Genomic DNA, 576716 nt, shown 5'->3' on the forward strand with positions numbered 1-576716 from the left:
TTAGTAATATATATAAATGATTTGGATGAAAATGTAGGTGGTCTGATTATTAAACTCACAGACATGAAAATTGGAGGAGTTGTGGATAGGAGCAAGGTTGTGAAAGGGTACAACATGACATAGATCATTTAGAAAGTTGGCTGGTGAAGTGAACAGATGGTGTTTGACCTGAACAAATGTGAGGTGATGCATTTTGGGAGGTCAGATGCAAGAGGACAGTATACTGTAAATAGTTGGACCCCTAGCTAGGAGCATTGATATACAGTGAGATCTTGGGTGCAAGTCCATATTTCCCTGGAAGTGGCAACACGTGGATAAGGTGGTAAAGAAGGCATGTCTTCATTTGTCAGGCCACAGATTATGAAAGTTGGCAAGCCATAAAAAACTTTAGTTAGGCCACATTTGGAGTATTGCTAGTTCTGGTAGTCACATTATACAAAGAATGTGGAGGCTTTATAAAAAGGGTGTAAAAAAGGTTTACCAGGATGTTGCCTGGTTTAGAGCATATTAACTATAAGAAGAGGTTGGACAAATTTAGATCATTTTCACTGACTGACATGAGGGAGGCTCTCAAATATCTGATAATGAGTTCAGAGGCATTATGTTCCTGTTAGAGTGAAGGGTGAGGCTGGTAAGAGTAGGGAATAATTGATGTATAATGATATTGAGGTTCTAAATCTTCGGGTCTGGAAACACTGCAATACCAAGCTGATACATGGAGAGGACAGAGCAAGCCCTTAAGCCATCTCCCTGCTCCAAAAATGCATTTAATACAAACATTCCCACCTTCGGGAGATATCAGCGATTAAACTGATAAGAACAGAAACTACACATATTCCAAGCCAAAAGAATGTGCAGCCCTCCACTCCCTCCGCTCCAATCCCAACCTCACCATCAAACCGGCAGACAAGGGAGGCGCGGTAGTAGTTTGGTGCACCGACCTTTATACCGCTGAGGCCAAACGCCAGCTTGCGGACGCCTCCTCTTATCGCCCCCTTGACCACGACCCCACCTCCCACCACCAAACCATCATCTCCCAGACCATCCATAACCTCATCACCTCAGGGGATCTCCCATCCACCGCCTCCAACCTCATAGTCCCACAACCCCGCACTGCCCGTTTCTACCTCCTGCCCAAAATCCACAAACCTGACTTCCCCGGCCAACCCATTGTCTCAGCCTGCTCCTGCCCCACCGAACTCATCTCCGCGTACCTCGACACGGTTCTGTCCCCTTTAGTCCAAGAACTCCCCACCTACGTTCGGGACACCACCCACGCCCTCCACCTCCTCCAGGATTTTCGCTTCCCCGGTCCCCAACGCCTTATTTTCACGATGGACATCCAGTCCCTGTAAACCTCCATCCCCCATCACGAAGGACTCAAAGCCCTCCGCTTCTTCCTTTCCCGCCCCACCAACCAGTACCCTTCCACTGACACTCTCCTTCGACTGACTGAACAGGTCCTCACCCTGAATAACTTCTCTTTTCAATCCTCCCACTTCCTCCAAAATAAAGGAGTTGCCATGGGCACCTGCATGGGCCCCAGCTATGCCTGTCTCTTCGTAGGATATGTGGAACAGTCCATCTTCCGCAACTACACTGGCACCACCCCCCACCTTTTCCTCCACTACATCGATGACTGTATCGGCGCTGCCTCGTGCTCCCACGAGGAGGTTGAACAGTTCATCAACTTTACTAACACATCAAATCCCGACCTCAAATGCACCTGGACTGTCTCAGACTCCTCCCTCCCCTTCCTAGACCTTTCCATTTCTATCTCGGGCGACCGACTCAACACAGACATCTACTATAAACCGACTGACTCCCACAGCTACCTGGACTACACCTCCTCTCACCCTGCCCCCTGTAAAAACTCCATCCCATATTCCCAATTCCTTCGTCTCCGCCGCATCTGCTCGCAGGAGGACCAGTTCCAATACCGCACAGCCCAGATGGCCTCCTTCTTCAAGGACCGCAGATTCCCCCCAGACGTGATCGACGATGCCCTCCACCGCATTTCCTCCACTTCCCACTCCTCCACCCTTGAGCCCCGCTCCTCCAACCGCCACCAAGACAGAACCCCACTGGTTCTCACCTACCACCCCACCAACCTCCATATACAACGTATCATCTGCCGTCATTTCCGCCACCTCCAAATGGACCCCACTACCAGGGATATATTTCCCTCCCCTCCCCTATCAGTGTTCCGCAAAGACCACTCCCTTCGTGACTCCCTCGTCAGGTCCACACCCCCCACCAACCCAACCTCCACTCCCGGCACCTTTCCCTGCAACCGCAGGAAATGTAAAACTTGCGCCCACACCTCCTCCCTCACTTCCCTCCAAGGCCCCAAGGGATCCTTCCATATCCACCACAAGTTCACCTGTACCTCCACACACATCATCTATTGCATCCGCTGCACCCGATGTGGCCTCCTCTATATTGGGGAGACGGGTCGCTTAATTACAGAACGCTTCAGAGAACACCTCTGGGACGCCCGGACCAACCAACCCAACCACCCCGTGGCTCAACACTTTAACTCTCCCTCCCACTCCTCCCACATGCAGGTCCTTGGACTCCTCCACCGGCAGAACATAACAACACGACGGCTGGAGGAGGAGCGCCTCATCTTCCGCCTGGGAACCCTCCAACCACAAGGAATGAACTCAGATTTCTCCAGTTTCCTCATTTCCCCTCCCCCCACCTTGTCTCAGTCGGTTCCCTCAACTCAGCACCGCCCTCCTAACCTGCAATCCTCTTCCTGACCTCTCCGCCCCCACCCCACTCCGGCCTATCACCCTCACCTTGACCTCCTTCCACCTATCCCACCTCCATCGCCCCTCCCCCAAGTCCCTCCTCTCTACCTTTTATCTTAGCCTGCCTGGCACACTCTCCTCATTCCTGATGAAGGGCTTATGCCCGAAACGTCGAATTTCCTGTTCCTTGGATGCTGCCTAACCTGCTGTGCTTTAACCAGCAACACATTTTCAGCTATTGAGGTTCTAGTCAAGAACAAGAAAGAATCATATCTTAGATATAGACAACTGGGATCAAGTGAATCTAAAGAGTATGGGGGCATTATTTAGAAGGAAAATAGGGGATATGAGATAGCTTTGGCAGAAAAGGATAATCCAAAGAGATTCTACAAGTATGTTCATTGCAAAAGAGCAATTGGAGAATAGGGCCCCTTAAAAATCAACAAGGTCATCTGTGCGTTGAAGATCAGGTGGCGGGAGAGATATTAAATGAATATTTCCATCAGTTTTTTTTACTGTGGAAAAAAATGGAGTTAGAGAACTCAGGGAAATAAATATTGATTTTTTGAAAACAGTTCACATTATAGAAGAGGGAGTGCTGGAGGTTTTAGCAAACATTACGGTGGATAAATCTCTGGCACCTGATCAGGTGTATCCCAGGATGTTGTGGGGCGTTAGGGAGGAAATTACAAAGACCTAGCAGAAATATTTGTATCATCTATAACCATGGGTGAGGTGACAGAGAACTGCAGGGTGGCTAATGTTGTGCCTTTATTTACAAAACACTGTAAGGGGTAGCCTGGGAACTGTGGATCTGTGAGCATGATATCGGTCGTGGATAAGTTGTTGGAAGTGATTCTGAAAGATAGGATTTATATGCATTTGGAGAGGCAAGAATAGATTAGGGATAGTCAGCATGGTTTTGTACAAGGGAAGATGTGTCTCACAAACTTGACTAAGTTTATTGAGGAAGCAGCCAAAAGATTGATGAGAGCAGAGCGGTAGACATTGTTTACATTGACTTTAAGAAACCCTTTGAAGGTTCCGCATGGTAATTAGTAAAGTTAGATTACATGGGATTCAGGAGAAGCTTGTCAATTGGATACAAACTTGGCTTGACAGTAGGAGACGGTGGTGCTGGAGGCCTGTGACTCAGCCGTGTTCCACAGGAATCGGTGCTGGATCCACCTTTGTTCATCATTTATACAAACAATTTGGATGAGAATTTAGGAGGCATAGTTAGTAAATTTATTGAAGACACCAAAATTGGTGGTGTATTGGACAGTGAAGAGGGCTATCTAAGATTACAAACTGATCTTGATCAATTGAGTGAACAGACTGAGGATGGCAGATGGAGTTTGGATAATACAAAGTGTTGCATTTAATAAAACAAACAAGGACAGGATATTTACAATTAACTGTAGTCCCTGGGTAGCACTGTAGATAGATCGATGGCTTCAGGTACATAATTCTTTGAAATTTGCTTCACAGGTCCATGTAGGTACCAACGACATAGGTAGAAAGAGGGATAGGGATGTAAGGCAGGATTTCAGGGAGCTAGGGTGGAAGATGAGAGATAGAACAGAGTTGTTATCCCTGGTTTGTTACCCATGCCACATGATAGCAAGGCCAGGAATAGGGAGAGATATCAGCTGAACACATGGCTGCGAGGATGGTGCGGGGGGAGGGCTTCAGGTTCTTGGATAATTGGGACTCACTCTGGGAAGGTGGGACTTGTACAAAACAGGATGGTCTTCACCAGAACCAGAGGGGTACTAATATCCTGGGTGGGAAATTTGCTGGTGCTATTTGGGTGTGTTTAAACTAGCTCAGCAGGGGGATGGGAACTTGAGCTGTAGCTGCAGTGCACAGGAGGATGAGAGTAGGAAGGACAGGGACAGGGACAGGATTTCAGGGTCACAGGAATGTGCTGGCAGACAGCGAAGTGGTTTGAAGTGTGTTTACTTCAATGCCAGAAGTATCTGAAATAAGGTAGGTGAGCTTGCAGCATGGATAGGTACCTGGGAGTTCGATGTTGTGGCTATTTTGGAGACATGGATAGAGCAGGGTCAGGAATGGATGTTGCAGGTTCAAGGGTTTAGATATTTCATTGAAAACAGGCAAGGCGATAAAAGAGGGGGAGGCATGGCCTTATTAGTCAAGGATAGTGTAACGGTGGCTGAGAGAACTTTTGACGAGGACTCGTCTACTGAGGTAGTGTGGGCTGAGGTTAGAAACAGGAGAGGAGAGGTCACACTGCTTGGAGTTTTTTATAGGCCTCCGCAGAGTTCCAGGGAGGTGGAGGAGAGGATTGGAAAAATTATTCTGGGTAGGAGTGAGAGGAACAGGGTGGTCATTATAAGGGCTTTGACTTCCCCAACATTGACTGGAAATGCTCTAACTCCAGTACGTCGGACGGATCAGTTTTTGTCCAATGTGTACAGGAGGGTTTCCTGACACAGTATGCCGAAGGACCGACAAGAGGGGAGGCAACCATGGATCTGGCGCTTGGTAACGAACCAGGCCAGGTGTTTGATTTAGTTGTAGGTGAGCACTTTGGACAGAGTGACCGTAATTCAGTTATGTTTAGTTTAGCGATAGAAAGGGATAAGCGCATGCCATAGGTCAAGTGTTATCGATGGGGCAAGGGCAATTATAATGCGATTAGGCAAGAATGGTGTAGCAGAATGCAGGTGATGCAGGCAATGGAAATGTGGAGCTGGTTTAAGGAACAGATATTGCGTGTCCTTGATAAGTATGTCCCTGTCAGGCAGGGAGGAAGTGATAAGGTAAGGGAACCGTGGTTTTCAACAGAAATTGCATCTCTTGTTAAGAAGAAGAAGGAGGCTTGTGTTGATGAGGCAAGATGGTACAGATAAAGCGATAGAGAGTTACAGATCAGCTAGGAAGGATTTAAAAAGAGAGTTAAGAAGAGCAAAGAGAGGACAAGAGCATTCGTTAGCAAATAGAATAAAGGAGAACCCTAAAGCTTTCTATAGGTATGTGAGGAATAAAAGGATGATTAGGGTAGGAATAGGGCCAATCAAAGACAGAAGTGGGAAGTTGAGTGTGGACCTTGTGGAGGTAGGAGAGGTGCTAAACGAACATTTCTCATTGGTTTTCACTCAGGAAAAGGAGACTTTTGTAGAGGAGAAGAATGAGGTACGAGATTTTAGACTAGAAAGGATTGAGGTTAGTTACGAACAGGTGTTATCAATTCTAGAAGGAGTGAAAGTAGACAAGTCCCGTAGGCCGGATAGGATTTATCTGAGGATTCTCTGGGAAGCGAGGGAGGAGATAGCAGAGCCTTTGGCTTTGATCTTTGAGTCGTCATTGTCTACAGGTTTGGTAACAGAGGACTGGAGGATTGTAAATGTGCCCTTGTTCAAGAAGGACAGTAGAGATGACCCAGGTAATTATAGACCAATGAGCCTTACTTCTGTTGTAGGAAAGGTTTTGGAAAGGATTATAAGAGATAAGATTTATAATCATCTAGCAGTCAACAATTTGATTTCAGATAGTCAACATGGTTTCGTCAAGGGCAGGTCGTGTCTCACAAACCTCATTGAGTTTTTTGAGAAGGTGACCAAGCATGTAGATGAGGGTAGGGCAGTTGACATGGTATACGTGAACTTCAATGAAGCCTTTGATAAGGTTCCACATGGTAGGCTGTTTGAGAAAATGTAGAGGCATGGAATTGAGAGTGATTTAGCAGTTTGTATTAGAAACTGGCTTTCTGAAAGAAGGCAGCAATTAGTGGTTGATGGAAAATATTCAGCCTGAAGTCTGGTTACTAGTGGTGTGCCACAAGGGTCTGTTTTGGGACCACTGTTATTTGTCATTTTCATATCTGACTTATACACAGGTATAGGTGGATGGATTAGCAAATTTGCAGATGACACTAAGGTCGGTGGAGTAGTGGACAGTATGGAAGAATGTTACAGGTTGCAGAGGGACTTGGATAAACTGCAGAATTGGGCTGAGAGGTGGCAAATGGAGTTCAATGCAACTAAATGTGAGGTGATGCATTTTGAGAAGAATAACAGGAAGGCAGAGTACTGATTCAATGGAAAGATTATTGGATGTGCAGAGGGATCTTGGAGTTCATGTACATAGATCCCTGAAATTTGCCACCCAGGTTGATAGTGCTGTTAAGAAGGCATACGATGTGTTAGGTTTCATTCGTAGTGGGATTGAGTTCTGGACCCGTAATATCATTCTGCAACCATACAAAACACTAGTGTGGCCACACTTGGAATATTGTGTACAGTTCTGGCTGCCATATTTCAAGAAAGATGTGGAAGCATTGGAAAAAGTGCAGAGACAATTTACCAGGATGTTGCCTGGTATGGAGGGAAGATCTTATGAGGAAAGGCTGAGAGACTTGAATCTGTTCTCATTGGCAAGAAGAAGGCTAAGAGGGCATTTGATAGAGACATACAAGATGATCAGAGGATTAGATAGGGTAAACAGTGAAAGTCTTTTTTCTAGGATAATGACATCAGTGTGTGCAAGGGGGCACAACTACAAATTGAGGGGTGATAAGGTTTAAGACAGATGTCAGAGGCAAGTTCTTTACACCGCGATTGGCAAGGGCATGTAATGCCCTACCTACTAATGTGGTCAACTCAGCCACATTAGGGAGATTTAAACAATCCTTAGATAAGCACATGGATGATGGGATAGTGTAGGGGGACAAGCTGAGAATAGTTCACAGGTCAACACTGTATTGTTCTATGTTCTAGGTAGACAGGGTAATTAAGAAGATATTTAGCATGCTTGCTTTCTTTGTTTGAACTTTTGAGTATAGGAGTTGGGGCGTCATGTTGAGGTTGTACAGGATGTTGGTGAGGCCTTTCCTGGAGGACTGTGTGCAGTTTAATTACCCTGCTATAGGAAGGATACTGTTAAATTGGAGACAGTTCAGTAAAGATTTACCAGGATATTGCAGGACTAGAGGGTTTGAGTTATTAAAAATAAGGCTGGCTAGACTAGGACGTTTTTCATTGAAACATATGAGGTTGGGGTGATTGCCAGAGGAAGTGATGAATTGTTAGAAAGTTTAAAAAACATTTGGATAAGTACATGAATAAGGAAGATTTGGAGGGATATGGGCCAAATGCAGGCAAGTGGGACTTGTTTTGCCTGGGAACATGATCGGTGTGCACTGGTTGGACCGAAAGGTCTCTTTCCTTGTTGTGCAGCCCTATGATTCTAGAGTGTCAGAAGCTAAGGGACTACCTGATAGAAGTGTCTGAAATTATGAGACATGGTTAGGGTGGATAGTCAGTATTTTATCCCCCAGGGTAGAAAGGTCAAATCCTAAGGGGTTTGGTGTTAGGTGAGAGGTGAAGTTAGAGAAGATATGCAAGAAACATTTTTCACACAGAGAATGGTAGGTGCCTGAAACACATTGACAGGCGAGGCGGGAGAAGCAGATACAGGAGCAAAGTTTAAGAAACATTTAGACACACACATAAACAGGCAGAATATAGGGGAATAAAGATATTGTGTGGGCTGATGGGATTAGTTTAGAATGGCATTATAGTCAGTGCAGATGTGGTCAATTCATCGTACATCCCACATGACCTTAAGTATGTTTCCTTTTTCCTCTAAGCCAGTCTCACAATTTCACCTGTCATCCATGGTTTCCTACTCTTGTCATTTCTATCCCTCATTTTCACAGGGACATGTCTGTCTTGCACTCTAGTTAACCTCTCTTTAAAAGCCTCCCACATATCAAGTGTGGATTCACCTTCAAACAGCTGCTCCCAATCCACATTCTCCAGCTCCTGCCAAATTTTGCTCTAGTTGGCCTTGGCCCAGTTTAGCACTCTTCCTTTAGGATCCACTCTCATCTTTGTTGATGAGTATTCTAAAACTTGCAGAAATGTGATCACTATTCCCAAAATAATCCCCTACTGAAACTTCAACCACCTGGCCGGGCTCCCTCCCCTGCACCAGGTCCAGTCTGGCCCCTTCCCGAGTTGGACTATTTACATACTGCTCTAGAAAACCCTCCTGGATGCTCCTTACAAGCTCTGCTCCATCTAGAGCTCTAATACTAAGTGAATTCCAGTCAATTTTGGGAGAATTAAAATCTCCTATCACCATCATCATCCTGTTGTTCCTACATTTTTCCATCATCTGTTTATATATTTTTGCCTCTATCTCCTGCTCGCTGTTGGGAGGGCTGTAGTGCAGCCCCAACATTGTTTTACTGCACCCTTCCTATTTCTGAGCTCTGCCGTATTGCCTCACTGCATAGTGCCCTCCTTCAAGCACAGCTGTGATACCCTCTCTGACCAGTAATGCAACTTCTCCACCCCTTTTACCTCCCTCTCTATCCTGTCTGAAGCAGCTACATCTGGGATATTTAGTTGCCAACCTTGCCCTTCCCTCAACCAAGTCTCAGTAATGGCAATCACACTATTCTCTCAGATACTAATCCAAGCCCAAAGTTCATCTGCCTTACCCACTACATTTCTCGCATTAAAACAAATACACCTCAGACCATCTGTCCCTTTGCATTCATCTGCTCCCTGCCTACTCTTCCCCTTAGTCACGCTGAGTTAATTATCTAGTTCCTTACAGGCTTTAGTTACTGCTTCCTTACTGTCCACTAACCTCCTCATTTGTTTCCATCCCTCTGTTACATTAGTTTAAACCCTTCCCAACAGCATTAGCAAAAGCACCCCCCAAAGACATTGGTTCCAGTTTGGCCCAGGTGTAGACTGTCCAATTTATAATAGTCCCACCTCCCCCAAAACTGGTCCCAATGTCCCAAAAATCTGAACCCCCTCCCCTGCACCATCTCTCAAGCCATTCATTCATCCTGCCCCTTCTTTCATTTCTATTCTGACCAGCACTTTGCTTGGTAGCAATCCTGAGATTACGATCTCTGAGGTCCTTCGTTTTAACTTGGCTCCTTAACTCCCTAAATTCAGCTTGTAGGACCCCATCCCATTTTTTACCCATATCATTGGTTCTATATGCATCCGCTGTTCAACTGACTGTTCATCCTCTCCCTTCAGAATGTTCTGCAGCCGATCTGAGACATCTCTGACCCGTGCACATAGGAGGCAAAATACCATTTGGGAGTCTCGTTTTCGACCACAGAAATGCCTATTTACTCCCCCTACAATTGAATCCCCTATGACTATAGCCCTTCCTCTCTTTTTCCCACCCTTCTGTACAGCAGAACCAGCCACAGTGCCATGAACTTGGCTACTGCTGCCTTTCCCTGCTGAGCCAACTCCCTTGGAGAGAGAGGACCGCGAGACATCTACACTGCCTTCCTGCTGTTTTTCTGCCTTTTGATCACCCATTCCTTTTCTCCCTTAGCAATCCTAATCTGCAGTTTGACCAATTCACTAAACATGCTATCCACGACCTCCTCAGCAACACAGCTGCTTCAAGGTGAGTCCATCTACAACTCCAGAGCTGTCATGTGGTCTAACAAGAGCTGCACCTGGACACACTTCCTGCACGTGAAGGAGACAGGGACATCAGCCACGTCCCTGACTTCCCACATTGAGGAAGAGCAGCATAACACAGGTCTGGGATCTCCTGCCATTTTTATTCTTAAGCTTAACTTGGTCCAACTATAAAATCAAATAGTAGATAGATGAAATTTTAAAAATTGGCTTGCCTCATTTCCTAGGATGAGATTATTGAATTTTTGGAGGATATAACCAAAAAGATTGATGAGGGTAGAGCAGTAGATGTTATCTACATGGACTTTAATAAAGCCTCTGACAAGATTCTACATGGTAGATGCATCAATAAAGTTATATCCCATGGGATTCAGGGAGAGCTTGCCAATTGGATATAAAATTAGCTTTATGTTGGATACAGAGGGTGGTGGCGGTGGAGGGTTGTTTTTCGGACTAGAGGCCTGTGACTAACAGTGTTCCACAGGGATCAGTGCTGGGCCCACTTTTGTTTGTCATTTATATAAATGATTTGAAATGAGAATTAAGAGGCATGGTTAGTAAGTTTGCAGATGACACCAGAATTTGCGATATAGTTGACAGTGAAGGAAGTTATCTAAGATTATAATGGGATCTTGATCCATTAGATCAATGGGCTGAGGAGTGGCAGATGGAGTTAATTTGGATAAATGTGAGGTGTTGCGTTTTGGCAAAATAAACAAGGGCAGGCTGTATACAGATCATGGTAGGGCCTTGGGTAGTTATATTGAAAAGAAAGACGTAGAGATTTGGGTACTTAGTTCTTTGAAAGTTGAGTCACAGATGGTTAAAACAACATGGTTAAGAAGGCATTTAGCACACTTGTCTTCATTACTCAGCTAGATGTCATGTGCAGATTGTACAGGAAGAATGTTGTTGAGGCCTTGTTTTGTACAGCTCTGGTCATCCCGCTATATAAAGAATATTTTTAAATTGAAGAGGGTTTTCAGAAAAGATTTATCAGAATGTTGCCGGGATTAGAGGGCTTGCGTAGTCGAGAGAGGCTGGATAGGCTGGGACTTTTGTCACTGGAGTGTAGGAGTTTGAAGTGTGACCTTATAGAGGTTTATAAGATCTTGAGGGGTATAGATAAAGTGAATAACAAAGGTCTTTTCCATGGGGTGGGTGAGTTCAAAACTAGAGGGCATAGGTTTAAGATAAGAGGTGAAAGATTTAAAAGAGAGGGGCAACTTTTTCATACAGATGGTGGTTCACACATGGAATGAACTGCCAGAAGAAGTGGAAGATGCAAGTACAGTTCATACATTTAAAAGACATTTGGTCAGGTACATAAATGGGAAAGGTTTAGAGGGATATGGGCCAAACGCAAGCAAGTGGGACTACTTTAGTTTGGGAAACTTGCTTGGCATGGACTAGCTGGACAGAAGAGTCTGTTTCCATACTGTATGACTCTATGAACTTAGCTCCCTTCCTGATAGGATTGAAATGTACTGTTCCAGAATGTTCTCATGCATGTGTTGCAGAAAAATCTCCCCTTCCCGTGCCCCACACTCTACTTTCTTCCTAGTCTGATTGAAATTGCAAACTATAACAACCCTACTTGTTCTGCAAGTTTCCATAACCTGCCTACAAATGCTCTCTTCTACCTCCTCCCCACTATTTGGAGGTTTATAATAAATACCCAAAAAGGTCACTGCTCCCTTCCTGGTTCTCACCTCCAAACATAAAGATTCTAACTCGGGAACTACATCTATTTCAAGAGCTATGATACTATCTTTAACCAAGATTGCTATATCTCCTCCTCTTTTATCCTCCATTTTTGTCTGAAGCATTGTAACCTGGAATGTTAGGTCCTGTCTGGCTTGAGCCACATTTCTGACAATGCTCCTATATCTTATCCCCCAGAGCAATTTCTGCTTCCAGTTCCCCAATGTTGTTCATTAATTCTGTGCATTTACATCGGTAAAACTTAATCCTGCCCTTACCTCTTCCTTGCCCATTGGAAGGCAGTAATGTCTTTGTTTGCTGCCACTACTCGAGCCTTCCCTCACTTCCTTTTCCCTGCTCCCCATCTTTTCTCCTTTGCACTTGATGTAACTTCCAAAACCAGACCCGATAGCCTTACAAATTGCAATCATACTTGCCTTACAGATTTAAATCCATCCCTGCTACACTCTATCAGCCATGAAATCTGTTCCATTACTGGTCAGGTAAAGCCAATCTCTTCTGAATTTGCTCCTTTCCCAAAACTAATCCCAATGTCCCAAAAATCTAAACTCCTCCCTTCTACACCATCCTTCAAGACACACAATTATCTTCCTGATCTGTCTTTGCCTCAATGGTGAGACTCATGGTACAGGTAGTATTTCTGAGATCACTGCCCTGGAGGTCCTGCGTTTCAACCTATTCCCTAACTCCCGAAACTGATTCTGCAAGACCCCCAAGCTGTTCTTCCTTGTATTGTTTGTCCCCACATAAACCACCAGTTGCTCACCCTCCCAAATCCTTGAACCTAGGAGGCAACAGACCCAATCTAGCTGCAGACTAGATTGTTTTTCCTTTGAACTATTGAGCCACCTATTATGACCACTTAGACGAGGAAGAATATTCTGGCAACGGAGGGAGTACAACAAAGGTTTACCAGACTGATTCCTGGGATGGCAGTACAAATTGAATCAATTGGGATTATATACATTGGAGTTTAGAATGGGTGTGGAGGGGGTGACCTTGTAGAAGCCTGTGAAATTCTACAGGACCATACAGCTTCAACATAGAATGTTCCGAATGATGAGGAGTCTGGAACTAGAAAGTGGGGTGGCGGAGGGGGAGGTACAAGATATGGTAGGCCATTTTATTGAGCTTGTGGAATATTCTGCCTGAGAAATCTGTTGAGGCCAAAACATCGAATGTTTTTGAGAAGGTGTTAGATCTATTTCTTAGGGCTAAAGGGATCAAAGGGTATGGGGAGAAAGTGACAACAGGGACTGGTTTGGACGATCAGACATGATCATATTGAATGGTGGATCAGGCTTGAAGGGTCAAAAGAGCTACTCCTGCTCTATGTTTCTACCACTGTCAATGATCCATGCACATATATATTCAAATCCCTCTGCTCCTGCTGATATATTGTACCTCCTATTTTGTGTTTTCTGTCCATGTCATTCCTACCAATTCCTGATGAAGGGCTTTTGCCCTAAACATTGATTTTCCTGCTCATCGGATGCTGCCTGACCTGCAGTGCATTTCCAGCACCACACTCTCGACTCTAATCTCCAGCATCTGCAGTACCCACCTTCACCTATTCCTATCAAAATGCAGAACCTCATACTTCTTTGCACTGAACTTCATCTGGCACCTATCTACCCACTGCATCAACTTGTCTATGTTCGTTTGGAGTTCCACAACATCCTCATACTTTACATTTCTAAACTTTGTTTCTTTCAAACATTGAGTTTGTCCCCTGCCCATCAAAATTATGATCATTAATGTGTCAGGAAAAGTAAGCACTACTACTGTAGAACTCCATAAGTTTACCTCTATTCTGAAAAATATCCATTTCTTGGTGTTCAGCCAGCCAGTTGTGAGATATTGTGTTGAATTCCTTTTGAACGTCTATGTACTCTATATCAATAACATCACCCTCACTGACCCTTTCTGTTAACTCTTCTAAAAATCTCCAGCAAGTTAATTAAACATGATTGACCTTTAGAAAGTCATGCTAATCTTCCTGATTATTTAGCTTACATTAACTTTATCTTTGAATTACTTTATTAAATTGACCCTGATTTTACCTTTATCCTGGTGTTCCTCAATTAAATATTTCTTTACTTCTAAAATGCTTGCTAATTAATGGTAATTTATAGTTAGTTCCTAACAGATCTTTTTTACCCACCAATTGCTTATTTTTTTGAATTATCACTTTTTGCCACTCTCCTTTTGAAGTTTCTGAGGCTGAATTATGTGCTTCTTGGACTCTGTTGAGGCCTTGACCTCAATTTATAGTCTCTCTGCTCTGAGTTGCTCCACTTTCCCTTCACTGCATCATAGAACCCCTACAGTGTGGAAATAGACCATTCACACCATCAAATCCACACCAGCCCTCCAAAGAGCATCCCACCCAGACCCACCCCTTGCCCTATGCCTGTAACCCTGCATTTCCCACAGCTAAGCCACCTACTGCACATCCCTGAAATTTATGGGCAATTTAGCACGGCCAGTCCACCTAACCTGCACATCTTCGGACTGTAGGAGGAAACCCACAGACAGCAGGAGAATGTGCAAACTCCACTGCTTCCAGATCAAACGTTGTCACGATGCAATGAGAGGTTTACAATATCAATATTTTGCATACAGTATAATTACTTTTAGGCGCAATGACGATTCTGCAGGAGAATGAGGTAGCCCCTTATTGCACAGCAAGATTCCATGGAACAAGGCGTTAAGTTTGGAATTTTAGCTAAAGCATCGATTACTCCTTAAATGATGGCATCAAATCTTTAATATTGCCCTAAATCACTTTAACTGTAACTTTAAAGGTAACATCTGTTTCTTGCCTCATTAGAAATCTATAATTCTGCAATAGCCAGAAGTTGTTGCTTTATTTAAGCAAAACACTGATTGAATACATGTACCAGATTGTCATAGAGTACAGTATACACCATAGAACTAAAATAAAACTAGAGGTTAATGTGCATCCATAATATAAGGTGAAATAGATCAGATATATGCTGTTACCTAAATAGTTTTATTTATGAAACAAAACAACCATAAAGAGCCCCACTGCATATCCTTTAGGCAGGGAGAAACAAAAAATATGTCTAATGGTTGGCGTCAGATCTGAATGTATGATATGGGACAGCTGCCAAAAACTGCTTCACATGGATTACTCTGACTTTCTGAAATTATTGAAGAACATTCTGATGCACAAGGCCTTTTTTTAAAGATCAGAGATTCCCTACAGTGTGGAAACAGGTCCTTCGGCCCAACAAGTCCAAATCGATCCTCTGAAGAGCAACCCACCCAGACCCATTCCCCTACCCAACCCCTGACTAATGCACCTAACACTATGGGCAATTTAGCATGGCCAATTCACCTGACCTGCACATTTTTGGACTGTGGGAGGAAACCGGAGCATCCGAAGGAAACCCACGCAGACACAGGGAGAAAGTGCAAACCCCACACAGATGACAGTGACCCAAGGTGGGAATCAAACCCAGGTCCCTGGTGGTGTGAGGCAGCAGTGCTAACCGCTGAGCCACCATGCTGCCTCCTGGGTAGTTTTGAAGCATTAAATGTTAGGAATGATAAATAAGAAGAAACTTCCACTATAAAGCACAGGAGTATGTGTCAACGAGATTATGAAATAGCAGTGGCTATTCAGCCCATCTGTTCTTTCTCTGCTATTCAAAAAGAACATGGCTGATTTGATTCCACCCTTAATTCCACTTTCCTGCTGGTCCATCCATATTCATTTTGATCAAAAATCTAATTCAGTCTTGAAAAAGACAGATTTTTTGATCTACAATATAACTTAGTAACTTATTTGCTGAAACAACAATCTTATCAATTAGAAAATAACTCAAATCTGAATAAATCACCAAACTAGGCGGGTACTTTTTTTCCTTCCACAGACACTGCCAGACCTCCTGAGTTCTTCCAGCATGTGTTTACTTTTTCAGATCTCTGCAGTATTTTGCTTTAACTTTTTTTTATAAAGAACTGGAAGACCACTTAGATTGATTAAAGAATTATTCCCTTGGATTGAAAAAAATGCCAGTGTTTGTCCAGTAGTTAAGAGGAAGCAAGAGTATTTAGTGGGGAAGTTACTGTAAACTGTTGTTAGGGACAGCCATTTGGGTAAATATGAACTGATCAGAGAGAGCTGGATCTGTAATGATTGTTGTCCAATTAATTTATTTTAATTTTTGAAAATATTAAGGGTGCATGTTATTTTCAGACGGCATTCCATATATCTCCGCATTAGACCTAATAAAGGTCTAAAGCATATGAAATTAGGGCAACTTTTTACCATGCATTGGACATTGATTAGGTGTTAGGATACGAGATTACGGATATAGGTATTGTAGCCCATTTGTCAGTATATGGCTCATGGTGTTCATTAATATATTTACAAATGACCTGAATAAAGAAGTAGCTAGTCCCATATCCAAGTTCAATGAGATCACAAAGATGGTCACACTCAAAAGCATAGATGGGAATAGAAAGTTGCAAAGGGACATTGATAAATATGAACAGGTAAAACTGCAGGAGCTACAGTGAAATCATCTACTTTGAACCTTTAAAGATGGATCAGAGTATTTTTCTATTGTTCTGAAAGTTATCGAGAACCTGTGTGAGTGAGACAAAACCATTTCTCCTCTGTCTGTAGCCATTGAAATGGTGAATCATGCAATCTTCCTCCAACATCCCAGCCTCGTTTTCCAGCTTGGTAGAACTGCACTTGCCTAGTTTATTGTGCATTATCCATCCAGCCAAAGAATCACTCACCATGACTGCTTCTTCATGCCTGCATCATTGCCTTCAGTGTCTCCCAAGGAGTGGAGTTTGTTTTCACGTGTATACTGATGACAGCTAACACTAACTGAATCACCCCTACTCTCATATCTGTCACTCTTCAGCGGTTTATCTGACATCCAGTACCGGATGGACAGGGATTTTCTCCAATTAAATATTCAGAAGCCTAAAGCCAATGCCTTCTATCCCTGCCATAAACCCCAGCTAATAATTAATTCCAATCTTCTCTCTGGAAGCTGAATGAGTTAGTGTCATTTTTCACTCAAACATTAGCTTCCGACCACTCTATCATCATAACACCCAAATCCATGTTTGTTTCTTCTAGACTTGACTATCTCATGGTCTAGCTAGCTACCTGTCACAAACTTAGTTTCCTCCACCTACTTCACTCCACAGTCGTCACCCTGCTTTCACATCCCTTGTCCTAATTCCTCCCTAACTCTCGAATCTACTCTAACCTCACAACCCTAACTTATAAGGTGTTACTCCAACTTTAGGCTTTGAAATCTCTTATTTCATTAAGACTCCTTTCACAACCAACGTCTTTGGTCAAACTGTTTGCTACCTACTCAAGCATCTCTTTATTTGTCCAATATTTTATTTAGCTCTGCAATACTTTAGCAGAACTCGGGCAGCACGGTGATTAGCACTGCTGCCTCACAGCGCCTGAGACCCAGATTCAATTCCCGACTCAGGTGACTGTCTGTGGAGCTTGCACGTTCTCCCCGTGTCTGTGTGGGTTTCCTCCGGGTGCTCTGGTTTCCTCCCACAGTCCAAAGATGTGTGGGTCAGGTGAATTGGCTATGCTAAATTGCCCGTAGTGTTAGGTAAGGGGTAAATGTAGGGGTATGGGTGGGTTGCGGGTCGGTGTGGACTTGTTGGGCCGAAGGGCCTGTTTCCACACTAAGTCTAATCTAATCTAGAACTCCTTGGATCAGTATTTATTGTGGAAAAGGATACGGAAGATATAGAATGTAGGGAAATAGGTGGTGACATCTTGCAAAATGTCCATATTACAGAGGTGGTGGTGCTGGATGTCTTGAAACACACAAAGGTGGATAAATCCCCAGGACCTGATCAGGTGTACCCGAGAACTCTGTGGGAAACTAAAGAAATGATTGCTGGGCCTCTTGCTGAGATATTTGTGCCATCGATAGGCACAAGTGAGGTGCCGGAAGACTAACGTGTTGCCACTGTTTAAGAAAGGTAGTAAGGACAAACCAGGGAACTATAGACCAGTGAGCCTGATGTCAGTAGTGGGCAATTTGCTAGAGGGAATCCGGAGGTATAGGGTGTACATGTATTTGGAAAGGCAAGGACTGATTAGGGATAATCAACATGGCTTTGTGCATGGGAAATCAATGTCTCACAAATTTGATTTAAGTTTTTTTGAAGTAACAAAGAGGATTGATGAAGGCAGAGCGGTAGAGGTGATCTATATGGACTTCAGTAAGGCGTTCGACAAGGTTTACCATTGGAGACTGGTTAGCAAGGTTAGACCTCACGGAATACAGGGAGAACTCGCCATTTGATACAGAACTAGCTCAAAGGTAGAAGCCAGAGGGTGGTGGTGGAGGGTTGTTTTTCAGACTGGAGGCCTCTGACCAGTGGAGTGCCACAAGGATCAGTGCTGGGTCCTCTACTTTTTGTCATTAACATAAATGATTTAGATGTGAGCATAAGAGGTACCGTTAGTAAATTTGCTGATGACACCAAAATTGGAGGTGTAGTGGACAGCAAAGAAAATTATCTCAGATTACAACAGGATCTTGACCAGATGGGCCAATGGGCTGTGAAGTGGCAGATGGAGTTTAATTCAGATAAATGCGAGGTGCTGCATTTTGGGAAAGCATATCTTTAAAGTCTGGTTGAAGATTTGTAGCTCGGGTGTCCGTTGTTGTGGTTCTGTTCGCCGAGCTGGAAGTTTTTGCTGCAAACGTTTCGTTCCCTGGCTAGGGAACATCATCAGTGCTATTGGAGCCTCCTGTGAAGCGCTGCTTTGATGTTTCTTCCAGTATTTATAGTGGTTTGAAGCGGCAAGAACAAACCACTATAAATACCGGAAGAAACATCAAAGCAGTGCTTCACAGGAGGCTCCAATAGCACTGATGATGTTCCCTAGCCAGGGAACGAAATGTTTGCAGCAAAAACTTCCAGCTCGGCGAACAGAACCACAACAAAGCATATCTTATCAGGAATTATACACTTAATGGTAAGGGCCTAGGGAGTGTTGCTGAACAAAGAGACATTGGAGTGCAGGTTCATAGCTCCTTGAAAGTGGAGTCGCAGGTAGATAGGATAGTAAAGAAGCGCTTTGGTATGCTTTCTTTTATTGGTCAGTGTATTGAATACAGGAGTTGGGAAGTCATGTTGCGGCTGTACAGGATATTGGTTAGGCCATTTTTGGAATATTGCGTGCAATTCTGGTCTCCTTACTATCGGAAAAATATTGTGAAACATGGAAGGGTTCAAATAAGATTTACAAGGATGTTGCCAGGGTTGGAGGATTTGAGCTGAACTGGCTGGGGCTGATTTCCCTGGAGCGTCTGAGGTTGAGGGGTGACCTTATTGAGGTTTACAAAATTATGAGGGGCATGGATAGGATAAATAGACAAAGTCTTTTCCCTAGGGTCAGGGAGTTCAGAACTAGAGGGCATAGGTTTAGTGCGAGAGGGGAAAGATATAAAAGAGACCTAAGGGGCAATTTTTTTTTTTACACAGAGGGTGGTATGTGTATGGATTGAGTTGCCAGAGGAAGTGGTGGAGGCTGGTACAATTATAACATTTAAAAGACAACTGGATGGGTATATGAATAGGAAGGGTTTGGAGGGATATGGGCCGGCTGCTGGCAGGTGGGATTAGATTGGGTTGGGATATCTGATCGGCCTGGACGAGTTGGACTGAAGGGTCTGTTTCCATGCTGTACATCTCTGACTCCATAACTACCACATTCATTGAATTATTAAAAAAAATACAACTTGGAGTGGTGGAATTCTGTAAGATCCCCAAGGATCCCCAAATTCTTCCTCGCCCTCAAAATTAAATTAGGGTCAAAAATAGAGTTCTGCTGTAACGTGCATTTCAGTAACACGACTGACAAATTGGGGGACTCTTTCTAAAGCACAAACACTTAAAACATGGCTGTTATGCCACTACATCACCAGGACCTCTGAATGCTGTTTCTAAAGTGTGATTGGTGTGTAACACAGGGTAGCATAGGAACTACAGAATATCGACAGACTGAAGGACTGAGTGACCTACTCTGGAGTGATATGGCTAATAAATTCATATGCATGCACCTAATACAGTTGCTTTATTCATGAAGGAAATTTCACAAGAATTATTTCCAAAACTTGTTCATTTTTATTTATGGAAAGAAATGTACAGAAATGACATGAGACACCACTTGAATTTAAAAATAAAATACAACAAGCACATAAAACTCTTGCAGCCTAATTTAAAGGAAGTTTATTTTATATATGTATATAAAAAAAGTCTCAGTTCAGCTTGAAGAAAATGTAGCCGGTATAAAGAAAAACAAATAAAGCAGTAAACTGCAGCCCACAAGCCAAGCACTTTTCACCAAACTCCTAGAGAACAAGAGGTTGCACACTTGTGTTAAACATCTGCCCAATTTGCAGTGAATGCTGGTAAACAAGGGGAGCAACCTTCATTACGAGGTTCTTGCTGCTAATTACTGCCTCAGCCTTTTGTGAGTTGATGTAAGATGTGGAGCTACCTTTGCCCTTTCTGGCCATTTGCAGCTATAGCCAGTTTCATTACATTAAAGGATGCGGACTAGTACAACAGCTCTATTCATAGCTTCAGCACAGTTCATCTTCATTTGTGATTTTATCCATCTCAATCAGGTGCGATTGTGGGAACTCAACAGTATCTGGCTGGGTGTAAGCCTTCATAAAACAGCTCTATCCAAGAACCTTGCAAAGAGGCCAGCCCAAATGATAAGCACAGTTGAGCAACTGCAGCATTGGTAGTGTAGGAGTAATGTGAAGTAACCATTTTTATACCAATGGGCACTGCAAGTCTAAGTTTTAAAACTAGGAATGAGAGAAGAAAGGTAAAGAAAGAACATAGACACAGTTTCAGATTCAGCCTCAGTTTGGGGCAAATGAACACTTTCTGCACCAGTTTCTAGTCAAGAGCAAAATGGAGGAAAAGGTCAATCTGTTGCCATTGTATTTTGGGTTGACAACATGGCGCACGCTGAAGGACAGCTCTGTCCAAATCACTAGCTAGTTACAACCCTACCACGGTCATGCTGGTTAAAGAGAAAAAGACAACATTCAACATTGAAACTGGCATCCAGCCTTGAGAGAGAGAGTTACCATAAAACACATTTATTTTTGCATCAAGCACAGATTTGGTCATTTTTGACAGTAGGCTACCAGAAAATATCAGCTGCTAGCTAATACTTGTCAAAAGTGACACAAACTAAGGATACATTGATGTGTATTTTAAAGAAAAATGTCATAGGTCTTTTGTGGTTGTAAGGCTATCCCAGTCATTCCAGCTGACATTAAGAAATATGGTCTGTTACTTGCATAGCTAACATTTAGCCAGAATACAGTAAAAGAGACGGCAATGCTACATTTCTGGTTAGGCCTGCTCCAATTAAATACTCTGGTTCAATCCTTGACTTGTTCAGGTTATTGTGGCGTAAAAGAGACTCTACTCTCTGGGTATCTATTATTCTGTAACTAGCCCCAAAAATGAGAATTAGGAATGAAACAGGACAGCCTGTGGCTGAATAACATCGACTGAGTGAGAAGATGAACCATAGAGATCCCAATCAATGTTGTGTTATTTGGACAGGGGATGGCAATCAGCTTTCCTTGGTCTAGGGAAAAGGAACATTTGCCCAGATTCCAAGTCCTGGTCACTGTCTAGACACTCCTAGTTGGCAAGCATGGATTGAAATGAGAAAAGAATCAAACTCAGATGGGGTATAGACAGGTCCCTGCAATATATCTTCCACTGTAGCTCATTCAAAGAGCAAATCTATTGCACGGTAATAATAATTACAATAATGAAATAATTACATTAAAATAATTATAATTATGTAAAAGTAGAGCCCAGAAAGTGTGACACCATTTGTCACCCAACTTCAGAGACCACAGAACAGGGAAAAGGGTAGAACATCAATTTAAAAAAAACTTAAGCAAACAAAACAAAAATGAACAAACTCCTTTTTAATTTTTGCCCTTCACATTTACAAACTCTTTAGAAACAATTAAATCACATCAGCTAGCTTCTAAAGTTTGACCATCTTAAGACTTCTAACAAAGCTAAAGGCAGTAAGATAACCATAATGATCTTTCAGTAAACCAACTAAACTTGCAAACCACAGTCCTTTACAATGATCCAATGTCACAGTAATCTAATATGCTGAAAGTGCATTTGCTCAAAAAAATGGCTGATTCCTTGTATAGGCAGACATCTGAATGGTTATACAGCTCCAGTGAACTTCTAAGTCTTTGCAGAGAAGCTGTTAAGTGTTAGATATGTTTTTGTTTCCATCTTGGATTTTTCAATCCACATCTTGGATAGTGAACTTCTGTTTGTCCAACTGTCCAAAACGTCATATCAAGCTTTGTAACATTTCACCGTTTTGCCCTCCCAACAAAATGTTCAAAGGCCACAAAACTTGCTCAACTTAGCATGTGACTGGCAAGAAACAATGGCCCAAACTCTGAGTTAAACCCTTCAGCAAAGCTGTAATCACTGGATTACCAGAATGATGCTTCTTTTTCTCTCCATCTCAAATTGCATCTCCCTCATTTTCCTGAAGTACTCAATGTTGGCCATCGGTTTCACAGGAACTATTTACCCAGTACATGTAATGTAAATGAATGTCAACAAGCTAATTGACAACTGAACATATGCATCCCCAACTGGACAGTGGTTAAGTGTGAGAACCATGACCAATTTCTTTCCCTGCTTTAGCATCACGCCATTGAATTCTGAATCAGATGGGATTAGCTCAGTCAGCACCTAATGCAAGTCCAGCCGGAGACTTTTCTCGAGATGTTTGGCTCATGTTGCAGACACAGTGAAGAGAAGTATATTTGAGGTAAACCTAAATCTCTGCAGCAAACAAAAATAATCCAAAAGGTTCAGCAATAAGTGCCCTTTTCCTCAGTCAGGTTCTCATATTTTTGCGGATTGTGACTTGAGCAACCAACAAAGCAGAAAGTTTTCCAAACTTCACATCTGTTCTGCTTTCCGAGAGGCTATCAGCAGTGCTTCGTTATGCAGACAATTCAAATATTGAATAATTGAACAGAATTTGCCAAGTTTTAGGGAAGGGAGCTGAAGTTTGATAAAACTTCATCCAACATTTAAATATTGAGGACAAACTAATTTTTTTCAAAATTAGAAAAAAATCAGATGAACCAAAGTACAAAAATGTAAACACTCTGCAGGATCATCAATATTTAGCAAGGTTTGGGAACAGTGTTTTAAAGCTGTATTTGAGACTGGCCTGGCTGCCTAGTTTAATCTGCACACTGGGATCTCCAGACAGAGGAGCTGGGATCCGACTGGTTTCACACATCTTAATTAAGGATTTTTGAGAAGGCAACTGTAATAACTCTTGCAAGAGAGCTCAATCTAATTGAGCTTTATTTGTGCTGTATAAGTCATTGTGTAAGGAGAGTACATGTAATTTAAGGGATTTAAGAAGTTCTAAGTATGGTTAATTTTAAAAATAAATAGATTTATATATCTCTCTATATATATATATATGATAAAAGTGGTATCTGCACTGTAGAGCTCCCTTAGCTGGGTTATACACTTATTTAAAAGACACAAAATAACTACACAATTCTCCTAACCAAGGTATTAAATAGACCAAAATCTACATCACACTCCTCCTTCAGGGCACAACTAAACTAGGGGCTTAAGGCCAAGTGAGCAGAACTCAATGTTTGTTGCCCTTACTCAAGCCACACAGTAATGGTTATAACTTGTAATTCTTTAATTATATTTAGATTGTTAGAGCCATCTTTAACCAGAGCAGGCTCACCAACTCACACACATTTGCAGTGGATAAAGTGGCCATTCAAATCAGCCATAAAAACGTGGTCAGAAGTCAACTTTTTGTTTTAAAATACATGAAACAATGCAGTTTAAAAGAACCATGGCTTCTCAAATGATTATCGAAGCCAATGTATTAAAAGAAGCTGGAATTGAAAAATCAGAACAGTATAACAGATCTCACTCTTGAGAAGAGGCCAAAAAAATCAAGGCTGTCAATTATAGAGTTTTTTTTCAAAAAGTCCTGTCATACAAGTAACCTTTTGGGGAATAGTTACAGGAGCAAAGGGGCAAATTTTGCATTAGACTATTTTGGGGCAAATCACAAATTACAATCAATTAACAAAAAAAAACCATTTCACAGGGTCACCTGTAACAATGGAAAAAATGATCACATTAAGCAAATCATTCTGACCTCTTTCATTCTGTGAGTAAAACAGTATGTTCTTTGTTTCCAATGAGCATTTCCAAATGATTTTAATGTGAAGTCGTAGTTTTGATCTGATGTACCCACACTGCACCCACTATATTCATTTGACATGGACAACTAACTGAAGACTGACCATCAGCAGGAGAATGATACTACTGTACTGCACTCAAGGCTAACTAAATAACAGGCCATGGCTGTCAAGGGCACAAAGAAACTCAGGTGCTGATGCTTTGAGTTCAGTGCTGACTATTACAGCATCACTATGCATGCTTGAAAATTACAGTGCACTACAATGTGTGGAGATCAAATGACTAGAAACAGGACCTTTGGTGATTTTAACCCTGACATTTCACACAGAAGCACCATTACGATAGTGATGGTATTGTACTGCATATTTAGATCACTTCCTGGTCTTGTGGCAGCTGTGAATGCACAACCCAATCAATGCTATGTTCATGACGTTTGTCTATAACATATATACACAAACTATTGCTGATCACTCTGAAAAATTAGTGCTGTAACATTTACAGACAATACAGAGAAACACACCCTCCCCATCACCACCACAGAACAGCTTTGTTAATATTAGGGGAAAATAATCTTCTTAATAATGACAGAACGCCTTGGACATATGTGAACATAAACTGATTCTACTTAACCAACAAGCAAATAAAGAGCATGGGAGACCACAGTGCTTTCTTTCTTTATCTTCAGTTTGCTGCATTGTAAAGGCTGACTCTCTCTTTCTTTCTTTCTCTCTCTCTCTCTCTCTCTCCAAACATCAAGTCCATCTCCAGGGAACCTGTGAAGAGGAGAAACTCAAATGAATATTAATACTGTTCATAATATTACAAGAGAAAACTGACCAGTGAAGCCAGTTTGTTTTAACTGCATGCCTATATTTTCAACAATGACATAAAAGCAGACACTGGTGGTTCAATGTATAAACAGCAAGTACTGGAGAAGCTCAACAGGTCTGGCAACATCATGTCAGTGAAACTGTTACTATTACGAGTCCAATAGGGTTCTTTTTCCCGAACACAAAGATTAAACTAACTGTTTATCTTTCGGCAGTTTTCCCAATATTTTTGATTGTATTTACAGCCACGACGATAAGATATGAGCTTCTCAACTCTATTCTCCTGCCTCTTCCCATAACCTTCGATCTCCTTACCTATCTCTGGCTTAAAAACATCCAATTACTTGGCCTTCACAGCAAACTACAGCAATGAATTCCACAGATACACCATTCTCTGACTGAAAAAATTCCTCATCTCAGTTCTAAAGGACTATTTCTTCAACCTGAGGCTGTGCCTTGGGGTCCTAGTCTCTCCTACAGTTGGAAACATTTGCTCACTTTCACTCTATCCAGGCCCCTCAGTTTTCTCTAAATTTCAAAAAAAATCCCTCCTTGCTCTACCAAGTACAGACTCAGCTCTCAACTATTTCTCATATGACAAGCACTTCAATGCCAGGATCATTCCTGTGAATTTCTTCTGTGCCCCCTGTAACACCAGCACATCCATCCTTAGACATGGGATCCAAAACTACTTAAAATTTTCCTAATACAATCTGACCAGAGCCTTATATAGCCTCAATAGCACATATTCTTGCATTCTAGCCCTCTTGAAATGAATGCTAACATTGCACGTACATTCCTAATTGCTAAATGAACTTATATGCTGCAAGGTTTGTTGCTCAGGTTGAGGTTTAGGGTGTAGGTTTGCTCGCTGAGCTGTAGGTTTGATATCCAGACATTTCATTACCTGACTAGGTAACATCAGTGGCGACCTCCTAGTGAAGCTATGAATGTTTGAGAAAACAGGTACACCTGCCAAAATGTCTCCAATACAAACCGCAGGCTTCATTTGGAGGTTGCCACTGATGTTACCTAGCCAGTGAATGAAACGTCTGGATATCAAACCTACAGCTCAGCGAGCAAACCTACACCCTGAACCTATATGCTGATTTTAAAAGAATCCTAAACTAGGATCTCTAAGTCCCTTTTAACTTTCTGACTAACATCATTGGCTGCAAAACACTTTGGGACTTCCTCAGTACATAAAAAAAACACCATGTAAAATGTACAATTTTCTTCTCTTGCCTCTACTGCACTCAAAGAAAAATGAACATTACAGCACAGGAACAGACCCTCTGACCCACCAAGACTGCACCAACACACCCTTTCTAAACTAAAAAGGGTTTGACTCTACACAGTCCATAACCCTCTATTTCCTGCCTATGCATGTAAATGCAAAGCCTCTTAAACGTGACTATTATATTTGCTTCTACGACCTCCTCCTCCAGCACAATCCAGGCACTTAGCACCTTCTGTGTAAAACAACAGGTCTCTCCCATCACCTTTAAACTTACCCTTTTTACCTTCAATTTACATCCCCTAGTTATTGACATTGCTACCCTGGGTAAAAGACTCTGATTATCCATTCTCTTATTGAAAACTTCTATCAGATCATCCCTCAACCTGCAATGTTCAAATGAAAACAAATCAAGTTTGCCCAATCTCTCCTTATAGCTAATACCTTCCAAACCAGGCAACATCCTTGTAAACTATTCTGTACCCTCTCCACATCTTTCTGATAGTGTGTTGGTCAAATGTAACCTAAGTAAAGGTCTATACAGCTGCAAAATGACGTGCCAAGTTTTATACTCTATGCCCCAACTGATGAAGGCAAGAATGCCATATGCCTTCTTGACTACCTTATTTACTTGTGCTGCCACTTTCAGCGAACTGTGGACCTTCATGCCTTGATCTCTTTGTATGTTAATGCTACTAAGGGTTCTGCCATTTAATGTATACTTTCATACGGCATTAGATATTCCAAAATGCACCACTTCATATTTGTCCGGATTAAATTCAATTTGCCATTTCTCTGCCCAAGCCTCTAGCCTAGCTTTATCCTGTTGTATCCTCTGGCAATCTTCCTTCACTATCTGCAGTTCCTCTAATCTTTTTGGTATCACAAACTGATTAGACCCCTTATACTTGCCTCCAAATCAGTTATATATATTACGAACAACTAGAGTTCCAGTCGTGATCCCTGCGGAACAGAACTGGCCACAGATCTCCAGTCAGAAAAGCACCATTTCACCACTACTCACCGTTTTCTATGATCAAACCTATTCTGTATCCGTCTTACCAATGGATCCTACGCGACTTCACCTTTTGTATCAGCCTGCCATAAGGGACCTTATCGAAGGGCTTGCTAAGGTCCATGTAGATAACATCCATTATCCTGCACTCAATGAGTTCTGGCTAATCCTCTGGCCTCTCTGTGACTAAACAGGATGCAAAGATTTCAGACAAGGCCTCTCAATTTCCTCACCTGCTTCCATCAGTATTCTGGGATAGATCCCATCAAATCCTGGGACTTTCTACCTTAATGCTTTTCAAAATACCCAACACCTTTTTATATTGACATTCTCTACAGTTATCAACGTAACACTCTCTAAGACTCACCATCCACAATGTCCTTCCTCTTAGTGACCACCAATGCAAAGCATCTGTTAAGATGCTCACCCATTTCCTCCAGCTCCAACATACTATGCTTTCCCTAGCTACCCTCTTGCTCCTTAAAATGTCTCGAGGTTCCTTTAATCCTCTTTACTAAGGACATTTCATGCCACCTTTTAGCCCTTCTAAACCCTTGTTTGAGTCCTCTCTTAATTTCTTTACATTCTTCAAGGGCTTGGTTTGTCTTCAGTTTCCTAAATCTTATGTATGCCTCCTTTTTTCTTTTTAGCTAAGCTCTTAATTTCTCGTTATCCAAGGTTTCCAAAGCTTATGTTCACCATTATAGCTGTAATATTCTTTCTAAACAGTAAGACTCCTTTCGCCCCAATCTCATAAATTGAGATGTTTTTCCATTTGGTCTATGGCTAAATGGAGTATTACAGTGGAATACTGCACAAGATCTATCAAACTCTCTTCATTCACAAACATATTCTCTTCATTTTCATGGGAACATGGTCGTCCTGAATTCTGATCAACTGGTCTTCAGATGATTCCCACATGCCAGATGTGGATTTAAACAGCTGCCCCCAATCTACATGTCTATGTTGTGGTAACATCGCGCCCCCCCACCACTGTTTAGCACTTTCGCCCAAGGACTAATACTCAAACATTAATCATTTAAAACCTAAAGAATTACGGTCACTGTGCACAAAATAGTACCTCACCGAAACTTCAATCATACCAGGTCTAGTATGGTCTCTTCCCTAGTTGGATTATTTACATATTGCTTCAAAAGGCCTCTTGGACACACCTAACAAATTCCCCTCTATCTGAGCCCTTAGAACCAAGGGAGTCCCAGTCAATTTAGGGGAAATTTGTTTTTACATTTTTCTGTAATCTATCCACATACCGGTTTCTCTATTTCCTGCTGGCTGCTGGGAAGCCTGCAGTACAGTCCCATCAAAGTGACTGCACCCTTCCTATTCCTGGCTTCTACCCATATGGCCTTGCTGAATGAACCCTCCAGTGTGTCCTCCCTCACTATAGCTGTAATATTCTTTCTAAACAGTAAGACTCCTTTCGCCCCAATCTCATAAATTGAGATGTTTTTCCATTTGGCCTATGGAATACTGCACAAGATCTATCAAACTCTCTTCATTCACGAACATATTTAAGGTGGTAGTGTCTATACATGCACATTACCATTTTAAATGAGAAAAGGCACAGAACTTGATTTGAAACAGATTGTAATACTGAAACCTACAATACAATTGTCAATTCATTGACACTAGGACTGTATAAGTTTCCCCGTTCCACAGCAGTATTTTGAATCATGCCCACTGCTACAAACAATTATATTTTAAAATAGCCTCCGTTTCAGGGCTTGGCATCACAGGGCACAAATCATTCTTTCACAGGATGTGGTTGTCACCGACAAGGTCAGAACTTTCTATTCATGCTTAACTATCCTCATGAAGGTAGTGGTGATTTGCTGATTTGAACATCTATACAATAAGATGTTACAGGTCTTCAGCTACACAATATATATATATATATATGAAAATGATTATTTCCATAAAACTAGCAAAGATTTCTACAATTTTCAGTGTGAACTAATAAACTAACATTCATTAGTGATCCAAGTCTCTACTGTCAGCATAACGTCACGGTGGATTTATTATGATCCCCCTCACTCATTTTCTCCTCTCAGATTGTGCACAATCCTGACCTAGATTAGGGAGATAATCGACTCCCAATTCAGCATCGAAGTCAGCTTTTAAAATATCATAATTTGAGTTGGGATTTCTAGTGACCAATTTCTTTAAGTGCCTCCTAATGTTTATGCCCCTAAATTTGGCATTTTTAGCCCAGTAACTGACAAATCCTCACCTTTTGGAATTGGAATTGCAATGGCACCAATGAGCTTTCCTTCAGCTGTAAACCCATATAAAGAGGGGGGACAAAATGACTTGAGATTACTTTTACTTCACTCACTAACCTTGATTAATTCCCAGTTCTGCAATGATAATCTTTTAATCAAAGACATTGTTATTGTTCAAAACACAACCATTCATGTGAACCTAAATCCTTGCCCCATTGTTCAACACCTAGAGCTTTTATGTGGATCTAATTCCTCCTGACTGAAGGAGCTCAATACAGTGAGCATCTGACAGACTGCCTGGACTCTGACTATAACTGGGATGCCTGAGCATCAAAATACAAAGAATTTCATTTGTCATATTTCACTGTTAACAAAAATCAATAACGGCCAAACTCTATTCATTAAACACTGTCAAATTTTATTTTTCTTGAACTAAAAACAAATTTGATATAAATCAGGTGAAGTCAGAAGTGACTCTAATCAGGCAAAAAAAATCAAGTAAAAATAACATCAACTATCTCCCAAAAGACAGTGTTAAAACACATGGAGTACACTATATCATCTCCTTACCTATCAATCGTCACTCTGCCTCCCACAGACAGCAACGCACTAGCCTTTTCTTTCGATATACCTGCGTAGGAAGGATGCTCCCTGTGCTAAAAAGAATTGCGGCATACTAACGTTTCCAAGCTTTTACCTAATTTTGGGATTCACTTTTGGGGGCTTTTATTGGTGTAAATCCAGAGATTCATTGACAAGAGTCGAAGAATAGGATGCAGGAAAAGCACAGCCGGTCAGGCAGCATCCGAGGAGCTGCACTGTCGACGTTTCATAAGCTCTTCATCAGCCTGACCAGCACCACACCCTTCGACTCTGATCTCCAGCATCCGCAATCCTCACTTTCTCCTAGTTTATTGACAAAAGTCTGGGAAAACTAACTTCACTAACTGCCATGACTGCTACACAAACAAATCTGTTGCATAAAGTGTAACACTCAAGCATGATTCAGTAGTTACAAATGTTGTACTTTCAAGACAGCACTACTGCCACATTATGAGTAACAGGATTTTGTGTGAAATTAATGACTTAGTTACAGACTGATTTGACTTACAGTTCAGTAGACTTGAACCTTAGTATCACTGTCACCTGCTTTCTCCCTTCGCTGATACTTTCAGAGCTTTGTCCTTATAAGTGAACAAAGAAAACAGTTATACAAAACATGATAGAAAGCAAATAAACACAGCTCACAGCCTGTTCCCAAAAAAAATACTTCCTTCATATTCGGATTAATTTTGGTTTAATTATAAAAGCTACTGTTTCCCAATGGGTTGAATCAGGATATTCCATAAAATATTTGCACAGCAATAACTTAGGAGGGCATAGTCTTCACAACAAATTGCTCTTTTTGGTGCTGGTTTGCTGCTATGAGCAGAGAATGGAATACTTTTGGCACATGCCACACCATCGATATGAGAAGAAACAGTGTCCTCTGCCTACAGTTTGTTCATCTACTCCTCAGGATAGCATAACTTAGTAATTTGTCACATATTCATCACAGCAAAGGAGGCCTCTCGGCCCATCAATCCTTGCTAAGTCTCTGTAGAGGAATGTGATCTGTCTCATTTTCCTGCACAGTCCTCTGAATTTATTCTCATCAAGTGTCCCTCCAATTTCATTTTTAACTCATTAACTGTTTCTGCTTTCATCACCCTTACAGGCAGCAAAATATTCACATTCATCCTGCATCTCTTAGTGCAAGGATCAGGTATTGAAGGTTTGGCTATCAGCTACTTTGAAGCGGTTTCCTCTTTCTTTGGCTCATTTATTAAATCTTTCATAATGTAGTGCAAGGGTACAACATTTTCCCTCAGTCTTTGCTCAAAGTAGAACAATGCCTGTTTCTCTAACATCATCCACATTAATATATCCTGGAAATAGATTTATGCCAATGGGTGGCCACTATGGAGTAATGGTTTTCTTTGAGATTAATACAATTTATTATTGTTCATTCTTGAGATAGGGGCATCAATTCCAATACTATCACTTTTGTACATACAGAGAAGAAACTGCCTTCCAATGTACTTTCAACTGCACTTCCAGAATCCTAAAAGTCAGACCATCAGCACTCCATTCATCACTATATTTCTGTAGCTATTAATCTGGAATTGTTATTCTCACCTGCCCTCAAATCCAAAGGATACATCCTTGAATGGATATGGTGCCCAACGTATTAAGCTATACTTGACTGGATTGCAATATTCCACAGCTGCATGGTGCTGTATCTTTCAAAACTGTGCATTCCTTCAAGTTGTTCATGGAATGCAAAGATAACCCCCCAACCTCTCCTGAACAAATACCTTTGTTTACTCAACACCACCTTCTGTCTTCTGAGCCATCACCTCCAAAAACAAGCTCATTAATTTCTTTTAAATCACTCAGGTAAAATTTTCCTTTTCACTGCCTGTGTGACTTCCCTCCTTTCCCCTACCTTCTGGGATCAAACTTCCTCTAAAAGGATCCAATCCCATACCTCCCCATCCTAATTTTAAATTTTCATCATTCTCTAAATTACCTCCCGTTATGCCCTCTCATGCTCCCTCACTCTTATTTCCATTTAACTGCTAATACTTTCTAGCCCCCACTTTAGCTAATCAGGTTAAATGCTCTCTTGCCCCTCAGGTACGTTTACTCTTCTGTTCAGTTATCACCCATTCCTCAAGAGTAAACCCCCAATCTTTTACCATGGCAAAGAATCATACTGTTTCCAGTCGCCACACTTCACAAATCCTTCTCCCATCTTTGCCTAGAACTCCACTTCTGATTTTCTCCAAAAAGCTTCTGTCCTTGTCCAAGAATTAAAACAGCTCCTAGCAAAGACACAAATGACACCTGACATGTCTGTGGTAATCCATCTTTCCTTGACCTTCTCTGCCTGTGACTTGGACATGGTTGAGCACAACATTCTCCAATGCTTCTCCACTCTCATTCAGCTGGATAGCACTACACTCATCACTGGATGTTCACCTGCAATGGTTTCTTCTTCCACTCCTGCACAATTACCTCTGGTTTGTCAAAGGGATTATTGTTGGCTTCCTCCCATTTCTCATCTATAAGCTTCTCCATGTAACATTAATCAAAAACATTCAAGGTTCCACATCTACACTCTCAAATCATTCATCACCATACTACATTCGACTGTTTGTTCAATTTCAAGAACTGGATGAACTGGTAACACCAAAGCCATTGCCTGAGGCTGTTTCCACAACTCGTTTCTTTGCCAACTCCATCCTTCTCCTTGGCAACTGTCTGAGGTTGAAACAGTCTGTTCACAACTTTGATGTCATACTGACCCCAAGCTGAGCATCTGACAATACAACCATGCCACCACAAAGACCGTCACCTTCGTAAAACACTGTCCTACTCATGCCCTATCTCACATATACCTTTTGTTATCTTAAGGTAGTGCTAATTCCACCACACTCTTGATCAGGCTTCCACCATTTAACTTACAATAAATTTGAAGTCATCCAAAATTCTGTGGGTCATTTACTAACACACACTAACTCCCAACCACACATCACACCTGCCCTTGCTGACCTACAATATGTCCAGATAAAACTGTGCTTAGAATTAATACCCTATTATTGTTTTCAAACACTTCTATGGCCTCTCCACTCCGTATTATATTAAAGTCCAGGTCACAACTTTCAGAAATCTCTGTACTCCTCTCATTCTGGCCTTTTGTGCATCTTGATTTTAATCACGCCTCCCACTGTTGGCTGTGCCAACACCAACAATGAAGGGCTTATGCCCGAAACGTCGATTCTCCTGCTCCTCGGATGCTGCCTGACCTGCTGGGCATTTCCAGCACCACTCTCAATAATGACAACATATTGTCAATGTACCTTTCCTTGGACTTTATTACTCTTGGCACTTGATCCCAGGATTTCACTGCAGTATTGTGTCAATAGTAGTGTCCTAGCCCAAACATCTTAAGCTGTGCCATCAATGACCACTCCATCATAAAGTCAGAAGGAGCAATGTTTGTTGATGATTACATAATGTTCAGCACCATTTGTGCAATGCAAGTGCCTATGATTAATCATGGCCAACAAGAGAGAACCTAACCGTCTTTCCTTGATGGCATTATCAAACTGAATTCTTCACTGAAAATATCCTGGAAGATTACCACTATCCATAACTGGAACAGCCTTATGAATGTTATAAGTGCTATAAGAACAAGTCAGAGACTAAGAATACTGAGGTGGATAACTTGCTTCCTGTTGGTCCACAAGGCACAAGTTGTGTGTGTGATAGAGGGTATTCTATTTGGTTGAATGGGTGCAACTCCAACACGATCAACATCATGTAGGGCAAGGTAGAACACTTTACTGGCATCCCATCCACCACCTTCAAAATTTATTCCCTTAACCCAAGTGACAGCAGCATACACCGCCAAAGATACACTGCAGAAACTCACCAATATTCCACGAACAGCACCATTAAAACCCTCGACCTCTGCCACCTAGAACACATGGGAGCACAACCAATTGCATGTTCCTCTCCAAGCCACCCATCATCCAGGCTTGAAAATAAACTATCATTCCTTCACCTCACTGGATCAAAATCCTGCAATACCTCCTGCTTTTTTGAATGAATTTATGCACAAATATTTATATCATGTTTACTAGATTGATATCAGAATGACTGGGTTGCCTTATGAGGATATCTTAGACAGGATTAGAAAGGGAATAGGGATAACCCTGGGAATTACTGACTAGTCAGTATTATGTTGGTGGTGGGCAAATTATTGGAGATGATATCGAGATACACAGAGATATCTTAGATCAGTTTTTAAAAATTGCAAATTATTTTTTTTAAAAAACAGATTTTCAATTTTGTTATGCAAAATCTAACTCCGGTTGGAGCTTAAAAACCCACCATGTTTTTGTGGAACATTAATCCGTAGGGAGCCATACTGTTGAATAAAAATTAGCACAAAGGCAGTGATTAATCACTGGAATAATTGTACATCACAGATGTCTTACAGTGACAAAGAGAGTTTACTGATAAATAATACCTTTCACATTCTCAGGACATCCCAATGAAGTGTAGTGCAGCACTGTCATTAATTATGCAACTTCTGCATAGCAATAAGTCATAAACAGCAAATAAACAAAATCATTAGATAATCTGTTTTTGATGTTGTTACTTGGAGAAATGTTGGTTACAATAACAGGAATCCTCCATGCTCCCCTTTAATCTCATTTATGGCTATGGCAGACACGGCACTGAGTTAACTTCACATTTGGAACAGCATCTTCAACAATGTCGCACTCCTGCACTAAAGTGTCAGGTCATCATAACTCATATGTTTACGGTACGTTTGCAGGAAGAAAGTGTTAAAAACATTACAGGATTCGTGGAGACAAGTCAGTTGCTATGCCAGGAATTGGGAGAATTGTTACATTAGTTTTAAAACAGTTGCAACTTGATTTCACCACAGAAGCATTCATAATGGTTTGGTCCTGTTTGTGAACGTAGAACAGTACAGTACAGGCCCTTTGGCCCTTGATGTTATGCTGACCTTTTATCCCACTCGAAGATCAAATTAACCTATATACCTTACATTTTACTATCATCCATGAGCCTATCCAAGAGTTGCTTAAATGTCCCTCATATATCTGACTCTTATCAATTCTGGCAGTGCATTCCATCATCCTGTGTAAAGAACTTATTTCCGACATCTCCCCTAAACCTTCCTCCAATCACCTTCAAATTATGCCCCCTTATGTTAGCCATTTTCACCCTGGGAAAATGGCTCTGGCTATCTATTCTATCTATGCTTCTCATTATCTTGTACACCTCTATCAAGTCACCTCTCATCCTTCTTCACTCCAGTGAGAAAAGCCCTAGCTTTCTAAATCTTTCTTCATAAGACGTGCCCTCCAGTCCAGGCAGCATCTTGGCAAATCTCCTCTGCACCCTCTCTAAAGCTTCCACATCCTTCCTACAACGAGGCGACCAGAACTGAACATAATATTCCAAGTGTAGTCTAACCAAAGCTTTATAGAGCTGCAGCACAACCTCACAGCTCTTAAACTCAATCCTCCTGCTAATGAAAGCAAACACACCATACACCTTCTTAACAACCATATCAACTTGGGTGGCAACTTTGAAGGATCTATGGACAGGGAAACCAAGATCCCTCTGTTCCTCCACACTCCCAAGAATCCTGCCTTTCACCCAGTAATTCAAAATGTATCACTTCATACTTTTCCAGGTTGAACTCCATCTACCACTTCTCAGCCCAGCTCTGCATCCTGTCAATTTCCAGTTGCAACCTAGAACAGCCTCCACACGATCCACAATTCCACCAACCTTCACATCATTGGCCAACTCACTATCCCACCCTTCCACTTCCTCATTCAAGTTATTTATATAAGAGCAGAGGTCCCAGAACAGATCCCTGCAGAACACCACTGGGCTGAATATTTCCCATCTACTACCACCCTCTGTCTTCTATGGGCCAGCCAATGCTGTATCCAGAAAGCAAAATTTCCCTATCTCCCATGCCTCCTTACTTTCTGAATGAGCCTACAATGGGGAACCTTATCAAATGTCTTGCTAAAATCCATATACACCACATCTACTGCTCTACCTTCAATGTATGTCGTCATATCCTCAAATAATTCAATAAGGCTTGTGAGACATGACCTGCCCCTCACAAAGCCATGCTGATCATCTCTAATCAAGCTATGCTTTTCCAAATAATATAAATTCTGTCTCTCAGAATTTGCCCACCAACAACATAATACTGACGGGTCTGTAATTCCCAGGGTTATCCCTACTCCCTTTCACGAACAAGGGAATAACACTAGCCACCCTCCAATCATCACGTACTACTTCAGTGGACAGTGCGAATGCAAAGATCAACACAAAAGGCACAACAATCCCTTCCTTTGCTTCTTGTAGTAACCTTGGGTATATCCTAGCTGGCCCAGGTGACTTATCGATCCTCAGTTTTCAAAATTTCCAGCATATCCTCATTCTTAATACCAGCCTGTTTCAAGCTGTCTTCACAAAAAAACAAGGTCCCTCTCACTACTGAATACTGAAGCAAAGTATTAAGGACCTCCCCTACCTCCTCAGACTCCAGGCACTAACCCTAATTGGCCCTACTCTCACTCTAGGCCATTCTCTTGCTCCTCACACAAGTGTAGAATACCTTGGGGTTTTCCTTAATCCTACCCACCAAGGCTTTTTCATACTCTCTTCTAGCTCTCCTAATTCCATTCTTCAGTTCTTTCCTGGCTACCTCGTAACTCTCTAGAGCCTTATTTGATCCTTGCTTCCTCAACCTGAAGCAAGGTCCCTTCTTCCTCTTGACTGGATGTTCCACAGATGTTCTTGTCATCCAAGGTTCCTTCACCCTTCCATCCCTTCCTTGCCTCAGTGGGACAAACCTATCCAGCACTCGCAGCAAGTGCTCCCTAAACAACCTCTACATTTCCTGCCTAAGAGCGTTGTCATTTCCTCTCCTCCAATTAAATACTTTCCCATACTGTCTGCTCTTATCCCTCTCCATGATTACAGTAAAGGTCAGATAGTTGTGATCATTATCACCAAAATGCCCTTCCACAGAGATCTGACACCTGAGCTGGTTCATTGTCAACAACCAAATCCAATATGGCCTCCCCTCTAAATGGCCTATCTACATACAGAGTTGAAAAGTGTGGTGCTGGAAAAGTGCAGCAGGCCAGGCATCATGCAAGAAGCAGGAGAATCAACATTTCGGGCATTAGCCCTTCTTCAGGAATGAGGCTGGTGTGCCAAGTGGGCTGAGATAAAAGGTTTGGGGGGGGGGGGGGGGGGGTGGAATTGAGGGAGGGGCACTGGGAATACAATAGGTAGAGGGTGGTGAGGGTGAGGGTGATAGGCCGGAGAGGGGGTGGGGCAGAGGTCAGGAAGATGATTGGAGGTCAAGAGGGGAGTGCTGAATCTGGGGGTTGGGACTGAGATAAGGTGGGAGATGGGGAAATGAGGAAGCTAGAGAAATTTACATTCATCCCGTGTGGTTGGAGGGTTCCTAGGCGGAAGATGAGGCGCACTTCCTCCAGGCGTCATGTGGCCAGTGTCTGGCGATGGAGGCGGCCAAGGACCTGCAGGTCCTTGGCGGAGTGGGAGGGGGAATTAAAGTGGTCAGTCACAGGGTGGTTGGTGCGGGTGTCCCAGAGGTGTTCCCTGAAACGTTCCGCACGTAGGCGGCCTGTCTCCCCAATGTAGAGGAGACCACATCGGGTGTAGCGGATACAGTAAATGATGTGGGTGTGGAGGTGCAGGTGAATTTGCGATGGATATGGAAGGATCCATTGGGGCCCAATGGATCCTTCTGCCTCCCAATCTGCACCTCCGTGTCCCTGTTGCTATTGGGAAGTCTATAGAAACTGCCCAATAATGTGACTGCTCCTTTCCGGTTTCTGACTTCCACCCATAATGACTCAGTAGAGAGTCAGAAGTGGTTTTTCCAGTTTTTGTTTTAGCATCCTAACCAACAAATTGTATGCCAAATTCCTCCTTTAACACAGATTAAATGCCATTTGTTAGGGACAAATTAAATTAAAACTAGGTTAAAGTTTTTAAAAAGTTAAAAAAAAAGAGAGTGACAGAAAACTATTTTAAACAAACTCAAGCACAGGTAGTCATCATTCCCTACAAACAAAAAGCAACATCAATGAGGCCCATAGACAGGACTGCAGCTAGGCTATATATTAACAACTATGTATAGCTTTGAAAGAACATTTCAAAGCAATGATTCAACACTTTGGTGACGAGATACAAATATCTGCAAACATAGAATTCTAGTTAAAACTGAGATCATACTGATGTTGATTTTAAAAGTTCTTACCTACCTTAATAATAATAAGGGCTGATCACTGAATTTACCATATTCAATCACAGTGCTAGCTAGATCCAACCCATGAGAAATAAATATGGGGCTAGATTTCCCTAGATCATAGCTGGATGACTACAAATATTGATGAGAAAATAAAGAAGAACAAAATAGACATATAGTATTAGTGTAGTTTGGTGTTTGATGGTTGGCATAGACATGGTGTTACATTGGTTAGGCCACTTTTGGAATACTGCTAGCAATTTTGGCCTTCTTCCTATCGGGATGTTGTGAAACCTGAAAGGATTCAGAAAAGATTTACAAGAATGTTGCTAGGGTTGGAGGATTTGAGCTATATTCAGAAGCTGAATGGGCTGGGGCTGTTTTCCCTGGAGCGTCAGAAGCTTATGGGGTGACCTTTATAGAGATTTACAAAATCGTGCAGGGCATGGATAGGACAAATAGACAAGGTCTTTTTTTCTGGGGTGGGGGGAGACAAGAATTAGAGGGCACAGGTTTAGGGTGGTGGGGGGAAAGATTTAAAAAGGTACCAAAGGGGCAACTTCTTTCTCCAGAGGGTGGTGAGTGTATGGAATGAGCTGCCAGAGGAAGTGGTGAAAGCTGGTACAATTACAACATTTAAAAAAGCATCTGGCATATGAATAGTAAATGTTGAGAGGAATATGGGCCAAGCACTGGCAAATGGGACTAGATTAGGTTAGGATATCTAGTCGGCATGGCCGAGTTGGATCGAAGGGTCTGCTTCTGTGCTGTACAACTCTATGACTCTATGGTGGGCCAAAAGACTTATTTCTATGCTGTATGACTATGATCCATAACAGCTTAAGGGCAAAATTCTTCTTGATGCCAAGAACCAGATGTTCTTCTCTTCTCACCGTAGTTTCTCACCTTCTTACCATTGCTCAAGCCACACCATTGAGGGGACAATTTCACCCAAAGAGAAGAAACAAACATCCAAAGATGATTCTGTCTCTGAAAATATGTAAAGTGAATTCACAATTTGTACCTGGTAAAAGATGAATGCAATATTAATGTCATACCTTGTGTTTTGCACATTTCATCGAGAAATTATCTTCATTTAGGAAACATTCTGGAAGAACAAATAAATGTGGGTCATCAACCATTCTGTGCTTTCAGTTATATTTTCACTAGCTAAAATTAATTTAAGCACAATTAATAAACAAACACTCCCTGAAACACCACTTGACGTTGATTCTGAACTCTGTTTTTTTTGTTGCAAACTTTTTTTTTTAAAAAGATCAACTTTATTCTCTTAGTTTTGTTTTTTTAAAACTGCTGCCCCAAAAATTGGGAGTAACTGTATAGCTTTTTCAAAGAGCTAACATATGAAATGGGTCAAATGGCCTCCTTTTATGATGCAAGATCCTATAATCTGGAACCGACAGCAAATGACAATGGTATTGCTTTCTATAACAATTAACACGTCAAACTCAATCTAAAAGCCAAAGACCAAGCCAAGTTATATGAATGCAAGGTTTTATGGAGTAATTACATTTTACACTCTCTTTAATTCAAGTTAATTGGTAAGGTCATGGAGGGAGAGTGTATGTGGTCTCACAGAAAAGGGAAAAAAACCTGAAACTGGCATGGTCAGCAAAGAGAAGACTGGGGGCCTCTACAAGTATTGAGTGGAACCTGATCGTTAGAATAGCCACAGATCAAAGAGACCTGTCACTATTAAGCAGAACGTCCAACTTTCTCTCATTCAGGAGGCTGGTCTGCCACACCAGCAAGTGTGCATTTCTTAAAAAATCCTTTCCAAATCAATGTATCGATTGTTTAAATGTTCATTTTTATCAATTATACTTTTAAATTTCCAAATAGCGGAACTAACCACTAAAACTTTATTTTTCCACAGTCGCAGGATCAGGGAAAGAAAGAAAAATTAGGCCCCAAGTCTGATCTGTAGAAAGGAGTACTGTCTGAGGCTGATCCAAGGAGTTGGGCTTAACTAACACAGACTTCAGTTCACTCTCTGGTGGCACACACTCCGAACTAAAGTCAGGTTTGGAAGTGGGTTGCCTTTCAGCCTGGATCTTCCTCCTCTCCCAGCTTGCTATATGGTTGTTTGCAGTGGCAGGCGGTAGGAGAACAACAACAGCCACCACTATCATGTTGATGTTCATTCAGGGAAACTGAGTAAGCTTCCCATACTGGCGATCATCTGTCTCTGCTGCTTTTAAAGCAAGGGGGAAAAGTAATAATACCACAGATTTTTGTAACAGGAGATGTCTTCAGAAGCTAAAGGTCAATACAGGATAATGGATCCATCAGCCAATGCATCACACACTCTATTGGCTGACAGATCCCATTAACCATTCACCAGCCCAGTGGGACAATGCAAAGTGTTTCGATACAGAATCAAGCACTCTGGCTGCGCTTTAATTGCTTTTTTTCCCCACTGAATCACCTTAGAGAATTTCACCCCCCACCTCCTTTCCCCTTTCTATTCTACTCCTAATCCATCCCCCTATCAAAAATAACGATTAATACAGACAATGAATTAAAAAATGTTTTATCAGCTTGACACTGAAATTTTAGTGCACTGCGATGGGGCTATGAAATGATTATGCTATGAATATTATAGTCAGCCACATGACTGCAAGGCTTATTGGGGCTGAGTCAATATTTTGACCATTCGGAAAGTACCAGTTTGTCACTGCTGATGGGACAATGGTGAGAATAATGCAGTGGGATGAATTAACAGCACTGCATAACATCATAAGCAAATGTCTTCCATATTGTGAGTTCAGTACAATTCTGCCTGAAGTATATTAGTACCAATACATAAAACTTGGCATCAATGACCCAGTAGTTCAGACTAGTCATCAACAGCTTATTGAACTTTACCAAATACTGCCTCAACTCCAAGTCAGTTCCACCAAATCTAATTTGAGTATTATTTAGAACAATAGAATAAATTATGGACAGCCCATTCCTGTTATTTTAAATGATCCCAGTGACACTAAAGGCCACTTTTATCCAGAAATTCAAACTGAGAAATTGTATTATTTAAATTTATAGAAATGCCAAAACAGTGACTGTAACACCAAAATTACCTAATTCATTTTATTGGCACACATGGCACTCATTCATCAAATGAAATCAGCAGCTTCCTTTCTAACACAAAGTATTACCATGGTGAGACTTTTACTTGCAGAGGACAAAATTGTTGAATTCAAGTACTTCGTCTCTAGTTATAGAACAATCACTAATCAAAAATAACTGAAGAGATACTCACTACTATCTACAGCACAGGCATAGTGGTACTTAAGGGGGCAGCCTTTAATGTAGCAGCCTAAAGTGGCACCGGTTTTCTCACACATGGAGCAGAGCTGCAGAAACAAGGTCAATGTCAGAAAGGCTGTTGCAAAATAGAAAACATTTCACAAAAATCAAAACAAATTTAAGCCAGGTAAAATCTTACAGGACAGCACAACTCGACTTCTTCAGTCAAAGCACCCATATTACTGATTCTTTGGAATTCATGGAATGCAAGGCAAGGCTTGATTCCATATATAGTCAAGGAGGGAAAAAAGGGATCTTATAAACTCTTAGTGCATGATTTCAGCTTGAGATGGAGGACAGGAAAAATTTCTGGCTGTAACAAGCTGCTCCTTTTTTGAAGTATTTTAGGTGTTGGAGATGATTTCCTTGAATTCCAGGAGCAGCAATTACTGTTTTACATGTTGTTGTATTGTTTTTTTTCTCTCCAAAAGTTCCAAAAATGTCAAACCAACAGCAGTTTTAAAAGGGAGAGGAACAGACAAAAGGAAGTACATGGTGAGATCAGTGGAGGAGGGAGGGAGGGAGGGAGAGTGAGTTGAGTGAGTGAGTGTGAGTGAAAGAAAGAAAGAAACAGACAGACACGGGGAGGGGGAGGGGGAGGGGGAGGGGGAGGACGGGGCAAGAGTGTGTAGGGCGAGGGGGGGCAAGAGAGAGAGGGATGGAAATTCACACTGCTAACTGACACAGTGAACCAGCACAGTTATGCCTCTGCAGTTGAATTCATGTATCATCGTTGGACATCAGAGTGCGTCTAGGAAAATTAACAAACAGTGAAATTAACAACTGATCTTGGAGGAACCTATTAGGGAGAGGTCACAGCACAGAAACAGATGGTGAATACTTTTAAGTTGGCCTTGCTGTAGGTCTGCAGTAGTGAGTAGAGTGGGTTCTTTCTTGATAGTATGTTTTATTGAGATAGATCTTTTAATTAAACTTAAAAATATAAGCTATAAATATTAATTTAGCCTGGAGCAGTGTTTTGTTGAGGAATAAGACGGTGCTGTTTTCTAGGTCTGCAGATTGGAAGACGCAAAAATGTCCCTTAGTAGAGTGATACCCTCTGCTTGTTGGATGTTGGAGTTTAGGGAGAGTATATGGGTTACTGAGGAGTATATCTGCAATGAATGCCATTAGTTCCAAATCCTATCAGATCGAATGGATTGGTTGGGCGACAGTTAGAGGCAGTGAGGAATTTACAAGACCAAGGGCATGTGATAGATGGCAGTTGTAGGAAGGGAGAAAAGCCACAGATACAGTCACATAGATGGTTTAATTCCAGGAAAGGTAAGAGATGTAGGCAGGAAGTGCAGGGGTCTCCTGTGGCTCTCCCCATTTCAAACAAGTATGCGGTTTTGGAAAATTTAGGGAATGATGGATTCTCAGGGGAATGCAGCACAAACAGCCAAGTTTCTGATATCGAAACTGGCTCTAATGCAGTTAGATTTGTTGGGTTCCAGGAGATTAATTGCATAAGGGGAATCTCTAGTCCGAGGCACGGACAGATGTTTCTGTAGCCAGCAGCGAAATATCAGAATGGTGTATTGCCTCCCTGGTGCAAGGATGTCTCAGAGAGGGTGCAGTACGTTCTCAAGGGGGACAGGGAGCAGCAGGAGGTCATTGTGCACACTGGAACCAGTGACATAGGAAGAGAAAAGGAGGAGATTCTGAAGGGAGAATATAGAGAGAGGCAGGAATTTAAAAAGGAGGTCCTTGAGAGTAGTAATATCTGGATTACTCCCAGTGCTACGGGCTAGTGAGGGTAGGAATAGGAGGATAGAGCAGATGAATGCATGGCTGAGGAGCTGGTGTATGGGAGAAGGATTCACATTTTTGGATCATTGGAATCTCTTCTGGGGTAGATAAGACCTGTACAAGGAGGGCAGACTGCACCTGAATTTGAAGTGGACTAATGTCTGACAGAGAGATTTGCTACAGCTGCTCAGAATGATTTAAACTATTAAGATGGGGGGTGGGACCTAGACAGATCGTGAGGAAAGAGATCAATCTGAGACTGATACAGTTGAGAAAAGCAGCAAGTCAAACAGGGCAGGCAGAAACAAAGCAGAGAACAAGGTAGGACTGATAAATTAAACTGCATTCATTTCAATGCAAGAGGCCTAACAGGGAAGGCAAATGAACTCAGGGCATGGTTAGGAACATGGGACTAGGATATCATAGCAATTACAGAAACGTGGCTCAGGGATGGACAGGACTGGCAGATTTATGTTCCAGGGCGCACACGCTACAGGAATGATAGACAGGGAGTCGAGAGGGGAGAGGGAGCAGCGTTTTTGATAAAGGATAGCATTACAGTTGCACTGAGGAAGGATATTCCTGGAAATACATCCAAGTTATTTGGGTGGAACTGAGAAATACGAAAGCGATGATCACCTTATTGAGATAGTATTATAGACCCTCTAACAGTCAGCGGGAAATTAAGAAACAAATCTGTAAGGAGATCTCAGTTATCCGTAAGAATATTGGAGTGGTTAGGGTAGGGGATTTTAACTTTCGAAACATATACTGGTTTAGATGGAGAGGAATTTGTTAAGTGTGTACAAGTAAATTTTATGATTTAATATGTGGATGCACCTGCTAGAGAAGTTGCAAAACTTGACCACTCTTGGGAAATAAGACATGGCAGGTGACTGAGCTGTCAGTGGGGGAGCACTTTGGGGCCAGCGACCATAATTCTATTCCTTTTAAAATAGTGATGGAAAAGGACTGACCAGATCGAATAGTTGAAGTTCTAAATTGGAGAAAGGCAAATTATGACTGTATTAGGCAAGAGCTTTCATTAGTTGACTGGGGGCAGATATTCACAGGTAAAGAGAGAGCTGGAAGATGGGAAGCCTTCAGAAATAAGATAACAAGAGTCCAGAGACAGTATATTCCTGTTAGGGTGTAAGCAAAGGCTGGTAGGTGTAGGGAATGCTGGATGACAAAAGGAATTGAGGGTTTGGTTAAGAAAGAGAAGGAAGCATATGTAAAGTATAGACAGGATAGATCGAGTGAATCCTTAGAAGAGTATAAAGGCAGTAGGAGTATACTTAAGAGGGAAATCAGGAGGGCAAAAAGGGGACATGAGATAGCTTTGGCAAATAGGGTTAAGGAGAATCCAGTGGATTTTTATAAATACATTTAAGGACAAAAGGGTAACTAGGGAGAGAATAGGTTCCCTCAACCATCAGCAAGGCGGCCTTTGTGTGGAGCTGCAGGAGATGGGAGAGATACTAAATGAGCATTTTGCATCAGTAACTACTGTGGAAAAGGATTTGGAAGATATGGAATATAGAACACAGGACAATACAGAGCAGAACAGGTCCTTCGGCCTTGATGTAGCGCCGACCTGTGAACTATTCTCAGCTCGTCCCCTTACACTATCCCATCATCATCCATGTGCTTATCCTGAAAGGGGGGGGTGGGGGGGAAAAGAGAGAAAGAGAGAGAAACGAGACTCCAGAACTAGAGGACATAGGTTTAGGGTGAGAGGACAAGGATATAAAAAGGGTCCTAAGGGGCAACCTTTTCGCTCAGAGGATGGTATGTGTATGGAATGTGCTGCCAGAGGAAGTGGTGGAATCTAGTATAATTGCAACATCTAAAAGGCATCTGAAAGGGTATATGAATAGGAAGGGTTTGGAGAGGTATGAGCTGGGTATTGGCAGGTGGGACTAGACTGGATTGGTATATCTGGTCAGCATGGACGAGTTGGACCGAAGGGTCCGCTTCTGTGCTGTATATCTCTATTTGATCTGACTGAGGATCCTGCAGAAAATCATACAAGTTATGTGACATCTGTTGAGCAGCTGTAACTGCCTTCATGCCCCCATTCATGTCAAAAAAGATGCCAACTAAAGGAAAAGCCTATAAATCAAAAACACTTTGCAGGAAGTTAACACCCTCTCCTCTGCAGTTAAATGCTTTTCACCGGCATTAAGATTTGGGTGTGTGATATTTCAACAACACATTTCATTGCAGCATTCCTAAAACATGACAAATCTACTATAAGTTGAAACATTAGACCTCCGCTTTAATTGTAACAGCATCACAGCAGCAAACCAATTACATTTGGTGCCTAGAGAAAAACACACAAACCATTTTGTCTGAAATTTAACAAGGTGCTTTACTAAAAGACTTGGATGGGTGTGAAAAATAAAAGGACTCATATCCATTACAACAGAAACATCCTAACCAAGGTTTCAAACATTTTTTAAAAATGCCCAAATATATTTTCCAAAGTTCCAAATGCTCCTTCCAACAGATTGCGAACTAGTTTCTTTCCTCATCAAGGATCACTTGACTGGAGGATTAATTTCAGCCTCGGTCCAAATAGGAATAAAAAAATTGAATGCAGAAGGGCAGTGAAAGCAATTGTCCTTGCCATCAAGGCAGAATCTGACTGCATGTGACACCTAAAAGCCCAATCAAAATTGAAGTCAATGGGAATCAGGGAAAAATTCCACAGTGTAGTCATACCTGGCACAAAAGAAAATTGTTGTGGCTGCTGAAGGTCCAAATCTCAGCCTTAGCTCAGGGCTACAGGAGGTCCTCAGGGTCCTGAACCATCTTCAAGTGCTTCATCAATGATCTTTCCTTCATCATAAGGTCATGAAAGCACAATGTTCTGTACCAGCTGCACCTCCTCATATGCTGATACAGTCTGTGCCTGCATGCAGCAATAGCTGGATAACATTCAGGCCACTTCCAACAAGAAACAAACAATCTAATACTTGCTCCTCACCACTCAACAGCATTGTAGGTAACCTCCGCCTTTCGAAAATTCACTTTTATGAAAGACCTATGTTAGTACCTGTTTTTGCTAACCGAAGAGGATTTTTGTTTTTGCCTTTCCCATAATGCTTCTTCACTTTAAGTCTTTTCAGCTTACGAAAGATTTCATAGGAATGTTCTGCTTCCGGATAGTGGGGGATACCTGTACCATCCCAACCCACAACATCCTGCAGGTTACTATTGACCAGGAGTTGAACCAGACCATCCATGTAGATACTGTGGCTACAGAAACAGGTTAGAGACTGGAAGTTATATGATGAGTAACTCTCCTCTTGACCTCCCAAAGCCCATCCATCACATACAAGGAACAAGTCAGGTGTGTAATAGAATACTTTCCACTTGCCTAGATGAATGCAGCTCCAACAACATTCAAAAAGCTCATCACCAAAACAGCCTGCTTGATCAGCACTTCATTTCATCCTGGTCACCGCCGGCACACACCGGTACCATCTATACAATGCAATGTAATAACTCGTTAAGAGTTCTCTAGCAGCATTTTCCAAACTGATGTTCTGCTTTCTAGAAGGCGGCCGAGAGATGCATAGGAAAGCAACTACACGCTTTCCTCTAAATCACATGCCATCCTGACTTGGAATCACATCACAGTTCTTTTATCTGTGCTGGATCAAAATGCTAGAACTTACTAACAGCACATGTTGTATCTGTACCACATGGACTGCAGTGGTTTCTATAAGGTGGCTCACTTACACTTTTTCCAAGTACAATTAGGGATGAGCAATAAACATCAGCCATGCTCATATCCTATAAATGAATAAATAAACAGTTGCTTCAAATGTCACCAGTTTACATTTTTTTCTACAACCTATAACAAACAAAACAACAACAAATATGACAACTATCCTCTCGGAATTTACTGAAGGAAACACACATCAAAATAGGCCACTATTTTTCAATTTCGAGTCTGCTTTAGTCATAAATGAATAATGCCTTAGAACCATAACGCAGAATGTAAAAATTGCCCCATTTGATATGAATCAGATTTTTGGTACATTGATCCAAACCAATGACTTCATAATGCTCCCCCTCCCTCAATAATCCCACGTTTCAACGTTTTGTCCTTATTTCCCTTTAAAGATGCAATAGTCTCTGGTCTCAACTAGTCATTGATCCATAAAAGTGACAAGGAAAGAAGTGAGACTAGCTTCCAATAAATCAAGCTTGTATTTCAGGCTGACGGAGCTGCTGAAGAAAGGGATCCGGTGACATTGTGTTCACTGGCTGTAGAGAAGGCACACGATAAACAGAACACAAGCACCAATTGTACCTTGCCCTGTTTTGAGTGGACAGACTATTTAGACCACTCACAGGAGCAGCACATCTTTCTCTTACCTCTTTTAAGATTACTAAGGGTGTGAGGCATGCAGAGGTTTGGAAACAATATTATCTTGGCTATCAAGAACAGACCTCGAATTCAACATCCTTGATCAAGGGATGCAACCTAAAGGCCAACTCTTTTCACAGATGACTTGACATAATCATGGAAAGGAGAAGATCTTTTCTTTGTGTACCAGAGATTTTTAGCAGTAAGGAAATTAACATGAAATAGGGTTAAGGAGGTTAATGTCTCTGTGGTTCAACTACAGGCATTACGAAAAGATACAAATCTTCACAGTTTCATTTAAATGGAAAAGAAGGAGCAGATTTATGGACATAGTAATGTCAGCCTCATCGCGTTTTACATCAGAACTGTTCGATTTCTAGAATTAGTACAAACATGAAAATGCTTCCTCTCTTTCAATGTTGCAACATTAAATTATTCAATATATACTCAGTTTCTTTTTCACTGGAATCATGCTGATCATATGGAATAGGTTTATCATAAAATCCAGAGGAAACATGCTTCAAAAGGAGGGAAATATAAAAGATAGCTTGAAGGCTGAAGAATCAGCTAAAGTATTGATGAAAGGGTCTAATGGATGAGACGTGACTGCTAAATTCCAGAACTCATCCATTTTACAATATCTTACTCAGGAAATACTTCCCTTTAGATTAGAAAAACAGCATCGTTAAAGTTCGAAAGAGAATGAAATTACTATTAGTCTTTTTGCATAATCTAATTTCATTAATTCTCTTCCATTTATCTTCCTTATATTTAGAAAATGCAATACTTATGATAGATTATCTATGAATGATTCAACAAGGTTACATTTATTGATGGAAAACAAGCAATTAGGTTGTACCAGGATACCTTGAAAACAGCGGAGATTAGTACCCAATTTCAGTTATTTTGTACTGATACCCTCACCACATGAGTACACAGGGATTATAAGAAATCAGTTCAGAAAACGATATTTTCCGTTCCTTTCAAAGCTTCACTGATTAATCATTTAAGCATCTCCATTTTACTTTTACTCTACCCAATTTTTCTGCACCAACCTCCTTAATTATGACATTAACTGAATTCTTGATTATCGTGACCAACTCTCTGCCTCCTTCTTGGTGTCTACTCGGGCTCACACTTCCATACCTCTTATCAGATATTGGCAAATGGACAGAATAAATGACATAGCAAGGATTGCTGATTTCCCATAGTACTATTCAGTGCACTCTGGTCACTTGAGGATACTGCTTTCAACTCTGAGGATACCTTAAGATGGAATTTCATTCCTTAAACATCCACGCTCAGGTTAATTTCTGGTTTTAGTCATGTGACGATGCTGCTCCTTTAACAAGGTTATGTGGTCCTCTTTTTTTTTCCCAAAAGTGTCATAAAAGGCAGAGTTGCTGATAGGTCTGGCTTGGATGAGTTTTAGGGCCAATTTGATTACATCCAACAGATACTACCTCAGGAAAAAGGCTTTCAAGTTTTAAAAAAAACACGTACACTGAAAGGGGAGTGGCCAGTTCTTCCAGTTCAGCTTCTCTTTGGTTTGGTCTAGTCTGGCTGTTCAGAGAAAGCAGTCAGTTTTGAGGCTGGTCAAAGAAACAACTACATAGAAGGTATTCCTTGCTGAACCTCTCCTGTAAGACCTGCATTTGATTTTACCTTTTGTGCCAAGGGATGCTTATGGGGAATGTTGCAGGAATTTGGAATAGCATCATTAAGTTCAGATAATCTGTCTGAAAATCCAACAGATTAGGTTATTCTACATTTGATTTGCTTTTATTTGTTTCATTCGGTAATCTTGCAACTAAATTCTGTTTTGTTTAAACCTAAGTGGTTGTGCCAGCTGCATAATTCTTGGAATATCCATTTTACACCTGCTTAAAACAATGAGCAATGTTAGGGCCCAGGCTACTTCCTTGAAATGTTCTGAGGGGGTCTAGCCTGGTCCATAATAGTCATTATACCTTAATGTCATGGCAGTCCAGTCAACCCATCTGCATTTGAACCATCGCAACAAACCAGAGTGGCTACTGGATGTCAAGGACTATCTATTCGTTCATGAATCCCCTACATAACCCACCAACACAAAATAAAAGTAATGTTGACACAGAAAATGTGACTGAGCAGACTTTAAACAATTTCACTACCATTTTGCATTGGAGGACAGTCAGACTGCAATTCAAGTGAAAGTAACCCTTATTCCCCATTCAACACACCTTACCTTCCTTGATACAAGTGCCACGGTAACACAAAATAACCCCAGTTTCTCTTTTTAAATTCTTCTTAAACACCTCTCCCTTCCATTACTACCTCCAAAAAAAATGCAAAGGGCTCATGAAATTCTTTGCAATTTCATTACAATCCCAAACCGCTGCTTTTGTGTCTTGCCTCCCATGAAGTTAAACAAATTTTTTATAATAGACTCACTGCCCTAGCCCAGAACTCTTATCTCTGTTGCTTCGTTCGTATCTCCCTTCATGCCCTTTGTAATTTAATTTGTCCATGAGATACACCACTGATACTCTGATTCTAAACTGGTGCTCACCCAACATTCTCTTGGGTTAATAACATAAAACAAAGAACTACAGGTGCTGGAGATCTGAAACAGAAACAAAGTGCTGGTGAAACTCAACAGGTCTGGTAGAATTGGTGGGAAGACTGCAGAATTAATTGTTTCAAAACCAAGTGACTCTTCATCAGAACAGATTCTCTCTTAGGACTCATGTTAGCCAATATTACAAAGCTTATTTGTATTCAGGTATGGTCTCTTTCTCCTTTCAACTTGGCATTATCACCACTCTGCTCAAAAATTCAATACTTGACCCAACTATCCTTGCAAACCACTCTCCAAATCTTCCCCTACAAAGTCCTTTAACCTGTTGCTATCTCCCAAAGCTGTTCAATCTCTCAATTTTGAATATATATATCCAGTTTCCTCTCAAACATCTTTTTTAGAAGGACACTAGTCCCAGCATATCTATCCACATAACTGAAGGCTTTCATTCCCAGAACAATTCTCATGAATCTTTTCTGCAATCTCTCCAATGCCTTCAGATCCTTCCTAAAGTGCGGTACACAGAATTGGATACAATAATCCAGTCGAGTCCCCACCGGTGTTTGATTGAATTTCACCATAACTTCCTTAAATTTAGTACTGTCCACTTGTATATGTAAAATACAAAACTCCATATTAGCAGCTTTTTCATCCTACCACCTAACCTTTAACAATTTATGCAATTATATCCCTAGGCCCTCTATTCCTGGACAGCCGTAAAATTATACCCTTCCCTTTGAGCTGCTCTCCTTACACTTTCTACAGAAATTTATCACTTTGTACATTCCTCCATGCCTGCCAATTCTAGTCTGTCTACATTCTCTTGAAACCTATCACTGTCCACCTTACTTATCATCAGAATCCTTCTAAACCTTACATCATCTTCAAATGAGTGTGCGCACAAGTTTAGGTAATTAGTAATGAGTAAAACATCTAGCCTTGGAAACACCCCACTAAATACCTCCTCCAGCCCTCAAAAATAAACTATTCTATCCACGATGAAAGCAAAATACTGCATATATTGAAAATCTGGAATAAAAATAACTTCTGGAAATACTAAAAAGTCTAATAGCATCTGCATATTGTGAGAAGAGAGAGTGAGGAAAGAGGGACAGTACGTGTTAACAATTCAGGTTGAAACCCCTCATGAAAACTGTAAAATATTTATTTTATTTCTCTCCACAAATGCTGCTTTATCCACTGACTATTGCCAGCATTTGATTTTATAACTGTTCACAAATGTTCTGTTTTGCTGTCAATTAGCCACCTTTTTATCCACGCTGCCACTGACGCTTTCATTTAACAGGATTCAATTTTGCTGACAAACAGATGTTGTGCAGCATTTTATCACAAATCTTTTGGAAGTCAATGTATTCCACATTAATTGTATTTATCTTCATCAATCATCCCTAGTAGCTCATCAAAAAAACTAGTTAGTCAAATTAGTTAAACATAATTTGCAATCAATTCATTTGTCCAGTCATTGTTGATTTTTTCATTCCCACCATAAACATTAATGTAGTTACTGGAGATTTCCATATCCTTTTTTTGAATAAGGATGTAACATTTGCAATTTTCCAGTCTTCCAGCACTAGCCCCAAGATGATTTGAAGGTCCGTACTACTGCATCTGCAATTTTCCTCAGTAATCTCAGATACATCTCATCTGCCTCTGAGAAGTTGGGTAGAGTAATTGTAGACTGGAAGGCAGGACGTTAGAATTTGGTTTCTGTAAAATGGGGAAAGTATTGCATGGTTCCTTTAAAAATTGGTGCTTTCTCTGTGCTTAGATAGTAAAATGGATTTGTGAGCAGACGCTCGAGTTTGCAAGGATACAGAGAGTCTGAACTGAAACATTTGTATTGAAATGCCATACAGTTACAGGCTAAGCATCAGTTTTTAAACCAAGTCAACAGACCAATCTTATTGTAAGAAATATTGACATGTCATCAAGGAAGGGGCAGTTGGACAAAGACCCCAGAGCAAGCCGCCATCCACCACAGCTAACAGCCCTTAGTTCTCAAGACTGGTTCTCACAGTCATCTATTTATTAGGGAAAGCATCACCTAAATAACAACAGTCCCAATGACAGAGGAGTTCCTGACAGAAGAAACAACAGAGAAGGCATTCTGACCAAAGAAACAACGGAAAAAGGGACAGAACATTCTAGAAGACATGTAACCTGCTATAATTTCTATTTTTGTTATATTAATGGGACTTATATTTATTGGAACAGCACGCCATTAGAATCTTGTTTTATTCAGGAATAGTTGTTAGAAAGGATTTATTCGATTTGTTAATAGTTTAGATAATTTGTTCACTGTTAGATAAATAAAAATTAGTACTTGTTGATTCTGGAGTGAGTGTCAGGGATTTATTTTATTTAACCACTAGAAGTTGCTAAAAAGCTGGTTATTCCACTTTTCACACTTTCGATAGATAACAGGGTGAGATGCTCTTTGGGGGTTTTGGTTTTAGTTCTTAGCATAACTAAGTAAAATCTGTATTTCTAATATCTCTTAATCATAAAATTTTCATCCATACCATTTCACAGCTATCTCACCTTCCACTTGGTAGTGGTTAGCTTTTTGTAAAGTTTTAAGGTTTCCACAATTTTTGTATGGGGAGTTATGTTTTGTAGGATGATGGAAAAATTGACACTTTTAAAAATAAATAACAGATCATGAAATGTCAGTTTTCTTTTTAAGCAAAGCATTTCTTGGATATTTAAACTTAATTCTCATTTGTATCACCAATTTGACATCTGTTATAATGCACAGTCTCCTCAGTAAATGATTAGCATGCCCGTTATCCAATTGCTGCATGCATCATTCCACCCTGTAAAGGGAACTGTACCAATAATGCAACATTTTTAAATGTTGTGGCAGTCATGAAAACAGTTGAGAGTGTGGTGCTAGAAAAGCACAGCAGGTCAGACAGCAGAGGAGCAGGTGAAAAAAAAAATACAACGACGTTTTAGGCATAAGCCCTTCATGATGAAGAGCTTATGCCCGAAATGTCGATTCTCCTGGTCCTCGGATGTTGCCTGACCTGATGTGCTTTATCAGCACTGAACACTCGACTCTGATCTTCAGCATCTGCAGTCCTCACTTTTCCCAGTAATAAATACTACTTGTTTTTATATAGTTTGTATTTATAAAATGAGATAATTGATGCATTAGTTTTGAGCTTTATAAAAATCCCAACAGATTGAAAATAGCAAAAATTTAATTATGCAAATAGGGAAGACAGAAAGTAGGAAGTTACAGTCCAGTTAACATGACATTGTCATAGAGAAAATATTACAAGCTGCTTTTAAAGGCGTTAGAGCAAGACACTTGGATTAGTTCAAGTGAATTAGGCAGAGTCAGAGTCAACATGTCTTTGTGGACGGGAAGTCATTTTTGACCAATTCTTTAGACTTAAGATCGTAAGGCGTAGGAACAAAAGTGGGCATTCAATGTGATCACAGTTGATCTGTGAATCTTCAACTCCACTTTCCTGCCTTTTCCCTTACTGATTAAAAATCTGTCTACCTCAGCCTTACTTAACCCAGTCTCGACAACTCTCCACAATAGAGAATTCCACAGATTTATTACTCCAAGAGAAGAAACTCTTCATCTGTCTTAAATGTATGATGGGTATTCGGAGATTATGCCCTTTGGTTTTCAACTCTCCCACAAGAGGAATCAACCTTACCGCATGTACCTTGTCAAACCCCCTAAGAATCCGATATGTATTATTACAAGTGTCACTCATTTTTCTACATTCCAATGAGTACAGGACTTCTCTTCATAAGACAATCCCTCCATATCTGGTATCAGACAATGAAGCTTCTCTGGACTACCTCCAACGCCTGTACATCTTTCCTTAAATGGGGGCCCCCGAAGCCATTCACAGTATTCCAGCTGCAGTCTAAGTAATGCCTGATACAGTTTTAGTAAACTTTTCTATGTTCATGACCCATTCCCTTTGAAATCAAGGCTAACAATCCTTTGCTTTCCCCTGTATCTGCTGAACTTGGATACTAATTATTTGAGATTCATGGATTAGAAGCCCCAATTCTCTCTTTTTCATAGTTTTCTGCAGCCTTCCTCTATTTAATTAATATTCAGATCTTCTATTCTTCCTGCATAACTTCAAAATTTCACACATTATATTCAAGCAGCCAGATTTTTGCCCACTTGCTTAATCTGCTACAGTCATCTGCAAATTCTGTCAGCTCAACATTTGTCCTCCCTATTTTTGTGTCATCCCCAAAATTGGCAACAATACTTCTTTGAGACAGTAACACATGCTGTGGATGAAGGGGAAACTGATAGATGTTCTGTACTTAGATTGAGATGGCATTTGATAAAGTGCCACAAAGATCACTGCAGAAAAGAAAAGCTCATGGTGTAGGGGGAATAACAGATTAGAGGACAGAAGATGGCTGGCCTACAGGAAGCAGACAGTAGGTGTGAGTGAGTTGTGTTTGGTTGGCAATATGTAACAAGTAATGCATCAATGCGATTGATGCTGGGACTTCAACTGTTTACACTTTGTATAAATTACTCGGATGAAACGGCAGAAAGCGAGAACGGCAAATTTGTTAATGAAACAAATCGGAAAGTAAAGTAAACCGAGGACCTAAGAAGGCTACCAAATGATATAGCTATGTTAAGTGTCTGCACAAATGTTGTGGCCAATGGAAAAGAAAAGTCAAATTATGAAATTTTCTTTTTTAGTAACGCAGAAAAAAAAATTAACAATAAAAGAGATTGCACAGCTGAGATATAGAGGAATGTATGTCCTTGTCCACAACACTAGGTTCAGTTAATATGCAGGTACAGCAAGTATTTATTGCAAGTGGAAGTGATCATAAAAGTAGAGAGGCTATACTTCGATTATACAGTGTACTGGTGAGACCACATCTGGAGTGCTGTTTACTCCAGTAGGTCTTATTGAAGAAAATGTGCAAATACTTCGAAAGCAATTCAGAGAAGGTTTAGCAGACTATTACATGGAACAAATAGCAACTTAACTGAAACAGAAGATTTTGAGGGTACCTCACAGATTGAATGTTGAGAGGATCTTTTCTGAATGAAACCTGTGCAAGAGGCTACAGTTGAAAAATCAAAGGTCACCCATTTAAAACAGAGGTGAGGTGAAATGTCTCACATACAGTCATGAGTCTTTAGAAATCTCATCCTGAACCTGTGTTGGAAGTAGAATCTTTGAATATTTTTATGGGGTAGGTAGACTTTTGTTAAACAAGGCGGTGAAAGGTTATCAGGGTTAGACAGGAATGCAGATTTGAGCTTACAATGAGATGAGCCATGAGCTTATGAATGGCGAAGCAGGCTCGAGACACTGAATGGCCTACTCCTGCTCTGTGCTTGTATGTTTGACATAATTAAGAAACACCCCAAGAAGCTTTATTGGAGTGTTATGAAGTACTCTTCAACACCAAGATATACAAGGAATGATCAAATTACTTTGATCAAAAGCTTTAACAATAAGGCATGTTTAATAACTGGCAGTGTACAAAGTGCAAGATGCAAACGTGAGATTTACAGCATAGGTGGTGATGAGAGAGAATGATTCTCTTGTGGTGCAGTCACAGTTTCCCTATCTGAGCCAGGAGACTCAGGTTCAAGTCCCACCTGCTCCAGAGATGTGTCATAACATCGCTGGCGAATATTTGAAAGCATGAGGTGAAGCTCTGAACTTATGAAGGAATTGTGATTAACAGAGATTAATAGTTAGTGAGTTATAGAGGTATTGAACAGTTTGCAAGACAAGACATCCATTTGGTGGGAACTAGTATTTGAAGGTGCATTGTGAACTTCTTGCAATGCCACATCCAAGTTATTAATATTAGACTCATAATATTATTGCCCACTAATCTATCTGGTCTCAATGCATGAGTGTTTCCCTATAGGGGCTCCAGGTCCTCTGCAGACAGAAATCTCTTACAGTCAGAATCCTACAGCACGGAGACAGGCCCTTTGGCCTATACTGACCAAAATGTCTGTCCACATTAACCCTATTTCCCTGCATTTGCCCCATATCCTTCTAATCCTTTCTTATCCATGTATTTGTCAAATGCCTTTTAAATGTTGTTAATGTACCCACCTCAACCACTTCTGCTATGCGTACCACCTTCTGTATTAAAAAAAGTTGCCCCTCAGGTTCCCTTTTATTCTTTGCCTTCCAACCTTAAACTAATACCCTCTCTTCCTCGAGTCCCCAACCTTGGGAAAAAGACTGAGTGCATTCACCCTATCCATGCCGCTTCAAGGTCTTATAAGCTTCTCTTAAGATCTCCCCCTTAGTCTCCTCTGATCCAAAGAAAAAAAGTCCTAGCTTGTCCAACCTCTCCCTATAACTCAGGCCATTGAGTCTTGGCAACATCCTTGTAAGTTTCTTCTGCACTCTATCCAGTTTAATAACATTTGTCCTTTATCAAGGTGACCAAAACTGAACAAAATACTGCAAGTGTGGCCTCACCAATACCCTGTACAACTCCAACATAACTTCCCAACTTCTATACTCAGTGTTTAAAAAGCCTTCTTCACTGTCCTGTCTACCTGTGATTTCACTTTCAGAGAACTATGAACCTGAACTCTAAGATCCCTCTGTTCCACTACACTCTTAAGGCTGCACCATTCATCATGAAACTACTGCCTTGGTGCGACTTTCCAAAATGCAGGACCTCACACTTATCTATATTAAACTCCATTTGCCATTTCTTGGTCACTTCCCGAGCTGATCAAGGTCCTGCTGCAATTTTTGATAACCTTCTCCACTATCCATGATACTGTCTATTTTAGTTTCTGGATTAGTGGTGCTGGAAGAGCACAGCAGTTCAGGCAGCATCCAAGGAGCAGCGAAATCGATGTTTCGGGCAAAAGCCCTTCATCAGGAATAAAGACAGAGAGCCTGAAGCATGAAGAGATAAGCTAGAGGAGGGTGGGGTGGGGAGAGTACAATAGGTGAGTGGGGGAGAGGATGAAGGTGATAGGTCGGGGTGGGTGGGTGGAGTGGATAGGTGGAAAAGGAGATAGGCAGGTAGGACAAGTCATGGGGACAGTGCTGAGCTGGAAGTTTGGAACTAGTGTGAGGTGGGGGAAGGGAAAAATGAGGAAACGGATGAAGCCCTGGGGTTGAAGTGTTTCGAGGTGGAAGATGAGCGTTCTTCCTCCAGGCATCTGGTGATGAGGGAGCGGCGGTGAAGGAGGCCCAGGACCTCCATGTCTCGGCAGAGTGGGAAGAGGAGTTGAAATGTTGGGCCACGGGGCGGTGTGGTTGATTGGTGCAGGTGTCCTGGAGATGTTCCCTAAAGCACTCTGCTAGTAGGCGCCCAGTCTCCCTAATGTAGAGGAGAGCGCATCTGGAGCAACGGATACAATAAATGATATTAGTGGATGTGCAGGTAGAACTTTGGATGTGGAAGACTCTTTTAGGGCCTTGGATACAGGTGAGGGAGGAGGTGTGGGCGCAGGTTTCACAGTTCCTGTGGTGGCAGGGGAAGGTGCCAGGGTGGGAGGGTCCAGTTGTAGGGGGGCGTGGAACTGACCAGGTAGTCACGGAGGGAACGGTCTTTGCGGAAGGCGGAAAGGGGTGGGGAGGGAAATATATCCCTGGTGGTGGGGTCTTTTTGGAGGTGGCGGAAATGTCGGCGGATGATTTGGTTTATGCGAAGGTTGATAGGGTGGAAGGTGAGCACCGGGGCGTTCTGTCCTTGTTACGGTTGGAGGGGTGGGGTTGGAGGGTGGAGGTGCGGGATGTGGACGAGATGCGTTGGAGAGCATCTTTAACCACGTGGGAAGGGAAATTCCGCAAAAACCATTCTCTCCGTGACTACCTGGACAGGTCCATGTACCCCTACAACCCACCTTCCCATCCTGGCACCTTCCCCTACCACCGCAGGAACTGTAAAACCTGTGCCCACACCTCTATCCAAGGCCCAAAAGGAGCCTTCCACATCCAAAGTTTTACCTGCACATCCACTAATATCATTTATTGTATCCATTGCTCCCGATGCAGTCTCCTCTACATTGGTTTAGGGAACATTGCCGGGACACCCGCACCAATCAACCACACCACCCCATGGCCCAACATTTCAACTCCCCCTCCCACTCTGCCGAGGACATGGAGGTCCTGGGCCTCCTTCACCGCCGCTCCCTCACCACCAGACGCCTGGAGGAAGAACGCCTCATTTTCCACCTCGGAACACTTCAACCCCAGGGCATCAATGTGTACTTCAACAGTTTCCTCATTTCCCCTTCCTCCACCTCACCCTATTCCAAACTTCCAGCTCAGCACTGTCCCCATAACATGTCCGGACTTGTCCTACCTGCCTATCTCCTTTTCCACCTATCCACTTCACCCTTTCCTCCCTGACCTATCACCTTCATCCCCTCCCCCACTCACCTATTGTACTCTATGCTACTTTCTCCCCATCCCCCTCTAGCATCTCTCTCCACACTTCAGGCTGTCTGCATTTATTCCTGATGAAGGGCTTTTGCCCGAAACGTCGATTTCGCTGCTCCTTGAATGGTGCCTGAACTGCTGTGCTCTTCCAGCACCACTAATCCAGAATCTGGTTTCCAGCATCTGCAGTCATTGTTTTTACCTCTGTCTATTTTAGTGTCATTTGCAAACTTAATCATGCCTTGTACATTCTCATCCAAATCATTGATATAGATAACAAACAATAATGGGCCAGGATCAACCCCTGGGGCACTCCACTAGTCAGAGGCCTCCAGTCTGGCAAGCATCATTCCAACATTACCCTCTGCTTCCTACCATCAAGCCAATTGTGTATCCAATTTGCTACTTCACCCCAGATTCCACGCGATCAAACCTTCCAGAGCAGCCTACCACATGGAACCTTATCAAAGCCTTTACTGAAATCCATATAGACTATGAGTGAGGTGCAGGAAAAGCACAGCCAGTCAGGCAGTATCTGGGAGGAGCAGGGCAGTCAATGTTTCAAGCATAAGCTTTTCATTGGGAATGAGGCTTGTGGCCGAAGGGGGCTAAGAGCTCCAGCATCTGCAGTCCTCATTTTCTCCACATTGACTATGTCTACCACTCTGTCCTTGTCAACGCTCCTGGTCGCTTCAAACAAATTTGTGAGGCATGATCTCCCACTCAAAGCCATGCTGACTACTTAAATCAAACCCTGTCTTTCTAAATGCATATATATCTTATCTCTCAATCTTCTCAAGCAACTTACCCACCACAGGTGTTAAGCTTTCTGGTCTACGGTTCCTAGGGGGCACTAGATAGCCTTGGCTGAGAAGATTAGAGTGAATCAAAGAGGTTCTTCAAGTATATTAAAAAAAGGAGAAAAAATAACCAGAGAGAGAACAGGGCCTCTCAAGGACCAAAATGGATGTGTCTGCGTTGAACCACAGGAGATGGATAAGGTTCTCCTTAGTGTTTACTGTGGAGAAAGACACGGAGACTTGGGAAAGTTAGTGGTGATAGCTTGGGGACAGTCCACATCACAGTAGAGGTAGTGTTGGATGTATTAGAATGTATGAAGGTGGATAAGTCTGGTCCTGACCAAATTTCTCCAAGAACGCTGCAAGAGACTTCTCTTTGCTGCACTTCTTGAATAATGATACATTTGCTATCCTCCTGTTTGCCGGGACCTCATTTGTGGCTAACGAAGATGCAAAAGTATCAGCCATGGCCCCTGCAATTGTTTTGTCTAGTTTCTTGCACTTGGGCTTATAAGTGAGAAGTGAATAGTGTGCGTATGCCCTGGTCCAATTATCCTCCACGTCAATAATACAATTGAAGTGAACTGCTCGGAGCTATTTGAAATGAAGTCAGGCATGAAGGAACTTGCTATTCAACCTGATAACTGAAAAGAATTTACATATTTGGGTGGGGACTACAGAACTGGTAAACAGTGGAATACCAACCACGTAGTGTTAGGTAAGGGGTAATGTAGGGGTATGGGTGGGTTTCGCTTCGGCGGGTCGGTGTGGACTTGTTGGGCCGAAGGGCCTGTTTCCACACTGTAAATCTAATCTAATCTAATCTAAAAATAAAAACTCAAGTTAACAAGGCTGAAAAAGACAAAATCAAATCACATAGCACTAACTGGGTGATCCATATTGGGTTTTAAAAAGATTGTAAGTTAAGCAGATGGGAAAACTGTGCACTAATACCTTTCCACCATGAAAAACATCAAGTGGAGGAAGTTTTCCATTACAAGACCTCGTCAGCATAAGGCAGTTGGAAGCTTTGGTACAACGTGAGATAGATGCAGAGTAAAGTCTGTTGTATTCCCTACAAGCGCATCTTAAACAAAAGTATTAAAACCAAATACTAAAACAATTGAGCAATTCCTCATGTTCCATTTTAGTTTTTAAGCAGGGAGAAATCAAAGCATTATGCTTAGGCAGACTCTTGTCAAATTACTCTGAACCCGTGCTTGTCAAGAACAAAGCTCACAGGAAACCCAAATAGGTTGATTACTTTGCTTAACTGGAGTGAGAAATGGGAAGAATCCCTTGTCAGTCTAGCTCTATGCATTTAAATGAAAATGTAATTTTGTTTAATGAAGTCTGAGTTGTTAAAATCTGAGGAACCAGGAAAAATACAGAGTACACAGTGTGCCTGTTATACAACAACAGAAGCTGGAGTTCAGATAAACACACCAGAGGAGAACAAAGAAGCGATTTCACAAGAGACTAATGAATGAATGCTAAAACAGCAGGAGACAGCAGTCAGCAGGGTGATACTAAGTCTGATACCAAGACTCTTATGTTCATTAACAATATTTAGTCTCAAAATCTAAAGCAAACTTGCTCAGCAAATGTTTTTGTTTCCCAACCACATGATGTACTTGAAGTACTGTACAAGTTCAAAATTCATTACAGTAGTTTGATGTTCCAACACACCATGCCAAGAACTGATCTTTTAAAATGCAGCTTTGAACCCACAATTCCTAATGCAGAGTCCTGTGAATTGTCCACGATAGACACTCAACAAAATCCAGGATTCTCCCAAGGAAGGCAAGCCTAACACAGAGCAAAAATGGAAAGACGAAAATCAGAAAACAATTATTTATTACCAAAAATATCTTTGACAGAGGTCTATGGCAGATTAAATCCCCAGTCAAAAAGGAGAATTGCATATGCTAAATGAAGTGAGAAAAAAATTACTTTAAATCTTCCCAAAGATACATGTAACCATTCTCTAAGCTAGGGCAAGGTTAAAGCAGTTTCAGGTAGCTTAAATTTTCTTTTAAATCAATTACTCTCTCAATGATGCAGCTCGCGTCAGGCTCTGAACGTCAATGCTAGGGCTGACCAAATGGAAATAAGGTCATCCCCTTGGAGTGCAGCCACATGGGTGTCAAAGTATTTGATCTTCAGATACATTTTGCAATGTGAAACAAAAGCATACTTTTGCCTAAAAAGTACGTCCAGAAACACCAAGCTATTTCAGTCAGTGATCTTCCAAAATATTTATTTAAACTACAAAACTATTTAATATAACTGTACAGTGCATGTGTTTAAAAAAATGTTGCAGCAATTCCAGGAAATAGCTCAGACAAGACACAAGACATCTGAAGACCTGCCACAGCAAGCTGTCAGAAGTCAATAGTTAATGCTGCTGATGGCTGATAGCACTGCATACAACATGTTTTGCTGAGCTGTCTTGACTGCATGAGACAAATTGGATAAAAATTACATGTGATTAAAGATGTAACAACTCAATGCACTCAGGTTGGGCTCTTTTGTCTCCACTGATTTCATGTTATAGCTCCTTTCTACATATTTATCTTTAAATTCTGCATTTGGTACAAAAAGCTTTCAGAGACCGAACTGATTATACAATTTTTGCAACAGAGATGGTTAATAATCCAAATCTTTAATTGTTGGGAAGAATTACTGTAGATGAAGATATGCATGCCCAAGTTAAATAGCCTATCAGAATAGCAAACCTCATGCAGGATTTGAAGATGAATTACTTTTCCTATCTCAGTGTAGCAGACATGTGGACTGAACCAGAAGCTAAAGCAGATGATTCTTGATTAGTATGTTAGGAAAATAAAAATGGTGAACTTATCTATTTAGGAATGGGATTGAGCATTAGGAGAGTGCTATCAAATCCTGGGTTGTTGGAATAAGGGAGTCATTACGACATGGGAGGGAACTGGCCAATGACTAAACACTGGATGAAATTTGAGGCAGATGCTTTAAAGTACTAATCAACTTATTAGAGAGAAACACGACACCAATGACATTTTAACATTGAGCAGATTGAAAAGACTATGAACAAGTATCAATAGTCTAAGTATGAATAAGTCTACATAGTGTCACACAGCTGACTTGCAAGAAAAAGTTATAGCTCAGGGAATAAAAGGAACAGTAATGTCATCGGTATATAATTGGCTGAGTTACAGGAAGCAAAGCAGTGGTCAATGGATATTTTTTTCATGCTAGAGGAATGTTTGTAGCCGAGGCCCACATAGGTCAGTATTGGTTTCCTTGATATATTGTAATTAACTTGATCTTGGCATGAAGAGGACAATTTCAAAGTTTGTACATTAAAAAAAAATACAAAAGCATTGGAAACTGATAATGGTGCAGAACTCCGAAAGGACAGACAAGTTGATGGAGTTATCAGGTAGGTATAAGGTGATATTCAATGCAGAGAAGTGAAAAGTGTGGCATTTTGGTCAGAGGATGGACAAACGAAATGGGGCCACAATATGTAAGTAGGTGCGAGTGAAGGAACTGGGTGTTTTTGTGCATAAATCACAGAAGGTGGTGGGACAGGTGGAGAAAGCAGTCAATAAAGCATAAAGTATTCTGGGCTTTGTTGATAGGGGCACAGAGTATAAAAACTAGGACATAATGCTGAACTTATAGAAGCCACTGTTAACTTCAGCTAAAATAGCTTGTACAATTCTGGGCAGCAGACAGTAGGATGGATGTGAATGCATTGGAGAGAGTGTAGAAGAGACTTACAAATATGGTTCCAAAAGTGAAATTGGAGTGATTGAGACTGTTCTCCTTGGAGAGAAGACAACTAGGGAGAGATCTGATGGAGGTTTTCAAAAATCATGAGGGGTCTAGATAGGGAAGAACTGTTGCAAATGAAGCAAATGTGATGTGACAAAGTTGCCAGCGCTTAGGAAGTCCCACCTCAAAAAGGAATTACTCTCTTCACGTCAAAGGCGCCTCAGGGAAACAACCAGTAGGAATGAAGGGCTAAAATGCTTCTGTTCCAACTCCAGTAACCAGATCTAGCTACGTTCACTGTGATGTCATTCAAGTGATTTTACTCTTCATTTTAAGTTCTAGCCACTGGTTAGATGAGAATTATTAGCTGCATATCTGGAAAAGTAGTAAATTAAAACCTGCAATTGCAAAGGAAACAGTACCTCAAGGCACTTAACATAAAATTTATAAAGCTGCTAATTTATACATTTCATTGAAATAGAAAGTGAAACCAACTTGGCAAAACAAGTCAGTTTGTGGAGTGACCATTTTCCTAAAATAAAAGTCTCTACATATGACATAACCCATTTGCTGCAGTCAGTATATTCATGTTAAATTTTGCAATGCATAAAATTTGTTAATGTCAATGCATTTATATGTAGGAGAGCACACATGCATCATTTCTCAGCAAGTTTATTTGGGACAGTGTAAATATCGCATTAATACAAGGCACAAGGAACCCAGAGTAAAAATTATATGGCAGAAGGAGACTGTAATTGACAAAGTGAAAATGCTTCATTATCAGAGCAGCTGAAAAGCAAACACTTCTAAAACCATACAGGCAGAAACTGCAGGCAGCAAAATAAAAGGGAGTGGCAAAGAATGAGAGAAATCTACTGAGGCCAAATCAAGCAGCAGGGATGATAAATTATGAAGGGCGTGGCTCACCACACACCAGAACAAACATTCAGCTCAGTGGGTGTATTTCCACCTCCAAGTCAGAAGCTATTAAGCTTCCTAGTTCCTGGCTCTGAATTCTGATTTAACAGTATTCTCTCTTCCAGAGGGATATTTGCAATGGGTAAGTACTCTCTGTTGCTTTGTCACCGTTTCAGACATAGGAGCCCCCTAATAGACCTCTTGCTGTTTAGCACCAATCATTCAACGAACTGATCATGACCATAACAGAAGCATTCAGATAGTATACTATTAAACAGTCAGTTGATCAGCCTGAAGGACCACCCTTTACATCACATCACATTATGCACCAAGCGAAGAAAATAAAGATATAAAAACACCACACATGGAAAAAAAATCAGTATGAACCGATATAAAAGAGGATATCCAAAGGAAGGCAAGAGAAACAGCATTTGGAAGGTATGTTATAGCTACAGGAACAAAACACACAGGATGGAATTTTAAAGAGATTTCAACAATACAGGCTAAAGCAAGATTTGTTTTAAAATTGGATAAGTGCAGCGAGGTCCTTCTTGATATCAGATGCATCTTTCTTCATCTTTTATACTTTTGCTGAGTGGCAAGGTGAATTTAATCAAAGGGTAGCAGCGAAGTATCAATTAATGGACATTGAGCTTGTTACACACTTTATTCATGGCACAATTCACCTCATTAACATTCAGCTTCTCATTTTACCAACTGTATCAATCATGCGAGATGTCAAGAAATCTTGTCATGGAAATGAGAGCAGTTAGCTAACAGCTTAGGCAATAACATATTTTGGCCAAAGAACTTCCATATTGGGTACCAGGCACTAATATCAGAGCACACTCCAGGGTACCAAACACATGCATCCAATGTCTATGCACATTGGCATCTGACATACTAACCTCTTAAAAACCCTCATGGCATATATTCAAGCTACTTACAAGATGCTCTTGTACTTCAACATTGCACCAGCAGATATAATTGTAATGCTGCAAGGCAATTTGCATTCGGGAGCATGCATCCAGTTCATGGACTGGACCAAGCTGTCTATCAAGAATGCAGTCATAGCATTCGCTCTCTGGGAATACATTGATGCTCTCATTCTTGCACTGCCGTCGGCTTTCAGTCACCTTGGCCAGAGTTACTGGACTCATGACATCTGTCTTGAGTTTGTCCTTTAACGCAAAGTAGGAAGCTTGTCATTGTTGCCCACAGACTTCAGTCAACAGTCATTGATTTCGCTCAGGAGGTGCCTGCATTGATTCGAGGGCAACAGGGGGGCTCAGTGGCAGTGGTTAGCACTTCTGCCTCACAGTGCCAGAGACCCGGGTTTAATTCCCACCTCTGTGTGGAGTTTGTACATTCTCCACGTCTGCGTGGGTTTCCTCCAGGTGCTCCGGTTTCCTCCCACAGTCCAAAAATGTGCAGGTTAGATGAATTGGTCATGCTAAATTGCCCATAGTGTTAGGTGAAGGGGTAAGTGTAGGGGGATGGGTGTGGGTGGGTTGCTCTTTGGAGGGTCGGTGTGGACTTGTTGGGCTGATGGGCCTGATTCCACACTGTAAACAATCTAATCTAATCTAATCTGATCTGATCTGATCTGATACCAGACTAGAGGCCTGGACAACTGTCAACCAGCCACTTGGGAGTCAAAAACTGGATTGTCTCCACATTAGAGCGGTAAGGAGATTAATTGAGCAACCCAGTGACTCTTTCTGTCCCCTTATAGGCTGTTGTCCTTCTGGAATGAGAGAATAGGCAGCACAGAAGAAATCCAAGGCTAGTGAACCAGGGATTTGGCTGGGGAGGATCATGTGCAGGAAGATATTGCAACCAATAGTGAGCATGGTACAGTATGAACCTTGGTGGGAGATGGACATAGTACCAGAGAATGAGCAAGTTAGGAATACTGTAGAAACGTTTATGCAACTTATGTCGGTGGGGTGGAGAAGGATTAACCTTCTTGTTACAATGCTGGGCAATCGTCCAGAAAGCAGAGACTACACTAACCCAGTTGGTAAATTCTGACCAGGGGGGCTTAATCTGGTCTCAAGCCCCCCTGTGGAATAAGAGGAAGGTCTCCATCTGCACTAATCCACCCAGCAGGACCTCCAGGACCCAATCCACAAAGCAAGTGACAAATTTTCCCCACCTGCCATGCACAGGGCAAGTGCCAGGAACTTTGCAGGGCTGCTCTACTGACAATGCAGGTGCGAGTGCCTAACAAACTTTAAAAGCAGACACAGAAGCAAGAAACACCAGTCTTTCAGTAGATATCCAGAGATTTTACAAAAATGCGAAGCAAGATTGGGATAAAACAGGATGCGAGGGATACCACAGTATGGGGTACATAACTAAAGAGGTGAATTTGTAATATGTGGCAAGATTCCCTCAAAGTTCGTTGCAACACACACTTAGCGATTATCCTAATGAGTAATAACTAAGAGCCTGGATTAACTATCCTTTTCACGTACGAGTCACAGAACTTAAGTAATAGAGAGTGAGATTTCTATGAAATTCAAGTCCTCAGACGAAAAATAGGCAATTCAATAATCCAAATTAAAGTTGGGGATAAGGCACAGGTCTTTAAAGAGATAAAAACTAAACATTTCAGTGCTTCTAAAAATTATATAACCCAACCCCTAGACAGCTGAAAATTCATTCCAGTAATTCCATACTGGAAACAATCATGATGTAGTGGCTGTGTTTAATGACAATGACATAGAAGTAAATACATCAAGCTTCATCACAACAACCTGATGGAACTGTTAAAGTCAGTGTCCCTTTTTTTTAAAAATCAAAAAGGAACAAAGGTAATAACTCTAACCAAATTTCAACTCTAATTAAAAGCAAATATTCTAACAAAATCTTGAAATAAGATTTTTAACATAATGTCACTTTTAAACTAAAAACAATATTGTACAAATATACACATGATGCATGTTAAGCTCTGTCCTAAAGTGAGAATTCTACATGCACCTCCTGGACAATAATCTGGTCTTTAAATAAGCATTAACCTTTGCATATTTCAGTAGTTCCCAGACACTATCCATTTCATACTTCAAAGAAGCTCATTTTAAGTTAATATGTCAGAAGTTTTAAACAGTCAGCAACAGTAGATTGAAACAGGAAGGGACAAATTAGTCAAGGAGTATTGGGCAGGATGCAGAAGTAAGAATCAGTCAGCCTGCTCTGTGTATTTCCTTGCTGCAATCAGCTGGACACAGGGCACAATGTGGAAGAAAGCATTGAAGGTTAATTGCTAATGTAGTGGGTCAAAAGTATTTGGACTTTCAGAGTTGGGAAATGTGAGAAATAGAATATTAAACAAACTTACGAAGTCTTTCCTATATACCATATAGCTAGAGATCAGGCGGTAAGGAACTGGAAACATGCTGCTACAACCTCTTTGCATCAGAACAGGAAAAGAGATCTCAAGTAGGAAGTTCCCTGCCCCAAACAAAAACCACGATTTCTCTAAAAAAACTCCATACCAACAGTACAGTGCAAGGCAACATATATTGGTCAATCTTAGTTGCACAAGTGAAACTTAGGTTCATCTTCATTTTCTTGTCAAATTGTAGAAAACACCATGTGTATAGTTGGTGCCTTGCAGAACATCACGTTCAAACTTTTTAAACAATTAAGAAAAATTGGACAAAAACATTCTACAATCCAGAATCACTCAATGCTTCAACCAGAACTAATTTCATGAATTGTCTTAATTTCAGTTGCTCTGCTTTAATTACTCATTGTCAAGTGGATGCAAAAGGAAGTTACATCAAATGTTCCACTTCATTCTTGTCATTGAGTATTTGGAAATTGTAGCAAGTGTTTTCTATTCATTGGAATATTGGGGCAATGGTGGTGTCTGCCATTAATTCACTCTCATTAAAGATCAAAAGCACTCAGTGTTTAAAGCTGGTTAACATCTGTATATATCACAATATCTCATCTTACTTACTGTCTCCTGTGCAACATTGATGGCTTCCAGCAAACCATAGAGCTTCCCTCTCACAAGAAATACACCAGCACACCATGTCACACAGTCTTCATGCATCCAATACTCGTTACTGTCCATTGGGACCAATGGAGGCTGGTACCACTCTTCCAAAGACAATTCATTCTTGGGCTTCTTACTATCAGAACATTTTGTGATTTCCTCACTGTCCAAACCTCTGCGTTTCTGGCCACGGGTTGTTGCCCCTTCCCTTGTCCTAGATTCCTGATTTTGTCCTGAAGTTTTATTTACTGTACTCCTAATAGAATTACAACTAGGGCTAGAAACAACTGTGCTGGCCTGCTCAGTCTTAGTATCTTTTGAGCGGGCAGTTTGGCTGTTTGAAGGTGCATATCCTCTGGGATAAAAAGGTCCAAAAAGATCACCTTGTTCCATTGCATTTGCAGATTGGCCACAAAGACAACAGACTAGAAAGCTTTTGTGACAGGCCTCATTAATTGTAGGACCCAATGTCAAGCAAGATGATTTTGGAACTGCACCATGTGACTGCTGTTGGGAATGTTTCTTTTGTTTAAGACTGTTACTATCCTCCTCAGCATAGTTTACTACGGTACACGTTGAATAACCTTTTGTTTCTACCCGAATGTAAGGTGAAAAACTATCGTATCTGTCTCGTCGGTCCTCCACTTTAAGAGACAATGCTCTTAGCTTTATTTCGGGCTCTTCAGGTGCAAAGAACGATGAGGGTTGGCCCCGTCGTGTTTGCCGCTTTTTTCCCACTGGTTTGCGTATTCTCTTTCTTGCTGTACCCCTTGTCCTCTGCCGCGTGGATCGCTGTCGGGAAGACACACAGTTCTTTGGCTGCAAGGCATTCTTAGTGCTTTCTAGCTGCTTTCTTCTCCTCCTATTTAAACATTTGAGGTCATCTTTACCAAACTCTTGCTTATTGCCTGATGGATGGCCCTTCCGGGAGATCTCTGTCAACTGCTGTGAAGCTGAAGAGGCACTGCATAAAGATGTAGTAGGGGAGATAGGAGCACTCAGTTTTGTTGCATGTCCCTGGCAAGAGCCTGGAATTGAGGTAGATTTATTTTTGTTCTGTTTCTCCATGGGTATTGTACTTGTTTCGCCTTGGTTAGCCTCATTCTGTTCTTGTATTTTATATTCCAAAGTCGTTTTTTGCACAGATTCCCTGATGCAGGGACTGTACCCAGCACTACCTTTGGACTTTTGTTCTGTTGTAGAGCTGCAGGATTTGTATCTTGGTGGTTGAAACCTGGTAGGAGTCCGTGCATCCCTGCTTCTTCGCAGCCTTTCACTGAGGCTTGATGTTCTTGACTTAGGCTGAGTGACGATATTTTGCACAATCTGCTCCAGCCTCATTCCTCTTTGTCTTGGTGGAAGAATCTTCCTTTCAAAATGCTTGGGCTCAGCACTATCACCACTTTGTAGAGGTTGATCTGCAAGTTTCTTCTGATTCGCATGTTGTTGACTTGCCGTCCTCCATTTCTTATTCTCATGAGCTTGTACCTGATCCTGGTGCATGTCAGTTTTTGTAACTGAACCACTTTCATCCTCCTCCTCCTCAGAAATGCAGACGACATCACTGTCATCAGGCTTGGCGACCAAGGTTTGCTTTCGCCTGTTAAAAATTTGTGGCTCTTCCTGAACAGATAAGAATTCACAAACATTGTCAGTGCTGGAGCTCTGGCCACTTTTTTCAGAGTTCTCAGCAAAATCTCCCTGCTCACTATCTTCAACAATTTTTCCAGACTTAGCCAAAGAGAGACTCATAGAAATGCTGCACGCCATCGATGCAACATTATTTTTTTTCAGGTCTAACACATATCCTCGAACGTCACATTTCCCTTCTGTTTCAAGAACGTTTAGTTTATGCAATTCAAGAGAGCAAGGCTTTATCCTAGGATGGTTACCTTCTGAAACTGATGGCCTCTGCAAAGAAGGAAACATCTGCTCAGTGAATGAAGTTGAACTTCTGCTGTCCTCACACACATTGTTAACAACCTGTTCTGATTCAGGGCTCTCCTTTAAATTCAATTTGGTTGCAGACAGTGTGCCATTTGAATCACTGATAGAAATCTGGTTTTCTACTTCCATGCAGCTATCATCACTACTCAGGGACTGTTCAGGTACTTTAAGATTTGGTGTCAGATCCCCACTACTTGGAGAAATCATACTGTCCGGTGAGTTGCAATTGCTTTCCATGAGATTGTTAGTTTGACTGCTTTCAGCATTGTTCTCTGAACGATGCATTTTTCCATTCTTTAGGTCAGATGCAAACACTACTTCTTGGTCAGGAGACCACTCTCCAGTTGTCACATGCTGTTCTGAAAGAATATTGGTTTGCTGAAAATGATGAAGGTCTGTAGAATCACTTGTACTAAGGACTATTTCTTCAGAATTTTGCAGCACATCATATACATTGGGTGCTTCCTCATAATATGACATATTGGTCCTGACACTTTGCACATATGCTCTCTGGCAATCATCTAATCTTACTATACTTGGTGACATTTTCATGGAGTTTGAAGCTAGTGCACTTGTGTCACAAACTGTGGAAACATTACGCTCCCCTTCTGTTAAGTCTATTGGGCATGTTTTATCCGATGTTTCCTCAGATTCATCTGGTACTGCAACCTCTGAACATTCATTGACATTTTCTACCTTTGTCTGGTCTTTGCAAGCCCTGCTCAAATCACAAACGGGCTGAGGCTCAACCTCTGTATACTGGTTGTTCAAGTTTTCAACATCAGTGAAGACATTAGTACCATTTTGTGTTTCACAATGTTCCACTCTGTCCAGCAGGTTTCGGTTTTCACAATGTTCCTTTTTGTTTGGTCTGTCCTCTGACATTGAAGGCTGAGTCAGTTCTATTACAATCATTTCAGAGTCTTGAACATCAGTTTCAGCAGGACTTACAACACTGTGCCATTCATTTTCCTGATGTATTTCTCCAGAAAACTGGCATACAGGATCTTGTGACTCCAACTCAGATGAAACACTTGACTGTTCATACAAGGTTTCCTCAGCAGTATCTAATGTCTGTTCGAGTGGACTATCACATGATCCAGGCTCATGAACTGCAGAAGTGGCCAATGGCAAATCTAAGTCCAGCACCTTCAGTTTATGCTGGTTAATAATATTGCAGTCAATTCCATTTTCGAGGCCTCTTCCAACAGGCTCCAGATCATCAGACTGTGTCAACACAGAGCTTTCAAATGACGAGTCAACAAAATTGGTCGGAATGGATGAATCTAACGAGACTGGCACCATCTGCTGAGACTGTACACAAACAGATGGAATAAAGAGCGATGCCAATGGCTGCTCATGCAAGGAATGCTGTAATATCCTTTGGGAAGAGAACAGGTGAGGTCGATTGACATAAGAGACTGTGACTGTAGTACTGGAAATAGCATCATCCAAGTGTACCTTATCAGTATGAGGTACAGTCGATCCGGTGTTGGTTTCCAGGTCTTCAGCTATATTTTTAGTACACAAACTGTATTGTGTATCCATGGTCCCACTGTGCAATAGTTCTAGAGAATCGTTTGCCTGCAGCCCCTCTCTCTGATTTCTTGAGCAATCAATCTGATAATCCACAGGGATGCTGAAATTAATTAAGTCATCCTTTCTAGTTTGCAAGCCATCAGCCTGATCCTGTCCTGACTCCATTACAGGACTTTCTTTGTTTCACTCTGCTTCTTGGAGAAAGAAAACAAACATATTTAGTTGTATCAATAAATAATAAATCAACATTATTCTTACATAGAAAGTTAGTTTCATAGAAGTTGCACACTATAGTTTATGAATAGCTATATCTACAGAATACGTTCCAATGAAAAACTGTCTTTATTAGAATACCTCAGGACATGTCAAATTCAAGAACTTCACCCAGGATTATTTTATAATTAAGTTTTGAATAGGCAATAAAAAGCAATTATTTAGGTGAGGAGCAAGACCACATCTGCAGAAAAAGGTACAAAATTCAAGTTTGTCTGTTTATCGTGATATTGCTCAAAAGCAATATTGGGTAGGACTCAATGCTCTGTTCATTTTAAACGTCTCATAGTACCATTCAGCATACACCCGAATATTGAAAAAGCAACAGACAGGCGTAGCTTTGCTGGTAAAGCACTAATTACTGGCTATTTTTCAAGTACTGAAGAGAGGTCTTCAATTGAATAATTTGTTTGGAAGAAACTGATTAAAAACTTTTCTCTTTCTTAAAAGTAAATTACCTGAGGCTTTGAAATGGAATGGAATGCAATGTGAAGCCGGTTATCTTTCGATTGGGAAATAATTTTTAAGGTGCGCTTTATCCAAATAGGCCAACTTCTCTCAAATGTATCTTCACACTACTAAGTAGTCATACATTCCATTTCTCAAGATAACAGCTTATATCAGAGGTATGATTGCATAGGTATTTATTTATACTATTAATATCATTCCATGTTTTTAGTTTTTAAAACATGAAACTTTAAATGATTTCTTTATCAATTTGCTGTTTTTCCCTTATTTCAAGTCTCATCATAAAATTCTCCTTTCAGAAATAATCATTTGTATGCAATCAATGTCCACAGCATACAACAAAATGGACCATATAAAGTCTGGAGTTAAGCTCAACCTTTGTGGCTATCAAAACAAAAATATTTTATAGCCATCATATTGACACTCATTTTCAAGCAATATATCTATAAATATAGTGAGAAAGATTTTTGCAAGAGAAATGTATCCACAGTTTTTTAGCTGGTTTCCAAACGTTTTTTAAAAATTATACAAAGAAACTACCTGTGTAGATTAATTTTGAAAAAAATCCAGTTATAGGCATGCACTTATTTCAAATGTGAAGCGAACAAAAAACTCCCAACCCCAACTGTAGTTACCAAATTAATAACCTTTACACTAACATTTGATGGAAGCTAACATCAAGCAGTGTTACACATAAGATTGTTCCCTACCAACAGTGAAAACATAAAGTCAGAACATCAAAAGACAGAGATCCGCAGTTAAGAGTCAAAAGTTTAGCAGTTAAATTTTGTAATATATTTAAAGATTACTAATATTTAAACAGTAGGACTATGAAACAAGAACACACCGCTAAGTCGTTATCCTTTGTCCTTAACAGGGAGCTTCATCAAGACACAAAGACCGTCGCTTCAGTTAGTGCTGAATGCAGAGTCTCATTCATTTCTACTAATTACCATAGCACACTGAAGAGTCGCATCCTAAGTGGATGGAACAAGGCAGCTCACGTGATCTCAGACAGACATGAAAGTACATGTGCTGCACCGAGAGCAGGAAATGAAGCTGCATATATCTCGATAAGGAGGCTGAGATACCTTGTAAAGTAGTGGGGGACTTCACACCTTTTGACCTACTTTATGCTTTACCCTCGCAAAAAAAAGTATTGATTTTTTCAAAAAAATTACAGAGTGGGTCAAAAATAAAAATTTAAAGAACTTCTAATGAAGTTGGCAAATGCTATTCCATGAAGGATCAAAATAAACTATTCAATTCCATAGACTTTAACTTATCATGCCCTATTTAGCAGTTCAGCTAAAATTGCTATTCTGTACCAAAGTGCATTATGACAACAGTGGATCAACAATTTAGTTGTAATTTGGGAGGGCCTCAATCCTCTGGCCTGATGTGTTCCTTTGTTAAAAGGAACTTTTCGTGAAAAACTGGACATCTGCGGCATTCTAAAGCCGAGAGGACCTGATTCTTTAAAAATTCATGTAGCAGTCAAAACGAACTTAAGATGTTTTAAAAACAAATTAGGGAAATGGTACCGCAGCTTTGAAAACCCAGCAAGAAAACAAGTCACATCGCACACAGAATAGTCTGGGGTAATGAGACATGAAAATGCAGGGATTGTAATAAAACTGTACAGATCATGTCAGGAACTCCTGTCCGCAACCGGTCTGCGGACAAGCACCACGATCCAGAAACAAAAGAGACTGGGTGACTAAGCACAAACATAATGTAGTTAGGACGTGGATAAAGACGCCTTTTAAACTTTCGTGGCGAACACTGCGAAACATCTTGAGTCAACACATTACCTTCCACAAGGCTCATCAATGAAGGCTGAAGGGTGAGACTTTATTGAACAAGGAGCCAGCGGCCTGTTACTGAATAAAGAGCAGTGAGTGGGTCAGGACTGCAGCTGCCTGCCCCCTCTTTGTGGCGGAGCGGCTTTTCCGACAAACACCGCCTTCAATGGCGAGTCCACATGGAGCCTGGATCCAAACAAAGGGGTGAAGCGCCGCCCGCTACAGAATTAAACAGCCTTGCCCCCTGCCTCCCCACCCTCTTCTCCACCATCAAAAAGATGAAACAAAGAACGCCTCGCTGCCGCTGCCGCTGCCGCCGCCGCCCCCCCCACAAGAGACCAGGCCGGTCACCAGCGCAGGCTTCGCTAACTCACTCCAGCCCCAGGCTGTATAGGCCGCCGCTAGGCCTCGCGGTGTTTGGAAACAAAGGACGGGAAGTGGGGGGAAGGGAGGCGAGGAAGGGCCGGGCTTCCACTTCCTCCCTCCCCCTCCGCCACTCCCCGTCACTGCGGCCCACCGCCTCCCTCTCGATTTTACCTGAAGCCGCCCTCCTCCGGCGCTGCGTAACCCCGGCCGTACGGCCTGTCAATCTGGAGGCGGTCGCCATGGCAGCGCCGCGAGGCCTGTCACTCTGGAGGCCGTCGCCATGGCAGCGCCGCGAGGCCTGTCACTCTGGAGGCCGTCGCCATGGCAGCGCCGCGAGGCCTGTCACTCTGGAGGCCGTCGCCATGGCAGCGCCGCGAGGCCTGTCACTCTGGAGGCCGTCGCCATGGCAGCGCCGCGAGGCCTGTCACTCTGGAGGCCGTCGCCATGGCAGCGCCGCGAGGCCTGTCACTCTGGAGGCCGTCGCCATGGTAGCGACCGGCTCCGCTTGTTGTGATTGGTGGAACTCCCACGGCCGCGTGCCCAGTCTCTCGTGGGTGCACCTTCAGTGATCGCCTTGCTCTTGGTGGGTTCATTGTTTATAGTTTTTCCTGCGTTGTTTCGGGAAGAATAACCCAAGGGCGAGAGTGAGGTCTGCAGAAGCTGGAGATCAGAGTCAAGAGTGTGGTGCTGGATAAGCACAGCAGGTCAGGCAGCATCCGAGGAGCAGGAGAGTCGACGTGTCAGGCATAAGTCTTTCATCAGGAATGAGGCTGGGAGCCTTATGGGGTTTGGGGAGTGGAGAGATTAATGAGGGGTGGGACTGGGGGAATGTAGCTAAGAGTGCAGTAGGTGGATGGAGGTGGGGGTAATGGTGATAGATCAAGGGGAGGGTGGGGTGGATAGTTGGGAAGGAAGGTGGGACAGGTCATGAGGGCGGTACAGGGCTGGAAGGTTGGAACTGGGATAAGGTGTGGTGGGGGAGGGGAAATGAGGACTCTGATGAAATCCACATTGATGCCATGGGATTGGAGGGTCCTGAGGCAGGAGATAGGTGTTCTTCCTCCAGGTAAGAGAGTGACAGTGGAGGAGGCCCAAGACCTGCATGTCCTTGGTGGAGTGGGAGGGGGAATTAAAGTGTTCAGCCACGGGGCAGTGGAGTTGGTTGGTGCGGGTGTCCCAGAGATGTTCTTTGAAGCGCTCTGCGAGTGGGCATCTTGTCTCCCCAATGTAGAGGGGACCGCATCAGGAACAACGGATACTGTAAATGACATGTATGGAAATGCAGGTGAAACTTTGATGGATGTGAAAGGCTCCTTTGTGGCCTTGGACGGAGATGAGAGGGAGGTGGGGGAAACAGGTTTTGCAATTCTTACGGTAACAGGCCAAGGTGCCGGGAGGAGTGAGTGGGTTATCGGGAGGTGAGGTAGTCACAGAGGGAACAATCTTTATGGAAAGCAGATAGGGGTGGGGGCGAATATATACCTGGTGGTCGGGTCCTATTGTAGGTGGCGGAAAAGGCAGAGAATAATGCGATGTATTTGAAGGTTGGTGGGGTAGAAGGTGAGGACCAGAGGGCTTTTGACCTTGTTGCAGTTGGAGGAGTGGGGTTCAAGGGCGGAGGTGCGGGAAGTGGATGAGATGTGCTGGAGGGCATCATCAACCACGTGGGAGGGGAAATTTCATCACCTCAGGGGATCTCTCACCCACAGCTTTCAATCTCATAGTTCAGAAACCCCGCACTGCCCAATTTCCAAGATCCACAAGCCTGACTACCCAGGCCGACCCATCGTCTCAGCCTGCTCCTGCCCAACCAAATTCATCTCCACATACCTTGATACTGTCCTATCCTCCTTGGTCCAGGAACTCCCCACACACGTTCGAGACACAACCCATGCTCTCTACCTCCTCCAAGACTTCTGTTTCCTTGGCCCACAATGCCTCAACTTCACCATGGATATCCAGTCCCTATACACCTCCATCTGCCATGACCAGGACCTCCAAGCCCTCCATTTCTTCATCTCCCGACATCCCCACCAGTACCCTTCCACTGATACTCTTAATTCATTTGGCTGAACTGGTCCTCACTCTAAATAATTCCTCCTTTGAATCTTCCTACTTCCTCCAGACGAAAGGGGTAGCCATGGGCACCCACATGGGCCGCAGCTATGCCTGTTTCTTTGTCAGTTACGTGGAACAGTCCATCTTCGGCAGTTACACCGACATTACTCTTCACCTTTTCTTCCGCTACTTTGATGACTGCATCGGCGCCACCTCGTGCTCCCACGAGGAGTTTGAACAGTACAACAACTTCACCAACACATTTCACCCCGATCTTAAATTCACCTGGACCATCTCTGACATCTCCCTGCCCTTCCTGGACCTCTCCATCACCATCAACAGTGACTGGCTCAACACTGACATTTTCTACAAACCCACCGACATCCACAGCTACCTGGATTGCACCTCCTCCAACTCTGCCTCCTGTAAAAATGCTATCCCTTATTCCCAATTCCTCCGCCTCCATCACATCAGCTCCCAGGAGTACCAATTCCACCACAGAACAGATGACCGCCTTCTTTAAAGACCACAATTTTCCCTCCCACATGGTTGATGATCCCTCCAACGCATCTCATCCACTTCCTGCACCTCCGCCCTCGAACCCCACTCCTCCAATTGCAACAAGGACAGAGCCCCCTGGTCCTCATCTTCCACCCCACTCACCTCCGTATACATTGCATCATCCTCCGCCAGTTCCACCATCTACACATGTACCCCACCATCAGAGATATATTCCCACCCACCCCTATCAGCTTTCTGTAAAGACTGTTCCCTCTGTGACTACCTCGTCAGGCCCACGCCCCCCCAACAACCCACCCTCCTCTCCTGGCACCTTCCCCTGCCACTGCAGGAATTGCAAAATTTGCACCCACACCTCCCCCCTCACCTCTGTCCAATGCCCCAAAGGAGCCTTCCATAGCCATCACCTGCCCTTCTACACATGTCATTTACTGTATCCATTACTCCCGATGCGGTCTCCTCTACATTGTGGAGGCAGGACGCCTACTCAAAGAGCGCTTCAGAGAATATCTCCTGGACACCTGCACCAATCAACCCTACTGCCCCATAGCTGAATACTTCAACTCCCTTTCCCACTCCACCGAGGGCATGCTGGTCCTGGGCCTCCTCCATCGCCACTCCCTTACCACCTGATGCTGGAGGAAGAACGCCTCATCTTTCCCCTCAGGGCCCTCCAACCCCATGGTATCAATGTGGATTTCACCAGTTTCCTCATTTCCCTCCCCCCATCTTATCCCAGTTCCAATCTTTCAGCTCAGCACCACCCTCATTACCTGTCCACCTTCCTTCCCATCTATCCGCTCCACCCTCCCCTCCGACCTACCTTCCCCCCCAGCTCCACCCCCCTCCCATTTAACTCTCTACCCCCGAGGCTCCCAGCCTAATTCCTGATGAAGGGCTTTTGCCCGAAACGTCGATTTTCCTGCTCCTCGGATGCTGCCTGATCTGCTTTGCTTTTCCAGCACCACACTCTCAACTAGAATAACACAAAGGCATATGGTAAACCAGACTTCAGATCCTCTTAATTGCAGACAGACGCTCAAATTTCTCTTATCTGTTGTTCAGATGCAAGGAATATTGCTGTCCCATAAAATACACTTCATCCATAAGATTTATAAAAGTACATGTTAACGCATGGGAGACAATGGTCAGAATAAACTGACTTGGAGGAAGCTTATGTATGACGGGACACAAGTGCCGACGATTTCAAAACCAAGGACCAATTCCACTTCCCCGAAACACCTACCAAATATGTGGTCAGATTTGTGGCTCTCGGATCAGGCTCATCAGTCACACAGGACCTAGAAAACACATGACCAGTGACAGAAATTTTCTCGGTGGGCAATCATTCTCATTAGTGAGTGATTGGAGCCACTGCCAAAAAAGCATACTGAATGACTGTTCAAAGTTGACTTTACATAAAGTTGCAAGGGGAACAGTTTCTCTCAATTGCAGTCTGTCATTGTGCTTCACCACACATAATTACATGCCAACAAGGAGCAGGAGTATGCCTTTCACAGCTTGAACCCACTCTGACATTCAATAAGATCATGGTTGTTTCAGATTGTAATGCCAAATCCACATTCCTGACTACCATGATAATCTATCCACTTGCTTAACAAAATCTATTCATATCTGAAAAAATTCAAATACTCAGCTTCCGTCATATTTTCAAGAAGACAGTTCCAAAGACTCCATGAATAAGAAAAATTGAATTAATCTTCATTTCAAATGGGTGACCCCCCCAATTTTTAAACATAGCATTTCATTGTAAATCCTCCAATCCTCTCCATATCTAACCTTTCAATATGTGTGTATCAATCAAGTCCCCTCTTATTCTTCTAAACTCCAGTGAATACAAGCCTTAGCCTATCCAACTTTTCATTTTAAGACAACTTGTCCAGTCCTCGTATCAGTCTCGTAAACCTACTTTGGAACAGTTCAAAACATTTACATTTTTCCTTAAACAAGGTGACCAATACTGTACACAATACTCCAGATGTGGTCTCACCAGTGCTCTGTATAACTGAAGCATATTTTTGTACTAACTTCCCCTCGCAATAGTTTTCCCAGTTACTTGCCTTGCCTGCAAATTAACCTCTTGTGATTCATGCACCATGATGCCCAGCTCTGTGTGCATCTCAGAGCTCTGCAATCTATTATCTTTGTGGGTGGCATGGTGCACAGTGGTTAGCACTGCTGCCTCACCGTGCCAGAGACCCGGGTTCAATTCCCGCCTCAGGTAACTGACTGTGTGGAGTTTGCACATTCTCCCTGTGGGTTTCCTCTGGGTGCTCCAGTTTCCTCCCACAGTCCAAAAATGTGCAGGTTAGATGAATTGGCCATGCTAAATTGCCCGTAGTGTTAGGTGAAGGGGGGAATCGGTCTGGATGGGTTGCACTTCGGCGGGTTGGTGTGGACTTATTGAGCCAAAGGGCTTGTTTCCACATTATGTAATCTAATCTATTTCAATAACACACTTCTTTCCATGGAGATTGTGAAGAGCACAAAATTTCTTGGAGTCCACCTGGCAAAGAGTCTCACCTGGTCCCTCAACACCAGCCCCATAACCAAGAAAGCCCAGTATCATCTCTACTTTCTGCACAGGCTGAGGAAAGCCCATCCCCATCCTCACCATATTCTACCGAGCACTTTGAGCATTACTGCCTGGTTTGGGAATTGCACCAGCTCGGATCGGAAAACTCTACAAAGGATAGTGAGGACAGCTGAGAAGTTCATCGGGACATTTACACCACATGCTGCATCCACAAGGCCAACAGCATTGTGGATGACCGCGCACATCCTTCATTCAAATTCTTCTCCCTCCTGCCATCTGCCAGAAGATGCTGGAGCATTTGGCCTCTCACGGCCAGACTGCGCAATAGTTTCCTCCCCTGAGCCATCAGGCTCCTTAACACTGTATGATCACACTCAATTCCATTTATAATTCTTGGACGACTTTTTGAATTGCTGCTAAAACAATGTTTTATTAATGACTATTCATTGTTACATTGTAATTTGTCCATCACTGTGCCGATTGTCTTGACTTGGCAGGAATCACAGTGCTACCATGCATGGTTTACACTTTATTTTCTTCCATCCTGGCCTGGTATCTATAAACTCATTGCTAACCTAACACTTCCATATCTCTTGCGCTCTGGGCTCCATCTCCACCAATCCATTTACCCCTCTCCTCCATCCTAACCCCTATCCAGCTAACTGTGGCTTCAGCATAAATACATTTTCCTAGCTGCTAACAGTTCTGATAAAAGGTGACCGGACTTGAAACGTTAACTCTGTTTTCCTCCCACAAATGCTGCAAGAGTCAAGCAGTCAGGGCAGCAGGAACAAAGGTAGGATTGATAAATTAAACTGCATTTATTTCAATGCAAGAGGCCAAACAGGGAAGGCAGATGAACTCAGGGCATGGTTGAGAACATGGGACTGGGACCAAATTAGATTAGATTCCCTACAGTATAGAAACAGGCCCTTCGGCACAACAAGACTACACCAACCCTCCGAAGAGTAACAGATACATGGCTCAGGGATGGGCAGGACTGGCAGCTTAATGTTCCAGGATACAAATGCGACAGGAGTGACAGAAAGGGAGGCAAGAGAGGAGGGGGAGTGGCATTTTTGAAAAGGGGTGGCATTACAGCTTTACTGAGGGAGGATATTCCTGGAAATACGTCCAGGGAAGTTATTTGGGTGGAACTGAGAAATAAGAAAGGGATGATCACCTTATTCAGATTGTATTATAGACCCCCTAATAGTCAGAGAGAAATTGAGAAACAGATTTCTGAGGAGATCTCGGTTATCTGTAAGAATAATAGGGTGGTTATGGTAGGGGATTTTAACTTTCCAAACATAGACTGGGACTGCCATAGTGTTAAGGGTTTAGATGGAGAGGAGTTTGTTAAAGTGTGTACAAGAAAAATTTCTGAGTCAATATGTGGATGTACTTACTAGAGAAGGTGTAAAGCTTGACCTACTCAGGAAATAAGGCAGGGCAAGTGAGTGAGGTGTCAGTGAGGAAGCACTTTGGGGCCGGCGACCATAATTCTATTAGTTTTAGAATAGTGATGGAAAAGGATAGACCAGATCTAAAAGTTGAAGTTCTAAATTGAAGGAAGACTAATTTTGATGGTATTAGGCAAGAACTTTTGAAAGCTGATAGGGACAGATGTTTGCAGGTAAAGGGAGAGCTGGAAAATGGGAAGCCTTCAGAAATGGGATAACGAGAGTCCAAAGACAGTATATTCCTGTCAGGGTGAAAGGAAAGGCTGGTAGGTGAGGGAATGCTGGCTGACAAAAGAAATTGAGGGTTTGGTTAGGAAAAAGAAGGAAGCATATGTCAGGTATAGACAGTATAGATCGAGTGAATCCTTAGAAGAGTATAAAGGAAGTAGGAGTATACTTAAGAGAGAAATCAGGAGGGCAAAAAGAGGACATGCGATAGCTTTGGCAAATAGAATTAAGAAGAATCCAAGGGTTTTAAAAATACATTGAGGACAAAAGGGTAACTCAGGAGAGAATAGAGCCCCTCAAACATCAGGAAGGCAGCCTTTGTGTGGAGCTGTAGTAGGTGGGGCAGATACTAAATGAGTATTTTGCATCAGTATTTACTGTGGAAAAGAATGTGGAAAATATAGAATGTAGGGAAGTAGATGGTGTCATCTTGAAAAATGTCCATATTACAGAGGAGGAAGTGCTAGATGTCTTGAAAAGCATAAAAGTGGATAATCCCCAGGACCTGATCAGGTGTACCCTAGAACTCTGCGGGAAGCTAGAGAAGTGATTGCTGGGCCTCTTACTGAGATATTTGTATCATCGATACTCACGGGTGAGGTGCCAGAAGACTGGAGGTTGGCTAATGTGGTGCCACTGTTTAAGAAAGGTGGTAAGGACAAGCCAGGGAATTATAGACCAGTGAGCCTGATGTCGGTGGTGGGCAAGTTGTTGGAGGGAATCCTGAGGGACAAGATGTACATGTATTTGGAAAGGCAAGGACTGATTAGGGATAGTCAACATGGCTTTGTGCATGGGAAATCTTGTCTCACAAACTTGATTGAGTTTTTTGAAGAAGTAACAAAGAGGATCGATGAGGACAGAGTGGTAGATGTGATCTGTACGGACTTCAGTAACGCATTCAACAAGGTTCCCCATTGGAGACTGGTGAGCAAGGTTAGATCTCATGGAATACAGGGAGAACTAACCATTTGAATACAGAATGGCCTCAAAGATAGAATACAGAGGGTGGTGATGGAGGGTTGTTTTTCAGACTAGAGATCATTTTCATCATTTTTGTAAATGATTTGGATGTAAGCATAATAGGTATATTTAGTAAGTTTGCTGTTGACACCATAATTGGAGGTGTAGTGGACAGCAAAGAAGGTTACCTTAGATTACAAAGGGATCTGGATCAGATGGGCCAATGGGCTGAGAAGTGGCAGACAGAGTTTAATTTAACTCAATGTGAGGTGCTGCATTTGGGAAAGTAAATCTTAGCAGGACTTATATACTTAATGATAAGATCCTAGGGAGTGTTGCTGAACAAAGAGACCTTGGAGTGCAGGTGCATAGCTCCTTGAAAGTGGAGTTGCAGGATAGTGAAGAAGGCATTTTATATGCTTTCCTTTATTGGTCAGAGTATAGAATACAGGCGTTGGGAGTCATGTTGCAGCTGTACAGGTCATTGGTGAGGCCACTGTTGGAATATTGCCTGCAATTCTGGTCTCCTTCCTATTGGAAGGAGGTTGTGAAACTTGAAAGGGTCCAGAAAAGATTTACAAGGATGTTGCCAGGGTTGGAGGATTTGAGCTATAGGGAGAGGTTGAATAGGATGGGACTGTTTTCCCTGGAGCGTCGGAGGCTGAGGGGTGAAGTTATAGATGTTTATAAAATCATGAGGGGAATGGATAGGATAAATAACAATGTTTTTTCCCTGGGGTGGGAGAGTCCAGAACTAGAGGACATAGGTTTAGGGTGAGAAGGGAAAGGTATAAAAGAGACCTAAGAGGCAACTTTCTCACTCAGAGGGTGGTACATGTATGGAGTGAGCTGCCAGAGAAAGTGGTGGAGGCTAGGACAATTGCAGCATTTAAAAGGCATCTGGATGGGTATGTGAACAGGAAGGGTTTGGAGGGATATGGGCTGGGTGATGGCAGGTGGGACGAGAATGGGTTGGGATATCTGGTTGGCATGGACAAGTTGGACGAAGGGTCTGTTTCCATGCTGTACATCTCTATGACTATGATCTGCTAAGTTTCTCCAACAATTTCCATTTCTGTAATGTCAAAACCTGTTGTGAAAAACAAAAGTTCATGGTACATGGGGTAGCATATTGGTATGGGTATGACTGGAATGGGTATGTGTATGACTGTACTCTTGTATAGTTTGTGTATTCATATAGCACCTTGGTCCTGTCTCGTTTTTATTGTACCAGCTATATATGGTAGAAATGACAAATATAATTCTGCCTGCTAAATGGGACAATTTCACATTTTCCTGCATGCGAATCAATCTTCTAGATCTTTGTCCACTCATCTAATCAAGCAATATCTTCTTGTAGGTCCCTAATTACCTCTAGATAACTAATTTTCTGATCTACCTTTGTTTTGTCAGATAATTTGGCAACTGTACCTTTCTGTCACTCGATCCAATTCATTGATGTAAATTGTAAACAGTTGAGGTCCCTGGACCAATTCCTGTGGCATTATAATCATTTAGTCTTGCCGACCTGAAAAACATTGTCTCCACCCTGCTTCTTGTGAGCCAACCAATCATCTACCCATACCAATATGTTAGCCCATATACAATGAGCTTTTGTTTTCCACAACAGATTTTTACATTACAGAAATGAAAATTGTTGGAGAAACTTAACAGATCTTGCAGCATTTGTGGGAAGAAAGCAGAGTTAAAGTTTCAAGTCCAGTGACCCTTTATCAGATCTGTTAGCAGCTAGGAAAATGTATTTATGCTGAATAGGGGTTAGGATGGAGGGGATTGCTGGAGATGGAGCCCAGAGAGCAAGAGATATGAAAGTGTTAGTTTAGCAAAAAGTTTACAGATGCCAGGCTAGAACGGAAGAAAAGCTGAATAAGTGATAATAAGAGCTAAGAGTAGGATAAAATGGATGAGCTATACTGAATGCAATCTATTCAGTGTGATAATAGGTCTTGGACTACTTGAGAGTGGGTAATTGTTCCAACGTAACCCATGTCATCACCAGATTTGGAAAGCTGGAATCAGGCTCTAAAGTTATTGAACTCAATGTTGAGTCCTAGAGGCCTGCAGGGTCCTCAAGTGGAAAATGAAATAATGTTCTTACTGCTTGCACTGAGACTCATTGGAACAATGCAGCAGGCCTGTGATAGAAATATTGGCCAGGGAACACAATGGTGTGTTGAAGTAGCAGGCAACTGGAAGCTTAGAGCTGAAAATGTGTTGCTGGTTAAAGCGCAGCAGGTCAGGCAGCATCCAAGGAACAGGAAATTCGACGTTTCGGGCACAAGCCCTTCATCAGGAATGAGGAAAGTGTGTCCAGCAGGCTAAGATAAAAGGTAGGGAGGAGGGACTTGGGGGAGGGGCGATGGAGATGTGATAGGTGGAAGGAGGTCAAGGTGAGGGTGATAGGCCGGAGTGGGGTGGGGGCGGAGAGGTCAGGAAGAAAATTGCAGGTTAGGAGGGCGGTGCTGAGTTCGAGGGAATCGACTGAGACAAGGTGGGGGGAGGGGAAATGAGGAAACTGAAAAATCTGAGTTCATCCCTTGTGGTTGGAGGGTTCCCAGGCGGAAGATGAGGCGCTCTTCCTCCAACCGTCGTGTTGTTATGTTCTGGCGATGGAGGAGTCCAAGGACCTGCATGTCCTTAGTGGAGTGGGAGGGAGAGTTAAAGTGTTGAGCCACGGGGTGGTTGGGTTGGTTGGTCCGGGCGTCCCAGAGGTGTTCCCTGAAGCGTTCCGCAAGTAGGCGGCCCGTCTCCCCAATGTAGAGGAGGCCACATCGGGTGCAGCGGATGCAATAGATGATGTGTGTGGAGGTGCAGGTAAATTTGTGGCAGATATGGAAGGATCCCTTGGGGCCTTGGAGACAGGTAAGGGAGGAGGTGTGGGCGCAAGTTTTGCATTTCCTGCGGTTGCAGGGGAAGGTGCCGGGAGTGGAGATTGGGTTGGTGGGGGGTGTGGACCTGACGAGGGAGTCACGAAGGGAGTGGGCTTTGCGGAACGCTGATAGGGGAGGGGAGGGAAATATATCGCTGGTGGTGGGGTCCGTTTGGAGGTGGTGGAAATGACGGCGGATGATACGCTGTATACGGAGGTTGGTGGGGTGTTAGGTGAGAACCAGTGGGGTTCTGTCCTGGTGGCGGTTGGAGGGGCGGGGCTTAAGGGCGGAGGAGCAGGAAGTGGAGGAGATGTGGTGGAGGGCATCGTCGATCACGTCTGGGGGGAATCTGCGGTCTTTGAAGAAGGAGGCCATCTGGGCTGTGCGGTATTGGAACTGGTCCTCCTGGGAGCAGATGCGGCGGAGACGAAGGAATTGGGAATATGGGATGGCGTTTTTACAGGGGGCAGGGTGGGAGGAGGTGTAGTCCAGGTAGCTGTGGGAGTCAGTCGGTTTATAGTAGATGTCTGTGTTCATTCGGTCGCCCGAGATAGAAATGGAAAGGTCTAGGAAGGGGAGGGAGGAGTCTGAGACAGTCCAGGTGAATTTTAAGTCGGGATGGAAGGTGTTGGTAAAGTTGATGAACTGTTCAACCTCCTCGTGGGAGCACGAGGTAGCGCCGATACAGTCATCAATGTAGTGGTGGAAAAGGTGGGGGGTGGTGCCAGTGTAGTTGCGGAAGATGGACTGTTCCACATATCCTACAAAGAGACAGGCATAGCTGGGGCCCATGTGGGTGCCCATGGCAACTCCTTTAGTTTGGAGGAAGTGGGAGGATGACAGAATATGTGTTCTAGTCACTCAGTCTGCATTTTGTTTCTTGTTTCTTGCTACAGACGTCGCCAGACCTGCTGAGTTTTGCCAGCAATTTCTGTTTTTGTTTCAGATCTCCAGTATCTTTATTTTATTTATATGACATTACAGCAATATTCATTCCATGTAAAACTTGCAACATGATGGCTTTTACACTATTTATCACTCTCAGTGCACCACAGTGGGAGAGTTGTAGACAATTGCCTTTCCCTATTGTGCCTTTGCAACAGATACCCCAAACTTTAGCATATGACTCAACATGTAGTTCTACAGATGCGAGGGAAATGCATTCATCAAATAGAATACGTTGACAGGTTCATTGCTCCTTGAAAGTAGATTTGTAGGTAGGTAGGATAGTGAAGAAGGTGTTTGGTATGCGTTTCTTTATTGTTAAGAGTATTGAGTATAGGGGTTGAGAGGTCATGTTGAACTGTACAGGACATTGGTTAGGTCACTTGTGGAATATTGCATGCAATTCTGATCTTCCTATCAGAAGGATATTGTGAAACTTGAAAGGGTTCAGAAAAGATTGACAAGCATGTTGCCTGGTTTGGAGAATTTAAGCTATAGGGAGAGGGTGAATAGGCTGGGGCTGTGTTCCCTGGAGTGTCGGAGGCTGAGGGGTGACCTTACAGAGGCTTATAAAATCATGAAGGGCATGCATAGGATAAATAGACAATGTCTTTTCCCTGCAGTGGGGGAGTCCCGAACTAGAAGGCATAAGTTTAGGGTGTGAGGGGAAAGAAATGAAAGAGACCTAAGAGGCAACTTTTTAATGCAGAGGGTGGTGTGTGTATGGAATGCACAGCCAGAGGAAGTGGTGGAGGCTGGTACAATTCCAACATTTAAAAGGTATCTGGATGGGTATATGAATAGGAAGGGTTTGGAGGGATATGGGTTGGATGCTGACAGCACGGTGGCACAGTGGTTAGCACTGCTGCCTCACAGCGCCTGAGACCCGGGTTCAATTCCCGACTCAGGCGACAGACTGTGTGGAGTTTGCACGTTCTCCCCGTGTCTGCGTGGGTTTCCTCCGGGTGCTCCGGTTTCCTCCCACAGTCCAAAGATGTGCGGGTCAGGTGAATTGGCCATGCTAAATTGCCCGTAGTGTTAGGTGAAGGGGTAAATGTAGGGGTAGGGGTGGGTTGCGCTTTGGCGGGTCGGTGTGGACTTGTTGGGCCGAAGGGCCTGTTTCCACACTCTAAATCTAATCTAATCTAATCTAATCAGATTAAGTTGGGATATCTGGTTGGCATGAATGAGTTGGATTGAAGGGTCTGTTTCCATACTGTACATCTCTATAACTCAATGACTCTATGACCTCAAAGTGGATCCCAAGTTTGTAAGAAGCAAGACAAACGTAACAGTTTATGCCTGTGCTATTTAGCAGCTTTATCTGTTCTACACTAATTCTTCCAATATGGAAGAATAGTAAACATTGAGATTAAGAATGTGAATTTAATTGCACATGAAGTTCAGGATATTTCTTTTAGGAATGGCCCAATCAAAATACAATGGCAGTTTAAACTGTTATTGTATGTTAGACCTTCTGTCATATGAAAACTAGATTTCAGGACAAGGAAGCCTGCAGAATGCAGATGATGTATAATCTTCATTATTCTTTGTTGGAAAACACAGGTAAAGGACAGTACAGATCAGCACAGAAGTTTCCAACCAGGTTCTACTTTTTTTAAAATTTTATCCAAACAAGTGAAATAAAAACTATATGATTGCGCTGAAATTGTACAACTCTCAGAAAAAAACTTGTGTCTAGTTACAGTAAATTGGTCTTTAGTAACATCATCATTTCAGTGTTGGTGGGACAGGTGGTTTGCAATGCAGAGTGATACCAGCAACATCAATTCAATTCCTGCACTAACTAAGGTTTCCATGAAGTACTCTCCTTCTCTATCTCGCCTGAGGCATGGAGACCCTCAGGTTAAACCACCCTTATTCATCTGCTTCTAATGAGGGAGCACCTCTATGGTTTGGTAGGATAATGGTGATCTCACCTTTAGGAGTATTTCCATTGAAGTTATGAAATGCATGTTTAAAGAAAAGAAGCTTTTTAACTTGTGACTTTTTGGTCTTGAGACAGCTGTTTCATAAACACCCACTGCCAAGATATTTGTCTTAAGTTCTCTGCATTTTTCTTTGCACCCTCTATCTGTCTGTGCTGGCATTGAAATAGATTTATAGAAATAATTCAACACAGAAATTGGCACTTGGACTCTGTGTGGAGTTTGAACATTCTCCCAGTGTCTGCGTGGGTTTCCTCCAGGTGCTCCGGTTTCCTCCCACAATCCAAAAATGTGCAGGTTAGGTGAATTGGCCATGCTAAATTGCCTGTAGTGTTAGGTGAATGTAGGGGAATGGGTCTGGGTGGGTTACGCTTCGGCGGGTCGGTGTGGACTTGTTGGGCCAAAGGGCCTGTTTCCACACTAAGTAAGATGTAAAACCATAACTTGATTCTGAAACAACTTTTCAATCGCACAGAACAGTTACCAGATGCACTGAAATGTTTCAGGGAGTTGCCCATCATCACATTCTTAAGGAGGAATAAGGGAGAGTCAATAAGTGTTGGACTTCTCAGCGATGCTCACTCCTAGATTTTGGTTGTGGTTTTAAATTCACTCCTAGATTTACACATAATTCAGCCTAATAACACAGTGTCATATTGAAGGAAAGCTGAACTGGCAAAGGTGCTATCTTTCTGATCAGATGTTAAACTGAGGTCTGTTTACTAAATTGAATAAATGTAAAAGATCCCATCCCACAATTTATAATAATTTTCTGTGTTGTATTAGTTCTGCTTGTTAAGAATCACGGAACTTCAATCTAATTATTACATATAGAGTCATAGAATCATACAGCACTGAAACAGACCCTTCAGTCCAACCAGTCCATGCCGAACATTATCCCAAACTAAACTAGTCCCACCTATCTGCTCCTGGCCCATACCCCTCCAAACCATTCTTATTCATGTACTCATCTAAGTGTCTTTTAAACTTTATAACTGTGCCCACATCCACCATATATGAAATGCTTTAAGAGATTTCTGAGTATTGCATGCAAGTGCCAGAAACTGCGCTGAATCTTAGATTTCTTAGGCTAATTCAAAGTTGTATCAAGGTTTTTTTGAAGGATTCTCACCATAACTTACCAAACTCACCTCATTAATAAACTATCTCATCTGCTGTGGAACCGTCACCATTGTGCCATGTGTCATTCCTGGAACAACCACTCAGCAGCTACCTGCCAGAAGACCAACATCTCTTGCACCTGTGCCATCATTAAAAGGCCACTGTGTACCTAGCCAAACACTGGCATTCAGAAACAAGTGTGATGATGTTGCTCCTTTAACAAAGTTATATTGTCTTTGTCTTTTTTCAGGAGGTCGTAAAGGCACAGGCTCCAAAATGTCTGGAGTTGAACTACTTGAGGAAGCTTTTAAGTTTTAAAAGAAACACTTGTACAATGAAAGGGGAGTGGCTAGTTCTCTGTGCTCAGCTTTCTCTGGTTTGGGTTCAGAGCTTCTAGTTAATCAGTTTTGAGACTGCTGGTCAAAGAAACAGTAGTAAGGAAGAAGGTGTTCTGTGCTGAATCCCTCTGCCATCTCTCTCTCTCCTGTAAGACCGAGTTTGATTTTACCTTTTTTCGCCAAGGAGTATTTACGGTGATTGTTGAAAGTATTTGGAACAGCATCATTAAGTTGGGATCATCTGTTGGGTTTTCGGATAGGTTAAGTTATTTTGTATTCTGATTTCTTTTGTTTGTGTTTCATTTGGTAACCTTGCAAATAAAGTCTGTTTTGGTTAAACCTAAGTGGTTGGGCCAGCTGCATAATTCCTGGAATATCCACTTTATACCTGCTTAAAACAATGAGCAATGTTAGGGCCCAGGCTACTTTCTTGAAATGTTTTGAGGGGGTCTGGCCTGGTTCATAACACAAGAGAAACGTGTTTGTATGGCATTGGGTCATACTGACAACTTTGATCTTCCTCATACATCCCTATTCTTTCACAGTCTCTGTACATGGAGGAATAGGAGATGGTGCAGGGATACCAATGGGGATCTGGAAGTACTAGTGGACAGGGTCATTTAAGGAAAAGAAATTCTTTTCCCAGAGGACCAGCAGAAGGCACCATGTCATCAGTGCCTGGCAGCTTGCTCTGAGGTCAATGCCATCTCTAGAGTCAGTAGGAATGGCCAACAGACTTGAAAGAAGGTCAATGACCTTTTCTGCTGCCACCAGTGCATTTGCCACATTCTGCTCAGTTATTTTACACTCACTCTATCTCTGCTACTGCACCAACTTCCCATCTGGACTCATGCTCTGTCAGTCTCCCACACTTGCTCTCAATCCTACGTCCTTCAAACATGACACAATACCTACTTGCCCTCTGTGCTGCCTTCACATTCCTTCAGAAACTCTTAGATTCTTTCCCTACTTGCATCAGCACTAACATCTGTGCCACACACTTTGACCTCATTCAATCCCTTGCTTTCTCTCATCATTGGAGAAGACAGCCAATAATAGGGCAGAGTGAGGCTGTACTGATGGGGGTGGGGGGGGAGGTGAGGAAGGAGGGAGGGAACCTGACATTTGGCTCTTTAGCCCTACAAGGAGAGAACCCTGGCCCTCCCAGGAGAAAACCGGGACCATTCCTACAGGAATGCAAAGACATCCATGTCTCACCTAGCGAGTGATTACCACTCCTAATTCCAATGCAGCTCTCATATTAACTCCGTGGTCAGCATCATTCCTTGTACATGACTTCCAATCACTGACTGCAGAACCTCCTCTTGCTTGTGTCTTGTAGGTACAGCCAGCAAGTCCCAGGAAGTTGACACTCAGAGCCTGCCGAAGACTGGGAACCTGCTCAACCCTCAGGTGGGAGAGGAGCCTGTGGGGACTTTGGAATTTTGCTGACATGCACAGGAGCAGTAGACAGCGAAGTGGGAGTCAATGGCCATCATTGTCCAGAAGCTCTAGCAGTGCAGCAAGTCATGTAGCCAGCTGACTGCCTCCATGGACAGGTTGGCGCTGCCATGGAGAGCCAGGTCCAGCATCCTCAGGATCAGCTGGAGAAGGGGTACCCATCCACACCCCACCACTCAGCCATTGGTCCTCAAGATACACTCCAGGTGCCCCACACTTAATTATGAGGGGCATGGATAGGATAAATAGTCTTCGCTGGGGTCGGGGAGTCGGGCATAGGTTTAGGGTGAGAGGGGAAAAATATAAAAGAGACCTAAGGGGCAACTTTTTCACGCAGAGGGTGGTACGAGTATGGAATGAGCTGCCAGAGGAGGTGGTGGAGGCTGGTACAACTGCAACATTTAAGAGGCATTTGGATGGGTATATGAATAGGAAGGGTTTGGAGGGATATGTGCTGGGTGCTGGCAGGTGAGACTAGATTGGGTTGGGATATCTGGTCAACGTGGACAGCTTGGACCGAAGGGTCTGTTTCCATGCTATACATCTCTATGACTCTGCCAGGAGGCACCCAGCTCCAGGAGGAACCACACAAAAGAACCTCAGAAGTCTCCTCTTAGGGTACTTCAGAAGTGTCTGGGCCCTCCATCACACTGCCTGAACCCCTCTGACCCTTGCAAGTTCAAGCCAATGAGGGTTGACTTCCCTCTGGCAATTAGACCTTCCACATGTTGGAGCCATCCAAACAAATGCCCCAGGGGTAGCCTGACCAAACGTCAAGGGCCACTGGGCTCCATTGCTGGGCAGGTTTCTGTCCGCCGATCTACAGAGCCAGGTGGAGTTGGAGGGAGAGGGGAAAGAAATTGTGTTGAGGGCACTTTGGTGACAATGGCTTGCAAAATGTGTTTCAACAATCCATCTGGTTGTTAGTCGTTCTGTGTGGGCTGAATGGCATTGTTACACCATTTAGTGTCACTTCATGACCACAGGTGAGGTTCCATGGATGGAGGTCTGTGTGAGAGCTTAGCGTATCATTCAAAAACAAGAGAAACATGTGTTTGCATGGCATTGAGTCATACTGACAACTTCAATCCTCCTCATGCAACATTCTTTCACAGCTTCCACGTTAAAAAGTGTTGGTGTCAATGCACAAGGGAGGGAAATGTGGTAGGACAATCAGGAAATGGGGATCCTACATGGGTCTGCGTGCCATGTTTTTCTTCATTAAGAGTCCTATCTCATTTACAACATTGGCTGTAAACTGGGTGGCTGCTCCAAAGTTCTGTAAACAGCAAACGGTGTCGAAACGCCATGGCATTGATTTCTGGTTCTGAAAGTTGCCCCCAAGACAGCCAGTGAGATAATTTGAGTGAACACTGGCTGATGCTGCATCTCCCTCCCTCACAGGTCAAGTCATATACCTCTCCCACTCCAAGTATGGTCACAACCATTTTCTTGTCCATCACACATTTTCAATTTCCAGCACAATAGAAGGCAATAGTGGGCACACTTCAAGCAGTGGCTTCCAGCTTCTGACTCTATGTGTTAGTGAGGCCCCAGACATCCACATCCACTTCCTAATACACCATTCTGTAAACCCCACAGTCTTCTCACTTTCCCAAGTTCCCACACAACCTGTCTACTTGCATCTACACCTGCCCACTTCAGCCCCTAGCCCTGGCATATGAGGTAACCGTGCCATTTATGGTCATACACACTCTTCACAACCCCAAAGCCAAGGTGCTTCTGACCCTGGATGACCCTGTTCTCCTTTCCAAACCCCTTTTCCAGCCGTGCTTTATCCTATCACCCCATTGTAGGTACTATTGCCACTCTTTCACAATTGTAATCCTGTCTTCCCCAGAGATTGCATTCCCAGTCCTGTGAAGAATACCTTGTCAGGTCTCTTCTCTCCTTGTTGGCTTGCCCTCTCCATGCCTTTGTTTCTTTGGATAGACCCAACAAACTGACTGTGGTCCACCATGTTGAGTGATTTGACTGGGCAGCCAGGAACGAGAAGGATCCAGAACTCCCCCCCGCTCACTGATTTTATTTTTCCATGACTGTATTAGCTCTGACCTTGGACTGGCTCCTATAGAGTCGCAGGAATGCAAAGGCATGGACCCTCTGACTGAAATCACACTGAGTGGATACGTGAGCAATCCTCTGGATTGGTATCGGAGACTTCCCTGAGATAACTGTGAAAGAGATTGCTTGGCTGTTGAGTGCCTCCATGGACCTCAGTGAGGACTACTCTTCCAAGACTTTGAAATGTGAATGCCTGCTTGTTGTACATGATGTGCATTTGCCTCATAAGCTGCTTACCACTTGGTGTAGATGTGTGAGTAATGTAGAGTAATACAGCATGAACCTGCCCACTAGATTGAGAACTTCTGAGCAGCAAGGCAAGCTGCTTGGCTGTATGAATGTACTCATTGGAACGGCAAGGTAAGACAGGGATGGATGCATGAGCCTGCAGATAAGCACTAAATGAGTAAGCCAAGAAGGTAAGCCCTGAATCCTTTTTTCTTCTCACACTTCCAAAATCTACTAAAGTTAGGAGTTGCTGTATGGTTTCCTACTCAAATTCCTTAGTTTTAGTTCCTTAAAACTATGGGAACTCCTTACTTCCTTAGTCTTTTCTTCTTCCAACAATCAATAACCCATGTTTATCACAACCACCAACTAAACTATCACTCTGAAGCAACTTGTCTGATTGAGTACTCCATCCAGCATTGGTAATGTTCCACAATATGTGTCTTGTCCCATGATTGGAATTCTCAATTCGGATAACTATGCCTGATTATCTGATAGGGACTTTTCCAAAGTTTCAACTTTTAAGTCACTTAAAGACCTGGAGATTATCAAACTAACAAAAAATTTATGATGTGGTGGCACACACGTCAAGAGGTGAACAGAGAGTATACAAACAAATTTTACTTCAAGCCATATAGTCAAAGAGACTTCCAGTGCAGTTGAGGATGGAATTTACTCACAGCCCAGTGGCAAGGGAGTGTAGCCACTAGATCTCTCATCAATTAGGACATAGAACTGCTAATTTTCTGTCTGCCATTTGCAGTGCCCACCTCCATTTTCCTTCTCTTGTACATAGATGGTTCATCCTGTCAGTATTTATTTACTCAATGATATCTACAATAGCATCTATATTTAACACATACAGTAATTACAGTATATACATATTTTATTTAATCATCTCTATAATCACTCAATGTTCACTCGATAGTTGCACAGTATAGTGTATATTCACAGCTACCAAAAACTTTTCTTTTGTTAGTATTTTGTCTGATACTTTGACTCCCAGACCTCCATCTTATACACATGCACAACTCTATTTGGACACTTTTGGCAGCCAAACCCTCAATTTTCGAGGCCACGAGCTCTGGAATTTCCTTCCTAAATCTTTGTGGGAGTAATGAAAAGAGATTAAGTCATGCAGACTCTCAACTCTGTTTCTCCATTCGAGTAGATGATGTTGCTGTAGTTTCTGCCTTTTCACCTTTCTCCTCCCTTAAAGCCCTCCTTTAAGTCCATCCTGTGACCAAGACTTTAATCATGCCATCCTAATATCTCCTTGTTTACCAGGTGTCAATTTTTTTCAGATTGTATTCTGTGAAAAACTTTGGTACACTTTAAAGGCTGTCCTTAAATCCATGCTTTTGATGTCATCGGTCTTAACTAGTTAAATTTTATATGCACCAAAACTGTGTTAACCAGGTCTTTATTATTTATTGATAATATTTCAAGTGTGTGGATTGTTTAATTTAACATTCCATTTATACAGCACCTTTTCTGACCTCAGAAGACTCCAAAGTATTTTAGAACCAATTAAGCCCATTTGAAGTGGAGCAACAACCAATTTATACACAGCAAGGCCTTACACATGGTAATGAGATAACAAGCAGATAATCTGTTTAAGCGGTATAGATTGCATGATAAATGTTGGCGAGGACACCAGGATTAATGTTCCTGTTCCATTTCAAAATAGGATCTTATATTGCTATCTGAGAGACCAGATGGGGATTTGCTGTAGGTGAATGAGCTACTGCTATTTTCCCTGAAGCATCAGAGGCTGAGGGGGTGACCTTATAGAGGTTTATAAAATTATGAGAGGCATGGATCGGGTGAATAGTCAAGGCCTTTTCCCCAGGGGAAAGGAATCCAAAACGAGAGAGCATAGGTTTAAGGAGATTTAAAAAGGACCTCAGGGAAAACTTTTTTACATATAGGGTGGTGTATGTATGAGCTGCCAAAGGAAGTGGGGGTGGCTGGTATAATAACAACACTTAAAAGGCATCTGGATGAGTATATGAATAGGATGGGTTTCAAGGGATGTGGTCCAAATGCTGTAAAATGACTTATTTAGGATGTCTGGTCAGCATAGATGAGTTGGACTGATGGGTCTGTTTTCGTGCTGTACATCTCAATGACTATGACTGTACAGCACTCAGCATTGTGCAGGTATGTCAGCTGAAATTTTAATGTTCAGTTCTCTGGAGTGGGACAATAAAGGAGAAGAAATGACATTATACTGTAGAAAAACATGAACACATCTTTACATGTGATAATATTTTGTCATGATTGAAAACGAGAAAACATAATGAGCAACATGTGAATGTTGCTAGCAGATATGCTTTTTCAACTTACAATAAGGTTAACCACCACAGACATGATTACGTAATGGTAATGTTGTGATTATTTGAACCACCTAAATAAATATATGTGCGTGTTAGAACTTTGAGATTTTTCTTAAATAGTTTTACTCTTGACAGGTTTTATAAAAGTTGCCAGAAATGAATCGATTTTTCCCACCCTACAATTTGATAATTGTCCTATTTGGCAAACTGTCCTTGCATAGTTGTTTAACTTGTTGGATTAAATTACTTCATTTACAGTAATTTATATACTGGATCAAACATAATCATACACTGTAAACAGTCTTTTTAATTGAATGGGAAATTAAATGTTGACCTGAGTGTTTCACAAGCCAAAGTTATAGAGCTTTTCCATCTAAATAAAGGAAACAAGTGAAGCTTGACCACATACAATAGTACTTTTGAAAACAAAGTGATACTTAATAATCTTTGTTTCTTCAGTATATAGAATAGAATAGAATAGAATAGAATCCCTACAGAATAGAAACAGGCCCTTCGGCCCAACAAGTCCACACCGATCCTCTGAAGAGTAACCCACCCAAACCCATTCCCCTACCCAATTGCTGTACATTTACCCCTGACTAATGCACTGAACGTATACATCCCTGAACACTATGGGTAATTTAGCATTGCCAATTCACCTAACGTGCACATCTTTAGATTGTAGGAGGAAATCAGAGCACCCAGAGGAAACCCACACAGACGCAGGTAGAACATGCAAACTCCACACAGACAGTCACCCGAGGCCAGAATCAAACCGAGGTCCCTGGCACAGTGAGGCAGCAGTGCTAACCACTGAGCCACCATGCCACCCTCAATCTTTCAATCCTTCCAATCCTTTATAATTGGAATTTCAATGCTTGCTCCATATGAAAAAATTACTTTATTATTGCTTGAAATCAGATTTCCTCTCTAAAGCACAACTTTAGTCTGACACTCTGTTCTCTTGCCATGCAGTTTATTGGTCGTGTTTAAGTTTGAGCATTTCTGGCTGTTTGCCCAGAAAAGGCATTGTAGTGGTTATAAACTCCAGTTACTTTTAAATATATGGTTCTTTTGCAGTTGGAAATATACACTCCCTTGACTGATTATTTTTTCAGGAACCGTCAAAAATTCTTTTTCTTGGATATTCTGATCAACTAATGCATTTCTTTCCTTTGAGTTAGCTTGGCACCAAGTGAAACTATAAGCATCATGGTGCTGAAAGTTGTTGATGTACGGTGCCAGAGGTCTGTGTTACACAGAAATGACGTGGAAACAGTTTGTTCTACCTCTTCCACCCAAATCTTTGTTGGTCACTTCAAGTTACAGTTCTGTACTTTTATCTGGATGCTTAGTAAGTTCCTCTTTAATTTACAATTCCAAGGTTTTCCCACTTACAACTTAGAGGCAAACTGGCTTCTAAGGAAAGGCGATACATTTTTGATTCTTTTCAATCTTAAATAGAGACTCTATGATCCTTTCTTATGATACAGTTCCTCTCTGTCTGGTGATTAGGATTACCTTATCAGGTTGAGCTGGACGTGTTTGGAGATGTAAAAAATAATTGCGCAATATTACAGTAATGCGAAGTTTCATTTTATGTCACAAACAACTTTTTTTAGGCTGGGATGTCTTTCAGTGGAGCATAAGAGGTTGAGAGATGACTTTATAGAGATTTATAAAATCATGAGGAGCAAAGATAATGTGAATGGCAGGTGTCTTTTCCCTAGGATGGGGGATTTCAAGGCAAGGGAACATATTTTTAAGATAAGAGGAGAAAGATTTTAAAAAGGCATGTGAAGCAATTGTTTTACACAGCTGATGTGTGGAATGAACTTCCAGAGGATCCACCAGAGGAACTGGGGGAGGCAGGTATAGTTACATTAAAAATACATTTCAGACATTTGGATAATTACATGAATAAGAGTATTTGGAGGGATATGGACCAAGGCAGGCAGTTAGGATTAGATGGGGATTATGGTCAGCATGGAGTGGTTGGACTGAAGGGTCTGTTTCTGTGTTACATCATTTAGAAACAGTACAGCATGCACAAAGTAAAATAATTAACTTATACATCAGGTGTGAACTGTGCAGTATGTACCACGTAAAATATATAACTTATACATCAGGTGTGAACTGTGCAGCATGTACCAAGTAAAATATTTAACTTATACGTCAGGTGTGAACTGTGCAGCATGTACCAAGTAAAATATTTAACTTATACATCGGGTGTGAACTGTGCAGCATGTACCAAGTAAAATATTTAACTTATGTATTAGGTGTGAACAGTGCACCATGTCTCAAGTAAAACATTTAACTTATACATCGGGTGTGAACAGTGCAGCATGTACCAAGTAAAATATTTAACTTATTCATCTGGTGTGAACAGTGCAGCATGTACCAAGTAAAATATTTAACTTATACATCAGGTGTGAACAGTGCACCATGTACCAAGTAAAATATTTAACTTATTCATCTGGCGTGAACAGTGCAGCATATACCAAGTAAAATATTTAACTTATACATCAGGTGTGAACAGTGCAGCATGTACCAAGTAAAATATTTAACTTATTCATCTGGCGTGAACAGTGCAGCATATACCAAGTAAAATATTTAACTTATACATCAGGTGTGAACAGTGCACCATGTACCAAGTAAAATATATAACTTATGTATTAGGTGTGAACAGTGCAGCATGTACCAAGTAAAATATTTAACTTATACATCAGGTGTGAACAGTGCAGCATATACCAAGTAAAATATTTAACTTATACATCAGGTGTGAACAGTGCAGCATGTACCAAGTAAAATATTTAACTTATTCATCTGGCGTGAACAGTGCAGCATGTACCAAGTAAAATATTTAACTTATACATCGGGTGTGAACAGTGCAGCATGTACCAAGTAAAATATTTAACTTATACATCAGGTGTGAACAGTGCACCATGTCTCAAGTAAAATATTTAACTTGTGTATTAGGTGTGAACAGTGCAGCATGTACCAAGTAAAATATTTAACTTATACATCAGGTGTGAACAGTGCACCATGTCTCAAGTAAAATATTTAACTTATGTATTAGGTGTGAACAGTGCAGCATGCATGAAGTAAAATATTTAACTTATACATCAGGTGCGAACAGTGCAGCGTATATAAGTTAAATATTTTACTTGGTACATGCTGCACTGTTCACACCCGATGTATAAGTTAAATATTTTACTTGTTACATGCTGCACTGTTCACACCTGATGTATATGTTAAATATTTTACTTGGTACATGCGGCACTGTTCACACCTGATGTATAAGTTAAATATTTTACTTGGTACATGCTGCACTGTTCACACCTGATGTATAAGTTAAATATTTTACTTGGTGCATGCTGCACTGTTCACACCCGATGTATAAGTTAAATATTTTACTTGGTACATGCTGCACTGTTCACACCTGATGTATATGTTAAATATTTTACTTGGTACATGTGGCACTGTTCACACCTGATGTACCAAGTAAAATATTTAACTTATGTATTAGGTGTGAACAGTACAGCATGCACCAAGTAAAATATTTAACTTATACATCGGGTGTGAACAGTGCAGCATGTACCAAGTAAAATATATAACTTATACATCGGGTGTGAATAGTGCAGCATGTACCAAGTAAAATATATAACTTATACATCGGGTGTGAACTGTGCAGCATCTACCAAGTAAAATATTGGATCATAATGTCCATGCAATCTCTAATTAATAAAGAGGAAAACAACGCACGACGCACTGGCCAATCACAAGCCACGTTACATTGTCGCCTACGGCAACATCCAATAGGAACTAGTGTCATATTTAACTCGGCAGAGGCGTGGTTACTATTGGCTGCATTTTGAGTCCCCGCCTCCCCCGCGCACGTGACCAGGTGCTTGTCCTCTCCCCGGACGCGGGCCTGAGGGTGAGAGCGGAGCCATGAGGACCGCGGGCATGTTGGCTGCTGTCGTCGCCCGTCACACCGCAGCACGGCCCTGCCGTGAGTCCATGGCGGGGAGCGGGAGGTGGAGGCGCGGGGCCCAGGGTGGTGTGGAAGCTCCTCCCTGATGGGGTTTGTGCAGGCGGCTGTACCGTGTGTGTCTGTGTCTGTGTCTGTGTCTGTGTCTCTGTGTCTCTGTGTGTGCACTGTCTCCTCAAGTGTGTCTCTGATTGTCATTTATATTGTGGGTCTGATTGATGTAGGAGCATGTCCTCCTTTATTTCTCTTTGCTGCTGTCAAAGATCCTGCCTTGTGTTGTTGAGCCAGTGTTTATTGCCCATCTCTACTTGCCCTTGAGAAGGCAGTGCTGAGCTGCCCCCCTGAATTACTGCAGTCCACATGCTTTAGCTAGACCCACTATAGTGTTAGGGAGGGACCCAGCCACACTGAAGGGGCAGTGATCTATCTCCAAGTCAGGATGGTCAGTGGCTTGGAGGTGAACTTGCAGATTATGGTATTCCCTGGCATCTGCTGCTCTTGTCCTTCTATCTGGAAGTTGTCATGAGTTTGGAAGGTGCTGTCTGAGGATCGCTGATGAAGTGAACTGTGTAAATGATATACATTGCTGCTGTTAGTGGTGGAGGCTATGGAGGTGGTGGCACTGATCAACTGAGCTGCTTTATGTTGAGCTTCTTGAGTGTTGCCACAGCTACATTTATCCAAGCAAGAGGGTAACATTCCATTATGTTCTTGTTTTGTTTTAATCAACCTAATAAGGTGTACTATGACATGTTGGAAGCAGGTGGGATTTAAATCCAAGCCTTTGGTCCAGAGGTAGGAACACCACTACTGCATTAAAGACCCCAAATCATTACACTGTTTTGACATGTGCCTTTGCATATAGTAGACAGGCTTTGGGCAGTTAGGTGAGTTACTTGCTGAAGAATTCTTAGCTACAGCATTCATACGTCTAGTACAGTTCTGTTTGTGGTTAATCTGTCCCCAGAATGTTTTTGGGAATTCAACAATGGTAATGTCTTTGAATTTCAAGGGCAATAGTTAGATTTTCTCTTGTTGAACCTAGATGTTGCTTGTCACTTTTGTGAATGGTAGTTGACACATGTCAAGCAAAACCTGGGTATTGTTCAAGTCTTACTGTTATATCTTCCTCAACTAGATTTAACTCTGAGTATGAAGCACATGTATACGTAACATGGCTGTGCTTTTCTTAAACATGCTAACTTAATCTGTTTCTTGCAATGCAAACTATTTTTGAATTCACTGTGAATTGATGCAGTCAAGTAAATCTTTGTTTTCAATTCAGGAGTCCAAGGCTTGTCTTCCAGAGCAGATACTCAGCTGAAAGTTTGTGTTGTTGGTAGTGGTCCTGCAGGTTTTTACACTGCCCAGCATCTACTTAAGGTAATCTCACAAAAGCAATCCTTATAGCTTCTTTTGGTGAATGTGTTTGTATAACGCATTTATTTTCAAGTTAGTGAAGTACACAGTATTAGCTAACAGCTTGTGTATATGTAGCATCTTTTAACGTAATAACATTTCACAGGGTATTAGTAATGGCTGGTTTGAATTAGGCTCCTCTCCAGACCAGTGGGACACCAAGGGGGTTGTGAATGGTTGGGTTGGGCCTTGGACATTTTACTGGAAGAGCGATGGAACTGGTAAGTGAGAATAGTTGTATTCTTTGCTTTCTCCAAATTCCCAACTGTACACATCCTCACAAAAATATTGATCGATGCTAACTTGGAATAGCATAGCTCTCAAAAAATCTGAGGTTGGGGATCAGTTGAAACTTCTCAAAATTTAAGGTTGATAAATCTCTTGTTAAGTCAATGTTTTTAAAGGATATTGAGCTGCGTAAATGGAGTGATTTATGGAGCCTTGAAGAGCGGAATGCCCCCTTTTGTTCCTAGTTATTGATTTAGGAAATATTGTACATAGGTTTTCACCAGAGACTTAATGGTTCGTGCTTCATCCGATGTTGTACTGATCTCTCGGATTGGAAATGTCCTTGGTTTAATCTATTGCAACTGCTTAGTGATCCTGTCACTTGTGCACCGGTAGTTTTCTATAGTTGGTGTTAGTGGCTCAGATCTACCTGGAATGGGGAGAGAATAAAATTGTCCAAGATTATTGGTCCTGGTCACAGTCTGAGATGGAAATCTCAGTATGTACATATTGAGGGAAGAGAGGATCAGTACTTGATTATTAACAGCATACTGACGTTTTCTATCATGGCTTGCATACAGAATGGAAAATCCAGAAGTGCAGGTTAGAAGATTTTGGGGCACAATTAGAGAATGCGTTCAGCCTTTGGAAAGAGTTACTCAAATAATGGCAGAGAGGTGGGAATTCAGTTATGTGAAGAGACCAAAGAAACAAGGGTCTTCTCTTTAGATTAGAGAATGTAAAGAGGAGATTAGATGAAGATAAAATCACAAATTATTTTGTTATAGCACTTTTTCTTTTCACTTGCAGGAAAGTAGGGAACCAGTAGTCACAGATTGAAGGTAAATGAACTAGACCTGTAATGACAGAACATTTTTGGCAGAGAGTTAGTGATCTGGAATGCACTGCATGAAAGTGATTTACAAGGTATATATTTATGGAACATAAGGAAAGAGTAAGGGGCTGGGATTAATTAGATAACTGACACTAAGCTGGCACAGGCTCAGTGAGTGGAATGACCATCTGAAAGGTGATATTGTGGTTCTGAGGAAGAGATTGGCAACTAAATTATGCTTAGTTCCAGTTTGTAAATGAAGTGACAATATGGAGTCATAGAGATATACAGCACAGAAACAGACCCTTGGATTTGACTCCTCCATATCAACCAAATACCCTAAACTAATCCAGTCCTGCTTGCCAGCACATGGCCCATATCCCCCTAAACCCTTCATATACCCACCCAGATGCCTCTTAACTGCTGTAAATGTACTAGCCTCCATTATTTTCTCTAGCAGTTCATTCCATACATGCACCACCCTCTGTGTGAAAATGTTACCCCTTAGGTCCCATTTAAATCTTTCCCCCCTCACCCTAAACCTATGTTCTCCCCCACCCCAGAGAAAAGACCTTGTCTATTCATCCTCCCCATGCTTCTCATGATTTTATAAACCTCTATAATGTCACCTTCAGTCTCCGACACTCCAGGGAAAACAGCCCCAACCTATTTGGCCTCTCCTTATAGCTCAAACCATCCAACCATAGTAACATCCTTTTTATAAATCTTTTCTGAACCCTTGCAAGTTTCACAACATTGTTCCTATAGCAGGGAACTCAGGATTGCATGCAGTATTCATAGAATCTACAGTGTGGAAAAAGGCCCTTTTAGCCCAACAAGTTCATACCACCTTTTGAAGAGTAAACCATCCAGACCTATTCCCCTACCCTATTCCCTACATTTACCCTTGACTAATGCACTTAACCTATACATCCCTGCACTATTGTCAATTTAGCATGGCCAGTTCACCTAACCTGCACATCTTTGGTTTGTGGGAGGAAAGAGCAGAAAATATGTTGCTGGAAAAGCGTAGCAGGTCAGGCAGCATCCGAGGAGCAGGAGAATTGACGTTTCGGGCATGAGCCCTTCTTCAGGAATCTGAACATTCAGGACGTTCCTGAAGAAGGGATCATGCCCGAAACGTTGACTCTCCTGCTCCTTGGATGCTGCCTGACCTGCTGTGCTTTTCCAGCAACACATTTTCAGCTCTGATCTCCAGCATCTGCAGTCCTCACTTTCTCCTTTTTTTGTGGGAGGAAACCAGAGTACTTGGAGGAAACCCCTTCAGACACTGGGAAAACGTGCAAACTCCACACACAATCACCTGAGGTTGAAATTGAACCCAGGTCCCTAACCACTGAGCCACCATGCCACCCAGTGACCTGTACAGCCGTAACATGATCTCCCAACTCTTTGCTCTGACTAAGAAAAGAAAGTGTACCAAATGCTGCCTTCACTATTGGTTTTAGAATTTGTGCAGGGAGTAATGAGAATTTGATATTAATGCTGTTTGATTGTAAATACAGGCCACTATTGCTTTGTATTTATTAGCTTGAATTTATTAAAATGCCTAGCATAAAATCATAGGGGGCATGGATAGGATAAACAGACAAGGTCTTTTCTCCTGGGGCGGGGGGGGGGGGGAGTCCAGAACTAGAGGGCATAGTTTTAGGGTGAGAGGGGCAATATATAAAAGAGACCTAAGGGGTAACTTTTTCACGCAGAGGGTGGTACGTGTATGTAATGAGCTGCCAGAGGATGTGGTGGAGGCTGGTACAATTGCAACATTTAAAAGGCATCTAGATGGGTATATGAATAGGAAGGGTTTGGAGGGATATGGGCCAAGTGCTGGCCAATGGGACTAGATTGGGTTAGGATATCTGGTCAGCATGGACGAGTTGGACTAAAGGGTCTGTTTCCATGTTGTTCGTCTTTCCGACTCTTATAGCCCCATTATTAATAATGGAGTCATCTACTGTTGACCATTTTTAATGAATTAAGTACAATATAGTTAATGCCTCTTCCTAATTATTTCTAAAGGATTATATGACATAATTGGGTAAAAGAGTTTGGGGAATTCATTCTGACTTGTATTTGTGTGAAGCTGAAGGAATGCGCTTATTAACCCAATGGTTTGACTCCAAATCTACAAGTTAACTCTGTTCCCTTACACTGGCCCACTGGATAAATATGCCTGGGCCTGTCTGCATGACAAAATTGTAAGCACATTGATAAAGAATAAGCTTAAAGTTCTGCGCACAAAGTCTCTTCTTTAATGCCTGTTGGGTTCAAACAGAGATTTCAATAGTTCTTGTTATTTAATTGAAATACAGATCTGAATCTTCCTCTATCAATTTTGCGGGAAAGGCTTGAATGTTTCTGATAATTGCTTCTTTCAGGATTTGGATGCCTTTTAACATTTGTGTTTTGCTTCCTAAAATCAGAAGGGGGAGTTTTACCTAAGTATTGGAGGGTGAAAGTGTGTAATTTAGTACAGTTTACTTTTTACTGTGTTATTTTCTTATCAAATTGCTGCAATATATAATTTGTTTGAATGGAGGGGGACAGTCATTATAAATGATTTGCTATCTTTATTCTTGTGTTCCAGTACTATGAATCATCTGTGGTTGACATCTATGAGAAACTGCCTGTCCCGTTTGGCCTTGTGAGATTTGGTGTTGCCCCTGACCATCCAGAAGTGAAGGTTGGTTCAGTTCAGTTTAGCATTGAACAGGATCCTGCTGCCAACCTTTATTGTACGTGGAGTAATTTGCAGCGTTGATATCTAGATGTATACTCAAAACCATTACTTAATGAAACATGATTTATTAAATGTAGATAAGACAATTGAAAGAAGATTAAAAATGGAGACGCAAAATTGCCCGAAACAACATATCTAACAAATTGAAGTAGTTTTGTGTCCAAGTCAAATAAATGTGACTGACCATTCTGATTCTGTTTCTATTTCTATTTATTGGTGTAATTAAAGAGGGTCTCTACCTCTTTGACTTTTATACTGGCTTAATTATGATTCTGTAATGTTTGCTGTTTCTTGGTGTCAAATTTGGTAAGGTGCAATCCCTACATATGAAATGTTGCCTCAGGTTATTGAATTCATTTATCTGCTCTCCATATATACCTTCCTGGTATTGCTTATATGCTGCAAGATAAACCTTTTTATGACTAGAAGTTAGTTTTATCATTTGAACGTTTTATCGTTTTGAACTTGTTATGATTAGTGGTTCAGACAAGTGTTGTGAAATTATCCAGTGCTGAAACCTTGCACCTCCCTGTCAAAACTGCTCACAAATGTAATCTGCAAGGTTATAAATAGTGATTTGCAGATGTCTACATTGACCTATAACATTTTAGTAATAAAATAAATCTAGAAAAGTTTACCTTTTTTATTTCAAGGACTTTTTTTGGAATTCATTTTAAAATGTGTGGTGCAGTAAGTTGCCTGCAATTGATTGGAGTGAGCACCAAATGCAATACAGAAGGTGGCAAGTTTTTTGAATTATTAATGAAGACCTGTGAATGTTGATCATTAAACATCTGTGCCATTCTTACCTCTACTCTTTCAAAATCTAAGACAACGATGCACAAATATGAAAATATCATAACCTAAGACTCTTTTTTATTTTGTGCTACTTGAAATATTCCTTTTATGGCCCACATTTAGTGATCAGTGTGTTCACAATATTTCCCACCCTGCAGAATGTCATCAATGCATTTACCCAGACAGCACATCATGACCGCTGCTCATTTTATGGCAATGTAACTGTTGGAAAGGATGTAAGCATAGAAGAACTGAAACAAGCATACCATGCACTGGTACTGGTAAGAAGGTATTAAATTAATGAATATTTGCCAATCTCCTGACATACAATATAAAACATCTTGTCTACACTAATTCTGAATACTGATCCTTGATGTACGGCTGTCACTTTTATTTCTTTAGATTTCAACCATTGTAGTTCAGTTATTTGTTTTTTCAATATTAAGCCTTTGTACCTGTTATTTTAGCATAAAGATGCAAACACTTTTTATTATATGCTAGTTTAAAAAAAATTTGTCATCACAGACCTATGGAGCTGAAGCTAATCGAACACTTGACATTCCTGGAAAGAATCTACTAGGTGTCTATTCTGCAAGAACATTTGTTGGCTGGTACAACGGTTTACCTGAAAACAAAGATGTAAGTTTAACTGGCAAGACTACATTATATCTCAATGTGCTGAAGATCACTATCTCTAATTGTTGGAAATTGATTTTTCAGGGGGAAGAGGGGTATTTTTCTGTTTTTTTTAATAACAAAATTTGCAAGGTAGTTGAAGCCAGGTGATGATTAAAATTAGTTGGCAGGAATTCAAGCTTTTTTTTTCACCAAATTTTAAATAATTATATGGGTACCCTCCCTGCTTTATTTGGAAAACCAAAATAAAATTGGCTTGTCAGTTGAAACTACTGAGAGAATCCAACAAGATTGGTGATCTTTAATAATGGGGCAACTTAATGGCCACTTTATATTTCTCAGAATTCTGTGTTTGAGCATTTAGCTGGCTCTGAATGAATGTCAATCAGATATGGCTGCTTGGAAGGTTAGAGCATCCCAGTGACTAATTAGTTTTGAAGGAAATCCGAAAAACTATATAAAGACCGGTGTGCACTCATTATAAAGTTTTTGAAGCATGATTTCCTTTATTGGAGACCAGTGCTGTCTGAGGCAATGGAAATATTTGATTTCTTACATATGCAATTGTAGCAGCTGTTAACATGAAATTGAACAAGGCTATTTGAAAAATGGACATTGATAAGGGCCATGAATAAAATAAATTTATGGGTTGCTTTAAATGAAGATTTGTGTAAAATCCAATTATTTAACTATCCTCCTGATCAGTGGCTGACATCAAATAAAGTCAGAGTCTGGAAAGTCATGTACTTCCGAATAGCGCTCTTGCTCAGGTTTGCCTATTGTTCCAATTTTAATTTTGTAAACTCAAACCTGTTGCTAATATCACTTTCAACCCAGCCATCATCCTTGTGTTGACCTAGAAATGTTTTTTTTCTGTTTGGTGTTGTCTGATCTGCCTGTACAGGAGGGATACTGTTGACTTATAGGTTTGTGTTTGGAAGAAAGGCAATCTAGAATTGGAAAGGCAACTTTTGAGGAATTTAACTTCGACCAAAGTTTTCTTCAGCTGCATTGTTATCCATTTTTCCAGAAGGTGGATCAGAAAACAGAAATTGTTGGAGAAACTCTGAAAATGTGGCAGCCTCTGTAGAGAGAAAGCAGAGTTAATGTTTCAAGTCTTCAGAACTGATAGTAACTAGGAAAAGGTGGTGTCAGTATATGCTGGGGAGAACTCAGTGGATAGGTGGAGATGGAGCAGAGAAAGACAGTGATGGTTAGACAAAAAAAGGATAAATGACTGTAACCCAAGAAGAAAAGTTGATAATGGGGACAATAAATATCTGAAAACAGTCCATGTCACAACAGTGTGGGATATGTACAAAAAGTATAAGTATAAAAGATATAGGTATTCTAAACCTAAAAATCCGAACCAGATTGAGTCTCAAAGGCAACTGGGTCCCAAACTGAAAATGAGCTTGTGCTGAGTCTCATTAAAGACTGCAGCAGGCCCAAGATAGGAATGTTGGCCAGGGACATAGTGGTCTGTTGAAGTGGCAGGCACTGGAAGCTTGGGCTCATGTTTATTTTTTTGCAAAACATTCACATGCTCACTGCAAAGTGGTGCCTAGTTGTGTTCTGTCTCCCCATGTGGGGAATGCAGTGGATTATGTTGAGCACATTGCAGGTAAATCACTGGCTTACCTGGTATGTATGGCCCCTTGGGAGGTATTGAACAGGCAGGTGTCATAATTTCTGTGATGTCGTGGGGGTGGCAGGAAGTGGGTCCGTGTTCTGGAGAGGTAAGTCCTTGAAAAATGCTGACAAAGGAGGGGAGGGGAATGTTCTAGAGGTGATAGAAATGATGGCTTATGCTCCTTTGGATGTGGATCTGGTGGGATGGAAAAGGAAGACCAGGAGAGTCCCTATTGGTGTTTGAGAGGGAAGAGGAGGAGTGAAGGTAATCGGTTGGGCATGGTTAAGGGCCCTGTCAACCGCGATAGTGGGGTATCCTTGGTGGAGGGAAAAGGCAGACATGTTCCATGTTCCCCACAAAGATGGACATAACTGGGGCCTAAGGGAGTAGTCAGGGCCACGTGTTTTGATCTGAAGAAGGCAAGAGGAGTTAAAGGGGAAGTTGTTCAAAATGAGGGTGAGTTTGCCTAAGTAGAGGGTGGTGGTGGTGAATGGGGACATGTAGAATCATGGGTACAGTGGGAAGAGATTGGACAAGGGGAGGAAAAAATTGCATCAAAGTAGGAAAAGGGATGTTCATGTGGGGCGGGGACAGGCAGAACCAATTAGACTGCCCAGGTAGTCCTGTTTGTGGATTTTTACACCACCCATTTCTGTCCCATCCAGTGGGATGTCACCAGAACCATTTCCTCGAGAACATGCTGGTCCACTCCTCTCTGCTCCCTACAACTCCTATGGCACCTTCCCATGAAACTACAGAAGGTGCAACACCTACCTGTTTACCTCCTTCCTCCCTCACAATCGAAGACTTTTAGACACACCTTCCAGGTGAAACAGCGACTTACCTGCATTTCACTCAATCTAGTCTGCTGTATTCACTACTTGCAATGTGATCTCTTGAACATTGGGAGACAAAACACACATTGGTATTCTGCAAAGCAATCACTTAATGTTCTGTCTGCAAAAAAAAGACGAGTTTCCAGATACCTGCCACCTCAACATACACTTTGTTCCCTGGTCAACGTTTCTGTCTTGGACCTGCTGCGATGCTCCAGCAAGATTCTGTACAAACTGAAAAAACAGTGTCTCTATTTCCACTTGGGGACCCTGCACCCTTCAGGACTGTATATCAATTCAATAATTTTACCACCTGAACACTCATATCTGTGTATCTTACCCATTCCCACACCTCTGTCATGACATGAGCTGTTTTCAGCACACCCAAACCATTTTCACTTACTTATGGTTTCTATTATTGGCTTTCCCTTCTCCCTAACATCATGTGAGGAAGGGTCACTGAACCCGATTTACTACACTAACTCTAATTTCTCTCCACAGATGCTTCCAAACCTGCTGAGATTTTCCAGCAGTTTGTTTTTGTTTCTGACTTACAACCTCTGCAATACTTTCAATTTTTATACTGTCATGCAACCTTTTTCTCTGTGTGTATGTCCTTCTCTTTGTGCGACCTTCCCAGTCTATCTACTGCCTCTTTCTAGCTACTATCAGTTGTGAAGAAGTGTCAGTGGACTCACATGTTGACTCTGTTTTTCTCTCTCGATAGATGCTACCAGACCTGCTGAGTTTCTCCAGCAATTTTTGTTTTTGTTTCAGACTTCCAGCATGCATAGTTGTTTTTTTTATTCCACCTGTTGGGTGTTGAGTTAGTATTACTTAAGGAGATTGCTTTTCAAATTCAAGAAGTTAAAAATCTTGTCATACCTTCTTTTGAAGCTGAATCCTGAACTGAGCAGTGAGACAGCAGTCATTCTGGGACATGGAAATGTGGCATTGGATGTGGCCAGGATTCTCCTATCTCCCATTGATGTACTTAAGGTTTGTGAATTCCTGTCTTAAATGTTATCCTGTTTGTGACAATTAAGAAATGATTAATCAAAATGCAGGGTTTTGTAGAGAATATTTAAATTCCTTGACACTGCTTGAGTCCTCCTACACAAAAGGAAACCAGTGGCTAGTTTTGATTTTCTGTCTACCATATTTATTGGTACCTAGCCATCACACTTAGTGTGTTTGCCTAAATAAAACCTTGGATGTGTTGTAAAAATAGATTGGTTTGGGGATGTTTTCAACTGAGCATCTGGTGGGAGGATGAAATTGCAATGCATTGAATTCATGTGTGCAATGTATGCAAATTTTTTTTATGCAGAGTGAATTGGACAAAGTTCTCCTAAAGCTTTAAGTAGTATTCCTCTTCAGAATGCTCTAACTAATCTTTGTGGTGTGTGTGTAAAATAGAATGTATGTAACATTTATATTTTTATTTATGTATTTACAGAAAACTGATATTGCTGGTCATGCGTTGGAGGCTATAGCAACTAGTAAGGTGAAGCGGGTACTACTTGTTGGGCGACGAGGACCCCTCCAGGTTGCCTTTACCATAAAGGTATGGTACTTTATAAAGTTAACATGTTTCATTACAGTATAAATGCCTTGTGCAAGCATGCTTTTACTTGCAGCCTGGTAAGCCTAGTCTGGCCAAATAACTGATGCTGTTGTCCACAAACCTACCAGTGTTTCATAATTAACTTTTTTATTTTAATTTGTGCTGACGACAAGAAGATGAGGAACAGTGTGTTGTGTTTTACAGCATAGCCAGCTCACTTACATTTATATTGATGATCACTACCCAGAGAAAGATAACCACAGTTGCCGTTCAGAGTATTTTTAGAGGCTTTTTGAGTTGCTAGAGTGAAATTTGAGTTGCAATAGCTTAGCTGTTTCCCTTTCTTCAGTAGTGGTGAAACTCGGAGATGCCCTTGACTTTGGGTCAGAAGTTCTTCCAATTTCTTTTGTTACCGGTGCTAATTTGTTGTAATTGAAATTAGAGGAGCTTTCCATATCTTTACTGTATTCCGTCTATAAGAACATAGGGTCATGAGTAGGCCATTCAGTTCCTCAAGCTAACTCTACCATTCAACTAAATGATGGCTTATCTGCCCCAGGCCTCAACTCCCACATTGTGTCATCTCACCATAGGCCCCTCCAGTTGGAAGAAGAATTTTGCTTTAAAATTCTAACCTAGCGATGAAGACCAGAATTTTCATTTGTTATCTTAATTATTTGCTGCACATTGCTTTTGATTCAAAATAACACTTTGATCTCCCTCTACTGCATTTTTTTTTTGTCTGTCTCCAGTTTTATAATAGTTTGCCTTTGATTCTTTCTGCTAAAGTGTATGACCTCACACACCTTCCAAAATGAAGCTATCTGCTAAGTCTTTTTTGCCCACTTACTCTGCTTATCCCCTTGCAGATTCCTTAATCATCTTCACAATATGCCGTCCCACCTAATTTTGTATTACCAAGTTTGATCCATTACACTCTGTTCCCCTCCTGCAAGACATCAATACAGACAGTCCCAGATTGCAAACAGGTTTTCTGCTCGAGTCCATTTGCAAGTTGTTTTACATACAAGCCGGAGGAGAATGCATGACAATAAAATAGCTATCCATAAGTACAAGGACATTTTGTATGTTGGATCTTTTTAAAATTATTAATGCCCCATATTTATAACTGTGCTCTTAAACAAGAGCATTCTTAAATTGGGAACCCCTGTGTAGATAGCAAATCATTTGAGGCCCCATGACGCATCCTTGTGGCACTCCACCATTGCATCTTTCCAACCTGAAAAAGACCCATTAGTCGCGACTCTCTCTCCTGTGTTAACCAATCCTATGCTAGCACATTACCTCCATTTCCAGAAACTCTTATCTTGTGCAATAACTTCCCATGTGGCACCTTATCAAATGTCCTCAGGAAATTCAAAAATGTTCTATCTTTCACTTCCTGCTTAATAATTCTCATTCATCATTAACTATATGCTGTTTTAATCCTCAAAAGGACTCTTGATAGAGTGCTCTATGAGCTGAAAATAAAGTTGTTGCATTCTTTTATTTCTCTTAAGGAATTGCGCGAGATGATTAATTTGCCTGATACTCGTCCATTGCTCAATCCCAGTGACTTCATGGGGCTCAAACAGGCTGTTAAAGGTAAAACTACAGTATTTTATGTTGTAACTCCTTTGACTATCTCCTTCCATCCCTAACTTTTTTTAAGCTTTCAAAGCATTTTGTTAAGTTGAAGTGTGGATAAAATTTTACCTTTCTCAAGTACACTTTTGCCCAGAATTAAAAATAATATTTTCAGGATTTAAGTTTGAGTTTGGGATTCCCAAGGAAACCCAAACACATCAATAGAAAGTGGGCTACACCACCAGTGCTTCATTTGGAGGCTCATTGCCAATGTTACCTAGTATGGTGACAAAACTTGTTAAAACAAACCTTCCAGCTCAGCCAGCAGACCCTCAACCTGAGCAACAAATCTTCTCAAAACTCGAGAATATTTCCAGTAAAAGATGACTTATCTTCGCAGCACTATTTTTGTGTGGTCCATGAGATTTTCTCACGCTGAAATTATTTGGTTTTGGTTATTAAATAATTTTAAACAGGGTTCACTGTATTTGATATGAAGGCTAGATTGCTTAGTTTCTGTTGTGTTGTGATTTTCTGTCGTGTGCTGCTGTATAGTTGCTCCAAGTGAAAATCTCCCTGCCAAGTGTTGAAGTTTGCTGTACTAATTCTTCATGAGGAGAAAGGAGAATTCACCTTTTGTGGGTATTTTAATTTTGAGAAATGTGCAGGCCAAGTGAAAAGGTTCAGCAGAGGTTCTTTAATGCCCAGGAATCCCTAAAACACTTGTATTAAACCACTCAATTTTGCATGACACACTTGCAACATCTGTTCATTTGATTCATTGAGCCTTAAAATCCTTGAATTTTGACCCTTTGTCCTAAACTCCTTAACTTTAAGCAATATTTTCAAGGTCTATAAACTGAATCAGTTTGTTTGTTAACATTGTTACCAGATCAAAAAAAATCAGATGGAAACTAAACAACCTGCACTAAAATTGTAATAAGGAAAAGTTCATTGGTAGGAGTCTGTGTGCACTTGAGTGTGCTAGGTGTGTCTAATTCCTTTGATTATACATTAATTAATGTTAGGTATATGTACATAATATCATCCCATGCAATACTGTCAATGGTTGAATGAAACTTTGCAGTAATAATGCCAGCAAACAATGACCAAAAAATGTGAACACTCCAGCCAAACAATACATTCTTGCTGCACAGGATAACGTGCATACAAAGAACAGTACTGCAGAAGAACAGGATAGATGTTAAATTTGAGAGGGTGCAGAAAGGATTTACAAGGATATTTCCAGGACTGGAAAGTTTTAGCTCTAGGGAGAAGCTGAATAGGCGGGGACTTTTATTTTCTCCCCTGGAGCGTCGGATGTTGAGGAGTGACTTTTTTTTAGAGGTTTATGAAAATCATGAGAGGCATGGACAGGATGAATAGCCAAAGTCTGTTTACTAGATGGATAGCTTATGCCTGAAGTGTTGACTCTCCTTAGAGGCTGCCTGACCTGCTGTGCTTTCCCAACACCACACTTTTCAACTTTGACTCCCCATCATCTGCAGTCCTCACTTTCTGCTAGGATGGGGGTGTCCAAAATGGGGGGGTGGGGGCATAGGTTTAAGGTGAGGGAAAAGGACCTAAAAGGACCTAAGGGGTAACTTTTTCAGACAGAGGGTGATGCATACATGGAACGAGCTGTCAGAGGAAGTGGTGGAGGCTGGTATAAGTACAGCATTTAAAATGCACGTGGATGGGTACATGAATAGGAAGGGTTTGGGGGAAATGGACCAAATGTTGGCAAATGGGACTGGATCAAATTGAGATGTCTGGTTGGCAAGGATGAGTTGGACTGAAGGGTTTGTTTCCATGCTGTATGAATCTGACTGCGCTGACACATGATGCCTTTCAAAACTAAAAACCTTTCCTACCTGTGTGCAGTCCATATCCCTCTATTATTTGCTTATTAATATATCTGGAAGAAAGTGAGGACTGCAGATGCTGGAGATCAGAGTAGAGAGTGTGGTGCTGGAAAAACCCAACTGGTCAGGCAGAATCCAAGGAGTAGGAGAATCGATGCTTCGGGCATAAGATCTGTCAAGCTGCCTCTTAAATGTTGTTATTGTATCTGCTTTGACCAATTATAATCAACCTGCCTGGTTTAAATTTAAGCAAAGATTAGCTATTATTAGAAAGCTGAAAGTAGTGACCAATTAACTGCCAGTCATTATTTCATTGGTTCATTCTCTATGACACTGCCTTTACCAGTCACAGGCCACTTGGTAACCAGTTAGCATGCTCTGTGCATATTGTATAAAATGTTCTCCTTTCATGCTAGTGTTTCTTTTAAGTATCATGATGAGTGCAGCATGCCAAACCACAAAATGGTTTTTAGCAAAATTTCAAGTCCTGGTTATGTAGTTGTCAACAGGTTTAACCTATGCTTAAGAATAAACCGCCCTTTTCGTAAATAGCGCTTGGGAAATCTTGGTGTGAATACCGGTCTTGTGCAATATCAACTCATGGCTCAGCTGAACCACAGAGAATATACATCGTGAACTAACTATTAACCTGTTCTCTGCCTGGGAGGATACAGATGTGTGCATGTTTGAAGTGAATAGTTAACTGCAGTTTGGACATTTCTGGTTCTTTGCATATTATTAAATGTAAGGGCACCCTACTGTTTGAATATTTGTGTCAAGTTTCCAAATTCATTGATTTTCATCCAGGTTTGTCTCTGCTTAATTTCTTAAACATAATAGATGTGTTGTTTCAATCAGAAGTTAGTCAATGCTCCTAAAATTTGTAGTTAATTGAACGGAAAGGAGACTGCCATGTAGCTTGAGTGAGAGATGGCTCTGGATTCAATTTCATTTGGTGTAAATGCTTTCGCAATTGAAACACAGGACCTGCTGGAGGTGTATGTCGGTATGCTTCGGGCAGGTGCCATGAGTGAATCATGAGGAAAGGCATCATCACCCTCATCTACAAGCGGAAGGGGGAGAGGGAGGAACTCAAAAATTGGAGACCAATCTCACTGTTGAATGCGGATTACAAAATTCTGTCAAAGGTAATCGCCAACCGGGTCAGGTCTGCTCTGGGGTTGGTGATTCACCCTGACCAAACCTGTGCTATGCCGGGCAGGAAGATCGCTGACAGTCTCGCACCCCTCAGTGATATGATCGCCTACATGCAGGACAGAGGGTTGGACACCTGCCTGATCACCCTGGACCAGGAGAAAGCCTTTGACAGGATATCACACAGTTATGAGATGTTCTCTCCAAAATGGGCTTTGGGAAGGGAATCTGCAATTGGATCAGACTGCTCTACACTAACATTGTCAGTGCAGTCTCAATCAATGGGTGGGAATCAGATAGTTTCCCAGTCAGATCTGGAGTCAGGCAGGGCTGCCCTCTCTCTCTCCTGCCTTGTTTGTGTGCTGCATAGAGCCATAGGCCGAGTCCATCAGGAAGGATACGAGCCTGAGAGGGGTGACTATTCCTGGCAGCGGGGGTCTGCAGGTTAAGGTCTCCCTGTACATGGATGACGTCGCCGTTTTCTGCTCCGATCTGCTGTCCATGCGCAGACTCATATGCATATGTGACCAGTTCGAACGGGCCTCGGGGGCCAAGGTAAACCGAGGCAAGAGCGAGGCCATGCTCTTCGGGAACTGGGCCGACCAATCCTTGATCCCCTTCACTGTCAGGGCCAACCACCTGAAGGTGCTGGGTATTTGGTTCATGGGGGGCTGGGGCATGCGCCAAGTCTTGGGAGGAGCGTATCAGCAAAGTGATGCAGAAACTGGGCAGATGGAAGCTACGGTCACTCTCCATCGCGGGAAAAAAACCTGGTCATCAGTGAGGCACTGTCATTGCTGTTATATGTGGCACAGGTCTGGCCTATTCCCAGAACCTGTGCTGCTGCAGTCACCCGGGCCATCTTCCAGTTTATATGAAGATCAAAGATGGACCAGGTCTGAAGGGACTCGCTGTACAAAGATCTGGGCAACAGGGGAAAGAATACACCCGATGCCACCCTCACCCTGATGGCCACCTTTATGTGGCTGCATCAAGCTGTGCAGGCATCCCCGGTACGCAAATACCTAGTGTCAATATGTACTGAGGTTCTACCTGTCCCCGGTGTTGCGAAAGATGGACCTGGCCTCGCTGCCGCGGAACGCTCCGAGTAGTTGGACCGTTCCATATCACCTGTCCTTCGTGGAGAAGTTTATGAAGAAAAACACCTTTTTGACCACAAGTCCATCAGGAAGTGGTCAGCACGTAGTGTCCTCGAGACCCTTCGGGAAAAGGAGAGGGCGGATCCTGTCGAGCGGTTCCCTGAGCAGACTGTCAAAGCCATTTGGCAGAATGCCTCATCGCCAGAACTTTCCAACAAGCACCAAGACATGGCTTGGCTGGTGGTGAAAAGGGCTCTGCCTGTGAGATCCTTTTATGCATGCCCAGACTCTCAGCCTCACCGCACGCTGCCCTCGAAGCGGCTGCGGGGGGGACGAGACTGTCACACTCCTCCTTCTGGAATGTGCCTATGCAGAGGAAGTCTGGAGAAGAATGCAGTGGTGTTTGTCGAGGTTCGTCCCGAGCAGTGCCGTGACGTGGGACTCCGTGCTCTATGGTCTGTTCCCCGGGATGCACACCGAGACCAACATCAACTGTGCCTGGAGGATCATCAACTCGGTGAAGGACGCTCTCTGGGTGGTCCAAAACCTGTTGATCTTCCAGCTGAAGGAGTTGACTCCGACTGAGTGTTGCAGACTGGCACATTCCAAGGTCCAGGACTACGTGTTGAGGGACGTGCTGGAGCTTGGGGCAGCTGCCGCCAAGGCGCGGTGGGGAAAGACCACCGTGTAACATCTGCCTGCCTAGAGAAGAACAGGGAGCCCATGCAGTCATTTGGGCTTTGCTGACTCCTCAGCTAAAAAAATGTAATTGTACTGACCTGTAAATAGGAACGATTATTCTGTTTCGGTAGGCAAAGAAATGGAATATTTACATATGTATAGCATGTCCACTTGTATAGATCATCAAAGTATTTTATGAATAAAGTATATTTTTGAAATTTAAAAAAAAACCCAGAAGCAGCTGGACATCTGATGCAATATGGGTTGGGTCATGAAATCAGTAGTGTCAATTCTTCTATGTAGGAACAGGAGTAGGCCATTCAGCCCCTTGAGTCTGTTTCACCATTTATTGAGGTTATAGCAACTCCATATACAGGTGCCTGTTTTTGGTCCATATACCTCAATTTGTTTAACAAATGCATCTATTTTTAGAATTAAAACTAACAACTGGGCATCCACTGCCATTTGTGGAAGATGGTTCCAAGCATCTACCACCCTCTTGTGGGGAGAAGCGCTTCCTAACATCTCTCCTTCAAGTCTGAGAATTGGAGCCAGATCACTGGCCCCAGGTCTAGGATCTCCACCCAGTTTATCTACCTGTCTTTTTCTGTTAAAGTCTTGAAGACTTTAATCAGATCATCCCTTAACCTGTCTTAATTCTGGAGAAAAAGGGCTTAATTTGTATAATCGCTCTTCACCGCTTAATCTTTGAAGTCCAGATAGCATTCTTGTAAACCTACAACGTAATCTCTCCAACGTCATTCTATCCTTCCCAAAGTGTGGTGCCCTGATCTGGAGTCCAATAGGATTTTGAGTAACTGCAGCATAACTTCTGCATCTTTGTACTCTGTCCTTTTAGGTTTAAAGGCCAGCGTTCTATTAGCTTTCTTAGCTTATTTTCTGTACCTGTTTGTGACATTTTAAAGATCTATGCACCTGAGATCCCAAGTCTGTTTGGACATCCACTGTATTTAACTTCAAACTATCTAGAAAATACCCTGATCTATCCTTTTCTGGTCCAAAATGGATACCCTGACACATGTTTAATTTGATTTCTGTTTGCCACGATTTTGCTCATTCTTTTAATCTATCAATATCTCTGAAATTTTTATATTATCACTTACTCTGTCCAGAATGCTGCCTAACTGTGTGTCTTCAGCAAATTTGGACTTGCTATGCTATTATCCAAGTCGCAAAAAAAATGTAAACAATTAAGGCCCTAACACAAATCTATTGGACACCATTGGCCACATCTGCCCATTTGAGTACCTCTATGCCTACTTTCTGTCACCTGCACTTAACCAATTTTCCCAGCCTTGTTAGTAATTTTCACTCCTTCCTGTGAGCATCCACCTTATGTGGGACTTCTATCAAATGCTTCCTGGCATTCCATAAAAACAACATCTGTAGGCATTCCCCTGTCCACTGCTTCAGTGACCGCTTCAAAAAAAAATTCACTTGAGCTTGTCAGGCTTGAATGTATTATGAATCCATGTTGGCTGTCCCTGAAAGTTTAAGATAAGCAGTTTCCCCATTTTTGTTTTGTGAACTCCAAACAGTTTCCCCATTGCGCAGTCTTTGCAAGCACATGTTATGAAGCACATTTGGAGCATCACAGACAAAAGATTAGTGAAGAAGAAGTGGTGAAAAGAAAATGTCACAGAGTAGGAGAAATTTCAGAACTTAAACAGGTTTCAGATGAGATAAATGCATTATGTCAGCAAGCAATCTTAGCAAAAAGGCTGAGCATTCTGACAAATTAACATTTGCCAGTCATTCAAACTGCTTAAGGAAAACCCCCAAGAGGAATCAACAGAAGTTAGACATGTCAGAGCAAGAGCTAAATGACAAACTGCCAAGAACTGCAAAAGTAATCTCTCTTGATAGAGTTGTGCTGAGTTTATTGCAAAGGAGCTGAAGTCTTCTGTTTAACAATTTACTGTCTGGCGTAATATTAGTTGTTGGAATGAAATGTTGTAATAACTCGAGACATTTGTATGGCACTGAAGGTTTAATCTACAGTAAACAAGGGTAATCCAAATGGCATGATAAGAAACACCAGCTGTGTTAAGTGGCGGGTAGATATACATGCAAGACGAAGATAGATGAAGCAATGTACGTCACTGGAATAAGCATTTAAACATTGCTTAAACATTTGTTCACCATAATCCTTTGAAATTGAGGACATTTATATAAACAGGATACTTGTTAAATTGTAACATCGGACTTCATTGGCATTTTGTATTTGATGTTTTTGAAGTATTCAGGTTTGTACTAATTGTAAAAGTGGCCAGGAGTAGTTTCCAAGCATTTCGAAAAGCCTCTGCTTGTAAGGAGAGCGTTGGCCATTTCAAGCACATGGGTATGTTTTCTGATTGTTCAAGGGATCTTTAAGTTGAAAGTGGAACTGTGCGTTTTCTAGAAGATTCTGGGATGGCTGAATACATTCACTTCATGTTGTGTGATTATGCCTTAAGGAATGTCCCTGAAAATGGTTGGGGGAGGAAAAAAAAACAGTCCTTTGAATTTAAACAGTGATGTGTTACAAAACTTGGCTTGGTAGGATGTAGAATAGAACATGTAGAAATTGTACCTTTTTTAATCAATGCCACCAAACCAGACTTTCCTCACTAGCTGTTATGGGACTGTGTGCAAATGGGCTGCTGTTTGCTGATGTATCAGTGACTATACTTCAAATGTAACTTGACATGCTTTGGTATGTTCTAAAGATGCTTCTGTAAATTCAAGTTCTCTCATTCCAATGTTATTTACTTGTAGTAGCCAACTAATGTAGTAAGCCAGCAAACTTAAGAACTAACAGACAGAAACCCAACTTCACAGATTGGTGAGAAGCTCCTCATAGATTCTGAAGACTTCTGATGTTAATTTGAAAATCTGTGCCTTGGGTTGATAATCCTACATGTGCTATGAAATTCTTTCAAGTCTGTGTCAAGTGCTCATTTTAATTTGATGCAAAGAATTCGATTTAAAATGATCTTCTGTTTGGGAGACCCGGTTACAAATCTAGCATCTCTTGTTTTTCACTATTGGTATTTTTGGCACTTGATCTGGGTAATGCTTTCTATAGGATCTTTTGTAACCTGCAAGACTCCTCGTAAGCTCTCCTCTTTTTAGAAACTAAGCGAAGGTGTGGAGGGGAGGTGATGGCCCGGTGGTATTGTTGCAAGACTGGTAATCTCGAAATGCAGATGATATTCTGGGGACCTGAGTTTGAATTCTGCCATGGTAGATGGATTGTGAATTCAATAAAAAAAAATCTGCATTTAAAACCATTACTTTAATAAATTGATTCAATAAAAATCTGGTGACTCCAGATCCAAAGCAATATGGTTAAATCTGAACAGCCTTAACTGCTCGTAAATGGGGAACAAATACTGACTTTGCCAGCAATACCCATATCGATAAAATACTAAGGAAAAAAGTTTCATTTTTAAATTCTCCCTTCTGTTACTTTCTAGACCTGCCAAGACCAAGGAAACGGCTAACTGAGCTCATGATAAAAACTGCACTTGAAAAGCCTTCTGGGAAAGAAGTTGAACGCCAAGCTGCAGCCACCAAGGAATGGGGTCTTCGGTTTCTACGGAGCCCCTTGGAGATAATACCAAGTAATGATGGCAAACGGGTAGCTGGGATTCGACTGTCTGTTAACAAAGTGGAGGTAGGCCTGGCTAGTGTTGTGTGCCACATCTAGGATTACCAATACCCTTACTTTTATTAGGTGTGAGGCAAATGTTTAAAGATTACGTGGTCTATTGCAGTTTGAGGGTAGAATAAGTGAAAATAAATGCCAGATCTTGTGAATTTGTAAATAGGTGATGCTTGCTCTGCACTGTCTCCACTATCTTTCAGTTTTGGTCTCTTTACATCCTTGATGCTCACCATTTCTTTGACTGGTCCACAAGCTTCTGAATTCCCCAAACTGTCTGCACCCCTCTATATTACTTTCCTTTATTTAAAATGCTTATTAGGACTGCTGTCTTTCACCAAACTTTTTGGTGACTTGTCCTCACAAGAATATAAGAAATAGAAACAGGAACAGGCCATCTGGCTCTTGCACTCGCATCTGTGCTTTCAATAAAATAGATCACGAATTAAAAGAGAAACAATAATCCTTGGGATATGAAGGTTACATTTGCTGGGCCAGTGTTTTTTGTTGTCCATTCTTAATACCTCTTGAGATGAATGATAGTGAACTGCTTTCTCTGCTTTGCCTTCAAAGTATTATCTCTAGATGTCTTAGTAGCCAAAATGTTTTCCTAATGTATCTTAGTGTCAAGTATAAATTGATAGCACTTCTGAAAATTACCATGACTACTTTGCTTTTTAAATATGCAATATCAATTTTAAGTTGAAATATCAATTGTTCACTTAAATACTTGTTTGATAACCAGACCATTAATGTTACAATTTAAGAGTTCTTTATTCTGCACCATCAATGCTGGAGGACAAAACCTCTCTGAGCTTCCACATGTTCAATTTGACGACTGGAGAATCTTCCTTTTTTTTCCTGAGGGTTTAGGAGAGTCTGCAAAGTTCGTTCAAACGGAAGACGTTGAAGATCTGGAGTGTGGATTAGTGCTGAGCAGCATCGGCTATAAAAGCTATCCCATTGACCCTTCCGTTCCATTTGATCATCGACTAGGAATTATCCCAAATAATTTGGGACGGGTTCTTCATGCATCAGGTTAGTTGCAAAGAGGATCGATGAGGGCAGAGCAGTAGATGTGATCTATATGGACTTCAGTAAGGCATTTGACAAGGTTCCCCATAGAGACTGGTTAGATCTGATGGAACGCTAGCCATTTGGATACCGAACTGGCTCAAAGGTAAGAGACAGAGGGTGGTGGTGGAGAGTTGTTTTTCAGACTGGAGGCTGTGACCAGTGGAGTGCCACGAGGATCAGTGCTGGGTCCACTGCTTTTTGTCATTTATATAAATTATTTGGATGTGAGCGTAAGAAGTACAATTAGTAAGTTTGCAGATGACACCAAAATTGGAGGCGTAGAGGACAGCGAAGAAGGTTACTTCAGATTACAACGGGATCTTGATCAGCTGGGCCAATGGGCTGAGGAGTGGCAGATTGAGTTTAATTCAGATAAATACGAGGTGCTACATTTTGGGAAAGCAAATCTTAGCAGGACTTGTACACTTGATGGTAAGGCCCTAGGGAGTGTTGCTGAACAAAGAGACCTTGGAGTGCAGGTTCATAGCTCCTTGAAAGTGGAGTCACAGGTAGATAGGATAGTGAAGAAGCACTTTGGTATGCTTTCTTTTATTGGTCAGTGTATGGAGTATAGGTGTTGGGAGGTCATGTTGTGGCTGTACAGGACATTGGTTAGGCCACTTTTGGAATATTGCGTGCAATTCTGGTCTCATTACTATCAGAAAGTTATTGTGAAAACAGGGAAGGGTTCAGAAAAGATTTACAAGGATGTTGCCAGGGTTGGAGGATTTGAGCTATAGGGAGAGGCTGAACAGGATGGGGCTGTTTTCCCTGGAGCGTCGGAGGCTGAGAGGTGACCTTATAGAAGTTTATAATATCATGAGGGGCATGGATAGGGTAGGGTAAATAAATGGGGTGGGGGTGTCCAGAACTAGAGGGCATAGGTTTAGGGTGAAAGGCGAAAGATATAGAAGAGACCTTTGGGGAAATTTTTTACGCAGAAGGTGGTGTGTGTATGGAACGGGCAGCCCGAGGAAGTGGTGGAGGCTGGTACAATTGCAACATTTAAAAGGCATTTGGATGGGTATATGAATAAGCAGGGTTTGGAGGGATATGGGCCGGGTGCTGGCAGGTGGGACTAGATTAGGTTGGGATATCTGGTCGGCATGGATGAGTTGGAGCTAAGGGTCTGTTTCCATGCTGTACATGTCTATGAAGAAAGAAATACTCGACTGACGTTTCGGGAATGGACATGTTGTCAGGATTAGAGTTCTAACAGGAGATCTTCTCATGAAACATCAGCTTACTGCTCAAAGATGCAGACATTTCAACATTTATTGTTCCATCATCTCAAGCATGGACCAATTTCATGGCATTGTATTGAGCTGCTTTAGAAGTTGTAAGCAAGTTTTTGTGTTGAGTAAGTACTTTCACAGTATCTTTATAACAAAGAAAGTACTTTGAATGATGACATTATTTATTGCACAAAATGGATAATGCTGCACATTATAATTAATACTGTGGTTCCCCCATTCTGCCCCAATTCTGAACAGCTTGAAATTAGTTAAAGCTCTGTGCTCCCCTCTTGTGTTTGTGCTCACTTATGGTTTACACTGAAGAAGTTCCACTTCAGAATCTTGTAGGTTTGTTCTGTAAGGGAAAATCATATCCTGAAGGATTTGCTAGAATTTCTCTAGGTTAAAGATCCAATTGTAACATACAAATCCAAGGTCTCTTTTGTAATCTGAGACCTGTAAGGTCAGAATTTTTTAAATATTCATGTCCCTTGTTGCCAATTTGCAACTGTGGGATGCAGGAATTGGTTTTTTTTAGTAACTCTGATTGAAGACCACTGCACTAGCAGCAAAATGAAAAATTCATCTTTACTATTTGTAATGAATAGGTTTGAACTGTTGACTTTGAACTGTTGTGGAAGTTACACAAGTATTTTCTGCTGTGATTGGTTTGCAATATTAGACACTGTAAAAATTTTAAGACCTTAATATTGGAAGGTGGTGTACTGATCCTTTTCACATACTCCCTGACTAAAATGTAGGAAAAAAAGTAGGCCATTGAGTCTGCACTGCCATTGAATGAGATCATGGCTGACCTGATGATCCTCAACTCTGCTTTCCTGCTTTGTTTCCTCCCATAACCCTGATTCCCATACAAATTCAAGGCTGTGATCGACAGATTGTTGATAAACTTAATGACCCAGCTTCAATAACCCTTTGCAGTAAGGACTTTTCTCCAGATTCACCACCCTGTCAGAATAAATTCCTCTTCTATATTTTAAATGGACAACTCCATATTCTAAGGTTATACCCTTGGGCTCTCCTGCAGGGAGGAATGACCTCTCTGCATGCACCCTGTCACATCCCTTAGGAATATTGTATGTTTCAATAAGGTTGCTCTTTGCTGTTCAATGAGTAGAAGCTCCAGTCTCTCCCTATCTGAGATCCGTCTAGTAAACCTTTTTCAGGACTGCCTCTAATGGTGTTGAATAAACCGGGTTCAACATCTGTTGAAAGTTGAAAATCAAGGACATTTGTGTTGAAAATCTAAGTAGCAGAAAGCATTTCAGGAAGAATGCAGCTCCAATGTTTCTTTTTCGTTCTGATGTTACTTAAGCTTTGTAATGCTGTGTATATTAGCATAGTAATTAGTCATAGAGATGTACAGCTGTCCATGCCGACCAGATATCCCAACCCAATCTAGTCCCACCTGCCAGCCCATATCCCTGCAAACACTTCCTATTCATATACCCATCCAAATGTCTCTTAAATGTTGCAATTGTACCAGCCTCCACCACATCCTGTAGCAGGTCATTCCATACACGTACCACCCTCTGCGTGGAAAAAGTTGCCCATTGGGTCTTTTTTATATCTTTCCCCTCTCACCCTAAACCTATGCCCTCTAGTTCTAGACTCCCCCACCACAGTGAAAAGACTTTGTCTATTTATCCTATCCATGCCCCTCTAATTTTGTAAACCTCTATAAGGTCACCCCTCAGCCTCCGACACTCCAGGGAAAACAGCCCCAGCCTGTTCAGCCTCCCCCTGTAGCTCAGATCCTCCAACCCTGACAACGTCCTTGTAAATCTTTTCTGAACCCTTTCAAGTTTCACAACATCTTTCCGATAGTAAGGAGACCCGAATTGCAATATTCCAACAGTGGCCTCACAAATGTCCTGTACAGCCGCAACATGACCTCCCAACTCCTGTACTCGATACTCTGGCCAATAAAGGAAAGCATACCAAATGCCTTCACTATCCTATCTACCCGCGACTCCACTTTTAAGGAGCTATGAACCTGCACCTCAAGGTCTCTTTGTTCAGCAACACTCGCTAGGACCTTACCATTAAGTGTATAAGTCTTGCTAAGATTTGCTTTCCCAAAATGCAGCGCCTCACATTTATCTGAATTAAGCTCCATTTGCCACTTCTCAGCCCATTGGCCCATCTGGTCTAGATCCTGTTGTAATCTGAAGTAACCCTGTTGTGTTACTGAACTGAACAATGCAGAGGTTTTTCACAATTCGCATCCTGCCTATATTAAAGTTTGAACTTAAAGCAGGGGTTGAAAAGCTGAATTAGTACAGGTAGCCATGAAGATGTTGCATTTTTATTTCAAGCCTGTCAGTCTCACTCTTTTTCAAGTAATTCAGCTGCCATCATCTAGCTTGTATGTGACTTCAGCCCAGAGAGCTGTTGGTGATTGACTCTTAACTGCTTCCTGAAGTAACCTAGTGGACCATTTGATTGTATTAAGGAGGCAGTCCAACACCTTGGCACACTGGCATCATCAGCAATTCCCATTTCCTGAGTAACTTACTGCAAAGTTTGTACTGGGTCCCCTGGGAGGTGTTATGGCTTTTGTCAGCAGGTTGCTAATTATGTTCAACATTACTAATTCACTGCTAGTTTAAGAGTGCCAGTTGGGTAGTTTTAAAGAAGGAAATAGACCAGGAATTTGGGGGAAATCCTCTAATTCAAGTGTTTTGTTGTTTTGTTTTCAGGCAGTGAAAGAAGCCTGGAAATTAAATAATATGTTTGAAAATAGTATGAAGCAATTCTAATCATTGGGCATTAGATAAATTAGTGTTAACTAACTATCTTTACCCTTCCCAGGTCTTTACTGCAGTGGCTGGGTAAAAAGGGGACCGACTGGAGTCATTGTAACGACAATGCATGATGGCTTTGAAACAGCTGAGACTGTGCTGGGGGATGTACGATCAGGATTACTGGATGTGTCTGCTTCAAAAGGAGGATCTAAAGTAATCGAGGCTTTACTTAAACAACGAGGTTTGTAGTTTAAAACTCTTTCGCAGTGAATTGAGAAACTACAAAGGAAATTCTTCAAATTCAATTGTCCCTAATCTGTGGAAAATCTTCTCTGCAATTTTATTTTCTTGGGTTGGGGGTTATGTCTCAATTTTACCTCTGCACTTCAGGGCAGGAAAAGATCAATTTGGTTTAGGTTATTTGTGGTTCTTTGGAAACAAAGTGTGGGTGCGTCACCTAGAGATGGGAACAGAAAAGCTGTAATGTTTGCAGAACACTGTGCTTCTGAAGGCACAGTTGGCCAGAGTTGATGCATAATATTAAAGTAGTATTCTGCTTTTAATCATAAGGTTGTGGTAGACGGGATATATGATCTACACGTTACGAATAGACCATATTTCACCTCTGAACTGTTTGACCAGTTGTTCAGATTATGGCTGGTCTGATTACTCCACATTCCCTTAATCTTCCACCCACTTACTTACCAAGAATCTAATGTACATCTGCCTTGAATATATTCAGAGCCTGCATTTCGAGAAAGAGAGTTCCAAAGACTCATGACCTTCTAAGGATAAGGAATGCACTTCTATCTTAAATTGACAGCCCCAGACATTTTGTTTTTTAAAAAAAAATCCTTGTATGCTCCCATCCAAGGGAATGTCTTTCCATGTCCCCAAAGTTCAGACCCCTCAGGATGTTGTATGGGAGATCAAGTCACCTCTTGCTTTTTTGTAATTCCAGCATTACAAGCCTAATCTGTGCAACACTTCCTCAAATGGCAACCCACCCTATTCCAGTTTTAATCGAGTAAACATTTTCTGAATTGCTGTCAACAGGTCCATCCTTAAATGAGGAGACTGATACTGCACACAGCCTTTCAGCTATGATCTCCTCAGTGTCCCATTTAACTGAATCATAATACCCTTGCTTTTGTTTTCAATTCTCCTCACAATAAGGTGATAACAACATTCAATCAGTCTTTTCTATTTTCTTTTGATAGCTGACACCTAGATTCCTCTGAATCTCAGAACTCTAATTGCTTGCCATTTAGGTAATATATTTCCTTTTATTACTCTTCCTGCAAAAATGCACTACTTCACATTCTCCCACATTATAATGCCATTACTGCCCAATCATTGCCTACTCTTTTAACCTGCCTGTATCCCTCTGCAAGTGTACTCTTCGAGCTCATGTTCCTGACTCTCTTTGCATTATCAGCAAATTTAGCAACCATACCTTCGGTCTCTTCATCCATGTCATGGAGGTAACTTGCAAACTGTTGAGGCTCCAGCAGCTATCCCTGTGGCTCATGACTCATTATACCACTCTTTGGTTTCCAAGCCAGGTATGTAGGCCACACTCAGCACAGACATTCTTTCAACTGTTTACGTACACTGAGCAGTCTGCCTGTTACAATTAGATGACTTAATGTGGAAACAAGCTCTTCAGCCCAACAAGTCCACACCGACCTGCCGAAGCGCAACCCACCCATACCCCTACATTTACCCCTTACCTAACACTATGGGCAATTTAGCATGGCCAATTCACCTAACCCGCACATCTTTGGACTGTGGGAGGAAACCCACGTAGACACGGGGAGAACGTGCAAACTCCACACGGTCGCCTGAGGCGGGAATTGAACCCAGGTCTCTGGTGCTGTGAGGCAAGAGTGCTAGCCACTGTGCCACCCAAATCTGCCATGCTCCAGGCTTAACATGATGTCCAACATTAAATGAGCTTCTGCAAATGGACAACATTTGCTAAACCAACTTAATATTATGCTGACTACCAGTTTTTAAGGTTATCATTTTAGGCTTGCAGTGTTGCTCGCTTCTCTGGCTAGAAGCCATGTATATTTATTTTCAAGGCTCTGTCCTTTGTAAACTGAAGTTTGGGGTCTGCTTTTCCCTGGTGCACCCGTATGGCAATGCCTTGACCAATAAGAGTTGATTGACTGACTTGATTTTGAAGTTTAAAAAGCCTGCCAGTTAACTGTTTCCTGATGGATTCTCCATTCTCTTAAGTCCACTTTCCATACAGTTGGCACCCACTCTTCATGCAGTCTAACTTGTAGGTACCTTTTGAGATTTTATCTTGCAATTCTGTCTTCATTGAATCCAAGACAAAACAATTCAGCCTATTTTTGTTTCAGCAACATTTATAAAACCTTTACTAGAACGACTTGTGCTATCTGTGAGATGCAATAATGTTGAAAATTGGAATCGTCTTTTGCATAAATGTGAATGCATTTTACTTTAGTATATTATTCTTAGACTTAAGAGCATGAAACTCCATTCTTTTGTTTTCTGTGTGTAGACTACTATAAGAGGCTAAGCCTTTTAGAAAGACTGTTGTGAATATCTGCATATAACCGGTCTTAACGTCTGATTTTTAGGTATTCGCCCAGTTACATTTTCTGAGTGGGAAAAGATTGACAATGTTGAAGTGGCACGTGGTGAGCAAGCTGGAAAGCCCAGAGAGAAACTGCTTGATGTTCAACAGATGATTGAAGTGGCCAGTCAATGAACATGCTGCTCCACGATGATTTCTGTACTTGATCAAATGTTGTAGAAATCGGATATGTTCTCTGTCTGACCCTATTCTCCATCTAATTTAATGCAGATCAGCTCCTCGGTTTGCGATTTTAAAGAGGCAGAATCGTTGAGATTATCATGAGTAAAGATGCCCAATTGGTTTTTCATGGGTCATTCTTGAAATTAAAGCCTGTTGTTCCTTTCACTGTGAATCAATACCCAACTGATCCTTAAACTTAAGTCAAGATTTTTCTTTTGAAACTGATCATTCCCTGTGTGAAGAGTTTAAATTTAGGACTGGCAGTGAGTTTCATCAGTATAGAACTATGCCTACTTCTACTTTAATGTTTAACTTAAAGTATTATCCCTACTTTGCTTTTAGTAATTGATTGTTTTAATCTTCAATCTTTCAAAAGGTCTCTGCTTTGGGTGTGAGGATAAAACAAAGAATTGCCGTTGTATTGTAGAACATGACCTCAAAAAGCAGCAACAAAGCATCCTGGACAGCCAGTTTATTATTAAATCTGGTCATTTTAGTTTCATGTGACTTGTCCATAATATGGCATCTTGCACTAGAATCTGCACTGCTTCAGCAATTCGAATGCTATCCTTGTGTTTTGGTGTGTAAGCATGGGCACATTGTTTAAAGTATAAGCACTATTATTTCAGCTTGACATCCTCTGACCTCCTTTTGATTTAACGGCATTGTTCAGTGTTCAATTTGTTGTTTACTGGTCTGTAGTAAATGGGCATATTGGTTACAAAATTTGCTAACAGCCTTTTAATTTTACTTGTAGCTATTCTGACAGATAGACAATGTATTAACTTGTTCCTTCATTTGTACCTCCCATTTCAATCCATCTGACACGTTTAAATCCCCCAAATTTTTATCCAACTTGTTGCTGGATCTTGGCTTCGTCATCAGACTTGGTGCCATCTCCGTTTTTAATCCAATTTTATTTAAGCTAATGTTGTAAGTAAGGGACCGTACAGATCACAATGCAGGTTCACTCTTCCCCAACTCTGTTCTCCTGCTTCAAATGAACACTACTGCCAGGCAGCTCTGAAAAAGGTGCATTTATGTCTTTAGTTATCTGCCTTGTCATCATCTACCCCTTCTCACACCAATCCAATCCTTACTGCAGCTTTTGTCCGTATAACCACGGATTATGGCAGTCTTTCCACCTCATTAACTAATCTTTTTAATACAAACCTTCAGATTTCCTCTATTACAGCCAATTGTTTAATGATTGCTGAGTTTTCCCTTCCATTCCCTTAATCAGAAGAGTGTTTCAAGTTTGGAAGACTTTATGTGCAGTAGTATTCCCTGATATCCATTCTAGCCTTGGGCATTTTTGTGCCCAACTTGCTCCATCTTTTGTCCTGTTTCGGTATGAACTGATCACTTAAAGTGCAAGTGATCTTGCACTTTAAGGCCTTTTACAGTTTTCCTCCAGTTTTGGTGAGCAAATTTTTATCCATTTGTGACTGTTTCTGTTGTAGCATCCTGTCATTTTTAACTCCCTTTCTCCCCCCCCCCCCCCAACTTAACCAGAGGTGAATCCTGGAAATCGAAGTGCTTCCACCTTCTATTGTACATAGGGAGTGGAATCATGAGAAACTGCAACAGCTCACAGGATTTGATGTGATAGATAAATGGATGAGCTGTGGTGAGCGAATAGTATTTGCACGGATGTTTCTATTAACTCACCAGAACTGAACTAACCTGTCTCGGACTGGCTGAGAATATTTACCAAGCAAGTAATTGAAAGTAATTTTCATATCTTGTATTTACTTTGCATGGCAATTGCAAACGCCTAGTTTAAAGCAGGGAAGACATTGTCTTGAAAATTATTGTTTTAAAAATTCCTGTTTTGATGCAGTTTAGTTTCATTAATCGGATTTGCCGGCTGAATTTAGGAATTAAATATTCCTATATCTTCTGGTAAAGAGATGGCGCAATGAAGTTGCCTTGTTCCTGCCCCTTCAGTATTACACAATTTAGAATAAAGGTTATCCTGCCTGCATTAGGGAGACAAACAGCAATTTGTTTGCATAAAGCTGTAGCAGTTGTAAGCATCTGATTTATGTAAAGTTGGAATGTAGTTTCTCTAAAACTTTGTATTGCAGCAACTGTACTCAAAATTGGCAGTTGTTTGATTAGCAAGTTCCAGGTCAGTGCTCTGACTCATAAGCTTTAACATTGGCCTCTGTAGGTTTCCTGCACCCTTGGGAGCTGATCTTAAAATCCACCAAGTTAGCGTTGAGGTGGTTAGTTGTACCATCAACTTGAACTGGGAACTATTGGAGCAAGTGTCCCTCTTGAGGCCAGTATGGAAACAATTTTAACATGTCTTCACCAGTTAATAATTGTTCCAATTAACCCAAAAGCAACAAACATTAGGTTTTTGAGAATAAAGGCAGCTTTTTTCAGTCAGTAATATAACTAAAGGTTAGACTTTTGAAAGCCAACAGTATGGATATGACTAGTTCAGTGAACACATTGTACAAAATGAATTTTGTTTTTTAAAAGTTGGGTTTTTGTATGTAATTTTCAACTTTTAGGTTTGGTTGGAATAATTGGCAAAACATTTTTGTGGTTTGTTCCTCCATTCTCGAGTGTGTTCATAATATGTAAAACAGCTAAAGTGTAAATAATTTCTCATGTGTTCCTGGTCTGTCCTGCTCAAAACTATAAAACAAAATCAATTCATAATTATGCACTTTGTTTCACAGCTTGTTTCTGCAAAAGTGGCCAAGTCCCCACTTCTGTTTTTTGTTCCCAAACAATAGAACATTGAGATCCCTGCCCCCCCCCAAACAAAAGCTGAGCAGGCCCACACAGCTGGGGATTGCTCTTTCATTGAGCTAGATTTCAGTGTAGCTCTGAGTTCAATCTGTTGGACATGAGTTTGTCTGCTGACTACTGTGTGGAGTAAATAGTTTTTGATACTTCTTACTGGATGTGTGCACTGTTGGCATCTATTCACTTCAGCATCAACTTGTCAGTCTAGTCCAAAATGCCTGATGTGACCTTCGTTTCTCACTGGTGCAGTGATTGAGACGAAAGTCTTCTCAAGATGTGGTTGCAACTCGGTGAAGGGTCTTTTCATCTTTATTGGTTATACTTAGTGTTCAACAGAGACATTGGATGCCTTAAATGGTCCACCGCTGATCATCATTGTTCAGGCTCATTGCCAGTTTCTGTAAGTTTCAGATTAGAGAGATGTTACTAACTTCAATAGATTTTATTTCCCAGCTGTTTTTAAAAAAAAATGCAGTTGGACCATGTGGCTCTGCCAGACCTTCAAGTGCAAGTTTGGAAAAAGTTTAGACACAGTGGGTCAATCTCTCGGTACGGTTTGAGCAGTAACAAAGCTAATTGGAACAATAAAGATTTTGACACACTGGCCAACCTGAACATATGTTTTCAAAGAAAAATAAAATGCTTTATTGGCCTTTAGTGGTGATTAGGATTCTGCTGACTTTTTTTTCAGGGGAAACTAGGTTTCTAATGTCAAAGTATTACTGTCAAAATGTTTAGTTGTGGCAGGCTACTAATCCATCTAATTTTGAGGGTGAAACATTAGAAAAGAGATTTGTTGATTAAAGTGCTGTGAAACGTAGACTGGGAATGTAGGTGACTCTCATTTCTCATTCCACCCCACAGTTGATTCTTGAGCATATCCCAGGTTTGACAGGCACAGACTGTAATCTGTATGAGAGCTCTTCCTGCTGTTGCTTTGTTGTGCATATTAACTTACTATAAACCAGACGCTGGAGTGTGGTGCTGGAAAAGCACAGCAGGTCAGTCCGCATTCGAGGAGCAGGAAAATCAACATTTTGGGCATAAGCCCTTCAGGAATGCTGCCTGACCTGCTGAGCTTTTCCAGCACCACACTCTCTCGACTCTGATGTCCAACATCTGCGGTATTCCTTTTCTCCTACATGAAACCAGGACCTACTGTTTTGATCTTTTTGATCTTGTGTGAATTGGCCTTGGCAGTCGTCAGTCATCTATGTGACATACATAGAAAAATACAGCGCAGTACAGGCCCTTTGGCCCTCGATGTTGTGCCGATCCAAGCCCCCCTAACCTACACTAGCCCACTATCCTCCATATGCCTATCCAATGCCTGTTTAAATGCCCATAAAGAGGGAGAGTTCACCACTGTTACTGGTAGGGCATTCCATGAACTCACGACTCGCTGAGTAAAGAATCTACCCCTAACATCTGTCCTAAAACTAACACCCCTTAATTTAAAACTATGCCCCCTCGTAATAGCTGACTCCATACATGGATGAAGGTTTTCATTGTCAACCCTATCTAAATCCCTAATCATCTTGTAACCTCTATCATGTCACCCCTAAACCTTCTTTTCTCCAATGAAAACAGCCCCAAGTGCCTCAGCCTTTCCTCATATGATCTTCCTACCATACCAGGCAACATTCTGGTAAACCTCCTCTGTACCTGTTCCAGTCCCTCCACATCCTTCCTATAGTATGGCGACCAAAACTGCACGCAAAACTCCAGATGCGGCTGCACCAGAGTCTTATACAACTGCAACATGACCTCAGGACTCCGGAACTCAGTTCCTCTACCAATAAAAGCCAATACGCCATATGCATTCCTCACAGCACTATTTACCTGGGTGGCAACTTTCAGAGATCTGTGTACATGGACACCAAGATCCCTCTGCTCATCCACACTACCAAGTATCTGACCATTAGCCCAGTACTCCATCTTCTTGTTACTCTTACCAAAGTGAATCACTTCACACTTAGCTACATTGAACTCCATTTGCCACCTTTCTGCCCAGCTCTGCAGCTTATCTATATCTCACTGTAACCTGCCACATCCTTCCTCACTGTCAATAACTCCACCGACTTTCGTATCATCCACAAACTTGCTCACCCAACCTTCTAGCCCCTCCTCCAGCTCATTTATAAAAAATAGCAATGGTCCCAAAACAAATCCTTGCGGAACACCGCTAGTAACTGCACTCCAAGATGAACCTTGTGTGACATTGCAAAAATTTTTTTTTTCACTGAAATGTCTGCAGTTTGAGGCCTGAGATTTGCAGCAAAGTGCCCTGTAGCTCCTGGGTAATTTTCTGTATTATAGCTACTTTATTCAAGGCAGAAACAGACCTGGACAGAGTGGATTTTGAAAGACTCAACTACTTACAATCCCAGATGAAGGTGCAACTTTTCAGTCTTATTGGCTGTGCCTTTTTGGTACTTATTCTTTTAATCTGTTAAAACATACTATTTTTGTTTCCTTTCATGAACTGAAAAGTTACTAAATTATGCTATTTAATAAAAGATAAAATGACTACTGTCTATTATTTTACATTTCAAAAAAGATCTTTTTTCAGATTTATATCATTTATAAATTTAACAAGAATTCATTTGACATTGCACAATTATTGCTTGCTGTGAAGAGATCCTTGATTTCTTTCTCCATAAACTTTGCATATTCCTATCCTGATTATTTTGTTCAGAACATGAGGTCATAATTGAGAATAGATTTTTGGTTACAGATGCATTTGAAATTGGAATTGAATGAGCATTTGCTGAGGTTGGCTCACCTTATTTGGAATATTATGTTTTGAGGAAGAGGACTACATTCCTGAGAAGTATTACATGGGTACGATCTCTTCTTGCCTGTTTGTGGTAACTATTTGAAGGAAAGGGAGAGAATTGGTCCACAGTCCTTTCTTTTAGCACCATGCTAAATAAATGAGCTTCATTTATTTTTTTGTAGATGGAATATATTCCAACGAGCAAGAAAAATCACCTTGCTCCATCTGCCTCATGTTTTGCCTCGTGTTTTCACTGTCTAGATAACTTCCAAACGATTGCATGGCTGTAATAGGAGGAATGGAAGAGTTAGTGCGATTTAAGAGGAAAATTAGTTGCATTTAACATGGACTATTGAACCCATCCCTGAGAAAACACTGACTGATAACATGCAATCTGCTTTTTTTTAAAAAAAACTTTCATTTGACACCAACCTGTTCCAGTTAAGGTGTGATCCCCATTTTCTCTGAGTGCAGAGTTAGCCAACCTGATGGGAAAGCCTTCCAGAGACTTGGTATTCTTGGAAAAGTGGTCCAGTCTATTCTTACTCCTGCAGTTTAAATTCATGACCCTTGCTTTTCTATAATCTGTCAAACTCCAGGCATCAAGCTAACTAACCCTTCAATTATTTCACAGACTTCTATTTAGTTTTTAAAGCTAGCAATCATTCTTGTAGCCTCTTCCAGTGCTATACATTTTTCCCAGCATGTGAGGAGCTCAAAACTGGGTGCACCACCGAGTTGTCATCTAATCAGTAATCTGCACAGCAGCATAATAATTTTTAATTTCCAGAGAGGTTCTGATTGTATCCTTTTAGCTTTAGTTATAGGTTCTCTAATGACTTTGTACACCGGTCACAGAGTTCACTAGCATCCAAATCTTTTCCTCTCGATCTTTTCAGAATCGGTATTGTGTTTTGCCTCCTTTTAACACCCAGAACATTGCATTTAGATTGACGGTCATCTGACAATGGGCCCCCAATCCCTTGCACATCTATATTTCTTTACATTTGATTTCACGCCTGTACTAGCTTAGCTCTGTACAAATGTTGGTATCACCTGCAGGCTTGCTGCCCATACACTGTGTGAGTGTACATTGCAGCAGACAGAGGACTGAATCTTTGGGCAATGCTATGGGTGGCTTTATTTCCAGACTAATCCACATTGCAGCCAATTTTTAGCATATTAAATATCAACAGTGATAACAAAACTGTTATGATAAATTTTGGTGTGGTATATCAGAGGCCAGGTAGACTTGTGCTATTGGATTTCCCTCCACTAGTGACTTCCTCAATAGCACTTATCAAATTTGCAAAAGGTAGACTTTTCCCTGTACTGTTTCCCAGCATCCTCTCGGTTTCTGTAGGTGTGTCTGTCTTCCCGATTTGCAGTAGGTCTTGAGTGGGCACTATCACAACTGAATCTGATCTGAATGAGATTGGGGGGGGGGGGGGGGGTGGTTTGGAGAATCTTTGATTTGCCCTCTATTTGTAAATTATACCTACAGTTTGATCCTAATATTCATAACTAAAGGTTGAATTACTCTGAAGCTTGTATTCTGCTGATTCAGCTGACCCCTGAATCTGAGTCCCTGTCCACTCGCTGTTGTAATGTGATGTAAACTTGCATTTTAACACCTGTGAGCATTCAAAGGAAAGAGAAGAATAGAATATTGGCTCAAATAGTTGTGCAGTAACTGGGAGCATTGAAAGCTTAAAATTAAACTGCAGATTAAACAATGAATAGTGTAAATTGAATGACCTGTTAGTTACTTTATGACTTATATTGTTGAAATATGAGAGTCTGGACTGTTCTGATGAAGGAAAAGCAAATTGGACCAAATCTGGCTCGCTAATACAGGATTTGCAACACAGTGAAATTGAAATAGTTATTGGTCTTCAAAGATGGCCATTTGTTCCTAATCAGACTTTATACACTTGATGTGTGATATCTGATAACTTAAATATAAATTGATCCTTTCTTAGTACGGTTACAAGAAATTCAAAGCTAAACAGCAAGGTAATTCAGTTAATGTCTATAATTTAAATGGAATCTCCTTTGATCATAGCTCTCATTCTCTGAGAAGCAGCAACTGTTAAGAGATGAACATTTTTTTAAAAAGTTGTAACTGGTTACTTTTGAATGATAGCAAAACCTTCGTGCAATCCTTGAATAATGTGTTGTTCACAGACACATGGGATGCTATTTTTACATTGGGTAGTGACTTCAGAATTCAAGCAAATAGTTCCTGCAGACTGCTAGAGACTTTTACTTATTTCTTACAGACAGGTTCATTTTCTTAGAACTTTCAACAATTTAATAACTTGAGAGCAAACAAAACTCCATAGAGTGGCTTTCACACCCACACTGTGAGAGAAGGCAAAACTTTGCTCCTTTTAACATCTAACCAGCTGCCATTCCTTGAGCATAATACAACTCCGGTGCTGAAATGTCTGCAGTGTTCTTTGAACAATAAGCAACCTGTAATTAACTTCAGGCCAGTTTCCAGAAACAAATATCAGTTTGTTTGTTCTTTTTTAAAACAGGCTGTTGCTGAAAGTCTAAAGTTCGACACTCAACTTCAGCTCCCAGTTCTAAACCAAAAATGAGAAAAATAAAGAAAACACTGGTTTCAACAATTGTTATACCATGAGATAATTTACATTTTTATAACAACGTATCACACATCTTTATGATGTTCCTGTCCACTTTGCAGCTTCAGAGTTGCTTTTGAAGTATGTTCACTATAGGATCCGAATCTACAATGTGGAAGCAGACAATTTGGCCTGTTGAGTCCACACAGACCCTTTGAAGAGCATCCTTCCCAGATCTGCCCCCGCAAGCTACAGGTCTGCACACAAATGCAGAGCCAGTTTATGCACATGGTCCTGGAAATAACAAATATGTGAATGCCAAGTTAATCTGTTTTTGATAATGTTGGTTGAAGCAAGTTGTGTATTTTTGTCAGGTACTGCTGCCATCTGGAAGCTCCCCATTGAGCCACTAATGGTGCTTTCATAAAAACAATGGGATTGTGCAACTTAATTAGAGCAGCATTCCTGCTGTGTAATATTTGGTGTTGATTTTTTCATGCTGTATATAGAGCAGTGACTCTGTATGTGCCAACAAAGAATAGTCTCCTGCTCGTTTCCATTGCATTGTTGTGGTTTCACACTATTTGTATTTTCTGCCTTTAATTTCTCTTCCAGGATTCATTTTTGCTCACTCAATTTAATTAATCACATCTTATGAAGATATTTGGGATTGAGCTTAACTTCAAGTCTGGCTCAATGATTTCTGAGGTTACTGATCAGTCCAAATGCACAATCTATGAACTCTGCCACAGGTGAGAGCTGGTGCTTGAGGGTCACTTGGATTGGTCATTTGGAGGTTAGATTAGATTACCTACAGTGTGGAAACAGGCCCTTCGGCCCAACAAGTCCACACCGACCCACCGAAGCGCAACCCACCCATATCCCTACATTACCCCTTACCTAACACTACGGGCAATTTAGCATAGCCAATTCACCTGACCCGCACGTCTTTGGACTGTGGGAGGAAACCGGAGCACCCAGAGGAAACCCACGCAGACACGGGGAGAATGTGCAAACTCCACAGTCAGTCGCCTGAGTCGGGAATTGAACCCGGGTCTCAGGCGCTGTGAAGCAGCAGTGCTAACCACCGTGCCGCCCTTTGTACCTCCTCCTAACATCTCATGTTCACCACTGCACATTCCCAAAGAAATCACTTTGAGTTCATTATCTGCCCAAGTGAATCCTTTAACTTTTTTTTGGGATGGCTAAAACATACCCACGGTCTGACTAGGAATTGCTGCCCAATGGAACTTTGAGTAGAGCCAGTGTTTGGGAATTTGGTGTCAAGCAAACGAATGATGACTCTGCTTAGTGGAGCTGGTTTGAGTAATAAACTACTTTCTCTGATTTCTATCCTATGCTTGGACCATTCAGTTCAATATTCTTTAAGTTTGCTGTTCAGCTTTGGAGGAATGTTTCTGAGCTCCTTCCAAATTAGATTGTAGAATCCCTACTGTGCGCAAGTTGAAAGTGAGGACTGCAGTGCTGGAGATCAGAGTCAAGATTAGTGGTGCTTGAAAAGCACAGCAGGTCACGCATCATCCGAGGAGCAGGAAAATCAATGTTTCAGGCAAAAGCCCTTCAGCAGGAAATCCCTACTGTGTTGAAGCAGGTCATTTGGTCCATCAAGTCAACACTAACCCTCCAAAGAGCATCCCATCCAATCTCTGTAAACCTGCATGAGACATGATGAATTCACCTAGCCTGCACATCTTTGGACTGTGGGACAAAACTGGAAAACCCAGCAGAAATGCCACATGGACAACCAAGGCTGGAATTGAACTTGGGTCCCTGGTGGTGTGAGGCAGTAGTCTAACCACTGAGCCACCTCTATGTCATGTGCAGCACTAGATCGTGACACAAGCTTCACTAATGCAATTTAAAAAGCCATCTCCAACTAACAGGAAATGTATGTAATTGCTGTATTGCTCTCCTTCTCTCTTTCATTCTCACATGTGAAAAACTTGTTCTTTCTCACAAGATGGTGCTGTTAACTCACTAATACAACCATTGAAAAGTTACTGCCAGCCTGATCATGTTCGGCAAACCGATAGCGTGTCCGTACAGTTGCGACAGTAACACAAAGTCTTTGTCTGCTGTATTTGTAACAATTCCAATCCCCAGTGAATCTTGTACTTCTCAACGAGGTGAATATTGTAAATAGTGATTACTGCAGCTGGGACACAAACAATATTCTGTGAAATGATACATTGAATTGAATTAAAATTAACTTTATTGTTTTACCAGTTACCACTTACAGTGCCATCTTAGTTACAAGGTACCCAGGTACGGATTCTTCATGCATTGGCATATGCACCAGGACTGATTCATTCATACGCTGCATGTATCAGTTCATCTTCTGAAGCACCATTGGTTAGGTCACTTTTGGAATACTGCATGTAGTTCTGATTTCTGAGATATAGGAAGGATATTGTGAAACTTAGAAGGATTCAGAAAAGATGCACAATGATGTTGCCAGGGTTGGAGAGTTTGCGCTGTAGGGAGAGGCTGAATAGGCTGAGGCTATCTTTCCCTGGAGCATTGGAGGCTGAGGGGTGACCTTATACAGGTTTACAAAATCACGAGGGACATGGATAGGATAAATAGACAAGGTATTTTTCCTGAGGTGGGGGAATCCAGAACTAGAGGGCATAGGTTTATGGTGAGAGGGGAAAGATTTAAAAGGGACCTAAGTGGCAAATATTTCACACATATTTCTGGAATGTACTGCCAGAGGAAATGTTGGAGGCTGGTACAATTACAACATTTAAAAAGCATGTGGATTGGTATATGAATAGGAAGAGTTTAGTGGGATATGGGCCAAATGCTGTAAAATGGGACTAGATTGATTTAGGATATCTGGTTGGCATGAACGAGTTGGACTGAAGGGTCTGCTTCCATGCTGTATACCTCTTTGACTCTATGTATTAATTTATCTCTGAATTGTGTAAGGATAAATTTCAAGATAAAGCTGATAGTTGGAATTAAGGGATTTGCCTATTACTAATCCAATTTTGAAAAATGTAATTCTTTGAGTGAACCTGGCAAGGTTAGTGCCTGTTAGCAATTGTTAGCTAGTGAGAAAGTGGGTCTTCTTACACCACTGCAGGTTATGTAAGTGAAGATGCTCCCATATTGCTGTCAGATAGGGAGGTACAGGACTGTGACCTGGTGCTGATGAGGGAATGGTGATTGTGTGTCCAAGTTTGTGGTTTACTGGGGAATTTGAAGTTGATGGTGTTTTCATGCATCTGTATTTGTATCCGGAATGGAGGTAGACATCGAGGAGGTATTGTTGTAAAAGTCTTGATGAGTTGCTGCAGTGATGTAGCCACGATATACCAGTGGTGTTGGCTGTAGATGTTTGAAATGATGCATGGAATGCTGACAAAAGGGAGCTGTCTTGTTTAGAATGCTGTTGAGCTGCTTGAGTGTTGTCACAGCCACAGCCATGCAGGTAAATAGGGAGTATTCAACCAGACTCTTGACCTGAAGATGGTGCAGGTGCTTTAAGAACTGAGGAAGTGAGCTACTTGCCACAGAATGCCCTGTCCCCCTGCTATTGCGTCTGTGGCAGCCTATCAGGTTGCAGTTCGGTTTCTGGTGAGTAGTGAGCCCAGTATATTGCTGGTGAAGGATTTGACAATGGTAATGTCATCTAATGTTAAGAGTTAGTGATTAGATTCTTGTTGGAGATCATCATTGTCTGGCACTTGTGAGATACAAATATCATTTGACACTAATCAAACTAAATATTGTCCAAGTCTTGTTGCATTTAGGCATGGATTAACTCATAGAGTCATAGAGTTATACAGCACAGAAACTGACCCTTCGGTCCAACTCATCCATGTCGACCAGATATCCTAAACAGATCCAATCTCTTTTGCCAGCATTCGGCCCATATTCCTCGGAACCTTTCCTATTCTTGTACCCATCCAGATGCCTTTTAAATACTTTAATTGTACTCATCTCTATCACCCCCCCCCAGCTTATTCCATACTCGCACCACTCTCTGCATGAAATAAATGCCCCTCGGGTCCCTTTTAAGTCTTCCCCATGTCACCTTAAACCTACGCCCTCTACGTTTGGACTATGGAAAAGAGACCTTCAGTTTCAAAGAATTGCAGATGGAATGATATGATCATTAATGGGAACAACCTCCCCTCTGATATTATGATGGAAAGGTATGAAGGATATTACTGCAGCAGTTGAAATGTGTTGACCTTGGACACTACTTTGAGGAACTACTTCAGCAAAGTCCTGGCGCTAAGATGTTTGGTAGGGAACAGTTTGCCGAGTATCTCAGCTGGGCCTGCAGGGGCTGACCAGACCGCCCAGCCACTGCCCATTTTAATTTCCCTTCCCACTCCCATTCTGACATGACCATCCTTGTTCTCCTCTATCGCCACAACGAACCACACTGCAAGTTTGAGGAACAACACCTCATCTTCGCCTGGGCACCCTACAGCCTGGAGGACTCAACATTGAGTTCTCCAATTTCAAATAGCCTCCCTTCCCATCCCCCAACTCCCTTCCTGGCCCCACCCCCTCCCTTCTATTCCTCCCTGCCACCAACTGGATTCATTCCTCCCATTGACCAAGTCGTACCCTCTACCTGTCTTCACCTATCCCCTCCTCACCACCCTGCCCCTACCACTCCCTTTATCTGCAGCTCCCCCATACCCACCCCCAGTTCTGAAGAAGGGTTACACCCGAAATGTTGATGGCTCCATCTCCTGATGCTGCCTGGCTTGTTGTGTCCTTCCAACCTCCTGCCTGTCTACCTTAATAACCACAATCATCTTCCATTGAGTCAGATGGGACCTCAGACACAGGAGTTTTGTCCTTGATTCCCATTAATTCCAGTTTTACTGGGATACCTTGGTGCTACATTTGGTCAAATGTTGCCTTGATATCAATAGGGGTCACTCTCACCTGGAACTCAGCTGGCAAAAGGACCAAGCTTATACTTGGATCAAGGCTGTGATGAGCTCTAAAGCTAATGGTCAGTGCAGAACAAAAACTTAGTATGGATGACTGAGCAGCTTATTTGTTGGGAAGTAAAATTGTTGAAATCAAAATAACTTGCAATTAGAGAGCACGTTCAATGTGCTGAGAGTGTCCCAATTTAATAATGAATTGCATTTGAGGTGCAGCACTGGTGTGAGAGTAAATGCAACATTTGAACTAAGTGATCATTTTGCTCTTTAGGTATTGGTCAATGGAGGGCTGATAGGAACAGCTTGCCTGTTCTTCAAGCAGTGCCACATCATTGTGTAAATTTGTCAACAAACAGCTTCAATCAACCAGAAAGGGAGTGCAGTAACCCCCTTGTCCCACCCCAAATTAAAAGAGCATGGTGAGATGCTGAAATACCAGTCCAGTTTCTACGCTGGAGTGAGCCTTGGAGCTACAGCCTTGGAAACAGGAAGTGCTACCTCTGAGTCAAGTTGGCACTACTGGAACACTTTGTGTCAATGATATTGGCAAGGATACTCAGGCACATGTACATTTTTATTCCTAACATGGTTGGTACAAACATTACTAATTAATATAAGATTTTATTTGTTGCACATTAAAACATGGCATTATTCTTGCTGAGATTGGTAAAGTTCTTGAGCCTTGAGAGGCCTGGTTTCTGCTCAGAAAGCACAATATACCAGAGAGCTCAGAACGGGCTGAAAATATTAGAAACAATTTTTTTGAAATGAGACCCTGAGGGGTTAGGTACTTATGGAAGGCAAAACTGAGATGAGGCAAAGTGTTTCTGAAACTTTGGAACTGTTTTCCGTAGAGACAGTGGAAGCAGAGTCCTGAAATAATTTGACAGCAGAGGTAGATAGGTCCTTGTTAATTAAAGGGTGAAAGGTTATCAGGGTAGGCAGAAATGCTCAAGTTATGATTAGATCAACCATGAATGATATTGAATGTTGAGGCAGGTTAGAGGGACTGAATGGCCTTCTTGGTATTGTGATTTTAAATGAGTGCTCCAATTCTAACCTCCTCAAAGGCAAATCTGAAGAGAACATATTACTTGGGGATAGAGGCAGGAATTCTAAACAGTTGCAAAGTTAGACCCCACTCCAGATAGTCCCTGTGAGTGGATGTTTTACAGCAACTTACCCGCTGCCTCTGTGTCTGTACTTTGTAAAATGTCCTTCTTGACCCTTCATTATCTCTGTCTATCCTGAGTTCACCCAAAGCCATGCCTCTGGTATCCTAACATTTGCTAATTCTTGTTTACACAACAACCGGTCAGGCTGATCAACTTGCTCATCTAGCTTGGCTCCTGGTCCACCAAGACCTTGATTTTAAAATGTTCATCTTGGTGTTAAAATCCCCCATGACCTTGTTAAAATCCTCCATGGTAAAGCCTCCTCCAGTCTACACTCATCTGCAATCTTTCAACTCTATCCCCTTGTGAACCTCCAATTTTGGGGCCTTAATATTGTCGCAAAGCCCGCAGTCAAGTAGATACTTCAGAGTTCCCTTTAAAATTAATTCCACTAGATCAATAAACCAGGGATTTCATCTTTGTCAGAACTGATTTTATAACATTGTCTCACCATTTCCTGTGGAACATGAAGATATCAAGGGAATGTTGAGAGATCTTTTTCTTACGAATAAAAGCTGTAATAAATACATTCAGATGCAAAATAAACCATAAACAAAACAGAAATTGCTGGAAAATCTCAGCAAGTCTGAAAGCACCTGTGAAGAGAAAGCAGAGCTAATGTTTTGGGTCCAATAACCCTTCTTCAAAACTCAATACTTCAAAACCATTGAGCACTGGCTTATTGATACTATGTTAAAAAGCCACATTTCCTGCACACTTAAACTTTATTGCTGACACACACACAAATTCACCAAAGAAGTCAACACTCTCTTCAAAGCCATTAAACTACTTCACTTTCACTTTCTCTCCATCACCATCCTTCCCCTCCCACCAGCCAGCCTTCTCTCTTTTTCTTGATTTCACTGCTATACTTTCTTGTCACTATATTTCTATCTTAGCCCTTACCCACTTCTGCCCTCTCGCTTTCCCAAAGCATGAAAACTAAACACGTTTGATTCCAGTTCTCAAAGATATCTTATGGTTGATGCAGAAGGGGCGGTTCCCTGCTGGTTCTCACTATGGTGATCCCTCACCAGGCTGCTCTCCTCCTGCTGTACTTTAGGGGCTGCAGATGAGAAGTTCATCCAATGGGCATGTCTTGTCACCTTAACGTGCAACTTTGATTTCTACTGTGCTTCGTTTCAGCTCCTATGAAATGTAAGGCATCTGATACCAGCTTTGGGGGCTGTATATAAGATGAGAACAAGTCAAATGAAAAATGCTTGGTGTGTGTTGTAAGTGTTGCTTTCATGTGAATCTGATTTACCTGCTTACTTAGTGGGACTCATTTTACACTATTAATGAGATGTGGTTTACCATAAGGCGTGGTTTATTAATGTTGAAACACAAGATATATACATGTAATTCTATTAAACCCATCTTCCTGAGTAACTTTAATGTTGTTAAATGCCTATTGCCTCCCAATGCTTTGGAAGCACAAGATGGTTTATACTAGCCCGATTGCAGCTGGCCAAACTGAGGTGGAGATTGTCCTTCCTGCTTCCAAGATTTCCGCTTTTTGCTGGTGATGTTCACTCTGCTGTGTGAGTGAGCGATCCGTCTTATTTGAGCAGCCGTTTTAAAATAGTTCTTGGGGTTATTCCCAAATACAGTGGCTTACTATCATTTAGTAACGGCAGTTCGATGCAATAATGTGATTGCCATAATCCAGTTACTACATGTAAATTGAGTTTCTGTACCAGGAAGGGTGTTACAAAAGACAGTATTGGGTATTACAATTTCTCTCTTCATTGAGCTGACCCTAGGAACTGGGCTGTTTCAAAAACCGTCCCCTGAAACTGTTGTTCCACCTGAAACCTGACCAGCATTGTCTCATCAACAACTATTCAATCATCAATCAAGGTGAATGGCTTTCAAGTTTCCTGCCGTGGTATGTCAGTTCCATTAATACCTAATCAATTCCTTGAATACCTTATTTGGCCTGATCGAATTCCCAGCATGCTGTTCAATTGGCCAATGTTGGTTTTTTAGTGTCCCAAAAGAGTTGTTTTTTTTGTTAAAAGGCGCATTCCATGAGTTGCAGTGTCAAATTTTGCCTGATACTGAGGATCAAAGAACAAAAATTACAGCACAGGCCCTCCAAACCTGCACCGATCCATATCCTCTATCTAAATCTGTCGCCTATTTTCTAAGGATCTGTAACCCTTTGCTTCCTGCCCATTCATGTATCTGTCTAGATACATCTTAAATGATGCTATCATGCCCGCCCCTACCACCACCGCTGGCAGTATGTTCCAGGCACCTACCACCCTCTGCGCAAAGAATTTTCCCCACATATCACCCTTAAACTTTTCTCCTCTCACCTTGAACCTGTGATCCCTGGGAACTGATCCATTCTGGGAAAAAGCTTCTTGCCAAACATCCTGTCTATACCTCTCATGATTTTGTAGACCTCAATCAGGTTCCCCCCCTCAACTTCTCTCTTTTTAATGAAAATAATCCTAATCAACTCAACCTCTCTTCATTGCTAGCACCCTCCATACCAGGCAACATCCTGGTGAACCTCATCTGCACCCTCTCCAAAGCATCCACATCCTTTTGGTAATGTGGTGACCAGAACTGTACGCAGTATTCAAAATGTGGCCAAACCAAAGTCTCATACAGTTGTAATATGACCTGCCAACTCTTGTACTCAATACCCCGTCCACTGAAGGAAAGCATGCCTTATGCCTTCTTGACCAGTCTACTCACCTGCGTTGCAACCTTCAGGGTATAATGAACCTGAACACCCAGATCTCTGTACATCAATTTTCCTTAGGGCTTTTCCATTTACTTTATACTTCGCTCTTGAATTGGATCTTCCAAAATTCATCATCTCACATTTGCTCAGATTGAACTCTGCCATTTCTCCGTCCAACTCTCCAATCTATCTATATTCTGCCGCATTCCCTGTCAGTCCCCTTCTTATCTGCTACCCCGCCAATCTTAGTGTCTTCTGCAAAGTTGCTAATTAGACCACCTACCTGTATATCTTCCTCCAGATCATTTATGTATATCACAAACAACAGTGGTCCCAGCATAGATCCCTGTGGAACACTACTGGTTACAGTTCTCAATTTTGAGAAACTCCCTTCCACTACTACTCTCTGTCTGCTGTTGCCCAGCCAGTTCTGTATGCATCTGGCTAATACATCCTGAACCTCATGCGGCTTCACTTTATCCATCAGCCTACCATGGGGAACCTTATCAAATGCCTTACTAAAGTTTATGTATATGACATCCACAGCCCTTCCCTCATTAATCAACTTTGTCATTTCCTCAAAGAATTCTATTAAGTTGGTTAATTCACAAAGAATGTTGCCTATCACTAAAAAGCCCATTTTCTTCCAAATGTAAATAGACCTGATCCCTCAGTATCTTCTCCATCAGCTTCCCTACCACTGACATCAGGCTCACCGGTCTATAATGACCTGGATTATCCCTGCTACCCTTCTTAAAGAAGGGGACAACATTAGCAATTCTCTAGTCCTCTGGGACCTCACCCATGTTCAAGGATGCTGCAAAGATATCTGTTAAGGCCCCAGCTATTTCCTATCTTGCTTCCTTCAGTAACCTGGGAGAGATCCCATCTGGACCTGGGGACTTGTCCACCTTAATGCCTTTTAGAATAAGCAACATTTCCTCCCTCCTTATGCTGACTTGACCTTGAGTAATCAACTATCTACCCCTAACCTCAACATCCATCAAATCCCTCTCCTTGGTGAATACAGATGCAAAGTATTTGTTAAGAATCTCACCCATTTTCTCTGACTCCATGCATAACTTTCCTCCTTTGTCCTTGAGTGGGCCAATCCTTTCTTTCGTTACCCTCTTACTCCTTATATACGAATAAAAGGCTTTGGAATTCTCCTTAACCCATTTGCTAAAGATATATCATGACCTCTTTTAGCCCTCTTAATTCCTCATTTCAAATTGGTCCTACATTCCTGACAGTCTTCCAAAGCTTCTTCTGTCTTCAATCGCTTGGATCTTATGTATGTTTCCCTTTTCCTCTTAGCTAGTCTCACAATTTCACCTGTCACATGTAATTCCCTAATCATGCCATTTCTATCCTTCATTTTCACAGGAACATGTCTGTCCTGCACTCTAATGTGGATTTACCTACAAACAGCTGCTCCCAATCCACATTCTCCACCTCCTGCTGAATTTTGCTCTAGTTGGCCTTCCCCCAGTTTAGCACTCTTCCTTTAGGACCACTCTCGTCTTTGTCCATGAGTGTTCTAAAACTTACAGAATTGTGATCACTATTCCCAAAGTAATACTCTACTGAAACTTCAGGAACGTGGCCGGGCTCATTCCCTAACACCAGGTCCAGTCTGGCCCCTTCCTAAGTTGGACTATACTGCTCTAGAAAACCCTCCTGGATGCTCCTTGTAAATTCTGCCCCATTTAGAGCTCTAACACTAAGTGATTCCCAGTCAATGTTGGGAAAATTAAAATCTCCCATCACCATCCTGTTGCTCTGACATCTTCCCATAATCTGTTTACATATTTGTACCTCTGCCTCACACTCGCTGTCACGAAGCCTGTAGTGCAACCACAACATTGTTACCGCACCCTTCCTATTTCTGAGCTCTGCCCATATTGCCTCACCGCTTGAGTCCTCCATAGTGCCCTCCTTCAGCACAGCTGTGATACCCTCTCTGACCAGTAATGCAACTCCTCCACCCCTTCTACCTCCCTCTCTACCCTGCCTAAAGCATCGATACCCTGGGATATTTAGTTGCCAATCATTCCCTTCCCTCAAAAGAACAGAATGAAAAGACCCAAACTGTGCAACTGGATGGAGGGAGAAGACATAAGTGCCACACTAACTCTTGTATTTAGTTGGAGGTCTCATGTTGTGTACACTGTATTTAACGTCATGGCCTGAATTGGAGAGGGAAATCTTACCAGCAGAGTATGCAATTCTTTTGTGATTCATAAATGTTCAAATAAAATCTTGGGGTCAGAATATAGAACAGTACGGCAGAGTACAAGCCCTTCAGCCCTCAATGTTGTGCTGGCCTTTTATGCTACTCTAAGATCAGACTAACCTACATACCCTTCATTGTACTATCATCCATGTGCCTATCCAAGAGTCGCTTAAATGTCCCTAATGTATCTGACTCTACGATCACTGCCGGCAGTGCATTCCACACACCCACCACTCTCTGCGTAAAAAAAGCCCATCTCTGACATCTCCCCTAAACCTTCCTCTAATCACCTTAAAATTATGCCCCCTCATGATGGATATTGCCGCCCTGGGAATAAGTCTCTGGCTATCCACTCTATCCTATGCCTTTTATCATCTTGTACACCTCTATCAAGTCACCTCTCATCCTTCTTCGCTCCAATGAGAAAAGCCCGAGCTCCCTCAACCTTTCTTCATAAGACATGCCCTCCAGTCCGGGCAACATCCTGGGAAATCTCCTCCACACCATCTCTAAAGCTCCATATCCTTCCTATAATGAGGTGACCAGAACTGAACAAAATATTCCAAGTGTGGTCTAACCAGGGCTCGAAAGAGCTGCACATAACCTTGCAGCTCTTAAAGTCAATCCCCCTGCTAATGAAAGCCACACACCTATGCCTTCTTAATAACCCTTTTAACATGGGTGGCAACTTTAAGGGATCTCTGGGCATGGACCCCAAGATCCCTCTGTTCCTTCACACTGCCAAGAATCCTGCCTTTAATCCTGTAGTCTACATTCAAATTTGACCTTCCAAAATGAATCACTGTACAGCTTCCCAGGCTGAACTCCATCTGCCACTTATCAGCTCATTCCTGCATCCTGTCAATGTCCTGTTGCAACCTACAACTGCCCTCCACACTATCCACAACTCCACCAACCTTTGTGTCATTGGCAAATTTACTAACCCACCCTTTCACTTTCTCATCCAAGTCATTTATAAAAATCCTGCAGAGTCAGAAGTAGAACAGACCCAACTTATAGCTACTTAAATGTCTGTTGAAACAGCTGTGGATGGATGCGGAGAGCAGAATTGATTGGAAACAGTGAAGCTGGAACCAGGCTTTCGATCATGGAAGCTGTGAAAAGGTGGAGGAGGCTAAATTTGTTCTCATTGGGATAGAAATACGATCCAAGTTTCTGAAATCATGGCGTCAAGAATCGAGGTGTTATTCAGTGTTTCAGTGAGAATGAGAAGCAGTGTGCGCTTGTGAGTATCTTATTTAGTTTAAAGTACAAATCGAGTCTGCAAAGGCAGTGGAAAACCAGGAGGCATCTTCACACTGAAATGTGGTAAATATGTGAAGCAGATTACGGGCCAACGTGATGGAATAAAAACCTGAATCAGTTTTGAGAAGGAAGAAGACAATCTTTCAGTGTCAGTGGCAATCCTGCTCTGTTGGAAGTTGTATCTTTCTAATGAGGCATTAAACATAGACACTATCTGCTCTTTTATGTAAACATAACCGATCCTGAGGCACTTTGTAAAGAAGAGTAAGGAAGATTTTTTCTAGTGGCCAGGCCAATACTTATCACAACCAAAACAATTAAAATAGCTGATTTGATCATGCATATCCTTGCAGTAGTAGGACTTTGCTGCCATGTTTCCCGGCAACAGGCAAACTCCAAATTACTTAATTGGCACTGTGGAATTCCCGGGGGTCAGAAAGGATGTTATACGACTGTTCTTAACTTTTTTCCTATCTACAACTGGGATATGGAGTTATTTCAAAGTACAAAAGATGGGCTAAATGAACCAAAACTCTTCTCTTGTCTAAAACTGCAATGTTATTATGTCTTTATTTAGAATGGCTCAGCAATGCTGTTTAAACCATGTACAAGACATTGGTTCGGCCGCATTTAGAATACTGTGTACAGTTCTGGTCGCCACATTACCAAAAAGATGTGGACTCTTTGAAGAGGGTGCAGAGAAGATTCACGGGGGTGTTGCCTGGGATGGAAGGTGCTAGCTATGACGAGAGGTTGAGTAGGTTAGGTTTATTTTCATTAGGCAATAAAAAGATGGGGGAGGGACCCGATTGAAGTTTATAAAATCATGAAGGGTATAGACAGGGTGGATAGAGACAAGCTTTTTCCCCAGGGTGAAGGATTCAACAACAAGAGGTCACACTTTCAAGGTGAGAGGTGGAAAGTTTAAGGGGGATACATGCAGCAAGTTCTTCACACAGAGGGTGGTGGGCGTTTGGAACGCGTTGCCAGCAGAGGTGAGAGAGGCAGGCACAGTAGATTCATTTAAGATGCGTCTGGATAAATGCATGAGTAGATGGGGAGTAGAGGGATACAGATGCTTAGGAATTGACTGACAGGTTTAGACAGTATATTTGGATCAGCTCAGGCTTGGAGGGCTGAAGGGCCTGTTCCTGGGCTGTAAATTTTCTTTGTTCTTTCCTGATTGCTGGGCAGACTGATTATTGTCTTGTCCTTTAGTCCCCAAAACATGCACTGGGGTAAAACGGAGCTTTCCTTATTGTTCCCCTTAATCCAACCAATTGGGAACCTTGTTGAGTTTCAGAAAACTTGCAGTCTGCCTAAAACTGTGAAGATCAATCTAAGATTCAATCTCAGTTTTCAAAGCAATAGACACAACAAATGAGGGCACCAGTGACACACTGAGAATCTTCTCTATTTATTTTAAAGCATAATTTAAATTCATTTTCAAATCTACATAAAAGTAGGGCTACTGCATAAACATTTGAGAAAATTAGGACACTGTTTATCTAAAAGGAACTATGTTTTGCACAAGAATATGGAGCAAAAATGTGGTAATACAAGACATTTTGCCACTGAACACACATCCTTTCTGCTTTACTTTTGAAGGTCCCCTCATTCTCTTTCAAAACTGCTGTAAAAAACAGTGGAGAAGCTGGTTGGATACTGGTCCATTCAGAGTGAATTTGGACATTTTCAGACATTGCTTTCAGACAGTATTCTTCAGATGCTGCAAGTGCTAGAGATCTCTCTTGCTTACAAGCCAGCAGGAAGAAGAGGAGTAGGGAGTGATATTTTACACCTACCCTGTATTGGCTATCATACAACACATACCTTCTTCTGCATCAGTGTCTTTATTGATTCATCCCAAACATTGCACATTGACTATAAAGGATTCAGTTCATGTCGGTAACAACAAATATCTAAATATATATTATTAATATGTTCAATTTTCCAGAATGTACTTGACTAAAGAGATGTACATCAGACTAGCTACTATTCCATGTACAGAAATAGAATTTACAGGAGATTGGTGACATTGATTCTCACAGGTTTTAATTGATAAAGAAACTTAAACCAATTTTAAAAAATGCTATTGAATCTTGACAATTTTGGGAGGATGGTGGTGGGCAGTGCTGAGCTGAATAATCTATCACTAGTTATATTATCGAACTCACAATGAACTCCAGTTTGGTAATGTTTGACGAATATAACACTGTCATTTCAAAGGTAATACTTCTTTTGTTGTTAATTTTAAATTCTCTTCTTCCCAAAAGTAAAACCTGATTGTGTGACCTGAATATCACATGACTTGAGAGCACAATTACAATATGGAATATTCTAAATCTCATCCCTGCTGGCTGACATCAGAATACAATTCTCTCAATTCACATTCTTCACTTTTTGGTAAAATACTACTTTTCGCACTGATAGCAGTGTGCACTTAACTTGAAACCCCCAATGACAACATTGATTATTCTAATGTCTGACTGGAAAAAGATGCCTGAAAGCAGAATTAACACTTCTGAATGACCTTCCTATGAAATGGAAGCATTTTGTTTTTTGGAAAATACAACAGCTCTGTCATGAAGTAAGTTTTTCATTTTTTTTCTTTATTTTTTGCAAAAATAGTCTCTTTGCAGCTTCAACAATTTTCAAAAGATTTTTTTTTAAACAGATGTACAAATCTGAGAGCAAGAATCTTTCCCGGGTTTGGTTTCTTTGCTTGTCCTTTTCAAACTTTCCCTTGGTACAAATTTTGAAAGGATTTAAAAAAAACACATCCTTTTTCTGCGAGTTTTAGTAATGAAGAAAACATGGTTTTAAAACAAAGATGAACAAGGCTACTAAAAACCTTGTTGCTGTTTCCAGTTGCAGAACTGTAATATTTTCAAGGGCAGGTTTGATGGAAAAAATCTTTGACATTCACTCATTCATTCAATTCATCCATCTATCTGTTAAAACCAAGTGATTTTCGCAGGGGACGTTTTTTCAAATGTAGGTCTATCTTTGGCAAAATCTATTAACATGTATCTATAAAAAGAAAAAAAATCAGGAGATTCTTCACATTACTTTTAATAGGAGCCAACTCAGAGTGTTCAACGTGTGCATCTTTTACAGAACTCTTTGCATTAAAGTAAAACCAATTGTCAGCAACCATCAGCTAGTAACACTTCAGAGTTATGCCAACTATTTTTCCTCAATTTCTCTTAAAACTAAAAGGGTGACTTTACAAAACAGCTATTTTTAACCATGCAAGTGTTGAATGGAGCAAATGAAAAGAGTTTAGATGCATTGAGTATAGAGGCCCTATGCTGCTTCAAGCTTAAAACTTGCCTATTTCTCTAACTGTGAGCTACATCAAAAATGAAGCTCTGGCTTTTAAGATTTCAGGAACCTGTTATATGGTTAACACAATTCTCTGTGAAGTATTTTGGTGAAATAAGGTCATCAGCCAACTGAAGTAATAATAATGGGACTATTCATTGGAGGACTGGGCTGGACTGAGGAAATGATGATTCGGGTAAGGAAAATGCGGATCAATAAGTCACCATTTATCTCTTACATTTGATCTTATTTTTTTGCTTTCCTTCCTAAAGGATTACATTAGGATCTCGGTGGTGGGAGGAAAGGTTGGCATTTGTCCTCTCCAAACTATTCTGCCATTCTTTGAGATCATGGTAGGTTTACATCTTTGGCTATGACGGTCATTACCTTGTAATACTCTTGCCTAACAACAAGCTTCATGAGCTTTTCTTTTGGAGAGTGAGTTCCAGGTTTTGCAGGACTTTGTTCCAGACTCCCCCACCAAAGGAATATTTTCTCTTTATGTCCTCTTGGGAAGCAGAGGCCTTCCTACCCTTGGCAATCCAACCTCCACTCTAAAATGAAACATCTAGGTTGTGTATTGATTTAAATAAATTGACAGAAAATCACTTTTCAAATCGCTATGTGTAGCAGGTGACAGATTCTGATAAATTATGTTGAACTTTAAAAGATTGATTACATTTTTGTAATCTATCCAAGTATTCAGTATTAATAGCAATCCTCAGTGCCTGGTCTCGGGAAAGTACAACCCTCAGTCAAAGCAATAATGAGGTCAACAAAATTGCATACGTAATAATTTTTGGATGTTTAGGTGATCCCTAACTTAACTCAGAAGAACATCTGCCCTATAAGAATCCATTCGTCTTACTTTAGTTTCTTATTGAAGAGCTATTTGTTTTGATGCCCTGATCACACAGACCCACTATATGGTCCAAAAAAAATACCTGAATAAAGCATAGAATTTGACAACTATTAAATACAATTTCTCTATAATATATACTACATAAATATTAACATTGCACTGCACTGTGTCTATTTTGATCAGTATTTTCTCTGCAATGTAATCTATATGGAAGATAGCTGGATAGGAAGAAATAGGTTGCAGCAGTGGCTATTTTTAAACCTTTGACGTTTTACATTGTCAACAATTTTTCCCTTGTGCAGGAGTGAGTTCCACTCAAGCTCAAAGAATGTGTTACAAATACTTACATTTAAATAAACATTATTTCTAGCTGGTAAGATCTTAACAAGAGTGGTCCTATAAAGTATGTGCAATGGCTGTAGATGGATAACCTACAGTATTATGACAAACATTTCCACACTTATTCACATACACACACTCACTCATTCATACGCACACAAACTAGCAATGGTCAAGATCACTGTAATGCTCAGACTGTCTTGCACACAGTAATCTGCAACGTTAAAGTGCTGGTGTGCTTTGAACTAACCGAATCAATGTGATTGAGCTACAAGGGTACAATGTAGAATGCTCTCGAACAAAGATCTTGCACACGTGTAGCACTGGAAAGCCCGTGACTGGGAATGTGCCCGATAAAAATGAGCGCCTTAAAATACTGCTCCTTACATTGGACATCAGTAGAACAATCTGGAATATCAGAATTCGTTAACATTCCTACAAAAAACATTGGTATTGTTTTTGGTGAGATGACCCAAAAAGTGGGCCTTGCCAGCTTGTTCCACAAAGTGCAGTCGAGGTGACTTGTGTTATAAGGGCCTTCAGGTCTCCATTTCTCTGGCCCCACCACATAGAATAAACCTTTACCTGACTGTCTCTGATGGCATTAGCTCTTTAAGCTTTCTGCGGGGAACAGCCAATGTAAATGATATTGCTGTGGGGAATTACTCAGAAAGACATTTCTCTGAGAGACCATACACCTGCTACGATATAGATCTCTAATTAATACAACCGGAATCATTGGATGCTTTCTTCAGGTGAGTGAAAAAAAAACCTTCATCAAAAATGTTGATTTCCTTTTTGGAATTAATCATTGGTCCACATTTTTAATTACATAAAGCTATGAATAGGAATCTGGTTTGGTATTGGTGATGGAAAATTTCATAATCTCTGGACAAATGTAGGAAAGGTTGCCTGAAGGAGACGCCTCTTCCTACAAAATAATTGAACTATCCCATGCCTAATGAAGGTTGAATTCAAGAAATCATCTTTTATTTTCCAAAAGAAATATAATGATGATTATGAAAGAAAAGCCACGGTCATCATCGGCAAAGATTAGGGGCTCCACATTTAGTTTCCATTCCACCTCCCCTCACTCTATTTCTGTTTGATATAGCAATCTTGGATATAGAAGGTAGCAAAATATAAAGACGTATGGCAGGTGGAGATAACTTTCTCAAAGTACAGAATATGCCTGTTGAGGAAATTTACTGATTCATTTGAAACTTATGAGAGTTTTGGGTTGTGGCACCTTGCAGTGATTAACAGAATCTTTCAATCTAACACAAGTTCCAGTTGTTATTAATCTTTGGAAATATCATGGCACCATCCAGGGGCTCCCGTGACAACATATCTCACTGCACAACAAAGTTGACATAAATGGGAGTGAACCACCTTCCCTTAACTGCTTGAGCATCCATTAGTTTTGCAGAATGAATTCTCTGCAACTATCCTACAGAAGTCATGGGTGGCTGGAATTTTGTTTCGGAAAAAAGCTATTGAAAATGGACCAATTCACCAAACTTAACTGATGTGAGTGTTAGTAGTTCCACCAATGTCCTGAGGAGCAAACAAATTGATAAATTAAAAATGTAAAAGACATCAGGTGAGGAAATGCACATCAGAAACAGCAAAACCCTGCGACAGGATGTAACCCATATGACTGCTACAGTATTAAAGTCACAACTTGGTTATGCTAACTTTCAAGATTGAGATGACCCCTCAGTCATGGTTACAGTGGAGTGCCATTTTTTGATGCCAGGCAACCAAAAATTTCAGTTAAACACACAGATTGAGTAAATATTGTAATTCATTTTATTTATAAATATTACTTTTTTTTTCTTCTAAATATATTAATGGCTGGATCTTTGCTTTGTGCCTTTTCGGAGAGTAAGGAAAATGCCCAGGCCAACTCAATTGAAATCTGATAAATGGATGTCAATTAACAATGTTTAGAAAAATAATAATTCTGGGGATGTGGACATCACTGGCAAGGCTGGCATTTACTGACCTTCCCTTGTTGCATCAAACTGAGTTACAACAGCGAATCCTGGAATGTTCCAGTACCACCGCTTGGCAGTCTACCTCCCAATTTCAAAAGGGGAAACACCTTTCACATTATAAAAAAGTGACGCTCCACTGTTCAGAACTACCTGGGAGAATGGTCAGTCAGTCACCTGCTTGAGTGCAAGACAGGGAAACATCGCAAGGACTGCAGTAACCCTTGTTACTGTCTGGATGGTAGAGAGGGCGATTGGCGGGGATTTGACCTCCAGTGCCAGTCAGAATGCAGAATTCTTCATTAATGTCAGGAAAGGATGAAAAAAAGTTGTCTTTTTTTGGCAACAAAAAAAACAATTCAACAATTCAGTTCAGTGGTCCTCCTCGGTCTGATCCAAGGAAAAACTGGAAAGAGTCAGCAAATCCTTCGCGGGAGAAGGAGAGGTGGGAGTGCTTTCAGGAGGCAGTGGGTCTACAAGGTCCACGGACTCCTTGTGAGGGGCTGAGTCACAGGATGGGGCACGCCTTCTCAAACACATGTCACTGGATGATGCCTGCCCACGAGTGCCCTGTATCGACGTGTGGTGGTCCTCTGGTGGCTCTATAGAAATGCAAGGGGGGCTCATTTTCTGCTTCGGCCGTGCTGTATTCTGACTGTCCAGTTCCGTCACTGCCTGGCCAATGGCCCAACAGGACGCCGATGAGAATTGGTGCTGTGGAGCTGTGTCAACGGACGAGCAGATCTCAATTGAATGTCTCCGAGGGTCGTCCAACCACGATGTGGGCTTGGCCAAGAACCCTTGAGTATCTACGCTGTAGAACTTTTTGATATCTTTCATGGAGAGGTTTCCTGTGCTGCTGCACATTTTCGTGGGTAGTGTAGGGCACATAGGAGGTTTGGAAGCTCTCTTGCTGCCACTGATGATTTGAGAGACTTCCTGGTCCGCTGAGTTAGGAAGTTCCCTGAAGGGGTTCCGAACATGACGTGGTGACGTTGTCACAAAGTTAGTGATGTTGCACTGGTTACGGCTGTGCTGTTGAATGTGGACACTATGCTTGGTTGGTGCATTTGGTGAGGCAGACACTAAGACCACAGATGGTTGCACAACAGACACATGCGGCACAGACACATTCAAGAATGAAGGTTCGTTAGTCTGTACCTGCAAATTTTCCTTGGACTCCATACATAGTGGATCCAGAGAGTCATTTGTTACAGCAACCTAAATGGGGTGTTAAAATTGTGGGGAGTGGGAGGAACAGAATAGGCCAAAGATATGTTAGTGTGCTGACAATTCTTAAATCTACTTGGTGCTTTGGTAGATAACTTTAAAATATGCTGCTTTTGTGCAAAATCAAAAAGAAGCAAAAGATTCAGTGCTTAAAACAGCCATACCTAATTTCACATGTGCTTGTCAGTTCTGGTTAATTACTAAATAAGGCAGCAATGATTAAATACAGGCAGGACATCATTCTACAATAAAGGTATCTCTGACAAAAGCGATTCAAGTTGAGGGAGTTTAAAATCTATACTGTTGGAAAAGTATAGTGTTTTTAATTTGGTATAGGTGCTGTGGTAATATATTTCTCCTCATATCCTGATGCCAGCGAGCTTTTATATCCAACTGTTCCTTTATGTAGATAATCCCTTCATGCTGATGTCCTCTTTGTATGTCTCTGTGATTTAGTTACCTGCCATGGGAGGATGATCAGATTCACTATCACTTCTTTCCATGACACTGGGGGTAATTTTCGCCTTTGTATTAATGGCAGGTATTCTGTGTGGCTGGGTTTGTAACTGCATACACCTGTTTAGTGGCTGAGGAGAGCAGAACTTACACCCATCTCCTCTCACCAAGGGCATGAGATTGAACAGCCAACAAATAGTTCCTGTAAGCACTTCCACTTGAGCAGAGGTAATCCATGCAGTTAGAGAGTCTAACCCATGGAACTACCAGTTTCTACAGAATTTTTTCTGGCACTCTGTGCTATTGTATTCGTAGGCTGTGCTGAGTCCATGACATTCCTCAGATTTTCCAATCTCCACAACAATAGACTGTGTGCCTCGAATAAAGAGTGCCAGTTCCTGTTGTTGGATTGAGACAGGGTTGACATGGAGTAGAGGGGCCATCATGGTCCATTCTGTCAGTATTCTAAAGCTCTGTTTGCCTTCCTCTATGGGATTGCTATGGGATTGAACTGGGTTGCTGACCTTATTTGCCACACATTATCAGTAATATGGACATGGATATGGTAAGGTAAAATCATTCCAACTCTTTGTTCACACTATGAGCATTATAATCGTGTAATACAGAGTGCTGCTTCTCTAACAATCTCTATCTCAGACTCTTTATTACAGTGGACTCCATGTTTACATTGTCATGTCAGACTGACTCGCACTAACCTTTCGCTGCACAGTTAGCACCTCCCAAAGACATCCCCAGCCTTTCTGCAGCTCTGTGTATGAATCTCCACAATCCTGTGTGACTGATAATGGGGCACTTTCCCTCCTCATCTCTTGGACTTTGATATGACCTTTGACAGCCAGCCGCACTGTCCTACTCCTATACCTCTCCCCTGTTGCACAGCTTCAATCCTTAGCTTTCAACCACAGCATTGCCAGCAATAGTTCCTCTTCTCACCCTTGCATCATTTCCTGTGTAATCCCTGAAGAAACTGTCTTTGACTTCCTCCACTCCCTCTCCTACAGACTGGCCCTTGGTGGAACAGACTCGAGAGGTTGAATGGCTTACTTCTGCCCTTAATTCTTGTGTTCCTGTGTTGCCCTTGATGATACAGCTTCTTTTAGCCCTTCACTCCCCTTATGCTGTTAGGCTGCTTGTCTAATGACCGGTCTTGGGTGAGCTACAATTTGTCCAGTTAAATGTTGGGGAAGATTAAAGCCATTATCTTCACTTCCACATCATTACCCGGTCTCTGGTCACTACCCCAACTTAAAGAAGACCTTGCTCCTTCTTCAACCCCAGCTGAGCATCTAACCCCTCCTTCCCCAAAGTAAAACCAAATTTTCCCTTTGGAATATCACTCACGTGCTCCTCTTTTTCCACAGATTATTGCTTGGAATTCTCAGCCATGCTTCCGTACAGAATATTCCATTGCTGTCTGGCTGTCTCTGACTCTGCATTGCCTAATGATCTTCAGCTCATTTTAAAAAAAAACTCTGCTGCCAATATTTTATCCCACAAGTCTCATTCATCTAACAGTCCTGTCCTTACTGACTTGGATTGGCGTTTGATCTGTGAATGCCTTCATATTAACATTCTGAAAGGGCTGGATTGTGACGCTAAGGAGCTTCCTCATCTATTCTGTACCATTCAGTCCCAAAATGGACCAAAAGAGATCAGAATCATAGAATCCTGACAGTGTGAAAGCAGGCCATCTGACCCACTGAATCCACACCAACCCACTAAATAGCATCTCAGTCAGATCTACCCACTTTCTCTATCCCTGTAACCCTGCCTTTCCATGGCTAATCCACCTTACCTGCACATCCCTAGATACTATGGATATTTTAGCATGGCCAATCCATCTAAACCAAGCTGAAAATGTGTTGCTGGAAAAGCGCAGCAGGTCAGGCAATATCCAAGGAACAGGAGATTCGATGTTTTGGGCATAAGCCCTTCTTCCTAAGAAGGGCTTATGCCCGAAACATCGAATCTCCTGTTCCTTGGATGCTGCCTGACCTGCTGCGCTTTTCCAGCAACACATTTTCAGTTCTGATCTCCAGCATCTGCAGTCCTCACTTTCTCCCATCTAAACTAAGAGCCTATAACACTCAGTGTCCTCTACTAGACACTGACCAGTGATTTTGCTGGCTGAGACCAACCGGCACAGACACCTCCAGGGTCAGAGAAGACTGTTAAACCTGCACCTAAAATTTGAGGGTCAAGGAGGAGAATAAGATGGAAGCCTGACCATCATCCTAACTGAAACCATCTAAGTAGCTGAGGCTGGGACTTAACTCCAGATATTCTTGTTTTGTTGACCTTTTTCCCAATGGGCACTGCATTCATCCATTTAGTCAGAAGGAGATCTCAATCCCATATTCTTAATGATGTAAGACCAACCTAGTCACTGCCATTTGGATGAAGGTAGCTTCAACATGATGTCAGTGAGGAGTAAGATTTGATCTTGACAATCTCAATAAGCCAGCGATATTCATCTTTCAATGATTCCTGTCCAGCAATTAGGTAGAAAGAGAACTGGAGCTCCCACTGTCAATTACGTGGTCACCATTAAGAACTTTCCAGGTTTTTGATGAATTCAGGTTTCACTATCTGTTGTGGTGGGGGTTGAACTATGTCGCCATCAGCCCGGGGTTCTGGATTACTAGTCTGGTGATATTACCTCTACTCTGCCAAGTAGCACATATGGAGGTTATAGGTCAGACCCGCATTTGGGCAGACAACAGAGAGAGAAGACAGCTCTCAAAGTGAAATCAATGGGAACCTAAAGAAATGGATAACACAGGTGTCTGAATCAATATTCTTCATTCTACACCATCACAGAAAGTAATAATTATCCTCATTCTTTTTAGACTTCTAATGACAAAAGGCTCCATTTCTCTCTAGTGGTTCTCGCTGCACTCCCCCTATTCAATAGTTAGATCATGTGTGTCACAAGATTGTTGAAACCCACACTTCAAATCTAAATATTTTAAAAAATATATTTTCAAAAATAGGCATTTATTCACATGAAAATCTGAGACTATCTCCATAACAATAGAGGTGAAGTGCAGGCCTGTTAAACACTAGTTGTACTGAAGAAAACAGAAGGCCAGTGTTAGTGTTCGTGCAGGAAACCCATCTTCAACACAGAAGGAAAACAGGCTCCACACAGATTCACTGTGAACACTCCTTGGTTAAGAAGGTGGACATGATGGCAGGAGGGTAAGTCATCCTGGGAGTAGGGTAGGGAATAGGTGATGAAGGTATTAACAAGAGTTTCTATGATGAATAGGGCTTCTGCCAAGACACCGAGGGTGAAAAAAGCTCAGCTACATGTTGTCAAAACAAAAAGTGGAAAAAAAAATCAATTAGAATTGAATCAGCAAGGATAATGCAAATAATGTAGCGCAAGTTTCAATAAATGCAGTGCGTTTCTACAATAATATGTCATCTTTTACAGAACACCATTATTAAGATTTTTCAGATTATAAATCAAATGTTATGCAGGAATGGGCTGCACATTATAAGTAAGGCAGAATATGGTGACCAAGTAAACCTGGACTATTCTGCAAATAGAAGAATGTGAGGACTGCGGATGCTGGAGATCAGAGTCAAAAAGTATGGCACTTGAATATCACAGCAGGTCAGGCAGCATCTGAGGAGCAGGCGAGTCGATGTTTCAAGCATAAGCCTGAAATGTTGACTATTCTGCAAATACTCAGGTAGTGACTATGAGAGAGATACTGAGTTAAAGTTTAAGCAATTGCCTTTTATCAACACTGACTCATTTATGTTCATTCATGGATGGGCATGTTACTGCCATGGCCAGTATTTATTGCCCATCAACTAAGTAACTTGCTCAGCCATTTAAGAGTCAACGACATTTCTGTGGGTCTCCAATCACATGCAGATCGGACCAGAGAAGATTTGTAGCGTTTTCACTGATAGTTTCATGGTCACTGACAAGCATTTCAATTCCAGATTTTATTGGGGGGTTTAAATTGGTGGGATTTGAACCTGTATGTTGTCAGTCTGAGCGACTGAATTACTAGTTCAGCGACAGTACCTCGACAACAAAATCTCGACTTGAAAGCACAGCTTTTAGTAATTTCTATTTCAGATTTGCAGCATCCACAGTATTTTATTTCAGAAAACTGTTAGCACCTGTTCTGAACAGCTGGTACTGTGTGATGTTCATAAAACAGCTTCTGTATCAACCTTCACCCTACAGTGTCTTCTTTCTTTCTAATTGCCCTGGAGATGTTGGTAATCTGCCTTTTTAAACCGTTGAAGTCCTTGGAGTAAAGGAACACTTGCAACTAAAAGGGAGTTCCGGGTTTTGACTCTCTAACACTGAAGGAACAGTGATGTTTGTGAGTCAGGATGGTGGGTGAACGTGGTGGTGCTCTCATACATCTGCTAGTCCTTCTAATGTGATAGATCGACGTTGGAAGGTACTATTGAAGGATGCTCGGTGAGTTGCTGCAGTGCACCAAAAAAAAGTGGTAGAGGGAGTGCCCATTTAATTTGGTGGATGATGGGGTGGCGATCAAGTGGGGCTGTTTTGTCCTGGATGCAGTGCAGATTCTTCAGTGTTGTTGGATCTGCACTACAAGGGGAAAATATTCCGCCTTGACTGGTACCTTGTATAAGGTAGGCAGGCTGTGGTTAAAGTTAAACTAGAACTGCTGAAGGAAATGGGTAGTTGATCACCTTCTTAATTAATGGTATAATTAACCCCAGATTCTATTGGATCAATTCAAGTGCTGAACTTGACATCCTTGTCAGTGTCCTTTCTGAGATGATTTGACAGTGTAGTTACTGAAAGGCTGTCTCTCCTGGAAGTACAGTCTAGAATTAGGGATAAAGCGTGAATTTTGTTGAAGAGACAAGCATCTTGCCTGACGGCTGGAGAGCTCAGTTAGGAACTTGCATTGCTTCTTTTGGGAAGGGCTGCCAAATCATGGGCCAATAAAACAATTGAAAGGCCTTTCTCTGGGATCCTGATCATAGGGATAGAGTTCCGACTTACTGATGGCTGCCAGCCAATAAGGAACAGGAAGCTCTTTTGCTCAGTAGTGACACTGGGAAGACGGTGATTGCTGTTGGAATGACAAGCACCAGCGATCTGAGGTCATGGGCCAACTACGATAACCAATGGAAGGAGGGGATCTCAGGGTGGTGATCGTAAGAGGGCAGTAGGGAAGAGGTGTAAGGGTCAGCAAAAAGAATAGGGGCTGCCATTTAGCAAGTAGCTCCCTTCATGAAGCTTCATCCCTCGATCAGTTTCCTCAGCCTCCCCCTTTCACGGGAGATGGAAAGAAACCTGCACGTCACATGGCCACCGACCTGCTCTTTGCTGGGTTAATACCTGTGATGATGGTAATGACCAGTGGCCGTTAAGTGTCTGTTTGGCTCAGTTGGTGGCAAGTTGGGAGTCTGACCATAGACCATCCTGCCTCAGAATTAATCAGGGTGGTCATGGGAGTGTGGGGAGGTTCCCTCTTACTGCCTCCAACTGGATTTAATGCCCTCTCCTCACCTCCAAATGTACCACTAGAGAGCAGAAGGTTTCATGTGCTCAGGATAAGGGGATACCCACTGAGGATTGAGATGAGGAGAAATCTACTCTGGAGAGCTATGGATGCTCAGCATGTTCAAGATGTAGATTGAGATGCCGAGGCATGTGGATATGAGTGGGCAAATAGAGTTGAGTCAAGATCAACGACGATCTTATTAAATGGTGAAACAGGCTTGAGTGGGACAAATAGTCCACTTGTGGTCCTGTTTGTGATGCTGTCACACAGAATCACTGTGTTACCAAGCAACAAGACAGGCTTGTGTGAAGGAGGAGGAGGAGGAGGACACAGAATGGGAGAGGCACATAATATTAGCAAAGAAAACAGAATTTGTGTCTGACAGAACATAGAAAGATTGGGCAGAGATTACAGACTGCAGCATAAACTTGCTAGGAAGTAATGTCGATGGGATTGACTTACAGCACCAGCTACAGGCTGAGAGAACTACAAACCTTGATTCAAATGTCAATTCCCAAGGAGAGCCAAGCTGGATTAGTTTACGTTTCAAAATGAAAACATTTTCAAAACCAATACTGGACACAGATGCGTTGGAATTAAAGGCATAGACAAATGTAAGAACAATGAAAGTGCAAACACTGCCAGTAGGAAAGAGCAAGAAGGCAGTCTTGGTTTGAGACCAAGTCAGAAGTCCCACCCTGCCCCCTGTACACCTCCTCCCATCCTGCCCCCTGTATACACCTCCTCCCACCCTGCCCCCTGTATACACCTCCTCTCACCCTGCCCCCTGTATACACCTCCTCCCACCCTGCCCCCTGTATACACCTCCTCCCACCCTGCCCCCTGTACACCTCCTCCCACCCTGCCCCCTGTATACACCTCCTCCCACCCTGCCCCCTGTATACACCTCCTCCCACCCTGCCCCCTGTACACCTCCTCCCACCCTGCCCCCTGTATACACCTCCTCCCACCCTGCCCCCTGTATACACCTCCTCCCACCCTGCCCCCTGTATACACCTCCTCCCACCCTGCCCCCTGTACACCTCCTCCCACCCTGCCCCCTGTATACACCTCCTCCCACCCTGCCCCCTGTATACACCTCCTCCCACCCTGCCCCCTGTATACACCTCCTCCCACCCTGCCCCCTGTACACCTCCTCCCACCCTGCCCCCTGTATACACCTCCTCCCACCCTGCCCCCTGTATACACCTCCTCCCACCCTGCCCCCTGTACACCTCCTCCCACCCTGCCCCCTGTATACACCTCCTCCCACCCTGCCCCCTGTATACACCTCCTCCCACCCTGCCCCCTGTATACACCTCCTCCCACCCTGCCCCCTGTACACCTCCTCCCAACCTGCCCCCTGTATACACCTCCTCCCACCCTGCCCCCTGTATACACCTCCTCCCACCCTGCCCCCTGTACACCTCCTCCCACCCTGCCCCCTGTATACACCTCCTCCCACCCTGCCCCCTGTATACACCTCCTCCCACCCTGCCCCCTGTACACCTCCTCCCACCCTGCCCCCTGTATACACCTCCTCCCACCCTGCCCCCTGTATACACCTCCTCCCACCCTGCCCCCTGTATACACCTCCTCCCACCCTGCCCCCTGTATACACCTCCTCCCACCCTGCCCCCAGTAAAAACGCCATCCCATATTCCCAATTCTTTCGCCTCCGCTGCATCTGCTCCCAGGAGTCTTCTTTCCAACCTCTCCGCCCCCACCCCTCTCTGGCCTATCACCCTCACCTTAACCTCCTTCCACCTATCACATTCCCAACGCCCCTCCCCCAATACCGACCAACCCAGATGGCCTCCTTCTTCAAAGACCGCAATTTCCCCCCAGACGTGGTAAATTATTCTCTCCACCGCATCTCCTCCACTTCCCGCTCCTTTGCCCTTGAGCCCCGCCCCTCCAATCGCCACCAGGACAGAACCCCACTGGTCCTCACCTACCATCCCACCAACCTCCATATACAGCGTATTGTCATTTCCACCACCTTCAAACAGACCCCACCACCAAGGATATATTTCCCTCCCCTCCCCTGTCAGCATTCCAGAAAGTCCACTCCCTCCGTAACTCCCTCGTCAGGTCCACACCCCCCACCAACCCAACCTCCACTCCCGGCACCTTCCCCTGCAACCGCAAGAAATGCAAAACTTGCGCCCACACCTCCTCCCAAGGCCCCAAGGGATCCTTCCATATCTGCCACAAATTCACCTGCACCTCCACACACATCATTTACTGCATCCGCTGTGGCCTCCTCTACATTGGGGCGACAGGCTGCCTACTTGCAGGACGTTTCAGAGAACACCTCTGGGACACCCGCACCAACCAACCCAACCACTCCCTGGCTCAACACTTCAATTCCCCCTCCCACTCCACCAAGGACATGCAGGTCCTTGGCCTCCTCGATCGCCAGACCATGGCAACACGACGCCTGGAGGAAGAGCGCCTCATCTTCCACCTAGGAACCCTCCAACCACAAGGGATGAATGCAGATTTCTCCAGCTTCCTCATTTCCCCTCCCCCCACCTTATCTCAGTCCCAACCCTCGGACTCAGCACCGCCTTCTTGACCTGCAATCTTCTTTCTGACCTCTCCGCCCCCACCCCTCTCTGGCCTATCACCCTCACCTTAACCTTCTTCCACCAACACATTCCCAATGCCCCTCCCCCAAGCCCCTCCTCCCTATCTCTTATCTTAGCCTGCTTGGCACACCCTCCTCATTCCTGAAGGGCTTATGCCCGAAACATCGATTCTCCTGCTCCTTGGATGCTGCCTGACCTGCTGCGCTTTTCCAGCAACACATTTTTCAAGTCAGAGGTCACACAACACCAGATTTATTCAAAATCACAAGCTTTTGAAGGAGCATTGCTCTGAAAGCTTGTGATTTTGAATAAACCTAGTGGACTATAACCTGGTATTGTGTGACTTCTACTTGGTCCATCCCAGTCCAAAACCAACGCTTCTACATCTTGGTTTCAGATGGGTAGAGGAAGCTTGGACCTATGGGTGCTGACACTTACCTGTCTTCGCAGCATTCTGTGAGCGCTCACAGATCTCCGAGGGGGAGGAATCTTCGGGATAGTTTCAGAATCAAAACTGCTCTGACGGCTGACAGGAAGGAACAACCCAATGGGAACCTGGAGGTGGCCCGTGGCCCCCGTGGGTTGAGATTGAACTGAGGTGGTGGAACCTGGGGAAAGATGAGCAGTGATGGTCATTTGTCAGGGTTTGAACCACTGGACACTTATTTATCAAGTTTGCCTATGCATGATAAAATATTTTCACTAATTAATGATCAAAAGAACATGAATTTACATCAAATGTTTAACATCTGGAGGTGCACCACATTATAATTGAATTGTAATCATTATTATTTTGTAGAAAATGTGGCAGCATTTTGGAAAATGCCATATTCACAACCAGCAACCTGATAAATTACAAATTTATCTGTTTTTGATGGTGTGGTTCAGAGATAAATATTGGTGAATCTGTCAGGAGAGGTTCCACGATCATATTGCCATGTGTTTTTTATATTTACCTGTAAGTTTAACAGTTTAGCAGGTCATTGAAGAAACAGCACCTACAATAGAACTGCTGACCCTTAGTACTGTACTCAAGTGTCTCACCAATTTACCAGCTCAAGTGTGGATTAAACCTACAAGCTGTATACACAGTCATCAGTAGAATTATTGGATGAAAATTAATCAGGGGACTCAGGTAAGTATAAATACTGCTGGGCAAACAAATGGGCTGCTTTGTCCTGGGTGGTGTCAAATTCTTGAGTGTTGACAGAGCTGCATCCATCCAGGCAAGTGAGGAGTATTCCACAACACTCCTGACTTAAGTTTTGTAGGTGGTAGACAGGCTTTGGGGAGTCAGGAGGTGAGTTACTCACTGCAGGATTCTTTGTCTCTCTTGTTCTTGTATTCACTATATTATTGTTCAGTTTCAGGTAAATTGTAACCCCAGGACGTTGATAGTGGGGGATTCAGCGATGGTAATGTTATTGAATGTCAAGGAGTAAATGTTAGATTCTTTTGTTGGAGATGGTGATTGGTTGTCAATTGTGTGAATGTTACTAGCCACTTGTCAGCTCAAACTCCTACAGAGATGACCTTGAGCTGAGATAACTCACGTCAAACACGGACAATCATCTTCCTGTTTATCACGTATGACTCCAACCAATGGAAGGTTGCCTCCAGATTCCCGATGATTCTAGTTTTTCCAGGGCTCCTTGAGTAACTCTCCTGCTCCTTGCCCAACCAGTGCCTCACTTTTCGACTGATCTGCAGTCCTCACTATTCCCAGGGCTCCCTGATGTTACACTCAGTGTAATGATGCCTTGACGTCAAGGGTTGTCACTCTCAACTCACCTCTGGAATCCAGCTCTTTTGTCCATGTTTGAACTAAGACTGTAATGAGGTCAAGAGCCAAGTGGCCCTGGTGAAATTCAAACTGGGCGTCATTGAGTAGGTGTTGCTTGATTGCACTGTTAACCATCCTTCCATCACTTTACAGATGACAGACTAATTGGCTGGGTTGGATGTGTCTTGTTTTCTGTTAACCTGACAAACTGGGGCAATCTTCTACATTGCTGGGTAGATGCCAGCATGGTAACTGCATTGGAGGAGCTTGGCACAGCTGGGTGTGGAGCACAAAACTTCAGAATTTTGTCAGGATTCACAGCATTTATAATATCCTTGGCCTCCAGGGGAGTGAAGACTCAAGAATCATCCACCCAGCACTTAGAATCATAGAATCCCTACAGTGCTGAAGCAAGTCATTTGACCCATTTGATAATGAGTCCATGCTGACCTTCCAAAGAGCTTCCCACCCAGACCCTCACCCCTGCCTTATCCCTGTGACCATTTCCCATAGCTAATCCACATAGCCTGCACATTCCTTAACACCATGAGCAATTCAGCATGCCCAATCTATCCAACCTATAGATCTTTGAACTGTGGGATGAAACAGAAGCACCCAGCAGAAACCCAAGCAGACACAAAGAGGATGTGCAAGCTCCACACAGACTGTCGCCCTGGGCTGGAATTGAACGCAGGTCTCTGTCCTTGTGAGGCAGCAGTGCTAACCACCATGCTGCCCATTTCTGGCTGAAAATTGCGCAGTGATGAGCTGGACTCCCCCACTGGTGAGGGTTTTGAGGGCTGGATTAATGCAGAAAATGTGATCGATTTTCAACTTAAATTCCCTTTGCCAGAACTGTTGAACATAGTCAGTTCTTGCATTGAGTAGATCAGATGAGTGGCTGATAATTAACCACATCACTTCCACTTGGTTCCGATGCATGAGTCATACCTGATTGTAACCTGTGACTGCTCTCTGATCTCTGTAGACCCTGCAAGGGAGCGGGGTCGACGGGCTGAAACATGTAGCTGTCATTGGGCAGTGAGTGTGTTCGACCCACAAAAGGCTTCCTCACAGTCAGCAGGTTCTCCTCTGGGATCTTTTCCTTTGCCTCCTGTTCTTGGATTTGCTCAGCCTGCAGACAGAAAGGGCGCCATAAGGCTCATAGGCACAGAATAGGATGAGAACTGAACAAAGCTGAGCTGCTGATAATATGAAACACACTCATGCAGAAGGTCATTGACACACAGAAACATCCTACAGTAACAGCAACAGAAATGCAACAAAACAAAAAGAGAAAGTTTAAAACATTTGAGCAGGACATGTTACATCACTTTGCTATTAGGCAATGATTTACAATCTCATTATGCTGCAACACAAAACAGACAGTCATGTGTCACAGATCGATAGGTCACAATACTGGGCACTCTGTGAGTAGACGAACCATGACAATGCCAATTCCATCAGTCAGCTGCTTCATGCAAACATATCATCCTCTCTGCATATGTGCAGTATTCTTTGTTACTGAATACAGTGTCTTCAAGTGAATGACTACAGGTGGATTAGCTGTTTTCACTAGCAATTTCTTGAAGTTACTGACAGGAGCTATCACACAAATCAGGAAAGCTATACTTGATAGCGAAGGGTGATGAGTAAAAATATGCTGTAACTGAAAATCTGGGGAAAATTAAAATTTAGAATCAAAACAATGGGCGAGAAACTTGCCTTGCCTGTCATTAAACCATGACTGCCAGATAATGAGTTCTATTGAAGTCACTGGTGGTCTTTTGCCTGAATGGCCAAGACAAATTCCTACCCCAAGTGGTCCTCTTCTCCTTGTTTACGTCACTTCAGAATAAAACTGAAGTTGCATGAATCAGAATCAATGACTGGAGTGCAGGTTAGATTTCAATGAAATACTGTAGAAGAAGAAGTTAATATTTTCAATGCTTTCCACAGAATGGCCTCAATCTACAAAGGGTTGGGCTAAAGACAGAGTTGGGATTGAATGTGCTGGGCTGTTAGAATCCAGCAGAATTGTGGAGAAGCCAAAGAAGCCATCAACCAAACACTTGACTCAATGGTGACTTTGCACAGGAAGGCCAGTCAGAGAAAAACTGGCAAAATGGTTACCTCCACATCTTAAATGGTAACTTCCTTCCATTGGTGTTAGTTGACCCAATGTGGTAGATGATGCTTTCCATTCTTTAGATTAAAAAGTGTTAACCCCAATTTGTTTTGGTCCCTAAACCAATTCCAGGATAAGTCGCATGCTACTTCTTTCCATGAAAATACTCCTTCTGTAATGGCTATCCCATGCATCTTCATCTTAACCATTTGATTATCCAATTCAGTTTAGTTATCAGATCGGGTTTCAGCTTTGTGGCCTTATTTGGGAATATATTCAGCAAAACTTTGTCCAAAATGAACCATTTTGCACATAGTCAATTCTCTCCAGTCCTCAAAGTGTGACTCCATCCAGGAGCTGATTTCATAGGGGCTAGTTGCTCTCAGGTATCTGATTCAACCAGATGTTCATGTATGACCGGGAAGAAAATAGGGCTCTCTGACCACAGTGTAACATCACAACCAAGCCTGTGCTTGACTTTACCCACTGTTGACAGCAGGCGAGACCTTCCATTGCAGCATTATGGTTTAATGATGAACTGATTCTTGAAGCCATATTTTGGACGACTGGTGAAAATGTCTAAGAGAAGGGGCAGTAGAGGTGACAATGCTTCATTAACTTCTCCCACCTCTTCATAAAAAAATTGCCCCATCTTTCAGGCCAGACTGAGAAGCTTTAACCTATAAAATTGTTAAAATATACAGCAAAAATACAGAAGAACCAGAAAATATATTTAATAGTCATTCTCCCCCCCACCCCCATTTTGGATAAAGCATCATGTGAACAATAATACTTGCTAACATCTAATGCTATTTTTGTTCACATCTACCTGCCATTGTACATCTGTGCCATGACATTAATAAGAAGAATTGCATATGTACACATTTCTCTGTTTAACACAACCCATTAATTCCAAATAAATTGGCTACTGGAGCCAATGGCAATCCTTAATCACATGCTCTTGCATGAGGCATGATGGGAATAGTATTCATTGTCATAGGCAATGGCTACGAGATAGCACAATAGCACTTCTGTGCCACTGTACCATGGAGAGACAGTCAATGATGGGATGACATCAACAAGAAGCACAGACAGACCTAACAGAAGACAATTACAAGATCCAGAAATGTTGGCTTGAGATAAAGGAACTGTTGCGCGACAGTTGAAAGCATTAGTCTACACATCAGCCTGGAAATGTCGAATGCTTGGGCAACGGAGAGGAGCAGATGGTTTTATATAAAAATCAGGGCTAGAAATACTCTTCCTTTGTGCATTTCCCACCAAAGTCAATGCAAAATAACCCAATAAAATAATTTGATGTCCATAGATCATTCATAAAGTGTAATATTTTGTGTTTAGTTTTAAATGCCTAGAGTCTTGTTAGATGTCATAGTTTTACAACATCCTTTTTGTGGTTTTGTAAAGTGCAGGACATTCATGAATGACTGACGCAATACTGTCTCTGATTGGAAAGCTTAGCTTGGGACGTATCATTCATGTTTACCAAATTGAAAAGATTCGAATTTGTCATCAATATTCTAAACTCTGTTTCTCTGTAGTGATCATCACCCTATAATCTCAGAATATTTAGCTCATTCTTTATGAAGTGATTTATGTTTCTTGGAATAAATGTTTGAAGTATCCTTTGTTGCTGGTCCCACAATATCAGTCAATTTATCCATCATAGAACCAGGAAGAGAGGATAGATAATCCCAGATAGGAGGCTCAGGATGCATCTAATGCCTGACCTCTGCACCTCAGAGAGGTTTCTTTCCCCTGCTTGCTGTCCAGAGGAGATGCCTTCATCATTGAAGACTGGCTGACACTTGTTATCATAGCTCAAGAATGAATGAAATGGTGGGCGGGTGGATCCAGAATTCAGCAAGGAGATGCCACCTTCAAGAAAGGAGGAGATGGAAAATCTTTTTAACAACATTTACTGATCTCAAGAGTGTTGTGTGCAGAGAATTGTCAAAGGAGCAGAGCATCTCACTGAAAGCCATTCACTTATCTTCTCCCAATAGTGATGCACACTTCCCTGTCAAATCACAGTCTAACTCTCTTCAGTTGAACCTGCCCTCATTATACTCTTGTGCAGTAGAATCCAGACTGTAACCATTCGCTGTTTGAAAACGTTTCTCCTCATGTTGCTTTTTCTTCTTTTTACTTTAAATCTGGGCCCTCACCCAGCTCTGCATCTTTATGATTTTGAAGACTTCAATTAGATCTCCACTCAGCCTTCTTTGCCCCAAGGATGCAGTACTTCAACTCAATTAATGTTTTATTCAAGTTCAACATAACCTTTTTGCTCTTGTTCTCTGTACCTCTACAAATAAAGCTTTGGAAGCTGAATGCATTAGCCACTCTTTCGACCTGTCCTCTGACTTATAATTTGGTCTTTATTCTCCTCTCCTGATTCCCTTCTATTCTTCCCTTACCTGGAGTTTGCTCCCTCCCTCTCCTGAAGGTGGTGACTAATGAAGGGAATTCCATGGGTGTTGGGTCCTTCCCAGACCATCATGTGCAAATCTGCACAAGAAATGATGGTCTGATCTCCAATAATTGGTCCACCATTGGGCAATCCAGTATAGTACTCAGCAAGTCTGAGACTTCCCAGCAGGGACCAGGATTCAGAGTCAAACCAGACTCAAAACATTCATTCTCTTTCTCTCCACAGATGCTGCCACACCTGTTGAGTTTCGCCAGCATTCTCTGAATTGTTCCAGGATTAGGAGCTCATTTCTGTGCTGCCACTTGGCTCTGGGAAACTAAACCTAATTGTTATGCTCACAGTGCTGGGCTGCAAATTAATAAGGAGTAGCTTGGGATGCATCCCTCCAGGATTGCTGTCGAGTTTGTAGGAGTTAAAGATTAAGCTCCCTAACACTGTGGCGAGAAAACTGGTAGAAAAATTGACAGGCCATTAATCAAAAACTTGATCATTTTCTTTGAACAATTTTGTTCATTAGTTAGAAGAAAAAGGCTGCTTGACTGTGCAAATTTGTAGGAGGTTTTGCAATGAAATTGCTAGAATATGTTTAATCTGAACTGGTGACTCTACTGAGGTGCAATTATTCAGTAATGCAGGACTATGAATGTCTGTCTAATTTGAGCCATAAAATATGCAGACATGTATAGTGCAATAACTGAGCCAAACTGTGAGAGCTCAGGCCGGTTTACTTTATACACTGTTTTGTCAGAGTCAGTGTACTCATAAACTGCAGAGATAAATGATGAAGAGCTTATGCCCGAAATGTCGAATTTCCTGTTCCTTGGATGCTGCCTGACCTGCTGCGCTTTTCCAGCAACACATTTTCAGCAATAACACCAACACACAGTCAGTGCTCTAGCCAGCTCCAAACAAGGCTAAACATATTAAATATAACTCTTAACCTAAAGCAACTTATAGCCAATCCATTTTTAAGGTATAACTGGGTGTGATACCTATACAGCAACATTGTGTGTGTTTGGAAAGCATTAGATGTGAGTCTACTATCTCATCAGTAACAGACCTCCACAAAGGTATAGAGGAACGGTCTTGAGATGCAATGGGTAGTAAGCAGAAACTCTGGTCCTAATACCCATTGCAGAACTTGATGGTGGGCAAGGAAAATATATTCATAATGTAGGCAAACAGGGTGAGTATGCACCTCTGAATCCTTCCAACACATGCTGATGACAGGAGGTAACAGTGGGAGACCTTTCTGGTCAGCCGTGTGTTGGGATCTCTGCTCTCACTGTGTAGCTCCAGGATACAATATACACATACAGTTACACATTGCCTCAGCAGCTTAGTTGGTTGGTGGTCAGTATGAGTCCAGTTGGTGTTTCTGGCTGCTTTGTGTTAGGGACGTGCTTCCTTGTCCAATCCATGGTAGAGGTCATAACTCTGTGGGCCATACCTGGTTTTGGGCAGTGAATATGAGGGAAAATAATATGCACAGATCTCCTTGCACTCCAACTGAGTTTACAGGACATAAGAATGAAAGTATAATTTAATGCTTCCCAAATGTTTTCACACTGTGACCCGACTTCAAGGCCTGGAATTAGCATGGCCCCTTTGTTAGAATGGGAGCAAGGATGTTGTAAGTTGATTCAATTTCATTGACAGCTATCTCTATCTGGGGTCTTGTGACCACAAAATTGTAACTCCTCATTCATTCCCACCACCTAAACACACACACATTTAGGAAGCTCTAGTATGAAGTGCATTGAATCCCTTTTCTGCCGCAAGGACCATGCGATATGGAATTTACAGACAGGGCTAGAATTTGAACTGATGATTTTAAGTGCTGTTGCATAAAGCCTTTCAAAGAAGGACCCAGCTTTTAACCATGTGCTTTGTCTCCTCTTGTTTCTGGTGCTGACTTCAAACAGCATGAGAATGATGTGCTAATTGCTTCAAACCCTAGAATGACGAAGTACTGAGGTGGAGGTCAATCAGAGTTTAGTGCAGGTTTGTTCTTTTGAGTGCATTATAAATGGATAAGATACAGTTAACTGGATGAGTATTTCGAGCCCTGTTGTAAGTGGAGTACAGGTGTGAAGTATGTACATTGCTTTCCAGCGTATTTAGTAAAAATACGTTAGCATCATCGGGTAAAGAGTCATCCGTCAGTGCTAACGACCACGATTTCTCAGACTGAATATCAGACGTCAGAGAAACAGCCTCCATCTCAGCTAGAGGGATCTAAAACAGGGGAGAGACGACCAGTTGTGAGAAACTAGGACAACAGTTCATAGATGGACTTTACACCTCACAGTCTGCACACTCACTTACCAGTACTCTCTCAGAGTGGTAGCAGGTTTTTAAGTACAGGTCCACTACAGCATCTGGACACTCATTTTGTTTTCCAACCCCAGTTTATTCTCCCCAAATTCTTTCCCAGCGTGTTATCTCACTGATGGGATATTATTAAAGGGGCTTGCTGGCCAGTGCTTCGATTGGGACTGCCAAACAAAGTTTAGTCAGCTACAAGCCTTGTAAATAATTTCATGGGTTCAATTTAGTTCTGGAAAGGGATCCATTTTCCTTCCCCTTGTTGTTTTAAAAGTGCACTTCGGAGTCCGTCGGCTGCTTTGAAAATAGGAAGTGAGACTCCAAAAGAGCAGACAACACTGCCTTAAAGTGTGAAACTATTTAAAAATACGAACACACACTCACCAAGTCTGCCGGCACACATTCCACACAAAAGGGGGTAGGCTATTCATCTCCATGGGCTTGCCTACACATTCAATTAGATTGCACCTGTTCTGAACTTCACTCACATTCCTCTGAAAACTATCCCTACCCATTTGCTTCAGTCGTGGAGATCTCCAATTGAGAAAATTCAGAGCCTGCTAATGGTATTCTGAGAGAAACGAGCTGACCTGGTGATAAAGGGAAAAATGCACTTACAGTCAGGATGAAAAAAAGGATACAGATCATATCCCACAGGGTTTTGAAAAGGCTTACTTTAAATCCCCATTTGGCAAAAAAAAAGAAGAGAACAGATAAATTGATTCCTTTGTACTCATCTCAGCTGCAGACAATGCTCATGTGCAGTGTTAGTTTATAGTTCCCTCTTTTCACTTTTCTGTTAAGGTGATGGAGAGCAGTAACATCACTGACTTGTAATCCAGGGGCTTCAGATTAATGCTCAAGGGTTGCAGGTGGAATTTAATTTGGCTGAATTTAAATCTGATTTTGGCTAGTTATCAGTGATAATGATCATCAATTAAATACTTCTAAGGAAAATAAAATCTGGTTTATTCATGTCCTTGAGGGGAATCTGGCCTACATGTGACTCCTGACCACACTGGCCCTCTGAAATAGCCTAGTTGGCCACTCAGTTCAATACAGAATGGGTAACAAATGTTTTGCTAAGGTTTAAGGGCTATTGCTGAAGTCAGGTTCCTTGGTATTGGCAGCTCTCACTTTATGATGCACCAAGTGACTATTCTTCCTGTGACAGATCTTGGGCCAATTAAAATTGGACAGAGTTTGGAATGGGTCACTCATCGAGGTTCCCCTGAGCTGTGTTGGCAGTGCGCAGCTGGCTGGTTGTACCGTGCAGTCCCTTTAAGAGTTATACTCAGAGGTTCATGCACACACCTTAAAGGGGGCATTGTTTGCAAACAATTTGTCCCTATGCAATACATTTGTGATGGCTGCGTCAAGAGCACCTTCGAGGGAACAATGCTGCCAGGATTGTCCTGGAGTCTCCCAGACATTACTGCAAGGAAACCAGGAAGTAACTTCACAGACCAACCAAGCAGTACCCTCTTTTCCTGTAATGTGAATTGTTGTTCTCATTTGAAATTTGCCATCCTTGCATTTCCCTGATGAGAGCAAGGCCAGAAGAAAAAGCTTCAAAAACATATCGCCCTTCTCAGTATCATTTACATTCTGTCCAACCAAGCCACTGCATCATTTATTGGAAAAATACTAGAAATGGGAAACAGTGGCGATTAAAGGCTCTTTGCTCGGGCAGGGTGGTTGCAGGAGGGAAATTAGATGTTAAAACTCTGGAGGTGGCAAGACCAAATGTCATGGATCCCAGTTCATTACTCAGGTGAACTGAGGTCAAGAATTATACTTTTGGTCTTTCAAAGAAAATCATTTGAAAAGATGTGTAATTGTCTACATAAATTCTGGAGTAAGATTTAATCGGAATAACACCCTCTGAGAAAATAGATGGCGTCTCTCACATTGACTGGAGCTACTTCACACAGTTGGAACCCTTGTTGGCACGTATTTACAGTCATAGGGTCATGTAGGTGTACAGCATGGAAACAGACCCTTGGGTCCAACTCATCCATACTGACCAGGCACCCTAAATTAATCTAGTCCCATTTGCCAGTACTTGGCCCATATCCCTCCAAACACTTCCTATTCATATACCCATCCATATGCCATTTAAATGCTGTAATTGTACTAGCCTCCACCACTTCCAGTGGCAGCTCATTCCATACATGCACCACCTTTTGCATGAAAAAAATTGGCCATTAGGTCCCTTTTAAATCTTTCCCTCTCACCCTAAACCAATGCTCAATCCAGACTCCCCAATCCAGGGAAATGACCGTATCTATTTATCCTATCCATGCTCCTCATGATTTTATAAACCTCTGTAAGGTCACCCCTCAGCCTCCGATACTTCAATGAAAACAGCCCCAGCCTATTCAGCCTCTCTCTATATCTCAAAGTCTCCATACCTGGCAACATCCTCGTAAATCTTTCTGATGCCTTTCAAGTTTCACAACATCCTTCCTGTGGAATGGAAAACCAGGATTGTACACAATATTCCAAAAGTGGCCTAACCAATGTCCTGTACAGCTGCAACATGACCTCCCAACTCCTTGTACTCGATGCTCTGACCAATAAAGGAAAGCATACCAAATGCCTTATTCATCATCAACCATCTTTCTTTTGGATAGGTGGGTGCTTTTGCAACCAGAAACCCTTCCTGCCGTTAATCTTCCCCATTTGCAGGGCTACACCGATAACTGCTGGCCTACCTACATGAGTGGCATCCCTTAAATTGACTTTAACTTTGACTTTCAACAGATAAAATACAGTAAAAACCATTATGGGATTGCCATAGACACCATAAGAGTCTGCTCAGCCAACCAGCAAGTCAAGGAACTGCTAGATGTAAAACAGACCGGCTTCATCTTGGGTGAACTTCAATGTATTAACTTGAGTGTTTGAAAGTGCATACTGCAACCTTTCTGTACAAACTGGTTGTGCAACTGCTGCGCAATTGATTCTACAATCCACAGAGGATGATGCTAAGTGCATCATCAGTAGAGGAAGAAAGGTAGAAACCAATAACTGCTGGGTATTTCAAGCTTGAGCACATGTTTAGCCAAGTGCAATGGTGTATTAACATTTCTGTTAATCTTCCTTAAATGTATATAAATCGAGTGGGAAAGAGGAGCCTATCATAGTTATGGTTATGGTGAAGAGGAAAAATTGCCTGTCCATCCAAATACATTTCTGAAACAAATACTGCAGTGTTAAATAAATAATAAATGCATTTAGTTGCTGTTTTTATTCACTGCTCAATGTGGACTCTGTTGAGAGATCTTTGTGCCTCTTGAACTCTGCAATTACAAGTACACACTGCTGAAAGCTCCTGTAAATTCCTCATGGGATACAGGCATGCTCTATAATTGCAACAATCACTAACTTTTACCAAAAGACAAACCGTATTTGGTTCAACCCCTGCACTTCTGCACAGAAGGTAAAAAACAGAGAATCACAGCATCGTCTGGATTGGAGGAAACAAGTGGAGAGTAGCACGGGTCATTTATCGTCCATATCTCTGCTTCAGAAAAAACTCCTGCCATGGAAGTGACAATTGGACAAATTCTAGAACAACTGATTCCTCTGCCTAATTGAGGGTGATGAAGATTTACCTTCCTCCTTATACAGTCTTACTACTGCTGCAACAATCGGGATACTTGAAGCTCTTTTCAATGCAAGACAAAACAGCTTGCTCGGCAATTTTGGAATAACGCTGTGATCTCCAACACATTTTAGCAAGAGTAAACATGGAACAAAAATCTGAGATTGTGAGTGAACCTTTCAGTTTCAGTCCTTCCTATCAGCCGTCAACAATAAATTTACCCCCAATCTGCAAATATCAAGTTATTCTGTGGTCACTTAAATTCAAATGTTTAAGAGCAATGACCAATTTAATTTGGAATTATATGCCAGCAGGATCTCCTGCTCCTCAGATGCTGCCTGACCTTCCCTGCTTTCACACTCTTGACGAGGATTAAACACAATGTTGGAGCAAATCACTGCAGGCGCTGGAATCTGTTCCAAAAACAAAAAATGTTGGAGATCACTGTGGGTCAGGCAGCATCCATTGAGAGACAGCAAGCTAATGTTTAGAGTCTAGATGACTCTTCATCAGAGCTGATGTGACTGCAATACTGGGGAGGTTGAAGTACTGGGGGAGCAAGGATGTTGATAGCTCAGATTAAGTGGCATTTGTATCATCGATGGTCACAGGTGAGGTGAGAAGTGGCAGATGGAGTAAATGTGAGGTGCTGCATTTTGGGAAAGAAAATCTTAGCAGGACTTATACACTTAATGGTAAGGTCCGAGGGAGTGTTGCTAAACAAAGAGACCTTGGAGTGCAGGTTCATAGCTCCTTGAAAGTGGAGTCACAGGTAGGTAGGCTAGTGAAGGAGGTGTTTGGTATGCTTTCTTTATTGGTCAGAATATTGAATACAGGAGTTGGGAGGTCATGTTGCTGCTGTACAGGACATTGGTTAGACCACTGTTAGAATATTGTGTGCAATTCTGGTCTCCTTCCTATCGGCAGGATGTTGTGAAACTTGAAAGGGTTCAGAAAAGATTTACAAGGATGTTGCCAGGATTGGAGGATCTGAGCTACAGGGAGAGGCTGAATAGGCTGGGGCTGTTCTCCCTGGGAGGCTGAGGGGTGACCTTATAGAGGTTTACAAAATTATGAGGAGCATGGATAGGATAAATAGACAAAGTCTCTTCCCTGGAGTGAGGGAGTCCAGACTAGAGGGCAAAGGTTTAGGGAGAGAGGGGAAAGATATAAAAGAGATCTAAGGGGCAACTTTTTCATGCAGAGGGTGGTACGTGTATGGAATGAGCTGCCAGAGGAAGTGGTGAAGGCTAGTACAATTGCAACATTTAAGAGGCATTTGGATGGGTATATGAATAGGTAGGGTTTGGAGGGATATGGGCCGGCTGCTGGCAAGTGGGACTAGATTGGGTTGGGATATGTGGTTGGCATGGACGGGTTGGACCGAAGGGTCTGTTTCCATGCTGTACATTTCTACAAGTGGTCGGAATGTGAGAATGACAAGAACATAGTTTCTCTGTCACCATATCCTCTCTCCCCATCCCCCCACCCAAGTGGGGCTGTCTGTTCTTCCTAGTCTGGCAGTTAGACACACCATTGTTTCTGCCATTCCCATATTCTGATCATTTAATCTGAAATATCAACATCATTTCTCCTCCAGCACTCCAACCTCTCCCCTTCCACTTTAGCATAAATGCTGCCTCCTGCACACTTCACTTCACTTCAGCTCTGATGAAGAGTCACCTAGACTTGAAATGTTTTTTAGCTTTTTGTCTCTTCACGGATGCTCCATGACCCATTGTGATCTCCAGCATTTTTGGTTTCATGATGAGGATTCACCAGATCATCTTGTGGCCCCTTTGTGAGGGCTTGTCTATTCAAACACCCTGCTCATACCTTGACAAGATAAAGAATAATTAGATTTAAGGCAGTGATTCTTACCAAACATGCTGCTAGTAAGCTATACAATATCATTACATATTACATATCACTATATTCAAGCTATACCATATCAGATTAGTCAGCATGCAGAGAGAAAAGCAAGTCAGTAAATAAATGAACATTAACATCATTGAATTAAATACCACTTATGCATCACACACATACACAAGCTCATTTCACTGTCAACAATCAGGTGTGATGCAGTCAATGCAATTTCACTGTCTACAAAATTGTTTTCATTTTGTGTTAAAAGGCATAGTTCTTGCATCACAAATAGCATAATTTTACTGATTAACTTACACTCTCGCACTCCAGTTGACGATGAGGTCAGTTCCACTAATGTTAATTGCCCATTTTTCACATGTGACCCCAGGCAGCACTCATCACTGGGCTGTCTGATCAAGGGCTTATACCTGAAACGTTGATTGTCCTGCTCCTCGGATGATGCCTGACATGCTGTGCTTTTCCAGCACCACACTCTCGACAAGGACAGCATCGTCCAGTATATCCTCACTGTCAGTCATGTGTAGGCACTATTCAACAGTCCCAGAAATCAGGAGCTCACGCCCGGGTGAACCTCCCTCCCCACAAAAACTCAAAATATGTGCAGCAAAGGCCAGCTGGAGACTCCCCAGGGGTGCCTTGGCTGAGACTTGGTAGCTCAGCATAAAAATATACGATAGCCTTGAAAACTGCTCTGGGCCTTTTGATACTATTGAATAGTATGGAATGTGCTGTTCTACAGAAACAATCATCAAACCCAGAATTCTGTACTGTTAGGGTGAACAGTACAGTAACAAATTCTTATAATGAAGGTCAAATAAAACAAAATAAAACACATTTGCGACAGCCATAGCCTGTGAGTTCCTTGCTGGGGTCTGAGAATGGGAGGTGGCATAAGTCTGAACTAAATTCATGAATAGAATGCTTCTAAACTGTTAAAATGGGGAGAACACAAAATTGGACATGATGGAACTTCATCTGAATGTTGCTTTTTAATCCCATTCATTGATTTGACACCAATACTGACATACATTAAGTTCACTCTTCCCAGTCTCACTCCCTGTTTTCAAATGCAGTTTCCATTTTCAATGGACAAGAGGCATTGCCATTTTCCCAGGTATATAGCCATGTACATAAGGATTGAAATTCAATCAGATGGGATGAATGAGACTGAATGAAATAGTCATTCCTGAAGAAGGGCTCATGCCTGAAACGTCGATTCTCCTGCTCCTTGGATGCTGCCTGACCTGAATGAAATAGTCCCAGATGTAACCTGCCACCGCCTAACCAGCTGTAGCGATATGTACTCTACCTTGCTACCTTTATGAGTAAGTCATGGCAAGTTCTCCGGATCAAAGGTAAACCTTTAGCAACATAATCACAGTTAGTCACTTGATAGCACAGAACTTGAGTATTACTAGAAAAAGAGATATGCTCTCAAAGTGTTTCATCTTACATTCATCAGGATACACACAAGAAAATCAAATTCAAAAGGAAAATCAATTTACCTACCATGTGGAAAACTGCTGATTGGTTGGCAAGTGAATTCTGATTGATCAAGACGTGGCTGTGCAGAACCAGGTCAGGAAGCAACTACTATTTCCCACCCTTCCGTGAATGCAAGACAAAAACTTCAACAACACCTCTATTTTTTCAGCAATAGACAATAACAGTTCTTACTATTAGCTACCATTGTTACCACCTGATAAAATGCAATCTACAAAGCAAATAATTTGGATTATACTACCTGAAATGAAGAGGGTCACTGAAAGAAAGGAATTTGATACATGATGCTAAAAAATGAAAAGTTTGTAGAGTTATTGGGAAACAGGGGAGGAGTTGGATTGATTAGATAATTCTTTCATAGAGCCGTTGCAGGCATGGCTGGTATTGCATGATTCTGTGGTAATTTATCTGCTGTACCCAGGAACTGTTTCAGTTGTAATGTGACTTATTATACTTTGCTGTTTTCTCAAATGGTAGACAATGGTAGAATGAGCGGGTGAATCACAAGACTAGGGAGATCTCAGGTATTCTAGCTCAATGCAAATAAAGTAGTGGGGAATGAAAGTTGGCTTTAATGGGTTACAGAGAGAAACAGTTCAGTTTCCATCAGGAGAAATGTGAAACAGGCTACCCAAACAATGTCACCCATTTTACATTGCCCCATGGTATTGAAAATAGCCAATATCACATCCTTCCCCATCCTTTCCTCCTTCCTACCCCAATGCCCAAAAAAGCTATGTTACCAATGTGAAAGATATATTGTATCAAGTTTCACCAGGCCTGGACATGCTAGTACTGAACAAAAATTGCTCATTGCATGTCCCATTATTGTTTCTGGCAGAGTTCTCATCAAGGCAACATTAGCCTGTGAAGAATGGACCTTTCTTCCTCATGAGGTAGCCGTGAAGAAGAAATTACAAAAATGAGAATTTCAAATACACTGTTTTGCTTGAAGGCATTCCTTTAAGTGTTTTCACTGAAATAATTTACATTTTCTTGTGCCTTACCAAAACAATCAATGGCATGTGAATTTATTCAGTAGTTAAAGGAGATAGGTTACTGTCAATGACGAGAGAATAGGTTAATCGTGGAGACCTGGTAGCAAGTTATCTGTCTACCTTCAATCACAAATGGTTGATGCCATGCAAAACTGGGAGGGAAAACGATTTTTCCAATGGCTGTCATGACCTTCAGGGTGAGTCTTTTACCTGGTTAGGTCAGTCTGAGAAATTATAATTATTCATGTCCGGTTTTGTGCTGTGTGTAATATCTAATATTCAAAGTGATTTGGATGCAGTATGTTCTGGGGCCTGTGAGGACTGAAAGTATTAAATTAATCACATTAAGATGGCACCAGTCTCTGACAAATCTCAACATGACCACTGAGCCCAGCAGAAGGAAAAAGGAAATGGTATTACAACAACAAACAATGCAAGGCAAATAATTCCATCTCCAGATCAGGAACCTCAGTTAACTTTAAGACAAGACCTGAAAGGCTTGGACTGGGCAAGCTTTAGGCCTAGGATTTGAAAACATGGAATATAAAAGTTTCGTTTTTGTAGAATCAATTGTTTTGGTAAGTTCCTTTTGATTACACTCCCCCAATACTCTAACATCCAAAACAACAAATTGACTATTATATCTTAATAAAAGTAAGGGGGTGACAAAAAGTATTAAAACACACTCACTGTTATAGCTGAAGGTTAATGAGACTGAAATACTAAAGAGAGCCTTTTTAAAATTTCTCCTTTTGTCTTCTCTTCGAAGGGTGCCAACCATTGCCGAGGAAGCCGACTTTCCCTTGTGTGAGTCTACACTGAGAATGTCTGTAGGCTTCTTTTTTAACATAGGGACTGTCCAGTTCACCCACACAACACACATGTCCCAGCAGGAATCAATGAACAGCAATGAGTGCAGGAATCTGAATCCTATTGCATAAGGGTGTGATTACAAACTGAAGCCACTCTAATGCTACCTACCCAGATCCATTCAGTCCTGATTGATCCTAGAAGCTCCTTAACCTGTATGTATTGGTACCATACCCAAAGATTGAATTGTTCTGTCCTTTTATCCTATAATGGCAATTTCAACTCCTGTCTTTTTCCTACATGACAACTCCATTCAGCATTACTTTATTTGCTGTCATGTGAAGTGGGACATCCCAAGATTGTGAAAGGCACTATATAACAAAGTTTTACTTTTTTTGTTCCCTACTAGACAGGATTAGGTGGTCTACAAGTGTACGATTGGAAGTATGCATCTTAGGCTGACTCTATTTTAAGTAAAGTGAACCACTTTTACACCAAATTGAGTTAGGCCGGTGGCAACACCACTTGTCCCTTGTAGGCTCTACAGTTGGATATTCTGTAATAATTTTGCCAGGTCTCTCATGGTAATGGAGTATCCAAACTCAAAAATATTCCTATTTTTATGTATCCAAAATTTCTATTACATACAACTAAATGGCTTTTTCTGTTGACAAATCACCTGTGGCAATTGTCAACGATTGCATCACCTATGTTTCTAGTTGTTCAAGGGACAGAGGCAGCGAGCTAAAGCAAAATGGAGGTGGATGGAGAGATGAAGCATTCTACCCCTGCAGTGCCGATCTCTCTCTCTCTCTAAAGCCATTGAGTGCACTGGTGGACACCACATGCTCCTTCTTCAAGGATACACGGACACAACTGTAGCTGTGGAAGAGGGGCAGACAGTGGACAGATATGATCCGCTCCACAGCATGCTGCCTGGACCTGTTTGTAACCAGCTTGGTCAGGCCCAAAAGCAGATTCTCTGATCTGCCTACACTGGGTACCCAAAGTGCAGTAGCGTGAGGCTAAAGTGCAACCAAAAACACAACAAAAGGTCTCTCAAATAACTAAAAAGGGGATGCAAAACCCACAACCAACATAGACGTGGTCTACAAACTCTCAGAGCCACAGAATAGACAATTAGGCTGTGAGTATGTAAGCGCGGGTGGAGGTGGGGGCTAGGTGGGCAAGGCAGAATGCCCTATCTCCCTAACCAATTTAGCTCTCTCCCTGTCACTCCATCGCCTTCACCTGCATTGTCCTTAACATGCTCTACACATTAATTGGTACGTGTATGGAGTGAGCTGCCAGAGGAAGTGGTGGAGGCTGGTACAACTGCAACATTAAGAGGCATTTGGATGAGTATATGAATAGGAAGGGCTTGGAGGGATATGGGCCGGGTGCTGGCAGGTGGGACTAGATTGGGTTGGGATATCTGGTCAGCATGGACAGGCTGGACCGAAGGGTCTGTTTCCATGCTGTACATCTCTGATTCTATGAATTGGAAATATGGGGGATGTAATGGTGGTAGTTCACAGGTGAAAACTGTCACAAGTGATTTGCTGAAGTCATTCAGCTATGTGTGATCCCACTTCCAGATATAGAAGAAAAGGAACATTTAGGAGTTTTGATACTTGATTATGATGAGGAACCAGGCAAAATTAACACATAGGACTACTGTGTGTAATTAAGGGACTCCCACATAGAGACGTTTCCACGGGGTAAAATATCCCTCTATTCTTCCACCTCCAATACTGAGCAAGTGAAGAGATTCTGGACCAATTTCACACTGCCAGCTGGGATTCTCAGTGGCTGAATAATGCATAACAAAGGACTTGCAGGCACATTAAATGCAGCCAATGGATGATGCGCCTTGTTGGCAGGGTCGGGTCCTATAATCTCCTACAGTGCAAGAACATGACCAAGTAATGTTGCAATTAGCTGTAAGACTGATGAATGTGCAACAGAATTTCAAGGCATCGTCCACATCCCAGTTGAGTCCCTTGTTCAGGATTTATAATTCTCTGTGCAGTCCAAAGCTGTCCAAAAATGGAATACTGCTCACATAGCAGAGAAGTGGAATCTCTCCAAAACCTGAATACTTGCCCATCCAGCTGAATAGGCATAGCTTTGCCCCAGCTCCAACATCTGTCAAACTCATGCTGCTCAAGATGTGAATATTGTTGCCAGGTGCACTGAAGTTCTTATAACAATCGTCTCGCACGATTGGGCAGAACACAGCAAAAAGTAATAAATGGCCTGTCTTCCAACTTCAAATCCTGGCCTTTCTCTCTCTGAGACGTCCATGCATCTTGCCATAGGCATGATAGCAGGCTTGCCTCGGAGTCAGAAAACTCTGGATTTGAGTCCCACAGGCTTGAACACAAATGCCATGTCGTAAAGCCCATACAGAACTGAGCACCCCAGTGCCTGGATGCTGTCATCAGTTGACATTTTAGGAGGCCCTGTCTGCTCTCTCTGGTTTATGTAAGAGATCCCACACCTAGTTTGAAGAGGAACAAGTAGCAATCTCTTTGGTCAATATTTATCCCCCAACCAATACGACGAGGAAACTGATTTTGTGGTTATTGGTTACACTGCTGCTTGGGCAGCTTTACTATGAGAAATTTCCCCAAATACAGCCATGAGTGTGTTTCAAGGTCATTGGCTTTAAAGGGCTTTGGAATGTGGTGAGGTTGTAAAACCACTGTCTAAAGTTATCCACCTTTTTCTTTAAGAATTTTTAAATGTTAAAGTATAAGGCAGCTTGTCCTTGAGGGCACATTCTTTCATTTCCTTCAGTAGGTGATACACTTCCAAAAGAGTTGAGGAGCCTGACCTGATGGAGACAGGATTTGAAATTTGCAAAGTTAGAGCTTGTCTTGGGTTCCTAATGCCACTGGGACAGTTTAACACAAGAGTCATGGAATGGGAAATACTCAGAGCTGAGAAAAAAGCTATTCCTTCAGTTCTTTAATAAGCTTGAAATTTTGAAATCTCTAATTCGGTGAAGCCAAACAATTTAGTGCACAATGGTGTGAATTCATCTTTGAATTCGCTATTGGGTGACCAGAAACAATCCCACCATTTATTCAACACTGACCTTTCTGGACTTTCTTGTGCCAGTTGCAGTTCAGCTCTGTTTTCAAGCCTGCACGACCCTTTCGTTGCCATGGATGCTATTGGCACTGTCTGCAGAAAGGTCACAGCAGGCTCCAATATGGCTGCTGCCACTCACTGATACCACTTAACACCCGGGGGCATTCATACTGTAGACTCTAGATGATGAACTCACCTCATCGTCAATTAGGTCACTTGATGTTCAAAATAGGACTGTGAGAGCAAAGTGGCTCTTGGAATTCATTGGGCTCCCAACTCACATTGAAAAATTGGTCTTTAGGAAGTGGGGAGATAGATAGAAATATTTCCCATATGATGCCTATTAATGTAAGTACACTCTCTAAATGTCCACTCATGCAGAATACGACTAATTGCAGTCAGGAAAAATGCCCTTCATAATGCATTGGCCAGAATGACACTTTTGCAAAGCACCTGTTGTATTCTCGTCAATGGATTACCTTTGCCTCATTTAGCCTTAGTCTTTTGAGCCATTCTTAGGTTCCCGATCTGAACAAGGGACTTTGGTAGAGAAGCTAGAATTATTAACCTGTTTCTCAGCACAGCATTTGTTTTGCTGGGAGATGGCGTAATTGTGGCAGACAGAACCTGAGAGGTTGTCCATGAGGGTTAACTCTCCTTCCAGTGAACCTTGGATCAGCAGAGACACGTTGTCGAAAAATTGCTTGTCCTGTGTACACAAGGCACGTGGGAAAGGAGGGCAAAGAGAATGGAGGGGTTAACCAAGGAAGGGAATGGTGGATTGGGAAGGATTGCATCAATACATTACAAGATGGATAGGAGATGGAAAGGAAAAAAAACACATCATTAAACAAAATTCACACTTAGTAACGGTGAAAGTATTGGTGTACAACATTGGAAAACAACTGGATTAATTGTGCTCTGGAGGTGTACATTATAAAGAATGGATGTTTTCATTAGGGATGCAGGATGTTGATATGATTAAACTTATAGCTATTTATTTTTGATGGCATGCGGTATTAAATAATTATCTGATTCACAGCAACAGGTCTGAGACAGATTGGGATTAAATTCTTTTTGATGGCAGAATAGGGTCCTAAACTGGAGCTTATCCACTCCATCTGTTTCTTTTCTTCTTTTTCCTCTTTTTGTTTCTTTTCTTTTTCTTCTTTTTGTTCCCTCTACTTACCTCCAATTGGTGATGGAGAGTTAAGGCGGTGTGAATTTGAGGGATTTCCAGGTTTGCGGGTAAGCCTGGGGAGGTCTCCCTGCTTTAGAAAGTCTGTACTGCTGAACTTCTACCTTATTTTTCTAATTTATACTTAAGATTTTGTACCTCCATATCTTTGCACTGAGCTTTATAAGGATTATGGTGCTGATCTTTTAACATTATTTGATCATTTTTCTAATTTATACCTAAAATTTTGCACCGAGGTATCTTTGTACCTAAAATGGTGCCATTGACACTGTACATTTTTCACTTTATTCCTGTATCCTTGTACTTGAGTACATGTGACATTAAATCTAATTCTAATTCTAAATTTGTTCATAGTTCTCATTATTTAAACAATGATTTCTCAATCTAATGATTTAAAAATTAATTTCTGTGTGTTCACAAATACCTCATTACCTTACCCATTCTTGTAGCATACAATCATATCAGATTAATGCAAAAGAGGGTTGGAATCCAAGAATTTCAGTCTCCTTCACGCACATGTTTAGGAAGGAGTCAGTGAGGTACAAATTGATTGTACTTCAATCCTGGGATTGTCAACATTTCAGACCTGTCCTGGATTCCCCAAGAATTAAAGGTTAATTTCTGGGATGTTCTTACCAGCAAGATTAGGACACAATTTGCAGATTAAACATATTATAGGCTTTTATTTTCCATTTCCTTCCAGCCCTTTCAATTATTAGCTGGGCATATTGGCTGTTTGACAAATCAATGTGCTTGGTTTATTCTGGTTAAAGGAGGGCATTGTGCTGTGGGAATAGTTGGTGTTTTTGGGACCAGATTAGTTGGGTAACAAGCAGGGGAGAATGGGCAAGGGGCCATTACTGATGGGAGATCATGTGATCAATCCTCCAGGGATACATCTAACTGTGGAGTTGGCAAATCAACCTCTGAATGAATAATATTGGGAGCCAAACCTGGACAGCAGATTGTTATGTTTGTGGCCTCTTTAACTCGTTCAGAAATACTGGGCTGGATATTAGGTGCTTCAGCTGGCCTCTTTGGCAGGAGGACAGCATATAAAATAGGTTGACGTGCCCAATCCATCATCTTCCTATTCATCCTGAGGTCACATTCTAGTTAGGGGTGTCTGGGTGGGCTCAGCCTGCATAACATATCTAAATAAACAAGGGTCAATCAAACCTATTACAGTTCAACTTGCCCTGAAAATATACTGCTTATATCAGAACACATTGGTGTGGGCAGGCGGGCAGGAGTAGGCAGGTGATGTTTCATTTACAGAGATCAGCAGGAGAGTATCTTCCATTTAGAAGATGCCTGCAGTACCAGCAATGCTCTCTACTGAGATAGTGGCGCTGCTGGGACCACTGAATCTATTGGTCACTCAGATCAGTCTAAGGGTGGGGTCTGCATGCAGAGTGTTGTTGTTGTCAGGAGGTCCTTTTTGTCTATTTTTGCTAAATTTTGACCAACATTTAATTGGGAAGGGGAGGGAAACAGAGAGCAGGGACCTGTAGACCAGTTAGCCTAACATCTGTTTTTCAGAAAATTTTAGTGTCCATTGTGAAGAATAAGATTTCTGAATACTTGGAAGTGTATGGTAAAATAGGGCAAAGTCAGCACGGTTTCATTAAGGAGAGGCCATGCCTGACAAATCTGCCAGGTTAGACCAAGGGGAGAGCCAATGGATGTTATCTATCTGAACTTCAAGAAGGCCTTTGACAAGGTGGCACACAGGAGGCTACTGAGTAAGATAAGGTCCCATGGCCTGAGAGGCAATGTACTAGCACGGATAGAAGCTTAGCTGGCTGACAGAAAGCAGAGAGTGGGGATCAAAGAGTCCTTCTCAGGGTGGCAGCCAGTGACAAGTTGTGTTCCACAAGGCTCAGCATTGGGATCACAACTTTTCACTTCATACATTAATGATCTAGATGAAGGAACTGAGGGCATTCTGGCTAAGTTTGCAGACTGTACAAAGATAGGTAGAGGGACAAGTAGCGTTGAGGAGGCGGGTAGGCTGCAGAAAGATTTGGGCAGGTTAGGAGAGTAGGAAAAGAAGTGGCAGATGGAGTATAACGTGGGAAAGTGTGATGTCATACACTTAGGTAGGAAGAATAGAGGCGTGGACCATTTTATAAATGGGCAGAAAATTCAGAAGTCTGAAATGCAAAGAGACTTGGGAGTTCTAGCCCAGGATTTTCTCAAGGTAAACTTACAGATTGAGTCAGTAGTTAGCAGACAAATGCAATAAAGGCATTTATTTTGACAGAACTTGAATATAAAAACAGACATGTATTTCTGAGGCCCTATAAGGCTCTGGTCAGACCACATTTCGAGTATTGTGCTCGGTTTTAGGCCCCATATCTCAGGAGGGATGTAATGGCCCTGGAGCGTGTTTAGAGGAGGTTCACGAGAATGGTCCAAGGAAGGAAAAGGTTTAACATATGAGGAATGTTTGAGGTCTTTGGGTTTATACTAGATGGAGTTTAGAAGGAAGCAGGAGGATCTAATTGAAACATACAGAATACTGAATGGACTGGAGAGAGTGGATATTGGGAAGATGTTTCCATTAGTAGGAGAGACTAGGACCGGAGGGCACAGCCTTAGAGTAAAGGAAAGACCGTTTAGGAGAAACTTCTTCAACCAGAGAGTGGCGAACCTATGGAATTCATTATCGCAGAAAGTTGCGGAGGCTAGGTCACTGAGTACATTTAAGACTGAGAAAGATATCAAGGGGATCAAGGGTTATGGGGTGAAAGTGAGAGATTGGGGTTGAGAAACTTATCAGCCACGATTGAATGGATTGAAAAGGGAAATTGAATTTGACAAATTTGCTGGAGTTCTTTGAGGAAATGACAAACAGGAATGGGTATGTAGTGCATTTGGATTTCCAGAATGCATTTGATAAGGTGACACATTAGAAGGTTATTGCACAAGATAGAAGCTCATAGTATTGGGGATACTACAAGTGTGCAGCACAGATGGATCTGGGTGTTCTTTTGCATGAATCACAAGAAGTTAGCAAACTGGTGCAGCAAATTATTAAGAAGGCAAATAGGACCACTTGGGAATGGGAGTTTAAAACTAGGGAAGTCTCATTCTAACTGTATTTAAGAAAGGATGTACTTGCTTTGGAGGCTATTCATAAGAGACCCACTAGGCTAATTCTTGGGATGAAGAGGTTGACTTATCAAGAACGGCTAAACAACTTTGGCCTTTACTCATTACAGTTTAGAAGAATGAGTGGTGATCTTATTAAAACAAAGAAGATTCTGAGGGGGCCTGACAGGGTGAATGTTGAGAAGATGTTTCCGTCAGTGGGAGAATTTCAAACTAGGGGACATAGTTACAGAATAAGGGGCCACTCATTTACAACTAAGGTGTGAAGGAATTTCCTCTCCCAGAGCTGAGAGAATGTCTGGAATTTTCTAGCCTAGAGTATTGTGGAGGCTAGTATTTAAAGAAGAAGTAAATAGATTTTGAAATATTGAGGAGGGCTATGATGAGCTGGCACAAAAGAGGAAGTTGAGGCCTGGTGCAGATCAGCCATGATTTTATAGACTGGCAGGGCAAGTTTGAGGGGCTGAACAGCCTACTTCTGCTGTATTTTTTTATGTTTTCATGGGCATATTTGCAAGAGGATCTTGTGGTACACTGGTATTATCACTATCAGGAGGATTAATTTTCTTCATTCCGAATGAATCACTTTGGGACATTGTGGATTTTTATGCTCTGAGGCCCATTACCATTGACAATCACTTTCCAAACCCACAACCGCTTTCATCTAGAAGGTCAAGGGCACCTTCACGTTCCCCTCCAAGCCACTCACCACACTGACATGGAAATACCTCACTGTTCCTTCAGTGTTGCTGGGTCAAAATCCTAGAACTCCTTTCCTAATGGCAATCTGGGACTGCAGCAGTTCATGGCATGCTGTCCATGATTCATGAATCATGGCATGCTTGCCTTCATTGCTCAGACCATTGAGTATTGACCACTGACCATTAGACTGATGAACGGACTCTCTAACTTCAAATAATGCTGATCTTGTTAACGTGATCTTGCCTAGTGCATGTCCTGTGTGGTGTGTACCTTACTCTGTCCAAGTCTTTTTTCAACCTATGATCCATATGTCCTTGCTTACTCTTATCTGCCTGTATTGCTTGCAAACAAAGCTTTTCATTAGATACATGTGACAATAAATCAAATCAAACCAAAGCAAATAGCAATAGGGAAGTCATGTTGAGGTTGTACAGGACATTGGTGAGGTCACTTTTGGAGTACTGTATTTTGGTTGCCTTGCTACAGAAAGTTCATTATTAAATTGGAGAGGACTCAGAAAAGATTTACCAGGATGTAGATGGTGCTGGAGGCTTTGATTTATAGGGAGTGATTGGTTAGGCTGGAGCGCAGGACATTGAGGGGTGACCTTATAGAGGTTTAAAAAATCATGAAGGGCATAGATAAGATGAATAGCAAAGGTCTTTTCCCTGGGGCTGGGGAATTCAAAGCTAGAGAGCATGTTTTTAAGGTGAGAGGAGAAAGATTTAAAAGGGACCTGCAGTGCAACATTTTCACACAGAGGATGGTTTGAACTGCCAGAGGAAATAATAAATGCAGCTTCAGTTACAACATTTAAAAGACATTTAGACAGGTACATGAATAGGAAAGGTTTGGCTAGATGGGGACAGAGAGTGGTGGAGGATTGCTTTTCGGTCAGGAGACTTAGGACCAGCGGTGTGCCACAGGGATTGGCACTGGGTCCATTGCTTTTTGTTATTTATATAAATGACTTGGATGTGAATATTGGAGGTATGGTTAATAAATTTGCAAAATTGGAGGTGTAGTGGACAGAGAAGTAAGTTGCCTCAGAGGACAATGGGACCTTGATCAGATGGGCCATTGGGTGGGGGAATGGTAGATGGAGCTCAATTTAAATAAATGAGAAGTGCTGCATTTTGGAAAGGCAAATCAGTCAGGTCTTATGTACTTAATGGTAAGGTCCTGGAGAGTGTTGCTGAATAAAGGGACCTTGGAGTACAGGTCCATAGCTCCTTGAAAGTAGAGTCGCAGGTAAATAGGATAGTGAAGAAAGCATTTAGTATGCTTTCCTTTATTGGTCAGAGCATTGAGTATAGGAGTTGGGAGGTCATGCTGCGAATGTACAGAACATTGGTGAGGCCACTTTTGGAATACTGTGTTCAATTCTATAGGAAAGATGTTGTTAAACTTGAAAGGGTTCAGAAAGATTTACAAGGATGTGGCCAGCATTGGAGGGCTTGAGCTGTAGGGAGAGGCTGAATAGGCTGGGGCTACTTTCTCTGTCGTGTTTGAAGCTGAGGAATGACCTTATAGAGATTTATAAAATCATGTGGGTCATGCATAGTGTGAATAGTTAAGGTCTTTTCCCCAGCGAAGGAGAGTCTAAAACCAGAGGGCATAGATTGAGGGTGAGAGGGGAAAGATAAAAAAGGGACCTGAGGGGCACCTTTTTCACGCAGAGAGTGGTGTGTGTATGGAATGAACTGCCAGAGGAAGTGATGGAGGTTGGTACAATTATAACATTTAAAAGACATCTGGATGGGTATATGAACAGGGAGCGTTTAGAGGAATATGGGCCAAAAGCTGGCAAATGGGACTAGATTAATTTAGGATATCTGGTCGGCATGGACGAGTTAGACTGAAGTGTCTGTTTCTGTGCTGTACAACTTAATGATTCTATGACTCTATGTTTAGAGGGGTATGGGCCAAACGCAGGAAAATAGGACTAGTTTAGTTTGGGAAACCTGGACAGCATGGATGACTGAAGGGTCTATTTCTGTACTGTATGATTCTACAACTCCATTAAAAAAAAATGAGGCCGAATGTAATACAAAATTTGCTTTATTTTGCTTAAGCTGGGAGCTTAAGTTTAGGGTATCCCGCCTGGAATCACAAAAATTAAGGAAGGACACCCTGTTTGTAACAAGGGGCAGTGTTGAATGGTGAAACGGATTGGATGTGAAACAGAATTCAGCAACAGGGCTTTGCTGAGTTGGCATTTATTGGACACTTTATGGAGGATGAGAAGCTGTCTGGGAAATCCCTGGAGTCTGAATGTGACAAAAATATCAAAGAGGAAGTCAGTGGCAGATAAATTAAGAATGGAACAGGAGGCAATGTGACAAGGCGAAATTGGTGATGAGGAGGACATGGGAAAGGAAGCTGACCTCTTGGCCAAGTAAGATTCTGAGGTTTCAAATAATTTGGTTGAAACTGAGACAGTAAGAAAGGGAGGGAATGTGATCACTGGCAAAGAATACGTACTATGTTTGTGACAAGAGCTGAGGTTATCCCAACATTTATATGTATGAGACTGAAGTTCAATAAAAATTGGATTTCTGACAGTCTGACAATATAGAGGTGGTGAAAGGGTTGAGAGAAAGGATGGACAAGTAGAGATGGATGCTATCAGCATACTTTGTGGGCAGCATGGTGGCACAATGGTGAGCACTGCTGCCAGGGGCACAGGTTTAATTCCAGCCTCAGCAGAATGTCTGTGTGGAGTTTTCGCATTCTCCCTATGTTTGTGTGGGTTTCCTCTCACAGTCCAAAGATGTACAGGTTAGGTGGATTGACCATGGTAAATGTAGGGACAGGATGGAAGATTGGGTTTAGGTGGGATGTCGTTTGGAGGGTCTGTGCAGACTCAATGGGCTGAATGGCCTCTTCCCCCACTGTAGGGATTCTATGAAACATGTGGAAGCTAATCTCATACCTAATAGCAATATCACTAAATGACAGCATAGAGGTGAAGGTTAGATCCTTGGGGATAATGTCACATCATTTGTTAGAGAAACCACTGCTTTGGCTTTGAGTGGTTTCGTAAAAATGGAGCTGAAAAGGTGTTGCTGGAAAAGCGCAGCAGGTCAGGCAGCATCCAAGGAGCAGGAGACTCGACGTTTCGGGCATGAGCCCTTCTTCAGGAATCAAATGGAAGCAAAAATGGAAGCAAACAAGACCAACAAACTGAGTTGATCAACAGAGAGGTTTTTCAGGAGAGAAGTGTGCTCCACCATGGAGAGGTTGAGGAGAATGTGGAAAGATCGTGTCATAGTCAAAGAGAGAGAAGGAGGAGGGATGGTGCACTATGGAAACAGTCATATAGGATGCCATTTATGACTGACGAGGGTGGTAGAAATCTGGTTGGAGTGATCCAAAACATGAAACTGTGGAAAGGATACACAGGGACTTGAAAAGAACCAACACCTCCATGAATATTGGAGAGGAGGAGGCTTTAGAGATGGGGCAGTAAGCTACAAGAACAGGGTAGGTGATTTTTGAGTTGGGAGTGACAACATGAATTTTAAAAGGAAGCATACATCATTTGTGGGGAATAGCTACCAGGGAAGCAGTAAAGAAAGTCTGCTAGTCAGACTTTGTTTCTATTGGGGACCACTGGCTGCACCTGAAAAATGGTGCTGATGGAAAAAGGAAACAATCTCCAGAAGATACGGGGCCACAGATCTGACTTTGAATCCACTAATTTTACATTGAAAATCTGGGATAAGAGGACACAACCTTACAGTCAGAGACAAGGCAGTTAAAAATAAATCAGTAAAGCTTCAACAGAGGTTCTCAAATGAACTGCTTCAGAAGCTGATAGATGAAGAATTGATGCACATTGTTAAACTCTCTTCATCGTTTTAAGTCGTCAAATCAGATTGTTCCTTTATTTCTTGGGACAGAATCCAAATCCACACAGTCTCATATCATAGCTCAGAGCCTCCACATCTGATGCATAATTCTTGGGAATCCCAAAGACCTCCAAATCAAACACATCCTTCTTGAAGTGAGATAGCCAAAACAATGCACAAAACACTAGTCTGAATGCTGGGATTGTTTACAATTTACACAGATGGTTTAAGAGTTCGGGGATGACACTAAAATGGGTGGTATGCAGAGGACACTGGAAGTCTGCAGAGGGATAGAGGTAGGTTAAGTGCGTGGGCAAAGGTCTAGCAGATGGAGTACAATGTTGGTAAATATGAGGATATCCATTTTGATAGGAATAATAGCAAAATGGACTATTATTTAAATGGTGAAAAATTGCAGCAGGCCGCCGTGCAAAGGCACCTGGGTGTCCTTGTGCATGAATCACAAAATGTTGGTTCACAGGTGGAGCAGGTAATTAAGGCAAATGGAATATCGTCCTTTATTGCAAGGAAGGTTATGCTGCAGCTGTATAGGGGTGCTGATGAGACCACATTTGGAGTATTGTGTATAGCTTTGATCCCATTACCTGAGAGGGCATTACAGGGGGTGCAAAAGAGGTTCACTAAGTTGACTTTGGAATTGAGAAGGTTTTCTTATGAGGAGACATTGAGTAGACTTGGACTATACTCATTGGAATTTAGAAAAATAAGGGGGGATCTTTTAGAAGCATATAAAATTATGAAGGGAGTAGATAAGATAGAAGCAGGGAGGTTGTTTCCACTGCTGGGTGAAACTAGAACTAGGGGGCATAGTCTCAAAATAAGAGGGAGCAGATTTAGGACTGAATTAAGGAGAAACTTCTTCACCCAAAGGGTTGTGAATCTGTGGAATGTCCTGCCCAGTGAAGCAGTTGAGGCTACTTTGTTGAATGTTTTTAAGGCAAAGATAGATGGATATTTGCACAGTAAAGAAATTAAGGGTTAAGGTGAGCGGGTGGGTAACTGAAGCTGAGTCCACACAAAGGTCAGCCATGATCTTATTGAATGGTGGAGCAGGCCTGATGGGCCAGATGTCAAGAATAGTATGCCGCTAGAAAAGTACAGCAGGTCAGGTAGCATCCGAAAAGCAGGAAAATCGACATTTCGGGCAAAAGCCCTTCATCAGGAATAAGTGTCATCAGGATGGGCCAGATGGCTTACTCCTGCTTCTCGTTCTTATGTTCTTTTGGCAGGAGGGATGTATGGAGACAGACCAGATCGGGTAAGACCGTGTTTGCTGGTGTTTAGAAGAATGAAGGTGTCATAGAAACCTATAAAAGTCTAATGGGGTAAATACGTTCCCAATGACTGGGGAATCCAGAACCAGGGGTCACCATCTAACAATAAAGGATAGGCCAGTTAGGACTGAGATGAGGAGACAATGTCTTCAACCAGTGTGCAGGGAGTCTGTGAAATTCTTGGCCACAGAAAGCCATTGAGACCAAAACATTAAATGTTTTCAAGAAGGAGTTAGATGTAGTAAGAAGTCACATGACACCAGACTATAGTCCAACAGGTTTATTTGAAATCACAAGCTTTCGGAGCACTGCTCCTTTGTCGGGTGACCTGAAGTGGCAGTGCTCTGAAAGCTTGTGGTTTCAAATAAACCTGTTAGACTATTATCTGGTGTCATGTGACTTCAGACTTTGTCCACCCCAGTCAAACACTGGCACCTCCACAGCAGAGTCAGATAGTCTTTAGAGCTGAAAGGTTCAAAGAATATGGGAAAAAAAACAGGAACAGGCCACTGAGTTGGATGATCAGTCATGAAAGGACTGAACACTCTACTCCTGCTCCTATTTTCTGTTTCTATTATCGAAATCTTTTCTGATCAAGGTTCCATATGATTGTATAGCATACCACTACTTTTAATTCTTAAACTCTTGTATCTCTTTCACTTTTTTAAGTCACTTTGAGCCTGCATTCTAGTTTCTAATGATTTTTAGATCAGCGTCCCTAAATCACACCCTCAACATTTGCCTGCTTACATTGTATTTCCATCTGCAATTCATACTGTCAAATTTTACAGTGAATATAAGCTTGGCAGATTGGAATATGTAGAAATACATCTGTTTTCATTCTACCCACACAGTTTTGTCCTTATGTTCTACTATTGTCATATCTAAATTTGTCCTTTCTTGATGTACACAAAAAATTTCTATTGAGCATACAAAAAATTTCTATTGAGCATGATACCATCTGCAAGTGGATTTAGCTTTATTCTCCTTGTCTTCTTTTGTTGCTTCCCATAATTTTCAATCTCGGCATTCCAGCCTTGTTTTTTGACTGTAAATAAGCTTTTCCTATTTTATCTAACATTGATTCTGATCACTCGTTAAAACATGCTTATTGATTTAGGATTAGAAGCCCTTCTTTGTCAACCACAAGGTCTGCTGTTGATCTGTCAAGTTGCCACCAGGTAACGTCTCCCCTTTGATTCTGGATTGTAATCCTCAGAGTAGAGGGTTGGAGACCTTGTGGGATTACAGGGGGTCCTCAAGACAGCCCATTGGATCCAGGAAGTAAGTGTAAAAGCCAACACCTTCTGGACCTGTTAAGTACTCATCTGGATATAGATGCCATGTTTCCTGAGGCTCTGTCCAGAGTTAGAGTTGGATAATAGTAAGAAGTGTGGTATCACTGTCATACTGAAATACCAACTCCCCTTCTCACAGCTGTTTGGTCATCTGCTCACCATTCCACCTCAGTTAAAGCCAGAAGTTGGCGAGATAGAGATAGGTTTGATCTGGGAATCTGATTTTTAAGACTTTAACCACCCCACTTTTTAAGCCATTCAACAGCTTAAATAAAATTCCCTCCATGATAACTTCAGAGGATCATAGAGGTTCTGTATTATAACCATAGGGCAGTGCAAAATAAAAACTGCTGCATGAACAGGTATGTTATCTTTTGGATGAAATGTTAGACTGAGGCCCCACCTACTCTCTTGGATGGATGTAAAAAAAATCTTATAGGACCATTCAACATGAAAAGGGGATTTCTCCTGACCAACATGGTTCCCTCGATCTAAAACAGCTTCCCTAGTTATCTATTTCATTGCTGCATTCGAGACCTTGCTTTGCAGTATACTTCCCTGCATCAAAACAATGACTATACTTTTCAATGACTATACTCTGACTGTGAAACACTTTTTTCTGGAGTGGGGGTCATCCTGAAGTCATGAAAAGCGATATAAAAATAAGACTCTGACTTCTGGATGTCTTCTTAAAATAGAAAACAATGAAGATATCAATAATGAGCAAAGCACTGAATGTCTAGGACTAAAATAGGGAATTATGAAAGGGATCTTTGAGGAGCAGGAGGAGGGCATTTGGCCCTGAAAGCTTGCTCTGCTATTTGATGGGATCCTGGTTTGGTCTCAGCTCCATTTTCTTGTTTATCATTTGAAATACCTGACTTCCTTGTCTATCAAAAATCTCTCCAACTTATCCCTGAATAACTTCAATGACCCAGCTCCAATGTTTTCTGGGGTAGGGAATACTGCAACATAACAACTGTCTGAAAAGTGAAACCATTTATATTTTTCAGCTATGTTCCCTAGTTCTAGTGTCTCCAGCAAAGGAAAAGATCTTCTCAGAATCCACCTTGTCAGGTCCCTTCAGGATCTTATTGACTCTTTAGTGCACTGTTCTTTTATATGCATTCTACTGTGTACTTTGGCAATTAGAAATTCTGTATGGTGTAATCAATTTCCATTTTAGATCTATGGATGAGAAGTATTCAAACTAATGTACTGTATCTTACCAATGGTGGCTCTAAAGAAAATGGCGAATCCATCTTGATTTGGAGTGACTCAGATGGACTCCCAGGGCTGTCACCTGCATCTCCACCTTCACCACCTCCCCATGTCACACCGTCCACATTCCCTTGTCCAGTATTCAACATTTTTAATTCGAGTTCCAGCTCTGCTTCAAGTTCGGCTTCCTCCTTCGCCTCTTTGTTGCTCTCTTCCAGGTGTTTCATCAGCACTGCGATGACTACATTCACCAGCACAAACTGAGCTGTCAGTACAAACGAGACAAAGTAGATTGGGGACACCACTGTGTTATAACAGGTGCCCTCTTGGCTACAGTCTCGCAAAGTATCCTGCCAATGAGGGAGAAAAGCAGTTAAAACAAAACAAACGAAAACAGAGTCCATTATATGGATGGCAGTAGTGAGAAAACATGATGCAAGTCCATGAAGATAGAACAAATAAGCTTTTTCAACAATGGAACTAAATTAATGTACTTTAAACAGTCATATCAGTAAACTGTCCCTGGTACAATGGACATTTGACTCAATTAAAACACTTACTTTAATTTTATGTAGAAATCTAAATTACAACTACTAGGTGTTTCAGTTTAGAAAGAATGTTAAAGTTTTTGAACCAAGATTCACCAAACCGATTTTTGATTTTGGGCAGAAAAATTCAAGATGAGATTTAATTATAGTTATTAATGGGATTTGAATGAGGAAGTATTCTGATGGGGACATTGGTTGAAATCAGTAATTTAACCTATTGAATGGGTGAGGGAGAAGAGAGATGGGGTCAATATTTTTTACATAAAATTGTTCTGAATAGAAGGGAATAGTTGAGGTCAAGAGAGCTACACTTTGTTTTTCAGAAAGGGAGATGATATTTGAAGGGAGGTACAGAAATCTGGGGAGAGAGGAGCCTGATAGGATTAATTCAGCCTCTTATCTTACAAAATTTCACAGGCAAACAATGAATCGTAGGCAGGAAATGTAAAAAGTGCTGTATGATTGAGCTATAGGGAGAGGCTGAACAGGCCGGGGCTGTTTTCTCTGGAGTGTCGGAAGCTGAGGGGTGACCTTATAGGAGTTTCCAAAATTATGAGGGGCATGGGTAGGAAAAATACACAAAGTCTTTTCCCTGGGGTTGGGGAGTCCAGAACTAGAGGGCATAGATTTAGGGTGAGAGGGGAAAGATATAAAAAAGACCTAAGGGGAAACTTTTTCACACAGAGGGTGGTACGTGTATGGAATGAGCTGCCAGAAGAAGTGGTGGAGGCTGGTACAATTGCAACATTTAAAAGGCATTTGGATGGGTAAATGAATAGGAAGGGTTTGGAGGGATATGGGCCGGGTGCTGGCAGGTGGGACTAGATTGGGTTGGGATATTTGGTCGGCATGGATGAGTTGGACTGAAGGGTCTATTTCCATGCTGTACATCTCTATGACATCAGTTGCTGATTATAAGCTTCCCTGGAACTGAATACTCGCTGGACCAATGTGATACTTTGTGTCCAGCACTCCTACCCAGGACACCCTTCTACCCTGATGCTTTTATTTTGTAATATCTTCTTTCTTAATTCATTCATGCAATTTGCAAGTTTAGTTGATTCTGCAGTTGTGCTGAATTTTGACAAATTAAAGACATTCAAAATAGCAGCTTCTAAAGCCGTTGTTGGAAACAGATAGTGCTTGCTATGTCAGAAATAGGAGAGAAATCATACGAAAGAGAGTTACTTGAAAGTTATTAGCTGGAAGTTAGAAAATGATCAATGAAAAGGCAAAAAAAAAGGCTACTACAGATTACTCGGTTTGTTAAAAACTGTTCATCTTCAACATCTTCCTGTTCTGGTGAAAGTTTATCTAACTGACTGTTTCTCACTCCACTGACGCTGTTAGACCTGCTGAGTGTCTACAGCATTTTCACCAAAACAGAGGAATTGGATATTTCTGTCTTTGATGTTTATGCAAACTTTGTGTGTGTGTGAAATAGCAGCTGAACTGTCTCATAAAACAAGAGACTTCACTCCAAAAATAATTAATTATTGCAAATTAGTGGGAAACATTCTTTTGAGGATCTGCAAAGTGCCATATGAATATTGGTTATGTTTCCTTCCTCAAAGATGGAAAGACAGTAGAAAGACTACTAGCAAATTATATTAAATCTCACTTTCAGCAGGGAATGGTATCAAATCACATTTGCTGAACTAGAGACTGGTGACTTTCAGTGAAAGCTTCTGTAGCCGAGAACAAAGGTTGTCAAAGCCTTGTTCTGAAATGTGTCAGACAACACAATTTCTGTTTGACACACCAGGAGGGGATACATTTCCTTACGCAATGCTTCCCAAACTTTTTCCCTGTGTGACCCTATTTTAATGCCCGAGACTTCATGTGACTCCAGAGTGAAGGTGTTTGTGAGAGGTTGTTGAGTGGTGGGGAAAGGATTTTGTTGGAGTGGTTGATGGGGAGAGGAGGAGTGAGATTGACTCTGCTGTAATGGGTTTAAACTGAATTTTGTTTTTAAAAAATCACTTAGTTTCCAAGTTCTTTTTGTCGTGGAAACAATCAGGCTTCAAAAAATATCTCTGTTAATCTATTATTGAAGGAGGCCTTGTGGTTGTTAGCACTCAGTCCAAATTCCCCCTTCAGCCACTCAAGCTTACAACCACAAAATCTGGTTTCATGGTTCCACTGCAGGTTACAGTTTGGGAATGTTGTTAGGAGGAAAAAGCTTACCTTCATGATCCCATTCCAGTTATCTCCGGTTGACACTCGGAATAAAGTGAGGAAAGCCATCCCAAAGTTTCTGAATGTGGCATGTCGCCCTAACCCCTCACAGGGATGATAGTCGTCACATTCTACAAAGAAGATATTAAAAAATACCATTGACTGAAATAAAATTACTTCTGAGGATTGGGCACAAATATTCTGTTTATGTTGTAATAATAAATTATGTGGTAACGTTGTGGGGACCATACTTCAGAATTAGACATTTAAATTGACCAACAGGTCAAAAGAACAAGAGCAGGCAATTCAGCTCCTTTAGCCTGTTCCACCGTTCAATTATATCATGATTGATCTGTATCTTAACTCTATTTATCCGCATTTAATATCTTTGCTTAATTTCCCAATCTCAGTTTGAACTTCATCACCAGATATTGCAGAATTATGATGGGGCCATTCAGTCTTCATGACTGCACTGGCTCTCCGAATGAGTAACTCACTTAATGCCGTCCCCCTGCCTTCTTCCTTTAGTTCTGCACATTCTTCCAGTTCCTAGTAATGTTCGAAATCCCTAGTAAACTTATCAACTTAACCAAGGAAAAATTGGATTTTCAATTTAAAAAAAAATTCTGTTGCCTCTCAACTACAACAGCTTTTTAGGGGAGGAGGTTCCAGTCTTCTACCACTGTTCCTGTGAGAAGGTGACCCTGACATCATCACTGAGCGACTTAATCTACTTTTACAGTTGCGTTTCCCTCAAAATTTTCTTCTGAAATCCCCCACCAGAGGAAACAGATTCTCTTTGTTACCCTACCAACTTTTTAATCATTTGAAGATTACATTAAATCACCCTTTATCTTTAATCTGCTCAAAATATATTGGCCTATGTTTTACAGTCATCAGTGAAGCAAGGGTGCTCACCTCTGACCTTGAAGAATGCCACTAACTAAGATCTGGTGGTCTTGTTGATGTGGTTTCTAGGTAGTTTAAATGTGGGGCCAAATCAAGATATCAAGGCACCTAGCAACAATGATATATCAGCAAGATAATAAGAAATGAATAACATCGAATTATTCACATACAGCTAACTAGGAAGTTAAAAACATTTACCATGCTTCATTTTTAAGATAGATTCTCACACGTAAATGATAATGATTCAAATAATAATGAAGCTAAATTCAGGGTAAATATTCTTTTAGAAAAGTTAACAACGTTTCTATAAACATAAATTAATCTTTTTTGGGTAATATAGGGTTTAGCCATATTGTGATGTTGGTACACCATCAAAACACAGCTACATTTCATTGAAAAAGGAGTAACTCTTTCAGGGAATTTTACACTAAGATTGACACTATAGCAGTGACAGGTTGATTCCCATTGAGAGTTGCCTGATCACTGTAGCTGGGAGGAGGACTGCACCTTCTGGAGATGTGCAGAATCACAATCAGGACAATAATGATGGCAAATGTGAGCGGCTTCACGGTCATTGTTACTGCAAGATTTGAGTGGTTATACTCAAGGAGGGGCTGTAATGGGTAGCATCACTCCTTCTAAGCCAGAAGCACAAGGAATTGATGGCTAAGGAAGGTGCCATTCATTTGTCCAAAACAGTCAAAGCCAGATAGTAAGAATGGGAGAGCCATGTGATGGAAACAAGTTGGAGTCTGTATTGGCACTTTCTATAGCTCCAGCCCACAACAAGCATGGAGTTTGATCCTGTTTCAGTGGGACTAGATTTGGGACCTGCCTCTCAGCCTTATCCATGGAAGAGGTCATGTTACAACTACTTTGGGCAGAGAACCTGTCAAAAGGATAACTTGGGAAAACTAAAGTTTCAGCAGTGGATCATGCTGTGTTACGAAGCTGAGTTCTGAACCTCTGTTCCCAATTGGATAGATAAATGTGACCAACACAAATTGTCTTTGATGGTGTGCTCTGCTTTGATTTTTCATTTTGAATGAAAATATCGATTATCACAAAATATAACTCTTAGTACTCTTGATACCAAAATATATCTACACCCAAACTAATGGAAAATCATCTGAAGATAACTCAATTTGGTTTCAATCTGATATTTTCCATTATCCAGAGCTCCAATGTCAATACAAGGTTGACATGGTTTGGGATATATCGCAGATTCTATTTCATAATCAAAATTAAGATTTATTAATTGAAGACCCAGTAAATTATAGTGTCTGCAGATAATCAGACAGGATTAAAGACTCCTATATCACCTTCTGTAAAGGGTTAATGTAAATCAGTCTATGAAGTACTCAATTATGCAATCACATATAGATGGAGCACTCAGAGAGAGAGTCTGAGCTGGAGACTGATGGAGAAACAACACAGTGTACTCAACTGCAATCATGTATATCACGTTAATAAAGAGTTTCATCTTTCTTACCATAACTACGTTTGAATTACTGGTATGATACAGCAGATAGGAACAAGCAAATCAAGAGTACAACTCTATAGAGGACACAGACAAACTGTCTAACAGTAAGGACAGCTCAGTCCATGCTGCAGATCTCCACTCCAACACCATCCCAAACCACTTTCCATTGTAATGTTAGCAGCTGGAAGCCAGTTTTTAGACTACCTTGCTCACATAACAATAAGGCAGCAGATTCCCTAAATTTTGACTGTAATGAATCCATATAAGAGATTTCACTGACAGGTTACCAACCCTCTGGTCATTTTCATTATTTAGGAAAATAACATTTTGGGCTACATTATGTGCATACTTTGGTGCATAAAATATGGTAAACATAGCACATTTGAGAAGAACAAGTGATTTTGGACTCAGGTTCCCAAAACTCTCTCAGTGTTTACTCCCCTCGCATCTGGGTCTGTTGCAGACTAATACATAGAGATTGAGAGGTTGATTGCTATGATTATCACCCACTATGCTCTTATGAAACCTCTACGTACAAGAGCTATAATAAAATGAGGAAAGCCAGTCAACAAATGAGCATCATGAAGTAGAAAGGAATATTAACTCAAAATAAATTAACTTGTCCCTGCTGTATCTCACCTAGGTCCCCAAAAAGTTCAACTCCAAGAGCTGCAAATATGAAAAATAGCAGCATGAACAACAGTCCGAGATTTCCAACCTGAAAGAGACAGAAAGATCATGAAGGATTCTTCCCCTGGTGTACATTTGTGGTACTCACACATGGAATGGCTTCAGATGGACATGTCATTTTTTATTTTTGATCTATAACATTGGAATAGTCACACATGATATTTTTGTTCAATTAATACTGCAATCTACTACCCTGAAAATCCTTCAACAAGCATTCCAGAATCAATTATGATAAATACATTTTCATTCTGGAGGGTTCAAGTTGAGACTATAGACCAGAAGCTTTTGATTAGAATATCTGCTGTAATATATGTAAAGTGTTCACATGACATTACTTTTTAATTTCAAAGGAAGCATGAATTTGATTTTAAAAACAGAAAATTGTCACAAGTCATTAATTAATCAGAAGCTGACATCACAAAAGGTAATTTCAACCTGTAATTAATATTTGACTGAGCTGCCGAAAAAACAGAGGATCAATAACATTTGCATGAAGTAACACGACTCAGTCATTTTACAGTTTCATCAAGTTTGAGATTATGGAGAGAGACAGATGGCATGCTTTTGAGATGTTAGGACAAGCCCACCTTCTGGGGAGTGTGGGGTGGGGGGGCGTGGAGATGTGAAAGATTCCATGGTACTCTTTGAACAAGAGTTAGGGAGTTCATCCTGACCAACACTCATCACTCTAATTACAAAGAACGGAATCATAGAATATTTAAAGCAGAGAGAGAGGCCATTTAGCCCATCGAGTATGCACTGACCCTCTGAAAAGCATTCAACTCAGACCCACCGCCCCCTGCATTATCTCCTAATCCTGCATTTCCCATGGCTAATTCACCAAGCCTGCACATCCCTGGAAACTTTGAAGCAATTTAGCATGGCTAATCCATCTAACGTGCTCATCTTTGGATTGTGGGCAGAAACCAAAGCACCAGAGGAAACCCACACAGACATAAGGAGAATGTGCAAACTCCACACAGCCACCCAAGGCTGGAATCGAACCCAGGTCTCCAGCGTTGTTAGGCAGCAGTGCTAACCACTGCGTTGTCTTCAGCAGTCACTCCAATCCCTTCTTGTCATATGGTGCACCTCCCTGCTCCTGAGTCTCATCAAGGTGGTCCCTAACAGATACAAGTAGTAAGCAGGAGGTTGAGGCACTCATTTATCTCTGGAAAAGGGACACACAATTAGTAAATGTGAGGCCTTCCTTGAGTGGCGGCAATCTACATGACCAAGACAGATTACCTGATGACACCAACATTCGTGGAGGCTTGATGTACTCAATTGGCACGTTTCTTTCATTGTAAAAAAGAATGCATTTCAAATAGTCATTCAGGATCTGTGAAGCACTTTAGATAGCTAGCAGTTGTGAAGGTAATTACATTCTGGCAAGCAGTTTCTTTCTTTCTTAGATCAAAGAGATGCAATGCACAGAATGCCATTGAATTGGAAAGTGTTGAAGTAAAGTCAAAAAGAATTGCCTAAGTTGAGTTAGTTCTGATTATTAAAAGCCTGTATATTGTTGGCGTATGTATTTAATGTGGTCGGCAGGGGTCTTGTGTATCAGCTGGAAAAGTGTTGAGAATCCCATGACATTTCTTTTGGAGAAGGTCTGTATTGACATTCTTGGTGTTTTCTAAATGTAATACAAGTGAGGTTACTGGAAGATCTCTGGTGTGTTCATTTACACCTAAACCAATGCTCAGTGGACAGGGTATTGTCCAGGCACAGTAACTAGAATGCTATATGACAAACAGCCTGCAGTCACGTGATCACATCCAGGCACATGGCTATTTGCATCATGAGCCATTAAAGCGTCATCACTTCAAAGGTGGTAGTACACAAGGCCCACTACATAAGTGCTAATCTGGCACTCAGTGGGGCAGTTGTGAGCATTCTTCAGGGTCAAGGAATCTGGACTGGGGGTGGAGATGAGGGAAGGATGTCCTAACTGCCAACAATTGACAGCCAATCAGAAGCCATGGAGATGGGAACAGCTACTGGTAATGGAGCCACCCACAGTCCAGGAGGAGACAGACCACAGGAGAGTGATGGTGGAAGGGATTGTGGGTGGGAATCATGGGAATAAAGGGAGGGGGATTGGCACTGAGGGCAGGTGTGGCCCTCAGTGAAATCTTCCCTTCTTGATGCCAGAGCCCGTGCTCAGGCACTGTGTGCTTCTGACCCACCCTCCCCCTCCCCCTCCCATTCTCAGAAGCTGGCTAACAACCCCAGTAGAGTTTGCTATTTGAGCTTTCTGTATGATAAATCTCCCCCCTCCCCACCCCGCCCCTTCCCCCCCCATTGCTAGCTGAATACCACACGGGGTAGAATGAGATACTTCAGTGGTATTAATTACCCACTTAGGGGCTCCAGCTGGTGATTGGGTGGGAAGACTCAGAGCTAATCAGGGCAGAAGCAGGATGAAGACAAGGTCCTCAGGCATGACCTTTCTGTCTGAAGTGAAAATGTTCATGTCCAAGTGAAAGCGGACCATTCACAAGAACAAATCACTTGTTCAAGTTGCAGGAAGAACAGGGCATGCAGAAGTAAACATTAAAGCAACTAAACGGCTTCTGATTTCTCAGTTTCATACAGTGCTTTATGAATCAGATTAGTTCATTGACGTCATTCTCACTAACTTGTGCTCCATTCATTGGCTGCAAGTCAAAATGCAAATTTCATACCTTTTAATGCCTTTTTTAATTTTCAGAACATCTGAATAAAATTTCTAATTAAAGGATGATTACATGGTTCTACTGAAGGTGCAGCAAATTTTCCGTCTGCTATATTCATGTACTTCCAAAGCTATAGGTGATAGCCCCAAAACTGTCTACAATTTATCTGACAGTTTCCACACCATCAATTGCCCTCTGCATTCAACATTAAATACCATCTTGATGGTAAAGTCTTTCAGCCCAGTCACCTCTGTGCCAAATTTAAGAGTTGAGACTCATGTGATGTATTTGGATGAGTGGGACTGTCGTTGGCTGCTCTGCACCAGATTTTCAAGCCAAGCTCAACACCTTCAATTCTGCAGACAAAAGACTTGGCCTGTCATTGAATGTCATACAGTCACAGGGTTATAGAGTTGTACAGCATGGAAACAGACCCCTTGGTTCAACTTGTCCATGTAAATCAGTAGCCTAAATTAATCTAGTCCCATTTGCTAGCATTTGGCTCATACCTCTCTAAACTCTTCCTGTTTGCATACTCATTCAGATGCCTTTTAAATGTTGTAATTATACTAGCGTCTACTATTTCCCATGGCAGCTGTTCCACACACTCACCATCCTCTGCCTGAAAAAGTTGCCCCTTCAGACCCTATTAAACCTATGCCCTCTAGTTTTGGAATGTCCTACCCTGGGCATCAATACCTTGACTATTCACCCTATCCATGCCCCTCATGATTTTATAAACTTCTACAAGGTCAGACCCCAGCCTCTGACGGTCAGGAAAAAAGTCACAGCCTGTTCAGTCTCTCCCTGTGGCTCAAGCTCTCCAACTCTAGCAACATCTTTGTGAATCTGTTCTGCACCTTTTCAAGTTTAACAACATCTTTCCTATAGCAGGGAGAGCTGAATTGAATGCAGCATTCCAAAAGTAGCCTAACCAATGTCCAGTACAGCTGCAACATGATCTCTCAACTCCTAAAGTAAATGCACTGAGCAATAATGACAAGCGTACCAAACACCTTCTTCACTCTCTGTGTACGTGCGACTCCACTTTCAAAGAACTATAAACCCGCATCCCAATGTCTCTTTGTTCAGCAACACTCCCCAGGACCCTACCATTAAGTGTACAGGTCCTGTCCCAACCATAACTCATATCAACCTGGACCTGGTTGGTGAAGTACACCATCTATTGTAAATGTCAGTAGAGAGACTCTGGAACATGTTGAGCATTTTCCAAACCTTGGGTGACCTTCTCCCTCAAAAGGCCACTGTAAGACCACGAGAGAAATTCTACCAGCAGAGCTGCTGCTGCACTTGTTGGATTTAATGAGAGAATTGTTGACCAAATGATCACGTCCTTCTTGAAGTCAGCTCTACAAGCATTCAGGCAAACTCTTGCAAAATCAATTATGTTGGATTGTACATCAAGGAAGGTTGGCTAAAAAGCATCTCTTTTGCAAGGATCTTTTTTTCTGTTAGCTCTCAGAAGATCAATGTTCAAGGGGAGGAGAAAGGAAATGCTACAGAATACTCTGAAATTTCCCATAAAGCAGAACAGCATTGATATTAATGACTGAGGGGAGCTCATGGCCAACCATTCAGTATTGTTGTAAAATAAAACAGCAAGCACCACATTCCCAGTATAAATGCTGAATTGAGACAGAGCAACAGTACAGAAGGAAAGAAAAGGATGGAAGCCTTAACTCTGGAAAAGGAAGGAAATCCCACTGCCTCATGGAACATTCCACCCCATGTGCCCAAATATCTGTTGATCACAAATCAGCCTATTCAGTCACGAGGACCCTCGACAGAAACACCCGACTCTTGTACTGAAAATTGAATCAGGCTGGGGAGATGAGACAATTAAAATCCTCACTTCATCCAGTTTGAGAGGCAGTGTTGAATGAGTGTTCAATGCCAGAGTGTCAGTATTGAGTGAGTGTTCAGTGTCAGTGTGTGTCTGTGTTGATAGTCAGTTATAATTTGAATGTTCAGTGCCAGTGTGCACCAGTTCTGATTGAGTATTCAGTGCCAGTGTATGCCAGCATTGAGACTCAGTGTTGAGTCTCATTGTTGAATGTCAAAGTGATGACATTTTGAGTGCTGCAACAATAGCCCCCATGTAAACCCTGCCATCGGATTGTGTTAACGTTGGGCTGTATTTCTGAACATGTCCTGTACCAGGGTCATAACACTGGGTGAGTTATGTTGGAAGCAGTGATCTCACAGCTGTAAACATTCCACACAATTCATCACTCGCTGACATGGCAAGCTGTGAAATTACAGCATTGTGCTTACCTGTGGTAGAGCCTGGATCACAGTGTTCAGCAACGCTCTCATCCCCACTGCCATCTTCAAGAGCTTGAGAACTTATTGGGGATATAAGTAATAGTTATACATACTACAAAAATGCAATGTTGCAGATATTTCCTGGCAATTTGCTCTGGTGTTGCAAGCAACACCTTGCATCTTCTAATAATGTTCCACTTTAAATAATTCAAATAATAACCCTTATTTGATGCAAATGCCAAGATCCTTGGATAGGGTTTATGACATCCTTCTGCAATTCAAGAAAAAATAGTTACTCCTTCAAGCCAGTCTGGTGCTGGCCTTTTAAGGAATTCTAACTTTATTCAGTACTCAATATTTGAGAGTGTGGTGCTAGAAAAGCACAGCAGGTCTGGCAGTGTCTGAAGAGCAGGAGAATCGACGTTTCTCGTCGATTCTCCTGCTCCTCGGATGCTGCCTGACTTGCTGTACTTTTCCAGCACCACACTCTCAACGCTGATCTCCAGCCTCTGCAATCCTCACTTTCTCCTCAGTACTCAATATTGTTCTAAATGGGACAACCTGAATACAGCAAACTCACAGGGAACATGAGTAAAAAGTGAGGTCTGCAGATGCTGGAGATCACAGCTGAAAATGTGTTGCTGGTTAAAGCACAGCAGGTTAGGCAGCATCCAAGGAACAGGAAATTCGACGTTTCGGGCATAAGCCCTTCGAAACGTCGAATTTCCTGTTCCTTGGATGCTGCCTAACCTGCTGTGCTTTAACCAGCAACACATTTTCACAGGAAACATGATAAAGGATATAAGAGAGGCAAAGAGAAAGTGTGAGGAGAGACTGGCAGCTAAAGTAGAATGGAACACAAGAGTCTCTCAAAGGCATACCAATATTCAAAAGGAAGCTGAGGGGTGAAGACCTAACAGGAATCTGAACCAGGAGACTGAGGCTGAGATATTTGCAATCTTCTATTATAGAAGGAGATACTGCTGAAGTCATAGTGAGAGAGGAGATTGTCAAAATATTGGATGTGTTAAATCTTGATAAAGAGGAGGTGTTAGTTGGTGATAAGTGAACAGTATCGTATGGGTTGCATCCAAGAAGGTTAAGGAAATAAGTGCGGAAATTGCAGAGGAACTGGCATCTTCCAATCCTCCTTAGATACAAGGTGGCTTCAGAAGACTGGGGAATTGTAAACATAATGCTTATGCTTTAAAATGGATAAAAGGATAAACCCAGAACTTAGGCTAGTCAGCCTAACCTTGGTGATGGGGCAGGTTTTCGAAATGCTAATCTGGGACAAAATCAACAATAATTTGGGAAAAGTGCACATTAATGATAGTAAGTCCACATAAATTTGTTAAAGGCAGAGTCTGGGAAAGGGGTGTGTAGACAGTGCTTGTCATTGGAGCCTAGGATCAGGCAGCACCGTTCCTCTGGGACCAAATGGACCCAGGTTAAACCCATAGGGGTGGGGGAGAGAGAGAGAGAGAAAGAGAGAGACAGACAGACAGACGGAACGTGAGGAGCTGCTGCTCTGATCACAAGTTATTTCTCACCCCCATTTTCTACTAATAGGCCGACTTATGAAACAATTAGTTGTAAGCACGGGAAAGAGCCCGTCTCTGATTGGAGAAGCAGCTGGGAAAGTGGATTCACTACAAGGAACTAGGACTGCTGATCTGAACTCAGGCTGGGCTTGGGGGCTGAGAGGGTGCAGGGGGTGTGAGGGCTTGGTGGGGTGACAGCGTGGGGTTGGTGCTCAGTCGATGACAGTTTGAGTCCAGCCCAGGACAGGTTGACGTGTGAGTGCACATTTTCCCAGAGTTTCTCAGGGTAAGCAGATGTTGGTGACCATAAGACACAGCAGCAGAAATTAGGCCATTCAGCCCATCAAGTCTGCTCTGCCATTCAATCATGGCTGTTAAGTTTCTCAACTCCATTCTCCTGCTTTCTCCCCATAACCCTTGGTCCCTTTGACAATCAAGAACCTATCTATCTCAGTCTAAAATATATTCAATGACCTGATGTCGACAGCTTTCTATGGCAATTAGTTCCATAGATTCACCACTCTCTGGTTGAAGAGCTGGGATGTCCAGCAGAGTTTCCTGTTTGAGCTGGTGGCAGGGAAGGAATGACATACTGACTATACAAGGCCCACAGCCCGTCAGAGACTTCCTCAAGATCTTTTGCTCCCACCACTTCTAGATTTATTTCCCTACCCCGCCACCCTGCTCCCTTGGCCTAACCATCCCTGCCACCACTGTCTCCCAAGGACCCTTATCTTCCCAACCCACTCCAGCAATTGTCACTGTTGGAGACAGGCTGGAGTCCCAATTGGCGATACGATTTGGAACAGATTGGGTTCAATTTCCACACTGGCTGAGATTTCATGACGGAGTCTCCTTCTCAACTCTCCCCTCACCTGAGGCATGCTAACCCCCAAGTTAAACTCACCAGCAGCCGCCTCTATCTAATGTGAGAGCAATCCTATGGCCTTCTAGGGCCATGGCAGCTTTAAAGCTTAGGAAGTGGACAACAAGTATAACCAATAATTCACTAATATTTTTGTCTGGCAACTCTTGGGTTGCAGGGAGATGCAAAACTGGGCTCCCAAATTTTGTGTCACCTGGAGAAGGGATCCTCAACAGCAACAACCTTGCTGCAGGTCGGTGTCTCAAATATTTAAGCGATATATTTTGGTCATTATGAACTGGTTTGAGCCAAAGGGCCAGTCTCCATGCTGTAGGACTCTATGACACTACCCCTGCAATTGGAAGGGTAAGGTTGGTGGAGGTAGGAGGAGGTCTCAACCTAATGTTTTATCCCTGGTGTTTAGAACAGAATTGCTAGGCCACCATCTGTAACAATAACATCGATTATGCCTATTCATTTTGTGGCATAGTCTGAAAAGATTGATTCAGCATCCTGATGATGTAATCAGCCCTGGAGTGAGTGCTACAGGGGTATTAGACCAAGTAGGGCTTCATCGTATTATCTGACCCTAATCTATAGTACTACAGCAGCAGTGATTGTTTGGCTCGTTCGTCCTCAGCTGATTCTTTGAAATGCTCATCTAATTAGACCTGCACTTTCCTCTGATTTCATTTCTTTCAAGTATTTATCCTATTCCTTGATGAAAGTTGCTAATAGAAACTGCCTCTGCCAATGTTTTAGACAATGCATTCAAAATCACAACAACTCAAGAGTGTAAAAGTCAATTCCTCATCTTTGCATCGGCTCTCAACTCACCTAATCTCCACAAACACACGCCTAAACCACTAGGGACTTGAATTTTTTTCCATCCAAATGGAGTTTTACTTAAACTCCAAGGAATAATGAATACCAGTTTACTGACCTCTAGCAATGCGGAGAACTCTCATGATTCTGATGATTGTAGGGTTGATTGGTAGGGAAGCATTCACTTCAATCTCTTCAAGGGTGATCCCCATAATAGACAGCAGGACAATAGCTAGGTCAAGCTGGTTCCACCTGTAGATAAACCATAAAGGAGGTATCACAAGCCATCTTCAAAACTTAGGAGTTATAGTGGCTTTGGGAAACTGCCTTTGTCCTGTGGCCATTTCAAAACTAACGTGCTTTTGAAACTCAGAGAGCAGGAAACACATTATAACATTTAGATTATGTCTTAATTTTTCAGGGTGATGTGGCATTATGATATCAAGCACCTAGATGGTTGACACCTCTAGTTAGCGTCATCAAAACCCGATGAAATATTAAAGATTTAGTGAATTTCCTTGATGGTTTTAAGATGCTGATTTCCCTGGCAACAGACTTTGAGGGGAGAGTTTTTAAAATCTCCAACCTTAGCAACATCACGTTGAGGGCTAAAGGAGTTTAATTTAATCAATAATAATTTTAAATGCTGTCCAATTTCCACATGCAATATTAAATTGATCACAGTCCATAACACAGGGGATTTGACAAAGTATAAAGAGGCATTGATCGATCTGATGTTTTAGATGGTTACGTGTTTTGTCTTAGACAAAGACTCTGTCAAAATCTCCTCCAAATTTGAAGATTTCAAGAAAGTGCTTTGCAAGCTGGTTGAACGTTAGTTTTAAATAAGTTAATACATGCTGTAGCATCAAAGAGTTGAGATTTGTTTGTTATATAACTACTGGCAGAAGTAAATGAGAGCAGCAATTCTACAGCTTATTGTGAGTTTGCACACTTCAAACCTTTAAATGTTCCTTCAAAATTGGCACTAAGGCTTTTTATTTAAAATAAGCCATTCACATGATGAGGGCTTCACTGCCTCGGCAGCATTTATTGCCCATTCCTAATTGACCAGTGGGCAACTGAAAGCCAACCACTTTGCTATGGTTCTGGAGTCACATATAAGCCAGACCAGCTAAGAATGACAGTTTCTTAAAGGGCATTATGAACCAGGTGGATTTTTAAGACAATATATGGTCATCATAATATTTTTAATTCCAGATTTTTGTTGCATTCAAATTCCAAAATCTACCCTAATGGGCAATTGAACACAAATTCCCAAATCACTACATGGCTCTCTGGATTATCAGTCTCAGTAGTGGCAATACCATTAGGCCATCACCACCCCTTAAGGCTAATGATAGGTTGAAGGTATTCCAAGATTTAGGCCTCAGTCAACTGGAGACAGTGAGCTGTCTGACTTCAAATGGGAAATACCCTTGCAGCTGTCCTGAAGTTCAGTCCCGGTTTAAGTATTGGATGGCCTTGGTTGCTAACAATGCAAATCCAGGAGGGGGAGCATGATCATTCAACAAATCTGCTCTGGATGCTGGTAGAGCACGCCTCCTTCTGACTGCCGAATGACAGAGGAGGAAATTTGCCTTGACCTCTTAGCGCTCCTTTTGTTCCCTAGCCCTGTAACTTCTATCCTTACACTGTAATTCGTGTCATGTATATACCATAGATCCCAAAATTTGCTGATATGAAGGGGGAATCTACTGCCTGAAACAGGTAGATGTTTTTAAGCAGCAGAGATTACAGTGTCATTGATTGACAGGTTCTCGTGGTGCATGGTAGTATCCCTACATTGAGGCCAGGAGTCACGTCCCACCTGCTCCAGAAGTATGTCATAATGTCCCTGAACACATTGATTTGAAAATATCCAGGTCATTATTATTAACAATCTAATTTAAAATGAAGATGCTGGAAATCTGAAAAAAAATTAGATTTTTTTGGAGAAACTTAGGTCTGACAGCACCTGTGGATAGGAAGCAGAGTAAAATTTCAAGTTCATTGACCCTTCTTTTGAACACTGACTTGTCTATTGGTCACAGTTTGAGGCCATTGTCGCCTCATTGGAACACTTGGGTTATGAAAAGTCAAACTGCTCCTTAGTGGGTGGCACAGTGGTTAGCACTGCTGCCTCACAGCGCCTGAGACCTGGGTTCATTTCCCGACTCAGGCGACTGTGTGGAGTTTGCACGTTCTCCCTGTGTCTGTGTGGGTTTCCTCCGGGTGCTCCGGTTTCCTCCCACAGTCCAAAGATGCCAGGTGAATTGGCCATGCTAAATTGTCCATAGTGTTAGGTAAGGGGTAAGTGTAGGGGAATGGGTTGGTTGCGCTTCGGAGGGTCGGTGTGGACTTGTTGGGCCGAAGGGCCTGTTTCCACACTGTAAGTAATCTAATCTAATCTTACTTGATGTTACAATGAAATGGGGGCCTGAATGTTATACAAACCAATTGGAAATCAGGGGACTCACGACCTGTTGCAATCGCTATATCTGCGTTTCTGAGGCAGGGACATTGGGATTGGTGTTGGGCACAACCTTTGGGGCCTGGATTGGGGAGGGCAGGCCATGTGCATTGGGGGAGACTGGAGAGATGGTGGGGGGAGGGGCAAGCTGGCATGTGGATGGGACACCTGGGTGTTGGAGGTGGGGGAGGGGGCACTTCCTCCCTCCCCTGACTCTCTGCCGCTGAACACCTTACAAAGGCAGTGAACTGACGCAGTCCGGTACTGTCTGACGTCACACGCACAGTCACGTGATGACGTATTACCTAGAGCCGGGTGTGCGCATGTGCATCTCTGGATTAGCGCGTGCCGAATGGCCCTCGCGGGAAAGGTGTCGACAAAATCTGTGTCAGGTAACTCTGAAGGAAAACCAGCAAATGTGGTGAATGACACATACTGGCCTGTTTTGTATACTTCACATTGGAGGAGCAGAATGACCAGTACCTTCGTTTCCAGGTTTTACAGTTTCTTTTGCTGGATTTGGAGCATGCCCCAATTGAGCAGCGCTTGAAAGATAAGGAAAGGCCTTCTCCCCTGGGCACCAACTACAACAAACTGTCACTCAGGGAAGTGTGAAGCACTCAGCTTCCCCACCGCACCTCTCAACTTTGGTACTGCTGTCATATTTTACCTATCCTTGAAGAATCGGCGAAAACCAAAGGCAACCAGTTTGAATACAGACTCCAGGACAAAGATAATGGTGAAGATGTAGTTACAGATCTTCAAAGCCTCATCCAGGACCTGGGAACATTAGAGATTAAGATTAAACATAGAACATTACTTTAGAACAATTATAGAATTGCCCTTTTGTGGATACCAACTGATATTTGACCCAGTAAGGTAAAGTATGTATGGAGGCCATTTGGCCCATTTCATCAATGTTGGCTCTTTGGTTTTGCGACTCAATTAATATTGCAGCTTTCCCATTCCCTTGTAGGATTTTCCTTTCTAGTTTCTCTTTTGAACATTACTACTGAATTTGCTAATTCATATTTTGTTCTAATTTATTTTGAAACTCGCCTGTTTTTGTCCTGTTAAAAATTTACATTCAGATGTGCACATTTTAACTTGATTACTAAGATATATTGTGAACTTACAGTGACAGAAGGATTTGTGAATCCATTGAAACTGTTATACTGGAATAGTAGGTGCTGGTTTATTAAACTATTCAGGATTGCTGCAAAAATGTTCTCTTGGAAGACAGCAGAATTTGGGAATTGAGTGACAACGGGGTGAGAAGAAACCAATTATGGGTTCAAAAGTTGTCACAATTATGTTATTTAGTAAGTCAGATCTTACCACTTCAATAGATTCCTCCTCCAAAATAATTGCTACCGTTTATTTAGGAATCCTCTGAGTTTACCATGTCAGTCATCAAGGGTTGGGATTGTGTTGTTATAAGCAAGAGAGATGACAATGTGGATTTTCAATAAACGTGGTAGCTGTTTTTTTCTTCGGTTTTCCGATAAGTTATATCTCAAACCCTGAGTGATGCACTGTGTATGTGAGTACCCAGCACTACACGTCACTGCACTCATATCAGTGACCAGCTTTCCATTGGATGGTTTTGTTCCATGAACTCTTGGAGCGGGATTGGATACATCACCTCCAAATGTCGTCAGTGGCAATAGGACCTTTTGTGCTGTTCAGTCCTAAAGATATCTTGGTGTTTGAGATGAGTTGCAATTTATTGGTTCCAGTCATATCCGCTGCCAACACTTTAAAAGCAGTCAGTGTTAGGAAGCTGGGGGCGGTCAGCTTCATAACGGTGACTAAGGCAATTTTTACTGTTTGTAGTTTGATGAGAAAACAATCATCCTTACCTTTGGTTGCCGATAATGTTCCATTGCCATGGTGATTACATTCAGTCCAATCACTACAGTGATGAACAAATCCAAGTAATGGCTTGTGCACATTTTGTGGATGATAAGCCGAGCAGTGGAATAGTCAGAGTAATAAGGTTTACACTGTGCTTCTAAATGGAGGCAAGACATTAAATAAAAAAAAATTAAGGTTTCAAAACCATGACATTTTCTGCGGGTGTTATTTTTTTTTCCATGCATGATTGAGCTAATTTCCTGCAAGGATAGCTCCAGACTTGTTCAGTGTCGAAAGCAGCCAGCAAAAACAGAAAGGAATAGATCCATTTCAGGTCTGCAAAATTAATCAGTTTGAGATCACAGGAATTCATTAAGATCTTTTGTTAAGACCACTGTTATGTGTGTTCCAGGAGGTTTAGCTCCTTGCATACGTTGCCATGACCCAGTGATGTAAAGGTGTCCTGAACTTTTGTTGTCTAGTCTCACTACCTCAGCTTTCAAGAAATTGGGGCCTATTCATATATAGATGATTCAATATTTTAGTCAACCACGCGTTGAAACCAGAAAGCAAATTGATTTCTTAGTTCGCTCGGGCTTATCAGTAATTAAGAATTTCTCATGTAAACTGTCATGAATTATGTCATTTGAGTATTCTTGCATCTCCTTTTAATCATAGTTTTCAGAAAATTATAGTGCAAGCAACCAATGATTAATAGGACAAAAATATGTGAGGCATTTTACACTAATGAGTCGAAAACTATTAATTTTAGGTTGGGCACCTTGCTTTTATGTTATTTCATGTCTGATAGAGTGAAAAATTCCTTTTCCTCACAAGTACTGAGCACAAGACACATTTTATTAAATAAATTCTTCTATTTATGTATAATATTTAACTGATCAGCTCCATTTCTCTTAACAAGAATTTTGCAGACCAATTTTATTTTTAAATCCCACGTTTAGTCAAACACTAATGTTGATAGGACTGTTCTTTTGACACTGAAAGTCTGAAACCGTAATCATGAGTAATATGCAGGTATAATTAGTCTCACAAGAGACCTGACTGTAGCTCGTTAGCTTTGTAAAACTCACAAGACTTTAAGCAACAGTGCTCTAATTCAACGTTTTACAAGGGACTGCTCAATACAATCACCAGCAAAATGTACAGAAAGGGTAACTCCAAAAAATACATGGTCACCAAATATACTTCAAAAGCTATAATGGAAATGTATTGCTATACTATCTTAATTTGCTTCAAAATTACTATAAATATCAATTATTTGAATTTGCCTTCCTGTTTATTTCTCTTTCCAAAGTAGATGACCCCTACATTACAACAGATGGATCTAAGTTACAATCTGTCATGATCTAATAAGTGATGGGACAGGCTCAGGAGGTTGACTGAATGTTTCTAATACCTTTTAAAGTTTTCCTTAGTCAGCAGAGAGGTTAGATTCAGCACAGCGTGGGAAAAGGCCATTTGGCCCAACAAGTCCACACCAACCCTCCGAGGAGTAATCCACACAAATCCATTCCCCTACCCTATATTTACCCCTGACTAATGCACCTAACACTGAGTAATTTAGCATGGCCATTTCACCTAACCTGCACATCTTTGGATCGTGGAAGGAAACCAGAGCACCTGGAGGAAACCCCTGTGGACACGGGGAGAATGCAAACTCCACACAGTCACCTGAGGCAGAAATCGAACCTGGGTCCTTGGTGCTGTGAGGCAGCAATGCTAATCACTGAGCCACAGTGTGCCTTGTCCCTCAATACCATTAATGCTGCTCCATGGATAAGCCACCACAGGAACCGTCAGGACTGGGAGGTTAGGTTTGCATAACTGGTAGACAAGATGGATAAGAAGGCATTTAGCATTCTTGCCTTCATTGCTCAGAGCATCATGTATAGGAATTGGGATGTCATGTTGAGTTTGCACAGGACATTGGCAAGGCCTCTTCTGGTCACCCTGCTAAAGGAAGGATATTATTAAATTGGAGAGTGTTCAGAAAAGATTGACAAGGATCTTGTCAGGAATGGAGGGTTTGACTTATAAAGAGAAGCTGGTTAGCTTGGGACAGTTTCACTGGAATGTAGGAAGTCGAGAGGTCTATAAAATCATGAGGGGCATAGATACGGTGATAGCAAAGGTCTTTTCCCTAGGCTGGCTGAGTTCAAAACTAGGTGGCATATTTTTAGGATGAGAGGACAACGTTTTAAAAGGATATGAGAGGCAGTTTTTTGACACAGAGTGGTTCATATGTGGAATGAACCACCAGAGGAAGTAATGGATGCAGGTGCAGTTAGAACATGTAGAAGACCTTTGGATTAGTACATGAATAGGAAAGGTTTGGGGGGAATATGGGCCAAGCACAGGCAGGTGGGACTAGTTTAGTTTGGGAACATGGTAGACCTGGATTGGTTGGACCAAAGGATCTGCTTCCATGCTGTATGACTCTGTGACAAGAGCAATGTCATTGCGTTTGGACCCTTCCACAAATTCTACTCCCTAGCCAACAAATGCATTCCTCTCCCTGCAGCTGTCTGAGGCTGAACCAGATTGTTCACAAGTTTAGTGCCACGTACGATGGGAGGTGAGCTGCTCCATTACTGACACCTCTTATTGCTATCTCCATAACCTCACCTGACTCCAACTCTCCTTCACTACTCCAGTTGAAACCCTTTGCCATGTCTTTGTTACCTTTCAGCTTATATGGTCCACTTATCCCCTGATTGCTTTCTTCCACCCTCCACATAAACATGATGTCATTCCAAACATTTGCTGCCATTTTCTAACTAATAACAAGACCTAATCAACCACCTCCCTAGTGTTTGCTGGCCTACAATTGCTAATAGTCTCCTTCTTATTTTCAAATAACTCTGTGGTCTTACTCTGTCCTGGGCCTCTACAAACCTTTATGTTCTCAGCCCATCTCCATTTCTGGCCTCTTGTATGCCACTAATTTTAAATCACTACACCATGGGGACTAGGTTTTCATCTGTCAAAGTCCTAAACATTTGAACGTCTCCATCATGCTATTGCTCTTTATGACACCCCTTGAAACAAAGGTACTGGTGACCCCGTAATGAGACTTGCCATCAAAATTGCTCGATACGGTTCGATTGAGGTGCTTCGGGATATTTGTTGCATTAAAGACATTAAGGAGGCTGTAGTTATTTTAAACTATTGACAGATTTTTGCATATCTCAAGTCACCATTCCTTAAATATTTAGATTTTAAAAAGATTTTTTTCTCAGTGGTCTTAAAATATTTATGGTATTTCCAAATTGGGTCCTTGGAGAAATACAGTTCTCTGTATACAACAAATTTAATTAACTTATGATGTTATTCCTAGAAGAATAATAATATTGAAAGATACTATTGCAGATTTAACACTACGACCAAGAATTTATTTAGATCGAATGCCAACATCCAGAGAATATTGGATGATGTCTGTACTGGAGAATTTTAGTCATGTCTAAGATTGCTTAGGGTTGGGGTCGCTTTCTTTGGAACTGAGGACCTGGTGGGAGATCGGATTAAAGTTTAAAAAATTGAGTGCTCCAAGGATAGGGGGTAGAATTAGTCTATTCCCCTTCATTGAGTAATTGATAACCATTGTGCATTATTTAAAAGGATTTAGAAGGGATTCATTGGGGAATGTTTCCACCTAAAAGGTGGTGATGAGTTGGCACTCGTCTAGCACTGCAGTTGATACAAAAACCCTTATAACAATTAAACAGGGCTTTGGTTATATACCTGAAATGTTGTAAGTCATTTGGCAGATGTCCCAAGAGCTGGACACCAGGGATAGGCTAGTTGTTGTCAGCATGGACTCAAAAGCTGAAAGGCCCCTTACTTTGCTGTAAACTTTTATAAGTGCCATGGAATTTACATGATCTTCAACAGTACTACATAAACTTGAAACTTTCTATAATAAACGGCAGGGTGAGTAAGAATGTAGGTTAATGTAATGGACATAAAACATCCATGACGGAGCGACATAATCTTTGCTATCTTGTGATATTAGGCAGTCACTGCATGGCAAATGTAATACATTTTGCTAATCAGTGAGGTGGCAAACATTTTATGATGGCAGCTTGCTACTACCCAGTGCTTTCCATGGTAATAGAAAACTAATGCTTTGAGGTGGACTGTGCAACTGGACTATTCCACACCTTTTTGATACCCATTTTGAAAGAGAATGTGCGGTCCGAAGGAGATCAACATAGTAATAAGTGAAGGAAATCAAGCAATTAAAGGGAACAAGATCAGTAAAATAGACACAAAAATCATAGTTTTACCCAAGAAGTTCCATAATATCTTGTCTACCCTTCTAATCTTTCTGTACAATGTGCTTTGATCAACTGAACAGTCCCTTCAGTCACATCCAGAATTATTAGTACTTTCAGTTTATCGATCTTTTTCCTTTATAATTCAAACAGTGATTGGCTAACAAGAAATAACTTGTAAAATTCACCAATCCAATGTAACATGCTGAACATGCAACAATATATAATTAATAGCAACTTCTCTTTTGGCAATTAACAGCAGAATATATGTTCATGCAGTTGGTAAAGCTTAGATTATTATAAGACAATATTCATGGACAGTCTTTAATAAGGAGGCATGGATTCATTTTAAGTTGAACACAGGATCAAAAGCATTCATTTTGCAGTGTGGATGGACTAAGATTGGGTTTGAAGTAGTTTCTTTAAACTTTACCCATGTAGTTATTTCCTGGCAATTTGTAGAAATAAATGCAAAAAGACCAAAGAAGAATTTAAAAATCACTGGATAGACCTCAACTGGGGTATCCTGGACAATTCTGGCATTGAGCTTCAAGACAGAAGCCTTAGAAAGAGCATGGAGGAAGATTCACTGGGTTGTTACCAGGGCAAAGGCATTCCTTTAAGAAGAAAAGTTCAAATTGTTTGCCAACAGGTGACTTTGCAGAGGTTTCCAACTATGTCCTCTTGTGAGTGGATCAATAACACATAAATTATAGATTTAATATGATTGACAAGCAGTCTAGAGGGGAGATGAGGAGAAATCTTAACTGTCAGAGAATTGTTAGGATCCAGATCTGAAAAGTTGGTGGAAGCTGATTCCATAAATAATTTTATAAGAGGCTTAAACTATTTCTTTTGAGGATACAGAACGTGGAAGGTTACAGATGGAAAAAAAGTGAGGATGTAGTGCTAAGCACAACAGGCAAAGTGCTAGAGGATGCACGACAAGCCAAATGGGCTCTTTCTGTGCTCTATGTTTCTATGATTCAATGAATCTGGGAAAGACTTTGGATTAGGTCTTGGTGATGGGAGAAGGGAAACTATATCGAATAAACTGCTTATTTTAGGTATTTGAATGGGATGCACAATGTAATATGGCTGCTAATTTAGTTATTGCCCATTAATGTCACCCCCCTTATTGGGAGTCCACACCCAACTACTATTACTGTCACCGCTGTTTTAGTTTCCCTTTTAAGATCCAATACTAGGTAACAGTGAACTTGATGGCCTGGGTATAAATAGTGTTTAAGAAGAAAACAGTCATGTAGCTCTAGCTGATCATTTTGCAAGTATCACGTCAGCACTCAATCGATAGTAGAATGCTATTATTGTTATTCCAAATGATGCTTTTTATTCCCAGAAGAGGTGAATCAAGAAGTCAAAAAAATCATTCTGACTGCTATGAAATCGTTTTTCTTATTTATTATTCAGTCATGTGATGTGGGCATCACTGGCAGGGCTAGCATGTATTTCCATTTCCCAGTTACCCTTAAAAAGGTTATGGTGACTTGCTTTCTTGAATCCTGCAGGCCACTTGGGATAAGGTTACCATAGTAATGTTGGGAAAGCAATTCCAGGATTTTTGATTCAATGATGCTGAAAGAGGGGCAATTTAGTTCCAAGTCCGGAATTGACTTATTAAGAAGAAATGTTTTAAAATATTTTTCAGACATTTTCTTGGGGTAACTAGTTTGAGCCTCAACTTGGAAGCCTGTCTGAAATTGCATGGATCTCTCAAGCCAGCTCTGTACCATTTGCTCTTTGAGCCTGTTTGATCGACAGTGCCAAACGTGGGTATTTTTGGACAGCACTGCTTTAACAGCCTAGGAAAGGAGCAGATTCCCATCCCGTTCACCCATCCTGGTTTCAGGTGCAGGGTCTCATCGGGCAAGTCTTAGCTTCTGCAGGCGTGTGCCATAATACCTCGGGTTGATTAAAATACCTATACAGTCAGTTGGCCACTGGGAGACATTCTGCTGTTCAATGCACTAAAACAGAACCATCCAAATGAAATCAAAATATGTGCAATGAGATAATTCTCTGTTTGAAATTCATAAATAGTTTTTGACTGTGGTCCATGACTCCTTATTGTTTGTTCAGCAGTTAAAACAAAACAATATAGTCTTGGGAAATACAGACAATTTCTGTGTCCTTTGTCACACATCAGAATACACACGCTGGCACAGCTAACAAAAGATACTACAAAGAACAGAGAGTTGGGATCAGAATCTGGGGGAACCACATCGATGTTCTCAAAGCTCAGATTGGACTGGATTAGACTGACTGACACCAAACCTAACAGATAATCAAACGCTAGAGCACATGGCCTGGAACATATGTGGGGAACAGGATACAAATTAGCAAAAGAAAATTGCACAGTTCGTCATAACTTAAATGTTGGACACAATCAAGCTGTAAATCCAGCCATAGACAACAAAAATAGACAGTTGACTTTTTTGGCTTGATATTCTGAACACAATTATTTGAATGGTGGCTCAGGAAAAGAGGTAGAGGTTTCTTCTACACTCTCCCTATACAGCCATCAGCATGTACTGTTAAATTCTGAATTTATAGTGAAGCAGTACATCAGGGATATAACTCACTGCTTCTTATATTGTGGGAGTAGGCGCCTCTATTTATTTGATGAACAGGTACATCTATTGTAAAAACAGTGCTGGTACATCCATTGACTCCTTGAGAATTCGAGGGATCTAGCTTGCTGATGGTGGAGGGGGTTGATGAGGTGGGTGTTGTGGATATGACCAAACTCTCGACAATATTTCCTTAGGCTCAACTGAAAGGTGAAAAAAATTCAAATTTCTGTACTGCACAGGCTTGAACACTTGGATTCTTTTAATGTGTGTTCAGGTACATCTTCAAAATAGGGACAGGTCATTTGAGCCTGCTTATTGTGTGTGTGTGTCAATAGCCAGGTAGGCTGTAAGAAAGAGGAAACAGCGTGGTTTAAGATTAAGGCTAATTTTACAGCTTTTTGCAGTGACACATGAGCAAAATGTCTTTTTCAGCCAAAAAATCCTTCAGCAACATTGCACCACATAACACATCATGACGGAGACTTGAAACCACACACAATCCTTACAATTGTAAAATTTGGTTACCGTAACATTTTGAGAGTATGATGTATGTGAGTATGTAAGCACCTTGGATGTTTTTCTTTGTCAAAACTATAAAGATAAAGGCAATTTGTTGTTTGGGTGTGAAACGTCTTGCAATATACTTAGAGCATTGGTTATGTCTTTGTAGGTCTTTGATCCGATAGTAATTGGTAAAGCCTAGACTTCAGAATATGGTTTTAGACAAAACTCAGTCACAGCCCATTGCCAGATAGTAAGAGTGTAGAATGATGGCTGTTTCTTGACTACCTCTTTTCTCATTTTTTACCTTACAGATCTGTATAGGTGCCTTACATTTTTACCATTATTTTCTCAAAACTGAAAAACTTTCCCCAAAATAAAGCAGATTTTCTTGCATTACCATATCATGGATGTCCTTATGCCAGTGCCTAAAGGAAGGAAACCTCGATTTTATAACATGTAAAAGATGCGCCGTAGATATAGGAATTTGTAATGTCAAAGTAATTTATGCTGTGTGGGTCAAATTTTGACTTATTCAGCGTGTAATGCTCTGAAGGCTTTGGGGAAAGAGACATTTGCATTGATAACAACAAAATGTGTTAGTGTTTTTACTGATAGTCCCTAGTTTCAAAAATCATTAGTAGATATTGGCGAGGGGATACAAAACATTGCGACACAACAGACAGTCAAACAAATTATGAAGAGTCAGTACAAACACATATTTCACACAGACAACAGTAAATAATTAAAAAAGAACCTGACAAATACACATGGAGACAAACCACAGTGGTCTTTCTGAGTCTGCGTTTGAAGAGTGGGAATCTTTGGAATGAAATAAATGGAGGTAAATTATGGAAACTTTATACTTTTTAACAGATCAAGTAGTTTTCCAGTTGGCGGATTTTATCCTCTTGAAATTTGCCTTCTAATGAGAGGTTTTCTTGTCCAATATGACTGTTCAGTCTTAACAAACATAAAGCTGTTTTAAGTTGACTGCAAACTCTGCTTGATGCCTATCTCAAAGAGCAGTACTCTACTTAGATACAGAATTTTTGCACTATTAGTTTGTCATTACTGACATTTTTTATGGTTGATTTTTAAATTACAATTCAGCAGCAGCATCAGTGCTGCCAACCTGACTATCAAGAGCAACTGCAACCAAAGATGTGGATTCTTACAAACATTTTTCACAGAACCTTGTATTCATTTCTGCCTATGTATGGCAAGCTTTCTTTTTACTCTTTTGATCTATTCTAATCTTAAAGAAATTCCTAAGATTTGATTGGCATTGGATTAAGCCAAGGCAGGGAGTTAGGGTATAATAATGATTTTAATAAGTTCAATGGTTTTATGCTAATTGAATCTTACCCTACTGAATAAAGACAAATCTCTGCGTGGCTGCAGCAATCTGTTCTGTGACTAATGATGTACATGTTTATTTGTGTTTACTCCAAAGTGAAGCTTTGTCATTTATTAGCAGCAACACAATGCCACATGCATGCTGCTCGATAGCACAGGGCTCAACTTTATATAACGCCAGCTTGGTTAACCTATTAGTTAAAGAAGCAGATTTACCAATGAGTTAATGTTAATGGAGCCCTCACTCACAAGAAACAACTGCCATGCATTTCCACCTGGGTGGCTCCCAATCTTATGGGAGAAATGGCATGAACAGGCACCTCCAGATTTCTGCTGAAATTACAGGGGAGAGATGGACACCCTCTCCACCAACTGCCTGGGCAATTCTACTCCAACTTCTATCCAGGGAAAATGTAATCTGACAAACCTATATTGGTTGGGACATTGACAAGAACTGGAAAAGCCTAGCTGTCACACTAACATCACACAAAGGTGAACAAAATGAGATTCGATGCGTATCTTTGCAAGTGAGAAAGGATTGTCAAAGAAATTCTTTATCACCCTCAAAATGGTGACCTTTTCTTTCTCTATGATAATTGAACTTGAAAGTTCTAAACTCAAGTGTCTCACTGGAGACATAGGAAGGTCACTGTCTGGTACCTTAGGAGGTGACTTCATTAAGATACAGCATCACCTTTTGAACTAGGACCTTTCTAACAACTACCCTAGCACAGTCCTTTTGACAGAGAGAATTACACTAGTCTGTCTTTTAATTATGTTTTACTTGCTTCCATAGCCATTGGTAGAAGTACACACATCTTAACATACCCAACAAAACCCTCAGAATAAGACTGAGAAAAAGAGTTTCCGACCTGATTCCATTAATGAACTGAGAATATTCACTTCATTAGTGCACTACTCCCCAGGTTGAGACTTTTCCAATTAACATCGATTTGCCAAAACAGACAAGAAAATCAGAACTATTACAGAGAGAGCTTTTTTTAGATTTGAGATGACATTCCTAAGACTGCCAAGTGCTTTTTGTCACGAAGGGAACAGGAAACAAACTCAGTTGTGAGGGTGAAATTAACATTCAATCTTCTAACAAAATAATTTTCTATATCAGCCAATGATTGAAAAGTAAAGTATCCAACAATCACACAGCTGCCGCCTTAGATTTGCCAGAAATTTTAAGTTAATATTTATTTAGATCTTTGTTGAATAAAATCCACACCTATTTCTTACTTTGTAAGGTAGCCTTGTATTGCACTATTTAATTTCAATAATGTCTGCCACTGGGTATATGAAATCTTATTCCCTATTCATACCGTGATGTCATTGAACAGAAAGCGTATGAACATGATGTTACCAGTTGAGTTTTGGAGAAGTGAGTATTATCTTCACATAGAACACTGTTATCAAAGCCTGTTATCAATCTTCATATTGACTGACACAGGGGAAAAGGATATATTGCCACAAGAGCAACAGACAGTACTCTTATTGCAATTGCTTACCAATCGGTTAAGTGTACCAGGGCAGGCTAGTGGAATACCTGGCAGGCCAGAATATAGTTGAATTTGGTACTAACTCTTTAGATTATACTAAACAATTAATTTTGGTACTTACAGACACTGGCTTTGTGTCAATGGTACAAGCCCAAAGCTTAATCTTATTGATATGACATCAGTTAAGCCCAGGTGGCTCCCTTTCCTGTAGCTTTCTTTGTCTGTGTACAATTAAGGGCATTGATTTAATTTTTTTTGAATGATATGTATTATAAGTTTGAGAGGCTGCAGTTAAGTTGAAACTTAAGCAAGGAAAGTATTATCTGCAAAAAAGTGCAGATCATTGATAAATCACAAGGCATGGAAATGAACATTTTTTTAGTGTCCATCTTAACCACTTTTGGTTGTAAGGATGGAATTATGCATGATTTTCCTCAGGAAGCTAAATGTGCAGAGCTGGCAGGGCAGATTGTACATATCGTTTGGAAAGAGCAGCCTTAATACATCAAATTACGTTTCATTTCTGCACTTCTTAATGTTTTTAAATTTAAATGGGCCATTGGAAGGCTATTTGTAAATATGACCTCTTAATTCCAATTATAATGGCCAGTCAGAGTGGAGATTGATTATTTTCCTGACTGATGTTTCAATCAATAACAATGAAACAACATCCAGTTACCTGTAGAATACCACAATCCTGTTTTTTTTTAAAGAGTACACCTTTTGGTTGAATAACACATATTGCAATATTAGATCAGTATCCTTGAGATTGTACTTGATGACCAGGGGAATGAGAGAAATTTCAAAGCATCAAGAAGTTAGTAAATTGAACACAGAATGCGACTTTGTAAACTCTTGGATAGAAATGGTCTTTCATTGTATAACATTTTTAAAAGAATTTATGTTGATATGCTTATTTGTAAGCAAATTGTACAGGGACAGTTTTAAATAATTAGCTAAATTAAAGAGCATTTAATGATCAATTCAAATTATATGCAGTAAAGAAGCTGAAACATTAATAAGTGTTTGGTATAACTAGTGTGATGATACTATAGCTGTAAGAGGTATATTTTGTCCTGAATTTTTATGAAGAAAGTTTGAGACAGAGGTGTTCAGTAGTGTCCTCAAATCTAGTAAAGTAAACAGTTTGTGAGGCCTTGGGTTTTTTTTAAAGGTTGGAACAATAGAAGCAACCTGAATGGGTGGGGTCAAGCTCCCACAGAACCAAGATTTTTAGTTTTACCTTTCTGTAGTTGCTGGGGCCTCGAAGCTGGACATGGAAGCTCTTATTTCTCTCTCTGTTCCAGCTGAAAGCTGGGGTCCTCTTTCTGCTGCTAGAATTACATGTGAGACAATTGATTTTACTGAATTTGCCTTTGCCAAAGGTGTGTTTATGGAATGTTACTATATTGAAAGAGTCAATTAGTAGTAGTTAATATAGTTAAGTATTTCAATAGTTACAATTAAGTCTATTCTTTTATTTTGTTTTTATTTTACCTGCATTTTAATTGTTGGGTAAAAAGTATATTTTGTATGAGGTTGAATAGTTTGGCCAATCAAATTGCATCTGGAACACAAGGCCTTATACTTACCTTATAAAATAAGTAAAAGTTAGGGTCTAGGCTACCTTTCATATATTTGCAGGGGCTTTGGTCTGGTCCATAACACTACTGACTCCTCTGTATCAGACTGGGCTAAAAAATTCAGAGTCCAGCTTCGATTCCTGTTGATATTTGTATTTTCTTCATCAGCTATTTTCCAATTTTGGCAGACTTGTTTGATGGAATTCAGTGTGATGGTTGTGTGTTTGGGGGGGAGCAGTAGTGGGGCGGTGATGGGGGAAGGGAGGTGGACAAGGTAGAAGGAAGGATAAGGAGATTAAATGGGGACCAGACGTGTCTGGCAAAAATTTCTTGGTGGATCTCTGGACATGGGTTAAACTGGTTTCTTTACATTAATTCTGAGGGTGATCAATTTTCAGGAAGTCCGGCCTTTATTATCATCCTGAGTTACCCTGAGAAGGTGGTGGCAAGCTGGCTTCTTATGATGGGGACAACACTTTTAGACAGAGTTCTGATAATTCTAATTTCACTTAGATGAGACCAGGTAAGGAAGGCACACTTGCTTCCATAAAGGACACTATTGAATCATTTTTAATTTTACCATAATTCATCATTAACAAAATCCTATGACGATACTGTAAACTCACATTATCTCGATTATTAGTCTGGGATGGTAATCGCCACATTACTATAGTATACCTTTATGGTTCAGGAGTATAATGACACAATTGGGAGTGTAGGTGAAATAAAATTCTCTGATTTATTTTATTATGTTATCAATCTAATTTGGCAGCTGTCTTTTATTTGATGAACACAACTTATTCATTGAGCCAATTATGTTCTTCAATTTCACTGTCAATGCAAGGAACAACTCTCCTCACACTTGAACATCTATGAGAGGAACATCTGATCCTGAAACATAGATGTTACAGTCAGTTTTACATTAAAAAAGTCAGACTTATGTGGATTCAAGATTATCTGTTATAAACAATTTCTGAGATTTTTTAGGATATAATGTCAAGGATCTGCATTGGCAATCATTTTTACTCTTTTACTGTGTTGCATCTCACGCGCTAACTCCAAACAAATTCTGCAGCCATCCCTGTGTATTTGTAACGTAAAAGTCTTGCATATGGTGACTGACAGAACTTGTGTCAGAATATTTTCCCAAATGTACTTGATCGTGCTTCAAAGGACTGCTCCCCCCAGTGACTCTGCCTAATTCTCACTGCTGAATCAGAAGGTCGTGGGTTCAAATCGCACTCCGGGGATCTGCACACAAAATGTAGATCTGGCAGCCCAGTTTATTTCTGAGTGAATGCTATACTGTTGAAAGTTGCCTTTTAGAAATAGCATTAATATGAAGCCTTATCAACCACCTGAGATGACACCTAAGATCCGGTACAATTCTGAAGAGGAGCAGGGCAGTTGGCATTGATGCTTTGATCAGTATGTAGCCCTCAAGCAACATCACTACAGCAGATGATATGATCGTTATCATTTTGCTGGGCGTAAACTAGCTGTTGTGTTCTGCTGTGTTATAGCAGTGGCTACACTCCCAAATCACCTCCTTGGCTGGAAATGTTTTTGGACGTGACCTGAGTGAGAGTACACTAGATTCAGGTGACAGTTCTGGTATGTATGTTGGGGGTCTGGGGTTTTTAACAGACTGGGCTCTCCCTTTGGTTAAGTGTAAGTACCTGACCTTTGCTCAGACCATCCCTGCGGACTGTGTGGCTGGCTCCCTGACAGCAGGCCCACAGTTCTCCTTTTCTTTCCGGTGTGTGTGTGCGCGTCTGGCTGTCTACAGATACAGCTGGACCGTAACCAAATTAAGCTCCACAGCTTATTGGTGCTTAACAGTTACCTGCTGCTTGTTTCTTTGGGACCACTCGATCAGATACAGTGTTCCTTAGGAAGGTAATCTGTAACTTAGGGGAGAGAAGGTCAGTTCCACAGGATAGGAGTCTCCTATTTGCCACTGATGAGTGCAGTTAAAGATACCGTGGAGTATTCGGAACCTTGCCTAATGAAGTAGCAGATGACCAAGTCCCTTATGGGCAGAGAATCTTGGATCACCATCATCTTGAATCCACCCTGTGTTTCCTTTGCCCTCCAAGTCGGTTGTTGATGAGCACAGGTTTCAGATTTCGGACAGGAACCTACATGTATATTACACCATCATCTCTTAACCTGGGCCACACTGAAATCTCACTGACGGTTAGGAGCAGAACCTTTTTTCCTTCCTGTAACCAAATCATGAGCCAATGTAGTCTAGATAAAAGAGTTTTATGTCCAGCCTCCAGCTGTTGAAGGGTGGAATTCTTTGCTGTCATTGTGGACAGTTTGCAATGTCCAAACTATCCTAGACACCTAAAGCATGTAGAGAGTCATTTCCCAACTGTTCAAACTGGGTTCTTGCAGCTTGGTGGACCTTCTCACTCAAGGTTTTTTCTTTATTGATTCACAAGATGAGGGTGCCACTGGCGAGGTCAGCATTTATTACCCACCCCTAATTGCCCAGAGGGCAATTAAGTGTCAAGCACATTGCTGTGGGTCTGGAGTCACATGTAGGCCAGACCAGGTAAGGATGGCAGATTCCTTTTCTAAAGAACTTTGGTGAACCAGTTCGGTTTTTCTTGACAATGGATCCATGGTCATCACTAGATTCTCAATTCCAGATTTTTATTGAATTCAAATTCCATTTATCATGGCAGGATGAACATTACCTGAGTCTCTGGATTAACAGTCCAGTGATGATACCACTAGGCCATTGTTGCCTCTTAGATGCTCAGTGACAGACCAGTACCGTTTCCCACACTGTGAGCCCACTGGCTCTGACTGTGCTCGAGAGTGGCTAGCAAGGCCCAAGGATGGGGCAGATATAACGATACATTGAAGTAGATAAACACCTCAGCAAAAAGACCGACATAAATCTGACTTAATTATTTTCTGTAAAATCACTCACTGTTCCCAAGTGAATCAGAACTAAAACACACTGGCAGGCTCTCTCTGGAATGTGTTACAGGTAAATATGAAATTTCAATGCTGACACAGGAAAAGAACAGGAAAAGATAGGTTCTGGAAAAGTCACAAGAGCAGAGATAATATAGACATGTAGAGAAGCAAAGAAGGCTGCCTGCATTTCACTAAACCTGTCCTATATTTAGTTATTTAATGATAATGTCTAGGAAAGACTTCTATTTAAATAGTGAATTTGATGCATCGACCTATCAGTCTTCACAATATATTTTGTAAGAGGCCACACCCCCCTAGTAAATACGTATTGAAGGCTTGCAGCCTGACTGTGGTTCGGAGACTAAAATTAGCAGTGACGCATTCAAAGGTTATCAGGAATCGGCAGAAATGTGATATTGAGTTAACAATCAGATCAGACAGAATCTTATTGGATGTCGGAGCAGACTCGAGGGGCTGAATGGCTTACTCCCACTCCTGATTTGTATGTTTGTACAGTATAGTATAGTAGGGAGAGGGGCAGGAGGGAAATCTCTGCAATGGGGCTGCATACAGCCCAGCTGGAGGACAGCAGATTATCAGCCAAACTGTAAACTCCGATCGAGGTTCAGTCCCTTCAGGAACTTGGAGTTTGTGAAATCCCACTGGGTTCTATCAGGGCCACACTGATTGCAGAGTGGAAAAGTAACCTATCAGCACTTCAGTATCCATCTAGATTCTACCTGGCCATCCTCAGATGATCAAAGGTCTATCTTTCATAACCTTATTCCATGCCTATGTATTTCTTCAAAGGTGTACCACTATCACCTTGTTAGGTAGTGTTCCAGTTCCCCAATGCCCTCTGGGTGAGAGCACGTTTTCCTCAGCTCTTTGCTACTACTTCTAGTTTGCTTTGTGAATATTTTGTTTGCTGGGACTGGCTTTGGTCAGGGGGATTTTGTGGAACAGTGGGTAGCACTCCAGTCTCCCAACCAGAAACTCGGGGTTTGAGTCCCACGTCAGGACGTTTGGCCATGGAAAGACAGAGGTTTGGCTGTGTGGGCAGGGAGTTGGCTCCCAATGCCACGTTGTTTGATCAGGCACTGAGTTCAAATTGAATGAGGGCACCAACCTCTTAGAAACTTAGAAACAACTTCCTGCTTAGATCTGCTGGTCGTGTTCGTTGCCTGGTGAGCCCCTTTGCTGCTTATTAAGGATCTCAAATTAACCGTCGAGCTGCCCTTGGATAGCTTCTACCTTTGGACACACTGGTAAGCTGAATATTCAGGACTAATTCAGTGCACTTTGTGACTTTCCCCCTTTTTTGCAAACAGCCAGAGTATGATTAGCCTTTTAACAATTTGGCTTACTTGGCTATTTGACTGTGGATTCAAGCAGCGTACTGAATGGCTCTTGAAAATGGAGTCACAGGTAGACTGAATAGTGAACGAGGTGTTTAGTACGCTTGCCTTTATTGGTCTGAGCATTGAGTACAGGAGTTGGGAGGTCATGTTGCAGCTGTGCAGGACATTGGTGAGGCCATTTTTGGTGTGCTGCATTCAGTTCTTGCTATAGGAAAGATGTTGTTAAACGTAGAAGGGTTCAAAAAAAATTACAAGTATGTTGCTGGGATTTATCTACAGGGAGATGCTGAATAGGCTGGGGCTATTTTCCCTGAGTCATCAGAGTCTCAGGGAGGACTTTAAAGAGGTTTATATAATCATGAGGGGCATCAATAGAGTAAATAGCCAAGGTGTTTTACCTATAGTAGGGAGAAGTCCAAAACTAGAGGGCATGGGCTTAAGGTGAGAGGGGGAAAGATCTAAAAGGGACTTAAGGGGCAACTTTTTCACGCAGAGAGTGGTACGTATATGGAATGAGCTGCCAGAGGAAGTGATAGAAGCTAGTACAATTACAACATTTAAAAGGCATCCGCATGGATATATGGATAGGAAGGTTTGAGAGGGATATAGACCAAATGCTGGCAAATGGGACTAGGTTAACGTGGGATATCTGGTCAGTATGGACAAGTTGGATGAAAGGGTCTCTTTCTGTGCTGCACTACTCTCTGACAGCTTAGTTGGGGGCAGACAAAGCTAAGGATTATGTTTCACAATAAAAACTGGAATCAAAGGGGGGAAATGCAGTCAGATATGAGATAGGGCACCTTGTACAGTGTATATCTATATATCAGCTTGTGCTACTTGAACTGCCCACAGTGAGTTCCTCCAGCAAGATATGTACTTGGAGCAAATTTGTCAAACAAATAACCCTCTAGATTAGTAGTTGGAGAACTGCAACACTGCTGAATTAATTTGATATAGCTACCATGCTTTTCCCTGCAGCTTGAAAGCTTTGCTTCTTTAAAGTTTCATGCTTTTTGAGTGAACACTTTAAACTATTCAAATTTAAAAGCAGCAGGCTTGAAGCACTGCTTTCCTTTTTAAATATTCCAGTTGCCACACTACAGATTCTTTTTCAGGGGAGAGCAGAGATTAGCTCCAAGTTCAGGATCCAAGTTTGCTAATTGTGTTGAACAGTGGAAGAAGTGAAGGAAAGAGAGCAAAGTGCTGAAAGATGGAGAGGATGGAAAGAGACGTAGACTGGAGAAAAGCTGAGCGGACACCAGCAGAAAGGAATCGACCATAGATAGAAAGGAGGAGGAGGAGGAGGCATGCAAAGCGAAGAGACAACTTTTGACTTGCAGGCAAATCAAATTACAACACGCCCTGCAGAAGCACCTCTACTCTTGGAAAAAGCTAATAAAAACAAGGAACTTTTTTACATCTCACTTCAACAGCTGTCAAAAATAAATTTAATATCAATGCAGAAATATCTGCCAGACTACGATGCACTTTATAAAAAGGTAGAATCTGTTAATTTTAAAAGAATTTATCACCAATGAAAAGCAGCTTGCTGTGTCTGACTGCAACAGATATGTGACATAGCAGTGTTGCCACTAGATTAGCTGTCACAAATGTGACATTCCATGCCCTACTTGAATATTTAGAAGTATAGTGAGCTGTTGCATCTAGAATATGACCTTTATCTGTATTTCTCAAGGGTATTTGGTAGATTTTAAATTCTGTTTCTTATTTGCACTGTTTGACTCATTGAATTCTTGAGTTACCACCTTGAGCACAACTGCTTCAGTATTGGAAGGTGTCCTTCAATTCCCTCATGCTGTGAAATTACTTTGAAAAGGGACAAGGCACAAAACAATTTGTCTTTCTGTACATGAGGCTGTGGGACAGTGATTGCTAATCCACAAACATCAATTATTCGAAGCCATTTTACCCAATAGACTTCACCTGAACACAAGACACAGTGTAATGCTGGTGCCTGCCTATAGTCTACAGTCATAAAGTTCATAAATATTTTTGCAAGAGACTGCTCATAAATCTGGTGAGCCTGACTGAGCAATAACAGTATGGACGTCACAAAGTTGGAAGAGAACAAACACTAAACATTAACTTCAAATCTAAGGTCATGGCTTTTTTTTTAAACACTGGAAGTCTGACGTTTTGACCAGGTTCTTGAAAATCAACTGAACTATGAACTTGATACTGAAGACATTATGAAAGAAGCCATAGTTCTAGTTCTAGTGTGTCTAGTCCATGACTCACCCATGTGTCTTGCTGATAATTGCAGTAAAGCACAATTGTGGGGTCATACTAATGTTTCTAATCCTATTCTATCAAAGTGCCACAGTATGTCCCTTCAGTTTCCTCGTGCCACACATTACTTGTCCCTGTGCTATCTTGCTTTGATCCTGTGTTACGCTGCTATTAGCTGAGTTAACCTGTTATTTGTGACCCAGAGTTATCCTGGACAATAAGACTGTCTCAACATTCTAATATCTTGGAGTGCAGCATGACATTCTGCAGGATTTACAGCACCTGGCATAATCCCTGCTGTCTCTTAAAGCAGGAAAAGCAAATCTACTGTCCAGTTTCTGACTTGGCCATGGCCAAACATAGCTCTGTTTGGGCTCTGAATGAGACAGTTCAGAGTTTTTACATTTGAATCTTGGTGCAACCAGGTTTTAGGTGATGCTGTTTTGTCCAGTATAAGATGCTCAATGTTATCTGTGAATGGGGGTTCGGAAGGTGATTGATCTCCTGACCTGACCATAAAGAGGTGAAAGAGCTGCTTAATGATCAGAAAATCACAACCTGTAGGTGTCATTTTAGACCCAGGTATGTCACTGTCCTGAGGGGGAGCATATTCCTGGTTCCCTACCATTGCTGTATGTTTTGTGTTCGGATTTGTGCTTTTGCTATTTTTTAGTTGCCTTTCCCAGTGGATTACACACCTGGGAATGGGTTTGAGGGAGGGGCACCGGATATGCTGGGGAGGGATGAAGTAGTCTAGTCATTGAAGTTTGCTGCTCAAACTGGTCTTCTCCTGTTTGTCATATTTGTATATTTGTGGAACTGAAAAGTGACTGAGGGTTAGGACGTCTGTGCAGAGGTCTGGTAGAGTGGAGAGGCCACAATTAATTTAATTATGTACAGACTGTGGATTGAGCTTGGCTGGCTTTTTTTTTTGGGGGGAGATTTGATAGCGTTCTAGAGGAAGCTTTGCCAGCTGGATGGGAACTTGAGCGTGATTTCTGACAGGGGATATAAAAAGAAAGCCAGTTATGGGTTTTGAAAAGTTGCAGAGGTAAGTGGTAAGCAGCAGAAACAAATTCTAGCATCAACCAGAGACAAATTATGGAATAATGTTACAAAGTTAGAATGAGAGGCACTCTATTTGAATGTATGAATCATTCACAACAAAGGATGTGAATTAGCGGTGCTAGTGGAAGTAAATCAGTTTATGGGTTGCAGGATCTGTAGGAGAGTGATGTTTGTTGACAGGAAGCCAAAGGAAGAGTGTTTCAGTCCAACAATCTTGCTAGAAAGCGGTTCTTTTCAAAACTGCAATCTGTCAAGAATTAGAAATGGAATGGGAAATATGTCCACTGGAAAGATTGTCATGTATATTAGCAATGGCAGAGATGATGAATTGATGAGTTACTGATTTTTCTACGTGCTCATTAAAACAACTTGACTAAAACTGACCACCATAAGGTTTGCAGATTATTAGAGAAAAATGTTGTGTTGTATGATTGTTAATACACTTTAGAAACCTCAAAGCACAATATGACACCAACCATATGACCTGCTGTTCTAAGTAAAACGTAAAGTCACCATATTCCTGCTCTCTTATTAGACAGAGAGAGAGAGTCATGGAGATGTACAGCATGTTCAATCCATCCATGCTGACCAGATATCACAACCCAATCTAGTCCCACCTGCCAGCACCCGGCCCATATCCCTCCAAACCCTTCCTATTCACATACCCATCCAAATGCCTCTTAAATGTTGCAGTTGTACCAGCCTCCACCATTTCCTCTGGCAGCTCATTCCATACTCATACCACCCTCTGAAAAAGTTGCCCCTTAGGTCTCTTTTACATCTTTCCCCTCTCACCCTAAACCTATGCCCTCTAGTTCTGGTCTCCCCGACCCCAGGAAAACATTTTGCCTCTTTATCCTACCCTCATAATTTTGTAAACCTCTATAAGGTCACCCCTTAGCCTCCATTGCTCCAGTGAAAACAGCCCCAGCCTACTCAACGTCTCCTTATAGCTCAAGTCCTCCAATCCTAGCAACATCCTTGTAAATGTTTTCTGAACTCTTTCAAGTTTCACAACATCTTTTTAATAGGAAAGAGACCAGAATTGCACGTAGTATTCCAACAGTGTCCTAACCAACGTCCTGTACAGCCGCAACATGATCTCCCAACTCCTGTACTCAATACTCTGACCAATAAAGGAAAGCATACCAAATGCCTCCTTCACTATTCTATCTACCAGCGACTCTACTTTCAAGGAGCTATGAACCTGGACTCCAATGTCTCTTTGTTCAGCAACACTCCCTAGGCCCTTACCATTAAGTGTATAAGTCCTGATAAGATATGCTTTCCAAAAAGGCAGCACCTCGCATTTATCTGAATTAAACTCCATCTGCCACTTCTTAGCCCATTGGCCCATGTAGTCAAGATCCTATTGTAATCTGAGGTAACCCTCTTCACTGTCCACTGCACCTCCAATTTTGGTGTCATCTGCAAACCTACTAACTCTACCTCTTATGCTCGCATCCAAATCATTTATATAAATGACAAAAAGTAGAGGACCCAGCACAGATCCTTGTGGCACTCCACTGGTCAGAGGCCTCCAGTTTGAAAAACAACCCTCCACCACCACCTTCTGTCTTCTACCTTTGAGACAGTTCTGTATCCAAATACTAGTTCTCCCTGTATTCCGTGAGATCTAACCTTGCTAGCCAGTCTCCCATGGGGAACCTTGTCGAACACCTTACTGAAGTCCAGATAGATCACCTCTACAGCTCTGCCCTCATCAATCCTCTTTGTTACTTCTTCAAAAAACTCAATCAACTTTGTGAGACATGATTTCCCATGCACAAAGCCATGTTGACTATCCCTAATCAGACCTTGCCTTTCCAAATACATGTACATCCTGTCCCTCAGGATTCCCTCCAACAACTAGCCCACCACTGAGGTTAGGCTCACTGGTCTATAGTTCCCTATCTTGTCCTTACCACCCTTCTTAAAAAGTGGCACCACGTTTGCCAACCTCCAGTCTTCCGGCACCTCACCTGTGACTATCAATGATACAAATATTGTTGGTGAGTTTAAACTGAGGCTCACTACACCTCGGGTAAGAGATAAAGTTGAGAAGGCGGGACTTTCATGGTAACCTCAGCTGGTACACTTGCAGTTAGCATCACTCTACTTAGCAAACCAGCTGTCCAGTCAACTGAGGTAATCTCATCTATTGAACTACCACAGTAAGAGGGTGTTTGCTACACAGCTTCAGGACAAGCAAGGGGCTCTGAGCAGCTAGCTTACAGTGTATGGGTCTCAGTACCAACTCCTTATCCAGAGTAGACAAACAATAATAGTGCACACTACTGAGGAGTGTTCCCTTTACAGACTGAATGGCAGACTAAGCGTCTTAAGCTTGACAATGAGGTGGCTATTGCCTAGTTTCTGAGATTTGCTTTTACTGAACAAATATTGCCTGACAAATGTGCCTAGTTAAGGGTTGAGAAGCAGTCGTGATATGTGGTAACTCCAAAACCCAATAAAACAGTGATCATACCTTCCAGGTCAATTGTGCAAGACATTGGGCCCTTCAGCTGGCAGAGTATTGTGCAGCAGGGACAGCCATCTGATGGCAGAATGGAGCCACTAATATCTTTGCACTAGTGTGTACTATACTCATGAAAATGCTTTGGGTAAAAGACAGTTTGCCCTCTGGAGGAGTTGCTGCCAAAACATGCAAGCGAGGTAATGACAGGGCAACTGTTCACTGGGCCAATGGCATTTTACTTCTGTACCATGCAGAGGCCTAACAGGCATGCTATAGGATATCCCAATTGTCAGGCACTGAGGGAGTGGTGTCAAAGGTCAAGCACGACTCAGAAAGATACAGGAAGGACTACCGACCAGCCAGCTGTTTCTCCTTACTCCGTCTCTTTTTCTCCATCCGTCTGAGGCGCTTCTCCTCCCGCCGCTTGGCCTCCTCCACCTCCTGGTGTTTCCGGCACTTGTGGAAGTTCTCCACAACCACACCCACAAACATGTTGAGCACAAAGAAGGCGACGATCAGCAGGAAAGAGATGAAGTACAGCAACATCCAGGGGTTGTAATTCATTATTGGCTGGAAACATGAAGACAGTAACTTAATAAGACACTTAAAATCATGGATTCACATAGCACGGGAAGAGGATGTTTGGCCCATCGTGCTGGTATCACCTCTTTGAAGTATAATCCAATTAGTCCCACTCTTCTGTTCTTTTCTTTTCCCTTTCAACTATACATCCAGTTCCTTTTCTGAATCTTATTATTGAATCTGCTTCCATCACCCTTTCATGACCAGACCATGATGATCTGTTGTGTAGGAGAAGTAATCCCAGCAAGTCTTTTGTTCTTTTAGCTATCAGTTTAAACCTATCTCATCTGGCCATCGACAATCCAGAGTCAAAAAGTGTTGTGATGGAAAAGCATAAGATCAGGCAGCATTTGAGGACCAAGAGAGTTGATGTTTCAGGCATAAAGCCTTCACCAGGAACTCTCCTGCTCCTTGGATGCTGCCTGATCTTCTGTGCTTTTCCAGTGCCACACTTTTTGACTCTGACTATCCAGCATCTGCAGTCCTCACTTTCTCCTCACTGACAATCCAACCAGTGAAAACTACTTTGCCATCTTTACTCTTTCAAAGCTCCTCAAAACCTTGAACAAAGTTAAAAATCACACAACACCAGATTATAGTCCAACATGTTTATTTGGAATAATTATTTGGAATTATTTGTAATTTTAATCTGGTGTTGTGTGATTTGTAACTTTGTCCATCCCAGTCCAACACTGACACCTCCAAATCATAACCTTGAACAGTTCTGTTCAAAATTCCATTAAATATCTCTGCTCCAAAAGCAATATTAATTCCTATTGAATCATCTCCTCTAGCACTGATTCCTGTTCTGGTTCTTTAGCTATGATAAAGGAAGTTGTGACAGCACACTTGGAAGTGGGAAATCTGTGTATTGCATAGAATATTACTTTCAATCCTCTTTCTTGGGATATGGGCATCTGACAAATTCCTAACTGCCCCTTCACTGTCCAGACACAGTTAAGAGTCAGCCACATTGTTGTTGGTCTAAAGTCACATGTAGACCAGCAGATTCTTTCTCTAAAGGGTGTAAGTGAACTAAAGAGGTTTTTTTAACAGTCAGTTTTATGGTCATGATTTGGAGATGCCGGTGTTGGACTGGGGTGTACAAAGTTAAAAATCACACAACACCAGGTTATATTCCAACAGGTTTAATTGGAAGCACACTAGCTTTTGGAGCGTCGCTCCTTCATCAGGTGGTAGTGGAGGGCTCAATCCTAACACAGAATTTATAGCAAAAATATAGTGTGATGTAACTGAAATTATACATTGGAAAATTGATTGTCTGTTAAGCCTTTCATCTGTTAGAATATCATGGTAGTTACACTTCTTTCATGTGTAAATCACAAAACCTTTTTTTAAACAGTTGCATTCTCAGGTTAGGTGTTAACAATATGTTGAAGGTGAAAATGTGTTGCTGGAAAAGCGCAGCAGGTCAGGCAGCATCTCCGGAGCAGGAGAATCGACGTTTTGGGCATGAGCCCTTCAGGATTCCTGAAGAAGGGCTCATGCCCGAAATGTCGATTTGCCTGCTCCTTGGATGCTGCCTGACCTGCGCTTTTCCAGCAACATATTTTCAGCTCTGATCTCCAGCATCTGCAATCCTCACTTTCTCCTAGAATATGTTGAAGGTGTTGGCCCCCTGTGTTCTCAGTCTATGCCATGATGTTTAGATCGATTCTAATCTAAAAAGTGACATAACGGAGTTTTACATGAATTCATGCAGTTTTTGAGTAAAGTACAATGTAACCCTGCAAGTACAAATTCACCCCACAAAATATGTGTGCATATGGGTCTTTGTCTGTCTGTGTGTGTGTGTGTGTGTGTGTATGTATAGTGCAATGGTGGTCATCTGTGATGTGACATGAACCCAAGGTCCTGGTTGAGGCCCTCCCTATGGGTACTGAACTTCGCTATTGGCCACAACCCCCAACCCAGGCAGACAGACAGACACACACAAAGACCCACATGCACACATATATTTTGTGAGATGAATTTCTACTTGCAGGGTTACATTGTACTTTACTCAAAAACTGCATGTATTCATGTAGAACTCCATTATCTCACTTTTTAGATTAGAATCAATCTAAACATCAGGTCATAGACAGAGAACGCAGGGGGCTAACACCTTCAACATATTGTCTAGCTATCATCATTGTTAACAGCTAACCTGAGAATGCAACTTTTTAAAAAAGGTTTTGTGATTTACACATGAAAGAAGTGAAACTAACAGATGAAAGGCTTAACAGACAATCAATTTTTCAATGTATAATTTCAGTTACATCACACTATATTTTTCCCATAAATTCTGTGTGTTAGGATTGAGCCCTCCATTACCACCTGATGAAGGAGCGATGCTCCTAAAGCTAGTGTGCTTCCAATTAAATCTGAGAGTATAACCTGGTGTTGTGTGATTTTTAGTTTAATGGTCATTATTACTGAGTCTAGCTTTTAATACATGATTGTTTTCATTGAATTTTATTTACAATCCACTTGCTGCTGGGGTGAGATTTGAATCCGTAATCCCAGTAATATTCTGGGCCCCTGGAATTACTCAACCAATGATATTACCACTCCACCACCATCTCCACATTCTAACCTTGTAGTGATATTGTCAAGAATAGTGGGGACGTCCAAACATGAGGACAGAACAGAGAACATTATTGAGATAACAGTACAGGGGACCTAATGGTACAGGAACCATTAGGGTCAGCTCATGGCTATTTCCAATTGCTGTAGATAGCAGTTTGGATCTCTGGAGCCCTTATAAAGTCATACAGTACGGACACAGACCCTTCAGCCCAACTTATCCATGCCAACCAGGCATCCCAAACTGAATTGGTCTTATTTGCCTGCTTTTGGCCCATATCCCTGTAAATCTTTCCCTTATCCATGAACTTGTCTAAATGTCTTTTAAATGTTGTAACTGTACTCACCTCTATCACTTCCTCTGGTAGCTTGTTCCATATGCACACTAACCTCTGTGTGAGAAACTTGCCCCTCATGTCCCTTTTAAATCTTTCCCTCTCTCCTTAAATTTATGCCCTCTAATTTTAGACCCTCCTACCTTGAAAAAGGACCTTGGCTATTCACTTTATCTTTACCCTTCATGATTTTAAAAGTCTCTGTAAGGTCTTCTTTTCATTGGAAGATTTTAGCAGTATCTATTGAAGAGCCTGTCGCCCAGCTTTCAGCATTTGAGGCCTGATGTGAGGACACAACAATACTTTCATTTTGACTTTGTATCTTATCCAATGCACCATCAAATTGGAGTAGAACACCAACAGCATTTCCAAGTAGGAGATCAAAGCTGGCTTCACATTATTTCTGGAATCACTAACCACCAAAAAAGCATGGAGAAGGGACACATTTAAAATTTGCTATGGTTATGTGGACACAATTTCTTTTCCAATTGGAAGGTGGCTTTACCCTCCTTTAGGGCTGGATTGCATAACTCCTCTTACAAGTGTTGATGATTTGAGCATTATGAATGGGGATGCTAAACCATTGGAAAGATTCATTCCTGTTTATGGGGATACAGTATATCTTGATGCACTGTGAACAGCGATTCCTGGACTACTGGGAATAATGTTTCAAGGAGCAGCCAGAAAGAGAACAACTTTCTGAGATTGGGATTGAACCTTGAACAATCATGAGATTTGAATTCAATGTTACCTGTTGATCTATTCCCACTGCATCCAAACCATCATACATAATGTCGACCCAGCCATCCTTCGATGCAAGAACAAACAAGGACATCAGGGCCTGTTAGAAGAAAATAATAAACTTATGAGTTATGTCAACATGTTATTAATCACATGCTATGCAGGCATGATCACTGAAATGAGTACTGACAGCAAGATTAATCAGTTTTATTTGGAGAGAGATAAACATCAAGTTGTCTGACCCAGGACCGCACAGGTCAATGACACTGGCTTTCAGCAAACTTGATCTCTTACTGTCTAAATAAATGCCAAGCACAGTGAGATTTGCAATTCTTTCATTTCCAAAGCAGAGCGTACTAAATATAAGAACAAAATTAATGGACAAATGATGAATGGCTCAGAATTTAAACTTGTTCTACATCGTGTTTCACAATTTGGACAACAAATGTTTTAGGTTTGTTGACAACTGAGGAGAAATGGGCAACATAGGGGCTCAGTGGTTAGTACTGCTGCCTCACAGCGCTCGGGTCCCGTGTTCGATTCCTGCCTCGGGTGACTGTCTGTGTGGAGTTTTCACATTCTCCCTATGTTTGCGTAGGTTTCCTCCCACAGTCCAAAGATGTGCAGGCCAGGTGAATTGGCCATGCTAAATTGCCAATAGTGTTATGTGCATTAGTCAGGGGTAAATATACGGGACTGGATCTGGGTGGATTCCTCCTTGGAGGGTCGGTGTGGACTTGTTGGGCAGAATCGCCTGTTTCCATACTGTAGGGAATCTAATCTAAATACACGAATGATGTGAGGTTAGCAGCACAAGAATTCTGCTCCTGATTTTACTTGGATCATGCATCATTAGTATTGGAGAATCAGAAAACGACTGTTTATGTTTTGAATTTAAAGAAATGTCAGAAGCATGATGCAGACAATTGTTTACAAGCCTCCTAAATATTCGTAGTAGGAAAATAATTGGACTTTGTAAATATAGATAGTTCAGAATAAGCAATAAAAAGCTATAATTCCAACCCAAAGTCAGGTTGTGCTGAACAAATTTATTATATATCAGCTTAGCTTACTGGTAGAGAGCTTTCATTTCTGCATTAGCCCTCCATCAAGACTTGAGCACATAATCTCGACTTGGCATGGCATTACAATCATGAAGCATTGCAGCTTGCCAGGAAGACTTCCCTTTCATAAAAAGTCAAACTGAGGCCTGTTAAAACGAATGCTAAAACTGCTACAGCACTAATTAATATGAACGTTAGATTGGTTTCTTGGTCAATGTACCCTTTTCCCCAATAGGAATCATCTCACTGGGGGCCTGTCACATGCAGCTGATACAAAATGGTGGCTGGGGGTGCAAAATGTCTGCTCATATTACCTCAATCAATGCATTCTAAATTAGCTTGTGTTTTGAGGCTTTAAGATAAACCATGTGAATCACATGATGAACAGCCTTTGATGGTATAACATGAGGCATTGATGTTATAGATCTTAATTTCTTAAAAGCTGTCTGACAACATTCTTTGCTTAAATTGAAAGCACCTAAAATAAAGAATGCCATAACATATCGGTTACCAAATTGACTTAATAATAAGTAAAAAGGCACTGCTCCAACTTAGCAAGTCTAATTTGATATGAGTCATTAGTTGAGTCTCACGAGATCAGTTTTGGAATGTGCTGTTCGCTGTAACTATTAATGATCCAATGGCCATTAGATATAGAATGTCTAAACCTATAGTCAGAACCAAATTATTAAGAAAAGCAATGTTCAAAGTACAGGAAATTCATAAAATATGAGAAATAAACAAATAGCACTTAATATTCATAAGTGCTAAAAACAAAAATGTGACTAAAAACAATAACCAAGTAGCACAGTGCAATTAAATGATGAAAGTAATTTAAGTGCTATGTTGACCAAACTTTGAAGGAGTAAAAAGTGAGGACTGCAGATGCTGGAGATCAGAGCTGAAAATGTGTTGCTGGTTAAAGCACAGCAGGTCAGGCAGCATCCAAGGAACAGGAAATTCGACGTTTCGGGCCAGAGCCTGGGCTCTGGCCCGAAACGTCAAATTTCCTTTTCCTTGGATGCTGCCTGACCTGCTGTGCTTTAACCAGCAACACATTTTCAGCTCAAACTTTGAAGGAATCAGGTAAGGCAAATAAGACAATGGGATGTAACAGTAAATCTACAGAATTACACTGAGGAACTAATACTGCTCCTGTGAATTGTTTGCAACATTAAATATCCATTAGATTCATCTCTCAGTATGCTACAGGACCAGCAACACCACAACTGTCTTATAGTTGGGGCCTGGGTTTCTGGTCCCTGCTACTCAAATAATCACGCATTAGCCAGACAATCTAGTGTAGGCCTGGATCCTGAGCTCAGGACTCTGGAATAAGGTTTGAACCTACAATTGCCAGATCAAGAGGGGAGGGGGCTAGCTGCTGACCCATGTCTGACACCCATATATAAAATGTAATTTCACTTAACACTCACTCCTATACACTTAACATGCCCTGTGCAAATAGTGTGCAAAACACACTAAAGCCCTCTCAAGTATATCAATACACTGATTTGTCTTTAATATAGCTGATTACTGTCTCATGCACAGTGTGCACTACTTCAAGGACTGAACAGCAAGTCTTCCTTAAAGATTTGTTCTTTTCCATTTTTGGGGGGTGAGGACATCTCTGTGCACCAAAAGCCTGACTGAGTGTTCTCCCTCTCAAAAATGGTCAGAACTTTCCAGGTCCCAATGGGACCACAACTTTTCGTGCCACTTCTGGGGCATCACTGAGATCCCTACCGTCACTCAGCCTTCAGCTGAAGGTGTGCCCCCTGCCCAGTGAGGGCATTGTCAGCCCCAGAACCTCTCCGGCCAGTTTGGAGAATGAGCCTGTGGAACGTATCTTACACTTGCTGCCATACCTGCCCCAGGTTGTCGAAGTTGTACTTGTGACGGGTCCACTTATAGTTGGCTTGGAAGCAATCTGACTTGTTGGTGATGTTTCTTGTATCTTCTCCAAGACAGATGTAAAACTTGCCTTTGAAGAGCTGAAATAAAAATGGATGCATGTACTTTGATTGTGTTTCTATGTCAGGGTTGTTTCATTGGAGAAAACAACCTTCACCACTAGATAGAGCTAGGCTCTAACCTTTGGACAGGGAGAGACCTAAGTCAAGGACACACAGAGCCCACAACCCAGACAGAGTAGCCCATCCTAAGACAGTGAGAACCAACTCAAGAACGCAAAGAAAGCCCACAAAGAAGGAGCAGAGAGAGCCCCATTCTAGGCCGCACAGAAATCCTACCCTCAGATGCACACAACCCTTACCTTCAGATACACAAAGCTACCCCTCAGCAATCAGGCCTGTTATTGGTTGAAGATACAGACCTGTACTCCCAGGATGCCAAAGATGATGAAGAAGGCGCAGCAGATGACCACAATATTCCCAATGGGCTTCAGAGATGACATCAATGTTTCGACAACGAGTTTGAGGCCTGGTGCTCGGCTGATGACACTGATAGGAGCAGGAGAATTTCTATCAGTCTGGCTGAGCTGAATGACTTTTACACCAATATGACATTTACACTTTACACATTGGACACAGGAGGCAGAACTGTATCCAGTTCCCAAACATAGGTCTTGAGACAAAAATCTCCATGGGAACAAATTAAAAAGCACCCACATTGGCAAACACTATCGTTGTAAATGTGGCTACAGCAGACTGCTCACTAGATAAGCTGCTATAAAAGCAAAAATGGCAGCAAGATCATATTAAGGCTAACAAGGACAAGAACAGCAGGAGAATGTGAACCACTTCACCTCTTCTTCTCTTCCATGTTGCACATTATCCAGACTGAAAAATATATCACCACCTTTTACTCCTTGTTAGCTCAAACTGTAATTTCATACTCAAAGCACTGTGAGAGCACCCTGCAAGATCAAGAGGGCTCATCACCTTTTCAACTTGGATGAGCCACTGTAGTCAATGCAACTATAACACTACAGTGCTGAGTGGGGTTTAGAAAAGTTTAGATTGATAATAATTGAATATCAGCAAAATGGGTAGCACGTTGACTCAATGGTTTGCACGACTGCCTCACAGCACCAGGAACGCAGGTTTGATTCCAGCCTTGGGTTCACTGTAGGGGCTCTATGGTAAGTGTAATTTACACTGGATTCAAAATAACTGAATTTAGAAATTGATATTATTACAAATAGGTAATTGTTAATGCACTTTGGTAAGGTGTTTGTCCATTTCAAACAATAAGTTTTGAAATTGTAGGCACTGCAAACAGAGCAATAACACCACATTGCCAAGTGTAGCTCTCCCTTCCTCAATTTGATGGCATTCAATCTGGCTGCTACCTTAGATTAGAAGGGGAGCATCTCTTTATGAATCATGTTGAAGGATTGATGTGGAGTCTCCTCTGGCCTAGTGTAGTCCCTGGTTTACTAAACCAGGTCAATTGTGAATCATCTGCAGTTTTGTGGTTTTTCTATTGAGTCAGCCTGTGCTCTGGGTATGGCAGTAGAAGATTGCTGTCACCAATTTCAAAAATGCAGCTGCCTTCCCCAGACAATCCTTTCACTAGGACAATCTTGACTAAAGACTCATAAAGTATCCACTGAACAATTCAAGATTCATAGAATTATACAGAACCTATAGCACAGATATAGGCCACTTAACTGGTCAACATCATTGCTTATAAACTGTATGAATCTGTTACATCTCACTGTATGAGTATATCCATCTATTCCTGTCTTCCTTATATACTAGGAGAAAGTGAGGTCTGCAGATGCTGGAGATCAGAGCTGAAAATGTGTTGCTGGAAAAGTGCAGCAGGTCAGGCAGCATCCAAGGAGCAGGAGATTCGACGTTTTGGGCATAAGCCCTTCTCCTGAAGAAGGGCTTATGCCCGAAACGTCGAATCTCCTGTTCCTTGGATGCTGCCTGACCTGCTGCGCTTTTCCAGCAACACATTTTCAGCTTCCTTGTATACTATCTAGCTTCCCCTTCAAGACATCTAATACATCCTGCACTCGTTGTTACGTCACAGACAACTAATGAACTGTCCAGTGATCGAGAAAGCTAAAAGTCACACACGTTCATAAAATTAGCTTTAGCACAGTTAAATTGCCATTGTACCTTTGACTGAATTGCTAGTGGCTCCAATCCCAAAAAGACCCAGTAAGCTATGGGAATGCTTACTACTTAGATGAGAGGAGAGGCTAAAAGGATCAAGATGTTCAAAGGTCACTTGTTTTGGCAGAGAATGTGTTCTACACCTGATGACTCAGCTGAATAATGTTAATTATATAATTCTCTAAATCTGGAATAAATGTGTAATTAGAATGCATGGTGAAGACTAAGGAAGTTGCATTTCTGATGGAAAGTTTGGAAGTTGTGATGTTGTCTTGGAAAATTTAAACTGATTGATGTATATTTCTAGAGGTAAATGACTTTCTACACCCTCAGTATAGAATAAGTGGTTGGCGAATATTTGAAAGCATTGTTCATATGCTGACAATTACATTTAACAGAATAATGTGCCAGCTGTAGCTCAGTAGGTATCACTCTCACTGCTGAGTCAGAAGGGCATGTATTAAAGTTCCATTGGTAAACAACAATTAAGGCTGATACTCCAGTGTAAGAATGTTGCGCTGTTGGAGGTATGATCTGTTAATGAGATATTAATCAATGTCCCTACCTTTTAAAAGCCTTTCAATGCCTTATATTAGAGTCTTTACAGAAAATATAAAGAGCTGGGTTTGTGTGTGTGTGTGTACGTACACACATCTGTAAATGTTAGGGGCACAGTAGCCCTAGAGCTGCCTCCAACAAGCTCTGTCTTTACTCTGACCAAGCGTCCATTATATCATCATAGCAGGTAGCACTTTCTTCACTGAATAAAATATCAACCAGTTCAGATTAATTTATGACTGTCCACCCAAGTCTTTTTTTTCCTCATAGTACACTATAATTATGCATTTGTTTATATATTTCTATTTACCGCCATCCTATCTCCTCACAAGTTCTCTCTAAAGTATTAGTTAGTTAGTTAGTTTGGTAGAAGCCCCTGACTTGGACAGTACCCCTGATGGTCTAAAGTCTGTACTTCTCTAGGTTTTTAACATGTTGTATTTCTTTTGCAGTGTACTTCATTGGTGTACATCTATTCTTTGTAACTACAGAAACTACTATAGAAAGTGATTTTTAATTCCGGCAATATCATGGTAAAGACTTCCTATTTATCCATTCTTAGTGGTGTCTTCTACGGTGTTATTGGCACCACACCTAAATTTTTGGCAGTGGGATTAATTTCTCATTTTGCCTGCAGATCTGTGCTGAAATAGGCGATGTCAACTTTTTGAATGTTTTGGGTTTTCTCCTTCCTTCTCAGTAAATTCTTGGTGAAATCAATTTGTTTGTTCAATTGTGTCATCTGTAAGATTCATTATTGCTTGATGTGATACCCTTTACTTTTTGTGGGGATTCTTCCTTGGGAAGTAGGAGGTTGTACATTTTTCTTGAGCTTATGTCTTCCTCATCACCTTTGCCACTAATGGCAGACTTTGATTTGGAGTGGATGTTTATTACAATGTGTAGAAATTCCATTCACTTTAGTTGCAGATGCTTCCATTATCCAACTACCCCAAAATACCCTTTTGAATGGGGTGGAGGGTTCTGTTGCTGCCTCTTTGCTCGCACTTTGCCTCTAACTTTGTTTCTACTCGGACTCTAAAGTCTCTTCTGTTTTGGTGGAAAACGTTTCAGACAAACCATCTCATTTACAGAATGGAACAATATTTTTTGACCTGATGCAACTAACCTTCAAATATTCTGCTTTTTGTTGAGGTTTCATAAAGAACTAATGGAGTCCAGCAAAATGTTTGACCAGCTTTTCCCTGACATTTTGTTGTATCAACTCTTTCACCTTTTGAATGAAATTGAAATTGAAACTGATACAACTCTTCTACACAGGAGGACAAATACTTAGTTACAAAGTACATGGGATTTCTATTATTTGGTGTCCACTAAGTTGGAGAGTTGCTTTAATGTACGCTTAACATTAAATGCTATGCCCCTAGACCACATTGCTTAGAGCTGACAGAAGTTAAGCTGTGTATTGTTAAGCAAAGCTCATTCTCTGATAACACTATAACACTAGCTCTCATGTCTAACTTGTAATTTGTCAGTTGCCCATTGAAACATTTGCATGCCAAGAGTTTTGGTTTCAAACATTGCTTTTGTCTCAGAAAACCTTGGATTTATCTTCTACCGAAGACTATTCTACCCCGTTTATCTCTTAGTGCAGGTAGTTATTTGATGTTTTGCTTTTTTTGTACTGTATCCTGCTTTGTCACGTTTTCTGAAAGAAACCTACATGTTAACGATATGTGATTTCAATGAGGTATACTGTTTGCAGTTGTGATGTATCTTTGGCAAGAACTATGATGTCTCTCCTACCTGCTGCATTAACTTGTCTGGTGTGGCCTTTGTGGTTTTAGTTAAGAAATTAATAAATTTGATGATTTTCTCGGATCAAAGATTATAGACTCATACAGTTCAGCTCTTTGGCCCATAAAGTCTGTATCACCAAAGCTACACTAGCCCCAACTTTCAGCTAGGCCCATATCTTTGAATATAATGAGGTTGTGAGGTTACCCGCTTCAGTTAACCTTCGTGGCAGTGCATTCCAGTTCCCTCCACCTTCTGGGTGAAAACAATATTTCTCCAATTTTCTGTAAACCTCCTGCCTTTCACTATTAAATTGTGCCTCCTTGTTATTGACTCTCCAACAAACAGAGGAGAAAATGAGGTCTGCAGATGCTGGAGATCAGAGCTGAAAATGTGTTGCTGGAAAAACGCAGCAGGTCAGGTAGCCTCCAAGAAACAGGAGATTCGATGTTTCGGGCATAAGCCCTTCTTCAGGAATGAGGAAAGTGTGTCCAGCAGGCTAAGATAAAAGGTAGGGAGGAGGGACTTGGGGGAGCGGTGATGGAGATGTGATAGGTGGAAGAAGGTCAAGGTGAGGGTGATAGGCCGGAGTGGGGTGGGGGCGGAGAGGTCAGGAAAAAGATTGCAGGTTAGGAAGGCAGTGCTGAGTTTGAGGGATTTGACTGACAAGATGGGGGAGGGGACATGAGGAAACTGGAGAAATCTGAGTTCATCCCTTGTGGTTGGAGGGTTCCTAGGCGGAAGATGAGGCGCTCCTCTTCCAACCGTCATGTTGTTATGGTCTGGCGATGGAGGAGTCCAAGGACCTGCATGTCCTTGGTGGAGTGGGAGGGGGAGTTAAAAGTGTTGAGCCACGGGATGGTTGGGTTGGTTGGTCCGGGTGTCCCAGAGGTGTTCTCTGAAACGTTCCGCAAGTAGACGGCCTGTCTTCCCAATATAGAGGAGGCCACATCGGGTGCAGCGGATGCAATAGATGATGTGTGTGGAGGTGCAGGTGAATTTGTGGCAGATATGGAAGGATCCCTTGAGGCCTTGGAGGGAAGTGAGGGAGGAGGTGTGGGCGCAAGTTTTGCATTTGTTGCGGTTGCAGGGGAAGGTACCGGCAGTGGAGGTTGGGTTGGTGGGGGGTGTGGACCTGACGAGGGAGTCACGGAGGGAGTGGTCCTTTCGGAATGCTGATAGGGGAGAGGAGGGAAATATATCGCTGGTGGTGGGGTCCGTTTGGAGGTGGCGGAAATGACGGCGGATGATACGCTGTATATGGAGGTTGGTGCAGTGGTAGGTGAGAACCAGTGGGGTCGGTTGGAGGGGCAGGGCTCAAGGGCGGAGGAGCGGGAAGTGGAGGAGATGCGGTGGAGGGCATCGTCGATCACGTCTGGGGGGAGTCTGCGGTCCTTGAGGAAGGAGGCCATCTGGGCTGTACGGTATTGGAACTGGTCCTCCTGGGGAGCAGATGCGGCGGAGACGAAGGGATTGGGAATATGGGATGGCGTTTTTACCGGGGGCAGGGTGGGAGGAGGTGTAGTCTAGGTAGCTGTGGGAGTCAGTCGGTTTATACTAGAAATCCATGTTGATTTGGTTGCCCGAGATAGAAATGGAAAGGTCTAGGAAGGGGAGGGAGGAGTTTGAGACAGTCCAGGTGAACTTGAGGTCGGGGTGGAAGGTGTTGGTAAAGTGGATGAACTGTTCAAACTCCTCGTGGGAGCACGAGGCAGCGCCGATACAGTCATCGATGTAGCGGAGGAAAAGGTGGGGGGTGGTGCCAGTGTAGTTGCAGAAGATTGACTGTTCCACATATCCTACGAAGAGGCAGGCATAGCTGGGGCCCGTGCGGGTGCCGATGGCAACTCCTTTGGTTTGGAGGAAGTGGGAGGATTGGAAAGAGAAGTTGTTCAGGGTGAGGACCAGTTCAGTCAGTGGAAGGGTACTGGTTGGTACGGCAGGAAAGGAAAAAGCGGAGGGCTTTGAGCCCTTCGTGATGGGGGATGGAGGTGTACAGGACTGGATGTCCATGGTGAAGATAAGGCGTTGGGGACTGGGGAAGCGACTGACTGACTGACTGAACTGGTCCTCACCCTGAACAACTTCTCTTTCCAATCCTCCCACTTACTCCAAACCAAAGGTGTTGCCATGGGCCCCAGCTATGCCTGCCTCTTCGTAGGATATGTGGAACAGTCAATCTTCTGCAACTACACTGGCACCACCCCCTACCTTTTCCTCCGCTACATGGATGACTTTATCAGCGCTGCCTCGTGCTCCCACGAGGAGGTTGAACAGTTCATCCACTTTACCAACACCTTCCATCCCGACCTCAAGTTCACCTGGACCGTCTCAGACTCCTCCCTCCCCTTCCTAGACCTTTCCATTTCTATCTCGGACGACCGAATCAACACGGGCATCTACTATAAACTGACTCCCACAACTACCTAGACTACACCTCCTCCCACCCTGCCCCCTGTAAAAACGCCATCCCATATTCCCAATTCCATCGTCTCCGCCGCATCTGCTCCCAGGAGGACCAGTTCCAATACCGTACAGCCCAGATGGCCGCCTCCTTCAAGGACCGCAGATTCCCCCCAGATGTGATCGACGATGCCCTCCACCGCATCTCCTCCACTTCCCGCTCCTCCGCCCTTGAGCTCCGCCCCTCCAACCAACACCAGGACAGAACCCCACTGGTTCTCACCTACCACCCCACCAACCTCCGTATACAGCGTATCATCCGCCGTCATTTCCGCCACCTCCAAACGGACCCCACCAGCAGGGATATATTTCCCTCCCCTCCCCTATCAGCATTCCGAAAGGACCACTCCCTTCGTGACTCCCTTGTCAGGTCCACACCCCCCACCAACCCAACCTCCACTCCCGGCACCTTCCCCTGCAACCACAAGAAATGCAAAACTTGTGCCCACACCTCCTCCCTTGCTTCTCTCCTAGGCCCCAAGGGATCCTTCCATATCCGCCACAAATTCACCTGCACCTCCACACACATCATTTACTGCATCCGCTGCACCCAATGTGGCCTCCTCTATATTGGGGAGACAGGCCGTCTACTTGCGGAACGTTTCAGAGAACACCTCTGGGACACCCGGACCAACCAACCCAACCATCCCGTGGCTCAACACTTTTAACTCCCCCTCCCACTCCACCAAGGACATGCAGATCCTTGGACTCCTCCATCACCAGACCGTAACAACACGACGGTTGGAGGAAGAGTGCCTCATCTTCCGCCTAGGAACCCTCCAACCACAAGGGATGAACTCAGATTTCTCCAGTTTCCTCATGTCCCCTCCCCCCACCTTGTCTCAGTCAAATCCCTCGAACTCAGCACCGCCTTCCTAACCCGCAATCTTCTTCCTGACCTCTCCGCCCCCACCCCACTCCGGCCTATCACCCTCACCTAGACCTCCTTCCACCTATCACATCTCCATCGTCCCTCCCCCGAGTCCCTCCTCCCTACCTTTTATCTTAGCCTGCTGGACACACTTTCCTCATTCCTGAAGAAGGGCTTATGCCCGAAATGTCGAATCTCCTATTCCTTGGATGCTGCCTCTCCAACAAACAGAAACAAGCTTTTAATTCACCCTCTCTGTGTCCGCCATAGCCTCACACACCTCTATCAGGTTTCCCTTCAACCTTCTCTGTTCCAAAGAAAATAAAAGTTTGTGAGCAAACTGTTGGGAATTATGGGAAATTGTGAGACTCCGTTATTAATTAGTTAACAACAGGGGATTTGCAAAGTAAAACCTGAATACATCAGAATCAGCATGATTTTTTAAAAGAAAAATGTGGGCGGCATGGTGGCACAGTGGTTAGCACTGATGCCTCACAGTGCCAGAGACCCGGGTTCAATTCCCTCCTCAGGCGACTGTGTGGAGTTTGCACATTCTCCCCGTGTCTGCGTGGGTTTCCTCCGGGTGCTCCGGTTTCCTCCCACAGTCAGAAAGATGTGCAGGTTAGGTGAATTGGCCATGCTAAATTGCTCGTAGTGTTAGGTGAAGGGGTGAGTGTAGGGGTATGGGTGGGTTGCGCTTTGGCAGGTCGGTGTGGACTTGTTGGGCCGAAGGGCCTGTTTCCACACTGTAGGTAATCCAATCTAATCTGAGCTTATCTAGCCTCTCTACCTCGCTGAAATGCTCCATCAGACAATATTGTGGTGAATCTCCTCTGCACCCTCTCAAGTGCATTCACATCCTTTCTGTAGTGTGGTGACATGAACTGCACCCTAAACCAAAGTCCTGTACAGATCAACATAATCTCCCTATTCTTATAAACTGTGCCTTAACTGAGAAAAGCAAGTACCCTTCTTGCTTAGCCCTTCTTAATCACCGTTTAAACTGTCTGCCACCTTCGGGGATCTGTGGACAAACACCTGAAGAAACTCTGTTCCTTTTGCGCTTCCTAGTCTCTTGCTGGTAAGGTCCTGGGGAGTGTCGTGAACAGAAAGACCTCAGAGTGCAGGTTCATAGTTCCTTGAAAGTAGAGTGGTAGTTGGATGAGATAGCGTTTGCTATGCTTTCCTTTATTGGTCATTGCACTGAATACAGGAGTTGGGAGGTCATGTTACAGCTGTTCAATTTGTTAGGTCACTTTTGGAATATTATGTGCAATTCTGGTCTCCCTGCTATAGGAAGGATGTTGTAAAACTTGAAAGGGTTCAGAAAAGATTTATAAGGATGTTGCCAGGGTTGGAGGATTTGAGCTATAGGGAGAGGCTCAATAGGCTAGGGAGTGTTGAAGGCTGAGGGGCGACTTTACAGAGATTTTAAAAATCTTGAGGGCAAAGGATAGGATACATAGACAAGGTCTTTTCCCTGGAGTGTGGGAGTCCAGAAGTAAAGGGCATAGGTTTAAGGTGAGAGAGGAAAGATATAAAAGAGACCTAAGGGGCAACTTTTTTACACAGAGGGTGGTGCGTGTATAGAATGAGTTGCTAGAGGAAGTGGTGGAGGCTGGTACAATTACAACATTTATGAAAACATCTGGATTAGTATATGAATAGGAAGGGTTTGATGGGATTTGGGCCAATTGGCAAATTGGACTAGATTAATTTAGGATATCTGGTGGGTATGGACAAGTTGGACCGAAGGGTCTGTTTCCATGTTATATATCTCTTTAATTCTATGAATATCAGGATTAGATTCCACCTGCCCATCTGACCAATCCATTTATATCCTCCTGTAATCTATGACCCGCTTCCTCGTCAATCACCTGACCAATCTTTGTGTCATCTTTGCTTACAATGTCCCCTGCACTTTCATCTACATTGTTTAGATATATCACAAACAAACAACAAACCAATTCCTGTGGTCCACCACTGGACACCAGTCTTCAATCTCACAGACAACCTTCTACCACCCACCCTTTGTCTCCCTGCCACAAAGCCAACTTCTTTATGCAACTTGTCAAGTTACTTTGGATCCCTTTGTGCTTTTAACTTCTTTATCAATTTCCCATGTGTGCTTTGCTGAAATACATAAAAGCTACAAAATCTACACCACCCTGATCCATTGGTCACCTGTTTTAAAAAAAAATTAAGCGGATTTATTAAGCATGACCTCTGTCTGACAAAAGTATTCTGACTATTTCTGACCGAACCTTGCTTCTCTATATGGAGATTAATTTTCTCATTCAGAAATTTCTTCCGTAGTTTCCCTGCCACTGATGTTTGTCTCACTGGCCTGTAATTCCCTAGTTTATCTTTATCACTCTCCTTAAAATATGGAATCACATTAGCTGTCCTGTGCCAAGTTTTATCTTATCGTCTTAGGATTAATCTATTTCACTTCTAGACCACTGCTTCATTCACCACACGGATAGCTTTGTCTAGAGTTAGGTCTTCTTTGGAATACACTAAATCTGATAAAGACTCCTCTGTAATGCATATAAAGGTTTCCTGTGAGTTCTGATTTTAAGCCATCACTAAGTCACATCTCTTTGTTAATCTGTACATATCATTAATGAAATCATCTCTGGGTTCATGTGGCTGCTGCATTCTTCAGTTAAATCTTGCTCTTTAAAGGATTTCATTCATTCTGAGGCTGAAGCAATTGTCAGACCCAATACCTCTTCAAATTTGTCTGATATTTCATTTACATCTCAGCTTGCAATAACATTATTTGCTATCATTCAAATTGTGTTCAGGAATGTATTTACTTGTTTAGCTTCTGATTTATTATCAAGTTTACATGCTATTGTATATGTCAAAACTTATTTTCTTCAGGATGTCAAAATTGATGTTCTGTTTGGCCCATCTCTGAAATTAAATCTCCCTGGCAATACCATTTTTGATGCCTATACTTCCTAATGTGATTTAGAAGTTTATCTTTTTGAAGGGATTTTTTATTCTGCAGTATTGGAAGTTCACCCTTACTTTGCTGCTGTAATGTAGGTTTTCCTGTGCTTTATAGGCTCAATAAACTCCTCCTGCATTTGCCTTGCCTTACAAACATATTTCTGTGTTCAACCACATTTGAGTATTTTAAATTGCCCATGACTTATCTGCTTTACTCAGCCAATGATTTCCCAGCTCTCCATTCCTGGAATATTTGCAGACTCTTTTGGTTTCAATCTTTCAGCCTTATCTTGTCGTACCTGTGTATTTGATCAGAGCCGCAACTTATTTTTCCTAATTACTATTACTTCAGCCTGAATTAATGCATTGTTTAAGGTTTCTTGTTTTGTACAAGGGATTCTCTAGAGTTAACACACACATACAAAACCCCAAATGTCTGGACTGAACCTGGGCTTGAGCCTACTTCCACAGATTATTGCCTCATAGTGTAGTTTGTATCTCTGCATTAGAGCTGCAAATTTCATCCGAACATTTCTGTCAGCTCTGAAATGCTTCCTGTGTTACTCTCTGGGTATTTTTCTATGTTGAGTGTTGCTATGGGGCATTGCTATTAGCTGTAATCTGTTAGTCTTGCAGTATTTTAGGTGACCAGTATGTTTTAGTTTCCGTTTAATTTCAGTTTCTTGAAGGCCTTTAGTCTAAATTCTCTCTGTTGGCACCATTTAGAAATAATACTGGTAACCACTGCTCACTGTGTTATAGCAAGGACCTGCCACTGGCCCCACACTGCTGCTCACCATGTTATATCTGTGGGCTGTTTCAAACCCAATGTGGTCTTGAATAGATGAGAATAGCAGAAATGTTTTAAAGATATTCGCAACCCTCATCAACCGTGGAACAACCAATAGGCTGACTCATGACACATTGCATTAAAGAATACTCCCTACCTCCCTTTTGGACTTTTAACATCTTATCTTAACTCTGTGATTGTTGCTTTCTGACTCTCTTGCCATTGCAAACAAGATCGATTTACTTGATCAAAATCCTTCAGCATTTTGATATGTTTCTATTCACCCTTCTTCAGGGATATCTTTGGTGCCATGAGTGGAGTCCCTGTTTCTGAGCTGGAAGGTTTCCAGGTTTGAGCCCCACTCCAGAGTTTGATGGGCACAGAAGGTACCTTCATAATGTCGCCAAACAGGCAGAGTAAAGAATTTGTAAATCATTCCACTACATCTGCGGCAGGCAGTGAGAGTGAGAATGTACCTGATTAGCAATGCTTGATGTCCAGAAGCAGATATCAGCATACCCCTCATCATAAAGAGAAATCATAAATCAAAAATCAAAAAGCCATGCAGCCCAACGAGTCCACACATATCCTCTGAAGAGCATCCCACCCAGACCTATCCCCATAATCCCTTATTTCCCATGGCTAACCCACATAACCTGCACATCCCTGGACACTTTGGGACAATTTAGCATGGTCAACCCACCTAACCTGCACATTCCTGGACACTATGGGGCAATTTACCATGATCAGTCCACCTAACCTGCACATCTTTGAAGTGTCTTACTTATGGATATTAGATGTGGGAAGCTCTTAAAAGCATCTCTTCCAAGGGGAGCAATCTCTGTCTCTCTATGTAAGTGAAGATTCCCCAATCCTGTTAAGAAAAATAGGCAATTTTATTTTTCAACTTTGTAGAACCCTTCTCTGTTTTAAAATTTTTCTGAGCAATTGCAAACTACAATCATATGCAGCCTTTATAGGGAAGATGCTGTCAGGGTAAAGCCAAGAACACATCAGGGTTTCCTTGGCGATGATGGCTAACACATTGCTTTAAACTAGATGATGAGATGTGATTGCAATTGATTTCTGAAACTGACAATGTGAATGCTTCAGTTTCCCAACATTCCAGATGGTTTATTTTATTTTTGAAAAAAACCTTGACGTTCTTACCTAGAAATCTGCTCTGAGCTATTTGCCCTTTGTTTTATGCAGAGTTTGCATGTGTCGAGGGACACAGAGAAAGTGCAACCCTCCTAGATTGGTCTTACATGGTGCAGGTGGTAGAATCATAGATGCTGGTGATCTACTTCACATTAAAAATGGGTAAATTGCTCTACTAAATTGCACCCATAGCAACCAACTCATCAGTTAATGACATCACCATGGTTTCCAATGAAAATCCACAGCAAGCTACTAACTGGAGCCCCTAAAATGATGCTTTTCAAACAACTACTCAGCAACTCAAACTGAATGATCAGAATCTTCAATAACAGCAAAAAGACTTGTTTGTCCTCTAACTAAGTCATAGGGATGTACAGGACAAAACAGATTTTTTGGTCCAATTTGTCCATACCCACCAGATATCGTAAATTAATACCTAGTCCCATTTGCCAGCACTTGGCCCATATCCCTCTAAACCCTTCCTATTCATATACCAATCCAGCTGCCTTTTAAATGTAGTAATTGTGCCAGCCTTCACCGCTTTCTTTGGCAGCTCATTCCATACACGCGCCACCCTTTGCGTGAAAAAGTTGCCCCTTACGTCCCTTTTAAATCTTTCCCCTCTAACCCTAAACTTATGCTCCTAGTTCTGGACTCCCCCACTCCAGGGAAAGAACCTTGTTTATTTACCCTATCCATGCTCCTCATGATTTCATATAAGGCAACCCATCATCCTCCGAAGCTCCAGGGAAAATAACCCCAGCCGATTCAGTCTCTCCCTATAGCACAAACTCTTCAATCCTGGCAACATCCTTGTAAATCATTTCTGAACCCATTCAAGTTACACAACATCTTTCCTGTAGGAGGGAGACCAGAATTGCACACAACATTCCAAAAGTGGCCTAACCAATGTCCTGTAAAGCTGCAACATAACCTCCCAATTCAATGCTCTAACCAATAAAAGAAAGCATACCAAACACCTTCTTCAATACACTATCTACCTGTCACTCCACTTTCATGGAACTATGAACCTGCATTCCAAGATCTCTTTGTTCAGCAAAACTCCCCAGAACCTTACTGTTCAGTGTATAAATCTTGCCCTGATTTGCCTTTCCAAAATGCAGCACCTCATATTTATCTAAATTTAACTCTATATGCCACTCCTTCGCTCATTGGCCCATCTAATAAAGATCCTGTTCTACTCTGAGGTAACCTTCTTTACTGTCCACTGCACCTCCAATTTTGGTGTCTATCAAAGAAACATAGAATTTAGAAGTAAGAGTAGGCCATTCTGCCCTTCGAGCCTGTTCTGCCATTCAATATTATCATCCAACTCAGTACCCTGTTCCTGCTTTCTCCCCATACTCTTTGATCCCTTTAGCCTTAAGAACTATATCTAATAAAACATTCAATGTTTTGCCCTTAGCCACTTTCTTTGGCTTCACAGGCTCACTACTCTCTGGGTGAAAAATTTTCTTCTCGTGACGTCAAACGTATTTTCATTAAGCTCCTCCCAATCCCTTTACTCTCTTGTGATCCACTGGGGTGTCTCCAGATACATTAATACCACAGAAATGAAGATTATTCCCAAACAGGAGCTGTTAATTTTCAGTCGACCATTAGACTTTTCAAATTTCTTTTGTCACTCGATTCGACCATGGTTGATATATATATCTTAACTCCACTAATTCGACTTGTTTCTGTAATACCTTTGTCCAAAAAAAATTATCAATTTCAGTGTATATGATTGACACAGCCTTAACCACCTTCTGGAGGAGATAGTTCCAGACTTTACTCCATGTATATGAAAACATGCTTCTAGAATCAACCCTGAATAACCTGAGGAGAAAGTGAGGACTGCAGATGCTGGAGATCAGAGCTAAAAATGTGTTGCTTCCCCTTGGATGCTGCTTGAATAACCTAACTCTGATTTGATGGTTATACCTCGCCTTTGTTCTGATTAGAGAAAATTATTTATTTCCATCTACTAAACCTTTAGTTTGTTAAAACAGCTTAATTAGATCATCCAATAATCGTCAACACTCAGGGTTGTTTGACCTTGTTCAATGTCATCATTTTGCTGTCCAATAAAAACATGTGTATAAATAAATCCTGTTACCCAAAACTAATTAAATAAACCACGGGTGTACATTTCCATTCATGGATTCTCGCCTGCTGACCTTCATATGAACTAACTCCTTCCCAGTTAGATTAGCTCTCTGTTCTTTTTCAAGAGATTATCATGGGATCCTTTACATTGACCCAAGAGGGGCAAACATCGCCAATTCATCTGAAAGACAATAGCTCTGAGTGTCGCACTCCTGCATTATTGCTCTTCTGACAATATGGCTCTCCCTCAGTACAGTGTTCTCTATAAATTATAAAGCAGTTATGATCATCTATTGCTCAGACCCAGCACAATTTGCCGTGTGTGTTACTGCCCGTGCAAGAGCTACTCAATTCATCTTAAAGGGCCCCCATACTTAAATGATCAGGCCACATAGAAAAGCATTAGAAGGAATATTGCTTGACATTGTTCTGAAGCTTCAACCTAGATTTTATGCTCAAAATCTCTGAAGTGGGGCTTCAATCCACAACCTCTAAGCAGAAACATGCAAATTACCCCTGGGCTGATGCAAACACATAAAGGTACAGGAAACCTAAGCACATTCCTCACTGATGCTGTTGATCAGTGCATCATTCTTCCTGGCAGCTATGTGTTGCGATATAACCCTTCATCCCATTGAGGTTTCTACAAGGCCAGCTCTGCTTTTCATCAGGTCGCATTCAGCTGGGTCCCTGGGGTCAGAAGTGGTGGGTTTGATTACCGGAGTGGCCGAAGGGTGCGCAGGAGACGGAGGACTCGTAGCATTCCGAGGATCTTTGTCCCGCTGTCGGAAACCAAGGACACCAGAATATCAATGACAGAAATCATCACCAGCAGCCCATCCAGGATATTCCAGGAGCTCTTCAGATAGGTCCGCTGACCGAAGCAAAGGCCCATAGCCACCAACTGTAAAGGAGAGCAGGAAAGAGGTCACTACTGCCAAGGCATTACTGCAGTGGTCCATACTTTATTTGACAATCAATCCGAGGGCATGGGGGCCACACTGGATTTAATAGCAGGGTCACATCTGAGGAATTCCAGGCAGCCTGTCCATAGGCTTATTACAAGACAGAAGTAGTAAGTAATGTTGGGGAACAGTGAGATAATCCAGAAATGGTCAGTGAGGGTTTTGATGAAATGGCAGAGGGGGACAGGTCTGGCCAACGGTCAGGAATGGGGAGAGGTCAGTGCAGTGATGGCAGTGATTTGATAGTTACAAAAATCCATCAGTTCATGGAAATCTGCTGTAAGCCAAGTCTGTTGTCCAGATTAACTCATAACTAGCTGGGTGACTATTCAAAAGCCTAGCAAGTTACTTCAAAGGGAATTGGTTGGGTGTGTGGGGTTGGTGTAACAAGTGCTGGGAATGCCCACAATCCATGAAAGAATAAATAAAAAGTACAAAGTCCCATTAATGCTGTATCATAGTAACCAGGAATGAGAGATGAATGCAGCCTTGACAGTGATCCACACAACAGTTATATCGCCAGCTGATAGCTCCATTTTTGATGGTCTGCATATCAGCATCTTTTCTCTAAGGAGATCAGAGAGGATGTGTTTCAGAGAAGGGAGTGTGGAGAGAGATTCAATTGGTACCTCACCCATGCTGTAATGGGTCACAGGGTGGGGGGGGGTGTGGGGGGAAGCACGGGAGGGTGGGTATGGGGTGCTGAATGCCTGATGGTCATGCCATGTGTTGGATAGTTTTGCATTCCTAATACAATGTGATCTTGATCAGTCTTGCCGGTGGATGAAGGAATGGCAGATGGAGTTTCATTTAGTTAAATGTGAGGTGTTGTATTTTGGTAAGACAAGCCAGGGCATGACTTGCACAGTCAATGTAGGGCCTTAAGGAGTATTGTCGAACAGAAAGACCTAAAATAGACAAGCAGGAGGCTGTAAGAACATAGCAAACAGGCAGCATCAGGAAGTAGAAAAGTCAATGTTTCGGGTGTAACCCTTCTTCGCTCTTAAAGAAGGGTTATACCTGAATTATACTGAAACATGCTGGTACATAATTCTTTGAAAATGGCTTCACAGATAGATACGATGGTGAAGATGGCATTTGGTATGCACGCCTTCATCAATTAGAGCATTGAGTGTAGACATTGAGACATCATGTTATGTCTGTACAAGAACTACAAGATTAGTATGGCTACATTTGTAGTACTGCGTACAATTCTGGTTGCCCTGCTAGAGGAAGGATATTATTAAACTGGAAAGGGTGCAAAAAAGATTTACAAGGATTTTACCAGGATTAGAGTATTTGAGTTATGAGAAAAGACCAGATAGGCTGGAACCTTTTTCCCTGGAACATAGAAGATTGAGGGGTGACCTTATAGAGGTTTATAAAATCGTGAGGGGCATAGATATGGTGAATAACCAAAGTCTTTTCCCCAGGGTAGGCGAGTTTAAGACTAAAGGACATAGTTTTAAGGTGAGAGGGAAAATTTTAAAAGGGACCTAAGGGGCAACATTTCCACACAGAGGATGGCGAGTATATGGAATGAGCTGCCAGAGGAAGAAGTAGAGTTGAATATAATCACATTATTAAACGACGTGGACAGACACATGGATAAAAATGTTTCGAGGCATATAGGCCCAACGCAGGCAAACGGGACACGTTCGGTTTAGGAAACTTGATTGGAATGAAGGAGTTGGGCTGAATTGATCCTAATCCCGGTTGAGCTAGAATGGACAGCAATGAGCAGATTATATAGTCAGGATTAGAGGAGTTCAGTTATCACATTAAAGGTGGCATTCTTCTAGCCTTTTCTTAAAATAAAAGTCTCATTCTGTGGTTTACCTTTACTGCCATCTCAGTCAAGAAGATCACTGTGAAAATATAGTTCGAAAATATCAAGAAGATTCGCTCCTTAAAGAGAAGAAAAGTTTCAAGATTAGAATAACGGCAAAATAGTGCAGAATCTGAAATAACAAATAACCAAAAACAGTCCATGAGTGTGTCATAATGTGCATAAAGAGAAACAGTGTCACTGGCAAGTTATAGGAGGCATGCATTCACTGCACCCCCCTCCCCAATTAAGATGTTCGATGGGAACTGCGACATGGGAAATCTGCAGACATTTTGTGGGGATTTAGTTGACCAATGGTGAGGATTCCTCTCTCATCTGTGCTGGTTCCTCCTTATGGGGCTGCCAAGTCAGTCTGATTGGCTGGCAGCTGTATCATTCCAGTAGAGTTGTGATCAGAGGGAGTCCTTGAACAAGGTGGTCAGGCAGTATCCAAGGTGCAGGAGAACCAATGATTCCTAATGAAGGGCTTATGCTCAAAATGTTGATTCTCCTGCACCTTGGATGCTGCCTGACCTGCTGTACTTTTCCAGTTCCACACTTTTCGACTGCTGATCTCCAGCATCTGCAGTCTTTAGTTTCTCCCTGGGAGATCAGCAGCAGAGTGTATTTGAGATTTTGTTTGAGGGGCCAGTGGATGAGGATTAAAGGGGGGGGGAGTTTTGACTTTGAGAAGTTTTGGGGTAGTATGCTTCTGATGGGCACAGGGGAACACCCAGAAGGAGCTTCCCATTAACCCTCACTCCCCACCTTTTAATCTGTCATCAACTCACATAGAAAGAGCTGTTGGTCTATGTCCTTAGCCTAAGCCTGTCCTGTTATGGGTAAAATAGTGAAGGGGTGGGAATGAGGTGCTTACTTGGCCAATAGAGGTTTCAATATCTTGCTGTGATAATAGCTAATGTTACCATTTGACACATTAGATCCCAGAATGAAATCTGGCTTGATCGATCATATTTTAATGTGGCAGTCTTTTAATATGAAACATAGACACCCAAGGTTGTAGGTTTTGTTTTAACAATAAAGCTGAAGATTATTACACAAAAGGAATAGAAAAAAACAAACCCATGCAATCTAAATATAAAACATATAAAGATTTTATGAAACACAATAACACAATCCCACTTACTCTCAACACCATCACTCAGAGTTCATCAAAATCCACAGAAATTTCCCTTCCCTGCCAAATCTAGATTCCCTATCAATATTAGTTAGTTGCTTCTTTTATTTTTGGTCCTGTGAAATGTGAAGTCTTTTTCCTTGAAAACTCTCACAACTGAGACTATAAACTTTCTCAGCTTTGAAAAATCCAATACAGTTTAACCAAAAAAACTCCTGCTGTGGAAGTAACTTATTCCCTAACTAGTCTGAATAATCCCCTTTTTCTAGGAGAGACTATACTGGCATCTGGATTTAGTTTTGAACTGTCCAAAAGCTTTCCAACTTCTGGGTTTTTCTAAGCTAAAATCAATCTATGATTATTCTAAATCCAAAAGTAAGCCAATCTCTTTTCTCTTTCCTGTCCTAAAACATCTCACACACAAAAAAAATTCCATTAACACCCCAACAGATACATGCTGTATTAAAAACATGGTTCCAAAAAGACTGGCCTAGTTAATAATTAACTTCTTCAGAAAAATACCCATATGCCACAAGTCTAAAATCCAAAATCTCAATAAAAATTATATTAATACATATAAAACACATATCCAAGTATGAGAGGGCCACATAACATTTTTACCAAACCCCTTTAGGTGGCAAGAAACAGAAATTAGGATTAGGAGTAAACCATTCGGCCCTTCGAACCTGTACAGCCATTCAATATAATCATGGCTGATCGTGTAATTCAGTATCCCATACCCAACATCTCCCCATACCCCTTCAGCTCTCTAGCTGCAAGGGCCATGTCCAGCTCCTCTTGAATGTATCTAAGGAACTGACCCCAACAACTCCCCGTGGGAGAGAATTGCACAAGTTCACAACTCTGTGAAGAAATTCTTCCTCATTTCAGTCCTGAATGGCTTCGCCCTTATTCTTAGACTGTAACCCCCTTAGCTCTGGCAGATTGGTCAGGTGCTGCATTTTAAGAACACCCAACTTCAAACTCATTGTCAAAGGGACGTAAAATCCAGTCCCATGTTTCAATCTAGTGAACCTTCATCATGATGGAAAAACCACAGGTGTTGCAGCTTTTCAGAGCAAGACAGGGGCAGAGGGAAGGAAAGAGCAATGGAGAAGGTTTGAGATAAGGTAGATAGCAGGAGTGATTCAACTACGAAAGTAAGATGGCAACAAGACTTGTAAAGAAACAGAGGGTGGAAGAGTTGTTCATGGTAATAGCTGAATTATGACATATACTTGCTCCACAGGAAAATGGGAGGAATGGCTTTGATTCCTGCCTTTCGCTCTATCACAGGCCCTCTCTTATGTTCACTGCCTCTTGATGTGGTAATACTGCCATTAAGGATAGCCATCTTTCTGGTCTAACTTAAAGAATCTTGCTGGATAAATAATAGTAAATTGATTGCATTTTACTTTCTCTTTACTTCTTTATTCTTCTGCTGTTATATTCCATATTTTGGTTTTTTTTCTGTGTCTTAAGATGGTGCCAGAAAGTGGTGTCACTACAACACTTTTCACTGTATTTTGTAACAAAGTACATGTGACAATAAATGAATCAAATCAAATCATTGGTGCATCAATTTACAGATTACATGATGACAGAGACTGTTAGGAGCACACCTGATCTTGCTATCATCACAGTTATGATAGTGATCGTTGCCATCTTTAATCATCACTGTGCACATGCACTGTCAGTCTGAAGCTGCCCTGCATGGAATCTGATATGTGCCCTGGACATGGCAGACAAAGGGAGCTGGAGCTGCAACTGGACCGGGTGGTACAGAAACAGGATTTCCTCTTACCCCAGAACCAGCAGTAGAGACCACAACATCAGACCATGCCCAGCCTGCTCCAAGGTTGCCACCCGGTTCATTGCAGTCTCAACCATCTGGAGGAATACTCAGCAATGCAGGAAGAAGATCAATGTGCTTCTCCACTCCATTTGCATAAATGCCATCTTTTCTCTGGTATCTCAATTTCTGCTACTGTACCCAGCTCCCACCAAGGCTTATGCTCTACCACTCTACTGCCTGTAATATCTTCCCTCAGTCACATTCACTCACCCTGCATGCCCTCTGCACTGCCTACTTACTCACCCAGACACCTCTCCTCTGCTCAAAGTACCAGCTGTACCATCTACTTTCATTTCCCTCAATGTTGGCACTAATTTCAAGAGGGCTAGAATACAAGAGCAGAGTGATGTACCACTGAGGCTGCATAAGGTTGTGGTCAGACTGCATTTGGAATATTGTGAACAGTTTTAGGCTATGTAAGGAAGGATATGCTGTAGCTGGAGGGGGCCCAGAGGACATTTACAAGAATGATTTCCAGGATGAAGGGTTTGTCATACGACGAACAGTTGAGGACTCATGTTTAATAGGATGAGGGAGGATCTTGCTGAAACTTACAGAATATTGAGAGACCTGGTTAGAGTGGAGATGGAGAAGATGTTTGCACCAGCAGGAGAGATGAGGACCAGGGGCACAGCCTCAGAGTGAAAGGAGACCCTTTAGAATTGAGATGAGAAGGAATTTCTTCAGCCAGAGGATGGTGACTCTGTGGAACTCATTGCCATAGAGGGCAGTGGAGGCCAAGTCATTGAGTTCCTTTAAGACAGAGATGATTGAATGATGGAACAGACTCAAAAGGCTGAATGGCCTAATTCTGCTCCTATATCTTATTGTCTTATGGTAATACCAGCTTCTCTGTCATTCCAGAAGGAAAACCGATTAGGACCCGAAATTTTGTTCCTCACCTTTCATGTAGATAACATCTTGATTCTGATCACCCTGAGGCTCTGACAGTGTCCAATTCCTTGGACTGGTATTAGAGTTTGCCCTTGACCTGCTGTCCAGTGACTCCCTGATCAAAGGCTATATCCTGGACCTGTCTGAGGCCTGCCCATAACCTTGACAAGCTTCTTGGCTTGGTGTTTGCTAAATGGCATGGCAAGGCAGAAATAATATGAATCTCAGATCTCTGGCTGAGGGGCAAAGCCCTAAAGATTAAGGCAAGGCCATATATGACGGGGATGTTGTAAGCACCTAGGTAGGCTCAGAGTGGATGAACCCTCTGACAGCAAGTGGAGAGCCCGGAGATAGGGCTTGGTCCAGTTCATGAGCTGGGTATCTGTCTCTGAGCAAACGGCTGCAATGTTACAATGAAAGTTGACAGCGTTGTTAGAGGTGTATCAGTGAAGTGGATCAGAGATGTGCCATGAGGGTTTATGGAGGCTGGCGCAAGTAGGGTGCCAATGTGTGGGGTGTATGTGGCTACGCTCTGAGATGCTGGTGCCCAGTAGTCCAACATGGAGGTCCACCAATCCAAGAGATCCAAAGTCTTCAATTACCTGCTCCAGTTTCCAAATTTGCAACATTTAGCTAGTTTGGAGCACTTGATAAGATAGGAATTTTAATATTAATGATGCAAGTTATGCTGTAAAAGGAAGCTTAATGAGCTGAAAAAGCCATTAATCGGCAAACCCACACCCATTACTGAGAAAATCAACTTTCCACTTGGCAAATGCATAAAAGAGACAATGAAGCTGAGACAGGCTCGCCAGATTACTCACAAATCTTAGCAAATCTCATCGTAGCATATCATTCAGGCCCGAAGAACTGACCAGTGGGTCAGTGAGTGTGAAGTTTTACACCTCGTTGCCTCTGTGCATGTTCTACACTGGGGCCTAAAAATCATACCCAACACTACTCTTGGGGAACATGCAAATTGGAAAAGAATGATCCCAAACAAACTACACTGAAGAAAACTGAGAATACGTATCATTAAAAGAATACGTAAATGATTACATGTGGCGGATGCAAACTTTGAGAGGGAATGACCTGTTTCTGATGATTAGAGAAGTCTGTCATTGGGAAGGATAGGGGCTTTTACAGTAACACTTATCTATATGATCGGATAGGGGAGCGGCAGTGCTCGCGGAAGGAAGTTGACAGAAATTTTCCAGCGGCACGGTGGCACAGTGGTTAGCACTGCTGCCTCACAGCGCCTGAGACCCGGGTTCAATTCCCGACTCAGGCGACTGACTGTGTGGAGTTTGCACGTTCTCCCCGTGTCTGCGTGGGTTTCCTCTGGGTGCTCCGGTTTCCTCCCACAGTCCAAAGATGTGCAGGTCAGGTGAATTGGCCATGCTAAATTGCCCGTAGTGTTAGGTAAGGGGTAAATGTAGGGGTGTGGGAGGGTTGCGCTTCGGCGGGTCGGTATGGACTTGTTGGGCCGAAGGGCCTGTTTCCACACTGTAAGTAATCTAATCTAATAACTTTTCCCTTTAGTTGGGCCTGCAATGTTCCTATGTTTAACTACTGCCTTCTCTCTGGAAATGACTGGACGGACAGGATTGGGGAGGGGAGAGGGGCTTGGGTTATCATGCTACAAAGCTTGGCTTGGTGCAGTAGACAGTCTTTTCCTCACTGTCCTTGATGTGTGTTAGTAAAAATACCAGGGCTCAAGAGTTCACCACAACTTCTAAAAGGCAATCGGGTACTGTCGCAAAAATGTGCAGCTGCCTGTGATACGATATCCGTTTGTGTTTACCCATTTAAAATGATCAGATTTGCAACAAATTAGCAGAAGAAGGCTTCTGAGTGCACAATTAAGAATCTGCAGACTGATATCATAAGCTGAAATTTCTAACTTATTATTCTAACCATTAATGCAAGCATTAACTGGTACTTTCTCTCAGTTTTCATTGAGAAGAGTTTTGTAGCAAGTTTCCCAGTTCTCTGATTCCAAAATTCCACAGCCAGGAGATCATTTCAGCAACTCATGGTAGTTGATAACCAGTCACTTGTAGTCCTGCTCATTGTTTTACTGTGCTCCCAAACCCTGCGCCTGATGACTGAATTATCACCACAGTGACATGGGAAACCGCTCCTGTGACTGGCTGTCAGTTTAATAACAATGGCGTGCAGCAAAATGCTTAGATTGCAAATCTAAGACTCGAAGGCTTCCCCATCACTTGCCAGCATTGCTTATTTCAAGTTCAGCTTCCCCCGCTGATTACTGTCGTCTTCCTGCCACTGAAGCAGTTTTTCAAGAAAAGGTTTTTTTTCCAGCTGACTCAATAAGCAGTTCTCTCATGAAGGATATCAGAAATCTAATATGGAAGAACAGCTTAGGGAAGCTTTAAAAGAGGGCAGAAACTGGTTGGACTAATTGAAGCATGTTGATCCTTCGGAATACATGATAGGTAAGCTGAAATTAAACTTATGTGGCATATTTCATCTTAATAGTTGGACTAATTTCAATGCTATCCAGTGCAAGTTTTGCTCTGATTCAGTTAGTGCATGCACTTACTCATGATGACAGTGCCCTGTTCAAAACCACCATCTGCAAGTTCCCCTCAAAGCCACTCTCCATCAAGCCTTGGAAATATATTGCTAGTTCTTCACTGTTGCTGAGTCTTTCCCTTCTTAGCCACATTGTAGATCTAGCTACAGTGCATGGACTGCACAGTTCAAGAAGGCAGCTCCCCATCACCTTCTCAAGGATAACTAGGGACGGGCAATAAATGCACGTCCAGCTAATGATGCCTACATCCCCTGAATGAATAAGCAAACAGGTTGATTTTCAAACTCCACCTCAGACCCCTCAGTGAGTGTATTACTTTCACCGGCTTTAGCATACTGGACTCCACATCCCCTGTAACACAGCATTCATGTTTGAAACCTTGAACCACACTTGAATCGACTCCACGTGTGACTTTGCTAACTTTTCTGGCATTGAGCTTACAACTGACTCACAACAGCACCTCCAACCTTACCCCTTACATTCCAATTCCCACACCCCAATAACTTCCCACTTCAAATCGTGTGTGTATTTGTTTGTTGAAAGTGGGTGCTAGTTTTACCTTGTCCCTTTGCGATTTCTTCTTGTAATTTCACCCAAACACTGACATTGCGAGCAGGCATTTTCAATGACCTCCCTCGGCCCTGACTGATTGTAAACAGGAAGTGACACGGGTGAGCATGTGCTAGTGTCACTCCTATGGTATACCCTGCCAGGGTACAGATTAAAGAGCGATTGCTTGTGTGTGTATGTATCGGCAGCAGCTCTGGTACAATGCAACGTTTCAACAATAACAGCTTACATCTGCAGTGTGTCTTCAAAGTCGGACGATGTCCCAAGTGTCACTTGTGGCTTAGTGGGAAACATTATTGCCTTTTGAGTCAGGGCTCACACCCTCACTCAGGACACAAAAACATGGAACTATTTTCTTATTCATTCACAGAATGTGGGCGTTTCTGGCTAGGACACCATTTATTGTTCATCCCTAATTGTCCAGAGGGCAGTTCAGAATAAACCACATTGCTGTAGGTCTGGAGTCACACGTAGGCCGGATCTTGTGAGCATGGTACATTTGCTACCACCCCCCCCCCCATCCTACAGGGGAAAACTAGATGATTTTTTTTCTGACAACTGACAATGGATATAATTAGACACTTAGAATCATAAATTTCCTAGTACAGGAAGAAACCATTCATCCCATTGGGTCTGTGGTGGGATTTGAACTCAGGCCCCCAGAATATTACCTTGGTCTCTGGATTAATAGCCTAGTAATCCACCATTACTGTTCTTTAATTAAGGCCGTTAGGCCAAGGCAGTACTGGCAGACTGCAGTCTGTCAGAATCAACAAAGCTACATTGATCAGCATGTCAACATCATTCCCAGCATTGGTTTCTGGTTTTGGGAGCCACCATTGCACAGGGACACCGAAGGTCCTTCTGGAGGCAGCAAGAGTAATTAGAGGGAAGTATGATTTTTTGGATCGGATGTTAACCTGACTTCCATCTACCTGCTCAAAGGATGTCAAAAATCCCAAGGCACAGACAGCGGCCTTTGAACTCTCACCTCTGGACCAATATTTATCACTCATCTACAATACACCCTCAGATTCTCGGATTATTACTTCTAGTGTGCAAACTTGCTGCTGTATCCCTTCCATTATGGCTGTGAGTACACATGAAAAGCTTCCATGGAGTGTTGCGAGGCAGTGAAAGGGGCTATATAAGTTTAACATCTTTCTTTTGTTCACTGGAGTGCAACCAGATGAAAATTGGCCTTCAGAGCGGGAGAGAGAGAACTGAAAGGAAGCAGGCTGGGGACTTGGGGAGAATAAAACCATGCAATCAAATCCTTCTGAACCTAAATTTAAGGCCCCTCATTCTTTAATAGAAGGGGGAGCTGAAGACCAGTTTCATTGAAGCTTTGCTCGCACGAGAGAACCTTCAGCTGTAAGCAATTACGACTTGGCTTCCTAATCCAGTGTGTTATGCTTGACTATGACAGATTTGAGAAGTCTGGCAATCTATCAGAGGCTTGCGTGCAGACCATGGAGAATTCCCCTCAAAATACCAAGGGAAATATTAGAGGAATTTCTAGGGAAATGCTGCTGTCGAATTGTAAGCTGGCAAGCAGTCAATGACTCCCAAGGCCAGTCTTTTTTCTTTAGCCTGTCTGTATGTTCCACATTAAGGCTTGTTTGAGAGGATAGCAAACTGAATCATAGGGCGTGGGCTATACCCCTCATTTCATCAAGGTCACTTGAAGGGGTTCCCAATGGACTGGTATAACATTGGGCTAAATTAACCATAATCCACTGAACAGACTGTTGTTCAGAATTAGCCCTCAAAGTTTGAAACTGCAGTAATTCTAAAGGAAGTCACATATACCCGCTTAGAAAGAAAAAAGGGTCACGTGGCGCATTAAGCTTCCTACTTTCCTAATCATCAAGTAATGGCCTCTGTCATAAATTTACTAATCTTGCTACATTTATTTTAAAATCAACTGTTTAGAAATGCTATTACACATCTCTGGAAGGGGTGGAGCTTTAATCTAGGTCTCCTGGCTCAGAGGTTAGAACAGTACCACAGTGTCGCAGAATGTTTTTAAGCAATAGACTTATAGATATTTTCTTAATATCTTGGGCATATTAACATCTCCTGAATGTTCAGTACTACTTTGAATCTTTTCAAAGGCATCACCTTTTACTGTGACTATTTCAGTCCACATCTTTATGAATGGAAACTGCTGTGTTTATGATTGAAGCCTCTGAATTGAATTTGTTTGAGGATATTGAATGACATAGACTGCCATAATTTTTTTTGATTAATTCAAATCAAACATTTCAGCAAATCAGTTCCAGCTCAAACCAGAAATCAGGAGAGACAATCAAAGTGTTGAGGTCAAGCTGTAGAAATGTATTTTAACTCGAATTCATCAATGTCGCTCTTTGGTTAAACCTGCAGTACATTACTACCAGTTTTGTTAAACAGTTATATTCATAACGTGATGCAACTAAGTTGATAGGCATTTGGTACGCTTGCCTTTATTGGTGAGAACATTGAGTTTAGGAGTTGAGATGGCATGTTGCGGCTGTACAGGACATTGGTTAGGCCAACTTTTAGAATGCTGCATTTAATTCTGTTCTCCCTACTTGTATTAAACTTGAAAAGGTGCAGAAAAGATTTATAAGGATGTTGCTGGGGTTGGAGGGTTTGGGCTTTAGGGAGAAGTTGATTAGACTGGGGGTATTTTCTCTGGAACATTAGAGGCTGAGGGTGATCTTACAAAGATAAATAAAACCATGAGGGATATAGGGTGAATAGCCAAGGTCTTTTTCACCAGGGAAAGCGAGTCCGAAACCAAAGGACTAGGTTTTAAATTGAGAGGAGAAAGATGTAAAGGGGACAGAGGGGCAACATTTTCATGCAGAAGATGGTATGTGTGTGGAATGATCTGCCAGAGGAAGTGGTGGAGGCTGGTACAATTATAACATTTAAATGGCATCTGGATGGGTATGTGAATAGGAAGGTTTTAGAGGAATATGGGCCAAAAGCTGGCAAATGGGATTAGACTAGGTTAGGATATTTAGTCGGCATGGATGAGTTTGACTGTATCCGTGTTGTACATCTCTATGACTTGAAGTTAAAGTCAGTGCAAAAGTGTTATTTGTAAAATGTAGTGTGTAATCCGTGTAGATGAAAAATGTGTTGCTGGAAAAGCGCAGCAGGTCAGGCAGCATCAAAGGAGCAGGAGAATCGATGTTTCGGGCATAAGCCATTCTTTAGGAATGGCTTATTCCTCATTCCTGAAGAAGGGCTTATGCCTGAAACGTCGATTTTCCTGCTTCTTTGATGCTGCCTGACCTGCTGCGCTTTTCCAGCAACACATTTTTCAGCTCTGATCTCCAGCATCTGCAGTCCTCATTTTCTCCTAATCCTTGTAGATGGTAAAGCTCTTTTGAACTTCAATCTCACTGGTACTACTATGAATTTCCCATTTTCCATGGAACAGGAGCAATCATTGAGGCAATGCATAATAGCACAGCGTTCAAGACAGAGTTTTGAGGTCAGATCAGCATAAACAAAATATTGTAATCTCTTGTGATGTTCAATGAGATTTAATGACCCATTGTGTCATTAATGTCTGGGGGAGTTACTGAGACAATCAAGCAACTGGTCTTGATCACATTTGCTAATGGTGTGCACTATGCAGTGTCCAATCAACCACAGTTTATTGCCCATATTTACCTCCTGTTAATTCTGGAATGAGAAATATGTTGTAGACATAAAATAGATTCTGAAATAACTCCATAGAGGCTGGTATTCCTGTCCCCCTTTATCTATCCAGGAACAGTCCTTAACTTCAGTACTATCTCAATCAGCGTGTGTGTCAGCATCTCTGACACTCACCCTTTTTATATGTCAGGCAGGGCTCCCTGATTGGACCAGATTATCAGCCCCAATCAGGGAACTCGTATTCTGAGTTTATTCTCTTATTTTAATAAATATCATTGATTGCTAATCGGATCGTAGCATGGTCTGATGGTGTAGGATCACAAAATAACATGGCGATCATATAACATAAAATTGGTGGCCTTGCTTGGGAGCACAAGTTTTATAAATTTTCTAAACAGAGTACATTCTTCGAAAAAGAAACATTTCTATGTATGACTCTTGTATGCAAATACCAAATTAAAAAGCCACAAGATTGTTCAGTTAAACTTCTGCTTTTTCGCGTTTTCTTTATTTACACACTGGGTCACAGATCAGAGAATGTTAACTGAACAAACAAAATGTAAAGTATTAAGTACAGATGCAACCCATGGGCATTTTTAAGCATCTGTGGACAATTTTTAAAACACATGCATTAATGCTGGCAATCACAAAAATACCAAAAACTGACATTTCATTTGAAGGTCAAAAGAACAACCATGTTTACCTCAGAATGCCAGGGATTCCACACTCAGAGAAAGAAAGGCGCTTTTAATAAGATCCGCAATATCATCTCACATGACGTACTCAGATCCGTTAAATACTGTTTATCATGCAGAGCGGAAACCTGTTTAACGTAAAGTTTATACTGCAGGGCAGGATTGCAAGACTCTCTAATACCATGATTATACTACAGGGTGTGTCAGATTACATGGTAATGCAGCAATGTATATAAGGTACAGCACAATACTGCAGGCTTGTTTAATTATCAGTTAGACTCTGCAGCCATAACACAAACTAATCTCTCATTTTTGACCTGGATCCATGGCATATTCTGTTCAACATCTTATTTATAAGAAACAGTATCATCACAGTTCCATCTGATACCTTTTATATACCATGGAGCGATGCAGTAAATCTGCTTTATGTTAATCTGGGGTTGTCAATTCTTTCCAACTGCAAGTGTTCCTGTAATATGGGGCTGGGAGACTTCACGCTTTGAAACATTTGTATTAGGGACAGATTCACAACAGTGACAGCAAAATGTTCTGCTTGCAACTTTACATTGTCACCCCCAGAATTATTCTCCAAGTTTTGTTTATATGATAATGTCTGGCTTTGCTTATATAACTTCCCCTGGAGTTACTCTGTACCCTATCTTTATGTAGCACTGGTTGGAGAGTGACTCCTTGTTTGTAGAACACTGGCCACAGAGTGACTCCCTGAGCCTTCTTTATAGAACACAACACAGAGGTATTCTCTGAGTCTTGTTTAAATAACATTGGTCCCAGAAATATTCTCTGAGCCTTGTTTACATTACATTGGCCCTACAGTTACTTACTCTCTGAGCTTTGTTTCTGTATTAACTACCAGTGCTTATTAACTTGCTTCGGTGAGGTGCAAAATTGTGTTTGCCTCATTCACTTTGCATTCCAAATGTCTTATGACAGTAGCTCTATTTCTTCCTTTCTTTGATACAGAATAGTTCCTTTCTCACACCTTACTTGATTGAAGTGTCTGCTAGAACAACATAACTGAATAAAACACGAGCATGTGCTTACCAATCCTCCAGCATTTTAAATAATTAACACATCTCTCATCAAAGTGATTGCTGTATCAGCTACTCCATCTAGTAACCATTCAGTAAAACAAGACATGCAGGACTGCAACCTGCTTAGAGGGTTCAGGGATTGGTATGTACAAAGAGCTGATGAACCATTACAAAGATTGAGCTAGAATCATAAACAACTACATTCAGCTGTCACATATTGTAGTCTCATTTTAACCCATTGGCAGCCAACACGCGGTTGTCTCCTGTGCTCAGTTGGTACTTCACGGATCACACACATATACTGTGAAGTCAAGATCATCATTGACGTTATTAAATATTAGCAGGAAATTAATTACTGTATCATGAAATTACATCCACTTATTTATCTTCTTCCAATTTATCAGCTCCCTGTAGCCCAGCAGGACGATCAGGCTGAAGGAAGTGACATTTCTGACACTGAACTTTGGGCTTATTCTCCTTCGATTAGAGAAGGATAAGAAGAGATTTGGTGGAGGTGTTTAAAATCAGTAAGATTTAGGTCAAGTAAAGGAAGAGAAACTGTTTCTAGTGACCCAAAGGTAAATAATGGAAGGTTTCAGATTCAGATGAGTGTCGAAAGAAGCTGAGGAGATGTGAGAGGAAAACGATTTGTGATAATGAGTGATTGGGATTTCGATGTGTTGTCTGATAAAGTGAAGGACAAAGATTCAATTTTAATCTCCTAAATGAGATTAGTTAAATGCTTTAAGTAGAGTGGTCAGAGACAAAAAAACTGCAGATTCTGGATCCAAGATGGGCAGGCAGGAGGCTGGAAGAACACAGCAAGCCAGGCAGCATCAAGAGGTGGAGAAGTAAGCATTCGGGTGTAACCTTCTTCAGGACCCTTAAGTAGACCAATGGCAGCAATAGGGGGGAAGAGCAAGGATTATTAAATGGGATTAACTGCATTCCTTTTGAAAGTTCTGGCCCAGACTGTTTCTCATTTGTACCATTCTGTGAATGGGCAACATTGGCCTCTACCCTGACATTTTCTAGAAAGTAAAGCTTTCTACTTATTTATTCTCTGGTTTTAACAAACATATGTCAAATTGGGAAGTGAATCTGTGGAATAGGTGCCTGTCAATGGTCTCAGGAACTGGACAAGAGCCAGGTTGCTCAACAGGTGATGCTCTTGTAATAGTAACCTATTTTCTGACTCAGTCATTAGCATTTTATGAATATAGGAACAGGAATAGGCCATTCAATCAGTTGAGCCTGTTTCACTACTTAATACAAACTTGGCTGTAGAAACCTTTCACTTCTTTTTAACCACTCCATCCCTTAACCTATTACTGCATTGAAAATCAGAAATCTGTGAACCTCTACTGTAAACATACTCATAGACTGAGTTTCCATAGCTCTCTGTGATAGAACAATCCAAACGGTCACCAGCCACTGAGTAAAACGTTTTTCCACATTTTGATCCTTTATGGCATGCCCTTTATTTTTGAATTGAGCCTCCTGGCTCTAGACCCCCAACTAGGAGAAACATCTTACCTGCATTTATTCTGTCTTTGAATATGAAATATCTCTTTAGATATTTTGTAAGTTTCAATGAGATCACCTCTCAATCTTTGAAACTCTAGAAAATACCGATCCTGTTTGCCCAACTCTCTCCACAGAAAAGTTCAACCATTCAGGGAAACATCTGGTGGGCCATCATTGCACTCCCTTAATGGCAATAATATCTGTCCTGAGATAACAAAACCAAAACTGCACATGGTACTCCAAGGGATGTCTAACCACGCTCTGATGTAAATCAAGAAAAACTTCACTATTCCTGTATTCCAATCCTCATTTCTTTCCTTTCAATCTGCCTCTCTGCTATTTTTAATGTAATCCTGTTACTTCTCTCTATTATCAGAATCAAACAATGCATGATGAGGCATAGTGGAGCCCAGTTGCAGCCTATCCAATGATAACTAGCCAGACTGTCAGCTCAGACCACGTGAGGGACCTGTTCTTCAAGCAGGGTGGCCAAGAACACCATGGCTACTACTTCCACCTCAGATGTTGTGAACCCCAAAATTCTGTCCCACGGGGGTTCACAATCCACAGTTTAGGAATGTCTGGCCTAGCAGCTTTTAATATAATTGGGACAAAGTATCAGATAACTGGGACAAAGTATTAGATAACTGAGAGAGGTGGTTTTATCAGCTTGTCACAGCACTTCTCTGTCTCTCTGGCTGCTCCAGGGATTAGGGACCTAATTCGATCCCACCTCAGATCCTTGCACCAAAAATGGTGAATGCGGAATTAATTTATGGGGAGCCAAGGCCACCATGTGAGAGGCTTCCCTCCTGATGGCAGTTCAGGCCTCTAATCTTTGCTGTTCTCAGCTTCCTTTTTTACCCTCCTAACCACTTCACCTGAATCCTTAAGGGGGTGTTACATCATTTATCACAGGAAACAAGAGAAGTTAATTGTGTTTTAAGTTAGGGGATTTTGAGGCCAAGGGAAGCTGCTCGTAATGACTATCTCTGGCGTCTTGACCAGGATCATTAGTGCTGGGGTGAAAGGAGCTCAAGCAGTGACAAATGGAACCCAGAATTGCACTGCAATGATATGTTTGAGTATTGGAGAGATTAGAGTGAGACAGTTGTTGGACAGGATGGTTGGTGTGAGGTTGAGCTTTTCAGCAGCGCAGTGTTGAGAGCAATTTTGAAGTCAGGAGAACAGAGAATTTGGGAATGGGACTTATAACCATGAAAGCTAGCATTGGGCTAAGGGAAGTTAGCCATATGCTTAGGATTTGAGTTGGGATGAAATTGAGCATCTTGGAAGCAGGTCCTTTGGAGGAGATTAATTTGATGAGAGCTGATTGAGGAGGAAGACAGAGGATTGGGATTTCTGGCACTTTCCAGCTTAACTTCACAAAATTATAATCAGGAGCAGGAGCTCTAGCTGATCCTCTGGTTAATATGAGTCAGTCACACACTGCCACTATAATTATGCACTGGGTGGGTAACTTTACAATTTTCTTTGATGGAGACAGGTAGAACAGGATGCTGAAAGGGTTATCTGCATTTACGGATGTATTTATACATTCATCTATCTTTTTCTCTCTATTCATTTGATTATCTACTTAACTCTTCTACAAATATAACTTCTATCCCTCTGTCTTTCCATCTCTCTATCTACTGCAGTCTCTATTTATGCATTATTCATTCATGCAAGTATCTATCTGTATCACTCTATCTCTGTCCCTCGCTTTTTCTTTTGATATAAACTGTTTGATGTAACTCATTTATTTTTAATTTTATTTTCTTCGTGTTTACATTTTTAATTATTTGTTATTAATTTGAGTTTGGGCAGGTTACTCTGGCAGTTTAATGGGATTTTGTTCACTTTAGGCTTTTATTACTTATTACATTGTGCTTCAAGGCATCTGTTGGAAAAATCTATATTTAGGATTTTTTTATGATTATGGAAACCATTGATAGCTTTGAAGAAGAGTTTTTTTGGTTTAGTTTTTCTTTGTTCTGGGCAGTTCTGTGAAGCCCTTGGCGTTCCCTGTATGGAGGTATAAAGATTGATGTTGTGAAGGAGAGAATATGGTGGAACTAGATTACCTTAGAATAAGGAGTTAGTGTTAATCCCAGACTGAGATGTTAGGAAATAACCCTGAAGAGGACTTGAAGTTGGGTTTGATTAAATTAAGGTATATGATAGGTCCAGGAATAAGCTAGCAGAGGTTCCATCCTAGGAATTAAAGTCATAGTTATCTGAAACCTATAGGGACGTAAGAGGAAAGGATTTTGGTGTTGGTGTTACAAGGAAATGTTTTGTTTAGAAACTTTTTGTGATTATACTTTTACTGTGTATTCCAAACTCTTTGCCTTCATCTTATAAGTAAATTGATTGTCTTTTTCCAGTTTATCTTCATTTCTTTTGCTTAACACATTGCTGATTTATTGCAAAAGCAAAATCTGCAATATGCCTGTGTTTCAGTGAGAGGCCACCTCATTAAAAACAAAACAAAACAAAATATGGCCTATCAAGCCAGAATGAAATCTGGGATTTGATTTGTCTAGTCTGTTAACATCAGCTGAGAGCATAACATTGTGTGATTCTCTTTATCTCTTCATATCAGAGGCAGTTCTAAGGGTTCCTCTGGCAGAATCTCCACCCACCATTGAACATGTATATGGGACTGACAACTGAGACAGGAAACAGAAGCCATGGTTGTGTTCAGGTCAAAACCTCAGGGCAGTGGGAAGGCAGCCTAAATATAGAAACATGAAAAATAGACTTAGGCTGTGGAGCTCTTTGACCCATTCAAAAGAATCAGAATTACCCTTCCTTCAACTTCCAGATAAAGCTTCATCAAAAGTGTCATAATACAAATTGGTATCTTCAAAATTCATTGTTAAAATGCATGTTTGCCTGTACCTTCTGAAAAACCAGGAGACACGTTTTGCATTATGATTAGATCTTAGTCTGCTAACCTGCTACAAATTATACTAAGGCATTAACTGCAAGCATTGCAAATGAAACAGGCCGACAAGAATTATTTGGATAAATAAAACCTACTGCACTCTTAGGATCAATCTTCGGTCTCTCCATGGCAATAGTAATGCAGTTCAGGAAGATAATGACCAGAACAATGTGGTCGAACATCTTGTGCGAAATAATTTTGCTGCAAATGAGGCGGATCCTGGAAAAGAAAAAAAAAATCCATTGATCTCCTGTGCAGTACAATCACGGCAAGTCATGCACATCATCTCACAAGCAGTGACCAAGCTGAGCAGATGTTGTTGTACTCAGTAAATTCAAAACCTTGTGGCTTGTTGGCATTTTAAGCATGGAGAAACTCTTTCCAGTTGTAGAAGCACACAAATTCAAGATAACTGGCTAAAGAACCAAAGGCAACATTGAAACGAATATCCAAGCAGTTGATATTTGGAACGTACTTTCTGGAAGGGTGGTGGAAGCAAATTTAGTAGTAGCTTTCAAAAGGGGATGGACTAACTTACGAAAAGGTGAAATGAGCGATTAAACCCTGGAGCAATCCAAAATCTTTATTGGGCCTCCATCTTCCTCTTTTTCCATGTATTCTGCCAATATTTCAAGACCTCCAGATGTACATTTGGGATTTCTATTGAGATACCATTGTATGTGCATTAGATTTCTCTGAGTACACAGACTAGCTTTGTTTTTGGTGCTGAGATACTATCCCTCTATCCTTACTGATCCCTGTTGTTATGCTTCTTTGTTGTTGCAGCTAACTACTTGAGGAATGGTTTTACCTGCAAGCCTTCCACATTCATCAAAGTTTTACCTGCACATCCACTAATATCATTTATTGTATCCGTTGCTCCTGATGCGGTCTCCTCTACATTTGGGAGACTGGGCGCCTACTAGCAGAATGCTTTAGGGAACATCTCCGGGACACCCGCACCAATCAACCACACCGCCCCGTGGCCCAACATTTCAATTTCCCCTCCCACTCTGCCAAGGATGTGGAGGTCCTGGGCCTCCTTCACCGCCGCTCCCTCACCACCAGACACCTGGAGGAAGAACGCCTCATCTTCCGCCTCGGAACACTTCAACCCCAGGACATCAATGTGGACTTCAGCAGTTTCCTCATTTCCCCTTCCTCCACCTCACCCTAGTTCCAAACTTCCAGCTCAGCACTGTCCCCATGACTTGTCTGGACTTGTCCTACCTGCCTATCTCCTTTTCCACCTATCCACTCCACCCTCTCCTCCCTGAGCTATCACCTTCATCCCCTCCCCCACTCACCCATTGTACTCTATGCTACTTTCTCCCCACCCCCATCCTCCTCTAGCTTATCTCTTCACGCTTCAGGCTCACTTTATTCCTGATGAAGGGCTTTTGCCCGAAACGTCGATTTCGCTGCACTTTGGATGCTGCCTGAAGTGCTGTGTTCTTCCAGCACCACTGATCCAGAATCTGGTTTCCAGCATCTGCAGTCAGTGTTTTTACCTACTTGAGGAATGGGTTGTACTGTCACTGAAATGACGCTGAGCTGCAGTGAAAAATTCAAACCCCCACCTTCCTGTAGTTGGTCATTTTAGCACAACATCCTTTCACATGCCCATGTGTCTGTCTTTGGCGTGCTGCAGTGCTCCAGTGAATCCCAGCGCAAACTGAAGAAACAGCATCTCATCTTCAGACTGAGCACTTTACAGTCTCTAGCCTTAATATTGAGTTCAGCATCTTCAGATTGTGAAGCCACTCCCATTCCTTCCCTTTCTTTTAGCTTTGCATACATTCGATGTCACCATGTCCTCGCTACCCTCCCCCTGCATCAGTGGGACTATCTGTTCTTTCATGTCTGGCAGCTAGAGACACCATTTTTCTGCCATTCTCTGATTACTTAATCTGAACTAACAACATCTTTTCTCCCTAGCACTCTACATCCTAAACCACCTCCTCCTCTGCAACCCCCATTCTGGTTGTGGCCATGTCTTCAGCTGCCTGGGCCTCCAAGACTCTGGAATTCCTTTTTGAAACCTCTATGGCCTTGCTCTTCAAAGTTGCAACCTCTGTCTCTTTAAATCCTATCTCTTCGATCTTAGATCTTCTGTCCTAATGTCTCCTGATGTGGATCTGGTCAGATTCTGTTCGGATACACTTGCACTGGGGTGTTTGACACCCTTAAAGATAACCACTTGAATATCAGTTAGAAGAGTTCGTCTTGCACCATATGGACTGTGGCCATTCAAGATGGTGGCTCACCATCTTCTCAAGGGATGGGTAATAACTGATGGCCTGTACAGCACCAACAAAATCTCATGAATGAATAAATAAAAAAATTAACAAATTTGCATTACTGAGAGAGCAAGGATTTGTCACTTTTCTAACCCAGTGTTTTGCTTTTGCAAAAGAAACATTCTGAAGTGCTAATGGAATTTTCCGCCTTTAAAGTCTTGATGCTATGAAATTAATTTCTTACTTGGATTGTGGAGGGAACAGATAAAGTGACCAGCCCTCTCGTTCTCTGAAACAGGGTGGCAACTTGGCCTGAATCCATGCCTGCAAACGTGCTCTTTTACCCTGTGGAAACAAATTGGCGCATGTCAGTCCTGTTCAAATTCCTCTCACTGCAAATGGAACATTTCATTTTAAAGGTAGAATCATAGAAACTCTACAGTGTGGAAACAGGCCCTTCAGCCCAAATATCCACACTGATTCTCCAAAGATTAACCCACCCAGAACTATTTCCCTACTCTATTACTCTACACTTATCCCTGACTAATGCACCTAACCTACACATCTCTGAATACTATGGGCAATTTAGAATGGCCAATTCACCTAACTTGCACATCTTTGGACTGTGGGAGGAAACCAGAGCTCCCAAAGGAAACCCACATGATCACAGGGAGAATGTGCACAGACAGTCACCCAAGGCTGGAATTAAACTTGGGTCCCTAGCGCTGTGAGACAGCAGTGTTAATCACTGAGCCATCATGCTGCCTTTAATTGGCCTCTGTCTGTGGTAGAGGTCCTTCCTCCTTTTACGTACGCAAGCAGCAATGAGCTCCACAAATCCTTGTACACACACAACATAAGCATTTGTAACGCATTTTATGAAGGACTTCAAACATCCAAAGAAGTTTTTAAAACAATACGGAACAAAGTGATCTGGATTAAAACAAATTGTTTCTGATGTGGAAACATCTGCTGGCCGTGTAGCACAAAGGAGTGTAGGCAAACTCAGTGAACATGCCTTACTGATAACGCACTTGGCTTTGGAAAACTGACTAATTTATCTGATTGACCCGACAATCCACATCTGCTTCATCTCAAGTGGCTTTCAAATTTACTATATTTATGTAGACTGCAGAGAAACAATGACAGAGCTTGCATTAATTTCGACTGAGGCATGTTCACTCAGAGCGAGAGCAGCCAAAAGCACATCTCATTGTGAAATGCTTCTGGGGGCAGCCATGCACACAAGTGATTCAGAGAGAAGGTTGGAGACTGTGTGAAGGAGGTCAAGAGAGAATGAGCAGGTGAGATGGAGACAGAAACAAACAGGAAGAATAAGGATTGAAGATGTGGCGGTGGAAAAGCACACCGGCAGTGTCCAAGGAGCAGGAGAGTCAACATTTCGGCATAAGCTCTTCATCAGGGTCCTATGCCTGAAACATCGGGTCTCCTGTTCCTTGGATGCTATCTGACTGGCTGTGCTTTTCCATCACTACACTCTTCGATTCTAATCTCCAGCATCTGTAGTATTCACTTTCTCCAGGAAGAGTAAGAGGTCACCCATTTAGGACAGGAATGAGGAGGAATTTCTTCTCTCAGAAGGAAGTGATTCTGTAGAATTCTTCATGTCAGAGGACTGGGTCAGAAAGTATAGTTAAGGCTGGGATGGACAGAATTTTAATCATTAAGAGAATTTAGGATTATGGGGAAAAGCAAGAATGTAGATTTGAGTATTATCAGATCAGCCATGATCGCATTGTTTTGTGAAGTAGACTCGAGGGGCTGAATAGCCTATTTCTGCTCGAAATCTTAAGGTCTAAGAATTCTTAGAAAAAGAGAGTTTTCCCTCAGGATTTTCCAGGTTGCTCTCACTGTATGTCTGTTGTAGAAGAGCAACTTATGAAGACATATTCTATAGAGAATGTATGGCAGAGGTTCAATTCCCTCTGTTTATACCAAACTCAAACTCTTACCCCAGAGATGAGATTCAAATATAATGTGTTGACTTCTACTAAGCATTTATTTCTTATTATTTCAACCACTGGAGTGACTCACCATATCAATGTCATCTTCCGTCTGTTCAAACTCGGTTCTCTGTTCATCCACGTGGACCTGGTGCGACAAGGAAGTTGGGGAAGTTTTACCATTACAGTCATGGCGATCTGTTGGTGGGAGCCTGCTGCTTTGGATACTGGGAGATCTGTGAAGGTTAGGTACCTGAAGAGTGTCAGGAATGTCGAAAGAGCCCCTCATTTCTAGGGATTCCATGCGCTGAGTGCCTGGCCCCCTCCCACTACCTGCATGACTGGATCTCTCATCTTCTGATCCCTCGCCTTCGTCAGAGCTCTCCTTGCCGTCCCCTGAGAGGAGGGATTTCCGCTCTCCTGTCTGATGTTTGCGCTTCAGGCTCTGAGCTCGGCCGAGGCTATTCCAGCTCGAGCGTCGGCTGTTCCAGCTGCTGGCTGTGCTCCAGGGTGCATAGGGGGAGCTACGTGCACTAGTCTGAAAGCAAAGAAATTCTGAATTAAAAATTCTGATCAACAATTCCATCCCTTTGCCAAAACAAAAGTCTGGAATGTCAAGAAATTCATTGCCTGCTGAATCGTTAATTGTGAGGGCCCCCGTTGCTATTATTGCTTCCTGACTGATTTCACAGCAATCCACTATCACAGTCAGGTGCCCACCATTTTACATGTGGATTGACAGCTCCAAGTCATCATAGTCTCTTTGAAGTGGGACTGTAAATTAATTCCATTGGTTACTGTTATAAAGGATTGTGTACTTGAATGAAATGCTTGTTCTTGTAAGGAGTAATGTAGCTGCAGGAACGTAAATGTAATAAGTGCGTTGTTATCAATTAGTGTTTTTTCCACTGTAGTGAAATCTGCGATACATGCTTAGAACTTCTTTTAATAGATCTTTATTTTTGTCCATTTCTGTATGGTTTCTGAGGTGCAAAGGATGCTAGGTGGCCCAAAGTGGCATTGGCACCATAAGTGTCCAGGGACAGAGGGTGACATGCAGAGGCCATGGAGGTTTGATACAAGGACTTTGGTGCTCTGAGCACTGTAAGTTGACGTGAAGTGTATGGGAGGTTATGGGGTTTGGGTACAGAGTATGAGGCGGCATTGGTTGGTGTGCATGGTCCATAGGGAGTGTGTGACAGCTGGATGGCTGTTTTATGTTTGAGCATTTCATTTTGAAACTTTAATAGCTGGTGCATTGAGGGAGGCCCAGCGCAAGTGGATTGTTCAACCCTCAAAAGTATGAAGTCAAAACAAATCTGGTTTGAATTAAGCATAAAAAAAGACTCACTGGTGATTTTTGCTCATAAAAGTTCGGATCGATTGACACATTGCTTCCTCTGCGGGACTCATATAAATGTGCAGAATCTCCACAAAGCATTCCCTTTGGGGTTGGCATTGGCGTGGCGTTGGTGTGGATGATGAGCGGTGGAGTCAGACTGGTTTTGACATCCACGTGGCCATTCACTGCCATCACTGTTGGGGACAAAAGTGACACTAAATTGCATTTGTCTTGACCACCTGACACCTGTAATTCTCATTTGACCCTTTCCAAAACTTTTGCCCACCGGCACAGGGCTGGCATTTCTGTCATGTTGAAAGATTTGAAAAACGATAGACAAAATCTTCCAAAGCATTGGGCCCCCAGTTTTCAGCAATCAAAGACTGCATAGGGTGCTGTTGCAAGCAAAACTATAGAATAAATATCACAAGTGCATTAAAGATTTTTCAAGTTACCTGCATTTACTTTGAATATTTTTGACAGCATTATAAAAATAGTCATTTTCTGATCAACCTGTTCAGAGATGGTATTACTCCTCTCTGGAGCAGGTGGGTCTTGAACCCAACTCACCAGTCTCAGAGGTAGGAATACTACTACTAAAGCACAATGAGGTAATGAGTTTCTTTGTGTTTTTCCCATTTATTCATGGGATTAGGGTGTCACTGGCTAGGTCAGCATTTATTGCCCATTGTTAAGAATTAACCATGCTGCTATGAGTCTGGAGTAATGTGTAAGCCAGACCAGTTAAGGGTGGCAGTTTCCTTTCCTAAAGGAGACTTCCCTAAATTAATGAACCAGATATGTTTATCCAAACAATTGGCAATGGATTCATGGTCATCATTAGACTCTTAATTCCAGATTTTCATTGAATTCTAATTCAATGAAAATCTGGTGGGATTCGAACTTGCTGATAGGCTGTGGGAAGGTGGAGGATCATGAGGATGGGCTTAAGATATGACCGATGGTGGGTGTGGGGGGGGATGGGGCAATTCAAGGTAGGAAGTAAGGTGAAAACACTCCAAACAAAGTTAGAAACGTTAAGTGTCCTCTGAGTCAGCCCCACATGTAAATAGTTAATTTATCCAAAGACGGTGTGTACTTTGCCAGTAATTTGTTTTTTGGTCTGCTACATTATTGTAGGGAAATCATGAAAAGCACCCACAATTTTCCTTCTTGTGTCCTCTCACACGAAATCAAATTACCATAAAACAGGTAGGCCTCATATTGGCTCTATGTGAGTGCTGCATTGTAACCAGCCAACAGAATGTGGAGAGTGGCTCAGAGTTAGATTCTCCTGTGCAGAATCACCCAGGTTCTGCCTTGTGCCTTTATCTGATCAGCAGCTATGTGATCTGCCGATATTGCCCTTGGCAACAAGCACCAGCTCTGAAGCTATTTGTATGTTTAAGTCCCACTGGTGCTATGGAGCCTCATAGAGTTAGGATAATAGAATCCCAACAGTATGGACGCAGGCCATTCAGCCTATCTGGTCTACCCAAACCAGTTCCCCAACTCTATCCCTGTAACCGTGTATACCCCATGGCTAATCCACCTAGCCTGCACATCCTTGGACACTGGGCAATTTAGCATGGCCAATTCATCTAATCTGTGCGTCTTTGGATTGTGGGAGGAAACCCATGCAGACACAGGGAGAATGTACAAACTCCACAAAGTTACTGCCAAGGTGGAATCAAGCCTGGGTCCCTGGCAGCAGTGCTAACCATTGAGCCACCATTCCTTAGTTTGCTCAAGGAAATTTGACCTGGACAGTTCACTGGCCAATTTGATGTGGTAAAAGGACTTAGCATCATGGAGGCTTCAGATGGTTCAGTGAGGGCTTGAAGAATGCAGGAATGGGTGGATCCAGAATTGGGGAGGGGAGGATAGAGAATCCCAGCAAGTTATTGAGTAGAACTGGAACATCAAACAAGCTTAATTATTTTACCATTTGCAAATACTGATAGAAAATCTTCACTCAAAATATGGGAAGATAGGAAGCAACTTTTCTGTAACTTTCTGCATGTGATGATGCATAGTATTTTATTTTAAATATACAGATAAAGTATATAATTCCAGAGCAATTAGGGATGAGCAATGAATGCTGGTCCAGTCAGGGATGTTCGTATCCCAGGAATGAACAGGAAACAAAATGTATGTGGTTTCATGTTTTAAGTATTCAAGTTACACTGAAGATTGATTGCTAGTTTAAAGGAATTGAAAATGAGACTCTGCATCAGTTTTAATACAATAAACCTTTTAAATCACATTGAAATGCTGTTGTCAAAAAACTGTGTATGCATAAACCTGTCACCATGCATGACAAACCTAAAGCATTCACACAAATCTCTGCCTTCGCTGAAAACTTTGCAGCAACTGAACTTACAGGTCGTGTTTGGAAGGTCCTTTTTGCTTCCACTGTCATCTTCAAGACTCTGACAAAAAAAGTCAGCCTCTGAGTCCGACTTCGAGACATCTCCCTTGGGTGAGAGTGAAACAGAGGCTTTAAATTGCAGGCACAATGTGGTTGGAATTTGGGCACAATTCTCTTATGTTCCCAGTCACTGACAGAAATTGATGTTAACTAAAAATCTTAGAAGAAACTTTGATTCAGTAATGTAAAGAAAATGTTATGGTCCTTACCATATTATTGGAAGCATTGTTGAAAAAGATGTTAAGTAGTTTCCTTAATTTTAACTTTCGCCGTGCATCAATTACTACAGCATGCTTATTGTGAGCAGTTCATGCAGCACCAGGTGTTTGTTGTTAATCCCATGTTAATAGTACAATTTAACAAAAATGAATTCCAGTTTTTATTAGTCCTCTTTCGGAGACCTGGTTCTCCTGTCCTTCCAGAAAGTGAAGTCTCATACATCATTCTCTGCCTTCTCTACCAACAGCATTGGCAACAGTGTGTAACATCTACAATAGACCTTGGAGGAACTCGACAAGATTGAGACAGAATCTTCCAAATCTGTAACCTCTTACCATCGGGAAGGACAAGACTAGCAGATACATAGAAACACAACCAACTGCAGGTTCCCCTCCAAGCCACTCACCATTCTGACTTGGAAATATATTGCTGTTCCTTCACTCTTACTGGGTCAAAGTCCTGAAACTAACCGCTCTCTAACAGCACAGTTACTGCAGTGGTTCAAGAAAAAAGCTCACTACCAATAAAGTAAGAAAAAAAATCGTTACCTAGTAGATAAGACAAATTCATAAAACTAGAGGATTTCACAACCTAAAGAAGCCCCAAAGTGCTTTAGAGCCAATGAACATTTAATTGAAGCCCTGTCACTTCTATATGCAGGAAAACCAGGAGCCAATTTCTACAAAGCAAGATCCAATAAATGGCAATGTAACAAAAAGAAACAAATACCCTCTTTCAGTAATTTTTAGGCAATGGATAAATATTGGCCAGAGCTCTTAACCCTTTTTAGAAATAATCATGGAAGTTTTACATCCAATTAAGAGGGCAATTAGTTTAATATCTTGCCAGAAAGGCAGTCCTTTCCTCCCTTGATCATGATCAACCTAGATTTTGCACATCTGTTTCTATCATGAGACGTGAACCAATAGTATTTTGGTATAGCCTTGTGAGAATGAGACCTGGCCGAAAGCAGGGAACTTGTGTATTATTTCCACAAAATTTCAAGATGAGGAACAGACATCTTGCAGAAAGTAGAATATATATCACACCAGTGTTGCTTTTTACCACCATATTTTCATTTCTGCTGATTTTGTTGTAACTTTTGACCATTCAATATCTGCGGCAGCAGCATAGTTTGTAGGTAGGTTAGGATTTATCTATATGGAGTAAAGCTGTTTTGAACATTGCGAAGAGGTCCACGATGAATTTAAGTGTCTTCTTGATTCTCCATTTTGATTTAAGATCATTGTCTCCCCCTAGCACCCTACTTAACGTCCCTTTGATGTTCCTGAGACTAGGGGTGACATGATCTTGTAACAATGCCACTCTGCAGACAACCTCACATTGAGGGCATCAAGTGAATGGTAATCAATCTTTCCACCTCTCTCTTCTACGTCACCATCTAGCTGTTAATTTACAATACCATCATCTCTCCATTTTAATAATTTTCAGTTCCTCAGGCTTCACAATTGCAAGTGTCTTCCAGTCGATGTCATTTCTTGCACAGTCTCCTCAAAGATACCTCAGCAAAATGGCAGCGTTCCTCCCTGTACTGTCAAATCAGCAACTTTAATAGAAGACCATCTGCACTTATTGGAATCTTAGCAAAAATAGGCTTAGAATAAATTGTGCCAAGTTTATTTCTGTGAACTCTACTACATTTTTAAAAAATTTGTTCATGGGATGTGGGCGTCACTCCCCAGTGTAACATTTATTGCCCAACCCTACTTTCCCAGAAGGTAATTCAGAATCAACTACATTGTTAGGCATCTGGAGTCACATGTAGGTCAGAATGGGTAAGGATGGCAATTTCCTTCCGTAATGGATATTAGGGTATTTACAACAATTGCATGGTCACCATTAGGGTAACTTGCTATTCCAGATTTTATAGAATTCAAATAAAGTAAAGTCACCATGGTCCCAGAGGGCTGTAAGGCTGCTCTCTCAAAAATCTTCTGAGGGTCACTACGCCTCAGACGAGGAACAAGATTGAAAAGGCAGGACATTAATGGTGATCTCAGCCATTGCAGGCATTGAACTGATGACAAGGGCTGTTTGCTTGCTAACTACCATGACATGGGGCAGCATGGTGGCTCAGTGGTTAGCATTGCTTCACCTGCCTCACAGCTGTGAGGGAGTCAGGTTCGATTCCAGGTGAATGTCTGTGTGGAGTTCGCACCTTCTCCCCTTGTCTATGTGGGTTTCCTCCGGGTGCTCCGGATACTCCAGTTTCCTCCCACAGTCCAAAGATGTGCAGGTTAAGTGAATTGACCATGCTCAATTGCCCATAGTGTTCAGGGATGTGTAGGTTAGGTGCATTAGTCGGGGTAAATATAGGGTAGGGAAATATAGGGTTGGGTTACTCTTCAGAGGGTCGGTGTGGACTTGTTGGATTGAAGGGCTTGTTTCCACACTGTAGGGATTCTATTCTATGATCTATAGGGCGTCAAGTAACTGAACAGCTTGGAGTAGGGAACAAATTTCACAGTAAGCTTTTGATCTCAAATGTTCCATTTAAATTTGAAGAGAACCAGTTAATCATTCATTCAGAAGTTAATGTAAGATGTGGCTTTTAATGGATGAGTCCAAAATATTTTACAAATAAACCAGCCACTGTGTATCCTTTGCAAAGCAATAGAAGCATTCAGAAAAAGGAAGCCATGAAAAATCTTTCAGATCAAGAAGAACCAACTCAGATCAACAAGAGCTAACTTACAAATTATAGACAAAGAATACTGAACTATCTGTTCAGATTTTTCCCATCTACCCATGTTCCCTTCCCTGTCTATATATCTGACTGTGTGTTTGAATGGGATTAGAGTTTTAAATAGTAGTGTTATCTGCAAACAGCTTACCTGCAGCTAGGGGCTAAAAACTTATTATAAAGCATTCTTCAGTATAGAAACCTGATCTGTGCTTTCTATGAACCTGGGTTTGAAAATCAGGTAAATCGGGGAATATTGTGCAATCATTTTAATGTTTGTAATTAATCGGGAATAGAGTTGGATTTCCAGCATACCAAGTGAAGTGTGATAATTCTCTGAGCTCACACACCAATACATCTCTTAATTCCCAAAGTCTGTACGTGCCCCCTCTAGCTCATACAACCAAACTTGTTAGTTAGATTAGTGACAGTCAATTACAAGGAAAAAGTTTCTTTTCAACGAAAAACCTATTTTTAATATTGACACTGATCAAGTCTAAATCGTCACCATGATAGGGTGTAGATAATGCCATTGATAATTAAGATAAAGTCACCATAAACCCAGAGTACCATAGGTTGTTCTTTCAGTAGAGAAAGAGATGACTGGTGGTGAGTTTATCCTGATGGTCACCATGCCCCAGGCGAGGGGACAGATTGAGAAGACAGCGCCTTCATGGTAACCTCAGCTAGTACAGGAATTGAACCCATGCTATTAGTGTCACTCTGCATTACTGATACTCCACAGAAAGGGAATTCCTCTCATCACTTGTTTAGATGGACAACATATAATCCAAAATTCAAAGGATTTGAGTCGCAATAAACAAATTCACCTACTTTGGGTTTGTAGTTTGTCATAGCATGTGTTATAATCAACAAACATTGCATCCAATTATCTATCACAATGGGTTTATTTGTATACTGCTACAGTTCATTTTGCTTCAATCTTAATTTGTCAATCTACTGGGGAATTTGTTATACAGCACTAAGTTTAGATTTACAGAGTCCTTGTGAATTCTGACATCTTTTTCTTTATTCTTTCATGGGATATGGGTATAGCTGGAAAAGCCAGAGTTTGTTGTCTATCCCTAATTACCCTTGAATTGAATGACCTGCAAGACCATTTTGGAAGGCAATTAAGAGTCGATCACATAACCGTGGGCTTGGATTGCCACATAGGCCAGTAGGTAAGGACAGTAAATTTCCTTCATTAAAGAGATTAGTGAACCAGATAATATTTTAAAACCATTGATGATAGTTGTACAGTCACTATGACCAAGACAAGCTTTATATTCCATGTTAATTCTGATTATTATCTTCGTTGCAATTGCTGACAAGTTTCCTATGGGCTTTCAGACAAGCAAAATCATAATTTCTTTACAAACATAAAGTTGCTTATGACTGCCAAAGGCATAATTGTTGCATCAGTTATTGCACTTTAAAAGACACTGGGGAAGTTGTGACCTTTGGTCACTTGTGATCCAAACATGAAAGCAAGAGAAGAAATGAAGACCTTCAGACTTCTATAGCCCAGAAACTGCAATAAAGGAAAGCAGCGAGACAGAGAATGACAGCCAACCTCAACCATCAAGAGCACCAACAATCTCCCTCTAACTACTGCAAGAACATCATGGCAGCAAGAAGCCAATATGACCCCCACCCTTATCAACCTAGCATCTACATTCAGCTAGGAGAAAGTGAGGACTGCAGATGTTGGAGATCAGAGTCAAAAAATGTGGCGCTAGAAAAGCACAGCAAGTCAGGCAGCATCCAAGCAGCAGGAGAATTGACGTTTTGGGCATAAGGCCTTCATCAGGAATGATGAAGGGCTTATGCCTAAAACGTCAATTTCCTGCTACTCAGACACTGCCTGACCTGCTGTGCTTTTCCAGAGCCACATCTACAGTTGGCTGTCAAGCAGGGAATGATGGCACTAAGGTTAAAATATTTACCTGTGGTCTGTGTTCCTCTTCGTCTTTCTGAGCAAGGCAAAATGATTTATGAAACAAAATTTTAGTCAATGCTAGGAAAATTAATTATGCAATACAATTGTTCATTCCTTTATATTGTGTAGGACTTAGAAATTGCACAGGAAATCTAAGTGTTCAGAGAGGACTATGTTATGTTTGCACTGACAGAACCCCCTGTGATCTTGGCAGAAAAAGAAATGGAACAATGGTCCATTAGGTAAAGGACACACAGCTTATTTGGTTAGGAATGTCAAAGAAGAAAGTCAAACTCTCCCCTGTACTGCTGGGTTTCAAAACACACTCCAAATGTTTCTAAATCCTCTCTTGGGTCCTCTCAATTGATGTCTGTTTTACACAAATGTGTAACAATAATTAATATAGTCAATCTTCTTCCTGTATGATAAATCTGAATACTTGGAGATGGACCTCTATTGTTTTATATTTCTTTCTTCTGTCAGAGTTATAGGATTTATGGACGATCTCAGGCAACTCTGTGATTATAAATGCCCAGAAATTGATAGCAGATCACCAAGCAACATACATCTCTTCAGATTCTTTGGCAATTATATGCCCAGAGAAGAGCACTCTGTAAATCGTGAAGCAAATGTTCTTGGTATGAAGAGAGTCATCCTGGTCGTCAGACTGGGGGTTTTCTTTCTTACAGAACTAAGAAGTGGCTTAAATAATGCAGTGGGCAGCCTACCATAACACATTTGGAAGTGTTTCATGCAATGCTTTCTTTCTGATTACTATTGTAAAATGGCATTATCCTCTACCTTGGCACTTGCACATTCACTCTCTACAAATACCTGTTTTGTTTCCCAGCCAGTTATAAAACAGCAAGGGCAATTTATGACAAGATAATAAAGCTATTCTTTATTTTTTCATCTAATCTCTTCGTTACTTGTCCTCTGTACTCTCTAAGGTAAATCAGTAGGACTGCAGGACCTGCTGTGCAGCCAAAATGTATCTATTAACGCATTGGAATAAAGTATGAGTGTTCCTCAGCATGTGTTTCGGTCATGACTGTGAATACTATTTTTACACAGCCTACCTTGATAGGAAGACCAATTGCATTGTCTGATTGCATGTTAACTCAAAGGAGAGAGTTCAAAGGAGAAAACTGCGATCTGTTAGCAAACAGATGCACAGTTTCCCTTGGATGCATGCTAATTAAGTTATGGTGTTGTGTCCTGCGATATTTATTAAAACTGAGAACAAAATGGTAACTACAGGAAGCCCAATCTCTGGCACAGTGTTAGTAGAAAATAAAGTTTCAGTAATCAGGGATAAAAGTGTAAAGCCAACAATAATCTTTTCAGTTCATGACGTGCTCTGAGGATGAAAAGAACGTATTCAAACTGTGTCAGGTTTCATACTCACGGGAAGTTCATTTGAAGTCAAAGGTGTTACTGAACTGGAGTAATTTAGTCTGTCATGTTACAGTTACTTTGGAATACTGGACAGGCAGTGGAGTGGCAAGAGATGGTTGGTGTGGGGACAAGTAAACAAAGTTAAACCTTTACATTTCAAAGATTTGAAACAAAAGCTGAAGGTTAGAAAAAAGCTTGTTCCAAATAATCCTTCCAACAAACCCAATAGTTAGAACTGTCAATACCTTGGCCATTTTGATCTTGAACCTAGGTTTGGTAAGCCAATCTGAAAACCGACTACCCTTAGAGAAGTAATATTTTTTAGTGCTTTTTTAAAAATGTTTTTGAGATGTGAGCATCACAAGCTTATTTTTCAAATCAACATGGTTCCAGTTTATGGTAATGTCCAACATTCTGTATTCCCATGTGAAGTTAATATCTCTATGCCTTATGATAGAATCATAGAATTCCACAGTACGGAAATAGGTCATTGGCCCAACCGGGCTACAGGATCCTCTGAGGAGCATCCCGCCTGATCCCATAACCCTACATTTATCCTGGCTGACCCACCTAGCCTGCACATCCCTGGATACTGTGGGGCAATTTAGCATGGCTAAACAGAGTGGTTCAAGAAGGCAACTGACTTGCTTTCTTAAGAGCAACTAAAGACAGGAAATAAATGCTGGCAGATCCAGTAATGGCCACATTCTGTGAATAAATAAAAACTCATGCCTAAGGGGTTTAATTATCCTTAGTCTCTCAAATACTTCCTTGAGTACAAGGTACTTTCGGGAAGTACTCTATATATAGATATTTCAGCAGATAGACACATTCTCTTAATGTCTGTTGGGACGTTTACAGTACTTTCTTCCTGATCTCTCAATAATTATTGACTCTGACATCATCACACAATTATACACAGTTATCATTATACACTTTGCTGTTCTAGATCATTGGAGTGAGGTGAGCTTGCAAGGATGAGACTTCTGGTAGTAGACTGGCTGAGACAGGGGCAGAGATATCTGATGATCTGGAGGTGAAAGTAGGCTGTCTTTGTAATGGATGAATATGAGGTTGGAATTTCATGTAATTTGGTTCAGCCTCTGCCACTGGCTGCATTAAATGATGAGATGCTGAGGTCAGAGTGGACGCTTTGGTCGTCTTGGTGTTTAAAGGGACTGAACTGATCATCAATAACTGGATATAGGACAAGCCACCTGACACATAGATGAGGAAGAAGGTGTGGTCAAGGAAGATCTTACATATAAACATAAGAACTAGGAGTAGGAGTTATCCATGTTGGAGTTGATACAGGTTTAGGCAGCATCCAAGGAACAGGAGATTCGACATTTCGGGCATAAGCCCTTCTTCAGGAATGGGAGGAAGAGAGCTTCTTCAAAGAAGGCATCCTTGCAAGAGGATTCGCAGTAGGTTAAAATCTTCGAGGAGAAAGTGAGGTCTGCAGATGCTGGAGATCCTGAAGAAGGGCTTATGCCCGAAATGTCGATTCTCCTGTTCCTTGCATGCTGCCCGACCTGCTGCGCTTTTCCAGCAACACATTTTCAGCTCTGATCTCCAGCATCTGCAGACCTCACTTTCTACTTGATACAGGTTTAGCCTGTTACACCTTTCCTCGTAAGAAAACCTTCTCATTCCAAGTATTAATTTGGTAAGCCTTCTCTGACTTGCCTCCAATGTATTTATAGTAAAAAATGAGGTCTGCAGATGCTGGAGATCACAGCTGAAAATGTGTTGCTGGTCAAAGCACAGCAGGCCAGGCAGCATCTCAGGAATAGAGAATTCGACATTTCGAGCATAAGCCCTGATGAAGGGCTTACGCTCGAAACGTCGAATTCTCTATTCCTGAGATGCTGCCTGGCCTGCTGTGCTTTGACCAGCAACACATTTTCAGCTCCAATGTATTTATATACTTCCTTAAATGAGGGGACCAATGCTGTACATGGTATCCAAGATGTGGCTCTATCAGTGCCATGTGCATTCCTACTGTAATCTGGGACTTGCCTTAGCTCGTTTATTGAAATGTACCTGGCAATCATAGTTGTGCCAACTGTAGGGGAATCAACCAAAGGGATATGTTTCATACGAAGCATAGTGGAAATCAGATCTTGGTAAACATAGACCATTATCTTATTTGTGTCAAGCTTCATGGGAATTATTCTGCACCTGAAACGTTCAACGAGTTGCTCTCAGTCATCAGTCTGCTGCCATAATATATAGATTGACGTTTGATACTTTTAATCTGATGGATCTGGACAGGATTTTTTTCCTTTTGGAGTCCAATTTATGAGTCAAAACATCCATAGAATCTTTGATGCAGTCTGTGTGATAAGCTTGTGATCACATGGTCAACTGTTGAACCTTCCACGACTCCCTTGTTAGGTCCACACTCTCTACCAACCCACCGTCCCCTCGTGGCACCTTCTCCTGCCACCGCAAGAAGTGCAAAACCTGTGCCCACACTTCCTCCCTCACCTTGTCCAAGGCCCCACTGGAGCCTTCCACATCCACCAGAGATTTACCTGCACTTCCACACATCCCATCTACTGTATCCGTGGCTCCTGATGTGGTCTCCTGTATATTGGGTAGACAGGACGCCTACTTGCAGAACGCTGCAGAGAACATCTCTGGGACACATGAACTAAACAACCCTACCGTCCTGTGGCTGAACCACTTTCACTCCCCCTCCCACTCCATCAAGGACATGTAGGTCCTGAGCCGCCTCCACCACCAAACCCTTACCACCCGATGCCTGGAGGAAGAACTCCTTATCTTCTGCCTTGGGACCCTCCAACCACATGGGGTTAATGTTGATTTCACCAGTTACCTCATTTCCCCAGCTCCCATCCTATCCCAGATCCAACCTTCCAACTCGGCACCACCCACTTGATCTGTCCTATCTGTCCATCTTCCTTCCCACCTATCCACTCCACCCCCCTGTCCGACCTATCACTTTCGCCCCAATTCCATCACTCTATCGCATTCTCAGCTATCTTCCCCCTAGCCCCACCCCCATCTCCCATTTATCTCTCAGCCCTGTTGGGCTACCCCTGTTTCCTGATGAAGAGCTTATGCTTGAAACATTGACTCTCCTGCTCCTTGGATGCTGCCTGACTGGCTGAGCATTTTCAGCATCACACTTTTTAACGACAACGTTAAACCGATAGATCATTGCTTCCGATGAGGGAATCGTAGAAGTGGGCACTTGCTCTTTTATTAAAAAACTGTACTGCATAACTGTGTCCAGTTGAGCTTTGTTTCTCATTGTCACTAATAAGATAATCATTGCTATTAGAGTGACATGAATCCTTTTGATTAAAAGCAATCACTGCTGAGCAGTCAACTCCTTGACTTAGAGTCAAGAGCCAAGTGAATCACTGCAGGGAGTGACGACAGAACATGACAAATGAATAAATAAGAATTCTGGCAGTGAATTAGATGACCATCTTTCGACAAAGGCTGATTATAATATTGACATACACCTGTTGCATCAAATTTATAGAAAAGAAGAAAGGGCACTCAGCCCAAGTGATCCATACCAGTGCTTATATTTCATATTAGACTCAACTCACTCAACTTCATCTAACCCCACCAGAAGATCCTTCTATTCTTTGCTCCTTCCTGTATTTATCTGGTTTACTCTTAATCCATTTATGCTATTTGTCTCAACCAACTCCAAGTGATCACAAACTCTAAATTCTCATCTGTCTCTGCATAAAGAATATTCTGGGAAGACTCTTGACTGTATGTATAACTGTCTTATTCTTCTAACCTGTCATTTTGGACTCCCGGAAAACAGAAATATCTTTTTTATGTCTAGCCTCGTGAACCTTTTTAATGAATAAAGACAAAATACTGTGGAAATCTGAAACAAACTTGGAAAATGCTGGAGAAACTCAGCAGTTCTGGCAGTATCACGAACAAAGTAGACGATTTAAGTCTGGTTTGACTTATCTTCAGTTCGGCTCAGAACTGTTAATTGGTGCTCAACTCTTAAGAGGGTTTTTGTAGTGCAGTAGTATTGTTCTTAGCTCTAGGCCAGAAAGCTTGGGTTCAAGTCCCACCTGCTCCAGAGTGTTTCAAAACAATATGTCTGAACACATTGATTAGAAGTATTTATAAATGAACTACTCACTTCCTTGACTATACATCATAAGTCATCAAGGCCACAAAAGGTTGTGCAATTTGGATTAAAGGCAGGAATATCTCTGGATCAAATGCATGGGACTCCTTCCTAACAGCACCATAGCCCATGGACTGTGGCCATTCAGGAAGACAGCTCACAAGGGCTATTACGGGTAGGTAATAAATACTAACCCAGTAAGCAATGTTCTCAGGAACAAATAGAATAAAAATATTACAAGTCAGGATGGTGAGTGGCTTGGAGCGAAACTTGCAGGTGATGGTGGTTCCCATATATCTGTTGCTCTCGCCATCCTGAGTAGTAGTGGTCTTGGGTTTGGAAGGTGTCATTTGTGGAAGTTTAGATTTGCAGTTTTATACACTGCTACCACTGTGTCTCTGTGGGAAGGGAAGAAATGCTGAGGTCATGGATGCCATACATTCAAATCAGAAAACCTCTTTTGTCCTCAATGGTGTTGAGTTTCTTGGAGATGGTGGAGATGCACTCATCAAGGGAAGTAGGGTGTATTCTATCACACTCCTATCCATTTGTAGACGGTGGATTGGCTTTGGGGAGTCAGGAATTACTCACAGTTACTCACCACAGTATTCCTAGGCTCTGAGTTGCCCCTGCAGCTGCTTCTTTTATTTGGCTGGTCTGTTTTAATTTCTGAACAATGATAATCCCTAGATATCAGGGGATTCAATGATGATAATTGTGATGATACTATGGCTTTAAAAGGTGTACTTTATCCTGTTTGTTCCATGAAGAAAGGTTGAGACAAAGGTGAAATGCAGTCTGATCAAAACCATTAAAATAAACAGCTTGTGAGGCCTTGGGTTTTTTTAAAGCGGGAACAATAGAAGAAGCCTGAATGGGCGTGGTCAAGCTCCGACAGAACCAGGGTGTTTAATTTTAGCTTTCTGCAGTTTTCAGGGTCTTAAAGCTGGGTGTGGAAGCTCATATTCCTCTCTCTGTTATAGTTAAAAGCTGGGGTCCTCTTCCTGCTGCTAGAATTGTATGTGAGACAATCTATTTCACTGAATTTGCCTTTACCAAGGGTGTGCTAATGGGATGCTATTACATTGGAACAGTTTATTAGTAATAGTTGATCAACATATTATTTTGTTAAGCATTTTGATAGAGTTACAGTCAAGCCAATTCTTTTATTTTTATTTTGTCTGTATTTTAAGTGTAGTATAAAAATAAAGTGTGTTTTGCTTAAAGTCAAGTAGTTTGACCAATTGAATTGTATCTGGACCACAGGTTTTACACTAATCTTTAAAATGAGAAAAAGTTAGGGACTAGACAATTTTAATATATTTTGAGAGGATTTGATATAATGGACATAATTTTACTCGCTGAGCTGGAAGGTTCATTTTCAAACGTTTCATCACCATAGTAGTAACAGCATCATTGAGCCTCTAGTGAAGTGCTGGTCTTATGTCCCACTTTCTATTTATGTATTTAGGTTTCCATGGGTTAGTGATGCCATTTCGTGTGTTGCTGATGCCATTTCCTGTTCTTTTTCTCAGAGGGTGATAGATGGGGTCCAAATCGATATGATTGTTGATAGAGTTCTCGTTGGGATGCAATGCTTCTAGGAATTCTCATGCATGTCTCTGTTTGGCTTGATCTAGGATGCGTATGTTGTCCCAGTTGAAGTGGTGTCCTTCCTCATTTGTACGTAAAGATACTAGTGAGAGTGGTTCATGTCTTTTTGTGGCTAGTTGACATTCATGTATCCTAGTGGCTAGTTTTTTGCCTGTTTATTTGATGTATTGTTTGTTACAGTTCTTGCATGGTATTTTGTACATGCTTTGCTTGTTGCCTGTATAGGGTCTATCGAGTTCATTAGCTGCTGTTTTAGTGTGTTAGTGGGTTTGTGGGCTACCATGGTGCCAAGAGGTTGGAGTAGTCTGGCAGTCATTTCCAAGTGACTAGGAATTAGGTTATTATTTATTTATTATTTTATTGGAGATGGTCATTTTGTGTGGTATGTATATTACATGTCACTTATCGGTCCAAATTTGGATATTGTCCAGGTTTTGTGGCATTTGGTAGTGGACTGCTTCAGTTTCTGAAGACCTGCAAATGTTGCTGAACATGGTGAAGTTGCCAGCGAACATCCCTACCCCTGACCTTATGATGGAGGGAAGGAGTATGACTCATTGTGGCCAGCAATGTCCCATAAATATCCTTGACAATGGGTGGAATATGTCATTGCTTCTCTGGCAGCCTTTGGAGGACCTAAGATTTAAGGTAACGCAAAGCCACATGGTGTGCTTTCTGAGGATGATTCACCTCAAAACAATGGCCATTAGAATGCTGCAGGAGCTATTACTGCTCAAGTCAGTGTTCCATCTTTACATCACTCACTCAAGAGAGACTGCACCTACATTACAACATCTTGTACCAATCCAAAATCCATATACAGCAAGCAAGCAACAAAACCTTGTACGTTATATTCTCTTAAGTTCAAAAGGCAAGTTGACTACATGAAATGAGTGTGTGCTCGGGTACAATTAAATGTCAGTGAACAGAGACCAGTGGATACGGGTACATTTAGCGTCAAATGAAACAGTCTTACTCAAGGGGGTCACAGAATGGCTGCTGTTATGATTGAAAAATTGTACTGTCTTAGGAAGGTATGTATGTCATTGGAATAGAGTAGAGGGCACTTCACATCTAATTCTGAACCAGTGCTTGAGGAACATGTTTTAGACTATGGGGAATCTGGTAGCTGCCACGAGATGTCCTGGTACAATTTGTCTTTCTATTCTCTCTCTCTTACATTCATGTTCAAGCTTCCATTATGTCATCAAATATATTGACAAGGAAAAAGAAGTGTTGTGCAGTTACCTTCCTTTGTTGGAACATCAGAACAAGAGGAGGCCATTCAGCCCCTCAAACCTGCTCAGCCATTCAATTAAGTCATTCCTGATCTGCACCTTAGACTTATTTACCTGCACCTGTAGCCAACAGAAAACTATCAATCACAGGCCTGGAGCTACAATAGTCCCAACACACTCAGTCTTTTTCAGGGAGACAATTCCATATTCCATCTGCAATATTTCCACTGTCTTTACTCTAAATATTCTTTTACCTGATTCACCCTTGAATGCCCTGACTCTAATTTTTAAGACAATTTTCCATCGTTCATGATTCCCTAGCAAATATTCCTACTGCATTGGAGTTTTATAATCACTTAAACGTTTTAGCCATCTTGATCGGCTCATTCATTCTATACTCAAAGGGAGTATAAGCCTAGTTGCTGCATTTCAATTCACTCTTTCATTCTCATTCAATCCATAAAATCCTCATATCCTCGCTCTTCTGTATGCTGCAGGGAATAAACCAGCAAACTAACCATTTCTGAGGTTATTTACCCTTAAGTTGGCCATCAAGGTGAACACTGAAACACCATTTTAAAAATAGAGGAAATAATACCCTGCTCATTATAATCACAGATATATGATTGCACATTCAGATCAAATTCAATCTGATAAAGAAAACTATTTCTTTAGCATTGATCCTCTCAGTCTGTCCAAAACAAATCTCTGAAAGGAACCCTGCAGAGGGAACCATCTTCAATCAGGAAAGAAAGTCAATCCTTGACTGTTTCCACAGTCAGAGAAAATGACTTAGCTTTCACTCAGATCTATTGAAGGAATGCATAAGAGAAAAATCAATGGATAAACGCAATTCTTTCTTAAACAGTAGCCCACAAGGTTGCTGAACTTTGCTTCCCCCCACTCTCTGGTCTCTGCTGTTTTCATGTAGAAACATTGTGGATGTGAATTGATGGTGAAGAGTTACGTACCCCAGACGAGTCGACAGGCAGCTGAATACAGCTTAACTGCCCACTCGCATCCTCCCGCTTCTGGACCTCCTGAAGTGAAACAAACATGGTGTCGACATTGAGGTGACTAAAAGAAGCTCAACTTAAGTACTTCAGACACAGTGCAAAAGACATAGTTAATTGCAGAAAAATGCTTTAAAAATCATTTAAGTTTTATCAAAACTTTGCACTAAATATCGCAACTATTTGCATCACATGGTAATATTGTGGTAACCAATATCTCGAACAGAGGATATATCATACTTGAAAGAAGAATGTAACCAGGTAGATTTTATATCTTATCAATGCCAGAAACTTATAATAAGCAACACTGTGAATAATTAGAAACCCAAAGAACTGAGGTTGTTGTAAATCAGAAACCAAAACAGAAATTTATGGAGAAACTCAGCAGGTCTGGCAGAGTAAAAAGTGAGGTCTGCAGATGCTGGAGATCAGAGCTGAAAATGTGTTGCTAGTTAAAGCACAGCAGGTCAGGCAGCATCCAAGGAACAGGAAATTCGACGTTTCGGGCCAGAGCCCTTCATCAGGAATCTGGCCCGAAACGTCGAATTTCCTGTTCCTTGGATGCTGCCTGACCTGCTGTGCTTTAACCAGCAACACATTTTCAGGTCTGGCAGAGTTAATGTTTTGGGTCGAATGACCCTTCCTCAGAACAGCAGCTCTGAGGTTCTCAGGAAGGGTCACATGAGCTGAAACGTTAATTCTAATTTCTTTGCACAGACGCTGGCAGACCTGTTGAGCTTTTTCAGTATTTTCAGTTTTTGTTGTTTGCTTTGAATAATTAGTTCGCTTCAAGAAAGAAAATTACAATAATTTGTGTTGGTCACCTCGTAAATAAGTTTCCAAGTTAAATTGACATAGACTTCTGAAATTCATTTGAAATCAAAGCCAATATTAAATAAAAGTAGCAAAAGAAAGCCTCCCTTTCCCATTTGTAAATTTGTTCTTGGAGCCATTATTTTGTAAGAGGTGCAGTCATGTCATCAAGGGCTTGTTACTTGCTTTAGTTTTTATTTAGTTTATAACCATCTCTTGGATTTACTTCATAGTGAACATTGGCCAAGAGAAATGAGTGGGCAGTGAGCTGAGTCTGCAGGATTAAATTGGCACTAATCTGACTTTAATTGACACCAGTCTGAATCAGAGAGGTCAGTGAAAGAGTTTGAAACATAATTGTGCTGTTGCAGGAAAGATACATTGACAGAGTTCAGTAAAAACTCTATATCAAACTGTTAATACTGAGTAACCAAAAATGTAAAGTGTACCATTTCTCAAGTATAATTATCACACATGGAACCTTAAGAAAATGAAATTTCAGAGGAGGATATTGGTAAGCAAATTTATTTCTGAACAGTGTTTTAAGAGTTTTCCAACTGTGGATAGAAATACTTTATGGTCTATAGAAACATCATTGATATGAAAAGAAAACAGCAGTTGCAGTATCAATACTCATTGCCATAATAAAAATTATCTTTAGAGGGCTCCACTGTATTTAAAAAAGGGAATCCAGATTTCTCTCCTAACAAAGGCAGCTGTAAGGATTTATTCTGTAGATTATTTGTTAGCATCAAATACATGTATATTTCTGTGCGAGGGATTAATATTTATTTTACTGGATTAGTAATTGAAGAACATGAACAATGATCCTGTCAGAATGGGGCTGGTTGAGGGACGGATGCCTGCTGATAGCAGGTAAGTCACAACGGTGCAGTTGGTTTTTGAAACTTAACAGTAATTAACATGAAATAAAATTGTAGGAAAGAGAGAGGGGGAATGAGGGGAAGACAGAGAAGCAAAGATTTATTACAGAGTGGTGACACCAGTAATAATAACAACTTGCAGTTTACAGCATCTTCAAAGTAATGAAGAGCAAAGTTTGGCGAACTGCAATAAGAAGTATGGTAGAAGGGTAGCAGGAACAGCTTGGAAAATATCTTTTGAAAGGAGATGGGAAGAACACAGGTATGATAGAAGTGCATTGGATATCAGAATCAAAACATGTTCTTCACCAGTTGTTTTAGACAATATAGAAAGCTTCTGACAAGGTGACTCTTGTGCCCAAGGGTAACACAGTCAACAGTAACTGACTAACTTTCTTGTGAACATCAAAAATACCTCACCACATATAAGTGACTTCATTTATTGTGAGGTAACACATAAATAACCAGTCCCTTCACACATCATCACTTGGCACCTTCTGTGAAAGCAGCAAAGCCACCAACAAATAACTTCTGAATCGATATAACAGCAGTTAGAGGCTGAAAACAGGATAAAGGTCTGTGCGTCCATCATGAAACGAAATTTACCCCAGATGTCATGCAACAACCAAAGCACTTTTATAAATCCGCTTCATTTTCAGATGATTACTGCTACCTAGTAACCAACATTGATAGTGAAGCCATGCACTAAAATTAACGCAAAGCATTCCAGTTCTGCAAATCACTGGTGGACCAGAGAAATAAATAAAGCATAACGTCAATTTGCTCAAATGATGAACTCTTAATGGAAAATGGAAATGGCTTTGATAAATGAGTGTCCCACAAGTGTATTGGAAGAATCACTTTGGACTCACAGTTTCCCAAAACTCCACCAAGAACCATCTTACTATAGACCTAAACAAATACTTTGCATGAAATTGTGTTTTTTGGGAGAATTGAATATCTCCCCAAGTTAATATTTAACAACTTTGGTAATACAAGTACAATATAACTTTGTAGACATACAGGTATGAGTCTGCACTGGTGGCAGCATCCAACAGCTAGTCTTTGTTTTTTGTAGATCCAACTCGAAGCAAATAAAATGGTGACCCCTATTGGTAACTTATAGTCAGGTGAAGCCAGTCAACTATACCCTGTCTTGGTACCAGAAACAAATCTGTGATTTGTCTTATTTATATAGACATTAATGGTAACCAGTAACTGTGGTCACATAGGTATTTCAAACACTACTACCAAAATGTAGCAGTGATCATCATTGGGTGTCTTATGCAGGGATAAAGATCAGGTATAGAATAAAATGGTTCTTGTCAAAAGAAAACATCAGTTGTGTCTTATGTAATATGATCTAGGAAATGCTAGTCAACTCCAGAATATGCTTTTGAACAGACCTACAGTTACGACTTCAAACCCACGGCTTCCCTGAATGGACAATATTTCACAATAACAAGACTGTGCATTGATGAGCCACCACCAATTTTACACATTGGAAGCGAAATGAAACCTGTTTAGTATGGTTAAAGCAATATATGTCATGAAAAGAGGTACCAGATACCAGGGATTGACTTCAAGGCAGCTACCTGGTCTTGGAGTTCAGGTGCTGAGTCTTTCACCTCCATTAATTTCATAAATATTCTCATTCAAATGCCTTAATTAGATTATCGACATATCACCACTCCCAAGTATCTCCCACTCGACATTGCTGTTAACATGCTCTGTCATTGCTAATTAGACCACATCAATTTTATTCTCCAATTGCCTATTTGAAAATTACAAAATTATGGTAGAGAAAGCAAATTGTTTTCAAGAGACAGCTTTGTTTCTCCAAAGGTTGGAAGTCTAAACCTACGATTAATTCAATCTCCTGATGTTTTCATTTTAATATTGTTGCTGCTGTCACTCCTTTTCGATTTCGCACCCTGTACTTATGCTCTGCTCTTAATGCCCCTTCCAGGCACTCTAACATTATAATTCTCACCACTGAATTCTCTAAAACTGCTCCATATCAGCTGAAAGATGTCCCTTTATTTGTTGCAGTACCATATCCCAAACCCCACTGCAACCTCCAATTTCGCAGTTATCTCTCTGTGGAGAGGAACCAGTAAAATATGGTCCATGTAGGGTCCAGGTAAGCACTGATAGGTTTGGCTAATTTTGAATGTTGACTCTCTGAAGTCAAGAGGAAGTCAAGAGACACTGTCTCTGAATAAAAATTAGCATATCTCTCTATCAGCAACATGGGAGTAGATGGCCTGTACTTTAGACTTAGCCTAAACCAGGGTGAAGCAAATGAGAGAGGACTTGCTCTTGCACTAATACCTGAATTCACTGAATGATCAATTGGGCATGGGGGGGAGGGGCGGAATCTCATGAAAAACTATAAAATTATAACAGGATGAAACAGGGTAAATGCAGGAATGTTGTTCCCCATTTTCAGGGAGTTCAGAACCAGGGGTCACATTCTAAGGATATAGGGGAAACTGAATGGGATTGAGATCTGGAGAAATTTCTTCATGCAGAGAGTGGTCAGCCTGTGGAATTCTCTCCCACAGAAAGCGTTGGAAGCCAATACATTGATTTTTTTCAAGAAGGAGTTAGATATAATTCTTAGGGCTAAAGTGATCAAAGGGTATGAGAGGAAAAGGGGAAAAGGGTACAAATGTCCAACCTCTTTTTTTTATGCTTCTACGAGGGTATTCTTCTCTTGTCAGATGGTGGTTAATCAGTTCATCACTGGCTGCCATGGTGTTAATTTTTAAATAAGTCAGTGCTTTCTAACAACCAATTTCTGAACCCGAGGAAAAAAAGAGATATTTCTTGAGAGGATGCTTGTTAAAAAGTTACAGTGGCACAATTTGGTGTATCATCATTTGTTCTTCCAAAATACATTTCTCCAACTGGTATTGTCCATGATCGAGATTGGAGCAAGGGAATATGAAAAGACTGCTTGATGGGTCCACAGTATTACTGATATAAGATCTTCTCGACAATATTGCACCCTTCTGTAAACCCCACACCCCTGAGATTACTGCTCTAGATGGCACAAAGGCAGGGGTCAGTAACCTTAATAACAGGAAGAGCCAACTTTGAAAGAAGTTAGTCAAAAAGGCAATATCTTCATGCAGTGTTCTTACAGGAATAGCAATCAAAATACGGAAAACATTACAACAGCATTTTAAAGAATGATATTTTCTTGTCAGCATATTATTCATAAAAGTTTACAAAAAACAAACCAGCTCTTTACCATTAAAATGAGTCTGATTGATCAAAATGGGGAGCTGCGCAAGTCCTTAATGAGTCACATGAGTCTTTGGAACTATAAGTTGAAGACCCCGATCGAGAATGAAGGAGAGCAACTGAAAGGTATTTATAGCTATTTCTAATATTACTTCCAACCATTTGTGACAAACATAGCCAATTCAAATTTGAAGCTAAAAACTAATTATTTAAAATAATTAAAATAATCCTGTCAAAAATGGACAGTCACCTGACAATGTGCAATACTTGGAAACTGATGTGTCCCTAATGTAGCAGATTACAGTCACATATGCCAGAGTTTCATTTGGTTACTGTCCATTAAAGTGCCAACAAAGCCATGAAAGTTCATGAAATGCCTGTGGAAAAGACCAGAAATACAGCACCGACTGCTTAAACTTTAGGGCCCTGGGATTTTCAGGAGTTTAACAGTGATCAATCGTCAAAAGACATTTGCTGCACATGAAGTAAGGATGTGCGATCAATTGTAACCTGTTTATGGTGCTTAGAATTACTAAGGCAAGTGGCAAACCAAAGCTACATCCAAACTTTCTTTCAGCATCAATAAACTATTCTTACAATTAAAGAGAAACTCTGTTCAGCAGGAAGGATTTGTTTTGATCACCTTCACTTCTCAAGTGGATGACTCTGGGTAATACCTCTCATCTCCTGAGATCTCAGTCAAACAACATGAATTTAGACTTTTGTCAGAGTGCATCAGTAGAGATGGAGACTCCATATACTGCATCATCCCACTTTCTCAACATCAATGGAATCAGCCATATTCTTAAAGACCACATTTCAAGTGAGATGAAGGGTACCAGTCTCCAGAAGGGATTTGATGCACTGATTATTTGCTCTGATTCACAGACATAAAAGATTTTCATTTTAATGAATTAGAGGAAGAGAATATGCAACTTCCTTTTGATAAATAGTGTGCATTAGAATTTCTGATCTATATGAACTGTCATGTCCATGAGGTGTGCTTGTAGTATTAGTGGCATTGACATCTATTAAATCTCATAACCCAGTTTTGTCTTATAAACTACATTTAAGGCTAGCCTAAGTCCTGACCAGAAGGGAGAAAACTGGGGTTAATGCTATTCTCAATCACTTCTGGAGATGGCACTGCTGCCTGTGACTGTGCTTGGCTTAATTTGCAGTATATAACTATTCTCCACCTTTTACTCATAGAGAGGTCACCCTGCAATAGTTTCAGTCATAAGGTCTGTTTGCTTTAGGCGATACAACTTCTATTTAAATAGACCAAGACTAAGAAGACTTAGAAGCTAAGAGCAAGAGCAGGCCATTTGGCCCTTTGAGATTGCTCTGCTATTCAGTATAATCATGGCTGATTCTCTAACACAACAATATATTTCCACTTTCTCTCTATGTACAGGGTTTGGGATTGTTCCTATAAAATAAACTCTGTTGAGTAATTAGTCCTGTTGCTATAGAGTCTGCTGACTAAGTGGACTGTTCCTATACCAAATTCTGCTGAGTAATTGGGATGGTTGCTATAAAGTACACTATTTGCTGAATAAATGAGGCAGTTGCTGTAAAACATATTCTGCTTGTTGTGCCCTATTGTCCACCTCACCTCCCACTCATTGATTGACACAGTCTTGCCAGCAACTACTCTGGTACTTACGAGTATCCATATGCCTACTTGTTAGCTGGGATTCACCGGATAGCATATGAATTCCTCCTTGTCCTATCCTAATAGTTAACTTAAAATTTGCTTCTCCCTCCTGCAGGGTAAGATCAACCTGCTGAGATTAGATTGTAGGTTAAACTAAACACTTTGAGTATTTTACAAGTGCTCAACATACAATCATATTACACTGGATCATGCGTCTGAATTTGGGGCACAGTAATGAAGATTAACCTCCAATCAATAACAAAAAACACAGTAACTTTGAGATGGACTTCACAATCAAATGATGACAAATCTAATGCCATAAGAAAACTGTTACCTTTTTGTTTCAAGGCATTTTATCATTGACCATAGAGAAAACAAGTGACGGTAAGGCTGCATTAACTCTCACAGAAAACATTCAGCATCCTGATTGCACTTGATGGTGCAAACTGCCGTCAGATCTTCTTAAAGGGAAAGTACTTACATCTGAATTGTTGCATAATCTTTGATACTATAAATGGCAGGTTAAAAGGTGCGCCAACCGAAATCATAGCATTAAAACTCAAGAACTCAGTTTCCTGCCTGTATGTGTCACGGATGCAGAATGTAAAAATATAATTGAAGGGACACTGTGCATTTTACCTTAGATCACCCTCCAAACATCAGTTGTGAAACACAAGAAAACAATGACATAAAGAATATTAAAGGGGGAGACTTTACTTTCAGATTTGAATAAATATGAAATGTTTGGAGGGATATGGGCCAAGCGCAGGTAGATAGGTCTGGTTTAGTTTGGGATTATGGTTGGAATGGACTGGTTGGACTGAAAGGTCTGTTTCCATGCTATGTGACTCTTTGACTCTATATCATTGCATAGCATTTAGAATGAAATGCCAATTCTGACAAATAGTTAAGTACAGTAAATGTTAAACTTTAGAATGAACAACTCAGATCATCAGATTAAATTGTCAGATCCCCACAATTAATGTCGTAACCTACAACAGGGCAGAATGCAGCAGGGTTACTAATGATGTGCTGTCAGATAAATGTGTTTTTACTGGCAAACCTATTATTTCTTTATTGATGGCAAATAGATAAAGTGAAACAGTGCAACTCGATGCAGGGCAGCTCTGCAAGATAGTATTTCACAGCATACCACTGTATATCACACTTTTATCATTGTATATTGTAATGTGTCAGAGCATTTAACTGAATGTCATTGTAACTAATGGAATAGCATAGCATACCATGGAAATAACTTCTAAACAAAATCATGATTTCTCATGGTATTAAGGAGTCGTAGAACTGGTGTTAGTTAATAAAGAACAAATACACTATTTAACAGCCTCTTTATATCCCCATTTCGTACATGGGAATTAATAGCATGCTAATTGAGCATTTGAATGCATTTGTAACTGATGACTTTTTTTTAGTTTGAATGTCAATAAATTCATGGTGATTGCCATGGATGGTTTATTTGCATAGTATCTTTCGATTCAATAGTTTTCTCTCATTCTTGTGTCTTTGTTCCAGGTGACACAGGACCCCGTTATCTTTGTTTTCTTGTGCTGCATATTTATTAAGTAGCAGTGAACGTTAGAAAGTGCACTTCACAATCACAAACAGCGGTAAGCCAGATGGCATTGTCCAATACTGATTCTCATGCATTATTCAAAGATTTACCACATTGTATTTTACCTCAGTCTGAAATCCTTCCACCAAAATGGCAACTAACAAGTTAAAGAGAACGTAATTGCCAAATGTCATGAGGGCGATGAAGTATAGAGCAGCCCACGGAGAGGTCGAGGCCATCCCATTGTACAAGACCTTGTTCCAGTCCTCTTGAGTCAATATCTGGGAAGACAAAAAAAAACCTTTCACAAAACAACACACCTAAATGTGCAAATGCAATGCACATCAGGCCCATTAGTTTATCATATTCCCAGTACATAGATACCCAAATTTTATGCCTCTCAACATTTTCCCATAAAGTAAGGCAATCCAATCTGTATATAGAGTCATAGAGATGTACAGCATGGAACAGACCCTTCAGTCCAATGCCAATGAGATATCATAAATTAATGTGTCCCATTTGCCAGCAGTAGGCCCATATCCCTTTAAACACCTCCTCTTCATATAGACATCCTTTTAAATGTTGTATTTGTACCAACCTCCACCACTTCCTCAGGTAGCTCATTCCATACACACACCACCTTCTGCGTGAAAAAATTATCCCATCAGCCCTTTTATATCTTTCCCCTCTCACCTTAAACCTATGCCTTCTAGTTTTGGACTCCCCCACTCTGGGGAAAAGACCTTGTCTATTTATCTTATCCAGGCCCCTCATGATTTTATAAACCTTGAAATGGTCACTCCTCAGCCTCCAGGGAAAGTAGCCCCAGCCTATACAGCTTCCCATAGAGCTCAAATCCTCCAACCATAGTAACATGCTTGTAAATCTTTTCTGAACCTTTTCAAGTTTCACAACAACTTTCCTATAGCAGGGAGACCAGAATTGCACACAGTATTCCAAAAATGGCCTCACCAATGTCCTGTACGACTGTAACATGACTTCCAGACTCCTGTACTCAATGTACTGACCAACAAAAGACAGCATACCAAGTGCCCCCTTCACTATCCTATGCAACTTCACCTGCAACTCCATTTTCAAGGAATGATGAACCTGCAGTCCAAGGTCTCTTTGGTCAGCAACTCTCCCCAGGACCTTACTATTAAGTGTGCAAGTCCTGCCTTGATTTGCCTTTCCAAAATGCAGCATCATACATTTATCTAAGTTAAACTCCATTTGCCACTCCTGCTCATTGATCCATGTGATCAAGCTCCCGTTACACTCTGAGGTAACCTTCTTTGTTGTCCACTACACCTCATCTGGAAACTTATTAACCATACCTCCTATGTCACATCCAAATCATTTATATAAATGATGAAAAGTAGTGGACCCAACACCGATCCTTGTGGCATTCCACTGGTCACAGGCCTCCAGTCTGAAAAGCAACCCTCCACTACCACCCTCTCTCTTCTACCTTCGAGCTAGTTCTGTATCCAAATGGCTAGTTCTCCTTAAATTCCATGTGATCTAACCTTGCTAATCAGTCTCCCATGAGGAATCTTGTTGAATGCCTTACTGAAGTACACATACCGCTCTGCCCTCATCAATCATCTTCGTTACTTCTTCAAAAAACTCAAGTTAGTGAGACATGATTTCGCACACACAAAGTCATGTTAACGCTCACTAGTTAGTACTTGCCTTTCCAAGTACATGTAAATTCTGTCCCTCAGGATTCCCTCCAACAACTTGCCCACCATCAATGTCAGGCTTATCGATTTATAGTTCCCTGGCTTTTCCTTACCACCTTTTTAATTGGCACCACATTAGCCAATCTTCAGTGTTCTGGCACCTCACTTGTGGCTATCGATGATACAACTATCTCAGCAAGGGGCCCAGCAATCAATTCCCTAGCTTCTCACAAAGTTCTAGGGTACATCTGATCAGGTCCCAGGATTTATCCACCTTTGTGTTTTAAGCCATTCAGCACCACTTCCTGTGTAATATAGACATTTTTCAAAATGTCGCTATTTATTTCCCCACGTTTTATATCTTGCATGTCCCTCTCCACAGTAAACACTGATGCAAAATACTCTTTTAGTATCTCCCCCATCTTCTGTGGTTCCACACATTCTGATCTCTAAAGGACTATATTCCCTCCCTAATTACCCTTTTGTCCCTTTGGGTCCTCCTCAACCCTAATTACTAAAGCTATCCCATGTCCCCCTTTTGCCCTCTTGATTTCCTTCTTAAGTGTACTGTTATAGCTTTTATATTCTTCTAGGAATTCACTTGATCTCTGCTGTCTATACCTGACATACTCTCCCATTTCTTCTTTACGAAAACCTCAATTTCTTCAGTAGAGCAGGATTCAGAGAACTGGATCTAGATCACACAAACAAACTTTTATCTAAGTTGACAATTTTCCACTCACCCTTGTAACCTGCCTGACATCCATGTAGTGTTATTTTGGTCTTTAATTTATACTTGTGATGGGCAGAAGATATACTTGAACTCTCTGGTGAGAGGCTTCCCTGACTTCCCCAAAGTCAGTTATGTTTTTGTGGCCAGAATGCCTTTGATTAGCATCTGTCCGTGAGCTGATCACAGAACCCAGATACTGAGCCACGATTTGGTGTTGAACATGACACATTTGCCCAGAGAAAATATCTAACTTCTGATTGGGCAAATGGAGTGCCAATGAATATTGACAGCTTCGTGTGCCCAACATTTCTGCATCGGGCTTGGTATTCCTTTCAATAAAACACTGTTGTGGATGTAGATTCTGTGTGGTCTGGAATGCCATCTGGTCCTCTGCCGATTTCAGGTGATCGTGGGAGTTAGTATTAGATCCAAGTAGCCATTAAAGCTGAATCAGGGCTATGATAAACCATGTATGAAAGTGTAGGAGGGCCCTGTGCTAGGTTGCCAATCTTCAATATATAGGCTTACTAATCTGGAGAATAGTGCATCCACAGCATTGTACAATGCATCAATTAGATGGGTAAATCTTTATAAATGGGTAAAACAAGACTCAACAGCAGATGGCTGATGGAAAATTACGAACAGCAGAGTTTTCTCTTCTTAGGAAATTATTTTTTAAAAAAACAACTTGATTCTACTTCTTGCTTGTGGGAGATTGGCAGCCCCTATTGAGTAACATTGTCACCATCTGTGCACCTGTTCTACCAAAACAAGTCAAAGCTCCAGCAAAGTGCCTTGGGATGTTTTACTCGATTAAAAGCACTATTTAGACACGGGTTGTTGTAAAGTCAGCTTGTTTATAACTCAAATAGTCCCATTAAGGACACTGTCACAGGTCACTAGGTGTCAGATTGGTCCAGTGTGTGGCACAAATGTTTTTGAAATGCAAAAGCAATGTTGTGATCCAGCTGCAATAACAGCTAGCAGCTTGTTGAATGCCATCACCACATGGGATTTAGGCAAGTTCCTTCTGTGGAAACATAGAGGATTACTTTCCATCGAATTCCAACTTATGAAACTGTAATGTAGTTACGCTGAGCAGAGTTCTGTGGAGAACTGAGTGGCACTCAGTGGTTAGCAGTGTTGCCTCACGGCGCCAGGAAGCCGGGTTCGATTCCAACCTTGGGTAACTGTCTATGTGGTGTTTGTACATTCTCCCAGTGTCTGTGCAGGTTTCCTCCAGGTGCTCCAGTTTCTTCCCACAGTCTAAAGATGCACAGGTTAGGTGGGTTAGCTGTGCTAAATTACCTGTAGTGTCCAGGGATGTGCAGACAAGGTGGGTTAGCCATGGGAAATGCAAAGTTATAGGGTATAGGATCAGTGGTGGGGCAGGTCTGGGTGGAACGCTGTTCAGAGGGTCGGCACAGATCTGATGCACTCATAGGGGACTCCATAGTGAGAGGAACTGACCGGGGTTTTTGTGGCAGCAGACGGAACTTAAGGATGGTGTGTTGCCTTCCTGGTGCCAGGGTTAAAGACATCACAGACAGAGTGCAGGAAATCCTCAAGGATGAAGGTGAAGAGCCAGAGGTGGTGGTACATGTCGGTACAAATGATGTCGGGAAGAAGAGGAGGAACATACTACAGTGGGACTTCGGAGAACTAGGAAGAAGGCTGAAAAGCAGGACGTCCAAGGTGGTTATCTCTGGTTTGCTTCCAGTTCCTCGGGCTGGTGAGGCCAGAAACAGGGAGATAATGGACTTGAACGTGTGGCTGGGGAACTGGTGCAGGAAGCAAGGATTTAAATTCTTGGATCACTAGGGTATGTTTTGTGGTCAGCATAAATTATACAAGAGAGACGGTTTGCACCTGAATAGGTTGGGGACCAGCATTCTGGTAGGCAGGTTTGCTACTGCAACGCAGCTACATTTAAACTAAGTAGCGGGGGGGGGGGACACAAACTGGATATTTAAGAAGGAAATTGAAGGGAAAGTTAGAACAAGGGAAGTTAAGAAAGACAACTGTATCAATGAGGCAGAAAACTCAGAAAGGGATTATGCTGTAAGGTTGAGTGAAATAGGAGTTGATGGGAAGGGTGAGGGCAGTAACAAATTAAAAATACTATACGTGAATGCATGAAGCATTAGAAATAAGGTGGTTGAGCTTGAGGCTCTTTTGGAAATTGGCAGCTATGATATTGTGGGGATAACTGAGACGTGGCTTCAAGTAGACAGGGCCTAAGAAATGAATATTCAAGGCTACACGTGCTATCGTAAGGACAGACTGACGGGCAGAGGGGGTGGGGTGGCCATGTTGGTTAGTGATGATATTCAGTCCCTTGCATGGGGAGACCTAGAATCAGGGGATGAAGAGTCAGTGTGGATAGAGCTGAGAAATACTAAGAGTACAAAGACCCTCTTGGGAGTTATCTACAGGCCCCCAAACAGTGGTCTGGGTATCGGATGTAAGTTAAATCAGGAGCTGAAATTGGCCTGTCGCAAAGATGTTACGACAGTTGTTATGGGGGATTTCAACACGCAGGTAGACTGGGAGAATCGGGATGGTATTGGACCTCAAGAAAGAGACTTTGTGGAGTGCCTCAGAGATGGATTCTTAGAGCAGCTGGTGCTGGAGCCAACCAGGGAGAAGGCAATTCTGGATCTGGTATTGTGCAACGAACCAGAATTGGTCAGGGACCTCGAAGTGAAGGAGCCATTGGGAAGTAGTGACCATAATACAATAAGCTTCAATCTACAATTTAAGAGGGAGAGGGTACAATCGGAAGTGACAATATTTCTGTTGAATAAAGGGAACTGAGGAGCTGGCCAAAGTTCAATGGTGCAATACCTTAGCAGGGATGACAGTGGAGGAACAATGGCGGATATTTCTGTGTATAATGCAGAAGTTGCAGGATCAGTTCATTCCAAAAAGGAAGAAAGATCCCAGGAGGAGGCATGGATGGCCATGGCTGACGAGGGAAGTTAAGAAACATATAAAGTTAAAAGAGAAAAAGTATAACATAGCAAGGATAAGTGGGAAAATGGAGGACTGGGAAGCTGTTAAAGAACAACAGAGGATTACTAAGAAGGAAATACGCAGAGAAAAAATGAGGTACGAAGGTAAACTGGCCAATAATATAAAGGAGGATAGTAAAAGTTTTTTTAGGTATGTGAAAGGCAAAAAAATGGTTAAGACTAAAATTTGGCCCTTGAAGACAGAAACAGGGGAATATATTACGGAGAACAAAGAAATGGCAGAAGAATTGAATTGGTACTTCAGATCTGTGTTCACTGGGGAAGACACAAGCAATCTCCCTGAGGTAACAGTGGCTGAAGGCCCTGAACTTAAGGGAATTTATATTTGCCAGGAATTGGTGTTGGAGAGACTGTTAGGTCTGAAGGTTGATATGTCCCCGGGGCCTGATGGTCTACATCCCAAGGTACTGAAAGAGGTGGCTCGAGAAATCGTGGATGCGTTGGTGATTATTTTCCAGAGTTCGATAGATTCGGGATCAGTTCCTGCGGATTGGAGGGTGGCTAATGTTGTACCACTTTTTAAGAAAGGTGGGAGAGAGAAAACAGGAAATTATAGACCAGTTAGTCTGACCTCAGTCGTGGGAAAGATGCTGGAGTCTATTATAAAGGATGAAATTACGACACATCTGGATAGTAGTAACAGGATAGGTCAGAATCAGCATGGATTTATGAAGGGGAAATCATGCTTGACTAATCTTCTGGAATGTTTTGAGGATATAACTCTGAAGATGGACAAGGGAGATCCAATAGATGTAGTGTACCTGGACTTTCAAAAAGCTTTTGATAAAGTCCCACATAGGAGGTTAGTGAGCAAAATTAGGGCGCATGGGTATTGGGGGCAAAGTACTAACTTGGATTGAAGGTTAGTTGGCTGATAGGAAACAAAGAGTAGTGATAAACGGCGCCATTTCGGAACGGCAGGCAGTGACCAGTGGGGTACCGCAGGGATCAGTACTAGGACCGCAGCATTTTACAATATATGTTAATGATATAGAAGATGGTAATAACATTAGCAAATTTGCTGATGATACTAAGCTGGATGGCAGGGTGAAATGTGAGGAGGATGTTAGGAGATTACAGGGTGACCTGGACAAGTTAGGTGAGTGGTCAGATGCATGGCAGATGCAGTCTAATGTGGAAAAATGAATGGTTATCCACTTTGGTGGCAAGAACAGGAAGGCAGATTACTACCTAAATGGAATCAATTTAGGTAAAGCAGCAGTACAGAGAGATCTGGGTGTTTTTGTACACCAGTCAATGAAGGTAAGCATGCAGGTACAGCAGGTAGTGAAGAAGGCTAATAGCATGCTGGCCTTCATAACAAGAGGGATTGAGTATAGAAGCAAAGAGGTTCTTCTGCAGCTGTCCAGAGCCCTGGTGAGACCATACCTGGAATATTGTGTGCAGTTCTGGTCTCCAAATTTGAGGAAAGACATTCTGGCTATTGAGGGAGTGCAGCGTAGGTTCACGAGGTCAATTTCTGGAATGACGAGATTACCTTACACTGAAAGACTGGAGCGACTGGGCTTGTATACCCTTGAGTTTAGAAGACTGATTGGGGATCTGATTGAGACATATAAAATTATTAAAGGATTGGACACTCAGGAGGCAGGAAACATGTTTCCGCTAATGGGTGAGTGCCGAACCAGAGAACACAGCTTAAAAATACAGGGTAGACCATTTAGGACCGAGATGAGGAGAAACTTCTTCACCCAGAGAGTGGTGGCTGTGTGGAATGCTCTGTCCCAGAGGGCAGTGGTGGCCCAGTCTCTGGATTCATTTAAGAAAGAGTTGGATAGAGCTCTCAAGGATTGTGGAATCAAGGGTTATGGAGATAAGGCAGGAAAAGGATACTGATTAAGGATGATCAGCCGTGATCATATTGAATGGTGGTGCAGACTCGAAGGGCAGAATGGCCTACTCCTGCACCTATTGTCTATTGATGGGCCGAATAGCTCTATCTACACTGTAGGGATTCTATGAACTGCATCCACTCCTTGTACCCACTACTACTTAGTTGTCCAATCTGGCAATTATAAAGCTTTTCTGTCATTTTTGGGACAAATGACACTTACTTGGTGAAACTTGGACAAGTTTAGTTTACTACCCATCAGAAACTTGACATTTGAGGTCACCTCCTGCACTTCTCCCCTCATCAACCGCATACTGTTCATGGATTCAAAGCCTTTCAAAGTGTTAACAAAATTCCTGCAGGCATTTTCATTTAACTGTGCAATTGTTAGAGAAACGCATTGTCAGAGCATTAATTATGATGAAGCTCTTTGCTTACTTAATAAGATAATCGTGGAAGCCACGATAACGTGTTTATGGAAGAGTGAGACATTGGAGCCTCCTGTGAAGCCTGAGACAATTTTTTTCACAAGGAGGGGCACAAAGTATACAACATTTATATAACACCTTTACTGTGGTTAAAAACATCCCACGATGAGAAATGCAATCTGACACAGAAGGATAAATTCGGACAAGTGGTCAAAAGTTTGGTCAGAAAGGAATGGATTAAAGAAGGAGCTTTTAGATTTTGATTGGAGTAGTTTGTTTGCAGGCAAAGTGACCTCTGGCAAGTGGGAGGCCTTTGAAAGTGAGCTAGTTAGAGTTTCAAGATTGATATGTTCCTGTGAGGGTGAAAGGGCAAGGTTAATAGGAATAAGGAACCCTGGATGACAAGAAATATTGAGGCCTGACCAGAAAAAAAGGAGAGGTGGCTCCTGCACAGGCAGCTGGAATCAAGGGATATAGGAGTTTACTGAAGATGGAAATCAAGAGGGCACAAAGGGGGCACGAGATAGCCTTGGCTGAGAAGATTAGGGTGAATCCAAAGAGGTTCTTTAAGTATATTAAAGGAAAAAGAATAACTAGGGACAGAATAGGGCCCCTCAAGGAGCAAATAGGACATGTATGTGTAGAGCCACAGGAGATGGGTGAGGTTCTCAATGAATATTTCTCCTCTGTGTTTTTGGTGATATCTTGGGGACAGTCCATATCACAGTAGAGGTGGTGGTGGATGTATCAGAATGTATGATGGCCCTGACCAGATATATCCAAGAACACTGCAAAACGCTAGAGACGAAATAGGGACCCCGGCTGATATTTTTCATCGTTAGCCACAGGAGAGGCCCCGGTAGACTGGAGGGTAGTGAATGTTGTGCATTATTCAAGAAGGGTTGTAAAGGAAAACTTGGGAACTATAGACCAGTAAGCTTAACAGATGTGGTGGGTCAGTTACTGGGAAGATTCTGAGAGATAAGATAAACATGCATTTGGAAAGGGTTTAATTAAGAATAGTCAGCATGGCTTTGTGCATGGGAAAACATGCCTGACAAATTTGTTAGAATTCTTTGATGAAATGACTAGGAAGGTTGATGAAGGTAGGGCTTTAGAAGTAGTCTATGTGGATTTCAGTAAGGCCTTTGATAAGGTGCCATATGGTAGGCTGCTCCGGAAGGTTAGATCACATGGAATCACATGGGAGCTAGCAAATTGGATACACAATTGGCTTGATTGAAGGAAGCAGAGGGTAATAGTGGAAGGATGCTTGTCGGATTGGAGGACTAATGGAGTGCCTCAGGGGTCGGTGCTGGGCCCATTGTTGTTTGTTATCTATCAGTGATTTAGGTGAGAATGTGACAGGCCATGATTAGTAAGGTTGTTGAAATAGTATCGCGGACTGTGAGGAAGGTTATCAGACATTGCAGCAGAACCTTGATCAGCTGGGGAAGTGGGTCGAGAAATCACAACTGGAGTTTAATATAGATAAATGTGAGGTCTTGCATTTTGGAAAGTCAAATCAAGATAGGAGTTTCATGGTGAATGGTAGGGCATAAAGGAGCGTAGTGGAACAGAGGGACCTTGGAGTTAAGATACATGGTTCTCTGAAAGTGGAGTCCCAGGTAGACAGGGCAGTGAAGAAGGCTTTTGGTGCACTGGGCTTTATCAGTCAGGGCATTGAGTATAGAAGTTCTGAAGTTCTATTGCAATTGTACTGGACATTGATGAGGCTGAACTAGGAGTATTGTGCTCAGTTTTGGTCATCTTACTATAGGAAGGACGTTATTCAACTGAAGAGAGTATAGAAGAAATTTGCAAGGATGTGCCAGGACTCAAGGGTTTGAGTTAAAGGGAGAGATTGGACAAGCTAGAACTTTTTTCTTCAGCGTGCAGGAGACTGAGGTAGGGATCTTATAGAAGTGTACATGATCTTGAGCAGCATGGATAGGGTGAATGCACTCAGTCTTTTTCCTAGTGTTGGGGAATCAAAGACTAGAGGGCATCAATTTAAGATTAGAGGGGAAAGTGTAAAATGGAACCTGAGGGGCAACATTTTTAAGTAGAAGATGGTACACATATGGAATGAACTGCCAATGGAAGTGGTTGAGGCAGGTACATTAACAACATTTAAAAGGCATTTGGACAAACGCAGGGTAGGAAAGGTTTAAAAGGATATGGGCCAAGGCCAGGGAAATAGGGTTAGCGTGGACGGACATTTTGGTTGGTCTTGACCAGTTTGGGCCAAAGGATCTGTCTCCGTGCTGTTTTGAGAGGGAAGGTTGGACAGGCAGAGAGATTTCGGGACAGAGTGCTGTCTGTCAAATAACTGAAGGCACAGTCATTAAGGATGGAGTGCTGAAAACAGGGATACACAAGAGGCTAAAGTTGGATGCATGCAGATATCCTGAGGTTGCAGGATGTTATAAGGTAAAGTCAGGAAATGATTTGAACAGAAGGAGGAGTATGTTATACAAGAACAGATGTGATCTTCTGCAGATTCCAAAAATTGAAAACTGTTTTCATGCCAGTGTCATATTGTGACTATTATGACTGAACACCAAGAGGAAGCCAAGCTTGTCCAACCGGTAGCATTATGCACATAATTAACAGTTGTACTTGGAAAAGCTTCATCAATCAATTAGCAACACAGTCCAACCACTCTGTTCTAAATCCAGGCCAATTCTTTTTGGAAGAAGATTAGAATCATGCCCTGATTCTTCTGAGGAAGGGTCACTGAACCCAAAGGGTTATCACTGATTTCGCTCTGCAAACGTGCTAAATCTGCCGAGCTTTTCCAGCAATTTCTGTTTTCGTTTCTTATTCTTCTTAACTGATCAATGTCAGCTGTGTTAATAAGAGGAGGTGTGGAGAAGTGCCTAAGGACGTCACCACAAGAGGATAAAGACCAGGCAGATTGAGCATCCTGAGCCAACGGGATGTTTCTGCTGCTATCTTTCTCTCACTTTCAAATTAACAGCGACACTTTCACACCTTTTATGGGAGGTTGACTGGCTTCAGAGTGCAGCCCAGGAGAGAGAGAAATGAATGGTACTTTTGAAATCATCGGCAAGGAAAATTAATTAGGACAAGTTGACGTTTTTCTAGTAACGTGAAGTGGGAATATTAGGAAACAGTTTGCCTGCTTTTATTAGCACCTTGGTGACTTTCTTAGAAGCACAGAAAGATTCCACATTGGAGGAGTTTTGATCTATTTTGCTGGTGCTGATTCTCTGAAAGAATTATTTAAATAATTTCAAATTCCTGCCTCTTCCTCCTTGCCCTTGCAAAGATTTCCTCTTCAGCATGCACCCAATTGCCTTTTGAAAGTTACTATTGAATCCATACCTGCTATTCTTTCAGAAAAGGGATTCAAGTTTGCAACAATTTGTTGCAAAAAATTCTCCCCATCTCCCCTCTGATTTTTTGCCAGTTATTTAATGTCTGTGTTTCCACTTGGCTATGTGTACAGTTTCCCTTTATTTATCAAAACCTTTCAAAATCTTGAATACCTCTGCTAAATCGGCTCCTAACTGTCTTTGTTTAAGATGAACAATACAATGTAGTCTCTCTGCATGTTCCTCATCTGTGGTACCATTTGAGTAAATGTGCTTGATGCCTTCTTCGGCACCTTAGCATCCTTCCTAAAGTACGATGCCCATAATTTTAACCCTTTTTCAACTGGACATTTAGGATTGAAGGTTGGGGGTTGCTTTCTATACCTGGAAGACTGTTACAATAGCCCAGAGAAGCGAGTCAAAATTCTTTCGGTCAGGAAGCGTGTCTCCTTCTTTCTCTGAAGCAAACTTGCAGCCAAAAAGATGCATTCCCAAAATACTGTAAGGAAAAATAGAATAACATAATTACTGGGTTGTATAATGCTATGACACACAGTTACAGAATTTGTGGCAATGTCAAAGAGCAAAGCTTTATCTTATTATCCCATTCTCTTATTCAGCCTTGCTAAATCCTCTTTTTTTAAATGTAGTTACATTCAACAAGTATTCCATAGAAATCACAGGGTGGAAGTGGGCCATTTGGCCCATCGGGTCCACACTGACGTTCTGAAAAGCATCCCACCTAGACCCATGCCCCTCTATCCTGCATTTCCCATGGTTAATCCATCTGGCCTGCACATCCCTGGACACTATGGGCAATTTCCCATGGCCAGTCCATATAATCTGTGCATTTTTGGACTGTGGGAGGAAACCACGCAGACACAGGGGAAACATGCAAACCCTACACAGACAATCACCCGAGAGCTGGAATCGAACCCAGGTCCCTGGCATTGTGAGGCAGCAGTGCTAACCACTGAGCCACCGTGCATGCTTTGTAGTTGTGTCTTTCTCCTTGTCAGTTATCTGATCCATCCTGTAATCAGTCACATGAAGCAGCCCTGGAACTGAATTAGTCAGGTCTTACCACGTTACACTGCTCATGTGTGAGACTAAGAAAAGTGATGTTGCCAAACTGGATATCTGGTTACATCACTCATCTGCCCTGGATGAGCCTGTTGTGAGTGACTCCACTGAGCTCCAAGTGTTGAATAGGAACATGTTATAGAACTCTCATTTCCAAATCAGAAGTGAGTTCAAATCCTATTCCAGAGATGTGAGCATTAAAGTCAGGATTAACACACGAGTGCTGCACTGAGTGACACAGACACTGCACTGTCACTGTGTTTTGGCTGAGATATTAAATCAAGGTCCCATCTATTCTTTCAGGTGTAAATGATCTGATGATACTCATATTGATGACGAGCAGGTAAACTCTCCGGAGTGTGCTGGCTAATATTTATCATCCAGTCAGCATCACTAAAACTGATTAACTGACGTTGTTTTCTATATTATAACAACCTTCACTTTAAAACCTACGGAATTGACTGCAGGGTGCTTTGGAGACATCCTTGACATTGTGAAAGCTGCTATACTGTTACAAATGTTTCCTTTCTTCCATCATCGTAAAGAGATTCTTTCTGTCCTGCTTTTATTCCCAATCTGTTTCTTTTTAACCTTGGAAATTTCATGAGCTTATCCTATCCCTGACTAAAGTCTGTGTCACTCCGCAACAACTACCATTTGTCGATAAGTCATTAGCTACACTTACATGATAATCACTAAAAGTTTAAAATCCAAGTTTCACTGCATTAAACCATTAACTCCCTGGTTTGCCTTGTATTCTGCCCTATAACAATGGCTAAAATAAGGATTGATAGCGTTTTCTTAAAAGATATGTAACAAAGTTGCTATGTGGGGTTAAGACACAGATCAGCTAGGATCTGAGTTCTGGATTAGCTTCAAAGGATTGACATCCTACTCATGCAAGTATATTCTTATATGTCCCTTACAACTCATTCTGTGCTCTGTGATGCTCACCTTTTTTTTCGAATATAAGCAAACAGCATTCTGATCTATTTGCATCTGAATTATTGGGCCTGATTTTAACTCTGTGCAAGTGAAGGGGTCTTGTGTGAGTTAAAAGTTTGTTTACTGACTGTAATCTACCTCAAATCTTACAATCGCAGTAGACATGAAGACTTAGAGTGCACATACAACATGGAAATAAATCATAAGGGTGGAGGTCTAACATAGCTCAATGATCCATTTACCAAATCCTTTTGTTTTTCTATTTATTTTTTCTATTGACTACAACTAGTGCCTTGATTCCTTAAAATTACCACATGGTGAATAGGTATAAAGCATCATCTGCATGGAACACAGAGAGGTCTATGACTCTAAGAAGAGGGGGCAAGGAGGATTGCCTGTCTGAATGGAAACCTGCCCAACTTCCCACCCATTAACTGAAACAGCAAGCTGTGAGTACACCTTTCCTCATTTTTCACTCTGCCCAGCCTCTCCAATGAGGCTTTCCAGTGTGCTCAAAGGCTCTGGAGTTATCGCGTGAGGAAATATTGCCTCACACTCACCTAAAGATGAAGATGAAAAGCATCAGCAGCATGCAGAAGGTGGCAACATTGTCCATTGTCTTCATCAGGACCACCAGTTGGCGCTGCAAGGCTGGCATGAACCGTACCAACTTCAGCACCCGCATCAGGCGGAAGGTACGCAGCACTGAGAGGCCCCCGCCTTGCTGTCCGACAATTTCCCACACACTGAGGGGAGCACAGTAAGACAGATCAAATTAAATGAGAAACACAACATGATTCTGAGAATTTCTCATCAATTACCATTCAACACTTAAACCTGGTAACAAGCAGACATTTTAACTAGTGCAAATGTGGAAACTGGGGTTTAGTTATTACAGAAAGTTGCACTCTCAAATGTAATGCACAGAACTGGCAGAACAGCCAGGGCCACGGCTATCTTCTTTCATGAAACAAATCCTTGGAGTTAGGTATTAGTCTCTTCATTTGTTCCAATTAAGGTGAAGGGTCTAATCAATCTGCAGAGGGGATACTGTTCAGCAATGTTGATGTCTTGCCATGAGAGCCATAAGGTTTTCACTGGGGTCCCAGTGCTTGAGGTCAGCTGCACAGGAGCCCTGACTTGTCCCGAACTTGTTTAATAAGGACCACACTCCCTGCAAAAGTTCAAAGTTTGCCTTTCAACAGATGGACTTTGTCACAAGGAACTTGTTAGTGACTTCCTGTGTCCCTCTTCCTTGATCCAAAGGCTGCCTAATAGTGGGTCTCACTGCCTTTTGGGGGTTAAATAGTCAGTAGGTGAGTTGAACGTGTCATCTTAGATCGGGCGAGTGAGGAGCGGCACGAATGCTTTCAACCAGCTTGTGGATTTTCATCAGTTGTTGGAGGTGCGGGATGTTGATGTTTGCAAGATCAGGAAGCCAGGAGAGGAATGTTGAGTGGAAGGACTCAGTTATGCTCAGTGTGCAATGAACTTCATGAACTGGTTTATCAGCTCAAACTTCATCCCGAAACATGATATGCAGCGAAAACCATTGCCATGCCAAAATCTGAAAAAAATCTTACCCTAGCAGACAGCTACTGAGCAATTTTAATACTTCCTCCACACTTTAAGATTTATTATAGTCTAACTCTGCAATTGGTATCTCCAGAAGTCGAGACCTTCCTGAAAGCTAACCACACTGGTTTTCGTAAAGGATATGAGAGACGGAATGTGTAAACAAAGGCAAAGAGAGGAAATGAGGAACTCGGGAAAGGAAGTGCCAAGGGGATACAGTTTGATTTTGTGCAGTGGTGTAAAATGGAAAATGGTCAGCCTGGTTTATATTTCTCAGGATATTTATTTTCTAATGTTTCTCTTTTCAAAGATCTCTTTCCCAGTGTTGGTGATATCCAACACTTTATAGAAAATGGCTTCCAAAAGAACCCGAAGGTAGTATAACGTCAGTAAATATCACAGCTTAGGACTGTCTAGTACATGACCTTGTCGTGAAGCTTTTCAGGAGTCTTACAACTGGGGTTGGGACAGTGGTTCAAAAAAAATCCATCACAAAAGACAATTTAGAGTCCATTGCTTGGGTAAGGGGAGTGAGGGGGTTGGGGGTGCATGGAATTTAGACTGGACAACAAATAGGTTTAGGACCCTGTGTTAGCCCCGGTACTGTTCAACGTATAATCCAATGACCTGACAATAACCACATTCCATATATTCATCCATACTGATAACATCTCTAGTGCCAACCAAGCTCCATCTTCTGTACTCTAGATCCATATCTTAACAATGATGTTACAAAATTCGCAGACTATTGCAGTACATAGCATCTCAAATTGAATCCCACTATAACCACATGCAGTATATTCCACTTCACAGTGCCACTGTCTAATAAATTGTTTTTCCACACAGATAGCCAGAGACAATCCAGACTTGGGATTCATTCCAGATATGAGTTTCTCCTTCTGAGAACATCTGAAGAAAACAGCAGCAAGCGTCAAGACCAGAAACAACCTACCAACTGGACATGCTAGATCTATGCTGCTGTGAAAGCCTGAGAGATCTCAGCATTTGCCCAATTGTACTCTGCTACAAACTGTGATAAAGTGGCACACAGGTTTCCAAATGGGATTATTTGACACCACAACTCCAGTGATTAAGGGAAGGTGAAACAATAGTATGTTGACAATATGTCATTTCCAGATAAAAATGCTGTCACACCTTTTGACAGGTCACACCCCTGGTCATATTTCTACTTAGACAAGCAGTAAGTTAATCTACTCTCACCTTTTACTGCATTTTCAATCTGACCCCTCACTTCTCAGGAATATTGACCTAATTCGATTTAACAACAAGGACAAACAAAGAGTGCAACACGAACAGACAAATATATAAAAATGTACAGTTTAAAGCGTCTCTCAATTGTTCATGAAATATAGTACATCAGGGTGGCCAACAAGAATCTAACTAGTTTGAATATTTGGAGTTACTGTTAGATGTTCATTAGAGATAAACAAGACTCTAAGAGAACCTGGTGTGACGCTCTGGGTGCAAACATCATAATGAGCAGTTTGTGTGCTCAATGACATTATTCACAAGGCAAAGTGTGAAAGTGTTGATGGTGTAAGAGAGGGAATGTGTGAGCTGAGAAAAAGAGAGGAAATGATGGGACTCAGGAAAGGAAGAGCCGTGGAGATGGGTTTGATTTTGTGCAATGGTGCAAAATGGGCGATGGTCAATCTGGTTTATATTTCTGCTGATATTTACTTTAGAATGGTTGTCTTTTCAAAGAGCTCTACAAGTGATACCTTATTGTTTAATGCCTTCATGAATGGATTTTGCATCTCCTTGACAATTTACCTGATGACGACAATGATGCCATCGAAAATGTTGTAAGGGTTCTTGATATAGCCGAATGGTCCATACACCAGGATCTTCAGAAGCATTTCCAGTGCAAACAGGCTGGTGAAGACAATATTACTGATCTCCAGGGCATTTGTGAGCTCTTCTGGCTGAAGAAGAAAATGAAAACTGCATCAGAATGACAAGAGGATAAATGTTTGAGTCTGGTCCAGTTTCCAGGCTCTGTCTCATTTTTCTTTGGGAGCTGTTGCAGCCTTTGTAGTTTTCTAAGTGAAGGATGTGAGTTCAGCATTTGTTTTAACTGTTATCCTCCAATGAAGAATGGTGTGGCTACTTGTAGAGTAAAGCCCTCCCTGATCTGTCTCAACAACATGCCTTAACCTTCCAACAGCACTCACTTACACCAATACAAATTTTTCATATCCCTATATTCTTCCTGAAGACCAGTGCCACGTAATATCCAATAATACCCCAGCCCAGTAGAAGATATACAGTACTGACCAAAAGATTCATTTCAGCTAAGACCTTAGGAACCAGCTGAGAGAGACACTTAAATCCCACATTAAACTGGTCTCTTCTGAAAGAAGCAAGGGTGATGTGAGGAAAAAAAAATTCCCTTAGTGAGTAGTTAGGGTCTGGGAATGCACTGCCTAGAAATGTGGTGGAGGCAGGTTCAACTGAGGCAATCAAGAGGGAGTTGGGTAATTATTTGGATAAAAATAATGTGCAAGGATATGGGAAAAAGCAGGAGATTTGCACTGGGTAATGATGCTCATTTAATGAGCCTGTGTTGGCATGATGGGTGAATGTAACAGTTTTGTGCTTCATTGGTAAAAGGCAATATGTTAATGCCATTAAAACTGAAAAGTTTTGTTCTGTATTATCTTTTTCTCTGATATCATCTGCTTTGACTACAAGCTCCAGTTAGGTATTTGAGTTGTGAATTAAATACAAGGGAATGGGTTGGTGTTTTAAGTGGAAGATTCATTACTAATGTGTGAAGAAAGGGTTCAGAAATGATGTACAAGGGTGTTACCAGGGTTGGAGGGTTTGAGTTTTAGGGAGAAGCTGAGTCAGCTGGGGTTTTCTCCCCCAGGAGTTTTAGAGGTTGAGAGGTTTATAAAATCATGAAGGATGTGGATAAGGAGAATAGTGAAAGTAGAGAAGGTCTTTTTACCCAGGGTAGGAGAGTCCAAAACTAGAGGGGATAAATTTAAGGTGACAGGAGACAGATTTAAAAGGGACCTGAGGGGCACCTTTTTCATGCATATGGTGGTGTATGTATGGAACAAGTTACCAGAGGAGGTGGCAGAGTTGGGTACAGTTACAACATCTAAAAGACATCTGGATGGGTACATGAATAGGAAAGGTTTAGGGGCAAAATGCTGGCAAATGAGACTAGTTCAGTTTAGGAAACCTGGTTTGCATGGGCGAGTTGGACCAAAGGGTTTTTTTCTGTGCTGTATGACTCTGTGACTTTACGACTCGAAAAGAAGTTCTCTGTTTGTTGATGTTTTCCCTCTCTCCTATTGTGCTATGTAGAAGACAGGCAAACATGATGGGTGGATTGTCAGCAATGGGAACACTAGTTGACTTTTCCCTCTGCTAAAACAGGCAAACCAGCTGAACACTCCTGTCTCAGCCTTGGCTGAAGTGTTGAATCTCAGCTTTGGTGAGTGAGTGAATCTGAAACTATCTGGGCAGTGTAAATACCCATTGATGGTCAGTTCATCTCTTAAACTTAATGATCATTTAATAACATGCAGTTGTAGGATTCAGAAAGGGTCACAGAGAACTACAGCACAGGAATAGGTGCTTTGGCCCATTATATCCACACCAGGCAAAAACAACCACCTAACTATTCCAATCCCGTTTTCCAGCACCTGGCTCAGAGCCTTGTATGCCATGGCATCTCAAGTGTACAATGAAGTACTCCTTAAATGTTATGAAGGTTTTTGCCTCTCCCACCCTTACCGGCAGTGAGCTCCAGATTTCTACCACCCTCTGGGTGAAAAAGGTTTCCTTCACATCTCCTCTAAACCTTCTGATCTCTTACCTTAAATTTATGCTCCCTGGTAATTGATACCTACCTATGCCCCTCATAATTTCATACATCTCAATCATGTTCTGTCTCACTGCTCTTAAAAATGCCCCAGTCTATCCAATCTCTCTTCATAACTGAAACTTCCTAATCTGGGCAATATCCTGGTAAATCTACTCTGCACTCTTTCCAATGCTATCATATCCCTCCTGTAAAGTGGATCCTAGAACTGCACACTGTACTCTGCTTGTGGCCTAACAAATGTTTTATATGGTTCCAGCTTCACTTCCATGTTCTTTAACTCTATGCCTTGACTGATAAAGTCAAGTATACCATATGCCTTCTTAACCACTATATCCACCTGAACTGATATCTTAAGAAATGAGTGTACATGCACACCAATGTCCCTCTGATACTATGAAACATGCTTATGATGAATTGGTACCATGTATAACATTCTTTTCTATTGACTTCAAATGAAAATTGGGCACAGTATTAAAGCAGACCATCTCACTGTTATCCTTTCTAGTATTGCTAATATAGAAGAATTTCATCCATGTTATCTTTTATATCTCTAGTTCCTCAAGGAGAAAATGAGAAGCACCATTAATAGGTTAAAAAGAAGACATCAAATTAGTATAAATGGACAGGAGTTGAAAATAAATGATAGAAAGAACACTGAAATAAGTTCATTGTAGATGTGACTTTACTTATCCTGACAAAGTTTGGATCTAAGTCCAAAATGAAAACATCAACTGATGTTGTATCAGCTCAGATCTCCCAAACTCTCAGTTCCTTTTTCAAACATTTTTAGCCTCGCAGATGGAACTGAAATTTAGTTTTGAAACCTTTCATTGCTGCCTATTGATGATATTAAAACTGGATTAATTAAAACATTGAAAACATTCGAAAACTCCTCCAAAGGATTTCACAGCAGTTGAAAGCACATGTCTAAGCGTATAAGACAATTACTGTACCTCAATAATTTGTTTTGAAGTGCTGTGCTGCTCATTAAATTTGTTTTATATAAGAGAGTTAGTCAAACAGTCTTAATGAAGAGCTTCAATCAAAAAAAGATTTACCTCACTTGGGCTACTTCTGTGTGCACTCTTAATCGAAGAGTCACACTATTATTAATTATTGGGAGTCTAATACTTCCTTTGAATGAATTGGACTTAACATTTACTATAGAAATATACACACTCTTCTTAGATGATTGTCACTGGTTAACGAAGTAACAACAAATGGATCTTTTTAAAGTCGAGAAATGGAGGTTTTGAAGGACAAATCTTCAACAATGGATGATGATGTTCTGAGGAAATGCAAGTGCAACTTCTCTGTGTCATATAAACTGAATTGTAAAGTTGAATTAATATTTTTATCTGCTTTTCAATCACTTTTAAGAGTCGGAAGTAAATTGTGGCACTTTATCTATCTCAGGTGCATCTATGCTCTTCACAAAAACAACCTAAAAAGATGAAATTTAGTTAGTTAGTTACATGTGTAGTAAGATGAAGTCTGCACTCTTGGGAGTCGATATTAACAGGTTTTTATTAAACATAATAATGTACAAGGCATGGTAAGAGAGGAAATTTTGCTGACATCCTATAGACTCAGGCTTCAGTTCCATGTAATCTGGCACCACTCGGGTGTAGCTCCTCACGCACATGTTCAGTAGCTAAACTTTGAGCAAAGGCATAATTAAACCTTTACTGCACATTGTGCTAGAACAACCTTTCTATCCAAGCATTCAATTGCATTTTAAATGTTCCCTAAAGTTTGGCAGGAGCTTGCAGTATTTGAGTAACAAAATTTATTTGACCATTTCATTTTAAAATTTGCTTAGCATTATGTCATCTTCTACAAATTTGACTGAATATGAACATATTGCAAACAGACCTCTTCAATACTATATATTTTAAACTATGTAGTTACTATGAATGTGCATCAATGAAATCCTCATTTGACTTTCTTTACTCGATAGTGTAAACCTGACCACACTGCAGTCTAAACTGTCCTCCAGTGCCATACTGGGGGAAAGCTGCGCTGCTGAAGGTGCTGTCTTTTGGATGAGATGTTGATCTGGATACGTTTAGGTGGATGGGAATAGATCGCCTGGCATTATTTTGAATAAGTGTAACATCAATGCATATCCTTGAAATAGTTTCACACGATAATTCTTAGGTAGATGTGCCAGGGCTTGCAGACATGGTGGTTGGCATTCTGGCAGGTCGAGAAGCTCAGCTACTGATCTCCTTCGCCATCTTGTCTCATTCAGCATAAGTTATTAGATGATACACCAATCTGAACAACCCATCTTGAATTCAAGATACTCTGGCTTTGACTTCTGGCACTTGTCCATTTGTGAACATGGCCTTTCTACAGATGCGAATTATTTCTTTGGCAGCGGCATCAATGCATTTCTCTCTGTAGACTGAGTGTTCAAGTATGAGTAGGCTGATGTGTGTTGGTATCTTTCCACAGGCCTTCCTGTAGTTTAGAAGCACATGCTCTTTTCGAGCATGTACATGGGCATTAGCACTGAGTTATAACACAGTGCAGAAAAGTTAGAAATATCAAATCCAGCACCATAGGTGGTCATTTTTATCTTAAATTGTTGAGATTGGAGGAAGGTGGAGAAGCAGCAGCAATGCCAATTTACACCCCACCTGATTTCATCACCACAGGAATGGCAACATTCTTCAGATATAAACCCACATTCCTAGCATGTTAGATTAAAAGGATGGCCAATGTTTTACGTAAGTGAAGAATATTGCAAAACAATAACAGAATTGTTTTAAAAAATCAGGTTGAATGTGTGTAAGCCAATTTATTCAGACTCTTGAAATACGCTTTATTTTGTCAGTGATATGAAGTTCTTGGATCTTGAACTCTCTCATCTGTCCACTCCTGAAAATATTCTGAGCAGACTGGTCCAATTTTTACCCTTCCCTTGAGCAAATCAGATCAGAGGATCAAGGCTGGCCCATCAACGTCTTTGAATGCACAACAACCTTAGGGTCAAAGTGATGGGCTTTGATGAAGAAAATGCTTTGGGGGCTACACATCCATAGAACCTTATCGAAAGGATCAAGCTGAGTTAATTCTTGACCACTCTGATATATAGCATTAAACTGATGACATAGTCATAGGTCAATTGCTGTTGTGAAAAGAGTCGGGCCTCGGTTAAACATTGCTAAGGCATTGTTGTAAAGATAGGTTACTTGATGTTGCTAATATCATCAACACTTTGCATTAACATAGATCACCTTCCCAGTTATTAGTCAAGTGATTTGATTGATCAGCAGTTTGCATTTATATGGCTCCTTAATGTAAAAAAAACCCAAGGTGCTTGCAACAATGTAATCGTACAAACGTTGAGATTGAGTAAATAAGGTGGTGTTTAGGCATGATGTGAGGGCAGGTTAATAGGCCTGATTGTACAAATGTCTCTTTCATGAGTTCCTTTAAATGACAAATTGTTGCAGTCCAAAGCCTCATGGGTGCCCTGTTTTCAGCTGTGAGGTCTGTTCAAAGTCTATTCCATTTAACACAAAGCATGTTCTGAATACAGATAAGTTATATTTTCCCTGGGTAGGGGAGCTGGAGCAAAGTAACCAAATGTTTCACAGAGGCACTCCTTAAATAACTGCTGGCAAAATGAAATGAAAATGGGCTAACCACCAGGTTGTATATATTTATTATTGCTTCATGTACCTATTCTAATACACAGAATTGATAACAGCGATATGGAAAAAGAGATGAGACATTCGATGGGAAAGACAGGAGGTGAGAGGTGAGCCCAGTATTAATATGGAACTGGTCTCCTATCCTGAGCATGAAATGCTGAGATAAGCTCATTTAGGACTATTCCTCACAATGGTTTTCGGGCTTTGGAAGTGTGTGGAAGGGTGCTGACAAGCTGTTTCCAGAATTAGCACAACACTAGAAATGGAGGAACTTAATTACAAGCTGTGGCTTCTGTGACAATCAAAGAGAAGTCGATTACAAGGTGCCAAGCTCCACATCACGGAGTGATAGAAAAGTAACATTCTTCCCCACTCCATAACAGGTGAGATTAACTGTCATCAACCAATTTTACAGCAAAGACTCTCAAAGACAATGGAGTGTTTGAACAGACTCATGAAATAGGCAAAGTACTAATGTTGCTATGGAGAAAAAACAACAACAAATTACATTTATAAAGCACCTTTAACATACTGGAACACTTGGGCAAAAATAGTTATTGAGCCAAAGCAAGAATCACTGAAAATATCCACTGGAGTGGTCGATCTCACTGTTTTTAAAGAAGATTTTTTTAATGTGGAGAGAACAAGAGAAGTGGCACGGTGGCTCAGTGGTTAGCACTGCTGCCTAACCATGCCAGGGACCCAGGTTTGATTCCAGCCTCAGGTGACTGTCTGTGTGGAGTTTGCACATTCTCCCCGTGTCTCTGTAGGTTTCCATAGGGTGTCCGTTTCCTCCCACAGTCCACAGATGTGCAGGTAGGTGTATTAACCACGGGAAATGCTGGTTTTGAAGATAGAGTGGAGAATGGATCTGGGTAGGATGCTCTTTGGAGGGTTGTAATGGGCCAAATGGCCTGCTTCTACATTCCAGGGATTCGATGAGTGAAAAGGCTTTCGTGGTGAACAGCAAGTAGGATTAGATTAGATTAGATTACTTACAGTGTGGAAACAGGCCCTTCGGCCCAACAAGTCCACACCGACCCGCCGAAGCGCAACCCACCCATACCCCTACATATACCCCTTACCTAACACTACGGGCAATTTAGCATGGCCATTTCACCTGACCCGCACATCTTTGGACTGTGGGAGGAAACCGGAGCACCCGGAGGAAACCCATGCAGTCATGGGGAGAATGTGCAAACTCCACACAGTCAGTCACCTGAGGCGGGAATTGAACCCAGGTCCCTGGCGCTGTGAGGCAGCAGTGCTAACCACTGTGCCACCGTGAGCAGTGTGAAGGCCTTGTCAGTGGGGATAAACTGAGAACCTGGAAAGGCACAGACACACTAGAACTGGAGGATTTATTAATGCCAAACATAATCTTGAATAGGAGTGCAAAATGATGATCGTAGTCTGTTTTGCACTGCTGCCAAAGGCATTCTGCTCCAAGCTCACAGTGAATAAAGTTATTGAAAGGTTTTTTTTCAAACATGTGCTTAGATTTTCAAGGTATTAAATTGGCACATGCACCATCAGTAGAGGTCAGTGCAAATAGAACAATAGGGATGTTGAGCTCACTCTGAGATAATGGGCTGAATTCTGGACAAGTTGGAAAATTATAGGGTGCAATTTGACAGTCTGGTTTGGAGACTTTGAAGTTGTTACACTTGGTAAAAATATAACCAGGAATGCTGTAAGATGAAGTTAGAGCTGGAAAGAGGTGGTCCTTGTGCAAAAATTTAATATTGGCTTTGACACTTGGCTCAAAATGGATCCTGAAAAATGTATTGCTGGAAAAGCGCAGCAGGTCAGGCAGCATCCAAGGAGCAGGAAGGCTTATGCCTGAAACGTCGATTCTCCTGCTCCTTGGATGCTGCCTGACCTGCGCTTTTCCAGCAACACATTTTTCAGTTCTGATCTTTCTCCTTCAAAATGGATCCTGAATATTGACTCTGATGAGTTTAATCTAGGCCAGAGAAGCTAGAAATAGAGGTGAAATCAAGCGTCACAGTGCAGAAATCAAGCAGGATAATATTAGGTTGGAGACAGTACGGGCCTGTTCATCACATGATAGACAAGCAGTTTCATGGAGTAGTGGTACTCAGTCTTAAGGCAGAGAGGTAAGAGTTGGGTGCTACCAGTCCTCAGACAGAAGCTGTTGTCACTGGGGTAGCTTCTTTTCTTAAAGAAAGAAAAATAAATCTTGCCTTTGAATACCATTAGCTTTGAACATCTCAATGACTTTTACTTTGAAATGTTACATAGACAAAAGGTGGCTGCCCATTACTGCATAGCAAGATCCCATGGAAGAAAATAAGATGAATAAGAAGTCAAACCATTCTCGATAGTGTTGATTAGAATCACAGGATCCCTACAGTGTGGGAGCAGGCCATTCAGCCCATTGAGTCCACACCAACTATCTGAAGAGCATCCCACCAAGACCCACCCCCTACCCTATCCTACCCCTTCACCCTTGCATTTCCCATGGATAACCCACATAACTTGCACATCCCTGGACACTATGGACAATTTAGCACTGCCAATCCACCCAACCTGCACATGTTTGATTGGAGGATAATTTTCTTCAAAGACTTGAGCAGAGCACTCTGTTATTCTTTGAATTGTGCAGTGGGTGCTTTTAGGTCCAACTGAACAGGAAAACAGGGCTCTCTTTTAATGCCTAATCTGATAGGTGGCCATTCTGACAATGTAGGACATTGTCAGCAATCCACTCCACAGCCTGGACTATGACCTGGAGTGGGGTTAATTTCACAACCTTCTAAGTGTGAGCATTGGGCATGGACGGGTTGGACCGAAGGGTCTGTTTCCATGCTGTACACCTCTATGGCTCTATGACTTTGAGGACCAGGAATTGGCTGAAGATGGAGATTTGTAGCGTGTACAGGTCTTACTGCTAGTGTGCTGGCTGATATTTGGCCAGACAGGAGTGAAATGGACTATGGCCCAAAGCAGTGGAGTGCTCAGCTTCACTACAGCGTGATGAAGCAGATTGCCTGTAATTTGTTTAAAAATGGAGCCATTGGCAATTCTTTCTCAATATAACCTGATTAATGTGATTCACAATACTGTGCCTTTAAGATAGGTTTTCTGTGGTGTAACTCCTGCGGAGGGTGTTGTCACAATAGTGCCAAAGTGTCTCCTTCAGCCAGACAATTGGTAAACAGCTTTTGAATTCTCCCTGGCTTTTTAAAAAAATGAGACAAAAGAATAATGAGTGCGCAGGGGCAGGTCTCATAGACTCACAAAGATTTTTACTTTGCTTTCAGTTAGTGAGAAGGCTTCTGCTGCTGCTGCTGAGCTAATAGCTTGAGTTCCCAGCTGCTACAGTGAAGTCTCAGTTAGAGAGTTGAGATTGTGGTACTGGAAAAGCACAGCAGGTCAGGCAGCATCCGAGGAGCAGGAAAATCCCTGTTTCGGGCAGGAGCCCTTCATCAGGAAGACTTTTGCCCGAAACAGCACCACACTCTCGACTCTAATCTCCAGCATCTGCAGTCCTCACTTTTGTCTCTCAGACAGAGAGGCTTCCTCTTCAAAGCCAAAAGGGGCAGATTTTTTTAATGGACTGGAGAGAGACAGCACATGAGAATCATAACTACATTGCTAAATTGTATTTTTGCCAAAATGCATGTGTACGAGATGCTACCTATATTGGAACCATTGACAATTAGTGGTTAAATAATAGATTATCTTGTTAAGAATCTCAATAGGTAATGTTTGCCAATTTTTCTTTATTTATATTTTAACAGTGGTGTAAGAAGCAAGTGTGCGTATTGATTAAATCCTAGTGATAGACCAATCAAATCACATCTGGAACACAGTACCTTATACAGGAGCGTCTCGGCTATCGCCTGACAATACTTTGGGGGAGGGGGGGATTTGATCTGGTCTGGTCTGGTCTGGTCTGGTCTGTAACAATACCTAGCTGTTGTATGTGTGAAAGAGATTAACAATCAGTGCTAACTATTTTTAATCAATCTGTTCAGACATGTTAGAAGACAGATTTGGAGCAGCTGGGCTCCTGCCCCAGAAGTAGGGACAATACCAATGCATCACAAGGGTCCATGCAGCAACTAGAGCTACGAAGTGTAAGCTAATGCTGATCAGCAACTTTCCACAGGGATACTGTTAACCACATTCAATCATGATTAAACCATGAGTCAAGACTAACTAGAGTGGGGTGCCTAAGGCCTGTCCTGTTGCAGGATTGTATGATAGAATTTACTGATTAAGGTAGGGTTCAAGTCTGTTCAGATTTACCCACTGACTCAATTATGCACATTGAAACACATCCAATTGTAACTATAATCTTTCTGAAATTTAATTTTGATAAAACCCGCTCCCTTAAGTGCATTGGACTCAGGCTGATTTTAGTGGTTAGAAGCGTACAGAATCACAGGTGGTTTGGAGAGAATAGATGGGAGCAAACCCTTCACTGTGATGAAAGGGTCAAGAATGAGGGGTCACAGGTTTAGAGTAACTGACAGAAGAAGGAATAGCAATGTGAGGACACTTTATCGTGTATCAGGTGGTTGGGATCTGGAATGCTCTGCCAAAAGATGTGATAGAGACAGGTGCAACTGAGGCTTTCAAAGGGGAACTGGACCATTACCTGAAGAAGAAAGAGTTGCAGGGTGAAAAAAATGATTTGTGGCATGAGGTAATTGCTTCTGAAATGAACAGGTACATACATGAGGGACTGAGTTGTCCCCTCTGTACGAGAACCATTCTGTGACTTGGTGCTGATGGCTTACATCTGACAGTGGAGGCAATCTGATAATGGTTCAGATTGTAAGGTAAAGGTAAAGTCATCATACTGTAACTAGAGAGAGATGACTGATGGTGGTTTAACCTGAAGATCATCTCGCCACAGGTGGGGGGAGGGTCCTTCTTGGTAACCTCAGCTGGTGCAAGAATTGAATTCCTGCTGTCGGCTTCACTCTACATTGCTGTCCAGCCAACTGAGCTAACCGACCCCCTTTTGGACAGTAATACAACTCATACCTTAAAAAAAAAAACCCAATTCAGGGGAAATGATACCTTACTTGATTAATTCACCAATGATCAAACATAAAATAATATCATCAAGACAAGCACAAAGAATGATAGAGAAACACAAACTGCAAAGCAATACTTGGCAAGAACTACTTTGATAAATGTACAAACGCAGTGCATGAGAATTGCCCTGGTGTTGGAAAACTGAATCATATTATGCTGGTAACTTAGCATAATATTCTGGGACAGAGGGTTCAGAACCCAATTCATAAATCTAGAATTGAAAGCTAGTTGCACTCATAGTGACTATGATGACTCTTATTGATTGTTGTAAGTACCTATCTGTTTCATTAATGTCTTTTAGGGAAAGAAGTTTGCTCTCTCTACCTGGTCTGGATTACTTTTTGACTCCATACACTTGTGGGTGTCTCTTAACCATGCTTTGAAAAAGCCAAACAATTCAAGGGCAAATAGGGATGGGCAACAAATGCTGGCCTTGTCCATGATGTCCACATTCCATGAAAGAAGGCATTAAAAAAAACATTCAGGACAGTCTTGTATTCTCTCGTGAGTTAGCTAATCTCAGTCACAGGACTGTGAAGCGCTTTGTGCAGCATTAATCCCCCGGTTTGCAAAAATGGAAAATAAATTATAAAGAGTAGCCAGACATAATTGTTAACTAGTAGGTCCAACTAGAAAGGGACTGTTTGTAGATGCCGGTTTCCACAGTCAAACAGTCAGCTAATGTTCACTGACTAGGGTGACACACACAGAGAATAGCCATGCTGAGGGGGACTACAAAGAGCCTTTCGCAGTTCAGTGTCATCAGGAGTGCACAGGAGCAATTGGGGAAAGGACGGTTTGTGATAATGCTGTACAAGCGAAATTATCGTGCACGACTGAACTCATGTTGTCAGTGCTTGCACAGCATTAAGTGTTTTCACAACAACTCAGCAACATTAACAATCAGCAGATTTAAAAAGGAGACAAGTTGTGAACACGACAAGCTGTGACACAGATTGTGAAAGGCAGATTTGAATTTTATAATTGTATCTGAATTAGCAACAAAACTGGGCACGGAAGTCCAGTATTAATAACAGAAAGGAAAACAGTTAGTCAGATGGTGGAGAGGAATTACTGACATGCAGTGTTAGGTAAAGCTGTGTTAGGTAAAGCAGTTAACGACTGCTCACCATTCAATGTTTTAGATAACAAGACAGTTCTGGATGAAGATAGTCATTCCTGTCATTTTGTGTATTCCTGCAGAAAAGGCAAAACACCAACCCAGCCCATCGCTGCAGAAATCTATTGACTGGAAAATGATGCCAGCGACATCAATGAAATTAGGCGAAAGTGAGTACTGCAGATGCTGGAGATTTGAGTCGAGAGGCTGCCTGACCTGCTGTGCTTTTCCAGCACCACATTCTTGACTCTGACATCAATTACAATAGTCTGTTCATGGATTGAGGATTCTATCCTTCCTAATATTAGCTCCAATATTTTAATATTTGAAACCTGTATTGGAAGACTAGTCTGTTCTAATCTTCCAATTTAGTGTAAAATAATTTTCTGGATGCATTTGATTCCATATCATCAACTATGTCATCAATCTCTGTAAAATCAGCTCTTCGGTAACCTCTCAGCACCGAAAAGAATAAAATGATCACATTTATACAACATCCTGATGATGTCCCAAAGTACTGTCGTCAATGAAGTGTAGTTACTGTTGTAATGTAGAAAACATCTCAGCCAACTGACGCACAGAAAGAGTCAGCAAATGACAATCAGATAAGGGATCAGATTTAGATGTCAGTTGAAGGATAAAGCAAATTCATCCCAGTTTTTCCTCACTCTCCAGATGCCTCCACCCTATTGGAAATCTAAATGGTAGTTTTGCCCAGCACTGCATGTCTTAATGGTCAGATCTGGATACAGCCACCGGTGTTCAGTCTCACCAGAGTGCTGTACATGGATTCCACTGACTTCAACTCCGCTGATTTGACTACAGAGGTCATCATTGTCAGCTACGGTGACATAGAAATCAGCTCAAAATCAGAGGAGAGCGGAGGGTCATGTGGGAGCTTCTATTCACAGATTTGATAGTTTCCTGATGTTGCTCCTTCTGCAGGGTGGGATGATCGCAGTGACAGCTTTGGAGATAACACGGAACATTGCAAGGTCACTTCCCACTGGAACACAAAGTCAAGACAGATAATTCTCACAAGAAACATGGCCAGGTCAATGAGATACAAGTTAAGGAAGTTAAAATCAGACTGTTCAGACCGAGTTGTGTACAAATCTGTTAACTGCATCACTAGGGAAACAATCATTTTGGTGGGGGTCGTTCTGCAAACTGAAATCCCAGTTCCAGGAGAGACTTTTTGCTTTACCTATCAGACAACATATTACTAGCTCTGTAAGCTACTGTGTTTCGGTTTGTGCAATACACTTATAATCAAGTAGTACTGCACAGTCTGCGATGCTACGACTTGTCCTATCAGTTGTTTTGATCTCACACATCAGAGTATTGTTTAACTGTACAGAGTGAGAAGTATTGAGCTTGTATTAGAAAGACCCTGACAACAGTCTGCCAACCCTAATTGTGCAGAAGTCAGATGAAGAAGAAATGTCCCTTTCAGAATAGTTGCAAAAAGAGGACGAACAAATCTTGTGTTCTCCTGTATAGTGTATGAATGCTACAGTTTGCTCTGTCTTAAAAGAGACACTCAAATTTCCGTGCTGTACATCTCTATGACTCTATACGTAAAGGATTGATCTTACCCTATTTAAATTATTTTCTGTACAGGGGCATTGATGGCAAGACTGGCATTTATCACCTTTATACCCCATTTTCTTTGACTCAAGATTAGCTAGCCCCCTTTCAACATCACTTCAGGATCAACTACATTGTTGTGTGCACAAAAACAGAAGTTGCTGGAAAAGCTTAGCAGGTCTGGCAGCATCTGTGAAGAGAAATCAAAGTTAAGGTTTCAGGTCCGGTGACCCTTCCTCAGAACATTGTTGTGAGATTGGAATTCCACTTTATTTATAGGGATGGCAGGTTAATTGCAGAAAATTAGTCTCCCACTATTAATATTCTGGGGGTTACGAATGACTCCCCACACAATTACAGTGGCCAAAAGAGTAGATCAGAGGCTAGGAATTCTGCAGCAAGTAATTCACATCCTGACTTCCCAAATCCCATCCACTATCTACAAGGCAAAAGTCAGGGATGTGATGGAATACTCCACACTTGCCTGGATGGGTACAGCCCCAACAATACTCTAGAGGCTTGACACCTTCTCGGACAAAGCAGCCTGCTTAATTGGTATCACATCCGTAAATAATCACTCCCTCCAGCACTGATGCACAGCAGCATTTACAAGATATCAGAAATTCACCAAGGTTCCTCAGACAGCACCTTCCAAACCCACAGCCTCCACTATCTTGAAAAACAGAGGCAGCCGATACATGAGAGCACCACCAACTTCAAATTTCAGCCACTCACTATCCTAACTTGGAAATATACCACCAATCCTTCATTGTCACTCGGTCAAAACCCTGGAATTCACATCCTTACAGCATTGTGGGTGTTTCCACTGCCAGTGGGCTGCAGTGGTTCAAGAAGGTAGCTCACCACCACCACCTCATGGGCAAAGAAGGATAGGAAATAAATGCTTGTCAAACCAACACCACCCACGTCCCATGAATGAATGAAAATGAATGAAGGAATCATCTGGGATTCTTACACAAAACCAGTTTGGTGGTTACGTTTATTGATACTGGCTGTCCATTTCTAGTTTTATTAAAATGATTCAAATTCTCATGGTGGGATTTGAGTCCTTGGCTTACTAGTACAGTTGACTGCCCACTTACACCTGAATCATTGCTGCCCAGAGTCGGGGCTGTCGGTCCAGGAGGTCTGGGCAATATCCAATGCTGAAATGTGAACTGTTTCAAGAAAATAATATTCCTGAGATACAGGTGAACAGCTGAAGATAAGATTAATTACAAACACTGCAGGTTTAGCTGCCACTGATTAAGATTAAGTGCACTGACAGACAGGATCCCTTGGATAAAAGCCTCTGAGCTCCCAACAAGCCCTTGACATCTGCACTAAATTGGATAAGCCCTTCAAAAACAAGAAGGAAAGTCAGACATGGGTACAATTTTGTTTTCTCACAATGAATTCTGGCTAGACAGTTTTGTGCTGTTTGAAAGTTGAAGCTAATAACTATTCCTCCTATACTGCTTCTCATGTAGGCAGAATAACACCAATTCACAATGAGCTGATGTTTTTTCTCACTCCTACAATTCCAATAATTTATTGTGTTGACTATGCAACAATATCTTGCATTTATGTAGCATCTTTAACACAGTAAAATGTCCCAAGGCTCTTTGTCAACCATAATGACACTGAGCCAAAATTAGCAACCTTTTAAAATTTGTTCATAAGATGTATGCTTTGCCAGTATTTATTGCCCATCTCTTATTCCCTGGAGGATAGTTAAAAATTGGCGACATGTAGACCAGACTAGATAAGGGCAACAGATTGCCTTCCCTCAAGCACATCAGTGATTCAGATAGGTTTTTACAGCAATTACCAATGCCAATTTACACCACTGCCTCCGTCATAACAATATCCCCTTGATTAGGGAGAGGTTTTCAGAATTTTTTTTCAAAAACAGGAGAGAGAGAGAGATTGGGAAAGGGAGAGCCTTAGGATGGAAATTCCAGAGTTTAGGGCCTCGGTAGTTGAAGGCATTGTCAACAGTGAAGATGTCATTCATGTATAAGAGTTTTGAATTGGAAGAGCATGAAGTTATTGGAGGTTTGTATGGCTTGAAGAAACTGTTTGTGATAAGAAGGACGAGGTCTCAGAGGAGTTTGAACACAAGGTTGAGAAACTTAAATTAAATTTCAACGGTTAAAAGATTTATTTTGGAATATGACATGTTGTACAAGGTAAGGCAGGATATTCAAATTATTCAAAGATCCCCAAACCCTTACACGTGTTTCTTCAATCCTTTGAAACTTGCTCAAAGTGCAGATTTGTGATGACCTCTTTTAATGTTCTCACATTTGAATTAGTCTTGATTTTCTCACAGCCATCTCTAAAACAGTAATGGAATCTTCCATAAATTGTAATGCATTCGCCATTGATTAACTCACCTCCTGACTCCTTAAAACACTTCCACATTACAAAACATATGTCAGGCGTGTCTGGATGGGTACAGCTCCAACAACACTCAAGGTGTATGACACCATCCAGGACAAAGCAGCCTGCTTGATTGGGCATCTTGTACACAAGTATTCACTCCCTCCAGCACAGACACACAGCAGTATTTACAAGATATATTGCAGAAATTCACCAAGGTTCCTTTCAACAGCACCTTCCAAATCCTCAATCTTTACCATCTGTACCAGCTCAAACAACACTCAAGAAGCTTGGCACCATCTAAGACAAAGCAGCCTGCTTGAATGGAACCACATCCACAAGCAACCACTCCATTCACCACTGACTCTCAGTAGCAGTATGTGTATTATCTACCAGATGCATTGCAGAAATTCACCAAGGCTCCTTAGACAGCACCTTCCAAATTCCTGATCACTTCCATATAGAAGAACAAGGGCAGTAGATACAAGGGAACACCAAAACCAGCAAGTTCCACTTCAAGCCAGTCAATACATTGTCGAATCTTCAGTACTGTGGGATCAAAATTGTTTACTTCCTCCATAACATCAATGTAAATCTATACATGGGCTGCATGCTACAGCCACCTTCTCAGGGGCAACTAGGGATGGGCAATAAATAGGCAAAAGTGAGGACTGCAGATGCTGGAAACCAGAGTTTAGATTAAAATGGTGCTGGAAAAGTACAGCAGGTCAGGCAGCATCCGAGGAGCAAGAAAATCGATGTTTCGGGCAAAAACCCTTCATAATTCCTAATGAAGGACTTTTCCCTGAAACATCAATTTTCCTGCTCTTCGGATGCTGCCTCATCTACTGTGCTTTTCCAGCACCACTCTAATCTAAACGTGGGCAATAAATGCTGACCCAGCCAGCAAAGTCCTTGTCCCATGAGTGAATATAAAACAACTTCACTTGTTTGGTATTTGTTGTCACAAAAGTTTGTTCAGAGGCTGGACAGCCCTTATCCTGGATCATTTACAGGTGGTTAGCAAATCTCCAAGGCTGAAATATTTTCACTGACATCGTCAAAAGGGATGATAGTCATGAAACAGAAAATTGGAGCATGTCCTGGTGATCTTGACTCTTAAATGTACCCCTCTTCAGTAAGATTCTCCGGTCATTTCTATTATTTCTGTTTCCATTATCGCTGTCAGTTTTAAAACTGGGAATATGCAATACCTAAAGACTGCAGATATCACAGGAACTGGAGAAATAAGCCTATATTAGTGTCACTTTGAATGCTGTGGACAAGAATTTAACTCTTTAGACATGAATTCATCTGCCCAGGGTTAAAATTGTAAATTTTGAGACTCAGATGGACACATGTAAATTGCAATTCTGCTTGGAATACCTAGACAGCCAATGAATGTTCAAGTAACATGAAGTAATGTCCCCTCAGAGGATTTTAAAATAAAATTATCTTCAGCCAAAGGCCGGTCACCCAAAGTCCCACTATAAATTTGTTCTAAAAATATGAAAGAGTTTTCATTGGAGGATAGGATTGGGTATATGGATTTTGATTGGAGGTCAGGACTGGGTCACTGGTCTCTGATTGGGGCAAAGGACTAGGTTTCTGGAGTTTGATTGGAAAGTAGGGTTTTGTAAATAGATTTGGTTATTTGTAAAGATTGGACATATAGTTTTTGATTCAAAGTCAAGATTAGGATTGTGTTTTTTGATCAACAGCCAAGATCGAGCTTAGGATTTTAGAGGCAAAATCAGAAAAAAAAATTTGCTTTTTGAAAAAGGAATATCTGAGAGAATTACCAACATCACCTGAGGAGTTAGCGTTCACGTCTTTGCACTTCACGCTGTCAACATGATAGACTTCATTAAAAGGAGAGATCACGTAAACTTCAGAGGTTTGAACTTGGTACACATTCAAACTATCGAAAGCTTTCGAATCAATTGTTCACTTGGAATACCCGGAATGCCAACTCAGAACTCATCAATGCACTTACCTTAAAACAGATATTCCTGCAAAGAACATTTTAACTGAGAGTGGTTCAATGATCACATGTCACTTCTATTCAGCTGATACAATTTTTCTGGAGATTTGCTAAGTGAATGCTACTTCAAAGATTCTTATTTTCAAAAAGTTAACCACAGGGATTAATAAAAGGGCCTCAGATGAAATATATCCTCAGATGAACCAATAGTCTGATGCTTGGGACTGAGATGAGATACAGTTGTTGACTGGTAATAGACCAAGAAAACATATCCAGAAATATTCTTTCACCAAGTCCCAAATGCTGAACAGTTTACGAGGTCCCCTGGCTGCAGAGTCACTAATCCTGTGTAAGAGTCACACAAACCAATTTTAACATAGCAATTTTTAACAAAGAATAATGTAATAATGCTTGTGTAACCTCTTCAGTGATGGTGCCCTGATCCAACAATCATGCAATAGAGAGGCCTGACCTCTTTTTTTGATGTGGAGATGCCGATGTTGGACGGGGGGACAAAGTCAGAAGTCACACAACACCAGGTTATAATCCAACAGATTTATTAGAAATCACAAGTTCCAAAAGCTTGCGAATCCAAATAAACCTCTTCTTCGAGATGTGGATGATGGATCAATATTGTCCAGCTGGAAATGTAGATGTGGCCTCAGTTCTTTTGAATGTCTCCTCTAGTGTAGCATTTCCCTTGGTGCTGCACAGGACTGAGAGGTCCACTCCATTACACACTCAAGTCCCTTACGTCCAATTTCAACCCATGACATTCTCCAAGGTGACACAGACCAAAGAGTGGAGAGGTTCGAAATCTGAAGTAATAACCAGAAATTCTGGAAATATTCATCAAGTCAGGCAGTATATGTGGAGGGAGAAATATTAATATCCTCGGTCAATAAGTTCAATTCCAAAAAAGCTCACAGATCTAAAACAGTGGCCCTTTTCCTTGCATTTTCTGTTTTTGATATGTCATTTAAATATTCTCAGTCAACATCAGTGTAGCACAACTGTTATAATGGTAACTTCCATCAATACAACAAATTGGTGTGAAATTGAGAATTAGTCATTCCCTTTAGAACAGAAGGAAAGAATTAGTAGGAGCTAGAGTAGGCCATTTGGCCCACATCATTCAATAAGTTTATGATTGAACTTCTGCATTAACTTCACTTACCCACTTGACTCTAATTTCCCTGAATTCTTATGATGGTCAAAGAACTATTTATCTCAGACTTGTATAAATTCGATGCCTGAGTAGCCACAGTCATTTCAGGTAGGGAATTGCCTTATCTCAACCCCCTTATCCCAAGACTGCGATCCCTGGTTCCTCCAGAAAGCAGACTTTCAGCATTTATCCTGACAACCCACAAAGCAATTTCAATGTTTCAGTAGGACTGTCTCTCATTCTTCTCAGCTCCAGAGAGTATGAAAGATTAATGCACTGTCAATGCTGGAAATGAGAAATTGAAAGAAACAGTGCTGGAAATATTTGGCATGTGAGGCATCCTGAATAGCTGAGTTACCAGGGAATCTAAGCCCTTTCTACTCAATTGCTCCTCATAGAGCAGCTCTCCCAACCTGGGGATCAACCAGATGGTCCTTGAAAGGATCTCCCCACAGACAGGGAAATCATGGTAGCGGTGGAGTCGAGTTTGGGCCAGTGCAGTACCCAGCAGTGAAGGTGGTGTCTGCATTGGCAGGGTCCATCGAGGATTCATTGTGGTGGGGGCATCGGTGGAGGTGAGATAGCGCCAAAGTGCAGACACTTTCATTCCAGCAGCGAAGGGGACTCATGCCTGGCCACCATGTCCTTGGTGGAGCACTTAACAAGAAGAACTATAAAGTTGGACACTTTATTTCTTCATTTTTTGCCTTTATATTCTATGTTTTGGTTTATTTTTCTGTATCTCAAGATGACACCAGAGAGTGTGACACTATACAACACTTCACTGTATGTTGTGACAAAATACATGAGACAATAAATAAATCAAACAGATTACATAACTCTTGCCTTAACTACAAAAAGACCAAAACTGCACACAAGTTCTCCAGGTATTGGCTCTGTGTTTGTGCAGATTTCCAGCATCTGCAGGATTTTGTTTTTGTACCATTTGGCATCTTAACAGCTTGCTGGACCTTCATGTCAACATTTTATGACTTGCGCACAAAGTTACCTCAATCTCTCGAAAAACTAAATCCATGGGGCCTTAGTTTTGACCATAAGACATAGGGAGCAGAAACCAGGCCATTCAGCCCATTGAGTCTACTCTGCCATTCAATCATGGTTGATAAGTTTCTCAATCCCATTCACCCTGTAACCCTTGATACTTAAGAACCTATCTATCTAATTCTTAAAGATACTCATTGACCTGGCCTCCACAACGTTCGGTGGCAATGAATTCCATTGATTCAGCATTCTCTGGCTGAAGACATTTCTCCTTATCCCCTTTCTAAAAGGTCTTCCCTATCCAAGTCTGTGCCCTCGGGTTCTTGTCTCTCCTACCAATGGAATCATCTTCCCAATATCCACACTGTCCAGACCATTCAGTATTCTGTATGTTTCAATTAGATCCTCCCACATCCTTCTAAACTCCACTGAATATAAACCCAGAATCCTCAAATGTTCCTCATATGTTAAGCTTTTCGTTCCTTGGACCATTCTCGTGAACCTCCTCTGAACATGCTCCAAGGTCAGTGCATCCTTCCTGAGATTTAGGGCCCAAATCTTTGCAGACCAGAGCCTTCTAGAGCCTCAAAAGTACATCCATGCTTTTATATTCAACTCATCTCAAAATAAATGCTATCGTTGCATTTTCCTTCCAAACTACTGACTCAATCTGCAAATTTACCTGTAGAGTATCCTGGACTAAAACTCCCAAGTCTCTCTATACTTCAGACTTCTGAATTTTCTTCCCATTTAGAAAATGGCCCATGCCTCTATTCTTCCTCCCAAAGTGCATGACATCACACTTTCCAACATTGTACTCCATCTGCCACTTCTTTTCATATTCTCCTAATCTGTCCAAATCCTTCTGAAACCTCCCCACCTCCTCAATGTACCTGTCCCTCTACCTACCTTTGTATCATCTGAAAGCTTAGCCAGAATGCCCTCAATTCTTTCATCTAGATTGTTAATGTATAAAGTGAAAAGTTGATTCTGAAGAGCAATAATCTCTCACACCTCTGTTACAAACATAGGGAGCTCTGCACTTTGTAAATATATATATAAAAAACTTACCTGGAAAACTAAATTGTTGGGCCTGGGGGGGGCGTGTCCTCAGCGCTCGGAGGTCACGTGGTCCTCTGATGCGCGCGCAGAGGATGATCACGTGATGCTCCGGGACGCTGGCGCGGTCACGTGGTCTCCCTGTTTCGCGCTCCGGGAGGTCACGTGATCGGCCGTTTCGCGCCCCGGAAGTGGGCGAGACTGTCGTTTCGCGCTCGAAAGGAGGCCGCATGGTGGTCCTTTGTCTCCGAAAAAGGGAAGGTCACGTGAGATCGGACAGCCGGAAATGCGAGGAGGCGGGGAATGGAGTCGGAGCAACAGCCAATGAGAAGACAATTTCACTTGAGTGATGGTATGATGTTTTCTATGGTATAAAAGACTGGATCAGGGACAGAGAGAGGTCTTTTTCCTTTGTGAACTGACTGACTTAGTAGTTTGTCAGGGACAGAAAGGTTTAGACCCAGAGCTCTGTATACTTTATCCACTTACTGCTAGAATAAAACTAAAAGTGCAAGATTAAATGTTTTTTCTTATTGCTTTATTTTAAAGAGCACGCAGGACTTGGCTCACACAGAAAGAAAATAAGCGGGTAGAGTGAGCCGAAAGTCCGTCAACTTCCAACAGAGGTTTCCAGTGTAGGGGAGCTTGGGTATGGCCATAGGACCGTCAAGTCGAAACTGCTAGGCTGGTCAGCTTAGGACCAATGAGGCAAGGAGGGTTGGGATGGGGTGGGGGTGGTCAGTGCTTGGATAACACTGTATTCCTCTAGCTTCAAAACCATTTGCCAAATATAGGGCCATTCCTCTAATGCTTTGAGATCTGTTTATAATTTCCTCCATAATTCTATCATCCTCAAAAGCTCACATATTATTCACAAGTCTGTAGATAATTCCCCTGATATTTTCACCAGCAATCTATACATGATATTATAGAGATAGTGGTGATCTTTACCCCTCATTCCATGGCACAACGTGACTGTAAGAAGCAACAGGACTGTACGGTACTCTAATCCACATTGTCACCCATTCCTCATGACAAGGGAATGATTATTGATTATGCTGCTAATTTGGAAGCAATACAGCTTTGCAGCTCTGGTATAAGTAACGTATTAGTCCGCAAGGATCCTGTTTCTTCTGTACTGTGACTCAAACACGCCTGTCAAATAATTACAACCTCTTATGTTGAGGACATTCTAGCTGCAGTTTCAATTAACACTGACAAAACACATTTGCACTGCAGTGTGTACACACAAACTCTCGGAGACTTGAACAAAATGCAGCAAATCGTTTTCTTTGTCAGTTATATTTCAATGAAGCTTGAAGTCCCTTTGGAGTAATTTGTCCCATTTCCAGGGTTCCTGACTGCCAGTCATAAACATCCGTTAATGATGTCAACTGATGTAATAGGACATCTGTGACTCTTCCTCAATCCATTTTTCATGCAATAGGTTTTCTGTCTGTATCTGTGTGTCAACAGTAAAAGCCAGGAACTAAAGCATTTAAGGCTTTGGCTTTTAAATACCATATGAGTGGTCATTCCATGTTTCTGGAATTCCAGCAAAGAGATACATTAATAGGGATGGAGAGACAGTGACAACTTTTGTGATGTGGTGTGCAATTTATATAGAGTCATACAGCTTGGAAACAGACCCTTTGGTCCAACCAATCCATGCCGAACATAATCCCAAACTAAACTAATCCCACCTGCCTGCTCCTGGCCCATATCCCTCCAAACCTTTCCTATTCATGTACTTATCCAAATGTCTTTTAAATGTTGTAATTGTACCCATATATATATTACTACCATCTTTTTCAGACTTTGCATTTTGAACTAGTGGCATGTACAAGAAGAGTTTTAATGATTAACTTTTCAGTATTCCTGGAGCCATGATTTTAAAGCCATTTATATCAGAGAGTAGCTGACTGGTACCCACCTGGAGTGATAATGGAATTTGTATTATGAGAATTTATGACCAGAGAAAGCAAATAAGGAAAAGCATTAATTTACCTTGCTTAGGAAAACCTCACAGAATAGAAAACCTTTGGGTTCAGTTCTCAGAAGACGTGACTGAGGTCAGATGTAAGAACAGTTTCTCTTGGAGAAAGGAGTTAGTTCAGAACAGTTTAAAAAAAGGCTACCTCAGTGTCAGGGTTTAAATTTGAAAATTCCAGACCAGACATGTTTGGTTAGAACCCTGAAACATTTTCTGCTAAAAAAAAGTTTTAAAGTGTGGGACTGGAAAAGCACAGTAGGTCAGGCAGCATCTGAGGAGCAGGAGAGTCCATGTTTAGGGCATAAGCTTATGTGTGAAACATTGACTCTCCTGCTCCTCGGATGCTGCCTGACCTGCTGTGCTTTTCCAGCGCCACATGTTTTGACTCTGATCTCCAGTGTCTGCAGTCCTCACTTTCTCCAAAAGAAAGGTTTAAGCAGAATTGAGTGAATAATCCAGAAAAAGGCTATTGAGCTGTCAATTCTGGAAATCGAAAGTAGTAGTTATGTCAACCGAATATGTATGATAGAGAAGCAAACTCTCTTTGGGGTTTGAGTACTTTAAAATTGGGATAGATGGGATCTTGCATTACTATGTGTTTCAAAATCTTCCAAATTATGGAAACTGTCCAGTTTGTTCTATTTTATTTGTAATTATTTTATATAATAAACATTCGTATTATTGATAGATCCAAATCCACAACATTGCATGCTTATGTTCCAGTTAAAGCTCACCCATTAAATACAACAAAAAAAATCTATCAAGCTAGATTCATTCTGGGATCTGACTTACCCAGTAATAGAATCAGCTGAGATCATAAAGCATTGCAGCTCCAAATCTTGTAATTATATTATTTGAGGGCAACAGCTTGATTATGAATTACTCGCTTTTTTTGATTTTGATACAGTTTTTGGTATCATTATAATTTCGAAAGATATACCAGAATTGTTATGGAGGTTTTCATGACCACTGGACAATTCAAAGCACTTTGTCACTATAATGCCCAGAGGTTAGGAAAGAAGTAATCCTGAATTTCTTTATTTTTAAGCTATATTATTTTGTTAAATATTTTTTGAAAATGGGTTCTTGTCAGAATTTCAAACTGCTACTATTGAGCCCAGAGTGGAAAAATGGCTAAATCTAGAAATTTCCAGCATTTACTAGGATGAAATGAAGGTATCACTTTTGGAATGTCATACTTCCCAATTGTTTGAGCAGTCCAGCCAATCTAACATACAGGAAAATAAAGTGATGGTTACTTCAGCCAATTATGAACACTGGAAATCATTAAAATAGCTTATCAATGAGTTGGTGTGAGCGTTTCCACAGATATCTGCCACAAAACAGACATCAGAACTCACGTCATTATCCAAGTGGATAAGCTGAAAGCCATAGTCACATGATTGGAATGGTTGATTTGTTTTAATTACTGTTGGTTATTCAGCTTTGACTTCTGTCTGACAGTCATCTTGTAACATCAGAAGAGAAAGCAGCTCTTAGGTAATGCTTTCCGCTGATCTCAATCTCTCTCAAATGTCTGAGTTCTGGAAAGAATCTTGTGTTTTTCCTGTAAAGTAAACTGATTCCCAGCTTTAACTGGGACTTTCATCACAGTTTGACTTTATCTGTTCTTCTGTGTCCACCCACTAAAAGAATCTTCACTGGACATTTACTTACTGAACTTTTTAAATCAAATGAATGAAATCCAATATCTTTACTTATAATTAATTTGAAACTAGTAACTTCTCTCCTTTCCTTCTTTCATGGAACAATGCAGTGCAGAACAGGCCCTTCAGCCCTCGATGTTGCGCCGACCTGTGAACTATTCTCAGCTTGTCCTCCTACACTATCCCGTCATCATCCATGTGCTTATCCCTGTCTTGGGTGCATATATGTGTGAATGTGTTGGCACGAATCATTCCTCATACCCCATCAGTTTTTAATACACCCATCAGCTTTTAATAAAAACTATTTTGATGAAACCCTAAAACATTTTGCTGTGAATCATTTTAAACTGGACTTTAGAAACAGAATTTGGAAAAAATCATCATGGTCTATTTTTAAAATGGAATAAACAAAAATAAACAAGAAAGCTAGCCCTGCTCAAACACAAGAGGATATGCTTAAAATGACATTTTCCTTTTGTCTGGGTCAGCCACCAATGAAGTACATTTAAAAAATACTCATTGTTGTAATGTAAGGAGTGCAGCAGTCCATTTTATGCACAGCAAACTCACATAAACCTCAATGTGGTAACTAGCAGATAATCAGCTTTCTTTATTGATTGTGGGATATGTATTAGACAGGCCCTAGGAATAACTTTAGTACAGATATTGGTGGGATACACCGCTGCAGGTCACCAATGATGGGGAGTCATTGTCGGAGGTGTCATTATTATCCATTGTTCTTGCAGAACTGATGGCAGAAGGCTGAGTTTCAGTTTGTTATGACGTCTGGATAACATTCACCCCGGACAAACACCACAAAGCTCACCAATCACTTTACTAAGCATGGACAGTGCTAGCACATAATCACGTTGCATTCACCTACCTAGCAACAGTCTCTATACTCTGTGTACGTCACTACTGGAAGTGCATTATTGACATGTTAGAAATGTAAAACTAATTGCAATGCCCAATTATCTGGAAATTTCCATTATTTGCACTTGGTTGTAAGTCAAATACAAAACAGCCATTCAGGATCAACATAAATATGCAAACAAGGAAGACTCTGATTACAACTAAAGATAACTAAGGATCCCTGACCAAATACTCTTGTCACATTTTCATCAGGGAATCTTTTTTAAGGCATGCTGAAATATCAGGATTGGAAAGGCCAACATGTTTTGACAGAATTTGAGGAGGAAAGACTGAAATTACAAATAACTCCCCCACACAATCTTGAATGTTTACACCCCAGCTTGAGGCCACTTGGCCCATCATACCAGCATTTCACTGGAGCAATTCCAAACTAGTCACTGTTGTCGTGTAGATAATGTGGCTGCCAATTTGTGAGGTCCCATTTACAGGTTTGCTAAAACTGCTCAGCAAAAGCTGGTGCAGATACGTTTGAAGACACGAGGAGTTGGAACTTGTATATGAGAGCAGTCTAAAATCTGACAGTTAAAAAAGAAAATCTGGAGTAGCTGTTGAAAAGAGACAAAAATGTAACAATTACACTGAGAGTTCTGTGACAGTCCAGTTGAATATTCTGTCCCTTTTATTGTCAGATATGAGTTGGAACTTTTGTTAATTTATTTTAGTTTTCTCTCATTTAGTTCCACTCCCAGAGTGCCTACTGTCATGGAATGAAAAACGCACTATTCGTAGCCTCTCTGTTACATTCACATAATTATTTCTATGTGACTGTGAGAATTTTTTTTGTTTCTTTATGCTGAGCTGAAAAAATATGAATAGTGTTTCAAATGGTGTTGCTCGATATGCTTGTTAGAACTGGGGGGCTTGCTGAGGTTTGTTATTCATCAGAGCTGACGTGTTCTTTTTTGAGGGGAGAATTGTACTGACCCGATACAAGTCCCACCCCTTGGTTCCACCAAACGCTTCATAAAATATGCATACAATCAATCATTCTTTTCAGTTAATGCCTATGCTATCTTGTGTGGTACAACTGAACTGTGCTGTCACCATTTGATATGGCTTATAGGCGTATGAAATGGTCAGAACTCGTTCTGACATTGCCAGTGAACCCATTTTTCTTCCAATGTGTCAAAAAAAAGATTTTCTCATATTTCTTTCAATTTAGTCTAGTGTAATTGCAACTCACAATGTGGTCTCCTCTGTGTTACTGAGACCAAATGAGACTTGCAAATGGGTGACTGCTTTACAAAACGAACTGCGCTGTCCTCAAAAATGACTCCAATCTTTTTCCAATTCACAATACCACCTTGCTGACATGTGACCTTTTCTGAGTTGGGCCTACAGTAGTGTGAAACCTAATGCAAGCAGGACAACCAGCACCTCAATTTACAACTTACATCTTCAGGACTCAATATTGAGCTCAAAACGGTGGCACGGTGGCTAGCACTGCTGTCTCACAGCGCCAGCGACCTGGGTTCAGTTTCATCCTTGGGTGGCTGTCTGTGTGGAGTTTTCACATTCTCCCAGTGTCTGCGTGGGTTTCCTCTGGGTGCTCCGGTTTCCTCCCTGAGTCCAAAGATGTACAGGTTAGGTGGATTGGCCATGCTAAATTGTCCATAGTGTCCAGGGACATGTAGGCTAGGTATATTAGCCATGGGAAATGAAGAGATATAGGGTAGGGTGGTGGGTCTTTATGGGTTGTTTGTTTGGAGGGTCAGTGTGGACTTGATGGGCTGAATGGCCTGCTTCCACGCTGCAGGGATTCTATGATTCAACAACTTCTGATTGTAAACTTTGTTTTTCATTTTGATTCAACCCCCCCCTCCACCAAACAACCTCAGTGCCTTGTTTGCATGGGCATACTCTCATGAGAACTGCCTTATATTCTGCTATTCTCTCCCAACATTAACACCTATTCTGCATCTGTATTACTTCTCTTTACCGTTAACACTCGTCTTGCTCTGTGGTAAGTTTACCCGCTGTCCCCCTTCTCCCACCACTCCAATTCCTCTTCCTCAACAGCACAAAATCCATCACCTCTCCAAGTTCCTTCTGTTCCAAAGAAGTGAGTCATATCAGGCGGCTTCTCCCCCCACAGAAAGCTGCTAGACCTTCTGAGTTTCTCCAGCAATTTCTGTTTTTATCATGGAAGGCAGTTTGCTGTTTGTGGAATAGACAAGCAACAGGACAGTCACAGAGGGCTAGTTTGGGATTATAGTTGGCCTGGACTGGTTGGACCAAAGGGTCTGTTTCCATGCTGTATGACACTACAACTCTATAACTGAATGAGCATCTATCATTAACAGATATCACTGACATTTAGCTGTTCTTTAACTTGCAACACAGACACTTGTGGTAAACTTACTTCAATGAGGCAACAGTCTTATGGAAATGAATTGTATGTTATGGTGAAGCAAATCCATAGGCTCCATTCTAATTCTATTGTATCACTCAGAGCCACAGAAGAGATTGATTTGAAGTCTGTGGCCCACTCAGAAGGGTTGTTAATAGCTTGTCAACATCTTTTCACACTTCACTTTCTCTTTTTGATACTGTGGTAGAGTTATAAACAGTGACACTCACTACAAAGGCATCTGTTAATGTGTCACAGTCGTCGGTTTGTGTCTGGGTCAACTATTGACAGCGAGATTTTATGGTGAGATTTGATCACCAGCTCAGGAAAGAGCTTGGATTCTCTTTTAAAGTTATCAGGGAAACATCAAAGTGAGCATCAGATGGTCCGAAAGATTAGAATGCTCAATGGACACAGCAACGAAGATGTGATTTACCAAGCTCTATACACATAAACTCAGGAAATGCTACTACCTGATTGGCATATGGTGGCACAGTGATCAGTAGTTAGCACTGCTGCCTCACAGTGCCAGGTACCTGGGTTCGATTCCACCCTCCACCCAATGTCTGTGAGGAGTTTTCATATTCTCCCCGTGTCTGCATGGGTTTCCTGCAGATGCTGCAGTTTCCTCCCACAGTCTAAAAATGTGCAGTTTAGGTGTATTGGCCATGGGAAATGTGGGGTTACAGGGATAGGGTAGGGGGTTGTGTCCAGCTAGGATGCTCTTCAGAGGGTCAGTGTGGACTTGATGGGCTGAATGGCCTGCTTCACACTGTAAAGATTGTATGATTCAAACCCTCTTCTTAACATCATAGTGGGTATTCCTACAAGGACTTTTTTTGGTTCAAGAAGGTAGCTCCCCATCTCTTTCTCCTGGATAATAAATGCTGGCCTAGCAATATCCATATCCCATGAATGAATTCTGAAAAAAGTCACTAATTTCAATTTGACTTGTCGAGTAAGATTGTCAACCTGCCAGGAATTTTTCTGAATGCTCCAACACTGAAGGTGAATCTCTTCAACACCATGGCCAAAAGCCTTGGAAAGCATAAATTAAAAATAAGTGAGGAGGCAGGATTTCTTTTTGACAAGAACTAGCATCTATAATAATGTGATAAAGCATTGCAAAGAAAATGTTATGAAACTGAACATGACATTGAGCCACATAAGAATAGCTTTGGACAGATGAACAGAAGCTTGGTCAAAGTAAGGTGCTAATTAAAACAGGAGGGAGTGGGGAAGCAGAGGGAATTGCTGAATGTTAAGCCTAGGTAGCTGCTCAGGTACCAATCAACGCCCGTTAAGATAAAACAGAATTGGAGAAGCACTGAAACCATGACAGTGGTGGGATGTGATACAGAGATAAGGGGAGCCATAAGGAATGTGGGAAAAGGTTAACCTTGTCACTAAGCCCATTACTACAATTATTAAGGAAATTTGTAATCAATGATGATCATCCTACAATTGAGGCCTCACTGGACCTGGGCTTAGGTACGCCAGTGAACACAGGGTTCATAGGTGAACAAAGCTTGGCATGAGACAAGGTGTAAGCAACAGAATTTTACCTAAGTTCAAATTCAAAAAAGGTGAAGTGTGAGAGTCAGCAAATTTTTGCAAGGTTTGTGAAGGTTCGTAGCTCAGGTTGAGGTTTAGGGTGTAGGTTTGCTCGCTGAGCTGTAGGTTTGATATCCAGACGTTTCATTACCTGGCTAGGTAACATCATCAGTGGCGACCTCCAAGTGAAGCAAAGCTGGTGTCTCTTGCTTTCTATTTATATGTTTGTCTTGATGGGGTTTCTGGGGTTTGTGGTGATGTCATTTCCTGTTCGTTTTCTGAGGGGGTTGATAGATAGTATCCAGATCTATGTGTTTGTTTATGGCATTGTGGTTGGAATGCCAGGCCTCTAGGAATTCTCTGGCATGTCTTTGCTTAGCCTGTCCCAGGATAGATGTGTTGTCCCAGTCGAAAAATTTCTTAGTGATGGTATGTAAATATGGCCAGATACTCATACCACCAATGATGTCAATACAATCTGGTGGCATTAGTAAGCAAGAATGGGGAGCTTGAAAAGTATCTGAATTACATTCAAATAAAGTATATTGTGTTTCCCATAATCATTTACATGGTTTAAATTACAGTTTCCCTGAATCAAATGAATGAGCCACATCTTCAGGTCAAAATTGAGATTCTGCCAATTACACTGGGTTCAAATTAAGATCATTTTCTTCCATCAGACAGGTAATAGTATATGCAGCTTTAATGGTTTTTATATCAATAAATATTTAATTCAAATAGTCATTTGCTGAAAAAGGACATTGTGTCCAAGCTTTACATCTTTGCAACAATTTGCAAGAATACCAATTTAAGGTAAAAAGCACAATTTATGATATATAAGAGGACAGTATTGATTTGTTGGCATGTGAACCAAAATGCATCAGGTAATGATTGCTGACAGTGAGCTATCAGTTTTCTTTAACATTTGAAACCAGGTTGGTTGACCCTGCTTGGTCAAGAAATTGCCTGGAGAAATACACCAGCGAAGGCATTGATTCAGATGCAGTGCATACACATGTTCTTTCTGCCTGGAAGGAAGACAATCTGCCTCATTTAAAATTTAGGTAATGCCTGTCAGTTAACTATCAATCGTCATTAATGGGCAGCACGGTGGCACAGTGGCACTGCTGCCTCACAGCGCCAGAGACCTGGGTTCAATTCCTGCCTCAGGCGACTGACTGTGTGGAGTTTGCACATTCTCCCCGTGTCTGCATGGATTTCCTCTGGGTGCTCCAGTTTCCTCCCACACTCCAAAAATGTGCAGGTCAGGTGAATTGGCCATGCTAAATCGCCTGTAGTGTTAGGTGAAGGGGTAAATGTAGGGGATTGGGTCTGGGTGGGTTGCACTTCGGCAGGTTGGTGTGGACTCGGTGGGTCGTAGGGCCTGTTTCCACACTAAGTAATCTAATCTTAATTACCAATGTCCACTTGCCAATCGACCATCATTTTCTTCTCATAAAGCATTAAGGGTTAAATAATATTAGTGCAAGATAAAAGAAGTTTTGACAAGATGTGCCTTGTGTTAATTTTATAATAAAAATTGACACTGTGCGCATCAATTAGTGTACAGCAATAAAAGTGGCAAATAGTTCAGTTTAATTCTTAAAGCCATTGTCAGTGATTGCCAATGAAATTCTTTACAGCTGGAGGCCAAGGTGCCTGATCAAAAATTTGTATTTTCAAGGTAAATTCATTTTCAGTTCATTGTTAAAATTGCACCAGGTCACCATTCTTAAATCCATCAGGGACACAATTTATGAAAAAGAGTAAAAGAAGTAATTATGATTCACGAGATAAAAGAAAATAGGAAATAGTAACATGCCTAGGTCACGTGGCACATTGAGTGTTGCTCCAACTCCACTTATCCCTCAATTCAATGACAGACTAAAAATCTGCCGAAGTTAGCGCTATGTGTCAGATCCTGCCCTAATGCTGTGATTTTTGGAAAACTTTGTCGAAATTTGTGATTATGAAAATTTTATTAGAAAATGGAAACCTAACACCATAATTCCAAATGCATTTCAGATGTCTTTCCCCTAAGCAAAAGACTTTCTTTGGTTGTGTTTGCTTCTCATTTTTCACTTTTGTTTCTTTGATTGTTACAAAAGCACAGGTTGGATAAAAGGTGTTTGATGGACCATTGAAATACATCAATTTATTCACCATTGACGAATGTATACTGTCTGACTGGCAATAGCAGGGGATGTCAGGAAAGATCAGCTGTGATTCAAGACAGGAGATGAGGAAATCTTCAAGGATATAGCCAATCAGAGTTGACAACCCATTCTCTGATTGTTAGGGATTCGTCATGTAGTGACCCTGCTGTTCCTTAAGTTTCATGAAATTTATAATATTTCCATACATGAACAGTTTCTGTTGCCTTCCAGCAAAGATATGGCAATTGAGGATTGAAGATAGGTCTGTGTACTGACCTGTCAAAGAAAAACTCCAGAATTTCATTTTGAGAGACTTGTGAAGAATGTAATTTTATTGATGGAAGTTTCCATTGAAAGTACTTATCCATTCAAGTTATCCTCAGTGAATGGAAGATTAGCCAAACATGATTTTAAGTATAGTGTGATATTTAAGTGAAGTCAGGGACCATATTTTCATTTTAGTTATGTCTAAAATGCATAGTAGAAGATTGCAATTGATATCAATGTCACTCAATGACATGACTGATTTTTAAAAATGGAATATTATTAAGCGGGAGAGGGTTCAGGAAAGATTTACCATGATGTTGCTGGGAACAGAGGGTTTGAGTTATAAACAGAGGCTGAATAGACTGGGAATTTTTTTGAGAAGTGACCTTATTGAGGTTGATAAAATGTGAGGGCTATAGACAATGTGCAAAGCAGGTGGCTTTTCCCTAGAGTGGGGGATTTCAAGACTAGGAGCATATTTTGAAGGGAGGGCAGCACAGTGGCTTAGTGGTTAGCACTGTTGCCTCACAGGCCAGGGACCCAGGTTTGATTCCCGTCTTGGGCGACTGTCTGTGTGGAGTTTGCACATTTTCTTCGTATCTGCGTGGGTTTCCTCTGGGTGCTCTGGTTTCCTCCCACAGTCCAAAGGTGTGCAGGTTAGGTGAATTGACCATGCTAAATTGTCCATTGTGTTAGGTGCATTAGGCAGGGGTAAATATAGAATAGGGGAATGAGTCTGGGTGGGGTACTTCTCAGAGGGTTGGTCTGGACTAGCTGGGTCGAAGGGCCTGTTTCCATACTGTAGGGAATCTAATCTAATGAGAGGAGTAAGATTTCAAAAAGAAATGTGAGGCACTTTTTTTACACAGAGTGGTTCGTGTGAGGAAGTGGTGGATATGGGTGCAGTTATAACTATTAAATGACATTTAGATAAGAAACGTTTGGATATGGGCCAAGCACAGGCAGGTGGGACTAGTTTTGTTTGGGATTGTAGTCGGCAAGGACTGGTTGAACTGAAGGGTCTTCTTGTGCTGTATGACTCTATAAGTGGCATTAGGTTTTGCCATCTCCCTGCCTCACCTGAGCCCACAGTGTATTGATTCTACTAACGTTAGAGAACAGAGAGAGTTCAGTGCAACCAACAGGTTGGGGAGAATGATCCAGATGTTTGAATCATGGAGCTGCCTTTGAGGGTACAATAATGTCCTGCTGAGGAGTCAGGAAGGTAGTGTTTGCAGAAAACTTGAGTGCTGTATTCAAATTTGATGGTACTCACAATTACCTTCAATCCCCAAACAAAAGATAAAGCAAGTCTGTTCATCAATTATGTAGCAATAATTTGAATTTATACGGCACCTTTAATGCCTAAGAGGTTTCTTATGCGGTTACAATTTGAATTTATATAGCACCTTTAATCCTTAAGGAGTTTATAGGTGTTTATTGCGACAAAACATGATCAAGAAGATTGACCAAGTGCAGCAGAAAAAGAGAGGAGGAGATAAGATTCCAAATTTTAAATCAGAAGTTTCTGAGTCCTTAAACGTGCTGCGGACTTCACATTATTGCAGCTGGAACTCTTCACATTCACAGCTGCTAATTCCCTCCAATAGATGGCCCCTGTGCGCAGTAATTATAGACTCAATGTGTTGAAAGGGGAAATAGGGAGAGGTGGTCCTCAAGAGGTTCAGCAATTTGTATCTGCCTGGTACTGAGGTAACCTCAACTATCATGTCCTCTAACAAACATGCATTCCTCCTCTATTCCTGTTAAATTTCCTAATTTATCACCAGCTAACAGCATTCTTCAACATTATGAAATGTGTCCTTGTGAGGAATGGTTGCTATAAACTGAGAATATTGAGAGGGTGAACTGGACATAAACAGAGATGTAGGGCAGGTGATACTATATTGGATATCCAGTACATCATAAGACCATAAAACATAAGAGCAGAAATAATCGAATCTGCTCAGCAATTCAATAAAATTATGCTTAATCTGATAATCCTCAACTCCACTTTTGTGCCTTATCCTCATAGGCTTTGATTCACTTCCTGAATAAAAATCTTTCTATCTCAGCCTTGAGTATATGTAACAACCCAACCTTGATGGTCCTCAGTAACAAAGAATTCCTCTGATTCACTACCTTCTGAGAGAAGAAATTCTTCCTCATCTCTGTTTTTATTATGTGACCCTTATTCTGACATTACACCTTCTGGCCCTAGACTCTTCCAAAAAGGGAAACGACTTTTCGCCATCCACACTGTCAACTTCAATAAGAGGTTTTCTACGTTTCAATAAGGTCACCTCTCATTCTTCTGAACTCCAATGAGTACAGGCCAAGATATTTAACGTCTCCTCATTAGACAATGCCTCCACAGCTGGTATCAGCTGCGTGAACCTTCTCTGGACTGCCTTCAAGGTTAGTATATCTTTCCTTTGATAAGGGAACTAAATCTGTTCACAGTATTCCAGCTATGATCTGACTTGTGCCGTGTACAGTTTTAGCAAAACCTCTCTGTTTTCAAACTCCCTATTTGATATTCAATCCCACTGCCTTCAATAGATTTAAACATCAGATGTATCCTGGACTGGGCAAGTGAATCCAGTTGGCTTGACATTCTGACTGGTACAACCTTATCTCTTAAGTCTTCAAATTTAAAAGTGGGTGCTTACTAATTTACACCAAATAAAAATCTGAGAGTTTTAAGATATTAACACCTCTTGACTTTTGGTCTTGTCCCCGTCTCTACCATCAGCATGTTTCATCAAAAAGTGAAAGTCAGTGCATCGGCACAAATGACATGACTTGATGAAATGCATTGTAACGTTGTGCTCAATCTACCTTATACAATGGGTTTCCAGGTGTTAGCACTAAAATAGAAAAGTAAGAGGACTGTTGCTTATTTTAAGCCTAAGGGAAAGATAAAAGCATTTGAAGGTTACAGCAGTAACTTATTGTATCTCACCTGTTCGTGATATTCAATCCCCATGCTCAACGTATTGATGAGAATAGCAATCATAATTCCCCGACCAAAATACTTGCTGTCAACAATCTTGCGGCAAGTGTCACAGACCGGCTTCCAAAACGTCCAGCATTTGTTTGCCGTGGTTACTCGAGATTGACTGCGCTGAGGGTCTCTCTGATCAGTGTAGTGGGTGTCCTGGGTGAACTCGTACACTCCCTCACTGTCTGAATCCAGCGTCTCATTCTCCCTCACCTCGGATTCACTGCCCCTGATGCAAATGGGGCAGCTCTGCGGGTTGCAGTTCAGGATGTCGGCTGTTCCACCGGGAGAGCCATAGGGCAGGCAATGACCGGATAGCTTGCAGGAGCTTTTACAATGGCCTGGCAACAGAGTAATCACATTGGGATGTTTAATGCTTTAAAAATCAAAATTGCTTGAAACAAAAAGACAGTAGATGCTAGGAAATTTGAAATAAAATCAGAAAACATGGAGACACTCATCAGGCCAGGTAGTATCACTGGATGGAGGAACAGAGGCAACATCACAGGTCAGTAACTTTTTAATAGAGCCGGAATATGATGAATTTACTGAGCGGCTTGTGATTCCAGCATTTTCTGTTTCTAACTGGGATCATACTTGTCCAAATAAACAAACTCTGAGGTTTACTCTGTTTCCATTTATTAGTACTAACAGTATTACTGATTAAAGCACATACCTGAAGTATCAACTGCAGGGAATGTACCAGTTTCCTCTTTTGCATAACTTCCCTAGAGCTCCACTTTACTGGCTCTCACTGAATAAAGCAGCATTGTTTATTGACTTAATCATTTTATAAGCTTTTCTGAAATGTCTCCTTTCTGTTGAGGTACATAACACTGTTGAGGCCACTGTTGGAGTACTGTGTTCAATTTTTGTTGCCCCGCTGTAGGAACGGATTTACCAGGATGCTGCTAGGACCGGAGCGTTTGAGTTAAAAGGAGAGGCTGGATAAGCTGGGTCTTTTTTGACTGGAATATAATAATCTGAGGGGGTCACCTTACCAAGGTTTATAAAATCATGAGGGGCATGAATAAGGTGACTGGCCATAGTCTTTTCCCCAGGGTGGGAGGTTCAAAACTAGACAGCATACTTTAAGGTAAGAGGGAAAAGATTAACAAGGGACCTGAGGGGCAACCTTTTCATGAAGAAAGTCATGTATTTATGGAATGAACTGGCAGAGGAGATGGTGGAGTCTGGTACAATTACAACAATTAAAAAACATCTGGATGCCATTAGAAGTGTTTAGAGGTAAAGGGGCCAAATGCTAGCAAAAGAAGCTAGATTAACTTAGGATATCTGGTCAGCATGGATGAATTGATGACTCTGTGACTTGGTCTGTGGGAGAAGCTTTATGCTTTGTGGGACTATAGTTGGTGTAACTGTGACTTGTTGGACATTGGTTTGTGTTACATGCATGTAAACATGCAAATAGGAGCAATGGTAGGCCACTCAGCCCTCCAATCCTGTTCTGTTATTCAATATGGCCATGACTGATTTGATTAGTCCACATTCCCACATACGTATGATAAACTTTCATCTCCTTGCTTATCAAGATCCTATCTACATCAGCCTCAGAGTCTGCTTCCACCTCCTTTTGAGGAAGATAGATACAAAGACGTATGAGTCATGTATCAAATGTAACTCTTTCCTGTCCAGAAGGTATTTTACATCCTTTACTTAGCCCTTCCCTGCATTTTTTGGTGGCAAAATTGAGAGGCTGTCACTGGTATTGATCTGCTCGTCACTGACCATCCCAACTGGAGCCAGGTGTTAGACTTGAATATCTACTTGACCCACTCAGCCGTGGCACTATCTGTAAATGTTGGTGTGAGGTCACCATCTGATGCTCTGCTTTGTTTCCTTCTTCTTATAAAAACTTAAGGGCAATACTCATGGGAAGACCCATGATAACACTGTGAACATTCTGAAATGGCAGTGAGATCAATTAGCCACAAAACCACTCAAGCATTAATTTATGAAAGAGCAAGACAGAAACATTACCAAAAATCTTGGTGAAACTTTGCCTTAATGTGACAAATTAGCTTGCTATTGACCTCTTTACATGTACCTACAGATGCAATTTAGACTCCATGACTTTTGACCCAGATTCAGAGACTTGCCTGCATCTTGTGATACACAAAATGTATTTATTCATTCCACATACGAACCACCCTCTGTGTGAAACTCAGGTCCTTTTTAAATCTTCTTCCTAATTGCTTAAAAATATGCCCCCTAATTTTGAGCACCCTACCCTAGGGAAAGACCTTTGCTGTTCACCTTATCTATACTCATGATTTTGTAAACCTCTATGAGGTCAATCTTCAATCTCCATGTGCTCCTGTGAAAAAAGTACCAGCCTATCCAGCCCCTCAAACCGTCCAGTTCCGGTAACATCCTTGTAAATCTTTTGTACACCCTCTCCAATTTAATAATATCTTTCAAATAGTAGCGCAACCAGAATACAATTGTAAAGGTGGTCTAACCAACATCCTGTACAACTGGAACATGATGTCTCAAGTTCTATACTCAATGGTCTGACCAATGAAGTGTGTGAAATGCATACTTTACCATCCTGTCTTCCTGTTATGCCACTTTGGAGGAACTATGTACCCAAACCCCTAGGTCTCTCTGTTCGACATTCCCCGGGCCCTATGTACATTTGTGCATGAGAATGGGTGCCCTTGGCAGAGCCAGTATTTATGGCCCATTGCCAAACTCTGTCAGACTGAGTTGCAGACTGTACAATCCCAGAGTTCACTCGAGCAATCTCTGATTTCATCTGAACCCTTTGGTCACCCCTTGGTTCTGATTCAATTCATAATTGGATCATTAATTCAAGTCAATTTTAGTGATTAGAAAATGCTTAATTGTGGAGTGAAGATTATTCTTGAGTAATCTCAGTATTAATTCCAATGTGAATGTAATAATTACTAACAGATGAGTAGCTGCTGTGTGAAGGAATGGAGGACTAGGATGAAGGATGAAGACTACAATGCAACTTGTTTAACTGCAAATTGCCGAGCTCCGTTATTATTCGTACTGAGGGGATTTGTTGTTAATGTTTAAAATGGAATTAAACAGCACTTTATTTACCAATAGTGTGTGAACAGAATTCTCTATCAGCTTCCCATGCACTTACAGCTTGGGTTATCAGAACATTTGCATGTGTTGGGCCTGATTTCTTTAACTAGGAGCAGTGTTCATATGCAGAGCTGGTACGGAAATCAGTACCTGCAGAGTTTAATTCTTTTTTCTCCCTCTTTTAAAGCTGATGGATGATAAATCAAGCTTTTCAGATCTGGAACTTTCTCACCAGTGCTGCCTTTGAGCAGCACTATGCTTATTATCATGGGAGCTACTGAACTGCCTTCAGCTGGGAAAGGGTTCCCAGGTCTGGCACTGTTCCAGACAATAAGCGCCAAATTTACTAACACAGGCCCTGACACCAAATTGCCAGAACATGGAAACTAATCCCCACTGGAACGAGTGTGCGAGACATTACTGCATATGGGGTATAACAGCAGGCTCCCACTATTAGGCAACCATCAAAATACCAAAGATAAAAAGCTGAGCATTATACTGAGCAGTGTTTTTCTCTCTCTGTTGACAGTGAGGGTCAGGGAAACCGCCGTCAGCAAAGGGATTGGGAGAGATACTGATCCGAATGGGAGAAGGAAGAAGGTGGCCTGATAGTACTGGACAGACTCTCTCTGGTCACTGTGACTGATGTCTGGCACCTGAAAAACCAAGGGGATTGGGCAATAAGCCAAATTGGGAACAATCTGAGGAGTAGAGGACGGCTGGATAATGTGGAAAACCCAACTTTCTGTCCGGGTGTGAAATGCAGACGTTAACAGTGACATTTCCCCCTCCTCCATTATAGTGATTATTGGTCCCCCCCGCCACACACCCCATCCCATTACAGTGACATTCCCCCATCCCCATTACAAATAGTGACGTTCCCTCCAACCCCATTACAAACTGCCACATTCTCCTTCCCCAATCCAAACAATGACCTTCCCCATCCCCATTACAAACAGCGACATTCCCGCCATTACAAACAGCGACATTCCTCCCATCACAGTTATTCCCCCAATCCCGTTACAGTGACATGCCCCCATTACAAACAGCAACATTCCCCCCATTACAAACAGTGACATTCCCCTACTTCTATTACAAACAGCGACATTCCTCATTACAGTGACATTCCCCCCATTAGATTAGATTACAGTGTGGAAACAGGCCCTTCAGCCCAACAAGTCCACACCGACCCGCCGAAGTGCAACCCATCCCTTACCTAACACTACGGGCAATTTAGCACGGCCAATTCACCTGACCCGCACATCTTTGGACTGTGGGAGGAAACCGGAGCACCTGGAGGAAACCCACGCAGACACGGGGAGAACGTGCAAACTCCACACAGTCTGTCGCCTGAGGTGGGAATTGAACCCGGATCTCTGGCATTATGAGGCAGCAGTGCTAACCACTGTGCCACCGTGCCGCCCACAAACAGTGACACTCCTCCACTCCCATTACAAACAGTGACATTACCCCTCCCCATTAAAAAAAATGACCGTCCCCCTGCCCATCACAAACAGTGACATTCCTCCTCCTCCATTATAAACAGTGACCTTCCCTCTCCTCCATTACAGTGATACTCCCCATTACAAACAGCGACACTCCCCCCATTACAAACAGCGACATTCCCCCATTACAAACAGCGACATTCCCCCCATTACTAACAGCAACATTCCCCTCATTACAAACTGTAACGTTCCTCCACTCCCATTACAAACAGTGACATTCCCCCTCCCCATTACAAACAGTGACATTCCCCCTCTACCATTACAAATGGTGACCTTCCCCCTCCCTCATTACAGTGACATTCCCCCACTCCTATTACAGTGACATTCTCCTTTTCCCCATTACAAACAATGACACTCCTCACCCCCCCCCGACTATTACAGTGACATTACACCCTCCCCCATTACAAACAATGATACCCCTGTCTAATCTACAGGATGGGATGAAATGGGTTATGTTTTACTGCTCTTCACAGTTTCCCCGAATGGAAAATGACCCAGGGTCGACAGCACGGAACAGGAAATGTTTGACTTCCTGCATTCTCAAATGAATATGCATTTGACGTGAGCCAATCATATTCTTTGGTTGAATGGATTTTCTTTAACCTTAGCTGTATTGAGATATTTTAATAACAATCCCACCGTTGCCACCATGTTGCTTGTGATGCAGACCTGTCCACTATCAGTAATTTTTGAAGCTATCTCCTATTTCTTCTTTTTAGGTATTTTTAAACAACCTGATATAACATAGGTGAGGGAAACAGTGGAACTTAGAGTCATAGAATTTTACAGCATGGAAACAGGCCCTTCGACACAAACTGGTCCATGCTGACCATGGCACCCACTCAACCTTTTCCAATTGCCCGCATTTGGTGCATATCCTACTAAATCTTTCCCATCCATGTACCCATCCAAATGTTTTTTTAAATGTTGCTGTTGTACCTGCCTCAACCACTTTCTCTGGCAGCCTATTCCATAGACACACCACTGTTTGCATGAAGACGTCCCTAAGATCCTTAAATCTTTCCCCTCTCACCTTAAACTTATCTAGTTTTCAATTCCCCATCCCTGGGGGAAAAAAAACCTACATACATTCATCCTATCTACACCCCTCATGATTCTATACTTGAACCCAAACTTTCTGGCCCAGAGATATGGATATTACTGCGGAGCCCTCAAACAAATGGTATGAAATGTCAGGCAGGTATTTAACAGATAATCTATCACTTGGTGGTCATTATGGGCTACTGACCCTAAATATAATGTTTTAATTTTGCGGTCTCTGATTCACCAGGAATTATTGGGAGTGACAAGGCAAGTCTAGGAAAATGACACTTTGTTATTAACAAGTCTGTTGTCTAGGGGAGGGTCTGCCTTAAAACATTGTCACTGACAAAGTGCGCCCTTGGTTCTGGTCAAGGCAAGGCTGTGATTCGCTCACCTGCACTCTGTGTTTCTAGGAGTCGATGCATTTTGCGATACGGTCCTGGCGGGATGTTGAGATTTGCCATTGCGTTGTCAGGATTCATGGTTGCATCCTTGAGGGTCTTCTCCCCGTTGCCATTGAGGTTGATCACCTCGTGCTGGGAGCCCGGCTGCAGGGTTGGGTAACTCCTGACATCGGTCGTCCTCTGGCCTCCATCTGCTGTCCCCTGCCTGAGGGAGGACTTGCACTGCACCGGCTCGATGTGGCAGTTGGCATGGTAGATGCTGTGGACGGACTCAGTGTTGGCGGGTGCGGCGGGCGCTGGGAGAGGGTGCAGCTTGGTCAGGGGTGAGGGCAGGACGATGAGCCGGTTGGCGGTGCTGTGGTGGGCTGGGTCAGTCTCCGCGTCTCTGATCTCCGGGCCGGCTCGGGGGGCCCGCAGGTTCCCGTTGCTGACGTGGTAGTGGTGGTGGTGATGGTGATGGTGGATCAGGTGGTGGACAGAGGATGCCCGCTTGCGTTTCCGTCGTTTGTGGGGTTGTGGGCCTGGCCCAGTCCTGCCGCCGGCTTGGTGGCTCCTCTGGCTCACCGCTAGGTGGCACACACGCACCACCTCACGCCTGGCCTTTCGTGCCATGTGACTAATGTACTTGAGGAGTTCATCATAGCAGCTCCCTGGCTCAGAGAAACTGGCCAGTGTGCTGGCGTTGGACATGAAGCGAACCCGCTGCTCTTTCATCAGCTGGCTTTCACGCTGCTTGGTTTCGGAAAACTGGGTGGCTATGACGACTAGACATAAATTGATCATAAAAAATGATCCAACCTAGAAAAGAACGGAAAGATACAGGAGAGAGTTCAGAGACAAGCACTGCAATTTGACCCAATAGCTGCCGTTAATGGGAATGTTGGAAACATTTCGGGAATTCAGCTTGGAATGGGGTTGCAACAAATGCCTGGAGCCAATCCTGGGGGATTATGGTAGGAATAAAAGGAAGCACAATTGCAAAAGCAAAATACTGCGGATGCTGGAAATCTGAAACAAATGCTGGAGAAACTCAGCAGATCTGACAGCATCCATGGAGAAAGAGAAACAGAGTTAATGTTTGGAGTCCAATATTTCTCTTTCAGAACTGGTGCTACTTATGTAGTGCTGAAGAAGAGTCAGGATGGACTTGAAACATTAACTCTGTCTCTGTCTCTCCTTATTCCACTCCCCACAGCTCGAACCCTCCAACCCTGGCAACATCCTTGAAAATGTTTTCTGAATCTTTTCAGGTTTCACAACATCCTTCCAATAGCAGGGAGACCAGAACTGAACACAGTATTCCAAAAGTGAATTGAGGCCACAATTGTATCAGTCATGATCTTGTTGAATGGGGGAGGAGACTGTTCAGGGCCAAATGGCCAGTTCCTGATTCTGTTTCCTCATTTGAATGTGAGAGGTCAGAGGGCAGGAGGGAATAAATGACAGAGGCTCCAGGCCAAAGAATGTGGTAATGGGAGAACAGGCTAAAAGTGCATTATGGGGAGGTGAGAATGGCAGGGTAACTGTTGAGGCACAAATAGCTTACTGTAAAATGCTTTTCCTTGTCATTCTTATTTGAAACAGGTACTGCCCACTGAGCATTCTAGTCAATGGAGCTTTCTTATGCATTGTTCTATAGGCAATGTTAAAACTACATCCAATGTATTAGCGAGTTTTGAGTAGATTTGTAGCTCAGGTTGAGGTTTTGGATGTAGGTTTGCTCACTGAGCTGGAAGGTTCATTTCCAGACGTTTTGTTACCCTACTAGGTAACATCTTTAGTGTACCTCATGCAAAACAATACTGAAAATTCCTGCTTTCTATTTATATGTTTGGATTTTTATATGGTTTGTATACCAACCCAAAGAATCCCAAACATATAAATAGAAACCAGGAATTTTCAGCATTGCTTCGCATGAGGTCCACTGAAAATGTTACCTATTAAGATAACGAAACGTCTGGAAGTAAACCTTTCAGCTCAGCAAGCAAACCTACATCCAAAATCCAATGTATTATCCATTTTAAATAATTGAGCCTAAAATGTGAGACGGTGGGTCTGTACCGAGGATCAGCAAGAGGTCAAGGTGTATATGTGGTTTACATGAACTAGCCAGCACCTCTTAAAGTTAACTTGCATTTTGTAATGTTAACCTGCATTTTGTAAAGTTAACCTGTATTTTGTGATGTTAACCTACATTTTGTAATGCTAACCTGCATTTTGTAATGTTAACCTGCATTTTGTAATGTTAACCTACACTTTGTAATGTTAACCTGCATTTCTTAAAGCTAATTGCACCTCTGGAAGCAAGCTAGCACCTCTTAAAGGTAGCCTGCATGGCTTAAAGTTAACCTGCACCTCTTAAAGCTAGGTGACCCCTCTTAACGGACAGCTACCTTCTTGCTTCAGCAGGTTGGAATGGTTTTGCTTAAGGACGGAAGAGTGCCAGTGGTACACAGTAGACCAGTCAGTGGGCTCCCAGATTTGGGAATGCAATGCTGTGGTGGAACAGAGGCATTGTGGGGCTGGGGTGGCCTCAAAGGCAATGGGAACATATTATCAAGGAGCCTGCCTTCATGAACCTGGCTATAGTGCCACAAAGCACAGAACAACCTCAGGTGAGTGCTTACCTTCAAATGTTGCCTCTGAGCCAGTGCAGCTTTAATCTCATGCAGCAGTCAATGCAACCTAACTTCTCAGTAACCATTGGCAATCTCTAGTGCTCAGAAAGCATGGCTAAGATTTGTGATCTCCACTTTACCCTGACACATTTACAGGTGCAAACCTCAAACATACAAATCTCACAGCCATCACATCCCTGTGATTGTTCAGCTATACTAATAACATCACTCAGACAGACTCAGTGGGCTTATGCCCGAAACATCGATTCTCCTGCTCCTCGGATGCTGCCTGACCTGCTGTGCCTTTCCAGAACTACACTCTTGACTCTGATCTCCAACATCTGCAGTCCTCACTATCTCCTAGACTCAGTCTCATCGCACTATTCTCTAACTGGGGAAGTGGCACATAGCAATAGGCATCCAGTGGGAACAAGGCCTAGCCTCTCTTCCTGAGCCTGTTGGAGTGATCCGAACCATTCACCCTCTTGTCACTGAGGCAGTGGCAACCAGTGTAGCTGAGACTGATTCCTGTTGTTGGGACCTTCTCAGGTCTCACTTGGCTGTTATCTTCCATTCTGGTACGAAACACCAGCTGCAGTTAGGGTGATGTGCTCCTCTTTTCAAATGCCCTCTGCATTCAGCACTTCAGAGAACAAGAGCCCACTGCCCGGTCAGTCAGCAGTGTGTGAGAATGACTGGTGTGAGCAGGAGTGTATGTTTATTATGAGCCCACTGCCTGGCCAGTCAGCAGTGTGTGAGAATGACGACAGGCAGTGGGCTCTTAATAAACATACAGGGGTGTATGTTTGCTGAGGACACACTGGGATTTATAGTCTGGCTCAAATACTGGCACCTTGTTGATTTTAGAGGACAGTTTACAAGCGGAATGGTGTGTCACCAGGGATAAGGGGGCTGCAGGCAGGGCAGGGGGATCGGAAAACACTGGTGAAACATGATAGTCTTGTTTTGTTGTAGAGGAATTAGGTGAGGACACTGAATGGTAGCCCTTCTCATCTCCTGTTCAGTTTGACATGGGCGAGGACAGAAATGGCTAACTGGTGCATGGTGACTGATGCTCGGGTAGCAGTTTTCTCTCTCTCTCTCTCTCTCTCTCTCTTCTCTGATGACCCACAGTGCAATAGCCCAAGGGAGATGCAGACTTACCATCTCTTTCATCACTCTTTGTGAAAGTTCAGCACCACTCGTTCCTGTGTCCAACAACCTGAGTGAGCTCCTCCAGCCAGGCTGGACATACATTGAGGGAGGCAGGCAAATCCCTCAACCACCAACACACCCCATCCCCACCCTCCCCTCTCACCTCCAGAAAATTCAATCAATCACTTGGGGGGCTGCTCCCTTAGTCACAAGAGTGTTCTCTCCCATGATTGGAGGAGCAACAAGCAGTTAGCAAGAATTGGCAAAGAGGAGGATTCTGGGCAAGCTGGAGTCAGCATTGATGTCGGACTGGAAATGTTGTTGGGAGCCAAGGTGTGGGGAGAGACATCTGCTGGGTTGTAAGGGGAGAAATTGGGAGGTGATGGCCTAGTGGTACTATCATTGGACTGTTAATCCAGAGACCCAGGCAATGTTCTGGGGACCTAGGTTCAAATCCCACCACGCCAGACACTGGAATTTGAATTCAATGAAATTCTGCCATTAACAGTCTAATACGGTGTGGAGGTACTGGGATGGACAAAATAAAAAAAAACACAACACCAGGTTATAGTCCAACAAGGTTATTTGGAAGCACTAGCTTTCAGAGTGCTGCACTTAGAACAGTGCCTGAAAACTAGTACTTCCAAATAAACTTGGCAGTCTAATGATGACTGTCAATTGTCAGATAAACCCATCTGGTTCATTAATGTCCTTTAGGGAAGGACACTGCCGTCTTTCCCTGTCCTGGCCTCCAGACCCACAGCAATATGGTTGACTCTTAACTGCCCTCAGGACAATTAGGGTTGGGCGATAAATGTTGGCTTGGCCAGTAATGCCCTCATTCCGCGAATGAATAAAAAAATTAAAAAGGGGGTGCTGAATCTGGACAGAAGGGGAATGCAGTAAGAGAGCTGGGGAAGAAGAAGCCCACAATAGGAAGGTTGGGAGGAAGTGAGTGGAAGTGAGGTGGGTAGAACAGGAAGCTTGAAGAGAATTGAAGGCAGGGAACCTGCAAAGGGTGTTGGCTGAGAGAGAGGCTGCAAAGGAGACCGAACCATTTCATACCCATTCACAATGGAATACTTAGCTAATTAGCAGTGAGGAAAACTTGAAATCACTATGGCAATGAATTCTTTGCAAATGAACGTGGAATCTCTAACTTTAGCTGCATAGATTGAAGAATTAACAAAAACCAAAAGAACTGCAGATGCTGTAAATCTGAAACAAAAACTGAAATTGCTGGAAAAGCTTTGCTGGTCTGGCAGCATCTGTGAAGGGAAATCAGAGTTAACCTTCCTCAGAATGCATGGTAGCTAGGAAAATGTCAGTTTTTATGGGGAAGATAGCTGGGGGGAGGAGTAAACGATAGGTGGAGATAGAGTTGACAGAGCAAGAAGAACAGTTGGACAGACAAAGGAATAGATAATGATCTGGCTTGGAGGATGAATAGCTATTAATGGGGAGTGTTAGTGGTTAACAATGGGTGGTGTGTAATAGCAGACTTTGTGAATAACAAGGCCTGGTGTATGAGGGTTGGGGTCAGGACATAGGAGAGCTTGAGCCCTAAAATTGTTGAACTTGATATTGAGTCCAGAAGGCTGCGAGTGGAAAATGAGGTGATGCTGAGCTTCACTGAGATAGAGATGTTGACCAGGGAACAAGGTGGTGTGTTGAATTGACATTTTCTGAGTTACCATCAGATCTGAGGAAGGGTCACTCGTCCCTGAAATGTTAACTGATTTCTCTCCACAGATGTTGCCAGACCTGCTGAGTAATTTCTGTTTTGGTTTCAAAAATTAATACATGGAGGGAATTTCATTGGGTGATGTTGTTATGAGCTCTGTGTGTCAATTGTTAAACTTAAATCAGATTGAGATCAATGCAGTAAAAAGGTAGTAATTACCTGGGTTAAAGTTCCACCTTTGCAAATATGTGAGGTAAACAAATTAGCTATGATCTCACTGGTCTGTAGTAACTATGATTAGAGACAAAGCCTTTTGTGTTTTAAAGTATATGTCAAAAATTTGGAAAAGAAACCCTTGTTAACTTATGCCTGTTGTGCTAATTTAAATAATTCTAGGAATTTAGTGCTTTCCTTGTGTATAGTATCTTTAAGTTTAAAGCAGGGTTGGCCATTCTTGAGGACATCAATGAATTCTAATTCTGCTTCTGAGTCAGTCCGAATGCATCATATACACAAAATAATATATTCTGCATTAACACAACTACAGAAGATATTGTTAATATGTGATGGCATCACCCAATAACTGAGTTGATGAGAATACACAAGGAGCCCTTGCAAACAAAGAAGTAGTATCAGAAAATCAAAACGTAGATCCCGAGAAAGCCTCAAGAAGAGTCTTTGGAATGAAAAACCCATTCTTCACCCTGTCCTCCAACAACATTATACACACACAATACCTCTGTCCAGCAAAGGCCAAAGCAGCTCAATTGAAAGTTCTGATGCCCTTGCATAACACGCATGGTGAAGGTTCTAAGAGCAGCTGAAGGCATGTCCAGCTGTGATAGTTTAAGAAAGTGCATTAACAGGACCCACAAGGTTCAAGTGAACAGGTTAAGCTTCAAATGAGTGTTAGACACTGACTGACGTCATGATCAACTTGCTTCTGTTACATGCTTAACAAAGCTGTTCTCTAACCCTGTCAAGCACGGTGGTCCACATAGGGCGCAGTGAAAAATAGTTGAAAGAAGATTATTTTCAGCCTCTCTGGGTTCCCATAGTGCCTCAACCAGCAGGGCAAAGAGCCCAATTTTGCAACCCCTGCAAAAACCCCTCATGGCCCCTCTCCATTGGAACTGGAGTAGATATGGTCATGTCATGGTGATAATCATAAACTCATGATTCAGAATCTTGGACTATTAATCCAAAGAATGCAAGTTTGAATCCTGCTGTAATTTGACAGAATACAAGTGAGAATTTTATATTTGGTTTAGAAAGGATCTTGAAGTAAAAAGGCTGGGAAGTAAAAATCACCATGACACTATCAAACCATTGTAAACTGGTTTGCTCATATGGATTTAGGGAACTGTTGCTCTAATTTGGCCTGGATTCAGTTGTGGCTAACTCTCACTGGTTTATTGGAATGGCCTCACAGTCCACTCCATTGAAACATGGCATTCTCAAGACAACGAGGACCAGATAGTCATAGTCATAGAGTCATAGAGATGTTCAGCATGGAAACAGACCTTTCGGTCTAACCTGTCCATGCTGACCAGATATTCCAACCCAATCTAGTCCCACCTGCCAGCACCCAGCTCATATCCCTCCAAACCCTTCCTATTCATATACCCATCCAGATGCCTCTTAAATGTTGCAATTGTAACAGCCTCCACCACTTCCTCTGGCAGCTCATTCCATACACGTACCACCCTCTGTGTGAAAAAGTTGTCCTGTAGGTCTCTTTTATGTCTTTCCCCTCTCACCCTATACCTATGCCCTCTAGTTCTGGACTCCCTGACCCCAGGGAAAAGACTTTGTCTATTTACCCGATCCATGCCCCTCATAATTTTGTAAACCTCTAAAAGGTCACCCCTCAGCCTCCAATGCTCCAGGGAAAACAGACCTAGCCTGTTCAGCCTCTCCCTATAGCTCAAATCCTGGCAACATCCTTGTAAATCTTTTCTGAACCCTTTCAAGTTTCACAACATCTTTCAAGTTGATGCCTACATGCCCAGAGAGAGAAAAACATTTTGACCTGAATACTTACTATGATGAGAAGGATAAAGTAGATGAAATTGTAAAACGAATGAGCATCCATGACAAAATACATGATGTCAACCCATCCTTCCAAGGTTATAACCTGAGAAAAAAAAATCAGATATTTCAGAAAGTCAGAGCTTGACATCAATCAAATCAAGCTGTTCTACTTCAACCGATCATTCTGCATTTTAACTTCAATAAAATCAAGAAATAAAATTGCCCTTGCCCATTTTTGGATGGTACTAGACTGTGTTTGATCCTAGACATTTGGTAATTGATGTCCTTGGCACAGGATATAAATCCACAAAAATTCAAAACTTTGACTAATAATCCAGTTAATGTGAGTTTAAATCCCAGAAGACTGTCAGACAGAACAAACTTTGGAGAATTCTATAATTGGTCCAGAAATGATCTGGAGATTAAAAACTGGGATTAGTAAAAGCCATTTTAAGACTATCAGATTATCACAAAACCCCAACTGGTTCATACATGTGGATTAGGGAAGGATACCTGGCTCTCTAATCTGGTCTGGCTCCACAAAGATTTACCTCATTTATGAAAGAAAGCTGATTGCTGTGGACTGGGAAGCACGAAGTTAGAATTTGGTGTTTGTAACAACTAGGAGGAAAGCATTGCATGGTCCCTTTAAAAGGTCATGTGCTTTTTCTGTGCTAAGAGATTCAAAATGGATGTCTGTGAGCAGCAGCTTGAAAGTTTGCAAGTACACAGAGAGCCCAAATTGAAGCCTTTGTACAGTTAGCAGGCCAAGCAGCACCATGATTACCAAGACAACAGGCTTTTGAATTGAGCCAATCAATTTGAACCAGGTGCTTAGACACCAAAAAATCTATTAAATTTAAATCTGATGGTTTTGACAAAAGAGGACCAATCCTTCGACTGACTGAACTGGTCTTCACTCTAAACAACTTCTCTTTCCAATCCTCCCACTTTCTCCAAACCAAAGGGGTAGCCATAGGCACTGCCTCTTCGTAGGATATGTGAAGAGTCCATCTTCCGCAGCTACACTGGCACCACCCCCTCACCTTTTCCTTCGCTACATCGATGACTGTATCGGCGCTGCCTTGTGCTCCCATGAGGAGGTTGAACAGTTCATCCACTTTACCAACACCTTCCACCCCGACCTCAAGTTTACCTGGACCGTCTCAGACTCCTTCCTCCCCTTCTTAGACCTCTCCATTTCTATCTCGGGTGACCGAATCAACATGGACATTTACTATAAACCGACCGACTCCCACAGCTACCTAGACTACACCTCCTCCCACCCTGCCCCCTGTAAAAATGCCATCCCATATTCCCAATTCTTTCGTCTCCACCACATCTGCTCCCAGGAGGACCAGTTCCAATAACGAACAACCCAGTTGGCCTCCTTCTTCAAAGACCGCTTTTTCCCCCCAGACGTGATCGACGATGCTCTCCACCGCATCTCCTCCACTTCTCGCTCCTCTGCCCTTGAGCCCCACCCCTCCAACCGCCACCAGAACCCCACTGGTCCTCACCTACCACCCCACCAACTCCATATACATCGTATCATCCGTCGTCATTTCCGCCACCTCCAAAAGGACCCCACCACCAGGGATATATTTCCCTCCCCACCCCTATCAGCTTTCTGAAAAGACCACTCCCTCCGTGACTCCCTCGTCAGGTCCACACCCCCCACCAACCCAACCTCCACTCACGGCACCTTCCCCTGCAACTGCAAGAAATGCAAAACTTGTGCCCACACCTCCCCCCTTACTTCGCTCCAAGGCCCCAAGGGATCCTTCCATATCCGCCACAAATTCACCTCCACACACATCATTTACCGCATCCGCTGCACCCGATGTGGCCTCCTCTATATTGGGGAGACAGGCTGCCTACTTGCGGAACGTTTCAGAGAACACCTCTGGGATACCTGGACCAACCAACCCAACCATCCCGTGGCTCAACACTTCAACTCCCCCTCCCACTCCACCAAGGACATGCAGGTCGTTGGACTCCTCCATCGCCAGACCATAGCAACACGACGGCTGGAGGAAGAGCGCCTCATCCTCCACCTAGGAACCCTCCACCACAAGGGATGAACTCAGATTTCTCCAGTTTCCTCATTTCCCCTCCCCCCACCTTGTCTCAGTCCCAACCCTCAAACTCAGCACCACCTTCCTAACCTGCAATCTTTTTCCTCACCTCTCCGCCCCCACCCCCGCTCCGGCCTATCACCCTCACCTTAACCTCCTTCCATATATCGCATTTCCAACGCCCCTCTCCCAAGTCCCTCCTCCCTACCTTTTATCTTAGCCTGCTTGGTACACTTTCCTCATTCCTGAAGAAGGGCTCATGCCCGAAACATCGATTCTCCTGCTCCTTGGATGTTGCCTGACCTGCTGCACTTTTCCAGCAACACATTTTCAGCTATAATTTCGAGAGAGTAATTTTTAAAAAATGTAAATGGGACTTGTATTTATTGGACCAGCATACCATTAGAATCTTGCTTTATTCGGGAATAGTTAGCAGTTAGACGGGATTTATGCTGTTTGTTAATAGTTTAGTTAAGTTGTTCACTGTCAGAGTTAGATAAATAAATTGTTACTTGTTGATTTTGAAGTGAGTGTCAGGGATTTATTTTATTTAACCATTAGAAGTTGCTGAAAAGCTGGTTATACCACTTTTCACACTCCTTTTACAGATTATAAGGCAAGGTGCTCCTCTTTGGATATTTCGGTTTTAGTTCTCTGGTTTAGTTTTAGTCAACCTCTGTTTTATAACACAAATTTTATAATTTATGCAGACACATTAATAACTGATTGAGGCTACTAGACCACAGAAAATGACTATTATGACATAAGGAAAGTTAATTATTTTTATATCTGTAGATAGTTTTCATAATGACACACCAGTAGGATGCTTGTTGGACTGGAGGCCTGTGATAAGTGGAGTGCCTCAGGGGTTGATGCAGGGCCTAACAAAGTCCTGCACACCTCTGTTAGAGGCTGCCTGCTCTAATAATACAGGCCTCGACTGATAAAGGCAAATGTCCTGTATGCCTTCTTCACGACCCTATGAACCTGTCTTGTCAGATTCAGGGATCTGTGGACAAATACTTCAAGGTGTACAGTGGAGATTCAGTGGGATGTTGCTTGGGATGGAACATTTTAGTGAGGAAGAGAGGCTGGATAAGCTTGGGTTGTTTTCCTGTGAACAGAAAAGGTTGAAGGAAACCTGATAGAGGCGTGTAAGATTATAAGGCGCACAGACAGGGTGAATAGAAAGCAACTATTCCCCTCAGTTGAAGGGTCAACAACAAGGGCACATAAGTTTAAAATGAAAAGCAGGAGCTTTAGAGGGGATTGAGATAAAGGTTTTGAACCAGATGGTGGTGGGAGTCTGGAAACATAGTGCCTGGGAAGGTAATGGAAGCAGGAAATCTCACAACCTTTAAAAGTACTTGACAAACTTTCAAATTGTGATAACAATCAAGGCTATGGGCCTGGCGTGAGAAAGTGGGTCTAAGTTGGTAGTAGTACAGGCTTGATGAGCCAAAAGGCTTCTTCTGTACTGTATGATTCTAGAAATCCATGATCCCTGTTTCTACTCCCTTGTCTTATTCCTTCTTCCAAAGTGCATCACCTCCCACTTTGTCATGAATGGCATCTGAACAAAACAAAAACAAAATAACAGCGGATGTCGAAACGCAAAAGAAAAACAGAAATTGCTGGAGAAACTCAGCAGGTCTGGCAGCATCTGTGGAGACAAATCAGAGTTAATGTTTCAGGTCCAGTGACCCTTCTTCAGAATTGACTGTAGCGAGGAAAAGGTTGGAATAAATGCTAAAAGAGAGATGGGGAAGGAGTAAATGATGGATAAAGATGGAGCCCAGGGAGAGTAAACAAAGGAATGGGTAAAGGTCAGCCTGGTAGAACCAACTGCTGCTAATGGGGACCATTAATGGCTGACAATTGCATGTATGTGGTAGCAGGCCATGTGATGTCAAGGCCTAGTGTGTGAGGATTGGGGTAAGAACATGGGAGAAGATGCCTACAGGCTTGAGCACCATGAACCTTGGAACAGACTCTTGAGGTTAGATTGCCGAGGCCTGTTCTGAGGTCAGCTCCACAATGACGGGGCTCCCACTTGCTGGCGTGCAAAGCTTTACTTTCAGGAAAAGTAACTTGGAACAGGGAAAAGGAAGGAAAGCAATGGCCAAAAATAAAGACGTGCGAGTGAGCAAGAGGAGTGTAGCTGTTGAACAGGGACAGATGTGTGTGGGAGTGAAGCCAGCTGAGTGTCTGGGAAGGCAGGCAACATCTGTCAGTTGAGAGACATGGAGTTGGGGGGAGGGGGGAGACGTGGGGAAGGAGTGAGCTCAGAGGAGGGGTTGGGTTGTGTCTAACCGCGCTGTAACAGTGGCATATCAGATTGGGAGCACGTGTTGCCTGGACCAGTAATGTCGGTTACAAAATACTTCTGTTGCACGAAACAGCACCGAGCCATCTCTCCTGAAAGAACACATAGTGCTGTGTTGATGAAGGAGCAGGGGCTTGGGTTGGGGGTGGGTGCGGGAACTGGTGGTGGTTGGGTGTGGAGTCAGAAAATGGTTCTCATTAACATCTGGAACTACTTATTAGCAGTGTGTTCAGAATCATTTCAAATGATTTTCAGGTCCTCTGTATCTCAGTGTTAACAGAAGGAAGGTTATAAATAAGAGAACTATTTATGGATGCAATTTATTTTCAGAAAGGGTTTTCTTAGGCTATAGCCAAATGATGTGCCCGCTGGTGTGCCCTGGCACTGGTTAATAGGCGGAAGGTCAAAGGGAGAGCTTTGTACATAACGGACCTGGAAATATATCGCCATTCCTTCACTGTTGCTGGGTCAAAATCCTGGAACTCCATAGCACACGGGCTGCAGCGGTTCAAGAAGGCAGCTCATCAAGGGCAAATGGGACAGGCAATAATTGATGCCCACATCCCATGGATGAATATAAAACAGGGAAAGCTCCACACAAGAGCAGGCTTGTTGGACCTGCAGATAAGATTGTGGCATTGCTGCTCACATATTGATGCCAAACTCAGATCCGTTTTCCCAGTGAACGGGAGTTGGTTAACACCAAGGTATAAAAGTGGCACTTTTTTTAGAATAGGAAGCTGCAGGAGAACAAGGTGTCAAAGTAATTGCGGGTGATAGTGAATTGAGGGATTGCTGAGAGTGTTGGGTGGAGTCTAAACTGGTGACGCACTGAACTCCTATCTTAGCAATGCAGCCCAGTGTGTATGGTAGTGCAGTAAACTACAGGTGTCACAAAGCCCTCCCAACTGCTCAGACTGCACAGAGCTTCCAGTATTGGGATTGGGAAGGTCTGCAGCAAAGATTGGGGCTGCCATCTCCTCAGGATTGGCCTGGAGTCTCCAGGAATCAATCTCCAAGACAATGCTGATGTCCAACCATGGAGAAAAATCACAGGGAATTGCTTTGTTTTGGAGGGGAGAGCATCAGTTTCTCAGAACATTTCTCTTTACCATTTACAAAACTATTGAAACTGTCAGGGTGGGGAAAGCCACTGGTTGATAGACATCCATCATCTAATTTGGTAATTATTTTGCTTTCTGATTGGTGTAGGTAAGCCAATGGCTGAAGTGTTTGGGGCAACTCATATGATGAGCCTACCAAGAGAACATTGATTCACAGGTGTGACAGAGGACAGGCTATAAATATTCCCCATATCACAGCAGCTAAACAGTATGTTCCAGTAACTTCCATTTAATCCTCTGCCTCCCATAGTGTGGAGGATGTGTCTGAACATTGTGGGAGATGACTGACTGCGTGGACAGTGCTTGGTTTCCTCATCTCTGCCTCTCCACCCATTAAAAGTCTCTGGTTGACAAAGGTCAAACAAGTGTAGCGATAACTACCTACTGTGATGCTCAGTGAGCTGTGCAAGAACATTCTCACATGCATGGATTAACTTCCAATTCAAGCACGCCAGTTTTAGAGTTTGTTTCAGTTTTGCATGTTTTTCAATTAATCCATTTGAAAGGAGAAAAAAAATAAACCCCAAGGATTAGTTCCGAAACATGTCAAGCATCATATCCAAAACTGAAAAGGCATTATATCAGAAAGCTTGGCGTGAGCTTCCCCCTCCCAGGATATGTAATAACGTCCTTGCAAGTTTTTTTTTAACTGGCTTACTGCCTTGTTCTGCCTTAAACACCATGCCCTGCGGTAAAAGCAAGATCCTAACCTCCTGTTTTATGCACTTAATCTTCATTCGGTTATTACTATGTAAAATATAAAAGAAAAGCTGTTTATCAATTAATCCTCTTCAAGATAATTTGTTTGCAGGCAATAAGTTTTGATCCTCCAGGCAGCTTTTTGCTAAGGGCTACGCAGAGGAATTTGGAACTTATTGTTCACCTCAGTTGAAGGTTACTGGGGTGATGTTGAAGGTTACTGAGTTACCTTGAGAATGTAGCACATAGAAGCTGATCATTGCTTCTGGCCAGAGCAAGTGGTGGATACCTGCATTTACGCTGCAAGCAAACCTACACCTACCTCCCTTTATCTGAACCTGACAGAATATCTTTCTACTCCTTTCTGCCTCGTGTTTATCCAGCTTTCTCTCAAACACATCCATGCTCGTTACCTCAGTTGCTCCTCATTCAAGTTCCACAATCCCACCAATTATTCAGGAATCAAATTTCTCCTGGCTTCTCATTTGCATTTATTAGTGAGTGGCTTATATTTAGAAACTTGCCTTGTATATAATATATATCTAGCTTGGGACTCTCCAGCATGTAGGAATATTTTCTCATGTCTAGCCGATAGAACCATTTGATGACCTTCTGTTTACTCTTTAATTGATAGATCGTGCCTAGTCTGTTCAGCCTTTCCTGATGAGTAATTCTTTTTCAGCTCCTGTATGATCCTTGTCCACTTTCCCCAGTGTCATAATAGAGACCAGAAAAGTTCGCAAGAATACTGCAGCAAATAACTCACTGCCTGACTCTCCAAAGCCTGTCCACCATCTACAAAGCGTAAGTCAGGAGTGTGACAGAACACTCCCTACCTGCCTGGATGGGTGCAGTTCCAACAGCACGCAAGAAGCTTGACATCATCCAGGACAAAGCAGCCCGCTTCATACGTCCACAAGTATCCACTCCCTCCACCACTAATACTCTGTTGCAGTAGTAATATTTATTCCTCACAAAATACACTGTAGAAATTCACCAAAGATCTTTGAACAGCATGTTCCAAACTCATGGCCACTTCCACCTTGAAGGAAAAAGGCAGCAGAAACATGGGAATACCACCCTCTGCAAGTTCCCCTCCAAGCCACTCACCATCCAGCTTTGGAAATATATCATTGTTCCTTCAGTATCAATGGGTCAAAATTCTGGAAGTCCTTCTCTAATGGCATCGTAGGTCTACCTACAGCACATGGACTGCAGCAGTTCAAGAAGGCAGCTCACCACCACCTTCTCAAGGGAAACTAGGTATTGGCCAATAAATGCTGGCCAGCCAGCATCCCAAGAGTGAATAAAAAGAAAGTAGCAATTTAACTGTGTGGTCTAATCAAATTTCCATAAGGGTTGAATAAAACTGTGCTGCTTTTCAGTTCTACCTATCTAGAAATTAATTGTTCGGTTTTTTTATTGCTGCTTTTCCAGCACCACACTTTGGGTTTGATGAGCAGCAATAACACTGCAGGGCCAGAAATATTCTCCCTGAATGACATAAAGCAACCTCTCACATGTTAGACAGCAGACCCAGGATCACTGTGTACTGAGACAGCATCAAATGTAACACATTCTCCATGGCAACCAGCTCCAAAATGTACAGTACAAAGAATTTATTTTCTTGTCACAGTTGAATCTTATGACAGCAGGTCAAGTTGTCATAAGGTAAACTGTTCCTTTTATTTAATTGTCCTCATTGAGACTGCTAGACTCTGATGCAAGAATTCTGTTCTCTGAATCACACCCATTCCTAACTTGAAGCTGACAGCCATCACTCACTCTGGTACATTTTGGCCAGGGCTGCCTGGATTGGAGAAGAAGTGACCCTAAGGTGCCAGCTGAAAATGTGTTGCTGGAAAAGCGCAGCAGGTCTGGCAGCATCCAAAGAGCAGGAGAATCGACGTTTCGGGCATAAGCCCTTCTTCAGGAATAAAGAAGGGCTTATGCCCGAAACGTCGATTCTCCTGCTCTTTGGATGCTGCCAGACCTGCTGCGCTTTTCCAGCAACACATTTTCAGCTCTGATCTCCAGCATCTGCAGTCCTCACTTTCTACCCTAAGGTGCCAGTTATTTGAGTGTCTCTGATAGGCCCACATGGAAACAATGGAAAAATATGTCCCAAACACCTTCCTTTGCAAATATTACCCACCCTTTCTGTGGTGGTTTATGTGAAGCCAGCATTGGACTGTCTAGTAGTCTCAGGACTCCCAATATCACAGTGCTAGCAAGTTGTCTTTGCTCCTAAAGGGCTGCCTCAGAAGAAGACTTTTGTTCCTGAACTATAAGACTTTAAGATGTAGGAGCAGAAATTAGGCCATTCAGCCCATCGAGTCTGCTCCGCCACTCAATCATGGCTGATAAGTTTCTCAATCCCATTCTCCTGCTTTCTCCCCATAACCTTTGAACCCCTTGATATTCAAGAACATATCTATCTCAGACTTAAATATACTCAATGACCTGGCCTCCACAGCCTTCTCTGGCAATTAATTTCTTAAGATTCACCACTCTCTAATTGAAGAAGTTTCTCCTTATCTCCATTCTAAAAACGTCTTTCTTTTACTTTAAGGCTGTGCCTTTGGGTCCTAGTCACTCCTACCAATGGAAACATCTTCCCAATATCCACTCTGTTCAGGCCATTCAGTATTCTGTATGTTTCAATTATATTCACCTCTCCTCCTTCTACCTTTGATCAAGTATAGATCCAGAATCCTCAAATGTTCCTCATATTTTCATTCCCGGGATTTTTTCATTCCTGGGACCATTCTCATGAGCCTTCTCAGATCATGCTGCAGGGCCAGTACATCCTGAGATATGGGGCCCAAAACTGAACACAATACTCTAAATGTGGTCTGCCCAGAGTCTGAGAAAGCCTCAGAAGTGCATCCTTGCTTTTATACTAAGCCCTCTCAAAATAAATGCCATCACTGCATTTGCCTTCCTAACTACTGACTCAACCTGCAAGTTTATCTTGAGAGAATCCTGGACTAGAACTCCCAAATCTCTTTGAACTTCAGACTTCTGAATTACTCACAATTAAGAAAATAGCTCATGCCTCTATCTTTCCGATGAAAGTGCACTATATCACACTTTCCCACATTATACTCCATCTGCCACTTCTTTGCCAACACTCCTAACTTGTCGAAATCCTTCTGCAGCCTCCCCGCCTCCTCATTGCTACCTGTCCCTCCACCCATCTTTGTACAGTCTGAAAACTTAGCCAGAATGCCCTCAGTTTCTTCATTTAGATCATTAATGTATAAAGTGAAAAGTTGTGGGCCCAACACTGACCCTTGCGGAACACCACTTGTCACCGGCTGCCATCCTGCCCCTTTATCCTCACTCTCTGCTTTCTGCCAGACAGCCAAGCATCTATCCATGCTAGCACCTTGCCTTTGACACCATGGGCCCTTATCTTACTCAGTAGCCTCCTGTGTGGCACCTTGTCAAAGGCCTTCTTGATGTCCGGGTAGATAACAACCATTGGTTCTCCTTGGTTTAACCTGCTCATTACCTCCTCAAAGATTTCTAGCAGATTTGTCAGGCATGACATCCCCTTGATGAAACCATGCTGACTTTGCCCTATTTTACCATACACTTCCAAGTATTCAGAAATCTCATCCTTCACAATGGATTCCAGGCTCTTACCATGACCAAGGTTAGGCTAATTGGTCTATAGTTTTCTGTCTTTTGCCTTACTCCATTTTAAACAGGGGTGTTAGGTTAGTGCTTTTCCAGTCCTCTAGGACCCTCTCTGATTCTAGCGATTCTGAAAAGATCACCACTAACGCCTCCACTTTCTCTTCAGCTATCTCCCTTTGAACTCTGGGACGTAGTCCATCTGGTCCAGGTAATTTATCCACCTTCAGGCCATTCAGTTTTTCTAGTACCTTCCCCTTGGTGATGGCCACCATACACAGCTCTGCCCTTTCATTCTCTTGAATTTTTGGGATATTACTCGTGTCTTCCACTGTGAAGACTGATGCAAATAAATTATTCAGTTCCTCAGTCATTTTCTTGTTGCCCACTATTATCTCTCCAGTATCATTTTCCACTTTTGCCTCTCTTTTGCCCTTTATATATCTAGAGAAACTCTTATAGTCTTTCTTTATATTACTGGCTGGCTATTTATAATCTTCTCCCTCCTTATTTCTCTTCTTGTTGCCCTCTGTTAGTCTTTGTAAGCTTCCCAATCCTCTGGTTTCCCACTGTGTTTCACACATTATATGATTTCTCTTATGTTTTTATGCTATCCCTGACTTCCCTAAGTCAGCCATGATTGCCTCATACTCCCTGTACCACGCTGCTTTTTCCTCTGGATGAATCTCTGCTGTGTCTCCTGAATTACTCCCAGAAACTCTTGCCATTGCTGTTCCACTGTCTCTCCTGCTAGGCCCTCATGCTTCTTAGTTGCTTTTATCCAGTTGTAATACAATTATCTCTGATTCTATCTTCCCCCTCTCAAATTGGAGAGTAAGTTCAATCATATAATGATCACTGCCTCCTAATGGTTCCTTCACCTTAAACTCTCTTATCAAGTCTGTCTCATTACACAACACTAAATCCAGTATTGCTGGTTACCTAGTGGGCTCCTCCACAAGCTGCTCCAAAAAGCCATCTCATAGACATTCCACAAATTCCTTTTCTTGTGAACCACTATCAACCTGATTTTCCCAGTCCACCTGCATATTGAAATCTCCCAAGATCACTGTAACTTTGCCTTTCCTACACATCTTTTCTATCTCCTGGTGTGACTTGCGCCCCAGCTCTTGACTACTGTTTGTAGGCCTGCACATAACTCCAACTGTGGTTTTTTTACCTTTGCGGTTCCTCAATTCTACCCACACAGATTCTACACCATCTGACCCAACTTGGTTTTTTAGTATTGATTGAATTTAATTTCTCACTAATAAAGCAACCACACCCCCGGCTGTCTTTTTGATAGGATGTATATCTTGAATATTCAGCTCCCGATCCTGATCCTCTTGTAGCCATGTCTCCGTGATGCCCGCTACATCATACCTGCCCATTTCAATCTGCACCATAAGCTCCTTTACCGTTATTCCTTATAGTGCATGCATTCAGAGAACTCCTTCAGTCCTGTATTAACTGGCCCTCTTCTCATTGTTATTCATTTGTCCCGTCTGCTTGAACTTTGATGGCTAACCCTTTCCACACACTCTGTCCTATTCGTGTCTGTGCTGGAGATTTTAATAACCTCTCCTGCGTTCTGCATTCTTACCTCTTCCTTTAGTTCAGGTTTTCCGATTTCCCCCATAACTGAATCCTCCCCTTTCTCTTTAATTTAAAGTCCTTTCTACAGCCCTAGTTATGCAATTCACTGGGACTTTGGCCCCAGCATGGTTCAGATGAAGATCACCTGATCGGAACAGGTCCCTTCTTCCCCAGTATTGGTGCCAATGTCCCAGGTTCTGATCAGACTGTCCGTGAATGTTATGTTAGGGCTGCGTGGTGACACAGTGGTTAGCACTGCTGCCTCAAAGCAGCAAGGACCTGGGTTCAATTGCGGCCTTGGGTGACTGTCTGTGTGAATTTTCCATATTCTCCCTGTGTCTATGCAGATTTCCACTGGGTGATCTTCCCACGGTCCAAAGATGTGCAGGTTAAGTGGATTGGCTGTGCTAAAAAAAAAAATGCCCTGTAGTGTCCAGAGACTTGCAGCTTAGGTGGATTAGCCATGGCCATTGTGAGGTTGGGGGCTGGGTGTGGGTGGGATGCTCTTTGGATGATCAGTGCAGTCTCAATGGGCTCTTTCTGCACTGTAGGAATTCTATGAACTTTAAATTGTCACACAAGAATCTAAAGAAATAAGACTGACTTAAAAATATCTCAGTGGATTTCACTTGCAGGTTGGAAATCGATCAGCACTCTTTGTACAGACTGAGAACAACCTGACAGCAGGGAAAAGGGTCTGTGTAATTTTGAGAACTATTGCAGTACATGGTCATTATTGAGAAAGTACTGTACTCAATTCAGAATCAAAGAGTGACTCAGAGTCAAGTGCAACTAAACAAGTCGTCAGCATTCACTTCAAGCCATTTTCATTTCTCGAGGCGAAATAGTTCCCAATCATCTCTTGAGAATTTGCAGTTAATACTAATGCTTGTATTAATAAATGATGCTGCCCTTCATTGCTCATGGATTTCAAAGAGCAAAATCTTGATTATCTTGCTCCAAAACTACTCTCTGCAAAAAATAGGTTCACTGATTCTCTTCACTGTAGCCGAATCTGTTATGTATAGATACCATGCACTGAAGATTACTGCCTGCTGACACTATGCACTAAGGATTTATGCCCTCAATAATTCAAGACTATTGTCCAATCTCACCAAATTATCGGTAACCAAGGAGCCAAAAAGAGTGAGGAATTTGATGTAATTAACATCAGCCGAGAAAAAGCATCAGAGAAACCCAACAGTCTAGAGATCGTCAGACTCCAGGACTTAATGGCTATCACCTAGGGTCAGATAAAAGAGCTGAAGAGATTTTGGATGTAGTGGCTTCGGTTTTCCAAAGTTTCTAAAATACTGGAAGGATTGAAAGGACAAGAGAAGAGAGGAAATGACGTTTTTGATTAGGGTTAATGTTACAGCTCTATTTAGGGAGGATATTTGTGGGAATAGTCCAGGGAAGCTGTTTGGTGAAATTAAGAAATAAGAAAGGAATGATCACCTTATTAGATTTGTACTATGTTTCCCCCAAGTAGTCAGTGGGAAATTGAGAAATAGATTTGTAAGGAGCTCTCAGTTATCTGTAATAAGGTGGTTACATTAGGGGATTTTAACTTTCCAAACAAAGACTGGAACTTCTATAGTGTTAAGGGCTTGGATGGAGAGGAATTCTGTTAAGTGTGTACAAGAAAATTTTCTGATTCAATATCTGGATGTACCTACTAGAGGAGATGCAAAACCTGACCTACTCTTGGGAAATAAGGCAGGGCAGGTGACTCAGGTGTCAGTGGGGGAGTACTTTGAGGCCAGCAACCATAATTATATTCGTTTTAAAATAGTGATGGAAAAGGATAGACCAGATCTAAAAATTGAAAGGCTAATTTTGATGGTATTGGGCAAGAACTTTTTAAAGCTGACTGGGGGCAGATGTTCGCAGGTGAAGAGATGGTTCGAAAATGGGAAGCCTTCAGAAATGAAATAACAAGAGTCCAGAGACAGTATTGTTCGTATTAGGATGAAGGGTAAGGCTGATAGGTGTAGGGAATGCTGGATGACTAGAGAAATTCAGGTTTTGGACAAGAATAAGAAGGAAGCATATGTCAGCTATAGGCAGGACAGATTGAGTGAATCCCCAGAATGGCATAAAAACAGTTGGAGTACACTTAAGAGGGAAGTCAGGAGGGCAAAAAGGGGAAATGCGATTGCTTTGGCAAATAGGGTTTAGGAGAATCCAAAGGGATTCTACAAATACAATAAAGACAAAAGAGTAACTAGGGAGAGAATACAGCCCCTTAAAGATCAGCAAGGCCACTTAGACGTGGAACCAGGAGATAAGGGAGATACTAAATGAATATTTTGCATCATGTTTACTGTGGAGAAGGATGTGGAAAATAATGGATGTGGGGAAGCAAATAGCAACATCTTGAAAAATGCCCATATTACAGAGGAGGCGTTGCTGGCTGTGTTAAAACACATAAAGGTAGATAAATCCAGGACCGGATCAAGTGTACCCTAGAACTCTGTGGGAATCTAGGAAAATGATTGCTGGGCCCCTTGCTGAGATATTTGTATCATCAACATCCACAGGTGAGGTGCCGGAAGACTGAAGGTTGGCTAACGTGATATCACAATTTAAAGAAGGAGGTAAGGACAAGCCAGAGAACTATAGACCAGTGAGCCTGACATCAATGGGGGAAAGTTATTGGAGGGAATCCCGAGGGACAGAATTTCTATGTATTGGAAAGGCAAGGACTGATTAGGGCTAGTCAACATGGCTTTGTATGTGGGAAATCGCATCTCATGAAGTTTATTGAGTTTTTTTGAAGAAGTAACAAAGAGGGTTGATGAGGGCAGAGTGGTGGACATGATCTATATGGACTTCAGTAAGTTGTTTGACAGGATTCCTCACGGTAGACTGGTTAACAAGAGCACACGGAATAGACGGTGAACTAGCCATTTGGATACAGAACTGGCTCGAAGGTAGAAGACAAGGGTGGTGATGGAGGGCTGCTTTTCAGACTGGAGGCCTATAACCTGTGGTGTGCCATAAGGATTGGTGCTGGGCCCACTGCTTTTCCTCACTTGTACAAATGGATTTGTATGTGAATGTAGGAGGTGTGGTTTGTACATTTGCAGATGAGACCAAAATTGGAGGTGGAGTAGACAGCAAAGAAGGTTACATCAGAGTACAATGGGATCTTGATCAGACGGGCCAAGGGGCTAAGGATTAGCAGATGGAGTTTAGTTTAGATAAATGTGAGGTTTTGGAAAGGCAAATCAAGGCAGGATTTACTCACTTAATGGTAGGGTCCTGGGGAGTGTTGCTGAACAAAGTGACCTTGGAGTACAGGTTCATAGCTCCTCGAAAGTGGTGTGACATGTACATAGGATAGCATTTGCTATGCTTGCCTTTATTGATCACAGCACTGAGTACAGGAGTTTGGATCATGTTGTGGCTGTACAGGACATTGGTTAGGCCACTTTTGGAACACTTCATGCAATTCTGGTCTCCCTACTAAAGGAAGGATATTGTGAAACTTGACAGAGTTCAGAAAGATTTATGAGGATGTTGCCTAGGTTGGAGGGAGAGGCTGGGGCTATTTTCCAAGGAGCGTCAGAGGCTGAGGGGTGACCTTATAGAGCATAGGGTAAATAGTCAAGGTCTTTTCCTCAGGATGGGGGACTCCAAAACTAGAGGGCATAGGTTTAAGATGAGAGGGGAAAGATTTAAAAGAGGCTTAAGGGGCAACTTTTTCATGCAGAGAGTGGTGCATATGGAATGAGCTGCCAAAGGAAGTGGTGGAGTCTGGTACTATTACAACATTTAAAAGACATCTGGATGGGTATACGATAGGAAAGGTTTAGAGGGATATGGGCCAAATGCTGGTAAATAGGACTAGATTTATTTAGGATATCTGGTCGGCATGGACGGGTTGGACCAAAGGGTTTGTTTCCATGCTGTACATCCCTATGACTCTATCACTCTACTGAAATGGTTCTAGTAGATTGGAAATTAACCAATGTAATACCGCTATTCAAGAAAGTGGGAGAAACACAAGCTAGTTAGTCTGAAAAATGCTGGGTATTCTGGAATCTATTTTAAGGAAGTCTAAATGCATTTAGAAATTTATGTATAATCAAACAAGTTTTATGAAAAATAAATTGTGCTCCATAAACTTATAAAATTTCATTGAGGAGGTGACTTGCAGTCATACTGGGGGAGTCAGTAGACGTAATATACCTAGATTTCCAAAAGACACATTAGAAATGCCACATAAAATGTTAACGCATAAGATAAGGGCTCATGGAGTTAGGATGATATATTAGTGTGGGGAGAGGATTGAATACTGGGCAGGAGGCAGAGTGCAGGGATAAGCAGGACATTTTCAAGTCTGCAGGCAGTAACCAGTGGAGTTCTCAATGGTTGGTGATGAATATCAGGTATTTTCAATTCTATTGTGATCACTTAGATGATGAAACAGAATATGTGCTGGTTTTCTGATGTTATACAGTGATGTGGTTTTGTAAGCTGTGGGGAATATTCAGTGTAGCAGCTAAGAGATATAGAATGGTTATATTAGTGGGTATATCAGGTGGTAGACAAAGTATTGTAGGGAATGTGGCTTTATTCATTTTGGTAGGAAGAATGAAAGAGCAGACTCTTTTAAAAAAGAAACCTTTAAGAGTAGGTTATTAAGGAAACTTGGATATAGTGTACAATGAAAATAAGTTAAAATGTTGGTCCAGTGAGTAATTAGAAGATAAATGGCATAGTTTTTACTTCAAGGTTTTTTGGTGTACAAGACTTGTGTTTAGTTTTAGTCTTCATGCTTAAGTACTTTTGTTGGAAGCAGTGCATGGAGGTTCACTCGGTGGGTCCCTGAGTTGAGAGAGTGCGTAAAGTGAGTCCATACATTCTGGCGTCTCAGAGAGTGAGAGATGAGCTGATGTAAGATGTGAACCATTTAAGAACCTGAAGGAGATTTTAGACTTCACACTGAGTGGCTGTTTGCCTTCAGTGGGGTATCCGAATCACAGAAGTGGAATCTCAATATTAAAGGTATCAACTATTTAGGACTGAAATGAGGAGAGGCTCCTTCAATCAGGGGGCTGTGGATATTTGGAATTTGTTATCCCAGAATGGTTATGGATGTTCCACCATTAGACATATTCAAGCTTGAGATTCTTGGGCTCTCCTGGAATTAAGAGATATGGGGAGCAGATGGAAACTGGTGTTGAGGTTAGAAGTGAGCTATCATCATATTGAATGTTGGAACATGCTGAGGGGCTGTATGATCTACTCCTACCCTAAACGTTCTTTTGCTGCCCACTCATGACTGACGTAGGAACATACGTAGGCCATCTTGGCCCACATAGTCTGCTTTGTAATTCAATGAGATCACAGGTAATTTGATAATCTGGGAGTAAGTGAGGACTGCAGATGCTGGAGATCAGAGTCGAGAGTGTGGTGCTGGAAAAGCACAGCAGGTCAGGCAGCATCCAAGGTTTTCTGATACTTATGCTCGAAACATCGATTCTCCTGCTCCTTGGATGCTGCCTGACCTGCTGTGCTTTTCCAGCAACACACTCTCGAATCTAATCTGATAATCTTCAAAGGGTACTTCAGGATATAGATCAGTCGAAAAGTTGGGCAGAGAAATGGCAAATGGAGTTTAATCTGGACAAGTGTGAGATGATGCATTTTGGGTGGTCAATTGCAAGTTGCCTTTGTTTTCTGTAACCCTTGATCCCCTACTGATTAAAAATCTGACTGTCTGAGCATTAAGAACACAGAACAATATGGCAGAGAAATGGTCCCCTGGCACACCATGTCTGCACTGAACCTGATACCATCTGTCTGTGCACGGTCCCTCTATTTACTTCCTGTACATGTGTCTATTTAAGTGCCTTTTAAACGATGCTATTGTAACTGTATTTACCATCTCCCCTGGCAGTGTGTTCCATGAACCTACCACCCTCTGCAAAAAAAAACTTACATCACACATCTCCTTTAAATATTTCCCCCTCATCTTATTTGACATTTCCATCTGGGAAAACACACTCAGAATATCCAACCTATCCATGCCTCTCATAATTTTTTACACTTCTATTCGGTCACCCATTATCCTCTGAAGCTTTCGCAAAAACAATCCAAGTTTGTCCAACCTCTCTCCATAGCCAATACACTCCAATGCATGCAATATCCTAATAAATCTCTTTTGGCCCCCACCCCATTGACCCCATATCCTTCCTGTAGTGTGGTGACCAGAACTGCACACACTTCTCCAAACGTGAGTTAACTAAAGTCTTATACAGCTGCCACATGACTTGCCAACTTTTAGGTAAAAATAATGACTGCAGATGCTGGAAACCCACCATCCCCATGACCTGTCTAACCTGCCTATCTTCTTTTCCACCTATCCACTCCACCCTCCTCTCTGACCTATCACCTTCTTCCCCTCCCCCATCCACCCACTGTACTCTTTGCTACCTTCCCCCATCCTCCTCCCACACCTATCACTTTCATCCCCATCCCCACTCATCTGTTGTATTCTATGCTACTTTCTCCCCACCCCCACCCTCCTCTCATTTATCTTTCCACCCTTCAGGCACTCTGCCTATATTCCTGGTGAAGGGCTTTTGGTGTCGATTTTCCTGCTCCTCGGATGCTGCCTGAACTGCTGTGCTTTTCCAGCACCACTCTTGCCAACTTTTATACTCAGTGCCCTGACAGCTGAAAGCAGGAAATGCTATATGCCTTCTTTACCACCATATCCACTTGTGTTACCCTGCTCTCTGGTAATCTTCCTCAGGATCCTGCCATTTACTACATATTTTCCATTTGGAGTTGACCATCCAAAATGCATCACCTCATACTTGATACCTCATACCAGTTGATCTGTATCCTGCTGTATCCTTTGATAACTTCCCTCACTATCCACAACTCTACCAACTTTCATGTCACCTATAAGTTTACTAATCAGACCACCTACATTTTCAACCAACTCATTTATATATATTACAAACAACAGAGGTCCCAGCACTGATCCTTGCAGAATGCCACTGCCACAGAACAATCTATAATGAGGGATCTTGACAAATACTTTACTAAAGTCCATGTTGACATTGACCGCCCTACCCTCATCTATAATTTTCGCCACTTCTTCAAACATCACAATCAACAACCCAACTTGTGCAATAAGAATTCCATAGATTCACAACCCTCCGAGAGAACAATATTTATTCTTTTCTGTCTTAAATGGATGATTCCTTATTCCCTCTGCTCCTAGTCTCTCTCAAAAGAAGAACCAACTTTTCACATCTACTCTGTCAAGTCCTCGCAGAATCATGCTTGTTTCAGTAAGTTTATCTCTGAATCTTCCAAACTGCAAAGAGTGCAGGCCCAATCTATTCAACCACACTTGAAGTGAAATATTCGTTTTCAGGCCAACACCATGAAAACACGGATTATTACCTTGATTATATAGAATGCCTACAGTGTGAAAACAGGTCCTTTGGCCTAATAAGTTCACACAGACCCTCCGAACACTATCCCACCCAGACTCATTGTCTACATTTACTCCTGACTAATTCACCTAATCTGCACAACTTTGCACTGTGGGAGGAAATCGGAGCACCCGAAGGAAACCCACACAAACACGGGAAGATGTGCAAACTCCACACAGACATCTGGTCATCTATCTCATTGCTAGCTATGAACAATTAGATGTGACAGCTTCGTAGTTACTATTTCTATCCATCACCATAATAAAAAGAACTATTAGGTATAATTTGAGTTTTGAATATAATTTGGAAAATGATTTCCAAATAACAAAAAGGGAAGTAGGATTCCAGGTGTGGCTTTATTAACAGCATCTCCTGCTCTATCCCTTACAGAGAGTTGACCACCATTGACTGACACTCCAATACCATACTGAGGATGCCCTCAGTGTTGAAGGGTTTGGCTTTGTGTTGAGGCATTCAAGTGATCCCCTAAGCTGGTTTTTAAAGAACCCTGGAACATTATTTAGAAGATAAATGGGGCAATATTCATTCCCAAGTCAACATCAAATCAACTGCCTATCTATCTCATTGTCAGTTGTGGGATCTTGCTGTGTACAATTTGACAGTGATGCTTCCTGCACAGCAACAGTGGCTTTTGTTTAAAATGTACCTCATTGGTTGTAGAATGCTGCTTAATATCCTGACATTTCCACAGTGTTGCATAACTGCAAGTCTTTCATTTTTGAAAGAAATCCCTTTTGCCACCAGTTTCAGTGAATTACTTGTTGGCTGCTGTTGGCCTTTGTCAGAATGAGAGGAATTGAATCTGCCAGCCTGTCTCAAAGTAAAAGCTGTAACCTACTGAAGGAAGAACACCTCAACATACCTGAAATATTGCTATCCACGCGTAGCCAATGTTATCGAAGTTGATGGCTCCTTTGAATGGGTTGTGATCAGCAGGTTGGCACTGGGTATAGTACTGATTCCAGTTTATACAGCTGATATTGTCCGTGTTGTTACTCAGTAACAGGTAGTAACTTGTATCGTCGAGGGTACATTCAATGTTGTTCACTCTTCTTTGGGGCACACTGCGACAATAGCGCATTCCATTATCCTTCAGGAGGGAACATATGAAGGGATTCTCATCATCATTTTCTGTGTGATAATATCGATCCAGCCCTTGAGAGGCAGGTCTATGACAAAAATGGAAAAGGTCACACTATTAGAGAGAAACAGGTTTGACATTAAGGTGGGAAAAGTGGCCTCAGGAGGTCTCAGGGCATCCTAATAAGCCAGCTCGACAGTGAATTGGACTTTTTCTGGTTGCTATCTTCTTGAATACTTCTTGCCTATGACATGATTAGATCTTAAAGATATGAAAGGCCTGGTCAAGTGATTAGATGCCAAGTGTTACTGACAAGGAGTAATGTCATAATAAAGATAAAGACTGCCCCTGGAGACACCACTTGGGATTGGACCTGCACTGCACTGCCCTACTTAGTTGAAATTACATCAGTTATTGAGCTTTATGTTTACAGTTCTTTGTTTTCTTAATCTGGCAAAGGTTTTTTAGCACCATAACTTCCTTTGCATATCTACTTGGTTGCCACATGCAAGGTGACCAGCCTAAACCTCTCTGCTAAAGGGGCTCTGAAGGTGATACCTGTGAATAGTCAGGCATGTCTTTGACTGTAACTTTTTCTTTCTTCTTTTGCCAGCCTCACGTTTGCCCCTTGCTCCACCACAAAGATTGGAGTGGAAAATGGGAACTCACCACACATATCTGCCTGAGGTTTTTAAAATTACGAGTTGTGGATATCGCTGGCTAGGCAGCATTTCTTGCCCATCCCTAATTGCCCAGAGGGCGGTTAAGAGTCAAGCACATTAATGTGGGTTTGGAGTCATATGGAAGACAGACCAGGTAAGGATGGCAGCTTCCCTCTCTGAAGGACATTAATGAATCAGATGCATTTTCACGACAATTAACAATGGTTTCATGGTCATCATTAGACTCTTAGTTTCAGGTTTTTATGGATTCAAACTTTCCCATTTGCCATAGTGGGATTTAAACCCAGACCTCCAGAACGTTATTTAGGTCTTTAGATTTATAGTCCAGCAATAATAACTCTCAGCCATCATCTACCCATAAATTTATCATTCCATGGTCACCTCACTGATGAGGCATCATAATTGATTTCTTCATCTGTGATGGTGGGATTTGAACCAATGTTCTGAGGGCAAAAGCCTAGCTTCCACTTTACTTATTCAGTGACATTACCACCATTCCTTCATATACACATTCAGCTTACTAGTTCAGTTTGGGAACACATTGGTACAAGTAAGGCAGGCTTCACGGATCTCTGACCCTGGAAGGAAAAATGAGTACAACTTGTGAATAACACATACTGGTTTGATTTGGTGTGTAAAGCTTGGAACAGTGCTCCAGTCTGACCAACGCTCATTTCCAACATTACACTGCCTACAAATGTGCTGTGAATGGAACAATACCATGTATTGGAATTTTATTTTACAGCCAGAATGTTTTTGCCCTTCAACTGAGTGGCTTGTGGACAATTTCAGAGAGCAGTTAAGAGCCAATCACATTGTGGAGGGCCTGGAATCACACGTCAGCCAGGTCAGCATAGCCAATGTTCTTCACTAAAGGACATTAATGAACCAGATGGGTTTTTACAACAACTGATGATTGGTATCATGGTCTATTACTGAGACTAGATTTCATTTCAGAGTTATGAATGGAACTAAACCTCATCAGCTGCAATGGTGGATTTGAACCCATACCCTACACAATATAACCCTGTGCCCCGGATTACTAGCCCAGTGACATTACAACTAGACCACCAGCCCTCATGTTATAGACCCAGCTGCAATATAGGCATGAAGTCAGGCTAGAATTAGACTAAACTAGGAGGTTCCCTTTTGTTCATAAAAACCAACATTTACTACAAAGCTTAGTCCTAAGGGATGTCCTTGAAGGAGATGCTATGAGGCCATTAGCAAGCACTTACATGTATAGAATGTTTTATGTCTTCAAGGTGCTCCAAACTTCTCAGCTGTCAAATAGGTTTGGGAGTGTAGACACCATTGTAATGTAGAGAAGCATGGCAGTTAATTTTAACACAGCGAGATCCAACGAACAGTGATGAGATAGCCGAGCATTTAATCTGTTTGGGTGATTTTGGGGAATAAATGTTGGGCAGGCCACTGGGTTCAGCTCCCCTGTTCCTCTCAATACAGTTAGATTCACCTGAGAGAATAGACAGAACCTCAGCTTCCCACCTCATCTCTAAACTTGCTGCCTGGGCAGCAGACTTTCGGTACCAGCTGAGATTGAGTCTCTGGTGTGACGTATGAATCTCGTGGGTGAGAGTCCTATCCATTGAGTCACAGCTGATCACATGTTTGACTGACAGATCTTTTCTCCCTGTGAGATAATCCTTTGGTTCACAAGGGTTTGTTTCAGAGAGCAGGAGCTCCTTCAGACCATTAAGTAGGAAAACAAAAATCAGGTGACACCTCAGGAGTTCTTTGTTGTAACAGATCTTTACCTCAGGAATTTGATGGATTGATGTTTTGGGTGGGGCTTGGGAAAAGGAGAATGGTGATTGTCAACTCCAGCAGATGGTGACAAGTGGGAGGAAGGCACAAGATAATATCAAACCGAGGACTGGCCTCTATGGGTCAGCAGAGAAGAAAACTCAGTGAAGAAAGATCCTTCATTGTGCGGTCAATCCTCAGAATATAGATGGGTGAAAAACAACACAAGACAACTTTCTCAATTCATGAAGGACATTCTTCCAACTTCATTAAGGGATTCCAGATAAACCCACACCTGTTCCAAATATACTTCTGAGCCTGCACAGAATTCCACTCAAATTACTTCCTACTTCCCTCATCATCCAAAATCTGCAAAGTGTCTTATCTTGATCCAAGCAGGAAACGTTCACTAATGATTTACCTTTTACAGGGCACATGTGTTTCACAGCAGGGACTCCCACTGTGGACTTGCCAGAGGTGGGAGATCATAAAAAGCACTTTGCAAAGTGAGAGAGAGAGACACACACACACAGAGAGAGAAGCATGCATTTTCCCAGTGCAAGATCAACCACAAAACTTCAAAGGGGCCCTAGGTCCAAACCTTAGACTGAGCTGAGTCAACTGACCATAGGAGGAGTGCAGGTATGGTCTGGAGAATAAGCTGCACAGGCTAGTGGGTGGGAACATGATTAAATACAGTGAATAATGGAATGAAAGCTAACTGACAATCCAATGTACACACCGTGAAGCTAGGGTTCCACCTTGGCTTCATAGTGACTACCTGAACCTGAGGTCAAAGGTCATGGGTCTGTGGTCCTATTCAAGAGAATGAAGCACAAAATCTTGTTTTGTGTATTGCAGTGTGAGTGCTGCACTGTCAGAGGGACAATACTTCAGATAAGATGTGAAACAGAGGCTCTGTCGGGTGGATAGAAAAAATATCCCATAGCATGATTTCAGTGAATTTGAGGGGTGTGATTCCTGCTGCCCGAGATAATATTGGTCTCAAATAATTCCAAAAACAACTGATCTCTTCCTAATCAGAGCGCTGTGCAGTTTGTCTGTCACATTTCCTAGATTACAATGCTGAGCACACTTCAAAAGCAGGCTGTTAAATCACATAGAAGGTGTTACAAAAATGAGATTTTTTTATTTTGTTTTAGTTGTGTTACTGACAGTGAGAAAAGAACGTTGAGAGATATAGAGATACAATTTGGGTCATGTTGAATTAACAATGTGGAATGGGGAAAAAAACTGAACCTACAAATGGATTTTACCTAGTTGGATATTGCTTGACTGAAACACAGATCTTAAGTGCAAGTCCAGCATACTAGCCCTTTCTGCTAAACAGAAAAATCATCACTTTGGCTGCAGCCTTCCTTCCATCATTGAGTTAATAAAAATGCTAAATCATTGTGATTTTAATTCCTTTTTGATTATGTTCAATTGCTAATGAACACATTTTGAATTTTGAATGTTTACAAAGATGTCTAGGATGGTTGAACTTTCCACAGGAATATAAATCTTAGCGAGTCAAGGGGCTGGGTCCAGTGCATGGAGAATTAAGGGAAATGTAAAAGGGGAGGAAGGCTCAGCAGAGGTTATTACAGTTTCCATAATGAGTAATAGGACAGAGTGTACGGAAAAGGTCAGGAACCTAACTTCAGGAACAGCAGAAGAAGGGGCAACTATGAGAAGTGGGACAGTCAATGCAGGACTGAGGGTGTTGTACTTAAATACAGCCAGTATATGAAACAAAGCAAATAGCTTTTTGGAGCAGCTTGTGGTAAAGCCCACTTGGGAACACGCAAAGCTGATTTGGTGATGTGTAATGAGGCAGACTTGATTAGGGAGCTCAAGGTCACAGAACCCCTAGTGGGCAGTGACTATAATGTAATAGAATTCACCGTGCAGTTTGAGAGGGAGGAGCTGGAATCTGATGTCACGGTATTGCAGTTGAGTCAAGGTTCCTGCAAAGACATGATGGAGGAGCTGACCAGAGTTAATTGAAAAGGAGAGCCTAGCAGGGATGATGGTGGAGCAGCAATAGAAAGGGTTTCTGAAGTAGTTTGGAAGGCACAGCAGAAGATTATTCCATGGCAGAAGAAACACACTAAAGGAGGGACGAGGCTGACAAGGGAAGTCAGGGACAGCATAAAAGCAAACTAAAAAGCATAGAAAATGATGAAGGCTAGTGGGAAGCCATAGGATTGGGAAACCTTTAAAAGCCAGCAGAGGATAACTAAAAAAGCAATAAGGGAGCAGCAGATGAAATATCAGGGTACATTAGCTTACACTTTATTTTAAAAGAAAATTGCAAGCGTTTTTTTAGATAAATACATAAAAAGTAAGAGAGAGGCAAAAATGGACATTGGAGCACTGGAAAATGAGGCTGGAAAAGTACTAATGGGAACAAAGAAATGGTGGAGGAACTTAATAGGTACCTTGCATCTGTTTTCACAGAGGAAGACACCAACAGCATACCAGAAATTCAAGAGAGTCATGGGACAGAGGTGAGGGTTGTGGTTATTACTAAGTCTGAAGGTGGATAAATTACCTAGACCAGATGGACTACATCCCAATATTCTGAAGGAGATAGCTGAGGAGATTGCAGAGGCATTGATGGTGATCTTTCAGAGTCGGTAAAGTGTGGAACTGGGAAAAGCACAGCAGGTCAAGCAGCATTGGAGGAGCAGAGGATTTGATGGTTCCGACCTGAAACATCGACTCCCCTTCTCTTCTGGTGTGGCTTGACCTTCTGTGCTTTTTCCAGCTGCACACTTTATCGACTCTGACTTTGCTGCATCTGCAGTCCTCAATATCTCCAAGTTGGTGATCGTTCAGGAATCAGTGGAGTCAGGGAGGGTCCCAGAGGACTGGAAAATGGCTAATGTAACCGCCCTGATTGAAAAGGGAGGGAGATACAAAATGGGAAATGATAAGTTGGTTAGTCCGACCTCAGTCATTGGTAAGATTTTGGAGTCCATTATTGAGATTGCGGGGTACTTGGACGTGCAGGGTAAAATAGGGCTGAGACAGCATGGCTTCATCAAGGGGAGGTCATGGCTGGCAAATCTATTAGAATTCTTTGAAGAGGTAGTGAGCAAGTTGGACAAAGGAGAGCCAATGGGATTTCCAAAAGGCCTTTGATAAGGTGCTACACAGGAGGTTGCTAAATGAATTAAGAGCCCATGATGTTAGGGGCAAGGTGCTGGCATGGATAGAGGATTGGCTGACTAGCAGAAGGCAAAGATTAGGGAAAAAGTGGTCTTTCTCAGGATGGCAACCAGTGAGTCGTGGGGTTCTGCAGGGGTCAGAGGTGGGACCACAACTACACATATTATACATTACTGATCTGGATGAAGGAGCAGGAGCATTGTTGTGAAGGCTGCAGTGGCACAAGTAGAGGGGCAGGTAGTGTTGAGGAAATTGGGAGCCTGCAGAACTGGCTAGGAGTGTGGGCAAAGAAGTGGCAAATGTATTACAATGTGGGAAACTGTGAGGTAATTCACTTAGGTAGGAAGAATAGAGATATATATTATTTTTTAAACAGGGAAAAACATCAGAAATCTGAAACATAAGTGCACTAGGAGTCCTAGTGCAGGATTCTCTCAAGGTTAATATGCAGGATCAGTTGGCAGTTAGCAAGTCAAATGCAATATTACTTTGACAGGGCTAAAATACAGCATAGGGAGGTACTGCAGAGGTTGTATAAAGTTTTGAACAGGCTGCATTTGGAATATTGTGAGCAGGTTTATACAACATAGAACAATACAGCGCAGAACAGGCCCTTCGGCCCTCGATGTTGTGCTGTCCTGTAAACTAATCTAAGCCCATCCCCCTACATTATCCCACCATCATCCATGTGCTTATCCAAGGATTGTTTAAATCTCCCTAATGTGGCTGAGTTAACTACATTAGCAGGTAGGGCATTCCACACCTTTACCACTCTCTGCATAAAGGACCTGCCTCTGACATCTGTTTTAAATCTATCACCCCTCAATTTGTAGCTATGTCCCTCGTATAAGCTGACATCATCATTCTAGGAAAGACTTTCACTGTCTACCCTATCTAATCCTCTGGGCCCCATACTTAAGGAAGGATGCGCTAGCTTTGGATGGGGTCTGAATGAGGTTTACAAGAATGATCCCAGGGATGAAGGGCTGGTCATATGAGGAACGGTTGAGGACTCTGGGTCAGTACTGGATGGAGTTTAGAAGGATGGGGGAGGGGATCGCAGAATACAGAGAGGCCTGGATGAAGTGCATGTGGAGAAGATGTTATCACTAGTAGGTAAGACTAGGACCTGAGGGCACAACACAGTGAAGGGACGAGAATGGAGATGAGGAAGAATTTCTTCAGCCAGAGGGTATTGAATCTATGGAACTCACTGCTGCAGCACCACTGTGGAGGCCAAGTCATTGAGTATATTTGAGACAGAAATAGATAGGTTAGTAAGGGGATCAAAGGTTATGGGGAGAAGGCATGAGAATGAGATTGAGAAACATATCCTTGCTCCCGATGCGGTTTCTCTCTACGCTGGGGAGGCTGGATGCCTTCTCACAGAGCGCTTCAGAGAACATCTCCGGGACCCCTGCACCAATAAACCCCATTGCCCCGTGACCAAACATTTTAACACACCCTCCCACTCTGCCGACGACATGCAGGTCCAGGGACTCCTCTATCGCCAATCCCTCACCACCTGACGCCTGGAGGAAGAATGCCTTATCTTCCGCCTTGGGACCCTTCAACCCCAATGTGGACTTAACCAATTTCCTTATTTCCCCTCCCCCCACCTTACCTTAGTTCCAACCTTCCAGCTCAGCACCATCCTCATGACCTGTCCCACCTGTCAATTTTCCCTCCCACCTATCTACTCCACCCTCCTCTCCAACCTATCACCTTCATCTCCACCTCCATCCACCTATTGCAATCTCAGCTACCCTCTCCCCAGCTCCACCCCCCTCCCGTTTATCTCTCCACCCCCGAGGCTCCCAGCCTCATTCCTGATGAAGGACTCCAGCCCGAAACGTTGATTTTCCTGCTTCTCGGATGCTGTCTGACCTGCTGTGCCTTTCCAGCAACACACTCTTGACTGAGAAACATATCAGCCATGATCAAATGGCAGAACAGACTTGCTGGGCCAATTGGCCTAATTCTGCTCCTATACCTTGTGGCCTTATTGATTCCTGACGGCAATCGGAACTACTCCAAAGAGAAGAGGGAAGTACAGTTTTTACTGTTGGAACTCGGTCATGTTTCACTGGCAACAGAGCATATTTCCTTCCTGTCTATCCCCTACTTCAAGGTTCTCCCTCTCCTAAAATGGCGTTATGTCTTAATAAGGAGCACACTCCCCTCAGTTGAAAAGTGTTGGCTTCCAGTCCCTTGACAGAGGAAATGATTTCATCAGGCAACCCACTGTGGTACTCAGCCAGCACTATTGGAGGTGGCCCTCTGTTGGATCACATATTAACTAGAGGCCCTGTTCACCGTCTGGTGCATGTGAAAGATACCTCCATTTCGTGAAAAGGAGCAGGGCCCTCACGCCCTTTTCACTGGCCAATATGTGCCCCTCCAATCAAAATCCCTGAAGCAGCCTGGTGGGCCACTAACTTGTGGAAAGTTGCCACTTGTGAATTACTTCCTTGCTTGCCAACTGGGCAACTGCGTGGTTGCCATGAGCAACCTCACAGAGCAGGGAAATGAGCATTGCTGCTGGTGGAGTTGGCACCGGTCCACCCAGCATTAAGTACATGAGTTGGCATTCTCCCTTCCCACAGTAACATAAATGCCAGCATCAGTTTTAAGATTGGGTGGGTGATAGACACATTGACTTGGATAATGGTCATTCCTTTTACATTGATAACTGTGTCGTCCACGTTTTGAGATGAGACATACTCACATTGTAAAGTTCTCTTCGAGAAAGCACCTGTTTCGCAGCAATCCTGCCCACAGCTGGACCCCGACAATGCCAAAAATAAAGAAGACAAAGAAACAGAGGAGAAGTACGTTGCCTAACATAGGCAAAGTGTCCAGCAGCAGTGTCACCAGTATCCTCATACCTGCAGAATAAAAGCAGAGACATCAAATAGCACCAGTCCGTAGCCTTCCTGCTGTGCAGGACCAATGACTTTATTAACCTGATAGTAGCTGTCAACCATTTGTCAGCCTATTAGGCCTCAGGAAGACAAATGGTTCAGTATATCGACGTATTAATCATCTGTCAGCTTCATCAATCATCTCTTAATAAAAATATATTTCCAAATGAGTTAATCTACCCACACTGTGCTGTGTTGGTTAATCAGCAAAGATACCTTCTGCAGATCATACATCAGTTATTCATTAATACCTATTACACCCTATTGAAAAACATCTATCTGTCCTTTGTCAATTAGATGTTGTTTTGCCATCTCTCGATGATACATATCAATAAATATCAATCAATACTTTCTATCAATATTTCTTAAAAGATCAAATTATTGACATATTCTCCTTTTTGTTGCACTTTATAGTGCCTTTTTTTTGTCAGACTTCAAAGCATATGCCCATTTTTGTTTCTTATATCGGCAGTTTCCATAGATGTTTGAATTGAAAGATTAAAATGAAGGTTTATGGAAATGCCCTGAGTAATTGAACATGCCCTAAGCCAGGAAAGGAGGACTGTGCAGAGGACAGTTGAGACTCATTTAATGCCGTGAGGAATCCCTCATGACAGATACAACTTGCGGCCTTTTAAGTGTCTTAGGTAGAGTGTATACCTGCACTGTGTGCTTCTGGTGAAAACTGCACACTGTGCTATGCACAGAAACACTGGGATTTAAGGCTTTAATGACAGAGTTCAGAATTTTTCCCAGAAAACCTCACAAGTAAGGCATTGGATTGTTTTGCCCCTTAATGTTCACTATTTTGAAACTCTGTAGGGGAGATTTGTCAGATTGACACATGAATTAAGGGATTTCAGTTGCTTGGAGAGTCTGGGCAAGCTGGAAATGTTCTCTTTTGAGCAGAGGGGGCCAAGGGGATATTTAATAAAGGTGTTCAAAATTTTGAGGCTTTTTGGTCGAATACGTAGAGAGAAAATGCAAGCACTGGTGAGGGATTTGGTAACTGGACGACAAAGGCTGCAAGTAATTGGGAAAAGAACCATAAGGGAGTTATCATGGTCTGGAACACTTTACTTGAAAGGATGGTAGAAGCAAATTGAATTGTCGCTTTCAAGAGAAATCATAAGGTACAGTTAATAAGTTTGCAGGTGACACCAAAATTGGAGGTGTAGTGGACTGCGAAGAGAGTGAGTGAGGTCTGCAGATGCTGGAGATCAGAGCTGAAAATGTGTTGCTGGAAAAGCGCAGCAGGTCAGGCAACATCCAAGGAACAGGAGGTTCGACATTTCGGGCATGAGCCCTTCTTCAGGACTGAGGAAATGACTTTCCTCATCTGTCGAATCTCCTGTTCCTTGGATGCTGCCTGACCTGCTGCGCTTTTCCAGCAACACATTTTCAGCAAAGAGAGTTACCTCAGATTATAACAGGACCAATGGGCTGAGAAATGACAGATGGGCCAATGGGCTGATAAATGACAGATGGACTTTAATTCAGATAAATGTGAGGTGCTGCATTTTGGGAAAGCAAATCTTAGCAGGACTTATACACTTAATGGTAAGGTCTTAGGGAGTGTTGCTGAACAAAGAGACCTTAGAGTACAGGTTCATAGCTCCTTGAAAGTGGAGATAGGATAATGAAGAAAGTATTTGGTATGCTTTCTTTTATTGGGTCAGAGTATTGAATACAAGAGTTGGATGGTCATGTTGCGACTGTGCAGGACATTGGTTAGGCCACTGTTTGAATATTGTGAGCATTTCTGATCTCCTTTCTATTGGAAAGATGTTGTGAAACTCGAAAGGGTTCAGAAAAGATTTACAAGGATGTTGCCAGGGTTGGAGGATTTGAACTATAGGGAGAGGCTGAACAGGCTGGGGCTGTTTTCCCTGGAGCACCAGAGGCTGAGAGGAGTCCAGAACTAGAGGGCATAGGTTTAGGGTGAGAGGGGAAAGATATAAAAGAGACCTAAGGGGCAACGTTTTCACACAGAGGTGGTACGTGTATGGAATGAGCTGCCAGAGGAAGTGGTGGAGGCTGGTACAATTGCAACATTTAAGAGGCATTTGGATGGGTATATGAATAGGAAGGGTTTGGAGGGATATGGGCCGGATGCTGGCAGGTGGGACTAGATTGGGTTGGGATATCTGGTCGGCATGGACGGGTTGGACCGAAAGGTCTGTTTCCATGCTGTACATCTCTATGACCCTATGACTCTGTTTACCTGAAAAAGAGAGTGCAAGTGGTAAAACTAATTGGATAGTTCTTTCAAAGGGCTAGCACATCATGGTGGGCAAAATGGTCTCCTTCTGCACTTTTTGATTCTATAAGCTCTCTTATTCTTGGCCTTCCCACTTCTGAAAATGAAACATGGTGTTTCTGCAGCAGCCAGGAATTCACTGATCCCCCTTCACATTAAAATATCAAGAGAAATAGCTTAGGGGTGGGAGGCAGTGAAAATTGGAAGCCCCCCTCCCCTCTGCAAAGGCTTAACATTTTATAAAGGGAGTATAGGAAACTGAAGCTTTATTAGAATAGAAAGCAGTTCCAAGGCTATGCATAGTGTCCGCTGATTGATTTTCAACATTTATCTCATTAGGTTCCATAGAAAACCTTATTCATTCTCACGATTCTGGCTTTTGCCAGGAGTTGCTGAGCATAATGTTTTATTCAATGTCCAAGCAGAGTGCATTTGACGTTGGTGGTCTATACAATATCAGGTCAAAAAAATGAAAATAGATAGAAAAGTGTCACAGAATGAATGATCTATAAATATTTAACATCTGAAAAATTAGCATGAAATCATTGCTGATAGGATATCTTCATATTTCAAAGGTTAGAAAGAGCACTCAATATCCAAAGGGTCCATTTGGAGACAATGTATGAATAATAAAGTGCACAGCATGTAGGGACACTTTACAGTGTGACGCAGAAATCTCGATTTTGGTGCTTCACACAAATATAACCACCCCGCAAACATCCAGCCCCAACAAATAACTAAATAATGTGAAGGAGCCTTATTCTCTTCAACAATAAGGTTTCCTAATGGGCCAACGCATTGTCGAAAAGTAAGTAATGCCCTACACCATGAATAATGCAATATGTTTGGGATTGTGAAGACACATCGTGAATTGAGAATCTCACAACTTGCTTTTGCACAAACAATCTCTCATCCTCATTGCCAGTGTCAATCAGAGCTGGCCCATTGTATTGATGCAGTGATGGGTTGGTCCACTCTAAGCAGAGTTTCAAATTCCAATCTGCACTGACTTGGTTCACAACCGTCAAGAGTATGATAATTAGTGTGAGAGTGCTCCCTATTCTGGACAAGTGGAAGGTCAGCCAGGCACGCATGGTCGGGTTAAGAAACACTCAAGAGCAAATTAAGGGGGGCTGTTTGCCTTATTTGCTTTGGTATTCTGCAATGCCTTTCTTTTCGCGTTCGATGGATATTTGGTTGCCAGTTTAGGAGATGCAGATCTATCAATTTTTTAAATTCATTCATGGGATGTGGGCGTCTCTGACTATGCTGGCAGTTATTGCCCATCCCTAATTGCCCAGAGAGCAATTAAGAGTCAACCACATTGCTGTGGGTTTGGAGTCACATGTTGGCCAGTCCTTCCCTAAAAGGACTTTAATGAACCAGATGGATTTCTCTACAACAATCAGCAGTGGGTAGGTCTTAATTCCAGATTGTTATTGAATTCTGCCACAATAGGATTTGAACCTATGCTCTCTGGATTGATAGGCCAGTGATTCAGTGCTGAACCATTAGCCTTAAAGCAACCTCTTCTCATCCTTGGAAGGTAAACTCTGTAACCTCTAACGGAAGGGACCTTGCAATCTTTTTCAGCACGTGTGTTGCTTTATTAATTTCCTTGCCTTTCCACTCCAATCTCTCTCCATTTTATGAATACTCATGGGAATGGTCATACTAAGCCCCATGGTGAGGACAGGAAGCTAAAGGTTTCCCTGCCTGAGGCAGTTGAAAGGCAGTTTATGCAATCCCCTCTTAGCCTTGCACCAGAGCAATGATGTTTTGTATCATCTCATTCAAAGCTGACTAGTATCCAGAGCCTGTGAACTCAAATCCTTCCTGTTATGGCAAGACTGGGTTTAACCATGGGGTTAACTTACACCATGTGCAGGTGACAGAGTTTCTCAGACAGCAATTTACTTTCAGGTTATTCTTTCACTGGACACAGGTATCATTGGCAAGGTCACCACCTGTTGTCTGTCCAGAACTGCTTTCTCTAGGCCATTTCTGAAGGCAGTCAGGAGTCAAACACCTTACTGTGGGTTTGGAGCTGTGTGCAGGCCAGACCAGATAAAGGTAACAGATTGCCTTCAGATGGGAAAAGACCCAGAGAGGATTTTATAACAATCAGCAGCAGTTTTGTGGTCATCACTGAGAGGACCTGTCAATTCCAGATTTACAAACTGAAATTAATTCCCACCAGCTGCTGTGGGGAGGGATTTGAACACACAACCTCAATATGAACCTCAGCCTCTGATTTACTGATGCTCTAGTGACATGTCCAAGGAGCCACTGCTGCCCTGGTGTATGGATTTAGACCACTTTAACCAACTGAATCTGCCTCTCAGAAATGCAGGTCTACTTTAGAAAGGTCCTTTCTTTTCTTCATCTTCTTCCTTCTTCTCTTCTTCTCTCTCAACACTGGGGGGCATGACAGCTCAGTGGTTAACATTGTTGCCTCATAAGCCAGGGACCTGGGTTCTATTCCAGCCTAGTGTGGAGTTTGCACATTTTCCTCTTGTCTAGTGCAGGTTTTCTCTGGGTGCTCTGGTTTCCTCCCACAGTTTACAGATGTGCAAGTTAGGTGGATTGGCTGTTCTAAATTGCCCATAGTGCCCAGACCAGGTGGGTGAGTCATGGGAAGTACAGGGATAGTGGATATCTTGGTGGGATCTTCTTTGGAGGTTTGGGACAGACTGAATGGCGTGCTTCCACGCTGTAGGGATTCTATGATTTCTCTTCATTTGAGTCTCCTCAAAATCTAGCTCTTGGTCTCCTATCCCAATATGTGGCTCATTGTCAAAATGCGTTGAAGTCACTATATAAATGTAGGTCACTGTTTTTTGCACTTTCGTGCTTCTCATTCCTTCCTACCCCTGGAGAGTGGCCCCCAGACAAAGCTGAATGCGCTTGAGCACCTTCCCTCATCCCTGACTGTACATTCCAGATTTCAGATCTGAAACAATAACACTTCTGCACCAAAAGCAATGGACGAATCTCTGGCTCCGAATAGCAGACAACGATGAAGAAAGCACTTCAGTAACCATGACTAAACATATCTGGATCCAATTGGCATTTGTGTCTGTCTCTTGCTTTCAAAATTACTCATTTAGTCCAATCCAAAAATACTTGGGAGGAAGAGAAGAATTAATGGCTGCTGATAGAATCAGTGCTGACAACTGTTAATATTGATGAAAATGATGGATGCAATTATTAGTTGTCCTATCACATCCTCTTATGTCTCGATTCAACCAAAATTATATTTCACAGATATGAGCTATGGCTAGCTGATTCGAAAATTAATTTACCTAATTATAGCAACAATTAAACAGCCACAGGCTTGGTTTTCCTCATCTATCAGATTGTCATTAAACTGGATAAGATGATAATTTCTGGTCCTGGAATAGCTGGTACAACAGAACTTCTACTGATACAATAATTGTTATTAATGACAATGCCCAAAAAGACTGGCTTTTAATCTGACACTCTGAATTACAGCTAATGCTCAGCTATTCATCTTCAAGGTCCACCTGATGGGTGATAAAATGGGAGTTACTGCTGTTTACTGAAATTAATTGGAGACAATGATTGTTGAGGGTGGGGTAAATGGTTTAGTGCATTGGGCCGAGACTGAGGGCTATGCCATCACGGAAAGTAAGGTAGAGAAACACAGGAAAGGTAGACGAGCAAACAACAGCTTACATTTACATTGTACCTTTAACAAAAAAAGGTCCCGAGGAGTGTCAACAAACGGAGTCCGACAAGCAGCCAACTAAAGAGATATTAGGAGAGATGTCCAAAAAGTTTGATCTGAAATAGTGTCTCAAATGAAGAGAGAGAGCGGGAGGCAGTCAGGTTTAGGGAATGAATTCCAGAGTATCAGAATGTGATAGGTGAAAGCATGACTGCTGATGGTTCGAAAGGAAGCAGAGAATGGCAGGTCGTTAGCGTTAGTCAATGGGTTCGTATCTGGGGTGGGTCAAGCAATGAGAGGGAGTGGTGTGAAGTATAATTAGGAACAATGTGGGTAAAATTCAACTGTGATGCAAGGTTCAATTCAATAGTAATGGATCAGATTTCTGTTATATATTCCACCTTTTTTTTAATTCCCTCAAGGAGGTTGGAGTGAGTGCTGATCTGTTTCCATTCTCCCAATGTTTGGCTTTCATTGCTTTGAAGGAAAGAAACATTTGCATTTCCCATTTTAGTGCCTTTCACATTGTCAGGAAAGCCTTCTGCAGCCAATGATGTCATTTCCATAAGGCCATAGGAGCAGACAAAGGCCATTCATCCTATCGAGTCTGCTCTGTCATTCACCAAGATCATAGCTGAAGCCTTGGCTCACCTTGCCTGCCTTTTCACTATAACCCTTGATTCCCTTACTGATTAAAAATCTATCTCATCTCTCTGGTGGTAGTTATTTTATAAAGGCAGCACAGAGGCTCATTGGTTAGCAATGCTGCCTCACAGCGCTAGGTACCTAGGTTGATTCTAGTATTGGGTGTGACTTGTGTAAGGTTTGCATGTTCTCCCTGTGTCTGTGTGGGTTTCCTCCAGCTGCTCTGGTTACTTCCCACACTCCAAAGATGTGCAGTTTAGGTGAATTGGCCATGCTAAAAAAAATGCCCATTGTGTTCAGGGATGTACAGATGAAGTGGATTAGTCATAGAAATGTGGGGTTACGGGAATAGAGTGGAATACTCGTCAGAGCGTTGGTGCAGACCTGGTGGGCCCACTGGCCTCTTCATATACTGTAGGTATCCCACGATTGTATTTCTTTTCTCCCCCGATTACTTAGTAATTTTGCATTCTATTAGTGCCTTCCACCATGAAGACTGATGTAAAACATTTATTCAATTCCTCTGTTTCCCAATTATTATTTCCTCTGCCTCATTCTGTAAGGGATCTTTTGTTTAGACCATAAGACATAGGACATAGGAGTGGAAGTAAGTCCATTCGGCCCATCGAGTCCACTCCGCTTTGGATTTAGATTTATTTTAGATTCTCTCTTCCTTTTTATCTATTTCAAGAAGCTCTTGCTGTCCATCTTGATATTACTTGCAGATGTATTCTCAAAGTTTATTTTCTCCACCTTTCTTATTTTTTGGTCTTCTTTTGTTGATTTTTAAAACTTTCCTATTCTTCTAACTTATCACCGATCATTGCTACACTCTGTCTTTTTATTTCAATTTGAGGCTATCCTTAACTTGCTGATTAACTATGGTTGGCTTATGCCTAACGGGAATACATATTTGCAATGAGGTCAGGAATGTTAGCTGTGGACATGGAGTCACATATAAACCAGATTAGGTAAAAAAATCCTAATGGACATTAGTGAACCAGATGGACTTTTAAACAATAATTGAAGGTAAGTCATTATTGAGGCTAGTTTTTTAAAAAAATTCAGATTTATTAACAAAGTTCATATCTAATAGCTGCCTTGGTGGAATTCAAACTCTTGTCTCTAAAGTTTGCCCTTGTCGCCTAGGTGTCTGGATTATTCGGTCAGTGACAGTACACTATGCCATTACCTTCCTCCATCCTGAGCATTAGGCCCAGACAACCTATTATTTTTCAACTGTGAAGATAAACACAATATTCATTCAATTCCTCTCAAAACGCCATATCCAGCTCTTTCCTGCAGTCACATCAGTTACCCAAAACATTAACTGGATCGGATGAAAATTGCTTCGGCATTGTTGAGGGATAACTGTACTTACTGGGAACTCTGTTAATGGCTCGAAGTGGTCGCAGTACCCTCACAGTACGGACAGCTGATAGACTGACATTCTGTAGGTCCAGTGAATACTCTAACATGCTGGAAAAAAACAGAAAGATAACCACTGTGGGCCATTCACAATAATCGACAAGGTGATGGGTATGGACCACCATTCACTTTTCACATCACACATTTCCCAACACTTCTGCAATAGCAGCATTTTTCACATTCATGTTTGCCTCTTTACTGCACGGGAGATAAAGAGGGAAGAAAGGGAGCAATAAAAAAACTGCTCAAATTCAATAAATCAGAACCACGGGCCCCTTATTTACAACAGACACATTTGCACCTGAAATGGAGACAAGGTTAATGTTCCGAATGGGAACCTTCATTGGAACTAGCAGAGCGATGCTTAAGAGGTCTCCTCTATGGTTGGAGATGCCGGTTCTGGTTAGAAAGATTTTAACATCAACCACTAATCACAATTTATTTCTTCCCCCCCACTCCTGGGTGCACTCCATAATGAAACGTGAATGGAATTTTTGTCTTTGATTAAACTGAACTGCTAGTCAAACAGATTTTGTTTGCTCATTCCAATATTTTTATGACTGATTAATGAAAGTGTTCAAAGATGTTGTAACTCCCCTATGATTATTCTCTTGCTTTTGTTCACTGTGCTATCCAGACCAGCCCTGGAGCATTGGCAACCCTATTGAGGATGGAAGTGGCAGCACCATAGATACAGGCTCAAGGTACGTCAAAGGGTTCCTAACTCAGGAAGTGATTTTAAGCTGGAATCAACATGTTTGTTTCACTGACTATGAAAAAGAATAACATACAGCACTTTATCGGTGACCACCAGGGAGGAAGTAAAGGAAGTTTAACTTATGTGGCATCTTCTACAAACCTAGCCAGTTCCAAAGTATTTCACAGCTAATAAAGTTCCTTTGAAGTACAGCCACTGCTGTATTGTAAGAAACAATATTCAATTTGCACAAAGCAAGCTCCCACAAAGGGGACTGTGTTAAAGGGAACATAAATTGTATTTCTGATGACAGAGGAACAAATATTGTCCAGGACACTGGACAGAGTTCTTTTGCTTGAACCACATAAGAGGAAAGACAGGGCTTCCTTGCTTTAACCTCTTCTCTAAGCGATGGCACCTCAAATAGTTAACACTACCTCATGGGCTGGGCGTTAATGTTGGAGAATTACTGGGTGACCTGTGTTACTTTGGTAGGGGAAGGGGTGCGATAGAATGTAATGCCTTATTAGCCAGCGCTGGGTCTTCTACAGAACGCAACCCTGCTGGTTCAGAAATCCTGCCCTCTGGAAGCTGCCAGCCAATCAGAGGTTGGAGGCTCTCCATACTGGAAGAGCCAGAGGAGTGATAGCCGGTGTTGGTAATGCTCCAAAGCTTAGCTTGAGGATTAATGCTGCTTCTCAGTCATTGGGGAATAGGGCAGGATGGGGATCATGAAAAGTGGTTTACCAGAGATTGGGGACAACAAGATCTGAGGCAAGAGTGAGGTGGGGAAAGATGCCCTTCTCAATTGTAGCTCCCTTAATTGGATGGTGGGTGTTTGTCTTTGAGACACTTCTATTGGGTTGTAGGCACACCTTGCTGGGTAGATGTGAGGGCCTGAGAGCACCATGTAACTCTCATTTAATCTCAGAGTCACCACTAACTTCTGGAGTAACTCTGTAATAATTTCTCTCATTGGTGGCCCTGATTGACATTCTGCTGCTGGTGGGCTGTTTCCTGTGTCAGGTCCTTTCTGACCTCAACTTAATTGAAAACAGTTTTCCTGACATTGGGAATCCAATGCAGGAACTCCCAAGCAATTCTCCAGATGCAGTTTAGGCTAATTGTTTTGAGTAGGATGCATCTGTTTTGCAAATGTACTGCAGGGTTTGATTTAATTTATTAATATCACAATTACTGAGATACAGTGAAAAGTATCGTTTTCATGCTATCCAGGGAAATCATAGCTTATGTAAATACATCAGGGTAATAGAACAGAATGTAGAATATAGTGTTACAGATACAGAAAGGTGCAGAGAATGATCAACTCTAATATATGAAAGGTCCATTCAAAAAGCTGATAACAGTGAGGAAGAAGCTGTTCTTGAATCTGTTGGTATGTCTCATTGATCATGAGGTTTAAACCAAACACTGCTTCCTACTTTTACCAGCAGTCCACAAACAGATAGGTATTTACTATTTGTAAACAGTGAGGGTACATTCCCCCGACTCTGTTGATGGACTCTGACTTTATAAAGATTATAACAACACTGTGGTCAAGTTAAACCAAAAGTAGTGTTTATTTCAAAAACTCTTAGGTGCCAGGGAATACTTTGCCAGTCAGGAATGTTGACACACATGTATGGAGATATAGAATAATAAAAGATGAAGAGGTTATTCTATTGGTAACAAATGCAAAGCAACCACAGGTTACTGAAATAACTCCACAAAGGCTGGTATCCCATCACCAAGTCACCCTTCATTTACACGTTCATTGTATATGGCACTGACCCAACGAGTTCAGAGCTGGCCCCTAGAGTAAACAGAATCACTGACACTCCTGTTTATACGTGTCAGCCATGACTCCCTGATTGGACCAGGTTTACCAGGTTAGCAGCATCAATCAGGGAACTCAAACTCTATATGGTCCAGTCACTAACGATACCTGTTTAACAATGTCCTTGCTTTTAAGTTCGAGTTCAAAAGTCCTAGACTGGAACTGGCGAGCTGGAATTCCTTCATGAGGATGGTTAATAGTCTCGCCCAACAGTTGAAAAGTTAGAGTTCGAGTTGCTTTTCAGAAGTCGTTTGAGGAGGATTTGACATAATATACCCTCTGCTTCAATATTTTGATGAACGAAAGTTGAATATTTTCAGAGAGTACAAATACAGGTGGTTGGCCCTGTTTTACGGGCCAGAGTACTTTCCTTAAAGACAGGTTAAGAGAGGGGGCAAAGAAGTGGCAGATGGAGTACAACGTGGGAAAGTGTAAGGTCATGCACTTTGGGAGGAAAAATAGAGACATGGACTATTTTCCAAATGGGGAGAAACTTCTTAAGTCTGAAGTGCAAAGAGACTTGGGAGTTCTAGTCTAGGATTTGCTCAAGGTAAACTTGCAGGTTGAGTCAGTAGTTAGGAAGGGAAATGCAATGATGCCATTTATTTTGAAAGGACTTGAATATAAAAGCAGAAGAGACTCTACTCGGCTCTGGTCAGACCACATTTGGAGTATTGTGTGCAGTTTTGGGTGCTATATCTCAGGAAGGATGTATAGGCCCTGCAGTGTGTTCAGAGAAGGTTCATGAGAATGGTCCCAGGAATGAAAAGCTTAACATTTGAGGACTCTGGGTCTATACTCGATGGAGTTTAAAAGGATGAGGGGGGATCTAATTGAAACTTACAGAATACTGAATGGCCTGGACAGAGTGGATGTTGGGAAGATGTTTCCATTGGTAGGAGAGACTAGGCCACGAGGGCACAGCCTTAAAGTAAAGGGAAGACCTTTTAGGACGGAGATAAGGAGAAACTTCACATAAGGGCAACACGGTGACTCAGTGGTTAGCACTGCTGCCTCACAGCACCAGGGTCGCAGGTTCAATTCCAGCCTCGGGCAACTGTCTGTGTGGAGTTTGCACATTCTCCCCGTGTCTGTGTGGGTTTCCTCCGGGTGCTCCGGTTTCCTCCCACAGTCCAAAGATGTGCAAGTCAGGTGAATTGGCCATGCTAAATTGCCTCGTAGTGTTAGGTGCATTAGTCAGAGAGAAATGGGTCTGGGTGGGTTACTCTTCGGCGGGTCGGTGTGGACTGGTTGGGTCAAAGGGCCTGTTTCCACACTGTAAGGAATCTCATCAAACATGGTGAATCTATGGAATTCATTACCACAGAAGGCTGTGGAGGCCAAGTCATTGAGTGTAATTAAGACAGAGATAAGGTCTTGATGGTCAAAGGGATCAAGGGTTGTGGGGAGAGAGTGATCAAATGGAGATGAGAAACGTATCAGCCATGATTGGTGGTGGAGCAAACGTGATGGCCTGAATGGACTAATTTCTGCTCCTAAGTCTTATAGTCTAAGACCAGAGTTAGGTTGATGTGGACAATAAATGTTGTGTGGCCTCTAAACTGTCTGCTATTTCAAAACGATATGGGTAAAAAAAAGCAACAGTTCCAGAACATGCTGGAGTAACTCAGCAGGTCTGGCAGCGTTTGAGAAGAAACAGATTTAATAGACTCATGGAGTCATGTAGCATGGAAACAGACCCTTCGGTCCAACTCATCCATGCTGACCAAATTTACCAAACTAAAATAATTCCATTTGTCTCTAAATTACATGTGTGGATGTGTATCAAAGTTGTGTTTTGTTATTTAATTTGTTACAATGTGCTGGAGAATACAGTAAAGTGTTCTGTATGGTTGTAGTTTGACCTCTGCAAGCCCATTACAATGATACATGTGAGACAGTACACTGAGACCTCACTGCGTTGCTGTCAGACTCAACAGAACTGGCCCTTGCCGTATTTGATACTTAGCCAAAAATACAAACTCAGGGATGTGCCGTGACCTTTCACCCAACAGCTATAAAAAAGAAGTAGTGTCAAAGATATTTGCATTTCCATGGTGGTTTCTCTTGTAAACAGTAACAGAGGTTCCCTGCTGATCTAATGGTGGTGTGATAAACACAGTTCTGCTCCTCAATAGTTGTGGACAGAGTAACTCTGTAGGGTTCGCCTCATGTATACAGTTATTTGGTGGTTTCTACCTGGGGTGAGATAATGATTGACTTAAATCTTTGCCCAGGTGTACAATATACATCATCGATACACTCCTGGCCAATCCTAATCAGGAGATGCTCTCAACTGTTTCTGATGTGCTTTCAAGCACAGAATATTGGGTTTCCATGGAGACTGTCGGCACTTAGCACTGGTTTGAAAGATAAAAATATATGTTTTTGTCATTCTATCCTGTTGCCACATGTCATTATTCCATTGGAAATACTTGAAAATTTCTCAGACTGGAGACAAATTGAAAGTAGTCTGGGGACTGGAGAGTGGCGGATGTTGTGCCCCTGTTCAAAAAAGGGAATAGGGACAACCCCGGGAATTACAGGCCAGTTAGTCTTACTTCAGTGGTAGGCAAAGTAATGGAAAAGGTACTGAGGGATAGGATTTATGAGTATCTGGAAACACACTGCTTGATTAGGGACAGCCAGCACGGATTTGTGAGGGGTAGGTCTTGTCTTACAAGTCTTTTTTAATTCTTTGAGGAGATGACCAAGCATGTGGATGAGGGTAGAGCAGTGGATGTAGTGTACACGGATTTTAGTAAGGCATTTGATAAGGTTCCCCATGGTAGGCTTATGCGGAAAGTCAGGAAGCATGGGATAGTGGGAAGTTTGGCCAGTTGGATAGAGAACTGGCTAACCGGTCGAAGTCAGAGAGTGGTGGTAGATGGTAAATATTCAACCTGGAGCCCAGTTACAAGTGGAGTTCCGCAGGGATCAGTTCTGGGTCCTCTGCTGTTTGTAATTTTTATGAATGACTTGGAAGAGGGAGTCGAAGGGTGGGTCAGTAAATTTGCAGACGATACAAAGATTGGTGGAGTTGTGGATAGTGAGGAGAGCTGTTGTCAGCTGCAAAGGGACTTAGATATGATGCAGAGCTGGGCTGAGGAGTGACAGATGGAATTCAACCCTGCCAAGTGTGAGGTTGTCCATTTTGGAAGGACAAATAAGAATGCGGAATACAGGGTTAACGGTAGGGTTCTTAGTAAGGTGGAGGAACAGAGGGATCTTGGGGTCTTTGTTCATAGCTCTTTGAAAGTTGCCACTCAGGTGGATAGTGTTTGTAAGAAGGCCTATGGTGTGTTAGTGTTCATTAGCAGAGGGATTGAATTCAAGAGTCGTGAGGTGATGTTGCAGCTTTACAGGACCTTGGTAAGGCCACATTTGGAGTACTGTGTGCAGTTCTGGTCGCCTCACTTTAGGAAAGATGTGGAAGCTTTGGAGAGGGTGCAGAGGAGATTTATCAGGATGTTGCCTGGAATGGAGAATAGGTTGAGAGTGCTAGGCCTTTTCTCATTGGAACGGAGAAGAATGAGGGGTGACTTGATAGAGATTTATAAGATGATCAGGGGAATAGATAGAGTAGACAGTCAGAGACCTTTTCCCCAGATACAACAGAGTGTTACAAGGGGACATACATTTAAGGTGAAGGGTATAGGGGGGATGTCAGGGGTAGGTTCTTTATCCAGAGAGTGGTGGGGGCATGGAATGCGCTGCCTGTGGGAGTGGCAGAGTCAGAATCATTGGTGACCTTTAAGCGGCAATTGGATAGATACATGGGTAGGTGCTTAAGCTAGGACAAATGTTCGGCACAACATCGTGGGCTGAAGGGCCTGTTCTGTGCTGTATTGTTCTATGTTCTAATGTTCCTCAGGGATTGGTGTTGGGAACCTTGCCTTTTCTGATTTATATAAACAATTTGGAGGTTGGTGTTAAGGAGAAATCTCGAATATTGAAAATGATCTTAAGCTAGGAAGGATAGTGAATTGTGAGGATGATGCTGAACAACTTCAGGGGGACATTGACAAGTTGGCCAAATGGCAGGTGTTACAATGCACAGAAATATAAGGTAATGCATTTTGGAAGATAAAAACGTGGAGAGACAATACACAATGGTACAAAATTTGAGGGAAGTACGGGAGAGGAGGGACCTTGGGGTTCGTGTGCATGATTCTCTGAGGGTGGCCAAGAAGTCTTATAGCATCCTTGGGTTTATAATTAGAGTCATAGAGTATAAAAGCAAGGAAGCAATGCTACACCTCTACAAATGATTGGTAAAACCATATTTGGAGTACTGTGTTCAATTCTGGGAGAAAGTGAGGACTGCAGATGCTGGAGATCAGAGCTGAAAATGTGTTGCTGGAAAAGCGCAACAGGTCAGGCAGCATCCAAGGAACAGGAGAGTCGACGTTTCAGCATGAGCCCTTCTTCAGGAATGAGGAGAGTGTGCCAAGCAGGCTAAGATAAAAGGTAGGGAGGAGGCACTTGGGGGAGGGGCGTTGGAAATGCGATAGGTGGAAGGAGGTTAAGGTAAGGTGAGTGTGATAGGTCGGAGTGGGGTTGGGGGCGGAGAGGTCAGGAAGAAGATTGCAAGTTAGGAAGGTGGTGCTGAGTTCAAGGGTTGGGACTGAGACAAGGTGGAGGGAGGGGAAATGAGGAAACTGGAGAAATCTGAGTTCATCCCTTGTGGTTAGAGGGTTCCTAGGTGGAAGATGAGGCGCTCTTCCTCCGCCATCGTGTTGCTATGGTCTGGCGATGGAGGAGTCCAAGGACCTGCATGTCCTTGGTGGAGTGGGAGGAGGAGTTGAAGTGTTGAGCCACGGGGTGGTTGGGTTGGTTGGTCCAGGTGTCCCAGAGGTGTTCTCTGAAACGTTCCTCAAGTAGGCGCCCAATATAGAGGAAGTCACATTGGGTGCAGTGGATGCAGTAAATGATGTGCGTAGAGGTGCAGGTGAATTTGTGGCGGATATGGAAGGATCCTTTGGGGCCTTGGAGGGAAGTAAGGGAGGAGGTGTGGGCGCAAGTTTTGCATTTCTTGCGGTTGCAGCAGAAGGTGCCGGGAGTGGAGGTTGGGTGTGGACCTGACGAGGGAGTCACGGAGGGAGTGGTCTTTGCGGAACGCTGATAGGGGAGAGGAGGGAAATATATCCCTGGTGGTGGGGTCCTTTTGGAGTTGGCGGAAATGACGGCGGCTGATACGCTGTATATGGAGGTTGGTGGGGTGGTAGGTGAGAACCAGTGGAGTTCTGTCCTGGTGGTGATTGGAGGGGCGGAGCTCAAGGGCGGAGGAGCGGGAAGTGGAGGAGATGTGGTGGAGAGCATCGTCGATCACGTCTGGGGGGAAATTGCGGTCTTTGAAGAAGGAGGCCATCTGGGCTGTACACTATTGGAACTGGTCCTCCTGGGAGCAGATGCGGCGGAGACAAAGGAATTGGGAAAATGGGATGGCGTTTTTACAGGGGGCAGGGTGGGAGGAGGTGTAGTCTAGGTAGCTGTGGGAGTCAGTCGGTTTATAGTAAATGTCCATGTCGATTCGGACACCCGAGATAGAAATGGAGAGGTCTAGGAAGGGGAGGGAGGAGTCTGAGACAGTCCAGGTGAATTTGAAGTCGGGATGGAAGGTGTTGGTAAAGTGGATGAACTGTTCAACCTCCTCGTGGGAGCACGAGACAGCGCCGATACAGTCATCGATGTAGCAGAGGAAAAGGTGGGGGGTGGTGCCAGTGTAGCTGCAGAAGATTGACTGTTCCACATATCCTACAAAGAGGCAGGCATAGCTGGGGCCCATGCGGGTGCCCATGGCTATTCCTTTGGTTTGAAGGAAGTGGGAGGATTGGAAAAAGTTTGGAGAAGGTGGGGGTCTACCTAGACTACACCTCCTCCCACCCTGCCCCTTGTAAAAACACCATCCCAAGAAGGGCCTCCTTCTTCAAATACCCCAATTTCCCCCCAGACGTGATGGACGATGCCCTCCACTGCATCTCCTCCACTTCCCGCTCCTCCGCCCTTGAGCCCCGCCCCTCCAATCGCCACCAGGACAGAACCCCACTGGTCCTCACCTATCACCCCACCAACCTCCGTATACAGCATATCATCCGTCGTCATTTCCGCCACCTCCAAACGGATCCCACCACCAGGGATATTTTTCCATCCCCTCCCCTATCAGCGTTCCGAAAAGACCACTCCCTCCGTGACTCCCTCGTCAGGTTCACAACCCCCACCAACCCAACCTCCACTCCCGGCACCTTCCCCTGCAACCGCAAGAAATGCAAAACTTGCGCCCGCACCTCCCCCCTCACTTCCCTCCAAGGCCCCAAGGGATCCTTCCATATCTGCCACAAATTCACCTGCACCTCCACACACATCATTTACTGCATCCGCTGCACCCGATGTGGTCTCCTCTATATTGGGGAGACAGGCTGCCTACTTGTGGAACGTTTCAGAGAACACTTCTGGGACACCTGGACCAACCAACCCAACCACCCCATGGCTCAACACTTCAACTCCCCCTCCCACTCCATCAAGGACATGCAGGTCCTTGGACTCCTCCATCGTCAGACCATAGCAACATGACGGTTGGAGGAGGAGCGCCTCATCTTCCGCCTGGGAACCCTCCAACCACAAGGGATGAACTCAGATTTCTCCAGTTTCCTCATTTCCCCTTCCCTCACCTTGTCTCAGTCCCAACCCTCGAACTCAGCACCGCCTTCCTAACCTGCAATCTTCTTCCTGACCTCTCTGCCCCCAACCCCACTCCAGCCTATCACACTCACCTTAACCTCCTTCCACCTATTGCATTTCCAACGCCCCTCCCCCAAGTCCCTTCTCCCTCCCTTTTATCATAGCCTGCTTGGCTCACTCTCCTCATTCTTGAAGAAGGGCTCATGCCTGAAACGTCGACTCTCCTGTTCCTTGGATTCTGCCTGACCTGTTGCGCTTTTCCAGCAATACATTTTCAGCTGTGTTCAATTCTGGGCAATTTATTTAAGGAAGGATGTTAAAGCTCTGGAGAGGGTGCTTGGGGGATCCACTGGAATGATACCAGGAATGACAGATTTTAGATTCACGGAAAGGTGACACAGATTGAGCTTATTCTTCTTGAAGCAGAGAAGATTAAGAGGTGACTTAGTTCAGGTTTCAAAAATATAAACAATCTTGACAGGGTAAAAAACAATATTCTGTTTCTACTACTTGGTATCTCACAATTTCATGATTGTCAGCAAGAGAGCTAGGAGTGAGATGAGGGGAAACCTCTTTAGTCAGAGAATTTGTTAGCATTAAGAATGCGCTGCCTGGGAGAGTGGTTGAGGTGGATTCAATAATAGGCTTCAAAAGCGAGCTGGATATATATTTGAAAGGGACGAATCTCCAGGGATATGGAGATAGGGCTGAGATTGGAATGTGCTGGATGGCAGTTTGAGGAGATGGTATAGACCTGCTGGGTCAAAATGGCCTCCTGTAGAATTTTATGATTCTTTTCTACTGACTTAAAGGCACTATTTATAAAAGGAAGTTATTGTTGTCTCAGGACTCTTGGTCGATTTGTCTTATTTCAAGTCAAAATAGTCAACTGTGCTAAGTGTATCAGTTGCCCTTCCTGACAGACACAGACTAGAGGCTGAATCTAGAATCGGATGCAGTGTGTACAGGACTGTCCACATATATCAGCTGAACCATGAGAGGAGGCCTCACGTGGTTCTTTGGCTTTGTCAGTCCAAGTATGTTTCTTCTATTTTTATATTTCTTTTAGTTCCTCAATGATTTCTATCATCATATAATTGAACCAATTCCATTTTGAATTACTGGCAGCAACTGTTTTATAGATAGAGTAACAAGTCCTTACGACTGATGTAACCACAAGTTTCACACCCACATAGACAGACGTCCATATCCTCAATGCACTGTGTGATTGGATGAGATCACAGCCTGACTCTTGGAAGTGTTTGTTCTGCTGTGGAGCTTTGGATTTTGAGCTCTGTTTTAGGGGGATTCTATTTTCAAGACAACGCTTTCAAAGGATGGCAGCACTGTAATGGAAGTGAGCCTTCCTGTCTCCCCCTCTCATTGCCCCAAACGTTTCGTTAGCACCCTTTGCAATCAATGTTGTAATACAGGGACCACTGTTGTCATTTCATGCACAGCAAGATTCCATGAACAGCAACTTGATCAAACTGACTAACCTGTTGAAGGTTTGGTATTAGTCAGGCCACAAACCCTTCCACAAAATAGCACCATGCAATCTTTCCCGCTCATCAGAGAAAGCAGACTGAACCTCCTTCTAAATGTCAACATCAAGGCAGCATTTCTGACATGCAGCACTCCCTTAGCACTCCCATAGTGTCAGCCCAGATCTTGGCCTTGAGGTCCAGAGGTGGGAATGGGCTCCACTGACTCACAGTGAATAGAAAGCAGTATGTGCAATGTGGGTCCTGAAGTCTGGTTGGAGAACCAGCGGGAGCTTGTGTCACTTTTCCAATAGGAATTACGATGTTATTCTGAGAGAATCAGGCACTTAACTGGACAGTGTTGGGTTTCTCACTGAGTAGATCAGGGCCTCAGGCAGACGTCAGCAGCACCATCGACAGCAGTGGGTACTATTGTACAGGGACCTCCCCAGAAGGCCAGCAACAATTGTCCAGACTTTGGTAAGGGAGATGGGGTTTGTGTTCTCAGGGAAGGAGGTGCTGGTCAGTGGGCAGGAAGGTTGGGATTTGTCTTTCTGTTTCAGGTCCCTCTGTTGGACTCAGAGTAGTTTTGAAAAATACTCTGCACCCTAACCTCAGAGGCCAGAGGTCGACTTGACAGGATTTGCCAAGTAGCCTTTCTGGGGCCATTTCAGGGCCTCAGTGAAAAGGTTGTCTGTTAACTAGGGCCTCGGAGGGTCGGTGTGGACTGGCTGGGCCGAAGGGCCTGTTTCCATACTGTAGGGAATCTAATCTAATCTAACTGGAGGGAGACAGCCTGAACTGCCTCTTCCCAATAACATTGCTTCCCTGCCTCCAATCAAGCCTCTGTGGAGAAGAGGCCATCAAGTTTTAACTAACAATTTGTATAAAGGCAGTGACTCTTAATGTCTGTGAATCAAAATGGATGCTGTTGAGTTGCTGTTTAATTTGGGGAGTGCAGGGCCCTTGAGATGATGGATGTAAGGCACTCAGGAGGATCTAAGCAAATATATACTTTGTCCAAGAAATACTTCCATCTCACTTCTTTGTGGCTCTGTTTCGATAAAAGCTCCAAGTCAAGCACATCTCCTTTTAACCACATGAATAAATTGGTCAGGATTTCACAGTACATTCATTACAATCTCTTTCAATATTCAAATGTCATTTGAGTTGAACGGCATGAATCAATGAGAAGTAGACATTTTATTAGTGACAAAAACCCCTCAACAATCTGACGTATCCTTTTGAAGTAAAAACCTTCGTTAAAAACAATATTTTTTACATTATCTCATTTTTGAGAAAAGCTAAATAATGTCCAAGTGCCCAAGCCCCTGGTTTCAAAATAAGCCATTCATAAACAGGCAATGGGTAATTGCTTACTACTTTTTTAACGTAGTGTTCAACCCAAGCTGTTGTTTTCAAAATTAAAATCTTTCATGGGGAGGTGGGTGTTGATGACATCGCCAGTGTTCACTGCTAATTCCTCCTTGGCCTTGAGCTGAGAGGCTTTACTAATCCTTTCTGGAACATTCCAGCTTGCCTATTTCTTTCTGGAACATTCCGGCTTTACTATTCCTTTCTAGAATGGCATCAACCTTGCACAATTCTGATGGCATAAACATTTTTTCTGTTCTATCAACTTCACTAGTTCTACACCAGCTTAGAAATTCCATGATCCAACAATGTTTCAATTAGACTGGCTAATTCCCTTGAACTAAGCTTGCTAGGCCATTTTGGAGAGCAATTAAGAGTCAAACACATTGCTGAGGGTCTGCATCAGATATGGATTTCCTTGCTTTGAGAACATTAGTGAACCAAATGGGGTGTTATGTCAATTTTTGATCATTTCATGCTCCACAATACTGAGAGAGGATTTCATTCCAAATTTTCTACTAATTGAATGTACATTCTACCAACTGTTACCTTGAGAGTTGAACCCATGTCCCCAGAGAATTAGCATTGGCCTTTGGACAACTGATTTACCAGTTGTTATGATCCCAGCTGATGGTACAACTGGACAATTCAAATCTGGGAATGAAAACTGGCTTGTTAGACCATATGTATAATTTTTGTATTTGATTAACATTGTGGTTAGTCAATGAATCATATTTGCATGAGGCCACAGATGTTTTTCAACAACAGAACAGAGGTTTATTATACAACAGACACAAAAAAACCTGTCTATAAGGCAGTTGGTAAGATCATAACACAAACAACAAAATAAAGTTTTAACCTGTTTCCCAACACTAACCTTTATAGATACTCAATCCCAGAGAAATATCACTCCTAACTCAAATATTTAATCTCTTACATAATTGGCTCAACCTGTTTCTTTTCCTTGGAATGTTGATATAGCTTTATTATTTCTTTCTGAACAAGTTCTACGCAAAACTCTCTCAGCTTAGAAATTCCATGATCGAACAATATTTCAGCTCGAGTGACTAGTTCCCCCAAATTAAAACATGATTAGCCTGCAAAAACAAAATGGTTCTCCCATACGAATGGAAGTGCTGATTCTTGTCAAATGAACTGAAGTCTAAAGCTAAATAGTAGCTTCTGGTCTATCTGAAAATGCAGCAGTACAAACATCACAGCTCTTAACACCACAGATACTTGACTGAAGCCACCTTGGAAATAATGCACTTAGGTCCCTATTCTAAATGACTTCTTGACCTTTTAAAAGAAAGTTACCTTCACAGAAATGGCCAAAGTCAATTTGGCTCTATTTTAAAATCCAAATTCAAAAATACTAATATATTATACACATCTGGTGCAGTGACATTACCACCACACCCACCATCTATTAGTGACATATGTAGTCAGCAAAAGCTGTTGGGAAGCAGTAAGGTAATCTTTGAAGGTATCACTTAAGAGGTGGGTTCCAAGGGGTCTCTTGCAGCTGTTTAGACATATGATAAGGTGGATAGGAAAGTGGATGCTGCTTGCTGGAATGTAAGATTGGAGATGTTAATTAGATTAGATTAGATTACTTACAGTGTGGAAACAGGCCCTTCGGCCCAACAAGTCCACACCGACCCACCAAAGCGCAACCCACCCATATCCCAACATTTACCCCTTACCTAACACTACAGGCAATTTAGCATGGCCAATTCACCTTACCCGCACATCTTTGGACTGTGGGAGGAAAGTGGAGCAAACCCACGCAGACACGGGGAGAACGTGCAAACTCCACACAGTCAGTCGCCTGAGCCGGGAATTGAACCCGGGTCTCTGGCGCTGTGAGGCAGCAGTGCTAACCACTATGCCACCGTGCCGCCCACTAGAAAATAAATTTTTCGATGATAATTTAAAAATCCATATAAGGCAATTAATCAGGCTTGTGGAACAGAAATCTTCACTGATCAGCTTTGGTGTGATCCAGAGGTTAAAGGGGAGCTATCTTTTCAATCCAAGTCGATATGGGGAAGCAGGGCATTATCATTTTGCATCTTTATTATGTGAGACAAGTTTTCCCAATGGATCCAAGTGAATCTGATGATAATACCTCTTTGGTTGTACTTCCTGTGAAGCTCCATCCCGCTCAACATTTCCTCAGTGAGAAAATGACTCTGATCCAGATCACAAAAACGGGAGGAATGCTATACGTCACAGCATTCTGAGATGGTGTGATATATTGGGCAGGTTGGGTGCACTCAAAATGGAGACGCTCAGATCATTTTTGAGAGGGACTAATGCTGCAGGATGACCTGCTAACACTCTATAACCTGGTTCAAAATACAGTGGCTATTTGGGTTTGGTGAAAAAAGCAGACAAAACTTTGACGGGAGTCAGTGTGTACAGGAGATGACAAGGGTAAGGGGAAAGCAGTTGAAGAATGAAATTTTATGGCTGAACCCACTGATTGATAGTTTGTTTATTAATTCACTACTTACTCAATTCTGTTCACTGTGCACTCAAATCATTGTTTACTTAGGGGATTCATTATTTATGTTGATAATCTAGGCATTCTAATAAAGACAACACAGCTACGGACTTTCACAATTTCTTTTTGTTCAAAACAATTCACACCAATGTTAAACTCAATGTAAATAGGAACAGGAAGAGGTCACTTAAACCTTCCAGCCTGTTCTGTTAGATTGTGATTGATTGGTATCTTAACTCCATCCACGCTTTTTATTTCCACATTCTTTAAGTGCTGAAAGAAAATTGAGTTTGGAAATCTTCAATCGAGAGTGCGGCCTCAACACCATCTCACGGAGAGGCCTGAGATCTTTGCCCCGTTACCCTTCGTTTGATGTTGCTTCTGAATGGTCCTACTCTCGTTTTGCAAAGAAGCAAGCTGCTTCCAAAGTGAAGTGGAATGAGGCTGCCTCCTCCAGAGAGTCTTGCTGTTTGGTGGCAATGTCAGATTGGACTCTGAATCACTGCATGGAGATGTCTGGTATGCCAAGGCTGTAGTGCTGGTGAAAATTATTGTGCTCTCCTTACAACAGTCACGCAAGTACCCTCTAAAATATAGCTCATTCTTACAAAATGAAAAACACATGGTTTGAAGTCCTATTCAAATGTTGTCAAAATGTTAAGTTACTTGAAATTTGGAAACTCTCCACATGTAAAGGTTTTTTTTAAAAATCCACTGACAAATTGCCCTTCTGAAGATTAGGTCACAAGCCAAAAATAACATGAGCAAAGAATTAAAAAAAACTCATGTCCAGTTTTCTCCTGTTATCCATTTGCTAAAGTCAGTGACTTATTCTGAGATTCGGATCTACAAGGTGTCAATACCTGAGAACTGACTGAAATGCCTGTTATTCTACTGCTGGCCTAGCAGCATGCCTTAGTCAATGCCCACTCTGGGTGTCTGAGCACACTGCCTGGGCTGACGCTTCAATGCATTTCAGGGCAAGTGCAGTGAAATGGAGATGCTGTCCTTTGAACAAGCTATTAACTGAGGCCCTGTTTGCCCTTTCAGGTGAATGTGTAAGATCCCATGCAAAACTCAATGAAGAGACCAGTATTCTCCAGTTATCTCAGGCACAATCAAATTGAACCCAACACCTCACAGATGGCTTGTCTGATCATTAGCACCTTGCTGATTTGTGGGATCTTGCTGATTGCTGCATGTCCTACACTGAAGAGGTGGGCCCAGCAGCAAGCGACGTGACTCCGACATTGGTGGGTTTGGTGCAGGCGGCTGCGATGCGCTGGCAGAGGAGTGTTGGCCCAGGGGCAAAAGATAGTGCCTGAGGATCGGCGACTTCAGTGTTGGTTGTATCTGGTGAAGCAGTGGAGGAGGGATAATGGTGCAGGGGTCATAAGATAATGAGTTGGCTCAGGACTGATGGACTCCCTTTAAGCTATACCTTTTTTTCCCTTATTCTGAAATTATTCAAAATGGCACCGAATCGTGGCATTGAATGAAAGCTTTGCACTATATTTTATTGTGTTTTTACTGTAAAATACATGATAGTAAAATTATTCATTTATTCAATAGCGGTGATTACATTTCAAGACACACTTTTAATTGGCTAAAACAACTCTTTGCAGCATCCTGAGGTTCTAAGGGGTACTACATGAATGCAAGGCTTTTTATCCCTGTGCCAGTAGAGACCAGAAGCAAAACACCCTCCAGTTGTTCATCACACAGTGTATATATATATATCAGTGAGTACCTGGCAGGGTTTACTGTTGCTGTCAAATACAAGGCACTGTGTCATTGTCAGGAATTATTTTGTTTGGATCAGAACAGTTATACAATCAGGATGGGTAGTTGATAAAATTAACAGATTTTAGACAACAGTCAATGGCCAAAGAGTTTGTTTAAATGAAGGATAATGAATGGCTGCCAGGGAATTCATAAGCTGGATGTCAACAAGAAAAAGACATAAATTGAACACCCGTGAGATTGAGATACTGCTTTAAACTACAGTTAGGCCCTTGGTATTCCCAATAATTTAATCCATAACATTCACTCAAAAAATTAAACATGGATCTGAACATATCTTTTTACTATTACACAATATGCTGAGTGAACGTGATGAAAGGAAGAAAATCTTGCATTGATGTTCTACCTTTTGCTACTTCAGGCTTTTCTGAAGCGCCCATTCCACCAATCATTTCCTTTTGCCATGCTGTCATTGATATGCTTTTTAAAAGTCCAGTTTCCAGACAGCAAGATCTCACAGTGATGGGACTGCACAACCTCTTTTACTGATGAATCGTTTGAAGGATGACTTTTGGGCAGGGTACCAAGGAGAGCTCCCATTGCATTATGGGATTGTTGTATCCAAAGGAGATGGGACTTTGGTTTCCAGCAATGCAGCACTCCACCTTAGCACTATACTATAACTGTCAGCTCAACTGTCTGGAGTAGGATTCAAACTCTTAAACTCTGTCTTAGTGACCAGAGTATTACCACTGAGGAACAGCTCACAGGGTGGGACAGTTGCTCAGTAATTAACACTGCTACCTCACAGCGCCAGGGACCTGGGTTCAATTCCAGCCTCGGGCAACTGTCTGTGTGGAGTTTGTACATTCTCCCCGTGTCTGGGTTCTCCAGTTTCCTTCCACAATCCAAAGATATGCAGGTCAGATTAATTGCCCATAGTGTTAGGTGCATTAGTCAAGGGTAATTATGGGGTAGGGTGGGTTACTCTTCGGAGGGTCAGTGTGGACTTGTTGGGCCAAATTACCTGGTTTCATTAGGTAGAGGGAATCTAGTCTAAGCTAACGCCAGTCATAATGCCAGTCGGGGTGGCACAGTGGCTCAGTGGTTAGCACTGCTGCCTCACAGCACCAGGGACCTGGGTTCGATTCCTGCCTTGGGCGGCTGTCTGTGTGGAGTTTGTACATTCTCCCCGTGTCTGCGTGGGTTTCCTCCAGGTACTCTGGTTTCCTCTCACAGTCCACAGATGTGCAGGTTAGGTGAATTGGCCATGCTAAATTGCCCATAGTGTTCAGGGATGTGGAGGTTAGGTGTATTAGTTAGGGAAATGTAGACTAATAGGTGTAGGGGTGTTGGTTGGACTTGTTGGGCCAAATGGCCTTTTTTTATTTGTGGGAAGCACGGTTAGCACTGCTGCCTCACAGCACCAGTGACCCGGGTTCAATTCCTGCCTCAGGCAACTGCCTATGTGGAGTTTGCACATTCTCCCCGTGTCTGCGAGGGTTTCCTCCGGGTGCTCCGGTTTCCTCCCACAGTCCAAAAATGTGCAGGTCAGGTGAATTGGCCATGCTAAATTGCCCGTAGTGTTAGATGAAGAGGTAAATGTAGGGGAATGGGTCTGGGTGGGATGCTGTTCGGAGGGTCGGTGTGGACTTGTTGGGCCGAAGGGCCTGTTTCCGCACTGGAAATAATCTAATCTAATCATTAAGGCAATGTCACCAGCAGGGAAGGAAATTGTAGCAGACCTCTCAGCATCCCAGTCTGGTTTAGTGAATGACTGGACACTGTACCAATTCCTTTCTGAACCACTTGGCTCAATGACACATCAGGAAGGGCATTCACTCATTGAGATTTCACAGGTACATCAGTTTCACCATTGAAGCTCTGCTGGGAGGCAGGAAAGAGAAAACCCCAAAGGGGTTAACAACACCTTCGCCTGAGACCGCTCTTCGTGCTGCTTGAGTTTGTTTTCAAATCTGGTTGTGGTCTGTCAAAATCGATTGTTTTTTGATGAAATCCAGATGTGAAAAGCAAAGTCTCTTACGAAAACAGTAGTTCGACCAGGGAAAAAGTGAGGAGGCATAATCTGACAAGAGCCTGGCAGTCAAATTCACCAAAACCAGGGGCTACTCAGGCAAGTGTGCGTGGGAAATAGTACCACACCTGTGAGGAGCAGCTGGACATTAATCCACATACTGATGCCATGTTCTCAAACCTTAGCTTGAGAGAGGGACCCAAGCTCAATGGCTCAAGGTGCTGGGTTTCATTTGCTAACAGAGAGGAGAGCACAACTGCAATAAATCAGCCATTTGCATTGTGCTGGATTTAGTCAGAAAGCAATTTGATCCCTGAAGGGATCTTGGAGCAATGGGGAAGTGCATGACATAGAGAAGAAACTGAGGAACATGGGAAGTGACCTCTCACCCCATCGAGCCTACTTCTCGAGGCTGAGTTGTATCTTAACTCCATTTTCCGATCTCCATTCTGACATCTTAAATACTCTTCACAGTAAGAATCTATGGTCCAGAAGGACTATGGCGACTTTGCCTTTTTTTATCCTTACTTAAATATGGAGAACAAAACTGCACACAGCATTCCAAGTGTGGTCTTACCAGTGCCATGTACAGTTGGAGCAAGATTTTCTGCAATAAAGGCCAATACAAGTTTTGCTCAAATGTATACATACTGACGTTATGTGTGAACAGGAACATTTCCAAGTTTCATGCCTTTTGCAAATTTTTTTTTTATTCTTATGACCAAAGTGAATAACCTCACACTTCCCCACATTATCCTCCAGCTGGCATTTTCCTGCCCACTTACTTAACCATCTATACTACCTTGTAGCCTCTTTGCATTATCTTCACAGCTTGCCCAGCTTTGTATCATCTGCAAACTCAGATACAGTGTCTTTGTCATCCAAATTGTTAATACAGAGGCAAATAACTAAGACCTCAGCACTCACTGGTATTTCACCGGACAGTGCGTGTCAACCTGAAAACACCCCATTCATGCCTACTCCTTGCTTGCTGTCCAATAAACAATCTCTATCGACATTAATATATTATCATCACTATTTATCTTTTATGTAGCAACTTCCTAAAAGCCTTTTGGAAAAAGATGTATACCACACCTGCAGTTTCGTCTTTATCTATCTTCTTAGTTGGACCTTCAAAACATTCTAATCCATTTGTCAAACCCAATTTTTCTTTGGTAAAACCATGCTGATATTGATCACCCAGCGATTTTCTCATTTCATTGTTAAGGCTTCGTTATTAATAGAGGCAGCTCTCTCCTGACCATTGATGTCAAGCTAACCAGCCAGTAGGTCCCTGCTTATTCCTCCATCCTTCCTTTCACAACCACATTATATTAATACTTCTGATCTGTGTGGAGCATTCCAGGAATTTTGGAACATCTTGGCAATTGCATCCGCTATCTCAGTTGATTTCTTTCAGCATCCTAGGATATAGACCATCCAATCCTGGAGCTTTAATTACTTTGGTTTCTCTTCTACAGCTGCAGTGCTGATATCAATTACCTTAACGTTATTACTCCTGTTGTCTCCTAGGTTACCCTCCTTAATTTTCGTATCTTTTATTGTGAAGACAGACAACAAAATATTTGTTCGATATCGCCGCTATTAGCTCATTAACCATTGTAATTTCTCCTCAGCTTCTTCAGGACCAACGGTCTTCTCTTATTCTGTATATTTATATGTTCACATGTAACAAATGGACTGAACTTTCTTTGAGTTACTTTAAATGCAGTTAAGTCATTTTTTCAAATAAGTAGACTGAAACTTTACACTGTACTCCAGATGTGGTCTCACTGAGACCCTGTGCAGCTGCAATAAAACCTCCTTTTTGTTATATTCCATTCCCCTCACAGTAAATGCCAACATTCCATTTGCCTTTCTAAACATTTGATGTAATTTAATGCATTATAAACTTTTCATTTTAATCAAAGACTATCATTACCTTCCTGAGTAAATGCAAAATAGACCTTTCTCGTTTTTCAATAGAATGTATTTTCATTGGATATTTTGAATTGTTTCTTTAAATGTTTCCCAATGTTTATTTATGGCAATATATTTTAGTCCATTTACCTAGTCAACCGTAGCCAGTTCTTTCTTCAGATCTATGTAATTAGGTTTGTTTGATTAAGTTGCTTGTTTGTGATTCGAGTACATCATTTCTAAACTCAACATGGAATTCAACTGAATTATGATCACTAGTTCCCAGTAGACCTATTACAACGAGGTTACTAATTAAAGCTGTCTCATTCCACAATGCAAGGCTTATGATAGCCTTATCCTTAGTTACTTGCCTGTTATATAGAATCACAGAATCACAGCAGTATTATGGCATAGAAGGAAGACGTTCGGCCCATCACACTTGCACTACTGGCTCATTAAATGCTTATTAATTACTCCAATGGTTGGAAATTGGTGTTCCCTTTAAACTTGCCTTCTTCAGTATTCCTGTGTAGCATGAGACCTCATTGAAATGTGTCACATTAGTAACTAGCCTTCTGTAAATGTAAATCTCTATTATATGCAAACAGAGGAGAAATCATAAGAATTATGGAGGTTATGACTCACATCCAAGATCTATCAAGTACCACCCGACTCTGTTATCTATGTAGAGCACTGAAAATTAAGCAAGTATTGTGCTTTGAAGGAATGAAAGCAAACTGTCAGGTGGAGGTGGACAAGGGGACAACGCTCTCTTGGCATCATGGTTAGCTGCCCATGGTCATTGGTCATGAGGGTTTAAACAGCTGAGTGGCACAGAGGAGATGGCCAGCCCCAAAATAATATATTTCAATAGAGGTAGGTGGGGAGATAGGGGGAACGGAGTCAAGCCATCATCTTCTTGAAGGAAGACCAGGAGTTCCCCTATATCAACCCGAGGGAAGAACAAAGATGGCTGCCATCAAAGACCAGTGATGGCTACCTAGAAGGACCTCAAGACCACTGGGACATGGGATTGTGCTGTTTCTACACCCCCATTCTACAGAATGACTTAGGATCAGTGAGATTTTCTCATCCACCATAGATCGTATATTGTCTTTCTTCACCTCAATAGTGAATGCACCACATCTCAATTGATGCTTCTCAATAAACTACTAGAAAATTGCCACACATTGTTGACTGTCTATATAAAGTAAGTGAGATTGTGAACCCCCTTAAAACCAACACAATCTCCTGCTATTTTCCCATACCATTGCATTTAACGCTAAATACTGTGGCTACAAAAGAAGGCTAGGAAATCCATGGTAAGTAACTCACCTTCTGACTTTTCAACTAAAAGGCACAAATCACAGGGGTGATTAGAATACTCTCTAATTCCCTGGACAAGAATGGTATCAACGCATTCAAGAAATTCAGCTCCATCCAGGAAAAAGCAGTCTGCTTAACTGGGACCCTATGCACCACCTTCAAAATCCACTCACTACACTACTGAGGCATACGTGGTATGAACATGTACCATCTACAAAATACAAGTTCACCAGTCAGCTCCCAAATTTGCGATCTCTATCACTCCCAAAGAAGTGGACAGCAGATGGAACACTGCCATCTGCAAGTTCCCTTCAAAATCACACAGTGTTACTGGTTTGGAAATATATTACTGTTTCTCTATTGCTGCTGGGTCAAAATCCTGGAACTTCCACTCTAATCATTTTAAACAGCGCAATTAGATCATCCCTTCCTGTTATATACAATTTTGTGCAGGGGAAGCAATTCTCTCAGTAGAAGTTTGACACTTATTAGTTTCAGAGCATCATAGGAATTTACAGCAAGGAGGATGCCATTTAACTCATTGTGACTGTGTCAGCTCTGTGCTAGAATCATTCAGTTGTCCTACTTTTTCTTTATGACCCTGCATATCCCTCTAATGCAGCTTTTTATCCTCATTTCCTTTAAAAGAGCTAATGGTCAGTTTTTCCTCAGTTATCATTCTGTGATCTACCATTTTCCCTTAATTTTGATGGTTGTTGGAGAGACTAGGAGGCCAGGGTACAACCTTAGAGTAAAGGAAAGACCTATGCTTCCCTTTATTGGTCAGAGTATTGAGTACAGGAATTGGGAGGTCATGTTGCAGCTGTGCAGGACATTGGTTAGGCCACTGTTGGAATATTGCGTGCAATTCTGGTCTCCTTCCTATTGGAAAGATGTTGTGAAACTTGAGAGGGTTCAGAAAAGATTTACAAGGATGTTGCCAGGGTTGGGGGATTTGAGCTATAGGGAGAGGCTGAACAGGCTGGGGTTGTTTGCCCTGGAGCGTTAGAGGCTGAGGGGTGACCTTATAGAGGTTTACAAAATTATGAGGGGCATGGATAGGGTAAATAGGAAAAGTCTTTTCCCTGGGGTCAGGGAGTCCAGAACTAGAGGGCATAGGTTTAGGGTGAGAGGGAAAAGATATAAAAGAGACCTACGGGGCAACCTTTTCACACAGAGGGTGGTACGTGTATGGAATGAGCTGCCAAATGAAGTGGTGGAGGCTGGTACAATTGCAACATTTAAGAGGCATTTGGATAGGTATATGAATAGGAGGGATTTGGAGGGATATGGGCCGGGTGCTGGCAGGTGGGACTAGATTGGGTTGGGATATCTGGTCGGCATGGACGGGTTGAACCGAAGGGCCGATTTCTATGCTGTACATTTCTATGACTCTATGACTCTAAGCTTCTTCAGCCATACAGTGGTGAACCTATGGAATTCACTGCCAATGAAGGCTTTGGAGGCCAGGTCATTGAGTATACATAAGACAGAGATGGGTAGGTTCTTCATTGTTAAGGTCATAAAGAAAAAGCGGGAGAATGGGGTTGAAAAACTTATCAGCCATGATTAAATGGCAGAGCAGACTCGATGGGCTGAATGGCCTAATTTCTACTCCTATGTCTTATGGTCTTCCACTGGAGAAAAAGACTCCTAACCTATTGACTCAGTGAAAATTTTAATTGATGGTCCATCACCAGAAAACAGAAAAAGTTCATTTTCTTCATCCTTAGTTAAAAATCACACAACACCAGGTTATAGTCCAACAGGTTTATTTGGAAACACCGGCTTTCAGAACACCACTCCTTCATCAGTTGGTTGTCATACATCACCTGATGAAGGAGCGACGCTCCGAAAGCTGGTGCTTCCAAATAAACCTGTTGGACTATAACCTGGTGTTGTGTGATTTTTTTACTTTGTCCACTCCAATCCAACCCCAGCTCCTCCAACTCATTCCTTCATCCTATATGAGATGTTGATGTTTGAACTTTTTGAAAGGATAGGTTACACTACCTGGAAAAACAATAAATTCAGTTGCATCTTACACGACATGTAAGATTTACACCAATTCGATTAATACCATAAAAAAGGAAGAGAGTTTGCATCAAAGGTGTTTGAACATTTGTTTCATAAAGACTGACTAGTACAGTGTCCACTGAGATGCTTACTCTATGTAAAGCTATCAGGGATTGAGAGATGGAGAGGATTAAATGAGAAACGAATGGTGTGAGGTTGTGTCTGCCAAGAGAACACAATGGAATTTGATTAAGTTAGAAAACCTTCTCTTGTCAAAATCCAAGCTCAAAGCAGCACATTCTGGTCAGCAGGAGCTGTATTTAATACAAAGCAGGTGACGAGAAGACTTTGAAAAGGGGAAACATTCACAAAATACAAACATGCAGCCTCTCATTAAAATGATGTCAGAGCTGGATAAAGCCAGAACACATGGTTATCCTGGCTGCTCATATAGACATCCTGGGCATTGAAGGTGCTGAACAATTACTTCTTGAAAGGAACAACAGGGCTATTTTTCCTGTCCTACTATAGCTGTGTTTCAAAATCATCAAGACGAAGGAAAGAAATATTACTATTTAGCACGCAGCTACTGCCACATATGTTCAGTTCAGTTTCTCGAAATGTTACGCCCTAATTGAGTCAACGTTTGAAGGAACTGAATCCCACAAACCTTTTCTTAGTTATCCACTAATGACTGTGGACAACCAGAATCTAATGCAAAGACACAAATGACATTCACTGTATTACAGTTAAACACAGCAAACCGACGGGCTGTCTTGTCTGAATACCTCACCTTCACGGCAGCGGCTGTTCTTTCTTAACTCCCACCAACATTTCCCTCTCCAAATGTCCCAGCCCAGAGTGAGGCAGAGGGAACAATGGGAGCTGGTATTAATGATTTCCCAGTACAACACTTTTGAGAGGGGGTATGGGAGGGGAAGTGAAGTGCTAATCGGAAAGCTAAGGCTCCAATACAATGGAAAATAAGAAGTCTGTATGTCCTTGCTTGCTATGATTTCCCTATACTGCTCATAAACAAAGTTTTCACTGTATCTCGCTGGAAGTGACAATAAATCAATCAATTAAGAAGTATCATGATTCTCCTTTGCCATCGCATCAATTGCAAATCAGAGTGAATTTCTTTCAGTAATAACTTTTGGAATGCAGAATGTAAATAAGTTGAAGCACGATATGTGGTGTGTGTAACATACTGGGGAACAGATGACTTGGTATGAACTGTGAAAACATCTTTCAATCAACACACCCGGGTATGAAATCACACATATCTGGCTCAATGCAACTGGGCCAGAGGTAGGAACATTACCACTCAGTCACAAGAACCTCCTGGTGCTAAAGGCATATGAACTGTTTACTCATAAGCAGAACATTGCCTGGGATTTCACTTGTGCCCCTCTAAGTAGACATGGGCTGAAACAGAGGCTGTTCAACTATGAATATAATGTGCAGTTCTGGAAAAGCATCACATTAAAGTGTGAAAACACTGGCTCAAGTTCCATCCTTCCTTGGCGTTCAGGAGTTTAACTCAGCGTTCCAAATGACACCCACAACCACCAACACTGAGGTTTTCCTTGTTTCATGGCCAAGTCTAATTCATGGAGATTGATCGCAATGACATGTGTGTGCTTGTGGGGTAATCCTATGAAAAGTGAACAGGAACATAGGAACAGGAGTAGGCCACTCAGCCTGTCAAGCCTGTGTCACCAGTTTGCAATCCTGGGGCTGATCAATATTTTTTTACCCACATCATCTCCATAACCCTTTATGCCATGTAAAATTTGGAGAATGAGAGGACTGCAGTTGCTGGAGATCAGAGTTGAGATGTGGTACTGGAAAAGCACAACAGATCAGGCAGCATCCGAAGAGCAGGAGAGTTGACGTTTCAGGCATAAGCCCTTCATCAGAAGCCTATGTCCGAAACATCGATTCTCCTGCTCCTCAGATGCTGCCTGACCTGCTGTGTTTTTCCAGCACCACACCCTGAACTGCCATGTTAAATTTGTCAACCTCCACTTTAATTATACTCAAAAAATGAGCGTCTATAGACCTCTGGAGGTCCGAGGATTCGCCACCCTCTCAGTAAAGACATTCTACTCATCTCATTCCTAAATGGGGTCCCAATTTATTTTTAAATTGTGTTGCTAGTTCCAGTCGTCTCAACTGTGGGAAATATTTTAACTTGCATCTACTCTGCCTATCTATATAAGAATTTTGTACATTTCAATAAGATCGCCTCTCATTCTTCAAAACACTGTACTTTTTCCAAACTTGCTGCCTTCTGTCTCAGCACTGCATTTACAGTGATGCTTGCTCATTGCAAGTACCTTTGGATGGTACCTTTTAACATAGAGATGCTGTTGTGGTACAGCTACCACATGCTGATTAGGAAGCTCTCCTGCTCTCACCGCCTGCCATTGGTGTGTTGGAAGGATTTACAGATTGGCAATCAACCTGTTTGACATTAGGACACAATGGGCATCAAGTCCTGAGGTGGGATTTGGAACGTCTAACCCAGATACAAGGCTGTTACACACTGTATCACAAGATCTTGTCGAATAATTGCCAAAAACACTTCGACTGTTGCATCATATGTGGAAGCCTGGTGGAGAGCTTGGTGGATTTTAGTCTTTATCTATTGAACTATTCTTATATTCTGCATTGCCTTCTCAACATTACCAATTAGTTTATCTTTTCCTCATATAAAAGGTCAACGGTTTATCGAATGAACTCATTTTTTATTCACTCACGGGACATGGGTGTCACTGGCTGAGCCTGTCCCCAGTTGCCCTCAACAAGGTGGTGGTGAGCTGCCATCTTGAACCTTAGGTGGCATTAAGGGATACTAATGCATCAATTATTACAATCAACTGCACAAGTACGAAGAGACCTTTTTGATTTTGGATTTTCTCATTGAGTTATTCTATCTAATACAGGGCCTTGGTGAGGCCATACCTGGAGTTCTGTGTGCATTTTAGTCTCTTCATCTGAGGAAGGATGCTCTGGCCATGGAGGGAGAGCAACAAAGGTTTCCGAGACACATTTCTGCGATGACAGGATTGGCAAATGAAGAGAGATTGGATCCATTAGGACTACATTCACTGGAGTTTAGAAGTAAAGAGAAGGAATCTCATAGAAACCTGTAAATGTGTAACAGTGTCAATGCTGGAAGGGTGTTCCTGATAATGGGGGAACCTAGTATCTGGGGTCACAGACAGGGTAGGACTGAGATGAGAAATGTCTTCACCCAGAGAATGGTGAACCTGTGGTATTTTCCAAAGGAGGTTGAGATCAAAACATTAAATGCTTTCAAGATGGGGTGGCATGGTGGGTCAGTGGTTAGCAATACTGCTTCACAGCACCAGAGATCTGGGTTCAATTTCAGCATTGGTTTCATTCTCCTCATGTCTGCGTGGGTTTCATCCCACAGTCCAAAGATGTGCAGACTAGGCAGATTGGCCATGCTAAATTGCCCATAGTGTTCAGGGATATGCTAGTTTGTGCAGACTAGTTGGGTTAGCTAGGGTTATAGGGTAGGGTGTGGATCTAGCTGGGTTGCTCTTTGGACGGTCAATGTGTGCTCGATGTGCCAAATGGCCTGCTTCCATACTGTAGCGAGTCTATGATTCTAAGAGTTAGATGTGCTTCTTAGGGTTAAAGGGATCAAAAGAGTAAGGGGAGAAAGTGGGAACTGGGGACTGAGTTGGATAATCAGCCATGATCATATTGAATGGTGGAGCAAGCTCAATGGGCTTAATGGCCTACTCTTGTTTCTTGTCATTATCATAGAATCTCTACAGTGTAAAAACAGGCCATTCAGCCCTACAAGTCAATGCTGACACTCCAAAGAGTAACCCAACCAGACCCATTCCCCTACCCTATTTCCCCTGACTAATGCACCTAACCTACACATCCCTGGACACTCTGGACAATTTCAGCATGGCCAATTCACCCAACCTGCACATCTTTGGACTGTTTGAGGAAACCGGAGCACCCGGAGGAAACCTGCACAGACATGGGGAGAATGTGCAAACTCCACATAGACTGTTGCCGGAGGCTGGAATCGAACCCGGGTCCCTGGCGCTGTGAAGTAGCAGTGCTAATATGCTAATCTTTCTGCCTTGTAGAGCTACTGTCTTCTAGTGGTAGGATTTCATGGCAACAAATAATTCCCGGAAAAGCTATTAGCTGACTGCACAATAAAAACCCACATTCACCAACCACACAGAGACAGAGCAAAGCTATTTGTTTGGTGCCCTGGTGTATTGAACTACATCCGAATGTTCATTAAATCTCCTCATGCTCAAATGCCTTCTGATCGCATATATGCAGATGTTCTTGATCTACTCATATTGAACCACACAGCCTTATTATCACACAAGCTGCTTTGTTCCTTTGAAGAATGAAGCCTCTGCTGAAGGATTTATTATAAAAGTTAATGCAATGCAAGGACAGCAGTCAATGAGACCAGGTCACTGCACAATGTCACATGGTTACCTGCCTGGGCGAAGAGTGAAAATAATTTGCAAAGATGAACCAGAACTGAAAGGTTGTAAATATCAGGAAAGACTTTACAGTTTGTATTGCTTTTCTCTAGATGGGAGAAGGCTAAGTGACAGCATAGTAGAGGTCTTTATAATTGTGATAAGTGACTGCAGGGAAGATGATTCCATGTGTGAAAGGCCCAAGGCTATAAATATGGGATAGTCACCATGAATCCAATCGGGAATTCCCAGCAAGAATGTGGAATTTGCTCACTTGTGGAATAGTTGAACTGAACAAATTAAGCACAAAGGAGAAGTGCACACTAAATATACAAGAGAGAAAAAAGGGCAGATACACTAATGTCGCAAAGTGAATTCGGAGTGTCATGGCAATATGTGTGAAGCATCAACACCAGCTTCGAGTTTCTCCTTATTTTCCCCTTCTGCTCCCATAGATAGTTATTTGTGGAACAGTTTGTAAATGATTGCCAGAGGCAGTAGAGTCATAAAGCATTGAAACAGACCTTTCGGTCCAACCATTCCATGCTAAAAATAATCCCAAACTAAACTCGCCCTCTCCTGGCCCTGACACCTTTCCTATGCATGTACTTATCCCACTGTGTTTTAAACATTGTAACCGTGCCTGCATCCACCACTTCCTCTGCAAGTTCATTCCAGATACAAACCACCTTCGATGTAAAAAATGTGCCCCTCATATCTTTTTTAAATCTCTCTCCTTTCACTTTTAAAATATGCCTGTAGTCTAGAACTCATCCCTCCCAGGGAAAAGAAAACTACCACCAACTCTATCTGTACCTTGTGTGATTTTATAAACCTCTCAACCTCCTATGCTGCAGTGAAAAATGTCCCAGCCTATCCAGTCTTACTCTATAACTCAAACTGTCCACACCAGCAACATCCTGGGAAATTTCTTCTGAACCTTCTCGAGTTTAATAATATCTTTCCTATAACTGGGCAACCACAACTGGATAAAAACCCTTCCCCCACCTCACCCTAGTTCCAAACTTCCAGCTCAGCACTGTCCCCATGACGTGTCCAGACCTGTCCGACCTGCCTCGCTCCTTTTCCACCTTTCCACTCCACCCTCTCCTCCCTGACCTATCACCTTCATCTCCTCCCCACTCACCTATTGTACTCTATGCTACTTTCTCCCTACCCCCACCCTCCTCTAGCTTATCTCTCCACGCTTCAGGCTCACTGCCTTTATTCCTGATGAAGGGCTTTTGCCTGAAACGTCAATTTCGCTGCACTTAGGATGCTGTGCATCACTAATCCAGAACCAGAACTGGACACAGTACTCCAGAAGAGGCCTCAACAATGTCCTGTACATTCTCAACCTGACTTCCCAACTCCTATACTTAAGGACTGAGCAATGAAGGCAAACGTGCTAAAAGCCTTTTTAACTACCCTGTCCATATGTGATGCAAACTTCAAAGAATTATGTATCTGACTCCCTAATTCCCTCTGTTCTACAACGCTACCCAGGTCCTACTATTAATTGTATAAGCCCTACCCTGGTTTGTTGCACAGAAATGCAATAATAGCTTGAGAGGAATCACTTTGCGTTATGTATGACTGACTGGGGACTCTCCTTTTCTTACTACTTGTCATAGATGTATCAGAGAGATATACAATCAACACATTGAGGCCACATTATAAATGCACCTAATGTGACTGAAGGGAGTTTTAAGCTGGATTTTCAGGAGCAGAGGAAATGCCATTACTGGCTTGGAGCAAGCTGTGACAGTGGTTCCTTTCATTTTAAACCATCCCTTTCCATTTCTGTTCTGCCCAATAGGTATGGGAGAGAATGGGGAAAGAGATTTCACACTTCCCACATCACAAGGCTTCTATTATTTCAAACAAGAGGCACATGGAACATGTGTGGTCAATCACTTGAAGGGAAACCTTAGGAAAATGAACATTTTTTTTGTAAATGTAATTAGACAACAACATCTGTTCTCATTGGAAAATAGAGAATCCGGGATAAGATCCAAGTTTATAACATAATGAAAGGAATCGACAGGTGGATGGAGGGAGCCTCTCATTGCCAAAAAAGGACAGAGTTTGATTGCGAGGTAAGAGAGCCACAAAATGAATGCTATTGCAAACGTTAACTGCTTACAGTTCAGTGAGGCACTTGTGGGACTGATTGTATCCAAGTGCGGTTCATGGTGATTCAATTCATGCATTGTTCACAACAGAATACCGACAGATTAGTAATTGAGCAGCAAGTGGAGAAAAATGAGCTTGGCATGAGGTGGGTGGTAGATATCACACATCAGTGATGGTCATAAGCCAAATACTAAACAAAAAACTAAAAGAACTGTGAATGCTGGAAATCAAGAAACAAAACAGAAATTGCTGAAAAAGCTAACAATGGGCTGTGTGTAATAGTAGGCCATGTGAGAGCAAGGCTTGGTGTATGGGGGTTGCGGTAAGGACATGGGAGAAAGTGCCTAAAGCCCTAAAATTGTTGAACTCAAAGGTGTAAAACCTGCCCATTTACCTCCTCCTTCCTCTCTATCCAAGGGCCCAAACAACTTTACAGGTGAAGCAGTGCTTTACGTGCACTTCACACAGTCTAGTCTCCAGCATTCGCTGCTCACAATGTGGTGTCCTCTACATTGGGCAAACGAAGCGTAAACTGGATAACCGCTTTGCAGAACATCTACGTTCTGTCTGTAAAAAAGACCCTGAGCTTCCAGTTGCCTGCCACTTTAACACCCCCACCCTGTCCCCTGGTCAACATCTCTGTCTCAGGCTGGCTGCAGTGCTCCAGCGAAGCTCAGTGCAAGCTGGGAACGGATTTTCTGCTTGAGAACTCCACAAGGTTTGGACTCAATATCCAGTTAAACAACTTCATGGCTTGAGGGATCTTCTCCGATGTCCTTATCCCAACCCCCACACACCAGGCCTGGTCATCACATGGTCTGCTATTACACACTACCCATTGTTAGTCACTAACAGTCCCCATTAGCAGCCATTCATTCTCCTAGGCTAGAGAGCTTTGAGAAGATTTGTAGCTCAGGTTGAGGTTCTGGATATAGGTTTGCTTTAGTGGAAACAAACCTTTCAGCTCTGCGAGCAAAAATACACCCTAGGCTGACTGTTATCCACTCCTTTGTCTGTCCACCTGTTCTTCTCTCTCTTTGGGCTGTATCTCCACTCCCCTCACCCTGTCTTCTGCACATACACCAACTTTCTCCTAACTACCATCAGTTCTGAGGGAGGGTCACTGAATCTGAATGTTAACTCAGATTTCTTGCCATAGATGTTGCCAGACTTGCTGGGCTTTCCCAGTAATTTCTGTGTTTTGTTTATAAACCAAATACTCTTTCTTTCACTAATTTGCTTTGGTTCGTAAGAGTTAAAAATAAGTTTCAATGTATTACATTGTTCCTCTGTGATGTATGGAAGGAAAAGTGTGTGAATGTGGAGTGAAGATGGGTGCAGCCTCTCTCTCTCTCTCACTTAATATTTCTATCTCTTGTGATGGGCTTCGCACTTCCACAGCTGCGTGGAATATGCTTCTTTTCTAATCCACATTCCACTCCATCCTGTTTTCCCAGTTTTGTTATCTGCACTGAATCTAAATCGGTGTGTCTACCTTCTGAAACATATCCCTTTCCTTTTCCTCAGTTGAGGATTTCTGTTTGGTTACAATCAACGAGGACCTTGAGAGGATTTATCCCAGTTCAAAAACATCAACATTGAGCCCATCTAATTGCTCTCACAACTATGACAGATTTTTGCTGCCTGTCTGTTTAATCTCATCAGTCCCTGATGACCTTTGGCCTTTCTGCAAGAACAACGTGAGTGCACGATTAAACACATCTTCCACTTCCACTTTCTCGAGTGACAATTCTCTCTGTGGTGCTCTGAATCACACATCCTTGCTTTAGTTTTCTCTTTCTCTGGTACTTTCCTGTATAAAGGCAGAAGGTACAATGCCTGCCCATTCACCAAGCCGTACAGAATCATCCTGGGTCCGAAACATATCCATCACAGCCTTAAATATTCACAAGGACTCTGCTCCCACAGCACTCTGTGGCAAGGAGTTTCAAAGACATTCAACCCCGAGACAGAAAGAAATTCCTCTTCATCCTAGTGTTAAATTGGCACCCTTTTATATTGAAACGATGCCCTCTGCTCTTAGACACTCCCACGAGGGGAAACATCCTCTCAGCATTCACCCTGTCAAGTCCTTTAAGAATCTGATATGATTCAATGAGATCAAGGCTCATTCTTCTAAATTCCAGTGAGTAGTCCCAAGTCAATTACATCCGTACCAAAGAATTTACCATTGAGAACATAATTTTCTTCTGACTGGAACATTATATTGAAACAGGAAGCTTTCATTTTCTACAGCACCTTGAGGATTTTAGTGGCCTGTATTGTCACATTACTTGCAGTTCAGGGTTCACACATTGGTTATTTACGTCTCTTTGTGGCCTGTAATAGTTTCCTGCTCTCTCAGAGTTACTACTGTTGTCTCTTGTTGGTTCTGCAAACTGGTTTGTTTCCATCTTTGCACATAACATAGGAAGTGTTCGAGAAGTGCAGGGGTCTGAAGAAGAGGCATTCTGGATTTGTAACGTTAACTCTCTCTCTCTCTCTCTCTCTCTCTATATATATATATATATAGGTGCTGCCGGATCTGCTGAGTTACTGCAGCACTTTCTGCATTGTTATTACAGATCTCTAACATTTGCAGTATTTGGCTTTTACTTGTCCATAACACAGTTCTCTGCAGGTTCACCTTTTCCCAGTGCACATTGTTCCAACCTTACTTCGCAGGCTGTTGCATGTGACTGCAGGTCTCTTTGGCATCATGATACACATTGTTAACACATCCATTCTCATTATAACACACTTGGACCATTCCAAAAATGCTTTACAACCAATAAGATATTTTTGAAGCACAACCAACAAGGTGTAAGAGGGGAGGGCAATGTTTGTCAAGTTTGTCAATGGGATTGGACAGATTAGTTCCCTTAACTAAAAGAAAAAAACACATACTTGGAAGTCAGCTTTGACTGTTAAGTTAATGGACTTGATGAATTGTTGGAGCTACTTGAATTGAAAGAGGGGATGATTTTTATGTCAGACAGTACTTTTATCCACTTAACAGGGTCTGCATTTATAACTGATAGTGCAGCAGTCACAATTCTTGGGCCTTGTACGATTGTCTAGTGGTGTGGTAATTAAAGTGCAAGCCAATGCAAAAACTTCCAGAGAGATGACTGTAGAATGGATTTGTTCGTATGCGTGAGTTTATCAATATCTTCGGGCAGTGTCATCTTTCGCAATCAGTCCTGATGAATTTGTCTTGAAAGTGTGCGTGTGACAAAGAGCCAGCAAAATGACAGCAGGATAGTTAACCAGAACATTTCACACCAAAAAAAAAATTTTAACAGAATGCACTTTAACATCGCTCTATTCTATAAGACACTCAATGAACAAGAAGACAACAGCCAAGATCCAATCAGCTCAGAGAACTTACCCGGCAATAACAATGAAAAAGTCAAGACGGTTCCACGTGTCGCCGAGGTAACATTTCGGGCCAAAGATGCCCAACGCTACCATCTTGGCAATCATCTCCACCGCAAAGAATGCAAAGATGAAATCATCGAAACCCTGAAAAACAGAATGAGTAGGCAGTCAATGTGTTAGACTTGAGTGGAGGCCGGAGCAGGGACATTAGGCTGTGACTGTCCACCACGTTATTCAAAAACCTGACGTTTATGGGATTGGATCTGTCAGGAGGAGCTGTCAGACAGCAACTAAGAGAAACGGCAAGTTATTTACACTGTTCACTGTTTAGCCTGGAATCTGACACATAATTGATCTTCTTATGTCGAAGCCCCGTGAGCAAATTGCCTGTCTCAAGGGGTAGCCACTGTAAAAAATGATTAAGATAATTCCATTGGAAAATCTCCAATCCAGTAGGACATTGGTACTTCTGAGCGTAGTGCTGCTGGAAGGCAGGAACAATGGCAGGCCATTCCACCCACAAGCCTGTCCCGTAAGTCACTTAGAATATGACGATCTGTTTCCTAACTTTGGGCTGGAACTGATGGAGCTGATGGCGTTTTCCGTCTCATGTTGGAGAGCCATAGAGAGGTCCATTTCTTCTCATATGACAATAGCTGGACTCAGTCATTTTACTGGACAGTGAGAGGCTTTTGCCAGATCAAGGACCCGAGAGGCAGAAGCTGCAGGTCAATCAGAGGTCAGAAGGTCCTTTGCACAGAATCGTTTCCAGGAAGGAAATGGTTGCAGCTGGCTTTTCATCACCAGAGGCTAAGGATCATTGGTGGATCCCAGACCACTGCGAGGATGGGGGAAGGCTGCTGGTGAGGGCAGGCAGAATGTAACTTATGAGGGGCATACAGTGGATGAGGGTAAATCAGAAAGGAGTGTGAATTCGGACAGATATGCTTTGAAAACAGGTGTGAAGCAGGACGGTGTATAAGTGGGGCAGGTGCAAATGGGGCTGGTAAAAAGTGGGTGGGGTACGTTGTCTGCTTGTAAGTCATGTAGGTGTAAATTGGGTTGGTGTAAAAGGGCAGGTGGAATTTGGCCAGGAGCTACATTGGGTGGGGGTAAATTGGGTGAATATACATCAGGCAAGCATAAATTAAACATAGGGTCGCACCAACGGAGGTTAAGTTGGATGGGGGTTAACTCAGTCCAGAGTAAATTGGATAAGGGCAAATTGGAAAAGGGATAAATTGGGCTTGTGTTAATTATGATGTGTGTAAATCAATGTGGAAATCTGCATTATATTCCAGTGTGTCTCCTTCAACAAGTACGGCAGGATGGAAGATGTGGCTGACCAGGTGTGGGCTGACACTGCTTACTTGAAGCAAAATTCAACAACAAGCCAATTTCATTTTTGTGGAACTGAAGATGGTGAGAGTACCTTGTACATTCAATGCAGAATGAGAAATGATCCTACAGCCATTCACCAACTGGAGATCTTGTTTCTCTATGATGGCCATGTTGGTTTTGACTGAGGCTCGTTCAGAGAGCAGTTAATCTTTGATGTGATGACCAGCTGCAGGTCACTCAGGAACTCTCCTTGAAGTGTGGTAGCATTGATATTAACATCTGGGAGAAGCTCACTACTAATTGTTCAAACAACTTATCCGTCGACTTGCATCAAGCTCCATGTCTTAACATATTAATGTTGAAACAGAGCAGTGTTAGAGAGGGAAAGGAAGCAAAGGAAATCTGGTCCTACTACCTCATGGCATGACTTTCCCCACGTTTATAACAACTTGTGATCAATAATTGATCAGTCCAGTCCTGGCAGAAAAATATTAGATGCCATCCTCAAATCATCAGACAATTGATGACGCCAGGGACAAAACCTAGTGAGTGTTCTTTGGGTGGCTTGTTTACATTGGGTGGTTGTTAATCATTAAAGGATAGGTGTAAATTAAGATGGGGGAGTAGATTAGATTAGATTCCCTACAATATGGGAACAGGCCCTTTGGCCCAACAAGTCCACACCAACCCTCCAAAGAGTAACCCACCCAGTCCCATTACCCTACCCTATATTTACCCCTGACTAATGCACCTGACACTATGGCAGTTTAACATGGCCAATCACCTGACCTGCACATCTTTGGATTGTGGGAGGAAATCCATGCAGACACGGGGAAAATGTGTAAACTCCACACAGACAGTTGCCCAAGGCAGGACTCAAACCCGGGTCCCTTGCGTTGTGAGGCAGTACTGCTAACTACTGTGCACCCATCTGCTAGTGTTTGCTTCCCATGAGATTGTTAAGGAGAAAGTTACACTTGAGCTCTGTTGCACTGCACCAACCTTTGCACATATTACCCACTGGTGGTCACATTGGGACAGTGAGAACTTGCACATCTTGAATGCCAGTTATCTGTTCTTTAGTTTGACTTGCTCCTCAAGGACATTGACAAGTAAATGAAGTGGACAGGTAAGTGGCAGATGAGGGTTAACACTTTGATTAGAAGGGCGCTATAAGGGAGTACAATCCGAAAGGGGATGCAAGAGCAGACAGTGTGCACAGGGTCGATGTGTGCACAGATCACTGAAGGCAGAATGACAGTTGAAGAGATCAGTTAATGAAAAGTACAGTATCCTTCGCTTTATTTATAAGGGCATGGAGTACAAGAGCAAGGTGGTGATGTTGAACATGTATAAGACTCTTGTTAAACCTCAGCTGGAGTACAGTGCAGTGTCATGGCTGCTATATTATTGGAAAGGTGTGAATGCATGGGAGAGAGTGTACAAGTGACTTGTAAGAATGGTCGCGGGAATGAGAAACTGGTTGAAGAACCTTCAGTTGGGTGGATCTCTTTGAAGAGAAGAAGACTGAGAGATTTGATTGAAATTTTCAAAACCTTGAGTGGGCTGGATAGAGTAGAGAGGGAACAACTGTTCCTGCTCATGGAAGGAAAAAGAATGTGAATGCAGAGATTTAAAATGATATGCAAAAGAAGCAAAAGTAATGTGAGGAAAGTCTTTTTCACTCAGCAAGTAGTTAGGATATGGAAAGCACTGCCTGGAAATGCCGTGAATACAGGTTCACTCGAGCCATTCAGGAAGACATTGGATGATTTTTCAGAATCAATGAAGTTAATTTGGTTTGCAGGTGAAGCAAGTAATTCAGAGGGCAGACGGAATATTGTCCTTCATTGCTAACGGGATGGAGTTTGAAAGCAGGGTGGCTATGTTACAGCTGCACAGGGCGCTGGTGAGGCCACACCTGGAGTACTGTGTGCAGATTTAGTCTCTTTACTTGAGAAAGGATGTACTGGCACTGAAAGGGGTGCAGAGGAGGTTCACTCGGTTGATTCTGGAATTGAGAGGTTTGGCTTATGAGGAGAGATTGCACAAACTGAGCCTATACTCATTGGAATTTAGAAAAGGGGGGATCTTATAGAAACATGTAAAATTGTAAAGGGAATAGATAAGATAGAAGCAGGGAGGTTGTTTCCCTGGTGGGTGGAACTAGAACTAGGGGGCATATTCTCAACGTTATGGAGAGCAGATTTAGGACTGAGTTAAGGAGGAACTTCTTCACCCAGAGGGTTGTGAATCTGTGGAATTCCCCGCCCAGTGAAGCAGTTGAGGCTGCCTCATTGAATGTGTTTAAGGCAAAGATAGATGGAATTTAGAACAGTAAAGGAATTAAGGGTTATGGTGAGCGGGCGGGTAAGTGGAGCTGAGCGCATGAAAAGATCAGTCGTGGTCTTATTGAATGGTGGAGCAGGTTTGACGGGCTGAATGGCCACCTCCTGCATCTATTTCTTAAGTTCTTATGAAGTAGTCTGCAAGTGTATGGGGAAAACGCAGGAGATTGGCACTCGGCAATAGGACCAGAACAGGCACCTTGGGAAGGATGGTCTCCTTCAGCTCCACAACTGTTCTGTACTTTGCCAAAGACAAAAGCCCACAGGATTCACTGTGGCAGCTGGGGAGTGCAACCTGCCCTAAATCCAATCAAAAAATCTCTCTTTTAATATTATTAGACATCAGCTCCTGACATTCGGTTTACTGTATTGATTGACAGGGTGAAGCGCGAACAGCATGTACGTTTAAAAAAAGCAATCATTCACAGTTCATTTCGGCAAACATTCCATTTTTAATGTTGCATAAGATAAACTAATTTTAAAAATACAGCGTTTGCTGAAACTTGATGGTTAGGTGACGGTTGCTGATTTCAACATGCCATTATAAAAACGTTTCACATCTGCCTTTAATGCTGAAGAGAACATGGGTCTCTCAATGACTTGCATTAATGAACCAAAGTGAAGCTTGGGGTTAATGTACCGGATTCTGCACTGCCAATCTTCAAGGAATTTCCAAGAATTACAGATTAATCCTGAGATGATGCTATGTGCATGCACACAGTAGGAAGGGAGGTAGGTACATCGTGGTGAGGTCAGTGGAGTAATAATTCAGAGCCACAGGATAATTTCTGGGAACAGGGTTTCAAATCCCACTATGATAGAGGGTGAAATGTGAATTCTATAAATTCTGATGTTGAAACTAATTTAATGGTAACTAAGTGTGGATTGTTATAAAATCTAAATATCCAATGCCCTTTAGGGATGGAAATCTGACATCCTTAACACGTCTGGCCTGCATGTGACTCCAGACCCACATGAATGAAGTCACCTTTTAACTGTCCTTTGAAATGGCCGAAAGATCCAATCAGTTCAGGAGCAAAAAGAGATGGACAGCAAATGCAATGTCCACACCCAGCAAGATTAAATGAGACAACATTGTAGGGACCTTAGAATAAAATTAAATATCTTGATCATTTTTTAAATGTGTTTGTTCATTCATTATAAAAAATATTTTGGATTATGAGGCGAGGGGACATTTTAAGTGTTTAGCACAGTTAAATGTAGGAGGTCAGATTTTGAAATCTGCAAGAATCTTTCCAATCAGAATATACAACCGGGTCCAGGTATGGTTAAACCAGAGAAGGAGCATTAAACTTCACCTCTTGAACCATAACTTAGCCTTTGAAAGACTCTTTAACTTGGATCGGGTGAATATCAGAGTTTGTTTCTTCATAACAAAATGATTAAAACTAAAGGGTATCGTTTAAGAACAACCTTTTGTACCTGGACATGAGATTTCTCTTTTCCTTAGAGGCTCACTAGGATGAGGAATTCTCTCCCCTCGATGGTAGCGGCTTTGAGAACTTTAAATTTATTCAGGATTGGGTTAGGGAAGTTTTTGATTGGTGAAGGCATCGAACATCATGTGGGAGGAGACAACAAAGTCAAGTTGTGATCAGTCACAATTTTATTGAATGGCCAATTGGCCTAATCTTGCTCCAAAGTCCTGTCTAATTTCTGATTCCTCACTGAAGTGACTATTCTTGTGTCGCAAATTCCAAAAAACTGATAGTATAGATGAGCCTAATCATTACCATTATTTGTACAGCACTTTTGATGTAATGAAACATTGCAAGGCAGTGTGAAGTTCATGGTTAGTGTGGGTTCTTAGAAATTGAGAATAAACTAGAGACAGACGGAAATGTAATGTTGTACAACCAAATGACACAGACCATTTCTGAACCAACTGGTCCATGCCTTCTGGCTATCACTGCTTACGGTTCCATCTACTCGTGTTGTTCTGTATGTCAGCTACACGTGAACACCACGTACAGATTGCTGTTTCAAAATGGTACAACGTTTCACAGGAATATTATAAAACAAAACATGACAGTGAGCCACATAAGCAGATATTAGACCAGGTGGTTAAAAGCTTTGTCAAAGAGGTAGGTTTCAAGGTGTCAAGGATTTGAGGAACTCGGGTATCTCAGAAGGTTGCAGGTTGGCAGAAGATAGGCCATGAAAGGAGTTGGAAAGAAGGATGAGAACTTTGAAATTAAGACCTTGCTTGACAGGAATCTAAACTAATCAGCAAGTACAGGGGTAACAGGTGAATGGAATGTGTTAAGTTGAGACAGAGACAGCAGAGGTTTAGAAGACCTCAGCGTTACAGACTGTAAATGTTGTGAGGGTAGCAAGGGGTGCATTGGAATAGATGAGCCTGGAGTTAAAAAAGGCATGATGAGGGTTTCAGCAGCAGATGAGTGAAGATAGGAATGAAGTCAGGTAGAGCAATCCTCACTTAATATATGCACTGTATAGACATCAGGAGTTGACAGCTTCCTTCTTAGGCACATGGCTATTGACAAGTTGCTATAAAACCTCTACAAATCCATGAACTCAGCAGTAAGCAGATCTGAGATCTTCCAGCTCTGTAAGGTTTGGGTTTTATAATCAGCAGGCACTTCTCAGTTGAGAGGACCAGCAAACAGTTCGGGTGAGTGGTGAGTGACTATTGGAGAATGTCCGTACACTTCGAGGCTAAATAGCCTAACAATACTCACTATCTTTGCTGATATATAAAGAATGGACACATGGGTGCGCTACTTACCTTTGTTATGTGCTACGTTTTGTGATGAAGACCAAGGATTTAGAGAAACGTAAGAATGTATGAAATAGAAGCAGAAATATAGAGCATGTTGTCTTTTAGGCTTGCTCGACCATTGAATATGAGCATGGTTGACCTTTGACTTCAACACCACTTTCTTCCCTGCTCCCCAAATCTCTTCATCCTTTGAGTATCCAAAATCTGTCTACTCAGCCTGAATGAGACAGTGTCAACAACCCTCTGGGGTAGAGAGCTCCAAAGATTCACAATCCTTTGGGTGAAGAGATTTCTCCTCATCGGAGTCCTAAATGACCAGCTTAGCATCCTGAGACTGTGCACCATGTTCTAGATTGGCGGCATGGTGGCTTCATGATTAGCAATGCTGCCTCACAACACCAGGGACCTGGGTTTGACTTCATCCTGAGGTGACTGTCTGTGTGGAGTTTGCAAATTCTCCCCGTGTCTGTGTGGGTTTCTGCCCAGTGCCCCAGTTTCCTTCCATAGCCCAAAGAAGTGGAGGTTAGGTGGATTGGCCATGCTAAGTTGTCCATAGTGTCCAATGATGTGTAAGTTAGGTAGATTAGTCATGGAAAATGCGGTGTTACAGGGAGAAGATGGGTCTGGATCAGATGTTCTTCAGAGGGTCAGTGTAAACTGGATGGGCTGAATGGCTTGCTTCCACATATAGGGATTCTATGTCCCAGGCAGGGGGAAATAGCCTCTCAGTCACCGCCCCCCCCCCTCAGAATCATCTGTATTTCAATGAGTTGACCTCTCTTTTTGTAAGCTGAGAATGTAGTACCAATTCACCCTGTCTCACATCATAGAACAATCTTCTCAAATTAGGGACCAATATAGTGAATGTTCATTCCACCAACTCCTTCCATAAAAACAGCCCAAAATTGTACACAGCATTCCAGGAGAAAGTGAGGACTGCAGATGCTGGAGATCAGAGTCGAGAGAGTGGTGCTGGAAAAGGACTGCAAGTCCTGGGAGCAGGAGTGTCGACATTTCGAGCATAAGCTCTTCATCAGGAATGAGGCTTGTGGGCCAAGGGGGCTGAGAGATAAATGGGAGGAGTGTGGGGCTGGGGGAAGGTAGCTGGGAATGCGATAGGTAGATGAAGGTGGGGATGAAGGTGATAGGTCGGAGAGGAGGGTGGAGCAGATAGGTGGGAGGGATGATAGACAGGTAGAACCATTCCAGAGGGCTGTGCTGAGTTGGAAGTTGGGGCTGGGATAAGGTGGGGATAGGGGAAATGAGAAAACTGGTGAATTCCAGGCACAATTTCACCAATGCTGTGCATGATAACAAGATTTGATTCTGCATGTACACAATATTCTGAGCAAGAAATACCAAAAGGAACTCGGCCTTTCAAACTGCCCGTAGTAGCAGTATGCCAACTTTCTGTGCATCTTGTTTGAGTACACACACCATCAACATTTACAACATTCACATATTTTGTAAAAATATTCTAGTTTTTCTGTTCTTATGACCAAATGAATATTGTCACACTCCCTCATTTTATACTCACTGCATGTCACTTTGTTGTCCAATCACCTAACCTCAAAAAAACTCACCACTATAGATTGCCGTGAGGAGTACAGAAAGTACAGTTAGTAAGTTTGCAGATGACACCAAAATTGGAGGTGCAGTGGACAGTGAAGAGGGTTACCTCAGATTACAACAGGATCTTGACCAAATGGGCCAATGGGCTGAGAAGTGGCAGATGGAGTTTAATTCAGATAAATGTGAGGTGCTGCATTTTGGGAAAGCAAATCTTAGCAGGACTTATACACTTAATGGTAAGGTCTTAAGGAGTGTTGCTGAACAAAGAGACCTTGGAGTGCAGGTTCATAGCTCCTTGAAAGTGGAGTCGTAGTTGATAGGATAGTGAAGAAGGTGTTTGGTATGCTTTCCTTTATTGGTCAGAGTACTGAGTACAGGAGTTGGGAGGTCATCATGCAGCTGTACAGGACATTGGTTAGGTCACTGTTGGAATATTGCGTGCAATTCTGGTCTCCTTCCTATTGGAAAGATGTTTGAAACTTGAAAGGGTTCAGAAAAGATTTACAAAGATGTTGCCAGGGTTGGAGGATTTGAGCTAAACAGAGAGGCTGAACAGGCTGGGGCTGTTTTCCCTGGAGCGTTGGGGGCTGAGGGGTGACCTTATAGAGGGTTACAAAATTATGAGGGGCACAGATAGGGTAAATAGGCAAAGTCTTTTCCCTGGGGATGTGGAGTCCAGAACTAGAGGGCATAGGTTTAGGGTGAGAGGGGAAAGATATAAAAGAGACCTATGGGGCAACTTTTTCACGCAGAGGGTGGTACGTGTATGGAATGAGCTACCAGAGGATGTGGTGGAGGCTGGTACAATTGCAACATTTAAGAGGTATTTGGATGGGCATATGAATAGGAAGGGTTTGGAGGGATATGGGCCAGGTGCTGGCAGGTGGGACTAGATTGGGTTAGGATATCTGGTCGGCATGGACGGGTTGGACCGAAGGGTCTGTTTCCATGCTGTACATCTCTATGACTATGACTCTAAGATAAAAAAAATCAGATTTTAAAAAAGAGAACATGAAAAAGTGTTAGCAAGCAAGAAAAAGGAACACCCAAAAATGTTTTGTCAATATATAAAGAGCAGAAGGGACCTATCAGAGATGAAGAAGGGAACTTGTGTGAAGATGCAGAGGATATGGGAAGAATTTTAAGTAACTTTTTAAATCTCTGCATTTACGAAGGAAAGGGAAGTTGTGGATACAGTAATCCAACAGGTGCAGTGTGAAATACTGCAGAAAATAATCATAACGCGCTCATTGGTTAGCACTACTGCCTCACAGTGCCAGGGACCCGGGTTCGATTCCAGCGTCAGGCAACTGTCTATATGGAGTTTGCACATTCTCCCCGTGTCTGTGTGGGTTCCTCTGGGTGCTCTGGTTTCCCCCCACAATCCAAAGATGTACAAGTTAGGTGGACTGGCCATGCTGTATTGCCCATAGTGTTCAGGGATAACTAATTTGGTGAGTTAGTCATGGGAAATGCAGAGCTACAGGGATCAGAGAGGAAATAGCAGATGCTCTGAGGATTGTTTTCCAATCTTCACTAGACACAGGTGAGGGGATGGAGAACTGGAGGAGTGCAAATGTGGTACAAAGGACATGCTAAACAATTATAGGTCTTTAAGGTATGGTTTTGTTAAGGTAGGTCACGTCTTACAAATTAGATTGAATTCTATGAGCGAGTGATGAGGGGGATCGATGAGAGTCATGCAGTGGATGTTGTCTACATGGATTTTAGTAAGGCATATGACAAAGTCCCACGTGGCAAACTGGTTAAAAAAAAAGCCCATGGGATATGGGGTAATTTGTGAATCCAAAGTTGGCTTAGTAACAGGAAACAAAGGGGAATGATCGATGATTGTCCTTGCAAATGGAAAGCTGTTTCAAGTGGTGTTCCACAGGGCTCGGTGTTGGTACCTTTGTTCTTTGCTTTATGAACAAAATTTGAACTTGAATGTATGGGGCACAACTGGGAAATTTGTAGACAATCAAAAAATTGGCCGTGTAACAGATTGTGTAGAGGATAGCTATAAGCTCCAAAATGATATAGCTGAGTTGGTCGAGTGGGCAGGAAAGTGGCAGATGGAGTCCAACTCTGATAAGTGTGAGGCAATGCATTTAGGGAGATCAAACTGTAAAAGAGAATACATAAAAAAAAGGAATATACTGAGGGGGGTAGATGAAGTGAGACATCTTGGCAAGTAAGTGCATTGGGAAAGGTAGCAGTACAGGTAGATACAGTTGTAAAGAAAGCATATGGAATGTTCTCCTTCATTGGCAGACATACAGAGTACAAAAATAAAGATATAATGATGAAACTATGTAAGACTCTGGTGAGGCCCCAACTGGAGTATTGTTTGCAGTCTGGTCACATCACAGGAAGGACATAATTGCTTTGGCTAGAGTGCAGAGAAAATTTACTAGAATGTTGTTAGGGCTGGAGAATTGTAGCTCCGAGAGGAGATTGGAGAGGTTGGGGCTGTTCCCCTTGGAACAGAGAAGGTTGAGGCATGACATGGTTGAGGTTTACAAAATTGTAAGGGGTAGAGATACAGGAGACAGGAGGAACCTGTTTTCTTTAGCAGAGAGTACAAAAACCACAGATCATTGATTCAAGCTAAGCGGCAGAAGGATTTGAGGGGATATGAGGAATACCTTCTTTAAACAGAGGGTGGTGTGTGTCTGGAATTCACTGCTTGGATTGGTGGTGGAGGAAGACATCCTAAACTCCTTTATAATGTCCCTGGATCTGCACCATAAGTGCCGTAAGCTGCAGGGCTCTGGGCCATGTGTAGGCGGATGGGAGTAGAAAGGGCATATGGGTGTTTTCTGGTCAGCATGGACCACACAGTCCCTTCCATGCTGTATCATTTCTAAGGTTCTTTGATTCTAATGTGTTTGTGTCTGTTTGCAACTTCTTCCTAACTTCCTTGCAGCTTATTTTCCCACATCTGTTTACGTTCTCAGCACATTCAGATATAATACTCTACCTCTTTCTTTAGGTCATTAATACAGATGCTAAAAAGCCGAGACCCCAGCACTGACCCCTATACCACCTCACTAGTTACAGCATACTAACTTCAAAATGCTCCATTCATTTCAACTCTCTGCATCCTGTCTATTAAGCATCTATTAAGCAATGTTCTGCCCATGCTAACATATTACCATCAACTCCAGAAGCTTTTATCTTGCCTGTTAATATTTTGATCTGGCTTTTCATTAAATACCATGCGGAAATCCAAATATACTAATTTCTCATCACTACCTTGCTAGTTACAACCTCAGAAATTTCTAACAGATTTGTCAAACATGGTTTTCTTCTTGTAAAGGTATGTTAACTTTGATCATACTGTGACATTCCAAATACATTGCTAAGACTTTCTTAACAATAGGTTCCAGATTTTCCCAATAACTGATGTCACGTCAACTGTAGTTTATTTTCTTTCTCTCCTCCTTTCTTGAACATCAATGTTTAATTTGCCTAACTCCCAATTCACTGGGGTCATTCTAAAATCTAGGGAATTTCAGAAGAACATAACCAGCAGTTTCACTGATTGTACAGTTATCTCTTATAGAACCTCACAATACAGTCCATGATCTTTCAGAGGGTTTGTCAACTTTTGGTTCTTTACATTTTTCCAATGTTTTCCTGCTACTGTCAGTGACCAGAAGTTTCTCACTCTGTTGGCCCATTGGTTTATTTCTGTTATGAGTCTTGTGACTGTGGAGGCAGTCACTGTCTATCCAATTTCCTCACACCCCATGATCATTTCTCCTGTCTCGAAGGGACTAACTTGCACTTTAGCTGCTTTGCTCCTTTTCACATACTTGTCAAAATGCTTGCAATCTATATTTGTAACCTTGCAGGATTTACACACAGATTCCATTTTTGTCACCTTTTATGAACATTTTGGTGGCGCATCATTTGTTTTTACAAAATTCTCAGTCCTTAAACTTGCTGCCATTCTTTGCAATATTTGAAGTCTTTTTTAATCCAATATTATTGTTATCCTCCACAGTAAGCAATGGATGGATATTTCTTGTTTTTGTTTTAAAGTAGACTGTATTTTTGATGAACATGTTGAATTGTTTCTTTAATATTTTCCCTCTGCCTATTTGCCACCATACCTGATACTTTTTATTAATCTCAGTCATTCTTTCCTCACACTTTTGTAATTAAGTTCTGTCTATGTTCAAGTATTTTGCTTGCAGCTGAAGTATGTTACGTTTTAACTTAACTCCAAATTCAAATTTATTATAATCACTTTTTCCAGGAAATCTTTTAACATCAGATTTCATATGTTGCAGGTCAATAACAAAGGTTAAGAAGGAATCCCAAGGAGTTATTTGGAGTTTGAAATAAGGGTAAGTAGGAGGAAATACCTGCTTTCAAGAGATTGTGATCAATTAGGATACAAACACCATGTTATCCAAGAGCTAGCAGGCACTGGGGCCTTGGCCAAAGTGATGGAGAAATTCTAGTTCAGGCTAAAGGAATTGAGGAAGAATATGTCCTGAAGGACAAATGGGTTAAACATCTGGGTGCTTAAAATCTGGGTGCTTAAAATTATCTATGAAGCAGTGATAGTCATTTTGGAGGAATTGGTGGAGAACGTCTAATAAACAGAAATGATCATATCAGTTCCATTTTCAAGATGTACTAAAACATGCCTGGGAAATTGCAACTCCATTATACATTTTATATAGAAATCACCTTGTACTAGGCTTCAGTATGAGATAGTCAAATGTGAGGTAAAACCAAACAGAGTGCCAAGTGCAGTTCAACAAATTCAGGATAAAGCACCAAGGAGGTGGATTCAAAAGTCCAGGTAACTCCTGTATTGCCAAGAAAACTGCTGAGAGCTCTGTGGTTGTTAGCAGATACGATCTTTTTCTATTTTCCACCATAACCAATATTGCTGTGAATGTTCTACGTTTGCTATCCTTCACCAAGCATCACCCCCCCCCCCACAACACCCCCCCCCCCCCCCCCAGTTAAGATTCAATCCTGAAAGTCACACTTTTCCTGCATCTCCAAACTATAATGTTCCTGACTGGTGTTCCCATCATCATCATTTCTGTTATAGTCTGCAACCAACTGAGACCAACCTTTGTGTTGCCATCCTTTTGAATTTATTGGTTGATGTCCTCCACTGACTATAGGACCCATTCCTCTTTACAATACTGTTTGTACTAATCGGGAAATTAGGATAAATTGTGAACACAGTTGTATTCCTTTGTTGTTGTCTGATCACTCATTAGTTTTAATATGTGTGAACAGATATATCTGACGTATGCAGATCTGAGCTTGTACTACTTATGTACAGACACTAACAGACTATATGTATGCTAATAGGGATAAAATGAAAATATAATGGCTTTCAAATACTTCATGGCTGCTTAACCTTTGAAGGGATGTACAAGGCTTTCAAAAGAGCTTTTCCAATTTATGTCAAAACTGTCTCTGATGAAAAAAATCTATTCACTGTTGATCTCATGGTTTGCATTTCAGATGCACTTGTTTTTAAAGTTCTGAAACATCAGTGTACATGTTTTGTTGCATCAAAAAGGAAAGTTGTCTTCAATTATCAAACATCACCCTGTCTCTTCCCCAATACATTAACACTGATGGATCAACATGGCAGATGGAGTAATTTTATTTTCTTGTCTGGAATCAGGTGTAATTCATCAATCCTAACTTTTGTCAATTTGCCTTGCCCATTATCCCATTTGTCATTGAATAATGCCACCCTCTCACAGTCCATTCCTTTTTTTCAGTCTCTGCACTTCTATTCATCTCTGTCAGCTCTGGGTTCAGCTAAAAGATCAATCCATCAGAATCATTCATTGTATGAATGTTGGAAACTGTTCAGACAGCTTCATCTTGTGTAAACAAATATGATGGCAGTGAAAACAAAAACTCTTCAAAGAAACAGTAGATTAATACAAGGTCAACCAAATCAGGTTTCCCCTCTCCTCTACATGTATAGACACATTTCTTCCTGAGATCTAAGTGCGTGATCTTTTCTTGGAGCTCAGCCCAGCATTCATAATAAAGACACAATCCAGCTGTATCACACAAGTGGGTTGAACATATTGCAATAGAAGGATTAAACTCATAAAACACTGTTTTCCTTCTACTGTGGTTTCTTATGGAGGTTTGTATGTAACACAGTTTGACTTGGAGCCACCATGTCGTTAGACCCCTGCACCTCTGCTCCTGTATCTGTTGAGGTTTGAATTTTAAGGGTGGCAGTGTGTTATAGATCACTCAGTGAGTTGAGTTGTGATGGAAACATGCAGCTTTTTTAATGCATGGTGTAGTTTGAGAAGTGCTTATGCCCGAAACGTCGAATTTCCTGATCCTTGGATGCTGCCTGACCTGCTGTGCTTTAACCAGCAACACATTTTCAACTGTGATCTCCAGCATCTGCAGCCCTCATTTTTTACTCGTAGTTTGAGAAGTGTTAGAGACTGCAGAGACTCCAACGTTCCTCTTCCCACACACTGACCAGGAATCTCTTCTGGCTTTGCCAACAGTGATTGGAGGTGTTGGATGCATCTTACATTGAACAGAGAACAATACTTCAGGAATCCTCCGGTTAAAGGTTAACCTGTGAGGCTGTGTGATGAGTACACCTTTCTGGGCTATCGCATCCCGATGTACAGCTTAAACCATGTGCTTCCAGCTCAGTGACAGGGACACTACCCATTGTTTCCATGAGACTTCCCTTGAATTCTGGGCACATGCCGTGATTAGTTTATTGTGAGGGAGGAGCACATGGAGGAGTTCAAACTTCCTAAGATGCATCTCACAGTTAGCGAGGGGTGCCTTCGATCCCTCTAACCTTGCAGACATATCACCAACTGTCCCCATCCCGAACATGTTCAGCATTTGTACCTGAGAGTGAAACAAAAAGAGCTCACCTGGAGAATTTTGCAGCGCTCCGAGTCACAAGTATTGTCTTCGCAGGGTTGGAACATTCCCAGGGTGACACAATTCAGTAAGATGACCAACATGCTCATCCGTTCGAACCATGTAATGGAGCAAGGAGTTAAGGAAACATCAAGACACAGATACAGCAACAGATTATCACAAAGACCCAGTAAGGAAACCATACATTCAAAGCTCTGAAGGTTTAGAGAAATGCTTCCCTGAACAAACAACGCAGAAATCTGGGATGATTAGGTCACTGTCCAGATTAACACAACCAGCCTTGACTGGAGTTTGTTGGACTGGCTGTGAAACGGAACCAATCCTGTCAGTTTTCCACCTGGCAAGCTAGTCCAAGTATTTCCTTCATTGATGTGGGTTTCAGTCAAGCGCTCTCATGCACTCAGAGAGAATATGTACTTACAAGGGTTTAGATGTTCCATTACAGTGAATTGATGCTTCAAAACAGGAACTAAGCTTGTATTAAAACACTTTAACACTGTGAGGGGAGAGTCTCTCAGTGAACAGTTTGCTCCTTCAGCCCTCTCCCCTCATTTTCTGCAGATGCTGGCTCTCAATAAATCACAATGGCATGGCAATTGGAATCTCACTCAGGTGACACCTCACTTACCTCCTTCAGAGAGCAGAATTATACAGCTATTTTACAAACCATGCAAATAGATGTAAAGACACATGCAGATTTGAAGGGGAGTTAGCTGGCTCTCTCTTCTCACAGCCATATTTCTGAAAGTCGGCCATAGATTCCCATTGAAGTGGTTCATGTTGATGGGTCAAGTACCACAACTGTTTGCCACTGTCTTCTCCTGGGTGGCTGATCAGACTGATCTCCTGCTCTTATTACTCACTATCAGAAAAAAAATTACAGGCTGACAACCAACTTGTTTGACCCCATAATAAACAAAGTCAATGAGTTCTGGAGTGGGATTCGAACCCAAGATTTCTGGCCCAGATGTATGGGCGCTACCCAGAGCAAAACCTGACCTTGAAGCATGGGGTAAGGTGAAGAGACATGTGTCTGAGAACTACCACATCCAGTGCAAGGACTGCATCCACAACATTGGCATAATTCTGCATCAGACGCTCACCACCTTAGTCAACTGAGCTAACTAAACTCTACGCTAGAGATCAGGGTGAGTTGCTCATGTGTTGTGGAGCTGCACAAGTTACACGTGAATAGGGATTGTCTGAACAGCCTCTTGAATGCTGAATTCTCAGATCAAAGGCATTTTGTGAGCTATCTGAGCTGAGTGGCACCAGTTCCTCAAGGACAATGGAAACATCGCAGTCTCTTTCAGGTTGGGAATTCCTGCTATCTCACCCATGAAGAAACAGGGATTTTCTTTTTCTGTGCATGACTTGGACAGTTGGCTGAAGCTGGTGGTTTTCACATGCCCTTGTACAACGGTTTTCCTGGGCAGTGGAGATTGTGGAGTTGGGAGCCCTTGTCACAACAGAACCCAATTCTGCCCTCAACAGATTAGAACCAATAAAAGATAAATTCAGGTCAGGTATGAGGAGGTTCTGCATACAACGAATGATTAACGCATAGAATGAGTCCACATGAAGGTGATATACTTGAATCATTTCAGAATGACTTCAGGTGGGCTTGTGATAAACTCCACTTCCCTTCCATCCAGGATACACCTACAGGTTGGAGTTGGATACTGAACTTTGGCACTGGGTTGGTGATAAGGCTCATGCTAATGAATGCTTTGAAGCTCCCATTGCTGTTTCAAATTAACCTGAATACATGCCCAGTGTTGTGCTGTGCAATTATCATTTTTATTGGATTCCTTACACCTCTTGTCTAACTTCCTATGTCTTATTCCCATGGCAGGAGCCAACTAATATGCCCAAGTGGCTACTCCTCAGGCCTGACCCAATCATGTGAGTTCAAATGGGGTATTTCACTACTGAGGCATCACAGATTCACTGAAGTGTCATGGTGTAGAAGGAGATCATTCAGTCCATCGTACATGTACAAACGACTGACATTACCTAGTGTCAATCTCTTACCTTTTCCCCTTGATAGAGTTGTTAAGAAGGCATATGGTGTGTTAACTTTGATTGGTAGAGGGATTGAGTTTTGGAGCCATGAGATCACGCTGCAGCTGTAGAAACCTCTGGTGCGGCTGCATTTGGAGTATTGCGTACAGTTCTGGTCACCGCATTGTAGGAAGGATGTGGAAGCTTTGGAAAGGGTTCAGAGGAGATTTACTAGGATGTTGCCTGGTATGGAGGGAAGGTCTTATAAGGAAGGGTTGAGAGACTTCAGGGTGTTTTCGTTAGAGAGAAGAAGGTTAAGAGGTGGTTTAATTGAGACATACATGATAATCAGAGGGTTAGATTGGGTGGACAGTGAGAGCCTTTTTCCTCAGATGGTGATGGCTAGCATGAGGAGACATAGCTTTAAACTAGACATAGGACAAATGTCAAAAGTAGTTTCTTTACACAGAGAGTAGTAGAGGGGTGGAACACACTGCCTGCAACAGTAGTAGTTTTCTTTATGCCATGCCACTGAGCTCTCTATTTCTTTTCCGTACTCTGTTTCATCATTGTTTGAGTTTAGGATTGAAGTAGCTCACCTAAGGGCATTTAAGTCGTCATTGGAGAAACATATAGTTGAAAGTGGAATAGTGCAAGATAGAAGGGTTTCAGATTGGTTTCATTCCTGATGAAGGGTTTATGCCCGAAACGTCGAATTTCCTGTTCCTTGGATGCTGCCTGACCTGCTACGCTTTTCCAGCAACACATTTTCAGCTCCTTTTCAGATTGGTTTCACAAGTTGGCACAGCATTGAGGGCTGAAGGGCCTGTATTGTGCTGTAATGTTCTATGGTCTATGTTCTAGCAAACTATTTCTATCCAAATGACCATCCAATGACCTCCAGGCATTCCATACCATACTACTCACTCTGAAGAGGTTTTTCCAATGTCATCTGCTTTGTTTGCACGTGATTTTAAATCTATGCTCTCTTGTTTTTGTCCCTTTAACAAGCAGAAACAGTTTCTGTCTATCTACTCTATCCAGTTCACTTATGGTTTTGAAAACTTCAATCAAATCTGCTCTCAGCTACAGGGAGAGCAGTCCTGGAACCATTCTTGTAAATCACTTCTGCTCTCCCTCCAACACATTCACATCTTGCCTATAATGTGGCGCATACAACTGTACACAGTATTCCAGTTGATGTCTGACAAATATCATATACAAGTTCAGCATCCCCTCCTTGTTGTTGCACTCTGTGCACCAATTAATAAAGCCAAGGACACTATGTGAGGTTAGCTACTTCTGTCTGAAACTCAAACAATAATGAAACAGAGTACAGGAAGGAGATAGAGAGCTGAGTGAAATGGTGTGAACAAAACAACCTCTCCCTCAATGTCAGTAAAACAAAGGAGTTAGTCATTGACTTCAGGAAGCAGGGTGGAGGACACGCCCCTGTCTAAGGTGGAGGTGGTCAAGAACTTCAAGTTCCTTGGGGTAATTATCACCAATGATCTATCCTGGTTCATCCACATGGATGCAACCGTCAAGAAAGTACACCAGCACCTCTACTTCCTCAGAAGGCTAAGGAAATTCAGCACATCCACAACAAATCCTACCAATTTTTATAGATGCACCATAGAAAGCATCATATCCAGATGTATCACACCTTGGTACCGCTCTGAAATTACAGAGAGTTGTGAACTCAGCCCATTACATAACCAGCCTTCCTTCCATTGACTCTGTCTATACTTCCCGCTACCTCAGGGAAACAACCAACATCATCAAAGATCCTTACCTACCCTGGTTATACTCTCTTCCACCTTCCTACATCAGGCTGAAGTTACATAAGTTGGAAAACACATCTCAAAAGATTCAAGAACAGCTTCTTCCCCGCTGTTATCAGATTTATGAACAGGTCTCTCAAAAATGAGAAATTATGTTTCTCTACACCTTTGCTGTAGCTATAATTCTGCATTCTGTTCTATTAGCCTGATGTTGTTGTGTAAGGTATGATTTGCCTAGATAGCACGCAAGACAATACTTTTTACGGTACATGCAACAATCATAAATCAAATCAAATCAAATCACAGTCTCAGTTTCTCCTCTTGTCTTGTGTTGCCTTCCTGATGCTCCTGTGGTGGGCAAGGCTTCCTGCCAACATCATGCCAATGAGCATATAAAATAACCCCTCAAATATTGTCAGAAACATTCTCCTGAAACATTCATTCTGTTTTCCTCCACAGACCTGCTACCCAGGCGACTGAGCATGCCAGCAATCATCTCTGATTATTTCAGCCTCCCAGCTTCTGCAGTGTTTTACTTGTACGGGATATTCAGCTTTAAAGCAACCAAAATGCCCAGTCATTAGACTTTCAAAGTCTAACGAATGACAGCCTGCTCCTCCGAGCTGACAAATCTCCATTCTTAATAACAGGAAATAGATAAAGAAAATCATTTTGACAGATTAACTGATAAATAAATACAGAGCGATTGCAATGAGATTGTTATAATTGCCATCCAGCTGTCTGTTACTGTGAGTTCTGCTGACAAAACCAGATATACAACAGGTTAGGATCCTTGTTGGTAATTCCTCTTTGTGAAGGCTGGCTTCTATGTCTGCAACAAACCCACACTGATGTGAATTTGGCAGGGAAAATTGCTCTGGTGAGTGCCCACCACTTTTGTCCCCCACATAAACAGTCAGATGGCATAAGATTAAATAAAGAAAGAAGGAACTTGCATTTACATGGCACCTTCTTCTATTGGACTGTTCCAAAACATTTCCACAGATGGCTAACTACTTTTGAAATGTGGTCACTGTTGCAATGTAGGAAATACAATCTGCATTCACAAACCCCCACAAACAGGAGTAAGAAAAATTAACTGCTCCTCAGTAGTATTGGTTTGAGGCATAAATATCAAACAGGACACAAGTGAGTGCTCTTTGAAAAGGTGAATCCACCTGAGAGGGCAAGCAGACATTCACAATTTAATGTCCCATGTGAGTAGCAGTGTGGCACTCCTTCAGTACTGTACCAGAATGCCAGCCTGCATGATACATTGATGTTCCAACAGCAGGCTGGAATCTACAACCCTCTGAATCAGAGTCAAGCGCACAACTGAACCCTATTTTTACATTAAACAATCCAGCATGACAGGACTTGTTCTTGAATACCCTTTACATTCTCTCGAGCTCAAGGTGAGCATCACAGAGCCCCTTGAGGGTATTTGGCTCTGAGTTTAGCTACACACTCCAGATAGAGATGTGGAGTTGAAACTATTACCATCAGGGGAGAAGGGATAAACCAGCACCCTTTCCTTTTTTTTTGTCAGCCTCCTCAGTTAGTCACAACAAAGATTTAAGTTATTTCTAGCTCAAGGTTGTAAGTCCCTTCAGTTAAAATGTAGATTAGATTAGATTCCCTACAGTACGGAAACAGGCCCTTTGACCCAACAAGTCCACACTGACCCTCCAAAGAGTAGTCTATCCTACTCTATATTTACTAATGAGGGTATGGATTAATGCATCTTACATTATGGGCAATTTAGAATGGCCAATTCACCTAACCGGCACATCTTTGAGCTGTGGGAGGAAACTGGAGCACCTGAAGGAAACCCAGACAGACACAGGGAGAATGTGCAAACTCCACACAGACAGTCACCCGAGGCTGGAATCGAACCCGGGTCCCTGATGCTGTGAGGCAACAGTGCTAACCACTGAGTCACCGTGTGGCCCGCTGTAGTTACCTATTTTTACTGTAAACAATAGGCTAATTACAGGTTTCCTTGAGTTAAAGAGCAAAAGCAATAAATGCAACATGAAGCATAAAGCTTTCATACAAACATAGGGTTGAGATTCCAGTATAAAGGAAGACAATAGAATCAGCAGTTTTAAATTGTTTGGGTGTCTCTCAGGCATGAAGTTTTAACAACTGATTGATTAGTTTCTTGGATGATGCCAGTCATCACAAATATTGCAGTTACCTTCTGGGTCTTTAGATCTCTTCCAGTCAGTGATATCAAACTGAGCATTTCTCTTCTTGGAATTAAGAGAGAGAGAGAGAATATCTCTTAGTAGGTGTTTAGTCCTTCCATATTTATTCTATCTCATTTGGTCTGCCAAATAAAAACTTCTTTGAAATAGGATTTAGCTGCTGAGATTATAGTTTCCACACTTGGTAACTGTAGGGAGGTGTTTCATCTCCAATATGTAGAGATTCTCACAATGGTGTAAAGGGAAAAAAGAGACGAGGAGGAAATTTTCACCTGCTCTTTGGAAAAATATTAATTTTGGGTCAGACTGTCTTTGGTCTAATCCACATCTGTTTCATGAAACTTGGCCAAACTGTATGAACCAAATGCTCCCTGTGATGATTTAAAATATGCATGTTTTTGCCCTTTTATAAAATTATTTCTTTCCATGAATACTCCTGGTTTTAAACTGACTGATGGAATTCAGCAATAAATAGCCCAGATTTTATATCATCATAACAAGATCACCCACCCTTCAATTAGCTGTGATCTTTTTGAATGGGAGAGTATGCTTAAAGGGCTGAACAGTCTATTCCTGCACCTAATTCCTATGTTCTTATGTAGATAGCTGTCTCTCTGCAAAGGTAACATGCAAAACTCAGCTCTAGGTTAGCGGGTTTTTAAATGCTGCAAAGTAGTGAGCAAAAGAAGCTCAGCTACAATTATATAAGTCACCGAGTCATGTTAGAGTTTATGTATCTGTCTTCCTTGCCATTCTAATGCCCTGCCTTCTCCTGGCAGTACTGCTTCATGAGGCATTCTCATGGGTGCCAGTATCTTCTGACCCCTCTCTGGTTATTTTGATGTAACTTTAACCTCATCAATTAGTGGGGAATGGGCCCTTTCCAATCAGTCAGTAGTTTTGCATCACACTCAACTTTCGCTTCTGCTGAAATTGATGCAGTATAATTAAGCATGATGTCACATAGGCATAAACCAAGCTAACTTGTCCATAGTGTCCGGGGATATGCAGGCGAGGTGGGTTAGCTATGGGGAATGCAGAGTTATAGTTATAGGGTGGGGGGAGAGAGCTCTTTGGAGGGTCGGTGTGAACATGATGGACCAAATGACCTGCTTCCACACTTTGGGGATTCTATGGTTCTTTGATGTGATGAATTAATAAATAAACAGTAGAAATAAAAGAAGCAGAGTTAAAAGGCAAGAAAAACGTCCAGATCTTAAAGCCCATCTCAATAAAGGTGTATGGAATAGCTAAGCGCAATTGCTCCACGACAGACAGGAGGAGGCAGTTAGCTTAGCCCATTCGTGGGCCCTTGCTGGCCTCTACATCCTAATCTGTGTGGTACACTTTGATCACAGAGGGATCACTGCAGAGTTGGTCCAGTGGATGTGAGACATAACTCAGAAGTCACAGATTTACCCAAATACAAAGGGGTGATTTCATAACAGTTTATTAAAAGATCCCAGTTTAAATATGAGCTAAATTAGCAAAAAGGCGCATGATTGGAAGAAGCAAAAATGGTCTTTAGTAGATTGATATACTCTTCTTGTCAAATGTGGGTGTTCAGGGAGAGTTTACGTGTTACTGAAGATTATATCTGCAATAGGTTGCGAATCCTATCAGATCGAATGGATCAATTGGAGAGGCAGTTAGAGGCAATGAGGAATTTACAAGAGCAAGAGGATGTCATGGATGGCAATAAAAGGAAGGGAGAAAAGTTGCCGATACAGTCACATAGATGTGCTAACTCCAGGAAAGGTAAGAGAGATAGGCAGCTACTGCAGGACAGTATGCTGTTTTGGAAAATGTAGGGGGTGATGGATTCTCAGGGAATGTAGCATGAACAGTCAAGTTTTTGGTATTGAGACTGGCTCTAATGCAACAAGGGGTACGTCCAGTTCCAAGTGATCAACTGTATTAGGGGAATCTCTATTCCAAGGCACAGATAGACATTTCTATGGCCAACAGCAAAAAAATCAGAATGGTGTGTTGCCTCCCTGGTGCCAGGATCAAGTTTATCTTAGAGAGGGTGCAGAAAGTTCTCAAGGGGGAGAGGCCCAGCAGGAGAAAAGGATGATTCTGAAGGGAGATTACAGAGAGTTAGGCAGGAATTTAAAAAGGAGGTCCTTGAGAGTGGTAATATCTGGATTACTCCCAGTCTATGAGCTAGTGAGGGTAGGAATAGGAGCATAGAGCAGATGAATGCATGGGTGATGAGCTGGTGCATGGGAGAAGGATTCACATTTTGGATCATTGGAATCTCTTCTGGAGTAGAAGTGACCTGTACAAGAAGGATGGATTGCACCTGAATTTGAAGGGGACTAATATATTCGTGGGGAGACTTGCTAGAGCTGCTCTGGAGGATTTAAACTATTAAGGTAGGGAGTAGAGAGGTGGGTGGGGGTGGGACCCAGGGAGATAGTGAGCAAAGAGATCAATCTGAGACTGATACAGTTGAGAAAAGAAGCGAGTCAAACAGTCGGGGCAGGCAGGGACAAAGCAGGGAACAAAGTAGGACTGATAAATTAAACTGGATTTATTTCAGTAACATATAAGAGGCATAACAGGGAAGGCAGATGAACCTGGGGCATGGTTAGGAACATGGGACTGGGATATCATAGCAATTACAGATACATGGCTCAGGGATGGGCAGGACTGGCAGCTTAATGTTCCAGGATACAAATGCTACAGGAAGGATAGAAAGGGAGGCAAGAAAGGAGGGGGAGTGGCGTTTTTGATAAGGGATAGCATTACAGCTGTGCTGAGGGAGGATATTCCTGGAAATATATCCAGGGAAGTTATTTTGGTGGAACAGAGAAATAAGAAGGGAATGATCACCTTATTGGGATTGTATTATAGACACCCCCTAACAGTCAGAGGAAAATTGAGAAACAAATTTGTAAGGAGATTACAGTTATCTGTAGGAATAATAGGGTGGTTATGATAGGGGATTTTAACTTTCCAAACATAGACTGGGACTGCCATAGTGTTAAGGGTTTAGATGGAGAAGAATTTGTTAAGTATGTACAAAACAATTTTCTGATTCAATATCTGGATGTACCTACTAGAGAAGGTGCAAAACTTGACCTACTTGTGGGAAATAAGGCAGGGCAGGTGACTGAGGTGTCAGTGGGGGAGCACTTTGGGGCCAGCGATCATAGTTCTATTAGTTTTAAAATAGTGATGGAAAAGGATAGACCAGATCTAAAAGTTGAAGTTCTAAAGTGGAGAAAGGCTAATTTTGACGATATTAGGCAAGAACTTTCAATAGCTGATTGGGGGCAGATGTTTAGAGGTAAAGGGACGGCTGGAGAATGGGAAGCCTTCAGAAATGAGATAACAAGAATCCAGAGAAAGTATATTCCTGTCAGGGTGAAAGGAAAGGCTGGTAGATGTAGGGAATGCTGGATGACTAAAGAAGTTGAGGGTTTGGTTAGGAAAAAGAAGGAAGCATATATCAGGCATAGACAGGAAAGATTGAATGAATCCTTAGAAGAGTATAAAGGAAGTAGGAGTATACTTAAGAGGGAAACCAGGAGGGCAAAAAGGGGACATGAGATGGCTTTGGCAAATAAGGTTAAGGAGAATCCAAAGGGTTTTTACAAATATATTAAGGACAAAAAGGTAACTAGGGAGACAATAGAGCCCCTCAAAGATCAGCAAGGCGGCCTTTGTGTGGAACTGTAGGAGATGGGGGAGATACTAAACGAGCATTTTGCATCAGCGTTTTCTGTGGAAAAGACAGGTACAGAATGTCGGGAAATAGATAGTGACATCTTGAAAAATGTCCACATTATGGAGGAGGAAGTGCTGGATGTCTTGAAATGCATAAAAGTGAATAAATCCTCAAGACTTGATCAGGTGTACTCTAGAACTCTGTGGGAAGCTAGAGAAGTGATTGCTAGGCCTCTTGCTGAGATATTTGTATCATTGATAGTCACAGGTGAGGTGCTGGAAGACTAGAAGTTGGCAAACGTGGTGCCACTGTTTAAGGAAGGTGGTAAGGACAAGCCAAGGAACTATAGACCAGTGAGCCTGACGTCAGTGGTGGCAAGTAGTTGGAGGGAATCCTGAGGGACAGGATGTACATGTATTTGGAAGGGCAAGGACTGATTAGGGATAGTCAACATGGTTTTGTGCGTGGGAAATCATGTCTCACAAAGTTGATGAAATTTTTTGAAGAAGAAACAAAGAGGATTGATGAGGGTAGAGTGGTGGATGTGATCTATATGGACTTCAATAAGGTGTTCGATAAGGTTCCCCATGGGAGACTGGTTACCAAGGTTAGATCTCATGGAATACAGGGAGAACTAACCATTTGGATACAGAACTGGCTCAAAGGTAGATGACAGAGGGTGGTGGTGGAGGGTTGTTTTTCAGACTGGCGGCCTGTGACCACAAGGATCGGTGCTGGGTCCACTACTTTTCGTCATTTATATAAATGATTTGGATGTGAGCACAAGAGGTATAGTTAGTATGTTTGCAGATTACACCAAAATTGGAGGTGTAGTGGACAGTGAAGAAGGTTATCTCAGATTACAATGGGATCTTGATCAGATGGGCCAATGGGCTGAGAAGTGGCAGATGGAGTTTAATTTAGAAAAATGTGAGGTGCTGCATTTTGGGAAAGCAAATCTTAGCAGGATTTATACATTTAATGGTAAGATCCTGGGGAGTGTTGCTGAACAAAGAGACCTTGGAGTGCAGGTTCATTGCTCCTTGAAAGTGAAGTCGCAGGTAGATAGGATAGTGAAGGCGGCATTTGCTATGCTTTTCTTTATTGGTCAGAGTATTGAGTACAGAAGACATGTTCAAGGGAGGCCACGTTGCAGCTGTACAAGAAATTGGTTAGGCCACTTTTGGAATATTGCGTTAAAATCTGGTCTCCTTCCTATTGGAAGGATGCTGTGAAACTTGAAAGGGTTCAGAAAAGATTTACAAGAATGTTGCCAGTGTTGGAGGATTTGAACTATAGGGAGAGGCTGTTTTCCCTGGAGTGTTGGAGGCTGAGGGGTGACCTTATAGAGGTTTATGTAATCATGAGGGAAATGAATAGGATAAACAAAGTCACTTCCCTGGGGTCAGGGAATCCAAAACAAAAGGGCATACGTTTAGGGTGAAAGGGGAAAAATACAAAAGAGACCTAAGGGGTAACTTTTTCACGCAGAGGGTGGTACGTGTATGGAATGAGCTGCTACAGGAAGTGGTGAAGGCTAGTATGATTGCAACATTTAAAAGGCATTTGGATGGGTATATAAATTGGAAAGACTTAGAGGGATATGGGCCGAGTGCTGGCAGGTGGGACCAGATTGGGTTGGAATATCTGGTCGGCATGGACGAGTTGGACTGAAGGGTCTGTTTCCATGCTGTACATCTCTATGACTCTATGACTCTAACTTAGGTGAACGTAACTTTGGTCCGGGATTAAACAAAGCATGGGGAAGCACAGGGATATCAATCCCTGTGGATAGTGAGAATAGTTTCTTCAGAAAAGGTTACATTGGACCCATCCATGGATGAAGCTGCCCTCTGCAGCTGGAGGAGACAGGTTCTGCTCTCTTTAACCTACTTATGAGTACGTTTTTGTTAGACTAAAGCCAGCCTGAATCACTTTGAACCATTTCTTCCTGACCAGAATGATCTTTCTGTCATTTGTGATAGTTGTTTGTCTTTTCCTGACGTTGACTCAGACAGTTGATTCACATATTGATCAGGATCGAGTCTGCACTTTATCAGGCTTTAGAAATATCTTCTTTTGGGGCCTGTGTTTGTGTATGGCTTCTGCAGAGATAACAGACTTACATTATCCTACATTAGCAGCCTGCTGTTGGTAGTTTCTTAGTAACAGGGAGAGCAATTTCTATAATAATCAATTAATTTTATAAGATTTTTATCAGGTTATTAGAAAGCTGTTTGTTTATCATCTTGACAATCTGATGGTCTGACGTAATAAATACCCTTATAGAGGCTGATTTTTAGTCCATTGATATGTGCGTCACCCAAGGACTGAAAATATCCATCCACCTCAATATTTCTAAATGAAAATACGTAAGATACACCGATTGAATCCAGCCATATATTCTGATAGAAAAGTCTGGCAAAGGATGCACCTTTGCCTATTGTTATGCAACTGGTTTAAAAACCTATAATGAAAGTCCATTTTACGCCTGCCAGCAGAGAGGGTCACATTGTGACTGATCAATGCTACACAGCACGGTGTCAAATCGATTGATCTGATTGAGTTCCAGTCAGCCTGATGTACTATATTCAAAATGTGTAGCAATGGAATGGCTATGGAGCTTGGGCAGCAGCCTGTCAATTCAAATTCTGCCATGGCCAAGTGTGATCTGGGCTCAGTAAATCAGGACTGGCACCAAGACATCGTCATGGCAACCCCACACATTTACAGATGTCCTTCAGGCAAGGGAGACTGCTATCCTTGCTCATGCCAGCTTGAGTGAGGCTCCAAGCCAATCTCACATATTTCCTACTGAGCAAGTCACTCAGGTGTAACACCATTGCTTTAAAGGAACTTCCACGTTAGTGCATCGCAGGAAGGGCAATCACTGGGGCCTTTCCAACCACATTCACATCCCAAGAACAAACTACCTAACAGTGTGGTATGGGACTGAGTCTCCAGTCATCTTGTTGCAGACAGCATGTTGCTCCAGTCTGGTGCTAACCTGGTAAAATGTTAATCTTGTTAAACACGTTGCTCATCCATCCATCACATTTGTTGGTAATAATGTGGAGAATGAAAAGTACTGGGGAAATGAAATATCAGAAAGACAATTCCAATAGAGGAAAACAATATGAAGACTCAAATAAGACACAAACATCCCGTTCACTTCTAGAGAAATCATGGAATTTTCTTCCCCTACTGATTCCCTGTTCATTGACTTACACAGGCTTCTGGTGTCAAATAATGGTAAAATTCTCATCTGTGTATTCACCTTCCTCCAAGGTCTCACTCTTCCCTCTTTCTATAATCTCCTCCAGCCCCACTAATCCTCCAGCAGACATGTACACCTCTGAATAAAGCCTCTTGACTATCTCGGATTTTAATCTCGCCACCATTTGTGACTGCACTTTCAATTCCTTGGATCCCAGGCTCTGGCATTGCTCCCTGGCACCTCTCAGTTTTGCTTTGCTCCGTTCGGACATGCTGTTACACCTACCTCTCTGTCCCAGCCTTTAGTGATCTGGCCTAATATCTCTTTATGTGGCTGGGGCTTAGATTTCCTTTTTATCTTTGTTCTGTGAAGCTCCTCATGATATTTTCTTGTTGCTGAAAATGCTTTGTATTGGGATCTGGTTCTCCTCAGAATATTTATAACTCTGGTCAGCCTGACACAAATAAATCTCAGTTCCAAATTCAACTTGAACTCCAGCCATGTACCTTCAACTAGGTCAGAATTCTGGAGCAGTCCATCCAACATCATTGGAGAAGCAGTACCACTAGTAATACTCTTATCCCAAAGAATATGAAGATAAACTCTTAACTGTTCCACTGTTATTAAAAGCCTTCCCCACTCATACTACTTTTGTACTGTAGGCTTCAGTCTGCTTAAGCACTCCCTGGAGACTTTTTCGGGGAATGGGCAGTAATTACTGACTTAAAGAAGAAGATCATATTTCAAAGAGACAGTGTTTACACATAGCACAGAGTTGTACTATGGTTTTAAATCTCTCTGATCCCATTTTAGGGTAAACACTTGTCTGTGTAAATCCCCATTTCATTGCAGCTCTTGAGATAATTCAAAACCCTCCCCAGCTCTGCACAAACACAACAGACACTACTATCAGTCACTCTTGATGTTCTTTCAAACAAGCCATCTCAGTGAAGAAGGCTATCTAAGATTACAAAGGGATTGTGATCAATTGGGCCAATGGGCTGAGGAGTAGCAAATGGGGTTTAATTTGGATAAATGATAAGTATTGCATTTTGGTAAAACAGACAAGGGCAGGACTTATATGTTAATGGTAGGGCCTGCGTATTGAAAGTGGTATCACAGATAGACAGGGTGGTGAAGGTGTTTGGCATGCTTGCTTTCATTGTTTAGATCTTTGAGTATAGAAATTGGGATGACATGAAAGACCCTCCTTCTCCACCCTTGCCTGAGGCATGATGATCCTCAAGTTGAACTCATCACCTCTTTCTAATGAGACAGCAGCCCTGTAGTCTGGTAAGACTATGGCAACTTGAAAATAAAGTAAATAAAGCAAATAACGTACTTTTTGAAGTGTACTTACTGTCGTAGTATGGGAAACATACCAACCAGAATGTGCACAGCAAATCCCCACAAACAACAATTTCAATGTTGGATCACTTTTGTGAAGTTGATTGAAAGAAATTTATTGGTCACCAGGGATAACTCATCTGTTCCTCAAAATAGTGCTGTGGGATCTAAAACATCAAGCCAAGCCAGCAGATGGACCTTTGTTTAACATCTCATCCAAAGAATAACATTGCAACTCTTCTTCAGTATTCAATGGAGAGTTGGGCTTCATTTCTTGTACACCCTCACATAAACCCTGAACCAGAAATGCTCCAATTCAGAGACAAAACTGTTACCAAGTGAGATAGAGCTGACAGTTTTAATCAATTTGGTAGATTGATAGATCAATACAAAAGTAGAAAAGAGGATTTTGCTGTTTTTAATCATATAATGGGATGTTGGCAGTGCTAACAAGATCAGACTATGTTGTCCTAATTTCCCCATGAGGTTACTTCAGAGCATAGTTAAGAATTAACAATGTTGCTGTGGGTCTAGGGTCATGTAGGCTAGCCTAAGTAAGGATGGCAGTTTCCTTCCATGAAGGGCATTAGTGAAGCAGATGAGTTTTTTCAATGATAGATGATGGTTTCATAGTCACAATTACTGAGACCAGCTTTCAATTCCCGATTTTCTTCAATTGAATCAAAATTCCAACTGATGTCATGGTGGGGTTTGCTTTGGGTCTCTGGGTTACTAGTCCAGTGACATTACTAGGAGAAAGGGAGGACTGCAGATGCTAGAGATCAGAGTTGAGAGTATGGTGCTGGAAAAGCACAACAAGTCAGGCAGCATGCTAATGAAGAACTTATGCTGGAAATATCAACTCTCCTGCTTCTTGGATGCTGCCTGACTGGCTGTGCTTTTCCAGCACCACACTCAGTGACATTATCAATACGTCACCATCCTCACTGATTCCAATTTAGCAAGATTGGAACTCAGTTCCACAGTCGGGAAGATTTGAATGCACTGTATCATCAAGCCCCAGCGTAAATCTCCTCCAACCAATCAGGCAAAGCTGAAGACCTTTCAGATTTGTTGAAGGAACCTCAGTCCACATCTGGGAGATTGGTGAGAGTCGCGGTTTAGAACACTTTATTCTGCTCTGCTACAGTTCCTTCAAACTCGAGAACAAAGATACAGCTACAATCCTGCAATTCGCAGGACAAGTTAAAAACTAAGTGGCAAGAACAAAAAGTGCCATTTTCAAAGTCTAGACTCCTAATGTATTATGGATTAAAAATGAGTAAATCCTTTGTGAGAATCAAGTGGTATTATTTATGACCCTGCTGAGTGCTTATGAGTTTGATGAGTCATGTGGGCTTTACTTTTTCCATTCCTATTTTTCTTTTTGTCTCCTGGTTTCTGAAGAAAAATCAATGTGAGGAGCAATTGATTCAAAATACTGGAAGCGGCTTATAGTCCGCAGTAATTTCACGAAAAAGCACGATTGCCTGCAGAGGCTGCAAAGTAACTTTTTTATTATTTGTTCAAGGCCACTGTTCCAGCTGGTCCCTTATTGCCCTTGAGAAGGTAATGGTGAGCTGCCTTCTTGAACCACTACAGTCTCTAAGGTACAGGGACACAGACAGTCCTGTTAGGGAGGGGGGTTCCAGGATTTTGACCCAGTGACAGTGAGGGAATGGAGATGTATTTTCAAGCCAGGATGGTGAGTGGCTTGGAGGGGAACTTGCAAATGATGGTGTACCCATGTATCTGCTGCCCTTGAACATCTATATGGTAGTGGTTGAGGGCTTACAGGGTGTTAGTAGAAGAGTGTTGGTGAGGTTCTGCAGTGTACATTGTTGATGGTATTTACAGCTCTCACTATGCAACAGTGGTGAAGGGAGTAGGATGTTGAAAGTTTTGGATGGAGGGCCAATCAAGTGGGTGCTTTGTTCTGGATAGTGCCAAGCTTCTTGAGTGCTGTTAGAGTTGCACTCATTCAGGCAAATGATGAATATTCCATCACACTCCTGACTTATGGCTTTGGAGATGGTGAACAGGCTTTGGGAAGACAGGAAATCAGTTACTCATTACTGAATTCTGAGCCTCTGTCCTGCAGCCTCCAAATTTATATGGTGAGCTTGGTTCGGTTTCTGGTCAATGGTGCCAGGATGCTGGTATGGGAGATTTAATGATGGCAATGCCATTGAATGTCATGGAGTGACAGATTCTCCCTCTATTCAAGATGGTCACTGCTTGACACTTGTGTAGTGTAGATGTTACTTACCACTTGTCAGCCCACGTCTGGATGTTGTACCTTGCTGCATGTAGTCACAGATTGCTTCAGGATCTGAGGAGTTGTGAATATTGCTGAACACTATGCAATCATCAGTGGACGTTGCCATTTCTGAGGCGCTCTTATTTACCTCAGGGGTGTAGCTCTTCCGTCACTATGAAGATCCCACAGCGCAGCTTACAAAACACGAGACTCAAAGTAATCATTTTTCTTAGTCTCACAAGTCACGCAGGTTCAAGCTAATCTTAATCCACATCAGGACAGAGGGATATCACTTCATGATTCCCTGTTTATGCTTGCTATCTGCATGTATCAATTGGGACAGAGGGCTTGCATTAGGGTGAGAGTTCATGCTTTCTCAGCAACTTGTTCATTTTTTTCTCATCTTTATTATCAGCTCAACAATTATACAAAATAAGTTTTCGACATAATAGTATGTGCCATGATGTTTCATATGAACTGATACCTAGCAATGTCAGATCAGCTGTGATCCAACCGGATGGTAGAGCAGGATCCAGGCTGTTCTATTTTGTTGGTAACATGTAACGTTGACCAAAGTTTGGTCAAAGAGGTAGGTTTAAAGGAGCAGCTTAAAGGAGCAAGGAAAGGTGAGGAAACTCTAGTCTTTGGGGGGGTTTAAACTCTAAAGGGATAACCTTGAAAGATAGAGGAGTAAGTGTTGGTGATATTTTTGAGAGTTGTGGGGTTGGAGAAGATTATAGAGAAAGGGAAGGGTGAGACCATGGAGAGATATGAAAACAAGAATGCAGCTTTTTAACATCTAAACATTGACTTTGTGTCTCCTTATTCTGGTGCCTCTGTCAGAGGAAGTATTTGTGTGTGTATGCATGCGTGTGAGAGACAGAATGCACTTGCTCATGGCAAAACCTGTGTGTGCGTGGAATCTTTTAACATGGGGAAGCTTTTGTAGTGCACCCAGTTCTGAGTGAGAAAGCTCTCCCACTCTGATCAGGTGCCAGAGGCACAGTGGAAAGATTTGTAGTTTGATCAAGAACTTGTTTGAGTTTCTCTGTATCCAACTCTTCGAACTGTGTTAAAATTTCAAACAGCTTAGTCAGACTACCATTCATTGTCTATGCTGAAGGAAATATACATGTCAAAGTTATGCAGTAATAACTTGTTTTTTGAGCACTCCTGCCTCTAAGGTATAAGCCCCACCCCAGAGCTTGAACACAACAGTTAAGGCTGACACAACAGGACGGTGAGGTTGTTATACTTTGGAATGAGGTGGTACCTGTTCTGGTGGATGTAGAAGATCCCACGCCATTGTTTTGAAGATAAGGAGATGAGTTACCCAGGTTTCCCAGTTGATGTTTATCCCTCAATCAACATTACACAGAGAGAAAAAGACGGTCTGGTCATTATTCCATTGTTTAGGAGAGTTTGCTGTGTGCAAGATTGGCTGCTGTGTTTTTATATTAGCTGATTGTGCCTATGGCAACTCTGTTCTGGCTGAGAGTTACAACAGCAGCTTAGGATAATATCAAGAGCACATAAATTGTACAACAAGCTTTGATATATCTGGCCCTGGTGCCTCGTGCCTCTGAAGATGTGTAATAACTGTTTTAAATACCTTACTTTAGACTGGAGTGCTCACTGTTGATGTTCCAGCTCTTGACACTAATAAAGAAATGTAAAACTAAACAGCTCCTGAAACTGTGGTGACAGAATGTCTGACATCACCTGTTTCTATTTAAACCGAAGCAATGTTGTCCTCGTTATACTCTGTGCAATTGCAAAAACATCATTCCTGGAACTTAAAGCAACAGTTTCTAAGATGGCCAGACATTTGAATGGCTGTACCTCATGGGCGGCATGGTGGCACAGTGGCACAGTGGTTAGCACTGCTGCTTCACAGCGCCAGAGACCCGGGTTCAATTCCCGCCTCAGGAACTGTCTGTGTGGAATTTGCACATTCTCCCCATGTCTGTGGTTTCCTTCTCCAGTCCAAAAATGTACAGGTTAGGTGAATTGGCCATGCTAAATCACTCGTAGTGTTAGGTGAAGGGGTAAATGTAGCGGAATGGGTCTGGGTGGGTTGCTCTTTGGTGGGTCGGTGTGGACTTGTTGGGCAGAAGGGCCTGTTTCTGCACTGTAAGTAATCTAATTCCAAAGCCTTTAACCTGGATTCAGCCTTCCTATATAAAAAATAGCAAAGACAGTCAGCTCAAAGAAATGTAAAAGGGAACCCCCTGACCCATTCACAAAATGCTGTATTTGCTGCTACTGCACCAGCTGGAGTTACATTCATTGCCCACGTAGTCACAATCCCTGTGATGTCAGAGATCCCACAGATAGCTGCCTGGATCAAAGAACAGGACTTTGTGTTTTATTAAGCAAGTTAATGATGTTTTAACAGCACCAATCAAATGTTGTATTCAATGTACAGAGTTTTCAATGTTGTGTGATCTTATTCTTAGCAAGTTTGAGAAGATTTGTAGCTCAGGTTGAGGTTCTGGATGTAGGTTTGCTCACTGAGCTGGAAGGTTCATTTCCAGATGTTTCATCACCATACTAGACAACATCATCAGTGGGCCTCCCTGTGAAGCACTGCTGATAATTCCTACTTTCTTTTTATATGTTTGGATTTCTTTGGGTTGGTGATGTAATTTCCTGTGGTGATGTAATTTCCTGTGGTGATATATAAATAGAAAGCAGGAATCAGCAGTAGTGCTTCACCAGGAGGCCCACTGAAGATGTTACCTAGTAGGGTGACGAAATGTCTGGAAATGAACCTTCCAGCTCAGTGAGCAAACCTACTTCCAGATCTTACTCTGCTTGTTTAATACCATGGTTAGAAGTTGCAGTTTTCAGAGACTATTGATCCCAAAAATCTTAGGATTTTGATATGCCCGATGGCCCACTCCCTCGCTGCTCCCACAAGTGAGAGAACAGGTCACTGCATGGAAGGGAGGCAGTTAGGCCTCAGAACATATTGTCCAAGTGAGGTAGTGACTGGGGTGGTGCATGGGGTAATGGGTAAGCTGCGCAGGCAGATGGGTAAACAGTCATGCGTGCCCAATGATGATACAGCAGTTCAGTGCATGTGCCTGTGAAATTGAGTTGATGCAGACATCAGCAGCACCAATTCCATGTTTCAGTGCGTTGGTAGAGTTATGCTGCTCAATTTACTCAACTGGACAGATCAAGCATTAATCTTTAAACAATGAATTCTTGTGGAGAATGGAGCCAAAATTCAATCAAGAAAACCATATTTCCAGAGTCAACTAGTTATGACCATATTCAGGTAAACTGGTCAGGTGATATGACAATTCTTTTGTATTTGGTTTTTTTTTCTCCAGCCTGCAGAACCAAAGCAGAAGAGACAGTGAAGATGGAAACCTCTAAGTGGGCGTTCTTTCTCTCTCTGTCTCCATCTATCCTGCCTGCTGAAGCCTTTTTCCTGCTGTTTGACCATTCACATGCTGCAGGCAGCATTTTAAGAAGTAAAAGAGCAGCTGCCTGCTCCATAAGATGAACCATCTGTCAAAGTATCTGAGCTGTCTGAATGGTGAATCCAGCTCCATTGAGCTCAGCCTGAAACATCCAAGTGATCAATCTGCAAGATCCTTATACCATTAACATTCATTAGACTTTAAAATACTGCTCAATCTACCCTCTCACTTTCCAACTTCGTACACGCAGACCTTTGAGTGCATGAGCCTGTGAGAGTTAGAGACTTTCTAGAATTTGACTTAGGATCATGTGTTATGTACAGTAAATTCTATTCTTTTTGTGTGAAAGAACTTTCAAGAAAATCTGACTGTGTGTGAATCACAGGATGTCAGAGTGTTACAGTGCATTCAGCCACTCTTCCTATACTGGCTGTCTGAGCACTTTGTGTCAATCTCCAGCCTTTTTGTTGTAACTTTGAATATTGCTGTGGAATCATCTAACGCAGTGTGGAACTGAGCTTGTCTGCACCACACTTTCAGACAGTGCTTCCATATCCTAACTACTTACTGTGTGAAGAAGTCTCACCTCACATTTGTTTCACTTATAAAACACCTTAAAACTATCCCCTGTGGTTCTCAATGCTCGAATGATTGGAATTGTTTCTCCCTATCCACTATATCCAGTCACCTCACCAATTTGAAAGTTTATGTCAAATATTCTCTTCTGCCATATTCTCTCAAATCAACCAAAACTTCTCCAATCATAGAATCCCTGCAGTGTAGAAGCAGGCCTTTTTGCCCATCAAGTCCACACCAACCCTCCAAACAGCATCCCACCCAGACCCAGCCCCCCACTACTCTATCCCTGTAACCCTGCTTTTCCCACGACTAACCCACCTAATCTGCGTATCTCTGAACAATTTAGCATGGCCAAGCCACCTAACCTGCACATCTTCGGACTGTGGGAGGTAACCGGAGCAGCTGGAGGAAACCCACACAGACACGGGTCGAATGTGCAAATTCCACACAGACAATGGCCTGAGTCTGGAATCGAACCTGGGTCCCAGGTGCTGTGAGGTAGCAGTGCTAACCACTGAGCCACCATGGCTCAAATTGAAGTTTCTCATCCTTGGAATATTTCTGCATGCTCTCCTATGCATTTGCATCCTTTCAAAATTCCAGCTGAGATCTTATTAGTGTCTTATATAAGTTCAGCATCATCTCCTTGTGCTCTATGCTCCTATTAATGAATATTGTATGTTTCATATGGCGGCTCAGTGGGTAGCACTGCTGCCTCACAGGGACCCAGATTCGATTCCAACCTTGGGCGACTGTCTGTGTAGAGTTTGCACATTCTCCCCATGCCTGCGTGGGTTTCCCCTGAATGCTCCAGTTTCCTCCCACAATCCAAAGATATGCAGGTTAGGTGATTTGGCCATGCTAAATTGCCCGTAGTGTTAGGTACATTAGTCGGGGGTAAATGAAGGGAGAAAGGTCTAGGTGGGTTGCTCTTCAGAGGGTCGGTGTGGACTTGTTGGGCAAAAGGGGCTGTTTCCAAACTAGGAAATCCAAAGGTCTTTCTCCCTGTCCTAAAACTTGTGCAAATATTAGCAGGTGTGTTCCTGTACACCTGCTACAATGGTACTCTTTATTTTATGCTATTTCTCTGTGCTCCATCTACAAAATGTCTTTCATAGTCACAGCACTTAGACTGTTAAACACTCACTGGGTTGATAGGGTCCTCTTTTAAGAGACTCTGATGTGGTCAAACGAGGAAAAGGAGAAGGGGGGGAACTATTTTAGCCTTCCTCTCCTGCTCATAAAAAAACAACCCATGGTGCGCAATGGAAAAGGCCAAATTATTGAACAAAAAGGCCGTTTCAAAGTTAAATGGTGGAGGTTTTCTTATTAAGGCTCTGTATATGAGCTCCCCAGAGTTATTAGTGGGTTGACTGTGGTCAGGTTTCAGGAGTGTGCGTGCTTAACGATGAGAAGATTCTCGAAATATTCTAATTTCTACTCTGACAATTGTATATGTCCTACCAAACCTAACCCCATATTCTTTATAGAATCAAGAATGCCAACTTCCACTTGTGTGAAATATCACCAGACTCTGCTCATTCCTCAGCTCTGATTTTTATTCTGGCTATCTTTAAGTGCAACTAAATCAATAGACTCCTGGCTTCCCCTCACTCCTTGCATTCTCAGTTAACCAGAATGGCTCCAACATTTAGCCATTGGTAACCAAACTCAAATGGGGATCTTGTAGCACTGGGGCTTGCATCTGTGCATCTGTACCAGAAGGTCTGGGTTCAAGGTGGCCTGAACATTCCCTTTCTGCTTGTAACCTTTCAATGACTCTGAGTCCCACTCCAGAACTTGAGAGCTAAGGATGGTGCATTGAAGATACTGCCGACCTGTAATCTCCTGACACATACCAATGGCAGGCAGAATGATGGAGGGTTTTCTGGTCAGTCATGTGAAAGAGAGAGTTTGGAGCCTCCACCATTACTGACCTTGCTTTTTGCTACAATATGGATACAAAAGAATACTTTATTATAACTACAAAGTCTCTGCGGGAACCCAACTGGCTGGGCAGTGAATATGGTTCGTATTGACAACACTGAGTAATGGGTCAATTTTCATTGATTGCATTCCATTGTGGCTTAGGATGCTGAGCAACTTCAGCAAATAGGTGACTATTCCTGTGCTAACGGCTATCCACAGTTCAGCCTTCATGAGGATCGTGGACAACCTCCCGTATCTCATCAGAAGAGTTCCAAATTGGTAAAGTGAAAAACCATCCAATATCAACGCAAAACATTGGTGCCTGAAAAGTGGCTACATTAACGTTGATTGGTTCTGGTGTAGATAGCGGCGAGGTGATGGAGGAGGGATGGCAGCACTATCGTCATTGATGATGACCTGGCTCAAGACTGATGAATGGTCATCCTTCCTTTTTTGTTTCTTATCCTTAAAACTATTCAAAATGGTGCCAGACCGTGGCGACAGTAGATTTTACTGTTTTTCCCACGCAGCAATAAAAACAAATTATTCATTCTATTTGAAGCGAACAACTGTTTCACCTCTTTCTTCAAAACCTAAACAGCTGTAAAACGTGTGATTGCAATTTAACCATGGATTGGTTAAGGTCCCCATTTCATTACTCACTAACATTCCGAGTCACTGCACATCACAAATCAATGGCGTGCATGCTAATTAATTCAGGATGATGCTAGGCTGAAGGGGCAGAAGGGGGAGGTGTGGGCAGGGGAGGTGGTAAAAATAATGATAAATAAACACTACAGTGAAAAGGTCTGATAACTGTTCCCCAATTACACTAATTGATCCATTTAACTTCAACCTTCCCTACTGTCTGCTCCTATCCTGGCTCTAAAAACAGACCTAAATATTATTGCTAATGACCAGGCTTGTCCTAACCCCTGCCACGTTATACCTAATATTGCTGAGCGGAGTTACTTGTCACAGATTTCTAGATGTACTCCCTGCCTGTCATACCACAGGGATCCAAACTCACCGTCGGCAGCATAATTCGTCCTCTGAGTAAAAAGTCACATCTTACCAATAGCAAAGCAATTTGTGAAGAAGAGTTATGTTTGATTCAGAACGTTATCTCTGTTTCTTTCTCCACAGATGCAGACAGACCTGTTGTGCTTTTCCAGCATTTGTCATGTTTAGAATCATTGAATCTCTACAGTATGGAAGCAGGCCATTCAGCCCACTGAGTGCACGTTGATCCTCTGAAGATCCTCCCATTCAGACCCACCCTCCAACCCTATCCCTGTAATTCTGCATTTCCCATGGCCAATCCACCTAACCTGTACAACTTCGGACATTGGACCAGAGCATCTGGAGGAAACCCATGCTGACACGGTGAGAGCGTGCAAACAGGCATTCGCCCGAGGCTGGAATTGAACCTGGATCCTTGGCATAGTGAGGCAGCAGTGCTAACCACAGTGCTAAGCCACATGCCATCCCTAAGTTTCACACTGTTAACCTGCATCCCTGCAGGTCTGCAATCTATTAAGAACAACCAGAAGAACAGGTTTTTGATTTCCATCAACCAATTGTTGGGCCGTATGGCTAACATACCTGGCATCACTCTGGCAATGAAATTCAAATGTAACACTGCTCAAATGTGTGGCAGGTAGAGTATAGACTGTACACAAGCAGCCTGTGCTTACAAAGCCCAAACAAAATGTCGACTGTCAGATGTAATTCTGTAATTGGACAGCACTTGCTGAATAATCCCATCTGCATGCCATCAACAAGCAATCTAAGATAATCGGGAACTCATTGTGAGGCTCAGAGAAGTGATATATCTTCATAAACAGGAGCTGTTTCCTGCAAACACAAGGAAAACACCCAGGTATTTAATTTAGTGGATTAAGTGGGAGCTCAGGGACCTTAGTTCCCTATTGTTTACTCCACGGCAATATCTTGGTCAATTAGAATGGACTTGCCAATTAATCAACATTCTTTTTTCTGGTGGTATAACACTGTGGTGACTGCTGAAATTTGGCATTCTTGCATCTGTCCTGATGAGTGCGTGATGAAAAACCTCATCCACAGGTTGCTCTTTTCAGGGTTTCTAAATTTCGGAGTTACTGAGTAACTGTTAATATACATCTTGCTTGAGTTTTGGTAAAATCTTGGCAAAAAAGTCTTGATGAGTGTTTGGGGATCTTCTGTGCAGCTCCATCAGTAAGTGAATATGAAATGCTGAGGATCCCGTGGAGTCATACATGAAATACACATTGACACTCTAATGACATACAAAGAGTTAGTCAATATTAGAAGAGGGTGCTAGGATAAGTGCTGGTCACTAAAATGTAATGCAGTCCCTTTCATGATAGTGAGTAGGCTTTTGATGTGACCAGCTTTTAGTGAGATGCTGGGTGGTTGTTCCTCCTGGTGTCGTGCACTGATGGATGGGCTAAAGCAAGACTTCACCTTGGAGTATTGTTAGCTCCTGAATGCACTGGCAAAACCTATGCCTATTGGGTTCAATGGAGTTTCTACTTCATCCTCCAAAACCACAGGTTTGGCTGAGATGAGCAAAGTCAGCATAGACAGGATAACAAACTCAGGGCCTGATTGCTACCAGTGCCTTGTGCTAGTCAGAGTAGGAATGGCAGGATAATTAAGATGAATACATGGCTTGAAGGATGGTGCAAGAGGAAGGGATTCAAATTCTTGGGACATCGGAAGCAGTTCTGGGGGAGGTGGGACCAGTACAAACTTGCTGGGTCTGTACCTGGGCAGGACTGGAACCAATGTCCCAAGGGGGAGGGTTTGCTCATGATGTTGGGGAGAGTTTAAACTAATATGGCAGGGGGTGGGAACCAATGCAGGAAGTTGGAGGAAAGTAAAGTGGGGACAGAAACAAAAGACAGGAAGGGGAGAAGTGAAAGTGAAAGGCAGAGAAATCAAAGACAGAAATCAAGAAGGGCTGCATTTCACAATGGTTCTAAAAGGGCAATAAATGTCAAACAATGAGCCTGAAGACTGTGTCTCAACGTGAGGAGCATTTGTAATAAGGTGGATGAATTAACTGGTCAGACAGTTATTAATGGATATGATGTAATTGAATAGAACAGAATCTCTGCAGTATGGAAACATCCACACTGACCCTCCGAACAGTAACCCACCCAGACCCATTCCCCTGCCCTATTATCTTATATTGACCCCTGACTAATTACGATACGATTGCAGAGAGCTGTCTCCAGGGTGACCAAGGATGGGAACTCAATGTCCAGTGATCTTCAATTTTCAGACAAGCTAGATGAAAAGGAAAGGGAGATGGAGTAGCATTGTTGGTCAAGGAGGAGATTAGCACCATAATATGGGATGACATCAGCCTGGATGATGTGGAATCTGTTTGGGTGGAGCTGCAGAACACCAGAGATAAAAAGACATTAGTGGGATTTGTGTACAGACCATGAAACAGTAGTTGTGATACTGGGGACTGGATCAAACCTGAAATTAGAAATGTATGCAGGAAGGGAATAGCTGTCATTATGAATGACTTCAATCTACATAAAATTGGACTATCCAAGCTGGTATCAATGCTGGAATGTATGAGGGGTAGTTTCCTCTACCAATATGTCAAGGAACCAATTAGAGAGCAGGTCAACCTAAACTGGGTGTTGCATAATGAGAGGGGATTAATTAGCAACATTGTGGTGCAAGGTCCTTTGGGGAACAGTGACCATAATATGATATAATTCTTCACGAAGATGGAGAGTGACACAATTAAATCTGAAACTGGGGACCTGAACTTAAAGAAAGCTAACTTTGGTGGTCTGAGGCAGGCATTGTCTGAGATAAGCTGGTCAAGGATACTTAAGGGATTGACAGTGGAGATGCAATGGCAGATATTTAAAGAATACATGGATGAACTTCAACAATTATACATCCCTAGCTGGCATACAGGTAAAACCAGGAAGGTGGCTCAATCATGGATAAGAAAGGAAATCAGGGATAGTGTTAAAGCCAAAGAGAAGGCAAATAAATTGGCCAGGAAAAGCAGCCAAGCTGAGGGCTGGGAGAAATTTCAAATTCAGCAGAGGAGGACAAAGGATTTAATTCAGACGGAGAAAATAGAATATGAAAGTAAGATTATGGAAAATGTAAAAACTGACAGTAAAAGCTTCTATAGCTATGTGAAGCGAAAAAGACTGGTGAAAACAAATAGAGGTTCCTTGCCATTAGAATTAGAATCTCTACTGTGTGGAAACAGGCCCTTCGGCCCAACAGGCCCTTCCTTACCAACCCTCTGAACAGTAACCCAACCAGACCCATTCCCCTACATTTACCCCTGATTAATGCACCTAACCCACACACCCCTGAACATTATGGGCAATGTAGCATGGTCAATTCACCTAACCTGCCCATCTTTGGATTTGGGAGGAAACCGAAGTATCCAGAGGAAACCCACACAGACATGGGGAGAACTTGCAAACTCCACATAGTTGCCCGAGGCAGGAATCGCACCCAGGTCCCTAGCGCTGCGAGGCAGCAGTGCTAACCACTGAGCCACCGTGCCATTGATGCTGTACTGACTGAGCTACCCAGGTTCTCAAAGAATCGGGTGAATTCGTAATGAACAACAAAGAGATGGCAGACCTATTGAACAGATACTTTGGATCTATCTTCACAAATAACCTTCAGGAAATGTTAGGGAACAGACAGCATGAAGGAGGAAGTGAAGGAAATCCTTATTAGTCAGGAAATGGTATTGGAGAAATTGGTAGGATTAAAATCCAATGAGTCCCTAGGGCCTGATGCTCTACATCCCAGAATACTTAAGGAAGTGGCCTTAGAAATACTAGATGCATGTTGATCATTTTCCAGCATTCTATAGACTCCGGAAGAGTTACCATGGACTGGAGGGTAACTAATGTAACCCCATTCTTTAAAAATGGAGGGAGAGAGAAAATGGGGAATAATAGGCTGCTTAGCCTGATATATGTGCTGGAGCCAATTATTAAGGATGTAATAACTGAGCATTTGGAAAGCAGTGATAGAATCAGTCCTAGTCAGCATGGATTCACTAAAGGGAAATCATACTTGACAAATCTTCTGGAATTCTTTGAGGATGTGATCAGTAGAGTGGACAAGGGTAATTCATCAGACGTATATCTAGACTTTCAAAAGGCTTTTGACAACAGGAAATAAGTAAGGGAAATTAAAGCTTATGGTATTGGAGGGAACTGGTTGGCAGACAGGAAGCAGAGAGTTACAATTAATGGGTTCTTTTCAGAGTGGCAGGCAATGATGAGTGGGGTACTGAAGGGTTCAGTGTTCACAATATACATTAATCAGTTGGATGATGGAATTGAATGCAGGTTGACACTACGCTGGGGGACAGTGTGTTCTGTGAGGAAGATGTAAGAGACTTGGACAGACTGGCTGAGTTGACAACTACTTGGCAAATAAAACATGACGTGGATAAGTGTGAGGTTATTCACTTTGGTCACAAAAATAGGAAGGCAGAATGGTGGCATTGTGTGCAGTTTTAGTCTCCTAGTCTAAGGAAGGACTTTCCTTCTATTGAGGGAGTCCAGTGAAGGTTAACCAGACTGATTCCCAGGATGGCAGGACTGAAGAAAGGCTGGATCAACTGGACTTGTACTCCTGGAATTTAGAAGAATGAGCGGGAGTCTCATAGAAACATATAAAATCCTGATGGGACAGGACAGGCTCAATGCGGGAAGAATGTTCCTGATGTTGGGGAAGTCCAGAACGAGGGATCATAATCTAAGAATAAAGGGTAAGCCATTCATGCCTGAGATGAGGAAGAATTTCTTCACTCAGAGATTTATGAACCTGTGGAATTCTCTCCCACAACAAACTGTAGGGACTAGTTCATCAGATATATTCAATAGGGAGCTGGACATGGCCCTTGCAGCTAAAGGCATCAAGGGGAGAGGGTGGGAATGGGATACTGAGATTGCATGATCAGCCATGATTGTATTGAGTGGTGGTGCAGGATTGAAGGGCCGAATGGCCTTCTCTGGCACCTATTTTCTATGTTTCCCAACAGGAGGGATAAACATACTTAACCTCATCCTCACCAACCTGCCTACTGAAGATGAGTTCATCCCTGATAGCATTGGTGGGAGTGACTACTGTACAGTCCTTACGTAAATGAAGTCTTCATCAAAGACTTCACCAAATCAAATGGCGTCTATGAAGCCTGTAGCACTGAGTAACTTCAGGCCTGTAGGCTACGTGCAAACTGTCATTCCTGATTTACTGTTAATCAAAGCTCACCAGAGACTTGCAATTAAATACTGAGAGCTTGAATGCAGAGTTTCACCATTGTTCATTACACATTAAGCAGCAATTTCAAAATGCACATCCTTTATGGCTAAATTAATTCTCACAAGAAAGCTGTGAGACACCTCAGTTATGATTTCATGATACACTGGTCGTGGATTGTGTTGCTCATTTGTTCAGCACTCTCCAAAGGTGACAAACTGAAAAACTGGAGCTCACTGATTACTGCCCATTCTGCAAAAGAGGCAAGCGAGCGAGCTTAAAAAAGTAAAATTACAAAAAGCAAACTTCAAATCTCATACAAGTTGATAATTTGTCGCCTAGTGCCCATTACAAATGTAGTTATGTTTCTCCTGTTATTCTGTCCGAGAAGGTCACAAAGATGGCATTGTGAAAGTTAGGTGCAGCATTTATTCAGCCCCCATTTTTCCGATAGTGGAGTTAACCCATCCCCATGTCACCTGCTGTGGGTAACGCAATGAAGGCCAGGATGATCCTTCTGGATGGGTTTCCCCTCGGTCCTTTGGCTCAGTTAAAGACTGCAGTCATACAGCAAGATACATGACTCTGGAATGCTGTCTGAAATGGCCCATCCAATACTCAGTTAACCTGCTACAAAATCTTGTGAAAAAAAACTGAAACCTGACAGACCACTCAGCATTGACCCAGACATCAGAAATGTACAGCCATATCAATGAACCCTGACTAACATCTGGGACCTTGTGCTAAAACCTGTCCCACAAACTAGCCAAGCAACATCCTGTTGTTCATCCCCCAGATGTATTTTATATTTTTATTGACCAGAGGCCTGGGCTCAATTCCACCCTCAGGCGACTGTGTGAAGTTTGCACATTCTCCCTGTGCCTGTGTGAGTTTCCTACGGGTGCTCCGATTTCCTCCACAATCCAAAGACGTGCACGGTAGGCGGGTTGGCCATGCTAAATTGACCGTAGTGTCAAGGGATGTGCAGGCTAGGTGGGTTAGCCATGAGAAATGCAGGGTTATGGGAATAGGTTTGGGGGGGTGGGGGTGCTGGTTCTGGGTGGGATGGTCTTCAGAGGGTTGATGTGGACTTGATGGGCCAAATGGCCTCTATACATACAGATTCTCTGAGGCCAAGAAGGCAGCTTGTAACCATTTTCTCAAAGATAACTAAGGGCAGACCATAAATGCTGGCTCAGCCAGCAACACTTGAATGAATGAGAGAAAGGAATGCTGAGAAATATTATTGAGAGATGTTTTGAGGACAAATGAGCAAATATTTTCATACTCGCATATTGGAGCTTTCAGCTTTTCAAGGAGGTCTTCACCAGTCTGGGCAGATGGGATGAGTAATGGTGCCAGAACACTTCCTCAATGAACCTTATTGCGAGATGGTGTCGGTGCATTGATTGTAGTTGAAGATTGGATTAGGCTTTTGAGTTGATGTGAATGAAAGGCTAATGGAATGTTGGCCTTTAACTCAAAGGGGCTGGAGTAGAAAGGGGAGGAAGTGTTGCTTTGAGCCCATCTCCACTGGAGTCTCACACTCAGATTGGGGTCACAGCACCTCAGATGGATCAGCAGTAACAAGACTGAATAGGATAAAATGATGATGATACTAACCCTGACTGTACTGCCTTCTCCATGGGACACTGTATGTGATCTGATTGAAGTGTTGAAAATGGTAACCCGGTTCAGGAGGATAGATTCAAAGAAACTATTTCCTGTAAAGGGGGAAGCAAGGGAAATCTGGAAATGAAAAGCCAAGGCGTTTGGAGGAAAATTGGGATGTGTACAGGGCACTGGAAATCACAGAATGCAGAGGCTTTCTGAAAGAACTAATTTAATCCCTTTTCCAACCGTTCCCTCAAAACACTGCATAATCATAAATGGCTAATTATTTCTTCATTATTTAACTCTCTAAACCAGGATATCATTCTGGTGAATTTGCACTGAACTCCATCAAGGCTGATAGATCTTTCCTAAGGGGTTTTGCTGTTTGCAGCTCTCCAGACTTTGTAACAGTTGAATGCAGTTGTGATCTTTCCAAGATCAGGTCTTCTGCTGATCTCTCCATGCCATTCACTCTTCTGTCTTCCTGTTCCGTGAGCTTCAGGCAGCCTCCCACTCTGGAGGAGCAACCCAACAGGGGAAAAGACCACAGGGAGTATTTTCCTGTTGCTTTCCACATTGTGCTTCAAGAAAACACAGGTTGACTTCCTGAAGGACCTTCTGTCTGTCAGAAGCAATTTGTCCCTTGAAATTCTGACTCTCAGCTAAGGAGGAGCCACCTGCTGAGGTCTCAAATGCAAAATTAATCAAATGCAAATCAAGGCCACATCCACATGCCTTTTGAAAGTACAGGTTGTTCTGTTATAACATGAATTCGCTGTAACGCGATTGATCAATTGGGGACCCTTTCTTTTAAAATGTGTGTTGGCTGTTATGTGATAACATCATTAATACTTTAAACGCTGCTTCTGAAACGCGATATTTCTAGAAGGTGGGGTTGCACAACAACGTAACCATCACGTTATAGAAAAACTGACTGTACTTCTGGGATCGAATGGCCCCTTCTGTATTCTGTGATTTTGCATAATTCCGGATTGCAACATCTCTGTGCATGGAAAATAAATCATCCTTTCTCCTCTGAGCCTTTTGTCAGTTATTTTAAAACTGTGACCCCTGGTTACTGATAACTTACAGAGAAAACAGTTTCTTTCTGCTTGCTCTACCTCATCATTTTGAAAGTGTCTGTTCGGCCACCTTTTAACACTCTCTGTTCAAAGGAGAACAATCGCATCATCTCTAGTTTTTCTACAATTTCAGCTCCCTCCTCTCTGGCATCATCCCAACAAATCTAAGTCTTGGAGGCTTCACATCTCTTTGTAAGCGTTGTGACCAAGGTTCTATGTACAGCACCATACTGAGACCCAAACAGAGATTCCCAGGTGAGAAATTAAATGCAACACTAATTTTGTGAATTTTTAAAAATGATTTGAATACAAATGAATTATTAACTTAATTTGGTCTTGAATTAAAACTGTAAACTTGACTTATTTCCTTGAAATGACTGAATTTTGGCCTCTGAGGTTGGATTCATAGTTGGCCTCTGTCCTGGAAGTGCCTGCAACCTGTATTTGAGTCTCTGAGGAAATAGGAATAGGCCTGGCCCCTCCTACAGCAGGCCTGTGGTGGCAGTGCAGGGACATGGGCAGATCCGAGACCTGCCTCTCTCTGCTGGGACATTGGCTGGCTGGGCCATTTCAGGGCTCAAGAGTCAACCACATTTCTCTAGGTCTGGAGTCTCACAACAGTCCAGACAAGGTAGGGATAGCAGATTACCTCCCTTAAGGCATTGGAAGGACGAAGAGGGCATAGATTCATGAAGACCCCGATACTCATTCCTCACACTCCAAGCACACTTCATGCCCCAGTCATATCCCTGTACATCTTCCGTGCTCTCCATAATACCCAGGACCCTTGCATGTGCCCTCTGCCTCCTTCAAAAACTCTTAAATATAGATTCCACTATGGCCACTTTCTCCCTCCCCATACTGTCCTGTCTGCATTTTTGCAGGGGGGAGGAGGGGTTGGTAATATGTGCGAGTCTGCACTTGTGTGTGTATGTGTGAGTGTGCATGTATGTGCATGTGCATGTGTGTGTGTGCACGCGTGTGTGTGTGTGTGTGGTGGGGTGGGTGGTGTGTCCAAAGGCACCCCACCTATCCTTCCTTTCTTATCTGGCCTGATGAGGATGGTGAGAGGTGCCTCACATCATCTTCCTCCCTCAGCCGTTACCTGGCCCTGGGCTGCAGAACTTAGGAACTGGGGCCAATTGATACATCTGAACTAGGCCAATGCTGCTGGAGGTGCCGGGACTACAGAGCTAACAAATCTGATTGGCTGGTGGCAGCTCTTTGGGACACTTACCAAAGTGAGGAACTGGAGGACAGTCATTGGCACACTCACTTTCTCATAGGAAACGGGGCACAAAACCCTGCTATTATCAATGTTTTGTCTTCATATCTACTCCTATGAACTCAAGAATTGTAGTTTACAATGGAAAGGAGCACTATTGCCACTGGAGAAAGTACTATAACAGGTCTCACAATGCTGATCAATATAACGGTCACCTATCCTTTAAGAACAAAACTATCAAGCTAATAAGATCAATAATCACTACATTAAGAACACTAATTATTATACACCATTTAATTTTGAATTCTGAGGTTGACCTTCAAAATCAAAAAATTCCCAACCCTTGACGAGATAGCCTCCATAGTTCATGCTTCTCGTGAGAAGTCCTGAACAGAAGTCCTGCTAAAGTCTGCCCGATTCCATCAAAGTTGTTCTGAAGTGACCACGTTTTCAATGGAGTAGGCAAAGGTGGGTTTGCTGAAGGTGGACTTGCTCCCTGCACCTTTCACTTGAGGTCACAAAACTTCCACAGGATTGGAATAGATGAGAAATTCACTGTTTCTGAATTTCTCATTCCATTCTGATAGGGAGGCATGCATGAAAATCCAGCCCTTTATCTCAGCAGACATATTAAAATCCACCCTTTATCTCAGCAAGCCTATTAAGCTGAGACAGACAGAGACCAAGATGAATATCTTGCCTGATTTTAATTTGACTCCTTTATTTATTTTTCCAAAATAAACAAATTAGGTAAATTTTGAAAGTGTCTCAAACAGAAGGGTCGTGATTGCTATTACTTCTGCTTTGTTGATTGTTGGAAAATGCAAATATTCTAATTAGTGACATCTTTGCGAAGGCAGAGAGAGAAAACAGAGACACACGACAGAGTGAGAAACTGAGACTGATAGAGACAGGTTCTGGAAGCAATCCCTGAATTAATTACTTGTGAACAGTTCCTGAGGGGCATTTGCGAAGCAGAGGGTAATTTTTCTGTCTCTTGAGTGAGAAGGTCTCAGTTTGAGTCTCACCGTGGAACTCGCAGACTGATTTTTATTTCACAAATCCATCGAACATGCATTCGGCGAAAGGGGGAGAGATTCCTCGTCAGCCTCGGAATGGAAAGGAATTAGACCCAACAGCATCACTATCCATAGCTCTAGGCTGCAACTTGCATGCAAAAGTACATATTGCAATAGCAGTAAGTGGCTGTTATTGTCAGATGTCAGCAAGTCAACATTTTAAACATCCAGTTTCCACTCCATGTCTTAGCAAACTCAGTTCCCTCAATCTGGTGTTACTGGAGGATGATCAATTCTACCTCTCTGGCACACCTCACTGTTCCCCTAGCAGCCAAACCCTGTTTCCCAGTTTTGGGTCCTCTCTGGGCAGTCAAACTCCATTTTCTCTGTCTTCACTATCTTACCCTCAAGTGGCTATGCAGCCTCAGTTTAAAAAAAAGTGGAAAAAAGAAGAAAAATAAAAGATACAGAAAGCAAAAAATACTTAAAAAGCCAATCATTTATGATTCTCAAAGAATGACACTGGAATTATAGTCAATGCTCAAACCATGCTCTTCAAAAAGAAATTTAGTCTCTTTGGCCTTGATGGCAGAAGCACTCCTTTTATTAAAAGGAAGCCAACGCTCTGCACCACCAGAAAAGCCGCAGGGGAGCTGCTATTTATTTATTTATGTAACTTTCCTTACTTAACGCATCTTGTAAGAGGCTGGGCAGGATCAGATGAGGATAAGTGACAGGATAAAGTGAAGCGTAAAACATCTCAGGCATGGCCAGCTTGGGGCACAACGATGGGCTCTGTACATTTGAGATGAAGGGAGAGGAAAGGGCTCCTGTTTGACAGGCCTCATTACTGAAGCAAATTACTGACAGATTTTATTCTCCTCCTCTCCAACTTCCAAAGCGCTCCCCCTCTCCCCTTGCACACACAAACACATTGACTTACTGCAGCAGCGCTGAACTCTTGTTTGTCTCAGCATCAGTTTCTCTTGATGCTTTGAGGTGTTAATAGCTCACTTTCAAGAAACAATGCAACGGACAGCTCGCAACACAATGTCCTCCAACCACGAGTAACTCACACAGCAATAATAACAAGACACATAAAGCCATTTAGTGAAACCATAGATGAGTTCCAGCACAGAAAGTCTGTCATATAAATGTTGAGTCTCTGCTACAGTAACTCAGCTTGTCCCAACACCTCCCAGTCCCATTCCATTTTATCTTCAGGAGTTTATCCAATTCCATTTTGGAAGCCATTGTGAATCACCCTGCAGTGCACCTTTAGATCCTAATCAATTACAGCATAAAAACATCTTTCCTCATATCACCTTTCCTTTCGTTAACCAGCTTTAATTGCTGTACTCCAAAGCTTGGGCCTTCAACCAATGGGAAACGTTTGTCTCTCTGTTTGTATTGTCCACACTTTGCAATTTTAACAACTTTGTCAATCAGCTCTATAATACCTTCAAGTCCAGAATCTTGCATCACTTTCTCAACTTGCCTTGAAGTTTTTCAACAGTTTCTGTATTTATATCCCAAACTCCCACTGCCCAGGGGCCCAAAATTGCCAAATCCTTTTATTAACTTGCCAATACCATCACGCACGATGTTAGAAAAGCACTGAATTCTGAAGATGGGTCACTGAAACCAAAACTTTAACTCCAATTTCTCTCCACAGATGCTGCCAGACCTGCTGAGTTTTTCCGGCAATTTCTGTTTTTGTTTGTCACTTGAAAATTCACATTGGTTATATATATAAAACCCTCAGTGTATATAACACTGGCTATACACAACATATGTTTTCCCCACCTTATTTGAATAAATCTCAATGTTTGCCTGTATTAGGGAGTGGGGGAGTATTTATGGATAGGGGAAGATAGGAAACCTGCCAGGGCTGCATTGGAATAGTCAGATCTGGAGGGAACAACATTCAGCAGCGAATGGGCTGAGGCAGGATGGAATACTGGAGAAGTATCTGGACTGGGATGATGTGTTTGGTCAGAAAGTCATCCTAGGTGCTGCTGCCCGAAATGCCTGGTGCAGTCTCAGATACTCGCAAGGGAGAGTGATGGGTATGGTAGCTAAGGAAATAATCGGCTCAATTTTTGCCAGAAATCAGTTCAATATCATTTTTGTTGGATTTCGAGGAGGGTTTCATGCTAGTGCTCCCAACGTGCCTCATGACTAAGTATCACACCCTTACAGTATCTGACTCGTTTGATACTAGCCTGATTCTCCCATTCATTGTGGGCAGCAATTAGTGCCATTTCGGGGAATTCCAAGATTCCTGGCACTGACACCATAATTAAAAGGCCGTGTGCACTTGGTCAAGCGCTGGCATTGTTGGAGACATTCAGCCTGGACGTGGTGGACAGGGGAAAGTGGTGCCCTAATTTAAAAACAGCGATGTTGTGGTCCTGCTGGGTGGGATGGTACAGAGGAAACCCATTCTCTTTCCAAAGGACCAACAGAAGAGATCACAACCACAGAGCTGTCAGCCTGCTCTCAGGTTGCTAGCAACCCATGACAGTGAGATTGCCACGATTCAGCAGGAATCCCAGGTGGTGTCACAAGAATGTCAGTGACCTTCTTCGTTCCAATGGGAGCCACTATCTTCCTTCACATTCCTCATGCACACTCCATCATTGTTACTGTGCCTCCCTCTCACTGAGGCTCATGCTCCATCACTCTCACAATTACTTATATTTTCTTCTCTCACTTTCTCTTGCCCACCCAATTGTCCCGAGGCTAACTCTATGTAGCTTCAGTGCTTCTGTTTCATTCACCTGGGCTACCTCATCACCTTTCCCACATCAGCACCCAGTGCAGTAGCTCTGCTAGCCACCTACATTTCATTGCATCCCTCAGTCAGTTCCATTCCAGGAGGGGACAGCACACAGTAGGCCTGGGAGAGCCAAGGAAGGACTTCTCACCCCCAATGAGGTCGATTTTCTGTCTGTGACTGACTACTTTAAACATCTGGTTGACCATGTCTAAGCCTGTGGACTGATATTAGAGGAGGTCCTTGACTTACTGTACCTGCAGTCCCTGACTGATAGCACACACACCCAACCCTCTTGACATTACAGAGGACTGCTCCCCATCACTATTTGGTTAGTACACGTGGCAGTGTCAATGCTGCTGGCACGTGGTGCAGCCGTGAGACTGATGCAGCCAAACAGAAAAATAGCCACCCTTTTTGGCTGATCACTGCTGACAACCAGGACAACCTCCATGGCTCTGTGTCTGTGCTGAAAGGAAGGTCAAAGCAGAAGTATTCGGAATCTATTAGCTCTGGCAGAGGGAGGTAAGGCATGCCAGGGAGGCTACGAGTCTTGAAGTATGCACAAAGCAAAAGAATACTTGGAGAGTGAGGTAAGGACACTTAGCCCAATCCCTAAGCTGGGTACTTGTCCCGAGCTGGCTAGTGTCCTTGCAGCTGCACTGTAATGAGAGGGGCTGCTGGGAGCATCGAAGTACAGAAGTGTGCTATAAGTGAATTGAGGATGTTGCCATGATGATGATGATGATGTGGTGAAGGTGGTATGTACCAATGTCTACAATGTGGGGTGTGTACAGTCACTATCCATGGAGCATGACCAGAGATGCTGGTATTAGGGGGGTGTCCTAGGTGGAAATCCAGATGGGCAAACAATGAGTTGTAGTTGCTAGGTCCCCGCTCAGACATTCATGTTGGCGAATCTCAGCATCACCATTCTGTCTGGTGGGTGCAAGAATTGGAAATTGTTTACCAATGAGGTGAGATTTGGTCATAATGAGGGTGATAAACACTGATTATCAATGCAAATAGGCCTGTCGCTGCTTCCTGTGAGAATCTAGTCTCGTTGTCCAACACTTGGCTTGAAAAATGGGCCTTTTTGTTCTTGACATTAAGAAGGCCCTCACTGGAGATCTGACCTAATCTTCTTGCTGCCGCCCACATTGTTCAGGGGCTGGCGAGAGTTTGCCCATAGTATTCAGCCATTTATTTGTACTCTGTTTAGCAAAGATCAACTCCAAACACATCAGTCAGTCAGGACTAAAGGAAGAACAACTGCACCATATCCAGAAATATTCCTACCTCATCTGCATTAGCAGGCAAAATGCTATAAATAAAACAACTTTAACAGAATAGCATCAGCAGCAGTGCAGCCTGAGTACAAAGGTTACGTAAAGTTCATGAGAATGTTGCTTCAGAGTTGTTGATGATTTGTGCCTCTTGCCTGCTTCTGACCCAAGTCAATTATAAGGATGGGCTCTTCAATATCTTTAACTGACAATATGCCAATTACTGGATATTAAGCCATGGTGAGGATAATAGATGAACTACAATTCGAGGTTATCTTTCAAATAGAAAGGCTGTAAAGTGAAGACAAACATTCATCACTGTCTAAAATGTAATTGGTTGTGAAGTCCCAGCAACTCTACCTCTGTTGTATGATCCTGATCTCAGCAGCACCCTATTCTCTACTAGTGTGAAATTCCCATGTTCCAACACAGATATCTTTAATGTTTTTTCACTGCCGCCTTGCTATGTCATTAGCATTCCTTCCTTTCTCTCCCTTGTCGAAGCTGTTCCTTTATTCTTTTCCAATCTGACCCTGATGGCTCAGACACTCCATCTGTCATAAGAAAACTTCCCTTTCTACTGTTTCTCCAGATCTAATCTTGAGGATTTGGCAAAGAATTTATTCTTCTGCTTCACTCTATTGCAGCAAATCGACCAACTTCATTTTGTTCCCAACTGTTCTTCACGATGAGGTATCTCATTGGCTGTGGTGATACTGGAATGTGTAAAGACTTGCATAAAGGCCTTTTCTGCGTGCCCGTGGTAAAGCCAACCTTTTGTTACCCATTCCTGGCTGCTCTTGAACTGAGTGGTTGGCTTAGCCAATTCAGAATCAATCACTTACATCACCAATAAGGGTCACTGGATCGAAGTGTTAACTCTGCTTTCTCTCCACACATGCAGTCATAGAGGCATGGAAACAGACCCTTCAGTCCAACTTGTCCATGCTGACTAAGCTTTCCAAATTAAACTAGTCCCACTTGCCTGCAGTTGGTCCACGTACCTTAAAACATTTCCTATTCATGGTCCGGCCCAAGTATCTTTTAAATGTTGTAATTGTACCTGCAATGGCAGTTCATTCCGTGTATGAACCAACCTCAGTGTGGAAAAGTTGTCCCTCAGGTCCCTTTTCATTTTTTCTCCACCCAGCTTAAAATTATGCCGCTCTGGTTTTAAACTCCCCCACCCGAGAGAAAAGGCCTCAGCTATTCACCTTATCGATGCCCCTCATGATGTTATAAACCTCTATATGGTCACCCTTCAACACCCCACCCTCCAGTGAAAAATGTCCCAGCCTATGCAGCCTCTCCTCATAACGCAATCCCTCCTGTGCCAGTAACATCCTTACAAATCTTTTCTGAACCCTCTCCAATTTCATAATATCCTTCCCGTAGCAGGGTGACCAGATCTGTACACTGTTTTCCAAAAGTGACCTCACCAATATCCTGCACAACCACAATATGACGAGCCAACTCATTACTCAATACTCTGACCAATGAAAGCAAGTGTGTCAAACGTCTTCTTTCTACCCGTCCACCCTGGCTACCTGTGAGGCAACTTTCAACCAACTATGCACCTGAATCCCTTGCTCTCTGAGTTTGACAACACTCCCCAGACTTGCTGAGCTGCTCCAGCAGTATCTATCTTGTTATATAGAACACTGTGGATCAAGAGTCACATGTAGGCTAGACCAGATGATAAAAGTTAATCGTCTTTCCTAAAGGGATGACTGAACCAGTTGGGGATTTTATGACAATTGATGGCCGTTGACATGGTCACCATCACTGATGAGACAAGCTTTGTATTCTAGATGTGAACTGAATTCTAATTTCACCAGCTGCTCTGAGGCCATTTGATCCCATATTCATTCACTTGGTCCTCTGGATTACAAGTCCAGGGATATCGTCATGATGTCACCAACTCCTCCCATTATGATGACTCCTTGCAGCGGCCTCATATCTTCCTCAGTGAAGGTGACTCCAATGATGTCTGACCTCTGTTCTCAGACTCTCTTAATGAAAGTTCAGTTTTACCTCTCCTCTCCTCCCCTTGGAGATTGTAAGTGAACATTGTATTCCAAACGAATGTGATGTCTCATAGCTACCCAACTTCAGCGCTATTGAAAACAAAATATGCTGGAAATCGCAGTGAATCAGGTGACATGCAGGAGAGACAGCAAGCTAATGTTTTGAGACAAGATGACTCTCCATCAGAGCTGAAGTGAAATGCAGAGAGGGACAGTATTTATGCTATAGTGAGGGTCGTGGGGTGGAGTACTAGGGAGAAAGGATGTTGATTGTTCAGTTTAAGTGATTGGAATGGGAGAATATTAGAACAATGGTGTGTCTAACTGCCAGGCTGGGAGGAACAGACAGTTCCCCTGGGGTAGGGGGAGAAGAGAGAGAACATGATGACAAAGAATGTAACAAGTAAAAACAAGGGGAAAGAATGAGGGTGGGTTTACAATCTGAAGGTGTTGAACTCAACAGTAAATCCAGATGGTTGTGAAGTGCCTGGTCTGAAGGTGTGATGTTGTTCAGCGCTACTGCCTTTGCTGCTATATTTCTGATGTTATGGAAGTAGTTCATCCAGGCTATTGGCCAAGTTCAGCTGGGTAGCACACTCACCTTTAACATGGAACTTAACCTGTCACTGTCTGATTCAGAGGCTGGCTTTCCAGTGTAGTACTCAGGAATACTGCACCATAAATAGGTCACATCTTTCAAATGAGATGTTAAACTGAGACACCATCTGGTTTCACAAGTGGATATGTTTTCAAAGAAGAGAAGGGAAATTCTGCCTGGAGTCCTGGGTTCAAGGTTTATCCTTGAACAAACATCACTCAAAACAGTGGCAGGCCATTTTCAGCCCCTTGGTTTTAACACCCTTTATCTATCAGGCACTCTTTGACTTGTCATGGCATCTCCAGTCTCTACTTACTGGACTCTGGGGTACACAGCGTTGGCATCCTGCAGTTGTAACTACTGCTGTTGCTCTTGGAGGTGCGTACCATTGTGTAAAAGGGACAACAGCTCAGTGGCAGCCACTTGTTGGGTTACAGTCCCAAAGAGGCTGAATGGCCTACAGTGTGCTGAATATTATCACATTACTAGCACATCATGCAAATAAGTGTGTACCTTAACACATACGTATCTGAATGGGATTTTACATTAAGCTTCGTTGTCTTGGGCTGTTTGAGGGATTGGCACCCGATGAGCAAATTTGGCTTTGCAAATTTTATTTGGTCATATAAAACTTGAGTATTCTATGGAAAGACATTTTATTGAAGGCTTTGTGTTAGTTGAATGTAGCTTTCTGCTGAATATGGGTGAATATGACTAACTTTTGTCTTGATGATCAGGCAGAGGTTGGCCTGGTCACTATGCTTAGTAGAGATTAGGTGGGCTATATAACCATGGTAACCAAATGAATGAGAGATGTTGGGAAGATCTGATGATATGTTGCTGTTTCCATGCTGTTATTCTAATGACACCTGTACCTTTGATGTACTGTAATTTAGTGGTTGCATGCAAGTTTAGGAAAATAATTTAGAGCATGTTGTCCTCATTCTGGGTTGTGCAGGACAATGTACTGCAGCACTCACATTATATTGTGGAATCTAAGCTCATTAAAGACCATGGTGAAATCTTGTAGGGCTCTGAATGACGTGCGCTCTGGTGAGATATGTGGAGCATTGGATAAAAAGTCCAACAAGGCTCATAGAGTCATAGACCCCAAACTAAACTCACCCCAGCTGCCTGCTCCTGGCCCATATCCCTCCAAACCCTTCCTATCCAAGTGCCTTTTAAATGTTGGAAAAAAAATTTGCCCGCGTCTTTTTCAATCTCTATCGTCTTAATGTGGAACTTTTCACATCATCCCTCATGCATTTCATAATCAGCATAGCCAGTTTCCCACTTGACAACGGTGAGCTGCCAAGTAAGTGGGGTAATAGTTTGTCAAACACCTTATTTATACTCAGCTTTTAATCTTACTAAACTTGCCAAACAAACTAGTTGTTTGAGAAAATTCAACATAGAAACCGTAGCTGGTACCTGACAAGTTCCACTCACTGCTTGCTCTGAACAACCATGTTGGACACTAGGTGACAAGATCTCATTGTGCAGTGCTGGCCACACATCATACACCAAAGACATTGCATTTGAAAGATACCAGCCTCTAAGAACCCCCATGGTACATCTCTGATCCACTTTCAGGATGTTTCTGCACTTCAGAGCTACCCCTAAGAACTTTGGATGAAGAGTCCCTGGACTCGAAAGGTTAACTCTGCTTTCTTCCAACAGATGCTGACAGACCTTGCTGAGTTTCGCCAGCACTTGTTGTTTCTGTGTATGTTGTTAATGAGACGAGTCTGGTAACAGATGTGACGTGAAAACTCACAGAATCTTTGCGATGAAAATCCTCCCCAAAAACACAACGCATCTCGGATTCAGGCCAAAAGGAACGGAAGATGCAAATCTGTGAGCACATATCGGAATCAAGTCACTTGATGGACCTGACAGCACAAACTAGGTGGTGTAGCATGATATCTCATTAATAACCTGGGTCTGTCGGTGTTGCACTCTGATGTCTATACTCCAGAGATTAAAGTCATGGAATCAATTAGAATGAGAAAACAGACCAAACACAATACAACATACAATAATACGTATGTCACTTGCACAAACAAATACTTCCGCACCTCAACACTCACGTCTCACAGATACCATCATTGGAATGAAGGACAAGAACCAAACTAGAACAACATAATTCTGGATTAGTGGTGCTGGAAGAGCACAGCCGTTCAGGCAGCATCCAAACTGCAGCAAAATCGACGTTTCGGGCAAAAGCCCTTCATCAGGAATAAAGGCAGGGAGCCTGAAGTGTGGAGAGATAAGCTAGAGGAGGGTGGGGGTGGGGAGAAAGTAGCATAGCGTACAATGGGTGAGTGGGGGAGGGGATGAAGGTGATAGGTCAGGGAGGAGAGGGTGGAGTGGATAGGTGGAAAAGGAGATAGGCAGGTCGGACAAGTCCGGACAAGTCATGGGGACAGTGCTGAGCTGGAAGTTTGGAACTAGGGTGAGGTGGGGGAAGTGGAAATGAGGAAACTGTTGAAGTCGACATTGATGCCCTGGGGTTGAAGTGTTCCGAGGCGGAAGATGAGGCGTTCTTCCTCCAGGCATCTGGTGGTGAGGGAGCGGCAGTGAAGGAGGCCCAGGACCTCCATGTCCTCGGCAGAGTGGGAGGGGGCGTTGAAATGTTGGGCCATGGGGTGGTGTGGTTGATTGGTGCGGGTGACACGGAGATGTTCTCTAAAGCGCTCTGCTAGGAGGCGCCCAATCTCTCCAATGTAGAGGAGACCGCATCGGGAGCAACAGATACAATAAATGATATTAGAGGATGTGCAGGTAGAACGCCTCATCTTCCGCCTTGGAACTTCAACCCCAGGGCATCAATGTGGACTTCAACAGTTTCCTCATTTCCTTGTTCCCCCACCTCACCCTAGTTCCAAACTTCCAGCTCAGCACTGTCCCCATGACTTGTCCGGACTTGTCCTACCTGCCTATCTCCTTTTCCACCTATCCACTCCACCCTCTCCTCCCTGACCTATCACCTTTATCCCCTCCCCCACTCACCTATTGTATTCTATGCTACTTTCTCCCCACCCCCACCCTCCTCCAGCTTATCTCTCCACGCTTCAGGCTCTCTGCCTTTATTCCTGATGAAGGGCTTTTGCCCGAAACGTTGATTTCGCTGCTCCTCGGATGCTGCCTGAACTGCTGTGCTCTTCCAGCACCACTGATCCAGAATCTGGTTTCCAGCATCTGCAGTCATTGTTTTTACCTAGAACAACATAATGTGCAGTGATAAATATCAGTGCACCTCTCTACCATTACATGGTTGACTGAGTCAGGTCTCCAATTAATGATATAAAGCCTGTAGGTTTTGACAGTTACTGGCCTACACAAGAACAGTCTGGAACTATATTTGTAGCCCACACAGTGCTGTAGGCCAAACAAGTCTTGACTCACTGTTATCTACCCTTCCATTAACTGTTTCATTCACTCCTGACCTTTAATAAATGTGCTTTGCAAGCAATCTCCTGGAGGCAGCATGTCACAGTACATTTGTACTCGGAGTCTCTCAACTCAGATAGGGTGAGTATGGCTTGGGGCTTCCCATTTGGAACTTCCGATGGCTGCTGACCAATACATGTGAGAGATCCGGCATAGTGAGGTCATGTCGTGGCCTCGACATCAACTTTCCAGTTTCCCAAAGCACTCTGGGCAGGCAGGTGCAGGATTCGGCATCACATCCGCCATTTTGGAATGAAAACCACCATCGAGGGGCAGCTGAGCCAACTGACCTGAACAGTACACTGACTGAGACACACTGAGATTGGGAATGACAAAGGAAAACTGGAGTGAAAGTACAGAAGACTCCGTTTCCATTGCACAGCAAAACGGTGTGGAATTGTGGATATTGAAATAGGCTCCAGACTGCCAACTTGATCAGTTCGTGTTTGATCTTTATTCAATCTAACCATCTCAATGTCCTTCAACCCCTTCTCTGCAGAGAAACATGCTGAATTACCCATTAATCTGACTTATATTGCCTACTTCACAGGTCTTTGGCATAAATTATTTTACAGATCTGTTATTCTGTAAGTAAACAAAGTTCTGACTGATTTGGTTTTCTGCTATAAATTTTCAAATGTTTAATTGTGTCATCTAGAATCTAAAGGTTTCATGCATACAAAAATACATTTGCATTTATGTAGCAACTTACAATATCTTAAAAGACTTTACAGCCAATCATTACCTATTGAGTACAGTGACTACTATGCAGGCAATGATATATAATAGTGAATATTTTGCTTTGATCAATTTTGCAGTGTTCATTGCATCATGATTTGGAGATGCTGGTGTTGGACTGGGGTGGACAAAGTTAAAAATCACACAACACCAGGTTATAGTCCAACAGCTTTCTTTGGAAGCACTAGCTTTCAGAGTGCTGGTCCTTCGTTATATCATGTTGAAGAGGTCAATCAATTCACTTTACAGTCTTGCAAATACAAGAAGAATCATAGAATCCCTACAGTGTGGAAACAGATCATTTTGACCCTCTGAAGAAAATCCCATCCTGACCACACTAGTCTAGTAAACCTGCATTTCCCAGAGCTAATACACCCAGCCTGCACATCCCTGACACTAGGGGCAATTTAGCATGGCAATTCCACCTAACTTGCACATTTTGGACTGTGGGAGGAAACCGGAGCACCCAGAGGAAACCCACACAGACACGGGGAGAATGTGCAAACTTCACACAGTCACCCAAGGCTGGAATTGAACCCAAGTCTCTGGCGCTGTGAGGCAGCAGTGCTAACCACTGAGCCACTGTGCTGCCTTGCAAATAGCCTTTTGAAACTGGGCATTGCAAAAGTTAGGGCTCCTCATTGTCAAGCAACTTTTTCATATTGTTTACAGGACTATGATGTGCACACATCAAACTCAGGGATTGATACAACACTGCACTAACCCTCATCTCAGCAAAGGCTCTGGGTGGGCCTTTATTTAGACAATGAACTGTCAGTGTTGAGAGTGAGGTGCTGGAAAAGCACAGCTGGTCAGGCAGCATCTGAGAAGCAGGAGAATTGATGTTTCGGGCATGAGCCCTTCATTAGGAATTCATTCAGCACCACGCTCTCAACTATGATCTCCAGCATCTGCAGTCCTCACTTTCTCCAGTGTCAGTCCGATTGTCAAGTGGAAGTGAAAGTGCCAATCGCTGCGTGAGGGGAAAGGGAATAAAACGATTTCGAGAAACTGGCGAGACAGTCTGCCCTTCCAGTGACACCTCAATGTGCCTTCCAGCCAGCTTTAGGAAAGAATTATGAATAGTTTCGCTGCTTACTCCCTCTGTCAACCAAGATACTGGATACATGAGCAATGCAAAGAGAAGAGGATGCAGTTAACATAAATTATATTTTATATTTAAAACAAAGCAAGACCTTGCTATAGTCTGGACTGACTGTTTATCCAAATTTGACATTGATGATTATCCAAAACTGATCAGTGTTTATGCAGCAGCTGGAGAAGTCTTTATTCACCGCTGTAATACTGGCCCAGGAATCCGCACTTATTATGGTGTTTACACATGAACAGAAAATCGACCACTTCTCAGTGATTTATAGCCGACAGTAACTGGCTGCTCTTCAATCTTTGAATATTATCTTTGAACCAGTCCTTGTGATGTTTACGCACTAACCAAAGGTTGATCTGCCTGTTGGTGTTCAAACATTGACCAGAAATTGGCTGCTTCATAGAAAAGTTGCTAAGAATCCTAAATATTGCTATGTGTCAGGGAGAATGATACACCAATACATTCCAGCTCAGATCTTCAAGGAGAGGAGTGAAAACCTCTTCAGCAGATTAATATGCCCTTCCACCAAAGGGCAGACTAATTTTGATTGATACATTGAGATTATACTCTGTGGTCAATACACAAAACATGCTTCTGTTTGCCACAGTTGCACATTTATGGATAGTCCCAGTTGCAAATTATTGAGGTTGTTCCGGAACAGATCCTGAAATTGTCTCTCTAAGATTATTATTTATTGTCACATTTATCTTACAAGATACAGTGAAAAGAGTTTTGCCGCCACAATCCAGTGCCATTTTGAGTTATAAAAAGAATAATAAGAAATTACATGAATAGAGTTCATTCTCTGCACAAGGGGTCATCAAGTACAGGTTTAGGGTTTCGGCAAGGCGTCCCAGGCCTCAAGGAGTCCCCACACCTCAGGCCTAGCACAGCCAGGAGTCCCTGCTCCAGGCACCGCCTCTACCACAGCAATCCACCGCCACCTCACAAAGGTCCCCACTCCGGGCAGTACCCATGCTGAAGCCATTCAATTGGTGAGTCCACGCTTCAGGCCTACCGCAGGAGGAGTCCTCGCACCAGGCACTGCCACAGCTGCCGACCCACTGGGTGTCACAGTTCAGGCTCCGGTCCTCGTTCTGGGCACTGTCACCGCTGATGAGCCGCCGAGTCCACACTCCAGTCCTACCGCAGCCAAGAGTGCTCCTGCCAGGCACCACCACTGCCACAGCCGATGCCCTGCTGAATACTGCTCCAGCTTCCCCACAGCACCAGAAGAGGAATTTCAAAAGATAAAGGAAAAGACGAGAAAGGAGAGAAAGGGAAGGATGCGGCCAGCCTGAGGCAACACTCTGAAGTTGCAGTGTTCCACTGCAGCAATTCATCAAAGCTGCTTAATTAAGCATCTCTCAAATGAATGATCACTATCATTTAAAAGGATAAAGGAGGCAGGTAGTTTGGAACATCATCACTTCCAGCTTCCCCTCCAAGTCATGCACCACTCTGACTTGGGTGCATACTGCTGTTCCTTCATTGTCTGTGGGTTACAATCCAACACCTACTCCTCCTTGAGAACATTGTGGGAATACCTTCACCCTATGGACTGGAATCATTTACAAAAGTGGCTCAGTGTTATTACTACTACCGTTGCTAACAGCAACTTCTCAGGGAAAATGAGGGATGAGCAAAGTTAGCGATACTCATTTCCCAAGAATGACACCTTTTGAAAAGCACCTCAACCACTGCCAACAGACCTAATATTGCCAATCCTTTTCACTTACTCTGAACTTAGTGCAATGCCTATATTCCAAGCAGACATGAAAACTACAAGGCAGGAAGACACGTGATGAACATTGTGGTACAATCTTACCCTGACTGGCCAATCTCTGACTGATAGTACAGATGCCCTTTCAGTGACACCAACTAGTGAAATGTGAATGCTCATGTGCAGATGAGGTTCAATACACTCATTAACTGCTTGAATGACTGTTATTGAAAAATGATAATATCATAAGTCACACAACGCCAGGTTATAGACCAACAGATTTATTTGAAATCACAAGCTTTCAGAACTTGATGAAAATAAACCTGTTGGACTATAACCTGGTGTCGGGTGACCTCTGACCTTGTCCACTCCAGTCCAACACCAGCACCTCCACATCATAGAAGAAGGATGTTTCATGAGCTTGCTCTGGCTTCTCCACCTCAACAGATCCTTGAAAAAAAAAGCCAACAGGCATCAGGGGACCTATGAGGAGTGATCTCTATGAATAGGCAGAACTTTCAATCCTCTCAGAATCCTTGCAGAATTAGTAACGGGGGTCGGTCTTCCTTTCTAATGTCCCTGATTTGCTGAACAAAGTGGGATGAAGCTCAAGGGCTCATTAAACATCAATGAGCACTTCTTATTGTTTAAGTAATTAAAGCAATTAATCATCAGGAACGACGAATTAAAGAATTACATTTATTTAATCACCTTAACATATTTTCCAGGATCAGTTCCAAGTACTTCAGATACACTGAATTACTTTAATGTACATTGATGGAATGTCAAACCAGATGTTCCAAAAGAATCCTTGAATCATAGACTCCTCCACAATGTGGATGCAGGCCATTCAGCCCATTGAGTCCAAACTGACCCCCTAAAGAGCATCCACCCAGACCCAGACCCCCTACACTATCCTCATAACCCTGTTTTTCCATTGGCTAATCCCCCCTAACCTGCGTATCGATACTCACTATGGGCAATTTAGCATGGCCAATCCACCTAACCTGCACATCTTTGGGCTGGGAGATGAAACTGGTGCACCTGGAGGAAACCAACGCAGACACAGAGGGAATATGCAAACTCCACACAGTCACTCGAGGGTGCAATTGTACCTGGGTCTCTGGTGCTGTGAGTCAGCAGTACTATCCACTAAGCCTCTGTGCTGCCCCAAAAGCAGCAATGAGGCAAATGATCATCTAATTTGTTTGTGGTTGTAGAAGCCAAAACCTTGATCTTATACATAATGGGATCTTCAGTGTCCACCTGAGTCTTCAGATCATGAGTAAGTAACTGATTGAGCTCTTTCAGAGGAATGCACCGCTGACAAACACAGCACTACACTCAATAACACTCAGTCTGGACAAGGCAGTGAAATGCGTAAGGTTTGAACCCACACCTTCTGATCAGAAGTGAGAGAGAAAACTAGAGGCAATTTTTGTTTGAAGAATGTCCTATGACAGGAAGAGGGAAGGAGCTGGTGACAAGCATAACATCCTCATATGTCAGTAATTCTAAAACTCTGACCAGCGAGGCAGGGTTTTGGCATTTTCTGGGGCTTAAAGTTGAGAAAGAAGACCCAGTAATGGAGCAGAGTTTCAGGGACCAGGGATCTCTTTGTAAATATACTTATAGATAACAGAGGATGACAAATAATGTTTTGCTTCAAAGTATAATTGGATTTAGAAGATGAATTGACTGCCAGAAATGAAGACAACAGTGTTTTTTTTAGAAATGGTTGTCATAAAAGATTCTATGGCATTAATTTGAAAAAAATACTGGCAGATCTTCCCAGTAGTCTGACTAATATTTATCCTTCAACCAACAACTATAAAGCTGAATATCTGATCATCATAACATTGCTTCTTGAGGGACATTATTGCATGAAAATTATTTCGGATATTATTAAAAGTGCCTTGACCTCCTGGCCATTCCTACCTGCACTACAAGGCTACTTAGACTCTGTATAGACTTGAAACAGATATGTGATACGCCTTTAAGAAACATGCTCATGATGTCATCACGATACCATGCCATGTGACCTAACCAGAAGATCCCAGTTCAAGTCCCACCTGCTTCTGATGTGTTACAACACAGCTGCCAGGTTGATTTAAACACAAATGCAAGTCTGTCTTCATCCTACTGCGGCCTATTGCAGCATGACATGCTGAGGGTAACATGCTACAGTTCTTCTGAATAGCTTTAGAACATAGATCAGTACAGCACAGTAAGGGCCCTTCGTCCTTTGATGTTGTGCTGACCTTTTAACCTACTCTTAAGATCAAACTAACCCTTTTACTGTCATCTCTGTGCTTACCCAAGAGTTGCTGAGCTTGAACAGAGACACAGAAGTGTCTGTGAAATGCTGTAATAAAGGTTTAGTGAATTCTTTAGTAATGAGAGGTATTCAGCCGCACATGACTCACATCTCTTTCGTATAATATGGAAGGTAAACTAAGGATCATAGAGTGATACAGATGGTCCAACTCGTTCATGCTGACCAGGGTTCCCAAACCAAACCAATCCTATTTGCCTGTGTTTAGCCAACATCTCTCTAAATTTTCTATTCATGTACCTGTCCAAATATCTTTTAAAGTTTGTAACTGTACTCACTTCTACCACTTCCTCTAGCAGTTTATTCCAGGTTCTCACCACACTCTGTGCGAAGACATTGCCCCTCAGGTTCCTTTTAAATCTTCCTCCTCTCACCTTAAACCTGTGCCCTCTACATAGAAAAAGAACATTACAGGCGCAATACAGGCCCTTCGGCCCTCGATGTTGCGCCGATCAGTGGAGCCAATCTGTAGCTCATCTACCCTACACTATTCCATTTTCATCCATATGTTGATCCAATGATCATTTACATCCCTTAAAGTTGTCGGGTCTACTCCTGTTGCAGGCAGGGCATTCTACCCCCCTTTTCCTCTCTGAGTAATGAAACTACCTCTGACATCTGTCCTATATCTATCATTTCTCAATTTAAAGCTATGTCCCCTCATGCTAGCCATCTCCATCTGAGGAAACAGGCTCTCACTACCCACTCTATCTGACCCTCTGATTATCTTTTATGTCTCAATTAAATCACCTCAAACTTCTTCTCTCTAACAAAAACAGCCTCAAGTCCCTCAGCCTTTCCTCATAAAACCTTCCCTCCATGCCAGGCAACATCCTAGTAAATCTCCTCTGAACCCTTTACAAAGCTTCCACATCCTTCCTATAAGGCAGTGACCAGAATTGCACGCTATACACCTGGTGTGGCCGCAACAAAGTTTTTTGCATCTGCAACATGACATCATGGCTCCAAAATTCAGTCCATCTACCAATAAAAGCTAGCACACCGTATGCCTTCTTAACAATCTTGTCAACTTGATTGGCAACTTTCAGGGATCTATGTACACGGACACTGAGATCTTTCTGCTCATCTACATTACCAAGAATCTTACCATTAGTCCAGCACTCTTTATTCCTGTTGCTCCTTCCAAAGTGAATCACCTCACACTTTTCTGCATTAAACTCTATTTTCCACCTCTCAGCCCAGCTCTGCAACTTATCTATGTCCTTCTGTAACCGACTATGTCCTTCGGCACTATCCACAACTCCATTGACCTTAGTGTCATCTGCAAATTTACTAACCCATCCTTCTACACCCTTACCCGGGTCATTTATAAAAATGACAAACAGCAGTGGCCCCAAAACTGATCCTTGTAGTACACCACTAGTAACTGAACTCCAGTACGAACACTTCACATCAGCCACCATGTTTTTCAGCTTGCCAATTTCTGATTCAAACTGCTAAATCACCCTCAATCCCGAAACTCTGCATTTTGTGCAATAGGCTACTGTGGGAACCTTTAACAATCACCTTACTGAAATCCCTACACTGAAAATGTGTTGCTGGAAAGGCGCAGCAGGTCAGGCAGCATAAAAGGGAGGAGGGACTTGGGGGAGGGGCGTTGGAAATGCGATGGAAATCCCTATACACCTCATCAAACACTTTACCATCATCCACCTGTTTAGTCACTTTCTCAAAGAACTCAATACAGTTTGTGAGGCATGACCTACTGTTCATAAAACCATGTTGACTATCCCGAAACAACTTATTCCTTTCTTGATGATTATAAATCCTATCTCCTATAACCTTTTCCAATAACTGAAGTAAGGCTCACTGGTCTATAGTTGAGGGCGGCATGGTGACTCAATGGTTAGCACTGTTGCCTCACAGCACTAGGGTCCCAGGTTCAATTCCAGCCTCGGGCGACTGACTGTGTGGAGTTTGTACGTTTTCCCTGTGTCTGCATGGGTATCCTCCGGGTGCTCCGGTTTCCTCCCACAGTCCAAAAATGTGCAGGTCAGGTGAATTGGCCATGCTAAATTGCTCATAGTGTTAGGTGCGTTAGTCAGAGGGAAATGGGTCTGGGTGGGTTACTCTTTGGAGGGTCAGTGTGGAATTGTCGGGCTGAAGGGCCTATTTCCACATTATAGGGAATCTAATCTAATTACCAGGGCTGTCTCTACTCCCCTTCTTGAAAAAGGGGACATTTGCTATCCTCCAATCCCCATCCCTCTTCCTACCTACATCGCTAGTGCATATGTGGACCACAACTTGAGGCTGCTCTCAAGGATCCCAAAAACATGATCATGAATCCTGGCACCTGGGAGTCAACACACCAACCATGAGTCTCTCGAGTTCCCACAGAACCTCCTATCTGTCCGCCTAACTATGGATTATCCTCTAGTTTTGAACTCTCCTACCCAAAGAAAAAGACCTTTGCTATTCACTTTATCTATGCCCCATATGGTTCAATAAGATCACCCCTCAACTTCCTTGGCTCCAGGGAGAAAGGTTCCAGCCTCTCCAGCCTATCCTCATAACTCAATCCTTCCATTCATGGTATCATCCTTGTCAACCTTTTCTTCACCCTCTCCAATTTAAGAATATCCTGCCTATAGCAGGGCAACCAGAACTGTACACAGTACTCCAGAAATAGCCTCACTTCAGATCATGATAGCTGTAATCATTTACTATCACATCATATTTTCACAGAGTTGATATCTCTCATACTTAGGAAGCAGGCATTTAAGGTGAGGGGGTTGGGGGAAGTTAAAGGAGATACAAGTTTTTTTTACAACGAGAGTGGTAGGTATCTGGATCGTATCTGCTAGGGATGGTGGTGGCGACAGACACGTTAGGGGCATTTAAGAAGATTCTAGATAAGCACATAAGTGTGCACGAAATGGAGGGAATATGGACCAAGGTCAGGCAGAAGGGATTAGTTTTATTTGGCGTCATGTTCTGCATATCATCATGGGCCGACTGGCCTGCTACTGAGCTGTCTGATTCACATCAACCTGCAAGTGAGATATGAAGGTGGTGATGGTGGAGGGGTGTGGGAGGAGGTTGGGGGGGAGCGTGGGGTGGTTGGGGAGAAGGGACAGTCGCTGCTGGAGGAGTCTGTTTGGGTAGGCAGTGGTAGAAGCAAGCAGATCGAAAGTCTGAGCTTGCCGAGAAGAGGAGGCAAGTTGCAACAGAAGCCTTGGCTGCCCCCTGTTTTCCTCGACAGCAAAGGAGGCTAGGGATTAGCATGGGCTCCTGAGCTACACCGGGCGGTGTCTAGCTCCCACACACGACCCTCAGGATGCAATCATCATTTTATGAGAGACGGAAGGCCGCCTGCAAGGCAGTGAAAATGCTTGGGACATCCTGTGATTGTGAAAGATGTTATATAAATGCAAGTCTTTCAAAACCTTCTTTGAATTTCAATTTAACTGAACAACCTGCAGAAGGGCAGAAGCTGTGCGTGAATACTCTGCGATTTCCACTCAATTGACCATCTTAAATGTTAGCAGTTCAATAAAAGCAAATTTCCAAGTCTCTGAGCAAATTATCATTGACACATTAAGTAAAAGGCAATTGATTGCAAAGTAACAGTGCAAATCCTTTGGGTTTTTTCTCTCAAAGGGATCATTTCCCGATTGGACTATTGCCCATTTCCTACCTCTTACTGCTTTCTATTTGCACCTTGCAGAGTAAATCAATCAGAAAATGGGGAAGGTACAAAGTAACAAACACTTGAGACAATTGTAGGCAGGACCTCATCCATTTCTTCAGTAGCTCAAATACAATTTTGTTTTCGAACAGCTTGTGGGGTAAATAGCTGTAGTCTCTCTCCAAAGATTGCAGCAGAATAAAAAGGTTACATTTGAGCAGATTAGCAATATCAAGCCAGTGAACAATGGGGAACCAATGAATTTCATATCATTCTGTTCTCCTCAGAGCACAACTGTTGTTCCATACAGCAAGGACTGAGCCTCCAACTGGGTTCTTATGAAAGGGGGAAAGCGTACATTCTATTCACAATCTGTTGAAAGGCACATTGCAGAGGAATACAAGCTTTTGACGTAACAAGCAATGGGGACATTCCAACTGTGCAGCAAAAAGGACAGAACAATAGAACCTACATTTATATAGTGCCGCAGGGCCCAAGCACTTCATGGCCAATGAATTATCCACATTAAGGACATTTGTTTCCTGCAGCGAGCTTCAGCAGTCAGCCACACTCGTTGAGATCTTAACTTGAAAAGGATTTTGGCTGGGCTACGGGAACCTGAACTGAGATTTAATTAATTTCTATTTCTTGATCACTGGGATTGATTTTGAGTGACTCCTGCTTGAGTTAACTCGAGCAAAAAGGGGATGGTGGTCTCCCTGCTTTGTTAGGATCAATGATGCAGCATTTTGAAATGGGCTTGTCTCTGCCTGTCCCAAGCACTAAGTCCCTTTGGATACGGCAGTCGAGATGCTAGGATACAAATGGATTCCTGATCACTAATTTCCTGGCAGGAACTTGCAACGGTTCTGACCAGCTCTCTGGGCAATGGAAAGGAGAAAGGTCTTTGAAGATGTGAACTACTTCTGGCTGTCTGGAGGGAACAGTAGTGCACCATGATCCCCATAAATAACCTAGGCCATCCTATACCACTGCACCATCCCAGAAGCCCATACCTCTGTGCTTTTAAACCTGCTCAAAAGAGTTTTGGACAAAGTTAAAAATCACCCAACACCACGTTATGGTCCAACAGGTTTATGTGGAAGCACCAGCTTTTGGAGTGCTGCTTTTTCATCACAACTACCTGGTTGTGTGAATTTTAACTTCGTCCACCCCAGTCCAACACCGGCTCCCCCACATAGAATTTTGGAGGCAGTTCCAGCTTGATTTTCAGGATTCAATCTGGCAAGGTGTTTTGCAGCTGCCTGTTAGGTGGCCAGCAGCTTGCCTGCTTCAATGAAATGAATTCGGAGCCTTAGATGGCAGGGGTCCTTCTTCCCTGTCAGAATGGGTAGCTGGTTAGAGGTCAAAACCTAACTCGCTGTCTACTTTCAGAATTGAGTACGGTCATAGACCACAGAACACCATATGTTAAAGGAAAAGGAATAACTAGAGAGAGATTAGGACCAAAGTAGACATGTCTGTGTAGAACCAACGGAGATGAACGGTGTCCTCAATGAGTATTTCTCTTCTGTGTTTACCGTGGAGAAAGACATGGAGACTTGGGAACTTGGTGAAGTTAGTGGTGATATCTTCAGGACAGTCCATATCACAGTAGAGGTGGTGTTGGATGTATTAGAATGTGTAAAGGTGGATAAATCTCCTGGTCCTGACCAGATATATCCAAGAACGTTGCAAGAGACGAGACAAGAAATTGCAGGGGCCCTGGCTGATATTTTTGCATCATCGTTAGCCACGGGTGAGGTCCTGGAAGACTGGAGGGTAGTGAATGTTTTGTCATTATTCGAGAAGGGCTGCAAAGAAAAGGCTAGGAACCAAAGACCACTAAACGTAACGTCTGTGGTAGGTAAGTTATTTGAGAAGATTCTGAGAGTTAAGATATACATGCATTTAGAAAGACAGGGTTTGATGAGGAGTAGTCAACATGGCTTTGAGAGTGGGAGATCATGCCTCACAGATTTGTTAGACTTCTTTGATGAAGTGACCATGAAGGTTGATGAGGGCACTAGGCATAATCTATATGGATTTCAGGAAGGCCTTTAATAAGGTTCCACATGGTAGGTTGCTCTGGAAGGTTAGATTGCATGGAATCCAGGGGGAGCTATCGAATTGGATACACAATCAGCTTGATGGTAGGAAGCAGAGGGTAATAGTGGAAGGATGCTTGCTGGATTGGAGGCCTGTGACTGGTGGAGGGGCCTCAGGGGTCAATGCTGGGCCCATTGCTGTTTATTATCTGTATCAATGATTTGGATGAGAATGTACAAAGCATAGTTAGTAAGTTTGCAGATGACACTAAAATAGGAGGTATCGTGGACAGTGAACAAGGTTATTAGAAATTGCAGCAGGACCTTGATCAGCTGGGGAAGTGGGCCGAGAAATGGCAAATGGAGTTTAATATCGATAAGTGTGAGGTCTTCCATTTTGGAAAGTCAAACCAAGTCAAGTCAAATCAAGGTGTTTCTTGGTGAATGTTAGGGCCTTAAGGAGGGTAGTGTAACAGATGGATCTTGGAGTTCAGGTGCACGGTTCTCTGAAAGTAGGGTCACAGGTAGACAGGGCAGTGAAGAAGGCATTTCACACACTGGCCTTCATCAGTCAGGGCATTGAGTATAGAAGTTGGAAATTTATGTTGCAGTTATATAGGATGTTGGTGAGGCTGCACTTATAGTATTGCATTCAGTTTTGGTCACCTTGCTACAGGAAGGATGTTATTAAACTGGATAGAGTGCAGAAGAACTTTACAAGGACGTTGCCAGGTCTCAAGGGTCTAAGATATAGGGAGAGGTTGGACAAGCTAGGACTTTTTTCTTTAGAGCATAGAAGAATGAGGGGAGAATTTATGGTGGTGTATAAGATCATGAGAGGCATGGATAGGGTGAATACATTTAGTATTTTTCCCAGAGTTAGGGAATAGAGGACTAGAGGGCATCAGTTTAAGGTTAGAGGGGAAAGAATAAAAGGGAACCTGAGGGGCAACATTTTTACACAGATGATGGTACACATATGGAATGAGCTGCCAGCAGGAGTCGTTAAGGTGGGGACATTAACAATATTTAAAAAGCATTTGGACAAATACACGGATAGGAAAGGATTAGAAGGATATAGGCCAAGTGCAGGGGAATGGGGTTAGTGTGGATGGACATATTGGTCAGCATGGACCAGTTTGTGCCAAAGGGCCTGTCTCTGTGCTATAGGGCTCTATGACTGGTTCTCATCACTGGGGAAAAGTGGATGGATGTGTTGCTGAGGTTAACTGAGATTAATTGGAGTGACTGTGATTGTGGTAACAGGCTGTGATGGCTACATGAAGTCAGCAACCTCCCTCAGTCTCACTTCTGCCACAAAGTGCCATGTTTGATCACGCTATGGCTGTTAAGAACATAAGAACTAGGAGCAGGAGTGGGCACTTCTGCCCCTTGGGCCTGCTCCCCAATCTCGGCCTCAAGTCCACTTTCCTGCCTGTTCCCCATAGCCCTTTAACCCATGACTGTCTGTAATGTCTGTATCTTCATCTCAAACTTATTCAGTGCCCCGACATCCACTGTAGTCTGGGATAGTGACTTCCACAGAATCATAGTCCTTTGAGAGAATTAATTCCTCCTCATCTTTGTTCTAAATCTGTTACCCCTTACTCTAAAACTGTAACCCCTCATTCTAGATTGGCCCGTGATGGGAAACATCCTCTCCACATCTACTTTGTCAATCCCCTGAAGCATCTTAAGAACCACAATTAGATCTCCTCTTGACCTTCTAAAATCTAGTGAGTATAGGCCTACACGACTCAATCTCTCCTCATAGAACAAGCCTGTTATCTCTGGAGTTAATCTCGTAGGTCTGATTGCAACTGCCTCCAGTGTAATTAGGTGCCTGAAGTTGAGTTGCCGTTGGAATTGCCTAACTCGGTCAACGCAAGCATCTATACCTTTCTCCCTTCTGTGTTTTTCAGATCGGGGATGGATAAGTACAACTAATTGCTACCTTTCAAACTGCTACCCATTCAGTTCATAATTAACCATTGAGCTGAATGAATTTACTCCATTGCTTTTGGTTGTGAACAAGTTATCAGGTCATTAATATTATAATCAGCAATGCACCTGAAAGGGTGACGGAACATTACTCAACAGTCAGTTTCAGAAGGGAATTGGATAGAAACATTCTTTTTCTCCATTTTTTAATGCAATATAAGTACCGTTATCAAGGCCAGTTTTGTCAGCCATTCTGAAATGAGCTTGAAGTGATTTCAAACTCCATTAAAAGGTATTACGATTCTGTGTTACGATCGAGCCCTCCACAATCACCTGATGAAGGTGCGTCGCTCCGAAAGCTAGTCTGCTTCCAATTAAACCTGTTGGACTATAACCTGGTGTTGTGTGATTTTTAACTTTATCCATTAAGAGAGCTCACCTTTGAGGACCCAGTGTACGTACTATGCAGTGACAGAACCCACAGAGAGAGTCACCTAAGAGTGGAAACAAACCATGTTCCTGGTGCTGTGAGACAGCAGTGTAAACCACTGAGCTTCCAAGATACCCTCATATGATCATCATTAATCTCGGCCTCAACTCCACCTTCATGCACATTCCTCATACCCATTGACCCCTTTAAGATCAAATATCTAACAAAATTCTTCAGCCCATTTTGGAAGTAAAGTTCTTTTACATTTGAAGTTGGGTTAGATAATTTTTTTTGTCCTGTGTTCTTCTATCTATATCCTTGTCAGGACATTGTCTATTCAGTATTTTCTCTGAATTTCATGGCCACTAATGGAATTGTACACTTCTGATGATGTATTTCATGGGTGTGAAAATGCTGTGAGGTGTATGACAGATGTATATTCCATTAAAATCCCTTTTACTATAGAACCCTGATGGGTTTTTAAAAAAGGATCAGCAAAGGTTGAGCATCAGGTTACATTGCATCACAGAGTACTGAAGGATCTCCTAGAATATCTATTTAAACTGAAGTCAAATTAAACAAAAGGAATTTTTATATTCAACAAAATCACCCCTAAATGCACTGCATTAAATTGAAGTCGAGTTGGGGGAAGACAACAGTATTGGACTGGGCTGTGGCAGTGAGTGTATAATGTATACAGTGTACTGTGGCACTGAGTGTATAATGTATACAGTGTACTGTGGCACTGCAGACTGACATTTGAAATCCAGGATTTCCCACTCTTCACACATACTCATTAATGTGTTGAACTGCACCTTGTGTAAATGCCAGTTGGAGGTCTGGTGCTTGCCGTATGGACCTCAGGAATATTATGCAGACTGGTTCGTTCCAGACTAACAGCAGAACAGAGAATGGTGCCCAGAATCCCGGGAGCAGTATGTCCCTCTGCTCTCCCTGCTGCTGATGACAGATTTGGACAGCAAATCCAGCAGGGGGTAGTGGTGAACAGGAAAGCCCTCCGTTAGGAATTACCTCTTAAGCCTCTCTAATTTTCCTTACTCCTTTCAGATCCTCCTTAAAATCTACCCACATGACCAAGCTTTCTGTCAGATGGAATCCTATAGTGTGGAAGCAGGTCATTCTGCCTATCAAGTCCATGCCAACCCTCTGCAGAGCATCCCACCCAGACCTACCCCTGTCCTATCCCTGTAACCTTGCATTTGCCATGGCCAATCCACCTAGCCTGCACATCCCTGATACTATGGGCAATTTAACATGGCTAATCCACCTAATCTGCACACCTTTGGACTGTGAGAGGAAACCGGAGCACTTGGAGGAAACCCACATAGACACAGGAAGAACAGACAGTGACCTACGGGCAGAATCGAACCTGGGTCCCTGGCACTGTGAGGCAGCAGTGCTAACTACTGAGCCACCGTGCTGTTTGTTGTCTCATATCTCCCCGTGTGGCATGGAATGTCTGATACTGTACCTGCAAATTGCTTTGGGAATGTGGTGCTGGAAAAACACAGCAGGTCAGGCAGCATTGGAGGAGCAGGAGAATCAACGTTTCCTGTGGAAGGGCTTATACCCAAAACGTCAACTCTCCTGCGCCTCAGATGCTGCCTGACCTGCTGTGCCTTTCCAGCAACACACTCTCAACACTGATCTGCAGTCCTCACTTTCTCCAAATTGCTTTGGGAAATTTTGCTTCTTTAAGGCACTGGCTAGTTGCAACTTCTTGCTGTTTTCTTTACCCCTTCATTTTACTGGTTACACATTCATTTCACTTGTTTTGCAGGATAACACTAGCTTGAGGCCAATGGATCTGCAAGATAAATAATAAGCAATTCCCCATGACCTCAGAAAATGTGGCAAAGAATTCAATATTAATGCGAGCTGCTGACTTTAAATGGCTGGTGGGTCGTATTCAGCATTGTGCTTTTTGATAATTATATGAGAAATTAGTTTAAAGGGTCAAAGAGGGAGCAGGAGATAGACCGCAGTCCACTTCAGGCTGAATTAATATATATAATTACAGCCTCAATCTGCACTATCTTTTCAAGAGGCTCTATTTCACTTACATGAGATTTTCAAAATCGTCATTATCCTCTTGTTTCCCTGTATTATACTCAACAGTAGTTTATAATTCATCATTTTCAGTGATTTTTAATGAATACCAGAGCATATTTGAATCATCGGTCCCCCAGCCCCTTCAGAATGTACTGTTGGCTGTAAGGCAGACTAGACGTTGTTGTGAATTAACAGCAAAGTTACAGATACTTTTGGCAATATATTTCTTTTGTTAATTCTCATTCTGGGGTCAAGTGAAACGAGCCCTGTATTTGGTGCTGACACAAATCTGTTCTGATGAAGTGTCAGTGACCTATAAGATCAACTCTATTTTTATCTCTCTCTGTAGATGATTCTTGATCTAATGCAGATTTCTGAACGTCCTGTTTTTATTTCATGAAGCAATCAGTGCAACTAATTTGTAAGTGCAATCCTCATTTCTGCCCTGTACCCATTTTGTAAGATTTGCCATCTTTGGCTGGATGTATTCCTGGAGTTTGGGAACTTGACCTCTTGCTATTTTTTTTTTGTTTTCTGTCAATTCAGTCACAGATGTTGGTGTCAATGGCTAGGCTTGTATTTATTGCCCAACCCTAACTGCTCAGAAGATATATTTATATGGGTCACATGTAGGGCAAATTCCCTCCCTAAAGGACAGTGGTGAACCAGTATCCGTGGAGAGAAAGTACGCATTTATTTCAGCCTCTTTGGAACAGTCACCTAGACTTGAAGCATTGGCTTGTCTTCTGTCCATGGATGCTGCCTGACTCTCTGCAATCTCCAGCGCTTTTTGACTCAAGTACAGATTCCAGCATCTGTGGTAACTTGCTCGTATATTAGTTAACCAGATGGGTTTTTCTGATAATCAAAAATGGATTCATGCTCATCATTAGGCTCTGAAAGCCAGATTTTTATTGAAGTCAAATCCCACCATTGGCCATGGCGGGTCATTGGTTGCAGTGGAGACCCATCCTCACTGGCCACCGTACTCCTGCACCAATCAGAAAGCGAACATACTTCTGTTTTTAATAAGCTACACAACTTGTCTTGGTGGTATAAATTCTGACAGACAGTTGAGAGTTGAGATTTTTCTCAACACACCTGTAATATTTTTTAACCAGTAAGACAAATTGTTCATTAATATTTGAAAAATGAAAGCCTTGTTTCCGTAACATATAAACAGAAAATGTCAAGAGATACTCAGCAGATCCTCAATCTGAAAGGCTGACAGTATTTCTCCGCAGGTGCTGTCTGACCTTTTGAGTATTTACAACATTTTCTGCTTTGATTTCAGATTTCTGGTACCTGCCCATATTTTGCTTCTGGAACTTGTGCATTATATTTATTTCAGCCTCTTCAATTTTTCTCATGGGTTTTCTTCTCAGGTGTCTTGGAGATTAATCTTCAACTTCTGAAGATTTCAGGACTATCCTGGCGGGTTACTGTTGTATGTTTTATATTTAATTTCTATGCAGAGAAGATGCTATTTCAGTGTTTGAGAATATTTCTGTAGTTACAAAATCGCTGCTGTCTTGATAATGAGTCAGGCTCCCTTGTCAGTCTATGTTGTCTTTTGCTTAGCTCCAAGTCCATATCAGAATGTATCAATCAAACATTAGAGCTAGATCAGTTGCCAGACTCTCATAATCAAACACTAAGCAACTGAACAATTGGGCACTATTGTTATAAAGATAAACCCATATTCTCGCAGGTAGAATTATTCCTTTGTTGCTGAGATCAGTTAAATGAGGCGTCGGTAAGGTACTAGGGTAGGATTAGATAAAGAAGCACAACATTACAAACATTCTGAGGCAATCACCAAACACAAGAATTTAAGTAGAGTTTTATTTCAGGGGATTGCATGGCTGGAGGAGAGACCATGATGGGTTCATCAGCAAGGGGTGAACTTCAAAAGAAGCGAGGGGCAAGAGATAGGCCAGTAGAAGGGAAGCTAATGTGGCTTGCTCTTCCTCACTGTTAAATTATATTGACCGAGCCCTGCAAGCAAAGAAGGATGGTATATTTAAAGTACAGACATTCAAAATGGAAAGCCTTTCTATCTAACAACTTTGTAACAAAGCTCGATTTCTCCTTCCTACTTTCAGGGGAAGGCTAATGCCACTAATCGCCCTCAGCTGCTCCCTGCCTTATCACTGGGTCACTATTGCTGAGACTTTGTCGTTCCTGTAAGGCAGGATCTATGCTTTAAATCTAATTCTGAAAGACACCCTGCCTGGCTTTATTGCAATGTGGCCAATGACGAAAACAAACAACTGATCTGATTGCACCACAGTCAGAGACAGTATCACTGAGAGAAAAAAACAAATGATGATCAGTCCCGAGGACAGAAAATGTCAGCCTGGTAGGGAGCATGTTTTCTGCAATCAATAACCTTCTGTGGGAAGATAGCTACATAAATAACAAAATACTGCTGTTAGTCTTGTAGTAATGATTCAGACTAATAGTGGTCCAAATGTTAAGCAGTTGGTATTTAAGTATCAGCCTCGTTTCCAGACTGACTCCTCCCCATGACAACTAGGCTGTTAAAAGACTCGTGAAAATTGTCAGAGGTATGAGGAATGGAATCTCATAACCATTCCAGGATCTGAGAATCTGGAGGAGGCACAGGCCTAGCATCTGATTAGGGAGCTCTGTCAAGTGAAGTCTCATAACTGGCAGCCCTGTTAAAGACGCAGTCCTAGTACCTGGTTCCTTCAACAAAGAGGAAACTTTTATCATTAAAACCCCTTCGGCATTAGGGGATCAAATGTAGTTAAGAGCCTTGACAGCATTCCAGCTGTAGGACTGACGTCTTATGCTCCAGATTCTAATGATGACCATGAATCTGTTGTCAATTGTTAGAAAACGCCATCTGGTTCACTAATGTCCTTCAGGGAAGGAATCTGCCATCCTTACCTGGTCTGGCCTACATGTGATTCCAGACCCACAGCAATGTGGCTGACTCTTTACTGTGGTCTGGGCAATTAGGGATGGGCAATAAATGCTGGAAACCAGATTCTGGATGAGTGGTGCTGGAAGAGCACAGCAGTTCAGGCAGCATCCAAGGAGCAGCAAAATCGATGTTTCGGGCAGAGGCCCTTCATCAGGAATAAATTCTGGCCTAGCCTGTGATGCCCTCATCTATGAATGAATAACTAATACAAAACCACACATGCACCACTCCCTACACCAGTGACACATATTACAGTAGTCTATCCTACTACAAGATGCATTGCAGCAACATAGCCCAGTTTCTCTGACAGTATCTTGCAAACTTCAAACCAACAACCATTTGAAGGACAAGGGTAGCAGATGCATGGCACCAGCAATTACAAGTTCCCCTCCAAGTCACACACCATCCAGACATGGAATCATATTGTTGCTGCTTCACTGTTGTGGATTGAAAACAAACCTGGGACTATAGCACTGTGGATGCCACATAGGCTGCAGTGATTCCAACAGGCAGTGGGAGAGCTGCACTATCAAGGCAGCATCTTTCAGTTGAGATGCTGCACTGGGATCCCATTGTCCTCTCAAATGAATGTTGCAGATCCCATCGAATCATTCTGAAGCAGAGATGGTGTGCTCCCCTCAATGTTGTCACTAATATTTATTGCTGAACCAATCTGAGATTGTTGGTTGTGCGATCTGACTATGCACAAATTGATTCTTAAATTTTCAGCATTACAACAGTATTGACGCCTCAAAATTCCCAAAACAGTAACCAGAAATGTTTTGTGAATGGTGGGATAGGAAGCATTAGATTTTAGCAAAAGTTATGTCTGAGGACGAAATACTCAAAAGTACCCTCACATCCAGAGACACCTACTTCAAGTTGAAAAAAACATGGAATCATAGAATAGAATTGCTACAGTGTGAAATAGGCCTTTCGGCCCAATGAGTCCATCCCGCCCCCTCCGATCACACATCTAGTGCAGTGGCTAGGGCGGAGTCTCACACTATTGGGCTGAGAGTGTTGGGTTGTAAAGAAAGAGCTTCTGGGCATAGTGGAGAGTGCTCAGTATCATCAGGATAGATGGAGAGGTAAATCATTGGGTTGGATCAAGAGTAGATGGCTAAGAATTAAGAGGTTTTGTATGTACAGTTAGGGAGAGAAAGAATCCAAGTGAGGACATTAGAATGAGGAGTTAACAGCCTTTTCCTGGCAAAAGGTGAAGGTAAAACTGAAGGTGGAACAGAAGAGGAAGGAGAAAAATCAGACCTGTGGATAACATTGAGAAATGGACCAAAGGAGGCTTGAAGAAAATTAGAGAAGTAGCTGGACAAAGCCATTAAGACGATGGTAAATGCAATCGATGAATTGATGGGCTCCCTCATGTGTTTGTAAGTTTGTGAACACCAGTGTCTCTGTGATTATTTTGTACGGTATAAGTGGTCCTTCTTGTAATGCTGTTCTTGGCAATGTTCCTGGGCATTAGGTGGACATACTTAGCACCCAAATGTAATCCACTGAGCAGAATATGAACTCAGAGAAAACAGAAGGAAAGAAACTTTGTTATTTTACGCTACTTTTCTGTATTGAGATGAAGGGAATAGCACAGAAAATGGTCAAAGTCTGACAGTGCAAGTCAAAGGAGGAATAAACTGATAGAAATAGTTTGTGGACAATATGACCAGTTGGCCAATTACTGCATTACAATACTCAGGAAAACAGAAATAATAAAGTTAACCATGTTGGAGAAATCCATTTATCCCACAGCAAATACACAATCATCCCAGAAAACATCTCAATATTTTTAGAAATTCAGGTTTTAGCCTTCTGTAATTCATGAATGAGGATTTCCAAATCTCTCTGTTCTGTAACTTTCTCCATTTCAATAACTGTCAGCTCCTCTATTGTTCCTGCCAAAATGCATCACCTCACATTTTCCCCACATTGTATTCCAACTGTCAAGCTTTTGCCCACTTACTTAACCTGTCTACATCCCTCTGCAGATCCTTTATGCTATCATCACTTGCCTTCTCACCTATGTTGTGTCATTTGCAAACTTGCCAATAGTACATTCCTCATCCAAGTCATCAATGTGTATTGCAAACAATTGTGGCCCGAGTACTGATCCCTGTAGCACCCAATTAATTATAGGTCGCCAAACTGAAAATGACCCCTTATCCCAACTTTCTCTCTTCTATTAGTTAGCGAATTCTCTGTCTATATTAATTTACTACATCCAACACCGTTGACTCTTATTCTATTAAGTAGCCTTATGTGTGTGGCCTTTTAAATGCTTTCTGAAATCCAAATACATTACATCCACTGCATTCCTGTTATCTATCCTGCGTGTTACCTCCTCAAATAATTCTAGTAAAGCTCTATGCTGCCTCTGCTTGAACATATGCATTTTTAAATCCTCTGCTATTACATCCATGTAATAGACTTTAATATTTTCCCAATAACAGACACTCAGTTAGCTGGCTTATTGTTAACTGTGTTTTTTTTGTTTTCTTGCCTTTTTAAATAAAGGTTTCACTATCGCAGTTTTCCAAGCTTCTGTGACTTTTCCAGAATCTGATCTCTCCTGGAAGATTACTACCTAATTGTCCACTATCTCTGTAGCTGCTTTCTTTAATATCCTGGGCTGTATTCCATCAGGTTCGGAGAAGATTTTGGTGTTTCACCCCATTTATTTCCCCAGCACATTTTCTGCAGATACAGTTACTGGATTATTTCCTGCCCTTTTGTCCCTTGGTTATTTAGTATTTTTGGAATGTTATTAAGTGAAGACTAATGTTAAAGTGTTTATTCAACTCCTCTGCCAAGTTCCCCATTATTATTTCCCCAGCCTCATTCTCTAAAGGTCTCTTTCCTTTTTTTATATTTAAAGAAACTCTTGCTGTCTGTTTTCATATTACTTGTAAGTTTACCCTCAAATTTTATCTTCTCACTTTTTGTTCTTTTTATGGTTGTCTTTTGTTGGCTTTTAAAACGTTGCCAATCCTCTGGCTTACTACTTGCAGCTTTATATGTGATTTTCAATCTGACATGGTTCTTAACTTCCCTGGTAAACCATGGTTAGCTTATTCCCTTCTTAGAATCCTGTCTTTGCTGCGTGCCATGAATTATTTTCTTAAACATGTGCCATTGGTCTTGACCTTTGCTGCTAAACTCCTTTCCCAGTCCACTCCAGTCAGGTCTGCCCTCATTCTATCTTAATTGCTCTGACTTAAACTTAGTTCAGCTGTTTACATCACAAGGTTTCATTGTCAAACCAAATGTTAAATTCAAATACTTTATGGTCAATGTTTCCCAGGGGATCTTTAACCCTGACATCATTTATCAAACCTGCACATTGCCAAATCCAAAATAGTCAGATCCCTGGTTTGGGTCCACAACAGATTGTTCAAAGAAACTGTCCCGAATGCACTCTATGAGTTTTTCCCTGTGGTTTTCTGTGCTAATCTGATTCTCCCTATCTCCATGAAAACTAAATTCATCCATGATTAATGCACTGCCTTTATTATATGCCCTCATTATTTCTTGATTTATTATCTATCCCACCATCTAGCTACTGTTAGGGTGCCTGTAGGCTGCTCCTAACAGTGTCTTCTTACCATTTTATCATCTAAGTGGTCAACCATGATAAGATATATTGTGACAGGCTGATACCCACTTAACAGTGCTCCTGAGTTTTAGACATTTTTCCAATTAAAATGGAAAGTATTCACATTCCTCTGGCTCTGTCCATAGATTGAACGAATAATTTTGAAGCTGTGGCAAATGTCTGGAGTTACATAGTGTAGAACGTGGCCATTTAGGCCACTGTGGCGATGCTATCTTTTTGAAAGAGCTTTATGAGTAGTCCCACTGGCCTGCTTTTTCCCTGTAACGTTGCATCATTTCCTTGTCAAGTACATATCCAAATTCCTTTTTAAGGTTATGACTCAATCTGCCTTTTGAGCAGCACTATCCAGATTGTAGCGGTTCTCGACTGCTCTCTCAATCATCACATGCCAGGAAAATACTTTGACTTTACAGAAAATGGATGTGGTCAAATCACACGACTTTTCTCAAAGAGAGTGTAAGGAAAGGAAATAAATGCTCAGCCTCACCAAGGATGCACACATCACAAGAACTGGTTAACAGAAATGAAAGCAGGCAATTCCTTTATCTGCATTGTCCCTGCACGGTGAGCAGTGAGAGTTCACCAAGTGACAGAATAGAATGTTGCTCATTTGTGGTAATAAATGAGGGTGTCTCGTTAGGGTGGGGGGTGTTATAATTAAGGAGGGGTGGATCAAATTCTGGTTTACTTGAAGATGCAGTTCAATGTTACTCCTTGCATTCTAATTACTAATAATTATCCTGTAATTCCACTGATGGTCCTATTCAGCGGCATCAAACTCCACCTGCTGAGTCAGACGCGGGCGTGAAATGCTATTAACTGAACGTAAACACAGGTGGCAATCCAAGCGGCAGCACAGGGCACTGCCAGCTTGGAAACATGTTGTTCCAACCTAATTACAGGTTCAGTACACCCTGCTCTCAAAGTCGCTCGGTTATCAGGCAAAGCGACCTGTTGAGTTGTCAGGCCATCAAGCTGTAGATTTTTTTTCCCCCCAGCAATTAAAGGAGCAGTGTTCTTGTGGGCACTGTTTCTTTTCCAGTGCTGGTGTGATTCTGTCTGACCCCGGGAAACGCTGAGGCAATGGTGCTCAGTTCCTGGATGAGGGCATATGCAAGAATATTCAGTACAATCCAGGATAAAGCAACCCACTTGATTGGAACCCCATTCAACTTCCACTCCCTCCACCACTGACACCCAGTAACAGCTCTGTGTACCATCTAATGTAGTAACTCATAAGGCTTCTCCAATAGCATCTTCCAGACCTATAGCCTATACTCACCTAGAAGAATAAGGCCAGCAGCAGCTACACATCATTCATTTTCCCTCCAAGCTACCCAACACCCAGGCTTGGAAATATGTCACTGCTCCTTCACTGGATAGGTCGCTGGGTCAAAATCCTGAAATTCCCTCTCCAACAGCAGTGACTGAAGAAGGCAACTCACCACCACCTTCTCAAGGGAATTACGAATAGGCAATAAATGCTGGCTGGCCCAGCCAGTGACACCCAAAACAAATTCAAACAGGGGCTGGGAGATAGATCTCATAGAATGCAGACATTGCCTTGAGTAGAGTTGCTGACTGAAATTCTGGCAAACTTAATTTTAGCAGAGAAATCAACAATGAGGTCTGGCTGTACTGGTGGAGAGAGAAACAGGGCTAACGTTTCAAGTCTGGTATGACTTCTTCAGAACCGAAAGGTATTGGATAATAGATACTTTTGACAAAGAAATAAAAGTGATTGGGAGATCTGTGTAAAAAAAATCCTGATTTTAAGACAAATGAAGATTCAGGAAGAAACAAAGAAACACAAAAATAGGAGCAGGACTAGGCCTGTCGGTCCTTTGGGCCTACTGCACCACTCATGACCATGGCTGATCCTCTACCTCAACACCATACTCCCACTATCTTCCCATGCCACTCAATGTTTTTATTACCTATAAATCAATTTCCTTCTTAAATATATTTATTACCTTGGCCTGCACAGCCTTCTGAGGCAAAGAACTCCAGGGGCTCCCCACACTCTGAGTGAAGAAATTTCTCCTCACCTCAGGTGTTTTTGATGGTCCCTCAACATAAAGCTGACAGCAAGGATCAGATCAAGAGAGAGGGGTACTCAACGTAGTCTTCCTAGCTGGTATTCCTTGATGTTCTACAGAGCTTCGATTGGAAAATTCCAGAGTGACTCCTGTCCAAATAGCAAGTCATAACTTCCTAGAGGACCTTTCCGCTTCCCCACACACCTTCCCATTAAACCCACCCTGCAAGGTGCCCGGAAATGCTGGAATATCATGGGCACCCAATCTTCGTATATCACTGATTCCCAGCAGGATTCAAGCCAGAGTCCAGGCCAGGAACTGTTTATAGGTGGCAGCTTGTCTCACTGCTCCTCTGGCAGGTATCTTGAGGTCTGACTTTCAATGTGCTGTATTTATTCAGTTGTACTGATGCCTTGGAACCAGAGGTCTGTGAGTTCTAATTTCGCTCCAGGATTTGACACAATCCGGGCTGACCTTTCAGTCCAGTAGGATCTCTCAGATTGGGATGTTAGACTGCATCTCTATCAACAGGTTGATGTACAAAATCCAGGGACATAGCTTAAAGACAGGAAGGGGAAGCTATTTGACCTGAAAACTCGCAATCCATATCACCAAACATCATAGGATGAGAAATCATTTGGCAGTCTGTGGGACCGTCCTGTGTGTGCATCGACTCTTATGTTCTGCCCACCTGCAGACCCTACAATAGACCCCCACTCCCAATTCCTGGTCTGTGAATCTCGTGGTTGTGAAAGGTGATCAAAAATAAAACAAGTTATTTCTTCTTGTAGTTAATTGTGCATAAGCCGAAGTAACAAGAACTGCACTTCAAATGTAATTAGTTTAGTATAGATAGGGACTTTGACCCAGGAAATTAGTGATCTGTGGGTGTTTGTCTAGCACTATTAGACCATCACCTTTCTGACCTACAGTCACCATTAATGAGACTAACAATCAATTACAGCTTTTATTAGTTGAATTTAGCTGTGGTGGGATTTCAACCTATGCTTCAAACTCATTAGCCTGGATGGTTCAGTTACTAATCCAGTTACATTACCTCCCCCTAATCAGGGAGTGAGGGTGGGTCATGGAATGAGTGAATCAGCAGAAAGTGTGAATTAATGAGTGAGCAGAAAAAAGGAGCGAGAGCGAGTCAGGGAGTGAGTGTGAATAAATGAGCAAGTGTGAGTCAGGGTCTGAGTGTGTTTCCAGCTGTTGTGTGTCAGAGAGTGAGTGTGGATCCTGTTCCCGAAGATTAATTCGGTCTGGATTCACTGTCTGGGTGGTCTGTGCGTGTGTAAGTCATTAATATAGGAGAGCTGATGATGTGAGATCGCTCTCCGTCTCTTGCTGAATATCCAGTGGTTGTGTCTGCAATCAACACAGGCTGAATGATCACACCATGGCCCAACTACTAGAGCTCAGATTGTCAGACATGATCCTAACTCCAGAGAAGCTGCTGCCCTTTTAGAAAGTGTACACTGAAGTGGATTTGAGTTTCTAATTTGAGCTCCCATCAATTAATAAAGTGCAAGTTGAAACATTGATTAATAATGATGGGTTTTGTACTATTCAGAACCTTTCTCAGCTATTTTGAGCCTCTTGTTCTCATTAAGGTGAGGAATTATGAGCTGGGAAATGGAACATTACCTTTTGCCTAATGATAAGTACTCTCAGGTATGGTTTAGTTAAGCAATAGTGCAATCTTTGACAAACATAAGGTTTGCTACACCTTAAACAAAACAATCAGGAACAGATGGGCATTACTTAGCAGTGTTAGCTGAGAATGACAACACACACCTATTAATGATAATGCTTAAAGGCAAAAACCAATTAATTTCCAAAATGTACGTAATACAGTGGTGATGCACATTGTTCAGTGGAGTTGATATCCAAAATGGTAGCAAATCTATATTAACCGTCACCGTTAATGGCTATCTGTCATCACTCAAGAATAACAAAACGTATTGATAAGATCTATCCAAGATATCCATCTGTGACAACTGAGGAATCTCCACCACATCCCTATTCTTGCAGTTCAGTTCATAATTGAATTTCACTTCTTTTTTTGTTTAATAAGAATGTTCTGCAGCCTCACATTCCAAAGAAGCTTTGATTGCAATGATATCCTGGGAAGGCGCAGTGGCTTAGTGGTTAGCACTGCTGCCTCACAGCAACTCTGACAGTGCAGCATTCCCTCAGTACAGCACTGGAGGGATTAGATTCAGTGTTCACATCTCTGGAATGGGACTCTTCTGAGACTGACCCACGATTAACAGCTTACAGAGGCACAGAGGAACCTCGATTATCCAGCTTTCGGTTAATTGAACAAAATACGCACTGCCAATGTCCTTTGGATAATCAAGGTTCCTCTGTAACTAGGACAGGATTTATTGCACGATATACCATCTTAAAGGAACTTTCAAGGTCTGCCATCCTGGCTAACGACAAAATTCCATTTAGTGGCCTGATTATACTTCAGTGTTGAGAAGAATTAAAATAGACAAAAGGTTATTTATAACCTGGTCATGCAAACTGATTGAACCAAGATATTGTAAAAACCAGATTTGTTTTATTCTTCATTTTGGATTGGGAAAAGGACTGCTTTGAATCAAAGACAGTGGAAGGAGTTGCATCACTTTTTAAAAACAAATTACTGGAACTCATTGTTGCTTTGTCCAAACGGTGAAGCAGTGGGGGAAGATCTCTGAGGCAGCACTGCTCCATGAGTGAATTTTTTCATTCATGGGACATGGGTGTTGTCAGCCAGGCCAGTATTTATTGCCCACCCCTAATTGCCCCGAGGCAGTTGAGAACAAGCTTCACCCAGAAACAGCTTGCTGATTGGTTAGTGTTAGCGATAGCAGAAGCCACCAGCATGATGGTATCTCTCTGCCTTCTGGGCTGATGAAGAGAGTGTATGTCAGCAATGCAGAGGTTAGGGTTAGGGGAGAAGCCTCCAAACTGCATAAAAAAGAAAAGCTCACATACTCTCTCTCTCCCTCAGTAAAGTAACTAAAACTTAGCTGAGGTTAGCTAGCTGTTCCCTTCCACTAGTTGTTTCGAACCAGTGACTGAAATAGGGTAATAATTAGTGCGCCAAGCACCCTGTCTCTTCAACAAAGAACTGAAAGAATCTGTACAGAAGATCTTCGAAGAAGTAAAAAGGGATCCTCATCAAATCCTGTCGACACATGCTAGTGAACTTTGTTTCCCCAATGTTTTGTTTGCCAACTATAACCTCCACGTTTGTTTGCTTGTTTGTGTTAGAATTTTAACTGGTAGAGGCATATTAATAATTGATATTATTGTTTTCCTGTGGTTAAGAATGATTTAGTTGTAATAAATAGTTGTTTCTTCCTCAGTACAGAAACCTGGTCAGTCTCTTCTGTTAACCTGGCAGGAAAATGGGAAACTTGTTTAACCTTGATTCAAATTTGAACTTTTGCGCTGACTCCTGGAATAGTGAGGTTTGAGTTTCAGCCCACTTTTGCCAAATGGATTGTGACAATGCTCCAACTTATTCATTTCATGTGCAAATAACAGACAGTGAATTTTTTTAAAATGTCCTTTCTCAGCTCTTGAAGATCGTTAACCTCCTCAGGACATTGTTATTAAAAACCAAAGACTGAGAAAGATCTGAACATGGGGGGACAGATCTAGGTGAAACATTTTCAGGTGGTTAATACCTGGGCAGCGGCACACTGCGTTTTTTAATGTCAATTAAAAAAAATTAAACAAAATAATGATTGCACTGGTTTGAATCGAGGACATTTTAAATCAAATTGAAACAAAACGTGTTCTTGATTTGTATGTACCTGTCAGGCAGGAAAGAGATGGTTGTGTGAGGGAACCTTGGTTAACGAGGGAGGTTGAATGTCTTGTAAGGAGGAAGAAGGAGGCTTACATAAGGTTGAGGAAACAAGGTTCAGACAGAGCACTGGAGGGATACAGGATAGCCAGGAGGAAGCTGAAGAAAGGGATTAGGAGAGCTAAGAGAGGGCATGAAAAATCTTTGTCGAGTAGGATCAAGGATAACCCCAAGGCCTTTTATGCGTATGTGAGAAACATGAGAATGACGAGAACGAGGGTAGGTCCGATCAAGGACAGTAGTGGGAGACTGTGAATTGAGTCGGAAGAGATAGGAGAAGTCTTGAATGAGTACTTTTCTTCAGTATTTACAAATGAGAGGGACCGTATTGTTGAAGAGGAGAGTATGAAACGGACTGGTAAGCTAGAGGAGATACTTGTTAGGAAGGAAGATGTGTTGGGCATTTTGAAAAACTTGAGGATAGACAAGTCCCCCGGGCCTGACGGGATATATCCTAGGATTATGTGGGAAGCAAGAGAGGAAACTGCAGAACCGCTGGCAATGATCTTTTCATCTTCACTGTCAACGGGGATGATACAAGGGGGCTGGAGAGTGGAGAATGTTGTGCCCCTGTTCAAAAAAGGGAATAGAGATAACCCTGGGAATTACAGGTCAGTTAGTCTTACTTCGGTGGTAGGCAAAGTTATGGAAAGGGTACTGAGGGATAGGATTTATGAGTATCTGGAAAGACACTGCTTGATTAGGGACAGCCAGCACGGATTTGTGAAGGGTAGGTCTTGCCTTACAAGTCTTATTGAATTCTTTGAGGAGGTGACCAAGCATGTGGATGAGGGTAGAGCAGTGGATGTAGTGTACATGGATTTTAATAAGGCATTTGATAAGGTTCCCCATGGTAGGCTTATGCGGAAAGTCAGGAGGCATGGGATAGTGGGAAATTTGGCCAGTTGGATAGAGAACTGGCTAACCGGTCGAAGTCAGAGAGTGGTGGTAGATGGTAAATATTCAGCCTAGAGCCCAGTTACGAGTGGAGTTCCGCAGGGATCAGTTCTGGGTCCTCTGCTGTTTGTAATTTTTATGAATGACTTGGAAGAGGGAGTCGAAGGGTGGGTCAGTAAATTTGCAGACGATATGAAGATAGGTAGAGTTGTGGATAGTGCAAAGGGACTTAGATATGATGCAGAGCTGGACTGAGGAGTGGCAGATGGAATTCAACCCTGTCAAGTGTGAGGTTGTCCATTTTGGAAGGACAAATAAGAGTGCGGAATACAAGGTTAACGGTAGGGTTCTTAGTAAGGTGGAGGAGCAGAGGGATCTTGGGGTCTATGTTCATAGCTCTTTGAAAGTTGCCACTCAGGTGGATAGAGTTTGTAAGAAGGCCTATGGTGTATTAGCGTTCATTAGCAGAGGGATTGAATTCAAGAGTTGTGAGGTGATGTTGCAGCTTTACAGGACCCTGGTAAGGCCACATTTGGAGTATTGTGTGCAGTTCTGGTCACCTCACTTTAGGAAAGATGTGGAAACTTTGGAGAGGGTGCAGAGGAGATTTACCAGGATGTTGCCTGGAATGGAGAATAAGTCGTACGAGGATAGGTTGAGAATGCTAGGCCTTTTCTCATTGGAACGGCGAAGGATGAGGGGTGACTTGATAGAGGTTTATAAGATGATCAGGGGAATAGATAGAATAGACAGTCAGAGACTTTTTCCCCAGGTACAACGGAGTGTTACAAGGGGGCATAAATTTAAGGTGAAGGGTGGAAGGTATGGGGGGGATGTCAGGGGTAGGTTCTTTACCCAGAGAGTGGTGGGGGCATGGAATGCGCTGCCTGTGGGAGTGGCAGAATCAGAATCATTGGTGACCTTTAAGCGGCAATTGGATAGGTACATAGGTAGGTGCTTAAGCTAGGATAGATGTTCAGCACAACATCGTGGGCCGAAGGGCCTGTTCTGTGCTGTATTGTTCTATGTTCTAAAACATATCTTGGGAGGTTGAAACAACATTATAAGCATTACCGGAATCATCAGAAACTACGATGAGATTTGTTAAAATGTTAAAGGAACAGATGAAAATGTTGTAAGCTCATTGTGTTTCCCAACCAATGACAAGTAATTACAGGTTGAAAAGGGTAAGCAGTCAAAACGTATAATTGGAATCCAACTCAGTATGTGTAGAATCTGTGTGACTGCACCCAGATAACACACAGGTTGGAGGATGTTAATGACATTGCAGTTGGTGTACATTGCAGACTGGATCACAAGCTGTCATTTAAATTCATAGACCTTGTTTATTGACCAACACCTCAGGATTGCCCTCTCCATCTCCTAACATCATGACTACTTCCATGTACCCTGATATAGGAGCGATACGGATCACAGTGGCAGGGTGGGGAAGATAGGAACTCAGTGTAGAAGAGATGAGGAGATGAAGTATGAGATTGCAATGCAGAACACGATGCACTCCCGAAACATCTGCAATCATCTGCCACAAACTGTAAAGAATGAATGGAACAGTTTGCACGAATGCAAAATGCATGTAACATAAGATTTAAACACATGGGTGGCACAAAGGTCATGAAACAGGGATTAGTATTCCACCAGAATCAGATCATTACAAACTTGAAGGGAAATTAAGGTTACACAATGAAGATGCAGTATTCACATGGCATTACATGTGGCTTGCATCTGGCTGAGGAAATCCTTTGTCTGCCTGCTCCTTCTTCCCATGCAGCTTCTTTCCTCCAAAAGATACCCCTTTCTCCAGAGCGGAAATGGTCTAGCTGCCCTGCCCAGGGCCCTCCCTCACGATCACCATCTGCTGCCCGAGCTCTTCTGCTCGGTGGCCTCCCTCTCCATTGCCATCTGCTGCCCGAGATCCTGGCATAATTGCGCGAGCTCTTCTGCTCAGTGGCCTCCCTCCCCATCACCACCTGCTGCCAGAAGCTCAGTTACATGTACTTAACATGGAAGAGTGTTACGTGCAATAGTTCAATGAAAGAATTTGGAGAAACCTACCAAACACAGATGGCAGTTACTCAGTGGGAAAGGGAAACCATTACTGCCCACAAACTACCAGCAGAGAAAAGGATACCTGTCTCTCCCAGGATCCCTACCTGCAAATCCCCAGACCAGTGGGAGGAACAGAGGATAGAGGGTAAAGCAGGAGACAGGAAAGGCTCGGTCTTAGGATCAAATATAAAAGCTGATGAATTTCATCTAAAATCAGAGGTGAGTCGGATGCAGTTCACACACTGCATTTAAGTGAAGTCTACAAGAAGTTTTGTGCTTTTAATAACAAGAAACAGACAAACCTGGAAACTTGCAGCTAGTTCATCATTGCCTGAAAGAAGAGTAAAGACGGTAGTGTTTCAGACATAGACTCTCTTCGTGGGCCCTATGCTTGAAAAGGAGCTATTCTGGTGCCAAATAATCTGAACTTGAATCATGTGGTTGCTCAACGCGCGTTGGAAAATCATGTTTTCATCAGTCTGAGGTTTTGACAACAATATGCAGTGGTTAAATGTATTTATCTGGGGAATTATCTGTCTGAAGGACAACACTTGTGTCAAATATATATCTTCATATGTTCTAAATGTTGTTAGCATGTCATTAAATCGTCAAGAACTCGTTTACTGTACTGTCAAGTGCGAATGAAGGGGAACATAGATTTTTCATTTTTAATTAAACTGGAGCTTAATTTCTTTAATGAATGGTGTGACAGTTTTTGTAAAACTATACAAGATTGAAAATAGAAATGGAGAGAGCTTAATAGCTTTATATCTTTTGCCACATTCTGCAAATGAATTTTAAACATTGCATTAACATCATTTATCACATCTCAAAGCATTCCAAGGTACAACAAGTTGCCTAGGGAAAAAAAAGAGTGAGGAGTGCAGATGCTGGAGATCAGAGTTGAGTGTGTGGTGCTGGAAAAGCGCAGTAACTCAGGCAGCCTCCGAGGAACAGGAAAATCGATGTTTCGGGCATCAGGATTGCTGATGAAGGGCTTATGTCCGAAATATTGATGCTCCTGCTCCTTGGATGATGCCTGACCTGCTGTGCTTTTCCAGCACCATACTCTTGACTACAAGTTGCCTTAAAGCTCAGTGAGGCAGGATGTAGTTATATCAAACAACATGAGATCTCCCAACTGTCGTGATTGGAGCCAGGTGAATCACATTGACTATAATCAGGGAGCCTTGGCTGACAGAGATAAACAGGGAATTGAGAGAGTGTCCTGGCTTCAGGGACTGTCTCTGAGCTGGCTGGTCACAGCCAGTGTACCTTGTGCATGTAAATAAAGGGTGACTTGGCATTTGGATACCAGCCGCTGTGCAGTTATTTCACAATGCCACAAGATCTTCAATGTGAACCTGAAGCTTGGTAGTTAACTGATGGGGACTCAGAGGCTGGGGAATGGCCCTTTAATTGTGCCCTGGAAAATCAACTGAGTTTGTAAAATATTCTGACCATCAACAAGTCAGACCTCCCCATCCAAACGGACCAAACGATCCTCTGTCCCCAGTTCCAGAGGGTGCGAACTGTACATAGAGGGGGTTCAAACCTTGAACAATGAAACAAGATTGGACACCTCCTAGCAGAGCGCTTTAGGGAACATCTCCGGGACACCCGCACCAATCAACCCCACCGCCCCGTGGCCCAACATTTCAACTCCCCCTCCCACTCTGCCGAGGACATGCAGGTCCTGGGCCTCCTCCACCACCGCTCCCTCACCACCTGACGCCTGGAGGAAGGATGTCTCATCTTCTCCCTCTGAACACATTGATCCCTCCCTGGCATCAATGTGGATTTCATCAGTTTCCTCATTTCCCCTTTCACCACCTCACCCCAGCTCCAACCTTCCAGCTCAGCACTGTCCTCATGACCGGTCCCACCTGCTTTTCTTCCTTTCCATCTATCCACTCCACCCTCCTCTCTGACCTATCACCTTCATACCCACCCCCATTCACCCATTGTTCTCTTTGCTACCTTCCCCCACCCTCCTTCCTGACCTATCACCCCCATACCCACCACCATTCACCTATTGTACTCTATGCTACTTTCTCCCCACCTCCACACCCCCTCTCATTTATCTCTCCGCCCTGCAGGGTCTCTGCCTCTATTCCTGATGAAGGCCTTTTGGCTGAAATGTCGATTTTCCTGCTCCTTGGATGCTGCCTGACCTGCTGTGTTTTTCCAGCACCACTTTAACCTAGACTCTGATTTCCAGCATCGGCAGCCCTTGTTTTTACCTAAACACCCCAAATGTCATATTTATAAACTTGGAACACGATCGAACCTTCTAATGATTTACAGCTGACATTATAAGCCAATGGTTTCCACTGAATGTTGACGATAAGACCTTCAGACAAATGTTTACGGGGGAATTAGGCAATAATTTTATAGGGTGGGGAATTTCAAGATTAGGGGGCATATCTTTAAGGTGAGAGGAGAAAGATTTTAAAAAGACGTGGGACAATTTATTTTACACCGTGAGTGGTTCATGTATGGAAAGAATTTCCAGAGGAAGTGATGAACTGGGGCCTAAAAGACATTTAGATAAGAATGTGAAGAAATGTTTGGAGGGATGTGGGCCAAGTGCAGGCAGGTGGGACTAGTATAGTTTGTGATTATGGTCAGCGTGGACAGTGTGGACCAAAGGGTCTGTTTCTGTGCTGTATGACTCTATTTCCTGCCTGACTTGTGAGCGTGTGGACAACTCTGTGTATGTGTGTGGCTGCAGTGTACCAGGTGACTAATGACAACTCACTCATATAACCTACATCAAAGTACATAAGAACATAAGACATAGGAGCAGGAGTAGGCCATTTGGTCCCTTGAACCTGCTCTGCCATTCAATGGCTATCTACTTCCTGGACTCAACTCTACTTACCTGCTTACTCATCATAACCCTAATTCCTTTACTGTTAAAAATCTATCTGGCTTTGCCTTAATAACATTCAATGAGGTAACCTCAACTACTTCACGGGGTGGGGAATTCCACAGATTCACAACCCTTTGGGTGAAGGAGTTCCTCCTCAACTCAGTCCTAAATGTGCTCCCCCTTATTTTGAGGCTATGCACCCTAGTTTAGATTAGATTAGATTTCCTACAGTATGGATCAGGCCTTTGGCCCAACAAGTGCACACCGACCCTCCTAAGACCAACCCACCCAGACCTATTCCCCTATATTTACCCCTGACTAATGTACCTAACACTATGGGCAATTTAGCATGACCAATTCACGTGCACATCTTTGAACTGTGGGAGGAAACTGGAGCACCCGGAGGAAACCCACGCAGACACGAGGAGAATATGCAAACTCCACACAGTCAGTCGCCTGAGGTGGGAATTGAACTCGGGTCCCTGGCTCTGTGAGGCAGCAATTCACTTCATCTGCTTCTATCTTATCTATTCCCTTCGAAATTTTTTATGTTTCTATAATATGCCCCCCCTCATTCTTCTAAATACCAATGAATATAATTACAGGCTACTCAATCTCTCCTCAAAACTGTTGAACAGGACGTCAAGCATTAAGCAGCACGACACAAGTGTGTCCCTGGGCCAGGGGAGGGATGCTTGATGCTGTGGGTCTTGTTCTGTCTTTAGCTTTCACTCTGGAACAGTAGCAAGGAACAGCCTGTAAAAGGTCACAATTTGCATACGTGTAGGATATTTTGCTAGCAATCTAACAAACTGGATTTGAATAATTTGCACATATTTAGATATTAATACTTTACTGGCTTTTGTTGTATAAGGGGCTGGACTAAAAAGTGCAATAATACTTAGGTGAGGAACCACGTAACATTCAAAAACTGCAGCTTGTTTATTCTTTCTCATTTTACCAGATGCAACAGACTGTGTGAAAGATGACTGGGTGCCTTTCCATTACCTGAACACTGGGTGTAATTTATCATAATCCCAAACTTTCAGCAGGTGGATAGCACAATGAATTCCCTGTGAAATTTTCACCTTGTGCTCTTTGAACAAATGTGTTGCATAGCTTAAACGTTTAATCTGACAAAACCTATTATATTATGGCTCACAGTTACAGTACAGTTTTCGTTTTGAAGACTTAACATCTTCACAATATTCTTACTGTTACATACATGTGACCCGAAGATATAAAGTTTTCAGACTCCATTTAACTGGGGCCTATGAAGAATGAGATGATGATGTGAGCCTGTAACTGGATTGTGTTCTGGGGAAGAGTCACTCAATCCAAAGTGTAAACTCTGATTTCTCTCCACAGATATTGCCAGACCTGCTGAGCTTTCTCAGTAATTACTGTTTTTGTTTCTGATTTGCAGCACCTGTAGTTCTTTTGGTTTTCAGTTTAAAATTAGCCCAGACTCTGAAGTGCCTGTGACTGTAATACATGTAGGAGCTGTAATAAATGTGCGTTGAAACTTTCAATACCATGTTACTCACATCTAGTTCTTGTACTACACGAGTTAACATCAGCATTACTGCATCAGATATAAATATCCTACTGCAGGCAAAGCCTGCAACAAAGTGGCAGATCAAAACCAGCAAAAGCAATGTTCACATTGGGTGGTGTACAAGAAAGGTTTCCTGGGTGATGAAAATAGAAGCAAGTGCTCTCGATTCCATGTGATAATATCCACATCTTGTGCAAAGGCCCCTGCATTGGTTTAAGACTGGCCAGGGCAGACAGTACTTTTATCCTCACTGGCAAAACAAAATTTATGCCCATTTCTATTTGGCCTGGAGAAGGTGGTAACGAGCTCTCTTCTTGAAACACCATCATCTTTGGAGTATCAGTACGTCCACAATCCTGTCAAGAACTGTGTTTCAGGATTTTGACTCAGTGACACTGAAGGAATGTGAAATATTTCCGAGTCAGGATGGTGAGGGGCTTGGAGGGGAACTTGCTGGTGGTGATATGTATTTGCTGCCCTTGTCTTTTCAATGGGAGATGTCACAGGATTGAAAAGTGTGTGGGTAGTAGCAGGGCTGAAAGCGATAACAATTTTACTTGGCCCATTACACAGCATGAACTTCCAGGGTATCACCGCCCATTGCAATCTGACAGGAAGTATGTACTGGCCAGGAACGGGTACAAAATTCTGGACTGTACGGATGGGCATCTGTAGGAACCGTACTTTATAATCATGTTAGGATGGGTGAGGGGAAGACACATTCCTGATGAAGGGCTTATGCCCAAAATGACAACTCTCCTGCTCCTTGGATGCTGCCTGACCTGCTGGGCTTTTCCAGCAACACTTTTTGACTCTGAGGGGAAGACATGCCAATGTTAGAAACACAGGCCTCTTCCAGGGTCAACCAAGCAGCTCCAGAGGTGAGCAATAGCATGTGATGCTCATTGGAGTTTTGTCATCCCCAGTGGCTTCTGGGTAAGGTTCCCCAAAGGGAAAGTGGAAATGGATGTTGGTGCTAAACTATAGAGTAGAATAAAAATCTCAAATAAAAAGGGGGCTTGGTTCTTGTTCATGCACCTTGTGCAGAGTGGCATGGGCAAATTCAAGGGCCTGCTCATGGGTCTGTTCTTGGCCTGGTTAAAGTGGCCATCATCAGGTCCAGGTATCAGGGGTAGAGGGGGTCACAGTTCCTGTCTGTTCATGTCTGGGCATCCTTGGAGAAGGAAGCCACAGTGTCCACCAATACTCTCAATGTTTTTAAAGAGAGGTGGGGACTGCTAGCTGTGGAATATTTCAATTGTATTTTAATTTAGTTCCCCTCCCTCTCTTCCCATCTTTCCCCCACCTTTGCTGTCATAGCCCTGTCCCTAACAGGGTTGTGTGTGAATTAGTCACTTAACTAAAAACAGGAGGGATTTGGTGGTAGTTACAAACCATGCCCAGAAGGTGTGTAACAGCTTGTTTGGATAGAAACGAAGAAAAGAACTGGGTTCTTTGTTATTTGATTAAGACTCAAATGGCTGAAGTATTTCCATTTAAACTGACCCCTATTGTCTAAACGACATCTTCAGTGTAACTCAAATGTTGATAATGAAGGAAGAGCTGGATTCTTTTAATTTACCAAATGAGCAATCTGCTACTGGGTATTAAAAGAAAATAGCTGAGTTCATTAGGGGCTCCTGTGGTGCAGTGGTAAAGACCCTATCTCTGAATCAGGAGGCACAGTTCATGTCCCACCTACTTAAGAGGGGTGCCATACCATGTCAGAATTTGTTAATTAGAAATCAAGCTGCTGTGTTCTTCCCTTGGCTTCTGGACAGGGAACAGGTCTAGACATGAAAAGGTGGAAACTGGTGTTTGTGAGTCACAATAAAACTCTTATAAATGTTTGATGGTCTTTTGTTGGCCCAATCCAACATATGGCCTTCAGCCTGTTAAAGAGAAGACTCCAACAACTCCTTGTCCACAAGGAACCAGAAGTAACGAAGGCACCCTTGAGGGCTCTCTGACCCCAGGCTCACTTGTCACTGGATTAAAATTGCCATTGGGCCTCAATAACGTGTTAGAGCTATAAAGCTATTATGGCATGGAAGGAAGCTATTCAGCCTATCAACTCCATGCTAACTCTGTTGAGAGAAATCTTGACTAGCTTTATATCTAGAGCCCTGCAAGTTTATTTCTCTCAAGTCCAACTAATTTCCTGCACCATCCACATGGGCAGCCAACTTCAGGTCATCAATCCTCAATTCCTTAGTATCCTCTCGAAGACTCTCAAGTCTTTCCTAAAATGTGGTGACTAGAAATCCTTCCTGCTTTGGCATTCAATTTTTATGAAGCCCAGGATCCCGTTTGCTTTGCAAGTTTTTTTTCTTAATGTGTCCCATGACCTTGGAAGAAATATGCATATGAGTTCCATTGAGTGTAAATCTTTACACTGATTGGACTGACATAGTGGTTAGTACCGTTGCCTCACAGTATCAGAGACCTGGGTTGGATTCCAGCCTCGGGCGACTGTCTGTGTGGAGTTTGCATGTTCCCCCTGTGTCTATGTGGGTTTCCTCTAATTTCCTCCCACAGTCCAAAGATGTGTAGGTTGGTGGGGGGGGGCGGGGTGGGGGTTAATCATGAAAAATGCAGGATTGTGGGTGGGTCTGGTCTTTGGTCAGTGTGAACTTGATGGGCTGAAAGGTCTGCCTCCACATAGGATTCGATAGAAGGACTTCACCTACTCCTGGCCCCTTTCCCTGACAGGTTAAAATTGCATCGACAAGCTAAGAGGAAAAGTAGTGCAAGAGATTGGTATAACCATTTTAATTGCAAACTGGACAGATGGGTAGTCTCACTGAGTTAATTCTCACCCTTATCCTTATACTAATGGAGAAAAAGAATACATATTTCTGTTCATTTGTTTTTCAGATGAATGGGAGGTGAATCACCACAGGTGCTCTTCCTTTAAAACTCTGGCAGAAGAGTTATGCAACAATCTGAGATTGGAATAACCCGTGTAGAAACACAACCCACGCAGTGTTTTGGCTTGTTCATGCTGTGTCACTTTTTGCGACCTTCATTATATAATTAAAGCTTCTGACAAGAACGGTGCAGTGTCGCTAGTCCCGATATACGGCAATGTTTCAAGGAAAAACCAGGTGGGGAGGGGAAATGGGGCTGTTGCTGCAAAAGTTGTCAAAGGAGACAGGAAGCACTCCAGTATCTGGTGTCTTCTGTGGACAAGTTGTCCCATCTCATCAACATGAAGGATGAGGGACAAGAACATGGAAAAGGCATCAGGATCTCATAGTTTCAAATAACAAAATGATTCCTTTCTCTGGCTTTTTGTTCATTTTCCACTTTCCACTAGAGCAAAGGTTATAGCACAAATGATCAACTTCTGGAAACACTTCAATAGTTCTCTCCTGAACTTATGACAGTATCAAAGGTTTATTTACCATCACTATGCAATAATCCATGCTGCATTATTGGGTTGATCAGCTCAATAATATATGTGAGGTTGCGAAAGGGACCTGCTCACATGATTTTCAGGGAGCTGTCCAACGCAACCCTTTTTAGTTTTGAAACTTCTTCACTCAGAGAGTTATGAGGATTATGTGCTGCCTAGGAGTGTGGTGGAGATGGATTCCATGTGAGGTTTCAAATGAGAGCCAGGCATATATTTGAAAGCAATGCATTTATACAATCTCTACAGTGTGCCTTTCGGCCCATTGAGTCCCACCAACCCTCCAAAATACATCCCACCCAGACCCCTCACCTTTACCCTACTCTTGTAACCCATCCAGCCTGGACACTACGGGCAATTTAGCATGGCCAATCCACCTAACCGTCACATCTTTGGACTGTGGGAGAAAACCAGAGCACCCAGAGGAATCCCACACAGACCCGGGGAGAATTTGCAGACTCCACACAGTCAGTCCCCTGAGGCGGGAATTGAACCCATGTCCCTGGCACTGTGAGGCAGCAGTGCTAACCACTAAGCCACCATACTGTCCAAGTTAGAAGGCTACAATACTCTTTCAGGAGCCAGTACAGGCAGGATGAATTGAATGGCCTCCTTCTATACTGTAAAATTCTGTGATGCTATGGCTTTCAGAGAATCTTCTCATGTGAGAGAGAGAGACAGGATGGGAGTTCCAATGGTGGGTTGACCACAGAAGTTGCTTATAATCAGGTTGTGGGCTGGAGGAAGTAAATTCTCAACATCTGTTTGAGCAAGTTGGGTAGACAGTCTGAAATACTGACTGACGGGATGGCCTCATCAAGGGGAATCCCGCTTTCTTCAGGATGCACAACTGAGAGTGATTACCAGTTGCAGCTAAAGGGAGTGCCCTGGTTTGTGAGCATTGCTGAGGAGTAATCCAGCCGTGAGCTACAGGAGAAGAACAATCCTCGCTCACACCAAAACAATTCACACTGGCTATGTTTCTTCATCAAAGTCAGAATCATCTCGTGAGTCCACTTGTTGAGTCTGCCGCCATCTTTCTGTCCAGCCCCTCATGCACATTTTATAAAGTAGGAAGGAAATTTACATTTTTAAAAAATTAATTAATGGAATGAGAGTATCACTGTCTAGGCCACCATTTATTGTCTATCCCTAATTTATAGACACCAATCCCGATGAGCACTGGACTAACCACCCATTGGAGGTGAGTTCTAATCCCTCCCTCTGTCCTACTTCAGTAGTTTTGGTCACTTGTGGGGTGACATCATTTTAAAATGATGATAAATGTTATTGGTCCTTTGTACAAACCCAAATGCCTCACTAACGTCCCTCAAAAAGCACCGTATTTATATAGCTATTCAGAATGTCCCAATGAAGTACCTTTAAGTTGTGGTTTTTATTATAATTGTTGTGGGCAGCACGGTGGCATGGTGACACAGTGGTTAGCACTGCTGCCTCACAGCGCCAGAGACCTGGGTTCAATTCCCGCCTCAGGTGACTGACTGTGTGGAGTTTGCACGTTCTCCCTGTGTCTGCGTGGGTTTCCTCCCACAGTCCAAAGATGTGCGGGTCAGGTGAATTGGCTATGCTAAATTGCCCGTAGTGTTAGGTAAGGGATATATGTAGGGGTATGGGTGGGTTGCGCTTCGGCGGGTCAGTGTGGACTTGTTGGGCCGAAGGGCCTGTTTCCATACTGTAAGTAATCTAATCTAAAAGAAATTTAATAGCCAATGTACACACAACAAATAGCAAATCGATAAATAAAAAAATTAATCTCTTTTAGTGAATTTGGTTGAGGGACAAATATTAATGATGTTACTGGACAGAATATCTTTTTCTTCTTTATAATTCTTCACCAACTTTTACAGCTGTACCAGAGAAAGTATTCTGTCTAAATGTATAACAGCATGGTACAGCAACTGCTCTGCTCCAGACTGTAACAAAGTACAGTGGGTTGTGTGCACAGCCCAGACTGTCACGGAAGCCAACCTCCCATCCATGGACTCCATTTGCACTTCTTGTTGCGGTGGAAAGGCTGCCAACATCATCAAAGACCCCTGTCACCGCAGTCACCCCAGTCATGTTCTCCTCCAACCTCTTCCATCAGGCAGAAGATACAGAAGCTTGAACACATGCATCAACAGGTTCAAGAACAGCTTCTTCCCTGCTGTTATTTCCCTGCTGTTGCTGAAGTCCCACACAGTACCAGGGTGAATTGATGAGATTAGATTCCCTACAGTATAGAAACAGGTCCTTCAGCCCAACAAGTCCACACCGACCCTCTGAAGAGTAACCCACCCAGACCTATTCCCTTATTTACCCCTGACTTGCAATTTAGCATGGTCAATTCACCTAACCTGCACACCTTTTGGATTGTGGGAGGAAACCTACGCAGACAGGGGGAGAATGTGCAAACTCCACACAGACAGTCACCCGAGGCTGGAATCGAACCCAGGTCTCTGGCGCTGTGAGGCAGCAGTGCTAACCACTGAGCCACCATGCCACCAATCCATAAGATTTCTCCTGCTCGCTCCAGGTGTGTTTGGGTGACTCTGCCACCAGAGATGAAGCCGAGCTGACAGTCCTTCTTGAAGTGAGCCTCCATGAGATTTAATGGCCCTCAGTTATTGGGCAAACTTGGGGTCGAAAGTCATTGTAACATTGTCCCCCACAACTTGCAAACTGTTAAACAAAGGATTCACTCCTGGAGTACTAATTCATTGAAAAGTCTCAAGTGTGAGAATGTAGGAACTAGTAAACGTTAAAAAAAACACAGTCCGTCTAACTTGCCTGTCACCATCTTCTGTTAGCTTCGGTGATGGTCTGGGCTGTGCACACAAGTTTTTGCAGTTTCTTACAGTCTGGGGCAGCGTACCAGGCTTTTACTCACCTGGATGGAGTGTTTGCTATGATGCATCTGTAAAAGTTGGTGAGGTATTAGGTGACTGAGGCTGCAAGTTGATTTAGCTCAGTTGGCTGCATGGTTAGTTGGGAAGCAGTATAATGTTGACAGCATGGGTTCATCTGAAGTTACCATGAAGTACTCTCCTTCTCAACCTCTCCCCTTGCCTGAGGCATGGTGAGCCTCATGTTAAACCCCCACCACCAGATCTAATGAGAGAGCAGCCCTATGGTCTGGCAAGACTATGGTGACATCAAGGAGAAAGTGAGGTCTGGAGATCAGAGCTGAAAATATGTTGCTGGAAAAGCGCAGCAAGTCAGGCAGCATCCAAGGAGCAGGAGAATCGACGTTTCGGGCATGAGCCCTTCTTCAGGAATCAATTCTTGTGCCCGAAACGTCGAATCGCCTGCTCCTTGGATGTTGCCTGACCTGCTGCGCTTTTCCAGCAACACATTTTCACCTCTGGTGACATCAACTGAGGCTGGACTAGTCCCACAGCTCAATGAGTTGCATAAAATATAAGTAGATTTCCCAATATCAAGAAGGTCTTATCTCTATCAGGCTTTAAATAAAAAGATCTATCCATTAGGTTTCTTTAACAACACAAAACTTATTCAATGATATCGCACTGATTGGGGTAAAAAACAGAATCAGTAATGTCAAATTATAAAGGTTTATCTGTCTAACTAAGCCCAAAGCATACAAACCACACATGCTTCAGGGAAATAGTAAAATGAAATATTTCTCAACAGCCTTCTGAAAAGGAAACTGCTTTGGCAAATTAATGATTCTTCAAAGCAGAAGAATAAAGTGTAGAATGTTCTGGAGTCTGTTGCTCTGATATTCAAGCACTTGCAGTCAAGTGACTAATCATGCATGGTTCTTTGGAGTCTTTACAGGTACAGCTTGATCAGGAAATACTATATTGAGATGTTCCTTCAATCACCCTTTCAGAAGAACAATTACAGTTCACCCCCAACACAGATAGGGGGTGATCAGCTCAGCAGCACTTCCTTCCAGGTTTGTCGTTCCTCCAATTGAAGATCAGATAAAACAAGAATCTCTCACTCTCACTAAACAGATCCAGAGGTTAGTGATGAGGAGCTCTAACTGGAAAATCGTTCATTTCTCCCAAGGATGAGACACTCTCTATTTTATCATTCAAATTATTCATGCAGTATATCTCAAAATCAGAATGAAAACTCTTTGATAATCAGACAATTGTGTCAGTTTAAAAGAAGTTAACATCAGAAAATTGTTCATACTGAGCTCTTTATAATGCCAGAAATCAGTGCAGTTACTCCCTTTGACCTCAGTGTACAGAGAAAATATACAGTGACCTAGCACCAAAAAACAGGAGATCAGATTAATTATTGTATTTGATGTTTGTTGGAGTTTTCTGTGCAGACTTTGGCAACGATATTTCCTGCATTGTACTAAAGAATACACTTCAGACTGTAAAGTGCTTTGAGACATTCAAAGGTTTGTGTATAGATGCGAGTCATTCTTCATTATCATGAGTTCTGTGATGAACCTGACTGTGATTGAGAGAATGCAGGATCCTTTTGTTCCAATGTCAAATTTTCTTCAATTGCAAAAGCCACAACTATGCACTTCCTGATCTCACTTATTCATTGCAGCTGAGTGTTATCTTTATTCTTGTCAGTCTTGTTTCCCTCAAATCAATTCTTACCCTGTGCTTCAGGAACAGTTGACTGGGGAGTGGGTAACTAATCCACACCTCCTCTCTGCTAAATTACTGTGTGCACAGGCCAATCAAAAAATAACTTTCGTGCACTCCCATGAAAAAAAATCAAAGTTATCAAGAATCTATTGCTTAATGTACAACACCTGGAAAAAGGAGTGTCAGTAGGATTTCAATCAGGATATTCTAGTTAGATTTTCCTGGAGGTTCTATTTCAAAGCACCTCATTTTTATTTGTGGGTGTGTTAGCTTTAATGTACCTTCCTTCCCTCCCTCTCATCCTCTCAAACACCATGAAGATGTTCAGAGCCTTTTATGAAGACAGTACTCTGTCCCTAGCTTTCTGCATTGTCACTCAGCAACCACCAAGCAGAACTGCTCACAGTCCCAAAAAAGCAGCAGGCACATAGATATTGCTCCCTGTAGCTTTTCATACGTTAACCATTTAATAGTTAGGGTGGCTCAGTAGTTAGCACTGCTGCCTCACAGTGCAGGAATCTGGGTTCAATTCCTGCCTCAGTCCACTGTCTGTGTGGAGTTTGCACATTCTCCCTGTGTCTGCGTGAGGTTTCCTCTGGGTGCTCCGGTTTCCTCCCACGGTCCAATGATGTGAAGATTAGATAAATTGGCCATGCTAAACAATGAACTTCGTCTTCAGGGATGTACAGGTTGGGTGGATTCATCATGGGAAATGAGAAGATACAGCAGGAAGCTGGGTCTTCAGAGAGTTGTCATGGACTTGATGGGCTGATTGGCCTCTTTCTGCACTGGAGCGATTCTATGACTGAATAGTTTTCCCAAACTAGGAAATAGTTAATTTGTTGATTGCTTCTAATTTGAATAGAATGATACACAGCCTGAATTGAAACTAAAGCACCAAAACAAATTGCCTCAAAATACAAGGACTGCAGAGATTGATGCTTTCCATTCAGAAGCATCGACATTACCAGACTACAACATGAACTGCCTGCCTAGTCCTAACTTACTGAAACAGCCAGAGATGCTTTATGGGACTATCAAGTGGTTAACATACGAAAAGCCATACAAAGAAATATCAAAACAGGTAACAGTCCAGGAACCTGTCAATCAAGTGTCTTAAAGAAAGAAAAATTTGAAAATGTCCTCTTGTTCAACAAGGGGAGTCAGGACAACCCTGGCAATTATAGACCAGGTAATTCAGTTTGGAAGGAGCAACAGGAATAAAGAGTACTGGGCTAATGGTAAGATTCTTGGTAGTGTAGATAAGCAGAGAGATCTCAGTGTTCATGTACATAGTTTCCTGAAAGTTGCCACCCTGGTTGATAGGGTTGTTAAGGAGGCATATGGTGTGTTAGCTCTTATTGGTAGAGGGACTGAGTTTCGGAGCCACAAGGTCTAGCTGCAGCTGTACAAAACTCTGGTGCGACCGCCTTATAGGAAGGATGTGGAAGCTTTGGAAAGGGTTCAGAGGAGATTTACCTGGATGTTGGCTGGTACGGAGGGAAGGTCGTATTAGGAAAGGTTGAGGGACATGAGGGTGTTTTCGTTAGAGAGAAGAAGGTCGAGATGTGAATATTTGAGACGTATAAGATAATCAGAGGGTTAGATAGGTGACAATGAGGGCCTTTTCCTTGGCTGGTGATGGCTAGAATGAGGGGATATAGCTTTAAGTTGAGGGGTGATAAATATAGGACAGATGTCAGAGGTAGTTTCTTTACTCAGAGAGTAATAGGGGTGTGGAATGCACTGCCTGCAACAGTACTAGACTCGCCAACTTTAAGAGCATTTAAATAGTCATTGGATAAACAAATTCACTTCATTTTTGTTTTAAATGAGCAGTTCCTTATTTTTTAAAGACTTCTAGTTCTAGATTCTACCATATAAAGAAGCATCCTCTCCACATGTATCCTCTCTGGACCCCTCAGCATCATATTTTACCCTCAACTGCAGCTACAAGCCTAAATTCGCCAATCTTTCTTCACAGGGAAGTCCAAAACTAGAGGGCATAGGTTCAAGGTGAGAGGGGAAAGATTTAAAAAGGACCTAAGGGGCAAGTTCTTATTGCAGAGGGTGGTGTATGTATGGAATGAGCTGCCAGAGGAAGTGGTGGAGGCTGGTACAATAACAACATTTAAAAGACATCTGGATGGGGACATGCATAGGAAGAGTTTAGGATGATATGGACCAAATACTGGCAAATGGGACTAGATTAATTTAGGATATATGGTTAGCATGGACAAGTTGGACTGAAGGATCTGTTTCTGTGCTGTATAACTCTATGACTCTATCACTCTATAAGAGAACCTACATATTTCAGGCTTTGGTCTAGTAAATCTTCTCTGAACTACTTACAATGCATATACATCTTCCGTTAAACAAGGTGACTAAATACTGTACATGTACTCTACAGCAATATCTAAGTGCTCAATGACCATGCTCTTATTGCCAATGTTCAAAACACTGAGATAAACTGACAATGTAGTTGTAATCATACCAGACTACGCTATCTTGTGGATTAGCGTTTGCTCATAAGCAAGAAAGTGATAGAGATCAAGAGGATGAGAAACAGTGATGAAGCGAAAGAAAGTGAGAAAGAGAGATAGCTATTGCTAAATAAGTTTGGAACTGGAGTTGTGGACAGGCCCTGAAGTTTGAACCCATTGCTCCCAGTCTGCACCAATGTGTCACCAATGTATCAGTGTACCTTTCAGAGACACGCCGATGATATCATCACTGAATCACAGTATGCTACCTGAGGTTATAAAAATTTCTGACTCTGTCTTAACTCAGATCACTTGAAGCATGACAAGCTACAAGATGTGCGCTGTTCTGTGTAGATAAATAGCTTGATGTGAACCCAGACACTTATATGCCTGTGAATGTGTTATTTGTGCATATTAGTGAGCTGTAACAAAAAAAAAGCTGTTGGATTCTTCAATGCTACGATACTCATGCCAAGCTTCTTATGTCTTGACGGAATAACATTGCTGCATCAGATAGAATACCCTGCTGGAGGTAATAACCGTGTTAAATGACAGATTTCAGGTCAACTGAACATCCCTCGAGAGTCCTGAGATATTGCTCCCTCCCACTTGCAGGTTAAAACATGAGAGGAACCATTAACAGCACAGAGTTGTTTCAGATATATGAATATTGCAGGCACTTAAGATTCGCAAAGGCATCACTCCCACCTCTCCCCTTGATGTCTTTATCTGTGTGGGTGTCTTGCGTTTTAAAAGACTGCTGTGTATTTTTGCTAGCTAAACAATGCAGAGCCTGATGGTGTCTCAAGCAAAAATTGCAGGTTGTCATTGGCTCCCCCAACACCGCTGTACCCCTCCTTCAGGGTCTTTCACTGGAGCCTCTCCACATTTAGGGAAGAGGTATTTGGCCGTAACATCAAATAACAGAAATAAATAGGTTATGGGAGAGGGTGAAAGAGAAGGGGGTTCGCTGTGTGTGTGTGTGTGTGTGTGTGCGTGTGTGTGTGTGTGATTGAGAGAGAGAGGGGGGAGAAGGAAGGGGAGGGGGTGCTAATTCTGTGGATTTCTGAACCATCCCCTTGGCTTTATATAATTTCGGTTGCGTGTTGTGTGGATGTAAGACAAACAGGGCTGCCATTTGTTCTGGGGAGCCAAGTTTGCTCAGAGAGTGAACCCATTTCCCCTGAGGTGATGGCGTGTCAAAGCAATCGTGCTTCGACAATCGCTGACCGCAGGTGTCCTTTCCTGGGCACAAACGGAATCTTCCTCCTAACATAACAGTTCCCCTTTAAGGAAGAGGAAGTGACTGGGGACCGACACTCGGCTCAAGATGTTCTGAAAATGTCATCGAACCCCGTCCCTCACCAAAACAAGACACAACATGTATTGCAGGATGAAAGTACCCACACTGCACAAACATTTCAGCAACAATCCTTAATTCCATTGGCACAAACCCATCAGTAAAAGCTCAACTTAGAGAAATGACTTCTTCTCTCAAACTGGACAGCTATGGTTTGACACTCCCAACTGAAGATAAAACCGTCAAGAGTTCAAATCCAGGTCACAAATGAGTAGGTGGGTGTGGGATAGTGGGAGGAGGGGTGCCTCACATCCAGCACAGATGGCGAGTGACTGCAGGAACAAAACAAACTGGACAATTATGGCATGCCTATTGTTAATGCTCTTTGACCAGACTTTTTTAGGTCCTGGGCCTCCTTCACCGCCACTCCCTCACCACCAGACACCTGGAGGAAGAACTCCTCATCTTCCGGCTCGGAACACTTCAACCCCAGGGCATCAATGTGGACTTCAACAGCTTCCTCATTTCCCTTTCCCCCACCTCATCCTAGTTCCTAACTTCCAGCTCAGCACTGTCCCCATGACTTGTCCGGACTTGTCCTACCTGCCTATCTCCTTTTCCACCTATCCACTCCACCCTCTCCTCCCTGACCTATCACCTTCATCCCCTCCCCCACTCACCCATTGTACTCTATGCTATTTTCTCCCCACCCCCACCCTCCTCTAGCTTATCTCTCCACGCTTCAGGCTCTCTGCCTTTATTCCTGATGAAGGGCTTTTGCCCGAAACGTCGATTTCGCTGCTCCTCGGATGCTGCCTGAACAGCTGTGCTCTTCCAGCACCACTGATCCAGAATCTGGTTTCCAGCACCACTGATCCAGACTTTTTTACTTGCCGGACTTACAAAGTGTACCTCTGTGTTTGGGACTTTTTAGACTCAAGGGTGTGTGAAGAATGACAGGCGGTAGTGTGCCGGGTCAATATTTGTTATTATTCCCCAAATTTGTCTGCCCGCTCCAAGTGCCCTCACTAATTCTCAGGCACTGACAGAGGCTTGAGGCTGCATTCCCTGAGGGCTGCTGATTCTTCTGCCCGCAGCAGCTTCATCGCCTCTATCCTTGGCTGAGGATGCCATCACCTCCTGCTAAGAGAGGCCGCGCATGTGCACTTACACACACAGAGACAGGCACGCACAGACAGGCACGCGGACGTGCACACACAGACAGGTGTGCGTACACATAGATAGGCATGCACACACGTACATGGACAGGCTTATACACACACATGGCGAAAGTGAGGACTGCAGATATTGGAGATCGGAGTCAAGATAGGAGTGGTGCTGGAAAAGCACAGCAGGTCATGCAGCATCCGAGGAGCAGGAAAATCAATGTTTCAGGCAGGAGCTCTTCAGGAATGAGGCCTTATTCCTGATGAAGAGCTCCTGCCCGAAATGTCGATTTTCCTGCTCCTCGGATGTTGCATGACCTGCTGTGCTTTTCCAGCACCACTCCTATCTTGAAGCATACACACACATACAGAGTCAGGCACGCGCACACACACAGACAGGCACGCATACACACACACACACACACACAGACATGCATACACACACACACAGACAGGCGTGCGTACACACACAGACTGGCACATAGTCAAGCTGGCTGCTCTGTCATGGATGCTGTTGAGTTTCCTGAGTGTTGCTAGAGCTACATCCATCTAGGCAAGTAGAGAGTATTCCATCGCACCCATGACTTGTGCCTTGTTGATGATGAACAAGCTTTGGGCAGTCAGGAATTAAGGTGGCTCCTACAGCCACCTTAATTTACATGACTGGTCCAACCTAATTTCCGGTCAATAGTAACCTCAGGCTATTGATTATAAGGGATTCACTGTTGATAATGCCAGTGAATGTCAAGAGACAGTGGTTAGATTCTCTCTTGCTGGAGATGGTCACTTTTGCAGCATAAATGTTCAAGGTCACTTATCTGAACCCTGACCAGGTCTTGCCATATACAGGCATGGAATTTTCAGTGTCTGTACAGTTTGAGTGCAAGTAACCACAAAGCGAACATCATCACTTTGGAGTTGGTGATAGAGGAAAGATCATCAATGTATTTACTGAAGATAACTGAACCTGACAACTGTATGATATATGGGTACATCAAGACCTCAAATCCATTTTTCTTTATGCTGAGAACTTCTGACCTTTAAGTGCCTGTAGGAAGTTTTGCAACTCAAAGATTGTTGGTGGAACATTCTGCTGATTTGTATTTGAAAGACCCTAATAAAGAGAGAAAGCCAGGACAGGAAAGTACAATACATCACACGGTACTAATGTAAATTCCAGTCTCCTCGTGTTTTGCTCATTGCTCAAAAATGCTAACAGACAGACAGCAAAGGAATGGTCTGCAACATGTCACTAGACAGATATTATGAATTGTTTATTCCGACAAGGAGAATTCCTTTCTTTATCGCTCACTTCACAGAGTTGAGACTATACTTGCCTTGTTGTTTCTGCAAAAAGTAGTATCATTTTTCAGGGATTTCTATCCACAACAAAGCCACAAGTGGTACAACAGATATTTGCTGGAGAGTACCTACTCAGAATAACACACGGCTGACATGCCCATGTTACAGCACCGATCTCTGGCCAGGGAAACTCAACAGTGTACATGCTTCACATTTCTGGACAATGGGTAGTTACCTTTTAAGCTTGACAGAACAAATCCTTGTTATTGTTACAGCTGGTTTAAAAAAAAAGGTTAAATGAAGCTTTAAATGTTTTGAGGGGATTGCAGGACACTTTCTAAACCGTGTTTCAAATTGGATTTCTCTGCAATAAGCCAGGGGACCAGACTTGGTGAGACCTGTACTTGAAGGTAGACTTACAATTCCCAACTAAATAAAGGTAAAGGCAATTTTCTTGACGGGTGAAGGTTGCAGTCTGATCTAGTATTAAACTGTACAGGCCGAATATGTCCAGGTTCAATCAGTCTTGTAAATGAGAATGATAAATTAAATGACAAAACAGATATTTTTTATGAGCAAGCTCAGACCAATGGTTCCAAAACCATATGTCACAGTGATTTGGGAGAGTTAGCTCCAATATGGCAGATGTTGAGTTAAATTCTCGATATTGCGCTACAGGAATTTCTATTCACAAACTATTCATGGTTCTGGTCGCCCTGTTGTAGGAAGGATATTAGTAAGCTGGATAGGGTTCAGAAAAGATTTATCAGGATGTTGCCGGGACTGGAGAATTTGAGTTATTAGGAGACGCTGGGATCTTTTTCACTGCAGCGTAGGAGATTGAGGGGTGACCTTATAGAGGTTTATAAAATCATGCGGGGCATAGATAAGGTGAATGGAAGGTGTCTTTTCCCTAGGATGGGGATTTCAAGACAAGGGGGCATACTTTTAAGGTGAGAGGAGAAAGGTTTAAAAAGGACAGGAGGGGAAACCTTTTACTCAGAGAATGGTTTGTATGTGGAGAAAGTGAGGACTGCAGATGCTGGAGATCAGAGCTGGAAATGTGTTGCTGGTTTGTATGGTGTAGCGTACGTCCAGGGTAAGTGCTGGATGAATGTACAGTTACAATGTTTATTTAGGTAAGTAGAGGAATAATGTTTGGAGGGATATGGGCCAAGCACAGGCAGGTGGGATTAGTTTAGCTTGGAATTATGGCTGGTGTGGATTAATTGGACTGACTGCATGTTGTCTATCTGCATGCTGGATGGCTCTGTGACTACTTGGTGATGGGACAGCTTTCTGCTGCTGTGAATCGTAATTCTTCAAATTCTTCCAATTGGCTGTTTGTTCAGTGCTTCCATTGGCCATTTGGGGCCTTCCATAATGGAGGATGTACTTTGAACAGTTCCTGGATCGTCAGAAGGCTCCAGTACACAAACATTCATGACCCTTTGCTCTAAGGTCCCATCAGTCTTCCAGAGGGTTATGGAGATCCATCTGCCTTGGTCCAAAATCTCTTCTGCCCCACATCCAAATGCTCCCCTTAACAACACTTCCCCTATGCTTGACAACTCCATCCACTCCCCTCCTCCATCTGACTCCGACTCTGAAGTTGCAACAATTTTAAGCATCAAAATAGTCTTACATTGAGAAAAATGTTGGGGAGCACTTAGGTTGGGGTTAGATGACTTTGCCAAATCCTACTTTACCACAGGCAACATTACAGATAGGCCTGACCCTGTTGTTGATCAAACCCCCCCTCATCTAACCTGGTGCTAATGAGGCTGATGAATGTTCCTGCTAGGTATTAGAATCCCAACAGCACAGAAAGAGACCATTCAGCCCTCCCAGTCTGTTCTGACCCTTCAATGAGCATCCCACTCAGACCCACTTCATCCCCAGTATCCTGCATTTCCCATGGCTAATTCATCTAGCCTGCACATCTTTAGACCAAGGGAGGAAACCCACGCAGACACAGGGAGAATGTGCAAGCTTCACACAGAGGAGGGTGGAATTGAACCTGGGTCCCTGGCGCTGTGAGGCAGCAAGGCTAATCACTGAGCCACTGCATGTTCCCTTTTTGTTAAAAGGTAAACAACCCCCTGTCAGTGGGATATCTTCAAACCTACAACTTAGTAAGTTGTTTTATAACCTTCCTGATCTATTAACTCTCTTAATCTTATACTTGCGAATTATACACAAGTCTTTCCCAGCTGACTGACAAAACATGCTGTGTGCTGTAACCCAGTTTATCCAGGTTGCGTTGGCAGGCACAGCAGAGTTACAGCCAATACTAATTTTAGAACAAACCTTTCACAGCATTTACAGGATGAGTAGTCATGCAAGGAGGAGATGGTAGCTTTTTTTTTGAGGGGGGGATCAGAAGAAATTGACAGCCTGATATTGAACTAAACTCCAGCTATGGGCTGAATGGCCTGCTTTCATGCTGTAGGCGATCCTATGATTCATTCCTCTTCAGAACCGGCTTGTTAAAATCTGATCTAATTATGACATTTACGTTGATCAAAGGAGTTGATAAGGCTGACTGAGAGAAACTAATGCAAGCAGAGTTTGAAATGTGCTCAATGAATGAGAAAAGCCAGGAATCTTTTTAAAAATACAGCTTCCGCCTGGTTATGTAAAAGACCCAGTTTCACACCAATGCTTTAATTGCCTGTGGCAAGTTATGCAGTTTGAGTTTCCGCTTTGATTTACCACGAGAATGAAAAATTTCCTTTACTCATTCATGGGATGTGAGCATTTCTGGCAAGGCCGGTATGCAACGCCCAATTTGAATAGTACTTGAACAGGTTAAACATTAAAAAGAGGCAGAGCAAACATTTGCCCACCCCCCCAGTACTGCCAATTTATGGCACTGAGATAGCCCTTGTTAGGTGATGAACTCCATGAGCTAACTGAATGGCAGAACAAACTTAAGGGGCCAAATGGCCTTTTCTGGTTCCTAATGGGCCAATATTCCTAATGGATACACATCAGATCCCTGGCACATGAACCATGCAGACCTTAGGTGAAGTGACACTGTGACCTATTCAGTTGGTCACTGCTATCATCTGATCTTTCCTTATTGATATTGTTTACAACAATCCCGTAGATCAATCTACGTATTTGTAAAATGATCAGAATTGGAATGAAAAAGGGGTTGTTTTATCCTGATGCACCCCTAACCTCTGTAAGGTGAATTAAAAAGCTGACTCAATATCAAAGCTTTGTAACTGTCTTGCCCATGGTCATGTGGTTTGGATTTTTCAATGAATCATCACTAAATATGAATAAGCTTAAATCTAATTATCATGACAATTATTTTCACTTGAAGTTACTTTGTTTGTTCATTGGCATGGCGTAGAAACACAAAAGATATCAATATGGATCTCATCACATTGGCAAGTGATGTTGCATTTTGAACTCTGTTTGTTTGCTGCAATTGATATGTACACTTGCTTAATCCGATAAACATTATTCCAATAAATTGTTTTGAATGTATTAAGATTAGCTTTCAAACCGATGTGCCCTTAACTTTGTCCCTTTCATCATCCATCACAACACTGACTGCACTTCAGAAGAAACTAATTTGCTGTGAAGTGCTTTGGAAAGTCACAAGATCATGAAAAATACTCCAAAAAAAATGCAAGCTTGTCGTTTCTTTGCCTTGTCATTTTACAGAAAGAGCAAAGGGTTTGCAATTATGAAGAAAAGTCAAGTTGTTATTTAGATGGCTTTATAAATGTCACAGGGAAGCACTTTGAATGTCGTGACTGCTACATTACATTCAGCATTGTGTACAGCAAGATCCCATTAACAGCACAGATCTGTCACTGCAGTAGTATTTGTTTTAATTCTATGTCTTCTCACTCAGGATGTGGGTGTTGCTGGCTGTGATGGAATTAATTGCCCATTTCATAGGGATTGGAGTATAAGAGTAGGAAAGCTTTCCTACATCTGAGTGCTGTGAGCAAAGTTGTGGTCCCTTTATTTAAGGGAAGCTATAATTTCATTGGAAGCAGCTCAGAGGCAGTTCGTTAGGATGATGACAAAACAAAGAACTGCGGATGCTGAAGATCTGAAACAAAAACAGAAATTGCTGGAGTAAATCAACAAAAGCTCAGAAACTGTTGCAGGACCTGAGGAATTGTGAATGGTACGGCACATTGTGCAGTCAACAATGAATGGCCCACTTCTGACCTTACGGAGGAATAAAGGCCATTGACGAGGCAGTCAGTTTGACCTTGAGGAACTCCTGCAGAGATATCCTGGGGCTGGGACGACCAACAACCACAACCAGCTTTCTTTGTATTGGCCAAGACTCCAACCAAGGGAGATCATTCCCCGATTCCCAACGACTCCACTTTTACTAGAGTCCCTTGATGAGTCCCACACTCAGTCATAAGTTACTTTGATGTCAAGTGTGGCCATTCTCACTGGTCCTCTGGAATTCAGCTCCATGTCCATATTTTGTCCATGTAATAAGGTCAGGAGCCGAGTGGCTCTGGCAGAACCCAAACTGGGTGTCACTGAGCAGGTTATTGCTGAGCAGTTGCTGGTGATGATCACCCCCTCCACATTCCTAATGATAGTGGGCGGCACGGTGGCACAGTGGTTAGCACTGCTGCCTCACAGCACCTGAGACCTGGGTTCAATTCCCGCCTCAGGCGACTGTCTGTGTGGAGTTTGCACGTTCTCCCCGTGTCTGCGTGGGTTTCCTCCGGGTGCTCCGGTTTCCTCCCACAGTCCAAAGATGTGCAGGTCAGGTGAATTGGCCATGCTAAATTGCCCGTAGTGTTAGGTAAGGGGTAAGTATAGGGGTATGGATGGGTTGCGTTTCAGTGGGTCGGTGTGGACTTGTTGGGCCAAAGGGCCTGTTTCCACACTGTAAGTAATCTAATCTAATGATAGAGAGTAGATGGAGATGGCATTCTAATGAGTCAAGTTGGACCTGTTATGTACCTCCGCTGCCTGGAACAGTCACTCCTCTTTGGAAGGTCGGTGTGGACGCAATGGGCTGAATGGCCTGCTTCCATACTGCAGGGATTCTATTCAGTGAGAACAGCAGCCAGGGTCGACCTTATCCAACTTTATTTCTGATGTGCAGGTTCGAGGCTTAACATGCAATTCCTTTTCAGTGATTAGATGCTGCTAAATCGAGTTGGACTCAGCATGTTCATGGAAAGAAAACGCTTGCTGAGAAAGGCCAGGGAGATAAATTGGAAAGCTCTTTCAAAGGTCTAGCACCAACATGTTGGACTGAACAAGTGCTCTTCTGATTCCATGAGGAGGTGTTCCCTGTGTTGTTCTGAACCTGAGTCACAGATGTGAACTACGATTAGAAGCTGTTAACAATTTATAACGTAAAGCACCTGAGAGATCAAGCTAAGAGTGGAATCAGCCACAGGCATTTCTGCAACTAGCAATATCCATGAGGAACTATCACCCTCATCAAGGGAATGTTATCAAAGTTGAGAATGTCGTGATATTTTAGAATCGGTGCTTCTGATGAGAGAATTGCTCTTTAAATCCCATGTCTCTCTTTCAAAATGCAATACCAGGAACTGAAAATGTCAACCAAGGCAACTTGTTGCGAAAAAGAACACGTACCAGTTTTGAATCAAGGGTCACAGCCAATGCACATGGTTTAAATTAAAACAAAGCTTGGCAGATAACTGTCAGACACCACCTAACAGGCGTCCCCTCCATGGCGCTGTTTCTCACAATCAGAATGCATTCTCAACTGAGCAGCATTCATACACAGTCAAATGCTGTTCCTCTTTAGACTGTTACAGGTCTTTTCTCAGCAATTCTCGGGGTTTGTGCTACCAAATGCCGAGTCATACATAAGGGATGGTACATCAATCACACACAGCTACCCAGAGAGCTCATGTTTGTAGGGACGTTAGGTCAGATGGCAGTGAGTGAGAAATACCTGCCTTCCAAAAGAGAGTTGGTGCCCAGAACACAAACGTATGTGCTCTGGACATAACTTGAGCCCCGATTAGAGTGGTGCTGGAAAAGCGCAGCAGGTCAGGCAGCATCCGAGGAGTAGGGAAATCGATGTTTCGAGCAAACGCCCTTCATCAGGAATGATTTTCCTGATCCGCGGATGCTGCCTAACCGGCTGTGTTTTTCCAGCACTACTCTAATCTTGACTCTAATCTCCAGCATTTGCAGTGCTTACCTCTGCCTAAGATGTGAGCCCCTCCTGTCCCTCTTAAGTGGACACATGGCACTATGTCAAAAAGCAGGGGGCCGTTCCAAGTGTTGGATCAATCTTGATCCCTCAAACAACCCCACCAAGATAGGTTAACTGGTCATCATCACAATGCTAGACGTAAATTGCCTGCCGCATGCTCTTCATTAAACAGTCACCACACTTCCAAGGTTATTCATCAGTTGCAAAACACTGTGGGACATCCTAAATTCATGAAAGGTGCTACATTAATGGGAGTCTTTTATCACAGTTTAGCCACAACACAGGGGCTCAGCTGCAATTCCAAACAATAATCAGCATTGTGTCACCTCTATCAGAATAAACTCAGATCAGGCATATTCTGAAATGTTCCAATTTCAACCTGGTTGGATTTGGATTTTGTGTCACAAATTCTGGACTTTACAAAATGATGACGTTTTCATATATCCCTTTCAACTGAAGTGAACCTAAGGGTTGGGTACTATATGCCCCTTGGGTGGGGTGAGGGGTCAGGGGATGGGGATGCTTTCAGTGAGGCTGTGGCCCTACTGCCTGAAGTAGGGAGGGGATGCAGCACACTGCAATCCTGGCCTCTCCTGAGCTCACCCCCTTATCCAGAAGATGGGCAGACCCCCCCTAGCTCGCTAACCACATGGAAGTAAAGTATTAAGGGTCAACGGAAATTCATAAAAGCTCAACACACCCTGATAATACAGGTAGTTGTACATGATTGGGCAGCCTACTTTTAAATGCCTACGTGAAGAGATGAAGGAAGTAAAGGGGGCATCTCATTTTTGGGGTGCCCTCTGGGCAGAAGAAGGTAACTCTGTCCCCCCAAGGTGCCATCCCTTCCTTCCTTTCATGTCTAATAGACCCTCTCAACATCCATGGGCACTAGGATCTCTGACTACCATGTCAGCCATGATCAAATGGTGGAGCAAACAATTATAGGCCAGATCAACTCCTTCAAAAATTCAGAAAATAGTTTAGACCCTAACTTTTTCTTATTTTAAAAGGTAAATGTAAGGTGTTAGGTTCCAGATTCAATTTGATTGGTCAAACTACTGTATTTAAAGCAAAATGCACTTTCTTTATTCACTATAGTTAAAATACAACAAGAAAAAGGAGGAACTGGAATGACTTAACTATACTGGAAAACTTAACAGAATATCAGATACATTAACTATTATTAATTAACTGTTCCAATATAGTAACATCCCATAGACATACCCATCAGTCAAAGGCAAATTCAGAAAACAGATTAAAACATAGAACGCAGAACATTACAGCGCGGTACAGTCCTTGATGTTGCGCCGAACTGTGAAATTAATCTGATGCCCATCTAACCTGCGCCATTCCATTATTATCCATATGTCTATCTAATGCCCATTTAAATGCCCTTAATGTCGGCGAGTCTACTACCGTTGCAGGCAGGCTGTTCTGCACCCCTACTCTCTGAGTGAAGAAAATATCCCTGACATCCGTCCTAAATCTATCACCCCTCAATTTAAAGCTAGGTCCCTTCGTGTTAGCCTTCATCATTGGAGGAAAAAGGCCTCACTGTCCACCCTATCTAACCTTCTGATTATCTTATATCCCTCAATTAAGTCACATCTCAATCTTCTTCTCTCCAACGGGAACAACCTCAGTTCTCTCAGCCTTTCCTTGTAAGGCCTCCCTTCCATACCAGGCAACATCCTGGTAAATCTCCTCTGAACCCTTTCCAAAGCTTCCACATCCTTCCTTTAATGCGGTGACCAGAACTATACACAATACTCCAGCTGTGGTCTTACCAGGGTCTTTTACAGCTGCACCATGACCTTATGGCTCCGAAACCCAATCCCCAAACAATAAATGCCAATATACCATATCCCTTCTTAACGACCCTATCAACCTGGGTGGCAACTTTCAGGGATTTATGTGCCTGGACACCAAGATTGCTCTGTTCTGCTCCACTGCCAAGAATTTTACCATTTGCCCAGTACTCAGCATTCCTGTTACTTCTTCCGAAGTGAACTACCTCACACTTATCTGCATTAAACTCCATTTGTCACTTCTCAGCCCAGCTCTGCATCTTCTCTATGTTTCTTTGTAACCCAGAACTTCTTTTGGCACTATCCACAACTCTGCCTACCTTAGTGTCATCGCAAATTTACTAACCCATCCTTTTATGCCCACATCCAGAGCATTTATAAAAATGACAAACGGCAGAGGCCCCAGAACAGATCCTTGCGGCACACCACTGGTAACTGAGCTCCTGGATAAACATTTCCCATCAACTTCCACTCTCTGCCTTCTTTCAGCTAGCCAATTTCTGAATCAATCTGCAAAATTACCTTCAATCCCGAAACTCCGTATTTTGTGCAATAGCCTATGGTGTGGAACTTTATCAAACGCCTTACTGAAATCCATTTACATCACATCAACCGTTTCATCCTTATCCACCTGTTTTATCACCTTTTTGGAGAACTAAATAAGGTTAGTGAGGCAGGACCTACCTTTCACAAAACCATGTTGACTATCCCTAATCAAATTATTCCTTATGATTATAAATCCTGTCTCTAATAACCTTTTCCAACACATTGCCCACAACCGAAGTAAGGCTCACTGGCCTTTAATTATCAGGGTTATCTCGACTCCCCTTCTTAAACAAGGGAACAACATTTGCTATCGTCCAATCTTCGAGCACTACTCCTGTCAACAATGATGACATAAAAATGGAAGTTAAAGGCTCTGCAATCTCCTCCCTGACTTCCCAGAGAATCTGAAGATGATCTATATGGACTTCAGTAAGGTGTTCGATAAGGTTCCCCATGGGAGACTGATTACCAAGGTTAGATCTCATTGAATACAGGGAAAACTAACCATCTGGATACAGAACTGGCTCAAAGGTAGAAGACAGAGGATAGTGGTGGAGGGTTGTTTTTCAGACTGAAGGCCTGTGACCAGTGGAGTGCCACAAGGATCAGTGCTGGGTCCTCTACTTTCTGTCATTTACATAAATGATTTGGATGCAAGCATAAGAGGTACAGTTAGTAAGTTTGCAGATGACACCAAAATTGGAGGTGCAATGGACAGTGAAGAGGGTTACCTCAGATTACAACAGGATCTTGACCAGATGGGCCGATGGGCTGAGAAGTGGCAGATGGAGTTTAATTCAGATAAATGTGAGGTGCTGCATTTTGGGAAAGCAAATCTTAGCAGGACTTATACACTTAATGGTAAGGTGCTGATGGTAAGGGAGTGTTGCTGAACAGAGACCTTGGAATGCAGGTTCATAGCTACTTGAAAGTGGAGTCGCAGGTAGGTAGGATAGTGAAGGCGGCGTTTGGTATGCTTTCCTTTATTGGTCAGAGTATTGAGGACAGGAGTTGGGAGGTCATGTTGCGGCTGTACAGGACATTGGTTAGGCCACTGTTGGAATATTGCGTGCAATTCTGGTCTCCTTCCTATCGGAAAGATGTTGAGAAACTTGAAAGGGTTCTGAAAAGATTTACAAGGATGTTGCCAGGATTGGAGGATTTGAGCAATAGGGAGAGGCTGAACAGGCTGGGTCTGTTTTCCCTGGAGCGTCGGAGGCTGAGGGGTGACCTTATAGAGGTTTACAAAATTATGAGGGGCATGGATAAGGTAAATAGGATAAGTCTTTTCCCTGGGGTTGGGGAGTCCAGAACTAGAGGGCATAAGTTTAGGGTGAGAAAGGAAAGATATAAAAGAGACCTAAGAGGCAACTTTTTCACACGGAGGGTGGTATGGGTATGGAATGAGCTGCTAGAGGATGTGGTGGAGGCTGGTACAATTGCAACATTTAAGAGGCATTTGGATGGGTATATGAATAGGAAGGGTTTGGAGGGATATGGGCTGGATGCTGGCAGATGGGACTAGATTGGGTTAGGATATCTGGTTGGCATGGACGGGTTGGACCGAAGCGTCTGTTTCCATGCTGTACATTTCTATGACTCTATGACTAAATCCCATCTGGCCCAGGAGTCTTATCTATTTTCAGATCTTCCAAAATTGCTAAAACCTCCTCTCTGCCAACCTTAATCCCATTTAATCATGTAGCCTGTATCTCCTTATTCTCACTAATGTTACACGTTTCCAATGTGAATACTGATGAAAAGTATTCATTAAGCACTTCCCCTATGTCCTTAATTCCACCTACAACTTCCTACCACTATCTCTGATTGGCCCTAATTGTACTTTTGTCAGTCTTTTATTCCTGATATATGTATAGAAGAGCTTAGGGGTTTTCCTTGATCCTATCCACCGACTTCTCATGTTCCCTCCTAACTCTTCTTAGCCCTCTCTTTAGATTATTTCTGGCTAACGTATAACTCTCAAGCTCCCTAACTGAGCCTTCACACCTCATCCTCACATAAGTCTTTTCTTCCTCTTGACAAGAGCTTCAACTTCTTTAGTAAACCATGGCTCCTTCTCTCGACTGTCTCACATGCAACTCCAGCAGCCCAGGGCGAAAACATCAAGAGAAAATTCTGAGACAGTGTCGCAGCTGGGAGAGATTTACTTAAGCTACATTGTGCTGAGACTCTAGCCACAATTGTTGAAAGCCAAAACTCAAAATCCTGGTTCTGTGAGAGCTTCACTGCACCTGTTCAGGCTGCTTCTATTGTTCCAACTTTTAAAAGAAAGCCCCAAGGCCTCACAAGCTGTTGACTCTAGTGGTTCTGGTAGACTGCTCTGTACTTCTGCCTTAAAACTTCTCTTAAAAAAACCAGGACAAAATGACCTATTAGAGTCACAGCATCATCACAAGACTCAACAGCCCAAATGGCTTAATTCTGCTCCTATATCTTATTGTCTTATAAAAACCTGAGTTGTACATGTCTGTGACAGGTTAGATCCTTTTTGGACTTCTTCCTGCACAGCTGGTAATGTCCACACCTGAGTTCTGCTGAGAGTCCCTGAGCTACTGACCAATCGGATTGGCTGGCATCTCCCAATGGCGGGACTTCCTCCTGGGCGAGTGTCAGAAATCCTGCAATTTGTAGATTTGGCTCTCCACAATGTGTCATGGCCATGAGGCAGCTTTCCAATTTCGAGCTGAATTTCCTTCTGGGAGAGGAGGGAAGTGGGCTGAGTTAGCCACACCCCCTGTCAATTTTGGCTCCAAGATCACTGGAATATGTCACTAGGATTCCCAATCAACAGCTCAGTTTGGAGAAGTGCCCATGTAATCTGGTTGTCATGGGGACAGGAACACAAATGGAATCTCTAGCCAACACTTTTAATACCTTTCAGAGTCTCTCAGATCAACAGGACAGTGGTGGCTGAGACACAGAGACAAATAGTGCACTGTCATGAAGTAACAGAGAGCTGTACTACTCTTAAACGGGACACCTTTAAGAGTTTAGTCTCAGTTTAAAAGAATGGGAACTGGATATACAGTACAGAGCTGTTGAAGATTTAAGGGTAAGGGAGTGAATATGTACGTTGGTGATAGTTTGGATAAACCTGGGTGGAGTGCAGTTATTATTGAAGATCGCTGGGTGTTTTGATCTGGCATAGTGGAGATACTTCATTCTCTGTTGAAGAGCTGGGAATATCTTTCAGACTGCTCCTTCAATGCTGTATATCAAACCGGAGCATGGCATTGGGTAATAGGTGCATTGTGTTGTGGTAGTTAATGCAAATGCAGCTTTTCTTTTGTTTGCTGTATTAGTCTGACATGATCCACCTCTGCTTTAGAAATATTCAAGGAGTCTACTTCCATCAGATTTTCAGGAAGGGAATTCCAAAGACTCACGACCCTTTGGAGACAGAACTGCACCTCACGTCTGTGTTACATGACTGTCCTCCTATCACCTAACCTCTCCAGCCTCCATCCAAAACACTGCGGCTTGTTTCCACCACTCCTGTGTTTGCTGACTTATTCCAGTTCCTAGTATGCTCGATATTTGAATATTTTCAATGTTATTTCCAAATCACTCCATGCCTTATGTCTGTTTTCAATGAGGTATCCTCCTCCAGCTGTATAAAAAGCTGAGATCTTGCTACTCCTTCAATTCAAGCCTAATTTTAAAGAAAATGTATTGATGGGATGTGGGTGGTACTGACTAGGCCATTATATGTTGTCCTCCCTGATTGCTGCAGCGGGCAGTTAAGAGTTAGCCACATTGCTGTGGGTCTGGAGTCACATGTAGACCAGACCAGGTAGAGTGGCAGTTTCCTCTCCAAAAGTACATTTGTGAACTAGACAGGTTTCTATGGTAACTGACAGTGGTTACATGATCATCATTAAATTTATATTCAACGCTTTTATTAAATTCAAAATTGTGGGGTTGTGGTGTCCCATGTCCCCAGAGCACTAGCCTGGGGATCTAGATTAATAGTCCGGTGACAGTAGCACTACATCAGTACCGCTACTTTCTCTCACCAATCTAACTTTAGCAGCTCTGTCTTCAGCTGTATAAACTTAAAGCTCTGAAATACCTTCACTGAACTTCTCCCCTCTCTCTCTCTTTCTCTCTCTCCTCCTTTCAGTCATTTCTTAAATCTAACCTCTTTGGCCAAGCCTTTGTCCACTGGTCTTAATGCACGGTATAAGGGGATTTCCCTTTAAGATGGAGATAAGGAATTATTTTTTTCTCACATCAGTACAGTGACTCAGTAATTAGCATTGTTGCCTCACAGCGCCAGGGATCTGGGTTACATTCCACCTTCGAGGACTGTCTGCGTGGAGTTATGAAAATTCTCCCCATGTCTGCACGAGTTTCCTCCGGGCGCTCTGGTTTCCTCCCACTGCTGTGTGGGTTAGGTGGACTAGCCGTGCTAAATTGCCATTAGTATCCAGGGATTTGCAGGTTGCATGGAATAGCCATGGGAAATGCAGGGTTACAGGGAGAGTGTGTGTGTGTGTGTGTGTGTGTGTGTGTGTGTGTGTGTGTGTGTGTGTGTGTGTGATGTTCTTTGGAGGGTTAGTGTGGACTCGCTGGGCCAAATGGTCTGCTTCCACACTGTAGTGATTCTTTTGAACTTTCTTGCCCAAAGACCAGGAGAGGCAGAGTCATTGACATTTCTTAATGCAGAGGTAAATAGTTTCTTGACTAAAAGCCAGAGGCAATTCGGGGCGGGGGTGGTGGTGGGAGGTATATAAGACTTTGGAATTAAGGCCACAATCAGATCAACCAAGACCTTATGAAATGGCGGAGAAGGCTCAAAGAACCCACTGGCCTGGTCCATCTCCCTATATGGATGCTTGGATGTACAGTCACATCACATTATATGGCTCGATATTGTCTTTTTTTTTCCCTGATAACTCACTTTTTTTTCTGACAACTGCCCCTTAAAGTATCCTGAGATGTTTTTAGTCATATTAAAGGCACTAGGTAAATGCAATTTTTTTGCAATTGCTGAAGATATTATTAAGCTGAAGACGGTTCGGAAGAGTTTTCCAGAATGTTGCCAGATTTGGAAGGTTTGAGTTGTAAAGAAAGACTGGATAGGCTGGGACTTTTCTGACTGGAGCATAGGAGGCTGAGAGGCCACCTTATAGAAGTTCATAAAATAGTGGGCGGTATAGATCGGATTAATGGTGGCTGTCTTTTCCCTTGCATAGGGGATTTCAAGACTATGGGCCACATTTTTAAGGTGAGTGGAAAGAGATTTTAAAAAGAAATGAGGGGCAATTATTTTACACAGAGGGTGGTTCATGTGTGGAATGAACTTCCTGATGGAGTGGTGGGTTTGGGTACAATTACAATGTTTAAAAGACATTTGACTAAGTGACCGAAGAGAAAGTTTTGGAGGGATACGGGCCAGGAGCAGGTAGGTGGGATATAGTTTAGTTTGGGATTACATTCGGCATGGACTGGTTGGACCAAATGGTTTGTTTCCATGCTGTATGACTCTATAATCACTAGAAACTACTTTTATGAAGATTATATTTGCTGCTGTGGTAATGTATTCAAATATATTGTCTTACCTCTCCTCCACTTTAATATCATTATCAGTAGTTGGACAGCCTGCAGCACATTTACAAGGTAGGGATGCAAAACTGAACCTTAAGATTTGCCAGCTCATTACAGAGGCTTCTTAATCAATGTTCGCTTTATAGTTTTCTTCCCATGCTCCCATCTCTCCACCGTTCCCCAAATTATCTGCCATCCTCCATGCTAAGTGAGTAGACTCACTTACTGCGGAGTCATCTTCAGAAGGAAGCCCTTGCAAACTGCTTCTAGCTTTGAGACAACACAGGTTCACTGCCTGGTTTACATGTGCTGGGGGTAAGGGAACTCTTGTCACAGTTTGACACCACTATGATTCAAGCTCTCCCTGGCAGAGTTATAAAAAGAAAAACCACCAAGGGAGGGAATTGTGTCAAATACTGAGGAATCAGGAAAGTCAAAACATAGATTTTTGGTAATTAACACTTATTTAACGAGCGCATTCAAGAGAATAAAATTACCCACAGGCATAACAGTACTCTGGAGTAAATGGAGGGCAGTTACTGAACGTACGCCTGGCAATCTAGTTCACTAACACGTGGAACTCATTTCCTCACGTCCTTTAGGCCACAGTCCAACTGTCCGGATTGCTGACATGTGACCAGACTTCCAGCACAGCAACTCCCACTAATCCCAAAAAGCTCAGCAATCTCATTAATCCTAGGGAAACACATCAATCCTATCCATCCCAAGAGATTACAGCAATTCTTTAATCCAAGGGAATCACAACAATCCTATTAATCCCCAAAAGTCCTAGGAATCCCATTAATATGAGGTTTTCCAGTAAGTGTCATTAATCACAGTGAATCACTGCAATCCCTTGAATTCCAGAAAACAGAACAATTCAGAACTAACCTCAGTCAGGAAAATGTGGCAGTTTTATTAACCCTTAATTGCAAGAGTTCATCTCAAGCTGATCTCTAACCTGGAGAAAGTGAGGACTGCAGATGCTGGAGGTCAGGGTCGAGAGTGTGGTGCTGGAAAAACACAGGAGGTCAGGCAGCATCCGAGGAGCAGGGAAATTGACGTTTCGGTAAGGCCTTCCTGATTCTCCTGTTCCTCAGATGCTGCCTGACCTGCTGTGCTTTTCCAGCACCACACTCTCGACTTTGATCTCTAACCCAGCCAAAGTTGCTATCTTGAAATACTGTCTTGATGGTCAGACCCCTCTCTCCATTCAGCTGGTGGGATTCCTTTGTAAAAACAATTAATAAATCTCATTTCCCTCTGAGGCTTTCAGCTGAAACAAGGCTCAGTCCTTCAATGAATCACATTCTTCAAGCTTCTTAAAAGGTACCCAACTATTAAGAATCTTTGGGGAAAAAGCTAATTTGTTTGGAAAAATTAGCTTTTGCACGACAATAACTGGACACGTGAAGATACTTTAAAGGGCTTAGTGTGTGGCATCTATATCAGTTTTAATAGTTAACTAGAATCTAATCTGTGTAAAATGTCTGCCAGAGAGGTAGCACATCTAAATCTTGCAGATAATGAGACCTGGTAGAAAAGGGGCTCTGACCTTGAGTAACAGATTCTCATTCCGAATCATAGTTCGTGTAGTTTATTTTATAATTATTATAGTTTTTTAAAAATTTATTTATTTCATAGTAAATGTACTTGTTGTTCAATTTAGTGGCCCCACAAAATTTCAACAGTCGACTCAATTTCGAGTCAATTTTCCCTCAAATACAGTGATCTAACGCAATGTCCGAGTAATCAGTTACAAGAGAGTCATAGTGATATACAGCACAGAAACAGACCCTTTGGTCCGACTCGCCCATGCCCACCAGATATCCTAAATGAATCTAGTCCCATTTGCCAGCACTTGGCCCATATCCCTCCAAACCCTTCCAATTCATATACCCATCCAGATGTCTCTTAAATGCTCTAATTGTACCAGCCTCTATCACTTTCTCCGGCAGCTCACTCCACACATGCACCACCCTTTGCATGAAAAAGTTGCCCCTTAGGTCCCTTTTAAATTTTTCCCCTCTCACCCTAAATGTTTGCCCTCTAGTTTTGGACTGCCCCCACCTCAGGCAGCTCTTGCAAACTGCTTCTAGCTTTGAGACAACACAGGTTCACTGCCTGGTTTACATATGCTGGGGGGTAAGGGAACTCTTGTCACAGTTTGACACCACTATGATTCAAGCTCTCCCTGGCAGAGTTATAAAAAGAAGAATCAGGTAAGTCAAAACATAGATTTTTGGTAATTAACACTTATTTAACAATCATGTTCAATTTGCCCTATCTATTTATCCTATCCATGCCCCTTATAATTTTATAAATCTCTGTAAGGTCACCCCTCAACCTGCAATGCTCCAGGGAAAACAGCCCCAGCTGATTCAGCCTCTCCCTATAGCTCAAACCCTCCAACCCTGACAACATTCTTATAAATCTTTTCTGAACCTTTTCAAGTTTCACAATATTAAAAATCACACAACACCAAATTATAGTCCAACAGGTGTATTTGGAAGTAAGAGCTTTCAGATCGCTGCTCCTTCATCTGGTAACTAATCAGACACAATTTATAGCAATAGATCAGAGTGTTATGCAATTAAAAGGATAAATTGAGCAAAAGCAGATTGCTGTTAAGTCTTTCATCTTTTCGAATAAGTTGCAGGTTTCGGTTCATTAATATATAAATCCCAGAACTTCTTTTAAGTCACATTCACGAGATAACTTAAGGTTTTATGAGAAAAGGACATCTCAGCTCAGACAATGCATTAAAGGTGTGAGGTTAGAGTTGGTATGTATCCTAATCTTAAGTCAGACTGGTTCTATTTCCAAAGTAGGAATTTATAAAACGTCACTGTGATCTTTTGCTATAAATTCTGTGTCTTATGATCCTGCTCAACGAGTTACCTGATGAAGGAGCAGTGCTCTGAAAGTTAGTATTTCCACATAAACCTGTTGGACTATAACCTGGTGTTATGTGAACTTTTAATTTTGTCCACCCCAGTCCAACACGGGCACCTCCACATCAAAGTTTCACAACATCCTTCCTCCAGGAGGGAGACCAGAATTGCATGCAGTATTCCAAAAGTGGCTTAACCAATGTCCTGTACAGCCGCAACATGACCTCCCAATTCCTATACTCAATTCTCTGACCAATAAAGGAAGGCATACCAAATGCCTTCTTCACTATCCTATTTATCTGCGATTCCATTTTCAAGGAACTTGAATCTGCACTCCAAGGTCTCTTTGTTCAGCAACACTCCCCAGGAGTATAAGGCCTGCCCTGATTGAAGGGTGTGAGTGAATGGCTCTCTGCCAGTGAGTTTTATTTAAAATAATTTAAGTGATTTACTGTAAATAAAGTATAAAGGTGATGTGTATTCCTCATGCATTACATTTCTATTACTTAGTCTGTGTTTTTACATCAATTATGCATACCTCTTGATTATCCAGAGTATTTGATCATCCAGAAGGGAAGTCAGAGAAAATGGGTGAGATTCTTAATGATTACTTTGTGTCGGTATTCATTGAGGAGAGAGACATGACGGATGTTAAGGTTAGGGATAGGTCTTTGATTACTCTAGGTCAAGTCGCATAAGGAGGGAGGAAGTGTTGGGTATTCTAAAAGGCATTAAGGTCCGGATGGGATCTATCCCAGGTTACTGAGGGAAGCGAGAGAGGAAATAGCTGGGGCCTTAACAGATATCTTTGCAGCATCCTTGAACAAGGGGCGAGATCCCGGAGGACTGGAGAATTGCTAATGTTGTCTCCTTGTTTAAGAAAGGTAGCAGGGATAATCCAGATAATTATAGACCGGTGAGCCTGACGTCAGTGGTAGGGAAGCTACTGGAGAAGATACTGAGGGATAGGTTAAATACCCATTTGGAATAAAATGGGCATATCAATGATAGGCAGCATAGTTTTGTGCAGGAAGGTCATGTCTTACGAACCTAATAAAATATTTTTGAAGAGGTGACAAAGTTGATTGATGACTTCAGTAAGGTGTTTGATAAGGTTTGATAAAGAACTGTCAGAGAATACAGCAGAATATAGATAGATTGGAGAGTTGGGCAGAGAACTGGCAGATGGAGTTCAACTCGGACAAATGCGAGTTTTGGAAGAACCAATTCAAGAGCGAACTATACAGTAAATGGAAAAACCCTGGGGAAAACTGATGTACAGAGAGATCTGGGTGTTCAGGTCCGTTGTTCCCTGAAGGTGGCAAAGCAGGTCAGTAGAGTGGTCAAGAAGGCATATGGCATGCTTTCCTTCATCAGCCAGGGTATTGACTACAAGAGTTGGCAGGTCATGTTACAGTTGTGGAGGACTTTGGTTCGGCCACATTTGAAATATTGCATACAGTTCTGGTCACCACATTACCCAAAGGATGTGGATACTTTGGAGAGGGTGCAGAGAAGGTTCACCAAGATGTTGCCTGGTATGGAGGGCACTAGCTATGCGGAGAGATTGAGTAGATTAGGATTATTTTCATTAGAAAGATGGAGATTGAGGGGGGCCAGATTGAGGCCTACAAAATCATGTGAGGTATAGACAGGGTGGATGGCAAGAAGCTTTTTCCCCAGAGTGGAGGACTCAATTATGAGGGGTCATGAGTACAAAGTGAGAGGGGAAAAGTTTAGGGGAGATGTGCATGGAAGGTTCTTCACGCAAAGGGTGGTGGGTGCCTGGAACACACTGCCAGCGGAGGTTGTCGATGCGGGCATGATAGCATCATTTAAGATGTATCTAGACAGATACATGAATGGGCAGGGAGCAAAAGGATACAGATCCTTAGAAAACAGGTGTCAGGTTTAGATAGAGGATCTGAATCAGCGCAGACTTGGAGGGCCGAAGGGCCTGCTCCTGTGTTGTAATGTTCTTTGTTCTTTGTTCTAGCACACACCTGGTTCCATAGATATCAGATTATAAAATGTTTACTATAATTACTATGATTTCTCAGTAGTTTTGGTAGTGATGTGAGTTTGCATTCCTGATGATGTGGACTACCTTAGTTACAGGTGAACATTAACCCTTTACACTGCACTTCCCACGCTCCTGGTCACAGCTCTGATGGCAGGCCACTGTGCCTTCTCTTTCACAAAGCTGGCCTGACCACGGAGGCTATTCCTTCAATTTGAAATGCTTTAACTTTGCCGAGACAGCAGCTCGAGGGTCATTGAGCCTGTCATTGCCAGCAGCTCCTGCCAGGCCTGAGGGCTGCTCCATGGCCTTCCAGCTTTGGGAGTTCACTTACCATCCCTCACTGGTTGACAGGTTCACTCTCTGAGCATAAATCTGTGGAGGAGACTCTGAGCCAAGTTGGCTGTCTGTACCACCATGGGAAGGGTGGGAGTGTGTTGTAATAGTTGTTTGACCCCAATGTCACAGCCATAGAATCATAGAATCCCTACAGTTCAAAAAGAGGCCATTTGGCCCATCGGGTCTGCACCAACCCTCCAAAGAGCATCCCGTCGAGACCCATCCCCCGACCCCATCTCTATAACCCATTTCCGTTGGTTAGTCCAACTAGCCTACACATCCCTGAACAATTTAGCATGGCCAATCCACCTAACCTGCACATCTTTGGGCTGTGAGAGGAAACAGTAGCACCTGGAGGAAAGCAACACAGCAAGTATAAAATCAAAATCCTACCCCGTGTCACAGTGAAGGAATCCAGCACAGACCCATCTCACACCAAAGCACATACTAGGATCAAATCCATAAAGTGCCTGGGGTGTACTGACCTACTCTGTGTGTATTGAGACATTGTTCAGAATGTGGTCTGTAAGATACAGGTATCTGCTGTATAACATCAAGTGCTTACTGCTCTAACATGAGGAAAGTGCAGGCAGGAAGAAGTTGCTGAATTAGATATAAGGCATAAGTTCAGACAGAGAGTCACCGTTGGTCAAAAGCTCCAGACTAATATCTAACTATCTGTCAGTGACAAATTGCCCTTGTCATCTGTCTTTTACAATCCAGATTGATGAATTCTGTTATTAATGGCAACACAAGAACTGCTCTGTATAAATAGATATTGACCCCTTCTTGCTCCATCACTAGATTACTTCCATACATTGCAACAAATGAACATCTTTCCAGTAAATCTATTGGCCACCTAATCACATCTGAGAAAGAAAATCCGGCCCCAACACCATTTCATTACTGTCAATGAGGTAGTACATTCATATAGTTAACTTGTTTCCTTCCCCATAGCTCATTGTTTGCCAGTTATGTGCAGGGCTGGATTATTGATGGAGTAACCCTGAAAGTAATTGCGTCTTTGAACCTAAAGCCTGTGGGTCAAAGACACCCCAGGGCTGAGCATATCATCTAAATCAACACTCCAGTCCAATCAAAATAAACCTGTGTTTATACAGTGCCTTTCACAGCAAAGGAACCTCCAGACATTGGTGTACATTTGAAGTGGTCATTGTTATAACGGAGGAAATGCAGCACTTCAGGCCCCACATAACTAACAGGGTGATAATTCTTTTATTCTATTGAGACATGTGGGCATTACTGGCTGGGCCAGCATACATTGCCCATCCCTAATTGCCCTTGAGAAGGTGTTGGTGAGCTGCCTTCCTGAACCGCTGTATGTTGACCCACAATGCCATTTAGGAGAGAATTCCAGGATCTTGACCCAGCAACACTGAAGCAATGGTGATATCACTCCAAGTTAGGACGGTGAGTTGCTTGGAGAGAAACTATCTGCTGCCCTTGTCCTTCCAGACAGAAATGGTTGTGGGTTTGGAATTTTGATTGGACATTGCCAATCATATCCCTTTGCATCCTGATCTTATCTGTTGGTTAACTGATAGTTGATTGATTTTTCCAAATGTAAGGCAAGGCCACTATCTGCAGCTGGAGTGTTGGCAAGTCTAAGCCTTTCTCTGTGGACCCACTCTTGGCCCATCAAGTCTACAATGATCCTCTGAAGAACATCCAACCCAGACTCTCATCCTATCCCCACAATCCTGTCCATTTTGTTCTTACCATGGCCAATCCACCTAACCTTCACATCTTTAGGTTGTGGGAGGAAACCCATGCAGACCCAGGGAGAATGTGCCAAATCCACACAGACAGACACCTGACAATGGAATTGACCCTGGGTCCCTGGCACTGTGAGGCAGCAGTGCTAACCATTGAGCCACAGTGCTGCTATTGTTAAGAATATGTAATTTCATAATTCATGTTTTAGGAATGCAACGTCTTAGTTTGGGGATTAAAATTTTTGAGGTAAGATAAATGAAC

The 576716-nt window shown here is 42.2% G+C and overlaps 3 protein-coding genes, 1 long non-coding RNA gene and 1 other non-coding gene across 10 annotated transcripts; 2 read left to right on the forward strand and 3 right to left on the reverse strand.

Annotated features, from left to right (window-relative positions):
• Positions 1–670: 670 nt before the first annotated feature.
• Positions 671–862, reverse strand: LOC132828053 (U2 spliceosomal RNA). The gene has a single exon (XR_009646075.1). It is a non-coding gene; the product is annotated as a U2 spliceosomal RNA (small nuclear RNA).
• A 19250-nt stretch (positions 863–20112) lies between these two features.
• LOC132827671 (uncharacterized) lies at positions 20113–74995 on the reverse strand. 4 transcript variants are annotated; one of them, XM_060844310.1, is made up of 6 exons: positions 74958–74995; positions 68350–72065; positions 41740–41833; positions 39518–39567; positions 30675–30747; positions 20113–25011 (listed from the first exon to the last, which is right to left on the reverse strand). In XM_060844310.1, exons 2-5 carry the CDS (start codon positions 72037–72039, stop codon positions 30706–30708), a joined length of 3876 nt encoding a protein of 1291 aa, XP_060700293.1. In that variant the 5' UTR covers positions 72040–72065; positions 74958–74995; the 3' UTR covers positions 20113–25011; positions 30675–30705. The 4 variants fall into 4 exon arrangements, with proteins under 4 accessions (XP_060700293.1, XP_060700291.1, XP_060700292.1 ...); XM_060844308.1 differs by lacking the exon at positions 74958–74995 and adding an exon at positions 74430–74669; XM_060844309.1 differs by lacking the exon at positions 74958–74995 and adding an exon at positions 74430–74669 and having other exon boundaries at positions 68350–72068.
• Positions 74996–99860: 24865 nt separating this feature from the next.
• Positions 99861–131050, forward strand: fdxr (ferredoxin reductase). Its single transcript, XM_060844313.1, has 12 exons — positions 99861–99947; positions 101212–101309; positions 105017–105112; positions 106126–106248; positions 106493–106606; positions 109970–110071; positions 110532–110639; positions 112160–112244; positions 120507–120706; positions 121561–121732; positions 125842–126015; positions 128390–131050. Exons 1-12 carry the CDS (start codon positions 99887–99889, stop codon positions 128518–128520), a joined length of 1464 nt encoding a protein of 487 aa, XP_060700296.1. The 5' UTR covers positions 99861–99886; the 3' UTR covers positions 128521–131050.
• Positions 131051–153408: 22358 nt separating this feature from the next.
• cacna1g (calcium channel, voltage-dependent, T type, alpha 1G subunit) lies at positions 153409–461473 on the reverse strand. 3 transcript variants are annotated; one of them, XM_060844315.1, is made up of 35 exons: positions 461336–461473; positions 446401–446534; positions 412706–412803; positions 404533–404692; positions 395959–396265; positions 376158–376250; positions 368647–369454; positions 362584–362963; positions 327582–327733; positions 324773–324958; positions 322569–322683; positions 311236–311391; positions 302890–302958; positions 288615–288708; positions 286241–286425; positions 284981–285427; positions 283170–283270; positions 280781–280904; positions 263796–263864; positions 261711–261895; positions 246565–246691; positions 246098–246223; positions 243176–243265; positions 239299–239491; positions 216992–217143; positions 215800–215909; positions 212775–212908; positions 209432–209502; positions 204405–204483; positions 201383–201504; positions 198656–198997; positions 186531–186671; positions 168099–168282; positions 165803–165972; positions 153409–156768 (listed from the first exon to the last, which is right to left on the reverse strand). In XM_060844315.1, exons 1-35 carry the CDS (start codon positions 461432–461434, stop codon positions 155920–155922), a joined length of 6852 nt encoding a protein of 2283 aa, XP_060700298.1. In that variant the 5' UTR covers positions 461435–461473; the 3' UTR covers positions 153409–155919. The 3 variants fall into 3 exon arrangements, with proteins under 3 accessions (XP_060700298.1, XP_060700297.1, XP_060700299.1); XM_060844316.1 differs by lacking the exon at positions 153409–156768 and adding an exon at positions 160315–160562 and having other exon boundaries at positions 461336–461431; XM_060844314.1 differs by lacking the exon at positions 302890–302958 and having other exon boundaries at positions 461336–461431.
• On the forward strand, positions 215819–413440 carry LOC132827675 (uncharacterized). Its single transcript, XR_009646025.1, has 3 exons — positions 215819–216008; positions 396791–396993; positions 413390–413440. It is a non-coding gene; the product is annotated as an uncharacterized LOC132827675 (long non-coding RNA).
• Positions 461474–576716: the final 115243 nt, after the last annotated feature.

Source organism: Hemiscyllium ocellatum, chromosome 25 (assembly GCF_020745735.1).
Source record: "Hemiscyllium ocellatum isolate sHemOce1 chromosome 25, sHemOce1.pat.X.cur, whole genome shotgun sequence".
NCBI classification, from domain to species: domain Eukaryota; kingdom Metazoa; phylum Chordata; class Chondrichthyes; order Orectolobiformes; family Hemiscylliidae; genus Hemiscyllium; species Hemiscyllium ocellatum.

Bases quoted from the DNA above. Each gene is read 5' to 3' on its own strand.
- cacna1g (XM_060844315.1), bottom strand. From the start codon at position 461,434: ATGAGCATGTTGGTCATCTTACTGAATTGTGTCACCCTGGGAATGTTC. The intron at 239,492-243,175 runs GTAACATTGAAT...TCATGTTTCCAG, and splicing joins CAGTGGGAATAGATCAACAG to CCAATAATGAATTACAACCC. The intron at 156,769-165,802 runs GTAAGTGTCAGC...CACCCCATTTAG, and splicing joins ACAGAATGCTGCGAAGACAG to GTTGCTGTAACAAATGACTC.
- LOC132827671 (XM_060844310.1), bottom strand. From the start codon at position 72,039: ATGGAGTCAGGACAGGATCAGGCTGATGGCTTGCAAACTAGAAAGGAT. The intron at 39,568-41,739 runs GTGAGTATCTCT...TTGTTCTTCCAG, and splicing joins TGCCTGTGCTGTAGATAGTA to AATGTTTCCTAAATGAAGAT. The intron at 30,748-39,517 runs GTATGACATTAA...TTCACTTATAAG, and splicing joins TGAAATGTGCAAAACACAAG to GACAAAGCTCTGAAAGTATC.
- fdxr (XM_060844313.1), top strand. From the start codon at position 99,887: ATGAGGACCGCGGGCATGTTGGCTGCTGTCGTCGCCCGTCACACCGCA. The intron at 101,310-105,016 runs GTAATCTCACAA...CTTGTGTTCCAG, and splicing joins CTGCCCAGCATCTACTTAAG to TACTATGAATCATCTGTGGT. The intron at 106,249-106,492 runs GTAAGAAGGTAT...TTGTCATCACAG, and splicing joins CATACCATGCACTGGTACTG to ACCTATGGAGCTGAAGCTAA.